This window comes from Ovis canadensis, chromosome 1, assembly GCF_042477335.2.
Source record: "Ovis canadensis isolate MfBH-ARS-UI-01 breed Bighorn chromosome 1, ARS-UI_OviCan_v2, whole genome shotgun sequence".
Taxonomy (NCBI): Eukaryota; Metazoa; Chordata; class Mammalia; order Artiodactyla; family Bovidae; genus Ovis; species Ovis canadensis.
In genome coordinates, this window is record NC_091245.1 from 210,202,525 (window position 1) to 210,779,240 (window position 576,716).

Genomic DNA, 576,716 nt, shown 5'->3' on the forward strand with positions numbered 1-576,716 from the left:
CAGCCCTTAACTCTGATCTCTGCCTCATTAGAGACAGACTTCTGGTTTCTGCTAGTGTTCAAACTACCCGTACCACAGTCAGGAAAATGCCTCTGGACAGAAATCTGGGGTAAACAGGAAGCTCATTACATGTGTTTTCCCTTCTCTTAAGGGTCATGGTCCTTCACTGCCTGTTTACCAGTTCTTGAAAACATTCAGTTCAGTTCGGTTCAGTCACTCAGTCGTGTCTGACTCTTTGCGACCCCATGAACCGCAGCATGCCAGGCCTCCCTGTCCATCACCAACTCCCACAGTTTACCCAAACTCATGTCCATTGAGTCACTGACGCCATCCAGCCATCTGATCCTCTGTCGTCCCCTTCTCCTCCTGCCTTCAATCTTTCCCAACAGCAGGGTCTTTTCAAATGAGTCAGCTCTTCACATCAGGTGGCCAAAATATTGGAGTTTCAGTTTCAACATCAGTCCTTCCAAAGAACACCCAGGACTGATTTCGATTAGGATGGACTGGTTGGATCTCGTTGCAGTCCAAGGGATTCTCAAGAGTCTTCTCCAATACTACAGTTCAAAAGCATCAATTCGTCAGTGCTCAGCTTTCTTTATAGTCCAACTCTCACATCCATATATGACCACTGGAAAAACCATAGCCTTGACTAGATGGACCTTTGTTGACAAAATAATGTATCTGCTTTTGAATATGCTATCTAGGTTGGTCATAACTTTCCTTCAAAGGGATAAGGGTCTTTTAATTTCATGATTGCAATCACCATCTGCAGTGATTTTGGAGCCCAGAAAAATAAAGTCAGCCACTCTTTCCACTGTTTCCCCATCTGTTTGCCAGGAAGTGATGGGACCAGATGCCATGATCTTCGTTTTCTGAATGTTGAGTTTTAAGCCGACTTTTTCACTCTCCTCTTTCACTTTCATCAAGAGCCTCTTTAGTTCTTCACTTTCTGTCATAAGGGTGGTGTCATCTGCATATCTGAGGTTATTGATATTTTTCCCGGAAATCTTGATTCCAGCTTGTGCTTCTTCCAGCCCAGCGTTTCTCATGATGTACTCTGCAAATAAGTTAAATAAGCAGGGTGACAATATACAGCCTTGACGCACTCCTTTTCCTATTTGGAACCAATCTGTTGTTCCATGTCCAGTTCTAACTGTTGCTTCCTGACCTGCATACAGGTTTCTCAAGAGACAGGTCAGGTGGTCTGGTATTCCCATCTCTTTCAGAATTTTCCACAGTTTATTGTGATCCACATAGTCAAAGGCTTTGGCATAGTCAATAAATATATGGTCATATATGGATGTGAGAGTTCCAGAAATAGATGTTTTTCTGGAACTCTCTTGTTTTTTCGATGATCCAGCGAATGTTGAAAACATTAACCTTATTCATTTTTATAGTTTTATAGTTGTTTATGTCAGGAAAATAAATTTAAAATGAGTATCTTAATCATAGTTGGTCATGAAAATTTATCGCCTCTTGAGCTTTGGGCTAAAGATCAAGTGTAGTTTCTGTCTTTATCAGTTCTATAAATTGTGGGGAAAATTAACAAATAAATGAATGTTGGCAGAATCAAGAACTATTATTTTCAAAGTATGCTTTGCTAATCATCTTTATCTTACTGCCAACTCCTTACACTGACTCATCCATCTATCATGTGTCCCATTTGCTAGAAACATGTTTTTAATGGTATACAGCTAAACTTCAATTTAAAAAAAAAGAAAAATGTTTTTAAATCCCAATCTCTATTAATATATGGTATTTACATTTTCAAAACATAAAGTAGAAGAGCCTTAGAAAATCAAAAGATTAAGTATTCAAATTTTCATGAATCTCTACTAGCTGGTAAAATTAATGGACAATGTCCCTTTTGACCATCAAATTGCCTCCTCTGATATCAAAGATATACTTATCACTACATTTAATCAAATGCATAATTACCCCTTTGGTACTACATTTATAGCACAAAATAGCAAGTCTACATAGCTAACATTCTTTCTAACCTTAACATTTTTTTTCTTCCAATCATGACATTTTCTTTGCTCATATAATTTTCCATGTTATTTTCACCTTATTATAATCATAATGAACAATATTTATATTCCATAAGAATACTGACCATGGTGCACCATGGGTTATGATGCTTCCTCAATTTGTATTCATATACTGTATTCAAGCAATCAGGTAAAGGGCACCAGGTATAGGGGAGATGATGGGGAATCAGAAGATCTTAATTGTAGTTTTGGGTGCCTTTTACTAACTAGCTGTGAACCCATAGGTGATTTAATTTAACATCTTTGGTACCTTGGTTTCAACATCAGTGAAATGATAATGTTAGACTAAAGAATTTTAGTATCTAACATTTACTGAGAGTACTTTCTATGTACCAGGTACTATGCCAAGAATTTTAAATAATCAATGTTGGTTATTCTTCACAATAATAAATCTATGAGACTATTTGTCAGGGTTCTCCAGAGAAACAGAACCAATAGGAATTATATGGATATGTGAGAGGAGATCTTTAATGAGAATTTGCTCACGTGGTTATGGGGGCTGAGAAGTTCTGCAGTATGCCATGTTCAAGCTGGAGAACCAGGAAAGCTAGTGGTATAATCCAGCCAAGGCCAGAGGTTTGAAAACCAGAGGAACTGCTGATGTAAGTCCTGAAGCTCAAATGCACAAGAACCAGAAATTTCAATGTCCAAAAGAAGGAGAATATGGGTATCTCAAATCAAGAAAAAAGAGCACATTGGCCCTTCCTCCTCCTTTTTGTTCTGTTCAGGCCCTTAGTGGATTAGGTAATCCTCACTCACTTTGGAGAAGGCAATCTGCTTTACTCAGTCTGCTGATTCAAATGCTAATTCACCAGAAACACCCCCACATACATAACCAGACGTAATGACCAACTATCTGAACATCCCTTAACCCAGTCAAGTTGACAAAGAAAAGTAGTCATCACAGAGGTAGATATTATTATTGTTGTTATCTTATAAATACTTAAAACTGAGGTTCAGTACCACTAAGGACCTCTTCTAAGTGGTAAATGGAAGAGTCAGTTTGGGACTTAAACCTGTCTGCATCAATAGCCCAGGGTGGTAGCCCTCAAATTCTAAGTGAGACAGATTTCTAAACCTTCTTCTCTAAAATATTGAATGTCATATCCTATTGGGAAAAAAAAGCTTACATGCAGATTGAAGAGTCTTATCACTCCTCCTTCTATTGAGCATAACCTAGGCCTGTACTATATTTGCACACTGTCTGTCTGTCAAATTTAGTTCCCAAGCAGAAACTTCGTCTAACACAACATTCTGCCTCGAGATTCACGCATTGCTGCCACTTGGTAAGTGTTCATAACAATATGAATGGCATCTGTTTACTGAAAGGAACTTTGCTATTAATGCTTATTTGGTATTTGATATTTGTTCAAATATATATTTAGCAGTGCTAACTGCTGAAAACATTCTAATCTCTTAATACATGTAAAAGATTGTTTATATTAATATTAGCCAATAATAGCCTCAGTTTGGCTTAGTCTGGTCCTAGATAGACTAGACTCGTAGTAAATATATCTAGCCAAGATCTGTTCTAGTTCATCAGTTAGTGACTGTTTAGCATTTGGTGAATATGTAAACATATTATTTACCTACCCTTGTATTAAAGATCTAGACAAAAATCAGTCTTCAGGAATTTATCATCTAGCGCACTGGAATTTTGCCTGTGTGTGCATGTTAAGTCGCTTCATTCTTGTCCAATTCGTTGCAATACTATAGACTGTAGCTCACCAGGGTCCTCTGTCCATGGGGTTCTCCAGGCAAGAATACTGGAGTGGGTTGCCATTCCCTTCTCCAGGGGATCTTCCTGACCCAGGGAACCCATGTGTCATGTCTCCTGCATTGGCAGGTGGGTTCTTTACCACTTGCACCACCTGTACAATTTGGTATAAGTACTATGGAGTTAATACAACAGAGAGGGCATCAGAACTAGGATTCGAGATTGGAGAAGTCACACTACACAAACTGATACCCCAATAAGACCTGAAATGTTTTCATAAATTAGCCAGGTAAAGAGCAGGTGGAAGAGGATTCCTGAGGGAAGAATTTGTTCAAAGAACTAAAGGTTAGGGAAAGAGAAAGGCATTATTAGAAAAACTGAATATAGTTCAGAATGGTCCAAAGAGTAGTGGCAAAATATGAAATTGAAAGGTAGGTAGACATCATCCTAATGAGCTTTATAAGCCTTAATACCTCCATATTAAGCCACGAAACCTTTACCTGAAGACAACTGAAAAGATTTAAGTGGTCAAGCAAGGTAATAAGACTTGCATCTTGAAAAGGTCACTTCGGCTTCAGTGTAGGAAGCAAATTGCAGGGGACAAGGATGGATCAAAGGAGAATAATTGGGGGCCTTCTAAAATAATAGTATCAAGGCAGTAGATGAATTAGAGTCAGTTGAGATAAAATTGACAGGACAAGGTGGGAGCTGTTAGAAGTAGTTGGGGAGGAATAGAAATCAAGAGCATGCTTGTGTCCTGGCTTGAAAAACTGGATCGGTGTTAATCCTACTCATTGGGATATGGAATATGAAGAGAGAAGCAACTTTGAGGTTAGAAAAGTTTATTTCATTCAAGTCCAAAGAGACACCTTTGTTTCTGTTGTTTGGAATATCTTCTGGGACTATTTCAATTCTGATATAGCTCTCATCTGTCCCACAAATCAGCACCTTTGAACTACAGTATATTCCGTTTTATCTTTCTCCACCAATTCCGTCAAAATGCCCTTCGATTACTGAAAAGATGATGACAGGAAATGGAGATTACTCACCCTGAATAATATTGATTCTTGAAAAAGATGATGAAACACACCTCATAGACTCGAACAAATCCTGTGATGGAAAGTACTAATTCTGGGCTAGTCAGTAAAATCCTATATGGTAGCCTAGGTACATAAAATGCAGTACTAGCTTTGAGGGGAAATAATTGAGAGAGAGGTCCTAGAGGACTGCAAGCCAGTCTCAGCTGATAACGGCATTTCTGAAAAACCTGATACAGCGTTTCTGAAAATGTAACTGCTTTCATAGAAATAAGCAAGAGACCTGGTGATATAAAAAATTAAATGGAATGTCCCAACTCAGTAGCTTTCGCTGTCCACTGCCAAAAGATCCCTGTAAAGACTGAACCTACTCATTGAGTGAAACCATTGAAAACATCCACCAAATTGCTTATCTGCTGAAAATTGAGATTATCTTCAAAGAAGCCTGTGCTCCCCAGCTGACTACATTTCTCACCCAAACTACTCTACTCAATTACTTTACCTCTCCAGAATTTGCAGACATCTGCTTTTGTGACTCTACCATAGAACAAGGCCCAGTGACTATATAGCCTAGGCACTTTTCAGGGAAAGTGTTAAAATCTTAGCTATCTAATGAAATCCTTCAAAATAAATTAACTGCAGGTATCTTAATACGTTGATGTAATGGAGGATCTCTGCCAAGAATGATGGCTTTGGCTAGGGCAACTGATCTGAGGTCCATCCTTCTGAGGATTATTAGGTAGTATGTCTGGTTGCCTGTTTATTGAGGTCACTCCTAATTTATGACAATAAAATTATGTTCTCAATTTAAAAGGAAAAGTTTGTTTCTATGTTCTATAGTGCAGTGGCTAAAGTGGTTTAAAAACTCCCTCAGATAAAAGAAAACAGCAAAGGATGCCAAAGAGTATCCCTGTTTCTGTCCTGCCTTGTCATCTTTTAAATTATTGCTTTGTATTCTCAAAGTGGTATCATAAACAATTTGAAGAATATCTTTTTAATTATCTCCTTAGATTAAATTTCTAGAAGTGTTGTTTTACCCTGGATCAAATAATGTGTTCAATCTGCAATTTTGTATATTAATAAATACCAGATTACTTACAAAAAGAACTACCTAAGTAACTAACTCCCACCAGTAAAACGTGGGAGTGATTATTTCCTACATGTTCATTAATAATGGATTTTATCTGTAGTATTTTAATCTGTACTAATCCAAAATGGCTCAGACAGTAAAGAATCTGCCTGCAGATGACACAATCCTCTATATAAAAAACCCTAAAGACTCCACCAGAAAATTACTGGAGCTAATCAATGAATATAGTAAAGTTGCAGGATATAAAATCAACACACAGAAATCCCTTGCATTCGTATATACTAATAATGAGAAAACAGAAAGAGAAATTAAGGAAACAATTCCATTCACCATTGCAATGAAAAGAATAAAATACTTAGGAATATATCTACCTAAAGAAACAAAAGATCTATATATAGAAAATTAAGAAATAAAAAGAAGACACTAATAGATGGAGAAATATACCGTGTTCATGGATTGGAAGAATCAATATAGTGAAAATGAGTATACTACCCAAAGCAAACTATAGATTCAACGCAATCCCTATCAAGCTAGCAGCAGTATTTTTCAGAGAACTAGAACAAATAACTTCACAATTTGTATGGAAATACAAAAAACCTCGAATAGCCAAAGCAATCTTGAGAAAGAAGAATGGAACGGGAGCAATCAACCTGCCTGACTTCAGGCTCTACTACAAAGCCACAGTCATCAAGACAGTATGGTACTGGCACAAAGACAGAAATATAGATCAATGGAACAAAATTGAAAGCCCAGAGATAAATCCATGCACCTATGGACACCTTATCTTTGACAAAGGAGGCAAGAATATACAATGGAGAAAAGACAATCTCTTTAACAAGTGGTGCTGGGAAAACTGGTCAACCACTTGTAAAAGAATGAAACTAGAACATTTTCTAACACCATACACAAAAATAAACTCAAAATGGATTAGAGATCTAAATGTAAGACCAGAAACTATAAAACTCCTAGAGGAAAACATAGGCAAAACACTCTCTGACATAAATCAGAGCAGGATCCTCTATGACCCACCTCCCAGAGTATTGGAAATAAAAGCAAAAATAAACAAATAGGACCTAATTAAAATTAAAAGCTTCTGCACAACAAAGGAAACTGTAAGCAAGGTGAAAAGACAGCCTTCTGAATGGGAGAAAATAATAGCAAACGAAGCAATGGACAAAGAATTAATCTCAAAAATGTATAAGCAACTCCTGCAGCTCAATTCCAGAAAAATAAACGACCCAATCAAAAAGTGGGCCAAAGAACTAAACAGACATTTCTCCAAAGAAGGCATACAGATGGCTAACAAACACATGAAAAGATGCTCAACATCACTCACTATCAGAGAAATGCAAATCAAAACTACAATGAGGTACCATTTCACGCCAGTCAGAATGGCTGTGATCCAAAAGTCTACAAGCAATAAATGCTGGAGAGGGTGTGGAGAAAAGGGAACCCTCTTACACTGTTGGTGGGAATGCAAACTAGTGCAGCCACTATGGAGAACAGCGTGGAGATTCCTTAAAAAACTGGAAATAGAACTGCCTATGGCCCAGCAATCCTACTGCTGGGCATACACACTGAGGAAACCAGAACTGAAAGAGACACGTGTACCCCCAGTGTTCATCGCAGCACTGTTTATAATAGCCAGGACATGGAAGCAACCTAGATGTCCATCAGCAGATGAATGGATAAGAAAGCTGTGGTACATATACACAATGGAGTATTACTCAGCCATTAAAAAGAATACATTTGAATCAGTTCTAATGAGATGGATGAAACTGGAGCCATACTAACACATATATATGGAATTTAGAAAGATGGTAACAATAACCCTAACCCTGTATGTAAGACAGCAAAAGAGACACAGAACAGTCTTTTGGACTCTGTAGGGGAGGGCAAGGATGGGATGATTTGGGAAAATGGCATTGAAACATGTATATTATCATATGTGAAACGAATCACCAGTACAGGTTCGATGCATGATACAGGGTGCTCAGGGCTGGTGCACTGGATGACCCAGAGTGATGGGATGGGGAGGGAGGTAGGAGGAAGGTTCAGGATAGGGAACACATGTACACCCATGGTGGATTCATGTCAGTGTCTGGCAAACCAATACAATACTGTAAAGTACTGAGCCTCCAATTAAAATAAAGTTATATTAAAAAAATAAAAGAATCTGCCTGCAGTGTGGGAGACCTGGGTTCAATCTCTGGGTTGGAAAGATCCCCTGGAGCAGGGAATGGCTACCCACTCAGTATTCTGGTATGGAGAATTCCATGGACAGTCTACCGTCCACAGGGTCATAGAGTCAGACACGACTGAAAGACTTTCACTTTCAATCCAAAGTCAAAATATATTTCATAGTTTATTATTTTCATTTATCTGATTATTAATGCAATTAGCTATATTTTCATGTTTCTTGGTATTTGCCTTCTTCTATTAATTACTTTCTATGACCATTTTTCAACTGGTCTATTGATTTGTTTTCTCATTGTGGGTCTCATTTTTTTCTTCTGATTTTTAAATTTGTGATATATTTGTGATATTAATAATTTTTCATTTTTACTGCCTAGAAATCACTTTTGTTTGATGTTAATACTACTGCGTTCATTTGGTTTTTGACTGTGTTTTCTATATATTTATCTATAAATTCCTATAGCAAACTATAAAATTATTCAGTTTTCCTATCCTCTCAAGTAAGTCCTTAGTAAATTTTATCCTCATTTACCAATGTTTCTTGGTTTTATTAAACAGATTCTTTAAAAATGCCCACATAGGGACTTCCCAGCAGTCCACTGGTTAAGACCTCGACTTCCAATGCACAAGGTGCGAATTCTATCCCTCACTAGGGAGTTAAGATCCTATGTAATTGCTTATTTTAATATGTATTATCAATTTCTGAACTCACTGTAGGTCCTACTGCTTCTCTTTACGTTCAATTTTAGTATGCTTTTATATAAGACTCTGAGTCAAAGACTTTCAAGAAGTCTCTGTGTTTGAAAACAATGATTTATTTAGCACTTACTCTGGAATAATTCTTTTAATTGAGTGTGGAATTCTAGCTTAATTTCCCTCAGCTCTTTGAAGACATTATTCCTTTGTCTAATGATAATTTTGCTGCTGATGAGACTTCTAAACTACCTCTTCTTTCTGGTTATCTTGTTCTTATCATGTGAACTATTCCTAGGCTATACACAAATTAGGCTTATATAGTTTTTAACAAAGTCAGGCTACTGTAGGCCCTACTTCTTCTCTCCAGGTTGATAAAATACATACATACCAGCACCAGGTGCAGTGTAAACAAGAAATATAAATAATGAGTTTTCCTTAATTCTGAATGCTGAGCTAGAATTATTTGCCTTCCGTAATGTTGAGTCAAGGTTCTTGGCCCTTAATGCTGCAGCATTATGAAGGGTAAATACAAAAGAGAGAAGCATATCCACTTGCAATGATCTCTTAATTTTCATACACAAGAATTCTCCCTGTTAGCAAGCCTAGGCTATGTGTTGCTGCAGGATCTAACTGGGATCAATTCTCTTTCCTGAAGTGGAAGAAGTAATGAAGAGAAGCTTTGAACTCCTTCCTTGAAGATTAACAGTATTCATTTTCCTCAAAACTTTTCACTGTTATTCCACAATTTTTTACTTCTAATGAAGCTAGTAAGTCTGAGGCCATACTGATATTTCACCCCTTGATAGATGTGCTGCTTGTTCTGTCAGCTGAACTTCACTAAGATTCTAGTCCTAGTTTACCTGAGTATGGCTTATTTATTCCCTAAACTTTGAACCGAAAACCTAGTGAATAAGCCAATAGCTTTTAACTAGTAATTCAGTAATTAAGGGCTGCATGACGAGTAAACAGGAGAAACGTAGCCAATCCAGGTGGGCTGTATTTACCTGCTTCTATGAAATTTAAAGTAGTTTTGTCTGGGAGCTTTCCATTATTTAAGGGAAAGAGTGCCTAGTATTTAGGGGCTTCCATGGTGGTTCAGTGGTGAAGAATCCACCTACAAATGAAGGAGATGCAAGTTTCATCCCTGGGTCAGGAAGATCCCCTGGAGGAGGAAATGACAACCCACTCCAGTATTCTTGCTGGGATAATCCCATGGACAGAGGAGCCTGACAAGCTACAGTTCATGGGATCACAAAGAGTCAGACACAATTGGGCATGCATGCATCTAGTATTTACTTGCTCCCCAGGTTAATCTCCCTAACTAGTCTTTTATAGATTTCACCAAGTAGCTGCAAGCCTACCACCACCACCAAGTATTATTTATAAGCTCTCTTTAGGCTTACCTTAGCCCCCAACCACGCACCATATTCCTGTTTAAAATCCATCTAGGGGTTAAAATTATAGTGTAATGTGATTTTTCCATTAGACCTGCTTCTTTCTAGTTCTATGGAGAAAGAATGGGTCTCAAATGGGCCATTTCTTTCTTTTCCTCCCATGGCTCTCTTTCATCACTGGAACTGACTCACTCACTGATTCAAACCTTAGTGTCCTCATTTGTCTTCACCCAAATGTATTACATCTGGTGAACTTATAATATGACTTTGTGGTCAGGCCCCTTGGATTCCTAAAGATAAAGTTTTATCTGCGTTTTTGTTCTTGATGTCTTTGTTATTCAGTTCTGTAAATATTAGGCAAAGGCATATATTATGCAAACATGCCCTGACTCTACACTCTGTCCCATAAATGTAACAATTAAGTAGGCTTTAACTTAATGGTTTATAATAAAAAGTGAGAACCAATAGGTATCCAGATGAAAAATGGAGATAGTATAAAGCATGATCAAAGACACTGAGGAGGGCTGCTAGAAGTTCAGTTTAGCTAAAATATAAGTTACATCTAAGGAAGCCATATTTACTTCTTAGATTCTTATCAGAAGGTTTTACAGATAAAAATGATAAATATTAAAATAAATGTTATTGTTTCTTGTATTATCATAGGACAATGTGTTTGACAAAGTAGAAGCTCTTCTGTGGGATTAATAAAGCAACAGACTAGGATTCAATTCAGTTCCGTTCAGTCACTCAAGTCATGTCCGACTATATGCGATCCCATGAACTGCAACAGGACAGGCCTCCCTGTCCATCACCAACTCCCAGAGTCCACCCAAACCCATGTCCATTGAGTTGGTGATGCCATCCAATCATCTTGTCCTCTGTCATCCCCTTCTCCTCCTGCCCTCAATCTTTCCCACCATCAGGGTCTTTTCCAATGAGTCAGCTCTCTGCATCAGGTGGCCAAAGTATAGGAGTTTCAGCTTCAACATCAGTCCTTCCAATGAACACCCAGGACTGATCTCCTTTAGGATGGACTGGTTGGATGTTCTTAGAGTCCAAGGGAATCTCAAGAGTCTTCTCCAATACCACAGTTCAAAAGCATCAATTTCTTGGCACTCAGCTTTCTTTATAGTCCAACTGTCACATCCATACATGACTACTGGAAAAACCATAGCCTTGACTAGATGGACCTTTGTTGACAAAGTAATGTCTCTGCTTTTTAATATGCTGTCTAGGTTGGTCATAACTTTCCTTCCAAGGAGCAAGAGTATTTTCATTTCATGGCTGCTATCACCATCTGAAGTGATTTTGGAGCCCAGAAAAATAAAGTCAGCCACTCTTTCCACTGTTTCCCCATCTATTTCCCATGAAGTGATGGGACAAGATGCCATGATCTTTGTTTTCTGAATGTTGAGCTTTAAGCCAACTTTTTCACTCTCTTATTTCACTTTCATCAAGAGGCTCTTTAGTTCTTCTCCACTTTCTGCCATAAGGGTGGTGTCATCTGCATATCTGAGGTTACTGATATTTCTCCCCGCAATCTTGATTCCAGCTTGTGTGCTTCCTCCAGCCCAGCGTTTCTCATGATGTACTCTGCTAGAACCTTTTTTCTTTTGCATCTTTTTTAACAGAAGCAACTGCTGCTAAATGGCTATCTCTACTTGATAGATACATAAATATATGGCCTCTATCATCTCTAGGGTTCATTTCCTGCAACTACCAAATAAGACAGTGAAATTCTTTGTTTTCTAGGGTTACTCCATGCTGTACTTATTTATGTACAAATAGTAAAAAGATGACTTCTCTGTAGGTGAAGTTGCCTAACTACAGAAAATACATTTTAATCTCTGCCTACCTAGCTACTTTCTTCAGTTTTGGTGTCTGTGACATCACAATAAACAACCATAAATATAAATGGGAAACCTTAATTGAACATATTCAAGATTCTTTAAGCATGACCTAGAAGAAAAGATTTCATAATCGCAATGAGATGAAATGCTTATCTTTTTGTGATTTCTGTTTGGATTTTGAAGCAGAACCATATTTTATTCAAAAATATATTTTATATATATATATTATATATATATTTATATATATAAAAAGATAGTTATGATTAATATTCTTTGGGGAACAGTTTGCTATAACATAGTTTAAGTTCAGAAAGTACCTTATGAAGACTCTTAAAAACCCTTTCAAAGTGTTTTCACCTATCTCTGAAATGAAGGCCTTTTTACATAAGCACAAAGTGGAAAAAATTATAGTATAAACAGCTATGGTTATTAATAGGAAGGCAGGTGGCATTGATTAAAAGAAAACAGTAAAGATTCTCATTTGAAAGTGATTTCACAATTATGTACTATGGATTAAACTATTCTGGAAACTATGATGTGAGAGTAATGCAAATTTTGCTAAGCTTTATAATTATGAACTATTTAAGATGAAAAATATCAACCTAATTACATTTTCCTTTCCACAAGAACCCATGGTTAGACATTCTTGCATCTGACTCTCTCTGCCATCACAAACTATTGCTATATACTATCTTCCACGCAGGGGAGTTCAGTAAAGGGAAATAGCCATGTTATTTGACATTTTGCACTATTTCTCAATATCTAGTATATAATGAATACCCAATAAATATTGTTCAATAGTGTCTTTAATGAGAATCCCAATTAAAACAAATGTTTTATATGAATACTCTTTAAGGTCAATGCAGTAACTAGGATTACCTTGACGTAACTTCACATAAATCACAAACTGGGCTAGTTTGGACAATTGGCTTACATAACCATTTACCATTTTCAGTATTATTATGAAGTCTCACTAAATAAGAATAGAGCAGGCCTTTGTTAGAGCATAATTTCCTCCAACATCTCATAATTTGCTTATGCAATGCAGAAGTAAAAATATCTTTAAGTTTTTACATAATGACTTCTTTGGCCAGGCAAATGAATTTGAGCAGCAGGGAGAATAAATTTCTCCCCATATTGCTCTTCTTTGGTAAGACACCACTCTTTGCAACAGTATGAGCTACCTATTTCTCAAAATCAATTGTGAATAAGAATAACCTGGGAATGTTGAAAAATATTCAGTTCCTGAATCAGACCCAGAGATTCTAATTAAGGTAGCAAATAATACAGGTTGCCCTGAGCACCTGGTAGGACTGTAGGAGAGTAGATATGAAAGATTTATTTTTAATTTGAATTTTTTTCATGGAATTTAAGATATTATCATAATAATTAACACCTCTCAAGAAACCACATAGGAAAAGATTCCTTTGAATACATTTTTTCTAATTATGAGTACTATGTATTCATATATAAAAAACTTGGAAAGTAATGGAAGATATAAACGATAATCTAAAATTTTCCTATATCCCACTATTGAGAATAAAAGCCATTAATTTTTCTTTCTTTTTTGGAGATTTTAAATTGTCTCATAAAAACTCTTAGGAAAATTTCAAAAGGCGTTTGTTTTTAGATAAGTAAGTTTTCACAAATACAACTGTGTAATCAGCTTCCAACTCCCAAATCAAGAAATAGAATATTACAAGTATCTCAGAATCCTGCCCATTTCATGCTCCCTTTTTGTCACAACCCTCCACCAAAGATAAATACCCTTATCCTGATGTCTAATACTATAAGTGAGCTTTGTGTGCTTTTCATTTATAAAACATCTTTCTCTCAACATTAAGAAAACAGATTTGTAAAATTTATACATATCATTTTCTGTAGCTATAGCTCATTCATTCTCATAGCTGTGAATATACCACCAGTTTGGAGCAATTACAAATACTTCCAATACGAACATTTCTGTATGTTTTGTGGTAAACATATATCTGCACTTATGTTATATATTTAGTTGAGTAGATTTGCTGAGTCATAGAATATGTACTGCCTGGAAAATCCCATGGATGGAGGAGCCTGGTAGGCTGCAGTCCATGGGGTCACTGAGTTGGACACGACTGAGCAACTTCACTTTCACTTTTCACTTTCATGCATTGGAGAAGTAATGGCAACCCACTCCAGTGTTCTTGCCTGGAGAATTCCAGGAATGGGGGAGCCTGGTGGGCTGCTGTCTATGGGGTCACGCAGAGTCGGACACGACTGAAGCGACTCAGCAGCAGCAGCAGGATATGTACAGAATAAATATGCTCAGTTAAGCTTTTGCTGCCAAATGATTTTTCAAAGTGGTTGTACCAATTTACGCTCCTACTAGCAGAGCATGAGAAGTCTAGTTACTCCACATCTTCACCATAACTTGGTGTTTTCTTTCTTTTTCATTTCAGCAATTTTGGTGGATAAAATGTTGTCATATTGTGGTTTTAATTTATATTTATATTTAATTTAATTTATATTTTTTCTAGTGACTAATGAAGTTGAAATCCTAACTCTCATTGGCATTTTGATGTATTTCTTTCTTTCCAATGTTCTATGTGTCAGAATATGTACATGATATTTAAAATTAAGATTATATTGCATATATAATTATGTGAACAACTAAAATTGTATCAAGAGAATTCTCCATGTTCATAAATATTCTTCAGAAATATTACTTTTAGAATATCATTCTGACTTTTCTCATTAAAAATAATTAAATGGTTCTCCAATGGGCTTCCTAAGTGGCTCAGTGATAAAGAATCACCTGCCAATGTAGGAAACACAGGAGATGCAGGTTCAGACCCTGGGTCAAGAGTTTCCCCTGGAGAAGGAAATGGCAACCCACTCTAGTATTCTTGCCTGGAGAATCCCATGGACAGAGGAGCCTGGTAGGCTGGAGTCCAAGGGGTCACAGAGAGTCAGACATGGTATCATTCTGACTTATCTCATTAAAAATAATTAAATGATTCTCTAATTTCTGGATAAAAATAGACTAGAGAAAACTACATCTGAAGTTTGAATTGGACAACTGATTTCACTAATTTCTAGTTCCCTCTTTTTCCCTTGTCTAAGTGATAGACCCTAAGTTGATATATGATTATTTTACCACATAATGAGAAGCAGTAGAACGGGCCTGGAGTGGACAAATCAAACAAGGATGATGGCACAGTCCCTGGCTCTGTTGGGAGGGTTTTGGCAAATCAGTGAGGGTCATTTGAATCTGAAACAGTTTGTACTATTAAGGCAAGGTATTATGATAAATTAGGGATACTATTATAATTTTAGCATAATATCTTGTAAATGGGCTTCCCAGGTGACACTAGTGGTAAAGAACCTGCCTGCCAATGCAGGTAGATGTAACAGATCTGAGTTTGATCTCTGGTTGGGAAGATCCCCTGGAGGAGGGCATGGCAACCCACTCCAGTATTCTTGCCTAGAAAACCCCATGGACAAAGGAGCCTGGCAGTCTACAGTCCGCGGGGTCGCAAAGAGTTGGACACAACTGAAGTGACTTAGCATGTACACATCTTGTAAATACGAGGCTCTCAATCAATATACTTGCTCAAAATCAAAAGCACAATGACCATCCACAAGTAAAGTCTAACCTGTGATGTTCTGTCATCGCAGTGTTCAAAATTTCAGGCCCTGTATAGATACCATGAAGATGAATTTCCATGAAGAGAAATTTAGAGTTGATCATAAATTTTCCCCCATTAGACTATATATGAAAGAATCTATTTTTTAAATAATAATATTGCTATTAGCCAGAGGCTAGTTTCACTTTGTAAATATTCACCCAATAGGGAGAAATCTTATAAACATCCTCATAGAACTGATTTAGTGAACTCATTTTTTCTGGGCAGTTTTTAGCATCAGATTCTCAGTAATATCCCAGCATGTTGGGATATAGTTTAATTTATTCACTCTAGTTAGCCACAGCTGACTCAGTAACCAGGTACAGCAACTATCTATATGGTAGAATAACATAAAAGGTAGGGTAGGGGAGGTCTTTCAAGAGAAGATGTGGAAGGAAAAGAGTGATTATTCACTAAGTATAAACCGTATTTAGTGAACTTCACAAAGTAGGTTAAATGATAAACATTTCATTTAATTGGATGAGGAATTAATGGCTTATTTTCTGTCAGTGGTTAGGCTTTAAAATGTGAACATTAAAATATTAATTTGAGCTATACTGAGAACCTGCTTAAGGAGGACAAGTCTTAATTCAGCACGTATTTCAAACCCTCATGGCTTGTATTCCTTTCCCCTTTGTTTATGTGGTTTCTACAGTTACACCTAACACTGCACTTCCTTATATCCAATAATAACTTTCATTTTGCAGGTAGAGAGCACTGCTATCTTTTCCTTTTCTCCTCTTTATTTGTAGACTTCTTTGTAGTTTTGGTTCAACTCATCTACTGAATATACATCTCAGCCATTTAGTACTGAGATGTTGGAAGCATTCAGGGACATTTCCAGAGCTAGTGTTATATGTCAAGTAATTCAGAACTCACACTAAAAATAAATAAATAAATAAAGGTAAGATTACCAGACCAAAATCCCAAATACAAACATTTCTCAATTCATGGCAAAGATCACATTTACAATCTTGCTTATTCCAAGCCTTCCAAACACTAATGCAGTAGAACATGGGTTGTCATGGTAATAGAGAACAGAGAAGTGTACATCCCAGTGTTTCTCAAAATATCATTTGAGAATTTCCTGCATCAGAATCACCTGGAATGCTTACTGGAAAGTGCCACAACTAGAGCCTCAAAACCAAAATCTCTGGGGACTAAGTTGATAAACTTAGATTTCTATTAAGTTCCCTGGATGATTCTTATTCATGATGAAGTTTGACTATCTCTGCTACAACATTACAACAGTGTTTATCATAAAGTTAACTGAAAGACATTGAGTTTTAGACAGCACTTGGCCTGCTATCATAAGAAGCAGGGGTCATCATGAACACAGGTCAGGAAATTCTTCTATAACATTCTTCAGGCCAAGCTGTTCTCTGTCATCATGCCTCTAATCAGAAGGTACATCGGGAGGAGTGATGACTACAGACAGCAGGCCCTGATGGTGGAAGCAGTGGGTTCCAGTTGGCAAGTCACAGGTTCCTTTATGGCGCAGATTCCCATTTGAAAGTGCACATGGAGGAATATGCACTTATGAGCATGTGAGGCACCATTAAGCAATGAAAAATCATGTGAAATTAGGAGACCTGACTTTAAATCCGAGCTCCAGTAGTTACCATTAGTTAGATTATTGATACCTTACTCGGTCCAGTCTTGACGCTTATCTATGTTATCTTTGGGAAATTGTTTAAATTTTAACCTCAATTTCCTCACCAGATAATCAGGGATTCATAATAATTACTTCACAGGTGTGAGGACTAAATAAGTGCCAAAAACAATTTTTGAGATATAGTAGGTACTCAATAAGATTCACTCAGTAATTCTTTACATAAATGCATGTGTGTGATCAGTGTGTAAATTATAAAGAGCTACAAAGAGCTTCTTCTATAAAGAAGGATGCAAGGGTGCAGTACTGTGTAGTCAGAATAAGGACGGATGGGAGAACCAAGACAACTTACGTTAGAACTCCAGTTCCATTACATACTACCTATGTGATGTTGGGCATTTATTTAATATCTCTCTGACTCAGTTACCTCATCTGTAAAGTGGGGATCATAACTATATCTGTCTCATAAGTCATTTTAAAAATTAATAAGAGAATTACTATTAACTCCCTTAGCAGAGTCCAATACATTGTAAGCACTCAGCAAATGTCATATTATTATTACATTACTAGTGTAAGATGTTAATAGCAATGGTTGCATATTATATAATAGTTTTCATAATTGATCTCCATGATAATTTTGTTAGGTAGGCTGGCAAACATTGTTTTCCTCATTTTACAGCTGAGGGCACAAAATATAAAGTCTAAGAGCACTGGCCATCATCATACAGCCAATAAATGGAAAGGTATGAACTTAGCTCAGCAGGAAATTTTTCCAAATTATCTGGATATTATTCCAACCATCCATTTTGCTTTGACTTTCTAAACCTAATTTAGGACTAGTAAAACAAATTTGTTTGGAATTTACTTTCAGAAGTATTTTTCATAAAGGTTGCAATCAGAAAATTCTTAAGGCTAGACGAAATAGAGAATCATCTCCCTAATTTGTTTTGAAGATATTTAAAAAGCCATTGTCATAGATCCTGGAGTTTTCCACTAAAAATGTATTTATGTGTATATTGATGACTTTTAATAATAAAAGACCATCTATAAAACTACTTTTAACAAGCTGTCATGGCACTCATCATTCTCTTGTAGGATTCTCTTTTGAATTCTGCCCCTCCTCTCCAGTTCCAATGCCCCTAACTGGTTTAACGTCTCATTGTCACCCCAGAATTAGCAGAACAGCCCACCATTTTGCCTTCCTACTCTGGTCAGTCCTCCACACTGCTCCCAGAAATATTCTAAAAATTGAATCTTGTTATATAACTTGTTGACTTAAAAATCTTCATTTCTGACAGTGTCCATTTGAAAAAATATCCTGTTACCTTAGCTAACCATGAAGATTCTCAAAGTGTAACTTCCTTTCCAGCCTTGTATTACCTCCTCCCCACTGCAGCCACACTGGATATTCCAGGAGATTTTACTTGCTGCTCCTTCTTAACGAAATGTTCTCTACCCACCAGACCCCTTCACTGGGAACTTTGACAACTCCTACTTTTCTGTCAGCTCTCAACTCAAACAGAACCTTCTTTATAAGGCCTTCTCACAGGACCTGGTGGCACACGCTGAAATATGAAATGCATCATGTTGCTTCTGAGTGTGTGGTAATTCTTTTCTCTTCTGCCCTGAGGCCTTCTTTTATAGATTCAGTCCTCAGTAGCCACTGATGACTGTGCCTGACACATGGTAGATTCTGAATACATATTTAATATACAGATGATTAGACAATAAGAGCTAGTTTGAGCAAGGCCTCCTGGGAATGGATGCCAGGATTGGAAAAAGAGATAGGCAAGGGAGGCTGGAGAGCGGAAGCAGGAAATAAATCAACCTTTTTTTTTTTTTGGCTGGAATCCTGTGTGGAGCTGATGTTTGGTAAAGACATTCTCTCAGGCTTCACATAAAACATTTTGAACTCTCATTACCTGTTTACCATTTCCTACCCAGAGAGGTTTGGACTACAGCTGTCTGTTGAGATCCCCCTGAATCAAAAGAGTAGCAAAGTCAGTAGATAGGAAACAGTTCACAGGGGATAATGTTCCCAGATCTAGCAAACAAAAATGTAGGATGCCCAATTTGAATTTCACTGATACACAATGAATACATTTTAGATACTCAAATACTGCATGTTATTTGGCAACTCTAAAATAGGGCCATCAGTTGAGTGTGGCAATGATGAGTATTTTATTGAATTTATAAATGGAATTCCAGTTGAGCTATTTCAAATCCTGAAAGATGATGCTGTGAAAGTGCTGTACTCAATATACCAGCAAGTTTGGAAAACTCAGCAGTGGCCACAGGACTGGAAAAGGTCAGTTTTCATTCCAATCCCAAAGAAAGGCAATGCCAAAGAATGCTCAAACTACCACACAATTGCAGTCATCTCACATGCTAGTAAAGTAATGCTCAAAATTCTCCAAGCCAGGCTTCAGCAATACGTGAACCGTGAACTTCCTGATGTTCAAGCTGGCTTCAGAAAAGGCAGGGGAACCAGAGATCAAATTGCCAACATCCGCTGGATCATGGAAAAAGCAAGAGAGTTTCAGAAAAACATCTATTTCTGCTTTATTGACTATGCCAAAGCCTTTGACTGTGTGGATCACAATAAGTTGTGGAAAATTCTGAAACAGATGGGAATGCCAGACCACCTGACCTGCCTCTTGAGAAATCTGTATGCAGGTCAGGAAGCAACAGTTAGAACTGGACATGGAACAACTGACTGGTTTCAAATAGGAAAAGGAGTACATCAAGGCTGTATATTGTCACCCTGCTTATTTAACTTCTGTGCAGAGTACACCATGAGAAACGCTGGGCTGGAAGAAGCACAAGCTGGAATCAAGATTGCAGGGAGAAATATCAATAACCTCAGGTATGCAGATGACACCACCCTTATGGCAGAAAGTGAAGAGGAACTAAAAACCCTCTTGAGGAAAGTGAAAGTGGAGAGCGAAAAAGTTGGCATCATCATGGCATCTCGTCCCATCACTCCATGGGAAATAGATGGGGAAACAGTGGAAACAGTGGCAGACTTTATTTTTTGGAGCTCCAAAATCACTGCAGATGGTGATTGCAGCCATGAAATTAAAAGACGCATCCTCCTTGGAAGAAAAGTTATGACCAACCTAGATAGCATATTCAAAAGCAGAGACATTACTTTGCCGACTAAGGTCCATCTAGTCAAGGCTATGGTTTTTCCTGTGGTCATGTATGGATGTGAGAGTTGGACTGTGAAGAAGGCTGAGCACTGAAGAATTGATGCTTTTGACCTGTGGTATTGGAGAAGACTCTTGAGAGTCCCTTGGACTGCAAGGAGATCCAACCAATCCATTGTGAAGGAGATCAGCCCTGGGATTTCTTTGGAAGGAATGATGGTAAGGCTGAAACTCCAGTACTTTGGACACCTCGTGCGAAGACCTGACTCATTGGAAAAGACTGATGCTGGGAGGGATTAGGGGCAGGAGGGGAAGGTGGCGACCGAGGATGAAATGGCTGGATGGCATCACTGACTCGATGGACTTAAGTCTGAGTGAACTCCGGGAGATGGTGATGGACAGGGAGGCCTGGTTTGCTGCGATTCATGGGGTCGCAAAGATTCGGACACGACTGAGCGACTGAACTGAACTGGTAAATGTTTCACTTTTGTCCAAAAAAGATTTATATCAGTTTAAGGCAAAAGAGATCAGATAGGTTAGAAAATTAGTAATAGAGAGTCACAACAGCATTCTGGACCTCTTTTCAGAGATCATCTATAAAATGGGATTATTGTAATCTGTTCTAGTTGTCTAACTATGGCTGTGTAACAAGTTATCCTATAAATTAGTGGCTTAAAATAACAGCCATTTTGTTTTATCTTGGGATTCTTGGATCAGAAAATTGAACAGGTAATGTATCTGCTTCCTCCAGCATCGATTGAGGTCACTTCATTCAGCTTAAGTATGGACTGTTCTGAAGGTCCAGGGTGCTCTCACTCTTGTATCTGTGCCTTTGCAGGATTCTGTGGAAAGCCAGGCTCAGTTGGGACTGTGGCCCAAGGAACCCACATGCAGTCTCTCCAGTAGGACAGTCTCAAAGAAATCAGTCTTCTAACAAGGCAGCTCAGGGCTCTTGGAGAGTTTGTCCTATGAGACAAAAGTTGAAATCGCTGGTCCCTTAAGGCTTGGACCCAGGAATAAACTCAGTAATGCCTCCTCCATATTCTCCTGGTTACAGAGTTGCAGGGCAAACCCAGATTCATGAACAGGGAACACAGATCCAGTCTCTCACTAGGACGAGAGTCTAAAAAATAGTGGCCATCTTCCATTCTGTCTCTTTAGCGGGTTCATGGGATTATGGAGTGTGATGATGTATGTATAAGTAGAGATAACATTAATGGCCTATTAGGGTCTAGAGTGCCAGTCCTATCAAAATCTCCCTTGACTATGTCCTCTACCTCTAATCCCTGCTGCAGACAATCCTATAAGCCAGGGGAAAGTTATACATGGCATATGTAAATCAGACAATTAGATCCTCACAGGTACTCCTTGGGAAAACAAAAGAACCTTGAATGTTAAAAGCAACTGATAGATAAGATACTTATTTCAAGCTGAACTTATTTATAGGATATCAAATTCTGCGTTAGGTCTTTGGACCAGTATAATTGGCTTGGTTTTTTCAGCAAGTGACCCATGAACCTAATTTATTTTAATGATAGCTCTCAAGATTGGAAAGACTCTCAGTGTTTTAGGGAGAAAGAATACTATTATAAATTTTGAAAAGTAGCTAGTTCATAAAAGGGAAAAAAAGCATTAAAAAAATTCTAATGATATTGTACTTTGTTCATTAACAAAAGAAAATCTTTGAAACTTCCCATATCAAGCCGTTAGCCTAAGGCACGTGTACCCAAGACTGATTCCCTACCTTACAGTTCCTCCTAGAATGCTGGGCACAATATCCCAGCTTGGTTCAACAGAAACAGCAAGGAAACCACCAAAGGTATTCTCATTGCTCTTCTTCCCCCAAGTAGTTCTTCTATTATCACCTTGAGGCTGTTAATCACTTCCTTGCACTGAAGAGGTGCTTTAGAAAGACCTGTGTTAAAATGCCCTTTAACATCTATCGACTTTGATAACCCACAGGACTTTAATGCTGGAGAGGAACTCACTGTCTTCATCCTACCTATAGCAAAGGGAACTAAAACTCAGGGAGGTGAAGTGACCTGAATAAGCTCACAGAGTTTTGAGTATTAGGGACAGAAAGTGATCATAGCAACTTTATATAATGTTTGACAAGCCATAAAGCTCTTACGCTCATTATATGCCATTTGATTCTCATAAATTCTTATATTATGGGCTTCCCTGTGGCTCAGCTGGTAAAGAGTTTGCTTGCAATGCAGAAGACCTGGGTTCAATCCCTGGGCTGGGAAGATTCCCTAGAAAAGGGAAAGGCTACCCATGCCAGTAGAATTCCATGGACTGGAGAATTCCATGGACTGTATAGTCCAAGGGATTGCAAAGAGTCAGACATGACTGATCAACTTTCACTTTCACTTTCAATCTGTTATAAGGAAACTCTAAAAGTCAATGTATCAGAAGACTAACCAGAGGTTTGTTTTTTTGTTTTTTTGTTTTTTTTTCCCCATTACATACCTGCCCAACTTCTGGGCCCCATGAGAATGGAACATGGGTCAGGTAAACTTTGTTTTGCAGCATCAGGGTGGGCAAGGGATGATGAACAGGCATGCTGGATAGTTTTCTGGGTGAGGAAGAGCAGGGATTGCAAACTGGGGAAGGAGTCCCCAAAAGAAAACAGCTGTTTCTCACATTTCTTTAAGGGGTTAATTCTGAATAGCTTTTTCCTTTTCCACGAGTCCTTTTTATTGGCCTCAAAGGACACCTGACCTCACGTGATTGTATCTGCAAGAGAAAAACTTGCCCAAATACAGACTGCTTAGCCTTTTCTCCTTTTCTTTAGCTATTCTTGCTGAACTGCCAATAAATTCCCAAGTGTTTGAGCTAAGCGACAAGGGGAATAATTTCCATTTCTGCTTCCCTCAGCATGAAAGGAGGCAATCTCTTTCCAATCCAAGGAACTTGCTTAGCAAAATTAAGAAGCGTAGGAACCACCAGTTTCTCTGGCCTTTTATACTTTTTACAAAAGAAAAGCACATCACCAGATATAATTTGTGTTTTATTTTGCAACGAGAAGTATTTGCCACCAAGCTTCTGAGATGTTATTACTAGGCTTGTTCTATCTGTATCTGAAGAACACTTCACAGAGATGAGGTAGCTTTTGGGTGTGTGAGGAAAAAATAAGCAGTATTTAGACCCTCAGAGAACACTGCTGCAGCCATGGAGCCTGACAACATGGCTCATGCTTTTTGTCACTGTCAAGAGACCTCAATGGTAGATGTTTCATCCACAAATCCAATAGCTGCATTTCTATATTAAAAACGCTGGGGCTACTTTGCAGTACATAAATTTAGATGGGTATGTAGGTAATTAGATAAGAGAGAGGGGGGATTTAAAATGTCTAACACTATTAAATGTTCTATGAAAACTCAATTATATGAAGGCATTGCTGAGGGTAAATACTAGTTTCACTGTAGTGAAAGGGTAAGGAAATAATGGGCCCATCACCCCAAAAGTACCTTGGTGCTGGAGATGTAAAGTGACAGAAGATTGGCATGCTGCTGCTGCTACTTTGCTAAGTAGCTTCAGTCATATCTGACTCTCTGAAACCCAATAAACGGCAGCCCACCAGGCTCATCTGTCCCTGGGATTCTCCAGGCAAGAATACTGGAGTGGGTTGCCATGTCCTTCTCCAATGCGTGCATGCATGCATGCTGAGTCTCTTCAGTCATGTCCGACGCTATAGAAAGCAGCCCATCAGGCTCCTCTGTCCATGGGATTCTGTAGGTAAGAATACTGGAATGGGTTGCCATTGCCTTCTTCCAAGATTTGTATAGTAACAACAATAATCCCAGGAGATGTTATTGTACTAGAAATTGCAAATGCTCTCAGTTCAGTTCAGTTCAGTCGCTCAGTCGTGTTTGACTCTTTGCGACCCCATGAATCGCAGCACGCCAGGCCTCCCTGTTCATCACCATCTCTGGGAGTTCACTCAGACTCATGTCCATCGAGTCCGTGACACCATCCAGCCATCTCATCCTCTGTCATCCCCTTCTCCTCCTGCCCCCAGTCCCTCCCAGCATCAGAGTTTTTTCCAATGAGTCAACTCTTCTCATGGGGTGTCCAAAGTACTGGAGTTTCAACTTTAGCATCATTCCTTCCAAAGAAATCCCAGGGCTGATCTCCTTCAGATGGACTGGTTGGATCTCTTTGCAGTCCAAGGGACTCTCAAGAGTCTTCTCCAATACCACAGTTCAAAAGCATCAATTCTTCAGTGCTCAGCCTTCTTCACAGTCCAACTCTCACATCCATACATGACCACAAGAAAAACCATAGCCTTGACTAGACAGACCTTAGTCGGCAAAGTAATGTCTCTGCTTTTGAAATGCTCTCAGAAAAATTTTTTCAAAATTAAAATACTCAATAGTTTTTATTATAAAACAATTTTATAATTTTCTCTTTAAATATCAAGTAGTAAAGAAAGTGGCCCAAGAGAGTTCCCCTTCATCTCCACACACTCTCCTCTCTGCAAAATACATACACACACACACCCCTCTCTGTATTTCCAATCCCTAGCAGTATCCACTGTTAAGTATTAACATAGCCTGGATTTCTATGCACAGATATTTTGAGCTAATGTGTTCATATTTTATGTAGTGTTCTATAGTATGTTTTTAAAATCAATATGTCCTAACCATTTTTCCACTTAAACACATAATAAAAATCATCTTGTCTTTTGTAATGATTACATAAAAATTCATTTCCCAAAGTCCACTTTAAACAAGACCCTGCTGACTTAGATGGTTTCCAAAAGTTTTCTATTTCAGAGTGCTGCAATGAACATCCTTGACTTTTTATCATGATAAACTTTAATGAGTATACTCCTATGGTAAATTTCTTGCAGTGAAATTTTGGGCCAACAAATTTATGCATTTTGTAAGGTAACACGTTTTTCTAGGTTATCTTCTAGAAGATTATAACATTGCTCACTCCCACTAAGAACCTATAAATGTTGTTAGGTAGATTTTTGTGCTCCCGGTAGCTGCTTCATGGGAAGAAAAATTTGTTTCTGCCATTTAATGACTATTGAGAAATGATGACTTCTCCAGAAGCCAAAGAATCAGTAGATAAGAAACCATGGGATACAAAGACTTGTTTAAAACTCTAATAGTGGCTGAGTAGCTTTCTTCAAATCTGCTGCCATATAAGACATTTCACTGTTTGAAAAGTGTGTATCCCCATGTCTTCATTGAAAGCTGTCCAAGTGCCCTTGCAGCTACTTGATGGGATGTATTTGAGTTACTTTCTTTTCTCTTTCCATCCAGAAGCCACTTAGAGTACAGTATAATAGTGAAGCACCAGGCAGGAAGTTACAGTACATGGCTGTGCCACCATGCAGCAGGTGAAAAAGAGTAAGGAAACTGATCTGTCAGGGCAAATCACTGGTCAGGCTAGACGTGGCTGTTTAAAGTGAGTCAAGCATAACAGTTGAAGTCATTTGTTGTGGCCAGATAGGATATGAGGCAAAAATATAGGTTTGTATCAACAGAAGTCAAAATTGAGTGAGAAAATGAGAAAAACACACTTCAAAGCAAGCAGAACATGAGGTCAAGTAGAGAAAGTACTTCACAGGGAAGGAGTCCAGACTCTGAATACTGCCCTATATAAATGTTTAAATGTAGCTGAAGGTCCTTAGGACTGTAGTATGTTCATCAGAGTTGTAACACAGGCATGAAATGCAAATATATGTATGTGTGTTACATTATATATAATGTGTGTATATGCATGTATGTATTTACATGGATATAGCAATAATCAGTCAGTCTTTCTTTTGTAGAACCTGTATTTCAGTTAAGGAGACTAAGGATTTTAAACACCAATTTTAATGTGTTTTAGGGGGAATGTAGGGCTTCCCGCACATACTAGCAATTCTCAAACACCAGCTGGGTATCCTACCATGTAACTCAATTTTGACACTATCTGCCTGTAGTAAGCATCAAATTCAAAATTTTAAGGACTCAGTCTCACAAGACCATCCTTCACTTCAAATGTTAATTGCAAATCCAGGTTATAACCTGAGTTTCTGACTGACCAACTATAGATTCTGGGGCCACCTTCCTCGGGTTCAATTAATTTGCTTGTGCAGCTCATAGAACTCAGTGAAGCGTTTTACTTACTATTAGGTTGGTACAAAAGTAATTGTGGTTTTGGACTATAAATTTTAAATCATTTTAACTGGGCTCAAATACATATTTATTAATCAAAATAGGAACCATTACAACCAACACATTTTTGCCAATGAGAAATAAGTTATTTATTCCTGTAGCATAAAAATCTTTTTTGAGTGTTAGTTCTAAAAGGTCTTGTAGGTCTTCATAAAACCATTCAACTTCAGCTTCTTCAGCGTTACTGGTTGGCACATAGACTTGGATAACTGTGATATTTAATGGTTTGCCTTGGAAATGAACAGAGATCATTCTGTCGTTTTTGAGATTGCATCCAAGTACTGCATTTCGGATTCTTTTGTTGACCATGATGGCTACTCCATTTTTCTGAGGGATTCCTGCCCGCAGTAGTAGATATAATGGTCATCTGAGTTAAATTCACCCATTCCAGTCCATTTTAGTTTGCTGACTCCTAGAATGTCGACGTTCACTCTTGCCATCTCTTGTTTGACCACTTCCAATTTGCCTTGATTCGTGGACTTGATATTCCAGGTTCCTAGGCAATATTGCTCTTTACAGCATTGGACCTTGCTTCTATCACCAGTCACATCCACAGCTGGGTATTGTTTTTGCTTTGGCTCCATCCCTTCATTCTTTCTGGAGTTATTTCTCCACTGATCTCCAGCAGTGTGTTGGGAGTTCTTCAGTATCCTATCATTTTGCCTTTTCATACTGTTCATGGGGTTCTCAAGGCAAGAATACTGAAGTGGTGTGCCATTCCCTTCTCCAGTGGACCACATTCTGTCAGTCCTCTCCACCATGACCTGCCCGACTTGGGTTGCCCCACGGGCATGGCTTGGTTTCATTGAGTTAGACAAGGCTGTGGTCCTAGTGTGATTAGATTGACTAGTTTTCTGTGAGTATGGTTTCAGTGTGTCTGCCCTCTGATGCCCTCTTGCAACACCTACCATCTTACTTGGGTTTCTCTTACCTTGGGCGTGGGGTATCTCTTCACGGCTGCTCCAGCAAAGCACAGCTGCTGCACCTTACCTTGGACGAGGGGTATCTCCTTACCACCGCCCTTCCTGACCTTCAACATGGGATAGATCCTCTAGGCCCTCCTGCACCCGCGCAGCCACCGCTCCTTGGGTTGCTCCTCCTGGCCACCGCCCCTGGCCTCGGGCATGGGGTGGCTCCTCCAGCTGTAGTCCCTGGCCTCCAGTGCAGTCCTCCTTCTGGAATGCAAAAGTAGGAAGTCAAGAAACACCTGGAGTAACAGGCAAATTTGGCCTTGGAATATGGAATGAAGCAGGGCAAAGACAAATAGAGTTTTGCCAAGAAAATGCACTGGTCATAGCAAACACCCTCTTCCAACAATACAAGAGAAGACTCTATATATGACATCACCAGATGGTCAACACCAAAATCAGATTGATTATATTCTTCGCAGCCAAAGATGGAGAAGCTCTATACAATCCACAAAAACAAGACCAGGAGCTGACTGTGGCTCAGATCATGAACTCCTCATTACCAAATTCAGACTCAAATTGAAGAAAGTAGAGAAAACCGCTAGACCATTCAGGTATGACCTAAATCAAATCCCTTATGATTATACAATGGAAGTGAGAAATAGATTTAAGGGCATAGATCTGATAGATAGAGTGCCTGATGAACTATGCAATGAGGTTTGTGACATTGTACAGGAGACAGGGATCAAGACCATCCCCATGGAAAAGAAATGCAAAAAAGCAAAATGGCTGTCTGGGGAGGCCTTACAAATAGCTGTGAAAAGAAGAGAGGTGAAAAGCAAAGGAGAAAAGGAAACATATAAGCATCTGAATGCAGAGTTCCAGAGAATAGCAAGAAGAGATAAGAAAGCCTTCTTCAGCGATCAATGCAAAGAAATAGAGGAAAAGAACAGAATGGGAAAGACTAGAGATCTCTTCAAGAAAATTAGAGATACCGAGGGAACATTTCATGCAAAGATGGGCTCGATAAGGACAGAAATTGTATGGACCTAACAGAGGCAGAAGATATTAAGAAGAGGTGGCAAGAACATACAGAAGCCCCGAGGTGGCCCTGTAGCGAACCCACCCACCATTCTGTGGACCAGTCAAGAAATAAAAGCCTCCAGGTCCCTCGGCGCCACCCCCCCCCCAAAAAAAAAAGAACACACACACAAGAACTGTACAAAAAAGATCTTCACGACCCAGATAATCATGATGCTGTGATCACTCATCTAGAGCCAGACATTCTGGAATGTGAAGACAAGTGGGCCTTAGAAAGCATCACTAGGAACAAAGCTAATGGAGGTGACGGAATTCCAGTTGATCTGTTTCAAATCCTGAAAGATGATGCTGTGAAAGTGCTGCACTCAATATGCCAGCAAGTTTGGAAAACTCAGCAGTGGCCACAGGACTGGAAAAGGTCAGTTTTCATTCCAATCCCAAAGAAAGGCAATGCCAAGGAATGCTCAAACTACCACACAATTGCACTCATCTCACATGCTAGTAAAGTAATGCTCAAAATTCTCCAAGCCAGGCTTCAGCAATATGTGAACCGTGAACTTCCTGATGCTCAAGCTGGTTTTAGAAAAGGCAGGGGAACAAGAGATCAAATTGCCAACATCTACTGGATCATGGAAAAAGCAAGAGAGTTCCAGAAAAACATCTATTTCTGCTTTATTGACTATGGCAAAGCCTTTGACTGTGTGGATCACAATAAACTGTGGAAAATTCTGAAAGAGATGGGACTATCAGCCCACCTGACCTGTCTCTTGAGAAATCTGTATGCAGGTCAGGAAGCAACAGTAAGAACTGGACATGGAACAACAGACTGGTTCCAAATAGGAAAAGGAGTATGTCAAGGCTGTATATTGTCACCCTGCTTATTTAACTTATATGCAGAGTACATCATGAGAAACGCTGAGCTGGAAGAAGCACAAGCTGGAATCAAGATTGCCAGGAGAAATATCAATAACCTCAGATATGCAGATGACACCACCCTTATGGCAGAAAGTGAAGAGGAACTAAAAAACCTCTTGATGAAAGTGAAAGTGGAGAGCGAAAAAGTTGGCTTAAAGCTCAACATTCAGAAAACGAAGGTCATGGCATCTGGTCCCATCACTTCATGGGAAATAGATGGGGAAACAGTGGAAACAGTGGCAGACTTTATTTCTGGGGGCTCCAAAATCACTGAAGATGGTGATTGCAGCCATGAAATTAAAAGACACCTACTCCTTGGAAGAAAAGTTATGACCAACCTAGATAGTATATTCAAAAGCAGAAACATTACTTTGCCGACCAAGATCCATCTAGTTAAGGCTATGGTTTCTCCTGTGGTCATGTATGGATGTGAGAGTTGGACTGTGAAGAAGGCTGAGCGCTGAAGAATTGATGCTTTTGAACTGTGGTATTGGAGAAGACTCTTGAGAGTCCCTTGGACTGCAAGGAGATCCAACCAATCCATTGTGAAGGAGATAGCCCTGGGATTTCTTTGGAAGGACTGATGCTAAAGCTGAAACTCCAGTACTTTGGCCACCTCATGAGAAGAATTGACTCGTTGGAGAAGACTCTGATGCTGGGAAGGATTGGGGGCAGAAGGAGAAGGGGACGACAGAGGATGAGATGGCTGGATGGCATCACGGACTCGATGGACATGAGTCTGAGTGAACTCCGGGAGTTGGTGATGGACAGGGTGGCCTGGCGTGCTGCGATTCATGGTGTCAAAAAGAGTGGGACATGACTGACTGACTGAACTGAACTGAACTGAACATAAGAATCCATGCTTCAGGATTTGATCAACTCTTGGAAAGCTTTTTCTGCCTCCTGGTGGTTGTGGAAGCATTTTCCCTGCAAAAAGTTATCAAGATGTTTGAAGAACTGGTAGTCACTTGTCAAGAGTTCAGGTAAGTATGGATGTGGCAAAACTTCATAGACCAATTCGTTCACTTTTGAAGCCTGATCTGTGTGATGTGTGGTCAGGCATTGTCAAGAAGTATTGTGCCCTTTCTGTTGATTGAGGCCAGCTGCAGGTGTTGTAGTTTTTGGTGTATTTCATCAATTTGCTGAGCATACTTCTCAGATGTAATGATTTTGCCAGGATTCAGAAAGCTGTAGCAAATCAGACGGGCAGCAGACCACCAAATAAAAAGGTGACCTAAACCTTTTTGGTGCAAGTTTGGCTTTGGAGCTTCTTCTTGATCCAGCCACTGAACTGGTCATCACTGGTTGTCATATAAAATCCACTTTTTGTCACACATCACAGTCTGATCCAAAAATGGTTTGTTGTTGCATAGAATAAGAGAAAACAACACTTCAAAACGACCGTTGTTTTTTTTTTCAGTCAGCTCACTTATCAGGGCACCCACTTATCAAGCTTTGTTACCTTTCCAATTTGCTTCAAATGCTGAATGACCATAGAATGGACAACATCGAGTTCTGCAGTAACTTGTGTAGTTGTAAGAGGATAAACTTTAATGATCCTCTAGGTTGGTCTTGTCAATTTCAAATAGGCAGCCACTATGTTCCTCATCTTCAAGGCTCTTATCTCTTTTACAAAACTGCTTGAACCATCACTGCACTGTATGTTTATTAGCAGTTCCTGGGCCAAATGTGTTGTTGATGTTGTGAGTTGTCTCCGTTGATTTATGACCCATTTGAACTCAAAAAAGTTGCTCAAATTTGCTTTTTGTCTAACACTATTTCTATAGTCTAAAATAAATATAAAATAACAGCAAGCAATAAGTTACTAGCAAAAAAAACGTAAAGTGAGAAATGTACATTAAAATGATGTATAACATAACCACATTTGTTTAAGAATGTATTCCAATATCAAACGGCAAATTTCAAAAGTGCAAAACCACAATTCCTTTGGCACCAACCTAATAGAACACTGGTTTATTATAAAAAGGTGTGACTCAGGAATGGCCAGATGGAAAAGATGTATAGGGCAAGGTATGGAGAAGGGGCACAGAGCTTCCCTGCCCTCAAGGCCACTCCTCCTGAATCTCCACTGGTTCACCAACCCAGAAGCTCTCTGAGCTTTGTCCTTTAATATTTTTATGGAGGTTTCATTGTGTTGGCATGAGTGACTAAGTCATTGGCAATTGTCACCTGAACTGAAACATCAGTCCCTCCCCTCTCCCCAGAAGCTGAAGTTGAGGGAAGACTCAAAGTTCTAATTCTCTGATCACCTGGTTGACTGACTCTACCTGTAGCCAGCCCCCATACTGAGGTACAATCAAAAGTCACCTCATTAACATAATAAAAGGCACCTGTGTCACTTTCCTCACTGGAAATCCAGTGGTTTTAGGTGCTCTGAACTAGAAACTGGGACTACAGTCAAATAAACTATTTCAAATAGAATGATGAGAGGCATATTTGATAATGACTTTTGAGTAAAGGCTTGAAGGAAGTGAGAAGATGAGCACTATAGATAGCTGGAGGAAGAACCTTCTACTTACAAATTTCCAAAGTTGAAGTATCCTTGGGGTGGTAGAGGAAGAGAAGGGAAGTTAGTGTGCCTGAAGCCAGCAACTAGAAAAATGGGAAAGCTATGCAAAGAACGGATTTAGAGGGAAGTGGGAAATAAGACTTATTTGGGGGACTATTAAGTTTGAAATATTTATTAGGCATTTAAGTGGAAATATCAAATAAGCAGTTGGAAATCTGAGTCTGGAGTTCAGGGGCAAGAATGATGCTGGGCATAGAGGTTAGCCAGGACTGAGGCCTTGATCAAGTTAGTCCCTTAACTTGTCTAAGCCACAGATTCTTCACTGTAAAATTAATTACATAATCCAGGCAATTTTCAGCATATTTTTCAGCTTTACCCTTCTGTGGCTCTTTATTTAGTTAATACTGCATATGTCTAAAAATAACTCTTCATTAGTGGCTTAACAAGATTTGATTTGTTTCAAATGCTCAATTCCTTATTTTGACTAATAGATAAAACACACAATTTCTTTTCCCTCATTAGCATTGACATTTATTATTGCATATTTACTCACTAAAAACTGATGCATCACTTCAGAGAACTCAAGGCACATTATTAATGGAAAGAGGGAAGTTTATTCATTCAACAAATGTTGAGTAAGCACTCATGGTGTGCCAGGCACTGTGCTCAACCTGAGGACACAGTGCTTTGTAAGCACAATGTCTGCTACGAGGACCTCACAGTCTAGTGAGGAGGCAGATGCGCAAATCAAGGCATGCAGGAGTAACGGAAAACTTCACAGTGAGGCTGACACTTGAGCAATGGCCTGAAACAAATGTGTGGCTTCCCCAGCACGTGAAGGAGAAAGAGAGAGAGACGCAAATGAAGGGAACAGCATGGGTGAAGACACGGAGGAGCGATCCAGTGCAGCATATTCCAGGGACAGCCAGCAGCTGGATAATCCTGGATTGTATTAGGATCTTGTGAGAAAAGAAGCTTGAAAGGAAAAGATAGCAAAGAACTTTACTTGTCTTGAAAATAATGTGGGTTTCATCTTCCAGTTAATGTAAAAAGTTGAAGGATATTTTAGTTAATTTACATTTATTTTTGCATGTTGACTATTTCATATAGAGAAATTATTAGAATAAAGAGAAAAGGGAGGGTGAAATTTAGGAGACTCTTATAAATTAATCCAAAAGAGAAACAGTAGGCCTATAAACTCAGGCACTATGGATGTATATTACAATTGTTGTTGTTCAATAGCTCAGTCATGTCTGACTCTTTGCACCTCCATGGACTGCAGTACACCAGGCTTCCCTGTCCTTCACCATCTCCCAGAGCTTACTCAAACTCATGTCAATTGAGCTGATGATGACTTCCAACCATCTCATCCTCTGTCATCCCCTTCTCCTCCCGCCTTCAATCTTTCCCAGCATCAGAGTCTTTTCTAATGAGTCAGCTTTTAGCACCAGGTGGCCAAAGTATTGGAGTTTCAGCTTCAGCATCAGTCCTTCCAATGAATATTCAGGACTGATTTCCTTTACGGTTGACTGGTTGGATCTCGTTGCAGTCCAAGGGACTCTCAAGAGTCTTCTCCAAACTACAATTCAAAGATATCAATTCTTTGGCACTCTGCCTTCTTTATGGTCCAACTCTCACATCCATACATGACTACTGGAAAAACCATAACTTTGACTAGACGGAACTTTATGAGCAAAGTAATGTCTCTGCTTTATAATATGCTGTCTAGGTTAGTCATAGCTTTTCTTCCAAGGAGCAAGCGTCTTTTAATTTCATGGCTGCAGTCACCATCTGCAGTGATTTTGGAGCCCAAGAAAAGAAAGTCTGTCTCTGTTTCCATTGTTTCCCCATCTATTTGCCATGAAGTAATGGAACAAATGCCATGATCTTAGTTTTTTGAATGTTTAGTTTTAAGCCAACGTTTTCACTCTCCTCTTTTCCTTTCATCAAGAGGCTCTTTAGTTCTTCTTCTCTTTCTACCATAAGGGTGGTGTTATCTGCATAGCTGAGGTCATTGAAATTTCTCCTGGAAATCTTGATTCCAGCTTGGGCTTCATCCATTTCCCATGATATACTCTGCATATAAGGTAAATAAGCAGGGTGACAATATACAGCCTTGAAGTATTCCTTTCCCAATTTGGAACCAGTCCATTGTTCCATGTCTGGTTCTAACTCTTGCTTCTTGACCTGCACACAGGTTTCTCAGGAGGCAGGTCAGGTGGTCTGGTATTCCCATCTCTTTCAGAATTTTCCACAGTTTATTGTGATCCACACAGTCAAAAACTTTAGCATAGTCAATGAAGCAGAAGTTGATTTTTTTTTCTGGAGTTCTCTTGCTTTTTCTATAATCCAGCTGATGCTGGCAATTTGATCTCTGGTTCCTCTGCCTTTTCTAAATCCAGCTTCAACCTCTGGAAGTTCTCAGTTCACGTATTATTTTAGCCTCTCTCAGAGGATTTTGAGCATTACTTTGCTGGCGAGTGAGATGAGTGCAATTGTGCTGTAGTTTGAACATTCTTTGGCATTGCTTTTCTTTGGGATTGGAATGTAAACTGACCTTTTCCAGTCCTGTGATCCTGCCGAGTTTTCCAAATTTCCTGACATATTGAGTGCAGCACTTTAACCACATCATCTTTTAGAACTTGAAATAACTCAGCTGAAATTCCACCACCTCCACTAGCTTTGTTGGTAGTGATGCTTCCTGAGGCCCACCTGACTTTGGACTTCAAGATGTCTGGCTCCAGGTGAGTGATCACAATATCATGGTTGTCTGGGTCACTAAGATCTTTTTTGTACAGTTCTTCTATGTATTCTTGCCACCTCTTAATATATTCTGCTTCTGTTAGGTCTATACCTTTTCTGTTTTTTATTGTGCCCATTTTTGCTTGAAATGTTCCTTTGGTATCTCTAATTTTCTACACAAGATTCTAATGAATCTAGTAATTCATTCTTTGCAGAATTAAAAATTAGTCTCTACCACTGATCTACAAAATCACCTAAGCTTTAATAAATTTCAAGATTATTTCATTTCTAAAAAGTTATAATTTTATAAGCATTTACCCACAGGCATTGTATACCACATCAAAATCTTATTTAAAAAAAAAAAGCTTTAAATTTTCACCTTCTCACGTACAACTATCTATTTTAGCAATAGGTAAATGGGAATAGGACAACCTAAGAAAAGAAAAGGGCTTACAGGTGGCTCAAGGGTAAAAAATTCGCCTGCAATGCAGGGGATGCAAGTTCAAGCCCTTGGTGTGGAGGATCCCCTGGAGAAGGAGATGGCAACCAACTCCAGTTCTTGCCTAGGAATTCCTGTGGACAGAGGAGACTGTGGGCTACAGTGCATAGAGTCACAAAAGACTTGGATACGACTTAGTGACTAAATAACAACAAAGAAAAGAGAATTATCTGAACCAGGATTAGAGACCATGGATTTACCTTGAGAAATAATCCTGAATTCTTTGTAGATTATATTACCTCTATAATTGACATAATATTGCTTCTCTCTCCCTTTAACAAGAATGCTTTAAAAAATCAAATCTCCTCTCATGTGTAGCAAAACCAAGATCATTTTCATTGATAGGTAAATCTTTGATTCTATCACATTCCTAAAATGCCTGTACAAATCTCTTATGAGGATTTGCAGTTTTCCCTAAGTCTAACAATTCATCCATTGCATTTCTTCCCTTAGAGTACTAATTCATCAAAAAAAAATTTCAGATATAAGCATTGTTGTGGCATAAACAGTATACTTTTGAATTAATAATATTCCCAAATTCCTTTATTCAATTATAAATAAAATTATTTGTTTCACATCTGTCAAAACTTGTCAAGAATAATTGTTTGACTTCATTGGTCCTTACATTCTCCATTTGAAAAAAGAGGTAGTCAGGCCACAAGAGCTACAGGCTTTTTTTCCAACCCTAGCATTGTATGATTATACATAATATCAACATTTTCAGTAATGTTTTATTTAAAAGAACTATATCAGAAATGTGAGGAAATTATTTTTAGATTATTTTATTTCAAGGCTTTTATAATGTTCCAAATACACACAAAATAGTTAACGTTCTTGAATTATTATTGATAATTTTCCATTCAAGATGCTGTAAGTTATTTAACCAAAACAAAGAATTAAAACAAGGTTCTTGTCTCCATCTGCCTACATCTAAAAAGGAGTTTTAAAAAATCATGGAAATAATTACACAAAATAAAAACTTCATGATTAAGAAAATTTTCTAACATAAAGGAGTTCCTAGCAAAGGGATGTGTTAGACTAGAGAGTCCATAAAGACTTTATAAAGGTAATAGAACTTGAGACGAAACTTCAGTTCAGTCATTCACTCATATCTGACTCTTTGCAACCCTATGAACTGCAGCCTGCCAGGCTTCCCTGTCCATCACCAACTCCCCGAGCTTGTGCAAACTTATGTTCCTCAAGTCAGTGATGCCATCCAGCCATCTCATCCTCTGTCATGCCCTTCTCCTCCCGCCTTCAATCTTTCCCAGCATCAGAGTCTTTTCTAATGAGTCAATTTTTTGCATCAGGTGGCCAAAGTATTGGAGTTTCAGCTTCAACATCAGTCCTTCTAATGAATACTCAAGACTGCTTTCCTTTAAGATGGACTGGTTGGATCTCCTTGCTGTCCAGGGGACTCTTAAGAGTCTTCTCCAAACCACAATTCAAAAGCATCAATTCTTTGATACTCAACTTTCTTTATGGTCCAACTCTCATATCCATACATAACTACTGGAAAAACCATAGCTTTGACTAGACAGAACTTTGTTGGCAAAGTAATGTCTCTGTTTCTTAATACGCTGTTTAGGTTGGTCATAGCTTTTCTTCCAAGGAGCAAATGCCTTTTAGTTTCATGGCTGCAGTCACCATCTGCAGTGATTTTGGAGCCCAAGAAAAGAAAGTCTGTCTCTGTTTCCATTGTTTCCCCATCTATTTGCCATAAAGTGATGGAACCAGATGCCATGATCTTGGTTTTTTGAATGCTGAGTTTTAATCCAACTTTTTCACTCTCCTCTTTCACTTTCATCAGGAGGCTCTTTAGTTCTTTTTCACTTTCTGCCATAAGGGTGGTGTCATCTGCATAGCTGAGGTTATTGAAATTTCTCCTGGAAATCTTGATTCCAGCTTGGGCTTCATCCAGCCCAGTATTTTCCATGATGTACTCTGCATAGAAGTTAAATAAACAGGTGACAATATACAGCCTTGATGTACTTCCTTCCCAATTTGGAAACAGTCTATTGTTCCATGTCCAGTTCTAACTGTTGTTTCTTGACCTGCATACACATTTTCAGGAGGCAGGTGAGGTGGTCTAGTTTTCCCATCTCTTTAAGAATTTTCCTCGGTTTGTTGTGATCCACACAGTCAAAGGCTTTGGCATAGTCAAGAAAGCAGAAATAGATGTTTTTCTGGAACTCTCTTGCTTTTTCCATGATCCAGTGGATGTTGGCAATTTGATCTCTGGTTCCTCTGCCTTTCTAAATCCAGTTTGAACATCTGGAAGTTCTCAGTTCACGTATTGTTTTAGCCTCACTTGGAGAATTTTGAGCATTACTTTGCTGGCGAGTGAGATGAGTGCAATTGTGCTGTAGTTTGAACGTTCTTTGGCATTGCGTTTCTTTAGGATTAGAATGAAAACTGACCTTTTCCAGTCCTGTGATCCTGCTGAGTTTTCCAAATTTCCTGACATATTGAGTGCAGCACTTTAACCACATCATCTTTTAGAACTTGAAATAACTCAGCTGAAATTCCACCACCTCCACTAGCTTTGTTGGTAGTGATGCTTCTGAGGCCCACCTGACTTTGGACTTCAAGATGTCTAGCTCCAGGTGAGTGATCACAATATCATGGTTGTCTGGGTCACTAAGATCTTTTTTGTACAGTTCTTCTGTGTATTCTTGCCACCTCTTAATATATTCTGCTTCTGTTAGGTCCATACTGTTTCTGTTTTTTGTTGTGCCCATCTTTGCTTGAAATATTCCCTTGGTATCTCTAATTTTCTTGAAAAGATCTATACTCTTTCCCATTGTATTGTTTTCCTCTATTTCTTTGCATTGATCAGTGAGGAAGACTTTCTTATCTCTCCTTGCTGTTCTTTGGAACTCTGCATTCAGATGGGTGTATCTTTCCTTAAATGAATACACATTCATTCCAAAGGAGTAGGGAGAGCAAATACATTCCAAACAATGGAAAGAGCAGAAGTATAACTTGTACTATCTTTGGCAAATGATATAAAAATAATGACAAAAGTTAGGGAATGTACAGAATTGAAAAAAGACACAGGGGCCAGTTTGTAGAAGAACATTGTATTAATAAGTATTCTTTTGGTTGCAAGTAACAGAAAATACAACTCAACTAGAAAAGGGAATGTCCTAACTAAAATAACTAAAAGTACATAGCTAGGCCAGCTTTATGTGTAGTTTATCTAAAGGCTCAAATAGTGTCCCCAGGAGCTTGCCTAGACTCTTCCTCCTCCAGTTGGAAGTGCGAGATGCTGGCAGCTCTCAGCTTACATCATTAGAACACTCGGTCTAATGAAGAATCAGTCTGCTGCCACATAGTCCTAGAGCAGAGTCCATTTGCCCTGGTTAGTTGGCTTGAGTCATATGTGTGACCACTGGAGATTGAATGTACTGGTTGGTTCAGCCTGTATCATATGTTTCACCTCAAAAGCCGAATAGTAAATATTTCCCACCATACAAATGGGCCAGAGTGGGGAAAAGATGGCTCCTCAAAGTGGAAAGACAGTTCTTCCTACCACAGAAGATATGGCACTGTGTGGCAGACTGTATTCTGTGACTGCGAATAAAAAGCTTAAAATATTTGAACGTTAGTTGGCATAGGAAGCCAGTATAGCATTTGGGCTTCCCCTATGGCTCAGTGGGTAAAGAATCTGCCTGCAGTGCATGGGACACAGGAGACACGGGTTTGATTTTCAAGTTGGGAAGATCCCCTGGAGGAGGAAATGGTGACCCACTCCTGTATTCTTGCCTGAAAAATCCCGTGGACAGAGGAGTCTGGTGTGCTACAGTCCAAAGGGTCACAAAGGGTCAGACACAACTGAGGGACTAAGAACATGGCATTTGAACTGGGCAGTAATATGATGAAGGCTGGCCTTTGTGAAGTTAATCTGGCTGCAGTATAGACGATAGTTTGGATTGGGAGATGGAGGAAGGTGATAAAACTAGCTTTGAAATTGCTAAGAGGTTTAGGGAGTCTGCGCTTGGATTACGATGAAAGGAGGAGTCAAAGCAAGAGATATTTTTGTTGCAAATGTTGCCTCACCAAGACTAAGAAACTCTAGAAAGTACATTTAATATTCAAGGCAATATTAGTTTGCTGAAAGAACATTGTCATAAAGGGAAAAGAAAAGTGTAAGGTGCCCTCTCCTAGTCATCAGAGTCTATGTACTTTGCTTCAGTCATAATTCCCCCACCACCTTGGGGTCTGCCATGTGGACTGTTTAAATTCTTTCCAGATCTAGTGCCCTGAACCCCAGCTAACCCCATTCAATGTGTCAAAGAGACAAAAAGGGCAAACTTTAACAAAATGTTCCTGCCTCTGATTGAACAATAAAAACTATTTAGTCATTTTAATTTAGGTCTCTGGTTATTTTGACTTTTGTTCTCTCCTACACCATCTTTGAGCAGTAGGGCTTAAATTCCACAGATTATAAAAGAATGGTTGAATCACCAAAAGACTATTATCCTTAATTTTCTGAAGTCCACAAGCCTACTGACAACACCATTATTACTCAGCTTTTTAAAAGATTTAATAAATGCTGAATTTTCAATATCCATTTAATATGCCAGAGGATTCACTTACTAATACACAAAACTTAATTTGATCAATACAAAATATATTCTACTACCACTCAACTCTTTAATTTTATTATAGTGATTTAAATTCCAGGCGATATTAGCACATTTCTTGCTATAAGAAAGTTATGCGTGCTATGATTTTATGCCAAGTCCTTTGGCCACTCAGAATGCAATGAGATTATCTTATAAATGGAGAATGATATGTGTGGTGCTTTTCTCTTGGCACTGATGTCGCTCATGTGCTATCATTGCAAAAGGCAAGAGTTAGCTTTGTACGTATTTACAACCGTCTAGGCCACAGTACTGCTCAGATGTGATGGTGCATACAAAACGCTTCGGGATCTTGTTAACATGCAGGTTCTGATTCAGTTGGTCAGGGATGGGGCCCAAGAGTCTGCATTTCTAACAAGCTCCCAGGAGAATCTGATGTTGCTGGTCAGCAGACCACACTTTGAGTAACAAGGGTCTTTGAATTTAAAATGAGAAATATTTTCTGGACATTAGGTTTGGTATTAAGTCATGCTGATGGTAGGTTATAAAACAACCATGCGATAGGAATGAAACACAGATGATTTTTATTTTCCTCAGAAACAAAGTGTGCCTTCATAACATGAATTATACTGGGTTTAGCTGGGCAATCATGGCCCAGCCACTTATAAGTTAAATTGCTGCTGATGGCAGCATTACCACCAATGAAATATATACCTGTATGCATGTAGATTAGAAAAGATTCATTAGTAACTGTCCCTTCCACAGTGTTTACAGAGACATTCTTCTTTTGCTTCATATCATAGATATAATTGAGTTTGACATATATCACAAATTCATCTTCAAAGTTGTTTGTCCATGATTAACAGTTATTAATATGAAAACTAGAAAGTCCTGTGAAAAGTCAAAGCATATACATGTTTAGCAGAGATTTCCATTTTTTTTGGACTTCCCTGGTGGCTCAGACAGTAAAGTGTCTGCTTACAATGCGGGAGACCTGGGTTCAATCCCTGGGTCGGGAAGATCTCCTGGAGAAGGAAATGGCAACCCACTCCAGTATTCTTGCCTGGAAAATCCCATGGACAAAGGAGCCTGATAGGCTACAGTCCATGGGGTCACAAACTGTCAGACACAACTGAGCGACTTCACTTTCACTTTCTTCCATTTGTATTCAGATATTTCCTTTGTCAGAGAAGCAGACACACAGCTGTTGTTCCTAAAAAAAAAAAAAACCGCACCTTTTTTAAACAGTTGCATCTCTGGTTTGTTTGTTTGTTTGCCTTCTGCCAGTTTACCTTAATGATTCCCTGGGGGGACCAGAGATTACAAAGAGATATATTTCTCACCATTACTGCAGTCATAGGATAAAGTTTGGAGAAGGAAATGGCAACCCATTCTAGTGTTCTTGCCTGGAGAATTCCATGGACAGAGGAGCCTAGCAGGCTACAGTCCATGGGGTCACAAAGAGTAGGACACGACTAAGCGTCTTCAATTTCACTTTCACTCTCAGGATAAAGTTATGCATGTTTTCTCCTTTTAAGATCTCTTAAAGACAATTTGATTTGCAAAAAATATTTCCACAAATATAATTATATTATGATTCAATTTTTTATGTGTGTCACAAAATTCACACCTGCTTTATCTTATCAATTTTCTACTGATATGTCTACATTTACATGAAAAGCTTCTTTTTGTGCCAAAATATCATAATACTTGAGCTAATACACTAGATCTGGATCAACATTTTTGGCCTAGCCAAATGAGATATACCAATTACTAGATGGTTCTGTGAATCAAGAGTATCTCAAGATGCTGATACTTGAATCAGTAGTCAACCAAGTACCTTTGCTCATGATGTTTATATTTATAGGCTTTGAAGGAAATATTTGTGCCACAGAAATAATCAAAATCCATGACAAGGTGGACTATTTAACTAGAAGATGTGAACTCAGGAGACATGGAGAAATTATGGGATCTTTGTAGAACTATTGTTTTAAGAAAAGTCTAGACAGATTTTTCTTTCTGGGATGGTAAAATGTACTCCTGTCAGGAAGCTAGACTATGAGTTCCATGGAGATAGAAACCATGTCTGCCTCATCAGTGTATTTCAGCACTTGGCACAGCATTCCCACATACTAAGTCTTCAATAAAAATGTTGGTGGGAATGCAAACTAGTACAGCCACTATGGAGAACAGTGTGGAGATTCCTTAAAAAATTGCAAATAGAACTGCCTTATGACCCAGCTATCCCACTGCTGGGCATACACATTGAGGAAACCAGAATTGAAAGAGATACATGTACCCCAATGTTCATTGCAGCACTGTTTATAATAGCCAGGACATGGAAACAACCTAGATGTCCATCAGCAGATGAATAGATAAGAAGGCTGTGGTACATATACACAATGGAGTATTACTCAGCCATTAAAAAGAATACATTTGAATCAGTTCTAATGAGATGGATGAAACTGGAGCCGATTATACAGAGTGAAGTAAGCCAGAAAGAAAAACACCAATACAGTATACTAACACATATATATGGAATTTAGAAAGATGGCAATGATGATCCTGTATGCAAGACAGCAAAAGAGACACAGATTTGTAGAGCGGACTTTTGGACTCTGAAGGAGAGGGATAGGGTGGGATGATTTGGGAAAATGGCATTGAAACATGTATACTAACATGTAAGAAACTAATCACCAGTCTATGTTCGATGCAGGATGCAGGATGCTTGGGGCTGTTGCGTGGGGATGATCCAGACGGATGTTATGGGGTGGGAGGTGGGAGGGGGGGGTTCATGTTTGGGAACTCATGTACACCCGTGGCAGATTCATGTCAATGTATGCCAAAACCAATACGGTATTGTAAAGTAAAATAAAGTAAAAATAAAAATTTAAATTAAAAAAAAATAAATGAATGAAGAGAGGCATGCCTTCACAGATGCACTTGTATTTCTGAGATTCTGTGAATGTAGGGAGTAGCTAAATGAGTTTCTTAAGTTTTAAAAAGAGGATATATTGACTTCTGTCTTCAACTCTAGGTACCTGCCATAGAGGTTCAAATGTTTTTATGGTTGATGGCTCTTTGACTCTGCCATTAGATGAAAATAAGCATATAATGGATTGGAAAACTTTAGCTGCAGTGTTACTTCACAGATTTGTAGTGATTTCAAATCAAAGTCTACAGTTTCCCCAAGATTTCTATACTAACATGCAAACATTTTATAATAAATAATTTTCCCAAGAGTAACATGGAAACATACATTCCCATATGTAAAATAGATAGCCAAAGGGAATTTGCTATATGACTCAGGTAACTCAAACCAGGGCTTGGTAATAGCCTAGAGGGGTGGGATAGGAAGGGAAGTGGGAGGGATGTTCAAGTGGGAGAGGACATGGATAAACCTATGGCTGATTTATGTTGATGTTTGGTAGAAACCAACACAATACTGTAAAGCAATTGTCCTTTAATTAAAAATGAAATTCATACTAAAAGAATGATAATTCCCCCATTTAAGCTTGTAGAGCTCAAGGTCTCAGGAAATCCTCACTCGTATTTTCTGGACTGTGTGCTCAGTTTGCTCAGTGGTGTCCCACTCTTGGTGACCCTGTGGACTGTAGCCGGCCAGGCTCCTCTGTCTGTGGGATTCTCCAGGCAAGAATACTGGAGTGGGTTGCCATTTCCTACTCCAGGGGATCTTCCTGACCCTAGGATCAAACCCATGTCTCTTGCACCTCTGACATTAGCAAGTGGATTCTTTACCACTGAGCCACCTGGGAAGCCCATTTTCTGAACTAGAAAAAACCAGTTTGCATACTCATATATGATGATTTAAAATTGACAACTCCCTTTGCATACATTAGTTCTCAGCAGCCCTGTGCAGTAGGCTAGGCAGATACTTGCCTTACTTCAAAAGTGAGGAAATAGAGAATTTCTTGCCCAAGAGAGAAGTGAGGTAGTGCCATAGAAGTCGCACTTCTACCTACTGACTCCTATTTCAGTGCTCTGTCCTATAAAAGACAATAAAACAAGAATTGGGTGGTACTTTTTACAGTTTACAGTGCTTATGAATATGTATCAATTTTCAAAATAAAACCATGAGCTTTTCAAGCAGGGTTTAGACGTTAAAGAGCTGAAGTTTATAGGGTAAAGGAAATTGTCCAAGGTTAACCACTGCTGCTGCTGCTGCTAAGTCACTTCAGTCGTGTCCGACTCTGTGCGACCCCATAGATGGCAGCTCACCAGGCTCCCTCGTCCCCGGGATTCTCCAGGCAAGAACACTGGAGTGGGTTGCCATTTTCTTCTCCAATGCATGAAAGTGAAAAGTGAAAGTGAAGTCGCTCAGTCGTGTCTGACTCTTCGAGACCCCATGGACTGCAGCCTACCAGGCTCCTCCATCCATGGGGTTTTCCAGGCAAGAGTACTGGAGTGGGATGCCATCACCTTCTCTGAGGTTAACCACTGGGGGAATCTACCACTAGGAATCCAAGTCTCCTGCCTACAAGTCTTAGTCATTTTGTGTTCGGTTGGTTGATTGTTTTAGGGCCTCAGGTGCACTGAATTGGATTAATTGTTTTTTGTGGTTCATTTCACTCTGTCCTCACTAGTTCATGCATGGTTTTATTTAGTTACATAGTGGTTTGTATACACTAATACATGTCTGTGAATCACCACCCAACATAATACCTGAGATATGACAATTAGCCTTCATATACAATACCTCCCCCCCTTTCCCCTACCTGCTGTCACCCAGTGTTACCATTTTAAATATGATATTAATTGTTTTATTGTTTTTCTTTTCATATAGTTACATACAAATATATTTATATTCCTAAGGAGTTTTTTCTTAACTTTATGAAAAGTATGTTATGCTATATGCAAGATTTGGAGGATTATATCATGCCATATATAATTTGGGGGATGTTGTGCAATTGGAGATCTTTTTACCAACAAAAGTAGGTAATCACAGTACACACACATACACCAGCCCATTGTTTTATGTATATACATTTATAATGTAAACATTGCATCAGACTATCCAGTCTCTTAAACCTGAAACGTATTGAAATGCACTCTACCTATATATTAAACACCCATTCATTCAACAAATATTTATAGGGTGTGTACTATGTGCCAGGAGGTACTGTGCTTGTGATACACCCATGCAAAAACAGGTACACACCTTCCCCTAAATATCCCTGATCTCACGGAAATAACACTATATATATTGAAATAGACAATAAATAAAATAAATATATAAAATATACAGGATGTTATGTTAAGTGCTAGGGAGAAAAACACATCATGCAAGGCCCTTTGAGACTGGAGTTTGCTGTTTTAGGGTAGCCAGCAATGAATTGGAGGTGGGGTGAATTGGGGGTGGGTTGAGTGTAGAGAGGCACGGAGGGACACGGAGGTAACTTGTGAGAGCTGAATCAGAACAGAAATAAACTCTTCGGAACCCCCCCCCCCCCCACGCTGGGTTTATTTAATCTATAGGATGATGGGCTTATTCGATATTGATGGCTCCTGAAAAATGCATATTGCTCCTACTTTTTCTTGCAACTAGCCTCCAGCTCCTCTGGAACCTCCCCTAGAAGCCGTTGCCCCACCTGACCACCACCACCCACCCGGGCACTTGGCCGCCACGTGTGCGCATTCCCGAGCACGCGCGCAGGGGGGCGCGCGCCTCCTTCGGCCGAGCCCAGGGCCAGCCGGGGACGCGTACGCGCGTGCCCGGCCCCGCGGGCTCTCGGCAGGGACGCGGCCGGGAGGGCGGCGCGCGCCCAGCTCGGCAGCTGCTGCGGCTGGTGTGGGCGCTCACGTCAGGGCTGGGAGGAGGAAGGGGTTCGCTGTGAAGAGAGTGAGAGAGACATGAGGCAGCCAGGCAGGAAACGAGAAAGTGTTCGGCGAAGGAGTGAGTTTTAAAGACGCCCGGCGAGCAGGACCGTGCCTGCGGGAGAGCGTGGCCGCCTGGGCTCCTCGCTTCATCCGCGCGCTCTCCAGTGTCCCCTTTCAGCACCCCGAGCGGAGAACAGTTCCCCGCAGCCCGCAGAGCTTCGGCGGCCGCTGGCGGCCGGGCTACCTGGAGCCTTCCGCCAGGCTTAGGGGCACCCTCTGAGAACCCACCTTCTCTGTTGCCGTGCAAGTGAACACGAGGGGAAGCATCCGGCAACCTCAGGGAGTCCTGAAGAAGCCGAAGCAGAATGTACCAGGGACACATGCAGGTAAGACATTTCCATCGAATTGGATAGGAATCTTGGGGACTAATATAAGAGCAAGGCGGTTCACCAAGTTACTGTGGCCAAGTACTGCCTCCATACAATTCAACAAGTGAAGTGGTGCGACATGACCATGACATTTCAGTCCAGGGCTGTAGGAAAAACCAGACGGGTTTCTGAGGGTGGGTGAAGGGGAGGAAGACCTCAAAACTTCGATTAGGAAGTTTGTTTTATGTGTATTCCCTGAGCCTGTTTCTTTAAACAAGATCAAAGAATCCGAAAGGAGGAAACCTGGAGACGACCGTGTTTCCGTTGTATTCTTATTGATGCAACTCAGCATGTATGTCAACTGAAGGGCAAACAATCATAGGAAAGACAAAGCTTTTCTTTTATCATCTGCGAAGGTTCTTGACGTTTGGAACACTTTGCCACTTTCGTATTATTTTTTAAAGTGATCATTTAAAAAATGGTCTGTGCTGTATTTTTCCCACTTCAGGTGATGGGACATTGTCACCTATCCCTATAGTCACAGGATGACTTAGGATGAATTTCAAACATATGTCCAAGAGGCTCTAATGTTTTTCAGAGGAGGTGCTGTCTCTGGCTGTTAAAGCTCATCTGAGCTGAGCACTGCTTCTCTCTGATGTTCTCCACTCTCTTGGGCAAGATTACTTTAACCTTGACTCCAGTTTTCATTCACATAGTTGGTTCTTCCTTATAAAGGCAGGTGCATGCTTTGGGTGGAAAAAATGAAATACCAACTCAGCTTCCTAAAGTATAAACTGAGCTTTTATTTTATTTCCTTTTTTACTGTTCCTAAATGTTTTAGTCATGGACTTGATGTTTGGGCTTCCTTTCCATTACAAAGATGGTCAACTACAGTTATCATATGTGATAATTTCACTCTAGTGTATAATGTGCATGAATGTTACAAGGATGTTACTTCTGTATCTTTAGGGCAATTGAAAAACAAATAAATTGACATGTTATTGCATTTATGACTTAGTATTACCCAATATTTAATTTCTAAGCCTGTGGAGAAATTCTTTTGGATTATAATCTAGTTTTATATAAAATGGTATTGTATCATATTCCAAAGTTTTATAAGAATTCTGAATCAGCACTATCAGAATTCTAAAAGCATTTCCCATACTACTGACATCATCTTGTTTTGAAAATTATTAATAGAATTATATCACAATTGTTAGACAATAATTAGTACCTGAAGTGTATTTCTAAATACATACAATAAATACTATCTGCATGTTTCTTATTAAAGCTACACTAATTGAGAAGTTAAGTAACAACCATTCAAACAATGACAGCTAAAAAATTAACAAAGGGTTTTTACCATAGTTTTATGCTTCATCTTCACTCCCAAGTATGGTACTTTTAATTTTATGTATGATCTATTTATTATCCCCAAACAGTTTCTCCACAGAAATAAAAATAGGAAGATTTTAATAAATGGAGTCAGCCCTCAGAAAACTGCTCATTCACACAAAATTCATAATTGACTACTTGGGCAATTTAATGAAACTTTCCACATTATTTTTTGTTTGAAAATATGTTTTTGTGAATGAATAATGCAAGCAACAATCTGATAAACTCAGGTAGCCCCAAAATAATTTAAACTCAATTTTCTGGATATTTAAAGGAAAGGCATTACTGAAACTTGAATTGCCCAGAATAATGTCTGATGGTTTCATTTCACTTTGAGAGAACAGACAGAATGTAAGACTCTGCATATGCCTCTGCCTTAATATTTTTTGCTTGTGCACTGCTGTAACAACAAATATGATGGCTTGCAGTAAAACTCACAAATCTTTGCTGCCAAGCTTAACTTGGAAACATTACTAAATAAAGACTGTAATCAATATGCTTGCCAAAATTTCAGAGCACAATACTTTTTTCCTATTTGCTGTTGACCATTGATATCAACTTCTAAGGCTTTACTAGTTTAGCAGCTATTAAATGATATGATCATCTGGTTGGGAATACTCCCTCCCCAAACTAAAACACTTATTACAACCTGATTTGTAATATAGCTATATTTTAAAACCCCAGTCTCTTTCCCAGAAAATAGTATTTAGCCTATGTACAAAATCCCCATTGTGTTGATACCTTTAGATTAAATAAAGAATTTTTCCTTATCGGAAACAGCATCATCTTCCTGTGCATACCTGACTCTAATCACAAGGGAGAAGAAGCATAGCCCAAACATTCCAAAATATTTGTAATTTAAAATTGGAATACATATTTGGTAAAGTGGACCAGGGATGAGCAGATTTACTAACATTTTTTGCCAACTCTGGAGTTTATTTGAACACTGGTGTTACTTGGCTGATACCTTAAAACGGGAGTGCAACAGAAAATATTTGCAGCCATTAACTGTGCCTTCTAATTCTTGTCTTTTCCAAATCCAAAAGATTTTTAAATAAAATGCTTTGTAAATAGACAGTCTGAAGTAGGGGAGGTATTCACATGAAGTTTTCAAAAATTGTCTAAAACTCCTGTGGTACCTTTGTTTTTGCAACTTAACAACTTTGTAAATAAAATCTATTAATTTTGATACATATGTCTAATTCATCCAGTTTACCATAGAAACTGCATGCATTTTAGAAGCCACAAACTTTTAAAAACACAAATTTGATTTACTCTGGTAGTTCGTTAGAAGATAAAAGTTGACAAATGACAACTATTACAGATAGATAGCACAGCATAGTGGTATAGATTTCTTGGTTTCAAAGTGAATGCCACAGGTATATTTCTTAAGAGCAGGCCCAAGAGTTGTGCCATTTTTCCAGGTGCCTCACCAGTTATTTCCAAGGGGAATTCATCACCTCAGCAACTTAAGCAAAGGTTGTTTCTTTAGCAACTGTTTTAGATTTCCTTCTTTTTCCCTTTTGACCAAGGGAATCAGTGGTGTTTAAATACACTTTACCATCAGTTCTGACCAACCCTCGATTCCTAAAATAGATGACCTGTGCTCTTAAACCCTCCAATACCTCTGTGTGCTCTGCAGTGCGATGCTTATTTGTGTATGTGCATATGAGTTAACACTGCCAATTAGAGCAAAATAATTGCATGTCTCTGAATGTTCCCTTAACCAAACGTTTTTCTGGAATGGTATAAATACAAAGCAATATAATTTCAATTTTGAACTAATTTTTTTTAATTTTTAATAAAGGATCCCCAGTAGAATTTTTGTTACAAAAGTTATTTCAACTAAAACTGAGTATTTTTATTACACATGAATTTTTTTCTGAATAAATTGGAAAAGAAAAAAGTTTTTCAGAAGACAAAAAATCTGTTCATAATTGTAACTGATCTCTATGATAGGCATTGAAAACAGTCTTTTTTGACTTATTAAAACCTGCCAAGGAAAAATTCCATACCCTCTGGCCTCACAGGACATTAACTAAAGAAAATTTAAATGACAAAATTTACAAGATTATTAACAGCTCAACAAGTAGCTATTCATTTATCTTCCCCCAAAAGGGTTTTGTGTTTGTCTTAAGTTTACTTAAGCTTTTTAAAAATTTTTCATGAAGTTTGGATAACAACTTATGTTAATACATTAGGTCTGGCCACTGGAGACTCATTTGATTCACTAGAAACAACTAACATAAGGTCATAGAATGTTCTCAGCATCTATAACAGCAGTTTGTCATTAATGATACCTAAAGCAAAACTGTGAAGTAGGTAATATTTGTCATAGATATTTCCAGTTTTTAAAAAGATCCATTTTTTCCCTTCTGATGCCACCATTTTCTATCCTGTGTCATTTCTTTATCAACCCTTTGCTAACAAAAACGTAGTTAATACCAATATACCACACATGCACAAACGCTACAGGGATATTTACATTTTTAGAGGGAAATCTGTGAGAATCAGGAGGCATTTTTGAGGGGAGGGGCAGAATTTGTGAGGAGAATGAGGTAATGCTAGCTTAAGGCTGGGGTTGATTGTGTTAATTTGGTCATGGATGGACATGAATTTGAGCAAACTCAGTGAGATAGTGAAGGACAGGGAAACCTGGTGTGCTGCAGTCCTTGGGGTTGCAAAAAGTCAGACTCGACTTAGTGACTGAACAACAAGCTGCTGCCCTCACCTTTTCTCTCCCCTCAGCTCAAATAGTACCTGCCATTCCCCCTCAAATAATCAGTGTTGATACTCCTTGAGTGAATTTATTTCAGACATAAATGTATTGTCCAAAATTAACTAGAATTCTCTTGAAGAAAATTCATGTATGGTGAAACTGATGCTTTAAATTATGACACAAGCTCCAGCAAGATTCCCAAGTGCTTCCAGTATATTTATAAGCAAATCATGCTTGTTATGAGAGTAATATTAAGCTCCTAATATTTAGAAAAATGATAATATGTATGGTATAATATTGCTGAATATTTGATTAACCCTGAAACTCTCACTCCTCAGCTATACTGGCCAACAGTTTCCTTTATAGATTTACTGTAAGAAACACAATATGTTCTTCCTAGATTTTGTTTACGGTTTATAAACATTCTTCCTAAAAACATGTGTTTGAAGGAAAAAATTCCAGCATACAAATGTTTTGACTCTAAAAACATTTTTAAAGTAAAGAATGAGAAAAAGGTTAAAACAGAACTTGTTAATTTTAAAAGCCCGAGTCTCTAGTATTCCCACTACCAACCTAAGAAGCACTGAGATGTGATGTACCATGTAGTCAAAACATCTGGCAGGCTGCATTTTTACACTTTTCATTGAGCTCTCATGTTTCCAACACAGGCATAAGCTAGAGCTGTGTAAAGACTTTATATTCTAGAATTAACTTCTTGATATTTTGATAGAATAACTGGTATGCATTTCCTACACTTAGTGAAGGTACACTCCAGCCTAATGTCTCCTTATGGTACCTAAGTCCGATCTGGGTGTTTGGGGACATCTAAATATGATGTCCAGAGAAGGCAATGGCAACCCACTCCAGTACTCTTGCCTGGAAAATCCCATGGACGGAGGAGGCTGGTAGGCTGCAGTCCATGGGGTCGCGAAGAGTCAGACACGACTGAGCGACTTCACTTTCACTTCTCACTTTCATGCATTGGAGAAGGAACTGGCAACCCACTCCAGTGTTCTTGCCTGGAGAATCCCAGGGATGGGGGAGCCTGGTGGGCTGCCGTCCATGGGGTCGCACAGAGATGGACATGACTGAAGCGACTTAGCAGCAGCAAATATGATGTCATTTCAAATACACCAGTAAAGAACATGGAGTTGCCAAGTTTTCTGAAAAATAAAACCTCTTTATGATTCAGACTTCGTGGAAGGGAAAAATCATCTTTAGCCTGTAACCCGTGGATCAGAGAGCAGATGCTATGAATTGAGGGTTACATCTTTATCAGAGACCCCTTCCTTCATCTCCACCTCACTCACCCACTTCTCACCCCTTCTCACCTATGCTGTCCCTAGGAATACCAAACAGAAGACTTTCTCCCCAGCCTGTTAAGAAATATCTTTATATCTTATATATTATTATGTTATACAGAATATAAACAGGAAGATAGCTAATACCCTATTGGTTGACTATCATGACCATTACTAATTGTTCAGAGCCCAAGGTCTAACACAGCACACTGTCAGGATTGTCTTATAATGTTGTTTTTCATGTATAAATATGTTATTTGTGACATAGAAGACACCTGCATTATAAGAGGAAAATGTTCTTTGTCAATTAATGATTCTTGGCTAATTGGATATCTATTAAAAAAAAAAGTAAATCTTGACTTCTATTTTGCATGTACATAAAAGTCCATGTCAAGTAGGTTAAAATAAGAGAAAATATTTATGACCTCGCAGGTAGGCAGTGAACATGTAAGAGAACATTTACCAGTAGCTGTTTTAATTTCCTTGTTTACTCTTTCTATTATCTGTGTCATTTTGTGGACTGTTTTTATTGATTGATTTTTATCTTCATTATGAGCTGTGTTTTTCTGCTTCCTTGTATGCCTGGTACATTTTGATTGGATGCCAGACATTGTGAGTTTTACATTGTTGGGTGCTGGATTTTTTTTTTTAATTCTTTTTTTTTTAAGTTTTATCTTTGGACACAATTAACATACTCAGAAACAGTTTGATCATTTCAAGGTTTGCTTTTAAGAATCCTTACATGATACCAGAAGCTACCAAAGTATTTTCGTCTAGGGCTGATTGTCCTGTTTACTGTGGTACTATCCTTTTGAGTACTTTATCTGACGTCCTACTCATCCGAAGATTTCTTGACTTGGCTTTGGGAATGTGGACTCTTTATAACCCCATGTGAGCTCTAAGAATTTCTCTGCCTGCTCCTTTCTGATGGTGTAAGGGTCATTTTCTCACATACGTGGTCAGAACTCAGTGGAAAACAGAGGAGGAAGCCCCTGCATTTCTCCAGCATTCTCCCTCTGTTCAGACTTCTCCCTACTACTCTGCCCTGTGTATTCTAACACCTGGGCCTCCTAAACCCTCCACTCTGTCTCCTCAGCTCATTGAGAGTATAAGAGTTTTGGGGGGTTCTTGCTTCCTACGTTATGTCTGGAAAACTTTTTCCTGGCAGTAGGCTAGGGCAATTATAGGACTCACTTTGTTTTCCTTCTCTCAAGGATCCGATCCTGTAAGGCTTTTTTTCCCAGTGTTTAATAACCATTTGTTTGTATATTGTCTGTTTTTTTCCCAATTTTATTGAGAAATAATTGACGTACCGCACTATATAAGTTTAAAGCATACAATATGATAGTTTGATTTACTTGTATTGTGACGCAGGTTCAGTTACCATCCATTTTCTTGTGTAGATACAATAAAAAGAAAGAAGGGAAAAAGGAAAAATTTCTTTCTTGTGACGAGAGTTCTTAAGATTCACTCTAACAACTTTGCTCTATGTCTGATAGCAATGTTAGCTGTAGTCCTCATGGTGTGCATTACATCCCTAGTATTTATCCCGTAACTGCAAGTTTGTGCCTTTTGACTACCTTCCTCCAGTTGCCTCTCCCCTCCCCTCTGCCTCTGGTAACCACAAGTCTGAGTTTATTTGTTTGTTCTTAGTTTCCACATATAAGTGAGATCATACAGTATTTGTCTTTTTCTGAGTGACTTATTTAACTTAGCATAATGCCTTCAGAGTCCGTCCATGTTGTTGCAAATGGTACAATTTCCTCATTTTATGACTAATAAAATTTTATATATATATGTGTGTGTGTGTGTATATATATATATATACCACAACTTCTGTAACCATTTATCTACCAATGGACACCAGTAATTTTCATGTCTCAGCAGACATGAAATAATGCTCCTCTGAACGTGAGGATGCTGATATTTTTTGAGTTAGTGATTTTGTTTCCTTTGGATGTATTCCCCAAAATGGAATTGCTGGATCATATGGTAGTTCTACTTTTACATTTTAAAGGTCCTCCATATTGTTTTCCATAGTTATTATACTGATTTGCAATCCCACAACAGTGTACAACAGCTCCCTGTTCTCCACATTCACACTAGCATTTGTTATTTCTTGTTTGGGGATGATGACCATTCTAACAAGTATGAGATGATAGCTCATTATGGCTTTAATTTGCTTTTCCCTACTACCTAGTGTTGTTGAGCATCTTTTCATGTACCTGTAGGCCTTCCTGTACCTTTTCTGGAGAAATGTCTACTCGGGTCCTTTCCCCATTTAATTAAAAAATTAAAGAGCTATTTGGGGGTTTTTTGCTATTGAGTTGTATAAGGTCTTTATATATTTTGAATATTAACCCTTTATCACATATAGTTTGCAAAAATTTTTTTTCCAGTTACATAGATTTTCTTTTCACTCTGTTGATGGTTTCTTTTGCTGTGTGTGCAGAGGCTTTTCTAGTCTGATGTGGTCCCACTTGTTTATTTTTCATTTTGTTGCTTGTGCTTTGGATGCCATACCATCATTTTTGACTGATCTGTGTTAGTACTGTCATACTACTTCTCCTATTAAAATTCCATTAGATAAATGACCATTATCACTCTCCATGTGAGATTTCACTAGACTTATCATCTTTTATTTTTAGACAATGACCATTAAAAATTTTACAGGTGAAAAATAATGAGCTCATATAGATAGGTAACGTTTGCTTAGCCACCATTTCATTAAAGAGAAACCCACAGAACTCTGCCAGCAGCTTTCAAATGGGGGTGAACCTGAGCCAGGCAGGAGAGTTTGCATTGCAGGTACATATACAAGTCCCCAAAGTCCCTGCTCATACATAGGAACCACCCTGAAAAGCCAGACAAACCCTGTAAGTAGGAGTTGGTGTAGCAAAAACTTTTTTTCCAAACAGAATGCCATATGGTCATCTATAACTGATGGAGATTCTAACAGCTGATTGGTGGTATTATGATGCCAGAAATCTACCTAGGGAGCCACAGAATTCCCACTCCCACTGAGCTTCTTAAAAACTATGCAGTTTTTAAAGCCACTGGTATGGTAGAGGAATTCAGAACCATTTCAGATGAGTAATCATAGAAGGAACTAGGGATGTTTGGCTTGGAAAGTAAAGACTCGAGGAGATCATGATGACTTTATATAAATATTAGAATGGATTTTATGTAAAAAGGGAATAGTCTATACATCCTTGAGGGTTAAAACTGGTACCCTAGCAGGGTGAGATAAAGTTTCCTCAAAGCAATGACTGTGAGAAGACCCTGGATACAGTACCCCGTTCTCAACTATAGTGAGCTGCCTGCTTGGAGATGGAAGAGGCCAAGAGTAAAGGGGAGCCGAATGGGAGCAGGGCACAGTATCCTTGTGCATACGCAGGCCTCTGACCCAAGACCATTATGCCTGTGGATGAAAGTACTGAAAAGCACCACGAAATGGCATGTGTGTTTGGGTATGCATGTCTGTGTGGCCCACCCAAAATGGTTGTAGTCGACTGAAGTAATGACCTAAACTAAGCAAAACCCAGTGTGTTCTGGGGGAAACAGTCCCTGGTTTCTTAAAAGTATATAGGCAAGCATCAGACAGAGGCATGCCAGTGCCATGATGCAAAGTGATCAAAACTAGTGAAAAGTCTGAAAATACAGAACCTTGTCAAGATGAGAAACAGGAAAACATTTAAACCTCTTAAGATGAAGCTGCTGGAGCTGCAAAATATGTTTTCACCTCCTTTCACACGGGTGTTAACTGTAACATATGAAATGGTATCTTCTGATCACGCTGGGATATAACATCTGATTGGACAGGTGATTATGTGCACATGAACGATCTGGGAGCTGGTTGAAAAATGCAAAATCTCAGGTCCTTCTTCAGACCTACTGAATCCGAAACTGAATTCTCCAATATACCCATGATGTTTACACACATTAACATTTAGGGTGCAGTGATCTGAAAACATCTGCATAAAGAACAGGAGCTGACCTATTGCACTGAGGCCTTAGCAAAAAGCTTGATTCTTGAATAATTTTCTGACATCACAGAGGCACAATGATGAGGTACCTGACAGAGGAGCTGGCAAGAGCAACTACCACAGCTGTGGGTGAATAAAATTTCTTTCTTATATTCCTATCATAACCTCTACCCAACTGGTTATACTTTTTCCATCTGGAGAAAGCTCAGCAAACCTATTATGTTCCAACTGAATAAAACAAAATTTTAAATATTTAAAGAACTATTATGTCTTCATCCTATTAAATCTTTTCTGCTCCAAGATAAATAGCCCAGTTCACTCAATCGTTTCTCATAATGACATTTCTGATGTTTTAATGGTTCCATGAAAGTATGGCCCTCTGAACAAGACATACAGCTCAAGATGTGATCTACCAGGGCCATGCACTGTGACATTACTTATCTCTTGGGAAAGACATCTATTCAGACAGCTGCTATAGCATCTTTAGACTAAATTGCCCTCTAAACTGTTCTGATGCTTTACCGGTGTTAGGTCTTTATACCAGAATCATCTTGAATCCAAATATGCTCATTAGAATATTCTAGGCTAACAGTTCCTTATGTATTCAAAAATTGCAATAATGTTTAGTTTTGAGGTCCCAGAATCCTGTTTGAAGGACTCTTGAAATTGTTTTGTTCAATCATCTCATTTCACAGATGAGGAGACTGAGGTTGAAGAAAATAAGATACTTGCTCAAAAAGTCCCATATAACTTAGCAGAACTAGTACTGGCATGAAAGCTGCCTTCTACTAGTGTGTTACTCCCATTACACTACTATTGTTTTGAATTACAATAAAAAAAATCTAAGGGAAAAGTAAGCATTATGATAAACTGCTAGATGTTTTCAAATGTTCAATGTTTGGCATTTAGTCACAAAAAAATATATCTTCCTGCTTTTTAGTGTAACTATTTAATTTTTTATCTTTTTTATTTTTAAAAATTCTTATTTTATGTTGGAGCATAGATGATTAACAATTAACAATGTTGTATTGACATAGTTTAATTGATTAAAAATGTTTTATTAGTTGATTAACAAGGTATATAGCAAAGTGACTCAGTTGTATCTATTTGTTTTCAAATTCTTTTCCCCATTTAGATTATTACAGAATACTGAGCAGCATTCCCTGTGCTATATAGTAGGCCCTTATTAGCTCTCTGTTTTAAATATAGCAATGTGCACGTGTCAATCCCAGAGTCCCAGCCTATTCCTTCTCCCCGTTCTTGCCTGCTGGTAACCACAAATTCATCCTCTAAGTCTGTTAGTCTGTTTCATAAATAAGTTCATTTGTATCATTTTTTAGAGTCCACATATAAGTGATATCACATATTTGTCTTTCTCTAATTGACTTCACTTAGCATGATAATCTCTAGGTCCATTCATATGACTGCAGAAGGCATTGTTTCATTACTTTTAATGGCCGAGTAAGATTTCATTGTACATATGTACCACATCTTCCTTACCCATTCATCTGTCAGTGGACAGGTTTGTCCATTTAGGTTGCTGCCATGTTCTGGCTATTGTAAACAGCACTGCCATGAACACTGGGGTGCATGTATCTTTTTAAGCCATGTTTTCCTCCAGGTATATGCCCAATTTTTAGCTTCTTAAGGAATCTACTCAAATTGAATATATAAAATATATAATAGGTCAGATATTTTATATATTCAATTTGAGTAGTCATTTGTTTGGCTGATGATATTAAAAAATCTAGTCTGTAAATTTGTTTTAAAAGTAGAATGAAGTGTGAAAAGCTGTATCATCTTTATTTCCTAAAAGTGTTCCTCACTGTCTCTCCTTGGACTGATTAGATTGACCATTTAAGTGAACTGGTTTGATAGGTTCTTAGAACTAGTTGCCTAAATATACAAGTAAATCTATCAGGCTTTCTTAGCTGTTAAGTGACAGAACACAACTGTAGCTCATTTAAGCATAAAGGGAATTTATTAGAAGTATATTTGAACATATAAGCATAAACAATTGATAAGCATAGAAAGAATGATAGAAAAATCACCACTTTTGCAATCATAGTAAAAATTGATCCAAGAGAGAGAATAAATGATCATTGGATGCTAAATCTGATGAAGGGGGATTTGAGTATAAACAGGATTTACATGACCTCAAAATGTCACCCAAGTAAATTATAAAACAAAAAATAGTGCCTTTCCCATGGAGAAACTTCACCCTAAGTAACCAAAGTCAACATCACCAATAAGGTGATCAACTGAATGTCCATCTCTGGATGCAATGCCCTGAGAAGGACACATCACTCCTGTGAGGATGCAAAACTTGCCTCTAATCATGAGAAAATCTCAGATAAATCTAAAATGAGGGATATTCTATAAAAAGTAGCAGATTATGTTTTTTAAAAAATGTCAGTATCATGAAGAACAAAGAAAAACTGAGATGTTTACAAATTAAAAGGAGACTAAGGAGACCTGAAAAATGCAGTATGTGATCATGGACTGGATCTTGGACTGGGAAACAAAATTGTCATAAAGCACGGCGTTGGCACAACTGAAACCTGAATATGGTCTGGAGGTTAGATTGGTGTTAGTGTCATATATATTGATTGATATATGATAACAATGGCAGGAGAATATCTTTGTTCATATGAAATACATGCTGCAATATGAAGAATTATAGGGGCGTAGTGTAGGTAGCCTACTCTCAAGTGATTTGGAATAATGAAAATAATAATATGCATGATATTAAATATGATTGCCTATATAAAGAGAGAAAAAGCACAAATATAGCATAATGTTAGAAACTGGTAAGTCTGGGAAAAGGGTATTGTGAGAGTCCATTGAACTTACAATGGTATTACAAAATACATAAGTATTATAAGAATACTTACAATTTTTATGTAGGCTTGAGATTATTTCAAAGTAAAAAGGTTTTTTTAATGTTTTTGAAAAACACCCCTAGAACTAGACTCTAGATGGAAGGACCATGAAAACCCCATGCTGGAGCTTCAGCTGCTGCCCCCCACTGCCAGGGTGAATGTTCTCCCATGCCTGTGTGCCCCCAGGTCTCCATTTAACGTGGGCTCAGGTGATGCTGCTTGGTGGAGCTGAGATTACACTTCCATATGCTGTCTGCAAGGTAGTCTAGGAAAGTGCATGTCTGCTTACCACCAAGATTCCAGAAGTGGACAGTTTCCCAAATATAGGATGTAGATTTGAGAAAGTTAAAAAAATTAAAAAGCCAATGTTCAGTGTAACATACTAGAGATGTTGTTTAAAAGTAAAATAGACACCTCTCTATCTCGAGTTAACGAGTTTAGTTGGCCTTGAAGAATAAGAGTTAAAAGAAAATAATTCTCTTTAAGCCCTGTGCTCATTTGGCACTACCTGCCTTTACATGGGAGAAGGAAAAGGCAACCCACTCCAATATTCTTGCCTAGAGAATCCCATGGACAGAGGAGCCTGGTGGGCTGCTGTCCAAAGCATCTCACAGAGTCGGACACAACTGAAGTAACTTAGCGTGCATGCATGCATTGGAGAGGGAAATGGCAACGTGCTCCACTATTCTTGCCTGGAGAATCCCAGGAACAGGGGAGCCTGGTGGCCTGCCACCTATGGGGTTGCACAGAATCAGACACGACTGAAGCAACTTAGCAGCAGCAGCAGCAGCAGCAGCCATTACATGTAGGAGAATACAGCAAAGCTAGACTATATTGGTTTATTAAACCATGCAGCAAAGAAGAGCAGAATGACCGCTCATCAGCGTCCATCTACTGCTCACTTCTATTTTTTTGAGAAATTAGAAAGAGCTCTGTGAAGAATTTGGTAATTGATCAGGGAATTAAAATACATATCCTGTACTTTAGTTATAAGAACACTTTTTCTTCATATGTAAGAATTTAATGTGGAAAACTGGACGCATTATTGTTTCATAGTCATCCAAAGAATGATTATAATATAGATGCCCTATGCATTTGAGTCATTAATACTGATATGCAATCTATTATGTAAGTCTTTCATAAGATTTATATAAGAGAAAAACAAAGTGTTCTTAAAACACTTTTTAAAATAAAGCTTGGGGCAAGATTAAATTAAAATAGAATCTTGGAGATATAAAGCTCTTTAGAGTTCACAGAGCACAACTTTGTCATTTCACCTTTGAGGAAACTGAGAGCTAGATCTTGATGGCTTAGACTTCTGTAATTAATTGCCTTCCCCAAAAATGAGAGGGGTGGGGAAAGGATGCTGAAAGGCTTTGATGGCATGCATCAGACATTGCTTCATGATTCCTTACATTTGAAGAGACTGCAGAAACAGACTGCTTAAGAGCTTGGGCTCGAGGTCAGACATCAATTTCAAATCCTGCTTCACCATATATTATCTGTGGGATCTTGCTCTTACGACTTATCCTCACTAAACCTCACTTTCCCCGTCTGTGGCAAGAATATAATAAATGTACCCATATGTTGTGATGATTTTTTAAGGATTTACTCTTAATTTTTTTTAATTGAAATACAGTTGATTTACAACATTGTTTTAGTTTCAGGTATACAGCAAAGTGGTGATATATATATATATTTTATTCTTTTTTAGATTCTTTTCCATTATAGATTATTATAATATATTGCATATAGTTCCCTGGGCTATACTGTAGGTCCTTGTTGTTTGTGTATTTTATATATAGTAGTATATACCCATTTATCCCAAACTCCTAATTTAGCCCTCCCCCCAGTTTCTGCTTTGGTAACCATAAAGTTTATTTTCTATGTCTGCAAGTTTGTTTTTTAAATAAGTTCATTTGTATCAATTTTTAATCAGTATATTTTATTGAAGTGTAGTTGATTTACTGTGTATTAATTTCTGCCGTACAGTAAGGCGGTTCAGTTATACTTATATCTACATTCTTTTTAATGTTCTTTTCCATGATAGTTTATCATAGGATATTAAATATAGTTCTCTGTGCTATACAGTAGGACCTTATGGTTTATTTATCCTATATATAAAAGCTCACATCTGCTAACCCCAACCTGCCATTTCACTCCTCCTCCAACCTCCTCCCCCTTGGCAACCACCAGTCTATTTTCTATGTATATGATTCTATTTCTGCTTCATAGATAGGTTCATTTGTGTCATAGTTTAGATTCCATATATAAGTGATATCATGTATTTGTCTGACTTACACCACTTAGTATGATAATCTCTAGGTCCATCCATGTTTCTATAAATGACATTATTTCATTCTTTTTTATGTTGAGTAATATTCTATTGTCTGTATACACCACACTTTATCCATTCATTTATCAATGGACATTTAGGTTGCTGCCATGTCTTGGCTATTGTAAATAGTGCTGCTATGAACATTGGAGTGCATATATCTTTTCAAAATAGAGTTTTCATCTTTCCTGACTATATGCCCAGGTGTGGGATTGCTGGATCATATGGTAACCGTTTTCTAGTTTTTTAAGAAATGTCCAGTGTTCTCCACAGTATCATGGATTAACTGACCATAAGTGCATGGGTTATTTTCTGGGCTTTCTATCCTGTTTCATTGATCTGTGTTTCTGTTTTTGTGCCAGTACCATGTTGTTATTGTTTAGTTGCTAAGTCATGTCCAACTCTTTGCAACCTTATGGACTGCAGCAAGCACACTAGGTTTCCCTGTCCTTCACCATCTCCTGGAGTTTGCTCAAACTCATGTCCATTGAGTCAGTGATGCCATCCAACCATCTCATCCTGTGTCAGTCCCTTCTGCTCCTGCCTTCAATCTTTTCCAGCATCAGGGTCTTTTCCAGTGAGTCAGCTCTTCACATCAGGTGGCCAAATTATTGGAGCTTTAGCATCAGTCCTTCCAATGAATATTCAGGACTGATTTCCTTTAGGATGGACTGGTTTAATCTCCTTGCAGTCCACGGGGTTCTCATGAGTCTTCTCTGGCACCACAATTCAAAAGCATCAATTCTTCGGTGCTCAGCTTTCTTTATAGTCCAACTGTCACATCCATACATGACCACTGGAAAAACCATGGCTTTGACTATATGGACTTTGTCAGCAAAGTGATGCCTCTGTTTTTTAATATGCTGTCTAGGTTTGTCATAGCTTTCCTTCCAAGGTGTAAGCATCTTTTAATATCATGGCTACAGTCACTTCCACTGTGATTTTAGTGTCGAAGAAAATAAAATCAGTCATTGCTTTCACTTTTCCCCTTTTATTTGCCATGAAGTGATGGGACGATGCCATGATCTTAATTTTTTGAATATAGAGTTTTAAGCCATCTTTTTCACTCTCCTCTTTCACCCTCATCAAAAGTCTCTTTAGTTTCTCTTTGCTTTCTGTCATTGAAGTGGTGTCATTTGCCTATCTGAGATTGTTGATATTTCCCCTGGCAGTCTTGTTTCCAGCTTGTGATTCATTCAGCCCAGCATTTCACATGATATACTCTGCATATAGTTAAATAAACAGGGTGACAGTATACAGCCTTGACATACCCTTTTCTCAGTTTTGAACCAGTTTGTTGTTCCACATCCAGTTCTAACTGTTGGTTAGACCCACACACAGGTTTCTCAGGAGACAAACCAGTACTTGAGTATACTATAGCTTTTAGTATAGTCTGAAGTTCTAGTTCTGTGAAAAATGCCTTTGGTCATTTGGTAGGATAGCTTTTATGTTTTACAGAAATAGCAAAGTGTTTCGTATATATTATATGTGGAAGAAGAAGTTTAGCCACAGCAGTGCCTATTATATTTGGTTGTTTACAATGGTGACAGATGCTTGATTTTCTTCTTCTCTCACAGTTCTGGATTTTTTTTTTTTTTTTTTTGCATTTCCACATAACAGAACTCTTGCCTTCTGTACACTGACTATTTCCTCATCCTTTATATTCCACCCAAATGTTATCTCCTCGTGAGTGCTGCCCTGTGCCTGCACCACCACCCACTCACCTCCCCCCCCACACACACACACACAGTGAAGAATTAGGAACATCTTCCTCAATGCTTACTTAGCATCTTATATCCATCACTAATACCATAATTAACATTTAGCTTTAATTATTTATTTTTGTCTCCCCAACTGTTTGTAAGCCTATCTGTAGCAGTGACTATATATGCAGTACATTTTTATATCCCTGGAGACTAGTAGTGCTAGGTACATATATATTGATGTAGTTTTTCTTGAATGAATGAAAGAATGAATTGGTGAATGAACGAATGAAAGAATGGAACAATGAACAATTGTAATACTCAGAAGAGTCCTTTACTATCCTGAATAAGGACTCCAAAGTGCAATTGGCATGGTCTTTCTGATTCTAAGACACAGAGGCCCCAGAAACTGGTTTATTCCCATGAGTTTCAGGGAGGAATACATATCAAGTGAGTTTCCACACAGTTGAAAGAGAATCAATTACAGGGAAACCTTATAAACCTTATAATTAGATTGCCACTGTAATTAAGCAACACTTCGCTGTCAAAGCAGTCTACGCTGTTTAATGGGTTCAAATTTTTAAAGCCTGAGGACAGTTTGGGGCTGCAGATTTAGAAATATAATAGATTCTCCTAATGGTTTCTATCTATATCTCTAACTAGCCAAGGTCACTTGGAATTAGAATCCATGCTTCTAGCGTTCTAGGCACCTCCTTACCACTTCAGCTAGATGTCAATAGTGATTTTGGTAATAGTGCTAACACATACATCCCTGAGACTGCTGAGACAACAGAACATCATCATTAAAACTGTTCTACAAGGACATCTTGTTTATACCCAGTTATAAGTTTTGCTTACGTCTCTAGCCCTAACCTTTCTAGATACACATACACACACAGAGAGACCCATTTTTCCAGGAATCCAAGGAAGGAGCCACACTCACAATGGTCATCCAAGGGACATGTCTATTTTGTGAGCCTGTCTGAATACAGATATCTTATTATGTCTTCCATAGTTAGTCTGGTATGGGAGCCTCAATTTTGAAGGAATATTTCTTCTGATTCAGAGACACAGATTCAAAAATCACATGTCAAAGTTCTCTCTAATAGGAGAGAGGAAATAACTATGATAATGACATGTACCATCTAGGGGCAGACTATAAAAGAGAACCTCTCTGAGTGGGCTGAATACATAAACATTCTCCTTTTCCCTGGAGGACACAATCCCACACCCAGGCACATGATTTGGCAAGTGGAGTTAGAGGGTTGAGTTTCAGACCTGACTTGTGCTCCCTGATCCAGATATCCTTGGACAACCAATATGTACAACCAAATGTATGTGTGTGGGGGCAGGGTGGAGAGGTGTATAATGAAAAGTAGAGAAATGAACTCAGTTTTACCAAAGATAATCAAACACAGATTGGATGTGAGTTTGCTCGTCTTTCTGAAAAATGGTTGGCTTAGAATATTTCTGGCTTTCCTTCCAGCTCTAGGATTTTATTATTTTCAGGCTCTTAATTAATGATCCAATGCATCTCTAAGGGTTTGATAGGGGCAGATTTTTCCAGTTTACTTATAACCACATCATGGGAAATAAATTCAAAAGCTTTCCTAACATCAATATACTTGTTATTTCCTATGAAACCAAAGATCAACCTCTCATAATTCTTTAAGGGAGTGCTTCTTGGGAGGACCCTGCTCTACTTCTCTTCCCCATTCTGAAAATAACAAGAGATATTTTTTGACACAGCCACCCCCAATATGGCAGAATTGTCAGCTGTGATAGAATACTGATTATTTCTACTACAATAGTCACTTTTTGTGAGTGCCTCATAAAAGTTAATCTCTAAAATGCTTCAGTGAGGTTGGCAAAGGATGGATAGTTTATCTTTGTCATGCTGATAAGGAGAATGCAGCTCACAGGCTTTGACTGTCTCACCCAAGATTCTACATCAAATCGCTTGGAGACTGAAGACCAGAATCTGGGTCTTCAAATCTTTACTCTATTTCTTGAGCCCACATAGCAAATTCAGGCCACGTCTCCACATCAGTAACTCAGCTATTGCAGAATGGCTCAACAAACAGGGGACAAAAGGATTTCACAAGTTTTCTGGAGCATTGCATGGCCTTAGAGGGTAGAAATCTCTAAAGCATTCTTCCTGCCGCTTATGCAAGACAGATACTAAATCCATACAGCTCTGTCAATTCTCTGAACTCAACATCTGTATATATTAACTTAGTCCCTTGAGACTACCTTTGTCTACGATGGGTTTACTCTCCTAGTGGAGTACAAACAGCTGTGGACATCAATCTTTTTGTGCAGAAAGCCTCCCTAGAATCAGAAATACCCAGGAAGCCGGGAAAACAGTAAGGCAATGGGATTAACTCAAGCTCAAAAATCCAATGTAGTCACTCTGTGTTGTATGAGTAGAAGCAAAATCCTGGATTGAATGTACAAATTAAATCTAAATGTCCTCCCACCCTTAAAATTTGTCACTCACCTTAATATTTTACTTTTATGTTTTATTTTGCACTTTGCTCTTATAAAAATTCTTACTTTAAGACTTTAACCTCTGTTAAACACATCACTACTTATTTGGGGGAGCTCTCTTAACTTCTTCTGCTCCTAGAGATTAATTTTTTGCAGGGAAAGAGAAAATACAAGTTTTCTTGAAAGAGAGCTCCTCAATGGCAGGATCAAGATTACTAGAATTATGCATAGATTTTACTAATCTCAACTGACATTAAAATATCTACTTAAAATAGAATCACCATTCCCTAATTTCTTTAAATTAATTTTAAACTTTCCATTGCTTTAAGAGTGGAAGGTCAAGAAATAACATTATAAAAATCAGAATGTAATAGTATTGATCAACTAATATAATATAAAATTTAAAGTACCAAAATAAAAATCATGCTTTCTTTTTAGCTGATTTTGTTAAAATTAATTTTTTCAGGGATTGACTTCTAGCACATTCATGTGATCATGTCCTGGTTTCAGAATCAATAAGAAAAAAATGTAAATGTTTTATGTTATATCAAGGAAGCACTAATCTAACTAATCACCTAGTTAAAAATTAAAGTAAAAATATTCTGTTCCTGGGCTTTCCTGGTACCTCAGCTGGTAAAGAATCTGCCTGCAATGCAGGAGACCCCAGTTCAATTCTTGGGTAGGAAGTTCCTCTGGATAAGGGATAGGCTACCCATTCCAGTATTCTTGTGCTTCCTTGGTGGCTCAGACAGTAAAGAATCCTCCTGTAATAAGGGAGATCTGGGTTTGATCCATGGATTAGGAAGATCCCCTGGAGGAGAGCATAGCAACCCATCCAGTATTCTTGCCTGGAGAATCCTCATGGATAGAGGAGCCTGGCAGGCTACAGTCCATGCGGCCGCTAAGAGTCAGACATGATTGAGTGACTAAGCACAGCACAGTACATTCTGTACCTAGCTTCTCGAAAATTATTATTTTACCTGTGGCTTGTTCTGCACATAATTCTGCCATCTTTAATAAATGTTTAAATAGTCTATTTTCAGGTAGAGAAATATTAAAGTAACTAAGCTGAAAACAGTTAATCTGGCATTTATGCTCAGCCTAAATGTGTATCTACAAACCAATTATTTCTTTCCAACTAAATACCAGTACCACTACCTGACCAACTCTACCTGATCCAACTCAACATGTTCCAAGTCAACATGTTCCAAACTGAATTCATTATCACTACCAATAACCTCCAATAAAGCCTGCCTCTTTTGATTTCCTGGATCATTTAATAATGCCACCACCTACTCAATTACCTGTGTTGGAAACCTGGGAACCATCCTCTCCTCTTTCTCCCTCATCCAATCTTCTTTCTCTCTCACTCCCCAAATTAAATCTAAATGCTCCAGGACTTACTCCCTAATGCTCTTGTATCTGCCTTGTCTCTCCATCCACATAGTCACCGTCTTAGAAAACTCTACTGTCTTGATCTGAAGAGTCACTCTGACTCCTCAACTAGTCCCTTTGCCGCCAGGGTCACATATATCTCACTGTCCTCTTTGCTACAGCGTTAATTTCATGTATCACGTTTATATTTAAACTCCTTTCAAGGTACACCATCATCTGTAACAGTATTTTCCCAAGTGCAGTCTTCTCTAGAAAAGTTGTCTAGAATGTTTGTTATATTTAAACGCCTTTCAAGGTATACCATCATCTATAACAGCATTTTTCCAAGTGCATTCTTCTCTAGAATAGTTATCTAGAATATTTGTTAAAAATACAGATAACTGGAACCTACTACAGCCATTGGATGAGACCCCATGTAGATAAGGGCTGGGAATCTGCATTTTAACACTCTGCAGGTGAATTTCATGTACACTGATATGTGGAAAACACTAACCTCCAAAAGATGTGACCTGTGAGGTCTTCCTATCTGGTCTTCTCATCTACAGTTTCCCCATAAGCACCCTAGTCTTGTCTTGCCCAACTTTGGTATTTCCTCAAACTGCACACATGCTTCCATACCCCTGGCCTTTTCTAATGATGTTCCTTTATCAGAACACCTACTGTTTCATCTATTTGGTTAATCCTTGCTCACCCTTCAAAATTCAGTTAAAGGAGTTAAAGGTTTTTTCCTATAAGGACTCTTCCCTGAGTCTCCAGGGCTGAGATAGATGCCCTCCTCTTTGCTCCCCTAACCTGTGCAGACCTCTGTCTCACATCCTCTCACACTGCTTTGTAGTGAGTTCTCTTGACTGTGTCTTATTCATCTTTTTAACACACTTAGCACAGAATCTGCTCATGATAGGTGAACAGTGCATGTTAGATTAAATGAATCATAATTCATCTTTTAATTAGCTTGAATTAATCCATTTGGCTTGAGTTAAACTTCTGGAGATTCCTATAGACCAGTATAGATTGAGAATCTTATCTGGGCTCTTTGAAGATAGAATTAAATTAAATTATGAAAATAGAATAGTCCCTTTAAAAACCAATTAATCCTAAGTGATACATTCACATTCCTGTCTGATTAATAACAAAATTGGAGGGGGAAGGTGTGAGGAAACAAAGAAATAGTATGAGCCAGTAGGCCAAGAATTGGATCCCAGGCCTCTTTCTGCCCTTACTAGTGAGTGATATGGGGAACACCTCTTAATCTCTGTGACTCCCAATTTTCTCATCTACAGAAAGATTAATAGAATCTTAATCTTTCCTTGAACTATTATTTTATAACTCTAAACTGAAATTTAGTGAATTAGCATTTTGATATATTATTTAATACAATAAAAAACAATTTCAATAAATGAAATTGGGTTTGGGGAGGAAAAACCTATTGATCCAAATTTACCATAACATTAGGCTAGTATTATCTTTAGTCTGTTTTTTTCTACTTGGTTGTAGTATTTGGTCATGTGGATTTGAATTTTTCTTTTGTCAGTTAATTGTATGATGTGCTTAATACATGAAATAATAATATGTTTTTATCCCCATGAATTATACTATCATGAGTTAAATTAATGTCACAGCATTATTTGACTAAGTAGATGATCTTCGTATTTTCCTTATGGTTTCTAAGACATAGGAAAAATTTTTGAGTGAGGTATTAATCTACCTGTGTGACCTTGGACACGTGATTGAACCTCTCTGAGCATCTCAGAGTAGAAAGCTAAAGTATGTAATAAGACAGCTTGATTTCTTGATTTCTGACTTTTGACAACAAGAACACAGGTTTGTTGCCAAATTTTAACCCTGGATTCTCTGCTTAAGAAATATCTTTATATTATTGAGAGTGAAAAGGGGTTGCTGCCAGTATCCAGTTAAAACAGTGTCTCATTAAAACAGAGACAAGCACTCCCCCTTTTAAAAAACTCTACAATAAGATTATCATAATGGAAATTATACCCTCAAACCAATTGATGGACTCAGTTAATTGAAGTGAGACATATTTCTATTTCCTCTTATCTATTTCATTTCTTCAGTGAGCCCCAAAGAAATACAGATGTTGGTGTGCTGCTCATCTGATACAGCTGCAGAGACTATATAAACTGCCTTTGGTAGAGGGAACTCTAGGGACAGGTATGATAAGTAAAAATGGGAAACTGGACCTTAAAACTATGCTGATCACTCTGAAAATTTAGAACAAGGAGACCTTGTTAATCAAAAGTAGAGATCAGAAACTACTGATCTAAGTGCTAAGAATTCTCTTTTATAGGAAGCTAGCAAGTTTAATATCTGGAGGAGTGGAAGTTTTTTTAATAATGTTGATTTATTAGAGAACCAAAAAAAAGCTGATCCAATGGGATGAATATGCATTTATTCATGCATCCTTTAAGTTAGCATAATTGTACAATTGAATTACAATCCACATAAAGAAACTAAAATCAGGAGACTGAGAGTTCAAATTCTTAACTTTATTCCCAACTCTATGTGGCTTTAAATGGCCTATTCAATCCATTCTCAGGCCCTCTCCACAGCTTGCAGGATGCTACCCCAGTTAGTAGGGGAAAAATTGTTTGTTGCTTCTTCCTTCTCACTTCCCACCCCTTTATACATACAAGTAAAATAGACACCAAATACACAGAGCTAAAAGAAGTGCTTTCTTCTTATTGACCATTCATACCTGACCATAAAATGTGTTAGTTACACTGATCTCTGTGGCTCCAAATTCCTTTTCAAAAGGGCAACCCAGAAACAGCTCTGCTGTCCTGAATCACAAGAGAAATCCCAGACAACTTGAACAGACTGAATCTGCAACAATTTCCAAGAGTCTTCCAGAGGCAGGGGGAGCCCTTTGAGAAGCAGAGCAGCTGGACGTCACCAGCCAGGACAGGCAGGCAGGCGTGGAGGACAAGCTTGCTCCCAATGGTCTAAATGCTGTGCCTCAAGCCTTCTGTGAGGTGACTGCTGCTCTTCAGAGCAGCAATGGTCTCCTATCCCAGGGAACAAGGTCTCCAGGCCAACTGAAGATCTTCTCCTTCTCCTCCTAAAAACAGACCAAACAAAAAGCGAGTCTGGAAAGAGCTGCACGGTCACAAATGTTTACATTGTCTTTAACTGAAACTTTTCACTAAAAAAAGAAAATCATGTTCTGATTTATATCATAGTCTATGTTCATGATATTGTTGTCAAGTCAGAAGGACAAGTCATGTCACTGACAGAGGCACAGATTGTTAGTTCCTTGGCATTTCTGGTCATTGTCAGTTACAGCTGATTAGTGGCAAATCCAAGACCAGCTTCCCAATCCTATGATTAGTGTTATTTCCTTTAGAATATGCTTGCATGAACTACACACAGGCCAAAACAACTCCAGCCCATTTAATAATAAGGTTAACACAGACCTGCTAAATGATGGGAAAATGGCAAGTATAAGACTACGCACAACAGCAGTTAGAACATATGTTTTGTTTTTATTCAGATTAAGTATATGGTATGTAGGTGTGAAATCAGAACACAGCCTTTGGAGGAAAAGGACATTCTCGTGGAAGGTACATGTTCCATACAGTGCCTGACGCATTGTACAACCATAATAAATGTAAATGACTGAAATCCAATTTATTTCCTGGCCACACTCCTAGGAAATCTTATCTGATTTTCAAGCTGTGGGTGCTAAAATAAAATCTGAGAAACATAGCAGGATAAGAAATAGATCTTTTCAGCAAATCTGATATCCACCCACCCCAAGTCTTCATTTTTCATCTTACTTTTTCTTTATTTTCAAACCTGATTCTTTTCTCTTAAACTAAACATTTCTGAAAGGTGTGTACTTAAGTCATGCTGATAGAAGTAAATGCTCATTCGTTCAGTATCAAATATTTTTGAGCACCTCTTTTTATAGAAACAAAGCTCTATGATACTCCCTCTTCTTAGAGAGTTTTAATTTATGTGAAAAGACACAAGAAACCTTACATAGCAAAATCAGATTTAAATTAAATAAGGAAATAGTTCAAGAATTTTCACAAGGCAGTATAATTAAATGTTAAGTACATGGAAAATAACCATTTAAAAATATGGCTTAGTTGCACATGACTTACAGAAGCAGTACACTCAGTTTGAGAGTAAATTAGTAGACCATATTTACAGTGTTTTGTAGTGAGTTTCAAAAAATAGTTCCCAATCAAATATAATAGTTTAAAACTTTTTTCTTGGTTGAAAAGGGTAGCTTTTTACTAACCACAGATTTAAAACATTTGAGAAACGTGTAAGGGGAGAGAGGTCTGTGACAGTATCCTGGGGCCTGAATTAGTAATCCACATATTCATTTTCCTTTTTTATTTTTTTTTGGTATTATTTCATACCCTAAATGTTATGTAGGGAAAAATGTCCCTTTCCCAAAACAGCAGAGAGAAAATTATTAAAGATATTTCTACCTGGGGATAAGTAAATGTTGAATTTCAATAGAAACTGCCACTTCAAGCTGTTCATAAGTTAAAAATCTAGTGGTAGAATATTCTCTCGATTCTCTCAATTCAAACTCTTAGTCTCAAATGTATAAACAAAATTTTTTACCTTTTATCACAACACAGTAATTTACCCACTAGAGAAAATCTTTTATAGAAGTTAAACCAGTTTAAAATTTCATTGTGGAAAAATAGCTTCACATATAAATATATATTTATATAAATATACATGTTGATGAATATTACTCATTTTACAGTAAAAATTTTAGTAATAAGATCTTAAGTAATTTTCTTCATGAATCAGTAGTGCTTTATTCTTCAGGAGTCCCATTGATTTAGATATTGACAAAAAAAAACAACCCAGATGGTAAGTGCAAAATTACTTATATTTGTAAAAACTGTTTAGTTCAATTCAGTTCAGTCACTCAGTCATGTCTGACTCTTTGTAACCCCATGGACTGCAGCACGCCAGGCCTCTGTGTCCATCACAAACTCCCAGAATTTACTCAAACTCATGTCCATTGAGTCGGTGATGCCATCCAACCATCTCATCCTCTGTCATCCCCTTCTCCTCCCATCTCAACTGTTCCCGCCATCAGGGTCTTTTCAAATGAGTCAGCTCTTTATATCACATGGCCAAAGGACTGGAGTTTCAGCTTCAGCATCAGTTCTTCCAATGAATATCCAGGACTGATTTCCTTTAGGATGAACTGGTGGATCTCCTTGCAGTCCAAGGGACTCTCAAGAGTCTTCTCCAACACCACACTTCAAAAGCATCAATTTTTCAGCACTCAGCTTTCTTTATAGGACAACACTCACATTCATACATGACCACTGGAAAAACCATAGCTTTGACTACACTAACCTTTGTTGGCAAAGAAATGTCTCTGCTTTTTAATATGCTGTCTAGGTTGGTCATAACTTTTCTTCCAAGGAGCAAGCATATTTTAATTTCATGGCTACATTCACCATCTGCAGTGATTTTGGAGCCCCCCAAAATAAAGTCTGACACTTTCCACTGTTTCCCCATCTATTTCCCATGAAGTGATGGGACCAGATGCCATGATCTTCGTTTTCTGAATGTTGAGTTTTAAGCCAACTTTTTCACTCTCCTCTTTCACTTTCATCAAGAGCCTCTTTAGTTCTTCTATTTCTTCCATAAAGGTGGTGTCATCTGCATATCTGAGGTTATTGATATTTCTCCTGGCAATCTTGATTCCAGCTTGTGCTTCCTCCAGCCCAGCGTTTCTCATGATGTACTCTGCAAATAAGTTAAATAAGCAGGGTGACAATATACAGCCTTGACATACTCTTTTCCCTATTTGGAACCAGTCTGTTGTTCCATCTCTAGTTCTAACTGTTGCTTTCTGAACTGCATACAGATCTCTCAAGAGGCAGGTCAGGTGGTCTGGTATTCCCATCTCTTTCAGAATTTTCCACAATTTATTGTTATCTACACAGTCAAAGGCTTTAGCACAGTCAATAAAACAGAAGTAGATGTTTTTCTGGAGAAGGCAGTGGCACCCCACTCCAGTACTGTTGCCTGGAAAATCCCATGGATGGAGGAGCCTGGTGGGCTGCAGTCCATGGGGTCGCGAAGAGTCAGACACAACTGAGTGACTTCCCTTTCACTTTTTACTTTCCTGCATTGGAGAAGGAAATGGCAACCCACTCCAGTGTTCTTGCCTGGAGAATCCCAGGGATGAGGGAGCCTGGTGGGCTGCCATCTATGGGGTCCCACAGAGTCGGACACGACTGAAGCGACTTAGAAGCAGCAGCAGCAGATGTTTTTCTGGAACTCTCTTGCTTTTTCGATGATCCAACAGATGTTGGCAGTTTGATCTCTGGTTCCTGTGCCTTTTCTAATCCAGCTTAAACATTTGTAAATTCACAGTTTACATACTGTTGAAGCCTGGCTTTGAGAATTTTGAGCATTACTTTGCTACTGTGTGAGATGAGTGCAGTTATGCTGCAGTTTGAACATTCTTGACATTGCCTTCCCTTGGGATTGGAATGAAAACTGATGTTTTCCAGTCCTGTGGCCACTGCTGAGTTTTCCAAATTTGCTGGCATATGGAGTGCAGCACTTTCACAGCATCACCTTTCAGGATTTGAAATAGCTCAATTGGAATTCCATCACCTCCATTAGCTTTATTCCTAGTGATGCTTCTTAAGGGTCACTTGACTTTGCATTCCAGGATGTCTGCCTCTAGGTGAGTGATCACACCATCATGATTATCTGGGTCATGAAGATCTTTTTTGTACAGTTCTTCTGTGTATTGTTGCCACCTTTTTCTTAATATCTTCTGCTTCTGTTAGGTCCATACCATTTCTGTCCTTTATTGTGCCCATCTTTGCATGAAATGTTCCCTTGGTATCTCTCATTTCTTGAAGAGATCTCTAGTCTTTCCTATTCTATTGTTTTCTTCCATTTCTTTCCATTTATCACAGAGGAAGGCTTTCTTCTCTCTCCTCGCTATTCTTTGGAACTCTGCTTTCAAATAGTTGTATTGTTTCTTTTCTCCTTTGCCTTTCACTTCTCTTTTCACAACTATTTGTAAGGCTTCCTCAGACAACCATTTTGCCTTTTTGCATTTCTTTTTCTTGGGGATGGTCTTGATCACTGCCTCCTATACAACGTCATGAAGCTCTGTCCATAGTTCTTCAGACACTGTCTCTATCAGAGTGCCTTGAACCTATTTTTCACTAATCCTTTGAATCAATTTCTCACTACCACTGTATAATTGTAAGGGGTTTGATTTAGGTCATACCTGAATAGTCTAGTGCTTTTCCCCACTTTCTTCAATTTAAGTCTAAATTTGGCAATAAGAAATTCATGATCTGAGCCATAGTCAGCTCCTGGTCTTATTTTTGCTGACTGTATAGAGCTTCTCTATCTTTGGCTGCAAAAAATATAATCAATCTGATTTCAATATTGACCATCTGGTGATGTCCATGTGTAGAGTCTCCTCTTGTGTTGTTGGGAGAAGGTGTTTGCTATGATCAGTGTGTTCTCTTTGCAAAACTCTATTAGCCTTTGCCCTGATTCATTCTGTACTCCAAGGCCAAATTTGCCTGTTACTTCAGGCATTTCTTGACTTCCTGCATTCCATTCCCCTTAATGAAAAGGACATCTTTTGGGGGTGTTAGTTCTAGAAGGTCTTGTAGGTCTTCACAAAACTGTTCAACTTGAGCTTCTTCAGCATTACTGGTCAGGGCATAGACTTGGATTACTGTGATATTGAATGGTTTGCCTTGGAAATCAACAGAGATCATTCTGTCGTTTTTGAGATTGCACCCAAGTACTGCATTTCAGAGTCTTTTGTTGACTGTGATGGCTACTCCATTTCTTCTAAGGGATTCTTGCCCACAGTAGTAGATATAATGGTCATCTGAGTTAAATTCACCCATTCCAGCCCATTTTAGTTCACTGATTCCGGAAATGTTGATGTTCAATCTTGCCATCTCCTGTCTGACCACTTCCAATTTGCCATGATTCATGGACCTAATATTCCAGGTTCCTATGCAATATTGCTCTTTACAGCACTGGACTTTACTTCCATCACCAGTCACATCCACAACTGGGTGTTGTTTTTGCTTTGACTCTGCCTCTTCATTCTTTCTGGAGTTATTTCTCCACTGATCTCCAGTAGCATATTGGCCACCTACAGACCTGGGGAGTTCCTCTTTCAGTGTTCTATTTTTTGCCTTATCATACTGTTCATGGGGTTCTCAAGGCAAGAATACTGAAGTGGGTTGCCATTCTCTTCTCCAGTGGACCACGTTTTGTCAGAACTCTCCACCATGATCCATCTGTCTTGGGTGGCCCTACACGGCATGGTTCATAGTTTCATTGAGTTAGACAAGGCTGTGAAAACTAACCAATCTGATCACTTGGACCACCGCCTTGTCTAACTCAATGAAACTATGAACATTAGAAATAGCAGTGAGGTTTTATGTCAAACTGTGAATGCTATGATTTAACTGTCAGTCAAAGTCATTCCTCTCAGTGGTATGACCTTTCACATTTTCCTAAGGATGAGATTGAGATTGTTGTTGTTAGTCACTAAGTCATGTCCGACTCTTTGGTGACCCCATGGACTGTAGCCCAGGATCCTTTGTTGATGAGATTTCCAAATGCAAAAATTTTGGATGGGTTGCCATTTCCCTCTCCAGAGGATCTTCCGGACCCAGGGATCAAACATGCATCTCCTGCATTGGGAGGCAGATTCTTTACAACTTTGGGGTTGCCCTTGAGATTGAAATACTAGAATAAAATGAAAGATAGACTTAAGGACATGGTAGTTATCGTGGTGGTATTATTGTCTTTATTTCTTGCATTTTATGGAAAATAATATTTTTTCCTCAATATACTCATGCCCTTTTGTTGTCTAAATCACTGTTAGCCATTATTCTTCTGGCTTGATAAACTCTAATACCTCTGTTATATTTTTCTATAATTTCACATGTTGTTTATTCACTCCACATTTTTATTTATATTATACACTAATTATGTCTATGTGTCAAGACAAAAGTCCCAACAGTTTGTTTCAAATCCTCTTATCATTGCCTTCTTTCTTCTAACTAGAGTCCTCTCTACAATTTGGTTTGCTCATCTGAATAGAGAGGAAATTAATGTACAGAATGGTCAAAGGGTCCCTCCAACTCTAAACTTATAGTTCAATACAGTAAGACATCAGGGTTGTTGCTTTGTTTGGATTTTTAGTAATATAGGATAATTATCTCTTTAAAGATCAACTCACTGTATAAGTATGGATGCCTACCATGAATGGAGCTTATTCTTCTTACTCTTCTTCTATTATACTGAGAACAGACCATATATAACATTACTTCACAATTTAAAAACAAAGACAAAAACAAAATATTATTTTGGAGAAACATATTTTCTGTATATTATAATTAAATTCCAGCAGCTCATTCTCTAACTCAGCAAAGATGGGATTTGAGCCCAGAAAATCTGGCTCCGGAGTCTACCCACTTGTGTACAATATTATTAAACAAGCATTTATTGGAGTGTTAGCAGCAAAGAATACAAAGATGAATGAGGTATAGTCCTGTCCTCAAGAGGGTTACAGAGCCAACTCTTCTTTCAGCAAAGCATTTCTCCAGGGCTCTGCTAAGAAAGAAGACAGAGACTTTTCCACCCAGAATCCCCATAGCACTTCATCCTTTCCTTTCTCACGGGGTTATTGTTCTCTGTGTTCACCTCCCAGATCCCTTACTTGAAAGGAATATATTATACCTTATTCACATTTGTACTCAATGTTGATGCTGTAAAATGGTTTTAAAATAATAGAAAGAACACACTGATGTTTACATGTAGCAAGCACATTGTAGTAAGTCCAGTACAAGGATGAAATAAGAGCCTTGGCGAAATAGCTGCAATTGCAAGATCAAAATCACCATAATAATCCCAATTCAGATTTCAGGGTGGTTGGTTTGTTTCCTCTCCCAAAAGAAAAAAGGATTTAGTGGAAAGATTTGTCTTATTTTTTCAGTAAGGTCATTTAAGATGGAGTACATTTTTATTTGCATTTTTAAGACTACCCTTGTATGACTTAAGAGTTTAGCTTCTATTAAGCCAGATTACTTTCTATAGTTTATTTTTTGTTTTTTTTTTAAATAAGTTCCCAGATTTAAATTTCCAACATGCTTTCTGGAAACTGTAATCTGTTAATTTGTTTTTTAAACTTTAATTAAAGTAATAGCTCTGCATGTCTATAATTTGGAGATTTTGAGTCTCCTTTCTTTGCCTAATCTCAGCCCTAAAGTCACATACATTGTCCCTTAATTGAAGCACAGAATCAGAAAGATAGTTCCTTCCTCAACTGATAATTTCTTTAGAGAGACCTGCTGACATGTCACAGAAAACATAAAATGCATTTCATTAATTTTCATTCTGCTCTCAGACTCTTCAAGGGCATAAACTTGGATGTGTTATCACATTTCCCATCCAATGATGCTAAGATTTTTCAGTGTCATCAGTCTACACTGGCAGTTCTGCAGTTCCCAGTGGAATATGATGAACAGACTCACTAGAGAACTTCAACAAAACTTGAGGCAATTAAAAATTAAGATTTTTTTCTAATAATAAAAGTCATACATTGCCATCTTCCTAAATTCCATATATATGTGTTAGTATACTGTATTGGTGTTTTTCTTTCTGGCTTACTTCACTCTGTATAATCGGCTCCAGTTTCATCCATCTCATCAGAACTGATTCAAATGAATTCTTTTTAACGGCTGAGTAATACTCCATTGTGTATATGTACCACAGCTTTCAGGGAGAGGGTGGGATGATTTGGGAGAATGACATTCTAACATGTATACTATCATGTGAATTGAATCGCCAGTCTATGTCTGATGCAGGATGCAGCATGCTTGGGGCTGGTGCATGGGGATGACCCAGAAAGATGTTATGGGGAGGGAGGTGGGAGGGGGGTTCATGTTTGGGAATGCATGTAAGAATTAAAGATTTTAAAATGTAAAAAATAAAAAACTAAAAATAAAAAAAAAGAAAAGAAATATGATTAAAAAAAAAAAGTCATACATAATCATTGCAGAAAATTGGGTCTATAAAGAAAGATGGAAATACAAAATCATCCACAATGTGATAATTATTAATTTTCAGTCATTTTTCCTGGGGTCTTCTTTCTGTAAGTAGAGGTGAATATCCTCAGGATACTGTGAAATAATGATTACATTTCATTCCAATTATCTGCCATGTCCCTTACGAGTGCTAGGAACTGAGAAGCCAGAGGCAGCTGTGGGCTTCAGAGCCTCCTAGAGAAGGCAGATACATGCTAAAGCACAGGGAAGGGCCCTAAACCCTACCTGAGTGGGGATGTAAGATCAGAAGGGGCTTTTTAGAAGAATACCCTCACTGAGACCTAAGCAATGTTCTGGAGTTAGTGAGGAAAGGGGGAAAGTATGACCCCTCACTCCAAGGCTGGAGAAAGAAGGCAATGAAAATGTGGAACAAGTTGAATATGAGGGATAAGAGAGGACAGTTGGGCAGGATCCACTTGGTATGAGGCTTTGTGCGCCACGATGAAGATTATGGACTTGGTGCTGAGGGCAATGGGGAGCTGTGGAGGGTAAGCAAGGGGTACAGCACTGCAGCAATGGAGAATGGATTTGGTGAAGAGTGTGAAAGCGGAGGCCAGAAGGCTGGTGAAGAGAGAGTTGTGCAATTTCAAAGAGAAGAATGAGGGGATATCAAACAACCAACCTCTACAGGATGCTTACTAAATAATAGGCATTCTACTAAGCATGTCACATATTGAACTTAGCTCTCTCCAGAAATAAAGTTCTGAGGGAATGCTTTATAGTTCCAAGCCATGGTTAAAGATACCAAGTAGAATCAAGACTAATAGTTTTAGCAAGTGATCCAAAAATTATGGAAAACAATATTAAAATGATAAAATTAAACATTAAGATGTGAATTTAGGAATTTTATAATAAAAGTAAAAATTTTAAACATAGTAAAACTTATAAACTTATGTATTGTTAAAGATTAAGTTGAGTATTAAGTTATTTTATCCAAAAAAAAATGTTCTTTGCCATCATCTTGAGTTACTAAGACCTAATCTGAAGATGAGAAAAAGTAAAAGTATTGAGACTCTTAAGCGCACATGTGCACGCACAGATACAGAGACTTACACTCACACATGTTGCATTTAATACTTGAACATGACTTGAATATGACTAAATATATCATGGACAATACATGGTTGTGCATTTTTTTTTGTTAATAACCAAGCATTTATAGTTTCATATTTGTATAAAGTCATTATTACATGTTAAATTATATAAAAATAAATACAAATTTACTCAGGGGACCAAAGCTGATCATTCTTCCTAAAATTAAAACAATCTGGAAAAAAGTACTGCTGTGAAAAATACTGAAAGCTCAATTGAGAACTATTTGCAATTTCTTTCTGAAGATTGTTGAATAATTAAAAAAGAAATTCTCTTAGTAACGTAATTGTGAATGGAAGTCTATTCTTTTTAGATCCATGGAATAAATACTTCATTTTTAATTGTGATTCAAAGAGATATATTTTAAAATTAACTCTGCATTCGAAAGAATAGCTTGATCATATAAAGTCAGGAAATTTTTACTAAAAATCATTTTAAAAGGACTGCCATAGCTAATTTAATATACTTTCCCACGTATGCTATATTTTCCATATGCTGGAATTTACCATTCTTTTGAATAATATGTATTCCATAAAATGAAGATCATTAATTTTGTTATTTACTCCATGTTAAAAACTTTTGTCTTTATTTTATGTCCTCACCTCACCAAGTATGTTAAACATAAACATAATTCAATCTTTTTTTGTGCTACCTGAACCAGGGTCAACATTTTAAACATCATTCTTCTTGGTGAGTTCTGTAATCAGATAATTCTTCTAAAGAAGATATTAGGCTTAAATTGCACTGCATCCGAAAGAAAACCTACAAGTTTGGGGTTGTTGCTTTCCTTTTACTTATTTATGTCTATATAATAAAGTCTCTGTTATGAGTTCATTGTGATAGAGATGATGAGACAGGGAAATTATTTGCCTCTTTCTCATAAAAAGATTGTACATTGCTTTATGCTAGTATTCCAATAACTGTAAATGGATCTTGATTGATAGACATTAGCATTAAAATATCAATAAGACAAAGTATCTGTCAATTATCGTAACATTTACAAATATATTGGGAATCCTTTTCTTCCTTGCTCATCTCACAGTAGTTTTTAAGTCTGATTACAGATTGTATCACTACTGTGTGAGGGACTATGTACCAAACCTGGGGCAAATGGGATTACCATGAAGGTGATGGATATAAAGCCATTTAAGGATTAAGTTATTTTAGGCTCCATGATTCTCTTCCACTAAGCAAATTGCCATGAGATGATGGGAGGAGAAAATAAAATTAAGGGGGCAAGATTGTTTTCTTTCTATGAGGATTCCAGCTGCCAAGTTAGATACTGAATTTTATGGTTTCTTTTCAAACAGGCAGTGCAAATAAGCTATGCTCATCATCATTCTTGTCTTCCAAAATTCAGTGCCTGGTTGCTTTTTGCCTTTGAAAAATTTTATTCTTTTCAGTCTTCTGGAATTTAAACAACAGCCCTTCAAATGTGGTCTGTTGTCATTTATTTGAAAACGGTAAAAAGAGAAGGGAAAGGAAGAAAGGGATGAAAGAGTGAGTGAGGGGTCACTCAAAACTTGAAACTTACAGTTCAGTCGTGAAAAGTAAAAGACTGCATTACCAAACTGCATCTTATTTGCATTCAAAATCAAGTATTCTAATTCCTTTAAAATCACTTAAGCAAAGTATCATAAAGGCCTACTAAACAATGCTTTTGTAACTCTCTATAATGGTAAAACATGGGAAGAAAAGATCACGTTATCAAAATGCTTGGCAACTTCTGAATCCTAGTAACCGTAAGTCACATGCATTTCCCCAGTCATCTTTTCAGGATAGATGCTACCATTTTCTTACAATATACCTTACATTGCCCTTTTTTTGGTAATTAGTATAATTTGACATATTTTAAGATAATGAAGCCATCTGCTCTGAAGAGCTAAATCACTGGCGAATTCATGTCAATGTGTGGCAAAACCAATACAATATTGTAAAGTAATTAGCCTCCAATTAAAATAAATAAATTTATATTAAAATAAATAAATAAAAGCTTTTCTCTCTGCAACAGAAAGATATGATGAACAAATAATTTCACAATTTGTATGGAAAAACAAAAAACCTCGAATAGCCAAAGCAATCTTGAGAAAGAAGAATGGAACTGCAACAATCAACCTGCCTGACTTCAGGCCCTACTACAAAGCCACAATCATCAAGACAGTATGGTACTGGAACAAAGACAGAAATATAGATCAATGGAACAAAATAGAAAGCCCAGAGATAAACCCACGCATCTATGGACACCTTATCTTTGACAAAGGAGGCAAGAATATACAATGGAGAAAAGACAATCTCTTTAACAAGTGGTGCTGGGAAACTGGTCAACCACTTGTAAAAGAATGAAACTAGAACACTTTCTAACACCATACACAAAAATAAACTCAAAATGGATTAGAGATCTAAACGTAAGACCAGAAGCTATAAAACTCCTAGAGGAGATCATAGGCAAAACACTTTCCAACATAAATCACAACAGGATCCTCTAAGACCCATCTCCCAGAATATCAGAAATAAAAGCAAAAATAAACAAATGGGACCTAATTAAAATTAAAAGCTTCTGCACAACAAAGGAAACTGTAAGCAAGGTGAAAAGACAGCCTTCAGAATGGGAGAAAATAATAGCAAACGAAGCAACAGACAAAGAATTAATCTCAATATACAAGCAACTCCTGCAGCTCAATTCCAGAAATAGAAACGACCCAATCAAAAAATGGGCCAAAGAACTAAATAGACATTTCTCCAAAGAAGACATACAGATGGCTAACAAACACATGAAAAGATGCTCAACATCACTCCTTATCAGAGAAATGCAAATCAAGACCACAATGAGGTACCATTTCACGCCAGTCAGAATGGTTGTGATCCAAAAGTCTACAAGCAATAAATGCTGGAGAGGGTGTGGAGAAAAGGGAACCCTCTTACACTATTGGTGGGAATGAAAACTAGTACAGCCACTATGGAGAACAGTGTGGAGATTCCTTAAAAGACTGGAAATAGAACTGTCGTATGACCCAGAATCCTACTGCTGGGCATACACACTGAGGAAACCAGAATTGAAAGAGACACGTGTACCCCAGTGTTCATCGCAGCACTGTTTATAATAGCCAGGACATGGAAGCAACCTAGATGTCCATCAGCAGATGAATGGATAAGAAAGCTGTGGTGCATATACACAATGGAATATTACTCAGCCATTAAAAAGAATACATTTGAATCAGTTCTAATGAGATGGATGAAACTAGAGCCTATTATACAGAGTGAAGTAAGCCAGAAAGAAAAACACCAATACAGTATACTAACGTATATGTATGGAATTTAGAAAGATGGTAACGATAACCCTGTATGCGAAGTAGCAAAAGAGACGTAGATGTATAGAACAGTCTTTTGGACTTTGTGGGGGAGGGCGAGAGTGGGATGATTTGGGAGAATGGCATTGAAACACATATAATATCATATGTGAAACGAATCGCCAGTCCAGGTTCAATGCATGAGACAGGGTGCTCGAGGCTGGTGCACTGGGATGACCCAGAGGGATGGTACGGGGAGGGAGGTAGGAGGGGGGTTCAGGATGGGGAACACGTGTCCACCTGTGGAGGATTCATGTTGATGTATGGCAAAACCAATACAATATTGTAATTAGCCTCCAATTAAAATAAATAAATTTATATAAAAAAAAAGAAATCAATGAGCTGAACCTAACAAAAAAAAAAGAAAGATATGATGAAACTTCTAATTCAACTTTGCTTTTGAAGTTTCGTTTTCCAGAGAGCTTTTAGAAGCATCATGATGTAGATTTCAATAGTACACTGTCACTGACATATCCCTGTTTTAGGCGGAGATCACCAAAGAAGTTTTTAGTTTCATCTAGCTCACAGAGGACTGACTGGACAGAAGGGAAGATGTGGATGGATGCAGTCTTTTACTGCATCCAGTCCTGTGTGTGGTGCGTCACTTTCACACTTTATTTAAATGACTTATCTTGCTCACGTACGCACAAGCCGATCACTGGAAGAGCCTGTGTTGAAAACAGGTGTCCTATTGACCAGCTGCTAGACACTAGTGTCCTCTTGTCCACTTGTGTGTGTGTGCACTCTCACTTCAGCCGTGTCCAGCTCTTTGCGACCCTATGGACTGTTGCCTGCCAGACTCCTCTGTCCATGGGATTCTCCAGGCAGGAATTCTGGAGTGGGTTGCCATGCCCTCCTCCAGGGGACCTTCTGACCCAGAAATCAAACCTTCGTCTCTTAAGCCTCCTGCATTGGCAGGCAGGTTCTTTACCACTCGTGCCGTCTGGGAAGCCCCCTATTGTCCACTACTCCTTGCCAATTTTCTGTTATTATTTAACCCAGCTCATAAGGAAGATTTAAAAGGAGTCATGTTAAAGAAGTTTTTTTAAATACTTCAGTGAATTATACAAAATTAATAATAGTTAATGTCACAAAATATACACAGAAAAAGACAATGGGATATGGCAAAGATGAAAAATAGGATATTCTTGAAGTTAAGTGAAATGGCATTTTTATATAAATGAAAGTATAAGATTGCACACAGATGAAAACATGTAAAGATGAGAAAGAAGTTAGCTGAAGAATATCAATACTAGACATAATTTCATTTGCCTTAAATGTAAATGAACTAGGAGGAAATATATAGTTGCTGAGTCATTTGGTAAACCACACCTGTGATTCAGTCTTCCCATCAGAGTAATTGTTATGTATTCTCAGTGGATAATTAATAGAGTCAACACAATTTTCTCAGCATCAGTACCATTAGCATTTTAGGCCCAGTAATTCTGTGTTGTGCGAGCTTCCCTGTGCATTGTACGATGTTCAGCAGCATCCCTCCCATCCACCCACTAGATGCCAGTAGCATCCTCCCAGTTCTGACAGTCAAAACTCTCCCTTGACATTGCTAAATATCCCCTGGGGACAAGATTCACCCTCTGTGGAGAACCACTGGAGTAAACAAGCATTTATCGAGCACCTGTGGTAGGCCAGACATGTGGAAGTAAACTAAACAAAGACCTTGATCTCATAGAAATTATATTCTAGTGAGAGAATGATGGGAAAAAAAGACCAAACTATATAATGGAGTGACAAGTGCTGAAAAGAAAAATAAGCCAGGATAAGAGCGTAAAGAATAATTTGGATGATATTTAGATAGCCCTCTCCAAGGAGGTGCCTTGAGCAGAGACCTAAAGTGAGATGTGACTATCTGGAGGAACAGTGTTTTAGGTGGATGGAATAGCAAGTGGGAGGGCCCTGAGGCAGGGCCAGTTTGGAATGTCTGGCTAGCAAGGGGCCATTTGTTGCTAGAACTGAGTGAGCAGGTGGAAAAAAGTAAAGTCATCAAGGCAAGAAAGGCCAGATCAGGCAGAGACTTCTAGATTAGCTCTGCTCAACTAAACTTGCTGCCATGATGAAAATGTCCATATATTATACACCCAAAACAGTAGCCACAGTGCCCAAAACACTGACCACATGTGGCATATTGAGCACATATGGCTTCTGTAACTGAGAAACTGAATTTTAGTTTAACTTGTATTGTTCAGTACAGTAGTTCATCACAGATATATGTAATGAACTTACTGTATTGAACAATGCAAGTCTAAAATATAAGTACTTCAGATTTTTACTCTATGATTTAAAAAAAATCAGAAGAGTTTGAGCAAAGATGTGATCCCCTTAGCTTTAAAAGAGCAGTAAAGATCATAAAATTCAATTTATTTTCCCACATTTTCAGAGATCAGATCTAAGTCTAATGAGAATTTCATCTAAATAACTCATGATGTATTCCTACAACCTCCTACTCACTCAGTTCTTTTAACTGGCTTTCCTCTCTTTCTGTTTTTTAAAGTATTGTTTGCTTGTTTGGTTGCTTAATTTTGTGAAACTATTTAAAATCCTTTTTTGAGTAAAGATAAACATAAGTAACTAAATGATAAGCAAATGGTAAAAGGTAGGCATAATAACCAAAGTTTTGAGAAAGCATTAATTAACCTGTTTGGCTTTATGAGAGCATATAACAAGATAGAACCCAACATCAGAAACTGTAACAAAAGTTAAGGAATGTGATCTGTATGCAACCGCCTACACCTACGCATTGTAGCTGTCCCCTATTTTTTAGTAAGTGAATCCATAAAGAAATACTACCTGTAGACTATCTCAATACTTATGACCAAGATGTAGAAGAGAAAGAATAATATGCAAAGATTAAGTTCTGATGAATGGGAAGAGTAAACTGAAAACTGGAAATTTCCTTAACCAATTGGAAATAGCTATGAGTAAAATTATCACTTACCCATCAACACTGTTTATACACAGTGAAATTAAGTCAGTCTTTGGCAATTATATGATTAATCTGAAGCAAGCAAACAGATTAATCCCAACATTCCATTCTAAACATCAGCTGTTGAACTGAATTAAAAAGCCAGAGAATGGCCCCCAAAGTGTCTAGCTATTGGTAAATGTGATTTGAGAGTTAATTTCCACTTTCTGTAATTTTCCCAGTGGTCCTTGCACCATCTTCCTCTAACTTTGATACTTAAAAAAAAAAAATAGGTATGTTTATCTCCACAGGTTTAGGACATGCTTTTGACCTTGTATGTTTTTTCACTACTTCAGGGATTCAGTTTAGGTACACTAGTAACAAAAAATAATTAATAAATAAGGAAGCGGTGAGGAGAATGTAAGACCTTGATATGAATGGAAATGAGGTTGCTAAAGTAATTAATTAAAAATGTCATTGACTGCCATTAAGGGAAAGATTAGCAATTAAAGCAGAGAGGTTTTGTTAATTACTCAAGGTTGAAGCACAGAACAACCTGAGAGCAATGAATTCATCAATGAGTATCATTTCAAGGGAAAACTGGGTAATCTTTTCTCACTTGATTGAAGCTGTGTTGAAAAAGTTTGAATTAATAACAATAGCAAGAGGCTTCTTAAAGATAAACATGGTAAGATGGGTGCCCTTATGCCTAGATATTTCATGTCTATGGTAAGATGGATGCCCTTATGCCTCATCTAATAATGACATATCACATTTGTAAGAATTTCAGTTTTGAACAGATTAGAAAGGAAAACATGCTTGTGCTAGGAGTAAATTAGAACTCACCAATTTATTTCACTTGTCTTGAGATTCAAAATTCATTTGTCTCGACTTTTTAATTTGTTTGATTTGTTTTGACTCAAAATAACAGTGATTTTCAGTTTTATCTTTCTGTTCTAAGAAATAGCAATTTAATACAGAGTAATTCATTATAATTTCACCATTCTCAATGCCTATTTTTAATACATTATTTCTCTTCCAATCAGAAAGATTACACTCTCCTTCTATATATACTATGGAAAAAGTTACTGTTTTATGCTAAAACATTAGCACAATAAGAAAAAAAATGTTCATGAACTAAAATTTTATTTTAAAAACATTTATTTAAGTCTTTAGCAGATTTCTTAAAATTGATTTATATCTTACATTTACAAAAATGCCAAGCAAAATTTTAACTAGTCTGATTTATCTGAAATACCTAAGTTTTAGGTAATTCTTATCTGTATTTTGCATTTATTTTATTCAAGTCCTTATAGAATGATTCAGATCAAACAGTTGATGAAGTCAACAAGATAGTGTGCTTTGTCAAAGTTGATGATATCTGTGCTTGAATGCATGAGAATCCACCTGCAGTACTTTTGAAAGGACAGCTTCCAGAGCCCCATTCAGTGATTTGATTTCAGTATCTTGGGAGGAGCCTAGGGATCCCATTTTTATAATAACAAAACTTCAGGTAGCTTTGATGCAGCAAGATAATCTCTGCAAAAAAATAAAACAGCAGGTTAAAATAGCTCAGAACCAGGTTTCCATTTCATTTAGTTTGGTATGTATTTGGGTCCCAGTGTAGAACTGATATCATTTTCAATCATATTAATATACCCAGTATTTCTGGACATTATTTTAATATTTTGTGAACTATATGTGGTTTCCTTTAACTTAACTAAAAACCTTCATATGCAGTTTGTCTTCATTTCTATTTCCAAATATCACCAAATGGTAAAAACAGTATTTTAATCAATAACTAAAAATGAATTTGGCTTGCCTATCATGAATATAAACCTGTGAAAATATCTGAAATGCTTTCACTAAATTTGACCACTTATACATCTAGCAACAGAAGTCTCTAAACAAAGGTCTCTATGGTCTAAGACTGGTTAGGTTCTCAGGATTTAATTTTCCAGCCAAGGTATTTTTAAGCAGTTCAAGAGCAAAAAATAAATTTATAGGATGACCTTTCTAAACTCTTACTATTCAGATAATACTACTTCCAAATTGGAAAGGCACTTCCGAATAGCACTCTCTCTTTATAACTGAAATTATCAGATCTCTTGTGGAAGAGAAAATATAAGATTCTCTGTATAGTCAAGGGAGAAATTGATTAGGATAAAATCAGTGGTCAGTAGCACTTGCTGGAGCATTATCTCACATGCCTCATTTTTAAATTCAAATCATTATTGTGTAAACTCACTTTATATCAGAACAGATTTCTATAGATTTTAATAAATTTAATTACTTTTTTAATATTATCATTTTAGTAACCCAAAGGAGCCGAAAGTAGTCTATCATGGAGCATAGGTAAGATTAGTTGTTATGTATTTGCCTTTTGTCCTTCCTGGAAATTTTTAAAATTAAACTTATGAAGTGAAGTGAAATGAAGTTGCTCAGTCGTGTCCGACTCTTTGCAACCCCATGGACTGTAGCCTACCAGGCTTCTCCGTCCATCAGATTTTCCAGGCAAGGGTACTGGAGTTATGACATTTTCATATAAAATGTATAAAATTTCTTCCAAACAGCTACGCTGTACAATTGAACTTGAATAAAAGATCCAATGCCTCTGGAGCTTTTAGATATGAAAATGTTTATTTTCATTAAATCTTTATAATAACAAAGGCCTGTATATATGACTTTTTGGTTTACATAGGTTTGGGCACTTTATTTGAAAGATTAAAATATCAATAATATAAATTTGATCAAATAATTGTAGTATTTGGGCTCTCCACAGTTTGGTTTTAAAACATGGCAGATTAGAGTAGGTTTTTTGTTTTATTTTTAGTGCAGAGTCTGAGGCCATCGAAACTAGTCTCTTGAAACCTAATATGTTCCTCATTCAGTAGCACATCAGCATGGGGCGTAATGCAGATTGTTCTAATAAGGGATTAGGACACAGATGTTTTCTGTGTCTCGCGTGATAGAACAGAGTACACTAAGCTCCGTTTGGAGACCAAGTTTTCTGAATCAACTTGTTTATGGAGCTGCTAAGACTTCTGGCTTTATTTAGAAAAGTCTCAATAGGGTATTTGAGGCCAGGCTCTAAATCCTCACCTGAATTGTGTCAGTTTACATCTCCACTAATAACCCAGAAAGGATTAGATTTATATCACTATTTTCTCTGTTTGAAAACAGAAACTCTTTGGTCTCATCTATCATACTTTCCTAGCCTGTGAAATGAATGATTTGTCTAAAGGTAATATCCCCTCAAGATCTAATATGCTATAAGATAAAATATAAAATAAAATATAATATTATATTATATATTATAATATAAATATAATATAAAATATAAATAGAATATAAAATATAAGATAATTTAGATTTTTATGGGACATTCTGCATTGTGATTGCAATTATTTCCTGATTTAGCAGTTGTTAACAGTACTTATCAAATTGTTCTGAAAGAGAATTTATTATGTTTGCCATTATCTCTGTCCTTTCTTTTAAAATGTTATACATTAGGTAGTCTGTCTACAATTCTAGGGCAGCTGAATGTTCTAGTTGCCCTCAAAACTGAAATATATACATTTCTTTTTTTATTGTTTTAGCACCAAAAACATTTTGTCTTGGGGTATAACTGATTAACAATGTTGTGGTAGTTTCAAGTGAACAGCAAAGGGGTTCAGCCATGAATATATATGTATTCATTCTCCTCTAAACCTCTATCCCATCCAGGCTGGCACACAATACTGAGCAGAGTTTCACGTGCCATACAATAGGTCTTTGTTGGTTATCCATTTAAATATAGCAGTGTGTACATGACCTTCCCAAAATCCCTAGCTATCTCTTCCCCCTGGCAACTATAAGTTCATTTTCTAAGTCTGTGAAGCTCTGAAGTAAATATATTTCCTGATAGGAAAGTTAATAACATGCACCCTCAAAAGGGTTACATTGATAGGAAAATGCAGGTTTGGAAAAATACTTGCCACACAGCTGACAAAGGGTCAATAGCCATACTATGCAAAAAATTCTCACAAATTACCAATAAATTGACCAACCACCCAATATAAAACTGGGGAAAGGATACAAGAGGTACTTTCTAGGGGAAAAACTCCAAATGGTCAACAAATATGAAAAGATGTTCAAATTAACTTACAGGGAAATGAAAGGAAAGACATCACTTTATACCTATCAGACCAAGAAAAACTTTAAAGCAATTAATACCTGTTGCTGCTAAGGATAGAAGAAATGTGTAACTATGTAATTATAAGTTGCAAATTTTTTAAACAATTCTAAACTTAAAAGAATGTATTCTTTTTTACTCTGTAATCCTATTGCTAGAAATCTATCCCATAGAACTATAACAAGCAGAACCTAAGGAAATATGCACAAAGATGCTAGGTGCAGCGTTATCCAGCACAGAGGGGGAAAAAGGAAATCACCAAGTGAATGCCCATTTTAAAACATAGTTGAAAAATCATAGTACATCCATACCTAGAACAACGTGCAAACCTTAAAAAGAATGAACTAGAGCTATGAAGGTTAATTTCGGTGATTATCTATGAGGCTTAATTATGAGAGAGAAAAACAAGACACAGAAAAGTGTCACATCATATTATTTCTAAAATGTAAGATAGTGGTAGTCCCAGCTAATCTATATATGTATATGATGAAATGTATTTATCTACAAATATGTGTATTTGACTATGGCTAAAATAAAGAACATACATATTGAATTGTTAATTACGCATGAATTGGATAGTTGGTAGTATTAAAATATTGGTAGGTCGGAGGAGTAGGTAAGAAAAAAAAAATAGACAAAATAAAGACTGGACTATAACAACCACACGTATCATCCCATAAAAGCATTTATGTCAAGTTCCATATATGTTTAAAATATTTAACTTAAAATTATTAAAACTGTTTTCAAATCAAACCCACTGATCATTGCTTGAGAACACGATGAAAAATAAATGAAGCTAACATTTATTTATCAACCCCCTTCCAAAGGGTGTGTGCATAGTTTTAGCTACAAGGGCATGGTTTGAAGCCTTATTTATAAGCAATGACAACAACAAAATTCAGTAAAAACTTAAAATGTCCATTACTAGTGATGAACTATGTAAGACTGCATAGCCATTAAAAATGATGTTGTGCGAGTATACATATTTATAAGAAAGAAGCTCATAATATATTAAATCAGGAAAACAAGTTATAAAATTATCTACATATTTTGATCCCTTTGTCATTTTTATGTCTATCAAAAACCCAGTGGGGGGGAAAAAAACTGGTAAAATAAGAAAAAATTGATCAGCAGGACTTCATTAAAATTAAAAACTGCTCTGCAAAAGACAATGTCAAGAGAATTAGCAAAAGCCAGAGGACTGGGAAAGAATACAAAAGATACATCTGATAAGACTATCATCCAAAATATGCAAAGAATTCGTAAAACTCAATAATAAGACAATTTGAACTTTTTTAGAAATGGGCCAAAGACCGTTAAGAGACACCTCACCAAATAGATATACAAGTGGAAAATAAGCATACAAAAAGATGTTCTACATCGTATGCCACCAGGGAAATGCAAATAAAATAATAAGATACCACTACACACCGATTAGAATGGTCAAAGTCTGAAACTCTGATAATACCAAATGCTGGTGAGGATGTGGAACAGTAAGTAACTCTCACATAATGCTGTTGAGAATGCAAAACCATACAGCCACTTTGAAAGACAGTTTGGTGATTTCTTACAAAACTAAACATGTTCCTACCATATGATCCAGAAACCATACTCCTTGGTATTATTCATCCAAAGGAGCTGAACGCTTATATTCACATCAAAACCTTCACATGGATTTTAGAGCAGCTTTCTTCATAATCCCTAAAACCTGAAAGCAACCAAGATGTCCTTTGGTAAGTAAATGGATAAATGTTGGTACACCCAGACAGTGGAGTGTTATTAAGTGCGAGAGGAATGAGCTATCAAACTGTATAAAGACATGGAGGAACTTCAGATGCATATTATAAGTGAAAAAAGCCAGTCTTAAAGGCTACATGTTGTATGATTCCAACAGTATGACATATGGAAAATGCGAGACTATAGAGACTAAATGACTATTTGTTAAGCTTCCATTGCATCTCCTGGTTTACCTACTCCAGATCTGGTATAAAATCACTATTTGATAAACACACAGTGGTTGATTTTTAGTCCAGAAAAACATCTATTTCTGCTTCCTTGACGACGCTAAAGCCATTGACTGTGTGGATCACAACAAAGTGTGGAAAATTCTTAGAGATAGGAATGCCAGACCACCTTACCAGCCTCCTGAGAAACCTGTATGCAGGTCAAGAAGTAACAGTTAGAATTGGACATGGACTGGTTCAAAATTGGGAAAGGAGTATGTCAAGGCTGTATATTGTCACCCTGCTTATTTAACTTATATGCAGAGTACATCATGTGAAAAGTGGGGATGAAAGAAGCACAGCCAAAATCAAGACTGCTAGGAGAAAAATCAATAACCTCAGATATGTATATGACACCACTCTTATGGCGGAAAGGAAAGAACTAAAAAGCTTCTTGATGAAAGTGAAAGAGGAGAGTGAAAAAGCTGGATTAAAATTCAACATTCAAAAAACAAGAATCATGGCATCCTTCACTTCATGACAAAGAGATGGGGAAACAATAGAAACAGTGACTGACTTTATTTGGGGTGGGAGGGGCTCCAAAATTACTGCAGATGGTGACTGCAGCCATGAAATTAAAAGACACTCATTCCTTAGAAGAAAAGCTATGACCAACCTAGACAGCATAATAAAAAGCAGAGACGTATAAACTCAAAATGGATTAAAGATCTAAACGTAAGACCAGAAACTATAAAACTCCTAGAGGAGAACATAGGCAAAACACTCTCCGACATAAATCACAGCAGGATTCTCTACGATCCCCCTCCCAGAATATCGGAAATAAAAGCAAAAATAAACAAATGGGATCTAATTAAAAGCTTCTGCACAACAAAGGAAACTATAAGCAAGGTGAAAAGACAGCCTTCGGAATGGGAGAAAATAATAGCAAATGAAACAACTGACAAACAACTAATCTCAAAAATACACAAGCAACTTATGCACCTCAATACCAGAAAAACAAACGACCCAATCAAAAAATGGGCCAAAGAACTAAATAGACATTTCTCCAAAGAAGACATACAGATGGCTAACAAACACATGAAAAGATGCTCAACATCACTCCTTATCAGAGAAATGCAAATCAAGACCACAATGAGGTACCATTTCACACCAGTCAGAATGGCTGTGATCCAAAAGTCTACAAGCAATAAATGCTGGAGAGGGTGTGGAGAAAAGGGAACGCTCTTACACTGTTGGTGGGAATGAAAACTAGTACAGCCACTATGGAGAACAGTGTGGAGATTCCTTAAAAAATTGCAAATAGAACTGCCTTATGACCCAGCAATCCCACTACTGGGCATACACACCGAGGAAACCAGAATTGAACGAGACACATGTACCCCAATGTTCACCGCAGCACTGTTTATAATAGCCAGGACATGGAAACAACCTAGATGTCCATCAGCAGATGAATGGATAAGAAAGCTGTGGTACATATACACAATGGAGTATTACTCAGCCATTAAAAAGAATACATTTGAATCAGTTCTAATGAGATGGATGAAACTATAGAGCCGATTATACAGAGTGAAGTAAGCCAGAAAGAAAAACACCAATACAGTATACTAATACACATATATGGAATTTAGAAAGATGGTAATGATGACCCTGTATGCGAGACAGCAAAAGAGACACAGATGTGTAGAGCGGACTTTTGGACTCTGAGGGAGGGGGAGAGTGTGGAATAATTTGGGAGAATGGCATTGAAACATGTATACTATCATGTAAGAAATGAATTGCCAGGCTATGTTCGATGCAGGATACAGGATGCTTGGGGCTGGTGTACGGGGATGATCCAGAGAGATGATATAGGGTGGGAGGTGGGAGGGGGTTCATGTTTGAGAACTCATGTACACCCGTGGAAGATTCATGTCAATGTATGCCAAAACCAATACAATACTATAAAGTAAAATAAAGTAAAAATAAAAAATTTTTTTAAAAAAAGCAGAGAAATACTCCATTGTGTATATGTACCACAGCTTTCTTATCCATTCATCTGCTGATGGACATCTAGGTTGTTTCCATGTCCTGGCTATTATAAACAGTGCTGCGATGAACATTGGGGTACATGTGTCTCTTTCAATTCTGGTTTCCTCGGTGTGTATGCCCAGAAGTGGGATTGCTGGGTCATAAGGTAGTTCTATTTGCAATTTTTTAAGGAATCTCCACACTGTTCTCCATAGTGGCTGTACTAGTTTGCATTCCCACCAACAGTGTAGAAGGGTTCCCTTTTTCCACACCCTCTCCAGCATTTATTGCTTGCAGATTTTTGGATCGCAGCCATTCTGACTGGTGTGAAGTGGTACCTCATTGTGGTTTTGATTTGCATTTCTCTAATAATGAGTGATGTTGAGCATCTTTTCATGTGTTTGTTAGCCATCCGTATGTCTTCTTTGGAGAAATGTCTATTTAGTTCTTTGGCCCATTTTTTGATAGGGTCGTTTATTTTTCTGGAGTTGAGCTGCTGAAGTTGCTTGTATATTTTTGAGATTAGTTGTTTGTCAGTTGCTTCATTTGCTATTATTTTCTCCCATTCAGAATTCATTTGAATCAGTTCTGATGAGATGGATGAAACTGGAGCCGATTATACAGAGTGAAGTAAGCCAGAAAGAAAAACACCAATACAGTATACTAACACATATATATGGAATTTAGGAAGATGGCAATGACGACCCTGTATGCAAGACAGGGAAAGAGACACAGATGTGTATAACGGACTTTTGGACTCAGAGGGAGAGGGAGAGGGTGGGATGATTTGGGAGAATGACATTCTAACATGTATACTATCATGTGAATTGAATCGCCAGTCTATGTCTGACGCAGGATGCAGCATGCTTGGGGCTGGTGCATGGGGATGACCCAGAAAGATGTTATGGGGAGGGAGGTGGGAGGGGGGTTCATGTTTGGGAATGCATGTAAGAATTAAAGATTTTAAAATTTAAAAAATAAAAAAATAAAATAAAATAAAAAGAAAAAAAATAAAATAAAATACAGATAAAACTAAAACAAAATAAATAAATAAAAATAAAAATAAAAAAAGCAGAGACATTACTTTGCCAACAAAGGTGCATCTAGCCAAAGCTATGGTTTTTCCAGTAGTCACATCTATGGGTGTGAGAATTGGACCATAACGAAGGTTTAGTGCCAAAGAGTTGATCCTTTTGAAGTGTGGTGTTGGAGAAGGCTCTTGAGGGTCACTTGGACTTCAAGGAGATCAAACCAGTCCATCCTAAAGGAAATCAGTCTTGAATATTCATTGGAAGGACTGATGCTGCAGCTGAAGCTCCAATACTTTGGCCACCTGATGCAAAGAGCCAACTCATTAGAAAAGACCCTGATGCTGGGAAAGATTGAAGGCAGGAGGAGAAGGGGGTGACAGAGGACAAGATGGTTGAATGGCATCACCAACTCAATGGACATGAGTTTGAGCAAGCTCTGGGAGATGGTGCATGGGGTCGCAAAGAGTCAAGACATGGCTGAGCAACTGAACAACAGCTTTTCTTGACCCTCATTTTTCCCATCTATAATATTGGGGGAACAGAGGCTGCACTAAATGTTCTTTAGATTCCTTTCAGCTATGAAAATTAAATGTTTGTTTCTACATTTTCCCATTTTTACATGGCTTGAATAAAGGTTTAACAGTCTAACAATCAGGACACTTACATAAGGCTGGGCAGAATAGATTACATCAAGTGTCACTTCAGAACATATCTGCTGTGTATAAGTCTACTGTCTTCATTTTAATCACTAGGCTAATTGTTCTCTGAGGGCACTATCTGTCTGGGATTCACTCATATTCCTCACAAATCCTTGCACACAAATAGGACTCAGGTGACATCATTCATATCTCCTTCTATTTTTTAAGAACAAAAACAAACATCTAATATACTACTTTTATAAGTTAACACAGTGGTAATTGACTATCTAGCAGACATAATAGTCTAGATTTGATTTGCTCTATCAAGCAAATGACTAAAGAAAATATATTTTGTTACATGTTTTGAATTTTAAAAAAAAAAACAGAAATACCATATATTTTAGAGAGAAGGGAAAGAGAGACAAAGAGGGAGAATGGCATGATCTTGGGCTTCCCTGGTGACTCAGATGGTAAAGAATCCACCTGCAATGCAGGAGATCCTGGATTGAGGTTAATCCCTGGATTGAGAAGATCCCCTGGAGAAGGGTATGGCTATTCACCCCAGTATTCTTGCCTGGAGAATTCCATGGACAGAGGACCCTGGCAGGTTACAGTCCATAGGGTCACAAAGAGTTAGCATGGCTGAGCGATTTATACACACACACACACACACACACACACACACACACACATACACAGAGCATGATCTTAGAAATGATCTAGGCAGCAGAAGAGCTGTGCCCGCTTACACACAGAGAAAGAACTGAGGGAGAGGGAGAGATGGAAGGTACAGGAGAAAGAATAATTGGTGAAACAAAGTAGCAAAGTTTATGTGAGGGAAATGAGACCTGAACCAGAGTGAAGAGCTTCATCCTGTCAGGAAATGTTTTCTCCTGCAAAATAGACAAGAAGGAAGAACCACAAGCCAAAGACCTAGAGATGAGTGAAGTGAAATAAAGGATTTTGAGGCCTTAAACATCTTAGAAAACAGCTCTGGTTGGGCCCCAGGCACAGGGGTCAGTCTTTGTGGCAATGATGATAAGAAACTGTCAGCTGCTTTGAGGACCCAGCTATTACACAGCAGCATGTGTCTAGTGAATGCAGTTACCTTGGCCTTGTGACTTTGTTCCAACATTCTGATCTTCTCACATGATTAGCTTTACCCTACCCAGGCCTGCAGTGTTGGTTACACTTAACCATGTCCTACAGTGCAACAGATTAGGGAACCCTCCAACTGCTCAGCCCCAGAGTTAGAAGTTTGTATCAAAAAGAATTTCAGTGCATCAGTTTGTACTTTATTGGGTTGCTGTTATACAGGGAGCAGCTGAGTCTAAGGACTCATGCTACCAGGGGCCACATTCTCCTTTTTCTCAGTGTCAATTCAGCCATTTCTTTAATACAATAGACTCTTGGATTTCATGGGGCCTATAGACTGATCTAGATTGCCCTAAATCTAATCATTTCTTACATTAGTCAGAAATGCAATTGTTCTGATTATAAACCCTGTTTACATGGGGACACTGACTCACTCATGTCATTTTCAACCTTTAACTGCACATTGGGATCACCTGAGGAGTATTTCTAAGTGATTACCTTTTAAAAATAATACTAATGCCCAAACCCATTCCAGACCAATCATATCAAAATCTCTAAGAGTGTATCCTGGACATTTGTACAGAACAAACCCTGTCTTCCTTGAGAAAGCTACTTAACCTCTCTTTTCCTCAGTTACCTCCTCTGTATATGAAAGTGATACAGTTCTCCTATGGTTATAGTGAGAGCTAGGCGAAGTATATGTAAAATGCTTAGAATATGCCTGTGTTCTTTAGTCACTAAGTTGTGTCTGCCTCTTTTGCAACCCCATGAACTGTAGCCCACCAGGCTCCTCTGTCCATAGGGTTTCCCAGGCAGGAATACTGGAGTGCATTGCCATTTCCTTCTCCAGGGGATCTTCCTGACCCAGGGACTGAACCCCGATCTTCTGCATTGCAGGCAGATTCTTTACTACTGAGCCACCTGGGAAGCCCTAGACTATGCCTGGCCTATCATGAATGTTCAGTGTGTTGCTGTTATTACCTCACAGGGTTATCATGAGAACAAAATAACTGTGTGTTCAATAAGTGTTAAACAGAGGAGTAAAAGAAATTTGTAAACACTAATGTGATATTCATATGTAAAATATTTGTAATATTTTATATTACATGAAGTATACAGGTCTGAATATTACAGAAACTTGAAGCTTATTTAAACTTTGCACGTTGCTGTAATTCTAAGCACAACATATGTGATTAATTATAATTTTAAATTGATTTCATTGTATTTTCAAAGATCATGACCACCAGAAAAAATTCTGTAATGACTATTAAAAAAAAATCTCTTAATACAAGAGAATGGGAAATTTGGGGAAATCATTTTATCTACTGAGATTCTGGAGGACAAGGTGCTGGCCTAATTCATTTCTGTGTCTCCTGAGTGCTGTGCTGTGATGAGGAGCTATGATTAGGAACTTGATAAATAGTTGGAAAGAATTACAGGTGAAGATAGGAAGGGACATGCATCTCTTAGTCAAATTTAGGAAGCCAAAGGAAAATGTTATGTATGGGATATGTTCTTATCTACTTTTTATTTGTTTTGATTTTGAGCAAATAACCTTTCTGTGTGATTCTTTCATTTCATCTTTAATATTAACATTAGGATACAAATTAGTTCAACTGTTCTACTCAATTTAACAAATTTGAATGCTTTCTTTTTTTAACTTTTAGCAAAATGGTGGAAATAGTAACAGAGAACTGGAAGGGTGAGCTGATTTAGATTAATTCAGTTGGCTTCATGGGTACAGCAGTCTTATTTAAGCTGGGATGAGAGAAATGCCAATTTTAATATACACGGAATGCTTGCTCTAATCAGAAACTACAGTCGGTCCTGGTTGGGCAAATAAGGCAGGTGCAGCCATGGTCCCTGGCTGCCTGTCATGGATAGAGCCAGGCAACTTAGTTCTAGTCCATGGCCTCTGATGCATAAGGATAAGAGGCTATGGAAGCTTCCTGATGGGAGAGACTGACTGTGGGGGAAACTGGGTCTTGTTCTGATGGGCGGGGCCACGGTCAGTAAATCTTTAATCCAATTTTCCTCTGGATCCATCCCTGTTGTTTGACCTGAGGCCAAACTATGGTAGAGGTAATGAAACAACGGCGACCTCCTTCATAAGGTCCCATGCCAGCACTGCCACAATCAGTGCCCCTGACCCTACAACAGGGCACCACCAACCCACACCTCCACCAGAGACTCCTGGACACTCACAGGCAAGTCTGGGTCAGTCTCTCGTGGAGTCACTGCTCCTTTCTCCTGGATCCTGGTGCGCACAAGGTTTTGTTTGTGCCCTCTGAGAGCCTCTTATCCTTATCCATCAGAGGGCGGACAGGATGAAAACCACAATCACAGAAAACTAATCAAACTGATAACATGAACCACAGCCTTGTCTAATTCAATGAAACTGTGAGCCATGCTGTGTAAGGGCCACCCAAGATGGATGGGTCATGGTGGAGAGTTCTGATAAAACATGGTCCACAAGACATGGGAATGGCAAACCACTTGAGTATTCTTGCCTTGAGAACCCCATGAACAGTATGATAAGGCAACAAGATAAGACACTGAAAGATGAACTCCCCAGACTGGTAGGTGCTGAATATGCTACTAGAGAAGAGTTGAGAAATAACTCCAGAAAGAATGAAGAGATGGAGCCAAAGGGAAAACAATACCCCATTGTGGATGTGACTGGTGATGGAAGTAAAGTCTGATGCTGTAAAGAACAATATTGCATAGGAACCTGGAATATTAGGTCCATGAATCAAGGTAAATTGGAAGTGGTCAGACAGGAGATGGCAAGAGTGGACATCAACATTTTAGTAATCAGTTAACTAAAATGGACTAGAGTGGGTGAATTTAACTCAGATAACCATTATATCTACTACTGTGGGCAAGAATCCCTTAGAAGAAATGGAGTAGCCCTCACAGTCAACAAAAGAGCCCGAAATGCAGTACTTGGGTGCAATCTCAACAACGACAGAATGATCTCTGTTCATTTCCAAGGCACACCATTCAGTATCACAGTAATCCAAGTCTATGCCCCAACCAGTAGTGCTGAAGAAGCTGAAGTGAACAGTTCTATGAAGACCTAAAGACCTTCAAGAACTAACACCCAGAAAAGATGTCCTTTACATTAAGGGTACTGAAATGCAAAAGTAGGAAGTCAAGTGATACCTGGATTAACAGGTAATTTTGACCTTGGAGTACAAAATGAAGCAGAGCAAAGCCAAACAAGTTTTTCCAAGAGAACGCATTGGTCATAGCAAACACCCTCTTCCAACACCACAAGAGAAGACTCTACACATGAACATCGCCAGATGGTCAATATCAAAATCAGATTGATTATATACTTTGCTGCCAAAGATGGAGAAGCTCTATACAGTCAGCAAAAACAAGACCAGGAGCTGACTGTGGCTCAGATCATGAACTTCTTATTTCCAAATTCAAACTTAATTTGAAGAAAGTAAGGAAAACAATAGGCCATTCAGGTATAACCTAAATCAAATCCCTAATGATTATACAGTGGAAGTGAAAAATAGATTTAAGGGATTAGATCTGATAGACAGAATGCCTGAAGAACTATGGGCATGGTACATGGTTCATGACATTGTACAGGAAGCAATGATCAAGACCATCCCCAAGAAAAAAAAAAATGCAAAAAGGCAAAATGGTTTTCTGAGGAGGCCTTACAAATAGCTGAGAAAAGAAGAGAAGTGAAAAGCAAAGGAGAAAAGGAAAGATATACCCATTTGAATGCAGAGTTCCAAAAAATAGCAAAGAGAGAAAGAAAGCGCTTCTCAGTGATCAATGCAAAGAAACAGAGGAAAACAATAGAATGGGAAAGACTGGAGATCTCTTCAAGAAAATTAGAGATACCAAGGGAACATTTCATGCAAAGATGGGCCCAATAAAGGACAGAAATGGTACGGACCTAACAGAAGCAGAAGATATTAAGAAGAGGTGGCAACCATACACAGAAGAGCTGTACACAAAGAATCTTCACAACCCAGATAACCATGATGGTGTGATCACTCACCTAGAGCCAGACATCTTGGAATGCGAAGTCAAGGGGCCTTAGGAAGCATCACTATGAACAAAGCTAGTGGAGGTGATGGAATTCCAGTTGAGTTATTTCAAATCCTGAAAGATGATGCTGTGAAAGTGCTGCACCCAATATGCCAGCAAATTTGGAAAACTCAGCAGTGGCCACAGGACTGGAAAAGGTCAGTCAGTTTTCATTCAAATCCAAAAGAAAGGCAATGCCAAAGAATGTTCCAAGTGCAGCACAATTGCACTCATCTAACATGGTAGCAAATTAATGCTCAAAATTCTCCAAGCCAGGCTTCAACAGTACATGAACCATAAATTCCAGATGTTCAAGCTAGATTTATGAAAGGCAGAGGAACCAGAGATCAAATTGCCAACATCTGTTGGATCATCAAAAAAGCAAGAGAATTCCAGAAAAACATCTACTTCTGCACTATTGACTACACTAAGCCTTTGATGGTGTGGATCACAACAAACTGTGGAAAATTCTTCAAGGGATGGGAATACCAGACCCCCTGACTGGCCTCCTGAGAAACCTGTACGCAGGTCAAGAAGTAACAGTTAGAAATGGACATGAAACAACAGACTGGTTCCAAATTGAGAAAGAAGTACATCAGGGCCGTATATTGTCACCCTGCTTATTTAACTTCTATGCAGAGTACATCATGAGAAATGCCAGGCTGGATGAAGCACAAGCTGGAATCAAGATTGCCAGGAGAAATATCAATAACCTCAGATATGCAGATGACACAACCCTTATGGCAGAAAGCAAAGAAGAACTAAAGAGCTTCTTGATGAAAGTCAAAGAGGAGAGTGAAAAAGTTGGCTTAAAACTCAACTTTTAGAAAACAAAGATCATGGCATCTGGTCCCATCACTTCATGGCGAATAGATGAGGAAACAGTGGAAACAATGGCTGACTTTATTTTGGGGGGCTCCCAAATCACTGCAGATGGTGACTGCAGCCATGAAATTGAAAGGCCCTTACTCCTTGGAAGAAAAGCTATAACCAACCTAGACATCATATTAAAAAGCAGAGACATACTGTTCCAACAAAGGTCCACCTTGTCAAAGCAATGGTTTTTCCAGTAGTCATGTATGGATGTGACAGTTGGACTATAAAGAAAGCTGAGCCCCGAAGAATCGGTGCTTTTGAACTATGGTGTTGGAGAAGACTCTTGAGAGCCTCTTGGACTGCAAGGAGATCCAACCAGTCCATTCTAAAGGAGATCAGTCCTGAATATTCACTGGAAGGACTGATGCTGAAGCTGAAGCTCCAATACTTTGGCCACTCGATTCAAAGACCTGACTCATTGGAAAAGACCCTGATGGTGGGAAAGATTGAAGGTGGGAGGAAAAGGGGATGATGGAGGATGACATGGTTAGATGGCATCACCGACTAAATGCACATGAGTCTGAGCAGCTCCAGGAGTTGGTGATGGACAGGGAAGCCTGGCATGCTGCAGTCCATGGGGTCCCAAAGAGTCATCACTGAGGGACTGAACTGACTGACTGATTCCATGCCCTCAGTCTCACCCTACCACTGGCTTCCTCAAATGCTTGAGCAAAAAAAAAAAAAAAACTGCTAGTGAATTCAGTCAATTCCCAAATCAGTGCCAAAAAAAGCATTCCTATTCCAACCTCTGTTCTTTGGGGTGTAATATGTAAACTTGTTGTTTAGAGTTTTATGTTGAAATGGCATTTTATTTCTTTTTCATCGAAAAATCTTCCAAACTAACACAAAGAATATACATTCAAATTTATTTCTATATAAACACTAACTTGCCAGACCATAGCAATTCTGTTTGGTTTGCTGATATCTATTTTCAAGTTTATTACCTGTGATTTGGCTCCTAGCCTCATTAGTGTTGCTAGTTTTCACCCCCTTCAATGAATTGTATCCCTTATTGCCTGATTAGTTTTCCTGAACAGATGTTTATGCATATACTTAAAGATGATTGAACACCAACATATTCCTTCTTGAGAAACATATTTTTACATCCAATTTCAACAACTTCTCCTTGTTGCATTAGAATGGAGACTTAAGTTCGTTGTAGCCTTTTCTTACATTAAGAAATATTGAGTTTTACAGATATGAATGAAGTATACACAGCAGCTTGTGGAAGACCCTAATTCCTCCTCAGCATTTGATTAATATTACATTCTATTAGGCTTAGCTTCTTTCCTCAATTAACAATGGTCCTCTTTCCTAACCACTATAAAGTTACTAATTAACTATCTTCCTAATAGTTTCAAATAAATCATAGAAACAACAACATTAAACATCATCTAGTATAAACCCTTATTTTGAAAATGGAAAAGCTGGGCTCAAAAGAGTTGAGATAGCCAACCATCTCAGAAAAAAGTGATAAAAAGAAGGCTCGGACTCAGATATTGAAACACACCAAAGTCCTTCTCTACCTACTTTCCAAATCCGCCATCTGTAGTCATTTTTTTCCCCTGTATCCTTAATACTTTGCATCATCCCTGAAACATACTGTAAAAAAATCCAGTTTTTGTTAAAAGTAGATTTAACAAAGAGGTGAACTTCAAAAGCATCAGCAGTGAAGGCTCACTGCTGGGGTTCTGCTCCAGTTACTTGACAGCAGCACCTGAGTTCTCTGGCTTTTTGCAAAGGAGAGGTTTGGTCAGCCCAGAACTCTCACTGTTGCTTGGTTTTAGGTTCACAGGAAAGTGAACCGTCAAGGGAATGTTCTGATGTATCCATGAACTGCAGCTAAGCCATTCAGGGTCTTCTTAAAATAAAGTTCTGCTGGCTTTTCTCAGTACAGCCTTCTAAAAGTTGACACAGCAAGAATTGCTTCTCACCAGGTTCTATTTTTAAATCCCAGTCCCAAAAAATTTTTTTAACTTCAAGATTGAGGTTCTGAACCACCTTTGGTGAGTCTTGGCATCTTGCTAGAAGGGCTACTTAGTGGCTACACACCATTAACTCAAAAAAGGAAGAAAGGGAGAGAAAGGAAGGGAAGAAAAAGAGGGAGAGAAGAGGAAAAGGAAGCAAAGAAAGAAGGAAGGGAGGGAAAGGAAAGATATAAGCTAATAATAGTGCTTATATATTTGAGTATTATATGCATCAAGCACTGTTGTAAGCACTTTACATGAATTGTTAAATTTTTTCCCACAACAACTCAAAGAGATAGGTTCTGTTATTATTCTCTGATGAGAAAACTTAGGCATAGAGGAATTAAATAACTTGCTCAAAGACATGTTTGTCTGCGGTAGAGCTGGCTTTAAACCAAGCAGTCTGACCTCAGAGGCTGACCTCTTACCTCTCCACTATATAGCTTTGAGCTGGATGTTTGTCTGAAGAAGTACTAAAGGGCTGTTGACACTTCTTGATTTTTTTTTTTTCCTTTTCTACTTAACCTCACATGCATCTTTGCATTATGTCATCCCAACTTTCAATCAAACGGAAATATGCTGGAGGCAAGGGGCTGAGCTGAAAAGAATCCAACTTTTTGGACTGGCCAGAAAAATCTTAGGTTCTAATTCTGCCCTGCTACTTACTTAGTGGTTGTGTGACCTTGGATATGACCATGAAGAAAAATCTTAAAATTTTAGGACATTCCATTTCCTCATTTGAAAACTAAGAAAAATACAAAATCAGGGTATAATACTGAGAGAATTAAATGAGATAACATATAAAGTCTTCATTCTTGTGCATAGCAAACTATCCTACCAAAGGTAAATTTACTATAACAAATTAAAAATTTTAGTGGGTCATTCTCATTATTGTTTCTATATCTATACAGGAAAGAATGTATATATGAGATTGTTCCTATGAGTGATAGCTGTTATTATCATTATTATCTTACTATGTATAAGTATGTGTATGTCCATGTTGGGATCAATGTGCAAAGGCAGCTGAATTAGTACCATTAACAATCTTCTGCTGACGAACTACTTCCTCCAGAAACTCTTACCTCCCTTAACTGCCAGGATTTGGCTCATCTACTTCCACTCCAGCCAAACCTAACCAGCACTACCTCTGACCATCATGTAGTTGAAAGGCTCTGTAGGAGCCTCTGGGAAGGCTGACTCATCCTGAAGGCACTCTTGTCTCAGAGAGAGGCTCCAGGTGTGAAGCCAAGAGAACCAAAACAAGGGAAACAAAAAGAATATAGGGTTTAAAGGTTTAGGAAGCCTTACCTGGACTCTCAAGCTATTTCTGTGGCTCCAGCAGCCTCAGGTGGGGTCAGGGTAGAAGCCCTCAAAGTGGTGATGTCCAGCAGTCACTCAAAGCTGGTTTGGTCCAGGTCTGGCAAGCAGAAGAGTGATGTATTGACCCATCTAGTCACCGCTAAATCTGAACACAGAGTTGAGGTGTAGGTCACCAGTATATATAGAATGACCTCTGGCTTCCAGCCTGGAAAAGACTGCATTTCTGTTGTTGCTGTTCAGGCCTGCATTTACTCTGAAGCTTTTTCATATGTTCATCTATTTCTGTCATATTGACTAAGCCATTTCATATTTGATCTAAGAGCTGGGTGAAACAGAAGCTACTCTGGCCTTGTGCACGGTTACACTGTTATGCTAGGTAGAAAAAATAATAATAAACAAGACCTAATGTATACTAAACACTATTCCACATAATTCAGCATTTGTTATTTCCCACAATCCTTATATATAGGCAGAAGAAATGGGCTGGTAAGATGTCAGGATCCTTGCTCAAATTCAAAAGATATGGCAATACCCAGCCCTTATTTCTACTACACAAGAGCTGAAATGCTAGCCTATGCTGATAATAACCAAAAAGACTTTTTTTCAGCCGAAGATGAAAAAAAGCAAAAAACAAAAGGTCAGTAGACCTGAATCTGATTCTGTGTTCTAACACTTTCTAGACAGACAAAGAGCTTTTTCTCTCTTAGAATTCATTAATATAAATAAGGAGAATAATACCTACCTTCATGAAATTACCTGGATAAAGTATGATATAACCCATGTAGAAGTATTTGTAAACTCTAAAGCAATAATAATTAGATATAATTCAGATATATAGTAAGTAACTTACAATACAATTTATCTTAAGACTTTTTGGATTATTTTTTACGTGGTCTATTATGGAATTTTCTACCAGAGTCTAAAAGTGATAAATTGACTTTGTTTATCATTAAAGAGAAGGGGGAAATACCTAATTTTCCAAGGGCAGGTTGTTCTACCACCACAGAACAAGTTTACATTCTTTCTTTTACATATTATAAAAGTGGTTTCTGGAGACTTTCATCTCAATGTCCCTCTATACTTTTAAAAAATATTAAAGACCCTTTGTTTATATGGATTATATCTATTGACTTTTACTGTATTAACAAAGAAGACTATAAAAAATTATAGCTATATACTTATTAAATTCATTGGAAAATAGCAATAAAACACTCAACACCAATACCATTATTAAAACTCTATTTCCAAAAATAAGAAATTTTGGTGAGAGGCATGGTATTGTTTTATATTTTTACAAATCTCATTAATATAAGAATTAATGGAGGAAAACTGAATTCTCATATCTGCTTCTGCATTTAATCTGTTGCAATTGATGGAGGTTGAAATATAAAAAGATGAATTTGTCTTCACACAACTATACAGTTGGGAAAGGAAGAAGTGTTTTGATAGCCATTTTACATAATTATGGATAGTCTTTGTTGCTACAGTATCAAAACTTGGCATGATACTTCTTAAAGTTTAGTAACAATGTGGTATTTTTAAGTGAGATCAATAAGGTGTGTGTACTTTTTATATTAAAATCCATGATTTTTCCTACACCTTGAGTGGGTCTTTAATTCTTGCATAGTTTTGATAACATGCCATGCATCTGTCATTTTGAAAATGAGAGATTTACTGAGTTGTTTTTATCTTCCAAATGTTGCCATACTTCATTATGTAATATCAAAAAATACTTTATTAATATCACTGAGCACATCAGGAACATCTAGCTGTTTTGAAGTTATCAAGCTCACAGTGGCAGCTACAAGTTGCCACAATTCTACCTTTCATTAGAACCTTGAATTTTGGAAACAAAAATTGGTTGCTTGCTATCTTTGAAAGACTCTCCTCATTTTGGGGGGGAAATGTAAGTTTACAAAATTTCAGTAACTATAGCTTGTCTGTCATATTTTTTTTCAAGTAAAATGCAATTCACGTATTTTAAAGTGGTCATGTTCAGTTCCCAACAAGTCAGTGTGGTGCTACCACCTTGATTCTTCAGTTCAGTTCAGTTGCTCAGTCATGTCCAACTCTTTGAGACCCCATGAACCACAGAACGCCAGGCCTCCCTGTCCATCACCAACTCCTGGAGACCACCCAAATCCATGTCCATTGAGTCAGTGATGCCATCAAACCATCTCATCCTCTGTCGTCCCCTTCTCCTCCTGCCCTCAATCTTCCCAGCATCAGGATCTTTTCAAATGAGTCAGCTCTTCGCATGAGGTGGCCAAAGTACTGGAGTTTCAGCTTCCGCATCATTCCCTCCAAAGAAATTCCGGGGCTGATCTCCTTTAGGATGCACTGGTTGGATCTCCTTGCAGTCCAAGAGACTCTCAAGAGTCTTCTCCAACACCACAGTTCAAAAGCATCAATTCTTCGGCACTCAGCCTTTTTCACAGTCCAACTCTCACATCCATACATGACCACTGGAAAAACCACAACCTTGACTAGATGGATCTTTGTTGGTAAACTAAGGTCTCTGCTTTTTAATATGCTACCTAGGCTGGTCATAACTTCTCTTCCAAGGAGTAAGCGTCTTTTAATTTCATGGCTGCAGTCACCATCTGCAGTGATTTTGGAGCCCAAAAAAATAAAGTCTGACACTGTTTCCACTGTCTATTTGCCATGAAGTGATGGGACCAGATGCCATGATCTTCGTTTTCTGAATGTTGAGCTTGAAGCCAACTGTTTCACTCTCCTCTTTCACTTTCCTCAAGAGGCTCTTTAGTTCTTCTTCACTTTCTGCCATAAGGGTGGTGTCATCTGCATATCTGAGGTTATTGATATTTCTCCTGGCAATCTTGATTCCAGCTTGTGCTTCCTCCAGCCCAGCGTTTCTCATGATGTATTCTGCATATAAGTTAAATAAGCAGGGTGATGATATACAGCCTTGATGTATTCCTTTTCCTATTTGGAAGCAGTCTGTTGTTCCATGTCCAGTTCTAACTGTTGCTTCCTGACCTGTGTATAGGTTTCTAAAGAGGCAGGTCAGGGGGTCTGGTATTCCCATCCCTTGAAGAATTTTCCACAGTTTATTGTGATCCACACAGTCAAAGGCTTTGGCATAGTCAATAAAGCAGAAATAGATGTTTTTTCTGGAACTCTCTTGCTTTATTGATAATCCAGCAGATGTTGGCAATATGATCTCTGGTTCCTCTGCCTTTTCTAAATCCAGCTTGAACATCTGGAAGTTCACAGTTCACAAACTGCTGAAGCCTGGCTTGAAGAATTTTAAACATCTCTTTACTAGCGTGTGAGATGAGTGCATTTATGAGCATTCCTTGGCATTGCCTTTTTTTGGGATTGGAATGAAAACTGACCTTTTCCAGTCCTGTGGCCACTGCTGAGTTTTCCAAATTTGCTGGCATATTCAGTGCAGCACTTTCACAGCATCATCTTTCAGGATTTGAAATAGCTCAACTGGAATTCCATCACCTCCACTAGCTTTGTTCATAGTTTTGCTTCTTAAGGCCCACTTAACCTCACATTCCAAGATGTCTGGCTCTAGGTGAGTGATCACTCCATCATGATTATCTGGGTCATGAAGATCTTTTTTGTATAGCTCTTCTGTGTATTCTTGACACCTTTTCTTAATATCTTCTGCTTCTGTTAGGTCCATACCATCTCTGTCCTTTATTGAACCCATCTTTGCATGAAATGTTCCCTTGGCATCTCTAATTTTCTTAAAGAGATCTCCAGTCTTTCCCTTTCTATTGTTTTCCTCAATTTCTCTGCATTGATCTCTCAGGAAGGCTTTCTTATCTCTCCTTGCTATTCTTTGGCACTCTGCATTCAGATGGGTACATCTTTCCTCTTCTTTGCTTTTCACGTCTCTTCGTTTCACAGCTATTCATAAGGCCTCCTCAGACAGCGATTTTGCTTTTTTGCATTTCTTTTTCTTGCGGATGGTCTTGATCCCTGTCTCCTGTACAATGTCACACACCTCTGTCCATAGTTCATCAGGCACTCTATCTATCAGATCTAGGCCCTTAAATCTATTTCTCACTTCCACTGTATAGTCATAAGGGATATGATTTAGGTCATATCTGAGTGGTCTAGAGGTTTTCTCCACTTTCTTCCATTTCAATCTGAATTTGGCAATAAGGAGTTCATGATCTGAGCCACAGTCATCTCCTGGTCTTGTTTTTGCTGACTATATCGAGCTTCTCCATTTTTGGCTGCAAAGAATATAATCAATCTGATTTTGGTGTCGACCATCTGGTGATGTCCTTGTGTAGAGTCTTGTGTTGTTGGAAGAGGGTGTTTGCTATGACCAGTGCGTTCTCTTGGCAAAACTCTATTAGCCTTTGCCCTGCTTCTTACTAAGGTGCCAACAGCCTTACCCACTGTTGCCGTTGCACCATCAATTCAAATGTCAACACAGCAAAACAAGGTAAATAATGTTTTAGTACTTTTGTGGGAAATAGTTTTAACTTCACAGATCACCTGAAAGAATCTCAGAACCACAAAGGTTCTGTGGATCACATTCAAAAGTTAACATTTTTTCTTATTAAAGGCATTCTTCAGTCTGATGATTTTCTGGATTTCTTAAATTTTCTTAACAAAACTCTTAGTGTAAGGTGGATTTTGACATGTAAGGTAGATAGGAATGTGTGTTAATATGAAAAGATATTCACAATGTGTTGTTGAGTAAAAAGTGTAGTTTAGTATTTATACAACAACCACATTTGTATCATAAAAGTGTATATGTATGATATATTTATACACAGATACATATATGTGTATCTGTGTAGAAATATTTGGGGGTATGACATCAACAAGAGAAACAGGAGTTAGGAGTAATGGGAGTTATTAATCTTCTCCTCTTGCTATAAAGCATAAGGACTTCATTAAATGTTTACTAAGCATCAATAATGTGACAAGCATACTTCTGCACTTTGAAAAAAAGTTTTAGTGTTTCCTATAAGGAGAAACTTCTGCTTTTATAATTTTAAAAAGCTTTTTCCATTTGGGGCACATTTGTCCATGGCAATTTAGCTGTTCCTTACAGGAGCCTCACTTCATCTCTCTTTAAAACCCCCACACTCGCCTACCCAGAACAATTTTGCAAGAGTGCAGAGTTTTTTTTTGGTTTCAGTTCAGTTCAGTTCAGTTCAGTTCAGTCACTCAGTCGCGTCCGACTCTTTGTGACCCCATGCATCGCAGCACGCCAGGCCTCCCTATCCATCACCAACTCCCGGAGTTCACTCAAATCATGTCCATCGAGTCAGTGATGCCATCCAGCCATCTCATCCTCTGTCATCCCCTTCTCCTCCTGCCCCTAACCCCTCCCAGCATCAGAGTCTTTTCCAATGAGACAGCTCTTCGCATGAGGTGGCCAAAGTACTGGAGTTTCAGCTCTAGCATCATTCCTTCCAAAGAAATCCCAGGGCTGATCTCCTTCAGAATGGACTGGTTGGATCTCCTTGCAGTCCAAGGGACTCTCAAGAGTCTTCTCCAACACCACAGTTCAAAAGCATCAATTCTTCGGCGCTCAGGTTTCTTCACAGTACAACTCTCACATCTATACATGACCACTGGAAAAACCATGGCCTTTTTTGATTTGGGTTGTTTTTTGGGTTTTGTTTTTGTTTTTGTTTTGTTTTTGAGCAGTGCGGAGAAGGCAATGGCACCCCACTCTAGTACTCTTGCCTGGAAAATCCCATGGATGGAGGAGCCTGGTAGGCTGCAGTCCATGGGGTCGTGAAGCGTCGGACATGACTGGGCAACTTCACTTTCACTTTTCACTTTCATGCATTGGAGAAGGAAATGGCAACCCACTCCAGTGTTCTTGCCTGGAAAATACCAGGGACAGCAGAGCCTGGTGGGCTGCTGTCTATGCGGTCTCACAGAGTCAGACACGACTGAAGCGACTTAGCAGCAGCAGCAGCAGCAGCAGAGTTTTTTCAAAGTCTTTTTATTAAAGTCTACATCTACTTCCAAAGATGGATTTAAATTAATTGAGCTGCAGTCAGTTTTCTGTCTCTTAGCACTATGTTATCAATATATTACCAGTATTCACTTGGGGTATTAATCAGAGATTGCAAAAAGAGTCTTCAATGCTTCCTTCCAGCGCTCTCAAGTTGATATGAACTTCGTACTCTTCCTCACTGAAATTTATCTGCTCTGTATTGTTCAAGAAGTCTTTCTTATTGTCTTTATAATTTTGTGATGATCTCTGTAATACAAGCATCTAGACGTGGAGTTTGATTTCCTAAAAATGAAAGAAAGGAAAAATGCAAATGTGAGAACTGATGGAAGAAGACCGTCAGTAGTTACGTGTGCTCACTGGGATGTTGTGGTCTTGTAGAAAGAGCGCTGTTCTGTAGCTCTGAAGCTTGCCTATGTGTAGCTGAATATCCTGAAATAGTTTTCATGTAACAAAATTATTTTAAAATGTTAATAACAAAGGAGTATTTAATTAAGTAGCAAAAATCCCCAAAGAAACTTTGAGCAAGAAGATAAATATTGTGGTTGATTCTTACTCTACCTCACCTGACTCCAGCTTTCCCCCATTATAAAGTTTTATCCTTGGACAAGTTAAAAACAAGTGAAATGCAATGAAAGCAATGAGTAAATATATTCTTTTTTAATATTTTATACTCCCTGGTCAGTTCAATTCTTAGGTTTGCATAAAGAACTCTTGTTATTGATGTCCAAAAAAAATCACAATAAATCTTTTTAGATGTTCTGCAGTACTGAACAATTTCGCATTGTATTTTTAAAAACAGACTCCTTTTGTTTTGTCAACTAGCAAGAAATAAGAAAAGTTTAGATGTTGCTTTAGAACTTTACAGAGTGCAAAAATATCCTTTATTAAATGCAAAATGTTTTTCTATAGTAGTCAAAATATATTCTCTCTCTCTCCCTATCGCTCTCTCAAAAATACGAAAAAAATGAAACATTGTATTTTTCCTAAAATAATTTTACATGTTACCAAAGTCAGTGAGTGCCTAGCATATATTTTTTATAGACCTGGTCACTGCTAATTTAATTCCTGACTAGAGAAAATACAGATGCTTTTATCACTTATAGTAGCCAGTATTAAAAAAATAATCTTATGATATACAAGGTGATGAATTAATAAGCACATCATAATAGAATTGGTGTGTGTCAGTTCTCAACTGACCATACACCAATTATAACAGGCTCCATGCCTGGCACACCCTGACCACTTTAGTGGCCCCTAATTGCTCTCCTTCCCTCCATTCTTCTTTCCCACACTTAAGCCAGAGCAGCCTTCCTAAATCACAGATTTTATAATGTGCTTACTCTCCTGCTTCAAGCCCTCCATGGCTCCACATTGCCCTTAACATAAAAACATGATTTTCAAGACTCCACCATCCTCTGAAGCCTCATCTGAGATCATCCTCCCAAAACCCAATACCATCCTCATTTCTGATACTAGGAGACCCTGCTACCTCCTGTCTTTGGTCTTCTCTCTTTATCACTCTTTGCAGGCCAGCTCCCCAAGCCCACGTGCAGACAGGCCCTGTCCTCCACCTGGATGGCTTGCCCTCATCATACAGATCCCAGTATCTCCTCCAGGCCTCCTGTGACCTTGACACAAAGCAAAGTCCCATAGTCTCCTTTATATCTCCAGACTCCTCTGTCACAGGTTCTTCACTTGTTTATAATCATCTGTTCAGTTACTTCCCTTTCCCAGTAGGTATCAAGCTTTCTGAGCAGGGTACCACACCTCCCCTGTGGGCTCTAGAGCCCCAGATTCCGGCACATTCATACTAGATGAATGCAAGGAGCCAACTCATTGGCAAAGACCCTGATGCTGGGAAAGATTGAGGGCAGGAGAAGAAGGGGGCAACAGAGGATGAGGTGGTTGGATGGTATCATCAACTCAATGGACATGAGTTTGAACAAACTCTGGGAGATAGTGAGGGACAGGGAAGCCTGGTGTGCTGCCATCCATGGGGTCGCAAAGAGTTGGACACGACTGGGCGACTGAACAACAACAATACTACGTGATCAAAACTACTTAAGAGGATGAGTGAATAACACAGCCCTGACCTCAAGCAGCTTACGGTATATTTGGTAGACTAAAATATGGCAAAATCTATTCCATTATTACCTTATATATACATGATACCCAAGTCTCTTTTATGGAAAAAATATAGATATATTGAATCTATAGAATATATCTAAAATAAAATTTTAGTAATATACTTTTACTGTAAAGTATAACATATATGAAATGTTTAAAATAGTACAAGAATAAAATGAAAATACTCCATTCTTATGCCAAGAGAAAATAAAATTACCATATTTGAGAAGCTCCTTCTTATCCCTTACTCATCATCAAACAAGGGAGGTTTTTTAGCTGTTAATTTTTTGAAGATTATTTCTTATCAGTCAATTAAGTCATAAGGAATTTCCTGTAAAAATCAGCAAAATACCAAAAATGCCATGTGTATTCACATTTGTGCTTATTTTTTCCAGTAATGGATTTTGTGTTTGCTGAAAATGTCAGGAGTGATCCACTACATATTACTACTTCTGTGATTACTGTCATGTAACTGTATTGACTGAATCTACCACCCCTAGTGATAAAAGGGTGATCTTGCATCAACATGAAGCAACCCTTGTCCTAAATTAATATAATTTTGTCTGGACAAACTCATCAAGTACTTGAATACCTACTCTACCCTGTATTTTCTCAAATTAAAAAAAAAAATTGCCTCGTGACTCAAATCTATAGTTTCTAGCCATCAAACTCCTTTTTACTTGAGCCCAGGAATCACAGGATATTTGCTCTCAGATGATTGGTGACAATACTTTATATAAATAAAGCTATGTAAACTTTGCCTTTTATTATAACCCACTTTATTTTCCCCTCGTTATAAAGGTATTATTAATTGATGTTCATCAAAAAACAGTGTGTTTAATTGGCTACATATCCTCTGAACTCTGCTGTTTTAATCTTGTAACCAGTGTCACATGTCCAGTGAATGTCCAGCTGTCTATTGACCAGATGTTTCTTGCCTCTGTACATCCTGTGGCTTAGAAGAGCTCCCTCAGTAAGTAGTTGCCTGGAAGCTCCATGACAAAGACAGAAAACCCAGACCTGCCCACCGTCTAGGGATTTCCATGTCTTATCTAAAATGTTGTCATCAATGAATTCATAAGCCATTGCAGAAATGAGATTAATGAAAGAAGCCATCAGGAGGCTGATGGATAAATAACAAGAACTATGGTGTCGGGTTAGAATTCCCGAGGTTTTCAAGGCCACGGAGGAGAGCCCAGAGATGAACGTAACAGGCTGTACCTCCAGGCAATCACTCTCAAGAATAGGGAAAATTTATTCTAAGATGTCTTGACTATGTGTAGATCCAGATGAAAGAAAAAAAAAAAACCCTCATGTTATTTTAGCCATAATAAAAAAACTGGTTATCAATGAGTCACATAAATGCAGCTTAATGGTAAACAGCCTTCTGCACAGATCTGGTGACTGAGGCATAGACTTCAGGTTTACTCTTGTCAGAAACAAATTTTTCTTGAGCACTGTCAAAGCATCAGAGCAATGTGTGAGTTTAGAGATGGTATGAAAATAGAGGCATTGTTATGAGTATATTTACTTGGCAGACAGAGTGCTTACAGAAGCAGCTAGCTTTTCTTTCCTTTTTATTAAAGTAAAATGATTGCTGTTTTCTTTCACAAGGACATAAAATCATCATGTCCAGACCAGTTGTTGTAAAGGAGTCAGCAGCAGGTGTGTGGTGCCAGGTGCACCAGCTGCCAGTGAAAAGGCAAAGGGGCCACTGGAGAGGCCAGTGAAGAGCGCACCTGTGCCTGAGATGGGAGTAGCACACGCCTAGCCCCCATCTGGTAGGGCCAGTGCCTGTAGCAATAAGAAGTCATGTCAGTAGGGATCAGAAGAGGGCACAGGTGAGCAGTTTTAGGTTTAGATTTTTTCTTATTTTTCTCAAGTATGGAGTACATAATTTACCCTTTTATTAGGTGTTTTTTTTTTGGTGGGGGGGGGATGAGACTTTTTATGTGACGGAAGTATTTATTTCCATTTGAGAATCCAAAATGATGATGTTAGTTCTCTCAGGCCCCTTACCTGTCTTACATCAACAAGCACTCCCTGCTGTTTGAGTGATGACAGATAAAATTGCCAAATGGGAGTGCTTTTAGTTTCACCTTGCCTTGGAAATAGCACCAATGGCACACAATGCTGAGAAATCTAGTAGACTGAAATATATATATATATATATATATATATATATATGTATATATATATATGTATATCTCATTATTGTCTTTAGCAGGCAGGAAACGAGTTGTATGGCTCTGTCATTGCAGGCTATACCACTGCATTTACAGCTTCAAGAGCCTAGTCTAGAGAAAACATGAAAATGATTTTTATAGAGACAAGAGCCTTTCAGATGAAAGAACTGGACTCAAAATTTTCCTGTTAAGACGGACAACATTTTTTTTTTCTTTTTGAATGTGATTTTCTTTGGTTTTGGAAGGGAGGGAGGTTTAAGAGGAGTGTCTTTATTGTCCTCAAAGTAATGTGGAACACTGCTCAATCTGACATGACTGAAAATTTCAAGTTTAATTTTTGTTTTTGCGTACTTATTCTCAGTAAACCACCCTAGTATTGGACTGTTCCCAGGAGCATATGTAACTCCTCTAAGAAATCATTAGTTGTCCTAGCCCTGCCTGAGTCTTCCTACTTTTGTTGGATGTACCAGAGGTACTTACCACACAGTCCAGAGAAAGTGAAGATATCTGCAGGGTATGATCAAAGGGTACAAAATTGAGGACATGATGATTAATATCAACTGGAACTGCCTATCACACCCTGGATTTGTTTCAAAATATTGAGTTGTTTGATTACTTGCTTTGACTGAGAACTGTGAAAATCCCAGCACTTTGATCAGAAATCCTCTTCCCTAATCCTAGTGATAGGTCCTGTCACTAGCACATAATGCTAGAAATGTCGTTCACTGATTTGCTTTTCAAATGAAAGTAATGATTTGCTGTAGGGTAACAAATCCTAAACTTCTAGTGTTCTTATTTTGGAAGCTTACTAAACTAATGATTTTGCTTTTCTGAGGTTTAAAATTAAATAAACCTTGGAGGAAAGAATCTGTAAAAATGTGATTATATGTACTACATGTACTATACTTTCCCAATTAGACTTAGCCTTAAAATCAGCAGACAGCTGAACAGATATCCAAAAACAAGTATAACAAAATGTTAGTGGTGAAATCTAGCTAGTAAGTATATAGATGCTCACCATAAAATTCTTTTGACTTTGCTGTATGTTTGATTTTTTTAATAAGGTATATGTCTAGTACTGAACTTGTGTTTTGGAGAAAATGTCATTGTACAATGACATATGATTGAGTGCTCTTAATGGATATTTCTGTTGAATTCTCATCTTTGAGAAACTTGGAAAATATAAAAATAATTTTAAGAATCTTTAACCTTCTTCAGGTTATTCTCTTATAGACCAAGAGCCACTCTAAAGATAGAAAAGGCAGCATTAAGGAGGGACCTCAAAGCCAAGGGTGAAAATTGTATTGTGTATCACTGCCATTTTATTGTTCAGCTAGTAAGTAACTGGTGGAGAAGGCAGTGGCACCCCACTCCAGTACTCTTGCCTGGAAAATCCCATGGATGGAGGAGCCTGGTGGGCTGCAGTCCATGGCATTGCTAAGAGTCAGACACGACTGAGTGACTTCACTTTCACTTTTCCCTTTCATGCATTGGAGAAGGAAATGGCAACCCACTCCAGTGTTCTTGCCTGGAGAATCCCAGGGACAGGGGAGCCTGGTGGGCTGCCGTCTATGGGGTTGCACAGAGTCGGACACAACTGAAGCAACTTAGCAGCAGCAGTGAGTAACTGGAGTACCTATTTTCCCAAATAGACTTAGCCTAAAATCAAAAAATTACTAAATATCTGGCCATATGCTTATGGTTTAAAACATGGTTTAAAATGCATCAACATATTTGTTGTGCTTACATTTCTTTTTTCACTCAGCAATATACCTTTAGAACTGAGTTTGATTACCATATGTTATGTTTGCTCAAGCCTGGCCCAAAACTAAAAAATTGTACCCTGTGGCTCTTTTTTTGCCATAATATCACAGTTGGTGGGGGAAGAACACAACTGTGAATGTCTTTTTTTTTTTTTAAGAAAAAAATAGTTTTTGAAGAATGCCAAGTGCAAGCCCTTCTGTAAATGATTCTCTGTAATGATGACATTTTCTCTTCAGAAGGTTTATTTCCTCCATATGAAAGAAAAATAAAAGATCTACAAATTGTCTTTTTAATTGGTAAGGTGGTGACTTTCTATTTAAAAGGTCTGTCTCAGCTTATGTCCTAAATGGAGAAGCTCTCAAGCTTTCAGTCCAGGTCTTTGAGGCAAAGTTCCTTCTCCCTCATTCTCTGTTTTTTTCCATTCGTTATTTCTTTGTATCCACAGCAGTAGTGTTGGTAGGTGTGCTGACACTGTGGATCTTTTTTTAAAAAGAAAAGACATGGGGCCAAAATGATATCCAAAAAACAGTAAGTTTAATATCATAAGGGGGAGTGAGAAGGAAAGGGGTGTATTAAATGCAATAAACATATAGTCTACTTCACCATCCCACCACACTTGCCACAAGGGGCAGAAGTAATAACTGTAGCATGAATCTCTACATTTTAAAAAAAACTAGCATGAATTCCTCCAGAAATGTAGTAAAGGAAAGGTAAAGCCCCAACCCGGTTGCTTTTCTGCAATGTAGACTTTAGATGAATCATTTCTATGGCAATTTTATGGGTCTCTCAAGTAATCACATTTTTCGTTTTCTTTTTTATTATTGTTATAAAAGAAAATCATTCTTATTTCAAGAAGAACTCCCAAGTTTAAACAGAAAATACAGATCATGCGTAATTCTAGCACCCAGAGAATAAGACACTTAATATTTGAAATATATGTCTAGATTTTTCTTCTGTAAATATATATCACGTAATTATAATTTTAAGAGAGACAGGCACTTTTTTTTTCTCTCCAAAAGCACTTTGTTCTTACTTTCTTGCTTCATGAATTATTCCCCTTCATCCTCTGGTATCTACATTTTCACTCTCATTACTGCTGTTTCTTGAACTATGAACATACTCAATGCCTTTACACAAGGGAAGGAGGGAGAACTATAACTCTCCCAGTATGCTTGCCCTGTATTTTTTGCCTTTGTACTAGCATTCTTGCTCTCTCTTTATATTTCTCTCTCTTTCTCTCTTTAAAGCTGTAACTTAAAGACATAAGATCTACCACCTTAACAAATTTGTCCTCTTTCCCTTTTCATTCAAGCTTTCTAAGAAAAAATAAGTCCCCTCTCACCATTACCACCAATGTATACATTAATTTACTTTAATCTTGGTTCCTTCATCACTAATTCTTCTTTTCCTAGCATCCTTGATGACTTCCAAAATGCCAAATACAGTGGAAGCATGCAGTTCGCCTCCTTCTTTAACCTTCCATCAGCATTTGACACCATCTACAACTGTATGTCCTTTGACTGCGCTGAGTTTCCCCTCCTACACCTATGCCCACTCCTATTCCACTTCCCTTCACTGGGTTCTTCTTTTTGGCCCATTCTTTACATGAAATGATTCTCCAGGATGCCAGCCTTAGTCCTCATCTCTTCTGGCTCCACATTTTCTTTTTTAATGAGCTCAACCTCTCTGACAATTTTGATTATCTCCATCAATCCATATGTCTTGTCCTTATCTCTCTTCTAAAAATATAGACCCGTATATCCAACTGGACAACTGGATCTTTCCACTTGGATGAACTTTCCAAAGGAACTACAAACTCAGCAAGTATCTTCTTAGCACAGCATCTTCCTTCCCAATCCTCCCCTCTCTCATTGATCCTCTATTCAGCTGCTGGCAATACCATTTAATAGCTATAATAATGTAAATAACAGCAAAGATATTTCTGAAAATACATAATCATGATACAGACCTGATCACTGAAAGAATATATGCATTTATTTTGACATCTATAGTCAATCATAAATTGCATTTGGGACTAATTCATGCAATTATAGGATTTCTCTTGTAGTTCAGTTGGTAACAAATCTGCCTGCAATGCAGGAGACCCAGGTTTAATTCCTGGATTGGGAAGATCCCCTCGAGAAGGAAACAGCAACCCCCTCCAGTATTCTTGCCTGGAAAATCCCATGGACAGAGGAGTCTGGAAGGCTATAGTCTATGGGGTTGCAAGAGTTGGACACGGCTTAGTGACTAAACCACCTCATACAATTAACTCTAAAAAAGGGCTGCTATAGAATTTAATAATTAAGAGTCCATTGGTGACTGTCAAGAATGCAGTTACAGAAAATTGCAACCTGATTGTGATTCGCTTAGAAGTGAACAGAAAGGAAGGTGGCATCACTGACTCAATGGACGTGAGTTTGAGTAAACTCTGGGAGTTGGTAATGGACAGGGAGGCCTGGCATGCTGCACTCCATAGGGTCACAAAGAGTCGGACACTACTAAGCGACTGAACTGAACTGATGGCTAGTGAGCACAGACCACTCTTTCAAGTTTGATGATAAAGAGATAAGAGAGATTAAATGAATGCCTTTAGGGGAAAAGCAGAAGTGAGGAAGTCATCTTTTAGGACAGGAGAAAAGTGAGCAATTTTGTAGGCTGCAGGAAGGAAGGTGGTAGAGAAGGGATTGAAGATAGGAAAAATAAGATAGGAATTGAAAACTGACAACCACGAAGAAAAGAGTAGAATGGTCTTTGTTTCTTTTGTGTATATTATATATTTTTCATTAACATTTGCTTTAGTAAATATTAGGTCTACTATTTATCACATTGCAGTATTGAATAAGAATTAGTAATAAAATTCTTTGAAATATTTATATGTAAACCTTTACACTTATTTTGATATCTATAGTTAGGCAAAAATTGTAATTGAGGCTAATTGGCACAATTAATTAAATCATATATTCCTTTCCCTTTCAAAATTTCCCTTGTATATTCCATTCCTAGTGAATATGATGAATTCTTTTAATTCAACCCATACACCACTGGAAGCTTTCAGTTAAAACTCTCACTTTTTCATAAACTCTTATAGTCTTCTTCTAAAAAGAACATTGGGTGCTTTGTTTTCCAGATCTCTATACCATCAGACTTTATTATTGTTTTGTTACTTACTTGCAAAATTTTCTTCTATAATAGACATTCTGTATCCATGGCCATGTATGATTTTCCTATACATCTTCCAAGTTTTATGGTTTATTTAATTCAAGTGAATATACCCACCTTGCTGTTTCATATTTGTGGAGGTAGATAGGGTTAAAGAGAGATGGAGCATTTACAGAGAGGAAAGATGATCAGGCTCAATGTTCCTAAGAAAACAGCAGCTCTGATCCAGTGATATTAAAAAAAAAAAAAATCATCAGTACTAAAAATAACTAGATAGTTCTCATTCCAGTTATTCAGAAAGGGTTCATAATGGTGTGGGGTGGAGGGGAGATACTGTATTTGGAGTGTCAGACATTGGACACTTATCCTCAGCTGAAAGCTTTTCACAGAGTGGGAGACTTTTTCAGCAATTTTTCTCTTTCCTCACTTCTCCCACCTCGAGGTCCTCACCGTGTTAACTTCACTGCACTGATGCACCTCAGCTGCACTGATGCACCTCAGCTGCATGTAGAGGGGTAGTGCACAAAAATCTGCTCTCAGCAGGTAGCACGCTCTCGGGCTGAGGTGAACACGGGCCTAACCTCACTGCCTCAGGGGCAATCCTCAGTTGCAGTGGCTGCAGGAAGGTGGGAGGAGCACAGGAAATGATTCCTTTCTGGCTTCTCCTCCCCCAGAGGCCCCGCCTCCTCATGCTTGGCCAGTGGGGAGTTTAGCTTGCTTTCTCCTTCTAGGTCAGTCCTCTGACCAGTGTGAAAGACCACGCAGGAGCTATGGAGTTGCTTTCTTGTGCTTGACCAAGTGCATAGATAGAAGACAGGGATTCCCGGCTGGGAGGAGGGAGGAGAGCTGAAGATCCCTGGCTGGGCTGGCTGATCTAAGCAGTCCAAGTGGGAAGCTGAGTGCTTGAAAGAGGATTATACTCGCACTAGAAATAAGCAGTAAGTGAGCGAATAACCATGATGGCTTAGAAAAGGCTTAATCCCCATGGGGTTATGGGGTGAGCTAGAAAATATTGCTTAACTCTAGAGTAAAACTGGAAAGCTTCTGACTGTGTACAGTTGTCTGCTGTTTGGAGACTAGGAGCTTAAGTACAAACCCAGAGCTGTAAATGCCTCCTCCCACTCTTGGAAAATGCCAACTTCTGTTTACAGTAGTTGGGAATATAATCTTCTTCCCTGATCTAGCCTCTTTCTGGGGAAATTTAGTACTAAACCAGATAAGGAGTTGTGATTAAACTGGAGAAATAGAATCTGTACTGGCAGGAAGGGCAATCTTGAATTATGTTCTGTGAATGCCAACATTGTTATATCTATTAGCAGTGATTTGCTAATCACAAAAAGAGTCTGGGGTGGGGCATTGAAAACTTTTTTGACAGAGAAACTGAGTAGTCCATATACATGAGATGAAATACAAAAATTTGTATAATTAATAATAGATGGAGGGGATTTTTGAGCATTAAACTAGAACGGCAGTCAGGGAACATGGCAGTACTTGGATAAACATTAGCTAGAAAAAGAAGAAATTTTAGTTTCAATGATTTCACAATGTTTACAAAGTCAAAACGATGATCCGGGGATACTTCGGTTAGTGTGGCGCATTATATATAGCATTGCTGGGCGAGATCTGTGGTCCTCTGGTCAGCAAGTCCTGGCAATGAATCCACTGCGGCTGGTGCAAAGAATTCTGGGATGTCTGACAGTGAAATGGATGGAAAGACACATATTCCATCTCTACTTAATGTCCTTTTGTCCAGAAATCGGGTCGTGCAAATGAGCTACTTGGTACGTATATAGATCAATATTCAGTAAAGGCATTTCTAAATGATTTGCATTAGTGGGTCTCTGGACAATATCTTATGGTGACCAGTGGACTAAAAGGATACGAAAGCAAAGTGATAGGAAGTCAGTTTGATTGAAACCAACCTTGTTCTTTTTGTTTTCCATCAGTCTTGAAATGGAACCTCAAATGAGGACAAGAATAATAATAGAAATACTGTGGCCATCTGTTCTGTTCTAAGTGGCTAAACTCATTAATATATGAATGAGAATTCAGATTTTATTTATGCATCCTAGTACTGAATATTCAGGAAATCTCTATCACAGGGGAAAAAAAAAAACCACAACAATCAGAGGTGTGTTTGTTGGAGGGGTGAGGGAGTGGGGAAATGTGGAAATCTGCTTTTGAAACGTTATAGGAGAAAAAACAGACAAGAATCATGTCCCATAATGTAAAGAAGATGTTTGTCATGTTTGCTGAAGGATATAATTCTTCCCGTAATAAGACAAGGATCTTAATGTGGCACAGTGGATGCAAACATGAGAAATATTTATAATTCCCTTAATTGTAGTTGATATAGTTAATACTGAGCAGGATTTTGTTTTTGTTTTTTTAAAGATAGCAATCTTGGATTACAGCTAATTAGGTAGTGAATTTTCTTTTCTTTTTGTTACTGGTCCTCTGCAAGGTACTAATAATTTCTGAAATTATGAAGAAGTAGCCATCATTCCCGGTATTTCCTTTAACCATGCACTGGGAGAAAGGGGGAAAAAGAAGATTCAGACATATTATCTCTCTCCCGTAACACAACAGTAAAACTGTTGGCATGATCTGTGTTGTTTTCTAACTTTATAACTTTTGCTATGGGGAAAGACAGATGGAAGAAAAAATGCCAATAAAGAATATTTTTTTTAATGGCCTGTACTCTTCCAACTTTTTAGGCTATCTAATTTTGAAACTTTTCTTATTTACCTTTTAAAAATTATTTCTGAGTTGTCTCTTCCAGTATTAGTTTTCATCAGATTTATAGGCAAATATAGAAAATCTGGGGCTTCCCTGGTTGCTCACCTGGTAAAGAATCAGCCTGCATTGCAGGAGACCCTGGTTCAATTCCTGGGTTGGGAAGATCCCCTGGAGAAGGGATAGGCTACCCACTCCAGTATTCTTGGGCTTTCCTGACAGTTCAGATGGTAAAGAATCTGCCTGCAATGCAGAAGACCTGGGTTCCATCCCTGGGTTGGGAAGATCCCCAGGAGGATGGCATGGCAAACCAGTCCAGTATTTTCTTGCCTGGAGAATCCCCATGGACAGAGTGTGCTACAGTGCATGGTGTTGCAGAGTCAGATACAACTAAGCAACTAAGCATGGCACAGCACATAGAAAATCTGAAGACTCATTATCTGAGTGGTGGTATACTTGCTTATTCTTAAAAATATATGGAGGATTAAAAGAAAACATTTAGTACCTGAAGTCTTAAGCATAATATGATCACTAAATGCAGCTTCAGTGTTTAAGAAAATTGCCCTAGGACTCTAAGGAATGTATTGTTTATCTTGAATTATTAAAGAATCTTTTCTGAAACTATAGAATTGAAAAAGAAGCATAACAGTATTCAGAAAAGGATTAAAGGTATAATTTGGATGGGAGAGGCTAAGCAGAAGCCAGCAATTTAATAAAAATATTTGCTACTGTCCATGAGAGGTTGGCATAAAGAATGATGTATTATGACTAGTGAACAAGGTTAAGTAAAGACTTTTATCTTTAAAAAGTATTAAGTAGGAATTAACATTATTAATGGAAAGAAACTAAATGATAATTTAAAATTATTCTTTCACAAGAAAAGTAAAGAAAAAGGATATGGAAAACTAAGCAGTGACGAAGACCTGGAAATAATTGTTGATCAAAAGCAGGTAAGTGAATGCTTACATACATTTTCTACTGTTGTGTTGTAGATTTTTGACAACTGTGAGCCCTTTGAGCTTTCAGCTCTGCCCTGGCAATTTTATTAGCCTGACTAACTGAGGCCTGCATAAGGCAGATTTTGAGAGCAGCTAGGCCTCTCTGTCTAAGGCCTCTAATACACTGACTTCTGCATGATGTCAACATGTATGTCCTGTATGTAAGAATGAAGAAAAATAAAACAGAGCGAATTAAGAGAATGTTTGGAAATTGAAAACCCTACTTGAAAAAATGAATCAGAACAATGATAATTTGGTTTGGAAAAAATATTTAAACAGGAACCAGAATGTATCTTATTTTGAAAATGAGAAATGCTACTATTAGTGTAAAACAGTTATAATTTAGGAGGAGGATAAAAGACTTTCAAACTGAGAAGTTTAAAACATATTGCCCTGTTTACTTTCACAGATTTTCTGCAGTAAATTTAGAGAGTTCAAATTTCAAAACAAACCAAAAAAGAAGCTAGATAATAGTCTTTAAAACTTCTTATAATTTGAGAAACATCTAGCTTGAATTTTATATGGGCCCATAAGGTGAAATGAAAACTGCTTAATAGACCATAAACAATGGCATACCAGGTAATGGAAGGTATCCAGCTCATGTCACGGAATTGGCATTAGCCCCTAATGTCTTTGTTAATTATCAAGGAGACAAGAGAACTGCACATCTATTTCATGTGTAAGTGGCTGTGATTCTGATGATTTTGACATAAGTTCAGGTAGGGATAGAGAAATAATTCAGAGATCTGAACAGATGAAGCTATTAGAATGAAGGCAGTCAGCAAGTTACAGAAAGCCAAGTTGAATTTGGACAATTTCCTAATCATGCCATTTGTTTTGCATCATGGTGATTGCATTAAAGGGGCCATTGTGTCTGCTTCTGAATAAAAGGGAAAATGACCATCAGAACAGAGCAACCAGCAACACTGACTTACAGACTGGCCTGTTAGCCCTGGAGTGATTGTGATTACTGAAGTAGCATTCCAGGGAAAACTGGCCAAACAAAGCATCTCCCCAGGAGATGCAGAGTATGTCCATACTAGAGGGTTCACTCAAACTAAAGTCAGGTTTTTCTTGCCTTATCTTCACCCTGCTGCTCCTGAGTAAGCCAGGGTGGAAGAATGTTGGATTTGGCCCTGTGTTTCTGCTTAGTGCCAAATTGTCAGTTCAGTTAATAAGTGGGACCAGAGCCTGAGTGCTCTGCCGGACTATTAGCCGTCATTTTAACTATGTCAGATTAATTTCTCTGGGTGTGTGATCTCTATTTCCCATATACCCTGCCCTGTAGACTGGCATTCTGATGGAAGGACTGAACCTCCCTGGCAAATGTAAAAAAGGTAAAATGCAATTGAGTAGGAGAATTCATATACTTTTACATATCTCTATTAAAATGAAAAGTTTTATTTTATTTCTCTCTTAATCATGAAGAAGTTAAATTCCCATTCTTTTTGCAGTTCTTTAATATTGTTCTACTGCCAGAGCTGCTTTTCTTTCTTTTCTTCATTTTTTCCTAAAGCTTTTTTTTTTTTAAGTGAATTTGGGGATTCAGAAAAGAGAGTTGCTGTTTTTCTGTTGTTGTACTTTTCACAAATTTATATTGTTGTGCCTAAACACATTTTGTTAACTGTTAAAGAATCTTTTAAAAAATAGAACCTACTCTCCTGCTTCTTTAGAAAATAACACTTTTCTTACCTGGATCAAAAGAGGGAAGATTCAGTTTCTCCATCACTGTTGACTCTAGTTCTCATGTTTCCTCTGGTGCCACTGGACCAGTTGGCAGCAGTTGGCAGTAACCCAGCTTTGCTGAGTCATTCATGTCAAAACTTGTTTTAAAAGATGAGTAATTATGAATATGAGTTGACTTTGGTGTTTGCTGTTGGCAGTAAAAAGTAGTCCCTCCTTTTGGGGACGGTTTATTTGGTGTTGATGTAATGAGTAAATCCTAGGTAGAAACAATGACAGGATTGACAACCTCAAAGTAAAATATTTGGGAAAACACTCTAATTAGTCTTTATAACACTATTAACAACTCATCCTGAATTTAAGAGATCAACATTAAAAGGGCATGTGTGTTTGTGAGTGGATGTGTGTGGAATAGTTTTTTTTATACTGCTTCATCTCATAGTTATTATACATATTTCGGCAGGGGAGGAGGAATCTTTATGTTCAATTTAGTCTTCCTGGGTCTTTTCAGAAACATGGTAGAAATTTGTTAGTCAGTCTTCATATAGTTACAAAATTATCTCAGTAAATGGTGCCAAAAGAAAATCTAAAGAAGATAAATAGTTGGAGTGCTGTGATGGTCAGAAGTCCAATAAGCTCATTAAAACTGTCATTCAGAAGCTGTCGCTCTACAAACGCTGTGTAAGCTGTATGCCGTTTCATCAGTCATGTGATTTGTAAGTCTTATACTTCCACTGAAAGCTCACAGTCTGGCTTATGTAAGCACAGTAATAACAAGCAGCATAGAGTATGAGGAGTTTATTCTCTCTGGCTGCCCACATTTAAGGGGGTAAAAGGTGATTTCTTTGTTATTTCTCTATAAGAAAAAGTAATTTTGGAAATGTGTAAGTTTTATTCTTAAAAGGCAATATTGTGCTTTTCTCTTTGTGAAACTTTAGTGGCAAGATTTATTTAAGATACATAAGAAAATGTTCCAGAGAATTCTTAGGTCAGTGTTGATGTCCTAAGGTAATAAGAGGTGCCACATAATATGTAATTACACACCCACACAGTTCTATAGTCATGTAAATATAAATGGATCACATTGGCATTGAAGTCCATATTCTTTTCCAGAAATCCCTAGTTTTCAAACTCCAAGCATAGGAAAGTAATCAAAGGAAGCATTGGATAAAAATCTTTATACCTCTAAAACCCAGACATTTGATATAAAAATATTTCATTATATGTATAATTATATAACATATATAATATACATATGTACATTTACATATAATTAATATAATTAGTTCTATATTTGGCTTTCTAGGATAAATGTTAAAAGAAATTTTATAGATGTATTTTGGCTATTTTTATTATTTATTAAAATATTCTTTCCTGATTGGATGGGGATGTCTTTTGTTTAGGAATAGATCTCACGTACAGGTGAATTTCCTTTGAAGTTACTGAGATGTCAGGGGTCAGTGTGGAGGAGTAGATTGTCAAGTACCATGTGTAAGTGATTAAAAGCATTAGCCACTTTGAATAAATAGTAAATTAAATCTTTTTGAAAGTACTATTTTAATTAGAATAGAGTCAGTTTAATTCAAGGTTTGTGATATGCTGACCAAGATAACTTTTTTTCTAAAATGTTTCCAAATTCCAAGCAAACATAAAGGAAGGCTAACACAAAATTATAGAATATTGTCATTGTAAAGAGGATACATTTGTAGGTTCAAGCATTTCAAAATAGTTTTAACAGTATGCCATAGATGATTGTAGGACTCAGAGTTGCAGCCGCATATCCTTCAGTACAATAAGGCAGGGAAATGTCAAAGTCAACCTGTAACAAAGATGTAGACGATCAGAACCACAGTTCTCAAATTTATCAGCCTCAGAATCCCCTTGAGGGCTTCTCAGGAATTGCTCAGTCCCACCCACCCCCTAGAATTTCTGATTCTGCAGGTCAGGTCCAAGTTGGGCCCAACAACTTGCTTTTCTAAATCCTCAGTTCTCACTGCTGATCCTAGTCCTTATTTTGAGAATATCTGGTCAAAGGAAGCAACTATTATAGTTCTGAAGAGAAAAAATATATGTATCACTTGTGATAAATCTGACATTCTTCACCTGGGAGTTACCTGGAAACCTAAAAACTAGAATTCATAGATATCCAATGTGATGATGATAAAAACAAGAAAACCACAGCCATTTACAACTAAAAGTGCTCAAAGATTCAGGTTTGCATCAGACTGAATTCCGCTTAGTAGCCTTGTGGTAGCCTTGTAATTTGAGGTATTTCCATATATATTAAATAATACTCTGCTCTTCCCACCTCTTAGAGTTTCTCTAAGAAAATGAGTTTGTAAAAGTACTTTATAAACTATAAACCAGTTCAGTTCAGTTCAGTTGCTCAGTCATGTCCGACTCTTTGTGACCCCATGAACCGCAGTACATCAGGCTTCCCTATCCATCACCAACTCCCGGAGTCCACCCAAACCCAGGTCCATTGTGTCGGTGATGCCATTCAACCATCTCATCCTCTGTCTTACCCTTCTCCTCCTGCCCTCAATCCTTCCCAGCATCAGGGTCTTCCCAAATGAGTCAGCTCTCTGCATCAGGTGGCCAAAGTATTGGAGTTTCAGCTTCAACATCAGTCCCTCCAGTGAATACCCAGGACTGATCTCCTCCAGGATGGACTGGTTGGTTGGATCTCCTTGCAGTCCAAGGGACTCTAGAGTATGTCATTTTAATTAGCTGGTCATCATCACCTGCTTGACCAGCCAAACAAAATATCATAGACCAAGTGGCTTACACAACACATATTTCTTTCTCACCACTCTAGGGGCTAGAAAGTCCAAGATAAACATGCTGGTATGTTTGGTTTCTGGCGAAGGTTGTCTTTCTGGCTTATAGAAAGAGAGCCTTCCCCCCCTCTCATCATCACCTGGCAGAGAGAGAGAGTGAGCTCTGGTGTCTCATCCTCTTATTAGGGCCCCATTCTTAAGGCACCATTTAACTGTTATCATCTCCCTGTGAGCATGTCCCCAGATACAAATACATTAAAGGTTAGGGCTTCAATATATGAATCTGGAGGGGACACAAACATTCAGTCCATAATACCACCCCAAAACCCCAATTTAGCAAAAAGGAACACTGAGCTCTGGAAAGCTGCATTGAGTTGCTCTGAGTCCCTGGTTAAGTACAGAGAGAGCACTGGAAGCCAGCCTTCCCTCTTAATATGCAATCCAATACACCGTCTATCATCCTACATAGCTCCCTATGGTCGCCCATTATTGGTCATCCCATAGGTGGGCATTAAGAGGTTGATTTGCTTCGGTACTGTAATTATATAAAATAACCACCTACTAGGAAGTATCATAATTGGCCAGTATTTATTGAACCCTCACAGGAATAATCTTTTCTATAAACATTCCTTCACAGTTTACTTCCCTCTTGGCCCCTGTAGCTTTATTAGGAGAGAAATGCCCTTCCAAGCAAATATATGCATAATTAGAGCTGAAAGGTGGTTGTTACCATCCACTCACCTTTCCCATCCCTAGACAGCCTCCCCCAGGAGGGCCTTGACCAGACATGAGAAGCACCATGGAGAGAGACAACACATTCCTTTCTTATCCCCAAACCTTTATCCACTAAAAAGATGTACAACATGAGAGTTGCGAGTTAAGTTTTATTTGGGTCAAAATGAGGACTGCAGTCTAGGAGACAGCACCTCAGATAGCTCTCTGTTCCAAAGAGGTAGTGGGAGAAGGTCAATATATCAGATTTTGGTGAAGGAGGAGTTCAGTGCAATCAAAAGCTTACTTTACAAAAGGTTTTATGCTAGTCATGAGGAACTGATGAAGGAATTTAGTGATTTTCTAGATAGGAAGAGATGCAAGGATCATGAAATCAGTTCCTGGAAATATCTATCTAAAGACCTGTTCCGCCAATTTCCCTGGAGCACAAAGTGCCTCACTCTCCACCCGCAGGGGGTACTGAAGGTGCGGCTGCAGCAGCACAGGGTCCGATCTCCACAGAGGCAGATGGCACGCACCCTTGTTGCTCAGTCACTGGCAAATGCTCTTGGCAGGTGCCAATTTGTAGTTGACACCCTTATGAGAGTCTCCTTGTAAATTGGTAGAAGAAGCCCAAGCAGAAAGCCATGGAAACTAGAATTTCTATGAATTTTCCTTTAAGAAAAAGAGGAGGCAAAGTATAGACACCCCCCTGTGTTTCCAGTAGCAGAAATGCATTTGAGTAGGATTGTAATTTTATCCTAGTGGTCATTGTGGGAATGAATCCTAAAGAGGAAAATAAAGGCCAATGGGAAAGAAAAATGGAAGAATGAGAAACAGAGAAACAGGAAGGGATATTGAGCTTCCTTCTTGTACTAACAGTTAATGTGGCCATACCGCCATCTGAGCAGCGGACCTGATTCTGGACTCATAAATAGTGAAAGGAATGGGGGTGATACGTGTCACTGCCTTGTTGTACTCTGCACCATCTGGCCAGTGCTTTTCTTGCCATATCAGTGTGGTGACTTAATTTAAATACAATTCAGATCCCATTTACCTCTGATAAGACTTATAAAGCTTGAGACCTTGTCTCTTGACATCATGTATAACACTCTTCCTGGATACCTTCTTGGAACTCCATGTTGGTCACCAAGAACAGAAACCCCCTCTAGACTTGCAAGAAAGAAGCAAACTGGGCAGCCTGGTGATTCTGAAACAGGGTGCTGTGAGATTCTGAAGGACCAAGCACATTATGCAGTTGTGGTTGCCCCCGTTATGCTCACAATAGACATAGGCTCATTAGCGTTTTCCCCAGAGAGATTGATAGATGAAAAATGGTTCAATGAAAATAAGCCATATTTATGTCTGATGAGAGAGACCAAAGCTTTTCAAATTTGCTGTCTATATGAAATCAGCATTAGAGTAAATAAAAATTCACTACTGTAGTCCAATCAATGCCATCTGTCAGCAAAGCTATTTATCATCAGTAAGTGTTACACAAGGCAAGGGGAAAGTTTTGCAAAAGGTTAAACAGAAAAGTAACTGGGATAAAGGCATTTTCACTCATCTTTTATTCCTAAACATTACCTACTTGTGTCAAGTAATAATATGAAAGCATTACCTATTTGTGTCAAGTAATAGGAAAATAGTTCAATTACCTAACCTGAGTTAGGTACTTGAGAAGGGGGCGGGGGGTAGAAATTCCAGTAATGCAAAGTAGCTTAATTTTTCCTTGTAAACTTACAATGCTGAGGGATTTGAGGGGTGGGGGGAGGATGTCGACTTCATACATTTCAGATTAGTGTACTGATTCCCCTAGGCATCACCTCTGACTCCAGGAAAAACTGAAAGGACAGACCTAATATCTTAATTTCAGAGTCTTCTGACATGTTCCTGAGGTCTGAAGGTAGAAGGCCAGAAAATGTAGAGGGTGATTCTTTGGAGCAACACAGAGGCAGAGAGGAGAGCCCTGAAAGGAAGGAGGCGGCCATCCTCCTAGTTTCCACTCTCAGCTTTGTCACTTACTAAGCAGAAGGCCTGGGAGTGAGCAGCTGAAGTTCTCAGAGTTTCGGTTTCTTCATCTGTAGAATGGAATAATACCATCTGGCTCAGACGTCTGCTGTGAGGTTCAAATGGGGGTGCCTCTCTGAGGAGCCTTGTGTCCAATGCAGCCTCCGTCAGTCAGAGCAGAGTTTAGAATCCAGGCCCACTGCCGTTTTGTCTCATGCTCGTTCCACCAGCGGCTCAGGCTTCCTGAATGTTGCGTCGGTCATCACGTCTCTGTGCTACTAGTAAGCGGTCTGTGTGCCTTCTGTGGGGCACTGTTGGGCACTCGAGTCTGGTGCCTTTCAGGTCTGCTGGCTCCTCAGCCACTGCATATGTTGGCCATTGTGAATATAGCAGTTGTTATACAGTGGTTAAGAGCGAGGCTTTCACAGTCAGAAATGCGAGTGAAAACAGACTACAGCCATGTAGTAGCTATATCGGGAAAAATTAACCAGCTTCTCTGAGCCTCAGGCTGCTCTGCTATGAAATGAAGAAAATTCTATCTACTTCATAAAGTAGTTAGGATAAATAAGTTGCTGTAAATAAATGCTTAGCAGAGTGTGTGGCATGAAATAAGTGCTTTATAAATGTCAGGTACTGGAGTGGGTGAGTGGTGGGAGTTGATGTTAAAAGTCTTGGACTGAGTAGGTGTAGAATCCCCTTGGTTTCTTTGGGACTACATTATAATACTACTAAACAATAAAGTCTGTTCTGAGGTTATAGACACAAATGCCTCCTTCGATCAACCAAGTTCAGAGATGAGAATAGACTATGTATAAGAAAAACAAGAAGTGAGAAAGATAGTGGCTGAGATCGCCTGCTGGCCCCTCTAGAAGGGGCAACACCTACCAGCCCCACCTGATTGCCATCTTATTGAAAATGGGCTCAGGGTCACCACATGTACTCATTTTTTCAAGAGAAGCAATAAATCTACTTTTTTAACTTTTTAAACTCAGTTTTTAAATTTTATAACCATGTGTAGTCAAAACAGTGTGGGTCTGTATACAGCCCTGGGGTTCCAGTCTGTGACCTGTTACACTTATGAGACTCTAAGAACAGAGGAGAGTAGGATGTCCCTGTACCTGGGTGGGCCTCTGCTCTCCCCCTGTTTCTCTCCTTCTTTATACCTCCTGCTTTCAAGCCTCTCCCTTGAAACTAACCTAACCCGGTTGTTGATCAGATTAAAACGATGGACATTAAGATATATTGTTAGATGGGCTTCTGTCTCCTGAGGTTCGAGTACCTCAAAAAAGAACTAGTTAACCTAAAACGTAAAATATCCCCACTTGACAAAATGAGTAGGTCAGATATTTGTAAGCAGAAAGTATTGCTATTGTTTCCTATTCAGGACTTTTACCACTTCCTGTTCTTAGCAACTTAGCATCTCAGAGAGTTAGCAAGGTACCCACCTTGTAGAGGGAAGGCACCCAGCCTTCCTTCTTCCACCAGTTCATCTTCCCCAACTTTGCAAACAGTAATGCAAACCACAGGGTCCAATGAAAACCTGTAATCACTAAAAGAGAGGCCATGAGTAACCACTTCCAGTTTAACAAACATCTTAAATGCCACTATGTATTTTTATTTTAGGATATTATTGTACAGCCTGTGTTCATCACATGCATCACAGAAAAAAAACTAAACTTTCAACTTGGAAAAATAAATAGATGTAAGTAACTTTCAAATAGCCCATTTTTTAATCTAATGGGGAAAGTGCTGGCAGCATCTTTAGTCACTGAGAAAAATATATGTAAAATTGAAATGACATGAGCTGACTTGCTGAGTATAAAAATGATGTGATATATGAAAATAACAAGCCAGGACAGTAGTGCTGAAACTCAGCCATTTGGAACATAGCTTGAAAGGAAACCTTTCAGCCTTTCACTGTGGAATGTTTGTTGTGCTTTTACTGGTTTTGTTTTTTGGTTGTTTTAAGTCAGTTTATCCAGTTGGTCTGAAAACTGTAGTCATTAGAGCTGGAAGGAATTTCAGAAGAGAATCTAATGCAGTGATTTTTAAATTGTGCTCCATGGAACCCATTCCCAGCCACTTTAAACAGAGGAAGGGGTTTAATGCCTGTGCTGAAGTCCCTTAGAGTATGCAGAGAAACTTTGAATGATGAAAGTATGCTGCTGCTATGAAGTTTAATTATATTGGTTCTTCTTCTTCATACAAAGTAACTTGAGTCTTGGAATAGGGAAGTAGCTTGACTCTATCACTTAGATTATTTTTTATCACAAGAAATATTAGAATTCAGGTCTACGGCTTCATGTCCTGGCTTTATTCACCCACCCCTCTAACTGCCTTCCTAAACTAAACTACTTTTTATCCTTTCTTCTAATTCCCTCATGCTGGTGAGCTAAGCATACCAGTCAGTCTAGAAAAATCACTTGAGAAGAGCATATATTTCAAATGCACAGCTAACTCTATTAAATTTGACAGACTTTTATGAAAGGATATTTATATGAGGTGCTTCCTACTTCATAAAGAGGTTCTCACAAACTTTGTGACAGTTTCCCACTGTATGGAAGTGAAGTCTCTCAGTTGTGTTCAACTCTTTGCAACCCTGTGGACTGTAGCCCACCAAGCTCCTCTGTCCATGAGATTTTTCAGGCAAGAATACTGGAGTAGGTTGCCATTTTCTTCTCCAAAGGATCTTCCTGACCCAGGGATCGAACTCAGGTCTCCCACATTGCAGGCCAACTCTTTTATCATATGAGCCACCAGGGCATTCCATTCCATTGTTTATCAGGGTTCAAATATTAAAGATTTTTAAAGGAATCTGAATCTCCTAAGATCCCCCTAGGAAGATTAGCAAAGCATTTCCTCCCCATTGAAGCAGAGGGTTTTTCCACAGCTCATCTCTCTGGTTTTCACTTGGATCAGCTTATCATCACCCTTTCAGTTGGTTGTGGGGAATGTGAAGCTGCCCTATAGTCCAACAGCTAGCTTCCGAGTCCATCCATTCTGAAGTGAGCTCCCAGCACTTTGGGTAATGAACCCTGCATGTGACCTCACTGATTACTGACTCCATCAGTGTCTATTATCAAGACTCTGAAAAACAGCTGTGGGTGGAAATATTTATACTGAAACTATTTATGTTACAAATTCAAAATCTGATAAATAAAAATGAGCATGGAAGAGATACGCCATACAAAAAAAAATTTTTTTTTCTTCTTTTGATACTTAAACAGGAGAGAGAATTTAGAGAGTAGACTTCCCTTCCTTCTCTTCTGACTTCAGACCTACATGCCTGTTCTCTGCCATTACACTGACCTTGTCATTTCTGTGGTTATGTGTTTATTTCTCTCCAATCCAGACTTTGCAATACATGTCTTCTCCTTTCTGCTCAGCCCCGTGCTGTGATCCCTGCCTCTGGAATGTGTCTCTTATTCTGGTACTGCATATATAAGCTTTGACAGAAACACAGCTCTTGCAAACCTGCCTTTTTTTTAATGCTCCACTGCTTCCTTCTCTTTCTTCAAAACAACTCTATAATTCTGTCATTTCCATTTTTAGTCATTAATTTTTCACATGGTCTGCCCTCAATCAGTGAGTACCACTTCCTTCCTATCTCGTGATCTAGGAAAAACACATGCACACACAAATGATCATTCAGCACAATTGTTATTTATTCCTCATCATAGTATATTTTTTTTTTGCCAAATGATCTCATTCTTTAAACATATGAATAAGAGACTTATTAAAGAAATGGTGAGAGAATGTACCATCTTGGCTTTGTGCTGGATGTTCTGAATAGAAAAAAAAATTCATTCATCACTTTTTTCTAACGAAATTATCTCATTTGTGTAATTCATGAATAATTAATGAATTCTTGTAGAAAAACACTAAACATGGAGGCAAGTAGTTTTCTTCCAGTTAAAAGTTGTCCAAATATTCCCTACACTCTCAGCTTCTATCTTTAAATGTGTCCCAAAAATTGACACGTTAATTTTTGTGAACTATGGAAGTAGTTTCTGAAAAAGAAATGAGTAATAATGCATCAGTTGATGGATTTTTTTAATCAACTTGTTTAGTACAGAATAAAACAAGTTGAAGTTCACAAACAGGCTTCGTTATTCTTAAACTTTTAAGCTAAAGATACAGAAACTTGGAAACTTTGCATTAAAGAAAAATATGACACAATATGTCTTTCACTAAATGAATGAGCAATCTTACCCTTTCATCCAAAGGATTTTAAATCCTTTTGTGGTTTTATGAACCACAGTAGCCATACAAGACATGTATGGACCACAACACTGCTTGGCTTACAGATGATAGATACTCAAGATGTGAAGAGAAATGATGTCTCTTGCTGTGTCCCAAATACGGTGCAGACTCCTCAGTTGGGCTCGGAGGCCCTGGGTGGTCCAGGCCTTGACTACCCTGTTAGCCTCACCCAATGCCACCACAACTCCATGTCCCATTCATACTGAACAACTTGAAGCACCACAGGTGTGTAACACTCTTCCTCCCTTTTTGTCTTTGTCCTGTGGCTTCCCTGGTGGCTCAGAGGTTAAAGCGTCTGCCTCCCATGCAGGAGACCCGGGTTCGATCCCTGGGTCGGGAAGATCCCCTGGAGAAGGAAATGGTAACCCACTCCAGTATTCTTGCCTAGAGAATCCCATGGACAGAGAAGCCTGGTAGGCTACAGTCCACGGGGTCCCAAAGAGTCGGACACGACCGAGCGACGTCACTTTCACTTTCACTTTGTGCTTGTGTGTGCATATGTGATACCATCACCAAGTCTTCTGATATATGCCCTAGGAGTAGAAAGGTGTAGATGGAGGGAAAGGGGCCTCCTCATCTCCCCTTTGAGAATCCAGATGCTAGGAGAGGAAAAAGAGAAGGAACAAGCCCCTCTTGGCTCTGCAGACAGACATCCTAAACCCCATAGCTGTAGGGGAGAGTGAGAAGGGGAAAAAAGAAAACAAAAGTGAAAATAAAGCCTATGCCGAAGAAGAAGAAGAAGCAAATGGGAAAACAGAAAAATCTGAGAAACTATTCTTTATAGACATGTGATATGGAAACAGTTTTGCTATGTATCTTCTGGGGCTTGGTTGTAGGGGAGAATGCTTAGTTACATTCAGCACATGTATACCTTTTGTTGTTCTAAAGAAAATTGGAGCTTGATTCTGCCCTGTTCCCTCTCATGGGATACAGGAGGGAGAAAAGTAGAGAACCCAGGAGAACCAACCAAGGGAATGCTGGCAACATTTAATGTTCGCTATTTAGGGGAGACCCCTAAGCAAAGAATCATATGTTTAAAAACTGGTTCTAAGATAAACTGTGAGCAAAATTAAATTGTCTTCTTTGTAATTATATGGTAATAAAATAACTTCCAAAGGTAAAGAGAATGCTGCTTTAAAAAAAAAATTAGTATTTCAATGGAAATGATCTAACCTTCTACTTCATCTACTTACAAAAACTTAACAGCCTATTTCTTGCTAGGTGTTTGCCTGGTGCTGGGACACAGAAATTACATAAACATAAGCACGGCCTCTAAGAAACCAATAGTACAGTGTAGAGCTTCAGTCAATAGGCAGTTATGGTACCAGTGCTACAGGAGATTTAGAACTGTGGACCTAAGGGAGCATTTAGGACCCTCAGGCCTCTGAGATGTGTATTATTACTCTAGCCATGGTCCTGAGAAGTCTTCCTAGTGTTCCCTGTATTCCCAGGACAAGACGTGGGTTTGCAGAAGAGCTCAGTGACTCAAAGAGAAGTTCATGGACCAGCAGCATCAGCATCACCTACAGAATGTTAGAAATTCATACTCCAAGTTCCAGACTGAATCAGTCTCTAAGAGTGGGTAGGGACCAGGAATTGATTTTCACAAGCCTTCCAGGGATTCCTATCCACATAACGCTTTGAGGTGCAGTTTTTTAGACTATTCAAATTTTTGGTGTCAAGAAAGGATCAATTACTATTTTGGTAAAGACATTAAACTTTTATTTCCTAGCACTACAAAAGAAAAGGAGTTAAGACAAATTAGGGATCTTCAGTCCTTTATTTAACTGTTTCTAACCTTGTAGATATTCCCTCCTGGCTTCATTCATTAAAGTGAACCTACTCAGTAATCAATCCTGTGACCCATGTTGTTTCATAAAGCAAGTATAGCTGATGGAGACCAAGAAGTAAAACTTATTAATGTAATCTTTGCCTTAAGCTTTTCTAATCTTAAACAATTTTTATTAAAGCAATACTTACATAGCATTTACTATGCATGTACTATACCCTGTTCTAAACACTAATTAAAAGACACTCCTTGGAAGAAAAGTTATGACCAACCTAGATAGCATATTCAAAAGCAGAGACATTACTTTGCCGACTAAGGTCCCTCTAGTCAAGGCTATGGTTTTCCAAGTGGTCATGTATGGATGTGAGAGTTGGACTGTGAAGAAGGCTGAGCGCCGGAGAATTTATGCTTTTGAACTGTGGTGTTGGAGAAGACTCTTGAGAGTCCCTTGTACTGCAAGGAGATCCAACCAGTCCATTCTAAAGGGGATCAGTCCTGGATGTTCTTTGGAAGAAATGATGCTAAAGCTGAAACTCTAGTACTTTGGCCACCTCATGCGAAGAGTTGACTCATTGGAGAAGACTCTGATGCTGGGAAGGATTGGGGGCAGGAGGAGAAGGGGACGACAGAGGATAAGATGGCTGGATGGCATCACCGACTCGATGGACATGAGTTTGAGTGAACTCCAGGAGTTGGTGATGGACAGGGAGGCCTGGTGTGTTGCAATTCATGCAGTCACAAAGAGTCGGACACGACTGAGCGACTGAACTGAACTGAAACACTATATATGTATATATATTTATATTTATTGTTGTTCAGTCACCAAGTTTTGTCCAACTCTTTGCATCCCCATGCACTGCAGCCTGCCAGGCTTCCCAGTCCTTTACTATTTCCTGGAGTCTTCTCAAACTTATGTCCATTGAGTTGGTGATGTTTTCCAACCATCTGATGACCTGCCACCCCCTTCTCCTTTTGCCTTCAATGTTTCCCAGCCTCAGGATCTTTTCCAGTGAGTGGGCCATTTGCATCAGGTGGCCAAAATATTGGAGCTTCAGCTTCACCATCAGTCCTTCCACTGGATATTCAGGGTTGATCTCCTTTAGGGTTGACTGGTTTGATCTCCTTGCTGTCCAAGGGACTCTTAAGAGTCCTCTCCACCACCACAGTTTGAAAGCATCAATTCTTCAGTGCTCAGCCTTCTTTATGGTCCAATTCTCACATCCCTACATGACTACTGGAAAAACCATAGCCTTGACAAGATGGACCTTTGTCAGGAAAGTAATGTCTTTGCTTTTTAATATGCTGTCTAGGTTTGTCATAGCTTTTCTTCCCTGGAACAAGCATCTTTTAATTCCATTGGTGCAATCACCATCCACAGTGATTTTGAAGCCCAAGAAAATAAAACTTGACTCTGTTTCCACTTTTTCCCCTTCTATTTGCCATGAAGTGATGGGACCAGATACCATGATTTTAGTTTTTTTGATGTTCAGTTTCAAGCCAGCTTTTTAACTCTCCTCTTTCACCCTCATTTGAGACTCTCTTCAGTTTCTGCCAATAGAGTGGTATCATCTGCATATCTGAGGTTGTTGATATTTTTCCCGGCAACTCATTTAATCCTCCCAACAAATCTATGATCTAGTTGCCATTATCCCCATTTCCCAGTGTACACTAAGGCATAGAGAATATTTTGCTAGGCTGCGGCTTTGCACAACCCTAAGGAGATGTGCTGTGTGCACAGTCTGTGTGGCTGTGCACGACTGCCCAGGGCCCAAGGAGTTCACAGTTAAGAAGCTGTCCTCTCGTGCTTCCCTGACTTATCAAGAAGACCCTTTATTAACGTCATCTTGACTGTGCTAGGAGTGTAATAGGGTAAAATTTGAGAAACCTTTTCTGTTTAAAAGGGAAAGATGTATAGGATTTTTAAAAAGCATAAATCAATTAAGATGGATAAATTGAAAAAGAAATATTCTTCCTTCAAAAGACATTGTTCATGTGTATATATGTGTGTGTGTGTAAAAGAGTCGTAAACACATAAGCCCAAAAGCAAATCTATGAAGAAGGGCAGTTGCCCAGTCCTCGGATAACTGCTCACCTCTGAGGCCATTGGGACCCTGCCCTGTACTGAATGGTAGGATCAGGTAACCAGGCAGCCTTCCTAGATAACCAGTAAAAGGCAGGTCCTACATTAGGGTTGCCACATGGGCTCAAGTGCTCACATCTGAGGTGCTTCTCACGATGAATTAAATCCTTACTTTGCACCTAAAATTGCCTCTGTGCTCACCACATTTGAAAATATCCATGCCTGGATCAAAACAGAAAAGCCCATCATTTCAGCATTTGTTGAATAGCTTTCCATAACTGTGCTCTGGAAAGGTCACTCTACCAGCTGCCCCACAGCGACCGACCTTTCTTCTCAGGCTGAAGTGCCTGCTGAACTACCGAGTAGAGCTAGTTTATCCCAGGTGTTGGCAGATCTATAGTTTCCCTGCTTACCTGTCTAGAAAAGTGGTCTGAGAAGTGGTCTGATGTTCTGCCACCCCCTCAGACTTTCATTGCCACAACTCTGCCCCTCCAAGCTCTGGTAACTCCCACATCCTCCCAATAGCAGCACCCCACCTTCCTCCAAGAGCCTTACCTGTTGGTGTGCTGACAGTCATCCTTGGGGTCTCTTTGCTTTCACTGGTCACTCTGCTTATGAATATATAGAACCCTTCTGAGAAACTTTGACAGATCAAAAGTATCACCCATGTACCCAAGAACTCTTCATTTTTACACACTCCCTCATTTTTGCATAGTCACAAGCATAATTTCAATTTTTTACATAGCTGCAGCTAGTGTGCGTTCCCGCTTTATGTATTATGCCAGACTCATTTTTTCCACATCATCATTTATTTTTTATAGATGTCATTTTAATGGTTGCCTTATGCTGAATCAAGGGGATCCTTAGGCATATGGGGGGGGCAGTATGTTTTTTTAATTTATTTATTTTTAATTAGAGGATGATTGCTTTACAATATTGTGTTGGTTTCTGCCATACATCAACGTGAATCAGCCATAGATATACATACCACACAACTTTCCCTGGCTTCTGTGGTGACCACCCACATCTTTCCCTTCTTCTTTCAAGATGCCAGTTATCAATTTAAAAAGGAAAGGAAGGGATTGCAAGAAAATCGTGTACTTTGCTATGATTAGACATATACTAATTTACCATGAATTATGCATATTTGTGGGAATTTGCACATTGTCATCTTTTCATACCCCTCTGCATCTTTAAATATCACTATATATTTAAATGTCCAGGGTGTGTGCTACCACACACATTGCACTGCTCTTGTAAATCCTCAACTTTAAATCACATCCTTCATGGCAGTTACACAGGATTCTGCTTCCTGAGGCTGACCACAGCCGAATCACAAACATGATTTGCATAAATCTGGTTTGCATGAATTTTTAAGTTTGCTGAGAAAGGAAATTGACTAAATATTGTTAGAACCACAAATAACCTGGGATATAATTTACTCTGGTGCCATATGCATTGAGGACACAGATGTATGGACCCACTGGGATATTCTCTTGCCAAAAGAAAAAAATAAAATACACAGACTTAGAGACCTATATTGAAGTCTAAGCAACTTATATGAATGGAATAATAGACTTAGTCCTATGACTTTTTCATGTTGAAAGGCAATGATAAAAAGAAGTCATTGTGAATGCATTTTAGAATATATAATCTTTTGTAAGTATTCTAGATTTTTAAAATGTTGCCTGGGTCCCAAAATGCAAAACTCTTACATTAATGCAGATCCAAGGAATATAGGAAGTTATTTTAGCAGAACTAAAATACAATCGAGGATGTTAGGATTCAAGTTTCTGGCTTTACCAATGACTTTCTCCTTGACCTTGAACAAATCTCTAAGCCTTGACATCCCTATCAGCAAAGTGATAATATTTTCCCTACTTCTATCTCACAAGAATTCCTGAAGAATTTCTTAAGAAAACTAAAAAAAAAACTATCTGAGTCACTCAAGGAGATTACTTCTTGTGAATAAATCCAAAATAGTATCATCTTCAAGGAAGCCGCTTACTAAGGCCCTGAGGTTATGAATCAATGTCCTATGTTAAGGAACAATTTAAAAATGAGATCCACTGTAGAAAAATGAACACATACAGAACTATCATTTTTAAATCAGTAAAATTTAGGGAAGGAGGCAAAGTGTAGCTTAATTTTATTAATTTACAAGTGATATAATTACATTGTATTTCTTTTCAAATGATTCTTTTGATAGCTTTCTAATCATAGTGAGAAAAAGTAGATAAGTTTTCATATTTATGTTTTTCAACTGTTTTGAAAAGAAGATGTTATAAATAGAGCTAGAGAAATAACAGCATTGCTAATACTACTGATTCTATTATTTTTAATCAGCAAATTTTTTTCCTGGAAAAGCAAAACTTATGCTGAGGTTTCTAAAGTTTATTTAGTAGTCAAGAAATTGCCTATTCTAAGTAAAAACAATGTATCTGCCCCCCAAAACTAGAAAAAGTCCTGCTAGATGAATTTTGTTAACAGCTGAGCCTGCTTTAAGATAAAAATGAAAAGCATGCAGGGTTCATGATGAGTCTTTAGCAGAAAAGTCACATCATATCTCTCAAAACACAGAAAACCCAAATTAGCTTCAGCAAAGCGCCAAAGAAGAGAACTTCCTCTCCTGAAATAAGTTGGCATTTAGAAACTCTCTGTATAGCTTTGAAGGAAACCAGGCCCTCTGTCAATAAGTGCTCTTTGGAACAGTTATTTCAGGTTATACTAGTGTGAAAGAGTAGTAATCACCAATGAGTTTTTATTATTCTTCCTTATTTAGAAATCTGTTTCTGACATCACAAGGGAGCCCTATGGTCAGGTTCCTCAGGACTTCTGGCCTATCACGAATAAAAAAATAATATGGAAAACTTGAAAGGTTTAAAGCCATACTTGGAGACAGGTTGCAGAGAAATTTAGTTAAGTCAGCTTGTGCAAAGGTCATTTTAAACACATGCATAAGCATTGAGGTTGAGGTTGTTAGAGATGGGTGGATCAAACTATATTTCAACTATCCAATTTAATTTGGTTATGTCAGGAGTGGGGGAGGGATGGGAATAAAGGGAATTAACATTGTTGAGCACCTTCCATGTGCCAGACAACAATCTGAGAGATATTATTATTATGCCAATTTTTAAGAATCAGGGGGAAAAACTCCAAGGCTGAGAAGGTTTGGGAAATATGAAAAGAATCACATAACTAGTAAAACCAGAAAAATGAAATTGAAATAGTCTCCCTCCAAAGCCCATGTTCTTCCTACCAACTGCCTTCCCACAAGTCTTCAAGAAAATTAAGCTACACTGCATTTTGTTTAATTTAAAGGTACAATTGTTAGTTACTGTATATTGCCTAGCACCCGTGGGAGTTCCAATAAAAGCCTTTAAAAACATTTTTTTTTTTTTAAGTCACAGACAGCAAAGGAAAAGGTGGGACTGGGTCAGGCTCAAAACACAGCCCCTGCTGGTCAGTCCCTTCTTGGAGATTCCTTGAAAGAAGCCAAGTGCTAAATAATGGAAGTGTTCAGGCAGAAGGTTCTCTTGAAACACAAGAAACAAAACTGAAGGATATAGTGTCCTATTTCCTAGTTTTACATGACCGTGCCTATATTTTACTCACAATTTGCCTAAAGATAAATTACACTGGGAAAAAAATGGCTTATTTCCCTGGGTTTTTCTCCCATGCTGAGCATGGGAGTTCCTATATTCATGGCAGATATTTTTTCTCACTAAAAGTTAATTCCTGAGCTTGTTCTTGTGTAACTGCAATTTAGGTAAAGTTATCCAAAGCAGGTGCAAAAGAAAGAAAAGAAATCCCTTTGGAACTTACGATGCCGTGAAGTTTCCCAGTAGCTAGATGAGATTACCCCTCACATCCTTTCTGGGATTTATGGAATTAACAATGTTGGGAAAAACAAGAGTTTAAACAGTTTGTAATTTTTCCAGAAGACTAAAGTATATAATGATGCTGAGAAAGATTGAAGGCAGGAGGAGAAGGGGACAACAGAGGATGAAATGGTTGGATGGCATCACCGACTCGATGGACAGGCTCTGGGAGTTGGTGATAGACAGGGAAGTCTGCAGTGCTGCAGTCCATGGGGTTGCAAAGAGTTGGACATGACTGAGCAACTGAACGGAACTGAAAGTAGATAAAGGGAGTTGCCTGTGCACCATATTTCACCTTTGAGGATATTTTGAGTCCCTTGTCCCCTTCTAGCTTCAGTAGTTGCCAAATATGTGCCTTCTCACTGTATTCTCATTGGTTGACCATGTCTCTTCGTCCAGTTCTTCCCCTTCCTTCTTGATTTAGCGCATGTTAGTCCTTGAGTCACTTCCTCAGAGAGGCTGTCCCCTGCTTCACTCTCAGTGAAATGAGTTTCTCAGCATCATTCCACCATTCACGTGCCGAGTCATGGTGAGGCCCACAGAGCTCATAGTCCCTCCATCACTGAGGATCAGTCACTTAAAGACAGTCCTCACATCACTGTGGAAGCCAGCATAAAGACATGTAGAAATGATACAGCCTTGCTTCACAAAATGAAACGAAATGAAATCTTTTAATGTTCAGTAGATTGAGAATTTTATTTAAAAATGCAGACCTTGTTGAGGACACCTGCATACAAATAGATTAAGTAGCATCAGCAGTAGAATCTTTAAATAAAAATAACTATGTACAGTTTATTCAGTCCACTTTGTTTCATTGTTTTTCATTTTATCATCATCACTGTTGTCATCATCGTGGCATTGCTGAACACCCACTATACTTGCTTCTGCTCTTGAGAAGTATATGCTCTCTATATATTGATGAAATTAATGCCTAAACAAAGTGGCATGTAATAAGCGGAAATTTATTTCTCCCTCACTTAACATCTGGAGTTTCACCATCCAGGGCTGGTATGGAGCTTCCCAAAGACAACAGAGATACATGCTTCTTCCAGCTCTCTGCTCTACTACACCTTGGAAGAAGCCCTATTCCTTGTATTCTAACATAGCTATTGAATCCCCATCCATTGTCTTTGATTTCCAAGAAGTGGGAAAGAAGACAGGTGGGGAGAGAAGAGCAGAGACTATCTACCCCTCCTTTTTTACCCCCTTTTTTCTTTTCTCTTGTCCACGCCTCCTTTTAAGAAGGCTTCCCAGAAGTTCTATAGAGTCTTTTAATTTATATTTCATTGCCCAGTACTTAGTCATACGATCACAGTGGCTACTGCTGCTGCTGCTAAGTCGCTTCAATTGTGTCCAACTCTGTGCGACCCCATAGACGGCAGCCCACCAGGCTCCCCTGTCCCTGGGATTCTCCACGCAAGAACACTGGAGTGGGTTGCCATTTCCTTCTCCAATGCATGAAAGGGAAAAGTGAAAGTGAAGTTGCTCAGTCTTATCTGACTCTTAGCGACCCCATGGACTGCAGCCCACCAGCTCCTCCGTCCATGGGATTTTCCAGGCAAGAGTACTGGAGTGGGTTGCGGCTACTACAAAGGGGCAACTCCCAGGAAATACAAAGTCATTTATTCTGCATGGTACTATGTCCACCGAAGAAGTAGTTTCTAAGGAAGAAAGATACTGGGGTAGAAAACTACCCATCTCAGCCATAATTGTCATTCTAAAATTGTCAAAAACAAATTTCACCTTGGAAGTCATTGACAGAGGAAAATAGCATGTATCACACATCTTGCAAATTTTTGTTAACAATTTTATCTTACAGAATCACAGAGCCCAATATTATTTAAGTTGTGGGTGGGGAAACAGGAAGAACTGTTTTTAGGGAATATGCAAAGTATCTGCAGTGCTGTCTCCAGCATTTAGCAATACAAGAAGGAACAGACTTACTTGTGTATATTCTGAAATAAGAAGAGGTCAACAGAACTTGGATCTTGTGGAATTAACAATTTCATTGCAGTCTGATACCTTGGCCATTAGGCAGCACACATTTTGGTTCAAGCCCTTTGTCATGTTTGTCCATTTCAGCCTCCCACCAACTTCATCCCAGCCTTTCCTCATTCATCAGTCACTTCTTCAGTTCTTTAAGCTCCCCTGCGCAAATACTTCATTCACTTTGTCCCCTCAGGACATTCCGTGTCAGTGAGGGGCATGTTATCATGATCTTACTTTTGTTTCTTTCACATTTTAGTGTGCATTTTCAACCAGATTCTAAGTGCCTGAATAGCTGTGCAGTCTATATTCTTGCCTTAGCCCCCAGAGAGCTTACTGGGGTATAGTATATTGCATATGGTGTATGGTGTATGTAAACAGGCCCTCAGTAGCCTCTCATAGTAAATGCTATGAGAACAAGCAAAATATGTGAAAAGACAGGAAAGAGGGCTATTTTTATAAGGCTGCCCTAATTGTCCAGCAAGGTCGATGGTGAGGCATGCTGAGACCCCACCACGATAGGGCCACAGGAAGGGAGCAAAAGCTGACCTGAACATAAAGAACTGGGCAACACTGGGCTAGTGCTGTTAACAGAGGAAGACCAGGGGGCAGTGGGACTCCAGGCAGAGCTCTGCGTTTCGGCCACAGTTCTGCTCAACATGCACCGGTGGCTGATTCATGTTGATGTATGGCAGAAACCAATACAACACTTTACGCAATTATCCTTCAATTAAAAATAAGTTATTTTTTAAAAAAATGTTAAGGAATCTGTCCATTTACAGCAGATCCTGAGCGAAGGCTGATGGTTCAGGGAAAGAGGCTGGCAAGTGGTTCGGTGAGGTAACAGGTTCCCAGAGCGACTGATGTTGAAACTCAGTTGTACCTACAGGGTCAGCACTGCAGTCCTTATAAGGAGGAAACTACATCTTATTCATCTTGGTGTTCCCAGCACCTCACCCTCTCCTGCTCACAGTATATTTTTAATAAATGCTTGTCCCTCCTGATTCCTAGTCCGTGACCATACTACTCGAGGCTCCACCTTGCTAGTGGAATGAAGCTACTAATTCCTCCTCCATTTGAGAACTCCGTTGGTTTCACCTCGTATGAGGAAAGTAGCATGTGGGAGTGGGGCAAGAAAGCCACCTGCCCTGCTCAGGTCCTTTGTTTGTACTTGGGAACAAAACACGATATTCCGTGCTATCAACGGCAGTGCAACATTAACACAGGCAACTTTGTGTGCAGTGCTGCCAGATGTGTTAGACTGCTGCTGCTGCTAAGTCGCTTCAGTCGTGTCCGACTCTGTGCGACCCCAGAGACGGCAGCCCACCAGGCTCCCCCATCCCTGGGATTCTCCAGGCAAGAACACTGGAGTGGGTTGCCATTTCCTTCTCCAATGCATGAAAGTGAACAGAGAAAGTGAAGTCGCCCAGTCCTGTCCGACTCTTAGCGACCCCTTGGACTGCAGCCCACCAGGCTCCTCCATCCATGGGATTTTCCAGGCAAGAGTACTGGAGTGGGGTGCCATTGTGTTAGACTACAGGGGCTCTCAATTTAAAAGATAGCAACTGGCTACCCTTTCATAATATAGAATACTATGTACAACTTAAAATCATGCTGACAGAGGTTTTCCTAACACAGGAAAAAAAAAGAAAACCTTGCAACATATTAATCAAAACACAAACGCAAGATGAAAATTTGGAAAGCTCCAACTGTATTAAAACAAACAGCAAAAAAAAAAAGATTCTAAGGAAGCATTCTAAATTATTAAGTTATTATCTCTGAATGCTAGATTTTTTAACTACTTTTCTGTTCTTTTTCTGTATTTTGCAATTCATCAATTGCCACAAAATCAGTTTTTAAAAACAAAAAGTAAAAATGTTTTACTTTTACTCGACTAAAAGTAAAAAAATAATGAGAAAGGTCTGTACAACTAATCAGACTAGAAATAATGCCATCCCAAAGTCACATGTTTCCTTTAAGTAAGAGACACAATGAAATTAGAACCAGGAAAGCTAGTTATCTGCTTACTGTTGTGTGGACTTTAATTAAATATTATTAAAGTGTCTTCCCATGGAATAGAGATATACTGACTGCTTGTATTGAAAATCAGCATCAGTAAAAATGTTTCTTAAAACCTTCTTAGTTGCCAAGTTTATATAATTGTGTTAAAAGTGCGTTTTAACAATGAGCATGAAATAGCTTCAGTGGCTTCAGATTAATAAAAGCCTCCTGTGCTCCCAGAGAGAGAAGGTCTGAGGTAGGCACTCCTTTTGTTTATCTAACGCTTTGTTTTTTTCAGTAGCTGGTAGGGATGGGAGACCAGGGAAGAGTAAAAAAATGGAGCCTGTGTGTACCCAGTTTTCAAGTGATAGTATCACTTACAATTTTTCAGGATTGAATTGGTAACTCCTACAGGGAAGAAAATTCACTGAGCTCCCGTTCTCTCCTTGGTTCTACACACCTAACTGTATTTCTCCTGTGCTGCGTTCTTGTTCGTGTCCTCATTCATCTTCTTTGGTGAGATGACAACTTTGTCGGCACCCATTTCCAAAATCTCATTTTCCTCCTTGCAATTTCTCACCTTGCTGACCACAGTCAAACAAGAGATGGGGGAAACCCAAGTGGTTTGGCAGTAGCTTTAGATAAAGACCAAACAGAAACTAAAATCCTACAGGAAGGAAGACAGTTTGCTAAATAAGGATTGCATTTGGATTCTATCTGCCACTTCTTTTGTAAAGTTGGATGGTTTAATAAATTTAGAAGGTGTCTGTGTCTCAGAGGCAAAGACCGTTATGAAAATGAGAGCTGAATCCAGGTCCCTTGCTCTGAAATATAAATCCAGAAAATTTATTTGTAATTATGGAAAATTGAATACATTTTTATTTATTTCTGGATGTTAATGCTTTTAATTAAGGAAAAGTATCTGATTAATAACAATGTTCTATATAAAAGATCTGATCCCTTTCAAAAAAACTTTTGATTATAAGAGGTAAAGTATACTTACCATAAAAAAAATTTGGAGTCTGCAGACAAATGAAAGAATGCCGTTCTTTACCTCCTTACCTCCGTACTCTCCTTATATTGTTTTTGCTTTGTTTTGGAGAATCAAGCTGCTGAACAGAATAAGCCTTTCAAACAATTCTGGGTTTTAATCCTAACTCAGCCAATGGCACCCCACTCTAGTATTCTTGCCTGGAAAATCCCATGGATGGAGGAAGCTGGTAGGCTGCAGTCCATGGGGTCGCGAAGAGTCAGACATGACTGAGTGACTTCACTTTCACTTCTCACTTTCATGCATTGGAGAAGGAAATGGCAACCCACTCCAGTGTTCTTGCCTGGAGAATCCCAGGGACTGGGGAGCCTGGTGGGCTGCCGTCTCTGGGGTTGCACAGAGTTGGACACAACTGAAGCGACTTAGCAGCAGCAGCCACTTTCCAGCTGTGATTATGGACAAGTTTCATAACTTCCCCAAAACTTTTCTTCAGTTGAAAACTGAAGATAGTTATACGTGCCTCATACAGTTGGCATGAGAATTAGAAATAATATATCCTTGGTACATTGTGGCTGACCAATTAATGGCAACTGCAATAATAGCTATTATAAGTTTAAGACTTTAAACTTTTTTACAGCTTTTTTTCATGCTTAGGAACTTCAATCCTATTTCTAGTAGGTAGATATACCTAATGTGTAGAACTGAGAAGGACATCACCAGTTTGTCTCATGAGAATACTTTCTCCATGCCTCAAGAAGAGATTTGCCAGGTCTGCTCTGATCATTAGCTTATGAGAGCCTCCACCCAGTGGAAAATTGCTGAAGGAAGGGGCTCTTGTCTCATATGCCAGGAAGCCCCACATAGTCAGCGACTGCTCAATGCATACCCACTGCTACTGCCACCGGCCCACAGAAACAATAATTCATGGCAGATGTTGCTTGTTGACCCTTCTCTTTTTGTCAGTGCAAAACTTCATGTATATCCCAGCTCTGTTTCACACATTTGGTGTCCAGGAAAGCCTGACTGGCAAAATCTGCCTCCACTTATTGAAGGCCTGCTAGCACCATGTACTGAGTAGCGGGGAGAGCCTCTGGCTCCTGGGTTCTCAGTCATAGCTGCACACTGGGACAGCCTGAGGACATTTTACAAAACTGATGCTTAGGTCCCACCTACAGGGATTCTGATTCAATTAGTCTAGAGCTGGGCTCAGCTCTTGCTCACCTCACCCTGAGCTTTTGCCCTTCCAGTAGCCATGAAACCTACTGTTACTGACTGTTACTGACTCTACTTGGAGTTTTTCAGAATCCATGTGTGCTTTGGAAATTGGTTGTTTTATCATCTTCTTACTTGCTTCTTGTTCTCATCCTCACTTCTATTCCTAATATAGTTCCTAACCCAACTTTTTCATCTCTGATATTTTTTCTTTCTTCAGTCTCCAAGTTGAACCTGTAAACAAGGAATTTCAGTGGAGATGAGCTGTTGTGTGTTCATATTTCCTAAGTCCTTGCCTGTGCCTAGCACTGTCCTAGGAGCTATTTCATTTAATCTTCACAGCAGTCTTGGAAGGCAGGTTGGAGCAGCCCATATACCACTGGGGAAACTGTGATTTGTGAAGGCTAGTCCACTTAATGCTATTCAGCAAGAGCATGGGTTCAAGTTTAGATCATCTCTGATTTCAAAATCCTTCCTCTTTGTGCTCACCACAGGTCACATAATCAAAGGCTGGAGGTGAGGGGGAGACCATATGAAAGAGTGAAGCTGAGCATATGCCATAGAGAGAGGTATGGACTGTGGCAAACTGAAATATGAATGCCCCAATGAGAACATTCAGATGCACAGTTTTTCAACGTTGCAGGCTAATAAGACACATCTAAGTATACCTTGAATTTGGCTTGCAGGCTACTGGCTTTTAAGTTTTGAAAAATTCCATAGTCATAGACTTTCACTCTCCAACCACATAGAAGAGGCTGAGAATGTACTGTGTGACCTCAGGTGGGATCACTGAGACGAATGAGTGGCAGTGAAAGGAGGCAGATTCTGATCTGGTACGTTTCAGAGACCTTCCCATCAGAGCTGCCCAGCAGAAGATCTGGCTTCCGTGAAGCAGCAGCAAGTACAGTACCAGCAGATCACAGTACTAATGCCCCAGCAATCCTAAGGAAAGGTTCCTTCCCAATGACGGAAGGTACAATCCTGTTAAACATTTACTGGGCCTCTTGTGTGTTCCACGCACTGTGCTATGCACCGTGCAAGCTGCCAAGATGCTGGATCCTGGCAGAGGCTGCAGTCTTAGCTAGCCTGGCATCATTTAAAGAGGTTTACACACATTAGTTCTTTAACCTTTATAAGTAACCTTGAGAGGTAATTGCCATTAACCCCAATTAAAAGGTGAAGATATCGAGACTCAGACTGAGAAAGCTGTTCAAGGGCACAAGATAGTAAATGGCAGAGAGAAGACTTTAACTGAAATTAAAAGTCAGTGCTCTTAATGACTATGCCAAGTATCCTCCATCAGTAGGGACACCAGCTTGGAATCTTGAGTCATCATTCAGCAAATCTGCCCCAGCCTTGGTGTCCTAGTACTCAAGCTCTAACCCATCGCACGCTGTCCAGACCATATCACAAAAGAGCCACCCAAGAACTCCCATCCACTAGCCCCTCCCTGGTTTCTGGGGCCGTGAAATGGGATTAAGTGCAGTTGGTTCCATCCAGTGGAATCACAAGGGAACCAGTTGCAAATTGTCTTAAATGGGTCACTATTGTTTCTGGAGCAGACAGTAAGATAGGAGATATTCTAAGTGCAAGCTCTGCACAGCTTTTCTCACTTCAAATATGACTTTAAGGTCAGCACTGTGACAAAATATCAAGAAATAAACATATTGAGAGGCAGTCTTGCATTAGGAAGAAGACAAAGAGAGATTAAGAGATCTGAATTTAAGTCCTGATTCTGCCACTTACCAGGTCTGTGATATTGCCTTTCCTGTCATTAGAGTGAGTTCCTGTTTGTGTGTAGAAAAGGGGCTTGCAGATTGTTATGGGTGTGTCACAGGTGTTTGTGCTCCTTCCTCAAATAATAAAAGAAAAATGGCTAAATGTGCCTTAAAATGGGCATAAATTAAGATCTACATAGTCAAAGGCTTTGATATAATCAATAAAGCAGAAGTTTTTCTGGTATTCTCTTGCTTTTTCAATGATCCAACAGATGTTGGCAATTTGATCTCTGGTTCCTCTGCCTTTTCTAAATCCAGCTTGAACATCTGGAAGTTCACGATTCACTATTGTTGAAGCCTGGCTTGGAGAATTTTGAGCATTACTTTACTAGCATGTGAGATGAGTGCAATTTGCGGTAGTTTGGGGGAGGCTACGGGAAGAAAAAGGGAAACTTTTACTTATTAAGCTCCTGATACATGCCAGGCCATGCTAGATTTTTCTAGGCATTTCATTTACTCCACACACCAGCACTGTAAGATGAGCAATTTTATCCCCATTTTCACAAATGATGAACCCTAAGGTTGAAAATACTGCCTTGAGTATTCAAGACCAGATTTGGACTCAAGTTCAAGCTTGAGCTCTTCTAGTAGAGGCCATAGTCTTTTGATTTTGTTTAATAAAAATTTCTTCTTAAGAGGCTGGGTGCAGACAAAACATCTTATCTTTCATGCATCTCTGTAGGCAACAATCTGCTATTATCTGAGTTAATAGTTGCTATTCTGGCAGGACCTGATGTGGACTCATATTTCTAAAATTTCTGGCATATTCTCTCTACTCTCTAAAGTTTGAAATAACTCCTGATGAAAGATATTAATGCTGTGATCTGTTTTTATGTGGGGAAGTAGTCTGTGCATTCTTAAATGATCCTAACTGTAATTTGAATGGCCATCAGTTTACAAACTCTTTTGATCATTGTAGTTTCTTTGGGAGGACATATTCATCTGGAAAGTTTGTTAAGGGCCTCATTCAAATTAAGCATCTGTTGCTCTAAATATCTGAGCTACCCAGTTTTACCAGGAAGCCATCTCTGGTCCTGTTTCCTTATATTTTCCTAAGACGTTTGAATCGTGGATGTAGAAAAGAAAAAGGAGATGGAGCAGAATTGGTAGAATTAAGCATTGTGTTGAGAATTGTGACTGAGTCCTTCAAGAGACCTTTGTCTGACTTGAGCATCTAAGAATTCAAGCCTTGTTTTTCTGTCTCATATAATGACAGCAGTGGGCCACAGATGTCACATGCTTTGCTTGCACTGCCTCATCTGTCTTTTTGTAATTCTTCACGTGGTAAAAGAAACCTTGCTCCCAGAATTCAGAATGCCTTCAGCTTCCCAGAAAATTAGCTTTCAGTGGACAGAAACTGAGTTTTCCATATCTAAACACTACAGCAAAGAATTTGACTAATTGAACATGAGCTGCTGTTCTCACAATAATTTACTGCAAGCTAATTGTTACACACTTAAACACTTTGAATAAATGAATTAAAAGCCAGTTTTCATCTTCGTTCATCCAATTCATTAGATGATTTCATTTTAGGAAATGAGGAAGTAGATGTGATTCATTGTGCAACAAATGAAAAATTCACTCATTTATGCAAGGAATATGTATTGGCTTGGCAATCTCTGCACTAAAAGATGAGATGATTTGTTTTCCATGGTCAAGGCAACCACTGGACATACAGTGAGTGGTCATGCACTGCAAGCGTTGATTAAGTGGAGTGACCTTAATACATTTTTTTGCTTTGATCCCAGTGCTAACCTTCATGTAGCATAAATAGGGTCCTAAAAGTAAATACAGTATTTTAAAAAAAAGAATCAACTCTTGTGTAGTGTTTTATTTTTAAAAGTGCTAGGGTAGATGTTAAACCATTTGATTATCATACAATCCCCTTGAATGTCAGTATTATTATGATATTATCCCCATTTGATTGAAAAGTAAACTGAAGTTCAGAGATATTAGTGCATTGCTCAAGGATGCCTGGCTTTTAACTAAGAGTCAGAATCAGAACCCAGGTCTCTTGATGCCAAATGTTGTACTCTGTATCTGCTGCAATTAAGATGAAAGGACATAACATGGAGAGAAAGAAAAGGCCAACCTGAAACTATGCCCTTTGGTTGTTCTCGCGTCCATCACAAGAGACAGCCTGCCTCAAACAGCCAGACCAGGGTGTGAATCTAGGAATGTGGGAGGCTGAGTTGAAAGGTGAGCCTTGTCCCCGCCTCCTGTCATCTTCATTGTGTTCACTCCGCCCCCCCACCACCACCCCCACCAGAGGGCCTGTTTTGCAAATCGTCTGAGGTATTTAACAACGAATTATAAAAAGCAAGGGTAACCCTCTCTGGTGGCTCAGATGGTAAAGAATCTGCCTGCCAATGCAGAAGACCCGAGTTCAGTCCCTGGGTCAGGAAAATCCCATGGAGAAGGGCATGGCAGCCCACTCCAGTATTCTTGCCTGGAGAGCTCCGTGGACAGAAGAACCTGGTGAGCTACAGTCCATGGGGTCACAAAGAGTCAGACACGACTGGACTGAGCGAGTAACACATTCACAGAGAAGGCAACAGTAAGGGAGAATCCATTCATCTCATGGGCCTGGGCAGGGAGGAAGAGGCTGGGTGCAACATGAGACACAAGAGGACCAGGAGATTCTAAAGGGAGGAGATCTCATCCCTGGAGAGCTGGGGGCCTTGGGCATGGGCACAGAGGCAGTGGTCAGAGGCTCCAGGTGAGCCGACAATTACCTCAACCCCAGAGTGCTGTCATTGCTCTGGCCACTACTGACACAACCCTCTCCTAAACAGCCCTGAGAGGCGTGCTGCGTTGGGAGTGGCCCCCTCACGTCCCGGTGCAAAGGACTCTAAAATGATCAAAGCATTCTAAGTTATCAGCCTCTGAAAGGAGCCCTCAGAGGGGAAATGTGGCCCTTGCTTGTTTGGAGCAACACAGAAAAAGCTGTCACAATTACTTTCAGCTGAGCAGCCTCTTTCTGGGAGGACTCCATAGTGATAGTATACTTACCACATTTTCTCACAGTTGTGAAAAGCAGAGCGAACCTTAGATCTAGATGCTCTCCCTCCCATCAACCTTCTTTTTGAGATAACTGATTTCAAATCTTGTTCCCTGTGGCTCAGACAGTAAAGAATCCGCCTGCAATGCAGGAGACTTGGGTTCGATCCCTGGGTCAGGAAAATTTTCTGGAGGAGGAAATGACAACCCATTCCAATGTTCTTGCCTGGAGAATTCCATGGACAGAGGAGCCTGGCGGACTACAGCCCATGGGATCGTAAAGGGTCGGACACAACTGAGAGACAAACACTTTCACTTTCACTCTTCCTTTCAAAGAGAGAGCTGTCCTAATCCTATAGCTAGTGTGAACTATATCAGAAAGGTTTGGGTTGGTGAGGTGAATTTTTGTAACTACCCTGACTCCCCTCTCTTCCCTACCGGGTGAATCAGTATTGTGGCAAAGGCTTTAGCACCACGCAGACCAGGGTTCAAATTCCAGCTGTGCTGTTCATTATCTGTGATTTTTGAACCCCTAACTCTCTGATCATCAGTTACTTCATCTGTAAAATGGGAAAAATGCTACCAACCTGACAGAGTTATGAGAATCACACGAAGACTGCCTGTTTAAATACTTACCATAGCATTATACTTAGTGAAAAATGCCAGACACAAAAGGACAAATGTTCCATATATATGAAGAATCTAGAGTAGCCAGATTCACAGAGACAGAGTGAATGGTGGTTGTTGCCAGGTGCTGGGGGAGCAGGGAGTCTGGAGTTGGTTCCTACTGGGTACAGAGTTCCTGCTGGAGATGAAAATGTGGCGATGGATAGTGGTGATGGTTGTACAGCAGTGTGAACGTACTTAATGCCATTGAATCATCCACCCAAAAATAACTAAAATGGCACGTTTCATGTTAGATATTCTTTATCACAATAAAATAAGTCAGTACATCTTTAATGTTTACAATAGCACTTGGCCTGTGATAAGTAATAAATGGTATTTCTCGTCTGTGTCCCACTCTTGGCATATTTCTATCATACGCCACTTTTCACACTGTTTTATCCACTGTCTGTCACTACTGTTATACTTCAATCTTTCTGAATGTAGAGGACCATTGATTCTGTCTTATTCATCTTTCTTGCCTCCATAGTGTCTGCCACATCGTAAGCACTCATTAAATGATTTGGGGGAAGAGAGAAGGGAGAAGATTATTAATTCTCTTTCCCTTCTGTCTTTTACATCTTGAAAACTCTAAACACTGCAGTGGTAGGTCATTTTTTTCCTTTGGGTGTTAGAAGATCATTATTTGGACTAAAATAATGAGCTCATATTACCTTACAAATGTATTAGTTTCTTCAATCTTCAATAAATGAAGGGGAAATTTCTCTAAATTAAGTCTCTGAGGATTGAATCCATGTTGTTTTATCTTGCTCTAAAAGTACAGGCAGAACAAAAAATGGAGCATAAGTTTGCTGTTCCTTTAGAGGGATATGAATCCTGTATAGAGTTTATCTTACCTGAATATAACTGGAGCCACATACAGCCCAGTCTATGAACTGTGTCATTTCAAAGAAACAGCTTTGAAGAATACTGCAGATAATTAAGGAAGTTTCCTGATAGTGGTGATTGAGGGGTTGGAGGGGGTCTCATACCTCACACAGAAAACCTCTCACTAATATATCTCTTTCCCACTCATTAAACTTTCCTATTCACGGGAACTGTTAATCCATCGCCTCCTCTTCTCTCTCTTGTTCCTCCCCCCTCCTCCATACTTTGTTCTCATCCATCTCTGCTCACCTGCACCCAGAGTTCAGGCTTCTTGGACTTGACTGTCCCCTCTGTGTGTAGTTCCTGGGGAGCATGGCCAAGTCCCCAGCTCTGAATGGTACCCAGATAGGATCAGCACATGCTTCTTCCCCCTCCCTGAAATTCTGGTGAATAAAATTAAAATTCTGCACTTTGTGAAATGCTGAGGAGTCCCAATGCCAAGCATTCCTGGGATACACTGCTGGAGAACTCTTCAACTGTGTTCATACCAGTCTCATTTTATTTTTTTATCCACCCTCATTTTTTAGGACAGTAAGTTGATACTCAATAACATGAATTCATTCTTTCTCTGGGTAAGTGCTTGACGACTTGTTTCACCTGTGCACCATCAGACCTTGCTCTTCTCAGGCCACTCTCCACCAAGGAGATGTGCCCAGTCACAAGCCTTACCTAAAACCCCAGACCTGCCTGGTCAGTCACTCTGTGGGGTCCAAGGGCAGCTTCTGGCCCAACCGTAACCTCCTTATGGTCATGAACATTGTTAGTTGGGGTGCTCTGCTCTGGGTAATGAAAGAAGTTTAGGAATTGCTCATTTGAACTTTTCTGCATTTGTGTTAATGAGGAGGCTCCCTGGGCTGTATGTCATAAGGTCTCTTCCAGGCCAAAAAGCCAATGTATCTGTGCTTAACACAGACAGCCACATACATTCAAAACTCAGATCCATCCTCTGCTTTCTTCAGATTTCTTTTAAAGCTATAAGTCCCTAAGATGTAAATACTTTATTCAGCCTCTTCCAAATGCTCTAGAATATCTTACTTTAGTTTAAGGTTTCAGAAACGACCATCAACACAAGCACCAATCCTAGAGTTTCTGATTAATTAGAGAATTTACATTTCTAACAAGTACTTACATTTCTAACAAGCATCAACTCACTGGAAAAGACCCTGATGCTGGGAAAGATTGAGGGCAGGAGGAAAAGTGGGCAACAGATGATGAGATGGTTGGATGGCATCACCAACTCAATGGACATGAGTTTGAGTAAACTCTGGGAGATAGTGAAGGACAGAGAAGCCTGGCATGCTACAGTCCCATGGGGATGCAGAGTCAGACACAACTTAGCGACTGAGTAAGAAGTGCTTGGGTGATGAGGATGTTTTTGGTCTAGGGACCACACTTTGAGAACCACCAGATTAAGAATTTCAAGAAGTCTTTACTGACACTTTCTAGTGAGAGGTATATATTAAGTCTGTTTTTTAAGACTGATCACTCCTGAGTTTTTTTTAAGTATTTTTATTTCAAAGGATGCCTACTCAATCAAAAATTATTCTCCTAGAACCTCTACGCTCATAAAAAGAAGGCCATGTGGGAAAGTTAATTTTCAGAAGAATCTGAGGTATAATTCTTAGGTGCAGTGAATTTTCCAGAGTAATTCAAATGGCATCAAATCCCGCAGCTGAGTTCCAAGAGCACAAAGCAGTCTTTTCCCCAGTTCACGAGCCATTCACTAGGCCCATCCATCCGTTTAGGGCTCATGTTTTATGATCCCTGTGGATAAAACACTTCTGACAATTGATACATCAGACTTAGCTTCTAATGCAGTAGGTGACTATATGCTGAACTACAGAGGATATTTAAGACTGGGATCTAAAGACTTAAACCAGTGCTGGTCTCATAACTTTCAGAACGTCTCAGAGCATTTAGAAGATGCAATGCCCCCCTCTGAAATTCAGCTTCTGAAATAGAACAATGACTACTATGAATCTGAAATACTCTAAGAAGAGAATTTGAGCTTCCCCTGCCCTTACACCTGCATACTCTCCTTGAAGCATGTCTACTTTGAAAGCTCCTTTTCCCCACTTAGAGTTTTCACCTTTCCATTCTGTTGCTCTGTGCTATTTTTCCCCATCAGCTCTTATTTTGTGTGGTTACGTTAATGAACCTTATAATACCAATCCCAGTGGATGCAGACAGTTTTATTAAACACACTATTTCCCTTACCTACCAAAGTGTTAAATGATGGTTTAGAGATTTGAATTTATCATGCTGATCTAATTACACCAGACAGCTCTTGTTGAGTCTCCAGAGTAACTGGATTTTAAAACCATTTGTTCAGATGCACAGTTTTGAGGGATTAACAGATTAAATACCTTCCAATGTCTCATCTGTCCACATTCAGGATGGGCGTGATGCATGTATCATCTGTACTCTTGAACCTAATGGGAAAGAGGGTGGTCAGCTAGCCCACACTTAAATAGGTGAAAAGAGGGATTTCTGGTCTGGATGTCATGAGCAATTTTATCTCTTTGGACCTTTGCTTGAGAGGTTTCATCCCCGTTTTCTGTATTGACCTCTGCAGAGTTTATCTGAAAGATATTTACCTCTTCAGAATCAGTCATCGTGGTGTTTAGTAAACCTTCCAATGCCATAATTATGAGGTGGTGGTGATAGCGATGGAAATGGTGGTGGTGAAGGTGATGTTGGAGTTGGTCGGGGTGGAGGAGGTGGGGGGAGCAGCAGGCAGAGGTGATGGGAGGGGGAGGGAGTAATAGCAGCGGTGGAGGCAGTATAGGTGGAGGTGGAGGAGGTGGTGGAGGTGGAGGTAACAGAGGCACTGGTGCTGGCACTCTGCTTGGAGAGAGTCAAGAGGAAGCAAGCAATGCTAGATCTGACCCTGCTTTTCAGACGAAGCTCAAAGAGGAGAGGAGACAGCATTATCATTTTACTCAAGAGGAGCCTCACCTTCCTGCCTCCTTCCTGTTCCAATGCACCAAACTTGAGGAATGTTAGACACCCATGAGAAATGACACCAACACCCTTGAACTAAGATTTCAGAATTACCAAATCCTTAGAACCAGGTATTCAGACCTGCAGAGGATACCCTGTTTATCCCAAGTCAAAGAACTGACCCGGTTTCCACCATAGCTGATTATATATGTCTTAGGTCCACTGAAGGGGCAACCCAAGGCCTAGAGTCTGTGCAGTTGGGACTTACAGCTGGAACTGGTGAACATATTGGACTCTCCTGGAGAGAATAAAATTAAGGTGATGTATTGTCATATGATAGTTACATAATAGGAAGCCAGGGGTGAGAGATCAAAGTATATTTGTAGGCAGGCAAAACCATTTGCAGTACTTAACAAATGCTATTTGATTTTTTAAAACAAACTTTTTCTTTTAGAGTAGTTTTATTTTTTTAACTGATATTTATTGGAATATAGTTGCTTTACAATGTTGTGTTAATTTCTACTGTGCAGCAAAACAAATCAGCCATACATATACATATATCCCTTCCCTTTTGGATTTCTTTACCATTTAGGTCACCACAGTGCATTAAGAAGAGTTCCCTGTGCTGTACAATATGTTCTTGTTAGTTACCTATTTGATATATGTACCTATTTTATAGACAGTATCACAGTGTAATGTGTCAATCCCAATCTCCCAATTCCTCCCACCCCTTCTTCCCGACTTGGTAGCCATACCTTTGTTCTCTATGTCTGGATTTACAGAAAAGTACTAAGGGATTTCTTTGGAGGGAATGATGCTGAAGCTGAAGCTCCAGTACTTTGGCCACCTCATGCAAAGAGTTGACTCATTGGAAAAGACTCTGATGCTGGGAGGGATTGGGGGCAGGAGGAGAAGGGGACGACAGAGGATGAGATGGCTGGGTGGCATCACTGACTCGATGGACATGAGTCTGAGTGAACTCCGGGAATTGGTGATAGACAGGGAGGCCTGGCGTGCTGCGATTCATGGGGTCGCAAAGAGTCAGACACGACTGAGAGACTGAACTGAACTGAACTGAACAAAGGTTAAACATAGAGTCCCCACATACCCTGCATTCAATTTCCCCTGTTGTTAGCATCTTACATTAATATGGTACATTTGCCACAACTAATGAACCAGTATTGGTTCTTTGGTATATCCATTAACTAGACTCCACACTTTAATTGGATTTTATTAATAATTCTCTAAATATAAAACAATATGAACTTTTTACTGTTGCAACATAATATTTGGTAGTTTACTATTATAACTTTTTACTATTGTAAACACCATCACACAAGATTGCTTGAAGCTCCTCAGGATAGTATCTGCTTTTATACATTTGTTCATATTTTTTAGCACTTTGTATACTCAGGGATACGGTAAACATGTGTTGGCTGCTTAGATGACTGCAAGATCCCATCCATGCCATTTTAGCACAGTGATGCATCCACCTCACTCAGTACGGGCATAGTTTCATACACCTGGAACATAACTAAGTAACTAGGGAAACACACCATCATGCAGGCATTCAAGGTTGTTTTCCTTGCTTTTATTTTCAGAAACCCCAGTACACTTCTCAGTGCTGAAGACAGTGCTTATGGCCATGGAGCAAGGACTAAAACTTTCTAGGCAATCTCAAAGATAGTACAGAAGAGATAGGCTGGAAGGTCAGGAACTGTATTAATCCGTCATCATCCTAATCCTTCGCCTCGGTGACTAGACTCTTTCTCAGGGAGGCGCAGGACACCCTGTCCCTTCTCCTGTCAAGGGCACCTACACAGAACTGCATCCAGCCCTCTTAGCAAAGACCTAATTCCTTGAGAGTCAAGCTTCTTTTGCAAATTGAAGGTTTTCCTGAAAGTTAATAGAACAAAGTTAGGTTACCTAGGCAAAACAAAAAGGGGAAAATCATTAAATCTAATACTTAATTTAGAAACTAAAAGTAGCTCCTTTTGATTCAATAACAACTAACATTTCCTAAATGGCAAGTGTTCTAAGAGGTTTATTAACTCACTTCAGACTTCAAGAAATGAAGAGGTAGGTTGTCTGTTATACAGACAAAAACTTCTTCTCTTTCCTTTCTGCTTGCTCAAATGTAGATGAATAGCATCTGAAATGTATTCGCATCTTAATACTGAAAGATGTTGAGGTGCTTTGCTAGTGTGTGAACCAGGTTACAGAAGGAAAATATGAACAGCCAGAAACTGTTTGGCCCAAACCAACCAGCCTCATTACCCTGTTCCCAGCTCTTCGTTTCTTTTTTCTTTCTCCCTCCCCTCCGTGTGCTACCATGATAGTTTGTTGTTGTTGTTTTTTTCTGGTTTTTTTTTCTGTTTTTTTTTTTAATTTTTTATTTTTACTTTATTTTACTTTACAATACTATATTGGTTTTGGCATACATTGACATGATAGTTTTCAAAATAAGTTTTTCTGCTTACTTTAAGCTTGAGTAAGGAAAGAATCAATAAGTTAACTTAAAAATAAAAGGTGCACTTCTTCCCATTAATCTATGCCCCACCCAAAAATAATAAGAAATTACACTTAGTTTTAAAGAAAGCAAAACTAACCCATAAGCATATCCCAAAAATGACGCTGTTTTGTTGTAGGCCTCCACCTCTTTTTTTTTCCTCTGCATATATGGTTTTCCTTAATTGAAACTACCTGCATATACAATTTGTTCTCTCTTTTCACATAATATTACATTATCATTTTCTTATGTTATAAATTCTTCCCAAGAATATTTTTGTGGCTACAGTGGTATATACTTCATATTGTAAGTTAGGGCTAATGTTAATAAGTCTCACTTCAATAGCTGCTTCAGTTCCTCTGTTTCCACACACACACAACCTTTTCAAAAAATAATTTTCACTAACAACACAATCATACAGGAATTTTCATTAGTGTGGTTTTTCTTCTGGGTTTGATTCCTGGCCAGATTACTTCTGCCAAAATCTGGTCTGCTGCTATCCAAAATGCTTTAAAATTGACATCTGACCATTTATAATGAAGAGGCATGCAAACACAATGATTCTTTAATATAAGAGATTGCACCAGCAAGAAAAAATAATGTTTTGAAAAAGTACATTAATTCAATCAAATGCTACTGCATAAGACAATCAATATTTCAGAGATGGTAGTTTCCAAACAATTAGAGTATTAGTATTGAGCCCTTTGTATATGCAGCAAAATCTATACAACCATGGTAATAAATGTCCTATGGAATACAAATTGATATTAGAGTCATAATTATATTTTCTCATCAAATTTTTATTTGATTCATGTTTTGTCAATGAGAATAGATTGGAGAAAGTATAGATTTTGAAGTCAGATGTAACTGAATTCCAGATCTGCCATTTAGTAGCTTCATTTTTCTAGGCAAGTTGTCTCATCTCTGAGAAACCTCATTCACTGAATAAGGAACATTAAAGCCCATCTTATGGTGTCATTTATCCTAAGGAATAATTGAGACACTGTGTGAAGATTCTTAACAGTTCGTGATAGATAATGGAGGTTTCATAAGTGCTAATTCTCACTGGCCTTCCTTTTCCTTATATAGTCAAGTTTACCCAACAGACATTTAGCTTAATTCCTGGTTCAGTATACACATCCTTTCCAATCTTCCTGCTATGTATATACATAGATCCTGCCATATCCGCTTGCACAGAAATGTACTATATGTAAATGCAAATTTTACTCTATGCAAATACATATAGGACAATTTCCAAGTAGCAGCTATTCATATGCACGAATTGTATGCCAACCTACCCAGTCTGGAGAGGGTCGGTGCAGACTGGTTGTGAAAGCAAGCTGGCCAGGGCATCTGCTATGCTCATCAATTGCCAGGCTGGACTTGGCAGATATTCCCAGCTGGTCTGAGAGGATAGTCCCTTCTTCTTTGGTATCCCATGGGGTCCTTCTGAGTACTGTAACAACCTTCTCAAATAGAGAAGTACTCTTCTTCCATCCGGACTGTCAGAATGGGCCACATTTCAAACTCTCAAGTGTCAGAAGATATAAGGAATGGAATGCAACCTAAAGCAAAACTACTCAAGGTTGTCCATCAGCACCACCTGGAAGCTTATTAGAAATACAAATTCAGGGTCTCACTGCAGACCTGCTGGATCAGAATCTCGGGATGGAACTCTTCAGGGACTCGGGTGCTCAAAAAAAGTTTAATGTAAAGTGGAACCGCATTCCTTCAATAATGTGTTCTAAGTACCTGCCACTCTCACTTGACACCAGACACACAGGCCCACTTGCTGTAACTTAAAGTCGGAAAAGTAAGGACTCAACATAATTAATTAGAACTGTTAAAATTCTATCCCTATTTTACCCACAGTTCTAGTTCTAAATTTCAGACTATTTTCCAATTTCAGTTAAAAATTCATTTGAAATGCTTGCTTTTTAATAATCGGTATTTCACTGGTGTTGAAATTAGTTTTCTCAAAATAGGGACTCACGCATTGCTCCAGTGCCGCCAGTCACTTAATCCAGGACATGCTCCCTGAAGTGCCAGCATTAGCAGCGTCATCTGGTGGGGTGGGCGACAGCTCCTGCTTGGAGGGCACATGTGCTCATAGCAGTTCTGCAGCGGGTGGCCGTTGTCATCTCCGTGACTGGCCACAGGGTTCCTAGTAACTAGAGTCTCTGGGTACAGGATCAGGAAGAACACAGGTGGTCGAGAATAGCCATCACTGCTGGAAACAATATGAAATGTATGTGGATAAAAGTCTGACCATGAATTATTCCATCAAAAGTATCTTTATAAAAAAGTTAACAACATAACTAGAGCTTTAGTTAGCTTTTATTTTTCCAATTTGAAATAAGATTTAAATCAAATTAGATTTGAAACCCAATCACTTGTGGCTTTTGAAATGTCTCAAATATTTGCCTCGTGTTCATTTCTCAAAATATCATAAAGCATAATTTGGCAATATCTAAACATATTCAGCTTCATTTTGTTTAAAATATGAAAGTAGATTTTTTTCTTTCTAATTATAAAGCTTATACCTGCTCATGCATAAAATTCATGCAAACATAAAGGGGGGGAAGCAACTCAAATTCACTATCTTAAGATAATTGCTTTTAACATTTTAGGGGTTATTCTTACACACATCTTCCTATAATCACCCACACACAATTTTACATAAATATGATCATATTATATTTGAGGTGTTCAACTGTATTTTTTTTTCCTCTCCTTCCTGTATCCTGGAGATATTTAGATCTTGGTAAATATAATTTGGGCTTCCCGGTGGCTTGGTGGTGAAGAATCCGCCTGCAATGCAGGAGCCACAGGAGACGCGGGTTCAATCCCTGGGTCAGGAAGATCCCGGGGGGAGGAAATGGCAACCTGCTCTAGTATTCTTGCCTGGAAAATCCAGTGGACAGAGGAGCCTGGTGGGTTACAGTCCATGGGGTCTCAAGGAGTCGTGCATGACTGAAACAACTGAGCATGCACGTATACCAATATTATTTACGTTTTTTAATAACTATGTAGCCTTTTGTTTTATGGATTACATTATCTCATAATATATATATATATAAGTGAAAGTGAAGTCACTCAGTTTTGTCTGACCCTTTGCGACCCATGGACTGTATCCCACCAAGCTCCTCCGTCCATGGGATTCTCCAGGCAAGAATACTGGAGTGTGTTGCCATTTCCTTCTCCAATAATATATATAACTAATCCCCAATTCATAGACTTTAGAATGCTTCTAGGTTTTCATGCTTCTAAATTACTGGGAAAGTATTCACTGGCAGTCCAGTGGTTAGGACCCCGAGCTTCCACTGCCAGGGGCCAGGGTTCAGTTCCTGGTAGGGGAACTAAGATCCCACAAGCTTCACGGTGTGGCCAAAATAATAATAATAATTTTGGGTAAAACATCTTTGTACGTGGACATCTTTGCACTTTTCTGATATCATTTATATAAATAACTGGAAGCAAAGCTGTTGATAGGAAAGTGGCTTCCCTGGTGATGCAGATGATAAAGAGTCTGCCTGAAATGTGGGAGACCTGGGTTCAATTCCCAGGTCAGCAAGATTCCCTGGAGAAGAAAATGGCAACCCACTCCAGTATTCTTTCCTGGAGAATTCCATGGACAGAGGAGTCTGGTGGGGTATAGTCCATGGAGTTGCAAAGAGTTGGAGATGACTGAGCAAGTAATCATTCATTGAAACATATACATTACTATATGTTAAATAAGATAGCCAGTGGGAATTTGCTGTATGATTCAGGGGGTTCAAATCTAGTGCTCTGTGACAACCTAGAGGAATGGGATAAGGTGGGAGGTGCGAAGAAGGTTCAAGGGAAAGGGGACATATGTATACCTATGGCTGATTCATAGTGATGTATGGCAGAAACCACCACAATATTGTAAAGCAATTATTCTCCAATTAAAAATAAATTTTAAAAAATAAATAAATAAAAATACTATGTCAGTTCCCCTCCCATATTCAGAACATGAATCTTATTTACCTATGCTCCAGCCAAGAGAGTGTCACTTGTTTTAATCTTTGCCAATCTGATAGACAGAAATTGACATCTCATTCTCATTTCTGTTTCTCTCATTACAAGTGAAGCTAAAGAAAATTGAGTTCAGGGTACATATAAAATTAACTGAATATCTCAGGACCCCTCTGGTTAGCAGTTGAGTTAATTGGACCATGCTGTATCCAAGGAACTTTTAATTTATAAGCTTGGAAACGACACTTCTTTGAGCCTCGTTAGCAGAAAAACACACAGAGAGCTTCTCTTAAAAGAAACAGATAAGAATAATTTAAATACATCAGAGCATACGGCTTCAGGCATCTTGTCATTTTTAAAGATATTTATAATCTTGAAAAAAAGTATTTGGGGAAAAAAATCATCCTTTTCAATGTGATTCTATCATTATAAATATATGCCAGACATGATCTCTAAAGCAGACTGGGAAAAGAATTAACAGTCAGGAAGTCAGGGTTCTGTTCTAGGTTTTGCCACCAACCAACTTGGTGACCTTATAAAATTGATTTCACCCCTATAGGCTTCACTTTCCTTCTCCAAACAAATGAAAGGAGCTTCTTGAGGTCTTGACAGCCTAAGATGTGATGATGATATGCATTCTAAAGACAGGAGCTTTGCTGGCCCCTTTATTGACAGATATCCAATCCTAGCGCTAAGTCAACTCTAGCCCCCCATCTTGAGCATGATGATAGATACTGAGCTTAGATCTTGGTCAAATGCAAACAGTCCATTTTTGTTTCAATAACATGTGATAATCTAGACAATTTAGAGAAATGGATCTTTTATTTTTGCATTTGAGAGTGCATGTGTATGTGTTTTTCCATTCAATCATTTGTCAAACATTCATTGAGCATCTGCCATCTAACAGGCTAGTGCTAGAAATACAAGAATCAACTAGACAAAATTTCCTTCCAAGGAGCCCAGTGTCCAGTGGGAAAATGAACAAATAAGCAAGCAGATGTTATCTGAAAGAAAATTGGAGGTTGTGCTTCAGTTCAGTTCAGTCGCTCAGTCGTGTCTGACTCTTTGCGACCCCATGAATCGCAGCACGCCAGGCCTCCCTGTCCATCACCATCTCCCAGAGTTCACTCAGACTCACGCCCATCGAGTCCATGATGCCATCCAGCCATCTCATCCTCTGTTGTCCCCTTCTCCTCCTGCCCCCAATCCTTCCCAGCATCAGAGTCTTTTCCAATGAGTCAACTCTTTGCATGAAGTGGCCAAAGTACTGGAGCTTCAGCTTTAGCATCATTCCCTCCAAAGAAATCCCAGGGTTGATCTCCTTCAGAATGGACTGGTTGGATCTCCTTGCAATCCAAGGGGCCCTCAAGAGTCTTCTCCAACACCACAGTTCAAAAGCATCAATTCTTCGGCACTCAGCCTTCTTCACAGTCCAACTCTCACATCCATACATGACCACAGGAAAAACCATAGCCTTGACTAGACGGACCTTAGTCAGCAAAGTAATGTCTCTGCTTTTGAATATACTATCTAGGTTGGTCATAACTTTTCTTCCAAGGAGTAAGCGTCTTTTAATTTCATGGCTGCAGTCACCATCTGCAGTGATTTTGGAGCCCAAAAGAATAAAGTCTGACACTGTTTCTACTGTTTCCCCATCTATTTCCCATGAAGTGATGGGACCAGATGCCATGATCTTCATTTTCTGAATGTTGAACTTTCAGCCAACTTTTTCACTCTCCTCTTTCACTTTCATCAAGAGGCTTTTTAGCTCCTCAAGGTGATGGAATTCCAGTTGAGCTGTTTCAAATCCTGAAAGATGATGCTGTGAAAGTGCTGCACTGAATATGCCAGCAAATTTGGAAAACTCAGCAGTGGCCACAGGACTGGAAAAGGTCAGTTTTCATTCCAATCCCAAAGAAAGGCAATGCCAAAGAATGCTCAAACTACCGCACAATTGCACTCATCTCACATGCTAGTAAAGTAATGTTCAAAATTCTCCAAGCCAGGCTTCAGCAATACATGAATCGTGAACTCCCTGATGTTCAAGCTGGTTTTAGAAAAGGCAGGGGAACCAGAGATCAAATTGCCAACATCTGCTGGGTCATGGAAAAAGCAAGAGAGTTCCAGAAAAACATCTATTTCTGCATTATTGACTATGCCAAAGCCTTTGACTGTGTGGATCACAATAAACTGTGGAAAATTCTGAAAGAGATGGGAATATCGGACCACCTAACCTGCCTCTTGAGGTTGTGCTTAAATAATATGATTTCCTTCTCAAAACTCTCATTTGTATGAGACAACATTTCCGTTTTCCACATTTCACAATACAGATGAAAATGATGAAAGTTTTGAGCAATTTGTTAGGGGGAAAAAAAGGAAAAATTGGAACCTCTTTTAGAATGAAGATATCATCTTTGAATAATGGGTCCTAACATTTCCGCTTAATTGTTCAAATATAAACAACCTAGAAAGTATTTACCATAGTTAAAACCAAAGATGGGTGTTTGATCCTAAGTTCGAGAAGGACCAGATGCAGTCATATCTGCCCACCAAGGCAAAACAGAACTGAGGGTAAAGCCCATCCAGAGGAGACTCGTGTAGGCTGGCAAAGCACCAGGTTCACGTTCACCACAAACGCAGTTGCAGTTGAACTAATGGCCAGCTTCCTGGGTTCCAACCAATGGGCAGAAGATAATATTTTGGAACTCAGAATAGAGGATATCAGCATCCCAGGAGGGTGGCATTTGGCAACTGAGAAGTCATTTCATGGATAACAGGAATCCAGCTACAAGCCTGGGATTCAGGCTTGAACTTTTAAGCTACTGAAAAGGAAATTAGAAACTGTCTAGGAAAAAAAAGATTGTAAAGGCCATTGGTAACAAAAACAAAGACTAGAGGAAAAACTGGGTTTTGTGAGCTAGTCCAATAGTTCTCAGAGGAGCCTGGTAGGCTGCAGTCCATGGGGTGGCAGGGAGTCGGACACAACTGAGCAACTATCACTCACTCACTGCAGTAGTTCTCAATGTCAGCACACATTCAAATCACTCCTGGGGCTTGTTAAAGCTCACATTCTTGGACCCCACCCCCAGAATGTTTGATTCAGTAGGTCTAAGCCAAGACTCTGCTTTGTGAACAAGTTCTCAGGTGATGCTCCTGTTTCTGCTCCAGGCCATGGGCCGCACTTTGAGAACCACCTACAGAACAAAGAACTCACTCGAGGCTCAGCAACTCAGACACAGAAACTCTATTTTCCTAACGAGAGGTCTGAAATGAAGGTGAGCGCCATGGAGTCTGTGGTTTTAGCCGGAGCTGAGTCCTGATCTGTAAGCAGTGAGACTGACTGGGACAGCAAGGTGAATATCCACAGGGTGAGAGACGGCAGTCTGAGGGAAGCTGAAGAAGTGCCTGCTTTAAGAACAAATGCCACGGACGGGGTTCTGGGGGATACCCATGATCCTAGTTGTGGGGAGCAGGGGAGAGGCAGAGGTGGCACTTAGACAGGACGTGGCCTCACTGTCCACAGGGACTCATCACCATCTCTCTGAAACAAGGTCTATTGCTGCCTGTGAACATGTGCTCTTCTTCGGGTCTTCTTGAAGAGGACTTCTATATCTAAGTTCTGTTCCAAATATTTGCTTTAACCCTTGGAAGCTGCCAATATTTAATAGCTTTGCTTATGCACAAAAACAGTGGCAATTTCATGAGGTTCAACCTAATATAAACTAGAATATGAGCTGAAAATGAATGCAAAACTCTTTATGTTTAATTTAGCTCTTTTTTAAAAGAAGAAATTTCTTTAATGAGGAATCAGCTCTTAGGTTTCCCATATTTATTAGATTTAAGCACTTTGAGGATTTTTCTGCAGTAAATTTTCCATCTTTGAAACTGCTCTCATCGAGAGAGCCGACTCTGATCTGCTGCCCCCTGCTGTCTGCCAGGGAAGCAAGCTGATTTTAAATGTATTGGGGAGGTTAGAACTATTCAAAAAAAAAAAAAAATTCAGGATTTCTAAACATGTCACTTAGGATTATCCCTTGTTTCAAATAATCCTTGCCACTGCTTTTCTCCATTATAAGACCATTAATACTTGATGGGATAAGGCATTATCATGTGAGCCCTACAAGCATGACATATTTCCCTTTGGGATATAACTTAGAGTCAGAAAAGAAGGATGGAATTACAGCTGGACTCTCAATAACCCTCACTAATGGCAGGGACAACTGTTTCCAGGTTTCAGTCATCAGGCTAAGAGGATGTAGTGAAGAGTAATAGAATAAAAGGGCTTCAAGCTTGGATCTTAGAGATTTTGCTGAAGTGTGTTTGCATTTAATTACCTTCAACAAAAAGTGAGGTTTATGCTCTGGTGGTTTTGTTCTCTGTGTGAAAAAACCGTATGAGTGTAAGCCAGCTCCAGTCCTTTGCCCTCAATTCTTCTCTGTAACATCAAAAGGGACTGCTGGCTTTTTATAAGAATCACTGAGCTTTAGATCTGACACAGAAGAACTATGTGCTGCTGGTGGTAACTGATGGTTACTTGTGGGAAATGAAGAAAGTGCTTAAAATTCAAGCCAGTATCAGTTGCAAAGTCGAGATTATAATTCACATACACAAGTGTTTAAATGCCACCCCTTCCCCACTCAGCACTTGTTCTTCTTTGTTTTTTAAAAGCCGCTTTGCACCCTATTTCTGAAGGTCGGGGTGGGATGTGTGCATCTGTTCCCATGAGCCCTGTCTCATTCCCCAGCTGCAGGTGACCTTTCTTTCTCCTGGAACCAGGAGCCTTAGATAAGACAGGGCTCTAACCCAGAGTGGCACAGGTGCTCCCAGTTGGACCACAGGCTGAAAACTTTGAAAGTGACTGTTCTGAATTATAGCTGTCGTTTAGTTCAGCAGTATTACTGAACTTCTCCCCATAATTAAGTAGGCTCTGAACTTCCAGGAAACAATAAATCCCTTCCAAAGGCTCATAGTCTACTAGCAGTTTCCTGAAACTGTATGTAGGTTGGTTTTACTCCGCTCTTATTGTGGTGAAGGAACTTGTTGGAAACTTTTTACCTCCCATTCGCACTGTTCATTGGAATGCCAGCTACATGAGCATTTGCTGCACTGATGCTTATTTCTCTAAAGATGAAAACCAAACTTGGCTCACAGGATCCAGCTCACAGCTGCAGTCTCTTTGCTGAAGGGCTTCTTTTGCTTTTTCATGTCCAATCTGTTGTGGATTTATTCTCTTATAAATACAGTAAAGATTAATTACAGAGATAAATGAAAGGAAAACAAAAGGCCATGCAAAATGTAAGCCCGAGTTTTTTGCTATTAGGTTAAACAAACATAAAATTACTTTGTGAAATTGCTATAAAAATGTCTAAACTTTCATACTTTCAGTGTCTATACCTGTCTCATCACAGTATGGTAACCGACAGTCCACAGATCCGTACGCTACACTTTGAGTGGCACAGGGTAACCCCTGCCTACCTCTCCCTGTCACTCTGCAGCCACATCAACCAGTTCCCCCTTCTCAGAACTTGCCGCCTTCCTTGTCCTACAGGGTTGTCCCCTCTCTCCGGAAGTCTCCAGCCTCTCTGTGCCTGATTTACTGGAACCATCTAATGGATCTCAAGTTACATGTCTCTGTCTATCATGACATCCTAGACTCGGTCAGGGCCTCTGCTCTGGGCTCTCTTTGTACTGCTCTCCTCATCACACTCATCACCATTTAGAAAAATGCAGCTCCTTCACTAAGCTGTAAACTCCATGAGCAGCATGTCATCATTCTTGTTCACCAAGGATCCCAAATGACCAGCACAGTAGATGTTCAATAAACACTTGTTCGATTTATAGATATTGAAAATATAACCTGAGTTTGTATCATTCAAATCCTTATTTTACCAATGAGAAAAATGAGCTACAGAAAGTTTAAGCAATTTGCCCAAAATCTCCAAAGGCATATATATATATATATATATATATATATATATATATATAAAACTATTTCAGATCTGTCAGCTTCCACACCACCCCCTTTGTATGACACATTCTAAAATGGGACATTATACAGACATAATGAAAGCTGTTTTAGACCATAGCATTTCTATGAGTTGAAGCCTAGCTTTCAATTCTATGTTATTTCCAAAACTATCTGGAAAATTTGCACCAACAATATTTTATTTTATGATCTATTCATTCCACAGATATTTACTGAATACCTACTGTATGCCAGAGACCACTCTGAGTGCTATGGATGTAGCGGGAAATGAGGAAGCCTAGAGTCTGTTGGGTCTCAACTTAGTGGTAGAGACATCAGCAGACATCAGCAAACACAGAGAAATACTCATGATCAGTGATAAGTCCTGTGAAGAGAATAAGCACAAGATAAAGGGATAGAGAGTGACAGAGGAACTATTTGTGATAATGTGATCAGAGGGCCACTTTAAGGAGGTGATGCTTGAATTTAGACCTGAACATGAAAAGAAGCCACAAGGATCCATTGGCAAGCAAAGGGGACAGCAACTGCAAAGTGTTGGGCTGGGGACAAGTCTAGCTCTGCTCCAGGGCCAGGAAGTGTGACAGGAGTGCACAGTGAAAGAACAGAAGAGGATTTCAAGGTTGGAAGGGTAGAGAGTGGCCAACTGTGGTTGGCCGGGGCAGAGGCCAGTGACATGATCTGATCTGTCTTTCCAAAAGACCACTGTGATTGTTAAGGAGAGTATTGAGAGGAGATTAGGGGATTGGTGACAGGTGGACGAGAACATCGAATATGCTAGGTCAGCAGTCCAGGCAAAAGACGAGAGGAGGGTGGCCGCAGTGGTGGTGGTAGGAAGCAGTCAGGTTCAAGATGGCTTTTAAAGGCTGAGTAGACAAAATTTGCTGATAGATTGGATGTTGGAGGTGAGAGAAAGAGAGGACTCAGGATAATGGCAAGATCTTTGACCGAGTGACTGAACGAATGAATAATAGTGCAGGAAACAGGGATGTTAGAAGACTTCATAGGAGCATTTGGAGTGTGGGCGTTGGTTTGAAATCAAGAGATAAGGTGTGTGAGGGGTAAATGACACACAGTGTAAACCACAGAGAGAAAACATTTTTCAACAGAATTCATCAGAAACCTCATCATGCTGACATTTTTTTAATGACTTTATCTGTGCATGTATTTTATGCCATAACATTTTACTTATTATGTAAGAGAGAGTTGCCAGAGTTAGAATAATAGAATTAGTAATTGAAATGTTAACACTTACAGAATATTGGTACAGATTTACTGGTAAAGTCAAGATAAGTTTCTTAAATTTAGGGATAATGAGTTAATCTTTTTCCTTGAAAATAAGTAGCACTATGTTCAAGATTATTTATTATAGCAATGATTATAATGGCAAAAAATAGAAAATTGTTACTAGTAAGATCTCATGCTCGGTTGCTTCAGTCATGTCCGAGTCTTGGCGACCTGATAGAAAATATAGCCTGCCAGGCTCCTCTGTCCTTAGGCTTCTCCAGGCAGGAGTATACTAGAGTGAGTTGTCATTTCCTCCTCCAGGGGATCTTCCAGACCCAGGGATCAAACCCACATCTCCTGCATCTCCCGCACTGGCAGTGAATTCTTTACCACAGAGCCACCTGGCAAGCCCTACTAATAAGATACTATATAAATAAATTATGTATACCCTTGCAACTGAATATTATACAGATATAATAAAAATGAACAAATCCTCTATGTACTGATATAGAAGAACCTTTAAGATGTATTAAGTGGTGAAAGCAAGGTATGGAATAATTGGTATAGAATGTTACCTTTTATCATTAAAAGAAAGGGAAAATAAAAATATGTATAGTATCTGAGTTTGCTTATATAAGCAGAAAGAAACTTTGGGAGGATAAATAAGAAACTAATCATGGTTTTACTTATGGATGGGGCTCTGTGGATGGATGAATTAGGGAGATGGGGATAAAGGTATGAGAAAGATCTTCCATTAGATATCTTCTTTAATTTTTTAAATTTTTGAACCATGTAACACTTGTTCAAAACATTAAATTAAGAAAAGAAACATAACACTATGCAGAATCAAAGAATGACCAGTATTATTATTGAAAGCACACTGCTGCCAGTAAAACCTTTTTTAAGCAAGTCACTTGCTCTGGCCTCTGAGCATCCCCGCAGGAAAGGAGAAGATGAATTTCTATTGTGAATTCTTCCCTCTGCTCCACTTTCCAACCCTACCTTCTCAGATTCTGCACAGAGTCTTCCAGCTTGAGTTAAGAAAGAGCCAGAATGTCTAGTTTCTAAGATGAAAGTGATAAATAAGTCATCTTCTGCTTGATTGCTTTCTTCTTACTCTGCCAAAGTTCAGTGCCTTACTACCTCTTTTCTCTCATTCATTTATTCAATAAATATTGATTGGGCATCTCCTATGTGCAGTGCACTATATCCTAACTATATAAAGATTAATCTAATTTTTATTGATCCTCTTAGTATATTAAAAGTATGAGGTGGCAAGGAAATATATACCATCCTCTTTGCAGGTGAAGATGCATACCAACCTCTTTGAATACCAGCTGACCTCTTGGTATGGAAAATACATACCAACCCCTTTGCATGGTCCTCAGAGATTGAATCATTGGCCTGAAATCACAAGTACTTACTAAGAACAGGATATGCATTTGCCACCTGGGTCTAGGAGGCAAAATCCACTTGATTCCATTTCTTTCTAAAGTAATATTAAGGATCAGATTTTACTTTAGGGCAAGGTAAGACAGCTTGTCTCTTCTTACGGTGAGCGCTACTGTGTCTACTGTGGTAAGAGTTTAAAGTATGTTCTTTCAACTTTTGCACTTAGGTTTGAAAACATTCATTCACTCATTTTTTCATTCCAAAACATGATCCCTTCCCAGGGGCTAGGTATGATGGCAGATGCTGAGAGCAGTATGAAAATGATTCAGATTTAGGATCCATCCAAAAGAAGGTAACATTTACCCTGCTCATAATTAATTATGATACACATAATACACATCAGAAATGATCCATGCCTTAGGAGAGGTTCAGAGAAAGTGTTCTAAAGAGACAGGTATCAGTTGAGCTGACAAAGCAACAGGGAAGGCGTCATCTCAGGACCCCAGGCAGAAGCCACTCTGATGGGGTCCAGGTCAAACCTACCCCAGATAAAACTGAAGCCTGTGAAAACCTCCTATCAGGAGAGAAGCTTCTGTATCCAGTGCTCTCGGTGTGGGGCCAAAGGATATCTGTTGATTATATACCTTAAATTCTATGTCTTTGAAATACTTTGATAGCACTGATGATAGTTTAGATTTTCACTGTTTACTTGAACAGGATGTCACATGATTAGCAATAAATATAGCCCCAACTTGTCCTCCACGTTAAACAAGGTCAGTAACCCCATTAGTCCAGTCACATAGGTTAAAAAATCTAAAACTTAATTTAAAATAACAGCCAACACTTTTAAAATACATACTGTGCTTACCTACTTTACAAGCATTGCTTCTTTTCATTCTTATATCAAAATTACAAGTTAGAGACACTGTTATTACTGTGCCCATTGTACAGATAGGGAAATAGAGGCTTGAAGAGGCTGTTATCTATAGTCTTACAGCCACTAAGTGATAGAACTAGAAGTTGAATCCAGATTTGTCCGATCCCAAACCTGTGATCTTAACCACTGTGCCCCTGGTTTTCAAACTTTGCACACACCAGAAGAGCTGGAGGGCTTGTTAAAACAGCTTGATGGCTCTACCGAGTTAGTTTCTAATTCAGTAGGGTGGGAGTAGGGTCCAAGAATTTGTATTTCTAACAAGTTCCTGGCTAACACAGATGCTACATTTGAGAACCATTACTGTGTGCTGCTCTACCAATGGTAGTGTTCCCAATGTTCTATGGAGGAACATGAATCCACTCTTAGCAGATAAATATTTATGCCAATTTTCCCTTTATTGGAATAATCAAGAATTCACTCAAAGTCTTTGAACAGACTGAGTTACAGACAATTTAAAGCAAATAACCAATATATTAAAGTTCCTAATTAAATTCCCCTATGAAATGAATATGAAATTTATTTTCATCAAGGGCAGGGTTGATCTTCCTACATGAATGAAGATTTTTAAATTAGTTGAATGGTATTCTGATCACCAACTTATAATAGTTCCAGTGAATATCTTATCCTTCAAACAGATATAATATGAGAAGTCAAAGCAGGCAAGCTGTCAAATTCTCAAGGCAGCACTGGACAAGCAAGAGAACATGTTATCCTGGGGACATCTAAATGAAGGAAGATAGTTGTCTTACATCCTGCCATGGTCTCTTCTTAGAGCATCCTCTGCTTCTCCTTGATGGTATTCATCACACTTGAAAATGTTTGAGTACTATCTCTCATTGATTCTAAATTGCAAGCATCGCATCAGTCTTGTTTATCATCAACTCCTCAGCCTGGTACAGTGCCTGGCAATGTTTGCTGACTGGCTGACTTATTGCTCTCTACTCCATAATCTTGCACACAACAAATCACAGCCCAGCAGTTACAAAGCTGCCTCGCCAGCTCCAGAGAGAGCCTTTCTTACAGAAAATACAGTAAATACCTGTATATTTCAAGGAATGGAGGAGAAGGAACAGTGTGAATGTGCCATAAATCAGAGGCAACGTGCTTTTATTGCCCATTGCAAAGCCTTTTCCTGAAGCTCTTCTCTGAGATGCCTTCTTCCGGTTAAACAATTTCTGGGCTAAAATATAAAGAAAACACACATTGCTTGAGGAAAGCTACAGCTTAATGAGGCGAAAAATAAAAACATCCTATGAGTCCCATCCAGCTGTGTGGGTATTTCCTGCCAAAAGATGTAGGAGTTGGAGTAGTAGGGGATGTGCCTGAATGTGAATGGATGTTGGAGGCCCAGATGGTTGCAGGCTATATCAGGAAGGACCAGTGACTGTGCTCATTGCTGTGCTCCAGATGACACAGTAGCCGTCCCTACCCTTGTGCACCAGGGAAGAGATGCTGCCTGAGTCATCCCTCTCAGATTCTCAGATCACATATGTCTCTTCTCACTCCCATGGTGCTTGTGATGATACTTCGTGGGTTTCAGAGCACTGGAAGAAGAGTCATAAAGCTTGAGGGCATAGATAGGAAAAACTTTAGATAAATGCTCAGCAAATACAGTGGACCAGAATACATTTGCAATTTAGTTCAATATTGAGTTGCCAGCATCAGAGAGATGAGTGCCCCTTCTACAGACTGAGATCCTAAGTAAAAGCTTTCATTCTGCTAGTTCCGTAACGATTGACAGGATGGTGTCCATTGGATTATGCCCTAGTGTGATGGTACTGGCCAGTGTGGAAAAGCGCAGTGAGAAACAGCCCTAATAGAATGCATTCACTATCATGTCTCCCTTAAAGATATTTTTAGGACATCACACAGGTAGAGGGCATGTTATCTAGTATCCTTTGGTAGGGTAGAATTCCCTAGGAGGGAAGAGACTGCATTTTAGAAAAGCTGTACATGTGCAGAGCAATTGGTATGTTTCCTGTCTTAAAGAAACTAGAAATTATGTAACTGAGTAGAATTCAGTGTTCCTAGTTATATTAGTAATAGGTATCTTAGGAAAATGAAACTCATGGTATTCATTTTGTATCAGACTTACTTTTGACTCTAAATTATGCTGCATTGAGTCTATATACACGTGTTTATTATGTGTTTTCTCTCTCTTTTTTATTAATTTTGAAAGCCAACTTACATCCATTTGTATCGCAAGGTGCAAATAAGCTTATTCCAAAATTTGTGAGCATCTATGAAGTGTGAAGAACTCTCTGAGGTGACGGCGATCTCATACTCCTGGAACTTGTTTGTGAAGACATGAAAAGTTTATTAAGGGATTCTGAAAAATAGACACATATCCTCCTAATGATCTTGGGCAAATTATGTAATCCTGTTAGCTCTATCTCCTTCCTATTAAACTTGGGCAGAATAATACCCTCATTTTGAAAGATTTTTGTGATGATTAAATTAGATCAAACATGTAACATATACCTGTCACATAACAGGTTCTCCATTAATGCCTCTTTTCCCTATTAAAACCATGATGTTTTGTCTAAATGCTTCTGACAAACTTTGCTTCAAAAAAATGGATGTTTCAGGTTCTCTGTTAAAGATAAGGGCATGGATGTTTAAACACAAATTTCATTTTATCAAGCCTCCAACCTAAGTCAAAAGGAAGTTGAAAAGGGAAAGGGGAAGCATAAGTGAGTTTCGTTCTAAAAAAAGAAAAGGATGAAGAAAGAAGAGCCATTGGAAGGAGAGAGAGCTAGTTCAAATTAGAAGCAGAGAGATGGTAACCACGATAGATTCTTCCCAGACCAGAAGCTTGGGGCTCCCTCTTTCCTATTTAGAGTATTTGGCTCCAGAAAACGAATTTGGGAGCAGGAACCTACAAGGGCTGTTCCTTATTCTTTTTGCTGATGGACATCTTATCAAGTCTCGCTCTAGAGCTAAGAAAGACAATTCTAACATTTAAATCTTCTAAGGAAGTTACATCTAACCATTTTAAGGAAGTTATTTCCTGTTTGCTTTTTTTCCCTTTTTTCATTTCAAAGAGAGTTGAGTGAAAGCCCTTGCTAAGCTTGTCGTCCAATACATGGAAATATAATGCACTTATGTCCCCACCGTGAACTCCTCACCCAGTGGCAGCCTATCCTGTTTGCACACAAATTACTCAAATGGAAATAAGCATTCTCCTAGATGCTGACCCTACAACTTCTACATGCAAGCACATACAGCCTGAGTTCCATTAAGTGTTGACTCAAGGGTGCCTGTGAGGTCTCCCCATAACATTCACCAATATAGACCTATCCCTTAACAAGGAGTAGCTCTGGCTGGGAAAGGTTTTCATGAGCCTAAAGCCTATTTCCATTTAATTCCTGTTTATCAAGTACCTAGAGGGAGGCAGCTTCCTGTAGTAGAAGATCTTCAGCTTCAGAGTTAAACCAACCCTGACTGAGTCCCACCTTGCCTCTTCCACCTTCAGCATCACTACAGGAAGTATTAGGACCTACTTTTCTGGGGTGTTTTAAGATTCTATTTGATCTCTAACATAAAGAATTTGGCAGACTGTCTTGTTACCTCCCTCACCTTGCCTTCCCCTTTGTGCTGGTAATTGTAGTATACACAAAAGACAAATACAAAAAAGACAGGATATACAGACGTGAAGTCACAAAAGCATAGAATGAGATGGTACTTGATCAAGTCCTCCTATCTGTGGGATGTGCTTCCAAACCCACAGCTGGGCCTGAGCTGACCTGAAATATGGGGTATCTTAGAGGATTCAGTTGGACTTAAAGACTGAAAAACATTTTCAGATATTTTCATTTCAGAGGACCCCTTTTCTTCTCTACAGCCTGTGGATGTCTCATGAAGTACGCACGAATATATGCCAACTGTAGCATGGTGCTCATATCACTTAAAAATGGTGATATCACATGTCTTGCCTGAGAGAGACACAAAAGAGCAAGAAAGAGGGAAAAGGAAACTAGTGTCTGTCAAACACCCACACCTTTCACTCCCTTGGCTGTGTTCTTCCACACAGCCCGGGAAAGAAGGTATTCACATTCTAACAGATGAGAGCGGAGAAGCTCGGAAAGGCAACTTCACCCAAAGTGACACCCTCAGATGTGGAAGTGCTGAGATTTAAGTCTCGGCTTTCTGCCTCTTGGTCCAGAGAGAGGCAGAAAGGAATCATTTCAGTGACACTGTAGAAGCTGCTGTGCTGTGGTGTGTTCAGGGCTTTTTCTGTCAAGTTATCCAGCATGGAATAGACGAGCAAACATGGGTTCGGGAGTCGAATGTGCCTGTGTCCAAATCCTGGTGCTTACCTTTCCCACCACCCATGTGGCCTGTTTAACAATAGAAACTTAGTCACACACGGCTGCTTGGAATCCATATGCTTTTGCCCAAGGAAGAAATAAACTGCAGTGGAAATTCCGAAGTATCACTAAATAGAACCTAGCGGTAGTAGAGTATGAGTATAGCTAAGAGTATAGCTTCAGCGTTAAACAAACCTGACTTCTAAATGAGAGACGATAAAACAGAGTAGTTAAAAACACAGAGCCTGAGGTGAGACTCTGGACTCCTGTCCCAGTCTGAGACTCAATAGCTCTTTCTGCTTAACTCTCTTTGTCTCAGTTTCTTCATCTGTAAAATGGTTAAAATAAAAGTATACACACCTCAAAAGATCGTTGTGACCTAGGCACTGTTGAAATATATGTAAGGAATTCAGCACAGTACCTGGTACATTTTAGATGCCCAGTAAGTGATTATTATTACTACTAGTACCATTACTAGGTACCTGTCTATGAGCAAATTATTCTTTCCGGGTTTCAAGTATCTCTCTTCTAAAATGAGGATATAATCATACTTCAAAGAAATGTTTAGGAGAATTCAGCTGGAAATAATAACACACAATACCATTTGGATAGCTATTTTAATAAACTAGATGCTTTGAGGTTCATCTCTTCTTTGTTGGCACTCTTCAGATAAGTTTACAGTTCTGAGTAGTTTCCCAAGAATTAGAAATTTCTCTTTTCATTGGTAAACATTAAGTAAAGAATTGTTTTATTCTTGGAGGTGTCAAAGTGGAGAGCACATCTAATGCACATAGCCATCTTCTTGAGGGGGTGACTCTCCTCATATTGCTCAGGAAATTGTTTAACTCAGGAAGTCAGAAAATGCTTTCTACCTTCCTCCAGGCAGAACACATAATCACTATTTTTCCACATAAAACATCACTGAAATTTTCAACTTTTTCCAATAATCATCAAAAATGGGGTGATTTTCTTCATATCTCTCACCATGAGTTAATTTGTGTTGGTTTCAATATCACTGAACAAGAATGTACTGGTCCTTCCTTCAGGCATCTTTGATTAAAGTTAGTTTCTCCTCTTTTTTATTATATATAACCTCTACATCAGTGGGTCTCCCTGAATCTTAGGATCAAAATAAGGTTAACAAAGGCACTCCTGTGCTATGACATTCAATGCCTCTCCATCCCAGCATCACTTCACAAGGTTTCTGCAAATTTAGGGGACACTAAGTGTTCTAGCAGCTTCCCTGGTGGCTCAGTTGGTAAAGAATCTGCCTGCCATGCAGGAGACACAAGTTCGATCCCTGGGTCAGGAAGATCCCCTGGAGGGCGAAATGGCACCCACTCCAGTGTTCTTGCCTGGGAAATCCCATGGACAGAGCAGCCTGGTGGGCTACAGTCCATGTAGTAGCAAAAGAGTCAGACACAACTTAGCAATTAAACAACAAGTGTTCTGGCTCTGAGATCTTCCTTCTGCTTGAACATTGGTGCTTATGGATTTTCAATAGTTCATTCAACCTATTCTGTGTCACACACGATTCTGGGCTCTTCGTATGTGGTACAAAGCAAAACATACACGTCATTTCTCTGTTTCCTCTCCTTCTTCCACACCTTATCAGTATGAATGTGGAACATGGCTCTGTTCCTCATGCATGTGTATGCTCAGTCATGTCCGACTCTTTGCAACCCCATGAACTGTAGCTCACCAGGCCCCTCTGTCCATGGAATTTTCCAGGGAAGAATACTGAAGTGGGTTGCCATACCCTCCTCCAGGGGATCTTCCCAACCCATGGATCAAAGAATCCTGTGTCTCCTGCATTGACAAGCAGATTCTTTACCAACTGTGCCACATGTGGAACATGGCTCTATTCCTCAATTACAAGCAAAAATGTTGCATCTTACAGACGGTACCCATGTCTCTAGCAGACATTACTGGAGGTTTAGGGATGTAACTTGAACAGGAAAGAAGTAGAAGAGAGGACTAAATTGCCACCAAATTAATCTTTTTAGTTATGCAGAGGGTTTTTTTTTTTTAAGATAATCTTCTATCCTTTCTCCCTATTTCAAATTCCTACTATGTTTTAATCCAAAGTTAATGTGATTTCCACCACCTCCACAATGGGTATTGCAGAAAATATGAAAAGAGCCTGTGTATGAATCATAAACTCATAATAGCCTTTCCCTTGGCTACTACAGTGGGATCAAAGGGCTTTAAATTATCATGGGTAAGGACTCCATTAAATTTTTAGCCAGGATCCAAGATTTCCAATTTCTGCTCAAGGGAGGAGGAAGATGGGAAGGAGGTGCTGTTATACTTCTGCAACCCAGGTTTAGGAGAAAACCTCAAGTCTTAAACAGATAGAACTATGTATCATCTATCCATCTACCCATGCCTTCCTTCATTTGTTCACTCAAAGAGCCTTCATTTAGCACCCCTGTGCCCACAAGACACTGTGCTTATGGCAACACAAAACAGAGTATAAGACTCTGTGTCCAACTTCAGGGAGATCACAGTCTAGACCTCAACTAAGCAAAAATTGTGATTACGCAAGATCTGGAAGAAGGCATTGAATTCAACATGTAGAGATGAGGAAATGGGACTTCCAAGTGAAGAAATCGGTCTCTGCAGAGATGCAGAAACTTGAATCCATACAGCCTTCATTGGTGTGGTTAGTGGTGCAGAGTAGCTGGTGAGAGGGAAGCTGCAGGAGAGGAAGAGATGGAGGAGAATCCTGCAGACCTAACCAGGGAAATAGGCACAAGTAAGAGCTCCTCCTCTAAAGAACATTCCTGAATGCCGTGCAGCTCTTAGAGTCTGGACTGTCCTCTGTCGAAATTTGATTCCCTGTAGAAAAATTGACATTATAAGAATTGTGTTTGCACTTAAGGCATCAACTTTCTGAAACCAAGTTAATCAAAGGAAAGATCCAGTCCATATATTTTTGTCAGCTATTGCGCTTAACTCTGCAGTCACAAATACCAGAGAGAAACCATATTCATAAAAGACCCCAGCATAAGAAGTGCCTAATTTCATTATTCATTTTAGAGAAGGGGAAAATATAAAAATATTCACATGGCATGATATGATTTTTAAATAAAACTATATATCTTCACAGAATTTAAACTGAAAAATAAATGAGTAAAATTTTATAGTATCAAGTAAAATAGATCTAAATAGTAATTCATAATAGAGAAATACAAGTTAAATTCTTTCAAAACCTGTCAGGCACTGTCTTTGTTTACTATGACATAGTTAGTATTATTGTTGTAACTGAAACCCTTTGATATTAAAATATCCAGAGTCAAGAAATGCATTTCTATTTCCAATTAAATCTTCTCTAAGAAAATAAGCATGCAAACAACTTTATTTTCACTTTTCAAAGAAAAGGTCAACATAACTCTAAGCCTACTGAAAGAAACATTTTAAGTTGTTTGAAAGGTCAAGCAGAAAAAATATTTCTAGAATTTCTACATTTTGATGACTTTAATATAGGAAGTTCTACAATCCAGTATGCTAATTTTTTACTGAAATTTAAAATCTCTTAAAAGATATTTGCAATAAACTTTTTACAAAAATCTATTATAGATGGAAATAAAACTAGAAAATGAATCTAACATTTTTATTCAGTTGAATAAATTAGCCATGATACACATATATATATAACATATATTATATATATTTAAATACAACAGCACATGTGTTTATGACATACATAAATGTTTCACACCTAGAAGCAACTGTGATCTGTGATGGACCAAGGGAAAAAATAGGAAGTAAGGCTTTAAGATAACTAAACTTTGGTGGTAACATTTGAGGAAAAACAGTGTTTAAGTATAAGAAATTAAAAGGAAGTCTTTGCGGTTTTTTGAGTCTGGTGAAATGTTACAAGGTTTAAATTAACAAAAACACTCAGAACTATTTGAGTGTTGAAATTTTTCATCACATCAAGATTGACTAAAAGGGGAATAAAAGCTTTTGAGTGTCAAACCTTTCTAAAATGTATTAATGCTTCTTTCCATGTTACTAAATACAATAACTCTATACCTAATTCTTTCTCTGACGAATTGGGATATTACAGTCCTCAGGGCTATTTCTCAGTGTATCTCTCCTTACTGAGTGGTACCCAGATGTAATTGTCAGAGATGGGCTGAATGTATACTGAATATGGGGCACAACCTGGAATCTTTAGTATCCTTCAAATGAGGTTATTTGTTTGTAAATTAATTTTTTATTCTAATTATGACATTTTATTGAAAAATTGAGGATACTGGTTAATTGGGTTTTGGTTTTATTATAACTGAACAGATTGTAAGTGACTAAAAGGAAATAGTGTGATATTGTTAATCTGTGGGGGAGCGAAGACTAATGGTGAATTTTCAGGCAAATAAATTTTGATAGATTTAAACCATTTTGAGCTTTCTTCAATTTAGTATTTAGAGGAATAGCTTAAGTGGAGAACCTAAGACCTTTTATATTTTCTGGGAACCTTTTAAAAGCTTAATAATCTCTGGCATATGTTGATGTGATAACAACTAGATTCTTAGAGAAATTAACTTCTATACACATAACATCTATCTAGAATTAGAATCAATTTCAGTCTATCTAATGAAATATCAGTATCATGTAGTTGCTTTTCTCTTTGAACCTAGTAAACCATAATGCATTATTTAGAAGGTTGAAATGAGTTCAGGCCAAATCTCTTTTAAATGTTAATTTAATCTCTTTTGATAATGTATCTGAGATTTGGGAGAAAGAAAATGTACAGGATAGCAGAGAATTCATCTTTAACAGATTGAGAAAAACTTCATAGGCAACTTAAAATTAATATTATCAAATCATTCTTCTGCTTACTTATATATATTTCCAGTATAGGCGATATAGGCAATCTGCCTAAAATAGAGTGTAGAAATGACTCAACACCTCCATGAACTCAGTGGCCCACCAAACTGTTCTAGTCCTTCAGAAATAGAAGCAAGATATGAAGGAGGTGCCTATTTATATGTCATTAGACAAACCAGAGAGCTCATTAGTAGAAACACATACTTTTGGAACTGCTAGGAATGTTTTGACAGTTTTAAGGCCCTCTATGTTGAATCCTTTCTGAGACTTTGAAAGTTGAAGGTCATCTTTTTTATTGTGATTACATAACTTTGGTTGAATAGGTTTCATAATATGGCCCTACACTTGTCAGCCTTTGAGCACACAGCACAGTCTGTGAATTCATCAGCAATCTAATGGTACCTTGGAATTTTGCAACTGCTACCTTAATGGGCCAGATCTAGACTTGCTTTGTTTTCCTATTGTTAGGGGAAGTTCATTAATTTTTTCATTTCATTACAGTGTAGCCTTATCAAATTATTCTTTTAAAATAATAAATAGCTCTTGAAGATACTGTAGACTCCAAAGTACATGTAGAAAATAATTTACTTAGCTAATGGGATTTCACTGATTTATAAAATTATTAGTACATATTGAATACTCGCCTTTACATGTTATCTATTTGATCATCACAAAAACCCTGCAAAGTCAGTGAGGCAGTTATTAATACTAATCTTACTCTCCAACTGAGAAAACTAAGCTCTCAGCCTTAGCTTACACAAAAATGCAAAATGTTGTTTCTATATCTCAGACCCTGGGTTTCCAACTTCATACCCCATGCTTTGTCAACACAGACCACACCTAACTAACCTCAATAACCACATATGTGTAAAGCCATGTTGCTACACACTGCTGGGTTAGCAACTTGACAACTTGGCAATTTGGTGGAATTATACCCGAGAAAAATTCGAAACTTGACAACTATTTCTTTCCTGTCCCAGTTTGTCAGTTGAAGGAGAAACTCTACAGAAAGAAATACGTAATATAGAGAATGGGCTATGAGACTAGGCACAAGGTAAATATTGACTCCAAAACCTCTAGAACATTGACCAGCCAGAATGGCCTACCTGGCTGTCCTCCTGATCCAGGCTTTCACCTTCATGGTATCAAAGCATGCAGTGGGAGAGAGGATTGAGAGGTTGTTTTTTTTGTTTTGTTTTGTTTTTTTTAATTTTAGTTTTTTATTTTTTAAATTTTAAAATCTTTAATTCTTACATGCATTCCCAAACATGAACCCCCCTCCCACCTCCCTCCCCATAACATCTTTCTGGGTCATCCCCATGCACCAGCCCCAAGCATGCTGCATCCTGCATCAGACATAGACTGGCGATTCAATTCACATGATAGTATACATGTTAGAATGTGATTCTCCCAAATCATCCCACCCTCTCCCTCTCCCTCTGAATCCAAAAGTCCGTTATACACATCTGTGTCTCTTTCCCTGTCTTGCATACAGGGTCGTCATTGCCATCTTCCTAAATTCCATATATATGTGTTAGTATACTGTATTGGTGTTTTTCTTTCTGGCTTACTTCACTCTGTATAATCGGCTCCAGTTTCATCCATCTCATCAGAACTGATTCAAATGAATTCTTTTTAATGGCTGAGTAATACTCCATTGTGTATATGTACCACAGCTTTCTTATCCATTCATCTGCTGATGGACATCTAGGTTGTTTCCATGTCCTGGCTATTATAAACAGTGCTGCGATGAACATTGGGGTACATGTGTCTCTTTCAATTCTGGTTTCCTCGGTGTGTATGCCCAGAAGTGGGATTGCTGGGTCATAAGGTAGTTCTATTTGCAATTTTTTAAGGAATCTCCACACTGTTCTCCATAGTGGCTGTACTAGTTTGCATTCCCACCAACAGTGTAGGAGGGTTCCCTTTTCTCCACACCCTCTCCAGCATTTATTGCTTGCAGATTTTTGGATCGCAGCCATTCTGACTGGTGTGAAGTGGTACCTCATTGTGGTTTTGATTTGCATTTCTCTAATAATGAGTGATGTTGAGCATCTTTTCATGTGTTTGTTAGCCATCCGTATGTCTTCTTTGGAGAAATGTCTATTTAGTTCTTTGGCCCATTTTTTGATTGGGTCGTTTATTTTTCTGGAATTGAGCTGCATAAGTTGCTTGTATATTTTTGAGATTAGTTGTTTGTCAGTTGCTTCATTTGCTATTATTTTCTCCCATTCAGAAGGCTGTCTTTTCACCTTGCTTATATTTTCCTTTGTTGTGCAGAAGCTTTTAATTTTAATTAGATCCCATTTGTTTATTTTTGCTTTTATTTCCAGTATTCTGGGAGGTGGATCATAGAGGATCCTGCTGTGATTTATGTCTGAGAGTGTTTTGCCTATGTTCTCCTCTAGGAGTTTTATAGTTTCTGATCTTACATTTAGATCTCTAATCCATTTTGAGTTTATTTTTGTGTGCGGTGTTAGAAGCACTTAAGTGGAAGCTTCAAGAGCAAGTTTCATTTATCTATTGATATAATTATGTGTCCTACATTTGAAATTAATCAAACTATGATTTAGCTGGAAAGTTTGACCTCTCAGCAAACTGAACTAGTATATCATCTGTATAACAATAGAAGTGTGAGTTACAGAGTAGACGGTTAGAAAGACTATCAGGCTCTCCAGGGATCCTGATTCATTTAAAGTCCCTGTGGACATCAACCCAGGTGACATCTTCATTCTGTACAAGCTGTAAGCTCTACCCCCACAGTAAGCTGCAGAGATATATTAGCAAGAACCTTTAAAAAAACTATCTGTGATACATATTATTTTCCAATTGTTTTATTTTTTCAATTATTCTGTTTATGTACATAACCATTATATATTGATATTTAGGTGATGTATGTATTATCTAATTGAAGTCTCTAAAAGTTATATAATTTAATAAACTTTTAATTGGGAATTAATTTAAAAATTTGGAAGCATTCAGATTTCAACATCAAAAGAAATTTGTTTTTCACAAGACAATTCTTTTCAAGAAGTTCTAAATGTATAATCTGAGGTCATGTGGCTAGAAGCTCAATTCAAGCTTGGGAATGAACACACAACACCTGTTGGCACTGGCTGACCACTCCACTCCAGGCATAGTCTTCATCTGAATTTCTTTTAGGCAATATTTCCTGACAATTACTTAGGTCATAGTCCCAGATGGGATATCACCAAAGTGGCAATTTTGGCCACGTGGGTTTAGCATTTCTAGTTTTCCATATCTAAGAAGTCTTTTTGATCAGATTAGAAATCACAGAAGAAATTAACTGAGAAGGCTTAAAATAAAATAAACTTGTAATTGAATTGTCTTTGGATATTTTTAAACAGTTTACTCAAATATAAAAATAAGATTACTTTGTAATCACAGGGAGTTGTTTCATTATTGTAATTGTTTACTAGGGAATCCATAACAAAGTGCCACAGGCTGGGTGGCTTAAACAACAGAAAGTTATTTGCTCACAGTTCTGAAGACTAGAATTCTGAGATTAAAGTGAGAGAAGGATTGGGTTCTTCTGCAGTTTTCTCCTTGGCTTATAGACGACTGTCTTTTCCCAGTGTCTCCATATAACCTTCCTTCTGTGTCCTAATTTCTTCTTATAAAAATACCGATCATATTGGATTAGGACCTACCCTAACATCAATACTCCATTTTAACTTAATTACCACTTTAATAAAGATCTTGTCTCCAAATACTGTAACATTCAGAGGTTCTAGGGGGTTAGGCCTTCAGTGTATGAATTTTGGAGGGACATAATTCAGACCGTAACAGTTATTATCTCAACTCTTTAGAAACTGGTTTCTCATTATCCCTGATGGCTAGATTCAGCACCCCAGTCTTGCATTGGATCCTTGATTTCTGTGCCTTATTAGTCCTTTTTGATTTGGGTTGTCCCAACCCTGGTCTCTTATCCATACTGTGATTATCCTCTGCCTCTGTTGCTGTTACTGAAATACTTTTACTACTTTCATACCTACAGCCCTTGTTTTGTTCCTTATGGCATCTGAACTCAAGTTCATTCCACTGTTGTCTATAAATAACCAAAAACTACAAACAACCCAAATGTCCATCAACAGTTGAATAGATAAATTGTGGTATATTCAGATGATGAAACATTATACAGAGGAGGGAATGTAATAATTATTGCTACTTACTCCATGGATGAATCTCACAAACACAATGTTGTATCTTTTGCTACCTACTTCATAAGGACACTTAGACCAAAGAGTCCATGAATTCAGCAGTCACAGTTCAGTCTAGTTCAGTCACTCAGTCGTGTCCGACTCTTTGCGACCCCATGGCCTGCAGCACGCCAGGCTTCCCTGTCCATCACCAACTCTCAGAGCTTACTCACCATCAAGTCAGTGATGCCATCCAGCCATCTCATCCTCTGTCATCCCCTTCTCCTCCCAACTTCAATCTTTCCCAGCATCAGGGTCTTTTCAAATGAGTCAGTTCTTCCCATCAGGTAGCCAAAGTACTGGAGTTTCAGCTTCAGCATCAATCCTTCCAATGAACATTCAGGATTGATTTCCTTTCGGATTGCTGAATCTCCTTGCCAGTCCAAGAGACTCTCAAGAGTCTTCTCCAACACCACAGTTCAAAAGCATCACTTATTTGGCGCTCAGCTTTCTTTATAGTCCAACTCTCACATCCATACATGACTAATATTTATCGAATATCTACCATTGCCAGGCATTGTGACAGTGCTTTCATACATACTCTCATTGAATTCTCACAAATTTATGAAGTAGCGAGGTAGGATTTCTATCCTACTTTCAGAAGGTAAAATGAAGCCTTAGAGAGAATAATTTATAAAAGGCAGAGCTGAGATTTGAAACTTCTGAATTCTGACTCCAGCCCCAGTATTGGTGCCAACATGCCACATGGCCATCCTTCTTTCCCTTCCCTTGACCAGGGAGGCTTAACTGGCTCTATACACTGTCAACCTCATGGACACTCAGTGACTGGGGATCCCCACTCCAAGGCCTCTTCATATTTTCCCTAGCTCCTCTCCACAGAGTAAGAAAGACTGTTAACCCTTTTAAGGAACCAGAAGGCATTAGGGAGGAGCCAACTCACATATTGCCTATGACCCCCAGAGGACTATCAAGATAAGCAGAGATGCTACAGTCTGATCCATAATGTTAGAACAGAAATGGGGAAAGCCTCAGCTTGTCTCTTAGAGCTGTTTCAGGTAAGTCAGGTAGATGGAGTACCTTAGCTCAGAACTTTTTGGCTAGTAGCTTGTGAATTTAACCTAGTTTCTGTAATTTAGTTTTCCTAAGTTATCCCAACAAAACTGGGGCATTTGGTGACTGGAGAACAAACTAGTTAAAACATTCGCACCTGCCAGAAAATGAATAAAGCTACAAAGAAGGCTACTGCATAGTCAGATTCCAAGCCCACCGCTCTTATTCATAAAATATAGAATTTACCTGAAATATTCATAAATGGGAATTCAAGTTCACTAGTTACTAGTCCTTCTCTAGAAAAATGGACAAAGGGCAATTCTACCTCATGACATCTACATAAATTTGCTTTCTCAAATTCAAAACTTTGGTAATAATACATTTACCATATGGTAATTACATCTATTTTTTAAAGGAGGTGGGATTCAATTTCTATGCACTAAGATAACAACAGTCAACATTTAAAGGCTTCCAATTTGGTAGAGGAATGGAATTCTTTCTTTTGACTTGGGAAAAAAAAAAGTGAAAGTGTTAGTCACTCAGTTCTGTCCACCTCTTTGCAACCTGATGGACTGTAGCCTGCCAGGCTCCTTTGTCCATGCAATTCTCCAGGCAAAGATACTTGAGTGGGTAGCCATTCTCTTCAACAGGGGATCTTCCCAACCCGGGGATTGAACCCACATCTTCTGCATTGCAGGCAGATTCTTTACTGTCTGAGCCACAGGAAATAGATTTTACTTACTAGGGGCAAGAAGGTGGGATGTGTGTATGTGCTCAGTTGTGTCCAACTCTTTGTGACCCCATGAACTGTAGCACGCCAGGCTCTTCTGTCCATAGGATTTCCCTGGCAAGAATCCTGGAGTGGGTTGCCATTTCCTCCTCCAGGAGATCTTCCTGACCCAGGGATCAAACCCTCATCTCCTGTGTCTCCTTCACTGGAGGCAGATTCTTTACCATTGAGCCACCAGGAAAGCCCAAGAAGTTGGGGGATGCATCTAATCACTGAACAGAAAAAGAGTTTCATAGGTAATCAGTTCAAGGGAACTGTTGCATGGTCTTAACCACATATTTACCTACAGGGATTCTTATTCATTATATTTACTTTGGAAAACTTTCCAATCAAGAATAAATGGGAAAGACAGAAATGATAAATCAGTGTTTTGTACATGGTTCCTGCCATGTACATAGTTCCTTCCCACTAGTCTTCCACATTCTACTGTCTTGTACAGGACATCACCTTGGCTAATTACAAACACTTAGAAACCAGACCTCAATACCTCTTCCCTAACCTCTTCCAGGAATAGACCTTTTCTCACCTCCCCCTATGCCCTAAAACACCACTGATTCAGCAGAGTTTAAGCAGTTATCCATGCTGGTGATGTATGATTCTCATAACACCTTACTTTCTCTTAAGTGTTGGACATCCATCCATTTGTGCACATCAGATACAAGTCTGGAGTGCTTGTATTTGAAGAGAAAAAAATAACAAAATAATCTTTAGGATTTTATGTTTTCAGTCATTTTACTTAAAAATACATGCCCCCCCCCAAAAAGTTTTGCAAACCACCTGAGGTATTTTACAATGAATTAAAAATAACAAAGGTAACCCTCTCTGGTGGCTCAGATGGTAAAGAATCTGCCTGCAATGCAGGAGACCCAGGTTCGATCCCTGGGTCAGGAAGGTCCCCTAGAAAAGGGAATGGCAACCCACTCCAGTATTCTTGCCTAGAGAATTCCATGCACAGATGACTGTATCCCTGATACAGTCCATGGGGTCACAAAGAGTCAGACCCAAATGAGCAACCAATACATACACATATATAACCCTCTGATTACTGTTGTATTTTTTTGGTTACATATTCACATAATCATCAAAGGCTTCTCAAGCATAAATATATTTATATAAATATAAAATTATATTTATATATAAATATAGTTGGGGATTTATCATACTAGAAAGGAAAACTTACCACCACATTCTACAGTTACTTCTTAATTATTAAATATGTATTACTATGTCATCCTCAGCATAAAGTCAACAAGGTCAAAAGAAAACAATTTTTCTAGACCAGACCACTTTAGGTAGCAAAAGATGCTTGCAGATGCATCATAGAGAAGCTCAATATTAAGGTGAAATAGGTTCCAAATAATTTAGAGCAACATTAATCAGAGTAAGCCTAATAATAAAACTTCACTAACTGAGAACTGTTATAGATGATCGGGGGAACTAAATGTTGTGACTTTGACCTTTTGTCAAGAAAGCTTGCTAAGCAGAGTAAATAAGCCTGGGGGTAAGGTGGGAGTGAGATGAGGAATGTTTAATCTTCTCCAGAGAACAAACAAATGGTAAATTGTGAGCAAATAGATCTTATTAATTAGAAGGAAGTCTTACCTGTCCTTCAGAGCTGATTTTAAGCATCTTTACTTGGCAACACTTTATTAATTTTAATGAATTTTTATTTAGATACTTGAAACTTTTTAATTTCTTTAAATGTCTAATTCAGACTTTTTATGCAATTCAAAATCACCTTCTGTCAAACTTGGCCATATTATGTGATTTCAATATCTTAAATAATTTAAAAAGCTTTTTAATAGTTACTTGTATATACTGAGTAAACTGGAGTCTCTTATCACTATACCAAATAATGCAAGTAGTTCAAAAGAAACAAACACCACCTTTGCTCACACAAGGTAGTTTCATTGATAAAACAGTCACAGAACCTTTTTTCTCAATGAAGGATTATATAGCAAGGCGCCCGGGAGAAGCTTAATCTGCATGTACAGCTCAGAAATTTTGGGTACGGGGCAATTCTGTTCCTCAAGGCACCCAAGTCCCTTTCCTAAGTGTAATTAGAAACAATGACAAGGAGTGTTTTGGAATTGATTGGTGACTCCGGTCACTGAAGGCTGATTTGTTTTTTTAAATAAAAGAGATTGACTCCCTTCCTCAAAAGTACTCTTGGATGGTCAAGAAGACACTCTGAGGTGGGAGAGACTAAAGTGCTGAGGCCTAATTTTCTGTGGAGAGACAATAGTTTAAGAGTCACCATCAGTTTTACACGCCAGGACTCCTTCAGGACTAAATGTTCCAAGTTTTCTGAGTGTGTTTTAAGAACTACGAGATAAGAGCTACTGATTGGGCACCCATTATGATTTTTGAGTGCTTTTAGGGGAGATTCTTTGAATGCTAATAAGAATAGTAAGAGCAAGAGTGGTGGTTAGGGGACCTGTTAGCGCAGGAACAGCTGTGATGGAAGTGATAAGGGGGTGGTGGAAGCAGTCGCCACCAAAATGGGCCACGCAGAGGTGGGAGAGAGAGCAGCTCCAGGGACAGCACCCCGGCTGTTGAGAAGACAGTAACTCAGGGTCAGCTGACATAACAGGCACAGTGCACACAGTTCAGAAGGTCCAAGATACTCCTAACGACCATAAAAATACTTTCATTTCATCTTTCTTAAAAACCAGAATCCCTCAAATGACTATTATAATAAGGAATTTGTAATATTAATAACAAATCTGGTCTGGATTATGTTTTTCTTGATATAGCTTAGTCATAAAATACAAACTTCTACATTTTTTATGGAAAAAGTGTCCAATTAAAGCAAAAGTTTGAGGACCTATAAAAGTCATGAAGACCCCCTACAGCAATCAGTCAGGCCAAGGACAATGAGTGTGCATGCAGAGAGCTTAAAACCCAGGGACTTTCATGTGTGGAGGTTAAGAATTAAAGAGATTGTTGTCCATGGCTCTCCCATTACCATATACACATACACCACATACAGCAAGAAGTGCCAAATATCACAAACTGAAGATACAGGAGTTATATGGTAGTGGTTTAGTTGCTAAGTTGTGTCTGACTCTTGCAACCTCATGAACTGTAGTCCACCAGGCTCCTCTGTGCATGGGATTGGTAAATTCTTGATTTACCAAGCAAGAATGCTGGAGTGGTTTGCCATTCCCTCTCCAGGGGATCTTCCCAACCCAGGGATCGAACTGGGGTCTCCTGCCTGGCAGGCAGAGTCTTTAGCAACTGAGCCACCAGGGGATCCCCATCGGAGTTATATCATAGAACGTAATTAGAATCAGTCCTCATTCACACCAGAAGACTTCATTGAAAAGGTGATGGTTTGGAGAGTCATCTGGAAAAAAACAATGCTACAACGAAAACAAAAAAGACAGTAAGAAAGATATGGAGAATCAACTAAATGTCCTTCTTTTAAATGCCATGTGACATTATTTTAACTAAAGGCATCAATTTCTTTACTGCAACTTGACTACCCTTAATAAAGAATCAATAATCAAATTATTTCCAGCTATAAACAAATCACTGAACCAGTGGTGAATTCATTATGATTTGTGAATTCCACATGAGTCAGCAATTAAGAAAAGAGAGAATTCTGTCCGTGCTTCCCAATTATTTACATCCAGATCTGTGCTTCCTTCGGGATATTTAGAAACAACAATTGACCAATATGTTCGGATTTAGTTCTATTTGTAAATTTTAAAATTTACAAAACATTTTGTTGACAGGGGAAGAAGGGAATGAGTTAAATGTTACTGTAATAGAATGGTTTGAGCCCTACTCTATGTTGGAAGAAATCCACAGGAACACACAGCTAGGAAAGGACATAACGTGGTAGGCAGAGATCGCCACCATTCAAGGAATATTGCTCTGACATTTTCCTGGGTTGAAAGAGAAGTTTGAAGAGAGCATGACACTTTCCATGACATTTACCTTCGTGAGTAAAAAAGGTTATTCTGGCTCTGCACATAAGCAACAAGAATAGCCATCAGAAATTACCCTTTTTGTGACCAGTTTGTGCATGTAAGTCCAGGGTTTGGAGCTTATGAGATATATAATACTGAATATCATTTCATTTCAAAGAGTTGTGCTAAAATGATCCAAATGACAGGTATTTGTTTATATATATGTTATGTATGAGGAAAATATATTCAGTGCATTCATACTTGTAAACCTGATTGTAGTTTATCCTTAAAACAATGATAAAAATAATGTTTAAGTTACAAATTCCATAGTAGCAGCAACTGGAAAATTGCTGATGATGTATTGAGTCACTCTGAAATTACTTTATTTCATGTGTCCAAAATAGATCTCAGGATAATTCTAGTAAACATGGCATTTAGTGGCATTGAGTTAGCATTTAAAAAGAATTAAAGAGATGCTAAAACTTATAAATCTCTATTATAAAGATCTACAGAACAGAAAGAAGTGTGTATACGTGAGATGCTTAGGTTGGTTTTCTATGAAAATAGTAGAAACAAACATTTTTTAGAAATGTGCTCATGAGTGAAGTTGTGGGTGGCTAATTCTTACTGACCATTTCCGCCTCACAAAGCCAGATGGATGAGAACAGAATGGTAGGCAAGGAAGCACACAGGCTGGGAGGTGGGTCTGGGCTCCCATCCTGGATTAGCTCTGAGGCCTTGGCTAAATCACACTGTACTGTCTCTGAGCCTCAAAGCCCGCAACTGTCTAGCAAAGACAATAATATCATCTACCCCACAGAGTTCTCATGACATCAAATCAATAAAAACTTGCAAAACACCCAGCAGCATGCTCAGCACACAGTAGCTTCTCCAAAGAGGTTAGATCCCTTCCCTGCAACACAGACCTGGAGCCAGCACCTCATCTGAGGATACCTGATACCTTCACAGCCTGATATCCAGCCTAAGATTCTATAACTTCCAGTGTTTTCTAGGGCTTCCCTGGTGGCTCAGAGAGTAACAGAATCTGCCTGCAATGCAAGAGACCTGGGTTCCATCTCTGGGTCAGAACTTCCCATGGAGAAGAGAATGGCACCCAACTCCAGTATTCTTGCCTGGATAATTCCATCTACTCTGTTTCTTACATTCTATATTAAAAACACAGAAGTGGGCCAAAATTGAGTTTTCATAATAAACGTTAGTGTCATTACTGTACTCCCTGTGTTTTCATTTATGCCTGGTGTTATAATAGAAATTAAAATATTATTCTCAAGAATTATTATTTCTTAGAAAAGCTACTATTTTATATATTTCACTTGTGAACAAACAAAATGATAAAAGAAACTTTAAAAAAATCAAAGAATTTTCTCTAGCCAATCACACAAAATGAAAGACATTTCCCTTTATGCTGATACTGTTTTCCAAACAGTCAAAAATATCTCAAGAGATTAAATGAGCAAGCGGAAAAAGGTGATTTTGAAGTATTATTTGAAAAGAAATGGGCTGAAATAATTTCTGGAGGGTGTCACGATATGATAATCAACTTGCAAAGTTTCACTGTTCCTTTCTGTTGTGGCTAGAATGATGTAGAAGCATATTGGCTTAATGTAATCTAAACCCATCTATATGCTTGAGTGTATAGTCAGTATATATTTCCTTTTGCTGTGCTCAAGTTGTTTCGAATAACAGATTAATATTGATCTTTTGGTGTAGTAATATTTTAAAAGTTGAACTTGAAATATGAATAACTATGTGTATTTCTTTCTTACAATGTTTTAAGTCACTGAATTTAAAAAAGAAAAGTAAAACCTGCACAGTTGTATTACTGTCAGTCCTAGAGAGCTGCTGATAAGCCAAGTTGTATAATTTCATTAATTGCCAACTCAGTTACCTGCCAGGTTCTGAATTCTAGAAGCATTATCCCACAAGATAAATGGACAAGTCAGAAATAACACAGCTTGATTTTAAGATAAAATCTTAATTTTAATTTTTAAGGTAGAGGTGGCAATATGACCTGGGGGGATCTTGCTTTGACATGTAAGTGCATTCACATGACTTGGACATGTCATGGAGCCAACCTTCCCACTCTGTTCTGGGGCTGTATCACACTTCTGAAACAGTGAAGTTCATCGGGTAATAACTCAAAAGCCAAGAGGCTGTAAAGGAAACAAAGTTGCTAGCAGGCACTAACCTGGGTGTCATGACTTTTTTCAGGTAGTAGGTGTAACCTTGAAGAAAAAGTGGCACTGTCTTCAAAAAAGTGACCTGACCCTGGCTTTGGTGGGTTTTTCTGCAAGAAATAAAAAGCACCGCATGTGTTTATTATATATCCTTTCTAGCTGACCACTGCTTTGTTCTAGAGTTCAGCATGAAAGGACTAATTTTTGTTTTGGTTTGGTTTTGTTTTAGTGAAATGGCATGTCCGTTGCTAATTCTAGCTATTATAGTTGCACATGTGAAAAATACCTATACATAGTTTATGGATTGGTAGCATTTCAAATAAATAGTATATTGAAATACTGACCTGAAATTTTTTGAGATGCTTATCAATTGATTTTTTTTCTTAGCCCAAGGAAAGAATCTGAATTATTATTTTTTAAATTATAACTTGTAACATTAGATATGTTTTTTAAATATATTAGGAATTTAATATAAGCATGCCACTTTGTTTATTGCTATATTATTACACTTCTCGGAGCATGGAAAGAATTCTTCACAAGTGATTTTGCTCTTTTGAAAAATTATGCTGCAAAAATATGTTAAACTATATAAACTTTGCAAATGAGTGTAGCTTATAAAGACATACTGAGCTTATTCTATATAATGTTTTATCCAAGTAATTTTTACATTTTGAAAACATGTCAAATAGCTTAGCAGTGCCATGAATCATTTTTCAGAATTCAGAACTGTATGTATATTAGGAAGATGACAGTGCTTTACTAAAGGAAAAACCTGAGATCATTATGTACCCCAATTTGTTATGCAGTTAACCACTGTTTCCCTTTATTCTTTCAGAATTCAATTAATCAAAGCATTGTAGCCATATAAACTTTTCAGAACACTTAAAATTATTGCTGTTATATCTGCTCAATAAAATCTCTAATAGTTGATATTATATTGTAGAAATAACACATTACTTTTCAATAATGCTAGTTCTTAAGTTAACAAACCAAAGAAACAAGCTTTCAGCATGGTAAAGAGATTCACACAGTTTTAAACGCAGTAACTAGACAAAGTTTTTCTTGGTTCTGGTAAATAAAAACTGCCACTGGTTACATTTTAGAAAGGCAACGCTTGAAAAAATGGATGTTCTGCTTCCTAGAGTCAACCTACCTTCTAAACACTTAAAGCCCTGTGCAAACCAAAGATAATAATGTAAGTCTATCCTTTTAGTTGCATAGAGACTATTAATCTTTGGAGTTAATATTGACCCTAGCTCTTAACTTCCTTTCAGACAAGGGACCCTCATATGTCCATTTTTGTTTCCTTGCCTATGGTATCTCTGTATGCTACATCTGTATTTTACATAAATTTGCAACACAGATATTCACATTGTATCTAGTATAAGGTTTTCTCCAGGGAGGCTCTACCCACAGACCAAAGACAGTGGAAGTTTTTGTTTTTAAAGTGCTTAAAGATGATTTAATTTTTACATAGTATGAGATGTTGCTAATTGGGCTGGGAAGGTGATATTTTGTTTTCTTTTTTTTTAATTCTCTATCTACCCTCAAAAACATAATAATCTGGTAAACTAAAACCATAGAAAGCCAACATACCCCTTACAGTCCATAATTATGTTTGTGTGAGACCAAAAAATTGTACATATCAGTATATTCAGTGCCCCTATTCTTAATCATCCTTTATTTACATGTGGATTTATGAGACTCTCCAGTTAAAAGACATTTTTAAAATTCTATTAACATTTTTTGATCTCAAGAACACTGAGAGTTGCATTTTTTTTTCCATAGTACCTCCCCAAAATAAACAAGCTGGGTGAATTTCTGTGACTTTAGGCTACTGAAGAATTTTTAGAGGTTTTATGACACATTTATTTTTTGTGCCCGATCCAATCAAAATGACAGACTCCAGAGACCACCCAGCAAAATTTCTCTGTGGGAGTGAGACCCTGATCCTAATCCCTATCCTAGACTCCTTACTGTCATTTAAAACACTTAGAGATTATACAGGAATAAATTTAAATGAACATAACAGGCAATCCATAGTGTTTTAAAATCAATACTAAAAAAACCGTCATGTCATGTAAATTGCCTTAAAATATATTATACATATAAAATACTATGTTAAAATTAAATATAATATAATATGTCAGCTGTAAAGGTGAAAAAGTAGCTAACTAAAAAGTTCACAAATAATCTTTTTTCAGATTTCATGTGTTTTCTCCTCAGCCAAAAGCCTCAAGATTCACTTGCAGCAGCCTACCTCTTCATTTATGTTGGATTGCTCTTTAAACATTAGAATATCTTGTGATAAATAATAAGTTAAAGATTTCTCCTGACACAAGCCATTGTTGATTTCACTGTTATAGGGGAAAGGCTCTAGGGCGGCAGATAAGGCTGTTGCCATGGTGATGAAGGAGATACCGAGGGAGGAGTCTGCTGAAGAAAAGCCCCTCCTTACTATGACATCACAGGTGGGCAGACCCTTCGGGTTCCTGTAGGAAGCTGACATATGTTAATATATCAGATATTGTGATTTTTAACTAGAAAAAAAAAACATTAACTCGATGCAATTTTTAAAAAACATAGTTTCAATGAAACAATTATACAGTATAAAACGAGAACCAAAATTACTTAAATGAAAATTCCATCATTTAGTTACATATTCGTGGATATTAATTTTCATTACTCAACTTTAGTTAAGAAAAGAAAATGTATGTGCAAGTAAAACATGTTGCTTCTTTATAAAGGAGTCTTGTTAACAACTTTGGGAAAGTACAATTAAGATAATGGTACATTTGAACAACAACAACCAAAAAAAAAATTCCTATGGATAAATACAACTTATATTGCATACATATGTCAGTTTACCAGTAGAATATCTAAATTTTCTTAAATGTTAAATATATTTATGTTGTGACTATGCATACTACATATCTGTCTATACATATTTATGTGGATGACTAATTTACAGGAATGAGCCAGAAGTCCCTGAGTCCCCATGCAGAAAATGGCATTTGTGATCCCTCTTCTATTTGGTGACCTTGGCAACAAAAATATCATCTCTATTAAAAGCACATGAGGGCCATTTTCAGCATTTATTATAACAAGTATAGAAAAAGGTTTGCATTTGTATGCAAAGACATGCCGAGAGTGAATCCTGTATGTCCTCAGGGACTTTTGAAACACCCTGTAAAATCCACATACATATGTATAATATACTCATCACCACTCTGTGGAACTATCAGCTTTAAATTCTTAAATGCAAAATATTTTTACTTGCATTTATCTTATAATTTAGATTAGATTGTTATATTAAATATTTCTTTTTTCCATAATGCAATAGTAAGTGCAGTGATTCAGTTCCAATTATATGAACATGTCTCAATTTAGAAAAATGTCCATTTAAATTCCTCATGAAAGGCATTTATATCAAAAGCTAAATTATGGCAACTTATTTTTAGAATAGCATCAGACCACATCCCCAGCTGCTGCCAACATGTGTGGTTTTATTTTATTCTAAACACTATGTTGTAACTAATGAAAATTATAACATATTACATCAAAATGGAATAATAAAAGTTATTAAAGATTCCCAGGACTTTGGGATAATCTTATGTTGTGAGTTTTGTTTTTTTGTTTTTTTTTTAGTTTTTGGTTTTTGTTTTATCCAAAAGAAGAGATACTTCTTGCCAATGACACAAGTAATCATTGGAAAGAAATTTGCTTGATATTTACCAAGGCCTCCATTCTTTAGTTAGTTTACATAGTAAAACATGTACAGTTTTACATTGATTTCCTGCCCTTTGTAGAATCCATGTCCAAAATATACAGTCCACAGTTCCTCAGGTAAATGCTATGGGAGGTGAGAACTACTAGGTAGAGAACTATTAGCCAAGAACTAGAATTCTTGGCTAATGGTAGAGCCATATTCACCAGTAGATGAGACCTATCCAAATTTGCAGTTGGCGTAAGTGTGCTGCAACAAATCATTTCAGGACATCAGAATTTAGGCCAAGCTCTAGCGCCCAGTAATCCTTTTCAAATGTCCAAGATTACCTCAAGAACCTAAACTAAATTTAATGTAAAATAAGAATTTGGATTTTTTTTTAATCAGAAAAGAAACTGTGATTATTACCATTTTCTCATATTCAGAATATTTGTGTGTACCAAGTTCCTTCTTTAATCCCTGTCTAATGTTGCATTAACTGTTTTTGAAGTAATAGTTACAATTTTTCTGCATGAAGATGATCTAATGCTTTCTTTGATGCATCATATTCTTGTTGCATACTGGCTCATTTATGAATCAGCAAATGAAGAGCTCTGATTCATAAAATGCAATGCACCTATTGTGTTGATAATTTTGTGAAATTAATCCTGTGACAGCTGTGATACAATTATTTCCCAAATGCGGTTTTATTAGTTGATATACTTTTTCCACCACACACAAGTGGCTTCTTCCCTGCTATGCACCAGTGGCATGCACAGGCCAAAAAGCAGCAGAATGATCTGAAAAAGTGAGTACTTCTCATGGCAACCACAGCATCCAATCTGTGTACCATACCACATTCTTACTCGTTATCTTGTGTGAATGTGTTAGTGTCTTGACACATGTCTGTCCCGTGTCTCCTGTAGAACTCCTATGACATAGTGCTACATACTGCGGGACACACTGACTCATCGTCATCACTGGTGCTCATTCACAGATTTCAGAAATGTCAGAAGCTAATTGCCGCTGTCTCAATAATGTCTTCAGGACAATTATAATTGATAAAATACAGAATGAGTCTTTGAAACACTGAGTGCCTAACTAGTTTAGTAACTGTTCATTCCACAGATTGGTAAGTGTAGTTTATATTGAAGCATTTTTGTGTTATGTGATTCTTAGGATTTCTTTTAGAGAGATGTAGCCAAGAATATTCCAGTCAAGTCATCTATAGTACACTGAACAAATTGAACAAAACAGAAGAGTTGGCTAGGTGACCTGAACTCAGAAATTGTCTGACCCCTGAGAATTGCTCTTTTTGTTTCATTTTATTAGTAATTCTTTGCAAACAATATGTCAAGCTCTTCATAGAAGCTTAAGTTCATTCTGTCCTAGACTAACACTTTAAATCAAACAGTATGGAAACAAATGTGTATTGATGAGAGGTTTGAAGGGAAAAAATATGTGAACCATCAATTCTTGCAGGAAATAAAGTTCAGGAATAAAGATTTGTGCTATTCAATACAGTAGCCACTAGCCCACACATGGTTGTGGATACCCTGAATTGAGATATGCTGTAAGTATAAAATACACACCAGATTTTGAGGATTTAGTCCAAAGAAAAATAATGTAAACTATCATTTTAAGGCTTCCCTGATGGCTCAGATGGTAAAGAATCCACTTGCAATACAGGAGACCTAGGTTCAATCCCTGGGTTGGGAAGATCCCCTGGAGGAAAGCATGGCAACCCACTCCGGTATTCTTGCCTGGAGAATCCCCATGGACAGAGGTGCCTGGCAGGCAATAGTCCATGGGGTTGCAAAGAGTCAGAGATGACTGAGCAACTAAGCACATCACATGAATAATTTTTACATTGATTACATGTTGACATGATAATATTTTGGATATACAGGAGTAAATAAAATGTTATTAAAATTATTTCACCTATTTCTTTTTACTGTTTTTAAATTGGCTACTAGAAAATTTTAAATTACCAGGCTCTCACTATATTTGCATTGAACAGTAGTACTCCAGACTGTAATAGAGTAAATAAATTCAGTTTCAGTCTAGATGGGAAAACTATGTACCAGAAGATTGAGTGTATCAGAGAAAAATTTTTATTCTTCTTTATGAGAATGAAGTGGCTTTAGGGAATTCTTTTCTCTCATAAGGAACCTTCGAAATTTTCATTTTAATCACCTGCCCTGGTATTGAATACTTTTGTTAGCAAGGTACAGCCAATTCATTTTCTGCTGTGTCTCAAAACTATGTGTTGCAGACCTCTTTGGGTCAAGGGAATTTTTTTTTTTAATTCAGCCTTTGTTTTCCTCTCTGTCCCCACTTCAATATTGATTTAATTTTGTGTCAGATAGAGTAATGTCCTTAATTGGAAAAATACAAGATTGCTAAATACAGACTTGTTTGGATTTTCTGTCACTAACTTGAAACAGTTTCTTTAATTATATTCTCTGTCCTACTTTGATAGTAGTATTACTCAAGTTATAAACAGTAATTGTTCATTTCCCCATGAATAAATTCACATTTTACAAGGCTCTAACTATCCTGGCAGAAAAATATTTGTAGTCAGTTGGTTGGCATTTAGAGCAAGTCAAAGAGTTGAAAATTATCACATGACTATCCTTTACAGGCAGATTCCACTGGGACCCATTATAGAACAAGAGACGGGGCAGGGCCATTAGTACTATTAGCTCATAAATTAATTCCATCAGGTGGCAGAGTTACTGTCACAAAGCCTTCAAAGGCTGAATATTTACAGAGTACACATTAATGATTTAGTTGTTTTGTCTTTTCAATGGATTGAGTCAATTTAGTTTTAATATGGAGACTATTTTGATGGGCTTTGCACACATTTCTAATCTTGGATAGGACTAATAAAGCCATACACAATTTAATTACAAAACTATGAACAAAATCTACTTAACAAATGACATATACTTTTAATCAAGAGAGTACAAATAATAAAGGAATTTTCAAAATATATAAAGATCTATTGAAAACATACTTGTGTTATTATTTATATAAAAACAAAGCAATCTTATTGTTTCTATTATTTAAAAAAGGTTAAAAAGACTGGTATATTTTTACAGATTTTTAATCAACATTATAAATATGAGATATTTGTCAACTGTTCTTTATTAGCTTTGATATTTTAACTTAAAATTATTCTTTAAGTACTAAAATGTTTTAAAAAAACAGAATATTTTACTTTAAAACAAGAGATTAAGATTATCAATCTAAAGTGTAAAATTATAGAAAAATGAATCCTTTACAGATCTTGTTTTCTCACCAAAAATGTATTTGAATTTGGAGTTAATTCTTAGTAACATAAGCTATCACAAACTTTAGCTCTATATTTTTTAATGAAACACCTAAGCAATATATTATTTAAAGATAAATAAACTTAGACCTGAGTCACAAAATAAGCTATCTTTAATGCACTGGAGCTTAAGTAGCAAGCAGTATTTAAAAATAAAATACTCTCCTTAGATCAGATAATAATTTAATTTTAATTTAATAATTTAATTTTTGACATTTATATTAAGGAAATTCAAGTTGAACTAAGGCAAATGCATTTTTAGACAAAGTTTTAAAACAGGCAATAATTCATTAAAGCTGGGTAATATTGTCTGCATTTTGCTCAACACTGAACACAGTATTGATATAAAATAAGAATCAATTTGGTCCTGAGTGGCTATTATTAGTCACATCAACTGACTGCTTTGACTGAGTCACAAGTAGGTTGAAGGTATTTGACTGAATATGTCATTTACAACCTACAATTACAAAGAAGGTGTAAAAGTTCAATAAGCTTTTGAATTCTAAGTGACAAGAAGCTCCTACAGGCAAGTTCTCATCTATCATCTTACTTCTGTTTCCTTTTGTTTCCATGTCCATTGATCATGTAAGAGTTTTCCCTCAAAATCTCTAAATTTATATCTCTGATTTAAAATCCCTGAGGTAGTGGTGTTATTTCTTGAAGTGTCACCGGCTTCACATTTGCATTGGTCCATGTCCTGCTTTGAAAGATGCAATGAGGCAGGTCCATGCCTTTATTTCAATTTTTCTCATTAAGAATTCACTCTGCATTTTAGACTTACTGGTAGAAGCCTCGCATTTGCAAATATTCCTTTATGTACTTCTAAGTTTCCATGCATTTTAGTGATGTGACAGTGAAGAAAAATGGACTCAGATTTGTGGCTTAAAATTTGCCAGGAATTTAGTAAACATTTCTGAGGACCACTGGCCTCTCTCTGAGTTGATCAAGCCCAGTACAAAATTGAGAAAGTCCATGCAATCATTCTTTTGTACAAGTCACCATTCAGTTGGGCTGTATAAAATCAGCCAACATTTATTAAATTTCTAAATGAGACACAAAAATTAATTAGATAAGGTCTCTACCTTTGAAGAGACTATAGTATAGAGGGAGGAAAACAGATAGAACCAAGGTTATAAAACTAGATAAAGTGTGGGAACATGGAGATGCTGTAAAAATGCACTCACTGCTTTAGCACTGGAAAAGGTTACCAGACAGTGTGTCAATAGACTGGGGTTCTGAAAGAGAAATAAGATTCTGTCACCATTAGAAAGGCCTTTGAAGTAATCTAAATATTGAGAAGAAGACAAAGAAGGATAATAAAGGAAAATTTTAAATGTAAATTTGAGACAAAGGTCTTTAGCAACTAATGAAGTGGGTCATTTTAACTCAGTTTGATCTGATTGAACCCAAATTGAATCACTCCAACTCAGTATTAAAAAAAAAAAAAGGAACCCTTTTGACTCACCTTTTATTATTTTATAACATTAATATACTCTGTGCCAAAAGGATGAAATGAGGTAAGTTCATAAAGTATTTGCAAACTGAAGGAAGTAATTCTAAGAGAAAGTCAATAACCTATATCCTACCAATGAATAGAGACAGAATAAATGGTATACTATTTGGAAGTAAAGCTTAGGGGAACTATTTGGGGGGTTCAGTTCATTTACAATATTCCTTTAGGACCTAAAAGTTTAGCTTATTCTCAAGTCACCACAGGAAAGCCATACATTTTTTTTGAAAATCAGGAGAGGGGCATGTGAAAAGTCATTCTTATCTATACAAATAAAAATTAAATAGGGCTAAATATGGATAAAGTAATGATTTTTAAATTCATCCAACTGAAGATACAGTTCAGAATAGGGCTTTTTTAGAGAGATTTTTATTTGGTAGCCATTGATTGAGCCCCTTTTATATAAAGACATTCTATTCAAAGTTGTGAAGGATATAAATATGAGAGACATAGCCTCTGACCTCAGAACTTGTAAGAAAAGGTGTTTTTCATGATATCTCCTGTTTCATCTTCCATATCTCAATCAGAACCAAAAAACTTTCAGCTCCCAAATTACCTTTCCATGTGATCTGAAATTGGGCCCTTCATCCTCTTCACCCCTGAGCCCTGCCTCAATCCCCTACTCTAAGCTCAGCATTTCCTGACAGTTAAACTGTACTCCAGCTTGAAAAGCAGACTCAGAAAGTCATGTGAAGTTTCCTCTTTGATATGTATCTATGGAAGGAAATCACAGGAAGAGCTCGATTATGAGAATGGGACAGATGTAACAACTCCAGTCCAGGGATGAAATATGGTCACAAATAAGACAGGAGGGATGAAAAAGACCTTATAAGGAAAAGCCACACCTTAGTCTTGGGCTGTCTAGGGTTTCTCTGAACAACATTCTCTTTGGTGTTCTTCCTATGCTCAAAAAATCTGAGTGCTAGAAGTTCTTTTTCTAGACAATAAGCCTGAAGTTTGAATAAGAAAAGAGATTCAGTAAATAAATAAAATACTATTACCTCTGATAAAGCAGATGCCTAAAAATACAAGTCTTTCGATTAACTCTCCTTTCCTTTATTTTTCCATTTAGATATTTATGTGGAAAGGTCTTACTTTCTAGAATACTTTTATCAAATTTAGACTATATTTTTTCAGTGTTTACAACTAAAAGTATCTACAGAAATCTAATACCCTGGTTTTCTGAAACTATAGAAAATCTAGGTCTAAATTCCACATGTCTATTCACAAAACTGTGATTTGGAAATAGTCCTTTTATTTACAAAGGAATTTAATTGTATCCAAAGTGAAAAATAAAAAGTATAAGGAGAGTTTTGTGCAAATGTAAACCTATGTATCTTTACATAATAATTGATATTTCTCAAAACCATGACTAAGAGAATAAATTTTCTTAGTTTTCTATCAACAAAATCAGACTTCTTCAGAGAAATAATGACTGACAAAGAGTTATTACATCACAATACATACTTATACATATTTTAAAGTCAAAGTTGTATTGAGTTTTTGCACGTTTTCCTTTAACCTAGGTCAATAAGACCTAGTGATCAGAATGCACAACATAATAAATGTAAGCCTGTTACAAGTAATTCTATGAGTGTAGCACAGGGTCATATTTGGTGGTGGCCTTCATCTTCCATGATGCTTATAGCACAGCAGAATCTAGCTGTCACTTGCCAGCCATGAGAATAACACAGCCTAGAGGGAGGCGTTGTTGCAACATCAGAACCACATCGCTATGGTGATATCCTACTAGATGGGTTCATTACACTAAGTACGGAGAATTAAAAGGGCAAGTTCTACCAAGAAATATACATTAATATATGGTTCTTTAAGAAATTGTGTTAACACAGTTTTTACATGAACTACTTATAAATGAAAAACAGATCCTGGAAAACTAATCATACTTTCAGAAGAGCTGGCTTTAACCATGGCATTTACAAAAATTCTAATATATTTTATCCCAGAAACATGAAAGACCCATAGTCCCTCAACATTTAAAAAAAAAATCATTTAAATAGGATGGTGATATCTAAGAAGGTTCAAATTCGGAAGACAAAATGCAAAGAAGCTCAGGAGTTTCATTCATGGATTAAAGGAGCATTCCCCAGAAAGGTTACTACCAACACAGACCTCAGATAATTGACAGAAATCTGTTAAGTCTTTATACATATCCCCTGGAGGAGGAAATGGCAGCCACTCTAGTATTCTTCCCTGGAGAACACCAGGGACAGGGGAGCCTGATAGGCTACAGTCCATGGGGTCCCAAAAGAGTCGGACATGACTTGGTGACTAACCCATCATATACATAGTAATATTAAAACTTATAATAATCAAAAATTTTCTATCTCTGTGACTTTAACACCAAAAGAAAATGAGCATTAATTCTTAGCCCTGGATAAAATGTACAAATTAATATGTATGAAAATTAAATTGCCAATGCTATGTCAAAATTTAGACTGTAGTGAAGATCTGAGATTTATCTAGGCTAATAGCATGAATGTGTAAAATTACTAAAGGTGCCTCTCGGTTTTCATCCCCAAATAATCACTAAATGTTTCCATATTCCTCCTTCTCCAATGGTAGAATTACATTTTTCTTCCCATATTTACCATTATTTAAGTCTCTTGTCATTGTCCATAAGCTCTAAGCTACAATACCACTAACACTGCCAGAGAAATAATGAAGTGAAAGTGAGTCATAGAACATATTTTGATTTGGCAATACTTCAAAACAGTTCATTTGTTATTTTATGTGTCTCCTAAAATACAGCCTTGCAAATAAGCATTTCAAAAATCTAGAGATTTTTTTGGCACATCTTTTTCTTATAACAAGTAGAAAACTAGATGACAATGCCCATTTTAAGAAAGGCCAAGATAGAAACTCCCAGAAAACTAGGACAGTTCATTTGGGGGCTAACCACTTGTGTGTCTTAGGTGTAATTTTTCCCTTAATCATAGAAACAGAACTTAAGAATGTTTGGATTCAAAGAAGTGCAGAATAATTGGAAGTAAATAGTTGGCTGCCACTGATAATGAGCCCTAATAAATACCAAACTGAAAGATTTCTTAAATTAGAGAATAAGCCAATTGAATTGAATTGACAGAAATCTACTTTACATGCAGATTTTCACAAATATATACATATTTGATATATATATCAAGTTAACATAGCAATATTTTCTACTTTCTCAAAATATTTGCATAAAAGAATTCCAAGGAAAAGTAAGGGAGGTTGTGTACCTTTGGGTGATTTGAGCTTTTTAAGAGAGGGAGAGAAAGAGCATTTATTCCCTACACGCGGATCTCAGTGCGTGTGTGTGCTCTTACATCACTGACGGACCAGTCCTAGCCAGAATGTGTCACCTCAAGGTCTGAAGCCACTGTTTCAGGTCTCAGTAAGAGCTTTTTGGCCAAGTGAAAAGTGAGGTTGGCCCTCAGGAACTATGATTCCATAGGTGTCATATTTTACATAGTGAAATAAGAGGATAATTCTGAAACCATTCTAGGAGGAGAAAAAAAGCTTGAGCTTTAAAAATTAAAGTTTGCTGCATCAAAAATATGACAGTGCTAAAAGGCTTATTCCCCATTCCTTGACTTTATTTTTTTCCTTTCTTGCCCCTACCCATTATTTATTGATTGATTTTTTGGTAGGCTTGCTATTCCTATTTTGTTGCAAGGCTGCATTTTAATTCATCTGATTCTGGACTTTGACAAAGCCCTTTAACATCTGTGTTCCATTTGTTCTCAGCTGGTGAATGAACAGCAAGAAAGCAGACCCCTCCTGAGTCCCTCCATCGATGACTTTCTCTGTGAAACCAAATCGGAGGCAATAGCAAGGCCAGTAACGTCCAACACAGCCGGTAATTCTTTCACTTTTAACTTATCCTCAAGTAGTTAATTTTCACAGTAAAAAAATGCACACTTCTTTCCACAATGCACTTTAAGTGGAGAATAATGTTTGCAACCAGATGAAACTTTATTTCAACATAAAGCAGTTAATCACTTTTGTTTATTTAAGAAATGCCAACTGGATATTATCCAACCAATTTTGCTGAACATTAAAGTACCACTATTAGCAATGAATCATTTTTCAGTGCCAATTTTCATATTTACATCATTGCATCTCAAGTCACATCATACAGGAAATCTTTAAAACAAAAGTGTTTCTTTCAGAGTAAGGTTTTTTCAAGTTCTGAATGGAAATATTTTGTATGAGAAAGTCTAGTAAAATAAAAATATAGGCAGCCCTTTTAAGTGGATTGAAATGACAATTAAAATGTCCTAGAGACCTGGTATATTATTGAGACAATTTCATTTGTTGTCATATAAATGGGTTACTTGTAAGAAGCAACCAAGAATTACCTTCTTACAAGAATTTATTTGAACACTGTTCTGGAATTAAATGTATTCAAACTAAACTATCTGTATAGGGACTAATAAGTAGTCATCCAATGAATGAATACAGGATACCAGTGTATCAATCACACCTTCTCCAGCATCCTCTGCACTTAACAATTCTCACGGATGCAAAAACTAAGTCACCGAAGTTCTGCTTACTTTGAAGCCACAACAAATTTGACTCAAAAACTGCTTTTCACCCTCTGGTTCAGTGGCAACCTTTCTGCATTGATTTCATTCAATCATCATTCACATTCAAAGGCATGTTGTTCAAATAAGGATGAAAGAATGATGTCCAGAATCGAAGAAGAAAGGTTATGTTGGATTGCAGGAGAGAATTTAAAGGGGAAAGGAGAGGATAATTGCAGACCGTCTTGTTTAAAGTTTCATTTCCCCGTCATGTCCTCAGCTGGCTGCTTCCTGGCATAGTTTTATTATACTTTTAAGTAAGTGAGGAAAATCACAGATGAAGGAAATTGTGGTTTTTAAGAAATGCTAAAAATTACAACAATAAGAGTAACTAAAACAAGACAGCGGAACTTTATGTGGGAGTGTAGCCTACAGTCTCTGGAGTTAAACTTTGTGATTCCCACCCGAGCTCTGCCACTTAGCAGCTCTCTGTCCTTGGGCAAGTTGCATAACTAAGACTGTTTCCTCATCTGTCTAATAATAGTAAGATCTATATCTCATAGGTTACTTGGGAAGATTAAATGAAGCAATCTATGTAAGTGCTAACACCATGTAAGCTCTAACAGATGTTACCATCACTGTGAGATACCGGGTGAGAACAGTACACCAACACTTCCCTTTACAGATGCAGTAACTTTCTTTATATCACATCAAAGCAATCATTTTCTAAATTCAACTATCACTTTGAGTAGTCAAGCAAATAAAATTGTACTTGGTACATTTTAGGCAGGACAAGTTCAGATCCTATCAGATCAGCTTAATCCTCCTTTTCTATGAAACTGGAGCTTACTGCCCCAAAACTGAGCTAACCTCTGGAAAAAATACAGAGGAGCCTCTGTCTCTAATTGCAAGAAAATCCATGAGAATGGATACACGGAGAAATTCCTGCTGTTCTAGGAAAAAGCTACAAAGCATAATTCTCAGATCTTGATTCCAGTACCCTCTGCATCTCCCCATGATGAAAGAACTAAGTCACAAAGGAAGGACTCACCAGAGAGAGCAACATAATTTCCAACTCAAAAGCTGCCTTCCACCTTGATTTTTCTGACATATAACAGAGAGATCTGTGAGATACTGGAGGAAAAAAGTCAAAAGCATGTGTAACTTCTTGCAATCCCAGTACCTTTAGTATTACCTTCTGTATCAGTTTCCTAGGACTGCAATGACAAAATACCACAAAATGAGTGGATTAAACAGAGGTTTGTTGTCACACAAGTCTAGAAGAAGTGTCAGCGGGACCATGCTCCCTCTGAAGGTACTTGGGAAAGATCTGCTCTAGGCCTCTCTCCTGACTTCTGGTAGCTCTTCAGTTTGTGGCAACATAACTCTAATCCTCACACGACGTATGTGCGTGTCCCCCAGTATGCATGCAGTCTCTGTCCAAATCTCTTTATTAGTGAAAGTCGCTCAGTTCAGTTCAGTTCAGTCGCTCAGTCTTGTCTGACTCTTTGCGACCCCATGAATTGCAGCACGCCAGGCCTCCCTGTCCATCACCAGCTCCTGGAGTTCACTCAGACTCACGTCCGTTGAGTCCGTGATGCCATCCAGCCATCCCAGCCTCTGTCATCCCCTTCTCCTCCTGCCCCCAATCCCACCCAGCATCAGAGTTTTTCCAGTGAGTCAACTCTTCGCATGAGGTGGCCAAAGTACTGGAGTTTCAGCTTTAGCATCATTCCTTCCAAAGCAATCCCAGGGCTGATCTCCTTCAGAATGGACTGGTGGGATCTCCTTGCAGTCCAAGGGACTCTCAAGAGTCTTCTCCAACACCACAGTTCAAAAGCATCAATTCTTTGGTGCTCAGCCTTCTTCACAGTCCAACTCTTACATCCATACATGACCACAGGAAAAACCATAGCCTTGACTAGACGGACCTTAGTCGGCAAAGTAATGTCTCTGCTTTTGAATATACTATCTAGGTTGGTCATAACTTTTCTTCCAAGGAGTAAGCATCTTTTAATTTCATGGCTACAGTCACCATCTGCAGTGATTTTGGAACCCAAAGAAATAAAGTCTGACACTGTTTCCACTGTTTCCCCATCTATTTCCCATGAAGTGATGGGACCAGATGCCATGATCTTCGTTTCTGAATGTTGAGCTTTAAGCCAACTTCTTCACTCTCCACTTTCACTCTCATCAAGAGGCTTTTTAGTTCCTCTTCACTTTCTGCCATAAGGGTGGTGTCATCTGCATATCTGAGGTTATTGATATTTCTCCCAGCAATCTTGATTCCAGCTTATGCTTCTTCCAGCTGCATATAAGTTAAATAAGCAGGGTGATAGTATACAGCCTTAATGTACTCCTTTTCCTATTTGGAACCAGTCTGTTGTTCCATGTCTAGTTCTAACTGTTGCCTCCTGACCTGCATATAGGTTTCTCAAGAGGCAGGTCAGGTGGTCTGGTATTCCCATCTCTTGAAGAATTTTCCACAGTTTATTGTGATCCACACAGTCAAAGGCTTTGGCATAGTCAATAAAGCAGAAATAGATGTTTTCTGGAACTCTCTTGCTTTTTCCATGATCCAGCAGATGTTGGCAATTTGATCTCTGGTTCCTCTACCTTTTCTAAAACCAGCTTGAACATCTGGGAGTTCACAGTTCATGTATTGCTGAAGCCTGGCTTGGAGAATTCATGTCCAGTTCTTTGCGACCCCATGGACTTTACAGTCCATGGAATTCTCCAGGCCAGAATACTGGAGTGGGTAGCCTTCCTCCTCTCCAGCAGATCTTCCCGACCCAGGAATCGAACCAGGTTCTCCTGCATTGCAGGCAGATTCTTTACCAGCTGAGCTATCAGAAGAGCCCTCTCTTTATTAGGGACCCACCCTCCTCCAATCTGACTCAACTAATTGCACCTGCAATGACCCTATTTCCAAATAAAGTTACATTCTGAGGTACTGGGGGTGAAAACTTCAACATATGAGTTTCGGGGGGACACAATTCGATCCATAACACCCTCCAAAGTAAGAGGTTCAGAAATGTATGTTGGGACTATAGGTTTTTCATTTCTCAGCCTTAGCACTCAGTGCATCTGGGTCACACAGATTTTTATCCTTAAGGAAGACTCTCCTTTGAGAGTATGTTTTTTAATCTTAAAAATATATTTCAAGGCAGAAACCCTATATTTTTGTCAGTCCCTAAGGATTATAGTTCTTTTTTAAATTATTACAAACCTGCAGTTTATATCTCAATATGCAACACAATTCACATTATTATACATTTTTTTAAAAAGGAAAAGTTTTAGCATACAAACACCTTGGAAAGAATTCTAATGTGGTACGATAATTTTATAGCTAAAGTTTCTGGGCAAAAGGTACAATTATCATTTTCTGCCCAAATGTTTAATAAATAGTCATTTTAAATGGAACATCATCATTTTATAGAATAGTATGAAATCACATTGCAAAATCAGGACAGACAGTGAACATTGTCTAGTACATCCCAAACATTATGTATGTATTTACATTTAACGAATGGATAGCAGACAATCTTGTAGTAAAATATGGGGGAAACCTGCTGCAAGTTGTACTAAGTCAATCAAAGAGAAATTTGAAGAACCATATTAAGAAGAGCTATATTAAGATGAGAGGTTTTATACTTGGCATTTTCTTCCAGTGAAAAATAAATCCAGTGTGCCACCATCTTGACAACTCCTGAAATATATAAGGAACATAGTTCTTATATAAAATAACAGAGTAAACAATATAGGAATTACTTCTTCCAAAGGTCAGTCAAATGACAGGTTTTTTTCTGTCTGATACTAAAAGAACATATCAATCTTCTACCTCATGAAAGTTATAGATAATAATTATATTCCTATGTATTTCATTTTTGTTTTTACTTTCTAATTGTTTCTATATTAGGATTAACTTCTGACATCCAATGATGATAACTTCAAGTTTATCAAATAAGGACATTTTCCATTCCATTTGGGGGCCATGAACTTCCTAAATTGTCTTTTACTCATTTGTAATCTAGTTAGACAGCTAACTCCTTGGCTCTCTCAAACTGAATCCTTAAATGGTAGGTTCAGTTCAACTCAGTTCACTCGCTCAGTCATGTCTGACTCTCTACAACCCCATGGATTGCAGTACCAGGCTTCCCTGTCCATCACCAACTCCCGCAGCTTACTCAAACTCATGTCCATCGCATCAGTGATGCCATGCAACCATCTTATCCTCTGTCATCCCCTTCTCCTCCCAACTTCAATCTTTCCCAGCATCAGGGTCTTTTCAAATGAGTTAGTTCTTCACATCAGGTGGCCAAAGTATTGGAGTTTCAACTTCAGCATCAGTCCTTCCAATGAATATTCAGGACTGATTTCCTGTAGGATTGACTGGTTGGATCTCCTTGCAGTCCAAGGGACTCTTAAGATTCTTCTCCAACACCACAGTTCAAAAGCATCGATTCTTTGGTGCTCAGCTTTCTTTATAGTCCAACTGTCACATCCATACATGACTACTGGGAATACCATAGCTTCGACTAGATGGACCTTTGTTGGTAAAGTAATGTCTCTGCTTTTTAATATACTGTCTAGGTTGGCCATAGCTTTTCTACCAAGGAGCAAGCATCTTTTAATTTCATAGCAGCAGTCACCATCTGCAGTGATTTTGGAGTCCAAGAAAATAAAGTCTCTCAGTGTTTCCATTGTTTCCCATGTATTTGCCATGAAGTTATGGGACCAGATGCTATGATCTTAGTTTTCTGAATGTTGAGTTTTAAGCCAACCTGGGGGCTTCCCTTGTGGCTCAGCTAGTAAATTGTAGGTAGGCCATGATTACTAATATTCTTGATTTTTAAATGGCAAATAAATACATATTATACACCAATGCATATATCAAATACTCTGAAAGTGACTGGAAAGCAGATATTTTTAAGATGATAATTACATTCTAAGACAAGTAGTTACTATAAAACTTGCAAATAATTTCTTATCCTATAATCTCCCCAAAAATTTTGTATATGTCAAAGTACAGGAAAAGCTCTTTTCTAGAGAGCAAGAAGTACAGGGGTCCTTTGTTTGCATTTATCAATCTACATAGTCAGAAAAAGTTATCTATAATCTTGAGCTATTATATGGACAGTTACTATAGAAGAAATATTTTTCATAGTTTAAAAACTAATATTACTCCTTGGTAATGGACCTGTATATCTATCAAAGAGTAGATCACTATATATGCAGGAAAAATATCCTTAACAAAGTTCACAATGCCATCACAGCCACCTAATTAAATATCTTAATTGCAAAATTAGTGTAATTTTTCCAAATATATTTCTTTAAACTATTTATTTAATTTGGCTGCACTGGGTCTTAGTTGCAGCATACAGGATCTAGCTCCTCACACCCCTTGCATTAGGAGCACGAAGTCTTAACCACTGGACGGGGAAGTCTCCTAAATATACATATATAAAGCCCAAATAGCCGTGAACCCAATGGCATGCCTCTTTACAGAAGTTAGAAATTTGGGAAGTAGCTTTAATTATGTATTCCAATAAAAAGGCAAGAGTTGGTTGATTATTTAAGTCTGATTTATCTATTTGACATCACTAGCAAAATCCTTCCTAAAGGAGTTTGCTTTGTCAGCATTATATTAAGTAACCCTATGTTTTCTAAAATCCCAGAGTAACTTACAGATCAGAACAGAAAACCCTTCAGCTCCTTGTGGCACATTCTGTGACTGCCCCAATCAAGGCTGTCCACAGTCGATCCTCTCTGACCACTCCCTGTAGGTTTATTCCTTTAGAGAAAGTCACTAAAAATCTAGGCTCATTATACAGTAGTGGTGTTAATACCCTTGGACTTCCCATTAAAGTATCAAATCAGTGCTTCATAATAGGTGCTATTTTGCCCAAACTGTTCTAAGCAGCCTCACCTCCCAGGGCCCAAGTAATCTTGTATTCATAAACATCTTCAGTGCCCTGTAGGAGCCTTCTAGTTCAATAGGTTGTGATTTTTAATCAAGTGTCCTTGAGATAGATGGAAACAAAACTTGTATAATATATTACGTCTTCTAACTTCAGGAAATTCCACACAATGGAATTAAGTTATCCAACAAAAAAGTTTTTGAGATTGCCAACTATTTATGCCCTCAGACTACCCAAACTGGCAAATAATTGGTAGCTAACAAAAACTAATCAAATCCACATCAATGGAGTCAGCACACTGCCTCCAAGTTCACATAAAGTCTAGAGAGTGGTGAAGAGCATAGGCTTGGGGATGATGGAACTGAGTTTGAATCCTGTATGGACCACTGATCTACCAGCTGTATTAGTTTCCTATTGTTGCTGTAACAAACTGCTACAAATTCAGTGGCTTAAAACAACACAAATTTATTATCCTGTAATTCTGGAAATCAGCTATCCTAAAATCAAGGTATCAGGAGGGCTCTATTCTTTCTGGAGGCTCTAAAGGAGAATTCATTCCCTTGCCTTTTCCAGATTCTAGATGGTACCTCGAATTCCCTGGCCTTTGGCCCCCTATTCCATCTCCGAAGCCAACAGCATAGCATCTTCAAGTCACTTTCTGTTTCCTTCTCTCTCCACCCTCCACCACCACCATCTCTTAGTCTCCCTCTCTCTCTCTCTCTCTCCTCCTGTCTCTCTCCTCCTGTGTCCCTCTCTCTCCCCTTCTATCTCTCACTCTCTCTGCTTGTCTCTCACTCTCTCCCTCTTTCTCTCTCTCCCCACCTCTCTCTCCGTCTCTTGCTGTCTCTCTCTTTGCCCTCACCTCTCACTCTCTCTCTCCTCATCTCTTAGATAGATGGAGATATCTATTTCCATCACTGTCTCTCTCCATCACTCTCTCTCCCCATCTCTCACTCTCTCCCTCTCTCACTCTCTTTCTCTCTCCCGCTATTGTTCACTCACTCTCCCACTATCTCTCACTCTGTCTCTCCCCCTTGTCTCTCTCTCTCTCTCTCTCACACACACACACACACACACATACACACACACACATACACACACACACACACAATTTCACTTCCACGATATATCAGGTGATTATTTTAATTCAAACACAAATTCTGGAACACAAGCCTTCATGTGCCTAAGAGAATATTTAAAATCAGATTGAGAAAATCAGTAGAGCAGACACCCCCTTCCATACCAAGGTATGCTATCTATGAAGCCCATATGGAACAGTGACATCGGATGCCCTTTATTTTTGTCTTAACTAAAGTACACACCACACACATACACACACATACTCACATACTCCCACGCTAAAATGAGATTTGTCTTTCTTCAGAAAGCGAAAGGCTGCACACATTCTTCTATGGTTTTGAAACTGTGTTCCTCAGGGACTCTCTCTGCTTCAAGCTTGCCATTCAACCTCCAAGGCACCCCCTTCATCAACTGAGGAACAAATAAAGCCTTTTGTGTGTGCCTAGCAGTTGTTTCACATTTGCTAGGAAAAGAACAAAGAAACAGAGACCTCAGAACAAACACAGGAAGTGCTGAGGACAGCTTGGAGGGGAAAAGAACGTTACTGAGCCAAGTTTGAATTCGCAATTCAGTCTCTGAGTAATTCATTTATTCTGAATGGTGAGAAACAGATATAGAGTTAAATTAATACTCATCAGTTATTATTCTGTAACAAATGTACTTCCTATCTACAAGCAGACAAGTCCTATATAATTTTCTTCTAAAAGAAGTGTAGGAGAAAGTGACTAATTCTTGTTTGTGCAATTAGTAAAAAGGCATATATGGCATTTCAGAGACTGTTATTCACTTCCTTCCTTCTGTTATAAGGAAATCACAGTGGGCCTAGAATCCCTGCCAACATTAACAGTGGCCTAGAATTTTCTATTTAAACATTCAAAAGATATGAAATGTGTGGCATCCAAGCCTACCCTGGCTGCTTGCCGTGCTTAACTTTTAGACACCAAGCCAGCCGGAACACTCCTCCACGGCTCGGAGCATCTTACTCTGGAAAGTGACTCCTATCTCAGGAAGACTGGGACAAGATAAGCTCACATGAGATGACACTTTCAGGCCATTTTATGATAAATTTACTTTATAGCATCTTCTGTAGAGCCAATAGCCTGTCTCATCTGCCATTTTATTCCCAGGGGTGTTTTCCTGTTTCTGTCAGTGTATGGATAGGATTCTTGCCTAAAACAGAGGGGAGTGGGGGAAACAGGAGATAAAGGAAAAGGAAAGAAAAGCATCACAAATTGGCCACCAAAGAATGGAAATAATATTTATTGAATACTTGCAGTATGTTGGGCACTTCACACATTTGATTTATAAATTAGATAATTTAATCTTCATATCATATCTAATGCAGAGACTTAATTCTGCATGTTTTAAGTGAGGACATTAAAACTCAGAGATGTCAATAAACTTACTCCAAGTCACACAGCTAGGCAGTGGCAGAGTCTGGTCTTTCCACTTCACCATTAACACCCCAACCATTGTGATATATACTTGAAATCAGAAAGCAAGATTATAGAAAGTTTTACATCCTATCCTAAGGATCCCATATGATGGCTAGCTCATGAGAACACTTCAGTACTAAAGAAATCCTGGTTGTGAACTAAATTAATCCCTGACCCTGCATTGAATGCAAGGGGGAAATAGATGGAAGAGTGTTGAGATGTCAACAAAGATCCATTTCCTACCAAGAGGAAAAACCAAGAGATCAAAGAGGAGGAGAAGGAGCTGTGCAGAGGTTGTTGTAGACAGTGCTGGAAAGAGTTAGCATAAGGAGTGTCCCTGCCACTTTGGTGGCTTTTCTAAGCTAGCCAGGAAAGAGATCCTAGGTCAGGAAGCCATCAGGCCAGTTGAGAAGCCACTCTGGGATGCTGGGGCTAAAAGAGAAGTAGAGCTGGAGGTACCTTTTCTAATAGGAATTTTCCATTTCTCACAATGAGCTAGTTAAACAGCAGTTACTTGCACTTAAGAGAAAGAATGAAAAGTTACATAGCTTGCGTTTTTAATTCTCATTTGCCTAGTTTGCATTTGAACAAATTCTTATTTCTGCCTTCATTAGAGTATTTAACACAATGTAATCAACCTGCTGGGAAGTAAAAGTGTAACCATTTTATGGTTTGTTACATTGAAATTTAAATTTGCATATTAAACAGCAAAGGCATTAACATGTGTACCTATTCATCAACTATGGATTATGAAATACCTCTCTAGTGTGAGCCCAAACATCAAGCCGTTTTCTGAGTAAAGTGCTTAATTAAATAAAAGATGATTAGCAACATTCATTTATGCCCTAGATACTTTAGCAGTTTGAAATTAAAATACAAAGACATTTAGAAACTTTACCAAATCTTCCTCATCACTGTTTTGCAAGCATCTCTCAGAATATGATACATTGACTCTATGCTGGGAAAAAAACTTCACTCTAAAATATACCTCTTTATAAATAAAGCAAAGCAATCAAGTAAATAGTACCTGAACTCAGATTCAATTTTATCACTTTAATTCCATTCAAACTTTCATCACTGGTGCGACTGGTCTAAGCCTTATTCTGCAGATTTCTACCATGCCAAATAAAAGAGAACATGCAGCAAGTTTCCCAGTCTAAATGCAAACAGTCTTGATAAATCAATGGTGAGCTAACTTAATTTGGTGCTTCTAACCTATACTGCAAACACAAAATCCTTCTGCACCCAAATGAAGCTTATTTTTAAAAAAGAATTTCAGAGCAGTGAGTGAGCTTATCTTAATGTCTTCTCTCTCTTACAGTATTGACTACAGGCTTAGATCTCCTTGACTTGAGTGAACCTGTCTCTCAAACCCAAACCAAAGCCAAGAAGTTGGAGGCCTCATCAAAAACCTCATCCCTCAAGAAAAAGGCTGATGGGTCTGACCTCATCAGTGCAGATGCTGAGCAGAGAGGCCAGGCTCTCCGAGGCTCGGAGACAGCATCCTTAGACTTAAGTAAGGCAATAGCTGTGTTTGCTGCCTTGATACAAAGCCATTCTACAGATGACATGAAAACTGTGGGCAAAGCAGTAAAAAAGTTGATGTCTATGTAGGAAAGTGGGCAGGACACACTTTGAGCTTAGATTAAGTAGCAGTTGGGGAACTCAACTTTGTAGAACTGGTGTGGATTTATATGTTTACTTATACAACCCATGTATATTGAGTTTTTGACAGATGGCAGACACCATAGTAGGCGCTGGAGTGACAATGAAAATAAGATACAAATCTTGCTTTCCAGGACCATTCAGTCTAGAGAGGAAGAGAGTCTAGAAAGAGAAAATGCTAACCAAGGTCTGCTGCTGCTGCTAAGTCACTTCAGTTGTGGCCGATCCTGTGCGACCCCAGAGATGGCAGCCCACCAGGCTCTGCCATCCCTGGGATTCTCCAGGCAAGAACACCAAGGTCTAGGAACAGCCAAATGAAACAGTAACATGTGACATGCATGGAAATATAGCAGTACAATAATGTTAGCTACCATTTATTGGTGACTTACAATGTCCAGGACTGTGCCACGTCATTTACATACATTATCCCATTAAGTCATCACAACTCTTTGAAATGAGTGAGGAAGCAGGTTTTCAAATTTAAATAATTTGCCCAAGATCCCAGTTAGTATGAAGGTCTGGATGGAATTTGAGCCAAGCTCTGATTAACTTCAAAGTCCGTATTTCTCTCCACTGCACATTTTCCTGAGAAAGGAGGTCTTAACCTCAACTCATGGGACCAGTCAATTAGGCTCTTTTTCTTAAGAGAAAGAAAGGTGGCAAGAATTTCAGAAAGTCAGGGGCAACATGGATGAGTAAATATCCATAAAATGAACATATTAGTAACTTACCCATAAAGTCATGAAGGTTAAAGGAGATATATAAAATCGCTTAGCACTGTGTTATATACATATTAGATGCTTATGAATTAATTTATCCATTTGTTCAATAAACATTTTTCTGGATACCTGTTGTGTTCTATACTATGTGCTGGGAATACAAAGATAAATAATATAAGCTTTCTGCTCCTTAGTAAATTTACAGTCTAGTGGAGGGATAGAAAAATGATTAAATGATTACCATAAAGTATGTACTATGTGCTGCAATAAAGAAAAGCCTGGGTTAGTTACTGCATACTAGCACCTTCATCGGAGAAGGCAATGGCACCCCACTCCAGTACTCTTGCTTGGAAAATGCCATGGACGGAGGAGCCTGGCAGGCTGCAGTCTACGGGGTTGCAACTGAGCAACTTCACTTTCACTTTTTACTTTCCTGCATTGGAGAAGGAAATGGCAACCCACTCCAGTGTTCTTGCCTGGAGAATCCCAGGGACGGGGCAGCCTGGTGCGCTGCCGTCTATGGGGTCGCACAGAGTCGCACGGCGACTGAAGCAACTTAGCAGCAGCAGCAGCAGCAGCAGCAGCACCTTCATAAAGCCCCTCACCCAGCCAGGGGTTTATAGAATGGATGTTATAGGAAGCACTGTGATAGCAGTCTTAAAGGATGAGGAAGGATTTGTCAGATGAAAAACATGGATCAGAGAGAGTAAGGAGGAAAGGGCAGGGCTTTCCTGATACAGAAGCACAAATAGACCAAGATGCTTTTTCAAGCAAATACAAATATTGTCACAGTATTCAAGAATGGTAGAGTAGTGAGAAATAAGTCTTAGAGTCACCAGGGGTTGGATAATGAGCGTTCTTGTTTGCCAGGCCCTTAAGTTTTAGGGGAGGGCTCGGTTGAAGGGTAAAGTTCACTTGTATAAGACTACTCAGTCTTAACCAATCTCTGTTCTCTAGCCACCTCATATTCTCCCCCTGTTCCCCTCACCACCTTCCTGTCTCCTTAGCAGACATTCAAACACAACTGGAAAAATGGGATGATGTTAAGTTTCATGGAGATCGAAATAGCAAGGGGCATCCCATGGCAGAGAGAAAATCAAGCTCATCTAGAACCGGATCAAAAGAACTTTTATGGTAAGACATTTTAATATCAGAAAATAACCATTTATGTGTCATGTACACATGTATTGAAATAGCCATTGAGCTAAGTCAGTCCAGATTCTTGGTGCCGTTTATAAGCCCCTGTTTATCAATGTTAATTATCATGACTTCTAAAATTAAATTATTTCATCTGAGTTGTCAAAAATCCAGCCAATAAGGATTTTGACAGTTTCATAATTCAATACTCAATATTTTTCAATATTTGTTAATAATTTTCTGAATGTGTAACTGACCTTTCAAAATAAGTACACAAGTATATTCCATATATGTGTTTATTCAATGGGGGCTTCCCTGGTAGCTCAGATGGTAAAGAATCTGCCTGCCAATCCAGGAGACCCAGGTTCTATCCCTGAGTCGGGAATATCCCATTAAATGAGTTATAGTTAAATTACATGTTTCTAGTTAAACAGGTAGCCTGTCCTGACTTTATGAATCATCACTATCAGAAAATGAACAAATAATAATCTATGGATGCCCATGACAAAAACTGGCTGCCTAAATCTTACCATGTCTTTAAAACTTCCTAAAGGGCAACATATTTCAGTCTGTTGCCCTTCATACATCTCCATTTATATGACATTTCAAATTCTATATAAAGATCCAATCTTTACTAATACACTTTGTGAGAAGCTCCCTCCCCCCAAAAAGCCAATACTTTTTTGATGAAGCAGAACTTTCTGCAACAAAAATGGTATTGCATTTATTTGCCTTTTGCACGTAACTGAAGTCTAAATCAATCAGAGACAATAACACCTAGCACATTGCAGCCACTGATGTTCCAAAAGTGGTCATTATAAAGTAAAAGTCTGATGAGAACTTTGTTACCAAGGTTTTTGGTGATCCAAATTAGCCAGGTTTTTTGGCTGACTTTCTAGCTGAATTTGCTTCTTGATGTACATTAACTTCCTTCATGCGCCCCATATAGGTCTTCAGAGCACAGATCTCAGCCAGAACTGAGTGGTGGGAAAAGCGCCTTGAACTCTGAGTCAGCTTCAGAGCTGGAACTAGTGCCTCCAACACAGGTAACAAATCCAATTCCTCAACATACCTATCTTTTCTAATAGATCATTTATGTCATAAATATTTTATTTAAATTTTAACCAAAAAAATTGAAGTTTTTTTTTCCCTGTATTTTGTATTTTATTTGCTTTCTCGCTCAGTCACTATCTCAATGCTTAAAATAACAGATGATTGATAAATAGGTAGGTGGGTAGGTAGGTAGGTAGAAAGATAGATAGATAGATTTGGCTGAAAATGTGTCAGTAAACTTACTACTTAGCACTTTTTCCTTGTCCTACCATTTACTGTTCCATTATTTTTCAATACAAAATTTGTTCTGCTCCAGCATTAGCATTGTTTATGTAACAGACGCAAAGAAGAGGAAAGTACATCTTGAACATTCATTCACATCTATGCCCTATGGGACAAGATATTTACACATCAGGATTCTGGCCATCACATTAAAATAAATGTGATGCTAAGGAATTACTAAGTGTAGTATGAGCAATCATGATAATACTACCATTTGTATGGCAACCCACTCCAGTACTCTTGCCTGGAAAATCCCATGGACGGAGGAGCCTGGTAGGGCTGCAGTCCATGGGGTTGCAAAGAGTCAGACACGACTGAAGCGACTTAGCAGCACTAAGTATTAGGGACTCCACTATGTGCTTTTCACATATTGGATTGGCCAAAAAGTTTGTTTTGGTTTTTCCATAACATCCTACAGGAAAACTGAAATGAATGTTTTAGCCAACCCGATATTACACGTAATAAAAAAATCCTGTGAATTATTTTTAGCCTTACTTTGTCTCTAAAGAATCTTGGTAGAGTCAAAATCCTTTTATTGGGGCACCCAACTAATCCCTCGTATAAGTAAACCAGACCTGTCTGTCCACTATTTGACCCTCAACTTCAGTGTAACTGACTTGCCTATAACTAGTTACCTCCTATGGTTAAGGCTGTGCCAAGAAAACCCAAGTCAATCTCAATCTTTTCATTTGCTCAAACACTTTACAAGGGTATACAGCCTTGATCTAAAACCAAAAAGATCTCTTAAGAAATGTATCCACATTCACACATCTATAATCTCAGTGGAAATAAGTAGGATGAAATGAGCAAAAGAAATTTTCCTGAGTTTATTAGATAAGATACTGAAACTAAGAGAGGAGATACGTTGTCTGAGGTGAGTAAAGGGAAAACCATGATAATAGCAAATATTATTGAGTGCTATCAGAAGGCCTTCTAATATGTATTAATTAGCTCTTTTGATCCTAACAAATGACTTGATTGTAAGTGTATTTATTACCCCCATTTTATAAAGGGGGAAACTAAGCCATAGTGGGACTAAGAAAAACTGGCCACAACCAGTTAGTGGCCAAGAGAAGGCAGACACAGAAAGAAAACGCAAGGCATCTGGAAACAGTTCTAAGTCATTAACAGCAACCCTACAAGAGAGAGGTGGGCATTACTGCTCCCAGAACTCGGCAGGAAAATGAGTCAGCTAACTTTCAGAACAAATAACCCTGGGAAGCTTAATGAATTGTAAAGGTACCATGTTCATTTAAATGTATCTTTCAAAAAAGCAAATTGATAACATCTATTAGAGAAACATTTCTTGATAAGTGCATAGAGATTTAGATTCAGGTAAAGTAATTGGTGCTGTTTCATAAACTGGAATCCTTGGAACAGTTTAACGTGGCAAGAGAATACTTATTTCTGCAGCAGGGGGAGACCTGGCACAGGTGGGCTGTTCCACGGGGAGCTGGAGGGGTGGAGGATCAGCTGGGGTCCTCGGTTGCCATGGAGACCCACAATGCAGTCATCTTATTATTCCAGTGACTGCTACTCCCCTGCTGGTTGTCTGATTTCATCCCACCACATTGTCCACTTACCCACTGGTGTGCCTTTAAGCAAACACAATATGCTTTGGAAATTTTGTATGAGAGTCCCAAAATTGTTCTCCAAAACATAATGCTAATTGCCCTGAGATAGTTCTGCCTGGATAAATCATAGTGAATCCTTTTAGAAAGTTACCAATTATTTGTAAAGCGTTTATCCTTTAAATTATTTTTTTTAATGCTGCATGTTCACTTAACAAGATTTGCCTAAACTAAGCAAATTTATAACCTCCTAGTTGTAATTCCAGCCTATGGTTAAATTAGGAAAATTTCATGAATTTGGGATTTAATCATTTAAAATATTAAGTCACTCAAATGGAACAGCAAGAAAATAGACTGACTTAGCTACCTGTAATAAAAAACAGAAAGGTGTTTTTACTCTTAGTATACTGCTCTTAAATATATGATCTCTTTACATAAATAAGATGATAAAGCAGTATGAAAATTTGACTTAAAACTGACTTGCAAACTATTCAAGTAAAAAATTTCAGCTCATCAAAATTTTTTTACTGCTCCACTAACACTCAGATGGTTCACAGGAAAATCAAGGAAATGTATTCTCTCTCAAGCCAACATAAATAATCTTAGTTCAACAGGTGAGGAGCTATTTAAAAGCCTTGCTTAAAAATCATATTTCAAAATCACAAAGCGAATGAAAGCTAACAATGAGAACAATTCTTATGTTAGTTTATTTTCTTTTCAAAATGAGGAAAAAGAAAAGCATAGACTAATCTCTTTCAAATAGTGCTTTGAATACACTAATCAGAGTGACAGGAGATTATAATAAATTCTATAATCTCTGTATATTGAAGAATAAAGTTTCTTGATATTATGCAGACTGTGTAATTTGTATTCCCTGCAGCTAACCATTTAAAGAAATTATGATATCTGAAAAATTTAAAGATTTTTGAAGAATTGAAGAAATTCTTCAATGATATAAAATTAGCTTTTTCCATGAAGGAATTGAGATAGTGGTAAGGCAAAAAAAAAAAAAAAAAAGAACCAACTTCCACCAAAGAGTGATGGTTCACAAATTTCTTTTTCAAGTATGGACACTGGAAGGACAGCTTCAAGACAAGCTCTTCTTAACCTAAGCTGGACTACATGAGAAAGTGAGGCAGCCAGGCTCTCAAATACTGAGTCATAATCCTGACTCAGTATTTGAATCAGAGTGAACAGAATCACTCTGATCCTGCTGATTTTGGCAGAGCAAATACTTCCTTCCACATTGTCATAATTCCATCAAGTTGGCAGTGTTCCAAACCAGAACAGTTTAAACTTTAAAAGTGCAGATATATTTTCTAAATTTTTGAAGGAGTAGTGAAAAAGGAAAGGCATACTAATAGTAATGTAAGACATTCCTAATATACTATTTGAAATGTTTACAATAATCTTGAGAATTAACGTTCTCTCCATTAATGAGCAATGCATCTCAGAGAACAGAAGTAGTTTTCCCAAGGTGACACAGCTAAGATGGAGAGGAGCCAGCACTCAGATCAAACCCATCAGCTTCTAAAGTCCTTGTTCTTCATCCCACGTCACCTCTTATTAGCCACATCAGACTTCTTTACCTGAGAGAACTCAGAGACCATCGATTTCCCTTCTCAATGCAAGCCCTGGTTATTACTTAGTTTATAGGGTTAATATGAGTTAAGTGGTTTTAAAAAATATCATTTTCTTCCAGAAAATCTGAAGATGAATTAGGATTGTCATCTGATCTGAGGCCATGCACATTTTTGCACCTCCCCTCCCAAATTCATTCTCAACCTCTTGCTCTTAGAAATGCTAATGACTTCCATGCCATTCCTTTTCAATTTAATGAAGAAGACAATGTCTGCCATCCATAAAGCCATAAGTGAGGCAGTGGAAAAGCTTGAAAGATGAGACAAATTTTAAGAAGTATGAAGAACTTTATATCTAGTAGAAACAATTAGATAATACACTATAAATATAAATATAGTTTTGCTTTTTGGAAGACAGCACAGGAGCCACATCAGCATCCCTCTTACCCTCCTGGCAACACACAGTGAGCTACCAGTGAGGAAGAAAGCAAGAGAAGACAGAAAGAAGTAACAAAACCAAGAAGGCAGAAAGACAAGGTCAGCAGGAGGGCAATAAGAAAGAAAGCTGAAGATCATTTTCATAGTAGATAATCTGCACATACTAGGTACTCAACAAATACTTTTTATATAGTGGAAACATAAAGAATACTAACAAAAAGGAGAAACAAAATGTTTTTCATTTTTAAAAATTTGAAAATAGAGGCTAGTGGTTAAAGATGGGAAAAAGAAAGGATAAATTTTTATTCCTTTAGCATTTGAAGCTAGTTTCAAAAAATAATTTTTAGTTGTGTTTGCTAGTAGACTGTTCATCTTCTTTAAAAATCAGTCCTGATTTGCCTTGATAGTCCATAACATAGAATTGCATGTTTGGAGGCAGACAGGAACCATGGGCTACCCACCTTTGCACAAAGCTCTGGGAATCTGCTCTTGACACAAAAGGTACACCTTTTTTCTGTACGTTCAATGATAAATGTCTGCTGGCTGATTAAGAAAAAATATCATAGCCATCTTAATGAAGAAAGTGCTTAGATGATCTGTTCTATCATGAGTCCAGATTAAACAAAAGAGTTCTAAACACAGTGTTTTTTTTTAATCGAATTTCCAAAGTCACACCTGATAAGCCCTAAGCAGAAAAATGATAACACTTCACCAGCAAAGGTCTGTATATTCAAAGCTATGGTTTTTCCAATAGTCATGTACAGATGTACGAGTTGGAACATAAAGAAGGCTGAGCACCAAAGAATTGATGCTTTCAAACTGTGGTGCTGGAGAAGACTCTTGAGAGTCCCTTGAACAGCAAGCAGATCAAATCAAGTCAGTCAATCCTAAAGGAAATGAACTCTGAATATTCATTGGAAGGACTGATGCTGATGATCTCAGTTCGTTTCCAAGGTAAACCATTCAATATCACAGCAATCCAAGTCTGTGCCCCAACCACTAATGCTGAAGAAGCTGAACAGTTCTATGATGACCTACAAGACCTTGTAGAACACCAAAAAAGATGTCCTTCTCATCATAGAGGACTGGAAGTCAAGAGATACCTGGAGTAACAGGCACATTTGGCCTTGGAGTACAGAATGAAGCAGGGCAAAGGCTAACCAAGTTTTGCCAAGAGAATGCACAGGTCATAGCAAACACCCTCTTCCAACAACACAAGAGAAGACTCTATACATGGACCTCACCAGATGATCAATACTGAAATGAGATTGATTATATTCTTTGCAGCCGAAAATGGAGAAGTTCTATCAGCAAAAACAAGACCAGGAGCTGACTGTGGCTCAGATCATGAACTCCTTATTGCCAAATTCAGACTTAAATTGAAGAAAGTAGGGAAAACCACTAAGCCATTCAGGTATGACCTAAACCAAATCCCTTATAATTATGCAATGGAAGTGACAAATAGATTCAAGAGATTAGATCTGATAGAGTGCCTGAAGAACTATGGACGGAGGTTCATGACACTGTACAGGAGGCGGTGAGCAAAACCATCCCCAAGAAAAAGAAATGCAAGAAGGCAAAATGGTTGTCTGAGGAAGCCTTACAAATAACTGAGAAAAGAAGAAAAGCAAAACGCAAAGGAGAAAAGGAAAGATATCCATCTGAATACACAGTTCCAAAGAATAGCAAGAGTGATAAGAAAGCCTTCCTAAGTGAACAATGCAAAGAAATACAGGAAAACAATAGAATGGGAAAGACAAGAGATCTCCTCAAGAAAATTAGAGATACCAAAGGAACATTTCACACAAAGATGGGCACACTAAAGGACAGAAACCATATGGACCTAACAAAAGCAGAAGATATTAAGAAGATGTGGCAAGAATATACAGAACTATACAAAAAAGATACTAATGACCCAGATAACCATGATGAAGGGGCTTCCCTTGTAGCTCAGTTGGTAAAGAATCTGCCTGCAGTGCAGGAGACCTAGGTTCGATCCCTGGGTTGAGAAGATCCCCTGGAGAAGGAAATGGCAACCCACTCCAGTATCCTTGCCTGGAAAATCTCATGGACAGAGGGGACTGGAGGGCTGAAGTCCATGGGGTCGCAAAGAGTCGGGCACGACTGAGCGACTAACACTAACCATGATGATGTGATCACTCACCTAGAGCCAGACATCGTGGAGTGCAAAGTCAAGTGGGCCTTAGGAAGCATCACTACAAACAAAGCTAGTAGAGGTGATGGAATTCCAGCTGAGCTATTTCAAATCCTAAAAGATGATGCTGTTTTAGCATTCCACTCAATATGCCAGCAACTTTGGAAAACTCAGCAGTGGCCACAGGACTGGAAAAGGTCACTTTTCATTCCAATGAAAGGCAATGCCAAAGAATGTTCAAACTACCACACAATTACACTCATCTCACATGCTAGCAAGGTAATGCTCAAAATGCTTCAAGTTAGGCTTCAGCAGTACATGAACTGAGAACTTCCAGAAGTTCAAGCAGGATTTAGAAAGGGCAGAGGAACCAGAGATCAAATTGCCAATACCTGCTGGATCATAGAAAAAGCAAGAGAATTCCAGAAAAATATCTGCTTCATTGACCAAAGCCTTTGACTTGTAGATCACAACAAACTGTGGAAAATTCTTAAAGAGATAGGAATACCAAACCACCTTACCTGCCTCCTGAGAAGTCTGTATGCAGGCCAAGAAGCAACAGTTAGAACCAGACATAGAACAACAGACTGGTTCCAAATTGGGAAAGGAATATGTCAAGGCTATATATTTTCAACCTGCTTATTTAACCTGTATGAAGAGTACATCATGAGAAATGCCAGGTTGGATGAAGCACAATCTGGAATCAAGATTGCTAGGAGAAATACCAATAACCTCAGATATGCAGATGACACCATCCTTATGGCAGAAAACAAAGAGGAACTACAGAGTCTCTTGATGAAGGTGAAAGAGGAGCGTGAAAAAGCTGGCTTAAAACTCAACATTCAAAAATCGAAGAACATGGCATCCAGTCCCATCACTTCACGGCATATAGATGGGGAAACAATGGAAACAGTGACAGACAATTTTCTGGGGCTTCAAAATCACTGCAAACGGTGACTGCCACCATGAAATCAAAAGACACTTGCTCCTTGGAAGTGTCTTGCTCCTCACTGAGTGTCTATGATGAGCCTAGACAGCATATTAAAAAGCAGAGACAAAACTTTACCAACAAAGGTCCATATAATCAAAGCTATGACTTTTCTAGTAGTCATGTATAGATTTGAGTTTGGACCATAAAGAAAGCTTTGTGTTGAATTTTGTGTGAATTGATGCTTTTGGAGAAGACTCTTGAGAGTCCCTTGGACTGCAAGGAGATCAAACCAGTAAGTCCTAAAGGAAATCAGTCCTAAATATTGATTGGGAGGACTGAAGCTGAAGCTGAAGCTCCTATACTTTGGCCACCTGAATCAAAGAAGTGACTCTTTGGAAAAGACCTTGATGCTGGGAAAGATTGAAGGTGGGAGGAGAAGGAGATGACAGAGGATGAGATGGTGGATGGCATCACTGACTCGATGAACATGAGTTTGAGAAAGCTCAGGGAGTTGATGATGAACAGGGAAGCCTGGTGTGCTGCAGTCCATGGGGTGACAAAGAGTTGGACACAACTGAGTGACTGAACTGACTGATGCTGAAGATGAAGCTCCAATATTTTGGCCACCAGATGCATAAGACCCAACTCATTGGAAAAGACCTTGATGCTGGGAAAGATTGAAGGCAGGAGGAGGAGGGGGCAACAGAGTATGAGACAGTAAGATGACATTATTGATTCAATGGACATGAGTTTGGTCAAACCCTGGGAGATAGTGAAGGACAGGGAAGCCTGGTGTGCTGCAATTCACGGGGTCACAAAGAGTCGGACATGACTAAGTGACTGAACTGAAATGAACTGAACTGAACTGAAACTGACTTAAGAGAGACTTTTTAATGACTGTTATATAATCTCTGCTAGTTGTTATATTTTTCTTCTCTACAGTTAAGCAAATCCCTTTTCTCCTCCAATTCCTTCAGAAAGATACTGAGCCTTTTTAAAATGTGTTTTGGTGGAAGATATCTATCAATTGTATGAGGAGCTATGAATGATGGCTTTAGATGTTAGCCAAGAAAATTATGCTAGGACAACCACAGCCACAAATACAGTCCTTTGCAAATCATATTTGACTGTTTTGATCATATGACTGCTTTGATCACAGTCATAACTTTTAATAAAGAGAATAAAGCATAATATTATTTTCAGAGTTATTTAATTCTTTCTTCTCTCCCTTCACCTAGTGCTGATCATTCAGTGCAATCAACAGCTGGGGGAATTAAATGCTTTCCTTCTTTGGAGACTGTAATACCCTAAAATCCAATTATCTTAAATGAATTAAAATGCTGTTTTTAAAGCCAAAGCACTTCCAGGAGGTAACTGTTAAGTGCGGAGCCTTTCTCAAAACCATGCAAAGAAGGAAAGAAATGACTACGTCAGAGTATATTTGTGAACTCCGGAGTTCCACCCACATACACATAATGTCAGTTCCTAGATCAGAAGTTCTCACAGTGTGGTCCCTAAACCAGCAGTGTCAGTATCACTTGGGAACTTGTTAGAAATGACAATTCTATAGCCCCACCCCACACCTACTGACTCAGAAACCCAAGGGGTGGAGCCCTGCAAATTGAAGGTGACCTGTGGGTGACTCTAATGGTGATTCTAATGCACACTAAAGCTTAAGAACTGCTATTACAGCCACTGTGCTACCAAAACAGCTGCAAGTCAGACTTACAGATGTAACTGTCTTGTTTATCATTCCTCTAGTTAAATATTAAGAAATATCTGCAGTTTACTAGCATTATTTATGTTTTGCCCGTAATGAAATTAGATGTAAATATATATATATATATATATATATTGTTCAAAAAGAAGGCTGTTCTTGACTGTGTGTTTAGTCTGTTTTTTCATTCTCAGTCCTAAATCAGCATGTCTGGGCACACTGCTGAGTTGCTGAAAAGTTTTAGAACCTTTAGATGTATACTACCCTCAGCTTGCAAACTGCCTTTGTTTACATTCAGTATCTACTTATATTTTATAGCATTTATTTTATGCTTCCTTAGGAAAAATAGATGGCTTTAAAATGTGAGGTAGCTAACATTCAAATTAGTAATAACATAAGGCTTTCCTATCAATGTGGGAAATAGCATTTACCTAAATAGTAACTGTACTATCAAAACAAAATTTCATTTGCACGGTAAGATTATATTTACATTTACTGTTTTAGGCAGTTAAGAGAACATAAACTGTAACTCTAGAATCCTGAGAGATTTTCTTCTTCCTGATGTATGGTGCCCTTTGCATCCTGTGATTCATAATCCACTTGGGTCATGAAACATTGATGAACGGAAGCCAGTGACAGTAATGGAGTCCTGTTCGGTCAGGCTTCACAGGAAAGACAGATCATATTTCACAGGTGAAAAGTGCCTCTAATTAAAGGAGGTGCCTTGGGGACAAAAATGTTAGTGCTTCCTCTTTCTTCTCCTAATGCCTTTATTATATAAATGCACAAAGTTTATTTCTTACCACGTGTGTCCATTTTTTTTTTAACTTTATCTCAATGAGTATTTATTTCATGAACAAACCTGCAGGAAAATAAAAGAGTTGGTTCTAAAAGCAAAGGAATAAGGAACAGAGATTTAAGTAGCCAGTCGGGAAAGAAAAATCAAAATGAAAAGTTTACCAAGTTAGATACAAGGTTGATTAACTGTCTATAAGACAATAAAGTCATATCACCTTTGGCATTAACTTCTCTACCAGGCTGTAAGATCCTAATAGGTTATCAGTTCTAAAAGGTTATAAATCATCTGCACCTTTATATTTGTTAAACAAATATATTGTCACCCAAGAGTGTCAAATGAGGGTGGCAGTGGGCTGAATGGTGGCCCCCATAAAAGATATGTTCATATCCTAATCTCTGGAACCTGTGTCAGTCTTCCCCTCCCTGACTTGATTTTCTGGATTAGAAAAATACAGTAGCTTCCACAGGGCCCAGAGAATAAGGGAGGATGCTTGTTTGGGAGGTCACTGGGCCTCGCCCACCAGTCAGCAAGGCACTGATGCCAAGGCAGTAGCATCAATGCCTTGACCTGCCTTCATCACCCTCCCTTTTCTGACCACAGGCACTGCCTCAATCCTGAGCTACTCACAGGCATCACTCTTTACCAGGAACCCCACTAGGGCATCCTGCAGCCACCCCCACCCCACCCCCAAACCAGGGTTTACTAGCACAGACATCTGCCAGTCCAGGTACAGTACAAAAATCAAGTCCCTTTCAATCTCCTATAAACTCTCCTTAGCCTCCAGATTGGCCATGAGACTTTGAGAACACACAGCTACCTTCTGGGAGTAGGGAAGAGAAATACCTTTAATTTGGTCACTCATGTATTCCCTGACAGTATATTTTCAACAAATATTTACTGATTATTTGTGGAGCACCTACTCTTAGAAAGAAGGGCCAGGGATACAGCAGGGAATAAATACATCAAGGAGGAGAAAACATAAATTAATGTTCCAATAAATTAACCTCTCACATCCATTAAAGCAGAAGGCAGTCTAAGACTTGTTTATGCTCAGAAACATTCCTAGTAATTACTTTTTTCTTATTATTTTCAGCCCACAGTATTCTAGACAGCTTCTTGGCTAGCTCTCTCAACCTTGCATGAATGTCCCTGTCTCCAAGGGACAGCTTTTCTATATTTTGCATCTTCCTAAAATGGCCAGTTGAGCACAGCCTCCTGTGAGAGGCAGCACATGCAGTGGTTTTGAGCATGGCCCAGAAGCAATGGTCCTACCACTTAGCCAGCTGTGAGACCAGGGGCAAGTCAAGTCAGCTCTCTGTGCTTCAGGGTCATGAAGTCAATGCTAGTACTTACCTCGGGTTGTTGAAAAGACATGAGTTCTAGTAGGTAAAGGACTTGAAGCAGCGTCTGGCAGGTAGTCAGCCCTGGTATTGGTGTTGTTCAGTCTCTATGTCGTGTCCAATTCTTTACGAATCGGACATGGTGTGTAGCCTGCCAGGCTCTTCTGTCCATGAGATTTCCCAGGCAAGAATACTGGAGTGGGTTGCCATTTCTTCTTCCAAGGGATCTTCCCAACCCCGGGATTGAATACTGTGTAATCATTAAAGAGGGCGCTTCCTCTTGAGGACCACTAATGGTGGAGAAAGAATGAAAAGCAACTGAACAGAATAGATAGTAAGTGCTGGGTGGAGAGCAAAGTTTTGTCATAGTTTTGGTTTTTGAATGTGGCTACTTTTAAAAATCACCACAGAAGTTTTCAAACATTTAATTTCTGGGCCCCACCTTCAAAGATCACTTCATTGGTCTGGCGTGGGGCCCAGGTCTTTTCAAGTAATTCCCCTAGAAGCAGGGGTTGAACATCCCTGCAGGACAGCAATCTCCCACATGGCCAAGGAGCCACCCCTGCCCTACAGTGAAAGGGGGTGGGGGACTTGACTCCGAGCCTCTCTCCCCCTGTTCCCCAAGGCCTGGCTGCCTTAGCAGTGCTGGGCCTCCTCCCGCAATCGCTCCACAGGCATCCTTGGGGCATGTATCACTTGTCAGACCCTGGGCTCAGGCTGGGGCAGTACAACAGTTACCAAAGTCCTACCCTTGTGGACCCCACAGCAGAGCAAGAGGATCAGAGAAGAAGATAGATAAGAAAACAAGCAACTACATGGAGAAAAGTCAGAAACATTCAATGCTCATGGAGAGAGTTCTAATCAACATACAGTGTATACTTACTAGGAAATCCTTGGGAAAAGACTGAGGTAGGTCAAGGAGTGCAACATGTGAAGACTCTCCATGGTACATTGCTGAATAGAAAAAAACAAGCCACAGAATAGCACCATTTACGTTTCCAAAAGCTTTTTGAAACACTGTGATATTCTATCCATGGGTACATAAATATACATGCAAATGCAAGGGGGAAAGGTCTAGAATTATGCCTCTGATTTACAATGATTAATTTTTTTCTAAAAGAATGTAATCATTGTGAAATTTAAAATAGATATTTTTTAAATTCTAGCAAACTCTTTGTGGGGGATCTTCTGGAAATATTTGCATTTAGCTAAGTTGTGTATCACATTTCCTGTTAATTGTGATAAAGCAGTTGGCATTACCAGACATGATTTTATCCAAGTGACTATTTAGCAGAGAGCAGTGACCTGAGGAAACGTGGCATGAGACACATGTGTGCCAAGAGAGGAAAGGCAAAGGAAAGAGAATACAGCATGAAGCCCAGCTCAAGTGTAAGGAGAAAGGCCTAGCAGCTACCTTCCGTGGCTGCAGCCTTCACAGCTTCACCTGAGGCTGATCCTCCTAACAAGCTGAAAGCGCAAACATCGGCTTCCTGGTGTATTCTATAATGGGGATTCTCCAGCCATAGGGAGACTTCCTAACCTATCAACGCCTTGAACCTAGACCAATGAGATGTAAGATCTTTGGGCGGTAAGGCCTGGGTGTGGATGTTTTAATATGACCTCGGCTGAGGCTCTCTGTTAGAAGATGCCTCCGTGTTCCGCTTGCAAAGTACTCCAAAAGTGACGTCAGTCACAGGTGCTTCTTAAAGCCTAGGGTACTATGAGAAAGGGAAAAATGTTTGTATTTTATATTACGTGATTCCAAAATTGTGTTTGGTTTATTTCAGGCTCGACTGACCAAAGAGCAGCGCTGGGGGAGCGCCTTGCTGTCCAGAAACCACTCCTTAGAAGAAGAATTTGAAAGAGCGAAAGCAGCTGTGGAGGTAGCTTTTTGGTTTATTTTTTCTGTTTCATGTTTCTGAGAGTGGAATTCAAAAAAATCAAACAAGATATATATGAAGTAGGTCTTTTTTAAAAAAATTGGAGGATAATTGCTTTACAGTGTTGTGTTGGTTTCTGCCATACAACAACGTGAATCAGCAACATGAATCTTAAGTATACATCTATTCCCTCCCTTTTGAGCTCCCTTCAGCCCTCTAGGTTGAAATGAGTCTTTATAGACATGAGCAAACCATGACTATAATTGTTAGAATGAGACCTGGTTACCAGAGAACTTTTGACTTCCTACATGGGGTGACTAATAGTTGTCAACTCTTAAAATTCTGTGGTAGATTAGCAGTGACTGGAGTTTTGGGTGAGGAAGAACTCTGAGTCTCATCAGGCTCCCGTGATGAACCTATGCTATGCATTTGCTAGCTTCTATGAGGTCAAGCTTCATGCCTGATTTTTTTTTCTCAGACATCTAGGACAATGTCTGAAACATAGAAGCTCTTGCTAATCCTGAAATATACGTTTTCCTCACTGGGTGGGGAAAAAAGGCAGGGCTGAGAAATTCTAATCAATGATAGCCCATCTTGACTTGAGCCATAATTTTTCTTTCTTTCTTTCTTTTTTTTTTTACTGTTAAGAGTGTTCAAAACAATGACAATGTTAATAAATACTTAATTTGAACATTACTTTTCCTTGTTTAACCTTCTAATAAGAGAGGGGGTGGGGGAAGAAAGAAAGAAGGGGAAAAGGGAAGCCAAAAAAGGCATCCTTGGCTGTTTTTTTATCCATTTCCTTCCTGGTTAGATTTGCAAAGAGTGCATCACAGGCCCCATCTATGATTCTCACCAAAGCTTTGCTAGATGACTATTTGAGAGTGGAGCTTTTCACCCAATCCAAGTATGAACTTGTCAGGACCTCCGTTTCTATTATTGATGGGAAGTCTTGCAAATTGAAAGTATTCCTGTAATATGGTTCATTTATGTGTCAGTCTTACCACTAGAATTTGGATGAAAGTATTATACAATGGGCAGTCTTTCAGTAATTTCATACTTGAAGTGCAATTAGATCATACTAGCAATTTAATATTAAAAAGTTCTCTATATTCTAGGAAATAATTCCAGTCAAATTTCATATCATCAGTCAGAAACCTAGTAAGAGAACACTTTAATCTTATCACAGTACAGTCCACCCAAATTTCTTCTTTTAGTTTTAACCTTTTTATTAAAAAAAAGTTATGCATATTTAGTGCTCTTGAATGTGATCAACTGATAGATTTGATTGAGACCAGCTGAGTTCAAATTATTCAACTGCATGGAGGCTGTAGCTCAATTGATCTTAAATGTAGAATTTTCTGACTTAAAAGAATTTAAGTTTCTTTTGAACTCCTACTGTGTATAATACACTGAATTAGCACTAAAAAGATTATTTAGAACCATAGATTCTTGGGGAAGAAAAGACTTTAGAATTTATCTATTCCTATTTGTAAGGAGGAGACAATGGGTTCAACTAAAACAACATAAGTGCAAAGTAATATATCAACAAGAAAAAAATTGCCCTTCTGTCTATTCATAAAATCACTTAATCTTAGTTTTGGTGGAGATGCCATCTATTCCAACCAGTCACACAAAACAATTTTTCTTTTTAAACATACTTGAAAAATTGTTTATTCAAACATACCCTGTTTCTGTTTGAACATTTCCAGTTAGGAACAACTCACTTCTTTTCAAGAAAACCTATTTCAGTTTTGGACAATCCTGACTATTAAAAAGGTCTTCCCTGAATTAGGCTGAAATTGATCTACCAGCAACTACCTGTTTTCTTACCCCTGGCTTTGCTCTCTCTGGACCAAGGCAAACTTAGGTGAATCCCTTCTCTACATGATGCCCATCTCAACCTGAGGAAGCCTGATTTTCTCCTGGTTTCTTCTTGTATGTCCTGGGAATTGAGAGATCAGGGTTGTTATTCCAACTTGCCACTAATAACTAAACATCATATCTCATTTGGAGAAGAAAATGGCAACCCACTCCAGTGTTCTTGCCTAGAAAATCCCATAGACAGAGGAGCCTGGAGGGCTGCAGTCCAGAGGGTTGCAAAGAGTTGGGTACAACTGAGCGACTGAACATTAATAGACCTCATTAATATACCTCATTAATCCATGTAAGTCTCATTTTTCCACACCTCTACAGTCCTTTCCAGCTACAGAATCTTAAAAGGCTGTAAATTACTTCAAGTAGTTATCCACAAACATTAGTGGCTGTCTATACATGTTGGCTGCTGAACTAGGTGCTAGAGATAAAGGAATGAGCTAGCTTTGAGTTACTGTCCAGCAGTGGCGTGGAACAGATGACCGACTTAAACAAGGCATTTGCTCCCTTCCACTTTAGTTTCTTCATTATAAGATGAGGGGCTTGGATTTCTAATGTACTAAAAGTGCTATCCGTTTATAGCTTCAGGTGAAGTGACTAAGTGCAGAATTCCTAGCAAAACAGAAAACTGTAAGCATATTTGCTCAGCTGGAAGCCTGGAATCTGAATGAGAGAGGATGGTGCTGACCAGAAGGTGTGAACAGGTGTGGGGAAAAAGGCATGAGGCATGGGGGTGGGGGTTGTATTTCACCAAGCTGAGGGTAAATCAGACCTACACAACTGCACACATATGTAACTGCTTACTTCCCAACATTATTCTTATTGAGGGTTTAATCTAAATCCTTAGCAGAAGGCATTAAAAAATGTGTCACAGAGTCTCGGAAATATACACGCCACTTGACCCAGCCACTTCTTAGAATTTGTCTTAGGAAAATAGTCATAAAAGTTTGCAATATTTTACCTGTAGAATTTTACTTGGTGAAAATTGGGAATAGCCCAAGTGTACCACAGCAGAATTAACTAAATTACTATCTCTACAGTAAAATGCTGTATAACCATTAAAAATTACAACATAGAAAAATAATTAAGATCATGTAAAATGTCTAGTGATAATTGGAATACTCATTTATATACTGACAACTTTACAGTATGATCCCAGGTTCATAAAATTATAATAGCTTAATACCTCATGTATTTGGAATGACTTCCCTGGTGGCTCAGCTGGTAAAAACTCCGCCTGCAATGTGGGAGACCTGGGTTCGGTCCCTGGGTTGGGAAGATCCTCTGGAGAAGGGAACGGTTACCCAACCCAGTATTCTGGCCTGGAGAATTCCATGGACTGTATAGTCCATGGGGTCACAAAGAATCAGACACAACTGAGTGTTTGGAATACATACTCTGTGCCAGCCACTGCCTCAGGAGCTCTGCATGGATTCTCATTTAATCCTCCCAGCAGGCCTATGAGGAAGGTAATATTACTGTTCTCATCCTGCAGATGAGAAAACTGAGGCTTAAAGATATTGCAGACATTTGCATGACATTTTATAAGCAATTAAGATAGACTGAAAATGAAGAACTCTCATTTAGCAAGTTATGAAGTCATGATTTCCTCCCAGACTCCAGAGCCTGTATTCTGAATCACTGCACTGTATAATCAAGATAGTCTGTGTCCAATTGTTCACAGTAGTTATCCTTGGGTGGCTGTGTTTGGGAGTGATTTAATTTCTTCCATTAGCTTATCTGTATTTTCCAAATGTTCTGTCATAAATGTGTACTATGTTGGTAATCAGGGAAAAAGTGGTAAATTCCAGTGGGCACTATAGTAGAATCTCAGATTCTTAAAGAGAACGAAAAGTGCCACATTCTTCGTTTCAAGACTGATAAAGAATGGCACTGCAGATCAGCTTTATTAGAGATTGTTCTAAACAGCGAGACCCAGATGAAAACCATGCCTGGGGCGAGTTCAGTGTTTCCAGTCTCCATTTCTATATTATCTGGTTCCAATATTCCTTCTGTTTCACATTCTATTCCATTCTTAAACCCTCTTTTTTTTTTTTTTTGGTCATCATCCTGCCTCAGGCCTAGCACCTGATCCCCTTTCCAGCTTCTTCTGCATCTCAGCCCTTCGAGAGCTCCAAGGGTACCACCGAGCTCATCTTGCACAGCAGCCGCATTGCCTTCGGTCTCCACTCTTTCCTCTGCAGGGAACATTCTTCTCCCACATCCTGGTGTGGCAGGTTCCTTATTGTCATTCAGATTCGAACTCAAGTGTCAACACCTCAGGAAAGCTGAAGCTGACCACCAGTTGCTGCACAGCACCTCAAATTTTGTTTTTCACTCTTACATTTATCACTTTGTCCTCCCTTATTTATTTATCTGTCTGTTCTCTGTCCACTTTAAAACGTAACCTCAATGAGAAAAGGGATCATGTCTCTTATGTAACACTACCTCAAGAGCTAAAACAGTGTCTGGTAACTGTGTCCATGCTCAGTTGCTCAGTTGCATCTGACTCTGCATCCCCTTGGACTGGAGCCTCCCAGGTTCCTCTGTCCATGGAATTTTTCAGGCAGGAATACTGGAGTGGGTTGCCATTTCCTCCTCTGGGGTACCTCAGTTCAATTCAGTCACTCAGTCATGTCTGACTCTTTGCGACCCCATGAACCGCGGCACGCCAAGCCTCCCTGTCCATCACCAACTCCCGAAGTTTGCCCGAACTCATGTCCATCGAGTCGGTGATCCCATCCAGCCATCTCATCCTCTGTCATCCCCTTCTCCTGCCCCCAATCCCTCCCAGCATCAGAGTCTTTTCCAATGAGTCAACTCTTCACATGAGGTGGCCAAAGTACTGGAGTTTCAGCTTCAGCATCAGTCCCTCCAGTGAACACCCAGGACTGATCTCCATTAGGATGGACTGGTTGGATCTCCTTGCAGTCCAAGGGACTCTCAAGAGTCTTCTCCAACACCACAGTTCAAAAGCATCAATTCTTCAGCACTCAGCTTTCTTCACAGTCCAACTCTCATATCCATACGTGACCACTGGAAAAACCATAGCCTTGACTAGACAGACTTTAGTATTTAATAAATACTTGTTGAATGAATGTATGGCTGGCTAATTGTTAATCACATAACGTGAGAAACACTTCAAAAGTGCCCTATCACCTTCTAATGTAATTGAGTATTTGCAGTTTCATAGCTGATGTAAACAATCAATTCTGTCTCTGGGGTACAGATCTCTCCCAGGGACTGCCCTGAAGCGTCCTGAGACTGTCTTGGTCTCAGTGTCAGTCAGTGAGACAGTCGCAGTGTTACAATGCCATTACAATACAGGTGACAGCAACCGCTCTTGCCATGGTGTTACATTGGACCTGTTTTATATTCTGCGTGGTATGATCTAGGCTATACATAGACTATGTAGTACCTGCTGCTGCTGCTAAGTCGCTTCAGTCGTGTCCAACTCTGTGCGACCCCATAGACGGAAGCCCACCAGGCTCCCCGTCCCTGGATTCTCCAGGCAAGAACACTGGAGAGGGTTGTCATTTCCTTCTCCAATGCGTGAAAGTGAAGTCGCTCAGTCATGCCCAACTTCGCGACCCCATGGACTGCAGCCCTACCAGGCTCCTCCGTCCATGGGATTTTCCAGGCAAGAGTACTGGAGTGGGGTGCCATTGCCTTCTTTGATGTAGTACCTAACAGCATGCAATTCAACTAATGTTGCCCCAAAGTGCCCTAAAATTCCAGTTCTTCTACTAAAGACAGTTATCACCACATACACAGTTATGCATACCTTAAATGACTGGGGAACCTGTTTGTGTGTGAAGACTGACATTGCTCAAGCTCGGGTTGAATGGTTAGATTCAGTGAGGCCTTATGTGGAGTTTTTTGCCTCCATATCCTACATTTTATTGAAAAATCACTGAAAATTCATCTCAGCTCAAAGTATTGTAATTTTAGGTCAAAGAACCAAATATTCCTAATTTGGGCTATTATTTTAAATGCCTGTTCCCTGAAGGAGTTTCCTCCATGCTTCCTCTTGGATTTTCTTTCTAGCCAGCAGCCTAAACATGCTGTTAGCTACAAGTCCCTAAGAAAGATGTACAGGAAGTGCAGAAGTGAGAAGAGGGGAAGGAGCCCCAGGGGCTCAGTGAGGCCTGAAGCTGCCTCCCAGGAAGAAGATCCCTAAAGAGCACTATGCATCCTCTGCAGAGAGGAGGTCACATGGGCAGTCAGCACACCTGCAACCAGAAATGTCTCTTACCACTGTCAGCAGAGAGGAAATAAGCCAGCCAGCCTCTGGAGCTGTGTTTACCTAGTTAGTCTCTGTAGGTGCCTCAGCCTTCAAAGTAAACTGGATGTTGCAACAAATTCATCAGGAAGTGTTTGTTTGTTTGTTTTTTCATTTATTTTTTAATTGAAGGATTATTGCTTTACAGAATTTTGTTGTTTTCTGTCAAACCTCAGCATGAATCAGCCATAGGTATGCATGTGTCCCCTCTCTCTTGAGCCTCCCTCCCATCTTCCTCCCCATCCCACCCCTCTAGGTTGATACAGAGCCCCTGTTTGAGTTCCCTGAGACATACGGAAAATTCCATTGGCTATCTATTTTACATATGGTAATGTAAGTTTCCATGTTACTCTCTCCATACATCTTACCCTCTCCTCCCCTCTCCCCATGTCCATAAGTGTGTTCTCTATGTCTTTTTCTCCACTGCTGCCCTGCAAATAAATTCTCCAGTACCATCTTTCTAGATTCTGTACATATGCATTAGTATACAATATTTATCTTTCTCTTTCTGACTTACTTCACCCTGAATAATAGGCTCTCGGTTCATCCACCTCATTAGAACTGACTCAAATGCATTCTTTTTTATGACTGAGTAATATTCCATTGTGTATATATACCGCAATTTCTTTATTCATTCATCTGTCGATGGACATCTAGGTTGCTTCCATGTTCTAGCTGTTTAAATAGCACTGCAGTGAACAGTGGGGTACATGTGTCTTTTTCAATTTTGCTTTCTTCAGGGTATATGCCTAGGATTGGATTGCTGGGTCATATGGTCGTTTTATTCCTAGTTATTTTAAGGAATCTCCATACTGTCTTCCATGGTGGCTGTATCAGTTTACATTCCCACCAACAGTGCAAGAGGATTTCCTTTTCTCCACACCCTCTCCAGCATTTATTGTTTGTAGACTTTTTGATGATGGCCATTCTGACTGGTGATAGATGATATCTTGTAGTTTTGATTTTTGTTTCTCTAATAATGAGTGATATTGAGCATCTTTACATGTGTTTGTTAGCCATCTGTATGTCTTCTTTGGAGACATGTCTGTTTAGGTCTTTTGCCCACTTTTTGGTTGAGTTGTTTGTTTTTCTGGTGTTGAGTTGTATGAGCTGCTTGCGTATTTTGGAAATTAATCCTTTGTCAGTTGTTTCATTTGCTATTATTTTCTCCCATTCTGAGGGTTGTCTTTTCACCTTGCTTATAGTTTCCTTTGCTGTGCAAAAGATTTTAAGTTTAATCAGATCTCACTTGTTTACTTTTGTTTTCATTTCCATTACTCTAGGATCTTGCTTTGATTTATGTCATCGAGTGTTCTGCCTATGTTTTCCTCTAAGAGTTTTAAAGTTTCTGGTCTTGAATTTAGGTCTTTAGTTCACTTTGAGTTTGTGTATGGTGTTAGGAAGTGTTCTAATTTCATTTTTTTACATGTAGCTGTACAGTTTTCCCAGCACCACTTATTGAAGAGATTGTCTTTGCCCCATTGTATATTCTTACCTCCTTTGTCAAAAACAAGGTACCCATAGGTGCATGGGTTTATTTCTGGGCTTTCTGTCTTGTTCCATTGGTCTATAGTTCTATTTTTGTGCCAGTACCGAACTGTCTTGATGACTGTGGCTTTGTAGTATAATCTGAAGTCAGGAAGGTTGACTTCTCCAACTCCATTCTTCTTTCTCAAGACTTCTTTGGCTATTCAGGGTCTTTTGTGTTTCCATATGAATTGTGAAATTTTTTGTTCTAGTTCTTTGAAAAATGCCATTGGTAATTTGATACAGGTCACATTGAATCGGTAGATTGCATTTGGTAGTATAGTCATTTTTACAATATTGATTCTTCTACCCAAGAACATGAAATATCTCTCCATTTGTTTATGTCATCTTTGAATTCTATCATCAGTGTCTTATAATTTTCTGTATACAGTCCTTTTGTCTCCTTAGGTAGGCTTATTCCTAGATATTTTATTCTTTTTGGTGCAGTGGTGAATGGGATTTATACCTTAATTTCTCTTTCTGATTTTTCATGTTTAGTATATAGGAATGCAAATTATTTCTGTGTATTGATTTTGTATCCTGCAACTTTGCTAAATTCCCTGATTAGCTCTAGTAATTTTCTGATAGTATCTTTAAGGTTTTCAGTGTATAGTATCGCATCATCTGCAAGCAGTGAGAGCTTTACTTCTTTTCCAATCTGGATTCCTTTTATTTAAGTTTCTTCTCTGACTGCTATAGCTAGGACTTCCAAAACTATGTTGAATAATGGTGGTGAGAGTGGACACCCTTGTCATGTCATCAGGACATGTTTTAAGCTCTTTCTATGGGCCAGGCACTGGACTAGGTGCTAGGAAATGAAAATTAAGTAAGATAGCTCTTCCCTTAAAGCTCTGGAAGAATTGGAGGTATTTGCAGCTCAGGAGATGATCAAATATGATTTATAGTTATTATGGTTTTACATGACCAGCTCCACTCTTAAGTGTTGACCTCTTACAGGTGGGACCACATTTCATCTCTGTATTCCTAGCACCTTTCAGAGATTCTGATACAGAACAAGGCCCCACAAACTTTTGCTGGCTAAATAAATGAACAGATTAGCAACCTAATGCATTTATTTCATCGAAGTATCTCTTCTTTAATGTGTGTTTAAGAAATATCACTAACCTACTAACAAGATGAACTTTGTACCCTGACAAGCCTCATTGAAAGCTGTATCCTAACTTCCATTTCTATGTCCTGTCTCAAAGGATACAGTGTTCAAGATAACTTCTTTTCAGTGCATGCGTGCTCAGTTGCTTCATTCATGTCCAACTCTTTGCGACCCCATGGACTGTAGCCCTCTAGGCTTCTCTGTCCATGGGATTCTCCAGGCAAAAATACTGGAATGGGTTGCCATGCCATCCTCCAGGGAATCTTTCTGACACAGGGATCGAACCCATGTCTCTTAAAATCTTCTGCATTGGTAGGTGGATTCTTTACAACTAGTACCACCTGGGAAGCCCAACGTAAACACCCAAACAGGGACTTGAATCCTGGACCCTCAGATAAAAAGTCTGATGCTCTACTAACTAAGCTAAGGACATAGCTCTCAAGATAACTCCTCATCAGACTGGAGGTTAATTTTCCCTCAGCAGCACTAATGTACATGAAAAACACAGGCATGTTAGTAATTACTGTTTAAGGACACGGATAGTGAAAGAGTTTAATGCTAATTAGTAATTCCTTCATCTGGAGGTGTGGCTGACTCTTTATCTCCGTTAATTTTGACGTGGAAATATCATGCTTAAAACAATGTAATGCTTGATAGGCACCTTAGAAATCTTAAATGCTTGTAGGGAATTGGAGGCCATTCTTGAACTCCTTTTGTTAATATAGTATTATGAAAGAAATTGCTGACTTGAGTGCCCTCCTACCAAGAAGATTATCTGTCTGTCCTACCCCCTCATATTTTCTCTTGCTTTCTATGACAGTGTCACCTCTTTGAAGTAGGTGGAAGAGATTAATGGATTAAACACTACTTAAATCATTCTGACTTAGATTCAATATCCAAAAAAGAGGAAATCTTCTGAAAATATGTGGAAACATTCTTTGGGCAATACTGGAGAAATCTTGAGGTTAACTGCTTAAGACACAGATAGCCTAAAAGCTTAGCATACCATGTAGCTAACATGCTTCCCATGTCAAACTGTAGATAGGTCATGTAAAAATTAGATGTGTTGTGAATTCACTGGGCAACTACAGAAGAAAGGAAAGTATGTTTTGACTAACAGCTAGAAGTCTCTGCTACAGGTACCCTCCAGCTCTGATACTTGTAGGAATATTCGAAACCTCTCTCTCAATATCTCTTTCTCTCTTTTGTTGGATATCTTTTTACTTTTGAGACCAACTATGAAATAATTTTCTAGGAATTTTATTTCTGTAGGAGCAATAATGTAATTCTATTTATCTGGAACCTACAAACCTCAGCTTCTTTATTGAAGTATAGGTGACTCAATACAGAATCTGCCTACAGTGCAGAGTCCTGGGTTCAATCCCTGGGTCAGGAAGTTCCTCTGGAGAAGGAAATAGCAACCCACTACAGTATTTTTGCCTAGATAATCCCATGGACAGAGGAGCCTGGCTGGCTACAGCCCATGGCGTCACAAAGAGTCGGACGCAACTGAGCAACTAACACTTTCACTTTCGTCTTGCATTTACAATGTTCTGTTAGCTTCTGCTGTACAACAAAGTGATTTGGTTCTATACACACATATATGTATATTCTTTTTGATTATGGTTTGTTTTAGGATTTTGACTATAGTTCCCTGTGCTGTACAGTAGAACCTTTATTTTAGAGATAGTATGGGGGATTGGAATGCAAAAGTAGGTAGTCAGGAAACACGTGGAGTAACAGGCAAATTTTGCCTTGGAGGACAGAATGAAGCAGGGCAAAGGCTAATAATAGAGTTTTGCCAAGAGAACACACTGGTCATAGCAAACACCCTCTTCCAACAACACAAGAGAAGACTCTACACGTAGACATCACCAGATGGTCAACACCAAAATCAGACTGATTATATTCCTTGCAGCCAAAGATGGAGAAGCTCTATACAGTCAGCAAATACACGACTGGGAGCTGACTGTGGCTCAGATCATGAACTCCTTATTGCCAAATTCAGATTGAAATTGAAGAAAGTAGGGAAAACCACTAGACCATTCAGGTATGACCTAAATCAAATCCCTTATGATTATACAGTGGAAGTGAGAAATAGATTTTAAGGGACTAGATCTGATACATAGAGTGCCTAAAGAACTATGGAGGGAGATACATGGCATTGTACAGGAGACAGGGATCAAGACCATCCCCATGGAAAAGAAATGCAAAAAAGCAAAATGGCTGTCTGAGGAGGCCTTACAAATAGCTGTGAAAAGAAGTGAAGTGAAAAGCAAAGGAGAAAAGGGAAGATATTCCCATCTGAATGCAGAGCTCCAAAGAATAGCAAGGAGAGATAAAAAAAAAAAAGCCTTCCTCAGTGATCAGTACAAAGAAATAGAGGGAAACAACAGAATGGGAAAAACTAGAGATCTCTTCAAGAAAATTAGAGATACCAAGGGAACATTTCATGCAAAGATGGGCTCAATAAAGGATAGAAATGGTATGGACCTAACAGAAGCAGAAGATATTAAGACAAGGTGGCAAGAACACACAGAAGAACTGTACAAAAAAGATCTTCATGACCCAGATAATCACGATGGTGTGATCACTCACCTAGAGCCAGACATCCTGGAATGTGAAGTCAAGTGGGCCTTAGAAAGCATCACTATGAACAAAGCTAGTGGAGGTGATGGAATTCCAGTAGAGCTATTTCAAATCCTGAAAGATGATGCTGTGAAAGTGCTGCACTCAATATGCCAGCAAATTTGGAAAACTCAGCAGTGGCCACAGGACTGGAAAAGGTCAGTTTTCATTCCAATTCCAAAGAAAGGCAATGCCAAAGAATGCTCAAACTACCACACAATTGCACTCATCTCACATGCTAGTAAAGTAATGCTCAAAATTCTCCAAACTAGGCTTCAGCAATACGTGAACCGTGAACTTCCAGATGGTCAAGCTGATTTTAGAAAAGGCAGAGGAACCAGAGATCAAATAGCCAACATCTGTTGGATCATGGAAAAAGCAAGAGAGTTCCAGAAAAAAAACATCTATTTCTGCTTTATTGACTATGCCAAAGCCTTTGACTGTGTGGATCACAATAAACTGTGGAAAATTCTTCAAGAGATGGGAATACCAGACTACCTGACCTGCCTCTTGAGAAACCTGTATGCAGGTCAGGAAGCAACAGTTAGAACTGGACATGGAACAACAAACTGGTTCCAAATAGGAAAAGCTGTACATCAAGGCTGTATATTGTCACCCTGCTTATTTAACTTATATGCAGAGTACATCATGAGAAATGCTGGGCTGGAAGAAGCACAAGCTGGAATCAAGACTGCCAGGAGAAATATTAATAACCTCAGACATGCAGATGACACCACCCTTATGGCAGAAAGTGAAGAGGAACTAAAAAGCCTTTTGATGAAAGTGAAGGAGGAGAGTGAAAATGTTGGCTTAAAGCTCAACATTCAGAAAACTAAGATCCTGGCATCTGGTCCCATCACTTCATGGCAAATAGATGGGGAAACAGTGGAAACAGTGTCAAACTTTATTTTGGGGGGCTCCAAAATCATTGCAGATGGTGATTGCAGCCATGAAATTAAAAGACGCTTACTCCTTGGAAGGAAAGTTATGACCAACCTAGACAGCATATTTAAAAGCAGAGACATTACTTTGCCAACAAAGGTCCATCTAGCCAAGGCTGTGGTTTTTCCAGTAGTCATGTATGAATGTTAGAGTTGGATGGTGAAGAAAGCTGAGCACCGAAGAACTGATGCTTTTGAATGGTGGTGTTGAAGAAGACTCTTGAGAGTCCCTTGGACTGCAAGGAGATCCAACCAGTCCATCCTAGATGCGATCAGTCTTGTGTGTTCATAGGAGGGACTAATGTTGGAGCTGAAACTCCAATACTTTGGCTACCTCATGCAAAGAGTTGACTCATTGGAAAAGACCCTGATGCTGGGAAGGATTGGGGGCAGAGGAGAAGGGGATGACAAAAGATGAGATGGCTGGATGGCATCACCTACTCGATGGACATGGTTTTGGGTGGACTCCGGGAGTTGGTGATGGACAGGGAGGCCTGGCATGCTGCGATTCATGGGGTCTCTTAGAGTCAGACACGACTGAGCAACAGAACTTAATCTGTGTCTGCTAATCCCAAACTCCTAATTTATCCCTGCCACTCCCTTTACCCTTTGTTTACCATGAATTTGTTTTCTATGTCTTCAAAATCCCATCTCTTGATTAGCAATGCCATGCCATATAAACCAATCATCACTATTCTATATGACTCCCTGTAGGTTGAATATTATTAATTATGATTCATTTAAAAGGAGCAAATGAGATAGGCAAGTTAAATACCTTATTTTGTGAAATAGTGAAGTCAGGGGTTCAAATAATTCTAGTGTTTAATGCTGCATTCAGATCAGTAACGCTGTCTGCCTATTTTAGTTTCGGAAGGCTTTTTATAAAATAAAATCAAAATACTGAATGATGAGAGATATCTCATTTTATGATAAACACTTATATTGCTCATTAGTTTAGTAAGTAGAACATCAAATATACAACTCTACAGAGTTCAGTAAAGAATCAGTAAACTCCCATTCTTGCCTGGGAAATCCCATGGGCAGAGGAGCCTGGTGGACTACAGTCCATGGAGTCACAAAGAGTCAGACACAACTTAGCAACTAAACAACACTTAAATTGTACATGATGAATTTTGACATATGTATGCACCTATAATACCATAACAACAATTAAGGTAATGAACATATCACCCGCAAAAGTTTTCTCATACCCCTTAATGATCTCTTCCTCTTGTCCCTTCCTAATCCACATGCAACTATTGATTTGTTTTATTTCATAATACATTAGTTTGCATTTCCTGGAATATTATCAGTGTAATACAGTATAAGTATTTTTTCCACCTCCTGTCAGTAAGCATAATTGCTTTGAGATTATTTACTGTTGTTGGGACTATCAATAGGTTATTCCTTTTTTTGCTAAGTAATATTTCCTTGTCTATGGATGTTATTGTTGTTCAGTTACTCAGTCGTTTCCAACTCTTTTCAACCCCATGGACTGCTTCATGCCAGGCTTTCCTGTCCTTCACTATCTCCTACAGTTTGCTCAGACTCATGTCTATTGAGTTCATCAGGCCATCCTACCATCTCATCATCTTTTGCCCCCTTCTCCTGCCCTCAGTCATTCCCAGCATCAGGGTCTTTTCCAATGAGTTGGTTCTTTGCATCTGATGTCAAAGTATTGGAGCTTCAGCCTCAACATCAGTCCTTCCAATGAGTATTCAGGGTAATTTCCTTTAGGATTGACTGGTTTGATCTCCTTGCTGTGCAAGAGACTCTCAAAAGTCTTCTCCAGCACCATAGTTGAAAGCATCAATTCTTTGGTTCTCAGCCTTCTTTATTTTTCAACTCTCACATCTGTGTCATGTACAGAAAAACCATGTACTGGAAAAACCATAACTTTGACTATACAGACCTTTGTTGGCAAAGTGATGTCTCTGCCTTTTTTTTTTTCAGTTTTATTTATTTACTTTAAAATGTTGTATTGGTTTTGCCGTACATTGACATGAATCCTCCATGGGTGTACATGTGTTCCCCATTCTGAACCCCCCTCCCACCTCCCTCCCCATCCCATCCCTCTGAGTCATCCCAGTGCACCAGCCCCGAGCACCCTGTATCATGCATCGAACCTGGACTGGTGATTCATTTCACATATGATAATTTACATGTTTCAGTGCCATTCTCTGCTTTTTAATATGCTGTCTAGGTTTGTCATAGGTTTTCTTCCAAAGAGCAAGTGTCTTTTCATTTCATGGCCACAGTCACTTTCTGCAGTGATTTTGGAGCCCAAGAAAATAAAATCTGTCACTTTTTCTACTTTTTTGCCATCTATTTGCCATGAAGTGATGGGGCTGGATGCCATGCTCTTACTTTTTTGAATGTTGAGTTTTAAACAAGATTTTTCACTCTCCACTCTCCTCTTTTATCTTCACCAAGAGGTTCTTTAGTTCCTCTTCACTTTCTGCCATTAGAATATTATCTACATGTCTGAGATTGTTGATATTTCTCTTGGCAATCTTGATTCCAGCTTGTGATTCATCCAGCATGGCTTTTTTTTTTTTTTTTTTTTTTGCATTATGTACTCTGCATAGAAGTTAAATAAGCAGGATGACAATATAGAGCCTTGACTTCTTTCCCAATTTTGAACTAGTGAATTGTTCCATGTCAAGTTCTAACTGTTGCTTCTTGTCCTACATACAGGTTTCTCAGGAGGCAGGTAAGGTGGTCTGGTATTCTCATCTCTAAAAATTTTCCAGTTTGTTGTGATTCACACAGTAAAAGGCTTTAGCATAATAAGTGAAGCAGAAGTAGATGTTTTTATGGAATTCCTTGGTTTTCCTATGATCCAGCAGATGTTGGCAATTTGATCTCTGGTTCCTCTGCCTTTTCTAAATTCACCTTGTACATTTGGAAATTCTCCATTCATGTAGTGTTGATGCCCAGCTTGAAAGATTTTGAGCATTATCTTGCTAGCATGTGTAATGAGCACAGTGTGTGGTAGTTTTAACATTCTTTGGCATTGACCTTCTTTGGGATTGGAATGAAAACTGACTTTGTCCAGTCCTGTGGCCACTGATGAGTTTTCCAAATTTGCTGGCATACTGAACGCAGTACTTTAATAGCATCATCTTTTAGGATTTGAAATAGCTCAGCTGGAATTCCATCACCTCCACTAGTTTTGTTTGTACAAATGCTTCCTAAGACCCTCTTGACCTCACACTTGAGGATGTTTGGCTCTAGGGAGCTACCACACTATCGTGGTTATCTGAGTCATTAAGACCGTTTTTGTACAGTTCTTCCCTGTGGTCTTGCCAGCTCTTCTAATCTCCTCTGCTTCTGTTAGGTCCTTACCATTTCTGTCCTTGATTGTGCCCATCTTTGCATGAAATGTTCCCTTGGTATCTCTTATTTTCTTGAAGAGATCTCTAGTCTTTCCTATTCTATTGTTTTCCTCTGTTTCTTTGCATTGATCACTTAGAAGGGCTTTCTTATCTCTCCTTGCTATTCTTTGGAACTCTGCCTTTAATAGGGTATATCTTTCTCTTTCTCTGTTGCCCTTTGCTTCTCTTGTTTTCTCAGCTAGTTGTAAGGTCTCCTCAGACAACCACTTTGCCTTCTTGCATTTCTTTTTCTTGGGAATGGTTTTGCTCACCACCTCCTATACAGTGTTACAAACCTCCGTTCATAGTTCTTCAGGCACTCTGTCAGATCTAATCCCTTGAATCTGTCACTCCCACTGTATGATCATAAGTTGGGTATTATTTAGGTCATAACCTGAGTAGCCTGGTGGTTTTCCCTACTTTCTTCAACTTTGCAATTAGGAGCTCATGATCGGAGCCACAGTCAGCTCCAGGTTTTGTTTTTGCTGACTGTAGCCAGCTTCTCCATCTTTGGCTACAAAAAAAGTAATCCAATCTGATTCCAGTATTGACCATCTGGTGATGTCCATGTGTAGAGTCTTCTCTTGTGTTGTTGGAAGAGGGTGTTTGCTAGGACCAGTGCATTATCTTGGCAGAATTCTGTTAGCCTTTGCCTGGTTTCATTCCTTACTTCAAGGCCAAACTTGCCTGTTACTCCAGGTTTGTCTTGACTTTCTACTTTTGCATTCCAATCCCCTATGATGAAAAGGACATCTTTTTTGACTTTGAAATTCAGTGGGATTTGATTACAGAACTTGCATAGGACTGGAGGAAACAAAGACTCTTGGAGGACAGAAACAAAACCATATGTACACCAGGACCCAGGGGGAAAGAACAGTGACCCAAAATAGACACCCACAGACAGGTCTGGCTCAGTCTGAGGGTCTCCTGTGGAGGTGTGGGTTGATGGGCCTGCTGTGGGGACAGGGGCATTGGCAGCAGCAGTCCTGGGAGGCATACGATGGCATAGGTCCTTTTGGAGGTCACCTTTAGCCCTACCGTAGAGCCTACAGACTCCAAGACCATGCCCTCTCAGGCCAAACAACTTACAGGGAGGGAGCATAGCCCCACCTATCAGCAGAAAATTAAAGATTTACTGAGCATGGCCCTGCACACCAAAGCAAGACCCAGTTTTCCCACAGCAAGTCCCTTTCATCAGGAAAAATAAAGCTTATTTGAAGCAGAAAAAAAAAATCAGTAAACTACCTATGGGCAAAGCAGCATCTTAAATTTCCTTTGATAAAGCATATAATATACCATATGCTGATGAGAATCCCAGGGATGGGGGAGCCTAGTGGGCTGCCATCTATGGCGTCACACAGAGTCAGACACAACTGAAGCAACTTAGCAGCAACAGCATGCTGATGGTACATAGTGAATGTTCCATACATAAATCATTCCTGTGGGTTAAGAAAGTGGCTCTTTTCCATGAGAGTTACCAGCCCTTCCTCCTCCTCCTAGATGATTGATCATCAGCCTTTTAGGTCTTATTCTAGTCAGTGTTCTCTAGAGAAACGAGTAGGACGTATAGATGTAGAGATAAAGACAGAGGCAGACAGAAACTGAGATTTACTGGAAGAAATTGCCTTATACAATTATGAAGGCTGAGAAGTCCCACAACCTGCCATCTGAAAGCTGGGGACCCAGAATAGCTGGTGGTGTAGTTTCAGTTCAAATCCAAAGGCATGAGGTCTCGGAGAGCCGATGGTATAAGTCCCAGTTTGAATATAGGAGACCAATGTCCCAGCTCATGCAAACAAGTAGAAAGAATTCTCCATTGCTCTGCTTTTTTGTTCTGTTCAGGCCATCAGTGGGTTAGATGATGGCCACCTAAATTGGAGAGGGCCACTGCTTTACTCAATCTACCAGTTCAAATGCTAATCTCACATAGAAATAGGCACACAGAAATGTCCAACCAAATGTCTGGGTGCTCTCTGACCCAGTCCAGTTGACACATAAAACTAACCATCACAGATCTTAATGAAGTTCCCAGAGATCTCCAGTTTCCTCTGGAACTAAACTGTGAGAGACATCATGGGCCATTTAGACTTTGTGCTTCATGCCAGGGATTCTTAGGGCCCACCCCATCATGTAGAGAAGGGACTGAAATCCAGAGATAAGTCCCTCAATAAACACTGCCAATTACTAGCAGGCAGAACTAGAACCCACTTTTGTACATTACCTTGGAGCTGTTGATAAAAGGAACTTCTGAATTCAAATAGTAAACAATATTAAAAATTACTCAAACTTGGAATTTGGCTAAGAGATATATTTTCTTTTCTCAAATCAGATTTCTTTATTTAATAATGTGGTTTTAATTTATATTAAATTCCTTGGTATCTGAAATACACATCAACCCCTGACACAGACAACTATATTTAATGGACCAAGAGGGCAAGAGGCATGGAGAGAAAGTGAAAGGCAGAGAGGCATTAAAACATAGCTAGACATTATCAATATCATACATGGAGCCACATGCAAATAATTAGAGGTAAATTTGATTTCCTGTGAAAAACAGAATTACATGGTGAAATCTGAGGAAAAACCGGTTTAGAGATGTCCCCATCCTAATTACCTTACATCCAAAGATTAAAAATAACCTCAAGTCAGATCCAAAAATCAGAATATTACAGTTATTAACACCATTTGCTTCCTCTATGAAACAGCTTGGGTAGTCATAGAAAAGAGATAAGCAATCAAATATTCTATTTCTGTGTTCTGCACAGCTCTGGAGTGAAAATACAGATATATGAGATTAACTACCTGATATGACTACAGAAGGGAAGTGGATAGATCCCTCTACCCTTAACGCTAAATGTTAAAAAGATATTTTTTCTTTCACAGACTAAGCAAAACTAATCCCCTAATTAAACTCAGATGTGTTTCTGTGACGGAAGCAGTGTTTACTGACACCATAGATGTAAAGAACACACTTGAGAAGGCTATATTTCAAGTTTCCCACTTCCTTTTCTAAATCATTTCTTATGACTCATTTGGTATTCTAAAGAGAATCTTCCTTTTCAAAATAAGGTGGCTTTTGATACTAAAGTGTTGACTTTCTACCTGTGCTGAAGATACATTGAATTTTGAGCATCAGATTTAAGTCACCTCATAAAATTAGGTTTAAGCTTTAATTGGCCAGTTAGCAATAATAAAATAGGGACTTTGAAATTGCAATTTTCTTTCATTAGTGGAAGTTTGATTTTATGTATCCACCAAATCATAGTGATTATTTGGATCGATGATAAAGATTTACTCCATTCAGAATAATAGCTTTGCATCATTCTGGTTCCCTGGGATGGGTAAGAACAGACATACATACTTAAACGCAAATACAGACCACCATAAATTTAGGTGAGATCTTAACTTACAAGGCAGGGATCTCAAGCATAATGGAAGTGAGCTTCTCTGTCTGGTTGTTGGTGACACTAAGCCCACAGGGCAGAACTTTTACACTTGGACTTTGTGTCTTTACTCAAGAAGAACTTAGAGTCCATCCTGAATCCATTTGGTTCTCTAGCTAAATGCAGATAACAAGACAGATAAGACCTCATGCTACGTGTCCATCAAGGATGGGGAGAAAATGGCAGCCACATGCCAGAGCATCACCCAACACCATCAGTACCTTCAGCTCCTTGGATTTCTAGAAAGCCCAATGTTCATAGGGATGATTCTGACCTTTACAAAACTTTAAAAGTACATACAAACTCTGAGAAAAAGGTAGAAGAACATGCAAAATTATCAACAATGATTAATAACTTATCTCTGGATAGTGAGATTGAGAATTATTAATTTTCACTGGCAGTTTCAATGGTTCTTTTAAATCATCTATAGTGGTAATGTATTGATTCCATATATGTAAAATGCATTGTTTTTCTTTTTCTTTCTTTTTTTTTTTTATGAATCAGCCATAGGTATACATATATCCCCTCTCTTCTGAACCTCCCTCCCATTTTGTTTTTCTTTCTCTTTGAAGACACTTTCTGTGTTTTAAATCTGTGTGCCAGATCAGGGTCAGGAGACTTGGGCTGTCTTCCTTCTGGGCCACTTGCTACCCTGGTAATCTTGGAAAAGTCATGTTCCCTCTCTTTATCTGTAACCTGAGATCACCCACAGCACCCTAATTAGGGTTAGGGTTAGTGGCAACCCATTCCAGTACTCTTGCCTGAAAAATCCCATGTATGGAGGAGCCTGGTAGGCTGCAGTCCATGGGGTCTCGAAGAGTCGGACATGACTGAGTGACTTCACTTTCACTTTTCACTTTCATGCATTGGAGAAGGAAATGGCAACCCATTCCAGTGTTCTTGCCTGAAGAATCCCAGGGATGGGGGAGCCTGGTGGGCTGCTGTCTATGGGGTCACACAGAGTCAGACACGACTGAAGCGACTTAGCAGCAGCAGCAGCACCCTAATTAGGCTGCCCACTGGGAATATCTGAGAAGCTTTCCAAAATTCTGATGCCTGTCCTGCTCCCGGGTACTGTGAGTGCAGTGGCCCCGGTTGCAGCCTGGGTTTGGGAATTTTGATAAAGATTCCCAGGTGATTCAGCGTGAAGACAAATTTGGGATCCCCTGGATTTGATGATTTCTAAGACTGCCTTCTGCTATGATGGTCTTGAGTCTACGATTCCTCACATTTGCCTAGAGCCATCCGAGAGCATCAGTTCTATTTTTAGCAGTTGCTAGGAAATAATATTCCAAAACTTTCCTAGGTGACCCATTTCAGTATCTTGCAATCATTTCAATCAGAATATATTTCCTTATGTCTAATCTAAATTCTTCCTGTGGCAGTTTCAGCCTTTATGGGAAAAGAGAGCATCTAATTCTGATTGGGTTTGTTGCTGAATTCCTTGGATGAACTTAACATCATTGGCTTCAGTTATTTTTCACCCATAACTTAGTTTTGTAATGAGCAGATCCTTACCTAACAAGTTCCTTGTTAAGGTTCTCATAGTGAGGGAGAAATACACCAGAGGATACTTCGCAGTTTCTGCCAAAATCATTCCTAGATCTGTGCTCCTGGGAAGTTACTAAGGACAGTATATTTTCAACTTTTATTTTTTTTAAAACCTGGGAATAATAATTCCAGATAGGAGATATCACTAGGATTGAAGTATATTTTTAGTAAATAGGCAGTCATCTTTCTGGGGCTTCCCTGGTGGCTCAGAGGTAAAGAACCCACCTGCCAATGCAGGAGACACAGGTTCAATCCCTAGGTCCGGAAGACCCCATAGAGGAGGGCATGGCAACTCACTCCAGTGTTCTTGCCTGGAGAATCCCATGGACAGAGGAGCCTGGCAGGCTACAGCCCACGGGGTCACAAAGAGTCGGACACGACTGAAGCGACTGAGCATGCACACACACAGTCATCTTTCTGTTTACCTGTTGAATTTATATTTGTCTTTTTCCATTTCTCTGTCCTTCTTCATCATCTTAATTGGCCACTGAATTAAATAATTTATACTCTATACTTTGTTGATATGTTTTTAATTATTGGTTGACTATTCCTCTTAGTTTTGTTTCTCTGAGGCCTCTTCCCAGACTTTCTCTATCACTCTTCAGGGTTTTTCCTCTCCTGTTAGTATACTTATTGAAGTTAACATATCTCAGCAAAACGAATTACAAGGGCTATGGCACAAGACATGTTCTGGACAAATACTCCAGGTTCAATGAAAATGACTGAAAATACTGTGCTGTTTACCAAATAATTCTTTCCCATACCAAAAAGAAATTATAGTCTGATGCTCTGCAGATTGTACCAAGATTCAGAAAGGATTAATGACATGAGCAAAGAGCCCTCTTTAAAAATTTTTCTGAAGTAGGCTCTTATTTTAGCTCAGAATACGAGGTCCCAGGCTAGCTTTGTTCTCTGAATATTTATGACCATTCTGTGTGAACCTTTCTTACATCTCGTTACGCACCGTTCGTTTGCAAATGAAAATAGAAACAGTTGCCTGTTCTGGCCCCAGATTTCTGGGTGCAGGGTCCTGAAGAAATCTGAGCTGCGTAGAGCAGCTTGGTTCCGCATCACAGCTATGTCACGTCTGTGTTTCGGCAGCAGCAGGCGAGAATGTAGCCTCTTTGGGGAATTGATAGTACATGTGTAATACTGTCTCATTGTTAAACATGAGATTGATTGAGCAGTCTTGTGATCCAGTAAAATTATTCCAGTTCATTGGGCTTCTTCACAATCTTGCATAGGATTTTTAAAATAGTTTCAAAAGAACAGGAGCATTTTACGTGAATTCAGTGGATGATGTTGGCTGCCTAAGAAACCTTTATGATATGACGTGAGTCATACTGTATGCTTTTTCTCTCTTCTACCCTGTCAATACTAAGTTGTTTCTGTGGTGAAATGGTGTTTCTAAAGCCTTGTGAAAGGAGGTTTCTCTTATTTGAAAAAATGGATGAGATGTGCACAGAACAAAAGGAATCTTCTGTTTCATAAAATAAGCACAGATAGAGAGCTGTAAACATGCTGTCACCTTGTTCTGCAGGTTTGGTAAACTAACCAGAAGCCTTCTCCTAGACTTTGGGAATAATACATAAGGAAGGGAGAACATGAAGATCATCTAGGAAGCTGAATTGATCCTCACAAATTGAATGGTGCCTTCATTTACTTGTTTTTTAAAAAATTACGCTTACTAAGTGACTGTTATTTTCAGACTCTACATTAGGCACTAGAGATACCAAAATGAGGACTAACTATCCCTGCCTTTGGGGGCTTCCCTGATGGCTCAGAGGTAAAGAATCCACCTGTAATATCAGAGACCAGGGCTTGATTCCTGGATTGGGAAGATCCCCTGGAGAAGGAAATGGCAACCCACTCCATTATTCCTGCCTGGGAAATCCCATGGACAGAGAAGCCTGGTGGGCTACAGTCCACTGGATCTTAAGGGTTGGACCCAAGTTAGCAACTAAACCCCCACCACCATCTTTGTGTTCAACTTGCTCAGAATCTGGTAGAAGATAATTAAGAATCCTAATACAGGGACAGAGAAGGTTTCCTAAGAACAGGCATCATACTCATCAGTGTGATGAACAGGCATCAGTTTTAAAAGGAAATAGAAGGAAAAGGCATTCAAAGCAGGGGGATGTAAACATGCAAGTGCACAGAGGCCCAGATGAATGTCTGTGCACTGAGCACTTGCCGCATCACTGGGTGCCATTAGGATGCAGGGTGGGCCTGAAGGGGCAGTAGATGAGATGAGGAGACAGAAACCCGATCATTCATGCTTTCCTTCAGCAGATTTGTGTGGGATGAGTTTTATGTGCTGAGCAGTGCTTTGCGCTAGATACTGGTTTTCTCCTGCCTCACAGGCCATTCCTCCCCAGTCTCCTTTGCTGGCTCCTCCACTCATGTCTATATTATGGAGACCCAGGACACAGCCCTCGCTCTTTCTCTTCTCCATCTACATTTTCTCCTTAGCCACCTCTTTCAGTCCCGTGGATGTAAATACCACCTATATCCTGATAACTCTTCAATCTCATTTTCAACCGTGACCTCTCCCCAAAGATCCCAAATCATATATCCAGTTGTCTACTGATAACTGCCATTTGGGTTCCAGTATCTAGTATATGCATAACATGTCAAAAAACAAACTGTTAATCTCCCATTCCAAACCAGTACCTACTCCACTAAAGTAATAACACTGCAGTCTGCTCAAACCAAAATCCTGGAAGATGCCCTTCCTTTCCTACAGCCTCACAGCCAATCCGGTAGGAAGACCTGTTCGAATAATGACCAAGCTAAAGGAATCCAACCACATCAATTATCTCCCCCATCTACAACTTCCTCCACACAAGCAGCAGCCTTGGCCCAAACGATTGCCACAGCCTCCTACCTTGTCTCCCAGCTTCCAGTCTTTACTCCCCTTGTTGAGTCGCTCAGTCATGACTAACTCTTTGTGATGGCATGGAGTGCAGCACGTGAGGCTTCCTGTCCTTCACTACCTCCTGGAGCTTGCTCAAACTCATGCCGCTCAATCATCTCATCCTCTGTAGTCCCCTTCTCTTCCAGCCTTCTAGCTTTCCCAGTATCAGTCTTTTCTAATGAGTCAGCTTGTTGCATCATGTGGCCAAAGTATTGGAGCTTCAGCATCAGTTGTTCTAGTGAATATTCAGGTTTGATTTCCTTTAGGATTGACTGGTGTGATCTTGCAGGCCAAGGGACTCTCAAGAGTCTTCTCCGACACCACAGCTCAAAAGCATCAGTTCTTCGGCACTCAGCTTTCTTTATGGTCCAACTGTCACATCCATAATGACTAGCGGAAAAACCATAGCTTTGACTGTACGGACCTTTGTCAGCAAAGTATGTCTCTGCTTTTCAAAGTATGTCTCTGGTTTGTCATAGCTTTTCTTCCAAGGAGCAAGTGTCTTTTAATTTCCTGGCAGCAGTTACCATCTGCAGTGATTTTGGAGCCTAAGAATATAAAATCTGTCACTGTTTCTATTGTTTCCCTATCTATTTGTGAAGAAGTGATTGGACCAGGTACCATGATCTTAGTTTTCTGAATGTTGAGTTTTAAGCCAGCTTTTCCACTATCCTCTTTCACCTTCATCAGGAAGCGCTTAAGTTCCTCTCTGCTTTCTGCCATAAACGTGGTATCATCTGCATATCTGAGATTATTGATATTTCTCCTGGAAATCTTGATTCCAGCTTGTGATTAATCCAGCCTGGCATTTTGCATGATGTACTCTGCATATAAGTTAAATAAACAGTGTGACAATATACAGCCTTGACATACTCCTTTCCCAATTTGGAACCAGTCTGTTGTTCCATGTCTGGTTCTAACTGTTGCGTCTTGACCTGAATACAGGTTTCTCAGGAGACAGGTTAAGGGTCTCCCATCTCTTTAAGAATTTTCCATAGTTGGTTGTGATACACACAAAGGCTTTAGCATGGTCAATGAAGCAGATAGACAGTTTCTCTGAAATTCTCTTGCCTTTTCTGTGATCCAACAGATGTTGGCAGTTTGATCTCTGGTTCCTCTGTCTAAATCCAGTTTGAACATCTGGAAGTCCTTGATTCTTGTACTATTGAAGCCTCACTTGGAGAATTTTGAGCATTACTTTGCTATGAGTGCAATTGTGCAGTAGTTTGAACATTCTTTGGAGAAGGGAACAGCTACCCACTCCAGTATTCAGGACTGGGAAATTCCATGGACTCTATAGTCCAAGGGGTCACAAAAGTCAGACATGACTGAGCAACTTTCACTTGAACATTCTTTGGCATTGCCTTTCTTTGGCATTAGAATGAAAACTGATGTTTTCTTGTCCTGTGACCACTGCTGAGTTTTCCAAATTTGCTGGCATATTGAGTGGAACACTTTAACAGCATCATCTTTTAGGATTTGAAATAGCTCAGCTGGAATTCCATCACCTCCACCAGCTTTGTTTATAGTGGTGCTTCCTAAGGCCCACTTGACTTCGCACTCCAAGATTTCTGACTCTAGGTGAGTGATCACATCATCAAGGTTATCTGGGTCATTAAGATCTTTTTTGTATAGTTCTTCTGTGTATTCTTGCCAGCTCTTCTTAATATCTTCTGCTTCTATTAGGTCCATACCGTTTCTGTCCTTTATTGTGCCCATCTTTGCATGATATGTTCCCTTGGTATGTCTAATTTTCTTGAAGAGATCTCTAATCTTTCCCATTCTATTGTTTTCCTCTATTTCTTTGCATTGTTCACTTAGGAAGGCCTTCTTATCTCTCCTTGCTATTCTTTGGAACTCTGCATTCAGATGGGTATATCTTTCTTTTTCTCCTTTGTCTTTTGCTTCCTTTCTTTTCCCAGCTATTTATAAGCCCTCCTCAGACAACCACTTTGCCTTTTTGCATTTCTTTTTCTTGGGGATGGTTTTACTCACCACCTCCTTTACAATGTTATGAACCTCCATCCATAGTTCTTCAGTCAGTCAGTTCAGTCGCTCAGTCATGTCCGACTGTTTGCGACCCCATGAATTGCAGCACACCAGGCCTCCCAGAGTTCACTCAAACTCATGTCCATTGAGTCCGTGATGCCATCCAGCCATCTCATCCTCTGTCGTCCCCTTCTCCTCCTGCCCCCAATCCCTTCCAGCATCAGAGTCTTTTCCAATGAGTCAACTCTTCACATGAGGTGACCAAAGTACTGGAGTTTCAGCTTTAGCATCATTCCTTCCAAAGAAATCCCAGGGCTGATCTCCTTCAGAATGGACTGGTGGGATCTCCTTGCAGTCCAAGGACTCTTAAGAGTCTTCTCCAACACCACAGTTCAAAAGCATCGATTCTTCGGTGCTCAGCTTTCTTCACAGTCCAACTCTCACATCGATACATAACTATTGGAAAAACCATAGCCATGACTAGATGGACCTTTGTTGGCAAAGTAATGTCTCTGCTTTTGAATACACTATCTAGGTTGGTCATAACTTTTCTTCCAAGGAGTAAGCATCTTTTAATTTCATGGCTGCAATCACCATCTGCAGTGATTTTGGAGCCCAAAAAAATAAAGTCTGACACTATTTCCACTGTTTCCCCATCTATTTCCCATGAAGTGATGGGACCAGATGCCATGATCTTAGTTTTCTGAATGTTGAGCTATAAGCCAACTTTTTCACTCTCCTCTTTCACTGTTCAGGCACTCTATCAGATCTAATCCCTTGAATCTATTTGTCACTTCCACTGTATAATCATACAGGATTTGATTCAGGTCATACCTGAATGGCCTAGTGGTTTTCCCTATTTTATTCAATTTAAGTCTGAATTTGGCAATAAGGAGTTCATGATCTGAGCCACAGTCAGCTCCAGGTCTTGTTTTTGCTGACTGTATAGAGCTTCTCTATCTTTAGTTGCAAAGAATATAATCAGTCTGATTTCAGTATTGACCATCTGATGAGGTCCATGTATAGAGTCTTCTCTTGTGTTGTTGGAAGAGGGTATTTGCTATGACCAATGCATTCTCTTGGTAAAACTCTGTTAGCCTTTGCCCTGCTTCATTTTGTGTACCAAGACCAAATTTGCCTGTTACTCCAGGTATCTCTTGACTTCCTACTTTTGCATTCCAGTCCCCTGTGATGAAAAGGAGATCTTTTTTTTTTTTTTTTTCGATGTTCGTTCTAAATCTTGTAGGTCTTCATAGAACCATTCAACTTCAGCTTCTTTGGCATTAGTGTTTGGAGCATAGACTTGGATTACTCTGCTACTGAATGGCTTGCCTTAGAAACGAACAGAGATCACTCTGTCATTTTTGAGATTGCACCCAAGTATTGCATTCCAGGCTCATTTGTTTCCTATGAAGGCTACTCCATTTCTTTTCAGAGATTCTTACCCACGGTAGTAGATATAATTGTCATCTGAATTAAATTCACCCATTCTGGTCCATTTTAGTTCGCTGATTCTGAAAATGTCGATGTTCACTCTTACCATCTCCTGTTTCACCACTTCCAGTTTGCCTTGACTCATGGACCTAACATTTCAGGTTCCTATGCAGTGTTGTTCTTTACAGCATCACAGTTTACTTCCACCACCAGACACATCCACAACTGGGTGTTGTTTTGCTTTGGCTCTGCTGCTTCATTCCTTCTGGAGCTATTTCTCCACTCCCTCCAACAGCATATTGGGCACCTACCAACCTGGGGAGTTCATCTTTCAGTGTCCTATCTTTTTGCCTGTTTATACTGTTCATCGGGTTCTCAAGGCAAGAATGCTGAACTGGTTTGCTATTCCCTTCTCCAGTGAACCACATTTTGTCAGAACTCTCCACCATGACCCATCCATCTTGGGTGGCCCTACACAGCATGGCTCATAGTTTCATTAAGATACACAAAGCTGTGATCCATGTGATGAGTTTGGTTAGTTTTCTGTGATTGTGGCTTTCATTCTGTCTGCCCTCTGATGGGTGAGGGTAAGAGGCTTGGGAAGTTTCCTGATGGGAGGGACTAGCTGTGGGGAGAACTGGGTCTTGCTCTGGTAGGTAGGGCCATTCTCAGTAAATCTTTAATACCATTTTCTGCTGATGGGTCAGGCTATGTTACCTCCCTGTCATGGGTAGTGGTGGTAATGGTGACCTCTTTCAAAAGGACTGTTGTAGTCAGTGCCCCTGGCCCCGCAGCAGATCATTGCTGACCCGTGCCTCCACAGGAGACACTCAGACACTCAAAGGCAGGTGGCTCAGTGTCTTGCGGAGGTCACTGCTCCTTTCCCTGGGTCCTGGTGCACACAGGGTTTTGTTTGCTCCCTCTGAGCATCTCTGGAAGGTATGAGGTTTGATTCTAAACATGATTGCACCCCTCCTACCGTCTTGTTGGGGCTTCCTCTTCACCCTTGGACATAGGGTACCTTACTTTGATGGGATCCAACATTCTCCTGTAGATGGTTGTTCAGCAGCCAGTTGGGATTTTGGTGTTCTTACAGGAGGAGATGGGTGCATGTCCTTCTACTCCTCCATCTTGACAAGAGCATAGTGAGAACTTACTCTTCTCCAGAGACATAGAACTTACCTACTCTCCTGGAGAACAATAAGTTCTCTACTCAAAGGGTACATCAGATCCTATTACTTCCCTGCCAGTAATGGCAGTTGAAGTCTGCCAGTTGTTTCCCATCACAAATAAAACGAGATCCAGAGTCCTTATTTATAGTCCATAGGACATGACCTGACTCCTACTGTCCTCCTGTCTTGTCCCTCTTCCCCATCCCATAGGACATTTCAGCCACACTGGCTTTTCTCTCCCTTCATCCCTCCAAGCTCATGCCCACCTCCATATTCTCTGCCTGGAATGCTCTTACCTGGGTTTGTTTAGGTCTCGGCTCACATGTCACTCCCTTTAAGAGATCTTCCTTGATCACTACAAGAATTCTTCTAAAAGAAGTCATTCATAATTGTCCTGTATAATTATTTCTCAAGGTACTAATAACCATCTGATCTTACATTATTCATTTATCTGTGTATTTTTTTGTTGCCATATCTTTCTTTTAGACTAGAAACTCCATGAGAATGGGGACTTTGTCATCTTTACTCTTGTGTCTCCATCCCCAGAATGGCATGCAGATATGTAGTCACAAACTGTGCTCAGTATGAATAAAGGAAAGGTGTGGAATTTACATGATTTTATATGACATTGAAAAGTGTAATTCAACCTTCTGTTGAATGTACCCAAAGAATTCTATTTACGCTCTTTAATATAATACATTGGCATGGTAGTGCTATTAGCACAATAGCATGATTTGATAGTCTAACACTTGTTTGAACATTTCTCCATTATTTTCTTTGGGAAAACATGACCAAGTAGCAACATTTATTATTTTGTAAAAACTAGGCTGAGAGGTGTGTCACATTTATATTTTTTTATGTAGGAAAAAAACATGCTGGATTTTAGTATATTCAATAAAAGAACAGTACAAAGGTCTGGGAACAATTAAGTCTTTACTCAAAAATCATTAGTTTATGTCCATTAGTTTTAATGTGTTTCTGATTTTGCAGACAAATTTGAGCAATCTTCTTGAAACTACAGTTTTTTCTGAGTCTTATTTAGAATTCAAATTCTTATTTTTCCTTATCTCAGGGCCAAAGGGAAAGGAAAATAAGTATCATTACACCATAATATGTCACCGGTCAGAATGAATCCCCACTTTTCTACCTGAGAGAGTAGAATTTCCCTTCTCAGAGGAGAAAGCCTCATCCTTCAACAAGATTATCAGATTCTAAATTAGCTGATTTAGAGACTTTGGTCTGCATACCAACCAACACTTTTTATAGCCTGTGTTGAAAACTTTTTACTCCCTAAAAGCTTGCCATTGATCAGGCTTTTTAAAAAGCAGGCCTTAAAAGCAAGCTACATTGGAACACTGATGAGGGGGTTGGGGGAGATAAGACTTGAAATATATATGAGTGAGTGTGTGTGTGTGTATAGTGGTTTCTTCTTAGTTAAATGAATCAATACTTTGGCTAAATTATTTTTCAAATCACTTCTTTTGAGATACCTTGACTTCTTTTTATCCTCCATACTATAACAGTATTAAACATCTGTTATTCATCAAGCCGGCACTAAATTTTACACGTTGTTGTTCAGTCACTAAGTTGTGTCCGACTTTTTATGACCCCTTGGACTGCAGCACACCAGGATTCCTTGTTCTTCACTATCTCCAGAAGTTTGCTCAGACTAATGTCCATTGAGTCAATGATGCCATCCAACCATCTCATTCTCTGTCTCCCCCTTCTCCTGTCCTCAATCTTTCCCAGCATCAAGGTCTTTTGCAGTAAGTTGGCTCTTTGCATCAGGTGGCCAAAGGATTGGAGCTTCAGCATCAGTCCTTCCAATGAGTATTCAGGGTAATTTCCTTTAGGATTGACTGGTTTGATCTCCTTGCTATCCAAGGGATGCTCAAGAGTCTTCTCCAACACCACAGAGTTCAAAAGCATCAGTTCTTCAGCACTCAGCCATCTTTATGGTCCAACTCTCACATCCATACATGACTGCTGGAAAAACCATAGCTTTGACTAGATGGACTTTGTTGGTAAAGTAATGTCTCTGCTTTTTAATACGCTTCTAGGTTGGTCATAGCTTTTCTTCCAAGCAGCAAGCATCTTTTAATTTCATGGCTGCAGTCACGGTCCACAGTGATTTTGGAGCCCTAGAAAAGAAAGTCTATCACTGCTTCCACTTTTTCCCCTTCAACTTGCTATGAAGTGATGGAACTAGATGCCATGATCTTCATTTTTTTGAAAGCTGAGTTTTAAGCCAGCTTTTTTTTTTTTTCTAGAATTTTTCGACTTTTCAATTTAAGCCAGCTTTTTAACTCTCCTCTTTTACCTTCATCTAGGACTGAGCAACTTCACTTTCACTTTTCACTTTCATGCATTGAAAAAGGCAATGGCAACCCACTCCAGTGCTCTTGCCTGGAGAATCCCATGGATGGCAGAGCCTGGTGGGCTGCCGTCTATGGGTTTGCACAGAGTCAGACATGACTGAAGCAACTTAGCAGCAGCAGGGCTTTCCTGGTTGCTCAGAGGTTAAAGCGTCTGCCTGCAATGTGGGAGACCTGAGTTTGATCCCTGGGTTGGGAAGATTCCCCTGGAGAAGGAAATGGCAACCCACTCCAGTATTCTTGCCTGGAGAATCCCATGGACGGAGGAACCTGGTGGGCTACAGTCCACAGGGTCGCAAAGAGTTAAGACACGACTGAGCGATTTCACTTTCACTTTCAGAGGTTCTTTAGTTCCTCTTTGCTTTCTGCCATTAGAGTGGTATCATCTGCATATCTGAGGTGGTTGGTATTTCTCCTGGCAATCTTCATTCCAACTTGTGATTCATCCAGCCCCACATTTTGCATCATATACTCTGCACATAAGTTAAACAAGCAGGGCAACCACATACAGCCTTGTTGTACTCCTTTCCCAATTTTGAACCAGTCTGTTATTCCATGTCTGGTTCTAACTGTTGCTTCTTGACCTGCATTCATGTTTCTCAGGAGGCAGGTAAGGTGGTCTGGTATTCCTATCTCTTGAAGAATTTTCCATAGTTTGTTGTGATCTGCACAGTCAAAGGCTTTAGTGTAGCCAGTGTAACAGAAGTAGATGGTTTTTCTGGAATTCCTTGGTTTCCTATGATCCAGAAGATGTTGGCAATTTGATCTCTGGCTCCTCTGCTTTTTCTAAATCCAGCTTGTACATCTGGAAGTTCTCAGTTCATGTACTGTTGAAACCTAGCTTGAAGGATTTTGAGCATTACCTTGCTAGCACATGAAATGAGTGCAATTGTGTGGTAACTTGAACATTCTTTGGCATTGCCCTTCTTTGGGATTGGAATGAAAACTGACCTTTTCCAGTTCTGTGGCCACTGCTGAGTTTTCCAAATTTGCTGGCATATTGAGTGCAGCGTGGGCTGTCACAGTTAATTCTAAAAATCTTGAATTTTTTTTAAGATAAATAAAATTGACAAACTTCTGATAATGTTAAGAAAAAAGGCTCAGAAAAACACCAATACAGTATATTAATGCATATATATGGAATTTAGAAAGATGGTAATGATGACCCTCTATGTAAGACAGTAAAAGAGACACAGATGTAAAGAACAGACTGTTGGACTCTGTGGGAGAGGGAGAGGGTGGGATGACTTGAGAGAATAGCATTGAAACATGTATATTATCATATGTGAAATAGATCGCCGGTCCAGGTTCAATGCATGAGGCAGGGTGCTCAGGGCTGGTGCATTGGGATGACCCTGGGAGATGGGATGGGGAGGGAGGGTTTGGATGGGGAACACATGTACCCCCATGGCTGATACTTGTGAATGTATGGCAAAAACCACCACAATATTGTAATTAGCCTCCAATAAAATTTTTAAAAATAAATAAAAATTAAAAAATAAACTTTAAGAAAAAACAAAAAAAGAAAAAAGGCTCAAATAAATACTATTAAAGTAAAAAGGGAGGAATATCTGAAGATAGTAAAGAAAAAGTCAACAAAAGGTGAAAAATGCAGAGAAATAATTATTAGTAGATTATAATTTACCAGTACTGATACATGAAATATACAACCAGAATTGTCTTATGACCATTAAATACCTTCCCACCAGGCAGAGACAGTTTTACAAATTTTCTGGCAATCAAGAATATGTATGTGGGGGGAAAATGTTCAGCATCATTATTGGCCACTGTGGGAAAGAATTTTTTTTAATGATAATACTCAGTACTAGTAGAAGAATTGGACTTGTGCAGTATTTCAGAAAGGCAGTTTCAAAGTTCACCAAAAGCTTCCAAGTGTTCGTGCCTTTTGACCCAGCAACTTTTTTATAATCCTAGCAAAATAATCATTTTTGCATAAGGATGCATGACCAAGGCTATTTGATACAAATTTTAACAATAGCAATAATAGGAGAAGGTGGAAAATCTATATAATGGGATAATACTGAGTCATTAAAATGAGATAATAGTTTTATATTTATTGATATGCATATATGTCCATAATGAAAAATTAAGCAGCCATATCTACAGTAAGGTTCCATTTTCACACATTAATAATAAGTAAAATAGCTAGCATTTATTGAGCATTATTATGTGCCACTATTCTGCTAAATATTTTAAAGTATTATGAAATTTACTTGTTAAAACTACCATACAAGGTATATATTTAATCCATTTTTATAGATGAGAAAACTGGAGCTCAGAGAAGGAAGTAACTGGCCTTAAGAGTGAGAGCTCATGAGCAATGGTTTTTACACATAAATAACAAGGAAAAGCCCAAATGAGATATACCAAGTATTCACAGTTATTATATCTAGGTAGTAAAATTAACAGGGCTATTTTTTCCTTTTATGCATCCATTTTTTTTCTAATTTGCCTACCAGATAAGAGTATTACCTAATTTTTAATTTTTAAAGGTATTTTGTTTTAAAAATCAACCCCTAAATAAAGACCTAAATGAAATAAAAGTCCTTGTCCTCTCCTACTTTGAATGTGTTTTAGGAAGTCTTTAAAATACACTGTTAGCACCCAGTAGAGTCTAGTTTGAAAGATTTTGATGATCCCTGTGGCATCTGGTCCCATCACTTCATGGCAAATGCATGGCGAAACAATGAAAACAGTGACAGACTTTATTTTCTTGGGCTCCAGAATCACTGCAGATGGTGACTGCAGCCATGAAATTAAAAGGCACTTGCTCCTTGAAAGAGAAGCTATGACCAACCTAGACAGCATATTAAAAAGCAGAGACATTACTTTGCCAACAAAGGTCCGTCTAGTCAAAACTATGGTTCTTCCAGTGGTCATGTATGGATGTGAGAGTTGGACCATAAAGAAGGCTGAGCACTAAAGAATTGATGCTTTTGAACTCTGTGGTGTTGGAGAAGACTCTTGAAAGTCCCATGGACTGCAAGGAGATCCAACCAGTCAATCTAAAGGAAATCAGTCCTGAATAGTCATTGGAATTACAGATGCTGAAGCTGAAACTCAACACTTTGGCCACCTGATGTGAAGAACTGACTCATTGGAAAAGACCCTGATGCTGAGAAAGACTGAAGTCAGGAGGAAAAGGGGACGACAGAGGATGAGATGGTTGGATGGTATCACCAACTCAATGGACATGAGCTTAAACAAGCTCCGGAAGTTGGTGAAGGCCATGGAGGCCAGGCATACTGCAGTCCATGGGGTCCCAAAGAATCAGACACAACTGAGCAACTGAATTGAACTGAATTTAAATACATTTAATCCTTCTATTTCTTACCATCTGGACAGTTAATAGGCTCTGGGGACTTCCCCGTATGAAAACAGAGCATGTTTACAGCTTATTGTCATTAAACACTTAGCTAAAATGTGGGACTACAATTTTCTCTGAAAACAACCTTTTAATTATTCAAATATCATGGCAGCACAGCTTAGATGCAACAATTGACCTTTGCATTTCTCTTGAGTCAGCAATGTTCTTCAGATTCTCAATATCCTTTTAAAAAATTACAAGCTCCATCTCCAAGAAGAAAAAGAAAAGCCCCTAATACAGTTTCGTCCTTACAGAATTTAAGCAGGGTTGTTTGTTCTCAGCTGGTTAGCAGCATCCACCTCTTTGGACATTTAAAAGTAGATGTAGTTTTATAAAAACATAAAAGTGTTTTTATAAAATAATAATAATGTCACCTAATTCTGATATAACTCTTCAGTTTATAGAAAAATTTCCCCCAAATTTGGAAATGAAAAGAAGGTCATTTGATTTGGCTGACATCACACCCATAAGGGCTTCCCAGGTGGTGCTAGTGGTAAAGAACCTGCCTCCCGATGTGGGAGATGAAAGAGACATGGGTTAGATCTCTGGGTTGGGAAGATGCCCTGGAGGAGGGCATGGCAACTCCCTCCAGTATTCTTGCCTGGAGAATCACATGGACAGAGGAGCCTGCCGGGCTACAGTCCATAGGGTCACACAGAGTTGGACACGCACAACTGAAGCAACTTAGCACTCACTCACGACTGATGCACAATCCTAAAGAGTGGTGGCACCAGTACAAGAATCCACATCTTCTGACTACTGGTCCAGAATGCTTTTCAACACCCAAAACAACTCCTTCCAAGTGACTGAATTCCTAGAGGTCAAGAACTGTCTTTTTCAGCTTTGTAATTTAAGAACTAAGTACAGATCTATAATCTAGGGTTTCAGTTCAGTTTAGTCACTCAGTCATGTCCAACTCTTTGTGACCACATGGACTGAAGCATGCCAGGCCTCCTGTTCATCACCATCTCCCAGAGTTTACTCAGACTCATGTCCATTGAGTTGGTGATGCCATCCAACCATCTCATCCTCTGTCATCCCCTTCTCCTCCTGACTTAAATCTTTCCCAGGATCAAGGTCTTTTCAAATGTGTCAGTTCTTTGCATCAGGTGGCCAAGGCATTGGAGTTTCAGCTTCAGCATCAGTCCTTCCAGTGAATATTTAGGACTGATTTCCTTTAGGATGGACTGGTTGGATCCCCTTTCAGTCCAAGGGACTTCCAAGAGTCTTCTCCAACACCACAGTTCAAAAGCATCAATTCTTCAACTCTCAGCTTTCTTTATAGTCCAACTCTCACATCCATACATGACTACTGGAAAAACCACACCTTTGACTAAATGGACCTTTGTTGGTAATCTCTCTGCTTTTTAATATGCTGTCTAGGTTGGTCATAACTTTTCCAAGGGGCAAGCGTCTTTTAATTTCATGGCCACAGTCACCATCTGCAGTGATTTTGGAGCCAAAAAAACAATAAAGTCTATCACTGTTTCCCCATCCATTTGTCCTGAAGTGATGGGACCAGATGCCATGATCTTACTTTTCCAAATGTTGAGTTTTAAGCCAACTTTTTCACTCTTCTCTTGCACTTTCATCAAGAGGCTCTTTAGTTCTGCTTTGCTTTCTGCCATAAGGGTAGTGTCATCTGCATATCTGAGGTTATTGATATTTCTCCTGGCAGTCTTTATTCCAGCTTGTGCCTCATCCAGCCCAGTGTTTCTCATGATGTACTCTGTGTGTGAGTTAAATAAACAGGGTGACAATATACAGCCTTGACGTACTCCTTTCCTTGCTTAGAACCAGTCTGTTGTTCCATGACCAGTTCCAGCTGTTGCTTTCTGACCTGCATACAGATTTCTCAAGAGGCAGGTCAGGTGGTCTGGTATTCTCATCTCGAAGAATTTTCCACAGTTTATTGTGATCCACACAGTCAAAGGCTTTGGCATAGTCAATAAAGCAGAAGTAGATATTTTTCTGGAACTCTCTTGCTTTTTTAATGATCAACAGATGTTGGTAATTTGATCTCTGGTTCCTCTGCCTTTTCTAAATCCAGCTTGAACATCTAGAAGTTCACAGTTCATGTACTTTTGAAGCCTGATTTGGAGAATTTTAAGCATTTCTTTACTAGCGTGTGAGATGAGTGCAATTGTGTGGTAGTTTGAACATTCTTTGGCTTTGCCCTTCTTTGGGACTGGAATGAAAACTGACCTTTTCCAGTCCTGTGGCCACTGCTGAGTTCTCCAAAGTTGCTGGCATATTGAGGATTTGAAATAGGTCAACTGGAATTCCATCACCTCCACTAGCTTTAATAATGTTCAATTTATTCAAGCTACCCAGTCTATTCTCTGCCTGGTTTCCTATAGATGGACTTTTCAGTTAGTCTTTTTAAGGACCAGAATTGCCAAGAAAACATATTATTGCACCTAGAGTCTAAGAAATCATTTCAAAATGAGAAATAGTAATTTGCTACCACTGGGCATCCTCATTGGCAGCTGTGAAGTCAGTTTGCCCATGACCTCCATGGCGCCTTTGTGGCCACGGTGATTTTGCTCCTGGGAGCTCTTCAGCGGATGCTCAAAGGTGTCCCTCACAGTGTTGTGTTCCCAGCAAATGACAGATTAGAAAGGCACAGCATCCGTTCCTATGACAGAGGAGCTGGCCTCTTCTGGTAGCCCATCTTCATGCCCTTGGGATAGGCTGGCAGGAAGGGGGTTAGCTGTTAGGAGTTTTGGAACTGCATCTCAGACTGTTAATCTAGAGAAACCTCTCTCCCTACTTACATAGTTCAATACATGTACAGTGTTCAATACATAACATTACATATATTAATCACAAAGATACATACTGATGTTTTATCTGTGTGATTTATATAAGATTTTCGTGAAAATTGTGATAGTTATTTAACAGGTCATATTTAATTACCCATTGTCCATGTTTTAAGTTTCCATAATAAAACTTTTTAAAAAATCATTTTAGAAAAGAGTCGTAGTTCTTTGAACATGAATTATAAAAGGACACAGGACATTGGACATCTCACCTGTTGTTTCTGGATTACCCTAATGATTAAGTAGAAAAATACAAACTCGAGGCAGGAAGACCTCTATTCAAATCTCAGTTCTGCAGTCTGAGCCATTTTCCTTGGGCAATTATTTAATCTCTGTGGCATCAGCTTCCTCATTTATAAAAATGGAAATAATGCACATAAGCCCATTTGAATAAATGAAATAGGATGTAAGAAATCATACATCTCAATGAGTTAGGGAACCCATTCATTCACAAATGGTATTTGTTGAACACGTATTAGGCACTAGGTCTCTTAGCTTGCATTTAAATTAATGGCAGGTCTTGATATGGTGAGAGTGAAAAAAAAATTGTATTTTCTACTGCCCATTCGAACCTCATTCATGAGCTAGCCTTTGACAAATCATAGGTTGGGCCCTTGTATTAGAGTCCCACAGCTTTTGAAACAAAGCACCACAGCCATGCTTAAAACAAAAGAACTTTATTGTGTCTGACAGCCCCCGAAGCTACAATTCTGAAGTCAATGCTGGCAGGGCAACAATCCCTCCACCACCACCACCGGAGCCTCTAGGGCAGATCCTTCCTTGCCTCTTCCGTTTACTGGTAGCCCCAGATGTTGCTTGGCTTATGGCTGCATAACTTCAATCTCTCCTCCAGTATCACATGGCTGTCTTTGTCCTGTGTCTAAATTCCCTTCTTCTTATAGGGACACCAGTGATATTAGATTAAAGGTCCACCCCAAGAAGCTCATCTGAACTTGTTTACATCTGCAAAGACCCATTTTCAAGTAAGATCACATTCATAGACAGACACCAGATGTTAGGACTTCACCCTATCTTTTAGGGGAACAGAATTCAACCTGTAAGAGTCCCATAGGTTTCTCCAGTCTCTCTAAGATGATAAAAAGTCCTCCAGACATTTTTGTTCTCAAGCTGAGACATCTGTTCTGCTGTAATAATTACACACCTCCTTCCATAGTCACAGTTTAGAGCTCCTTGCCTCCCCAAGCTGGGAGCACCTTTAGGCCTGAAGTACCTGCTAAGAGTAGCCAACTGCAGTTCCAGTGAAAAGGTCACCAATCCTCAACCTTCCAGGAAGGCCTCTTGGGTGGAATTCAAAATAGCTCAGATTGGCTTGCCCTTTGGTGGCTCAGACCTGGTCATGAGAAACACACATCCTTGACCATTCACTTTGTGGGAATGCTCTCCTCAGCCCTTTCAACATTAGCGCATTTATAAGGATTACAGGCTGAATACTGGGAGATATATATTGTATATTTATACATAACCATTCTCTTTGCACGTCAGGCACCTTTAATTTCATTCCTTTTCCTGGAACCAAAGCCAAAACTTAGACTGAAAAAGTCTCACTTTAACATTCCATCGCAGTTTTCTTCATTCCTGATAGAAAAGCAGCCGAGTGCAGCATCAATGACCTTGTATTTCTAAACAGAATGAGCTTGGTTTGTCTCAGAAAATTAAGTGACAAGAGGCAAGCAGATGGGCTCTTTTCTGCTCTTTCATCCAACCAAGAAAATATTTGCCAAGCAACAGCCTTGATGGATCCTTTACGCTGAGGACAGGTCAGCGCTGCAGAGCAGGATGCGGGGAAACAAGGTTGCATTGTTGAATGAAAAAGGTGTGAGAAGGAATTAGGAGACAGGGTCTGGCCCTGGGTCCACTATTAACTAGCTGGTAACCTTGTAGAAGTCACTCATGAATGTCAAATAAGTTAATGTACTTGAAAGCTCTCTAAAAATTATACATATTCAAGGTGACAATACTGTGGCTTTTAGTAAGAAGTAATATAGTTTTGTCACTGAACCCTCCCATTTCTTCGCATAGAACATCTCTGATTCAGTCCTTTCTTCCCTGTTCCCGTTGCAGTCAGTCTGGTCTCAAGTGAAACCACTGCAGTAACCCCCTAATGCACATCTCTTCTGCCCTCCCCACCCCCAGTTTATCCCCAAGGGAATGTTCCTAAGGCCTCTTCCTTCCGGTTGTAATGCTCAGATCCTGTGAGACAATAAATGGAAAAGAAAATATGGCTGTTCCTTTCCCTATCCCACTCCCATCCTTAGGCCTTGGCTGTGATTCAAGTAAGACATTTGGCTTAACAGTTAAAGATGAGAAAAGACAAACAAGTAAATAAGTGAGTGGGGGAGGGGGGAATAGATGTAAATGTATTACATTGAGGGAAAACAACCAGTTAAGTGAAAACTGGAATTTTTCAGCTACTTCATGGTTTCAGTAACTCCACAAACACTCTGAAGAAGATGTATTTACCATTACAGCATGTGAGTGAGTGAGTGAGTGTGTGTGTGTGTGTGTGTGTGTGTGTGTGTGTGTTTATTCTCACTTGCTCTCAGTCCATGGCCATTTGGCTTCCACCCCTATTCCATGGATGTTGCTCTGGACAAAATCATCACATCTCCATTACTGTCCATGCTCATAGATGTTCATCAGCCTAATTTAACCTCTCTGCAACATTTGGCATTGTTAAACACTTCCTCTTTAAGGGTTCTCTTCTTTTGGATTTTCTAAACTCAGATTTTCTCTCCCTCTCAAGTGAGTTCTTCATCCTTTGCCTATTCCTTGCTGCTGATGTTCTGAGTGTAGCCCCAGGCAGCCTGTTCTCTCCTGACACCTCTCACTGGAATCCCTCCCTGTGATTCCAGTCACCACTCATTACTCACCACTCAAGTGCTGACTCCAAAATCCACATTTCTGCCTCTGACTGTCCTCCTAAGACCGAATCCATATAGCCCACATCCGACTTAGCATCTATGCTCCATCATACCAAAGACTGGGCAGTTTGTCATAAGCACTGGTGCCTTAAAAAAATTCCAGATGCTGAAAATTACCACACATTCTCCTTATGTACTGATTTATTGGCCTGTGAGGATAAATTTGGATAGAACTGGAGAAATATTATCTCTGCCCAGTCCACAGTGGCTGTAAACAGCTGGATATTAGCTCGGGGGCATGAGCACAGTCCCCTCACCACCTGATAGCACCACCATGATCCAGGGCAGGGGAGCTCCTTCTTCAAAATCTTTGCTTTGCCAGTTTGATTTCAAAGAAAGCAGTTTCCTTCCCATTATCCTCATAAGGTAACAAACTGGATGTAGACTCTGTCAAGCGTTGTAACAATCACGTAGTCAAAAAGAGAGAAAAGCCAAATATCAGGACAATACGATCAGTACAGTTATGAGTGAATTTTTAATCTGCCTTTTCCTGTCAAAATGATAGACTCGCTTATCCTTAAGTTGATTAGAAGCTTTGAGAGAAAAGTGAAAAGGGAATAACGTTTTCCGCATGCGTGCCTGTCTCTGGGACCCTTCTAGATCCCACTGTCCTGCCCAGGCCCACTCTTTGGAGACCTGGAGGAGCCAGGAGGTAGTTGTCACCTCTAGGGTATGCCCATGTGTCCAGCCTGCAAAGACAGTCGTGGATTAACCATTCTTGCAGGAGCTGAGCAATCAGAGCAGAGAGTCACCTTTCCCATCTTGAGTCACAAGGCAGGATTCCTATCCCAAAGGGGAATTATCCTCTCATGAGGAGGAAGGAGAATAATAATATTTTGCTTTAAAAATAACATTAAGACTGCAGCAAGTCAGAGTGTGTTTCTGTGTGCAGCAGTGAACATGCTGTTAGTGTGACCAAAGTCTCCTGCCTGAAGCTTGCCTGAGCCAGCATGGGTGGGATTCACATGGGGAGAGAATAAAGGAGTAGCCTAACCAGGAAAAACAAACATCCCAGGGGATAAAAGCAAACAATTTAGGACTTCCCTGGCTAAGAAGACTTCCCAGTGGCTAAGACTTTGTGCTCCCAACGCAGGGGTCCTGGGTTTGATCCCTGGTTAGGGAACTAGATCCCACGTGTCACAATAAAACAGTTTGCATGCCACAACTAGAAAAAAAGATCCTACATGCTGCAGCTAAGACCCAGTACAGCCAAATAAACTATCTTAAAAAAAAAAAAAAAAAAAACAAGGTAAAGCAAAAAAAAAAAAAGACTGTTTTTAATTTTTCCCTTAAATATCCTGACAGGATGGGAGAGATGGTGATTTTTACCTTTAAAGGCAGTATATTAAGTATAGCTAATTAAATTCTTTATCACCAGGAAAAATTGTTACTAAGGAAACTGCTCCTAAACCAGCCCCTCTGGTGGCCTTGCCCTGCAGCCAAGGAAAGATTGGAGGAAGGGAACAGTTTACATGTCCAGCCATCCTAAGGTTGCTCTAGTTGTAGTCTGAAGTGCAGCCTGGGATGGGCTCTATGTTCTGAATTCAGTGTTTTACGTTCATCATGTCACGCAGGGCTCACAGCAATCCTATCCAGCAAGTGTTATTCCCATTTCAATGTGGGTAGCTGAGACAAAGAGATTCAGTGAGGTACTCAAGGTCACACCACAATTCAGTGGTAGAATTGGGATTCTGACCACATCTAACTCCAAAGCTCCTGCTCTTAATTGCTATTCCAAACCTAGAGAATGTTTCCATGTCGTACAGACCCTGAGTCAACCACAGAATTCAAAAATTGTTGGTCACCAGAAAATTATTCCTTTAACAAAGATTTTCTCTTATTGTGGTTAAAGGCAACAACAATAAGGAAAACCAAAAGATTGGGGGAGGAAAGTCAGGAACTACCCAGGCATCCCACTGTACTAATAAATTAACTATTTCCATTTTTTCATGCTTCTTCCAGTCTTTGTCCAATCTGTATACATAATTGTGCATAGTTTCAAAGGACATTTTAAATCACTAGTTAGTACTGAAGTGATAAATGCATCAAATAAGCTGTCTCCTCAAATACATATAGAAATTATTTTAATTCTTCCCTCCACATTTTGGGTTTCATTTCCCTTTCTGGAACTGCAACAACAAAATCTTGAGTAATTCTGATTTCACACAGCAGATGTGAGAATCAGAGAACCTGCTGGCTAATTGGAGATGAGTCTCCACTGGAAACAATCACATAAAAACAATATGTGGTAAATTCCTATCCCTGATAGCATCTCAGGATACACCAAATTAATCCCACCAAAGAGCACTGTTTCAGATGCTCATGCTCTGGGTCTCTGTATCAGCATTTTCCCAACTATGTTCTGGAAAACCCTACCACCACAAACACATGCAGAGTTTCAAGGTAATTATGTTTAGGGCTCGCTGCTTGTATTAACCCTCTTAGAGAATTCAAATGATCATTAGCATGTGAAGATCCTGGGAAATCATGCAGAAAAGAGCCTGCTCACATTTGTCCAGAAGTTGCAAATTTAGTTACCTCCAGGAGCGAAGCAAGTAAAGGTTGTGATCTGGTGACGACTGTGGTGATGTGAATACCGCTTATTCCCACCAAGAGTTGCTGCTTCAAGACGTGTGGGCCTTATATAAACAGATTGTCTTAAAGTGTCTGAATTTGAGTTTGTTTTTAACTGAAGTATAGAGTTCCAAAGAATAGCAAGAAGAGATAAGAAAGCCTTCTTCAGAGATCAATGCAAAGAACTAGAGGAAAACAACAGATTGGGAAAGACTAGAGATCTCTTCAAGAAAATTAGAGATACCGAGGGAACATTTCATGCAAAGATGGGCTCAATAAAGGACAGATAAAGGTCCATGGGATGGACCTAACAGAAGCAGAAGATATTAAGAGGAGGTGGCAAGAATACACGGAAGAACTGTACAAAAAAGATCTTCATGACCCAGATAGTCATGATGATGTGATCACTAATCTAGACCAGACATCTTGGAATGTGAAGTCAAGTGGGCCTTAGAAAGCATCACTATGAACAAAGCTAGTGGAGGTGATGAAATTCCAGTTGACCTATTTCAAATCCTGAAAAATAATGCTGTGAAACTGCTGCATTCAATATGCCAGCAAATTTGGAAAACTCAGCAGTGGCCACAGGACTGGAAAAGGTCAGTTTTCATTCCAATTCCAAAGAAAGGCAATGCCAAAGAATGCTCAAACTACATCACAATTGCACTCATCTCACATGCTAGTAAAGTCATGCTCAAAATTCTCCAAGCCAGGCTTCAGCAATACGTGAACCATGAACTTCTGGATATTCAAGCTGGTTTTAGAAAAGGCAGAGGAACCAGAGGTCAAATTGCCAACATCCACTGGATCATGGAAAAAGCAAGAGAGTTCCCAAAAAAACATCTATTTCTGCTTTATTGACTATGCCAAAGCTTTTGACTATGTGGATCACAATAAACTGTGGAAAATTCTGAAAGAGATGGGAATACCAGACCACCTGACCTGCCTCTTGAGAAATATATATGCAGGTCAGGAAGCAACAGTTAGAACTGGACATGGAACAACAGACTAGTTCCAAATAGGAAAAGCTGTATGTTAAGGCTGTATATTGTCACCCTGCTTATTGAACTTCTATGCAGAGTACATCATGAGAAATGCTGGTCTGGAAGAAACACAAGCTGGAATCAAGATTGCTGGGAGAAATATCAATAACCTCAGATATGCAGATGACACCACCCTTATGGCAGAAAGTGAAGAAGAGCTAAAAAGCCTCTTGATGAAAGTGAAAGAGGAGGGAGAAAAAGTTGGCTTAAAGCTCAACATTCAGAAAACGAAGATCCTGGCATCTGGTCCCATCACTTCATGGGAAATAGATGGGGAAACAGTGTCAAACTTTATTTTTGGGGGCTCCAGAATTACTGCAGATGGTGATTGCAGCCATGAAATTAAAAGACACTTACTCCTTGGAAGAAAAGTTATGCTCAACCTAGATAGCATATTCAAAAGCAGAGACAATACTTTGCCGACTAAGGTCCATCTAGTCAAGGCTATGGTTTTTCCAGTGGTCATGTATGGATGTGAGAGTTGGACTGTGAAGAAGGCTGAGCACCGAAGAATTGATGCTTTTGAACTGTGGTGTTGGAGAAGACTCTTGAGAGTCCCTTGGACTGCAAGGAGATCCAACCAGTCCATTCTGAAGGAGATCAACCCTGGGATTTCTTTGGAGAGAATGATGCTAAAGCTGAAACTCCAGTACTTTGGCCACCTCATGAGAAGAGTTGACTCATTGGAAAAAACTCTGATGCTGGGAGGGATTGGGGGCAGGAGGAGAAGGGGACGACCGAGGATGAGATGGCTGGATGGCATCACGGACTCGATGGACGTGAGTCTGGGTGAACTCCGGGAGATGGTGATGGACAGGGAGGCCTGGCGTGCTGCGATTCATGGGGTCGCAAAGAGTCGGACATGACTGAGTGACTGAACTGAACTGAACTGAACTGATAGTTGATTTACAATGTTGTGTTTCTGGTGTACAGTAAAGTGATTCAGCTTGTAAATACATATTCTTTTCCATTACAGGTTATTATAGGATATTGAATATGGTTTCCTTTGCTATACAGTGGGTCATGTTGTTTATATTATATCAGGTCAGCTCAGTTCAGTCTCTCAGTTGTGTCTGACTCTTTGCAACCCCGTGAATCGCAGCACGCCAGGCCTCCCTGTCCATCACCAACACCCAGAGTTCACTCAGACTCATGTCCATCAAGTCAGTGATGCCATCCAGCCATCTCATCCTCGGTCGTCCCCTTCTCCTCCTGCCCCCAATCCCTCCCAGCATCAGGGTCTTTTCCAATGAGTCACTCTTCTGATGAGGTGGCCAAAGTACTGGAGTTTCAGCTTTAGCATCATTCTCTCCAAAGAAATCCCAGGGTTGATCTCCTTCAGAATGGACTGGTTGGATCTCCTTGCAATCCAAGGGACTCTCAAGAATCTTCTCCAACACCACAGTTCAAAAGCATCGATTCTTCGGTGCTCAGCTTTCTTCACAGTCCAACTCTCACATCGATACATAACTATTGGAAAAACCATAGCCATGACTAGATGGACCTTTGTTGGCAAAGTAATGTCTCTGCTTTTGAATATGCTATTTAGGTTGGTCATAACTTTTCTTCCAAGGAGTAAGCGTCTTTTAATTTCATGGCTGCAGTCACCATCTGCAGTGATTTTGGAGCCCCAAAAAATAAAGTCTGACACTGTTTCCAGTGTTTCCCCATCTATATCTATTAATCCCAAATTGCTAATTTATCCCTGCCCCTCTTTCCCCTTTAGAAACCACAAATTAGGTTTCTGTGTCTGTTTGGTAAGTAAGTTCATTTGTATCTTTTTTTTAGATTCTACATATAAGTAATATCACATGATATTTGTTTTTCTCTGGCTTACTTCACTTAGTATAATAATCTCTAGGTCCTTTCCGGTTACTGCAAATGGCAATATTTCATTCTTTTTTAATGGGTAATTAGTATTCCATTGCAGAGAGGGCAGTGGCAATCCACTCCAGTACTCTTGCCTGGAAAATCCCATGGGTGGAGGAGCCTGGTAGGCTGCAATCCATGGGGTCGCACAGAGTCGGACACGACTGAGTAACTTCACTTTCACTTTTCACTTTCATGCACTGGAGAAGGAAATGGCAACCCACTCCAGTGTTCTTGCCTGGAGAATCCCAGGGATGGGGGAGCTTGGTGGGCACAGAGTTGGACACGACTGAAGCAACTTAGCAGCAGCAGCAGCAGAATTCCATTGTGTGTCTGTGTGTGTGTGTGTGTGTGTGTGTGTGTGTGTGTGTGTAAGAAAATATACCACACCTTTTTCATCTATTCCTCTGTTGATAACATTTAGGTTTCTTTCATGTCTTGGCTATTGTAAATAGTGCTACTATGAACATTGGGGTGTATGTATCTCTTCTAATTAGAGTTTTGTCTTTTCTGTATATATACTCAGGAATGAGATTACTAGATCATATGGTAACTCTATTTTTGGAGTTTTTTAAGAAACCTCCATACTTTTCTCCTTAATGACTGCACCAATTTAATTCCCACCAAACGTGTAGGAGGGTTCTCTTTTCTCCACACCCTCTCCAGCATTTATTATTTGTAGACTTTTTGATGATGGCCTTTCTGACCAGTGTGAGGTAATATCTCATTGCAGATTTTTTTTTTTTGGTTGCTTTTTTTTTTTCACATTTCTCTAGTAACTAGTGATGTTGAGCATTTTTTTCATGGGCATGTTGATCATCTGGATGTCTTCTTTACATAAATGTCTATTTAGGGCATCTGCCCATTTTTTGATTGGATTGTTTGCTTATATATTAAGATGTATCAGCTGTTTGTATATTGTGAAGGTTAAGTCCTTGTCAGTTGCATTGTTTGCAAATATTTTCTCCTTCTCTGTAGGTTGTCATTTCATTTTGTGTATGGTTTCCTTTGCAATGCAAAAGCTTATAAGATGATTAGGTCCCATTTGTTTTTGTTTTTTTGTTTTGCTTTTTGTTCTGTTACTTTAGGAGATGGATCTAAAAAAAACTATTGCTGTGATTTATGTCAACAAGTGTTCTGCCTATATTTTCTTCTAGGAGTTTTGTGGTATCTGGTCTTAAGTTTTGGTCTTAGTCCATTTGGACCTTATTTTTGTGTGGGGTTAGAAAATGTCCTAATTTCATTCTTTTACATGTGGCTGTCCAGTTTTCCTAGCACTACACGCTATATTCTCTCCACTGTATATTCTTGACATCTTTCTCACAGATTAATTGACGATAAATGTGTGGGTTTATTTCTGGGCTCTCTATCCTACCAGACAGTTTTGTTTACTGTAGCTTTGTAGTATAGTCTGAAATCAAAGAGTGTTATTTCTCCAGCTCTGTTCTTTCTCAAAGTTGCTTTGGCTATTTGGGATCTTTCATTTTTCCTTACAAATTTTAAATGTATTTGTTCTAATTCTGTAAACAATGCCATTGGTAATTTGATAAAGATTGCATTGAATCTGTGGATTGTGTTGAGTATTTTAACAATACTGATTTTTCCAATCCAAGTACATGGTATATCTTTCCATCTGTGTGTTGTCTTCAATTTCCTTCATCAACATCTTCTAGTTTTCTAAGTACAAATCTATTGCCTCTTTAGGTACTTTTATTCCTAGGTATTTTAATCTTTCTGATGCAATGGTAAATGGGATTGTTTCCTTAATTCCTCTTTCTGATAGTTCATCATTAATGTATAGAAATGCAGCCGATTTTTGTATATTAATTTTGTACCTACAACTTTATTGAATTCATTGATAAGATCTCATAGTTTTCTGGTGGTGTCTTTAGGATTGTCTTTGTATAGTATCGGGGAGGGCATGGCAACCCACTCCAGTAGTCTTGTCTGGAGAATTCCTTGGACAGAGGAGCCTGGCAGGCTACCGTGCATAGGGTCGCACAGAGTTGGACTCCACTGAAGTGACTAAGTAGCAGCAGCAGCCTGTATAGTATCATGTCATCTGCAAACAGTGATAGATTGACTTCTTTGGCAATTTGAATTTCTCTTATTTCATTTTCTTCTCTGGTTGCTCTGACTAGGACTTCCAAACCTATGTTGAATAATTCCTGATCTTGCATGTGAGCATGTGTGCTCAGTTGCTAAGTTGTGTCTGACTCGTTGTGACCCCATGGACTGTAAACCACCAACCTTCGCAGTCCATGGGATTTCCAGGCAAGAATACTATAGTGGGTTGCCATTCCTTTCTCCAGGGCATTTTCCCAACCAAGGGTTCAAACCCACATCTCCTGTGTTGCAGGCAGATTCTTTACATCTGAGCCACCTGGGAAACCCTATTCCTGATTTTAGAGGAAATGATTTCAGCTTATCACTGTAGAATATGTTGTTAGCTGTGGATTTGCCATATATTGTCTTTATTTTGTTGAGGCATGTTCCCTCTATGCCTATGTTCTGGAGAGTTTATCATGAATGGATGTTGAACTTCATCAAAAACTTTTTCTGTATCTATTGAGATGATCATATGGTTTTTATTCTTCAGTTTGTTAATGTGTATCATATTGATCAATTTGTAGATACTGAAAAATTCTTGCATCCTTGGGATAAATCCCACTTAATAATGGTGAATGATACTCTTCATGTCTTGTTCGGAGTCAGCTTGCTAGTCTTTTGTTGAGGATTTTTGCATCTATATTCATCAGTGACATTGGCCTGTAATTTTCTTTTTTTGTGATATCTTTGTCTGGTTGTGATAGCTTTGTCAGGGTGATGGTGGCCCCATAGAATGAGTTTAGAAGTGTTCCTTTTTCCTCAATTTTTGGGAATAGTTCCAGAAATTTTGGTGTTAAGTCTTCTCTAAATATTTGGTAAAATTCACCTGTGAAACCATCTGGTCCTGGATTTTTGTTGTTGGGAGTTTCTTAAGTACTGATTCAATTTCAGTATTTGGAGTTGGTCTGGTCGTATTTTCTGTTTTTTTCCTGGTTCAATCTTGAGAGATTGTGCTTCTCTGAAAATTTGTTTCTTCTGGGTTATCCATTTTATTGGCTTAGCTGCTCTAAGTAATCTCTTATGACATTTATTATTGGGCTGATGAAAAAGTTCATTGATATTTTTCCATCTGATGTTAAAGAAAACTTGAACTAACTTTTTGGCCAACCAGATATTTCTGTGACATCAGTTGCAACTTCTCCTTTTTCATTTCTGATTTTATTGATTTGGCCTCTCTTTTTTCTTGATGAATTTCACTAAAGGATGATCAATTTTGCTTTCCTCTTCGAAGAACTGGCTTTTATGTTCACCTGCAGCTATCACAATATTGTTAATCAGCTGTACCCCAATATGAAGTTAAAATTTTTTTAAAAGGCACAAGGGAAAAAAAAAAGAACTAACTTTTAGTTTCATTGATTTTTTCTGTTGTTAGTCTCTATTTCATCTATTTCTGCTCTGATCTTTGTAATTTCTTTCCATCTCCTAACTTTGTATTTTAATTGTTCTTCTTTTCTCTAGTTCCTTTAGGTGTGGTTGTTGTTCAGTTACTAAGTCATGTTAAACTCTTTTGCAACCCCACTATCAGAGGGTAGCCCACCAAGGTCTTCTGTCCATAGGATTTTCCAGGCAAGCATACTGGAGTGGGTTGCCGTTTCCTTCTCCAATTCCTTTAGGTATAATAGAAGATTATTTGAGATTTTTCTCATTTCCTGAAGTAAGCTTGTATTTTAGACTTCCATCATGGAACTGCTTTTACTGTGTCACATAGCTTTTTGTTTTCATTTGTCCATGAAATCTCTGTACAGTCCCTGGAATTATCTAGGCCAGGATATTGGAGTGGGTAGCCTTTCCCTTCTCCAGGGGATCTTCCCAACCCAGGGATTGAACCCAGGTCTCCTGCATTGCAGGTGGGTTCTTTACCAGCTGAGCCACAAGAGAAGCCCAGTAATACTGGAGTGGGTAGCCTATCCCTTCTCCAGAAGATCTTCCCAGTGCAGGAACTGAACCTGGGGTCTCCTGCATTGCAGGCAGACTCTTCCCAGCAGAGCTATAAGGGAAGCCCTCCTTTAGGTATAATGGTAGGTTATTTTTCTCATTTCCTGAGGTAAGCTTGTATTGCTGTAAACGTCCATCGTGGAACTGCTTTTACTGTGTCACATAGCTTTTTGTTTTCACAGGTCTCCAGTATTTTTTATTTTCTCCTTTATTTCTTCAGGGATACATTGGTTGCTTAGTAATACTTTGTTTAGCCTCCATGTATTTGTGTTTTTTGCCATTTGTTCCTAGTCTCATAGTGTTGTGATCGGAAAAGATCCTTGATATGATTTCAGTTTTCTGAAATTTACTATGGCTTGTTTTGTGGCTTAGCATATGATCTATCCTGGCGAATGTTCCATGTGCACTTGAAAAGAATGTGTATTCTGCTGTTTTTAGATGGAATGCTCTATAAATATCAATTAAGTCTATTTGATCTAATGTATCATTAAGACCTGTGTTTCCCTGTTGATTTTCTCACTGGATGATTTGTTCATTGATGTAAAGGGGGTGTTAAAACCTCCTACTGTTATTGTGTTACTGTCAATTTCTCCTTCCATGTCTATTAGTGTCTGTCATATATATGGAGGTGCTCCTGTGCTGGATGCATATATGTTTACAGTTGTTATATCTTGGATTGATCCCTTGATTATTATGTAATGCCCTTCTTTGACTCTTAGAGTCGTCTTTATTTTAAAGTCTATTCGTCTGATATAAATATTGCTACTCTGGCTTTGATTTCCATTTGCATGGAATACCTTTTTCCATGCCCTCACTTTCAGTCTGTCTGTCTCTAGATCTCAAGTGAGTCTCTTGTGAGCAATATATGTATATATATAAATATATATATATACACACACACATATATATCCTTATTTATATGTATGTATATCTTGTTTGTGTATTCAGCCATTCTGTCTTTTGGTTGGAGCATTAGTCCATTTACTTTTAAGATAACTATTGATATTTATGTTCTTACTGCCATTTTTTAAATTATTTTGGATTATTTTACAGATTTTTCCTCTTTTGTTTTCTTTGATGCCTATCCTTAGTGTTATGTCTGGATTCCTTTTCCTCTTTTGTGTGTATGTCTATTATGGTTTTTTGTTTTCAGTTGCCATGAGGTGTTTGAATAGTTGTATATACACACACACACGACCATATTGTTACTGATCTCTTAATTTCAAATGCATTTTTAAAACCTGCATTTGTATTCTCCTCCCCTCATGATTACTGTTTCTGATACTGATTTTGCATCTGACTGTTTTGTGTATCCCTTAACTGCTTATTGTGGATATAGATGATTTTAATACTTTTGTCTTTTAACCTCCCTGCTAGCTCTATGTGTGAGTAATTTTCCTTCTCTTATTGTGTGTTTGCCTTTTACCAGTGAAATTTTTCATTTCATGGTTTCCTTGTTTCTAGTTGAGACTTTTTCTTTTCATGTGAGAAGTTCTTTTAACGTTTGTTGTAAAACTGGTTTGGTGGTGCTAAATTCATTTAGCTTTTGCTTGTCTGTGAATCTTTTGATTTTTCTGTCAAATCTGAATGAGAGCCTTGCTGGGTAGAATATTCTTGGTTGTAGGTATTACCCTTTCATCACTTTAAATATATCATGCCACTCCTTTCTGGCCTGCAGAGTTTCTGCTGAAAAATCAGCCGGTAGCCTGATGGGACTTTCCTTGTGTGTTATTTGTAGCTTTTCTCTTGTGGCATTTAATATTCTCCCCTTATCTTTAATTATTGTAATTTTGATTACAATGTGTCTTGGTGTGTTCTCTCTGGGTTTATCCTGTATGGGACTCTGAGTTTCCTGGACTTAGACTGTTTCCTTTCCCAAGTTAGGGAAGTTTTCAGCCATTATGTCCTTGGTCCTGGTGCACATGAGATTTTGTGTGGGCCCTTCAAGAGTGAAGTCTCTTTTTCCTCCAGTCCTGTGGGGCTCCTGCAGTTAAGCCACACTGGTTTCATAGCCTCATGCTCTGGGAGCTTGTCTTCCTGGTGCTGGACTCCCAGGCTGGAGGCCTGACGTGGGGCTCAAACTCTCATCCCTGAGGGAAAACTGCTGCAAAATAATTTTTCTGCAGTTTGTGGTTCAGCCACCTGGGGCATATGGGATTTGACTATATCAAGAATATACCCCTCCTACCTATCTTGTTGTAGTCCTTCTTTATGTCTTTAGTTGTAAATCTTTCCTAGTAGGTTCTATTTTATCAATAGTTGTCCTGCAGATAATTGCGATTTTATATGCTTGGGGGAGGAGGTGAGCTCAGGGTCTTTCTATTCTGCTCTCTAGGCCACTTTCCTGAAATCCAAGTTTTGATGTGAAATTTCACATCTAGGATTAAGGGGGAGTAAATATGACTCTTGGCTAGGCCTGGCCTACAGGTGACCAATTTGCAACCTCTGGTTTAACCTAAAGTTTCTCAAGCTTATTTTACCACAGAACTCTTAGATCCTAAAACACTTTTTGAGAAAATGCTACCACACATTAGCCTGCACAACCCTTCAGGGAAGCACAGTCCTAAGGTCCCTTGTCTACACCAAGTCCTCCTTCCTGCTCCAGTCCTCTGACCTAAAGTATCCAGTTACTCTGGCTGTGTGATACATTTCTCCAGCACTGTGACTCTTGTTATTCAGTCGCTCAGTCATGTCCAAATCTTTGCAACCCCATGGCCTGCAACACGCCAGGCTGCCCTGTCCTTCACCATTTCCTGGAGCTTGCTCAAACTTGTGTCCATTGAGTCTGTGATGCCCTCCAACCATCTCATCCTCTGTCATCCCCTTTCCTCCTGCCTTCAGTCTTTTCCAGTATCAGGGTCATTTCTAATGAGTCAACTCTTCACATAGGAGCAAAAGTATTGGAGCTTCAGCTTCAGCATCAGTCCTTCCAAAGAATATTCATTGTCCTTCCAATGAAAATCAAATTATCAGTATCTATTGGGTTATAGAAAAAGCAAGAGAATTCCAGAAAAGCATCTACAAATACACCTTCCAGTGAAAATACAATGATTCCCTTTAGGATTGACTGGTTTAATCTCCTGCAGTCCAAGGGACTCTCAAGAGTCTTCTCTAATACCACAGTCCAAAATCATCAACACTTCGGTGCTCAGCCTTCTTTATGGTCCAACTCTCACACCCATACGTGACTACTGGAAAAACCATAGCTTTGACTAGGCTGTCCTTTGTCAGCAAAGTAATGTCTCTGCTTTTTAATATGCTATCTAGGTTTTCTTCCAAGGAGCAATTATCTTTTAATTTCATGGCTGCAGTCACCATCTGCAGTGATTTTGGAGCTCAAGAAAATAATATCTTTCACTGTTTCCATTGTTTCCCCATCTATTTGCCATGAAGTGATGGGATCAGATGCCATGATTTTCATTTTTTTTTTTGAATGTTGAGTTTTAAGTCAGCTTTTTTACTCTCCTCTTTCACCATCATCAAGAAGCTCTTTAGTTCCTATTCACTTTCTGCTACAAGGGTGGTGTCATCTGCCCTATCTGAGGTTGTTAATAATTATCCTGGCAATCTTGATTCCAGCTTGTGCTTCATCCAGCCTGGCATTTCTCATGATGTATTCTGCGTACAAGTTAAATAAACAGTGACAATATACATCCTTGATGTTCTCCTTTCCCAATTTTTAACCAGTACATTGTTCCATGTCCGGTTCTAACTATTGCTTCTTGACCTGAATACCAGTTTCTCAGGTGGCAGGTAAGGTGATCTGGTATTACCATTTCTTTAAGAATTTTCCACAGTTGCGATCCACAAGTCAAAGGCTTTTGCATAGTAAATGAAGCAAAAGTAGATGTTTTTCTGGAATTATCTTGCTTTTTTCTGTGATCCAACAGATATTTGCAATTTGATCTCTGGTTCCTCTGCCTTTTCTAAATCCAGCTTGAACATCTGGAAGTTCTTGGCTCATGAACTGTTGAAGCCTGGCTTGGAGAATTTTTAGCATTACTTTGCTACTGTGTGAGATGAGTGCAGTTGTGTGTTAATTTGAGCGTTCTTTGGCATTGCCTTTCTTTGGGATTGGAATGCAAACTGACCTCTTCCGGTCCTGTGGCCACTGCTGAGTTTTTCAAATTTGCTGGCATATTGAGTGGAGCCCTTTCACAGCATCATCTTTTAGGATTTGAAATAGCTCAACTGGAATTCCATCACCTCCACTAGCTTTGTTTGTAGTGATGCTTCCTAAGGCCCACTTGACTTCACACTCCAAGATGTCTGGCTCTAGGTGAGTGATCATACTATCATGATTACCTGGGTCATTAAGATCTTTTTTCTATAGTTCTTCTGTGTTCTTGCCACTTCTTAATATCTTTGCTTCTGTTAGTCCGTACCATTTCTGCCCTTTATCGACCCCATCTTTGCATGAAATGTTCCCTTGGTATCTAGTTTTCTTGAAGAGATCTAATCTTTCCCATGCTATTTTCTTCTATTTATTTGCATTGTTCATTTAAGAAGTCTTTCTTATCTCTCTTTGCTATTCCTTATAGCTGCATTCTATTGAGTATATCTTTCCTTTTCTCCTTTGCCTTTCACTTCTCTTTTTTTCTGTTATGTAAGGCCTCCTCAGACAACCATTTTGCCTTCTTGCATTTCTTTTTCTTGGGGATGTTTTTGATCACCTCCTCCTGTACAATGTTACAAACTTCTGACAGTAGTTCTTCAGGCACTCTATCAAATCTAATCCCTTGAATCTATTTATCACTTCCACTGTATAATCATAAGAGATTTGATTTAGGTCATATCTAATGGCCTACTGGTTTTCCCTACTTTCTTCAATTTAAGTCTAAATTTGGCAATAAGGAGTTCATGATCTGAGCCACAGTCAGCTCCTGTTCTTTTTGCTGACTGTATAGAGCTTCTCCATCTTCAGTTGCAAAGAATATGATCAATTTGGTTTTGGTATTGACGATCTGATGATGTCCACGTGTAGAGTCATCTCATGTTGTTGGAAGAGGATGTTTTCTTTGACCAGTGCATTCCTGTGGCAAAATTCTGTTAGCCTTTGCCCTGCTTCGTTTTGTACTCCAAGGCCAAATTTGCCTGTTATTCCAGGTGTTTCTTGACTTCCTACTTTTGCATTCCAGTTCCCTATAATGAAAAGAACATCTTTTTGGGGGTGTTAGTTCTAGAAGGTCTTGTGGGTCTTCGTAGAACTGTTCAACTTCAGCTTCTTTGGCATTAGTGATTGGGGCATAGCCTTGAATTACTGTGATATTGAATGGTTTGCCTTGGAAACAAACAGATCATTCTGTCATTTTTGAGATTGCACCCAAGTCAGTCAGTCAGTTCAGTTCAGATGCTCAGTTGTGTCTGACTCTTTGCTACCTCATGGACTGTACCACACCAGGCCTCCCTGTCCATTGCCAACTCCCAGAGTTTACTCAAACTCATGTCCATTGAGTCAGTGATGCCATCCAGTCATCTCATCCTCTGTAATGTCCTTCTCCTCCCACCTTCAATCTTTCCCAGCACCAGTGTCTTTTCCAGTGAGTCAGTTTTTCACATCACATGGCCATAGTGTTGGAGTTTCAGCTTCAGCATCAGTCCTTCCAATGAATATTCAGGACTAATTTCCTTTAGGATGGACTGGTTGGATCTCCTTGCAGTCCAAGGGATTCTCAAGAGTCTTCTCCAACACCATAGTTCAAAAGCATTAATTCTTCAGCACTGATTTCTTTATAGTCCAACTCACATCCATACATGACTACTGGAAAAAACCATAGCTTTCACTAGATCAACCTTTGTTGGCAAAGTAATGGCTCTGCTTTTTAATATGGTGTCTAAGTTGATCATAACTTTTCTTCCAGGGAGCAAGTGTCTTTTAATTTCATGGCTGCAATCACCATCTGCACCCAAGTACTACATTTCATACTCTTTTGTTGACTATGAGGGATACTCCATTTCTTCTAGGGAATTCTTGCCCACAGTAATAGATAGCAAAGCACTTCAGCATTCTTGCCTTGAGAACCCCATGAACAGTATGAAAAGGCAAAGAGATAGGACACTGAAAGATAAACTCCCCAGGTCAGTAGGTGCCCAATATACTAATAGAGAAGAGCAGAGAAATAACTCCAGAAGCAATGAAGAGGCTGAGAAAAAGTGAAAACAACACCCAGTTGTGGATGTATCTGGTAGTGAAAGTAAAGTCTGATGCTGTAAAAAAGAATATTGAATAGGAACCTGGATTGTTAGGTCCATGAATCAAGGTAATTTGGAAGTGGTCAAACAGGAGATGGTAAGAGTGAACATCGACATTTTAGGAATCACTGAACTAAAATGGACTGGAATGGGTGAATTTAATATAATTCAGATGTGACTTAAAACAACAATATTACTCAAAAATCTGTATTTGGATAGGTCGCACAGAGTTGGACATGACTAAAGCGACTTAGCAGCAGCAGCAGAGAGGATGGCTCATCTTTGTTCCACTACATGTCTTAAAGGCTGGTGGCAATGGGAAGGGGTTGGAATCACCTGAAAGCATTCCCACTCACATGTCAGAAGGCTTATACTATTAGCCACCCAAGATCTTAGTGTGGTAGATGGCTAAGATACCTATAGGTGGCCTTTTAGGCCTGGGCTTCCAACATGGCAGCTAGATTCCAAGGGTGAGAGACTGCAAAGAGAGGGAGGCAGGCAGAAGCTGTATGACCTTTTAGGATCTAGCCATGAAAGTCACACCAGTTCGCTTCCATTGCATTCTGTTTGTCAAGGCAAGTGTTCAAAGACAGAGCAATAGACTCTACCACTTAATGGAGTGTGGGAGGAACCAGATACACCACTGGAGCCATTTTTAGAAGATGCAATCTGCCCTGAAAGGAAAGAATAAAGTGCTTCGAATTCCAGATCTTTTATTTACCAATAATAATGTGATTTTGAACAAGTAATTTTGTTTCTTTATACAGCATTTGTTCACCTTCTCTTGAATTAGTTACTGCTATTTTTATCATTGGACAGTGAGCTTGAGAATAACATCCACATCTAGGTGTTTTGTTTAGTATCACTATGATGCAAGCACAAACATATAGTTTGAGCTTAGCGAATATTTCTCACACCTTACTTTATAAAGCTAGAAGGGAATTTCCCAGTATCTTTCCCCACTTTTAGACACAGCTAAAGGAGAGGAAATCCCTTTGGAATTGAGTCTCATTGCTTGCAGTTCACTGTTATTCTGTGCCTGCCTCAGCCTATCAGATTACCAGTGTTGTCATTGGACTGGCCCTTGTAGTTCTTACTGTGGTTGCAAGATGTTCTCAACAATAACCATCAGGAAACTTCAAGAAAAATAAAGGTTTACTACTTACAGGTTCTAGAAATTACATGTCTCTCCTGGGGTACACAGCTGAGTCACCAGTAGAAAGTACACAAGCCTGGGCCTGGGGTTCTCCTTTTATTGGGGCTGAGAGTAGGGGACTAGGGTTTTGAGGGCTCCCTCTTTATTGGTGAATTTAAAATGTAAGAGTGGGATTTAAAGCTCAGGAAGAGAGGAAACACAATCCTCCCAAATGGTCAGTTGTCAAAATCAACCAAGAACTCTAAAACAAAGAATTCTGGGAGGTATGAGAAGAGAGGTGGACATGTACAGCTTGGCTCTTTATCTAGTCTTATAGCCAGCAATGTGTTTATTTGAGATAGCCAATGTTAAAGAGGGTGCCATCTTTGAAGTGGGTGCCTCTTTGAAGTAGATACCTTGGCAATCAAAGCTTAAGGCAGGCACTTACGGGAAGAAAATCTAACGGTCCGGGCTTGCGCTGTAACTATCCACCTGCCCCTTCCTGCATCACATGACTTGTCACATGGAACATGAAACAAGACTCAAACCCCATGCCCCTGTACATCTCCCAAAGCCTGCGGTAGAGCAGCCCTGTGGTTGCCTGCTGTTAGCAGCCCAAAGAGCAGCCAGGAGCCTCTGAGAAACTGGGCTCACAAAACCTTACTCCCAAAGCAGCAACAGACCCTGGGCTTACTCTCCAAATCTCATTTCAGGGCACCTTAAGAGCAATTCTTTGTTATGAATGCAAATACCACTGGAGCTACAAACACAGATATAATCATGTGAAATTCTGGTTCTGCAAGGGCATTCATTTGCTAATGAATAAGCTAAAAGCCCTTTCAGAAATGACCCCTGCCCAGTTGGACAACAGGCTTTGTTCATTGTGTTTAATGCTCCATTCCTCTTTGCCACTTGCCAGGTGAAAAAGAATAGAAACCAAAGAACAGGAAACTCTTTAGTTTCTGTTAGAAATGGCTCTTGGTTATCTCTGACACCCTGTTCAAGCCTTTTATTCCATTATTTCCAGCCTCTTATATCTGTTGTTCTTCCGATCAGTTTCAATTTTTCATCCCCATTTTTCTGCAGCTAACAGGCTGGCATGTAGTTTGGTGAGAGCCTCAGGCTGTCTGCCCAGGTGTCGGCCAACACTGGCAGTGATGGTCAACTCCATTATACAGGGAAGCATGTCTAACCCAGAGGCAACTGGAAAATCTCTGTTGAGTGCTAGTACAAATATTTTTGTTTTCCAACACTTCTGAACCACACAGTTTACAATTTGTGGGATTGCATCCTCTCAATCCTGGGAAATATTTGTTTTCATTTACAAGTGTAAAATAACATTAATTGCCAATTCCATAGTATTTATATGTTACAAATTCTAAGCACTTTACATACATTGCTTCACTTAATCCACACAATTTCTCTAAGAGACTATTTACATTTTATAGACCAGGAAACTGAGTTAAAGAGGTGAGATAGGTTGCCTCCCTCTACCTGATGCCAAAACGTGTCTGTTTTCCTTCCCTGTCATGTTTAGCTTGAGAAAGGTGCGTGCATGACAGATCCGTTTCTTATCTCATAGAGATTTTATTAGTTTTGTACCTTCCTGTTTGACTCCAGAAGTCAATTCATTAATAACACTGCAAGCAAAGACTTGCAAGAGACCACAGGATTTGTACTCTTACAAACCCTTACCATAGGGTTCATAGGTCAAACTGACCTGTGAATCATGTGTAGAGCATGCCTCACATTGGTCATTGTGTCTGAAAATTACTAATGCTAGGGAACCCATCCCTCTGAAGAAGCAGCAGCACGTTTTCAAGCAGCTTTGTGTTGTGTTTGATAAAAATCTTTCCCCTTGGAACTGCCATTCATTCACCCTAATTCTGCTGTCTGCAAAAACAAGATTCTGTGCTCAGCAACCCTGAGCCTTGCTTTACCAGGTGAATTGCTTCATAGGCAGGCTCACTCCCACTCATCCACTCTTGCTTGAAGAGACTCCACTTTGTCAAGGACCCTCACTATGTGGGACACCAAAGGCTGTACCCAGAGCTCAAACAAACTTTGACCAATCAAAATTCTATCCTATCTCTTGGACCTGAGATTATCATACTAAGTGAAGTAAGTCAGGCAAAGACACATATCACATGATATCATTTATATGTGGAATCTAAAAAATTATGAAAATGATCTTATATATAAAACAGAAACAGACTCAGACATAGAAAACAAACTTATAGTTACAAAGGGGGAAAAGAGCAGGAGGAGTAAATTGGGAATTTGGGATTAACATGTACACACTACTATATGTAAAATAATCAACAAGGACCTACTGTATAACACAGGGAACTCAATATTTTGTAATAACCTACAAGGGAAAAGAATCTGAAAAAAATAGATATGTATGTATGACTGAATCATTCTGCTGTACACCTGAAATTAACACAGTATTATAAGTCAACTGTACTTGAAAATTTTTTTAATTTATTTTTAAAAAATTCTATGTTTGATCAGGGTGCTGCACATCTTTTTAAATTATTTTTTAATTGAAGGATAATTGCTTTACAATATTGGTTTGATTTCTGCCATACATACATCAACATGAATTAGCCATAGATGTACGTATGTCCCCTCCCTCTTGAACCTACCTCCCACATCCCACCTTTCCCACCCTTTCTAGGTTGTTACAAAGCCCCAGTTTGTGTTCTCTAAGTCATACAGCAAATTTCCATTTGCTATCTGTTTTACACATGGTACTATATATGCTTCATGCTTCTTTCTCCATTCATCTCACCCTCTCCTTTCTCCTCCTGCCCTTATCCATAAGTCTCTTCTCTAAGTCTGCATCTCCACTGGTGCCCTGCAAATAGGTTCATCAGTACTGTTTTTCTAGATTCCATATATATACATTAATATACAATATTTCTCTTTCTGATTAATTTTACTCTGTATAATAGGCTCTGGGTTCATCCACTTGATTAGAACTGACTCAAATGCATTCCTTCCCATGGCTGAGTAGTATTCCACTGTATAAATGTCCCACAGCTTCTTTATCCATTCATTGGTCAGTGGACATCTAGGATGCTTCCATGTCCTATCTATTGCAAACATGTTGCAACATTGGGGTACGTGTGTCTTTTTCAGTTTTGGTTTCCTCAAGGTATATGCCTAGAAGTGGTACTGCTGAATTGTTCAGTTCAGTCGCTCAGTCGTGTCCGAAACTTTGTGACCTCATGAACCGCAGCACACCAGGCCTCCCTGTCCATAACCAATTCCCAGAGTCCACATGACCATGTCCATCGGGTTGGTGATGCCATCCAACCATCTCATCCTCTCACCCCTTCTCCTCCTGCGCTCAATCTTTCCCAGCATCAGGGTCTTTTCAAATGAGTCAGCTCTTTGCATGACGTGGCCAAAGTATTGGAGTTTCAGCTTCAACATCAGTCCTTCCAATGAACACCCAGGACTGATCTCCTTTAGGATGGACTTGTTGGATCCCCTTGCAGTCCAAGGGACTCTCCAGAGTCTTCTCCAACACCACAGTTCAAAAGCATCAATTCTTCGGTGCTCAGCCTTCTTTATAGTCCAACTCTCACATCCATACGTCACCACTGGAAAAACCATAGCCTTGACTAGACGGACCTTTGTCAACAAAGTAATGTGTCTGCTTTTTAATATGCTGTCTAGGTGGTCATAACTTTTCCTTCCAAAAAGTAAGCATCTTTTAATTTCAAGGCTGCAGTCAACACCTGCAGTGATTTTGGAGCCCAGAAAAATAAATTCAGCCACCACTTCCACTGTTTCCCCATCTATTTGCCATGAAGTGATGGGACCAGATGCCATGATCTTAGTTTTCTGAATGTTGAGCTTTAAGCCAACTTTTTCACTCTCTTCTTTCACCTTCATTAAGAGACTCTTTAGTTCTTCCTCACTTTCTGCCATAAGGGTATTGTCATCTGCATATCTGAGATTATTGATATTTCTCCTGGCAATCTTGATTCCACCTTGTGCTTCTTCCAGCCCAGCGTTTCTCATGATGTACTCTGCATATAAGTTAAATCAGCAGGGTGACAATATACAGCATTGACGTACTCCTTTTCCTATTTGGAACTAGTCTGTTGTTCCATGACCAGTTCTAACTGTTGTTTCCTGACCTGCATACAGGTTTCTCAGGAGGCAGGTCAGGTGGTCCGGTATTCCCATCTCTTGAAGAATTTTCCACAGTCTCTTGTGATCCATACAGTCAAAGGCTTTCACATAGTCAATAAAGCAGAGATAGCTGTTTTTATGAAACTCTCTTGCTTTTTCAGTGATCCAGTGGATGTTGGCAATTTGATCTCTGGTTCCTCTGCCTTTTTTAAAACAAGCTTGAACATCTGGGAGTTCATGGTTCACATATTGCTGAAGCCTGGCTTGGAGAATTTTGAGCATTACTTTACTAGCATGTGAGATGAGTACAACTGTATGGTAGTTTGAGCATTCTTTGACATTGCTTTCTTTGGGATTGGTATGAAAACTGACTGACCTTTTCCAGTCCTGTGGCCACTGCTGAGTTTTCCAAATTTGCTGGCATATTGAGTGCAGCACTTTCACAGCATCATCTTTCAGGATTTGAAATAGCTCAACTGTAATTCCATCACCTCCACTAGCTTTGTTCGTAGTGATGCTTTCTAAGGCCCACTTGACTTCACATTCCAGGATGTCTGGCTCTAGGTGAGTGATCACATCATCATGGTTATCTGGGTTGTGAACATCTCTTTTGTACAGTTCTTCTGTGTATTCTTGCCACCTCTTCTTAATATCTTCTGCTTCTGTTAGGTCCATACCATTTCTGTCCTTTATCGAGCCCATCTTTGCATGAAATGTTCCCTTGGTATCTCTAATTTTCTTGAAGAGATCTCTAGTCTTTCCCATTCTGTTGTTTTCCTCCCTTTCTTTGCACTGATGGCTGAGGAAAGCTTTCTTATCTCTCCTTGCTATTCTTCGGAACTCTGCATTCAAATGGGTATATCTTTCCTTTTCTCCTTTGCTTTTCACTTTCCTTCTTTTCACAGCTATTTGTAAGACCTCCTCAGACAGCCATTTTGGTTTTTTGCATTTCTTTTTCTTGGGGATGGTCTTGATCCCTGTCTCCTGTACAATGTCACGAAGCTCCATTCATAGTTCATCAGGCACTATGTCTATCAGATCTAATCCTTTAAATCTATTTCCCACTTCCACTGTGTAGTCATAAGGGATTTGATTTAGGTCATACCTGAATGGTCTAGTTTTTCTCTCCACTTTCTTCAATTTCAGTCTGAATTTGCAATAAAGAGTTCATGATCTGAGCCACAGTCAGCTCCCAGTCTTGTTTTTGCTGACTGTATAGAGCTTCTCCATCTTTGGCTGCAAAGAATATAATCAGTCTGATTTCGGTGTCAACCATCTGGTGATATCCATGTGTAGAATCTTCTCTTGTGTTGTTGGAAGAGGGTGTTTGCTATGACCAGTGCATTCTCTTGGTAGAACTCTGTTAGCCTTTGCCCTGCTTCATTCTGTACTCCAAGGCCAAATTTGCCTGTTATTCCAGGTGTTTCTTGACTTCCTACTTTTGCATTCCAGTCTCCTATAATGAATCTCCATACTGTCTTCCATAGTGGCTATATCATTTTACATTCCCACCAGCAGTACAAGGGGGTTTCCTTTTCTCCACACTCTCTGTAGAACTTGCTATTAGTGGATTTTTTGATGATGGCCCTTCTGATTGGTGTGAGGTGATATCTTGTTGTAGTTTTGATTTGCATTTCCCTAATAATGAGCAGTGTTGAGAAACTTTTCATGTGTTTATTAACCACCTGTATGTCTTCTTTGGAGAAATGTCTTTTTAGGTATTTTTCCCACTTTTTGATTGAGTTGGTTTTTTTTCTGGTATTGAGTTATATGAGTTGCTCATATATTTTGGAAATTAATCTTTGCCAGTTGTTTTATTTACTATTATTTTGTCCCATCCTGAGGGCTGTCTTTTCACCTTGTTTATAGTTTCCTTTGCTGTGCTAAAGCTTTTAAGTTTAAGTAGGTCCCAGTTGTTTATTTTTATTTCCATTATTCTAGGAGGTGGGTCATAGAGGACCTTGTTATGATTTATGTCATACTGTGTTCTGCCTACATTTTCTTCTGAGAGTTTTATGTTTCCAATCTTACATTTAGGTCTTTAATCCATTTTGAGTTTATCTTTGTGTATGGTGTTAGGAAGTGTTCTAATTTCATTCTTTTACATGTAGTTTTCCAGTTCTCCCAGGGCCATTTATTGAAAAGACTGTCTTTTTCCCATTGTATATTCTTGCCTCCTTTTTCAAAGGTAACTTGCCCATAGAATCATGGGTTTATCTCCGGGCTTTCTATTTTGTTCCACTGGTCTATATTTCTGCTTTTGTGCTAGTACCATACTGTCCTGATGACTGTAGCTTTGTAGTATAGTCTAAAATCAGGTAAGTTGATTCCTCCAGGTCCATTCTTCTTTATCAAGATTGCTTTGGCTATTCAAGGTCTTTTGTGTTTCCAAAATTCTGAAATTTTTTGTTCTAGTTCTGTGAAAAATGCCATTTGTAACTTGATAAGGATTGCATTGAAACTGTAGATTGCATTTGGTAGTATAGTCATTTTCACAATGTTGATTCTTCCAACCCAGGAGCATGGACATCTCTCCATTTGTTTATGTCATCTCTGATTTCTTTCATCAGTGTCTTGTAGTTTCTGTATACAGTTCTTTTGTCTCCTTAGGTAGATTTATTCATAGGTATTTTATTCTCTTTATTACAATGGTAAATGGGACTGATTCCTTAATTTCTCTTTCTGATTTTTCATTGTTAGTATATAGGAATGCAAGTGATTTCTGTGTACTGATTTTGTATCCTGTGACTTTACTGAATTCCCTGTTTAGTTCTTGTAGTTTTCTGATGGTATCTTTAGGGTTTTCTATGTACAGTATCATGTTGCCTGCAAATAGAGTTTTACTTCTTCCTTTCCAATCTGGATTCCTTTTCTTTTTGTTCTCTGATTTCCATAGCTAGGACTTCCAAAACTATGTTGAATAATAGTGGCAAGAGTGGGCACCCTTGACTTGTTCCTGATCTTAGAGGGAATGCTTTCAATTTCTCACTTTTGTTTGCTGTGGGTTTGTTGTCTATGGCCTTTATTATGTTAAGGTAGGTTCCTTCTATGCCCATTTTTTAAAGAGTTTTTATCATAAATGGGTGCTGAATTTTGTCAAAAGCTTTTTCTGCATCTATTGAGATTATCAGATGGTTTTATCTTTTAGTTTGCTAATATGGTGTATCACATTGATTGATTTTATGTATTGAAGAATCCTTGCATCCCTGGAATAAACTCAGCTTGATCATAGTGTGTGATCTTTTTAATGTGATGTTGAATTCTGTTTGCTGGAATTGTGTTGAGGATTTTTGCATCTATTTTCATAAGTGATATTGGCCTATAATTTTCTTTTTTTGTGATACCTTTATTTGGTTTTGGTATCAGGGTGATGGTGGCCTCATAAAATGAGTTTGGAAGTGTTCCTTCCTCTGCAATTTTTTGGAAGAGTTTCAGAAGGATAGGCGTTTGTTCTTCTCTAAATGTTTGCTAGAATTCACCTGTGCTGCACTCTTTAATTGCAGCCTCAGGCTGAATATGTTCTTTGGGCAGCCATATGGAATCTTCAACTAATATTACCTGTAAGTCAACAAGTGATGTGAGTAGGGACATTTCAGCTACTCTTCACCAGCCTGGGCTATGAGATCCAGGACAATGAGGTCCCTAGTTCATCTGTACAGTTTCACTTCAATGGAAATTTATCGTGGCAAACACTTTATCCAAACTTGCATAGTGATTTTCTTTCTCTGCCTTACAAGGGATACTTTCTTTTCTTTTGTATTTGCAGAATGAGATGTTTGATTGATGTTTTTTTTTTAAGTTTTGATCCAGTGACAGTTAATCAATTTCTAAAGAGGCAAAAGAGTCAAACTCCTCACGGGTAGAACTGACACATAATCTCACCTCAATCAATTCCTTCATGACACAACCCCAGGATCTTTCTAATCGACAATTATGTTTGACTGCAAAATGGAAAGTTACTCTATTTCAACTCAAGAATGACCAAAATAGACTGGTGAATGGGAGCTGATAATATGCTGCTATCCCTTAAAATTCACTGGTTCTAAGTTTAATTGCTTATTTCCTTATTCTTTGTATTTTAATTACTATTTAATTTTGTCATGGTTCTTAGGAATTTTTGTTTGCTAGTTTTACAATAAAAAAGTGAAAGGAAAATGTCAAGTATACGTTTAGAGAAATATTTTAAAGAACAGTTTTTGGAGATCAGTGAACAGGCTAGAAGCCCCCTTCCAAAAAATAATAATAATGATGATTCTGGACTAAGATCTCCCTCCCCCCACCTTATTCTTCTGAGTCAGTCTGTACAGACAAAGAAACCTGAGTTATTGTCAAATGAACTCAGTCTTCTTACTTTACAAATGACAAAAGATAATGTACAGATAAGTTTAAATGACCTCTCAAGTTCACAAGGATAATGGCAGCTTCTAGCACACAGCTCTCTTTTTCCAAACCACTGATCCAGAATATTCTTATTGGAATTCAGAGAGGTAAGAGATTGCTCTAGTGTAGGGTTTTGGGGGAAGACATCACAGAGGAATCAAAACTGAAAAGATGGAAGTTTGGGGGTTTGTTTGTTTGTTTACACCACAACATCTTTATTCATTCATCTGTTTTGATACAAATTGTTTCCATATCTTAACTATTATAAATAGTGCTGCAGTGAACATGGGGGTATACATATCTTTTCAAGTTATGTGTTTTCATTTCCTTTAGATAAATACCCAGATGTGAAATTGCTGAATTATAGAATAGTTCTGGGCTTCCCTGGTCTCTCATCTGGTAAAGAATTTACCTGCAGTGCAGAAGACCTTGGTTCGATTCCTGGGTCAGGAAGATCCCCTGGAGGAGGGCATGGCAACCCACTCCAGTGTTCTTGCCTGGAAAGTCTCCGTGGACAGAGGAGCCTGGGAACCTACAGTCATGGGGTCACAAAGAATCAAACATGACTAAGCACAGCACAGAATGGTTCTATTTTTAATTTTTTTAAGGAAACTTCATACAGTTTTATAGTGGATGCATCACTTTACATTTCCACTAATAGTTCCCTCTTCCCCACATCCTCACCAGCACTTGTTATTTCTTGCCTTTTGATAATAGCCATTCTAACAAGTGTGTTTCTGATTTTCATTTCACTGAATAAGTGATTCTGAGCACCTTTCCACATTACCATCTGTATGTCTTCTCTGAAAAAAAAATCTGTTCAGATTCTCTGCCTATTTTTTAATTGATTATTTGGGTTTTGCTATTGAGTTAATTTTTTATACAAATTTTTTTAATTGGAGGATAATTGCTTTACAATGCTGTGTTGGTTTCTGCCATACAACAATGTGAATCAGCCTTAAGTATACATATATCCTCTCCCTCTTGAGCCTCCCTTTCACACCCTCATCCAACCCCTCTCCGTCTAGAGCACCAGGGTGAGCCCCCTGTGTTATACAAGTTCCCACTATCTATTTTACACATGCTAATATATGTATTTCAGTGCTAATCTCCCAGTTCGTCCCACCCTCTTCTTCCCCCTGCTGTGTCCACAAGTCCATTCCATATGTTTTTGTCTCTAGCCCTGCCCTGCAAATAGGTTCATCAGTACCATTTTTTTGTGATTCCATATATGTGCATTAATATATATGTTTTTTTCTGACTTGCTTCACTCTTATAACAGGCTCTAGGTTCATCTGTCTCTGTTCAACCTACTCAAATCCATTCCCTTTTATGGCTGAGTAATATCCCATTGTATATATGTACTACAACTTCTTTATCCACTCATCTCTTGACGGACATCTAGGTTGGATGGAAGCTTTTTTAAGAAAATCCTACTTTTTCACTAAAATAACACATGCTAGCAAAAGAAGATATGGTAAATGCTAAAAAGTGCAAGGAAAGGTTTTGGGGCAAATTCCTCATCATTCAAACCCATGAACTGTAGGTGCATTTCTCTAGTCTTTTTTTTTTTTCCCCTCACACATTACTTGCCATTTTCTATCATTGTGACCATACTACATAACAAGGAACATTATAACTCAGGGCCTACCCCATGTTGTAATAAATTCTTCATAAGTACTGTTTTAATTGCTATATAACAGTCCATTTTTGCAGTAGTGAAACATTTTTGCATGTTTGCAATTTTTCCATTTTTGCATTTTCTTAACCTTGCTCTTATTTTTTAATAATTAGGTAGAAAAGGAAGACTTAAATAGAGAGGAAAAGCATCTAGGAGAGAATATGTATATACAGAAATTAAAACACCAGCATACTCACAGAAATGTATTTGAGCTTTGAGTTTGTGGGTGATTTTTATTTCGTTCTTTGTATTTTTCTCAAAGGTACAAAAACACTTGTAAGCACACCTACTTTTACTGAACATTTACCATGTGCTTTATGCCACAGATACACTTTCTCATTTGGTCCTTATAGTGACTAGCCAAGACCACTAGTCTTATCTTCATTTTAAGGATAAGGAAAATGAGACCTGGAGCTATTACGGGACTTGTAGAAGGTCAGCTATAGGGCCAGAATTTGTTTCTAAGTCAACATGATGAGACAGCTTCCGTTCTTAACCACCATACTGCATCTCCCAGGTTTGTAGTAAAATACCATTGTCATCATCAGAAAACTATTTTTAAAATGAAAATGGGTTGCAAACAATAGCTTGTTTCTGGTGTAAGCATATAATATATTACCTGTAGCGTATAAAAAGTAATCTACCAGCATCCCAGAACAGCTGACAAAATCATCAAAACATAAAACCCCCTCAGTCATGTCTAAAATATTTAAAATTCAAACGTGTTTCAGGTTTTTCTGAAATTGATTAGGAATGAAAAAAAGAAGCAGTGTTAATTGCAGTTACGAGAATGAAGTCTGGATTCTGAGACTGGATGAAAATTGATTGTGCTAAAAGTAGTCTTCTGTAATTAAATGAAACTGTGTGGTGCACTTTAATTAGTCAGCAGGACTTATTCTAAGTGGTAACAGCCAGTCCTAGTGTACCTCATTAAATTAGGGCTTGACAGCCCCACCTCAACTGAGGTTCTCTTTCCACAGCAATTTTATGCATCTACTGCTCTAATTTGAAACTTCAGGAAAGGTGACTTTTGTAATTTAGAAGTATACCTTACAAAATCTTCCTCATTCTTTCATTCAAAAGACTTTTAATAGCTTTAGATGCCAAGGAGTCTCACTAGGGGAACTTAACTGCCTTAGAAAATACTTGAAGTCATAGGCACTTCACACCACCCATCAGGGGGCTCAGGAGAGTCAGTAAACATAAAATTCACTTGATAGATTTCGGTTTGTTTCTATTCAGACAAGCTGAACCTGCATCTTTAAAAGCCTATTCAAGAAAATGAGTCCCTTCAGTATGAAAATGAAACCTTCAGTGCAGGTTTCATGGTATTTTAAAAAGATAATTTTTATCGTTTTTAACCTTTCTTAAATTATGAAAGCAATGCATACTCATAGAAAATTCAGGAAGTACAAAAGAGCATAAAGAAGCAGGAAAAACATCACCCATCAGCCCTTCATTCAAAGACAGTTCACTCTTTTTTTAAAATTTTTAATTGGAGGATAGTCGCTTTACAATGTTGTGCTGGTTTCTGCCATCCAACAGAGTGACCCAGTCCTAAGTCTACATATGCTACCTCTCCCTACTCCCTGCGCCATCCTGCCCCTCTGGGTTGTCACAGAGCACCAGGTTGAGCTTCCAGCATTACACAGCAAATTCCCACTAGCCATCTATTTCACATGTGGTGATGTATATATTTCAATGCTATTCTCTCAGTTTGTCCACCATCTCCTTCCCCTGTTGTGTCTACAAGTCTGTTCTCTACGTCTGCATCTCTATTCCTGCCCCGCAGATAGGTCCATTAGTACCATTTTCTAGATTCTGTATATATGCATTAATATACAATATTTGTTTTTCTGACTTCACTCTGTAGCAGGCTTGAGGTTCATCCACCTCACTAGAACTGACTCAAATTTGTTCCTTATTATGGCTGAATAATATTCCATTGTGTGTGTGTGTGTATAAAATATCACAACTTCTTGATCCATTCATCTGTTGATAGACATATAGGTTGCTTCCATTTCCTGGCTATTGTAAATAGTGCTGCAGTGAACATTGGGGTACATATGTCTTTTTGAATTGTGATTTTCTCATGGTATATGCCCAGTAATGGAATTGCTGGGTCATTTGGTACTTTGGGGGGCTTCCCTTGTGGCTCAACTGGTAAAGAATTTGCCTGCAATGCAGGAGACCAGGTTTGATCCCTGGGTCGGGAAGATCCCCTGGAGAAGGGCATGGCGACCCACTCCACTGTTCTTGCCTGGAGAATCCCATGGACAGAAGAGCCTGGTGGGCTAAAGTCCATAAGGTCACACAGAGTTGGACATGACTGAAGTGACTTAGCATGCATGCATTCATAGTTTTATTCCTAGTTTTTTAAGGAATCTTCATACTGTTCTCCATAGTGGCTGTACCAGTCTACATTCCCATCAACAGTGCAAGAGGGTTCCCTTTTCTCCATGCCATCTCCAGCATGTATTGTTTGTAGTTTGTTTTTTTTTTGTTTTTTTTTTTTTTTGCTGATGGTCATTTTGACCAATGTGAGGTGATACCTCATTGTAATTTTGATTTGCATTTCTCTAATAATGGGTGACGTTGCGCATTTTTCATGTGTTTCTTGGCTATCTGTATGAAAGACAGATTACTTTTAACATGGCAGGATATTTCCTTCTAGTCTTTTATCTAGCTGTTATATAACTGAGATCATTCTGTTTGCACAATTTGGTGTTCTACCAGAAAGGCTCATTGAAGAGACATTTTGAATTTTATTCCTAACCTTAACCTGGATAACTGGTGGCCATTCCGTGGACTTCTAGCATATCAGATATACATTACCAAGATGCCTGCTGTCCTGAGCCTTTGTTGAGGGGAAAACCTCTACTGATGGGACAGAACCTATATCTGTGGTAGAAATGAGTATTCTGGACATAGTAAAGAAGAAGTGCTATTTACTTAGTAGCCTGGGATTAATCACACTGGGCTGGCCCTTTTTCCTTGCATGCTTATATTCAGAAGAAATACGCTTATAATTATCATTTAGAGCAACTTTGAAGACAAGGTCTTACCCCTGAACAACCACCACCCAGGAATGAGGGTGGAGTAGAGGGTGAGACTGGGAGGATTAAAAGATGAAGAGCAACCCAGCAAGTCCCAGATTTAGAATCATAGAAGCTGAGATTTGCAGAGAAATTGGATCTCAGTTCCAAACTTTGATGTTCAAGCAATACCCATTTCACTGTTTTCTTTAAGGAAAATAGTGGTTTCCAAGCAGGTCACTTAGTCTCAGCCACCAAATATGGAATGCTTATGTGGTGCCAAAAACAAGGACAGAGTCTCCAACTTCCTGTCTATCATGCTAACTACTAACAGCCATCCAAGCCCCAAAGGGTTGATCCAAGTCCAGTTTGTATCTCTTTCTCTGTCATGTGGGAATCTGAGTTCTTAGCACACCCTGTCTCATTCTCTTGGAGGTCAGGTCAGTTTGCCAGGGAAATCCTTAAAAGCTAAGCATCATTTCCCACTTATCTCAGAACCCACCACCTTCCTTCTCTTTTCCTGTCCCTGGAAATCTCCCCTCCTCTCTTAAGGTCTTTAAGATACTTGTCCCCTTTTCCTCCCTCCAGAACACCTCAAGTACTCTCTTCAGGCTTAGTAAAATAGAAGCCAACCAGGGACAGATCTTGCAGAAAATGTCTGCTTCAGTCCCCTGAAGTAAGGGAGAGCAAATGGCCTGGTTTCCCCTTGGGAAGACATAAAGGAAAGTTATAAAGAGGAAAACACAGTGTTTGGTTTTTTTTTTAATTTTTACTTTATTTTACTTTACAATACTGTATTGGTTTTGCCATACATTGACATGAATCCACCACGGGTGTATATAAGCTCCCAATCCTGAATCCCCCTCCCACCTCCCACCCCACAGTGTTATTTTTCAAAAAATCATCCTGCTATAGAAGACCTTGAAGATTTCAGTCGAGTTCACACCCAAAGCCAGTCTCCTTTATTCTTTAGCACCAGGAGGACACCTTTGCCATAATGTGATGAGTACAGGCCTAGAAACCAGACTGTGGTTCAGAACCTGTGTAATCCTAGCTTTCTGACCATAACCCTCTAGGCTGAGTTTTCTCCTAACAGAGAGCTTGGCACAGAGTAGGATAAACCAGTGTTGCTTTCTGTGCCTATGGCCAGCTGCTTCCCAAGCCACTGCCCAGCCAGTCCCAAAGGAGCTACTCTAATTCTTCATTGTCGTTGTTCAGTGACTCAGTCCTGTCTGACTTGTTGTGACTCATGGACTACAGAATGCCAGGCTTGCCTGTCCTTCACTGTCTCCTGGAGTTTGCTCAAACTCATGCCCATTGAGTCGATGATGCCATAAAACCATCTCATCCTCGGTCACCCCCTTCTCTTGCCCTCAGTCTTTCCCAGCATCAGGGTCTTTTCCAGTGAGCCGGCTGACCGAATAGGGTGGCCAAAGTATTAGAGCTTCAGCAACAGTTTTTCCAATGAATATTCAGGGTTGATTTTCTTTAGGATTGACTGGTTTGATCTCCTTGCAGTCCAAGGGACTCTCAAGAGTCTTCTCCAACACCACAGTTCAAAAGCATTAGTTCTTCGGCACTCAGCCTTGTTTATGGTCCAAATCTCACATCCATACATGACTACTAGAAAAACCATAGCTTTGATTAGACAAACCTTTGTCAGCAGAGTGACATCTCTGTTTTTTAATACAGTGTCTAGGTTTGTCATCGCTTTTCTTCCAAGGAGCAAGCATCTTTTAATTTCATGGCTGCAGTCACCATCTGCAGTGATTTTGGAGCCCAAGAAAATAAAGTCTGTCACTGTTTCCATTGTTTCCCCATTTATTTGCCATGAAGTGATGGGACTGGATGCCATGATCTTCATTTTTTGAATGTTGAGTTTTAAGCCAGCTTTTTCACTCTCCTCTTTCACCTTCATCAAGAGGCTCTTTAGTTCCTCTTTACTTTCTGCCACTAACGTGGTATCATCTGCATATCTGAGGTTATTGATATTTCTCCTACCAGTCTTGAGTCCAGCTTGTGGTTCATCCAGACTGGCATTTAGCATGATGCACTCTGCATAGAATTTAAATAAGCAGGCTGACAACATACAGCTTTGACTTACTCCTTTCCCAATTTTGAACCAGTCCAGTATTCCATGTCCAGTTCTACTTGTTGCTTCTTGACCTGCTTACAGGTTTCTCAGAAGGTAGGTAAGGTGATCTGGTAGTCCCATCTCTTTAATTTTCCAGTTTGTTGTGATCCACACTAAGGGTTTAGTGTAGTCAATGAAGCAGAATTTGATGTTTTTCTGGAATTCTCTTGCTTTTTTCTTATGATCCAACAGGTGTTGGCAATTTGATCTCTGGTTCCTCTGCTTCTTCAAAACCCAGCTTGTACATCTGAAATTCTTGGTTCATGCACTGCTGAAGCCTAGCTTGAAGGATTTTTTAACTACCTTGAAGGACTATTAACGCTAGCATGTGAAATGAGCAAAATTGTATGGTAGTTTGAACATTCTTTGGCCTTGTCCTTCTTTGGGATTGGAATGAAAGGTGACCTTTTCGAGTCCAGTGGCCATTGCTGAGTTTTCCAAATTAGCTGGCATACTGAGTGCAGCACTTTAACAGTGTCATCTTTTAAGACTTGAAATAGCTCAGCTGAAATTCCATCACCTCTACTAGCTTTGTTTGTAGTGATGCTTCCTAAGGCCCACTTGACTTCACACTTCAGGATATCTGGCTCTAGGTGAGTAGCCACACCATCATGACTGTCCAGGTCATTAAGACCTTTTTTGTATAGTTCTTCTGTGTATTCTTGCCAGTTCTTCCTAATATCTTCTGCTTCTGTTAGGTCCTTATTTTTTCTGCCCTTTATTGTGCCCATCTTTCCATGAAATGTTCCCTTAGTATGTCTAATCTTCTTGAAGAGATCTCTAATCTTTCCTTCTATTGTTTTCCTCTATTTCTTTGCATTGTTCACTTAGAAAGGCTTTCTTATCTCTCCTTGCTATTCTCTGGAACTCTGCAATCAGTTGGGTATATTTTTCCCTTTCTCCTTTGCGTTTCACTTCTCTTCTTTTCTCAGGTATTTGTAAAACCTCCTCAGACAACCATTTTGCCTTTTTGCATTTCTTTTTCTTGGGGATGGTTTTGCTCACCGCCTCCTGTACAGTGTCACAAACCTCCGTCCATAGTTCTTCAGGCACTGTATCAGATCTAATCTCTTGAATCTATTTGTCACTTCCCCTGTAGAATCATAAGAGATTTAATTAGGTCATACCTGAATAGGCCTCATGGTTTTCCCTACTTTCTTCAGTTTAAGTCTGAATTTTATAATAAGGAGCTCATCACCTGAGCCACAGTCAGCTCCTGGTCTTATTTTTGCTGACTGTATAGAGTTTCTCCATCTTTGGCTGCAAAGAATATAATCAGTCTGATTTCAGTACTGACCATCTAGTGATGGTCGTGAGAGTCATCTCTTGTGTTCTTGGAAGAGTTTGCTATGACTAGCACATTCTCTTGGCAAAACTCTGTTAGCCTTTGCCTTGCTTCATTTTGTACTCTAAGGCCAAACTTGCCTGTTACTCCAGGTATCTCTTGACTTCCTACTTCTGCATTCCAATCTCATTGCCTGGCAGCAACTCTAGGAGAGACTGCCCTTCCCAAAATGTGTGTCAGGTACCCACACTTGAAACTATTCAAATAATGGATTTTTAGCTGAATTTTGTTTTATATGATCCTGGTTCTTCAGGTAGTAACTATGTTTCTCCCAGAGAAAAATCACAGCTACTACTCTTTGACACCTTGAGTGCTGAGTGCCCTCCAGAAGCTCTTCAACCAAGAGTGTCATTGGATGTGGCCAATTTGAACACTTTATTCCTCCCCAGAAGTCATTTTTATCTGTGAGAAAAACTGTCTCTTGGAAATAAAACAAATGATATAGCGTGTTCTTAAATCCATCTGTCTTCATTTCTCCTGTCTTCTAGTCAGATACAGAGTTTTGGGATAAGATGCAAGCAGAATGGGAAGAAATGGCCCGGAGGAACTGGATATCGGAGAACCAGGAAGCCCAGAACCAGGTTACAATCTCAGCCAGTGAGAAGGTGACCATTTCTCTTCTTTCAAATGTTGACCAGTTTTCTCATCCTCTTTGGATCATATTTTTATAAATTAGTCGATAACTATTTTGTGGGGGGGGTGGAATCCAAAAATTAAATAGACTGTTTAATATCAATCTGACCTGGAAGATATTCTAGTGGATGGAAACAGTGTAATCATGCAATGTGTGAAGGCAGCAAATCTGGAATGGAACACCCTTATTTTTTATCAGTGTCAAGACAGTTTGGCAGCCAACCAGAGCTTGGCCAGTCACTGAACTAACATTGAGGGTTAGTTAGAACAAGAGCTGGGCTAATCCCACAATGCTCGAACCATGTCGATAAGCTGACAAAAGTGATATTAATGGGCGGGAGGGTTGAAAAGGGGGGCTTCAGGCTTTATTTCATGGGTAGTCTTTATGCTGCTAGCAAAGAATTCAGTGGAAAAGATACACTTCACACAGCTGGGTCAAGTACCAAGGGGATTCCTCGGAGCCCCAGAAAATGTGTGCGTACAGTCCACAGCCAGCTAAATTCCCCCATAAAGCCCCAGTTGCTCTAGGATTTATGCTTTTAAAAATGCCTGGAAAAAAAGAAAACACTGAGAAATCAGTTTAAGTGACTTGAAAGACAAAAAGATATGGAAACATTGAATTTTCTTACACGGGAAATATAGAGAGAGATGTTAATGTTATGGTTCTTTGTGGTAGAAGAATTCTCAGTTTTATTCAATTCTGAATAACTTCCATGATATTTGGTTCCATCCAACAAATTTTACTGTTTACTCGGCCCTAGGTACTGAGGACCGAGATGAATAGTCTCTGATTTTAGGGGGTTAGCAATGTACATAATCATTAAGATGTCTTACTCCTTCCAGTATTCTCTGTCCCACAAGTAGGCAAGGCTATCTCAAAATCAGATCAACCATCTCATTAAAATCATTAATTTTCCACAAAGAAATTGAAAGTAAGTGAAAAGAGAGAACACTGATGTACAACATCAGTCTCTGGGCTATAACCCATGCATCTGAGCGCCCCCTCTCAGGGTCCCACACCCCAACACCACTATATAAGCTGGTCATACCCTATGGATTCTGACAAAGAGTTTTGTCTTTACAAACACCTGGGAAGAATGAAGGTCTCCATTTGATGTATTTAAAAACCTTAGTAGCATCATCAACAGACTAGTTTGTTTCTGTTTATCCAATTGGTTTTTATGATAGCCTCTGCTGCTAAGGTTGCAACAAATAATATCTCCAATACTTCTGATGAGAGTTTATCATGGCATACTTTCTCAAAATCAATTCTGCCTCATATATCACGGGCTCAAAATAGTTCATAGCCTTTAGCATAATAAATCCTTCTAGAAGTCTATCCGAAGATAACAATCATATGCAGTCAAAGATTTGAGCATAAGACTTTCACCGTAGCTTCATGATAACAACAATAAAAATTGAAAGTAACCTGAGTGATCATCAAAAGAGGATTGATTAATTTTTAGCATAATATAAATAATTTTAATAACTAAAATTAAATGGGGCTTAAGCTACAACCTTGCTTTTATAGCCTGGACTTGTTTAACTTATATACTCATAGAAAATACTAGATTATTTGTATAATCTGTATTATTTAAATTTTTGCAACAAAAGAAAATCTATAACTTTTAAACATGCATTCTCAACGGAGAGATACAGCCTCACAACGGGATAAAAACTGGTTTGGTGAGTAGAAGGTGAAAAAATATCCTAGATGTTACAATAGTTCATAGCCCTCCAAAGGGCCACTGTATATAAACAGATCTGCAGTATGTGGTATTAACATTTCAAGAGAGTGCATGGCAGCATTCTGCAAAAGTTTGTCCTAAAAGTCAATATTTTTAAAATCTTGTGGGTAAATGGCTGAAACAAAAAGAACAAAAGAAATATCAGAAGGAAAACAAACTCCAAAATATTAACAGCGATCATATTTAGGTTGCAACATTACAGGTATCTTTTTGTTTCTTTTTATATTATTCAGTAACAAAATAATATCTAACATTTACACCATGAAAATGTACTACAGTCACAATAAGGAAAAAAATAGCATTTAAAATTCATTGAAATTAACTAAATAAATAAAATTACTTAAATTCAAATTCAGAAAGAACTGATTGAATGTAACAATGAAGAGTTAAACCAATGGATCTGTGTTGGCCCCTCTCTGTGTTATAGGGTTATTACTTTCATACTGAAAACCCCTTCAAAGACTGGCCTGGAGCATTTGAAGAAGGCTTAAAAAGGCTGAAGGAAGGGGACCTGCCAGTCACCATCCTGTTCATGGAGGCAGCAATTCTTCAGGACCCTGGAGATGCAGAGGTATCATTTCCCTTCATCCTGCCAGGCTCAGAAAGGGTCTTCATGTGCTAACAAGAGACAAAGGGTGACAGTGAGCTCTACTAGGTGGCATTTTCATCAAGTAAAGTTTCCCAAAGGAGTTAACCTCGCTAAGTCTGATACATGTTTGTAAGTTGCCAAAAAGTACCTATTTTCTAACCACCTCTGCAGTGTCAACAGTGCCCAAAATAAAAGGTGGGGACAAGAAATGAGAAACCAAAACTGCCAACCTGGAGGCTCAGCAGTAGTTTTCATGGGGCAGAGTAGGGTCTCATCTGGGTCTAGAGCCACACCATATCCCACCCTTGATTTACTCACTTAGCATTTATTGAGCATGTATTATGTCCCAAGAATTGTGTCAGGCATGGGCTAAAGGATTGAAGAGCTGGAAAAAAAATGGACCAGTTGAAAGGACAGATTTGTGATCTATCTGCAAGACAAGTAAATCAATCAGTGCAGTGTAATAAATGTGGTGTCAAAGTATGTGCAGGATGCTAGAAGAGCAGAAAGCAAGGGTTCTGACCCAGCCTTGCCCTCCAAGTGAATCCAAAGCTGAGTTTTGAAGGAGAGATAATTAAAAACTATAAGGAGGTCCAGCTGTTGCTTAGAGGGAACGGTTCATGGGTAGCAGAGAGACAGGAAACACTGGATCCATGGTAAGAGAGGAGGAGACAGGGGCAAGAGAGGAGGCACAAAGAATTAGCCAGGAGTTGAACTTCATCTTGAAAGCCATGGGGAACCACTGTGGGAGAGGGACATAATCAGATTTGCATGTGAAACAAGCCCCTTTCTATGAGACATGAACAGTTGTTGGACATGGAGACTGGGAAACCACCAAAGAGGCTTCTGCAGCTTTATCTTGGTTCACTAAGTCTCCAACTTGCCAAGGCCTATAATAAGATTTTGGCAGGTATAAAGGCTTCCTTCTTAGTTTATAATTTTCAGAAAACATCTTATATGGGGATATTCCCAGAGGAACTGCAGAAATTTGTATACAGTGCTGAGAAGGCAGTAGAGAATAGTGATTAAGCCTCTGGAATCTGCTACCTAACCATGTGGTTCAAATTCCTGCTCTACCACTTATTAGCCGTGAGCCATGTGATCTGGAAGGCAGCTATCTCACCACTATACCACCAGTGCAGCACAGCAAGCCATGTGATCTGGGACAAGCTGTTTAAACCCTCTAAGGTTCGGTTCCCTCACGTGTAAAATGGACATCACAATTATAACTGTCTCATTGGGTATTGTGAGGATTAAGTAAGTTCATAGAAATTACAGTGCTTAGTTCAGTGCCTGACATGTCAGTATTTAGTCCTCATCATTATTATTGGTTGTACTGATTTTGCACAGAAAGAACAAATAAATTACTAGTTAAAGCCCCTAGTATCTTGTTACTCAGAATGTTTATGGTGAAATGAGATTGAATTGAGAGTTGAAATTCTGAATCAAAATATTGGAATTTTTAGATCAATCAATTTAGAAAAGAAAGTCATTGCATTAATAGGAAACTACAACCCCCTCAACAAAATAATGCCTTCCTACATTTCTAAATGCTATGTGTTTTCATACACAATATGTCATTTGTCACAATAACCCTGGGAATCTTAATAGAAAGGTATATATTATTGTCCCAGATTCACAACTGAGAAAATGAGTACACTTGGTAACTAATGGATCCTAGATAAGGACCAGGACTTCTGAATCAATGGAGACCCCAAGGCTAAGGTAATTGATGGTCTGTGAATGGTGAAAATGACACTACATCCAAAGGCTAGGAAGATTCCCCCAGAAAAAGATTGTTTCATCAATCTTCAGAAGCATTCTAAGATGTATGACAGAGAAGGCGATGGCACCCCACTCCAGTACTTTTGGCCTGGAAAATCCCATGGACAGAGGAGCCTGGTAGGCTGCAGTCCATGGGGTTGCAAAGAGTCGGACACGACTGAGCGACTTCCCTTTCACTTTTCACTTTGATGCATTGGAGAAGGAAATGGCAACCCACTCCAGTGTTCTTGCCTGGAGAATCCCAGGGATGGGGAGCCTGGTGGGCTGTCGTCTATGGGATCACACAGAGTCGGACACGACTGAAGTGACTTAGCAGCAGCAGCAAGATGTATGAAAGGTGAAATCAAAATAGAAGCTGCTCTGAATATATTTAAAGATGTAAAAGAGTCCCCAATATTCTGGGAGAGAAATACTCAGTACTTTTTTATGAATTTGTATCGGATGTGTAATAATAACCCATGAGGGAAAAAACTGATACAATTTTTTCAGCACTTTAAGATGACACTGGGCTTCCCAGGTAGTGCTAGTGGTAAAGAACCTGCCTGCCAGTTCAGAAGATATGAGACCCAGGTTCGATCCTTGGGTCAGGAAGATCCCAGAAGAGGGCATGGTAACCCACTCCAATATTCTTGCCTGGGAAATCCCATGGACAGAGGAGTCTGGCGGGCTATAGTCCATGGGGTCACAAAGAGTCTGACATGACTGAAGCGACTTACTGCACAGCATGCACACAAGATGACACCATATGTTTTCATAGAGTTTTGTTTCAAAACGTTCATAGCATTGATTTCAAAGGCGGGGGCGGGTTATGCAAACCTTTTTAAATCCCTACAACTGATACACCCCAGGCAAATCTGAGGACAATGTGTGTAATGAGAGGTTTTGTTGATGTACATTGTGCTTGTAATGGTGTGAGAATTACTCTTCTTAAAGGTATATAAGTGGAACTTTTTATATTAAAAACTTTCATTCCAGATGTGAAAAACATTATCTATTTGAAGATATTCTTTACAAACTGACTTTAGCAAAGGATTAGAAACAATGGAGAGCAGTAAGGGGGTTAGTTGTGGGAATAATGGGATATCCATTTAACAAAGGAAATTCAAAATTATAGATTTTGAAGGGGATTTTATAAAAACATGAAAGAATTAACAATGTAATACAAAGTGTAAATGTAGGCTATAAAATTATATGTATATTATATTGCATTTTATATGTGTTTTATGCTTTTTAACTATTGTATTGTGGTGAACACGTGTGACCGGGCTGGGGGGTGGGGTTCTTTCCCCTAGTTCCTAAATTTCCTGTTACCTCTTATAGTAACTACTTGACTTTCATTTATGCAGATTACTTCTGTTGTGTACATCTTGCGATTCTTTATTGTAAACTTTTGACTACTTATATTCCTAAATTATTTTTCTACCTCTTTTCCTGATAAATGCATACTTTTATAAATTTATCTTTCGGTTTTAAGATACCTAATATCATGAAACCTCAGAGACTCAAGAGGTTTCCATGGGCCACAGGAGAGAATAAATACTTAAGAGTTTGTAACTAATGACAGCGACTCTTGACCTGGATGCCACAAAAGAATTTGAATGAAGAAATGCAGGTGATGTTGTAATGTTTCTCCCTTTACAAGACCCACATCCAAGTCAGGGTGCTCCGCAGAGAGGGCATTGTCACATGTAAACAAACAAGCTAAACCACATGATTGATTTTGCTTCCTCTTGCAATGTTGACATCAGTCATTGTTTTTTATGTTTTTGTAGGCATGGCAATTCCTCGGGATAACCCAAGCAGAGAATGAAAATGAACAAGCAGCTATTGTCGCCCTCCAGAGGTAGATGAAACTAAGCACAAAATCATGGGCCAGGTGGTCACTTGTTAAAGGACTTCCAGCTGTTTCAAATTTGTCTTTTGACCCTTAAGTACACTGTACAGAATTTGGCCAAGATCAGTGCCAAGACACCAGATGTTATTTACATTTAGCTCTGGAAAACAATGTATGAAGAAAAAATGTTGCTAAATCGCAGTGTTTTACCATCTACAAATTGACCTTCATTGGCACAAGAGTCTATGTCAAAAGTGGTCATAAAGTAGGTTCACTGAATCAATAGTTCTTTTTAGCTTTCTAGCCTTCTGCAGCATCTGAAAGTTTTCTTCAGGAAGAATATACTCAGAGTAATCTCAGCATAATGTTAACTCCAAGTGTCTATGAAGAATCTGCTGAGATAGTTTCATCATCCTGATCCCCTGACCAAAATTCTAGACTTCACTGGGTGGGGATAGCATCACACGATACTTGATTAGAGCCCCTATTTAAACCATGGAAAAACAGCCCCTACCAAATAGACTTTCACTTTCCCTACTCTTTATAAATAAGTAAATACATACACACACACACACACACACACACACACACACACATTTGTTATACATTATCAGTTCCTAAACAACTGATATAGGTACTGTGACGACTAGCTCAACTGGAATTCCATCACCTCCACTAGCTTTGTTCATAGTGATGCTTCCTGCAGCCCACTTGACTTCACACTCTGAGATTTCTGGCTCTAGGTGAGTGATCACAGCCTCGTGGTTATATGGGTCATTAAGATCTTTTTTGTATAGTTCTTCTGTGTATTCTTGCCCTATCTTCTGCTTCTGTTAGGTCCATACCATTTCTGTCCTTTATTGTACGCATCTTTGTATGAAACGTTCCAATGGTATCTCTCATTTTCTTGAAGAGATCTTTAGTCTTTCCCATTCTATTGCTTTCCTCTATTTCTTTGCATAGATCGCTGAGGAAGGCTTTTTTTAATATCTCCTTGCTGTTCTTTGGAACTCTGCATTAAAATTGGTATATCTTTCCTTTTTTCCTTTGCCTTTCACTTCTTTTCTTTTCATAGCTGTTTGTAAGCCCTCCTCTAACGACCATTTTGCCTTTTTGCATTTCTGTTTCTTAGGGATGGTCTTGACCCCTGATTCCTGTACAATTTCACGAATCTTGAATCTATTTGTCACTTTTACTGTATAATCATAAGGGATTTGATTTAGATCATACCTGAATGGTTTTCCCTACATTCTTCAATTTCAGTCTGAATTTGGGAATAAGAAGTTCATGATCTGAGCCACAGTCAGCTCCCAGACTTGTTTTTGCTGACTGTATAGAGCTTCTCCATCTTTGGATGCAAAGAATATGATCAGTCAGATTTCAGTATTGACCATTTGGTGATGTCCAGGTATAGAGTCTTCTCTTGTGTTGTTGGAAGAGGGTGTTTGCTATGAACAGTGCATTCTCTTGGCAAAACTCTGTTAGCCTTTGCCCTGCTTCATTCTCTACTCCAAGGCCAAATTTGCCCATTACTTCAGGTATTTCTTGGCTTCCTACTTTTGCGTTCCAGTCCCCTATAATGCAAAGGACATCTTTTGGGGGTGTTAGCACTAGAAGGTCTTGGAGGTCTTCATCAGTTCAGTTCATGCAGTCAGACTGCGTGTCCAACTCTTTGCAACCCCATGAATCACAGCACACCAGGCCTCCCTGTCCATCACCAACTCCTGGAGTTCACTCAGACTCACGTCCATCAAGTCCATGATGCCATCCAGCCATCTCATCCTGGGTCATCCCTTTCTCCTCCTGCCCTGAATCCCTCCCAGCATCAGAGTCTTTTCCAATGAGTCAGCTCTTCGCATGAGGTGTCCAAAGTACTGGAGCTTCAGCTTTAGTATCATTACTTCCAAAGAAATCCCAGGGTTGATCTCCTTCAGAATGGACTGGTTGGATCTCCTTGCAGTCCAAGGGACTCTCAAGAGTCTTCTCCAACACCACAGTTCAAAAGCATCAATTCTTCAGCGCTCAGCCTTCTTCACAGTCCAACTCTCACATCCATACATGACCACAGGAAAAACCATAGCCTTGACTAGGTGGACCTTAGTTGGCAAAGTAATGTCTCTGCTTTTGAATATGCTATCTAGGTTGGTCATAACTTTTCTTCCAAGGAGTAAGCGTCTTTTAATTTCATGGCTGCAGTCACCATCTGCAGCAGAGGTCTTCATAGAACCGTTCAATTTCAGCTTCTTCAGCATTATTAGTCAGGGCATAGACTTGGATTACTGTGATATTGAATGGTTTGCTTTATAAACAGATCATTCTGTCATTTTTGAGATTCGGACTCTTTTGTTGACTACGAGGACTACTCCATTTCGTCTAAGGGATTCTTGCCCACAGTAGTAGATATAATAGTCATCTGAGTTAAATTCACCCATTCCAGTCCATTTTAGTTTGCTGGTTCCTAAAGTGTTAATGTTTACTCCTGCCATCTCCCATTTGACCACTTCCAATTTGCCTTGATTGATGGACCTAAGAGTCCAGGTTCCTATGCAGTATTGCTCTTTACGGCATTGGACTTTACTTCCATCACCAGTCAAATCTACAACTGGGTGTTTTTTCTGCTTTGATTCCGTCTCTTCATTCTTTCTGGAGTTATTTCTCCACTGATCTCCAGTAGTATACTGGGCACCTACGGACCTGGGGAGTTCATCTTTCAGTGTCCTATCTTTTTGCCTTTTCGTGCTGTTCATGGGGTTCTCAAGGCAAGAATACTGAAGTGGTTTGCTACTCCCTTCTCCAGTGGACCATGTTTTTTCAGAACTCTCCATCATGACCCATCCGTCTTGGGTGGCCCTTAGTTTCATGTAAAGTCAGGTGGGCCTTAGGAAGCATCACTATGAACAAAGCTAGTGGAGGTGATGGAATTCCAGTTGACCTATTTCAAATCCTAAAAGATGAGGCTCTGTGAAAGTACTGCACTCAATATGCCAGCAAATTTGGAAAACTCAGCAGTGGCCACAGGACTGGAAAAGGTCAGTTTTCATTCCAATCCCGAAGAAAAGCAGTGCTAAAGAATGCTTAAACTACTGCACAGTTGCACTCATCTCACATGCTAGCAAAGTAATACTCAAAATTCTCCAAGCCTGGCTTCAACAGTATGTGAACCATGAACTTCCAGATGTTGAAGCTGGATTTAGAAAAGGCAGAGGAACCAGAGATCAAATTGCCAACATCCGTTGGATCATCAAAAAAAACAAGAGAGTTCCAGAAAAATATCTAATTCTGCTTTATTGACTATGCCAAAACTTTTGACTGTGTGGATCACAACAAACTGTGGAAAATTCTGAAAGAGATGGGACTACCAGACCACCTGACCTGCCTCTTGAGAAATCTGTATGCAGGTCAGGAAGCAACAGTTAGAACTGGACATGGAACAACAGACTGGTTCCAAATGGGGAAAGGAGTACATCAAGGCTGTATATTATTATCACCCTGCTTATTTAACTTATATGCAGTTAAGTACATCATGAGAAATGCTGGACTGGATGAAGCACAAGCTAGAATCAAGACTGCGGGAGAAATATCAATAACCTCAGATATGCAGATGACACCACCTTTATGGCAGAAAGCAAAGAAGAACTAAAGAGACTCTTAATGAAAGTGAAAGAGGAGAGAGAAAAAGTTGGCTTAAAACTCAATATTCAGAAAACTAAGATCATGGCATCTGGTCCCATTATTTCATGGCAAATAGACAGTGGAAACAGTGTCAGACTTTATTTTTGGAGGGCTCCAAAATCACTGCAGATGGTGACTGCAGCCGTAAAATTAAAAGATGTTTGCTGCTTGGAAGAAAAGTTATGACCAACCTAGACAGCTTATTAAAAAGCAGAGACATTACCTTGCTAACAAAGGTCCATCTAGTCAAAGCTATGGTTTTTCCAGTAGTCACATATGGATGTGATAGTTGGACTATAAAGAAATCTGAGCGCCGAAGAATTGATGCTTTTGAACGATGGTGTTGGAGAAGATTCTTGAGAGTCCCTGGGACTGCAAGGAGATCCAACCAGTCCATCCTGAAGGAAATCAGTCCCAAATATCATTGGTAGGACTGATGCTGAAGCTGAAACTCCAATACCTTGGCCACCTGATGCAAAGAACTGACTCATTGAAAAAGACCCTGATGCTAGGAAGATTGACGGTGGGAGAAGGGGATGACAGAGGATGAGAGGGTTGGATGGCATCACTGACTCAATGGACATGAGTTTGAGTAAACTCCGGGAGTTGGTGATGGACAGGGAGGCCTGGCGTGCTGCAGTCCATGGGGTCATAAAGAGTGGGACACAACTGAGCAGCTGAACTGAACTGAGGGCTTGCTCATGAAAGTCTTTTCCGCAGATTACCAGCATTGTCATCACCTGGGAGCCTGTTGGACCTGCACAGCCTCAGGCTGGCCCCCAGGCCTACTATATCAGAATTTACATTTTACCAGATCCCCAGATGATTTTCATGCACATCAAAGTTTGAAAAGCCCTTGCCAGAGGCTAGTGGGTTAGCATGAGGGGGATCCTCTGCCTCCTAAACCCACATTAGTAGTCTAGAAACCCTGGGAATTTCCTTCTCCTTTACAAAGCATTGTACAATCTTTTACATCTTAACATCCAAATTTAGTTCAAGTCAGTTTGCTTTTTGGATAAGATACATTTAATATATTGATAGCAGTTGTTTAGTTGCTAAGAGCAGCTTTAAAATAATGATATTCCCTACTTCCCATTAGATAAATTAATTACTACCAAATTATGTGAGGGGATTAGCCACATTTTAAACCATCTCATTAAAATCACCAAATCTAGCACTCATAAGACTGGAGTTGTGACTCTTAAAAATGGGCAGAAGTCCCAATTTTTATGTAGATAAGTATGGTTATTTTCCAGAGACTTAGAAATTGAGCGATGCTTTGTACCATTTAATCAATAAAGACCTTAATTTTTCTAAAGAACTTCAAACTCTGGCTCCAGAAAATTCTGAAATTGGCTTTTATTTTCTTCTTTCAGGTGTTTAGAATTGCAGCCCAACAACTTGAAAGCTCTGATGGCCTTGGCTGTGAGTTACACTAACACCGGCCATCAGCAAGATGCTTGTGAAGCTTTAAAGAACTGGATTAAGCAGAATCCAAAGTACAAATACCTTGTGAAGAGCAAGAAGGGATCTCCAGGCCTTACCCGGAGGATGTCTAAGTCTCCAGTTGATAGGTATCCTTCTTGTTAAATTACATCCATGTACAGTCAGTCAGCTTCAGGGCAACTAACAAGCCTCAGGTCCTCCAACCACGCATTTCAGGATGGTGTGTAGAGTAGCATTTTGCTGAAAAGCAGCACTGACTAAAAAGTTTGATCAGAGACCAGAACCAAACTTTGGACAAATGATCTACTTGTGGACACTCCTAGATGTTTATCTGAATACCATATTTCAAAGCCAAATGCTTCGGGCATATAAATAACTTACAATAAATACCAGTGTGCCAGGTTTTATAAAGACTGAGAATTAGGTATGGGAAAAAGTAAATCATTTGTGTTCAGACTATTTGGCCAACAAATCTGATTTGTTTTCCTTGTAGCTCTGTTCTGGAAGGAGTGAAGGAATTATACCTGGAAGCTGCCCACCAAAATGGAGATGTGATTGACCCAGATCTGCAGACAGGCTTGGGGGTGCTATTCCACCTGAGTGGAGAATTTAATAGAGCAATAGACGCATTTAATGCTGCCTTAACTGTTCGACCAGAGGTAAGTGCATAGCAAGAAACCAGAAGATTCTCTGTTATAAGTAAGTTTCCACAAGTTACATTTTATGCATTTCTGCTACACTTTATTTCCCTGAATCCAGTGGTTTAAAGTGATCAGTACTAATGATATGCTACTGTGGATGTTAATACTTAAGAGACCTAAAATAGAAACACAAATTGCCTGATAGCATCAAATGGTAGCTGTTCTTTAATGAATGAAAGTCATTTCAGAGGGTTGTGCATAAAGATTTTTGAGTAATTCACCAGTCATGGTCCTTGTCCATTAGCACTGATACATTTTTAGCTATCATCCTTCAACCAGGACTATTGGAATACTGTGTCACTGTGGCTTGTACAAATTGTTAAGAGAGCTCAAATTTTTTCATCAGGACTATTCGTTATGGAACCGTCTTGGGGCAACCTTGGCAAATGGAGACCGCAGCGAGGAGGCTGTGGAGGCCTATACACGAGCACTGGAGATTCAGCCGGGCTTCATCCGGTCCAGATACAACCTGGGGATAAGCTGTATCAATCTGGGCGCCTACAGGTGAAGTATGGCAGCAGGCTAATGCTAAGAGTCACACTCAGGGCTGAGGTTGACTAATCTGAAAGGTTGTTTCTCAGTAAAAATACCTCCTTTTGTGAAGTAATCTCCTCCGGTTAAGGGTGAGTTTCAGATCTTCAGATCCTGAGGGCTCTTGAGACAGGAACTGTCCGCCTCCATGTTTCTTAGTCATTAGAGAACAGCAATTATTAGGGCATCTTGTAAAATGTAGATTCTTGGGCTCCTCTCCCAGAGATTGATCGATTTGGAGTTAGGTCAAGTCATCTGGGTTTTTAACACCCCCAAGAGCAACTCTTCGAGAAACGTAAGCAGTCCAACCCTTCATTTCCCAGGTAAGGAAAAAAAGGAACCCTTCATTTCCCAGGTAAGGAGGAAAATAACCATGGCTAGGAACAGAGGAATACAGAGAATGACTCAACAAGGTCTCAGGGCCAGTTTTTGGCAAAGCACAACCAAGAATCCAGACTTTCCAAACCTAATTTATAAGTAAAGGAAAACTTCAAAGGGTGGGTTTAAAGTTTGGAATGTCTTCCTTCTTCTCTCATGATTCCTTATTATCTTTCAGGTGTATATCCTCTATCTGTTCCACCATCAACACGGAGCATAAATTACCTTTATTTCTTTTGAGTAATAAAAGTTTGGGTGGTTTTTATTTTCTATTTTCTAAATCAACAGGTATTACTTAAGTGAGGGAAAAGAAAAATTAATGTTAGTGTTAAACAACACAAAAAATGTAAACCCTTTCTCATTCTCAGAGCCAGGCTTTTAGAATCAGACAAACTTGGGTTCACATCAGAGCTCTGCCATTTACTGGTTTTGTAACTCTGGGCACATAACCTTGAGCATCAATTTCTTCACTTGGATGAAAAAATAAAAGAGGATCCTATCTTGCAGGATTATTGTGCAGGTTAAATGTAATTGCCTAGCACAGAACTGATGTTCAGTACCTAGTAGGCATCATTAGTCTGAGCATTATCATTGCCATCATCATCATTATTATTACCATTTAGATAAGTCATGAGAGAGCCACATAACTGGATTGTACTCTTTTGACATCTGAAGAATTGCCATCTCTGAACCGCATTAGAGCATTTTGCCGCTGGCAAATACTGAAACTTTAGAAACGAGTTGCTGCATTTATACTCAGAGGATCTTAGAAAGAACATTAGTCACTAGATTGCACTCTGTCCTCTAAGGTGATCTTACTCAGGTCAAAACCAAGAATAGCTGAGTGATTCCTGAGCACCCAGTCTGTTTTATTCTGTGGACATTGTGAAGTGTGTCACAGCAAGGGCCCTCTTTACATCAGCCACACAAAGGGCCAGAGTCAAATTGCGCCACCTCCCTGCCCATCAGCCTGATGATGCATGTTCCATCTATTAGCTTCATTCCTGACTCCCATTTCCCTAACCTGATTTCTTATTTTTACTCCCTTTATTCACTTACTAGGTTGGTGGTATATATAGATTTTATAACACCTTAGGTCCTTCTTCTGGAACAAGAAGAGATGTAAATAAATGCGTATGTACACATAGACGTATTGAATTCACTGAAGGAAGCCTTTTGCAAAAAAAAAAAAATTGAAGCATAGTTGATGTACAATGTTGTGTTAGTTTCTAGTACAGCAAAGTAATTCAGATATATATATATGTATTCTTTTTCAGGTTCTTTTCCATTATAGTTTATTACAAGATATTGAATACAATTCCCTATGCTATACAGTAAATCCTGTTGTTTGTCTATTTTATATATAGCAGTATGTATCTGTTAATCCTAAACTCCCAATTTATCTCTCCCTCACCTTTCCCATTTGGTAGCCGTAAATTTGCTTTCTATGTCTATGAGTCTGTTCCTGTTTGGTAAATAAGTTCATTTATATCATTTGTTAAGATTCTACAAATAAGTGATATTATATTATTTGTCTTTCTCTGGCTGACTCCACTCAATATGACACTCTCTAGGCCCACCCATGTTGCTGCAAATGGCATTATTTCATTCTTTTTATGGCTGAGTACTATTCTACTTTATACATATATGCATACACCATATCTCCTTTATCCATTCATCTGCCAGTGGACATTTAGGTTGCTGCCATGTCTTGGCTATTTTAAATAGTGCTGCTGTGAACACTGTGGGGGGGGGGTGTCTTTCCAAATTAGTTTTCATCTTTTCCAGATATATGGCCTAGGGTGGGATTGCTGGGTCACATGGTGACCCTATTTTCAGTTTTCTAGGGAACCTTCATGCTGTTTTCCATAGTGGACCACTTTACATTCCCACCAAGAGCGTAGGAGGATTCTCTTTTCTTCACAGCCTCTCCAGACTATTATTTGTAGACTTTTTGATAGCCACTCTGATCAGTGTGATTATAGTTTTGATTTGTATTTCTCTAATGATTAGCAATGTTCAACATCTTTCCATGTGACTGTTGGCCACCTGTATGTCTTCTCTGGAGAAATACCTCTTTAGGTTTTCTGCCCATATTTTGATTGGGTTTTTTATATTGAGCTGTATGAGCTATTTGTATATTTTGGGAGTTAATCCCCTGTTGGCTGTATCATTTACAAACATTTCTCCCAGTCCATAGGTTAAATTTTCATATTGTTGATGGTTCCTTTGCTGTGCAAAACCTTGTAAGTTTGATTAGGTCCTATTTGCTTATTTTCGCTTTTATTTCTTTTGTGTTGAGAGACTGACCTAAGAAAACACTGGTACAATTTGTTTCAGAGGATGATTTGCCTATGTTCTCTTCTAGGAGTTTTATGGTGTCACGTATTGTATTTAAGTCCTTAAACACTTTGAGTTTATTTTTATCTGTGATGTGAGGGAATGTTCTAACTTCATTGATGTACATGCTAAGCTTTAGAAGAGCCTCCTTTACATGAATATTTTGCAAAGCTTCCAGATGAGTTTTAATTGTAACTGCTTACTGTAGAAAAAAAATATGAGGGGTCAATGAAATACTTTCTTGGCCTTCACAGTAGGGCAGCTCTTTGCAGGAGGCCATGAAAATCCATAAGAGGTAGAAATGGACAAACTTCGCTGAGGTGTGAATTTGTCATCTCAAGCATAAAGTCTCCTATAAAGAACAGGTCAATTTTAGGGTTTCCAGATAAAATGTAGAATGCCCTAAGCTAAATTTGAATCTCAGGTAAACATAAGTATGTTTTTAGAGAAGTTATTTCCCAAATATTATATGTTACATACTTAATAATGGAAATCATTATCTGAAATTCAGATTTAACTGTGCATCCTGTATTCTTGTTTGCTAAATCGGTCCGTTTTGGTCGGTTCAGTTCTGACGCTCAGTTGTGTCCGACTCTTTGCGACCCCATGGACTGCAGCGCTCTGTCCTTCACTATCCCCCAGAGCTCACCCAAACTCATGTCCATCGAGTCGGGGATGCCATCCAACCATCTCATCCTCTGTCATCCCCTTCTCGTCCCACCTTCAATCTTTCCCAGCATCAGGGTCTTTTCCAGTGAATCACTTCTTCACATCAGGTGGCCAAAGTATTGGAGCTTCAGCTTCAGTTCAATTCAGTCACTCAGTCATGTCCAATTCTTTGTGACCCCATGAATTGCAGCATGCCAGGCCTTCCTGTGGAGGAAATGGCAACCCACTCCAGTGTTCTTGCCTGGAGAATCCCAGGGATGGGGAGCCTGGTGGGCTGCCATCTAGGGGGTCACACAGAGTCGGACACAACTGAAGTGACTTAGCAGCAGCAGCAGCAGGCCTCCCTGTCCATCACCAACTCCCGGAGTCTACCCAACCCATGTCTATCGAGTCAGTGATGCCATCCAACCATCTCATCCTCTGTCATCCCCTTCTTCTCCTGCCCTCAATCTTTCCCAGCATCAGGATCTTTTCAAATGAGTCAGCTCTTCGCATCACGTGGCCAAAGTATTGGAGTTTCAGCTTCAACATCAGTCCTACCAGTGAACACCCAGGACTGATCTCCTTTTGGATGGACTGGTTGGATCTCCTTGCAGTCCAAGGGACTCTCAAGAGTCTTCTCCAGCACCCCAGTTCAAAAGCATCAATTGTTGAGCACTCAGCTTTCTTTATAGTCCAACTCTCACATCCATATATGAACACTGGAAAAACCATAGCCTTTGGTTTTTCTATGGACAAAGGTCCAGATGGACCTTTGTTGACGAACTAATGTCTCTGCTTTTTAATATGCTGTCTAGGTTGGTCATAACTTTCCTTCCAAGGAGTAAGCGTCTTTTAATTTCATGGCTGCAGTCACCATCTGCAGTGATTTTGGAGCCCCCAAAAATAAAATCTGACACTGTCTCCACTGTTTCCCCATCTATTTGCCATGAAGTGATGGGACCAGATGCCATGATCTTAGTTTTCTGAATGTTGAGCTTTAAGCCAACTTTTCACTCTCCTCTTTCACTTTCATCAAGAGGCTCTTTAGTTCTTCTTCACTTTCTGCCATAAGGGTGCTGTCATCTGCATATCTGAAGTTATTGATATTTCTCCTGGAAATCTTGATTCCAACTTGTGCTTCCTCCAGTCCAGCATTTCTCATTATGTTCTCTGCATGTAAGTTAAATAAGCAGGGTGACAATATACAGCCTTGACATACTCCTCTTCCTATTTGGAAATAGTCTGTTGTTCCATGTCCAGTTCTAACTGTTGCTTCCTGATCTGTATACAGGTTTCTCAAGAGGTAGGTCAGGTGGTCTGGTATTCCCATCTCTTTCCGAATTTTCCACAGTTTATTGTGATCCACACAGTCAAAGGCTTTGGCATAGTCAATAAAACAGAAATAGATATTTTTCTGGAACTCTCTTGCTTTTTCCATGATCCAGCGGATGTTGGCAATTTGATCTCTGGTTCCTCTGCCTTTTCTAAAACCAGCTTGAACATATGCAAGTTTGTGGTTCACGTATTGCTGAAGCCTGGCTTGTAGAATTTTGAGTATTACTTTACTAGCATGTGAGATGAGTGCAATTGTGCAGTAGTTTGAGCATTCTTTGGTATTACCTTTCTTTCCTTCCAAGAATATTCAGGACTGATTTCCTTTAGGATGGACTGGTTGGATCTCCTTGCAGTCCAAGAGACTCTCAAGAGTCTTCTCCAACACCACAGTTCAAAAGCATCAATTCTTTGGCACTGAGCTTTCTTTATGGTCCAACCCTCACATCCATACACGACTACTGGAAAAACCATAACTTTGACTAGACAGGCCTTTGTTGGGCAAAGTAAGGTCTTTGCTTTTTAATATTCTGTCTGGAAGTTCATGGTTCACATACTGTTGAAGCCTGGCTTGGAGATTTTTGAGCACTACTTTGCTAGCGTGTGAGATGAGTACAATTGTGTGGTAGTTTGAACATCCTTTCAAACAGCAAAGTGTTTTGACTATACTTTGTGGGTCTTTTTAGGATATGGGAAATCTTGTGAAATAATAAACATCTTGCATTTTTCCTGAGAAAAAAAGACCATAAGCTTAAATGCATTCTAAAAACAAGTTTCACTTGCTGTATAGTTAGGTCTCCTTAAGAAGTAACAACCCTCAATAGAGATGTGGCCCAGAAAAAAGCCAAGAGCGGGTCTCAGTTTGTCCATATCCCTGGTCTTGGAACCTAACATCTCCCTCAAGAATGCAGGTGTCTGTGTATGGCACTGTACCCTGTGCTATTTCTCATCTCATATGTTCTATAAAGAGTCAAAGGCAAGCACTCTCCTCATACTGTATACAGTTGAAATAACGAGTGGAAATTGTTGGTATGAAACTGAGGTGGAGCTTAAAATGCTCCTCTTTTGTCAGTAGGAGCTTCAAAGTAGAACTTAGACCAAAAAATCTTAACCTTTTCAAAAGTGAGGGCTGGATTGTTCAGTCACTAAATCGTGTCCGACTCTTTGCGAACCCCTGGACCTTAGCCTGCCAGGCCCCTCTGTCCATGGGATTCTCCAGGCAAGACTACTGGAGCGCGTTGCCATACCTTCCCAAGGGGATCTTCCTGACCCAGGGATCGAATCCACGTCTCCTGTCCTGCAGGCAGATTCTTTACCGCTGAGCCACCTGGGAAGGAGCCATTCTAAAGTGAGGTCCCCATTTCAATTGAAAACATAAATTGCATCCCCTTTGATAGTAATGTTTTTATTAGTATAATGAGGGAAACCTACTATAAAGTGAAGAATGCTTTTAAATGAATGTGCTTTTACTTAATCGTGACATAACATTTAAAACAACTTTAACTTATACATACATACGTGTGTGTGTGTGTGTGTAACATTTGGAACTGTTCATACTTGTACATGTACAATCTTCTGAGTTCCCCAAAGGCCTCTGAGTTCTTAAGCTGGGGAACAGGCTTAGACTATCTTCATGAGAAAAACCTAGAGTTGCTTGACAAGGCCAACAGGCTAAGGCTAGACTTTTCTAGGCTGTTACCCATGGAGGGAGACCTCAGAGACCACTGCCACACACTGGGGCGGGAGCAGCCTGTGCAGGAGGGCATTCTAGCATCTTTCTTCCCCAGAGTTCCTACAGGCCTAGGATGATGAGAGTAAAGGGAGTCATCATCTGAGCTGTGCCGAGGAAGCCAGAAAGTGCCTCCAAAGTAAACTTTCCTTGTGCATCTGTTAAAAATCCTCCTCTCTTGCTTGGTCACAAGAAATCCAGAAGAGGAGTGATTAAGAAAACACCCACTCCCTTCCATTGCCCAAATTGCTACATCAGTGCCCTTTACTTCTGGACAGATCTAACAACGGGTGTGCATTTAGTCACTCAGTTGTGTCTGACTTTTTGCGACGCCCTGGACCATAGCCTCCATAGCCCCCCAGGCTCCTCTGTCCAAGGGGATTCTCCAGACAAAAATACTGGAGTGCGTGGCCATCCCCTCCTCCAGGGGATCTTCCCAACCCAGGAATTGAACCCAGGTCTCCCATATTACAGGTGGATTCTTTACCATCTGAGCCAAGCAGTGTTGATGAGCAAATGCCTGAATCATGTGCACTGGAATCAGAAATCCAGCCTTGCTTTCCTTATGGTTTCTTAGGATGCTTGACAGTGACTACCTTGTAGGACTAAATGAGATCAAATGTGTGAAAAGCTTTTAAGAAGAGTAAAGAAGAAACAAGTTAAAGAGGCGTCATTCTTGGCAAAGACAAGTTTTTCAGATATGTAATACATGTTCCAGGTGATGGGGAACTGAAGAGGGCAGTTCCAGGAAGTACACCGGGCACGCAAGCAACAGAAGCAGGGTCGTGGACCACAGGAGCTAGGCCTTTGAACAGCATCCGACTAGGCGGGTCACAGACTTTTGTTCTTGGGATCCCTTTACACTTTTAACAATTATTGAGAATCTGAAGGGGCTTTAGTTTATGTGGGTTATACCTATCAATATTTACCATATTAGAAATTGAGAAAAGTTGAAGAGATTCATTTAAAAATAATAAACCAATTATATGTTTATATAAATTATATATTTTGCCAAAAATATTTCCCCCAGACAAGCTGTTTACTGAAAAGAGTGGCATTCTTTTACCATTTTTGCAAATTTCTTTAATATCTTGCTTATAGAAGACATTCTTACCTCTGCTTCTGCATTCAGTCTATTGGGGTATCACACATAAAAGTCACTGGAAAACTCCATTGTATATTCATGAGGAAATGAGAATGAAGCTGTAAAATGACATCTCAGTATTATTATAAAAATAATTTTGACCTCACTGATCCCCAGAGTTCCCCAGAGCACACATGGAGAGCTATTGACTAACTTTTAATGATAGAGCTTTCACATAAATGATTCAGTTACACCTCACAACAAGGTTCTTAAATGACTTTTATTCAGTTGGGAAAACTGAGACTTAGGGAAGAAATTTGCCTAAGGCTAAATAACCAGCTGCTTTAAAACTCAAACTCAGCTGAACCCTGGCTGCCTCCTATTTTGAGAAAAGTTAAACTAATGAGAATAGCTAAACTACGTAGTTTCAGAGTAAGGTCAGATGCCTCCTCTGTTTATACGGATCATATCTGCAAAGGTATTAAGTCATCAGGTCATTCCTGGAGCAAGGGGGAAATCAAATGCATTAATGAGTTAGCAATGGTTCTGTCTCATGTCACATACCTAAAATAAAGTTTACTTTTCTTCTTTCTGATTTCACTATGTTTAATAATGACTTAACAAAGGAATAGTGAGAGAATCAGAAAGCTGTTCACCTCATGATCCAAAACATCAAAGAGGTGGTTTTGGACGTTAGACCAAGATGATAATTCATTTTTATCTTACTTCTAAGTTGGCTAACTCTGAAATCTGTTGAATTTTTAAATGTCTGTTTTTTTTACCCTCTTAGAGAAGCAGTCAGCAATTTTCTCACTGCCCTCAGTTTGCAAAGAAAGAGCAGGAATCAGCAGCAAGTCCCTCATCCTGCAATCTCTGGGAATATCTGGGCTGCCCTTAGAATTGCCCTTTCTCTGATGGACCAGCCGGAACTCTTCCAGGCAGCTAATCTCGGTGACCTGGATGTCCTCCTAAGAGCTTTCAACTTGGATCCTTAAAGGGGGGAAAAAATATCCTTCACCTATGTAATTGTACTGAGAAATGCAAAACTATTTTATTATGAATTCCAAAAAAAAAGGGTAAAAACGGATGTTCAAAAGGCAGTGGTTATATAACCCAAGGGAATTCCCACAGACAATGCCCAGTCTCTGTTCAAATACAAAAAGCACAAAACGTTGCATAGAGTCAAGTTTGGGCTCGAAAGAATGGAGAGACACAAGACAAAACCAAGATAAAGTGACCATGTTTGAATACGCTTCACAAGCCTTGAGCACACTACAAGTATGTTCCTTGGGGTTTTTCCAAGTGTCCACTTGCAGCTGATGACACATCTAAGGAACTTGCTCATGGGGCACCTGGAGAGCAGTGCCTTGGATCAGGAAATTCTGTTTCTGAACTGTCCTCTGAAATTCCTCCCTTTTACCAGGTTGAATATAGTTTGGGCCAAGGTGCATGCACATATATTAACTCTTGACTGAAAAGAGGCATTGCTTAAACACGTTCCAATTTTAACTTTTACTGTAGCCCTTTGATTTCAGAGAGGGAGCTTTGCCGGCAAAAGCAGTTTTTGCACTAGAAATTTTTGCTCTTCCCAATCAAAACTTTTCTGGGATTGTATATATGCACTTTACTATCTTATTTATGCCTTGCTGGAGTTTTGTTTTGTTGCTCCAATTTTTAACTTGGGGGTGAAAGATTTGCGAACTCAGCCTTGTTAGATCAATGGACCAAATAAAAATTCCTGAAAACAGTTTTTCATAGCGTAGGGTTTTGAAGGAGTGTTTTTTCTTAAAGCAGGTAAGACATAGGTGTAAATATGTCAAACAAAGATCTTATTCACATGCTTTTCTGGGACTCTGTATGAATTTAAGCAAAAGATAGCATTCACAAATTCTCTACAGAAAGTTTGATGATGATGTGATTTCTATTGAGTTAACATTAACTTGCTTAAATGTCATATTTTCCTTGCTTTCTTTTTTTTAATATAAATTTATTTATTTTAATTGGAGGTTAATTACTTCACAATATTGTGTTGGTTTTGCCATACATCAATGTGAATCCGCCACAGATATACACGTGTTTCCCATCTGCCATTCACAGTTAATGTTCCTTTTAAACTGTTAATATTTTAAATAGTATTTCTTGAGTGATAAATACATCTTTCCCTTAAAATTATGTGTATTCTTAGTTCTATAATCATCTGCCCTGCTCACCCTTTTTGCATTCTAAATGATAGAAGATCAGTGTCTTTGAGCTGAACCTCACTGAACGTCAGTGGTTTAATATGAAAGATGCATGTGTGGCTTTCACTTTGAACATGTATCAAGCATCAGGAATTTTCTGCTGGCAGTAGTGTTTTATGTAATTGGTTATAGTCCACTCAGTTCTTCAGAGTGTTTTGTGCCTGTTGGGAGTTTGGTGATTATTTGGAAAGACGTCATTTTTTAAAGATTTAGAAAAATTGTTTGCAAAATGCTAACCAAAATATAAATTCGCTGATGTACAATTTGAGTAATTTGCCCTGGTTAAGTGGTCCTTTTCATCTTCACTGTGTCTCTGTCCTTCCTCTAGAATCTTCCCCAAAGCAATCCAAGCCCATCTTTTTTCCTCATGTTCTTTGGTTACTAACAGCTGGATACATTCATGATTATAGTTACCACCAAAAAAAAAAAAAAAAACAGCATTCGGTTCAAGAATTTAATTGACTGGGACGTTAGCTTCTACTGGAAGATGAGAAAGGAAATGTATACACATGCTAAGATATCGAACTCTTGAGGTACAGATAGAAATGCTCTCTTCTGTTATGTCAGAAGGGGTCCCAAGGACACATGAAACCATAAGCACTTGAGGCTTCCACATATCATAACCTATCCTAGTTTATAAAGACAGAGTTGAGGGCCTATGGCGGTGCCAGACTTTTATCTTCATGTCAAAGCCTACCTGGGCTAGGTGATGCCTCCATCTGGCCAGCAAGAGACAGGCACTGGGGCATTCACTGTTGGGCAGGAGTCCCAACCCAGGGTTGGCCTCCTTCCCTGCAGTCTGAGAAGCAAAGCAGAGCTCAATAATACTTTCTAAAGAATACCTGGTATTCTGGAGAGTTTTAGAATCCTAGAAACTCGGTCTGGAATGGACTCTTGGTGCCAAACTCCAGTCCGTGACACATGCCTGCTTGAATATCCCTGATGGAATAGCATCCATTCTGTGCATGCTTATCCTCTCAATCCCTGTGCATCACTGGTCAGCTGACTTGCTTCCATCATAGACCATTAGGACAAACTTTACAGGTGTTCCATTTATGAAGTCATTCTATACTTTTAATAGTCAACTGAACTTGCAGTAAAGATAGGCTGTTTTCTTAGCCTTGCTGGCACTACCTGCATGAAATCGGTAACAAAGCCTGAAAACAGGGTAAATGTGGGATGTTTTGATTTTTGATTGTTCTGTGTGGTGGCAGATTTTGCAGCCCAAGTTTTATTTTGCTTTTGGAATACAAAGTAACTTCAAAGAGTTGTGTTAGAGGACACAAAGGATTTCAGTATTTTTAATTGACATAATTGATTTACAATGTTGTTAGTTTCTGCTATACAGCAAAGTGATTGTTATACATGTGTATAAGTTCTTTTTATATTCTTTGCCATTATGGTTTATCACAGGTTATTAAATATATTTCCCTATGCTATACAGTAGGACCTTGTTGTTTATGCATTCTATATATAATATTTTGCATCTGCTAACCTCCAACTCCTAACTCATCCCTCCCCCACCCCTCTTACCCCTTGGCAACCACAAATCTGACCTCCCTATGTAAGTGTGTTTCTGTTATGCAGATATGTTCATTTGTGTTAGATTTCCTTTCAACTTTTTATAAAACTATTTGTTGTATATTGGAGTATAGTTGATTACCAGTGTTACAGTTTCAGGTGTATAGCTGAGTGATTCAGTTAAACAGAGACATATATCCTTTTTCAAATTCTTTTCCCATTTAGGTTGTTACATAATACTGAGCAGAGTTCCCTGTGTTATACAGTGGGTCCCTATTGGTTATGGTAAATACAGCAGTGTGTACATCAATCCCAAACTCCCTAACTATTCCATCCCCCCACCTTGTGTCATATTTTAGATTCCACATATGATAGATATATTTCTCATTTTTACTTATTTCACTTCATCTCTATATCCATGTATGTTGCTGCAAATGGCATTATTTCATTCTTTTTTATTGTTTCATAGTATTCCATTGTATATATGCACATCTTTTTAAAAAATTTTTATTGGAGTATAGTTGCTTTACAATGTTGTTTCTACTGTACAGCAAGGTGAATCCGCTATATATATATACATATATCCCCTCTTTTTTCAATTTCCTTCCCACTTAGGTCACCACAGAGCATTTAGTAGAGTTCCCTGTGCTACACAGTAGGTTCTCATTAGTTATCTGTTTTATACATAGAATCAATAGTTGCATATATGTCAATTCCAATCTCCCAATTCATCCCACCCCCCCCCCTTTCCCCTTTGGTATCCATACACTTGTTCTCTGCATCTGTGTCTCTGCCTCTGTTTCTGTTTTGTAAATAAGATTGTCTGTACCAATTTTTTCAGATCCCACATATATACATTAATATATGACACTTGTTTTTCTCTTACTTCACTCTCTAAGTCCATCTAGGTCTCTACAAATGATCCAATTCCATTCTTTTTCATGGCTAAGTAATATTCCTGTGTGTGTGTGTGTGTGTGTGTGTGTGTGTACACCACCTCTTCTTTATTCATTCCTCTCTTGATGGACGTTTAAGTTGTTTCCATGTCTTGGCTATTGTAAATAGTGCTGCTGTGAACATAGGGGTGCATGTATCTTTCTGAATTATAGTTTTTCCCAGATATATGCCCAGAAATGCTGGATTGCTGGATCATATGGTAACGATTTTTAGTGTTTTGAGAAACTTCGGTACCATTATCCATAGTTACTGTACCAACTTACATTCCCACCAACAGTGTAGTAGGGTTCCCTTTTCTCCACACCTTCTCCAGCATTTGTTATTTGTAGATTTCTTAAATGATGGCCATTCTAACCTGTGCAAAGTTGTACTCATTATAGTTTTGAATTTAACTAATGATTAGCAATGTTGAGCATCTTTTCATGTGCCTGTTGGTCATTTGGGTGTAATCTTTGAAGAAACGTCTATTTAGATTTTCTGCTCATTTTCCATCTGGGTTGTTTTCTAATTGTTGAGTTGTATGAGCTGTTTCTATATCTTAGAAATTAAACCCATGTTGGTCACATCACTTGCAAATATTTTCTCTCAGCCGGTAGGTTTTTTCTATTTGTTTGTGGTTTCCTTTGCTATGCAAAAGCTTATAAGTTTGATTAGGACCCATTTGTTTATTTTTGCTTTTATTTCTACTGCCATGGGAGAATGACATAAGAAAGTATTGCTATAATTTACGTTAGAGAATGTTTTACCTATGTTCTCTTCCAGGAGTTTTATGTTGTCATGTCTTACTTATATTTAAGCCATTTTGAGTTTATTTGTGCATGGTGAGAGGATGTGTTCTGATTTCACTGATGTTTACATGCAGCAGTCCAGCTTTCCCAACAATACTTGGAGTCTTTTTTCTGTTTTACATTCTTGCCTCCTTTGTTGAAGATTAATTAACTGTAGGTGTGTGGGTTTATTTCTGGGCTCTCTGTTCTGTTCCATTGATCCCTATGTCTGCTTTTGTTCTAGTACCATGATGTTTTGATTACTCTGGCTTTGTAGTATCATCTGAAGTCTGGGATGGTTATGCCTCCTGGTTTTGTTCTTTTTCCTGGGTATGCTTTGGCAACTCTGAGTCTTTCATGGCTCCATATAAATCTTAGGATTATTTGTTCTAGTTCTATGAATAATGTCATGGGTAATTTGATAGGGAATTTAAATCAAATTAAATTTGTAGATGGCTTTGGGTAGTATGGCCATTTTAACAATATTGATTCTTCTAATCCAAGAGCATAGAATATCTTCCTTCAGTGATACTTCTTAAAAATTTTATTGAAGTATATAGTTGATTTACAATGCTGAGTTAGTTTCAAGTGTACAGCATAGTGATTCAGTTATATATATTGTTGTTCATTTGCTAAGTCATGTCTGACTCTTTGTGACCCCATGGGATGTAGCCTGCCAGACTGCTCTGTCTGTGGAATTTCCCAGACAAGAATACTGAAGTGGGTTGCCTATACACACACACACACACACACACACATATATATGTATGTATATACCAATTTCACTATATATATAATACACACTCATTCTTTTCCAGATTCTTTTCCCATATAACATTACAAAATATTGAGTAGAGTTCCCTGTACAATCCAGTTGGTCCTTGTTGGTTATTTTACATTGTGTGTTTTAATTACAAGCTCCTAATTTGTCCTTCCTGACATGTTTCCCTCTTTGGTAACCATAAATTTATTTTCAAAATAGGTGAGTCTGTTTTATAAATAAGTTTGTTTATATGATGATACTTTTTAACCAAATTAAGTAAAAACAGTTGCTGGAAAGCAAGTGAAAGTTTATAGAAATCAGAGCACCAAAAATTTAAGTAGCAACATTTCAGATCAGTGTTTATTATATACACCTATTTTTTAACTGTTGACACATTTAAAGCAGAACTGATTTTTGCATCTTATCTTCATGATGTAAAATTGTCACTCAAATTTCTCTTTCCATTTGAAAGGATAGGTGTTTTGGGTTACCTCCTGGGGTACTCTAGGAAGGCTTTGAGTATATTTTTGGGGGGTTATTGAGTAATAAATAGCCTAAGATCTCTTAGAATGGTAATATTTTACTAGAATGACCACTCCATTTCATAAATGTGGCTTTCAAGAACCAGTTTCACTAGTAAATAGGATGAAAATGGAGAGATGGCCAGTGATCACTGCTGAATTTTCAAAATGTTATAACTGTGCCTGCTGGGCTATTTCCATGTGCTCCTGTAGCTTCCCAGGGAGGCAGAGGAGGAGTAGAGAAAAGGAGAGATAAGGGGCCTATCACATTGAGCCATCATTCCCTTTGCTTTCTCCCACTCAATCCCCATGACTCCTTGAAAGAAAGGCAGATCTTATCCACTAGGAAATGTTTAGTAGAAAACTGAGGTATGCTTTCTCAGCTAATCTGTGTTCCAACTAGAATGGCAAATTTGTGACAGTTAACTGGGTTGGAATGTCCAGGACCCACTCACTTTCAATTTTATGCTGCTTTCCTCTTTCTTTAACATAATAGTTCTGTCTCTGTTATAAAAGAGAACTACTTAATTCTCTTTTATGAGAACTATTATGTTAAATCTTAGGTCTATGTCTAGTCATTAATATAAGTCTTTCTAGTATATTTGTGCTATACAAGCAAGACTTGAATACAACTGTAGTTAGTCCTACTTATTAACAGGAGCTCCCAAACTCTGTACCATAAGCTTTGTCTGTGAGTGCCTCAGAAACAGAAAAAGCAAAATGATCATTTTGTGTCCCTCATTTGTCCCTGAATCAGTTGCACAAAACTGGACTGTATGTTGTTGTTGCTATGGGGGTTGTTTTTACTGCTCGAAATGCTTCTAGAAGCATTCTAGTAACAGGGTGTTTTGAAGGCTTCGTTTGTGTGCCATCTTCTTGAGGCCTCCTGTTTTAGGAATTATTACACATGCACACGCATGATTTCAACTTTGTAAAAATAATTTCAAATGCATTCCCTCGCCAGATTTTACTGCACAATTTCCTTATTTCAGTATTTATAGAACTGGCTGAAAATAAACTGTTTGAACTAAGTAGATAGATCTATATATTTTCTAAGAGTGTTTGTAGCTATCTGAACTCTGGCATAAGGTTTGTAAAAAGGCAGTTTTTAAAAAGTAAAACATATAACCTCAGGTACCAAGATAACGCATGCATTAGTACTTGCAAAGTCTGCCTATCGAATATTAACCAAAGCATGCAAGATAACTTTACTGAATGTAAATTTTCCCTGTGCATGATTAAGTCTCATAGGTTAGCTTATTTTTCCTTGCTTCTGAACAAGGGAGCATTTTCATGAACTTTGTGTCCCACCAGTTTTTCTACCTTTAGTATCCTATCCTTGAGGTGGTTCTCATGCTATTACACCAGACTTCAGAGATTCACACAGCTGGTTTATGCAGTGCAGTGTTGCAGCCAGCGCCAAACTAATCCTGTAAGGAAACCAGATATTTAGACATCCAAACAGTTTTTAAAAAGCAGTTGAGGCACAAGAGACCCAAAACAAAATCCACATGTTTGAATGCTACTAAACAAAAGCATATTGATTGCCTCAGCACAGTTTTGAGTTGAGTGCATTTCAAGTTTTTTCTAAGTTAGAAATGCTGACATTCTAAATAAGGTGGAGAGGTCAGGGTAACGTCAGGCTCATGAAAAACCATCATAAGGCAAAGTGGACACAGGGTCTTAATTTCCGCAAATGTCACATAGTGAGGGGGGCGTCTATCACACCACTGTCCTCAACACAGCCCTGTTCGTATGGTAAGTGAGCTACTTGGGGCCACATCCCTTAAGAAACTGGACATAGTCAATCTGTAAACACACTGACATTCAAGGTTGATGAGGTGACCTCATAGTCACTCAGAACCAACTCTAAAGTCTTCTCACTGACTTTTTGTGATGCCTGCTTTAAGGAAAAATGAGGACAAGGAGACCAGAAGTGGAGGGGGCAAAGCTCCGTCAGACAGTAGCGGCATCCTACATTAGTGCCCGCTTGGTCACCATTCATATCCCCGTACATCCCCACACACATGCAGGCGAGCTGCAAGACCACTGTGTGGAAGCGTTCAACAGTTAGGAGGAGGGAAAAAACCCAGAAAACTAAAGTGTGTGACTTCACAGACTCTCCTCATGTGGTACTTTGCCTTGAATAAAGTTTCCACTACCTGCACCCTCTGCAGAAATACCAAAATAGCACACACTGGAAATAAGTCCCCCGATCTCAGAACTGTTTTCTTAGGAGTGCTCTCCAATAAAGAACTCTTGTTATAGAGCGTCACAGCAAAACCTGACAGGCTTATTGGAACACTTTCAGAAACCTGCACTCAAAATAATAAGACGGAAAATAAAGAATGAGGCAGTTCTTTACTTACCATAAAATGTGGGTTTTTCTTTCTTAGAAGGAAATGGAAGGAATATACACATTCACTGGGGTAGTTTGGCCTTTCACTGAGATATATAAAAATACCACAAGGGAACTGTGCTACATGAGAAAGATGTTCATGATTCAGCGTGTTACCAGTAGATAAAAGAAACAGAGCAAACCTAAATTTTACTAATTTATTTTCAATTCCCCCCACATCATCTAACCCAAACCCTCTTCAATTTTCATTGCCCAACTTTGTTTACATTTGTTGAAAATAAACCTGATTAATTTAGTAAACTTTTTACAAACTATAACAAGCATTTATTAACTATTTAGAAAAGATGTTTCTATATATTTTGTATATCTATGAATAATGCATATCTAATCTAAAATACTGTTTGAGACAAATTCTTCTGTGATGCTTCCTTATCATGCTCAATCATGTTTAAAATCTTGGGATTTCATTTTTAACCTCAATAGATATCAGAAAAAAATTAACCTTAAATGTTTACATTGAGCTTTAAAATTAAAACCAACCCAAATTAAGTGACCTATAGTAAATTAATGGCAGTAGGGGTGGGGCGTTAAATTTATTGGCATACTACATGACAATGTATCTGTATATTTAATGAAATATTACATATCATAGCACAACTCTGCTGGGTATTAAGACTTCATCTTAGTATTTCCCTGCATTGCTCTTTGAAATAAAATTACTACCATAAAAATCTCTTATCATATTGATTGATGTGTTTAATTTACTCTGTTGGCTTATAATTTGCAAAGTACCAAGATTAAGGTAGTATTTTTGTACTTAATGGAAGCATGCCTTCCCCTTTTTCACATTATTAAATTGTATTTATATTTGTGCTATTTTAAACTATGTTTTCAAATAAACTTTGTCTGTGGCTTCAAGGTCTTTTCAGATATCTTTCAAAATGGGATACAGGGATCAGAATTGCTTCAAATCAAACAATCCAATTTGTACTCCTGGTTAAATGGTCTTTTTATTGAATATCACTATGATTTTGCATGAGTTATCTGGAAATCAGGAATGCATTTTTAGATAAAAAACAAAACTTTAAAATCCTCCTCCTTTCTTAAAGTCTAAAATATTAATCTGAAATTGGGTTTTGGTGGATTTTTCTGGGTTCTTTTTTTAATAAAAGTATTAAAATATATTTGTTTTAGGGTCTTTTTCTTTTTTGGTCAAATCTTTGTGCTTCCCTGGTGGCTCAGAGGTTACAGCGTCTGCCTGCAATGCAGGAGACCCGGTTTCAATCCCTGGGTCAGGAAGATCTCCCCTGGAGAAGGAAATGGCAACCCACTCCAGTATTCTTGCCTGGAGAATCCCATGGAGAGAGAAGCTGGGTAGGCTACAGTCCACAGGGTCGCAAGGAGTCAGACACGACTGAGTGACTTCACTTTCACTTTGAGCACCTGCTAAGTACAGGTCCTGTTCTAGAGCAGAACAGTGGTAAGTAAATCAAATCAAACCTTTGAAGAGCTTGGACATCCACAACAAGTACTGTTAATAGATGAGAATGCTGGAAAGTGCTAGAAGAACAAGGTAAGTTCTGTATATTTAGTGAACTATTATACATCATAGCACAACTCTGTTGGGTATTAAGACTTCATCTTAGTATTTTCCCACATTGCTTATGTAGTATGCAAAGCGCTAGAACAACAAGGTTAGTAAGAAATGAGAGTGACTGGGCTCCTTTATCTGGGCAGGTCAGGAAAGGTTTCTCTTACCTGATGTTTGGGTCTGAGATTTAAACAGCAAGAAGCCAGCCTGGTGGAGTTGGGGATTCCCTCCCCGGTGCCCTCTCTCTTTCAGTCAGAGGCCGCACTTACCCTTGGTGGGATTCTCTCTTCTCCTCTGCAAAATTAAGCTGTACATCTTTTCATTCCTGCTTCACTGTTATTCTCCAGGCAGTAAAGTCCCATCTACCTAGTGGTGAACCGTGGCTCTTCTACCTCTGGCATAACTCAAACCCTTTCTATGTCTCCGACCCCCTCCCCAACTTTTTGAATGTGAATATTAATTTCCTCTCATAGCTGCTTCACTCCATGTGCGTGTACAAAAGCAGCCCAGGGTCTGAATGGTTCTTCACATTTCTTTACAGGGCTCCTTAAGGTAATACCTTACCTATGCAGCACTTCAGGGTTCACAAAGGACTGATATATTGTTTCCTTACTTAACACCTGCTGGTGATCAGCTTAAGGAATCAGAACTTCAGGCACCAATAGTTAATTTTGGTATTTTGCCCTGTGGAGGTAAACTACTGATTCTCAGTAGGCACTCTGCTCAAGTTTGATCACTGAGCTCAGGAGGGTAGAGTCCAGAAGGGCCGCCTTCTCAGCCCCAGTTCTCTGGAAGGGAAACAGGAAGCTAGCTAACATTTCCTGAAGCCTGCCTGGTACAGAGTTCTCAGGCAGAGGCTTCCACTCTGTCATTTTAACCTCAGTGAGCACTCAGGTCCTAAGCTTTTACTCTACTGCTAATTGAGTCCACTCCATAAGTGTTAGTCACTCAATCGTGACTCTTTGCAACCCCACCAGGCTCCTCTGTCCATGGGATTTTCCAGGCAAAAACACTGGAGTGGATTGCCATGACCTTCTTCAGAGGAATCTTTCCCAGGCCTTCTGCAATGCAGGCAGATTCTTTACCATCAGAGCACCAGGGAAGCCCTCAATAGCAAGTTATAATGGGAAAATTGATGAGGACCAAACACAAACTGGTGACTCAAGATTGTTCTTTTAAAATTTAAAGAACTGTTAACAAAGTAAGTTCATAAACTAGAAAAGAAAATGTAAAACTCTGGGAAGGGTTCAACTGGTTAACTCTCTTAAATTAACTCAATCCTGCCTCCCTCACACCCCCTCCTAAGATGGCCCTCTTGCTTCCTCTTTCCCTCAGAAAATAAATGCAGGAAAGAACTCCCAGACTCACGGCATTGTCTCCTGGTCTCCTCACCATGGCATCTGCCTTCCTCCTGTCCACACACAAGTCTGCCTAAAGTCAGCTCCAACTCTGGCACCAGATTCTATCTCCTCTTGGCTGTTCAAGAACAGAGGATCAGCACTTCTGCCCCCTCCCTCCTACACCCTGCATGTTCTTTATTTGACCATCTTATTTCTCACAGTTAAAAGGAAAAAGTGCTCCCAATCCCACTCACTTCCCTTAGCAGTCACCACCGCGCTTTCTGTCTTTTGTACCAAAACTCCTCCAAAGAATTGTCTGCATTCATGTTTTGCAATTCCTTTCCCAAACTGCTCCCATGGAGATTACACATGACTCCAAGTTGATCAGTCTCACGGTGAACTCATCTCACTCAGCCTACCACAGTTATTTGGTCACTCTCACCTCCTCAGGATGCTTTCCTCACTTGGCTTCCTTCCAGGCACTGTGCTCTTGGTTTCCGTTCACAACAGTGGCCACTCGTCCCTAGGCTCCTTTGCTGGCTCGTCTTCTCCCTGACTTATGTTCAAGGGCTCAGCCCCAGGACCTCTGTGTTATTTCCGGTCTCCCTTCATTGACAATCCCACCCATCTAGATACCAACCACTCCCCATTTTATATCTACAGTCCAGACTTCTATCCAAAGTCCAGAGTTGTATAGTATGTTCAGCTTCCTACTCAACATCAGCCATGGAGCTCTAATAGGCACTTCAACCTCAACATGTCCCCAGCCAGACTCCTGATCATCTTTCCCCACCACCAGCTGTAACCTCACCGCACCTTCACCACCTTAGCTGACTGCAACTACATTCTTCAATTGCTCAGAACAAAAACTTTGGGGGGCAGCTTTAGCTACTCATTCCCTCACACCCCACATCTTATCCATCAGGAAATCCTATTGGCCTTACATTCAAATGTATCTAGAATTGCCCATCCACACTACCCCCAATGATACCATCCGTCTCTCTGAGCATCAATATCTCCCCTTGCTCACCACAGTAGCCCTATTTCTGTCCTTGTCTTCCTGTCATCTCAGCTAAACAAAGAACAATCTCCCTGATAATTTGGGCAGAGCAGTTCAGGGCTCCCCATTTTACTCTAGAGCCACACCCTTCCAATGCCTCTTTGACTAAGGCAATCTGGCTCCTACTCTCCTCCTCCCCTTCTAACCACATTGGTTCCCTTGCTGCGTCTCTAACATATCAGATACGTTCCTACCCTGGGGCTGCTACTCCAGCCTGGTCCCTCTGCCAAGTGTCTCCTTGCCCCAGACATCTATTTGGATGAATGACGCCTTCACCACCTTTAAGTCTTCTTTCAAATCTCACTTCCAAATGGCACCTTCCCTGGCCAGGTACCTCCCTGATTTAGTACCTCAACGTGCATGCCCATTCCTGCTCTACATTTTTTTTCCTGAAAGACTCAGGACGTTTTAACATACCGTTTACTTATTTCTTACATTTAGTATCTCTCTTTGGTAGAAAATTAACTTAGCAAGGGCAGAGACCCATGTCTACTTCGTTTACTGATATGTCCAAGAAAAGACCTATCCTGTCCATGGGATCACAGTGTTGGACACAACTGAGCAACTGAACAACATGTCCAAGAAAAACAATGCCCTGCACATAGTAGATGGTTAGTAGTTTCTGAATGATGAACCGTGCTACACAGATTAACATAATAAATTGGAATCATCTTAATGGAATGATCTCTAGAAAAACACTTTTGGAAAAAAAGTCAGAGTTGTTGTAATCTTTTTTTTTAATTTTTAGATTAAAACAATTGGTCAAAACTTCCACAGAGTCAAAATGCTACATGGGTTAAAATGATGACATACCACAGTAAAATTACCCTGTGTCCACCAGACCATCAGATACTTTACACAATTTATGATAAGTATTATGCCCCTGAACAGATGAGAAGACTGAATCTCAGGATATTAAGTACTTACCAAAGTCACAGAGCTCGTCTGTGTTGGAAACAGGATTTGAACTTGTCTATATGCTTCTACTCTTGCCATTATTCCACTCTGACTTCCTACCTCACTGAAAGACTCTTCCTAGTAGATTTTTAAATAATTGGTTACATAGGGATGAGAATTACTCACCATTTTCCTGTTAAATTTCTCCACTGTGACTGAAGTTTGTCACTGATGACATCTGAAAAGCTGAATGATGAGTTCAAACAGCACATACACACACTGGTGAACTCTGTTACTGGACAAGATGAGCTATGCCAACAGCAGCAGCTGGCTTGCAAACAACTGTCCTAAAACTACAATTCTCTAAGTAGTAAGCAACCTCTCACTATCCCCATCATTTCCTTCTCTTCTTAGTCCCTCACCAAAACAGATATGACACTGATGTCAGTCTTTTTACTTGGATTTTAGAGATAAATAGGATTGTTCTTTAAAAAAAATGTAGGCATTAAATGAACATATTTTAAGTAGCAATTAACATGCCCTAGATGGCAAGCAAAATAAGGCCCCTGAGAGGTGTCCACATCCTAATCACCTTACATGGCAACAGGAACATTGCAGCTGTGATTAAGGATCCTGAGATGGGAAGATTATCCTGGACTATCTGGGTAAATGCATGTAATTACAAGGGTCTCTGTAAGAAAGAGGCAGGAGATATGACAATGGACGCAGATGCTGGAGTGATGCCAGTGCTGTCAGGAGAACCGAGGAATGAACCATGGAATGCCAACAGCATCCCCAAACTGGAAAGAAGTGGGGAATGGATTTTCCCCTACAGCTCCCCTCCTGCTAACACCTGGATTTTAGCCCTATGAGACCCACTTCCAGACCTCTGACCTAATGTATTGTCTTAAGCCACTAAACTTGTGGTAATTTGTCATAGCAGCAATAGGAAACTCATACAGCCTAGAAATATTGTCATAAAAATGCTGAAATCTCTTGATTCAAGTAGTGCTGATTCTGCTTATACCTACATTAAGGAAGCCATTAGCAAACTGAGAAGCAGGGAACCACAGAAAGGTCTTAACTGATTCCAGTATTCAGCTTGGAACTCAGTAGAGAAGAGACCACAGACTCCCCCCGCCCTGCCCCTCCCTCCTTAACAGAGGTAACATAGTGCCATCACCAATGTTCCACTATTGATGGGGACCCAGCAGCCCCAGTGCCCACACAAAGAAACCCTAAAAAGAAATAAAATTAGTTACCTGTTCCACTCATGGATAAGAACCTGCAAAAGGCAATATCAGTTCACCTGGCAGTTTTACAAAAGAAAAAAGAGCCACAAAGGGACCTCAGATTGTGAGAATAGCTTTTAATTTTAAAAGAAGTGAAGCAATAAATCATCCATCTCTCTTTCCATCACAGGCAAATAGTCTCCCAAAACATTTGAGATATTTCAAACAACAACTGTGACTAGTGCAAAATAAACACCAACTCTTTTCAGGAACCAACCAAGCAATGGGTGCAGGCCACAGGCTCAGCCTCCGCGGAGGCCAGGAGGAGCGGCCAGATTTGCACATTTATTTCGATATGCCCAGCTCTGAACAGATGAAAACAATACCTGGGGAGGGGAAACCACAAGAGAATGTTGCCCAAAGTGAAACAAATCTGCCCAACACCCTCATGTGGCTAATATCCTTGGCACCTGGCAGATGCTTTAAAAAGAAACACAAAGTCAGCAGCTTTTAGGCAAAACTGAAGGAACAGGGTTTGGGCTCATGTATTTCTGGTTTTCATTTGGGGTCTTCTATATACATATATTGGTTCTTAGGTAGGAAAATCTGCTCTCTAGAAGGCATTCTGTAGCTCACAGTGCTCCCGACTCCAATGAAAATGTTTGTGCTGCTTCTCTATGGATGCTTTGCAGAATTACCTTCCATGCCTACGTGATCTCCACTACCTCCCCCGCACCACCTGACCTAGAGGAGCAGTGCCCAATAGAAGTGCAACACGTGTCTAATTTCAATCTTTTTTGGTAGCTACATTAAAAAAAGATTAAAAGGAAGTGAAACTTTATCTATCTCTTGATATGTCTAAAATACTGTCATTTTAGCATACTATAAAATATTGATGCAATATTTCGCATTCTTTCTGGTATTAAGCCTTCCAAATCTGGTATGCATTTTCTGTCTACAGCACCACATTTCCAGTCATGAGCCACATGTGAACCACTGTGCTGAATCACATGGGTCTACAGAATCATAACACAAACTCTTCCAGGATGATCTATTGAGTAGGGAATCTCTGTGGCACTGCCTGGGCGATCTTATACACCAACTTAAGGGTACAGAAGCTTGTTCTGTAACCTAGAATTTTCGACATTAGGTAAAGCATAGAATCACAATTTATCTAACCCTGTTCCCCCATCCTGCTCCCAACACCAGCCATCTCCCCACAAGGATGATGTGACGTAGCAACCGTGATGCCTACCGGATGAAAAGACATCATTTCTGTGGTCGAAAAACTTACTTGAGGATCACAGCTATAACTGAATTAGAATAAGATAATATTCCATAAAGGTTACAGAGTTAGACGAAGGTAGTTCTAATGTTTTTCGGGGCAAGATGTGCTGTAAAGCAGATTTTTCATCTTTGAGGAAGAAGATTAAGGTAACAAAATACTGACTGGGAAGTGGAGAGGGAAAAAAAAAAGAAAGAAAGTAATTACCCAAGAAACTGGGACTAGAAGTTGGGGTGGGGACACTAAAAACGAGACAAGTTCAAAAGTGGGATGTGTGAGCTATTAACCAGAAACATAACATCTAACCTCTATGTGCCCATGCATCTCACATGTCTGACCATAGTAGCAACTGTAGGAAAACAGAATTGAATGTTAGGGCAGAAAGGGACTCCTGAGCTTATCTGGTCTAACCCACTCATTTTAAGGAAAAAGGCCCGGGGAGATAAAGCAACTTGGCCCCATGTCACTTAGAAGCAGAGTCAGGCTACAAACCCAGGTGCTCTCACTATAGATTGCAGGTAAGGCTCCATCCAGTTCAGGTCAAAGGAACACATGATGTTGGGAGGAACAGGCTACTCCCTACAACCCACAGTGAGCACAGGGGAATGGCAGACACATTCTCTTGTAGGTGGGAGAAAACAGCAAGTCAATTCAAAATATTAAAGCAATGTTGACATACAATGGCATTCATATGGGACTCTTCCTAATAGTTCTGTTTGCATACTTTTTCTCCCCTCGAAAAAAGAATCCCAATATGAATTAAACTGGATTTCTGATGAATTATGTGGGCATTTAGATCAACTAACAAAACAAGAACCTTGATATGCTGTACATTTCAAGACACATTCATCAGGATTTTACATAGATGGGTATCAAAAGATATTTACAGGAAGAAAGTGCTCTCTTTCACATATACACACACACACTGAGAATTTCACAATTACACCACCACCTAACACAGAAGATTCCTAACAAGTTGATGACCAGTTGACAAAATACATTATTCCAGTTTTCAGTCATAAATCATTTCACCTACATACATGTATAAAATTAAGCAATATATTCCAGATTCTGATTCCAGGGAAGCCTGCCTTGAACATGTTAAGATATACATATTAATACATTTATAAGCATGAAAGAAGACTGATATTTGCTCCAGTTTTCCCCAACTCACAATCTGAAATAAAGAAGAACACATATACAAAACTTTGCCTTGTATAAATAGCCCTTTGTTTTGTGAGGCAGAAAAAAAAGGCAGCCATATTCTACTTTCTTATGATGTGTTTAGGTATCAAAAGGGCTGAATTTCTTTTTCTACTTCATGAATAATGTGTAGCCTAAAACCGTATATACTGGCTTGAAACCATTCATTCTGCAAAGTTTTAGTATAAACTGTTTTAATTTGTTCAGAATACACATGCTATTTTTGTCCACATTTCAATCCAAAGCCCCAGTCCCCCTCCCACCCCCTTGGAAGGGCCTTCACTTTGTAACTGCAGTCAAAAGAGGTCATTTTCACGTGTGCTTTGTGTGTGTTCATTAACTATGATCCTCAGGAGATCCAGTCTCCCTAAGGAGACTGGATTTTGTAAGGCTGATCAGTGTGGGGGTTTCTAGGAGAGTCAGGGACTTATGTCACCGAGTGGGGCTACTTTAGGATGTCTGAGACAATGTGAAAAGGTGACCCCAGTGGGCAGTTTAGTAGAGTTACTGCACCATGAGCTCCCTCCCTCTGCCAATCTCATTTGTTCCCAAACTGAAGAAACATCAGGAGAGAAGAGCAGCACACTCTACTACCCACACCACCTGCTGCTCTTCAGAGGGTCAGCGTATCAGATCTCACCACATTCTCAAAGTGCACCCGGAAAGGAAGGGCAGAGTCATCACACCATTGTGTAGTAGAGAGGGGAAGTGAGACATGGGGGGATGAGGGGACTTGCCCGGCCATGAGCAGCACCCAGCTCCCCAGGCCACAGGCCTCGGGCTCTGCATCCCTCACTCACAAGCCTAACGGAGCTCCCATGAGAAGGCCCCCCCCACCCATCATAACAAGAATCCTGACTATTCATAATGCATATCTCATAATTCAGTTTCTGGATTTACAGAATTGTGAAATTCTGTGCTATATTTCACCTCGTTGGTTCTACTTTATTTTCCTACAGTTTCCAGAAAGATCCTTTCTAACCAACCAAAAGCATGTTAAGCAGACAGCAAGAAGTCCTCTTTTATTTGACTGCACAATCTGAAATAGAAAGTCCAGAGACCCTAGCATTCAGTAGAAAGAGCAGTAGAAAAATTAGACACTGCCATTCAAAATTAGAGACTTTTTCATCACATCTGAAACTCTGATCAAATCCCAGGTTGCAACTAAAATACTGAAATGCCAAAATGGAAACGATGGTCTTTCATAGCATCACAGAAAGTTTCTTTGCACCTGAAACCATTAGACTGCTGACGATCACACTATTGGTCATGGCAGAGAAGCAGAGGAGGCAAGTCAGGAGGTGATTAACCAAGGGCAGAGGTGAAATTCTGCCCCAGGAAACACAGACATGGAGGCAAGCGACGAGCTGGGGGATGAGAAAATTACGGACAAATTTGGGACACTTATCATGATTCCAGGGAGTTGTCATGTGTTATGGTAAGAAGAGATCAGCTATTTTAACTAACAACACACACGCCTATGCCTTAGCGGGAAGGGCTGCTGAGAAACAGAATTCATCTACTTTTGGCAGAGAAAACACTGCTGCTGGGGGCATCTGCGTTCATACCACCAAACGTCACAAGTCCAAGTGAATTCTAGACAGCACTGCAACAGCCCTTCTAATGCTGGAAAACCTAGGTGGGGAACTAATTTTTTTTTAACTGTTCCTGAGATATAGTTTCTTTAAAATATTTACTTGCTTTTTCCAACTATTTTAACCTTGAGAAACCAACCTGTCACAGCTTTTCTAGTTGACTATAAAGGCCTCGCACTCTCAGTCTCACTCACACACATTCATACAATTGTATTATGCATTTTGATATGATTAAAAATATCTTCCGTTGCTGATGTTCTAAACGACTATACACAGAGAGATCAGAAGTTATTGTGTGTCATGAAAAAAATTATGTCACAAATAGAGCTCAGCCCAGTTACTGATTTTCGACATGAAACAAAAGTGGGCTTTTTGTTTATGGTGGGTGAGGCTGCACAACTGGCCCTATTGGTTTCTCTGGGGACCACTGTCACTGACCCCCAAAGCAAAACACAGGGGTCTGGTGGCACTTCCCGTTTTCAGTGTGCTAGTGGAAGAGTCCCCCACCAGGAATATGAATACTTTTTAAAAATCATCTTCTTCTTAAACATTTATAAAAAGAAAAACTATCTACAATAGTGTATCATCACTAATAGAAATTTCCTCCCAGTTCTATTTTAGAAGGCGTCAAATGATGTTCTTTAAATAAACTATAAATACCCCATGTATTCCCTCATGTCTGGCTGTCCCAACCTCTTACTTTTTTTTTTTTTTTTTTTTTGGCAAATTAAAAAGGCGTACGGCTTCTTCTTGCCAATTTGTACATCTGAGGTTTAGCTTGGTATCCTGCGGTAAAAGTACATGTAGCCCAGGTCTTTAGGGGGCCTTTCCGAGGCACAAACTTTGTGGTCATTGTAGATCACCCATCTGAAAACAAAAGACAGAAGCGAGTGATGGATTTAAGTCAGTTCTAGGAAACCGCAGAAGAAAGTTACTGCACCATGCTCAACGTAATCAAGATGTTTTAAGATAAATCAAACTCAAGTCTATTGCCGGTGAATACTACACTGCTTTTTATTCTCAAGTTCAATCAAGAAGGAGCTCCTAAAGGAGCCCCCAAACACTTCCATTTGTAGACGCCCCTAGACGGCCTCAGAAATGGAGGCAAAGACATGTGTGTCTATTCCAGTCATAAACAGACATGCAGTGAACAATTATACAGCCATTAAAATGCCTTCAAATGATATTTGGTAGAGGGAGAAAAGAATACAATATGAAGTGGGGAAAAGCAGATTACAAAATTGTACCTACTGTGTACGAACTTCAAGCTTTTAGAAAAGTTGTAAATACATACATATGCGTGTATACAGACAAACACATACCCTCTTCCCATTGAAAACAGTAAAACAGAAATGTATCAAAATCGAGACTACGGTTCTCTCTCTGCTTCCAGACAACATGTTCTTCATATGATTTTGTATCTTACAAACTCCTTATGATGAAATTCACTGCTTTTTCTATTCTAATTAAGCTATTTTTCTTAAGAAATATATTTTTTAAAGAGCTGTCATGCTTGGTAATAAAATGAATTCACTATAAATTAAGTTCCTGTGCTCAACTATTCCACAAAGCTGAGAAGCCAAGACTTAAATGACACATGGAAAAGGAGCACTGTGGATTTCTGGCTGGAGACCAGTCACTCCTGCAGCAAGAGGCCAGTGTTCTACCAGGGGAGGCCAAAGTTATGCGGTTCTCCAGTGTCCATGGGGCCAAGCGCTGCCTCAAGCAGAGCTGACCCACAGGACAGGCCACTCAGTGGGAGTTCAAGGAGGGGAAACCGGGGGGCCCTGGGGGATCCAGCCCAGGAAGAAGACTCTGAAGAGAGCAGTGGCCTGACACCCCACAACTGTCTCATTCCCAGCTCGCCACACCCCTCACAGTTCTTGAAGCCAAGGATACAACAGGGCAAACACTAGGTGTTAGAGCTGCCAGACAGAACACAGGATATCCAGTCAAATTTGAGTATCATATAAACAACAAATACTTTTTTAATATAAGGATGTCCCATGTAATAACTATTACATATTTATACTAAAAAGTTATTCATCATCTGAAATTCAAACATAGTAGGGCATCCTGGTTTTCTGGCTTTGCTTCATTTTGTTGGCTAAATCTGGCGATCCTGCAGAGGTTCCAAATACAGACTCGTGTTCTTCTGCGGGAAGCCTCTTGACTCTGGGAGGTCCCCCTCCTATGATGGTGAACAGTGGCTCTCAGCACCAGCTCTGATACAGCTGCAAAGGCCAAGCTGTTCAGCCTCTCTGAGCTTCAGTGTCTTGATGTATACAATGGCTTTGAGAGTCTATCCCTACAAGACCACTGTGGGAACCAAATGAGACACCCAGTGGAGTGCCTGGCACATAACAGGTGCTCAATAAAACACAGATATCATTTTACCTTCTTAAAAAGACTCACCTTCCTTCCTTTTTAATGTGACAGACGTAGTGGCCACTCATTGTAGACGTTCCCATGTGACTGATGAACGCAAATAATTCATACACTACGGAAGAGGAAACAACTCAGTTACTAGGCAGCATTTCTAGAAATAAATAGCACTTCTGTTCAGAATTTAGTGCCAAGGAGAATGGAATCCAGCAACTGTTCAGACTTAAAAACAAAATGTATTTAGTTGCTAGGCTGAGAACACATACACACACCCGCAACGTGACAGTAACTTCAACCTGCAAATCGCAACGAAACAGGATATAGGAGAGCTGACAGTAAGCACCTATCTGAAAAGGGATTAAAAATCCCACAGCCCAGTCTGGTGGCAAGCACATGGGCCTAAAAGGGTGGTCCTGGCTCCATCACCTCCAAGCAGCATGAGGGTAGAGAAGTTGTTTCGCCTCTCAGAACTCCTTTCTTCACAGAAATGCAAAATCCACCCACTTTACAAGGCTCTATGAGGCTTAAATGAGCAATTCAGACTAAAATACCACAGAAATGTCAGGATTCAGAGGAAGAAAGCAGATAGCTGTTATCATTTATAGACAGGGATAATGCTCAGAATATACATCCTGTGATTTCTGACTTGCTCATGATGATAAACCAAATGGGACCAAAACTCAGGCTTCATGCTTTCTGAACAAGGAGATATGTAGTCTCTTGGAGCCTGAGATGGACACTTATTCTCTAACAAATACCTCCTGCCATCTAGCACAGATGCTGTGCCAAATCCACAGTGAACAAATTTCAGCTCATGCTCCCCTGGCCAATCCGAGGCCTACACAACACCTTCACAACACAAAGTGGGTGTACAGACTGGTACTCGTCCGTCTCCGCAAACTGCTACAGACTACGATGGGATAGGTACAGAAGCTGAGCGAGTGTTTATTATAGTTTGAGAGTAATATTCATGTCTGTTGAATCTGATAAGGGAAAAAACGGGCTTGCCTATTCATTCTTTTGGTACTCAATTTTTGTTGCATTTTACAAGGGTGTTGGTTCTGGACAGACCCTTTCCTTGCTGCTCCCTCTCTCACCCTTTCTCTCCCTTGCCGTTTACCAGGACTAATCCATGCATTCAGCTATGAATCCTCAGTCAGTACACTACATATTGCAGACCTCCTCTCCGCAAACATTTTCCCCCAGGAAATGGCTTTCTTTTGGTTGTCCAGATGCCTGACTTCTCTTCTTCTGGACTTTTAAACACTAATGACCTGGGGCTCCGACCTCAGACCTTTCTTCCTTCTATCTTCACACCTACCCTCCACGTTCTCTCCCTCCCTCCCTTTTTAACTCTGTTCCCACCACCACCCTCCCTCTCCAAGTGTCTCATGGCATTAACTGGAATTATGTTCATTTCATTTCTGGAATGTTCACCACTCATGTATAGAACTACAGTTGAATTTTGTATATTGGCCTGTTTCCTGCAATCTTGCTGAAGCCATTTATTAGTTCTAATAATTTTTAAAGTAAATCCCTTAGAATTTTCTATATACATGGGTGATAAGTCGCTTCAGTCATTTCTGACTCTGCAACCCTGTGGACTATAGCCAGTCAGGCTCCCCTGTCCATGGGATTCTGGAGTGGGTTGCCATGACCTCCTCCAGGGGATCTTCCAGACCCAGGGATCGAAACTGAGCCTCTTAGGTCTCCTGCATTGGAAGGCAGGTTCTTTACCACTAGCACCACCTGGGAAGCCCTTCTGTATACAAGACCAAGTCATTTGCAAACAGAAATAGTTTTACTTCTTTCTTGCCTATTTCTTTTTCTTGCTTAACTGCCATGGCTAGAACCTCTTGCTGCTGCTGCTGCTAAGTCGCTTCAGTTGTGTCCAACTCTGTACGACCCCAGAGACGGCAGCCCACCAGGCTCCCCCATCCCTGGGATTCTCCAGGCAAGAACACTGGAGTGGGTTGCCATTTCCTTCTCCAATGCATGAAAGTGAGAAGTGAAAGTGAAGTCACTCAGTCATGCCCAACTTCACAGTCCCATGGACTGCAGCCTACCAGGCTCCTCCATCCATGGGATTTTCCAGGCAAGAGTACTGGAGTGGGTTGCCATTGCCTTCTCTGAGAACCTCTTGCACGATGTTAAACAGAAATGGCAAGAGTAAACAGAAATGTCAAGAGGGGACATCCTTATCTTGTTCCTGCTCTCAAGGGAAAAGCATTTAGTCTTTTACCATGAAGCATGACGTGGGCTGTGGGGTTTAGGTGAAAGTGAAAGTTGCTCAGTCATGTCTGACTCTTTGAGACCCCATGGACTATACAGTCCATGGAATTCTCCAGGGCAGAATAGTGAAGTGAGTAGCCTTTCCCTTCTCCAGGGGATCTTCCCAAGTCAGGGATCAAACCCAGGTCTCCCTCATTGCAGGCAGATTCTTTACCAGCTGAGCCACCAGGGATGTGGGTAGATGCCCTTTATCAGGTTAAGAAAGTTCCCTTTCATTGCCAGTTTATCGAGCATTCTATCCTCCCACCATTTCCTTCAAAATATATACAGAATCGACTACTACTTACCACCTCCACTAGTAACCCCCAGTCCAAGTTACCAGCATCTCCTGTCTGAATTAGTACAATAGACCACTCCTACCAGGGCTCCCTGCTTCCTCCCTTACCCCCTAGTGACCATTCTTAGTATGGCTTCAAAGCTCGCTCTTACACCGACCCATGATGGCCCCCGACCTCCTCCCACTCTCCTGCTCACTCCACTCCAGCTCCTCCAGCCCGCTGGCTGCTACTCAAGCATGCCCCACCTACTCCTCTCACTGACAGGGAGGCCTTCAAGCTCACACCTATGGTTCCCTCAACCTGGAGCTCTTCTTTCAGATGCCACATGATCTGCTCCTCACTTCATAGAGGTCTCAGATCACATGTCATCTCAGAGAGGCCTTCCTTGTAAATAGCGACTCCTCCCCTCCTTCCACCCCACCCTCATCCCAACCTTTCTTTACTGTTGTGCATGGAGCTCAAAATAACACCTTATCACATATGTATGTGTGTATTTGTTCACTATCTCCTTTACCCCAGGCTATGTCCTCCATAGGGACGATAAGTTTGTTTCGTTGGTGGGGTTTTTTTTTATTATTATTATAAAATTACCAAATATTTATTTCACATGTCTGTTTTGTTCACTGGAATATTCCAGGCACAGAAAACAGTACATACATGCAGTAGGCATGTCTTCCTTCACCCCATGTCCTGATTTGTTTTTATATCTTTTCATATTGTATTTATTTTTATAAACCACCTATAAAAGTATAAATTGGGGTAGAAATTAGTGATATTTAAAAAGGAATGAATCAGAGAGGATTGTCTTTCCCATCATCAACTAAGTTTCTGTTGTTAGCATTAACTGACAACTCCTCCCCTCCAAAACATAAAAAAACCAAAAGCAAAAAATCACAGGTATGAAACAGAAAACAGACAAGAAGAGTTGTGAATGATAATCATTTTGCCTGGCACTTAGTGATGCAGAGACCTTGTCTGCCGTCCCCTAGGGTTCCCTGTCACTAAGAACCCACACTACCTGCTAAACAAGAGTGAGTATGAGCTGAAACTTTTTCATGTTCCTTGACCCTGCTTGGTTTTTAAAGCTCTTTTGGAATAATTTTATATCAAATTCTAAATCTTTAGTTTGAGAGATTTGGGGCTGATCTCCCACTAGGTGGCTATACCCTCTTAGAATCTTCATGAAATAAAGAAAGAACATGATCCTTCACAAGGAACTGATCTTCCCTCACAAGGAACTGACCCCCCTAAACTGTGAGAGTCATTCAGTCCAGTTGTGACCCCATGGACTACAGCCTGCCAGGATTCTCTGTCCATGGAATTCTCCAGGTAAGAATACCGGAGTGGGTAGCTGTTCCCTTCTCCCAGGGATCTTCCCAATCCAGGGATCAAACCCAGGTCTCCCACATTGCAGGTGGATTCTTTACCATCTGGGCCACCAGGGAAGCCCCAAAACAACATCTTAAAATAATTGAACCAAATATTTAATGAGCACTTCCCAATAAACGAGGGTGACTTCAGTGAAATGTTGCTCAGATACCAACAACCCAGCACGTTAACAAAAAAGACAGACATAGAGAAAAGAACAAACCCATACACTCACAGCCAAACATGTCTTTAAGCCCCCACAAGACATTTTCCCCTCTTTAGTTAAAAGCAATTAATTCACATGTATACTCAAAATCATAAAAACAAAGAAAAAAGATTAGCATAAATCTTAGTCCTATAATTAAAATTAACTGTGTTTATCAATAGAAGCAACCACTCCATGCATTATTCAAGGCCTCCTGCTAGGAACAAACAGCAAAAGAGAGAGTCTCAATAAATTTGAAAAAACTTCAACAGGTAAGAAATCTCAATTTATATCTGTTTCCAAAGAGAACATCAAGGTGAATAAACCAGACAGTGAAGCCACTGCTGATTCTTCTCCCCGTTGCCAGAGATCTCCCTCCAAAAAACAGCATCATCACACTCTCAGAAAATATAGAGACCCCTTTTTATGTAGCTAGAAAAAGCATTTTAAAGCAAGGTAAATCACTTTTAAAATGTTGACTTTCAAGACTTCCCTGGTGGTCCAGTGGCTAAGACACCCTGCTCCCAGTGCAGCAGGCCCAGTTCAATTCCTGGTCAGGGAACTAGATTCTGCATGCCTCAGCTAAGACCCAGCCCAGCCAAATAAATACACAAAACATTTTCTGTTGTTGTTGACTTTCAACAGGGACACTTTTACACTGTCTAGAAGAACTGGACAAAACTACCTAAACTACCATGTTCAACCTCTGGCCAGTAGGGTCCCTGTAACGAGTCAGAATTAAAGTGCCTGAAACTAGCATCCTTTGTCCCTACTTCCCTTTTCCAACAAACCTGTCCTTTTCTGAATTTAGGAACATGTCCCCAGCCTTTCTAATAAGAAGAATTTTTAATATCTAAATTTTACCACCCCCACCCAAAGTAATAAGGGATTATACTTGATTTTACTCTTTGAAAAAGAAAGCACTGTCAGGAAAATTAAATGCAAACTTGGAAAGCAAAAGAGGTAGGCAGAATGCTCTTTTGTGTTGTTAGGTAGTTAGAATAGGAAAAAGGAGTCCAGAATGGCAGTGGCTAAAAGACAAAGAAGGGAAAATCAGGGGGAAATAGAACAAAGGAAGGTCTGAGGAGGATGGAGTGACAACCTCCATAAAACAAACAGCCCTCCTGGCTAACCCAATTCACATAGGGCAGGCCCAGGGGGAGGAGAAAAAACATGCAAAAAGAGTCAAAATTGGGTGGGAGGGGCTTCTCTTCTCTTCAGGTCTTTTGGGTTGGCCAGCCCTCACACCCTGAGGATGTATTTTCCTTTATTTTCTAAATAAAACTGAGCTGTAACGCTGGTCCATCCAAGGAAACTACACAGAGCCATAACACTGGTCTGTCCATTGCTTCAAATTTTTGTTGCAACAAGACAGAACTGAGGAAATCACACATTCCCCCAACAGGACCATATGGAGAAATGGCCACCCAAGGATCGTCTAGGGTAGGGACCAGCATACTATGATTCCACATAGGCCAAATCCAGCCCACAGCCTGTTTCTGTGCTCCAGGGAGAAAGGAGAAAAGAGGGGGTTCAAAAATATGAGATGACAAGTGTCTGGCCCATGAGGCCTAAAACATTTACTATCTGGAGAAAAAGTGTGCAGAGCCCTAGTCTAGGGTAATGAACTTACTTCCTCTCACCACTTACTACTGATTAAAGATTCCACACTTGTTACTTGTTAACTTGTAGATTTTTGTCTGGCAAAGATATCAAAAAGTTCTCTCTGGTGGAATATATACAAGCATGCCTCAGAGAGATTGTGGGTTTGGTTCCAGGCCACCACAATAAAGCAATTATCTAAATAAAGCAAGTCACATGAATTTTGTTGGTTTCCCAGTGCATATAAATAAAAACTATGTTTTACATTATACTATAGCCTATTCAGTATGCAATAGTGTATGTCTAAAAAAGAAATGTGCATATCTTAATTTAAAAATACTTTATGGATTAAAAAATGCTAACCATCATCTGAGCCTTCACTAGTTGTAATCATTTTGCTGGTGAAAGTGAAAGTCATTCAATTGTGTCTGATTCTTTGCGACTCCATGGACCGTAGCCTGCCAGACTCCTGTGTCTATAGAATTCTCCTGGCCAGAATACTAGAGTGCACAGCCCTTCTCTTCTCCAGGGGATATTACCGACACAGGGGCTCTGAAATATTGTGAGAATTACCAAAATGTGACACAGAAATACTAAGTGAGCAAATGCTGTTGGAAAAAATGGCTTCAACAGACTTGCTTGATGTAGGCCACAGCCACAAGCCTTCACTTTGTAAAAACCACAATGTCTGCTGAACACATAAAAGAGAATCACATTAAAATGAGGTCTGCCAGTGCTGATGCGATTCCAGTTCTGTAAGGATTAAGCCATCAGCCACTGCAGACACCCCCTCCAAAGTATTCCGGGGACACTGATCTGCTTTTGACAGCAGACTGTAAAGTTTCCTTACCTTTTAAGAAATCTGTTGTAACTTTCTGTATTTGCCTTTCAAATCTTTTATTGTCACTTTGGTTCAATGAATAAGTATTGTTTCACACTAACCTATGATCCTAGAGAACCAAGCGTTTTAAAACCTTTTGATTTCTTTGACAAAGTTCTTTTGACCTCTAGCTAACTTTGAGATGATTCCAAGGGCCCCAGAAACAACTCAAAGTAATTAGGTTCAATTGGCATGTTAATTACATAGGAAGACATTGTCAAATAAGTGGTAATAAACCTTAGGTTATATTATGTGGGTAAGATGGTGTGATCATTCACCTAGAGCCAGACATCCTGGAATGTGAAGTCAAGTGGGCCTTAGAAAGCATCACTATGAACAAAGCTAGTAGAGGTGATGGAATTCCAGTTGAGCTATTTCAAATCCTGAAAGATGATGCTGTGAAAGTGCTGCACTCAGTATGTCAGCAAATTTGGAAAACTCAGCAGTGGCCATAGGACTGGAAAAGGTCAGTTTTCATTCCAATCCCAAAGAAAGGCAATGCCAAAGAATGCTCAAACTACCACACAATTGCACTCATCTCACACGCTAGTAAAGTAATGTTCAAAATTCTCCAAGCCAGGCTTCAGCAGTATGTGAACCATGAACTTCCAGATGTTCAAGATGGTTTTAGAAAAGGCAGAGGAACCAGAGATCAAATAGCCAACATCTGCTGGACCACGGAAAAAGCAAGAGAGTTCCAGAAAAACATCTATTTCTGCTTTATTGACTATGCCAAAGCCTTTGACTGTGTGGATCACAATAAACTGTGGAAAATTCTGACAGAGATGGGAATACCAGACCACCTGACCTGCCTCTTGAGAAACCTATATGCAGGTCAGGAAGCAACAGTTAGAACTGGACATGGAACAACAGACTGGTTCCAAATTGGAAAAGGAGTCCATCAAGGCTGTATATTGTCACCCTGCTTATTTAACTTATATGAAGAGTACGTCATGAGAAATGCTGGGCTGGAAGAAACACAAGCTGGAATCCAGATTTCCAGGAGAAATATCAATAACCTCAGATATGCAGATGATACCACCCTTATGGCAGAAAGTGAAGAGGAACTAAAAAGCCTCTTGATGAAAGTGAAAGAGGAGAGTGAAAAAGTAGGCTTAAAGCTCAACATTCAGAAAACTAAGATCATGGCATCTGGTCCCATCATTTTATGGGAAATAGATGGGGAAACAGTGGATACAGTGTCAGACTTTATTTTCGGGGGCTCCAAAATCACTGCAGATGGTGATTGCAGCCATGAAATTAAAAGACGCTTACTCCTTGAAAGGAAAGTTATGACCAACCTAGATAGCATATTAAAGCAGAGATATTACTTTGCCAACAAAAGTCCATCTAGTCAAGGCTATGGTTTTTCCAGTGGTCATGTATGGATGTGAGAGTTGGACTGTGAAGAAAGCCGAGGGCCGAATAATTGATGCTTTTGAACTGTGGTGTTGGAGAAGACTCTTGAGAGTCCCTTGGACTTCAAGGAGATCCAACCAGTCCATCCTAAAGGAGACCAGTCCTGGGTGTTCACTGGAAGGAATGATGCTAAAGCTGAAACTCCAGTACTTTGGCCACCTCATGCGAAGAGTTGACTCATTGGAAAAGACCCTGATGCTGGGAGGGATTGGGGGCAGGAGGAGAAGGGGACGACAGAGGATGAGATGGCTGGATAGCATCACTGACTTGATGCACATAAGTTTGGGTGAACTCTGGGAGCTGGTGATGGACAGGGAGGCCTGGCGTGCTGTGATTCATGGGGTCACAAAGAGTCGGACACGACTGAGCGACTGAACTGAAACAACTGGAGGTAACTGATTACATACATAACTCTATATAGAATAACCATAATAGTACAGCTCTAGACATGGGACAAATAGATTTGTGGGATTAGATCTGATAGACAAAGTGCCTGAAGAACTATTGACAGAGGTTTATAACATTGTACAGGAGGCAATGACCAAAATCACCCCCAAGAAGAAGAAATGCAGAAAGCCCTTCTCAGTGATCAATGCAAAGAAATAAGGGAAAACAATAGACAGACATCCTGGAGTGTGAAGACAAGTAGGCCTGAGGGAGCAGTACTATAAACAAAGCTAGTGGAGGTGATGGAATTCCAGATGAGCTATTTCAAACCCTAAAAGATGATGCTGTTAAAATGCTACACTCAATATGTCAGTAAATTTGGAAAACGCAGCAGTGGCCACAGGACTGGAAAAGGTCAGATTTCATTCCAATCCCAAAGAAGGGTAATGCCAAAGAACATTCAAACTACTACACAATTGTGCTCATTTGACATGTTAGCAAGGTAATCCTCAAAATCTTTCAAGTTAGGCTTCAACAGTACGTGAACTGAGAACTTCCGGATGTAGAAACTGGACTTAGAAAAGGCAGAGGAACCAGAGATCAAAATGCCAACATCTGCTGGACCATAAAAAACACTAGGGAATTGCAGAAAAACAGATACTTCTGCTTCATTGACTACACTAAAGCCTTTGACTGTGTGGAGTTCTTAAAGAGCTGGGATACCAGGCCACCTTACCTGCCTCCTGAGAAACCTGTATGCCGGTCAAGAAGCAACCGTTAGAACTGGACATGGAACAACAGACTGATTCCAAACTGCAAAAGGAGTATGTCAAAGCTATATATTGTCACCCTGCTTATTTAACTGATATGCAGAGTACATCATGTGAAATGCCAGGCTGGATGAAGCTGGAATCAAGATTGCAGGGAGAAGTATCAATAACCTCAGATATGCAGATGACACCACCCTTTTGGCAGAAAGCGGAGATGAACTAAAAAGCCTCTTAATAAAAGTGAAAGAGGTGACTGAAAAGGTTGGCTTAAAACTCAACATCCAAAAACTAAGATCATGGCATCTGGTTCATCACTTCATGGCAAAAAGATGGGAGGAAGAAATGGAAACAGTGACAGACTGTATTTTCTCAGGCCCCAAAATCACTGTGGACAGTGACTGTATGTGTGCTAAGTCGCTTCAGTTCATCTCTCTGCAACTTTATAGACTGTAGCCAGCCTGGCTCCTCTGTCCATGGGATTCTCCAGGCAAGAATACTGGAGTGGGTTGCCATGTTCTCCTCCAGGGGATCTTCCCAACCTAGGGACTGAACCTGTATCTCCTGGAATTCCTGCATCTCAGGCAGATTATTTACTGCTGAGTCACCAGGGAAGCCCTGGAGCCACGACATTAAAAGACGCTTGCTCCGTGGAAGGAAAGCCGTGACAAACCTAGACATCACTTTACCAACAAAGGTCTGTATAGTCAGAGCCATGGTTTTCCAGTAGTCATGTACAGATGTGAGAGTTGGACCATAAAGAAGGCTGAGCGCCAAAGAATTGATGCTTTCAAATTGTGGTGTTGGACAAGACTCTGGAGAGTCCCTTGAAAAACAAGGAGATCAAACCAGTCCATCTTAAAGGAAATCATTCCTGAGTATTCATTGCAAAAGCTGATGTTGAAGCTCCAATACTTTGGCCACCTGATGAAAAGACCCTGATGGTGGGAAAGATTGAAGGTAGGAGGAGAAGTGGGCAACATAGAATAAGATGGTTGGATGGTATCACCAAATCAATGGGCATGAGTTTGAATAAACTCCAGGAGATAGTGAAGGACAGGGAAGCTTGGTGAGCTGTAGTGCATGGGGTCGCAAAGAGTCGGACACAACTGAGTGACTGAACAACAAGACGTAGGAAGAAGAATAAGGGAAAGAACTTCCTAGATTGTAAACTAGTATGACAGACAAGCCAGAGAATTTTAGGTTATCCACAGGGCCTAATTGAAAAAAAAAAAAAAAAAAAACCTCGTTGAATGGCCTATCAACGAAATCCCCCTCTGACCTAAGCAGGAGAATTCCTAGTACAGTGGGACAAATTTGTCATGAAATGCCTCCCAACCCTAGATCAAATCTGTGACCAGGAGGGGGCGCTGTAGATGGAGAATGCTGCCTGCCATTCCAGCTCTACAAAGAACAAGCCTTCAGCTGCTCCCACTGACCACAGTGCAGCCTCAGGGAATTCAGGAGGGAGAAAAAACAGTAACCTTTCTGTACTCTGGATACCGACCTTAGATAGACAGTTAAGACTCATTTCTAAGGAATGATTTCAATGAGCTAAGAATCTTGCATCTTCCCCGACATGGAAAAGTACTATGATCATTAACTTGAGATATGTTTTCTTTGTGATTAGCAGTAAGCTTTTGATGTTCAACTACATGTTTTTCTGCTAGCAAAACTCCTATTAATATATACCTTGGCTCCTTCTTTACCTCTTCAGAGAATTCCTCAGATGATACTGTCCTCAGTAGGTTCCCTGAATAAAACTTGCAACTTTTAGATTCTGAGGTTTTTCTTCTGCCAACACCTGTAACTTCCAGGAGTTATGATCCTCATAGATACTAATTATACATCTAACTCAGCCATCAGATTATCTTTAATTATTCTAAAAGCATCTTTTCAGATGCTTTTGAATCAGTAATAACAACTAACTGGTTCCCTAATAAATCAAAGAGAATCTGTCTATAGGTTCAGTTTTCATGTACCTGACAGTCATTTTACTTTTTTGAAAACTATAGTTTAACAACACATAATGACCAAAAGCAATGCTAGATTCAGGAGTGTGATTAATTTACATTTTATAAATCATTTAAGCATGTATATCTACTTAAAAAGCATGAGACTGTGAGGGCAGGACATATTATTTAGTCCGTTTACAGCGTGCTCAGAATACAGGGTTTCCTTGGTGGCTCAGACAATAAACAATTTATCTGTCAATGCAAGAGATCTGAGTCAATCCTGGGTTGGGAAGATTCCCTGGAGAAGAAAATGGCAACCTACTCCAGTATTCTTGCCCGGGAAATCCCAAGGACAGAGAAGCCTGGTGGGCTACAGTCCATGGGGTCACAAAGAGTCGGACACGGCTGGCAGCACACAGACATCTCCCCAGATTACAGAAACACCAAAAACTGCTTGGAACAAACACCAAGACCCCGGGTGCTCTGCAGCCTGCGGATGAGAAACCAAGACTGAATTTTCCAGCTGAATCTTCCTAACTTGAATAATGTGTTTCATTACCCATCCCTAACAACAGAAGGGAAAATGTCATTCCCAATTTCCCAGCATCTGACTCACAGGCACCCTACATCTGCAATCTCCCTACCTTCAACTGCTTGGTCTCCCTCATTCCTGCTCTGAGAAAAGACCCACGGAGTGTGGTGGGGGGCAAGGAGTGGATTTGGAGCCTTTAGGGAACTATTCAATTCCCAAAAAAGAGAGAACGGAGGATTTCAGTAAATCAATAACAGCTTAAGGTAACTGATAACACGGACAGAATCTTAAAAGGTCTACAAATTGCCTCCCCAACTCCAGCCAACTCAAAATCACCAATCCACCTGGCCTTCTCATTGTCATACTGCCTAAAACAAGTAGCAAAGACTTTCCTCCAAGCTCAATAGTTCCTGGCCACTTATACTTCAGTGTAAATTAGTTTACTCCAGAGTGGCTTCCTCTCAACTTCCATAGTACCACTGAAAAGCACAGGAGCTGATGGGGAGTGAGAAAGAGAACTCAGATGTATTCAGTGTGTGCGGCTTTTGAGGAGCCCCCCGGGGCTTAGCCTCCCCGGCCTACAGCTCCCGTTCTGACTGCACTCCTTGGGGAGTTCTGAATGGTGGGAGCCCCACCATTATGTAAATGAAATGTCTCTCTGCTCTCCTTGCTGGAAAATTCTCAGCTGCAGCAGAAGATGTCTGCACCATTAGAGCAATGTGGCTGAAGGAGCCGGAGCAGGTTCTGAGTAATCACAGCCTAATCACATTTTAATTACATTGGCAATCAGTGAGTTCTTTAAAAAAAACAACAACTAAGCACTCATTAAGTACAACACAGAAACAGGAATGATTTTGCAAATGGTAGGAGCCCAGATAGGTCAGACTGATGACTTGATTTCCCACTTCTTAAGAATTTCAAAAACTCAACAGAAAGTTAAGTATAGCTCTTAAGATAGGTAAGAGATGACCATAAATAGTCTTCTGAAAAATAGGCTCCTGCCTGTGTTCCAATTTAGAAAACCTGAAATAGGATGACTCAAGAGGGGGCAAAGGACAAAATGCAGCCTTCAAAATCAGCCAGACCTGAATTACAAGGTGGTCGTACCACAAGCAAATAGGTATCTTATTAGCTACCACTTTCTCACTGTGAGGAGCCAGGAAAAATCATTAACGGAAATGCCTGGCATTTAGTAGACATTCAGTAAAGCACAGCTACTTTTACACCAAGTGTTGAAAGCATGAACCCTTTTAATCAAATTAGATAACATCAGGCAATGACATTGCTTCCTCATTCAAAAAGATGACAGTAGACATTTTTAATTAACATATTCCCTAAAGGAAGAATTTTATGCAAGTGCTCCTTTAATCCCAGTCACTGGTTTTCCAGTTCAAACACCTTCCATGTCATTATTTTCGGAGTTAACAGGCTGTAGTGACATCCCAGTAGCCACGCTACTCCTTAAAGTAAGAGTAACCTACTCTTAGGTCTTCCCTTGTGACTCAGCAGTAAAGAATTCTCCTGCCAATGCAGGAGACACGAGTTTGATGCCTGGATTGGGAAGACCCCCTGGAGAAGGAAATGGTAACCTACTCCAGTATTCTTGCCTGGGAAATCCCATGGACAGAGGAGCCTGGTGGACTAACGTCCATGAGGTCACAAAGGAGTCAGAACCACAAGGTTCCTCTGTCCATGGGATTCTCCAGGCAAAGAGAGTGGGTTGCCATGCCCTCCTCCAAGGGATCTTCCCACCCCAGGGATTAAACCTGCATCTCTTGTGTCCCCTTCATTGGCAGGCAGGCTCTTTACCACTAGCACGACCTGAAGACAGACCCTCATATGCTCAGAACCTCTGCAGAGAACTCTGGGACAAGGCACTTTCTGCTGAATTTTAACCTGGAAAGTTTTAATAGTACGAAGCATTGGCAGCCATCCTGTGGCCATGAGGGAGTGCCTGTTTAAGACTGGAACCAACCCTAAGGAAACAGAGGCAGACGATACACCCAGACAAAAGGGTTTGCATTCTGGAGTCAAGGGCATGCCCAAAGTCAAGTCTTCCTGGGACCTGCTAGCTTTTATGATACAACACATACCATTTTGTTTAAACAAGTTTGGCTTAGCAATCCTACTACTTATAAAAGAACCCTGAAAACTGTTGTTGGTTTTATTTGATTTGTCTGTTTGGGCTGTCCATTTTGCTCCTAAATAGAAATTACCTAAACCTTTAAATTTTCCTCATTACCCCCAAATGTTCAAGCCAATTCACCAACCAAAATAAAGTTAAAAAGCAATGTCTTGAGAATGTAAACAACTCACCTATAAAGAATACATATTTTTCAGAGTGGAACCTATGAATTCAATATCATTCTAATCAAATCCCTGCAGAAAGGCCAACTGCAAGATCAGGAACTTTTCAAAATCCAGGAGAAACAGTTTAGAAAATATATCAACAGAAAATTGGAATAAAGATTTACTAAGCATGGCCTTTCCCATCAAAGCAAGACCCAGTCTCCCCTACAGCCAGCCAGTCCCTCCTTTATCAGGAAGCTTGCACAAGCCTCTTATCCTCATCCATCAGAGGGCAGACAGAGACAAAACCACAATCACCGAAAACTAACCAAACTGATCACAGCTTTGTGCATCTTAATGAAACTATGAGCCATGCGATGGAGGAAACCACCCAAGACAGACGGGTCATGGTGGAGAGTTCTGACAAAATGTGGTCCACTGGTGAAGGGAATGGCAAACCACTTCATCATTCTTGGCTTGAGTGTCCCATGAACAGTATGAAAAGGCAAAAAAATATGACACTGAAAAATGAACCCCCTAGGTCAGTAGATGTCCAATGTGCTGCTGGAGAAGAGCAGAGAAATAGCTCCAGAAGAAATGAAGAGGATGGGCCAAAGCTGAAACAATGCCCAGCTGTGAATGTGTCTCATGGTGAAAGTAAAATCTGATGCTGTAAAGAACAATATTGCATAGGAACCTGGAATGTTAGATCAATCAATCAAGGTAAACTGGAAGTGGTCAAACAGAAGATGGTAAGAGTGAACATCAACATTTTAGGAATCGGTGAACTAAAATGAATGGAAATGGGCAAATTTAATTCAGATGACCATTATATCTATTGCTGTGGGCAAGAATCCCTTAGAAGAAATGCAGTAGCCCTGATAGTCAACAGAAGAGTCTGAAATGTGGTACTTGCATGCAACCTCAAAAATGACAAAATGATCTCTGTTCATTTCCAAGGCAAACCATTCAATATCACAGTAATCCAAGTCTATGCCGCAACAACTAATGCCAAAGAAGCTGAAAGTGAATAGTTCTATGATGACCTACAAGACCTTCTAGAACTAACATCAAAAAACGTTGTCCTTTTCATCATAGGGGATTGGAATGAAAAGTAGGAAGAGATACCTGGAGTAACAGGCAAGTTTGGCCTTAGAGTACAAAATGAAGCAGGGCAAAGGCTAACCGAGTTTTGCCAAGAGAACACAAGGGTCATAAGCAAACACCCTGTGCCAACAACACGAGACAACTCTACACATGGACATCATCAGATGGTCAATATCAAAATCAGATTGATTATATTCTTTGCAGGAAGATGGAGAAGCTCTATATAGTCAGCGAAAACAAGACCAGGAGCTGACTATGGCTCAGATCATGAACTCCTTATTGCAAAACTCAGACTTAAATTGAAGAAAGTAGGGAAAACAATAGGCCATTCAGGTATGACCTAAATCAAATCCTTTACGATTACACAGTGGAAGTGACAAATAGATTCAAGGGATTAGATCTGATAAGAGTGCCTAAAGAACTATGGATGGAGGTTCGTAACATTGGTATAGGAGGCAGTGATTAAAACCATCCCCAAGAAAAAGAAATGCAGAAAGGCAAAATGGTTGTCTGAGGAGGCCTTACAAAAAGCTGAGAAAAGAAGAGACGCAAAAGGCAAAGGAAAAAAAGGAAAGATATACCCATCTGAATGCAGAGTTTCAAAGAATAGCAAGGAGAGATTTAAAAAAAAAAAAAAAAGCCTTCCTCAGTGAACAATGCAAAGAAACAGAGGAAAACAAAATGGAAAAGATTACAGATCTTTTCAAGATAACTGGAGATACCAAGGGAGCATTTCATGCAAAGATGGGCACAATAAAGGGTAGATACAGTATGGACCTAACAGAAGCAGAAGATATTACGAAGAGATGGCAAGGATACACAGAAGAACTATACAAAAAAGGTCTTAATGACCTGAATGACCATGATTGTGTGATCACTCCTTTAGAGCCAGACATCCTGGAGTGTGAAGTCAAGTGAGCCTTAGGGAGCATTACTACAAAGCTAGTGGAGGTGATGGAATTCTAGTTGAGCTATTTCAAGTACTTAAAGATGATGCTGTGAAAATGCTGCACTCAATATGCCAGCAAATTTGGAAGACTCATCAGTGGCCACAGGACCGGAAAAGTTCAGTTCTCATTCCAATCCCAAAGAAGGGTAATGCCAAAGAATGCTCAAACTACCACACAACTGCACTCATTTCACATGCTAGCAAGGTAATGCTCAAAATCCTTCAAGTTAAGCTCAATAGGATGTGAACCGAGAACTTCCATATATAGAAGCAGGATTTAGAAAAGTCAGAGGTACCAGAGATCAAATTGCCAATGTAAAATTGGACCATAAAAAAAAAGCAAGCGAATTTCTGAAAAACATCTATTTCTGCTTCATGGACTACACTAAAGCCTTTGACTGTGTGGATCACAACAAACTGTGGAAAATTCTCAAAGAGATAAGAAAACCAGACCACCTTACCTGCCTCCTGAGAAACCTGTATGGAGGTCAAGAAGCAACAGTTAGAACCAGACATGGAACAATGAACTGGTTCAGAATTGGGAAAGGAGTACATCAAGGTTGTACATTGTCACCCTGCTTATTTAACTTATATGCAGAGTACATTATGCAAAATGCTGGGCTGGATAAGTCTCAAGCTGGAATCAAGCTTGCTGGGAGAAATCTTGATTTCTTCATATCACCTCAGATATGCAGATGACATCACCCTTATGGCAGAAAGCGAAGATGAACTAAAGAGCTTCTTGATGAAAGTGAAAGAGGAGAGTGAAAAAGCTGGCTTAAAACTCAACATTCAGAAACGAAGATCATGGCATCTGGTCCACCACTTTACAGCAAACAGATGGTGAAAAAATGGAAACAGTCACTGACTTTATTTTTGGGGTCTCCAAAATCACTTTGGATGGTGACTGCAGCCATGATATCAAAAGACGCTTGCTCCTTGGAAGAAAAGCTATGACAAACCTAGACATCAGATTAAAAAGCAGAGACATCACTTGCCAACAAAGGTCCGTCTAGTCAAGGCTATGGTTTTTCCAGTAGTCATGTATGGATGTGAGAGTTGGACCATAAGAAAAGCTGAGTGCCAAAGAACTGATGCTTTTGAATTGTGGTACTGGAGAAGACTCTTGAAAGTCCCTTGGACAACAAGGAGATCAAAGGAAATTTCCTTTTCCTAAAGGAAATCAACCCTGAATATTCACTGGAAGGACTAATGCTGAAGCTTAAGCTCCAATACTTTGGCTACCTGATATAAAGAGCCAACTCATTGCAAAAGACCCTGATGCTAGAAAAGACCGATGGCAGGAGAAGGGCAACAGAAGATAAGATGGTTGGATGGCACCACCAACTCAATGGACATAAGTCTGAGCAAGTTTTGGGAGATGGTGAAGGACTGGGAAGCCTGGCATGCTGCAGTCCATAGGGTTGCAAAGAGTCAGACATGACTGAGCAACTGAACAACACAGAATATGTAATTCTGAGAAGTAACTAAACCGGAAACACATACAACTATATGGAAAACCATATAGCTTCAGGGGCAGGAGAAAGGGGAGATGAAGCAAAAGAAAACATGTTTCTGCCAGAAAAACTCAATACTGTAAAGCTACGAGGTATAATTTACAATACTTGAAACTGTCAAACAAATCAATAAAAAAAATATCTAAACACTTCAATAAAAATGGGCAATGGGCAAAGGAAGTGAGGAAGCAATTAACACAAGAAGAAAAACAACTAGGCAATAAGGATATGAAAAATATGAAGAGTGCTTGGCCAACAGCCCTGCTGGGAAGGATGGGAAAAGGAGCTCATGGGTGTTTGACGGGAGTGAAGCAATCATCTGTATTCACATCTCAAAACACACATTTGACTCCAAAACTTCACTTCCAGAAACTCACCCTAAAGAAATAATAAAGGAGGGCCTTCCCTGGTGGTCTAATGGCTAAGACTCTGAGCTTCCAAATCAGGGGGCCCGGGTTCAATCCCTGGTCAGGAAACTCACAATTAAGAAGAGTTCGCATGCTACTACTAAAGAGTCAGTGGGCTGCAACCAAGACGTGGTGCAGCAAAGAAATAAACAATTTAAAGTAACTTGAAAAAAAGAAGGGAGAGCTCAAGAATATTCATTATAGCATTATTTTTAACAGAAAAAAAGAAGGGAGTGGAGTGGAGGAGGGAAGAAATGAAAGAAACTTAAATGTTGAACAAATGTTTGTTACCTCTACAGAGATGGAAAGAAGCATTTGTTTTACTTCTGTTCATGGAATTCACCCTTTAAGAATATTGTAGTATTTAAAAATCACTGCCAACACCTTCTGAATATGCAAATAACCCTGTTATTTAAAACGCTGGCCTAGAATTAGGTATATATATTATGGTACAACTGAATATTAATATATGTTCAATGACTTGGATTTACATAATGCATACCCATAGTTAGGAAATGAGCAGGCTATAAAATAGCATGAATAGCGGCTATAATGTACAACACAGGGAAATACAGTCATTATTTTGTAATAACTATAAATGGAGTATCAGCTATAAAAATACTGAATCACTATGCTGTACACCTGAAACTAATATATTGTAAATTAACTACCTTTCAATAGCTTAAAGATATCATGTATAGAATAGAATGCTATATTTCTATAAATATATATTTTTACATTCTTTTTTTTTTTTTTTTTGCCAAGAAAGATCTAAAAAAAGGATATACACAAAATATTTAACAGTGACTGGGTTATGACTGGCTAGTAGGATTGTAATTGTCATTTTCCTCTTTTCATAGATCTGCATTTTCTCAAGTTGCTAAAGTTATTATACATCCTTTTCATTGGAAGAAAAAAATAACATAAATGTTAATTTTTGGAAAAGGAAGACAAGAGAAGTGACCAACATGCGTTCAGATGCTAATGCAGCGAAGAAAAAGATGTCATTTTTCCCCTTTCCTGTGGTCTTGGCAACAGAATGCAGCAGTCCACTGCTAGTTCCTCCAGGCGGCACTCAGTGGAGGCAGCAAACAAACCGCCCCTGTGACCACCACCACGTGGCCTTCACTTCTTCATGCAGTCATTCATTTGCTCATCACCTCCCATGGGCCAGACACAGTGCTGGAAAGGCTACTTGAAAAGCATCTGTTCTTCTGCAAAATCCCACGCAGAATGCATTTGATGAGTTAGGGTGGTTATGCATTTTTTTATAACTAAATTTTTCTCCTCCCACTGCCCTTAGATTCTGCATATCCTGCGTGTGCTTTTTCATAGTGCATCACTGTCTCCTTCCCCACACTCAACCATAATTGCTAAATTTGGAAGTGATGAGGAGTAAGAACCACAGAGTTTGGCCCAGAGCGCCTTTAAATTCAAGGGTGTTTAAAAACTTCATGAAATCCTATTCAAGGATGCGACTCAAAAAACAGGAATACGTGCAGGTCACTCTGAGTTCAGTAAGCCCGAGGAGAGGATGTGGCTGTTCTGTATCATTAATGACCATCTCTTAGAGAATGGTTGGTCTGTCCAAGCTCCAACAGAAGACAGGAAACCCTAATGATCAGACTCTCCCTCCCTCTGCTGCCAACTACCTTGGCGGCGTTACAAGGGCCCCATCTTGTGGTTTATTCCTTCTGCAAGAACTCACCATCCTAAAGAAAAGTCCATTACAGAAAATCAAGGAAGCGGGGAACCAATGGACACAGAACACATAATAAATCCTGCTCGTGAATTATTGAGTAACTTGTCCGTAACAGCTTTTAATATTTTAGCCCAGGCAGTGATTTCCAAAAAGTAACACAACCCTCTTTAGACAGGTTGGAAGTTGGGAGAACTACAGCTCGTCCTTTTCTTATCTAGTCGCATTAACACAGTTTTAGTGAAGAAATACCTGTTTTATATAAAAGAAGAAGGAAATTTCCCTCCCCCTCTGTCTCTAGAGCCATATCAATGCATACGTTTTAGGTCTGGTAAGACCATGAAGCTACATGTCATACCATTATAGGAACAAATGCTGTTTTGGTGAATTTAACTAGATACAACTATTATTTTGTTGGTACTTTCTATGCACCGGACACCACAAGCTCTATAAAAGTAAAATGGCCTCTGTCCTCCACCAGCTCCCTGTCAGCTGGGAGACACAGGTATTTACACAACTAATTTTATCTCAAGATGAACCTGATACCTCTAATAAGAAAAGCAAACACCCCATTACAGGAGCTAGGGGCACAGGCTCTGCAGACAGGCTGCCTGGGGGGAAGGAATTCTGGTTCTACTTCTCATCAGCACAGCGAGCTTGGCAAGTTACTTTGCCCTCTCTGCCTCAGTTTCCTCATCTGCAGCATGGACACAATCCTAGTGCCTACCTCACAGGGGTACTGTGAAGACTAAATATGACATGAGTGAAGGACTGTTAATGTTGGTATAATTGTCATCAGCCTGTGAGGTAAGAAGGGACTGATTACGATAAGAACCTGGGGAAGTGGCCCAGAGAAATGGAACCTGTGGCCAAGTTCTGAATAACGATGATGATTTTAGCAAGCTGTGATGGGAAAGAAGGGGCAATTTGCATCTAAGGGTTAGCCTGAATGAAAGCCTAGGGGTAAGGAGAGAGGGTTGAGGACCACTGAATGGTGTGGCTACAATACCAGGCCTGTGAGCTGTAGGTCTGGGGAGTGCAGAGGAAACAACACCGAGAGACGAGCTGGCTGGGACCTAATGGCAGGGGGTGGTGGTTGCCAGGCTCTGATCCTGTAGGGAAGGAGAGCCCGAGAGACAGGGTACAGAGTAGGCAGGAACATGCATTCTGACTTTGAATCTTGGCTCTACCTCTGAAGAACTATGTGATCTGGGGCAACGTTACCTAATCTTTCTATGCCTCTGTTTTCTTATCTGTAAAATGGGTATGGTGAGGATTAAATGAGTGTCTACATAAAGTGCTTAGAGTCATGCTCAGCACAGGGTGACATATATGTGTTTACTGATGGAGGGCACCACATGCACCTACAGCAGTTCTTCCTGACCTGACAGCCCTTCAGAAAATGATCAGGAGGAGGTATGAGCAACGATAGGGTCAAGGGTATAAGATCGCTTTTCAACTCTTCAAAAATGTTACCACGAAAGTAACGGCTCTCTTTGGGACAAAAGTGTTCATGGCCTACAATGGAATTTCACCTCAAACCACAGAGCAAGTCAGAGCTGGCGCTAAAGTGAGGCGTACACACCAGGTGGCATGCCTGAGTCTGCCAAGACTCCCCCAGGTCACCCTGGCCCAAGAGAAGTGGCCAAGTGCACCATTCATGCGGAGAAGGCAATGGCACCCCACTCCAGTACTCTTGCCTGGAAAATCCCATGGATGGAGGAGCCTGGTTGGCTGCAGTCCATGGGGTCGTGAAGAGTCAGACACGACTGAGCGACTTCACTTTCACTTTTCACTTTCATGCATTGGAGAAGGAAATGGCAACCCACTCCAGTGTTCTTGCCTGGAGAATCCCAGGGACGGGGGAAGCCTGGTGGGCTGCCGTCTATGGAGTCGCACAGAGTCGGACATGAGTGAAGCGACTTAGCAGCAGCGGCAGCTTAGCAGCAGCAGCACCATTTATGAGAAGCTGGGACCTATGCTAAGGTTTGAATGATGGCAGACTTCCCTAGTGGCTCAGATGGTAAATACGTCTGCCTACAATGTGGATACCCAGGTTTGATCCCTGGGTCGGGAAGATCCCCTGGAGAAGGAAATGGCAACCCACTCCACTATTCTTGCCTGGAAAATCCCATGGACAGAGGAGTCTGGTAGGCTACAGTCCATGGGGTCCATGGGGTCGCAAAGAGTCGACAATGCAACTTCACGTTCACTTTAAAGATGTCAACATGCAGGAGTGGGAGGGAAGGGCGTGAAGAGAATGTACCACAACCCCTTGAGCAATCCCTGAGGCAAGAACTTACTTCCAGATCCATCCTTGACTCTAGGTCCTTCGGGTTTGGCCTCAGAAACGATGTTCGCATTGGCGTTATTCTCCATCTCGATCACAAAGTCACTGTCCTCCTCAAACTCAGGATGGCTAAAGATCCAATCCAGTGCTCTTTCCAGGTTACTATTCTGATAAAACAAAACATTTTTACAATGTATGCTCTCCTGAGGCCTCGTTATATCCTGACTGTCTGAACCAGGATGTCAAGCAGACAGGGCAGGAGGCCTGAATTCATTAGCCCTAAGTGGCTCTGAGTAAGAGGCTCTGACCTTGTCTATGAAATGCACTTTCCATGGACATTCTGCAAGTCTCTCAACTGAGGTCTGTAACTGGATTCGCTGGAAAACAGTTCAGAGCAGCAGGTCAGCATTCCAAAGCTGTATCAGTCCTAGCTCAGCATTTCTGTGAGCTGATGCTGATAATGATGAGAGGCTGAAGGCCAAAGAGAATGGCATCTGTCTTACTGCGGCTCTTTCCAAAGCCACACTAACTGCAATGCTACCTTCTCCACCAACTGTATTTTGTGCAGATAACCATGCGAGGTGGAGGGAAGCTAACATGGGTACCAGGTCAGAGCCTCTTCTCCTAAATATCAGCAGAGTGACTGAACTGCAGCAGAGACAAGATGATGCCTTGATTAATGAAGACAACACTGGGTAGTTAAGTTACATTGTTTTAAACTGAACTCCATGTAATTCAAATCAATGGACCATAAAAGCATTTCCGTCAATCCCCTTTGTGACATTACTTGATGAGTTAAACAATCTGTTTAGATGTAGGCAAAATCTCCAATTAAACAGTCAAGCAAGTAAAATAATTGGGGCATAAACAAGTACACTGAGTATAACAAACGCCGGTTGAAACATTTCAAGCATTTTAAAAGGAAACAGATTGTTCCAGCCAAACTGTCAGGAGCCAGCCGAGAGCCTCTGTGACCTCAGCAAGGGGCCAAATCAGAGCCCAGTCAGGATGGCAAGAAGGACTCGGGAGCAGATATCCACTCAAAAATGGATTGGTTCTGGTGGTTTAGTCACTAAGTCATGTCCAATGCTTGCAATCTTGTTCCCTTGGACTATAACCCACCAGGCTCCTCTGTCCATGGATTTTCCCAGGCAAGAGTACTGGAGTGGGTTGCCATTTCCTCCTCAGGGGAACTTCCCAACCCAGAGATCAAACCCGGGTCTCCTGAATTGGCAGGCTTTACCACTGAGCCACCAGGGAAGCCCTCAAAAATGGATTATGGTGTGAGGAAAAAAAAAAAAAGTACTTTCCCTCAATATTAAACAGATGTCTGCACTGCAAGAGGAAGGCCTCTGTCTACCCTCCAATATCCTGGTCCTGTCTTTCCTGATAATATCAGGACTTCACGAATACCTGATAAAACTTCTCTCCACAGAGAGAAACAGAAGCAGATAATTCCAAAGAGACTTCTTTCTCCATGAGGACTTTTGAGAGAGAACGCTCCAAGATCTTGGTATCAGAAAAGCACAATTTCTCCTGAAGGGACTGCCTTATTGAACATAGGATCTCAAGCATCCCTCCTTCTTCTAAGGCCACAAGCAAGCTCCAAGTAAAGTCATGCTAATGAACATTAAGAGGACACAGAGTGTCTTTCAGCTGGATTATCTTACCTCCATTGTATTATCTCCCTCGCTTTTTGAAAATATCCTTACTCTTAAAATCTCTGAATGCTTCCCTCAATCATTTATTTTACCTTTATATATACTACATGTTAATAAACCCTTCTGGGGAATAGTGGGTGTGAGACAGACATTATTCAAAATGATCAGAGGACACTGGAAAGTTTCAGTTGCCAGTAACAAAACAGAAGAGGCAGGGGTTCACATGTCTCTCATGCTTACCGTTGCTCGCAGGGCCTGAATAGCCTGATTTCGATGGAATCCCATGGAGGTAATAATAGCTACAGTTTCTTCCGGAGGTTGGTTATCCAATCCAGTAGCACCAAAAACAGAGGCCCCAGCAGAAGCTGCTCCTCCATAACCAGGCATGGTCAGCGGTTCAGCAAAATCTGGAGAAAAGAATCACACTCAGGCCCTTTCCTTTTTTGGGTCTTGAAATAAACAATCCTCTAGAGCTAACAAGAAAAAATACCTAAAGTTACAATAATCAAGACAGTCTAAAACTGGCATAAGAACAAACATATAGATCAATAGCCTAATAGAACAGAATTCAGAGTTCAGATATAACCCTATGTATCTATGGTCAACTGATTTTCAACAAGGGTACTGAGACCATTCAGTGGGGAAAGGACAGTCTTTTCAACAAATGGTGCTGGGACAACTACCTATCCACATTCAAAAGAATAAATTTGGATCCCTACCTCACATCATATGTAAAAATTAACTCCAGATGGATCACTGGCCTTAATATAAAAGCTAAAACTGCGAAACTCTTAAAAGAAAGCATGTAAGAAAATCTTTGTGACCTTTGGGTTAGGCAATGGTTTTCTAGATACAACACCAAAAGCACAAAGTGACAAAAGAAAAAAAATAGACAAAAGGATACTATCAAGAAAGTGAAACGATAACCCATACAACAGAACATATTTGTAAACCATATATCCCATAAGGTAACTGTATCCAGAGCTCTTCGAACTCAAAAATACAAAGACAACTAACCTCATTAAAAACAGACAAAGCATATGAATAGATATTTCTCCAAAGATAGGTAATTGGTCAATATGCATATGAAAAGGCATTCATCATTAGCCATTAGGGAAATGCAAATCAAAACCACAATGAGATTTAACAAGGGTTGGTGAGGATGCAGGAAAACTGAAGCCCTCATACATTGCTAGTGGGGATGTTACACTGTCATTGGTAAAAAAACAGTTCAGTAGCTTCCAAGAGAGTTAAACATGGAGTTACTATTTGACAGAGAAATTCCATTCACGAGAAATGAATGGAATAACATAAAAACAAAAAATATAAAAATTTGTACATGGGGACTTCCCTGATTGTCTGGTGGCTGAGAACCTGCCTGTCAATGCAGAGGACACAGGTTCAATCCCTGGCAGGGGGTGATCCCACATGCTTCACAGCAACTAAGCCCTTGCACCACAGCTACTGAGCCCACGTGCTGCACCTACTGAAGCTCCTGCACTTGAGCCTGCCTGCCACAATGAAGCCACAAAGAGATGCCACCGCAATGAGAAGCCCGTGCACCACAATGAAGGGTAGCCCTCGCTCGCTGCAACTAGAGAAAGCCCACACACAGCCAACAAAGTGAAGCCAAAAAAAAAATAAATTTTAAAATATATTTCTAAAAAAACTTTGTACACAAAATGTGTATAGCGGCATTATTCATAATAGCCAAAAAGTGGAAACCCAAATATCCATCAATCGATGAAAGCATAAATAAAACACAGTATGCCCATACAACAGACTATTATCAACCATAAAAAGAAATAAAGTACCAATACATGCCACAACATAAATGAACCTTGAGAGCATGATGCTAAGTGATAGAAACCAGAAACAAAAGATCTCACATTACATGATTCCATTTATATGAAACATCCAGAACAGACAAATCCACAGAGCCAGAAAGAATGTTGACTAGGGATTGCCAGGGGCTGGGAAGAACAGGGAAAATGGAAAGCGACTTCTATTATCTACAGAATTTCTTTCTGGATGGTTGCAAAACTCTGTGAATTTACTAAAAAAGCACTGTAATATACACTTTTTATCTGGGGAAATTCTTTTTCCTCTTTATTTTTTAAATTCTGAAAGTATGATAACACGTTTATAGGAGACTTGGAAATCACAGAACAAAGTTACATATAGTTCCACTATATATTACAATTATTTTTTTAAGTAGATAAATTAAGATTTTTAGTTGGAGTTTCAATATCAAACTCAAAAATTAATAGAATGAATAGACAGAAAAGTAGAAGGATATAGTAGACCTGAAAAGCTCTATGAACCAATTCAACATAATTAAGATTTATACAAGTGAAATGTATACTTTAAATGAAGGAATTATATGGTATGTGAATTATACCTTAATAAAGTAGGTAAAAGTTAATGCTAACTAAACAGCCCCTATTTCTTCAGGCACATTCTTTTAGCTCAAGTTCTCATCATTTCTTAGCTAGAAGTATATCGCACATCTTTCCAAAGTTTTTTGTGTTTTTTTTTGCGACTGAATTATACATTTTAAAAGGGTGAATTCTCTCTCAACAAAGCTATTATTTGAAAGAGGAAAGCAAAGACTGTGACTTTGCTACACAGGCAAAATAGCCATCCTCTCCCATCCACTCCGTGTAGCAGATTATGAGCTGATAAATCATTTTCTGGGACACACCCTGAGGACACAGAAGGACCAAGGCTTAACATCACTGAGGGCCAATCATGTCAGACTCCAAAGCCAGCCCACCTTCTGACCACCTACCTGGCTCTTCCATGTGAACAACGATCCAGTTGAAGGCCACCTCGGCTCCCATATTTCCAGTAAAATACACAGCCTTCCGACACGCTTCTAGAGGGAAGCCCATCTCAGCCAGCTGCATCACCGAAGACTCATCAATATCTGATGCTACAGAGCACACAGGATAGTCTGGCGTAAAAAGTCAACCCTATTTCTTCTTGTCTTAGCTTCTCTTCACCCCTTATCCACATGCTACCCAAAGAAGGTGCTATTTTGTTTGTTTAGATGGTGGTTTAACTGTGTTTTGTTTTAAGCCATCCAAATATTAAGCTATTTTAGCTGAGTTTTTATCGTTGACCAAATAGGAACCATGGTAATCACCTGAACAATCCAAGCATTGAAAAACAACTCCCTAATTTCCTATGGGGAGATCTAGTGTATTCCCAGAACCATTTCAGTCTCTTACATCACTCTCAAGACCACTACAGCAGGCTCTCTTAGGACTGAAATTGGAAGAGAAAGCATTCTCTGCAGGCCAAAAAGCTTATCCCTTAAACCTCACAGAAAGTTATACCAGGTCTTTAGATATATCAGCAATCAAAGGATGCAATCAGTCTGAGACATGGAGAGCCAACATTAAGAAAGAAGGAAAATTTTTTAACTGTATACACTTAAGATATTTAAAAGGATTGCTTTACAAACATAACTTTGGCTTAGATACAGATTTTCTTTTCTTTTCACAATAATATATAGATATGGGTAGAGAGGGCTTCCCTGGAGGCACAGACGGAAAAGAATCTGCCTGTGATGCAGGAGACCCGTGTTCAATCCCTGGGTCGGGAAGATGCCCTGGAGAAGGAAATGGCAACCCACTCCAGTATTCCTGCCTGGAAAATCCCATGGACAGAGGAGCCTGGCGGCCTCTAGTCCATGGGGTCGCAAGAGTCGGACACGACTTAGTGACGAAACCATGGGTAGAGAGGTGTGTAAACACACACCTATACATACACATGTCTATAGGTTTGTATGTATATTCATTCATACACATACATGTACATGGGTGTGATGTATGTCCATGTGTGTGTACACATACCACCTACACGAGGCTCTCAAATTACACCAAAGGCTGAGAGGGAACTGGAGCACAAAATATCCCCCTTTTGTCTTCCACGCCCTGAGGTCTATAATCTACTGAAAACTCTGCCAGAGGCAGCAAACAGTAGTAGAACTGAGGAACAGAAATATCTGTTCTACAAAAATTATACTGAAAATGTATTTACCAAAGTTCTATCTCACAATGAGGATACACGGGACATCCTATCAAGATAAAATTTTAAGAAAGCAATGATATAGGACAACAGTGATTCCTCAATTGTGTTCTAGAGAATCCTAGTGTTCTAAGAGAAATGAACCACAAAATTAACGAACCACAAAACAAAGGGCTCCCATGGTCAAATAAGTTTTTTAAACCTACATTCTCTGTTCTCCCTAGAAATTCACAGTGTTCATTAAGGGAGTGAAAATTCTAAAGTCCTGTAATAAAGACTCCTGTAGTAGGTCTGGATTGACATGTACATACTACAGTATACACAATAGATAACCAACAAGGACCTACTGTATAGGAAAGGGAACTATACTCAATATTTTATAATAACCTAGAAAAATCTGAAAAAAATAGACATAGATATGTATAACTGAATCACTGTGCTATATACCTGAAACTAATATGACATTGTAAATCAGTGCTACTTCAAATAAAATTTTTAAAATATTTTAAAAGTTTAGTAATTAAAAAAGGATTCCTCTGGGCAGAAACTATGAAACTCTTTCAGAGAATACTTTTCAACACCTTGTGAAAGACTCTGTTCTCTAGAATGCGGTTAAGTAATGCAGCTTAATAAGTGTATGCATGCATGTAACAGCATATTAAACTGAAAATGTCTAATTCCATTTTGGGGAAAATAGAGTGAACCAGGCATAGGTAAAGAATAGCAGAAGGACAGATGCCAAATGTTCATACTGGCCATAGATGGGTGGTGAAACCAGAGATGACTCATCACTAATACGTAATTTCTACATATCTTTTCATTTATAGTAAGAATATAATCAAAGTTACTCCTTTTAAATGTCTGCTGACTGTGAGCTGAACTGCTGAAATTTGGATCCCTATCTCACATCATATGCAAAAATTAACTCCAGATGTATCACTGGCCTAAATGTAAAAGCTAAAACTACAAAACTCTTAAAAGAAAGCATATAAGAAAATCTTTGCAATTAACCCCAGATAATGTTGTTTTCTCCTGGTGAATACAGCAGGCTTAAATCAGGAGGAAAATGGAAAACTGCTGACTGTGAGCTGAACTGCTCACAGTCAGACTCCTCTGATACAGTTCCAGCCACCCTCCACCTCCCCTGGAGCAAGATCCTGGAGACTGGCTCTCTGCAGGGTTGGGACAGCCAGCAAACTCCTCACACTTCAGACAAGGTCAAGTGACATAAAAGCATGCCTGACGCCTAGCTCTGGCTCTGGTCCTAGCTCTTAGGTCTCTGAATTTTCCTGGGTATCACTTTTATCCTCTGTATAAAGGTCACCTGCTCTGCCCATCTTACTGTGACAATCAAATAAGAAGCTGGACTTTGTATTATTATAATAGTACATTTATACACAGTTAAAAGAATTTATGGAGTAATAAACTCAACAATGACTCATGGTGACCATTCAAAAATACTGTTATCATTACAATCAGATTATTTGCAGAGGCAATGGTTTGCCCATGACCCTCACTGCCCCTAACAGCCTCTTCAGCAACCAGCAAATCAAAATTGACCCAAGAAGGCAAGCATGGAGGTCTAAGTCACATGATCAATCACATAAAGTGTTTTTTGGCAAAGTGAAACACTTAAACTTCAAAATTAACAACAGTGTCTCCGGCAAGGCTTTGTAGACAAGAAGATTCAGAGTATTTTGTGTTAACATATTCCTTCTTCCTCCTAATTAATATCTAAATATTGACTATAAAATAGTTTGCTTTTTTTCATGTTCTTCAGAAAATCAAAAGTATCAACTCACCCAGGATTGAGGAACTAAATGACTACAAAATTAACAGACACTCCGATGACACTGACACCCTTAGGAGCATTAATTAATACTACCATTTCCTGTCACCCGCGTATCTTCATTATGTGCCCTGAAGAAGTGGACAAAGTGACAGGTCACTGTACTATCACTGCAGCAAGAGACCTACTCATACGGCCAGGGAAGGAAGAAATGGCATCAGTATCCCCCATTCACATATGAGGAAACTGACGCTCAGAGATGTTAATGATTCTAGGTCACACAGCCACAAATGGCAAAGCCAAGATTCTGACTCAGGGCTGGCTGGCTCTCACACTGAAGTTCTCTCTCCCGAAACACAGGACCATCTATTCACCACACTACTGGTTTAGATTTGCTGTAACCTCAACTTGCAGACCAAGATTTATTCCCACCCAGGAAAAGCTGCACACACACATGTATAGAACAACGCCCTTTACTGAACCCCCACAGCTAAATGCGTTAGACCAGTAACAATGGTAGGACACTGAGAAAAAACATAAAAGATACATACGGTCTATCAGTTGGGTCATCAGGCGATCTGGAAATCAAAGGAGAGGGCAAGAAGTGAGACCCAACCATGGCAAAGAGTTCTAGAGAAAGAAAAAGAGTTAACCCAGAGCACTCCCTCACCCCCACCCATTAAGACCCCACACTGTTGTCAGCTCCCTGGTCCTCCATGCAGACCAGCCAACCCGACATAAAGTCATTCCAGCAAGGAGGGAGAATACTCAGTTTCAGGCATTTAGAGCAGATAAAACATGATGCTCTGCTGATCATCTTAAGGAACTAAATAATTTCCTTCCCTGTACTTCTAAGAACTCCATTTAATTACAATCCAAGAACTCTGTTATAAACGTCAGAAAAAGCAGGAGCAATGCTAATAAACCATCTTGCAGTTCTCGGACACTCTGAGGACTGATGTTTTTAGAATTCCTTTAACGAACCACCTATACCACACAGCCTGGACCATCCCACCTACAGACCCCTTCCCTGCTCTCCACCCTCTGCAACTTAGCATTGGACTCAGCGTTAGAGAATAATGTAACACAGGTGCCAATCTTGACTCCTCTCTTGCTCCTCCCGGATTCAGTTTATACCCCAACAGGGTCACCAATAATGGTCACTGCTCAGCCGACAGCCATCCTGTGGGGCAGGCGCCCTAAGCACTCTGGCACTATTAGCTAATGTACCTAATTAACTCATTAGGAAGGCGAACAGCAAACACGTGGGCTAACAAAGCCAGAATGAACGTGATTTCACCAGAATAACTGAACTAATAATGAAGCCAAGATCTCTCCATGCTGTTCTTGGACTCACAAAGGCAATGATTTTTCGCATGTACTTTTCTCTTAAAAAGTATTCTTCACGAGGACCACTTTAAGGTTCACAGAGAGTAAGAGAAGCTCAAACTGTTCTCTTTCTATGAAGCAGTAATGAAGCTGGAGAGGTGAGACGTGGGCAAGATTTTTAAAACCAACACACACTGTTCAATTTCCCTTTCTGGTTCTCCAAAGATATTCCAAGAAGGACACAGCTCCCCTAGATGAAGAACCCACTGAAAACACACTCCTCTTCCCCATAGGCTTATCAGAGGACGGGAGGAGGGAGGCAAAGGCAGAGGCAAGGTAAGCCAAAAACTTCCTGGAGACCTGCTGCCCTCTGCTGCTTGTGATTTCCATGGACCCATTTGGTTCACTCATGTTGGGGCTGTGTCTCTTCCTGTGACTATTAATATTTTAAGCTCAAGGTTTGCAGCCAGGCTTCAATTCTGTATGTCTGTGGTGGGTTACAACACAGGAAAGCACCACGGGACAACATAGTGAGGGAGCAAAAGGGACTGTTCCAGCAGAGGAGCGGGAAGGCATTGAGAAGGTCCTCCTGGCAGAAGACGGTACCTTTAGAGTCACCAGGAATCACTATGGGGGGGCTGATGTCTGGAAGTTCCTCCTCTCCTGGCTGCAACCCCCTGGCTCGGAGATGGTTGACATCAAGTAGGTCTGGCATATCAATAGAAACATCTGCAAAATGAGAGAGATTATACTCACTGGACTCTCCAAATAACCACAAGCACCTCCTCAATCTAGCACCACTAACTAGGTACACGTGTCTAGGCAGAGCCAAGGGATGTGTTATAGTTCCTGGGAGTAAGTCACAGGACCAGAAAACTGACTAAGACTGATTAGAGTTTAAGGTAGAACCGGGGGAAACACAGATGCAGGATTTCATACTGAACAACAAGAAATGAGGGAAGCCAGAGGTCGAAAACTGGGAGCCCATACAACATCTGTAGACACTTTCTGTTGGCTGTTTTTAAAATGTCGGAACACATTTCAATTTTTAAATCAGAGATTTCAATTCAAAACTCCAGACTTCCAACTCATTTTGAAGGAAAAAAAAAAAAAAAGCTGTAGCAGAATCTCATGTGACAACAACTGCCTGGGGCTGATTCTCAGCTTTCACTCCAAGGTAATATGCCCTCCGTGTCTGTCTGCCACAGACCTCACCACTCCTCCTGCCCCCATGAACCTGAGCATCACATGTGCAGTGTTCTGATTCTTATGATAGGGAAATGTTTTCCTAATCCATGTCTCCATCCAAAATGGGAATACTAAAGAAAGGATAAGACAGCTATAGCTATGTGTTTCTTATACCCAGCCTACTCCTGTCATTTATATTATCACTCTGTCCTCATTAGGCATTTGAGTTTGCAACCCATAGTTTATGCCTTTTCTCTGATCACCATGGGTACTGTGATTATTCTACCGAAGGTAATAAAAACTGAAGCTTTAAAGAAATTACTTGAACTTCAAGTGTATTCATCTTGAGGCATACTTTTTTTTAACTTCTCAGCTCAGTTGTCATTATGTTGACTTATTCAAATACAAAATATATGTATGAGTCTAACAGCCTGTTGCAAATTTGTACTGCACACAGTCAGATATGGTAATAATGGAAAATGGATTCAAATGTTGGTGCAGGATATGTCTCTTGGGCTAGCAAACAGAATCTGAAAATACCATCCCCAAAACCAGCTACAATGTTAGGTGTGTAAGTCCTACTTTAAAACAACCACCCAAAGAAAAGGCTTAGTTTAAAAAAAAAAAAAAATTTAATCTCAGCAAACAGCAAAATCAAACACAATGTCTGACCAACAAAATCAAAACAACTGCTCCTCAACAGAAATTTTCAGGTTCATTAAAGAAAGCTTTGAGGCTGCTTTAAATTCAGCAAGACTATGAAATCTGATCTGAATTTGGCATCCTTTACCAAAATTCCAAGGACAAAGAAAATAAAACTGTTTCCAAAGCAGTTCAAAGCCTTTCGAAGAAGTCAGTTTTCTCTCTGGGGTGCATATTGGGTCCAAGGAGGAAAGGCTGAGTGATGAGTAACCTGCCCTTGGCCCTCCTCCCTGCCCACAAAATTATTCCACCAGGAAGAGGAATGAGCTACAGGCTCAAGGGCTGCATAATGCCATGTGGAGATCAGGGCTATGCTAACAGCTAGTGCCAGAGGTTTCTGGGAAATCACTCCTGCAGATTTTACATTCTTTTTACTTATCCCCTTCAGATGAGCAGATGAGTTCTTCATTAACCAACCTAGGACTGACTTGTTTTTTAAGTGCTCAAAAACATAGACACTAAAAGACTGGCAAGCAGTCTGAGATCCAAGAATTAAAGATTTTAAAATTTAAAAAATAAAAAACTTAAAAAAAAATTAACCTAAAAAAAAAAACTGTATGGACTTCCACGGCCCTGAGGACAGCCTAGGAACACATTCATATCTGATTGAGATGGTAGAGAAAATGTTCTTACTCATTGTCTGGAAAGATAACCTCTAAAAGTGGTCAAGGGCCTTTAAGATTAGAAAGAAGCCCAATCTGGCCACATCCCTTTTTCTTTTTAATACAACTGACTGTATTTATGTTATTATTAATAAAGTTCATATGATTTAAACAAATGTCATTAGCCATACCCGCCTACTTTAGAGGTCGAGGAGAGATGCTAAAGAGAGTATTGATACATCTTCAGTTACTAGCACCTCCAAGCATGACTTTTGGACCAGTAGCACCAGCAGCATCAGCATCACCTGGGCACATGTTAGAATATAGAGCCCTGGCCCCATCCCAGACCTGCTGAATCAGCACCTACATTTTACCAAGATCACGTTCCAGTTTGGGAGGCATGATTTGAAATTGTGAGGCTCCTGTTTTCACTCTTAGATTCTGGCCATTTTAGAACCCATTATTAGAGAAGTGGGCAAGCAAGCAGCAATTTGTGTTTATTTATTTATTTTTACTACCACCAGTGTTTATCATATCTTTCAAAAGAGAAAGGTGGGAATTATGGAAAAAGAATGAAATGAGACCGTTTCTGGCAGCCTACCGCATGGGCTCTTTCACATGCCATGTTTTTTAAACAGCTAATTTAATGTTTTAAGCAAAAGCATGCAAAAGATACCTACCAAATTTTTTGGGAACCCAGTCAAGACCAAAAGTGAACTTCTTTATCTGCACTACCAAGTATTCAGGGAATGAGGCAAAGCGAGATGTTCTGAGAAACACAAGGGGATTAGATCAATGAAACAGGCAATAAGAATTATGGATACAGTTCATGAAGCATCATAAGCTGTGTCTGAGGCACACCCAGCAGTCCCAGGGCCTGCAGTGAAGAGGAGGGACACACACGCACACATGAGCGGACACACACACACAGGAGTGGACACACACACATACCACCTCACCACTCATCCTGGCCTTTCCACGAGAGGACAATGTTTAACACAGGACAAGGTTGTCCCCAAGGATGATTTTGGACACCCTGCAAAATTACTGCTTTTACTTTGCTGTGGCATTCTGTATTTCTAAAAAGTGGTTTTCAACTATAAACGTTTGTGTTTTCCTAAAACCCTTGGTAGTGTCACACATATTTGCAGATGCATGGGGGCACCCTGCATTGTGTTTGTATATGAAGTTTGAAAAAGCTCCCTGAGCCGTCCTGACACACCCCCAATCTGCTCTGACCACAAGTCGCTATCTTGTAGCACAGAGTTGGCATCAGAAGGTTATATCGGAACTTTGGTTGAGGCTGACTACTGGAAATGCCAGGGCCTCATTAAAATACTACCACACCTAAAATCTATGGCCTCATGATAAAAGGGAGGTGTGGGTCGGTGGGTGGGTGTGTGTGTGTACTATGAGGTATCTAAAATATCTAAATCTGGGCCTTCAATTTTTTAAATTAATATATATGGTTAATGTCTTGAGTTTCCTTTCAAACTTTCATGAATGCTGAATTGTCTGGACTTGCCTTTGATGATTTTATACACCAACTATTCAACTAATACATCAAATACATGCCCCGGTTTCAACTCATTCTCTCCACATTTATTATCTTGTTTATAAAAACCCTTTCTACTCAAGTGTCAATCTGAGTACAGTAAGGTATATAGAAAAAACTTAGATTTAAACAGATACGATAGGTACCTTTTAAAATAAAAGATTCTAGGACATGTTTCCTACAAACTCCACTTTTCAAATCTATGTGGAATGCATCTTCCCAGAACTCAGAAATCCAATACAAATGCTCTGCTGCCCCCTAGTGCAGAAGAAAAGCCACAGTGCAGGGGCAGAGAATTGTCCAAAAAGTGTCAGAAGACTTGGATGCTACTTAATTCACTCAAAATCTAACCCTCCTTGAGGCTTCACATTTACAAAATGGGGTTATTAGTAGTAGCTGCCTGCCAGGGCTGTGCGACGGTCATGCAGTGTCATGAAACCACCTGGCACACTAGAATGTGCCGTGTACAGCCAAGGTGTTAGCATGATCCTGTCATGCAAGAGCTAGAATCACAGGACCAAGGACACTGAGCTGGCTTGTCACCGACCTGTATTTTGCCCCAAGTAGGTCACTTAACCACTCTGGATCTCAAATTCCCATCACAAGGAAGGTAGCAGGGTACAGGCAATGAGGGAGTTTCTCAAAAAACAAGAGCTTAACTAAACTAAAGGAGCTGATCTATTAGCCTAGCTCTCTCTCCAGAAATTATATATTGTCTCTAATTAGGTTTTCCTATCTTCTGAGAAGCAGTATTAATATCATTCTTAAATATAGCCAACTCCTCAATTTCACCAAAAACCAAGAAACACCATGTGATATTTTCAAAGACTATAAAAGTGTCACCTCTCTGACCCCTTCCTCTAACCACAGAAATTTAAAATCTGGAAAATATATAACAATGAAATCAACCAAAAGTCATCAATGATTTCTAGACTGTGGTTCAGGATCCCAGAGATTCCTAAAGTTGCTCTGTGATCAGTATCTGGGTGAGGAATCAGCTGGTAATATACCACGGAGTGGGAGGCAGTAGAGGGAACTCAAGGCTGATAATTTAACACATCACTTTGTTGTGGGTAGCTACCAACCTGAGAGTACCAGAAAGCAGGTTAGATGATGCCCACATTGTATTTTTCCTGTTGGTTAAACATTCCTTATTAACTTCTGTATATAGGGTCTCAACTTGAATCACACATTCAGTAACCACTTAATATTAATGTGTTCAAGTCAACCTCAAAACTAACACTTGGCGTTCATTAATTGCAGGTTTGGGACAGCAAGTTTGTTAAATCTGGTAAGGTTATAAATTATGCACCAGTTACTCTTCTATTCCTAAAATTAATTCCTGGAATTAAAATTTTTCTTGAAAAGTTATATACTTAATAAAGTCCACTGAAATATAAATTATTCAAAAAGGTCTAGATAGACACTGAATAAATTCGCCTCAAAGAACTGTTACAGGAACTGAGTTAGGACTAAAGAGCTTAGAACAGTGACTGACAACAGTACGGCATTACCTATCAACAACTCATTACCTTATTTAATACGCATCGATTGTTCACTGGTTACAAAATCAGGCAAAAACATTATGAAAACCTTATTAAGAAAAATATATTAATATATAAGCGGTCTGTCTCTGTGAATTTATTAACACTATTGAAAACCTGGTGACTAAAAAAATTCTATCATTTCCATTAAGTACATTAAAAACATAATCAACCACATAATTAACCAAATCATAATTAAAAACAGAATTAATCAACACAAACTGTATAATCCAAGGTAAAAAAAAGATAAAAGTAATGTAATAACAATTACAGTGTATATTTACTCCACCAGGCACTATGCAAAGCATTTTATGCTTGATCCTCACCTCAACCCTATAAAGTTCTATTATTATCCCCAGTTTACATATAAGGAAACTGATGTTTATGGAAGTGAGGTCACTTGGCCAAGGTCACATACCAGTAAGTTCTACGCTGAGGATTCAAACGCTGCCAGTCCACCTAAAGCCCATGCTCTGAGCCCCATACCATTCCTTTCTGTTCATTAATGATAAAGGTTAAAACGAAATCTGTCCCTATCAACCTTTTAATCTGTGAGCTCCTTGAAGGGAGGGACTCCATCTCATTCAGTTCATTGCCCAAGAGACACTAGGTGAGCAATAATATTTGCTGGGTGAATAAAATTTCCAAACACATATTCTTCCCAGTCACTGTCTGTTCAGGACCAAAAAGGGAAGGATCTTTATGTCTGGTCCATACTGACCCAAGATCTACCAAGAGGACATCTTTTGTCTCTTCCTGGCCTTTTGGGCTCTGGGTCTAACACAAGAAAAATTTAAGGCCCCAAAGTAACATAATAAAGAGATCATGTCTATATTGCTGGAAATAACAAAAAGAAAAAAAGATATTTTAGGAATTCACTGAACTAGTTCCCCCAAAACTATTATTTGAAACATAAGGTATAATAAAGAATAAACAACACTATAAGGATTATAAAGATACAAGCATAAGCAAGGAGGAAAGGAATATGGGGCAGTATACAACACAGGATTAAGAGTTTAAACTTCAAATTAATGACTTCCAAGTCTGTCACTTAGTGGCCATTATTAATATTTCCTTTACTTCCTCATCTGTAAAATGGGGAGACTAAAGTGCCTATGTCACAGCAGTACTAGGGTGATTAAGCAATATTTAATGGGATGCATTTAGCATATAACATGGAATAATATTGATAAATGTGCCATAACGGTAGTTGCTTTATCACCCTAGAACACTGCTTTTTCCCTTCCCACAAGACCAGTTTTCAATTACCAACAATTGTGATACATCCCGTAATAACTTTCTTTCATATGCATTAAACCAAAAGATGTATATAAACATACATACACACATGTGCATGTAAAAGAGAAAAAGAAGAAACCCGTTCAATAGCTACTGTTCAGGATTAGAGAAGGTAGAAACCCCTCTGCCTACAACTAAATATTTTGTGGGTCAGCAACCATCATTCCTCCACTCAGATGTAAGAAGGAACTGGTTGCTGACTTTGCCCCAGGTTAGAGCTCAAGTTGGGAAGTGAACACAGGAGAAGAATCCAGATCTCCTGACCACCAGCCCAAGGGTAACAGACTGTCTCTGTGGAAGGCTAATGCTTCCCAGCTCCACTTCAAAGATGCCCCTTTTCCTACTGATGAGAAGATGCCTTCCCCACAGGCCTAGAGAGTAGGCCACACCCTGCACTTGTAAGACTCTGAAGAGTAGAAAAGGGGGACCAGGCAGACCAGCCAGTGAGGACCTTCCTGCAACTCACACCCGATGCTGGGGACTTTCTAGGCCACCAGGCTTCTGATCACTTCCACCTCCCATACAGAGTCAGAATTAAAGTGCAAAGAGAAAAGGATAAATGTTTGTGGAATCTTCAGCCTACTGTCAATAAGAAAGAAAGAAAAAAAGTTAAAAAAAATCACACAGTACATCTTAAACTCACAAAACGTTATGTGAATTATACTTCAATAAAGTTGAGAGGAAAAAACTGCTTTCGCCACTAATAAAACGTGTAGCTTTCTAACTGCTCAAAGATGTGCCCAAGTTGTAATGAAGTGAATCACGAACATTTAACATGCCAGCTCACCTGCAAGGCCAGCTCTCTCATCTGCAAGGCCATACACACACATGCACACACATACACACACATACACACTCCCCAAAACTGAGCAATCCTCGGACGAAAACTTACTCCACAATGGATAACTGATAACTGAGCTATTATAAATCTCCTCTGGATATGAAGAAACTTTTTAAAAGAAATTATTGTTAAGAAAATGTGGCTTTTTCTTTAAAGCTTTTGAAACATTCTTTTTGTTTTCCCATTCTTAACACATGAAGTCAATCATCTGAAACAGAGGAATCTTGAGGGATGACGGTCACAGAGAATAAGCGATTCAGGTTTGACTGCTACTTGTAGTTGTGATAAAAAAAAAAAAAAAAACAGCCAGCAGTAGCTCATCCATCCTTCCCTGCCTTTCATGTCACCTAGAGCTCAGGCTGAGCCCAGAAAAAAAAGGCTGAAGAATATCTGAAAGTAATGAGTTCCAGAGACTTTTAGACCTCCCCTCTTTTTCTGCCATTGTGAGTTCTCTTTCTCCAGCTGCATGAAGTACACAGGCAAGGACTTGACTGTATAAAATCAACTAAGGTGTCAAGTGGAGGCAAAAAAAAAAAAAATGCATAACCCTGACAAGAAGGATCACAATATAGAAATAGAACATCTCCTGACCATGTCTTAGCAGCTCATTGGAACAAAGCCCAGGAACCCTGAGGTCCCCTTTGAGATGCCCTGAGACCCCTAGTCTCCAGGCAGGAACAGAGTCACCAAGTTCTAAGTCAAATCTTTAACTGTGGAATCAGAATCTATCACAGTGGAGTTTAAATACTGAAGACTGTCATAAGTAGTTTTTGAATTTCTTCATTAATATCATCTTTCCATGTGGCACAAGAGTTCTTGGCTATACCTGCTCAGTAAAAAAGAGAAAAGAAAAGAAAAAAAGGCATTCTCTCCCTTACACATGATACAGATTACAACAAGCCTGTCTCACTGGATAGGCCTCATACAAGCAAGGTCTATGACAACTAGGGTTGTCTAAATCATAATCCCATCTGGCCACACATGAGCAAGCATGCACAGACCTGTACAGCAGCACCCCTCGCCCTTCCCTACTGGCCCCCACCTCTCAAGGCCCCCTTCTCATCCTATTGCCACCACACAAGCACACACACATACACACTTACTTCACACCCGCAGACTTTGCTTGCAGGGCGCTGCTCCAGAAATCATCAACATTTTCTGGTTCAGAAAAGGCCTGCAGGCAGGCACTGAATGGTATCTTGGCACGAACCAACTCAGGAAGGGGTCTTCTGTTTGATTCTGCTTCCCTTCTTGTTAGTTCATAGGCAATCAGTTCATCTGCGTAGAAGAGCAAACAAATGAATCTGCAGTCATTTATTTTCTTGAAAGGAAAGAGCCCCTTGAACAATGAACAGCCTTCCCTGAAGGCTTCTGGGCTGTGGGTAGGACTTCTTACTTGCTGCCCTCCACAGAGCCAGAGGAGCCTGCTGAAAGTGTGTTTAGAGTGGCAATGCCAGGCTGCATCAAGCCATTCATTTTTTGCCTGTTCCTCTTTGAGGCTGACAGGAGGGAATTGTGAATTACAGTCCAGGTGAGAGGTTCAGGCTACACATGTGCTGTAAGCGATGCACGAACCTGGGCTTTCATTTATCCAGAGGTCAAGACTGGTTTGACTCCAAACTACCCTCTAATCACAAAGTCTCCACACCAGAGAATTTCATGCTGAGAGAAATCCGAGGGCTCACCTCTTCCTGGCCCTTGACCATGATGAGAGGTCATGGAGAGTGCAGGCCAAGGAGCAGGATGAACTATAAGGAACACAATTACCCAAGGCACCAGACCTGCAATCCTACCCAGCACCGCCAAGAAAACTTCATGCGGGGTTACCTGACACTGCAGAAAGCAGAGCAGCCAACCCAGAAGGCTTTCTACACTATCCCTGCTCAAATGACTGAACACCCAGGGGAAAAAAAGTGAGTACACTGTGAGCTTCCCAAGAGTCAGTAGATCTACTCTTGGAAACCACCTGTAAGTCAAAATTCTATACATTTCAAATGGACCTTTCCAGGAACTCCTTCTGTGATACAAAAAACCACTTGTGATTTGTCAGTTTTTATATACCACTGATGTATCTTTGTATTTTCTTAAACACATCTGGATATGCTCTTACAGTTCATTCCCCAGTCCACCATTGGTTTAGGATGGACTTCTGTCTAGGATGCTAGCATTATGTGTTTCCAGCTATCAATTTCCTGACACTAAGTTACAAATCTCCTTTCTGAACAACAACAACAACAACAACAAACATAGCTACCTACCACTTATAAATTATAAACAGTGAGTTTAGAGAGGATCACAGAACTGAGTAGAATATGTTAGCCAGCATCCACCAAGGTAGTCAAGAGAAAGCAATTAGGCCTCATGCTAAAAAGGAACCAAACCACAGATCCCCACCTCATTTCTACTTTGTGTAATGAATAAGAATTTAAAAATTAGCCAAAAGCTGTAAAAGTTTAGAGAAAATGGAAATTGTTTCATCTTAAAATCATTTTCCAATTAACACAATAAAGTGACTACCCACCACCCCTGCAAAAAGAGAATAAAAAAGCCACCCAAGGAGTGTTTGAACTTTACAAAAATGACCAGTTCACAGGAGATAAGCAATTAAGCAGATATTTCTCCTTTTTCTGCTTCTAAGATGTTAGTTCTAAGAAATATCATTCATCTATTCTATCTGAAAAGAAGCAGATCAGACTTACTGAAGGAAATTTCCCCTGAGCATCACCCCCTCCACCTGGGTATCTGCCTTCTTCCTGCTTCCAATGTCCAGAGACCTTTCTAAGGGGTGCCTGACAAAGGGCCCAGCCATACTTTATCACCCACAACAGGCACCTTGCTCAGATGCCAAAGATGGATTCTTTTTAAGAGACCTCTGCCTGAATGGCTCACATCAAAAAATGTAGTTCTGACCACTTCCCTCAGACTTTACAGCACAACTTGTAAGTGATAATGTTAAATTACAAATAATTTCCTCCAAATTAAACTGACTCTAAACCAACCTGCTGTTGAAACTTATAGGCACTGAAGTAGGTTTCCTCTATAACCGGCTCCATGAAAATCTCAGAGAAAGCCACATGGGGGCTGAAGAGTAGATGAGAAGAGACAGGCAGAGCAGACACATTCCAGGTCTACTCCAGACACAGCTCTGCAGTAACTAAACCGCACTGTCTCCCACTCGAGGGTCTTCACGTGTGAAGAAGCGCTCTGCTCACTTCCCACTTTGGAACACTACCTTTGTTGGTTGCCGCCTCCATGGCCACGGGTAATTGCATCAGGTAGTCCACCCTCTCCGTGTAGCGGACTTTTCGGGTCTGACAGCACTGAATCCGCTCTTCCACCAAAAACCGAAAAACATCACTTGGGTTTTCCGAGCCAATGCGGTTCCTCTGAAAATGAGATTATATCAAGTCAGTAAATTTATATTACTTTCATGGGACACACATGCTATGTCATTTTAGTAATGTCCGACTCTTTGTGACCCCATGGACTGTAGTCCGCCAGGCTCCTCTGTCCATGGGATTTCCCAGGCAAGAATAATGAAGTGGGTTGCCATTCCCTTCTCCAGGGGATCTTCCTGACCCAGGGATCGAATCTGGGTCTCCTGCATTGTAGGCAGATTTATATACAAATTAGCACAGAATCAAATATTAATCTGGTAAAAAGATCTGATGTTACTAAACATTCCCTCTGGGCATACCAGTTCAGAGTACTTTAAAGCAAAAGACTGGTAGTTACCTAAAGTCCAAAACTGGGAGACTGATTAAATAAATTATAGTTCATCATATAAATAAATAGTATGCAGCCATCAAAAGTCATGGCAGAGGGCATGAGCTAGACAGAATTAGAAGAAAGGAGATATGAAAGGCCAAGTAAAGAGAAAGGAGGGGGAAAAAATCAAGGGCTGCACCAGAAAAATTAAGCCAAGTATAGTTAGGTTGTTTGAGATGGACATGTACACATTGCTATACTTAAAATGGGTAATAACCAACAAGGACCTGTTATAAAGCACATGGAACTCTTCTCAATGTTATGTAGTAGACAGGAGAGGAGAGGAGTTTGGGGAGAATGGATACATATATATGGATGGCTGAGTCCCTTTGTTGTTTACCTGAAACTATCACAACACTGTTAACTGGCTATACCTCAATATAAAATAAAAAGCTTAAAAATAATTAAAAAGTAAATTTTTAAAAATTTAAAGTTTTTTAATTTAAACAAATTTTTATTTAAAAAAATTTTTTTAATTTGTTTAAATTAAAAAATTAAGCCATGTATGATACAATTCTATAAATGTACTAATGTAAATTATACACAAATAAAAAAGAAAGTAGGCTATATTTGAGTATATAATGACATGGCAAAATGTTCACAACAGGTTAAGTGGAAAACACTGCTCACAAACCAGCAAGCAGAGAATGAACGCTGGGGTGGAGGCAGGGAGTCAGACACCAGAATGTTAGCACTGCTTGTACCGGGGAGCAGGCAGTATGGGGGGCTTTGATTTTCTCTTCTGCGCCTCTATTTCCACAAAGAACACATTAGTCATCAGGGAAAAAGTAGTTATTTTTTTAAGAGGGGAGGAAAAAAGGCTTTAATCATAAATTCTCAGTGGCCTTTAAGAACCACAGCATTGAATGTGATTCAATCCTGCTGAGCCCAGAGTGAGCATCTCGGAGGACAGAGGACAGGAGGATACCAAATACCACACTGGCCTCTCAAGGAGCTTGTCACAGAGACAAAAAAACAAAAACAGGGAACGAAAAAATGGATAAGCACTCCTAGAACACATTCAAATTAGGAGAACAGGGAGACCCATGAAGGCCGAGAAAGCCAGGCTTGAGGAGCAATTACATCAAGTGGGCCAAACAGAGAAAGCCCCAAAGATGCCAACTCTATAAGGGGCCCAGATAGGGAGAGGTTGGGGGTGGCAGCGTTCTGGCCACACCGGCGGGGCTGCACGAGAGGGCTGGACACGCTCCTAACAACCCTTTCCAGCGTTCTAAAGGCTGACTTACCTCTACTAGATTCACGAGGTGCAGGAAAAACTCCTGGGCATCCTGCTGTCTGTTGGAGGAGAATTCTGGGTGGCTCTTGCTCACAAAGGCCTTAAACATGCGTGGGGAGATCCCATTCTGTTGAGGCTAAAATATAAAAATAAAACCAAAACTTACAAGTGGGAAGCAGAGCAGAGACTACCAGTAGCCAGGATTTCAGGTAAGAACACTGAAGCCCACCTTAGCTAAACAGCCACAGCAGTCAGGACATATGGACGTTGGTTGCGTACCAGGAACTGTGCTGTGAGACTGGGACGGGGCTCTTCTGTTTACTCAGAACTAAAAGGCACGATAAACACCCCGATTTCTGTCCGCATAGGGCTTGCTCCACCACCAGGAGGGAATATGAGAGAAAGGAGAGGAAATGGCTCCCAGCCCCAGGCAAAGTACTGCTCAGGGGCCAGCACAGGGTGTTTCTGGACCACAGGGCATTCCTGGGAGCCCGCCCCTCACCTGGAGAAGCCGAAGGAGGTTGCCTGCAGCTGCCAGGATGGGAAGAGCTGGGACAACTTTGGCTGTGAACTTTGGATGTGTAAACTTCCTGGGGGGGGGGGGGGGGTGGGTGGCTAAGGGACTGCTCAGAAGGCAGCTGGGCTCCTCCAGAGAGCACGCTGCCTAAGACAATGGGAGGGCGGCCCACTGAGGAGCTGAGGTAGGGCTCACAGAGGTCACTGCAACAGGGCATCAGGCAAAAGATCCTTGTGGGGGTCTCTGAGAGGACAAGCACATCTCTAAAGAACCACTAATGTGCGCCCACAAAAGGCCAACCATGATCACAGACTCACGCAGCCAAGGAGTAAACACTCTCCGCCCAGGGAAAGGCTCTGCCTCAACTCTAATCTCCCCAACCCTTGACCCTGGAGCAGCCTGAGGAGGCAAAGAGGTGGAGCAAGATGGAAAAACACTAGAGCAAGCCGACACTGACCTTTCTACACTGCTGGTTTCCAAGGCACCTGAGATTGGTAGTGGGAGAAGCCTTAAACTGGCTTTGATGGGAAATGGGCTTTTTAATGCCAGTAATTTGCTCTTGAACTGTGGTATTGGAGAAGACTCTTGAGAGCCTCTTGGACTGCAAGGAGATCAAACCAGTCAATTCTAAATGAAATCAACCTTGGCTATTCACTGGAAGGAACAAAGATAGGAGGAGAAGGGGAAGACAGAGGACGAGATGGTTGGATAGCATCACCAACTCAATGGACAAGAGTTTGAGCAAACTCTGGGAGATGGTGAAGGACAGGGAAGCCTGGTGCGCTGCAGTCCATGGGGTGGCAAACAGTCAGACACAACTGAGTGAACAACAATCTGCTGGGAACCCAGGCACTCGGCCTGAGATACTCTAAAGAGGCAGACTGGAAGATCCACATCATCTTTAAGGATAAAGCTGTTTCCTGAGTCCTCTCCAAGTTCAGCCTCTAATAATGGTGCTGCACGTCCCCTTGTGTAAAACCCTTGTGCTGCCATTATCCCCATTTTACAGCCAGGGACACTGAGGCTGCAGAGAAGTGCCACCAAGTCTGTCAACTGAAATGGTCTTATGACCAGATGACCATGTAGCCAGCAAAGAGCCAGAACTGGGTTCTGATCCCAATTCCACACTCGTGGTAGCAAAACTGGAGTCATAGCTGCAGCACACATTAGGTCTCAGTGAGACAAACCTCACCTTGCCAATCAAAAAGTAATCCCTGTGCTCCAGGCAAAGGTACACCCACGTCTCAAAACCTCTCCATGAGCAGCCTCCAGGGCACCATCCCCTCCTCAGAGATGCAGAGAACTTGGTGTCTGGGCCATCCCTGGGCACTGAACACAAGAGCATGGCTTTTGCTTTAACATTCAGCCCACTCTAGCCTGTCTCCCCAGCCTGACTGCAGCACTTGGCAGGCGAAGGCCTTGTCTCCCACCTCTGTGAGATCTCCTGGACACCAGGGTCCAGGCCTAGGGTCCACAGGCCACAGCAGGGGTGTACAACCACACAGCCAGATGCAAAAAGTGATGGGAAAACTCCAAGAGCTATCTCTCCCGGCAGCCACGAGGCAGCTCTACATATGAAGTCTCTTCGAGGCACACATGTTCTAAGCGATGTTTCTAATAAAACTGAGGAGAATTCTGTCTTGCTCAAAATATATCTGATATGGGCATCTAGTATTTACTGGCCACCTACTCCATGTAGAACATGTTGGGGATTTCTCACCAAGAGCTGACAGAGAATAGGTGGGGTGGGGGTGAGATTCAACACATATCTATAACAAATATTAGGGAACACTGCAGACAACTTATTGGAGAAGGAAATGGCAACCCACTCCAGTATTCTTGCCTAGAGAATCCCAGGGATGGGGGAGCCTGGTGGGCTGCCGTCTATGGAGTCGCACAGAGTCGGACACGACTGAAGCGACTTAGCAGCAGCAGCAGCAGACAACCTAAAACAGTGTTGGCAGCTCTGAGAGAAGAATTCCCCAAAGAGGCAGCATTTGAGCATCTGAGGACTCGGAACCTGTGTATAACTGATCAGCCTACATACACACACAAGGCTGCAGATGTGCCTTCAGCATCGGCAAAGACCAATTTATACCTGATGATCCATTTAACTACCCACATGTACACTCCTGAAAGGCATGTAAAAATTGTAACTTTCTTCACTCATAATGCTGACTGACATATATCTATATAGTATCAGCCAACACATGCATGCAAATAATGCCTTACATTTGCATACTAACATTTAGTCATTCATTCAACAGGAATTTACCAAGTGTTACAAAATGTCAGACACTATTCTAGGTACGAGGATGAACATTTACTAGGTGGCAGGCACAGTTCTGAGCACCTTATACGTGCATCTTTACTTAAATTACTCAACCTCATGAGGTAACTATTATTATTATTTTCTACATTTGACAGATGAGCAAACTGAGTTCTAGAGGAATTAAGTAACTGACCCAGGATCACACAACTAGGAAAGTCAATCTGTCTCACTCGCTCTCTTTATCCATCTTTCTCTCTCGTGTCCTAACACTGTTTCTTGCAAGAACTACACATGCCTACTTCTCACCTCTGATGTCTGAAGTCTCTGTTACCCACTGCTGAGAAAACAGTGTGTCTGGATTCTGGGTAAGCCCTCTTCAAATCGACCTCTGAGGTCAACCTCCCAGGCCAGGCCAGCAACAATGTCTCCATCTGGGTGGTGCAGAGTCACCACCTGGAATACGCCTGTTCACGTTGTGAATTTGGGTTTAGGCATTCACGTACGCACACACTCACTGCCTGCTGCTATTACCTCTTACAAGTTGTGCTTGGCTGCCAGTCCCCATCAAAGCAGCTGCTTGGGAAAGTTTACCAACTTGCTGAAAGTAAACTGAAGAGTTGGCTGCTGCTCTATGCCACCGTATGGTCGTACAGCTGGGAGAAGTTCCAACAGAGACCATGGTGAAAACTCCAGAGGCTCAGCTCCACACTCGGGCTTTGGCCCAGCCTCATTCACTCCCCTCCATGCCTCTTCCCTCTCAGTGCCCATTTCAGTTCTTTGTTTGCCCTTGACTGACCTGGCCTAATCACTGGTGCAGCAGACAAGTTATAGCTTGAGAAGTGATGATCATTGAGAAGTCATTAAAAACGTTCCTAACTGGAGACATGATGTCTCTGCCCCATTGCAGATCAGCTCCCAGCTTTCACAGCTGGTCTGATTTATCTCAAACTCAGCCACTCTACACTTAATGCCTAACCACAGCTAGCCTCTCTGTCCTCACCCATGGTCCTCGCCTGTTCTACCTCTGATTTCTGAGGGGAGGTCTCACTAATTCCCATGATCAACTATTACTATGTTCACATTATGTCCATATAATAGAAAGTCAGGCTATAAAAATGTTGAGCCTGAATCTAATTAAGCTTCTACATCTAACTTCCAGCTTATAAGAAACACAAACTGAACAACACCTTAAGGAAGCAATCCTTAGAGCAATCCTGGGGCAAACGATTCAGCTCCTTCAACAGGTCAGTCAGTCTTGCAAAAAGAGGAGGACTCTAAGAAGCTGTCTTTGATGTCGTTCAGTCGCTCAGGCGTGTCCAACTCTGTGACCCCGTGGACTACATACAGCACACCAGGCTTCCCTGTCCTTCACCACCTTCTGGAGCTTGCTCAAACTCATGCCATCCAACCATCTTGTCCTCTGCTGTCCCTTTCTCCTCCTGCCTTCAATCTTTCCTAGCATCAGAGTCTTTACCAATGAGTTGGCCCATCACATCAAGTACTGGAGCTTCAGCTTCAGCACCAGTCCTTCTAATGAATATTCAGGGTTGATAGTGCTTTGACAGTGCAGGGGAAAATATGGATATTGGCTGGGTACTAGACAATACATTTTGCTAGTGTGTTTCTAACACCTCAATTGACTTTCATCATATTGCTTTTTTTAAAAGAAAAGTATTATAGTTACAGGTGCATATTGAATATTTACAAGTGAAAAGGATGGTGTTTAGGTTTTGTGTTCAATTTCTGCAGGGAAAGGAGAGGAAGGGAATGAGGGGGACAATTGAGATCAGGGGAGATTGATGAAACCAGATTGGAATTGGTAAATGGAAATTCATTATACTATGCTCTCTATGTCTGTGTATTATTTGCAAATTTAAATAATTTTTTTTTAAAGATCAGAATAAAGCAGTCACTTAAAAAAAAACAAAAAGCCTAAATAAGAACCCCAGGTGTTGACATTTGGCAGAAATCAACACGACACTGTAAAGCAGTTATCCTTCAATTAAAAATAAATGTTGTTTTTTATTTTTTTAATTTTAAAAAAAGAACCAGAGGGAATCCCCTGGTGGTCTAGTGGTGAAAACTCAGTGCTTTCACTGCTTTGGCCTGGGTTCAATCCCTGGTCAGGAAACTAAGATTCTATAAGCTGTATGGTACAGCCAAAACAAATAAAAGGAATCAAAGAAATATGTTTCCTAGTGGGCAGTGAGCCAGTGCCATCACCTGAGTGTCCCGTATGGGCCCATCACCAAACAAGATAAGACAGACCAACACTGACCAAGAATGAGACTTTTAGGAAGCTCACGCTCTTTCTGTAAGCTGACCCTTGGACACCAGAAGCAATGGCTTGTCCTGACAACTAACTTTACAAGAGTGAGCCCCAGACCATCTCCAAAATAGCAACCACCTAAGCAACCTGTCATATTTATAGGATACTGTACTTACTTTCTCCATCAGCAACTTGAAAACAGATTAGCTAAAATTAGAGAGAGGACTACAGTGTTCAGAATCTTTCCCAAATGCTTACACAGAGCTTTCTGTTTAACACTGCACCAAGAAGGCAGTCACTGTCCACTCACATTTGTCTGGGCTTAGTGCTTTAATTAACAAACAAGGAGAAAGACTAAGGCTTTGTATCAACTTATTAGAGCAACGCTTGTAGAGAAACTTACACTGTAAGATCACCAGGATGAAAAAAAAAATGCATCTCAGCCTGTCCCTAATACATAGGAGTATATCAGCTTTTGATTTAAATTTTTAACTTTAAGTCATAAACCTTGGACCAGTAATTCCTAACTCATGTCCAAACCCCAAATCTCCTAAGCTAAAGGAATAGAGCTTATTCCCCCAAGCTATTTTTCATAATTTAAAAGGTGAGTTAGAAATGTTACATTTGCCCAAAGTAGGAAAATGGAGGTTAGTTTTTATGCTTGCAGCTATAAATACATCACCTGGAAGCAGGACCTTGGTTATCCCCATGTTGATCAAAAACTGAGGCCAGCAATTTTGTGTCAAGGGTTAATTAGAATGGGAAATCAAAATAACTGTCGCTTAGGAAACTGTTTGGAATACAGAATTGTTAATAATGTGCTATCTTCAGAAGGAAAAATAAATTATAGAGTAATCTGTATTAAAATGTGTGAAAGCACTGTCTTAGAATGCATAAAGATCTGGAATACATTTTTTGGAGAAGAAAAACTGTACTCTCACAGTGAGCAGGTTTTATCTACTATAGACGCAATTTCATTTTAAAAATCAACAAATTTATATAGAAATGGCAGTGCCCCCCAAAAAACACTGAAAATCTTTTTGTAGATGAAATGCATATTAAGCATGCATCTCTAAAAACTCGATTTCACCTTGGTCTGTAGCAGAGCAATGAAGTATATGCTTTAGAAATGACCCAAGGTGTGAATAGTCCAAGTTACTGGGCTACCTGGTAACTCTGCAAAATCTACCCAGCCCCTTTATCACCCATCTGCAGCACCCACACACAGAGGCCCTGGGAGCCTGAAATGAGAACTGGAACAACTATCAGAGAAGCAGGACAGCGTAGAGACTCTGTCAATACTGCATAGACTCAGGGCCGGATTCTCTGGTGTAAACCCCAGCTCTCCACTCCCTGACTTTGTAACTGTAGGCAAGGATTCTGTGCATCCATTTCTGCATCACGGAACACACAGGAAGGGTCTGTGCTAGTCATTGGTATCACTGGTAGTGGAGGCCCTGAAAAAGGCATTCCTGCCACAGGGCTCTCTGCGTGGCACACACTCCTCTCGTAACCCATCCTCTGTTTCAGCACGTCTTCCTTCCTCTCTTGGAGCATTTCAGGCTCCTCTACAAGAGACAAACAACGGAGACCAGGGACAAGACCACCTGACCACAGGGCTCCTGAGACCTGAAAAAAGCAAGGTTCTCCCAAATTGGTTGCTCTGAAACCAATTGCCAGTGAAAATCTTGATGCCTCAGAAAGTAATTCCCTCCACTGTCAACAGTAGTGGAGCTCTTACAATGAATTACTTGTCTGTTCAAGTAATAGCTTGAAACTGACACCTCTGGGGCCACAAAGAAAATCATGAGGTCAATTCAAGCTTATTCTGAATGTCAAAGGGACCCTATTGATCCTGGCACCTCAGGGGTGCGGGTGGTGGTGAGGGGAAGAACTTTATAAATCATCTAGACCAAGGGTCACACCCAAATACCCAGCATACCAATCAGGTCACAAACCACAAAGGGACTGGAGCCCACTGGGGACTGCGTGTCCTGTGTGATGGGAGAGCTGCTACTCAGCTCCAGCCAACTGCTGTCAGGGGCCTGGGACCACCAGAGGTTCTGAATGTTTAAGAGAAACTGGAAATTCAGATTCTGTGGGAGGGCCCAGCAAAACACACCTGCAGGACAGACGTGGCCCAAGGCTGCCAGGTGGCACACCCTGAGCCAGACAGGGCAGGGGTTCCTGCCTGCAAGCCTCAGACCCCTGGAGATCACATAACTCCCACACTAATCCAAGGTGAGGAGGAGACGAGGGTCCCCAGCTGTTCACAGACTAAGAATATGCCTCATATAAGAACTATTTACTTTTTTCTAGTATCACAAAGGAAATGGCAACCCATTCCAGTGTTCTTGCCTGGAGAATCCCAGGGATGGTGGAGCCTAGTGGGCTGACGTCTGTGGGGTTGCACAGAGTCGGACATGACTGAAGTGACTTAGCAGCAGCAGTATCACAAAAGAACATTGTGATATTAACAAAAGTAAATTTTCCTTCCAAACATTGCTAAATTGGTCAGTTTTCATTTTACCTTTTCTCAAATTAGGAGATTCCAAAAACACAACAGTCCTGTAACGTACACAGATTTTATTTACATTAGAGAGGGGCCCTTTCACACTTGAAATATTCACAACCACCAGCAAGACCAATCTGCCATTTGACAGCTGAGATTGAAAGGTTACAGGATTTTCCCCCCAACCCCACCCTGTCTCCAGATCTTTGCAGAGTCAGGAGAGGAAGCCAGGCCCCCGAGGCCCAACCAAGTCTCCGTCTCGCCCACCATGAAAGACAGACTCTGCCCCCAGAAGTGACAGCCTGGATGAAAACCCAGGATAAATGTGATCAAAACATTTTGGGGACTTTCCTAATGACTCAATAGTTAAGAATTCGCCTGCCAATGCAGGGGACATGGGTTTGATCCCTGGTCAGGGAAGATCCCACATGCTTCAGGGCAACTGAACCCATGTGCCACTACTACCGAACCCATGCTCTAGAGCCCGGAAGGCGCAACTGCTCAAGCCCACATACCTGGAGCCCATGCTCCGCAACAAGAGAAGCCACCGCAAGGAGAAGCCCATGACTGAAGAGCAGCTCCCGCTCGATATAACTAGAGAAAGCCCTCAAACAGCAACGAAGACCCAGCATCACATATATAAATAAATAACACACCACTTTGGACCAAGTGTTTTCACCATCACCTCTTCAAAGTTACACAGGAGCTCAGAGGTAGAAAAAGCCCGGATAACCTGACACCCCAGCCCTGCACCCAAACCACTCCAACTCCATTCCAATCAAGGAAGGCTCTTCCAGTCCCTGGTGGATAAGAGACTCCTTGCTACAAGGCTGGGTAACAGTGCAACAGAAGACTTCCTGCCCCACAATACTCTGATCTCTTGGCCTGAGCCCCAGAATGCGTAATCCCTCTCCATCCTCCTCACAACCTAATTCCCTCTCCCCACCCCCAAACACTGCCTCTATATTTTCCCTTCCTAATCTCTCTTCTCCTGTTTGCTCTATTTCCCCAACTAATTGGCTTCATTCTGAAAAAGAACTATTCACTTTCACTTCTTGCTCTCAGTCTGCAGGCATTAGTCAAGGATGATTGATGTTAAGATGGGAGCACAGAGGTCACACTCATGAGAAACAGAACTGAAAGAACTTGCCCACTAAGTCAAGACAAGGTAGCCTGGAGGCAGAGCAAGGGGGGTGGGGAAGCGGGGCCTGCATTCCACTCAGGATGTCTGCAGCTGTGGGAACCTAGACCCCCAAATACAGCTGTGTAAGCTGTGCCCTGCACAATTCCAAAGCCACTGCACCACTCCAAAAGGCCAGGCTGCAAGTGACGCCCTCTGGAGTTGCGTTAACAGAGCAGCCCAGGGAGGGGTCAGTAGCCCAACCCGCAGACATAGGGAAACGTGAGTCTGATAATTAGGAGATGAAGCACATCTTTCAGACAGTCAATTAATTGTGACTGAATGGCCAACTGAGTTTCTTTTTTACCAAAGTATGTTTTCAAACCCCCAGCAGCCTACCAAAAATGAGAACTGCCCATCCCTCCCCAGAAATTCAGAATCCTCTGCTAGGAGGTGGGGGTGGGGGATAGGAATATGCGTGTTGTGTTTTAACAGCCTTTTGAGAAACCCCAGGAAACAAAGCTACGGCTTAGGAGAAGACAAATACTAGAAGTGCCAAGACAGGGATAATGAGGGGGAAAATGTTTATATTTTTATACATTTATTCCTTCCATTCCAGCTCTATGTTATGAAGAATACTATTTCTAAAGACCAGTAATGATGGCAATCACATATAATCCATGAAGCAAATGTCACTAGAAACCACAACCTTGTGGCCATTCCTTGTCACAACTTTTAAGAGCAGACAGACACCCGAGACACTAAAATGAAAAAGCTATGTTGACAGCTCAAGAAATTTGTAGCCACCATTCACCAAATCATAGGTAATCCACATTCTCACTAGGGAGGTCCCTCTTTCCTCTGAGTCAACATGGCAGACACCCAGACACATACCTTGTGCTCCTCCTTCATCACCTGTTCAATGAGCTCAGACTTCACGGGAGGTTTTGAATACTGGCCTGAGAGAAGGCCATGTCCTAACTTAGTCCTGGACAAGAAGGAGAAACAAACAAAAAGGTCATTGTTCCTTCCCCTCAGGGACGCCAAAATTATCTTCAAATTTCAGTAACTACAGCTGCTTTTAGTGAAACACTGTATCTCAATTCCTCACAAATAACCCAGTCCATTCTGAAGGAGATCAGCCCTGGGATTTCTTTGGAGGGAATGATGCTGAAGCTGAAACTCCAGTACTTTGGCCACCAAAGTACTTATGCGAAGAGTTGACTCATTGGAAAAGACTCTGATGCTGGGGGGGATTGAGGGCAGGAGGAGAAGGGGACGACCAAGGATGAGATGGCTGGATGGCATCACTGACTCGATGGACGTGGTTCTGAGTGAACTCCGGGTGTTGGTGATGGACAGGGAGGCCTGGCGTGCTGTGATTCATGGGGTTGCAAAGAGTCGGACATGACTGAGTGACTGAACTGAACTGAACTTACTTGATTCTGCTTGATACTGATTCCATTTTCAAATTCTCAGTACTTTATAATTTTACTTATTTCTTCCTTTTTACAAAAGCAACACATGCCTATTTTGGAATACTTTTAAACAATACAGATCGTAAAGAAAAGAATCGTCTTTAATTCTGCAACCCAGAGATAACCACTATGAACGCTATTTCAGATAAACTTTTCTTAAAAACTACAGCAGGTCACTTACATCTGTGTGTTGAAATCTTGTGTTGGATCTAAAGGAGAGTAGTCAAATATTCTTGGAAGATTTCCTACATACCTAGAAAATGAGAAGCAACAGTCAAAACATAGGAACTGAGAGATGAACAGAACCAAAATAAGCCATCATCCTAGCTAAGACCTTCTTGCCTTTCTGCCAAAACTAAATCAGAACTTTTCCCTGAGCTCCTACCTCTGCAGACACATTCATGGGCCTCCCTATGCAGCTTTCCCAGGTGACTCAGTGGTAAAAGAATCCAGGTTCAAGCCCTGGGTTGGGAAGATCCCCTGGAGAAGGAAAATGGCAACCCAGGCCAGTATTCTTGCTTGGGAAATCCCATGCACAGAGGAGCTTGGTGGGCTACAGTCCGTGGGGTCACAAGAGCCAGACACAACTGAGCACACACACACACACATACACACACACTGAAGTTGAAAATGCTTATGCTTCTCTCAATAGGCCTTCACCCCAGATATGAGTTAAAATCCTCTCAGATTTGGAATCTTTTACAAGTTTCCCAGTGATTCTAACATGGAGCCAGAGTTAAGCACCACTGGGTTAGGCCATCGCAACCACCTTCTCAAAACCAAAAGGCAAGGTAAGGAATTGTTCTGGTCACGTCGAAATGAATAATGACAGGAGTAACAACGGCCACTTCTGGAGAGTTGCCTATACTGCCTGCCTAAGTCCTCACCTACAACCATAGGAGGAAGGGATTATTGTCATCACCCCCCTTGAGAGATGAGAAATCAAGGTGCAAACTCATTAGGTAGCTTCCAAAACCACCCAGGAGGGAGTGATGGAGCCCAAGGTGGACCCAGGCAGCCTGGCCCCCAAGCCATGCCCAGAACCATGCTGCTGGCTGTACCTGCCCCATCCACAAGCCCTCTTTCTGACCAGTTTACCTGACATAGCAATCTAACTCTAACCATCCATCTCTCATCTCAACCCACAATCATTCCTTTCACTTCTTAAATTCACTTCCTATCTCACACTCTCTGCTTTGCGCTCTTTACCTTCCCCTCTTGAAACTTAGATTCTCTGAGTCTAGAAGTTTTCGAAAGAAGAATCCAGAAACAGATCTCTTTTCCTGCCCCTTCCTGCACCTGCCCTGCCTACTTCTCTGACCTCATTCCCACCCCTTTCTCCCACCCCACAACACCCCAGCCACTTCCCCTTTTTGCTGCCCAGGGCATACCAAGCTCGCTCCTGCTTCAGAGTCATGCCATCCTGCTGTCTCTTTCCTCGAACACTCTCTCTAAAGATCATCATTCTTTTGCAGGTCTGATTTAAAGCCACCTCCCCATCTCCCTACCCCTTTTGAGTTCCTGACCCTGGCTAACTTTCTTCCTGGCTTGTATCACTATTTGCAAGTATACAATTTATGTTCTTGTTTATTATCTTTCTATAGATTACATACTAGAATATAATCTCCATGAAGGCATAGACTTTATCTAAATTACTACATCTCTACCATGAGAACCATATCTAACATGTAAAAGGCACTCAATAAATATTTGTTGAATGAATATATTCATATCATAATCACATAACCAATTTCCATAACTGACTACTAAATAACCCAAGAGAATAGGCATTATTGCAGTAAAGCCTTGGCAGAGAACCATAATACACTGTAGTTGGTAATAACCTCTAATTAGATCCTTCAGCTATTAGAAACTTCCAGGCAACTGCTGACAACAAACTCAGAATTTGTATCCCAGGTTATATATCAACATCAAAATTAACAGAGCACCACATCTCTGGAAAAGGCCCATTCAAATGGCTTCTGGTTACATCATTAGGACAATAATTCCATCTAGAAATTTTCTAAGGACCAAAATCCAATAATACATAAACCAAACTTTGGAACCAAACTATATTCAGTATAAGAGAGAATTCTTAATATACAACTTGATATACATTATCAATATTAGCTATCTTAAAATCTGGTCTTTATCATACCTCAAAACCTAACAAGACAAAAAAAAAAAACTGGTAAGATAAACATTAGTGAAAAGCTTAGGCTTTCCGTCAAGGCTGATGGAGGAGAATAAAGTTTAAAGGGATAAATCTTTGATTTCAGAAAAGTCCATTTTGCTACAAATTTATATTCTTTTTCTCATCAACTAGGAATATCTTCTATTACAACAAAATTAAAAGATAGCAGTAATGTTGGATAATTTTTAGAGTACTTATATCTTCAATTTGTAATCAAGTGGTTTTCAAAACAAAAAACATGTTTGCTATCTAAAAATCCACCCTTGTTGTCATTCAATTTGTACACCAATTTATTTAGATTTGTTCATCAGAATTATTTTGAAATGTAAACTAGGTTCAAGTGGCACACAGGGTATCAAGGAGTCCAGCTGATGTTCCCGAATTATACTGTGGTTGTGTGTAAGCCATTTAATCTCTCTGTGAGTCACTCTTTCTACTTACAAAATGGAGAGACCGCTTCACTAAGTTAGTCCTGCTGGGAAAAAGGAGTTTGACGAGCAAGCATTTCAACCCAGTGATATTTGTTAAAGAACCAAAAGACAAGTAAGAATAGTAAGTTGCTCATGTTCTAATATATACCACAAATGTTTAGGAAATAAAATATAAGATATTAGATACTACAAAATTCTAAAACACTTGAAACAAGACTAGGTAAGAGATTCAACTCTTAAATCCAAAATACAGACCTGAGGTATGTTTTTTTCATTGAAGAAAAATTCAGAAGATTATTTATCAAACTTCCATGTGCAGAAAATATTTTCAAAAACGTAGACAGTAAAGCACTAAAAAATGTTGTTGGGCTTTGTGACAAAAGAATACAAGTTTCTTTCATTCGAGATTAAAAGAAATAATAATTATACAACACCTACCATAAGAACTTTTCTTCAATAGTTAAAAAAAAAAAATTTTGGAGCATAAGACAGATAAGATTATTCCCAAATCAAATGATAATACAAGTATGAGACATGGGTAAGAATTTATAAAAATCATATGATGCACGATGCATACGTTTGAAAAGGCTTTCCCATCTCAGAGATTCAAACTTGCTCCTCCTTTTCTCCAAAACCCTGTCTCCACTCCTCCTGCACAGCAGTCAAAGTGAATATCCCTTTTTGTGTTCTTTCTTCAAAGAAATCCTCCCTTACCACCTCCTTTCCTTTTTCTTCATGGAGTGTACCGTATTTAAAATCATGCAGTTGTTCTTACAATTAGAGATACTCCTCAACAAAGGACAGGGTTACATTCCAATAAACCCATCATAAATTGATGATATAAACTGAAAATGCACTTACAGGGAACTCTACTCAGTACTCTGTAATGGCCTATATGGGATAAGAATCTTAAAAAAAAGGAGTGGATATATGTATATGTATAACTGATTCACTTTGCTATACACATGAAACTAATACAACATTGTAAATCAACTGTACTCCAATAAAACTTTTTCAATAACTTTCAAATCTTAGGGTATTATGGACATTCATTCATATTTTAAAAAATAAAATAAAATTTTTATTTTAAAATATAAAAAAAAGTGCATTCATAATACCTAACCTACCAAACACTGAAGCTTAACCTAGCCTACCTTAAATGTGCTCAGCACACTTACATTAGCCCACTGTTGGCTAAATCATCTAATTACTTAAAGCCTACTTGATAATAAAGTGTTGATTATCTGCTATAGCTTACTGAATACTGTACTGAAAGTGCAGAACAGAAAGGCTATCTGGGTACAAAATAGTTGTGATGGTTGTTTACCCTCAGGGTCTTCTACCTGACCAGGAGCTGTGGCTGCTGCCTGCCCAACATCATACGAGAGTATGTACCACCTGTCACTAGCCCAGGAAAACTAGCCGAAAGCAAAATGCAAAATTCAAAGTACCGTTTCTACTGAATACACAGCACTTTTGCACCATCATCAAGTTTAAGCTGAATCATCTGAAATCAGGGACGGTCTATATTTATTTAAGGTCTATTTCCCCAAATGGGGCTGGGCACCAGGTCTTATTTACCACTGAACCCCCCCACACCTAGCGCCCTGCTGAGCAGAGCAGAACCCACTCTTTATTCGCTGGATGAAAAAATGAAAACCTGACATGGACAACTGACCATAAATTTCTAAATCCAGAACAGTAAGAAGAGGTAAGATTTTACGTATCAAAAGAGGAAGGAAAAGAATATTTTATATACTTTTAATAACCACCATTACAGGCTTCTTCCCTGATGGCTCAATGGTAAAGAATCCACCTGCAATGCCAGAGACACAGAAGATACGGGTTCACTCCCTGGGTCAGGAAGATCCCCTGGGTGAGGAAAGAGCAACCCATTGCAGTATGCTTGCCTGGAGAACTCCATGGATAGAGGAACCTGGTGGGCTACAGTCCATGGGGTCACAGAGTTGAACTCACCTGAACACACAACCACCATTAAAATCATTAGCATTCAACTCTATGTGGGTAAAAAAATCGCCCTGTGCTATTCCTAGTGTGCTATCTGTCCATCAGCTTGTCTGACACGTGTGTCCTCTTCCATACTTGAACCAAGGTCGAAACCTACCTGCTCTGGGAAACACTACACATCATTTCCTAAACTTAGACAGCAGCTGCCCATGACCTACAGCTGCTGGTCTCTGTGGCTCCCTGTGCTAAGCACAGTTTAAGGAAGAAGACGCCCAGAGACGCAGCCCTTCTCCCTCCCTGGCCGAGGGAGAAAGCAGGCAGCCTGTACAGGCATAGTTAGGAGTTGCCCTCAATCAATGCCTCCCAGTTACCTATGGTGAAGGGCCAGCTTGTTTGTTGGTTTCAAATCATATAGATGAAATCCTTAAAAATACAATAAAAATAAATTAGAGTTCACCCCCGAACAACAGGAGAGTTAGAGGCAACAACCTTCCGCACAATTGGAATTCCATGCATAACTTTACAGTCAATCCTTTGAATTCACAGTTCCTTCACAACCATGGTTTCAACCAATAGCCAATCATGTATTGGGTTGGCAGAAAGTTGATTAGGATTTTTCTATAAGATGGTTTAGAAAAACCCGAATGAACATTTTGGTCAACCCAACAGTACTGCAATATGTATTTACTGAAAAAAAATCCACACATAAGTGGAACTGTGCAGTTCATGCTCAAGTTGTTCAAGGGTCAGCTGTATTTGAAAAACAAAATGCCACTTATTAAAAAATGGCAAAGTCAAATTACTACAATTTCTCAATGCCCACTCTCAGTTGCCATACCTATCCCATTACAGGTCCATTTTCAGCAGTCCAAGGACCAGCACCATCTACAAACCACAGTTTGAGCAGCAAAAAACCTAAATTCTCTAAGAAACCCCACTCACTCACCATTGCCCAAAGAGATCAGTGAACCTCTCCAATTGCATGTAGAGGGAGAGATGAGGCAGGTTTGCTGTGAAGATTAATGACTATAGTATTTTCGGCATAGAGGTTGCAGGTTTAAAAACAGAAAGTGAAGTGAAAGTGAAGTCACTCAGTTGTGCCCAACTCTTTGCAACCCCATGGACTGCAGCCTACCAGGATCCTCCGTCCATGGGATTTTCCAGGCAAGAGGACTGGGGTGGGTGCCATTTCCTTCTCAAGGTTAAAAACAGAAGCCATTATTAATGTGACAAATCCCTGTAGGAGGTTTTCCAATTTACAAACCTCTCCTTATCTCATGCAGTCCCTATAACACTTCAAGCATTCTCACCTGCCTTCATGCGGGAAGTCACAGCACAAACGTGGTGCAATGTCCCACAGTCAGTGAGGAAGGGCTTCCCTGGTACACACTGCCTGAGCAGGCACCGAGGAGACGTGGGGCAGTCTGCATGCCCAGGTCTGCACAGGACACTTACGCTCTCTGGAATTCTGGGATGCTGAAGATGGCCTGCATCACAGAGCTGAGATAGCAGCTATTGCCCAGGTTCTTGAGCCCTGTGTACCCTGGGCCGTACATGGGCTTCAGCTTTGTCCCCGTCTCCTGGATCACCTCCCACTCGCTGACCCGTGGCTTGATGTCATTGTCCTGGAGCCCATTCTCTGTCTGGGGCAAGATCAGTGAAGAAATACAACTTTGACGATGACTGTCATTCCAAGATCACATCCCACGAATTATTTCTAACAGCAATAGAGGTTTCTGCCTTTCCCCTCAGTTAAACAGAGAAATAAACAACCTCATTAAAAGCGACTGAGATAGTGATGGTTGCACAAGGCAAATGGACTTTGTGCCACCGAACTGTGCGCTTAAAAATCATTAAAATAGTAAGTTTTATGTTAGGTATAGATTTCTATAATTTAATAAATGACCACATTGAAAAGATTTAACAGTAAAAGAGACAAAGACCAAGGGGAACGGGGATAGGAGGAGGAAGAAGACAAACAGGAATCAATAAAAAAGAAGGCAGATACAACACAACACAGCAGACAAAAAGCAAGACAGTTGGAGAGGAAAGTGGAATAAACCCACGGGGCTCAGGAGAAGTGCAACATAGGAGGGAGGTTTAAAGAAGAGCAGAGAAAATAAATTAAAAAGTGACATGAGCGAGACAGAGGAATTAGGAGAATGTGAGGAAAGGGAGATGGCCTGGGCCAAAGCAAAACATGCATGTTTAACCGGCTCCTCAAAGGGTCAAATATTACAGTCACAACACCAGCCTGAAAACACAATACAAAATGAGCCACAGGGCTTCCATCAACAATAAATAATCTACTGGTTTACTCTTTCCACACACCCCCAACAAGCTCTCCTTCCCTTCCTGAAATTAATTAAAGTGATGTTGGTCACAAATCATTTTAAAGGTCATCTCCCCATACCTTCCGCCTTTAGTGAACAAAAAATGATTCATGCAACTCTCCATCAAAGGAGACAAAAATTTTGCAAGTAAACTCCAACTGAAACAAAATGGTACTTGATGAGGTGCCATGTTCATTATAAAATTTTAAAACTCAAAGTAAACTGATAACCAAAAGAAAACGCTAATTAAGTTTGAGAAGTAAATGCAAACATTAAAACCTAAAACCTATAAAAATGAAGATGTATGTGATAGGAATTATATAAATAAACCGAACAGTTTCCCTGCAAGGTGGGAATAGAGACAAAAGGAGACCTTTCTCACCCCATGCATATGAAGCATGTCAATTCCAAAATGTGCTAAATGCTTGGCCAAATGAGGGTCCAAAACAGCTTCCTCTTCTTGGAAAGAATAAACATCTAGAAGGTGAAAAGAAAATAAGCACTAAGATCTGCAATCAAGTTGTTCAACATTCAACACGCACCCACCAAGCTCCTCCTATGCACTGGGCTTGGTATACATCAATGAACAAACAAAAAACTCTGATGAGTTTCAACTGGGGGGAAGATAGATGATAATAAGCATAATCAATGGGTATTTTTGTAAATATATCTATTTATCAGTCCTTTCAACATTTCAGAAAGTAATTTTATAAAGGATTTCTGAAACAAGAAAAAGAGGACAGTGTCTAAAGCTAAAATAATTTAAAACTAGACAAATATAAATGCCTAACACTGACTGTTCTAACCCCAGTGGCATGTTTATAAGTTCAGGAGGAGGGAAGCAGGAGGGAGGAGACGGTGACACTGCCTGCCACCCTCAGGGGGAACCAGTGAAGAACAGAGAAAACACAGGACCTCAGGCTGTCTGAATGGCTGGACTGTGGTGTGAGGTCCAGGACAAAACAAAATTCTGCCCATGGAACCCTCTGTAGTCTCAGAGCTACCACCACAGGACCTTCCACCTCCATCTGCCCCCTCGTCCCCCCCTCCCCAGTGTCCACACCTCAGAGAGCTGGTAAGAGGTCTCTGAAGACTGCAGTGCACCCTAAACGTGCCCACCCCCCAGCACATGGAAGACGATGATGCGTCTGGTACAGCGGGGTAACTCAGGAGGCTGCACCGAGCCCAGGATCTGAGAAATCAGCATGTTGACAGCCTTGTCTGTAACCCACTCACAGGGCTCTGGTGTTGGGAAGCTGTGTGCTGAAGGGGGCCGCTTCTCTCCTCAGGACCCTCATCTGCCATCTGACCACATAAGGCTTCAGACTGAACCCAGCTTCTCCAAGTGTAGGGCATGATTCCAAAGCAGCAGCAATGCCTGAAAGCTCATTAGAAACGCAGAATCTCGGACTCAACCCAGACGTACTGAACAAGAACCTGCATTCTAACGAGATCCCCACGCACACAGGAAAGTTTGAGAAGAACTATGTAGCGCTTTCAAAAGCTACCCAAACCACTGCCTTATCTGTCCTCACATGGCAGTGCGACAGGGAAGAGGGAAACATTTTCAGGCCCATTTTGCACACGAGGAAATGAGACTTAGAAAAGTTAAATCATTTGTCTCAAACCCCACATGTGGCACAAACCCAAGTAGTCTGACTCCTGGCCCAGTCCTTTGTACGCAGATCTCTTAGGAGACCAAGACTCAGTGAGGCACCATCCGAGGCCCTTAACAGGTAGAGAGAGACAAAAAACACATTCAGGGGCTTTGGTGGTGGTCCGGTGGTTTGAGACTCTGCCCTTCCAATGCAGGGGGCATGGGTCCAATCCCTGGCTGGGGACTAGGGTCCCACATGGTTCAGCCAAAAAACAAAAACAAAACAAAAACCCCACAATTTCTTCACTCTAAAATTGGAAAAACAAAATGTGAAAATAGATATAAAGATATTATTCTTTACAGCAGCAAAAGATAAGATTGTTCAAGGAGTTGCCTGCTCTCTGGAACAATACCAGGAGGAGAAAAAGAAAGTGATATATAGAACTAAAGTGACCCTCTGACCCAAACCCAGATACATGGAGACTCACTGCCACCAAAAAAAAGTCAAGTCTTTCTATTATTAACAGATTAAACATTGTTTAGCTTTCTCTTCCATCCCTCTTCCCCTAGGCATCCATTTCAACTTATGGATAGAAGCCTTCATCTATATTCTTTTCTAAATATAATTCAGTGCACGCAAAAGTAAACACAAAAGATAAAATCCCCAGGCCAATTAAGAAAAAAATTTCCCAAATGTTTAAGTATTAAAAAAAAAATTCCTTGAACTAATAACTTGAAACAACTACATCAACTATATCTTCAGTCTACGACATATGACAGTAAAGTACCACTCAAATATTGGCTAGAAGGTAGAAATGACACTTCGCATGCACTTTAAATTTGGTCATTATTTAAACTAGTGAGAATTTCTAGTTCAACAAAGAATGTTCAAACTACCGTACAACTGCACTCATCTCACATGAGAGCAAAGTAATGCTCAAAATTCTCCAAGCAAGGCTTCAGCAGTAGACGAACTGAGAATTTCCAGATGTTCAAGCTGGATTTAGATAAGGCAGAGGAACCAGAGATTAAATTTCCAACATCCGTTGGGTCATAGAAAAAGCAAAATAGCTCCAGAAAAACATCTACTTCTGCTTCATTGACTATGCCAAAGCCTTTGACAGTGTGGATCACAACAAACTGTGGGAAATTCTTCAAGAGATGGGAATACCAGACCACCTGACCTGCCTCCTAGGGCTTCCCTGATAGCTCAGTTGGTAAAGAATCCACCTGCAATGCGGGAGACCTGGATTCGATCCCTGGGTTGGGAAGATCCCCTGGAGAAGGGAAACACTACCCACTCCAGTATTTGGGCCTGGAGAATTCCAAAGACTGTACAGTTCATGGCGTTGCAAAGAGTCGGACACGACTGAGCGGCTTTCACTTTCACTTTACCTGCCTCTCGAGAAACCTGTACGCAGGTCAAGAAGCAACAGAACTGGACATGGAACAACAGACTGGTTCCAAATTGGGAAAGGAGTACATCAAGGCTGTATATTGTCACCCTGCTTATTTAACTTATATGCAGAGTACATCATGAGAAACCCTGGGCTGGAAGAAGCACAAGCTGGGATCAAGATTGACGGGAGAAATATCAATAACCTCAGATATGCAGATGACACCACCCTTATGGCAGAAAGCAAAGAGACTAAAGAGACTCTTGATGAAAGTGAAAGAGAAAAGTGAAAAAGCTGGCTTAAAACTCAACATTCAAAAAATGAAGATCATGGCATCTGGTCCCATCATTTCATGGCAAACATGCGGAAACAATGGAAACAGTGACAGACTTTATTTTCTTGAGCTTCAAAATCACTGCAGATGGTGACTGCAGCCATGAAATTAAACAACGCTTGCTCCTTGGAAGAAAAGCTATGGCAAACTCAGATAGCATATTAAAAAGCAAAGATATTACTTGGCCAACAAAGCTTCCTATAGTCAAAGTTATGGTTTTTCCAATAATCATGTATGGATGTGAGAGTTGGACTATAAAGAAAGCTGAGCACCAAAGAATATTAATTCTTTTGAACTGTGGTATTGGAGAAGACTCTTGAGAGTCCCTTGGACTTGTAAGGAGATCCAACCAGTCGATCCTAAAGGAAATCAATCCTGATTATTCACTGAAAGGACTGATGCTGAAGCTCCAATACTTTGGCCACCTGATGCAAAGAGTTGACTCGTTAGAAAAGACCCTGATGCTGGGAAAGACTGAAGGCAGGAGGAAAAAGGGACGACAGAGGATGAGATGATTGGACAGCATCACCAACTCAATGGACATGAGTTTGAGCAAGCTCTGGAAGATGGTGAAGGACAAGGAAGCCTGGTGTGCTGTAGTCCATCGGGTCACAAAGAGTCAGACACGACTAAGTGACTGAAGAACAATGAGATAGTTTTGAAGACTTAAAGACTTTAAGCCTCTACTTATCAGAGCCCCAAGAGAAAATTACAAGATTGATAGAAATGTACCATTGGTACTGGTCTAGGATTTTGAAACAAGTGAAAATCACATAAAATTATATGGTTCTTAAGCTATTAGCCTCCTGCCTGTGTGAGAAATTAACATTTCCTATCTCCGGTCATTAACTGCCCCCAAAATATGAGATGATTTAATCAGACATAACAGTTACTTACCCCAATGACAAAAACAGTTTAGTGAGTAACACACAAGAAATCTAAAATTGAACTGTGATCCTTAAACTTGGCAATCATGAAGAATTTATAAGTGACACGTAGTCATAGAAAAACTATTTGAAGAAGACTTGGGGACTGAAAATCCTTACACATTTTTCATTAGGAAATTTACTTTATCTCCATCTTCAGCTTAGCAAACTCAAGTCTTAACTCAGAAACTACTGCAGCAAATAAGCACAGCCTGACAAGTATTAATCTCCCCAACTCCAACCTTGACTTAAAAACTAGAAGCTAAGAAACATGAAGTTCATAGAGATCCTCCTGCTAAGTCACTTCAGTCATGTCTGACTCTGTGTGACCCCACAGACAGCAGCCCACCAGGCTCCCCCGTCCCTGGGATTCTCCAGGCAAGATCCTCCTAGGAATAGCCTAAGCAGAATTTCATGAGTAACTACACCTAACTTTAGAAGTAAACCAGCCATTGTTTCAAGTTAAATGACAAATGAAGCCATGGAGAGCATAGAGAGATCCACAGAAGCAAAAAGATTCAAGAAAAAATTTACGGAATTAAAATGACAGAAAGAAGATCTCTGGCTGCCTAGGAATAAAAAGTTTTACTAAGAAAGATCACAAAGAAATTTTGTGAGGATATGGAAATGTTCAGTCTTTATAGTGAAGGTAATGATTAGGGAGCTATATATTTTATTTTATTTTTTTTTTTTTTTTTTAATTTTTAGTTTTTTATTTTTTAAATTTTAAAATCTTTAATTCTTACATGCATTCCCAAACATGAACCCCCCTCCCACCTCCCTCCCCAGAACATCTTTCTGGGTCATCCCCATGCACCAGCCCCTAGCATGCTGCATCCTGCGTCAGACATAGACTGGCGATTCAATTCTTACATGATAGTATACATGTTAGAATGTCATTCTCCCAAATCATCCCACCCTCTCCCTCTCCCTCTGAGTCCAAAAGTCCGTTATACACATCTGTGTCTCTTTCCCTGTCTTGCATACAGGGTCGTCATTGCCATCTTCCTAAATTCCATATATATGTGTTAGTATACTGTATTGGTGTTTTTCTTTCTGGCTTACTTCACTCTGTATAATCGGTTCCAGTTTCCTCCATCTCATCAGAACTGATTCAAATGTATTCTTTTTAATGGCTGAGTAATACTCCATTGTGTATATGTACCACAGCTTTCTTATCCATTCATCTGCTGATGGACATCTAGGTTGTTTCCATGTCCTGGCTATTATAAACAGTGCTGCGATGAACATTGGGGTACATGTGTCTCTTTCAATTCTGGTTTCCTCGGTGTGTATGCCCAGAAGTGGGATTGCTGGGTCATAAGGGAGTTCTATTTAAAATTCATTACCTAAAATATTTAAAAGGTTCCACTTACTTCAATCTGCAACCCAGCCTTGACCCATATGAGTCGATGAATGAATAACGGTAATATTTAAAGGAAAAAAATTTTCCAGCATGAAATGATGTGATAAGCATGTTAGAAAATAGTATGTGCATTCAGGAAACTATAATCAATATCCAGTGATAAACCATAATGGAAAAAAAATAACAATATATACATATGTACAATTGAAGCAAAAATTCTGCTAAACAGCAGAAATTAACACAACATTGTAAATCAACTATATTTCAATATAATTTTTTTTAAATAAATAAAATAGTATGTGTATTAAGTTTCAAAAGTAATGAAGGAAAACTTATAAAACTTATAAAGATGGAGGCTAAAACTGAGACCAAGACAGAGAATCTGTAAGGAATTATATATAAAAGTGGTAATAATTTCTTATCTCTAATGAGGTTTCTTTCATTTTTTGTTTTCTATTAATATTTTTCCAAATTTATTATATTTTGATTGAAAAAATGTTTTACAACTAATTGCCAAAGATTACAAATATTAAAATATTTCTATAGGATAGTATGCTATTAGAAGTAGTGTACCACTGGGACCATGGAAAAAGCAAGAGAGTTCCAGAAAAACATCTATTTCTGCTTTATTGACTATGCCAAAGCCTTTGACTGTGTGGATCACAATAAACTGTGGAAAATTCTGAAAGAGATGGAAATACCAGACCACCGGACCTGCCTCTTGAGAAACCTATATGCAGGTCAGGAAGCAACAGTTAAAACTGGACATGGAACAACAGACTGGTTCCAAACAGGAAAAGGAGTACATCAAGGCTGTATATTGTCACCCCGCTTATTTAACTTATATGAAGAGTACGTCATGAGAAATGCTGGACTGGAAGAAACACAAGCTGGAATCAAGATTGCCAGGAGAAATATCAATAACCTCAGATATGCAGATGACACCCACCATCCTTATGGCAGAAAGTGAAGAGGAACTAAAAAGCCTCTTGATGAAAGTGAAAGAGGAGAGTGAAAAAGTTGGCTTAAAGACATTCAGAAAACTAAGATCATGGCATCTGGTCCCATCACTTCATGGGAAATAGATGGGCAAACAGTAGAAACAATATCAGATTTTATTTTTCTGGGCTCCAAAATCACTGCAGATGGTGACTGCAGCCATGAAATTAAAAGACACTTACTTCTTGGAAGAAAATTCATGACCAACCTAGATAGCATATTGAAAAGCAGAGACATTACTTTGCCAACAAAGGTCCATCTAGTCAAGGCTATGATTTTTCCAGTGGTCATGTATGGATGTGAGAGTTGGACTGTGAAGAAGGCTGAGCGCCGAAAAATTGATGCTTTTGAGCTGTGGTGTTGGAGAAGACTCTTGAGATTCCCTTGGACTGCAAGGAGATCCAACAAGTCCATTCTAAAGGAGATCAACCCTGGGTGTTCTTTGGAAGGAATGATGCTAAAGCTGAAACTCCAGTACTTTGGCCACCTCATGCGAAGAATTGACTCATTGGAAAAGACTCTGATGCTAGGAGGGATTTGGGGGCAGGAGGAAAAGGGGGCAATAGAGGATGAGATGGCTGGATGGCATCACTGACTCGACGGACATGAGTTTGAGTGAACTCTGGGAGATGATGGACAGAGATGCCTGGCGTGCTGCAATTCATGGGGTCGCAAAGAGTCAGACACAACTGAGCAACTGAACTGAACTGAACTGAACCACTGGTCATCCTTGTTCACTCATATGGATTCACTGACTCATTCATTCATTCACTGTAGTCAGCAAATAAATACTGAATACCAAATATGTACAATACTGAGGCTACAATAAGAAATAAGATAAGTGAGGCCCCTGCCCTCATAAGTTGAAATGTTAATATTTCAAATAGTTTTATGAGAATGCTGGTTTGGTATAATGGACCTCCACAGATGTCTTCTTGGCTGTGGTTTACTCATGCGACTTTCAGCTCTTTATTGGCCCCAGAAAGTGGCAGAAGTCCAGATCTTGCCTGCAGATCCCCACACAGCAAAGAAGGAGAGAGAGGTAAAGATATACTTCAGGAAGCTCTGGTGTTTTAGAAAGACTAATGAAACCATAGAAGCTGGCTTCACTGCTCTGTTCTCACAACTCAAATGGAGAGAAAAACAGAACTGTTGGTCAAACACCAAGTCATAAGCCACAGAGGAAAGGTTCTCTCCAGAGTAAGTGTGATCTGTTCACCCAAACTGTCTCTCTTCACCATGAGTTTATATTCGCACCCACAGAGTACCTTCCACAGACAGGAAAAGAAGAGAAGCAAGAGAATGCTCCAGCAATTGACCCAGAAAGCCAAACACAAAATGAATGAGGTCAGAGGTGTGTACTATCACCTTAGACAGCATAAATCCCAGACCAAACAGAATCTAAACTGTGGTCAGGAAACGAAAGCAAGTAAGAGGAAAGAGATGTCAGTAAGGGAGACATGAAGAAGAAAAAGAAAAAAGGGTAAATCAGAGGAATAAATTCTATTGGTATGTCTGCCTTCCTCCATCTGTTTACTCCACAAATACTTACTGACACCCACTATGTGTGAGGGACTTTGCTGGATGCTAGAGATATGATAGTGAACAACACTGTTGTTCAGGGTCTGCTGTCTTATGAAAAGTGCCACAGTGGAGCAGCAAAGAAGCACACAGAGGGGTACAAGCCAGGTCAAAACTAAAATGAAGTAGTCAATCCTTGATTCCAAATCCTTGGACTGATACCCAGGTCAGGGGTGAAGATGACCAAGTAAGAAAAGCCACCTTGAGATGCTGCTGAGCTGGGCAGAGTCAGGGGGATAGGTGAGTTCACAGCTGCCACTGATAGGAACAGAATGATGGGATAAAATTGATGATTAAATAGTTAGTCCCACTGGGGAATTGTGAGTAAAAAATATGGGAGACCCCCATAAGTTAAAGATTACTCAAGAAAGCACGTTTGCTTAACCACAAAACCAAGCAGGCTTGCTTACCAAAAAACCCATGCAACAGAAGCAAGGGACATGCCCCAGAACAATAAAACAATGGTGGCATGAGTCCCAAAACCCTACCCAGCGAACTCAGTAAATTAATGATCCCTAGAACAAGTTCTGTGCACACACACAAAAACAATTATTTATGGAAAGGTGACTTTTCAAAATGAAAAACCCTCATTGTACTAAAACTTGAAAATATTTTTCCAAAATTCTATATGACAATCCTGGCCTGACCATACAGGGACAAGTAAGCTTCCCGGCCCTACCTGGGGGAGGAACTGATGATAGAAACTTGATATCTATTCAAGAAAGACAAAGGTCTTCTCTCCCTCCCCACTTTTCCTTTGGTTATAAAACTGCAGCCCACTAAGTTCTCGGGACACAGCATCTCTTGCCCACCCACTTGTAAATTTCACAAGTATCCTACTCTAATAAATCACTTCTTATCCACCACTTTGCTCTCACTGAATTCTTGTCTGCACTGAGACAGAAAGGACTATGGTACTGGAGCTCTTCAGAGCCCTCCCCGCTCCCCAAAAAGACACTGATTTGTTTCACCGTGGCCATCTCAGAAGACCCTCCTGCAATCACCAAGGCTGTGAGGCTTCTTCTTAGGTAAACTAATTTCCATGAGAGAAAAAAACACCCTCGCCTGCCTCCAACCGTTTTCATTCCCTTCCCACCAACCTCAACCTCAATCTGCCAAAGAATGTCTCCTCCCCCAGAGGAGAGCTCTTCATTTGTTTGTGTGGTGATCTGTTTCTTATTTTGATTGCTGCTGTACCCATGGAACCAGAGTGGAATTTGATAGGGGGCCCACTCTTATTACCCAGCCACCATAATGGCCACGACTGGGGGGTCACAGCTTCCTGGAAGAACTAATTCTAGACTGAGATGTCAAGATGAGTAGGAGTTTCTCACTGAACAGGTATATCCTTGTTGGGGAGAAGGAAACCAGGATGATTGGATCATACCACCATTAAGTATCTGAGTTCACAACCTGCTTGGATTCCATGCTCACTAAGCAATAGTCTAAATATACTTCAGCTTCCCACAGGGAAGGAATGTACTGGTCAAGTTGACATAAACATCCCACTTACAGGCAGTTGTGGTTCTCATTAGGAACTAAAAAATAAACTCCCTGCCTTTAAGATTCTGGCTCTTGTGAGTTGAATTAGCTCCTCAGTGAGCCTATCGAGTACGGAAGATGGGCTGTCAACAGGAGTACCTTCATAAGGAGGCAGCCACCCTGCCCCGGACAGAGGAAACCCTGCCTCCCTGGGCCTCAATATCCACAAAGCCCATCGTCAGACATTTAAAGAAACGTCACGTTTTCATTAATTTATTTGGTTTTTAAATAAATATTAAGCTACACCTAGCTAAGAGTCAGGCACGACTGAGCAACTTCACTTTCACTTTTCACTTTCATGCATTGGAGAAGGAAATGGCAACCCACTCCAGTGTTCTTGCCTGGAGAATCCCAGGGACGGCGGAGCCTGGTGGGCTGCCGTCTGTGGGGTCGCACAGAGTCAGACATGACTGAAGCGACTTAGCAGCAGCAGCAGCAATCTATTAAACAGATTTAAAAGATACAAAAATAGAATTGATACAGCCCATAAACTAATATCTTGGGCAAACTTCAGGAGATAGTGGAGGACAGGGAAGCCTGGCGTACAACAATCCACAGGGTTGCAAATAGTCAGACACAACTTGGTGACTGAACAACAGCAGCAACAACAACAAATAAACTAATATGATAATTAGACTGAAAATGATTATTTGGATTAAAACCAACTCTGCATAAGATAAACAGGAATCAAATCCTGATCTATTTTCAAAAACTGAACATTTTCTCAGCTAAGTGAATTCAAGAACCTTCGTCATAGCTGAATGTTTCACATTGTTTTTGCCAATGTTTTATGTTTTCTGTGGTTGAAAAGTAGCATTTATTCAAATACTCTCAATTACGTGATAAGGAAAATCTTGAAAGTTCACCCTCCCCTACAAAAAAAACAAAAGCTTAATTATGGCAGATAATGGGTTAATATTCCTAATGGTTAAGAAGTTTTTAAAAGCCAGTAAGGAAAACACCTATACCTACCAGAAAATCACCCTAAGAAATTCAGAAAAAGAACTACAAATAGCCAAGAATACTATGAAAAAGTTCAGCCTCACTATAAATCAAGTTAAAACAAGATAACAGATTACCCAAGGTTTTTAAATATTCTGAATAAAAAAAGTTGTCAAAGATTTGTTGGAATAGGTATTCTCATACATTTCTGGCGGGCGTATGAATTACTACAGTTGTTTAAAAGAGAAACTCGGCAACTGAAAATAAATTTAAAGGTTCAACCCTTTGTTCATAGGAATCTGTCCTTAAAAGAAAAAATCATTAGACAAACACCCAAAGACTTGCATATATACAAAGATGTTCATCAGAAAAGCAAAATGGTAACATCTCACAGGGAAACAAGAATAATTGATGCTTTTGAACTGTGGTGTTGGAGAAGACTCTTGAGATTGGACTTGCAAGATCAAACCAGTCAATCTAAAGGAAATCAGTCCTGAATATTCACTGGAAGGACTGATGCTGAAGCTGAAACTCCAATACTTTGGCCACCTGATGTGAAGAGCTGACTCATTTGAAAAGACCCTGATGCTGGGAAAGATTGAAGCCAGAAGGAGAAGGGGATGACAGAGGATGAGATGGTTGGATGACATCATCGACTTGATGGACATGAGTTTGAGCAGGCTTGGTGATGGACAGGGAAGCCTGGTGTGCTGCAGTCCATGGGGTCACAAAGAGCCAGACACAACTGAGCTACTGAACTAAACTGAACAGGGGAACAGTAAAGTGATTTGTGGAACTAACAGGGGATACTGAAGAATGTTTAATGACATAGAAAATATAATGTTAAATAGAGAAAATAGGGAATAAAACTTTATACAGTGTGATTCAATTTTCGTAAAAATGCAGGCTATGTATGTGTACTTGTATGAGAACTGATCAAGCCTTTAAAAAAGAAAAAAGACTGAAAGGAAACACTCAAATTATTAGAAGCAGAGCAGTTTGTCTGGGGAGTGGTATTACTCCCAATTTTTATTTTTAAAACTCCCGATTTTGATTTTTATTTCTCTAAATTTTTCTCTGCTTTCTAAATATGTTACACTGAATATCTGCTTCCCATATTATCAAAGGGCTAATATAAAACTTTCCTGTCTCAGGTTAAAGGAAAGAAACTTACTCTAAATCACAGTTTGAAAATAAGTTTCATGCTTTAAAAAAAAAAAGGCTACTGGAAAATTAAAGATGCTTAGAGAATAGAATTAATCCTTGCCTTTATTATTAGCATATATCTAAATAGAATACAAATATTTAAATTGGAGAATTATTTAATTATTTAAATAGGAGACGGCAATCGCAACCCACTCCAGTACTCTCGCCTGGAAAATCCCATGGACGGAGGAACCTAGTAGGCTGCAGTCCATGGGGTCGCACAGAATCGGACACAACTGAAGCAACTTAGCAGCAGCAGCAGACTAGTTGGTTCATTTAACCAAAGTATCCATGCCTAGTATAAGCTTTTGTATGGAACTCAAAGATGAATAAGACAGAGCTCAACTGAAATTTTAGAACAAAGTCCCATACATAAATAATTTTAGTCTTGAACAGGATGTTCTGAGAGCTGGACTTCTAATAACTGGTCTCAAAGCACTACATAACTTCACCATAAAAAGAATGGAATATTGCCATCTGCAACGACATGGATGGACCTAGAGATTACCATTCCAAGTCAAGTAAGCCAGAAAGAGGAAGACAAATATCACATATCATTGCATGTGGAATCTAAAAAGATGATACAAATGAACTTATTTCCAAACAGAAACATACTCACAGAGATAGAAAACAAATTTATGGTTACCAAAGTTTGCTTTCGTTAGCAGATACAAGTTTGGGATTAACAGATACAATCTACTATATGTAAAATAGATTGGCAACAAGGACCACTGTACAGCACAGGGAACTATATTCAATGTATTATAATAACCTACAGTAGAAAAGAATCTGAAAAAAAACGAATCACTTTGCTATATACCCGAAACGAACACTGTAAATCAACTATACTTCATTTTTTAAAAAAGGCCCTGCATCTTTAAAATAGCACTAAAGAGGAAACATCTGAATTATCCTCCCCTTACAACTGTACCCAATAGAATGCCTATGTACCCTTCTCTCTGGAGCCCCTACAAGGACTGTGATGATTACCACGTACACCAGTCATTCAACAGAGCAATGTCACCCCAAATACAACTGGCGGGCTACAGTCCACGGGGTGGCAAAGAGACACAACTAAAAACAACAACAAACAAAATTCAGTCAGAGAAAGATAATAGAGAAGAAAAGACAAAAGTCTATATTTGCCCTTAAAAAAAATCATCCTACCTTAAAGTAGAGAAGAAATAGAGACTTCACACCTGGACAGATGGAGAAGACTGACCTGAGTATGGATCCAGGTCGGTGCTTCATAAATGCTGTCAGTGACACTGAGATGATGGGTTCTTATGACCACAGCTCAGTATTTAATTTTCTCGTTATCAATCCTGATATAAGTTCTCTCTTCCCTCACCCAGTGGTGGAAGGAATTAACTGTACAAACATGGCTAAAAGCTAACGTACAGTGGGGGAACACACAGAGGATCAGTAGGAACCACTTCTAACCCTTCGCTGCATTGGACACAATCACTGCACACTGAGGTCAAGGGGTCTGAACATCCAGTACCTTGAACAACCATCTTCTCCATCATGACACTAATCCCCCAGTGGACTCTAGGCTTTCGAACCCCTACTGTTCTAATGGTGAGTTTGATTATGCACATTTACTTCACAAGTCCTGATTCCTCCTTCTGTCCTCTTTGTTTTTTGGTTGCTCAGTCATGTCCAACTCTTTTGTGACCCCGTGGAGTGGAGCCCACCAGACTCCTCTGTCTGTGGGATTTCCCAGGCAAGAATACTGAAGTGGGTTGCCATTTCCTTCTCCAGGGGGTCTTCCTGACCCAGAGATCGAACCTGCGTTTCCTGCACTGGCAGGTGGATTCTTTCCCTCTGAGCCATTATCCAAGGGATATACAGAAAGATACAAAAGCAAAATACTTTTACCAAGACTCTACTGTGGGCACTGGGCTAAATGCTTATGCACCTTGACAAACCTATGAGGAAGATACCATGATTATCCTCAAGATGAGGAACCGGAGGCTGATCCAAGATCTCACAGCTAATAAGAGGTAGAATCAGGATTCATGCCTGGGCTGTCTTAGCCCAGAGCTTACGGCCTCCAATCCCAGAGATGAAGGCACTGGTTAATCCAAGAGGGAGCCACTGCAGGTGCCTGAGTTGGTAAAGGCACACTCACCAGCCCCATCCGGAGTGATGGTCCCCAGTTTTACAGCGAGAGGGTAGCCTGTGTCTCTGTAATGCTCCAACGCATGCCCGTTGCCCCCGGAGCTGTCAAAGAACCACTTCCCACACAGCACAGAGCCATCAGTCAGGTTCAGCCAGAGGTTCTCCCGAAGGTCGCACCTGGCACACTTCCAACCACTGTGAAGTCATCAGAGGACAGTTAGCACAACCACAGCACAAGGCATGATAAGAAAACATCTAAGAAAAAGAGGTGTCTCAAGTTGGGAGGCAGGGGGTAGTCACAGGAGATGGTCAGTGGAATAACAGAGACCCATTCTAGAGCAAAAGGAGCACTCACATGGGGGCCAGGTCCTCCAAGAGAGCTCTTTTACCTGAGAAAACTGACACAGAACCTGAGGGTAGGAAGAGAGGTCATTTCCTCCAAATTCCTTACATGAGAGACAGTAAAGCCTGAGTGAGCTTTAAATTATGAAAGATCCCATGTGTATAAACAACTGAGGTTCTAAAGCATTAACCACCAGTAGTAATGCTTCACTACTAGTGTAAACAAAACTCTACTACACTGACAATCTAAGTAGAAAGGAAAACACTTCGTTGTTGTTATTATTCAGTCTCTAGGTCGTGTCCAGTGCTTTGTGACCTCATGGGTGTAGCATGCCAGGCTCCTTTATCCACCACTGTCTCCCAGAGTTTGCTCAAATTCATGTTCATTGAGTTGGTGATGCTATCGAACCATCTCATCCTCTGTGCCCCTGTTCTCCTTTTGCCTTCAATCTATCCCAGCATCAGGGTCTTTTCCAATGAGTCAGCTCTTCACATTAGGTGGCCAAAGATTGGAGCTTCAGCATCAGTCCTTCCAATGAATACTCAGGGTTAATTTCCTTGAGGATTGACTGCATTGGTCTCCTTGCAGTCCAAAGGACTCTGAAGAATCTTCTCCAGCACCACAGGTCGAAAGCATCAATTCTCTGGCACTCAGCCTTCTTTATGATCCAAGTCTCACATCTGTACACGATTATAGCTTTGACTATATGGACATTTGTTGGCAAAATGACGTCTTTACTTTTTAATATGCTGTCTAGGCTTGTCATAACTTTTCTTCCAAGGAGCAAGTGTCTTTTAATTTCACGGCTGCAGTCACCATCTGCAGATTTTGGAGCCCAAGAAAAGAAAATGTCACTATTTCCACTTTTTCCCCTTCCATTTGTCATGAAGTAATGGGACTGGATGCCATGATCTTAGTTTGTTTAATGTTGTTTCAAGCCAGCTTTTTCACCCTTCTCTTTTACCGTCTTCAAGAAGCTAAGTTCCTCTTCGCTTTCTGCCATAAGGGTGGTGTCATCTGCATATCTGAGGTTATTGACATTTCTCCTGGCAATCTTGATTCCAGCTTATGCTTCATCCAGTCTGGCATTTCACATGATGTACTCGGCATACAAGTTAAATAAGTAGGATGACAATATTACTCCTTCAGTTCAGTTACTCAGTCGTGTCCAGCTCTTTGCGACCCCATGAATCGTAGCACGCCAGGCCTCCCTGTCCATCACCAACTCCCGGAGTTCACTCAGACTCACGTCCATCGAGTCTGTGATGCCATCCAGCCATCTCATCCTTGGTCGTCCCCTTCTCCTCCTGCCCTCAATCCCTCCCACCATCAGAGTCTTTTCCAATGAGTCAACTCTTCGCATGAGATGGCCAAAGTACTGGAGCTTCAGCTTTAGCATCATTCCTTCCAAAGAAATCCCAGGGTTGATCTCCTTCAGAATGGACTGGCTGGATCTCCCTGCAGTCCAAGGGACTCTCAGGAGTCTTCTCCAACACCACAGGTCAAAAGCATCAATTCTTCGGTGCTCAGCCTTCTTCACAGTCCAACTCTCACATCCATACATGACTACTGGAAAAACCATAGCCTTGACTAGATGGACCTTAGTCGGCAAAGTAATGTCTCTGCTTTTGAATATGCTCTCTAGGTTGGTCATGAATTTTCTTCCAAGAAGTAAGTGTCTTTTAATTTCATGGCTGCAGTCACCATCTGCCATGATTTTGGGGCCCAGAAAAATAAAGTCTGACAGTTTCCACTGTTTCCCCATCTATTTCCCATGAAGTGATGGGACTGGATGCCATGATCTTCGTTTTCTGAATGTTGAGCTTTAAGCCAACTTTTTCACTCTCCTCTTTCACTTTCATCAAGAGGGTTTTTAGCTCCTCTTCACTTTCTGCCATAAGGGTGGTGTCATCTGCATATCTGAAGTTATTGATATTTCTCCCAGCAAGCTTGATTCCAGCTTGTGTTTCTTCCAGTCCAGCGTTTCTCATGATGTACTCTGCATATAAGTTAAATAAGCAGGGTGACAATATACAGCCTTGATGTACTCCTTTCCCTATTTGGAACCAGTCCATTGTTCCATGTCCAGTTCTAACTGTTGCTTTGTGACCTGCATACAGATTTCTCAGGAGGCAGGTAAGGTGGTCTGGTATTCCTATCTCTAAGAATTTTCCACAGTTCGTTGTGATCCACAAGGTCAAAGGCTTTCACAACGTCAATGAAGCAGATAATTTTCTGGAATTCTCTTTCTTTTTTCTATGATCCAACAGATGTTGGCAATTTGATCTCTGGTTACACTGTCTCTTCAAAACCCAGCTTGTACATCTGGAAGTCCTTGGTTCACGTACTAATGAAGCCTAGCTTGAAGGATTTTGAGCATAACCTTGCTAGCATGTGAGATGAGCACAATTGTACAGTAGCTTGAACGTACTTTGGCATTGCCCTTCTTTGGGACTGGAATGAAAACTGACTTTCTCCAGTCCTGTGGCCATTGCTGAGTTTTCCAAATTTGCTGACATATTGAGTGCAGCACTTTAACAGCAGCATCTCTTAGGATTTGAAATAGCTGAGCTGAAATTCTGTCACCTCCACTAGTTTCATTCCTAGTAATGCTTCCTAAGGCCCACTTGACTTCATACTCCAGGATGTCTGGCTCCAGGTGAGTGACCACATCACTATGATGATTCGAGTCATTAAGACCTTTTTTGTATACTTCTTCAGTGTATTCTTGCCATCTTCTTAATCTTTTCTGCTTCTGTTAGGTCCTTACTGTTTCTGTCCTTTATCGTGTCCATCCTTGTGTGAAACGTAACCTGGATCTCTCCAAATCTCTTGAAGAGATCTGTAGTCTTTCCCTTTCTATTGTTTTCCTTTCTTTGCATTAACAATTTAAATGAAGGTTAAATGCCAGGTATGGGGCAAGGGCTTTTCAGAAGTCTTACCATGCAATTCTAATAAACACTCTTCAACATTATTACCATCCCCACTAATAAAGAGAACAACAGAGGGTACAGAGCCTTCCCTAAGACCACACAGAGCAGAAGGCAGCACAGCCAGGGTCCAAACAGATAGGACACATTCTGAATCCACCTGCTCTTTCCCTCTAGCTCCTGCCTCTGGAAAGACACCTGCCTCTGATTACAGGAGGTGCCAATGAAGCCTAAAGAGCATTCCAGCCAAAAGGTGATAACCGAAGACTATTCTAAGTCTTTGTAGCTGGGTCCCCCTAGAGGTAGACCATGATCTGAATGCAAATGGCTTGTCAGGGAGGTGATCCCAGGAAGCACCCCAGGGGAGTTGAGGGAAGAGAGACTGAAAGGGTAGGCAGCCAGGCCAGAGACTGTCAACAAGCAGATGACCCCTTGGACCAGTGGGGCTCAGACCAGCTGCAGAACTCCAGGAGATGATTACCCAACTTGAGGGTGGGGGTCTAGGTATTCATCCTTCCACTCCACAGCCTCTGGTTGGGGTCTGTTCCAGGAGGACAGGAGGGTGCATGACTCCACAGCATTTCTGACTTTCCCATGCACCAGCCAACCTGGCTCTGGCAGATGGAGAAAGCCCCTAAGAAAGAGCTGCAGGTGTCTGCAATCAATCAGATGCCTTAGGGTGGGGATGGGCTCGCCTCCGGGGTGGGGACTGGCCACGGTCAGTGTCTACAACAAAGGTATAGATAATTCCAGAGAGAATTTTTGAGATTATTTTTATAAAAGGCAACTGATAAGAACATATATAACTGCTAATTCAGTGGAGACATAGAAAAATCCTTTGGCCAGTTTTAGGCAGTAAAGTTCCATTTTGCTGACTCTCACCTTGGAGGAATCCTGACTCCATTGTCCAACTGGGTGAGGTTATTGGCATATTTTGACACTGGCAATTCATTCTCCCATGTATCTGGGTCCTGCTTTCTGTATGGAGATTTTGAGCTGAGAACTGCATCACAAGCAATTGTTACCTATAAGACAAATGCAGGTATAATACGTAAAACAGTTTGAGAACAGCAACTTTTGTAAAATGAATCTTAAAGTTTATTAGTAAATACAACTTAAGTCAAGAAAATTCAAACAGCTTAGTTACCAGGAGAGCAAGATGCTAGTTTCCTGACTCTAGCACTTTCCCCCTGGGTCTAGTTAGGTTTTGTCCTGGCCTGGAATTTGCAGTTTTAACAATGGCACAAGATAGCAAAGAACTAAATCCAGTTTGTAAATCCAAGCATAAAAGTCAGATTTAACAATTTCTGTCTCTTAGCAAGTGGAGTGAAAATTATAAGGTGAACAATTTACAAGGGTGAAATCAGCAACAGGAATATCTAGGATTTACCCAAATGGTATGTTTTACTCCTAACAAATTTACACCAAGATATCCAATATCCTTAACTCATCACACAATGACATGTGGTCAAAGGCACTTGAATGGAATGCAAGCAGCATGGCTCCATTTCCTAATCTGGTGCAAATGTGACCTTGGATGGGGACATGCCTAGATGTTCTGCGCCAGACCAGCCATTATGAGCAAATCTGTGATGCCCAGCTTGGCACCAACTAACCACCAGGGAGGGCCGACTCTCTACTTTCTCCCAAACCCCACTGATCCTGGACACAGGCCTCTCACAACTATTCACTATTTGTTTAATGCTGTAAGATATTTTTAGCTCTCTTTAAAAACATATTCTGATGAGAATGTAAAATGGCACAGCCACTTTGGAAAATAATTTGGCAGGTCCTCAAATGGTTGAACAGAACTACCATATGACCCTGCAATTCCGTTCCGAGGTATACACCCAAGGTATTAATAAATAAAAATATAGGTCTACACAAAAACTTATCAACAAATGTTCACAGAAGCATTATTTATAACAGCCAAAAGTCCATTAATGATAAATGGATAAAGTATTGTATTTTGATATAAGAACTGTTATCAGCAATAAAAAGGAATGAAGTACCAATACATGCTACAACCTAGATGGACCTTGAAAATGTATGCTAAGTTAAAAGAAGCCAGCCACAAAGAACCATGATTCCTTTTATATGGAATGGACAAAATAGGCAAATCCAAAAAGACAGAAAGCAGATTAGTGATAGCCAGAGGCAAGGGGGATAAGAGGCAGAGGGGTAGGTGATGGCTGTGGGGTAATAAAAATATTCTAAAATGAGATAGTCATGATGGATGCCCAATTCTGAATATAATAAAAGCCATTGAAATTGTTTAACAAAAATGCATATTCTATATCACTATCCTCCTGCACAATTAGCTGAACTTCATACAGAATGTTTTCCTCTGGGTAGCACCAACAACTGACCCCAGAACATACTCAATGTTATGAGACATACTCTATGGTTCCCTGCTGGCTCACTTGGTTAAGAATCCGCCTGCAGTGTAGGATACCAGGGTTTGATCCCTGGGTCAGAAAGATGCCCTGGAGAAGGAAATGGCCACCCACTTCAGTATTCTTTCCTGGGAAATCCTATGGACAGAGGAACCTGGTAGGCTACAGTCTATGGGGTCACAAAAGTTGGACCTGACTTAGTGACTAAACCACCATCACCACCAAATGGGAAATAAATCTAAAAAGTGGAGATAGATACACACACACACACAACTGATTCACTTCATTATACAGCAGAAACTGACACATTGTAAAGTAACTTTACCCCAATAAAAACATAAAGTAAACAACTACAAGGGAGAAAAAGAGATAATAGAGGCCTCAGGTGCCATCCCACACCCACCCAGGCCATAAGCAATTCCTACCAGCCCTACAGCCACAATCTACTTGCAGTCTACCTCTTCTTAATTTCGGTCACACCCATCTTAGTCCCAACCATCATTCCAGCCACACAACAGCCGCCTTAAGGTCTTCTTTCTCCCACTCTCGCTCCCTCTTCTCTGCCCAGCAGGCAGTGATCTCCTGTGAACATTAGAGCCCATCCTTCTCCAGCTTTTAAAACTCTCTGAGGATATACTGAACACTGCTAACTGACACCACTAGGCTAGGCACAGTCAGGAGAAGGAAAAGGCTCCTGCCCGCAAAAAGCTTACATTCCATTACAAAAAAAAAAAAAAGCTTACACTCCATTACAGATGAGGCAATCGGGCATTCATAAATATATTTAAACCTCTTCTTTTTTTGGTGGGGGGAGGACTGTTTATTTGATAGAAGTTTTTGTCATAATTGATTTACAATGTTATATTAGTTTCAGGTGTACAACATAGTAATCTGACATTTTGTAACATATACTCTGTTTAACGTTATTATAAAATAACTGGTTATATTCCCTGTGCTGTACATTATATCCTTCCATCTTATTTCTTTTATACCTAGTAGTGTATATCTCTTAATCCCCTTTCCCCATCTTGCCCCTCTCTCAGTGTTTTCCAAAAACATTCCCATTCATCTCCTACAAGCAGTGCTATATAATGAGTGCTTCCTTTCAATTATCAAAAATCACCTTCCACTCCCTTCCAGTAATGTCCCTAGAAAACAAGGTTGAGTTCACCATGAGCTCCTTCCTGATGCGATATGTTTGGGCCATGCTGCCTTGGCACTCCTAGCTACAAATCCTCATCTTTTTACTCTGGCCTGTTATAATCTCCCTGCTATTTCACTGACTACCTTGAACCCTTCCCTGTCCTCTTCTGAATCTTCTCCACCCCATTAGATCTTTAAGTGTTCTAGTTTGTAATGCACAATGATTCGGATGTAATATTCTCTCTTTTCTTTGAGATTCTTTCCTGGTGACACTCGACAAAATTTCCTTAATTGTCTGGGACACTATAAAACATTGACCTAATGTTTTCAGAATACCATCTAAAATCACTTTGAGACCCTTTTTATGGATCACAATTGAAAGTCAGGATCCATTATCCTACATTATACTATGAATTATCTCAAGTTCAGGGGTGTTCTGGAATTGGCTCAAACTGGCTCACAGAATTGATTGCTAAATTTTAAGAAATTCTCAAGTAAGATTGTTAAGCACAGCTATTACTAAAAATTAAATTCTACAGGCTCACAAATATATTTTTTATAGGCAAAAAATGTTTAAAACTCTTCACTCCCTAGCTGTGTTACTCTACCTTTATATCTAATCTATATGCTTGGGAAGTCACTTATATCCACGTTATATAAGCGGTTGAAGCTATAGGTGATGGTGTCCTACTACACATCTCTTCCCAACACTGCATTGGTGATATGTTAGCCTGAAATCAGCCACGGTGGGAGTATTTACACCACTGAAATCGGCAACCACTACAGCGCAGGGAGCTGGTTGCTAACCAACTACAAGAGCACCACTGCTTGAGCTCCTGAGTCTAAAATGAGGCACTAGATCTACTGAGTCCCAGACGCCATCTCTCTGTGATCCCTGTATCACTAAGAGGTGTTCAGCTTTATGGTAGAATCTACAGAGTACCTATCTGAAACTGAATTTTCTTGTGCTGAGAAATCCAAGAGATGATAGAAGACCTGGTTGGGTAACTTGAAGTTCAATAATTTGGGGTACTTAAAAAGAGAATTACCAAATACCAAAAATGAAGCAAAAGCATGAAAAGAAATTATAGTAACGAGCATCTGTTATATAGATAAAACCAGTTACCATCAGATAAATCCAGGCTTCCTCTTCTATCTGCCTACCTTATCTTCCAAACAATTCTCTCTCTTTTTAATTCCTAAAGCATTTCTTAATTCTAAAAGACTCTATTAGAAATTATAATATATATTGCTAGATTCAGATTTCTGTGACACCTCACCCCTCTATAAAAGCATTCACACTTGGAATTATGTTCTGCATACAGAGAATAATTAAAAGTATTTAGAGGCTCTCTTAACTTTTCTCACATGAAGACTTTTTTTCATAAGTGAGTGAGAGAAAAATCATCCCTCGTGACATTCATTCACAATGTGCTGCTTCTTTTTTGATAACAGACTCAAGAGTTATATTAAACAAGAGCAGTGAGAACTCCTAGTTTTATACAGATATAAACTTTAGTATATAATATCAGATAATGGTAAGACCATTTTGTCCACCATATATTTTGCCCTTGGTAAATGCCATGTGAGTAGATACAGGGAACTGCAGTAAGCAGAGGTAATTAAATTCTGTACACATTGCTAAAAGCTATGCACTTGGTACTATCATAATAAAAAGGATGTGCTAGATCAAATAATTAGAGGAAAGAGCTATCATAGCTAAATAGACAAATCTTTCAATTCTGTGGTCTTATGTTTAGGTATAAAGTAGATCAGAGGCAAAACTGGCTGAATGGTGGAAACCTCACCCCTAATGCCATGGGAACCCCGAGTACAAATATGCCCACTTGGCAGGGGCACGGGAGCAGGGAGGAGGCTATAGACAGAGTCACACAACATTTGGAAGAATTGGGGGCCTAGAGATTTAGCTTTGGTTTCAGCAAACCTTGAGGAGGGGAAAAATGAGCTGGAATGTCTAACTCTGCTATCTGTGGCCAGACTCTGAGAAGTCAGGACGCAACAGAGTAGAAGAGAGGAAAAGAACACACAAAAAAGGATGAGGCCGTGGAGACAATACAGGAAATGAGGGAAGAGTAGGAAAATAGTCTGGGCCCCACAGAATTCAGGAATCAAAGTAAAACAGAAATTGGCTTCCTCATACCACCACCACCACCACCCCACCCTCGGCTTTAAGTTGTCCAGGAAGATGAAAGCTGCTTCACAAAAAAGAAAGGAAGGGGAAAAAAACTCACCACTAAATCTAAATTCTAAAAGCCAGCAAGCGATCTCTGTCCTAAAAGAATACACTCCCACAAAGCTCCTGGACACCTGTGATTTCTAAATACTTGGTTATTTTCAAACTCGTGTTGCTATTGTTTCTCAGTGGAACTCTTTGATGTTTCCCAAACAAAATTATACATGGAAGGCCAGCATGCAGAAGAGAGAAAAATTGTAGGCATCCCTCTAAAGGGGAGGCAGTCCCTCTCCTGCACATCTCAGGGACACAGTTTGAAAATCTAAGCACAAGACTGTGATTCACAGGTAACAAGAAGCCAGCCCACGTGGAGGAGGCCAGCCAGCCAGCAGCAGAGGGCATGTGGCCCAGTGTTACTGCAAAGGACCCTGTGGGGCCCTCTTGCAGACAAGGAGCAATCTGCTCCTGTTTCTGCTCATTCTCCTCTTCCTCTCTCACTCACCCTGCCTTCCCCACCGCCCAGCACACACACCTGACACACGCACACACACCTGACACAGAGAGTCACGCGCATCTAGCTAGCAGCCGTGCACACTCACTGACCAGGGCTGGTAACTCCTCAATATTTGGTAGGGCTATTTCATAGTGGTCTGGGAATATAACAAGTTTGGCTTCATCTTCATATTCATAATCGTCGCTATTTAAATCGTCATCAGTATCTAGATCTGAGGAGAAAACAAAAACAAAGAACAAGAAGTGAAGAAAGAATACAGCACACCAAGGCAGCACTCACTGGGAAAGCCAGAAGCTCACAGGGCTGGCAGTCCAGCCATCCACCTACCCCAAGCCAGAACTGGGAGGCCTTTCCGTCCTCCCTAAGTGGTACACACTTATCTACTAGGAACAGATGGACAAAGAAGGCTGAGTCACATCATAAAGCTTTATATGTAAAGCATTCATTTGCACTAGATGTTCAGTTCTTACAGATGTTGAAAGGAAGACGGTCATTATGACTTGTTGGGTACTTGGCTCCTGACTTCACAAGAATAGGATGGAATATTTCTCCAACACAACAGAAGAAAGTACATGGATTTGAGAGTAGATAAGCCCAGCTTCAACTCTGGCTCCAAAATTAATGTTTATTTGGTCAAGCCACAAACTCCCTAAGCCTTAGTTTCCTCATTTGTAGAATGGAGATAATAAAACTTATCTCACACAGTTTATATGGAGAATAAATAAATTATAAACAAGAGACCTGACACATAATAATTCTCACCATTTACTGGTGACCTATTTTAAAATAAAATCTCAATTTCCCTCCCTCTGTCTCTCTCTTTCCTACCCTCCCCCTCCCCACTAAGAGTTGTTGAGATACTAAGCCAGAGGGGGACCCTACAATCTAAGCAGTCCTGTTGCCCTCAGGTCATGGAGGATTTTCAGTAAGGAAGTCCGGCCTGGTATCTATCAAGTCATCACCTCTTTGCTTGGCTAGTCTCTGGGAAAGGTTAGGCAAAGGCTCAAGGAAATGTCCTGTCACAATATTTACATGGACATTTCAGCCTTGCATTCACATGGATGGCAGAAACCCAGATCCTGTTTGTATATTTAGACATTTGGAACTATGGCGACTAAGAGCTCTCAAGCCATCTTCCACTCACACACACACAAACAGGTACACAAATATGGGCTCTGTAAACAGGAGAAAGTTATTTTACTAGACGAAGCAGCCAGCTAAGAACCAAGGGATCTAGATTCTGTTACTACCTTGTTGTATGCCTCAAAAGCCTCAACCTGGTACCTTTTTATGTACAGATCTGCTCTTAAATTTTCAAAGGGAGAGCAGTTTTAAGTGGAAAGTGATAAACAGCTGGAACACAGTCTACACATTTTAACAAAAAGGTTCTAAATAATAAGGATCGGAAATGACAAAATAAACAAATCACATTGTTAGGCAGCCATAAGAGGTTGATTTCTAAAAAAAAATGTCAAAGAAGAGTCTAAGACTTTAAGAAGTAACTAAAGGCTTTTATTTAAAGAAAATAATTCAAACAAAGATAGACATCCTATGTTATAAAAATAGGAATGTCCCGGTATCTAATTTTTAAAAATGAGAACCTAAATGTTCAATGAGAATGGTGTTTAACCCACTAGAATATTACTTAAATGATATTTTTTTAGACTGTGTAGAAACATGGAAATGTTTATGCCATGTTAATGCTAAAATTATAAAGTTCATCTTCACTGAAAAGACAACTTTATACTAGTTATATTCATAGACAAAAATTGGAAGGAAATCTGAACAAATGAAAACAATGAATGGGGAATTCTGTGGTGGTTCAGTGAATCAGGACTCCACACTTTTACTACCAAGGGCAGAGGTTCAATCCCTAGCCAGCAAGACCAAAAGAAAGAAAAGAACAAGGAGATGAACTTTATTCTTAAATTCTTCTTTATTATATTGTGCATAATAATTTTGAATAACCAAAGTATAAATTTTTTGGTTTTGTGTATAGATTCAGCTCATATAACACATAATCTAAATGTTTTTTGCTCCAGAGAAAACAACACAATTCATAATGCTGATTTAAATCTTACCTGGCCAAAAACAATGATAAACTAAGTCAAAAAAAAAAAAAAAATCCCACCCTGATGTTGACTAGCTGCATAAGCCTGGGAAAGTTCTTTCCAAGTTCATCTTCCTCATGAGGAGATGATAGACAATATTAGCTACCCAGTACGATTGTTGAGAGAATCAAAGAAGATAAGGTTTTAAGGCACCTGGTTGGGATCTGGCAGGGGCGAGGGGCTCCACAGAATAGCTGCCATCGCTCCCACCATCACCCTCACCATCACTGTCCTCTCTTCTCCACACTATTAACAACTAACATAAGCACAAGCGCCCTCCCTTCCCTTTGGCTGACAGCTCCAAAGCAATGATGCAGTCAGTTTCAGGAAGACCAGGATATCATAGGGGATCTTCTACGTGATCCAAATGTGGAGAAGATATAAACTTCAGATGCTTCTAGATGGTAAGCTCTAAGCACAGGAAGTGAGTCTTATTCACCTTCAAATCCCTAGTCCCAGCACACACCACACACTCCACAAACATCTGGAAAGGAGACTTTAGGAAGTTAACAGCTCCAGCATGTTAAAGACAAGCAAAGCTAGCGCATCCAAAGTGCTGTTTCAGTTTGGGGCCTTTTTACATTGGTAACTATTGTCTGTTAAAAAAGCAAGACTGCTGTCATGTAAAAAAGCAGAGCTTTGTACTGGAGTGGCTTGCCATTCCCTTCTCCAGGAGATAGATCTTCCTGACCCAGTGATCAAACTCTGGTCTCCTGCACTGCAGGTGGATTCTTTACCATCTGAGCCACCAGGGAAGCCCATATTCAGCAGAGGTAACGTACACTCTGAATCTAACTGGCAAAGTTAAAGTTTCCCCTGAATATACATGACCCTTTGATTCTAAATATAAGTCCACAATCTCTAAATTTTTCTAATTAGAGTCTCTCCAGCCCAAAATATCTGGTTAAGGAAACTACAGGGTAACTAAGGGCTAGGGAACAGCAGAAACAGGACCCCCAGCCTCTTCCAAACAGTTACTGGGACAATGAACTGGTAATTCCTGGATGGGCTCTTTCTCTAAGTTAAAAACAAATTTTATTTTATAATACCCCTTCTTGAACTCTACCTCAGTGATCTACTCAAATCCCTGAGAAGTAGCTGGGACCACAGCCATTTCAAGAAGTCACTACGAAGCAGCACAGCAGAGGAAAGGATCTCTAAATCAAGCCAGGGCTCTGAAGCCCAGCTCAGGGTTATCTCAGCAGGACTGTAACAAATTAACTAACATTAATTTGTTAATCTGTGCCCTAAAAGTGAGCAGCTTTCTGCATCAGTGCTGAGAAATCTGACCAACTGCAAACCCTCCCATGAGGGTACGGGGACAGCTCCTTGAGCCCAGACCTGCTCTATGACCTACTCAGAAAGAAAGGACAAAATGGAGTTTCCTTAAAACTTCTGGTAGTTACAGGCGCAGATAACTTTCCTGAGCAGGTCTCTTCCAGGAACTTTCTGCAGCCGCTCTGTTTTCCACCTATTCCTCATCAAGTATGAATGTCAAAGTTAAAGGCAAAAAGGGTGGAATGTAAGCTCCCCGAGGTTTCAGTGAGTTCAGTTCCATCGCTCAGTCATGTCCGACTCTTTGCGACCCCATGAATCGCAGCACGCCAGGCCTCCCTGTCCATCACCAACATCCAGAGTTCACCCAAACTCATGTCCATCGAGTCAGTGATGCCATCCAACCATCTCATCCTCTGTCATCCCCTTCTCCTCCTGCCTTCAATCTTTCCCAGGATCAGGGTCTTTTCCAATCAATCAACTCTTCACATCAGATAGCCAAAGTATTGGAGTTTCAGCTTTAGCATCATTCCTCCCAAAGAAATCCCAGGGTTGATCTCCTTCAGAATGGACTGGTTGGATCTCCTTGCAGTCCAAGGGAATCTCAAGAGTCTTCTCTAGCACCACAGTTCAAAAGCATCAATTCTTCAGTGCTCAGCTTTCTTCACAGTCCAACTCTCACATTCATACATGACCACAGGAAAAACCATCGCCTTGACTAGACGGACCTTTGTTGGCAAGGTAATATCTCTGCTTTTCAATATGCTATCTAGGTTGGTCATATCTTTCCTTCCAAGGAGTAAGCAGTAGCTTTTTGACACCCAAGTCTTCAGACACAGAAGAGCTGACTCATTTACTCCTATTTGTGAAAGTTGTGGGAGGAGGCAGGTAGAGGAGTCAATAGAAATGTGAACATTTAATCCTGTTTTGTGTTAGTCTCTCAGTTTCGTCCAACTCTTTGAGACCCCATGGACTGTAGCCCACCAGGCTCCTCTGTCGATAGGATTCTCCAGGCAAGAATACTGGAGTGGGTTGCCATTTCCTTCTCCAGAGCACCTTCCTGACCCAAGGATTGAATTCAGGTCTCCTGCACTGAAGGCAGATTCTTTATTGTCTGAGCCACTATTGTTCAGTTCAGTTCAGTCCAGTCACTCAGTCGTGTCTGACTCTTTGCAACCCCATGAATCACAGCACGCCAGGCTACCCTGTCCATCACCATCTCCCGGAGTTCACTCAGATTCACGTCCATCGAGTCCGTGATGCCATCCAGCCATCTCATCCTCAGTCGTCCCCTTCTCCTGCTGCCTCCAATCCCTCCCAGCATCAGAGTCTTTTCCAATGAGTCAACTCTTTGCATGAGGTGGCCAAAGTACTGGAGTTTCAGCTTTAGTATCATTCCTTTCAAAGAAATCCCTGGGTTGATCTCCTTCAGAATGGACTGGTTGGATCTCCTTGCAGTCCAAGGGACTCTCAAGAGTCTTCTCCAACACCACAGCTCAAAAGCATCAATTCTTTGGTGCTCAGCTTTCTTCACAGTCCAACTCTCACATCCATACATGAGCACAGGAAAAACCATAGCCTTGACTAGGCGGACCTTAGTCGGCAATGTAATGTCTCTGCTTTTGAATATACTATCTAGGTTGGTCATAACTTTTCTTCCAAGGAGTAAGCGTCTTTTAATTTCATGGCTGCAGTCACCATCTGCAATGATTTTGGAGCCCAAAAAAATAAAGTCTGACACTGTTTCTACTGTTTCCCCATCTATTTCCCATGGAGTGATGGGACTGGATGCCATGATCTTCGTTTTCTGAATGTTGAGCTTTAAGCCAACTTTTTCGCTCTCCACTTTCACTTTCATTGTATGATATACCAAAGAGATGCTCTTTTTAATTAAATTTACTACCAGTTATTTACATGACTACACATTTGTAGCTTTAAGGTAAAGAATATTTGAGATGAGGTGAGAATCTCATCAAGAGTCCTGGGGTATTTCTGTGAAGATCCTGGACTCCCTTCCACTCCCTCTTCTCTCCTTCCATCCCATAAAACAGTAAGTTTTGTATCAGCCAACTCCCAAAATCCACAGTCTTTCACATTGTTGTAAATTACCTCTCTCAAAGACAGCCTAACAGTGCCCCTTTCTAGCTTAAAAACACGAATGCAGAGCTACCCACTTTCTCAGTTCACAGCGCCCTTTAGCTTCCCAGCAATTTTTGCACAGTGGCCCTAAACCAAAAGACATGCCCAATATTCTGTTCATTTAGTATAACTTAATAACTATTTAATAACTTAATAACTATAAAAGATAACTTAATAACTCAATATATAACAAATATTTGCTGCTGCTGCTGCTAAGTAGCTTCAGTCATGTCCAACTCTGCAACCCCAGAGACGGCAGCCCACCAGGCTCCCCTGTCCCTGGGATTCTCCAGGCAAGAATAACAAATATTTATGTTCTAACAAGTTAGTAGGCATTTGAAAAAATAATACACATAAACTGAAAGGAAATAAATGTTTTATTTCCCTCTTAAATAACCATTAATCCCTGACTAAAGGGATGTATGCACCTGGAAGGCACGGCAGAACTTCTTTTTGAATCAGACTGGACACTGCCTCCCTTATTTTCCATTCCACATTTATTTTCACATGGTTCTTGCCTTTTTACCATAGAAACCACTAAAAACAAGAGCGCTCTACAAAGAGATGAAGTCACTGAGAGGAGTATCAGTTCAGTTCAGTTCAGTTCAGTCGCTCAGTCGTGTCCGACTCTTTGCAACCCCATGAATCGCAGCATGCCAGGCCTCCCTGTCCATCACCAACTCCCAGAGTCCACCCAAATCCATGTCCATCGAGGCGGTGATGCTATCCAGCCATCTCATCTTCTGTCAGTCCCTTCTCCTGCTGCCCTCAATCTTTCCCAGCATCAGGGTCTTTTCAAATGAGTCAGCTGGTGGCCAAAGTATTGGAGTTTCAGCTCCAACATCAGTCCTTCCAATGAACACCCAGGACTGATCTCCTTTAGGATGGGCTGGTTGGAACTCCTTGCTGTCCAAGGGACTCTCCAGAGTCTTCTCCAACACCACAGTTCTTCGGCTCTCAGCTTTCTTTATAGTCCAACTCTCACATCCATACCTCCATACATGACTACTGGAAAAACCATAGCCTTGACTAGACGGACCTTTGTTGGCAAAGTAATATCTCTACTTTTGAATATGCTGTCTAGGTTGGTCATAACTTTCCTTTCAAGGAGTAAGCGTCTTTTAATTTCATTGCTGCAGTCATCATCTGCAGTGATTTTGGAGCCCAGAAAAATAAAGTCAGCCACTGTCTCCACAGTTCCCCCATCTATTTCCCATGAAGTGATGGGACCAGATGCCATGATCTTTGTTTTCTGAATGTTGAGCTTTAAGCCAACTTTTTCACTCTCCACTTTCACTTTCATCAAGAGGTTCTTTAGTTCTTCCTCACTTTCTGCCATAAGGGTGGTGTCATCTGCATATCTGAGGTTATTGATATTTCTCCCGGCAATCTTGATTCCAGCTTGCGCTTCTTCCAGCCCAGAGTTTCTCATGATGTACTCTGCATGTAAGTTAAATAAGCAGGGTGACAATATACAGCCTTGATGTACTCCTTTTCCTATTTGGAACCAGTCCGTTGTTCCATGTCCAGTTCTAACTGCTGCTTCCTGACCCGCATACAGGTTTCTCAAGAGGCAGGTCAGGTGGTCTGGTATTCCCATCTCTTTCAGAACTTTCCACAGTTTGTTGTCATCCACACAGTCAAAGGCTTTGGCATAGTCAATAAAGCAGAAATAGATGTTTTTCTGGAACTCTCTTGCTTTTTCAATGATCTAGCGGATGTTGGCAATTTGATCTCTGGTTCCTCTGCCTTTTCTAAAATCAGCTTGAACATCTGGAAGTTCACGGTTCATGTATTGCTGAAGCCTGGCTTAGAGAATTTTGAGCATTACTTTACTAGCGTGTGAGATGAGTGCAATTGTGTGGTAGTTTGAGCATTCTTTGGCATTGCCTTTCTTTGGGATACTCTAATAGCGAGACTGCATCAAGCTACTCATTCATGCAATGTTCAAGCATCACTCTGTTCCCTTAAAGAGTTAAAATATCCTGTGATTAACCTGTGAATATGTTGTGGCAACCTGGAGTGCCTCAGGACACAGTTTGGGAACCAAAGTGTATAGGTGGTAGCTCCCCATCACCTACACAAATAAAATCTAAAAGCATGGCATAGGTCTAAACTGTTACTGGAGGAATACACAACATACATAAGGAAGTACAAACAGAAACTACCACTTGTCTCTGGGTAACCAAGTGGCTGGGACATAGGGAAGGGAGAAAAACTTGCTTTTTGTTATTTTCAATTTTAAGCTTTGTCCATGTGCTACGTATTTCAAAGAATATTTTTAAAATCCTAAATTTAAATTTCTCTCCTAAGAGAAGCACAAAATTTCTCTGGTTCAAAAATTACCAATAACTGTCACTGTTGATTCTAAAAAGAGTTACCAGCAAAAGTGAGATCTGAGGGATCCTTAACTAGGATTTCATTTAGATGACTATCGAGGTAATCAGGAGAAAGAGTTAACTTAAATGTAGGGGCAGAATGGGATCAGGAGACTTGGGTAAGCATACAGCACTTGCTAATGGCCTCAGTTTCCCTTTTAAAATCAATATGAATAGTTAATATCAATAGCTGTGACTAAATGATTCAGTGGTTTCAATGTCAGTATTGAGCCAACTAGAAAGGAATTAGTCATAAAGTCATTAAGTGAAAGGGGATAAAAAGCCTCTATCCAGGAGAAAGCATTAGTCATCCACATATGTTTTGTGATGGGTCATCATAACTATATTTCAATAGCAGTGAAAAGGTACTTTCTAGTCAAAGAAACAAAGAGGCTGCAAGAGAGTTCTGAGTTCATTTCCTTTTCTTGAAGAAACAACCCAATGTCCCTTTTTAGGGAAGGAAATTGTGGCAGAGGCTACATGCTGCCTCCCAGCATTCATTCTCTCCTCCTCCTTTTTTTTATTCTGTATTTATTTATTTGGCTATGCCAGGTCTTAGTTGTGGCATGCAGGATCTTTAGTTGCAGCATGCGAACTCTCAGGCGTGGGATATAAGATCGAGTTCCCTAACCAGCTATCAAACCCCAGCCCCCTGCATTGGAACCATGGAGTCTTAGCCACTGGACCACCAGGGAAGTCCTTACTCTCCCCTTCTTCCTTAGTAACAGACTTTACTCAGTGAAGCCAGTTAATAGACTTTGCTTTCCAGCCTCCTATGCAGCACACAGCATAGGCATGTGACCAATTTCCGACCAGAGAAGTATAAACTAAAGTGTGGCCTGGGGATCTGTGAGAACACTGACAAAAGGAAAATGAATAAACTGGGAGATTAGATTCTTTTGCCCCTTCCCCTTTTTCTTCCCTGCTTTCCAGAATGGCAATGTGATGGCTGGAATTCTAGCAGCTATTTTGGACCATGAAGTGACCATGAGGTTAGAAATCACAAACCAGGATGGAGGGTAAAACAGAAATATGGGAAGAACCTAGAATCTGATGAATATGAGGGCATCACATCAGCCTGGATTTGCTGTTTCCCAACATCCTCTACATGAAATAAAAGAAATTAACATCTACCTCATTTAAATTCACCAATATTTTATAATTCCTATTAAACCAGAGGTAAGCCTAATACAGGGCTACCCAGGTGGCTCAGTGGTAAAGAATCCACCTGTCAATGCAGGAGCCTCAGGAGACATGGGTTTGACCCCTGAGTCGGGAAGATCCCTTGGAGGAAGAAATGGCAACCCACTCCAGTATTCTTGCCTGGGAAATCCCATGAACAAAGGAGCTCAGAGGACTACAGTCCATGGGGTTGCAAAGAGTCAGACATGACGGGAGCACAGCATAGCACAAGTCTAATACAGTCCTTCACTGAAATTAATTTACAGGCCACAGCACCTTTAAAACAGAGCTATGATCAGTGTGGTGAGAGTATAGTGGCTGCTACTGGGAGCTATGAAGCACCAGTGGAGGCTTTAAATCAGGGCTTGTGAAACATAATTCTTACTAATATAAGTTAGTGAAGCATCTGAGTATAAAATCTAGAAAGAACTGGGGCCTACGGCAAGTCCCAGAGTGCCAATGACATTCAAATTTAAGTTTTTTAAAAACTGGCACAATCCAAATAGAACATTTTTGCTGGATTGTGAGTTTCTGGCTTTCTAAGACATGAAATGTTGAGAGAACACAGAGAGCAGCCCATAGAAAAAGTCTCCCTGAAACGAAAGGGTGGGCTAGTGCTCCCAGGAAGCAATGGAGGGGTTCACACAGTAAGAAGCACAAAACCTCAGTGCTTACCTTTGGATTATTTTTTTTTAAGTTACTTGACAATATCCTCTACCACCAATATGATCATTAGAAAAATCAAACCGCAAGGTCTTTTGAGTAAAAAACACAAAGGTTAAAGGTCAAGAGGTCAGCTAACTCCTTTACTCAACCAAAGAAAATAATGAAACACCACAACAGCAGATCAGGATGTTTAAGAATGCCATGCTGATGTCATTTAATTCAGAAGTTCATTATCACTAGTAGTGCAAGGGAGCCGAAGGCTTATAACCAAAACGTCAAAATGCATTCAATCATTTCAGCTTTCAGCAATCATTTCAACTTATTCTAAGCTTCTCCAAGTCTAATTAGTTAACCTGGGTTGTGGTTCAAAGCCATGCCGAGCAGTGGGAAAGATTGGCCAGTGTGGAAACACCAACTGCAGATAAGCCTCATAAAGAAAACCATGGGCTGAAAATATGGAGAGAAGACAGCAAGAGTGGACCCAGTGCAGAGTAACAGAGAACCCAACCATGAAGGAAACTCAGCTCCAAGACATCCAATGGCTTTACTTTTCAAACAATCAATGTGTCTTTTGGTAACAGAAAAAGAATTTAAACACAAATAAGTAAAAAGATGAAAACTAATGTCACCTCAATTTCACCATCAGGAAGGAGTTACTACTAACAAATTGGAGCACATTTTGCCAGATACTACTGTCTGTCTGTCTGTATGTATGTACACACATATGCATACATACATATATACACATATATGTAAGTACATCATATATACACATATACATGCATTATGTACACACATAGAGATACACACACACACACGTATGCATATAGAATTTTTTTAACCAAAATAAAATTACAACATGCAAACAATTTTGAAATTCCTTCTAAACAATAATCCTAGGCATTTCCAGATACCAACTTGCCTGGTCAAAAATTATCAAACCATTTTTTTCTTCTGGGAAAACCATACAGGAAGTTTAATATGAAATATGATCATGATTACATGAGATAGATGCCAGTCCTCACTTGTATGAGCAAAACTGGCTCTTCTGAATGAGGGAGACAGAAAAATCACTATTAGATAAACACCACATTGTTACAGGCAAGATCCACTAATGGATGATAAAATTAGTGAACAAAAACTTGAGGAGAAACAAGTATTAGTATCATCTCCAAGTATCACTTTCAAAATATTTATTAACTATACCTTAACCTCACAGTGGAAAAACCCAGCAGATACCACCTTAACAAGTGATCAAGGTTGAACATCACCCAAATGACAGTTCAGCTTAATGTGCTCCCTGACAGCAGGCCCTGAAGAGGGCCCATCACCTCTGAGAAATTCTGGCCAAAAATGCATGACCTCAGGCTTACCATGAAGTCACATGATAAATCCAAATTGAGGTACAATCCAAATAGAGGCCAGTACTCTTCAAAAGTGTCACAATTATTAAAGACTTTAAAAGTCTACAGAACTATCACAGATTAGACAGGATTAAGGAAACATGACAACCAAATGCAACGTGGGATACTAGAGCAACAAATAGTGAAATACAAATAAAGTCTGTAGTTTGGCTAGTATTAAAAAAAGAAAAGAAAAAAAAAACTGTCTCTTCTTTAAAGGCAGTGAAAAAGGAGACCAGAAGCAGAAGCACGATTTCTCTCCAGGCACTATCAGCCTAATTGCTTCAAAACACTAACCCTGCAAGTGTGTTGGAAGCATCCTTCACCACAGGTAAACACAAAGTGGAGACAGACCATCTCGAGTGAAATTGGTTCCTCTCATCTTTAAACTGTAGAGCAGTAAACAGCCAGTTGCTCCCAATCAAACATGTGCAGTCACCCACCCACACGCACACACACAGAAAACTGTTGACAACTATTTACATTACCTAAAAAAATCTTGGAATTCCTCCTTTTGGGTAAAGCACCACCAGATGCGCCTCTTACCTTCTGAAAAGAAAACAAGAGATTGTTAAAATGCAACCTCTGGGACAGATGATTGGGAGTGGGGGTAGCATCTCAGAGGTTCTTAGTTTTCATAAAAAGGCCAGGAGGAAATGTTCAATCTGGACTAGAGACCCCAGGATAAACAAGAACTTGACCCATGCCCATGAAGGGAGGGGGAAGACAAAGGTAATGGTCCACCTGATCATGCTTTCACCAAATTATCAAGAAAGTACCTCTGGGAAGGGAGGCCAGGGGTCAGGGTGAAGTGGACACTTCAAGTGGGCAAGTGTTTCCAAAAGGCTGGAGTCCATGTCCGAGGCCAGAGGAGCCCTGGGGGGATGGTGACTCCAGGAGGGAGGCTATTGTTCCCCTGCTATCCACTAAGCCCTGTGCTTGGTCCTCAGTGTGCACAACAACTGCTGTTGGAAAGAATTCATAAATATCAATAAAGAGCTGCTGATATTCTGGTCATAATAAGGCCCAATCTAACCTCCCTCAACATTTTTGGAGCTCCCACTGGTGACTGCTTACCACCGTAAGCTCCGTGTATTTTCTACCTCTGGTAGAAGTCCCCTACAGTAGTGAAACTGCTATCAAGTCAGTGGTTTTGCAAAAGAAGTCATTCATTACCCTTTTGATACTTGCACAAAATGTTCTACTCTCAAAGAGGCTATTAAAATGTTTGCCTCAAATGACCAAAACTCTATTTCCACATGCATGTTCTCATTACTAGAAAAAAGCACATTTCAAACACATAGCAGTTGTGTGAGTCAAACCCCAGCATCCTTTCAAGCAGCCACACGTTAAGGCAACACCAAGGCCCTGCTGCTTCTTTAGTTCACCCTCCTATCACTATTAGAGGCTTCGCAGGTGGCTCAGTGGTAAAGACTCCATCTGCCAATGCAGGAGACACGAGCTCAATCCATGGGTTGGAAGATCTCCTGGAGAAGGAAATGGCAACCCACTCCAGTATTCTTGCCCGGAGAATTCCACAGACGGAGGAGCCTGGCGGGCCACAGTCCCCTGGGTCTCACAGAGTTGGACGCGACTGAGCAGCAGCAGCAGCCTATCAGTCTTAACTCTTCTTTCCCACATTTCATTATTTGGCATTGAAAGTGGACTCATCTTTGTGATTCTCCCAATAAATTTTTTATAGCTTCTACTATAAGTTTATAGTTCCCACAGGAAAGTAAAATTATTGAACTCTTTAGCTCAAAAGAATGTGGGGAGAAAGGAGGAGAGGAGCTGCAGGGAGACCTGCTGGACTGTGAGGCTCTCCCCAAATGTGAGAGTCACACCTCAGACTCAGATTAGGTCTGATTCCATTCAGAAAAAAAAAAAAAAAACAACTACCAGGCTTCCCTGATAGCTCAGCTGGTAAAGATCCACCTGCAATGCAGGAAACCCAGGTTCAATTCCTGGGTTGGGAAGATCCACTGGAGAAGGGATACGCTACCCACTCCAGTATTCTTGGGCTTTCCTGGTGGCTTAGCTGGTAAAGAATCCACCTGCAATGCGGGAGAGCTGGGTTTGATCCCTGGATTGGGAAGATCCCCTGGAGAAGTGAAAGGCTACCCACTCTAGTATTCCAGCCTAGAGAATTCCATGGACTATATAGTGTATGGGGTCAAAAAGAGTCAGACATGACTGAGCGACTTTCACTTCACTTTAGCTCAAAAACTTGTCTGTCCAAATACTAATGCTACATTCATGTTATAGCTCTTAGAATCTATCTCCTCCAAGGTCTCAGAGTCTCTGCTCCCCTTCCCTCCATCAACCTGCCTCAAAAAAGAACGAGATAAAACCTGCACCAAAGGTATATTTAACCATCCACACTGAACAGTCCAGGAGGTCACTTGTAATCTCTCTACAGAAGTTTACAGCATCCTTTTGCTTTTTCCAATCTCTCTGTCTCCTCCACTCCTGCATGAAAGTGTGGGGAGAAAGGAGGAGAGGAGTTTCAGGGAGACTTGCTGGACTGTGAGGCTCTCCCCAAACGTGAGAGTCACAACTCAGACTCAGATTAGGTCTGATTCCATTCAGAAAAAAAAAAAAAAAGACCTTCCTTCCAAAGACCATCACCTCTGTGCCTGTATCAGTCACCACTAGAAATCTACAAGGCTTAAGAAACTGGAATTCCTCAGCCACAGACGTGATTGTCAGGCTCTGTGCTGGAGTTCAGGCTGCAAAGTGAGTGAAGACACGCTCCATCCCTTGAGGAGCTCACCAGCATCAGAGGGGAGCAGGAATGCAAACAAACAGCACCACGGATTCCAGGGTTAAGAGAGGTAAGGATGACATCATAAGGAAGAAATGATGGTTCTTCTGGGGATGGAAGGGGTGGGCAGGGCTGGTGAGGTAAGAAGAGCAGTGGGCCTGGTGGATAGCAGCTATAGAGCAATTATGCTAGTTGATTGGTTGGTTGGATGGATGGATGAAACATGGATGAGCGGGGGAATGATGGATAGATATATGGATATGCTGACCATAAGGAGTACTGCTGCTGCTGCTAAGCCACTTCAGTCATGTCTGACTCTGTGCAACCCCATAGACAGCAGCCCACCAGTCTCCCCCGTCCCTGGGATTCTCCAGGCAAGAACAGCGGAGTGGGTTGCCATTTCCTTCTCCAGTGCATGAAAGTGAAAAGTGAAAGTAAAGTCGCTCAGTTGTGTCCGACTCTTAGCGACCCCATGGACTGCAGCCCTACCAGGCTCCTCTGTCCATGGGATTTTCCAAGCAAGCGTACTGGAGTGGGGTGCCATTGCCTTCTCCAATAGGGAGTACAACAGATACAAAAGGAATAGGGATGAAAGGAGGGCATCCCCCAAAACAGAAAACAGCATGCACGAAGGCCTGAAACCATGGTGTGTTCCAGGAAAGAGAAGGGGTTTGCTATATCTAGGGCAATGGAGCTGATGCAGTAAGAGGGAAGGTTGGAAAAGTCACAGGGATCAGATCATGAAATGCCTTGTAATCAAATACAGAAGAGTTTGGACTTCATCCTGCAACAAAGAGAAAGACATTCAAGATTTAAGCTTCAGTGTGCCACAGATGCACACTGGGTGAAAAGATCACTCTGAGAGCAGCATGCAGACTGGGCGGGGGCTCTGAAGACAGCACATTGGAAGGAAGGAAGGCAAGTCAGGAGCTACAGCATTAGCCCTTTTAAGGCATAACAAGTACTCGAACAAGAACAGCAGGGATGAAGAGGACAGGAAGGACTTTGGGGCTGTTTGGAATGCCCGAATAACTGGACTTGATAACCAGCCTGCCACGGAATGAGAGCAGAATCAAAGGATGGCTAAGCCTCTAGAATTCAAGACAAAGAACATGGTGAGAAAGCAGATAATTCATTCAGTCTGAGCAAAATGAGCTTGAAGTACCTATGAGGCATTTGAGTAGAGGAGGCCAGGTCAAAGTCAGATGGTCAGACCTTCGGCTCTGGAGGAACACTGATTAAGAAGTCATCAGCTCAGACATAGTGGCTAAACAAGGCTGTGGATGGCCTGAGGAGGATGAGCAAATGCCAGTACTTCCTAGGATGTAGGAACAAAGAATGGAGAAGGCAATGGCACCCCACTTCAGTACTCTTGCCTGGAAAATCCCATGGACGGGGGAGCCTGGTAGGCTGCAGTCCATGGGGTCGCTAAGAGTCAGACACGACTGAGCGACTTCACTTTCACTTTTCACTTTCAGGCATTGGAGAAGGAAATGGCAACCCACTCCAGTATTCTTGCCTGGAGAATCCCAGGGACAGAGGAGCCTAGTGGGCTGCCATCTATGGGGTCTCACAGAGTCGGACACGACTGAAGTGACTTAGCAGCAGCAACAACAGGAAGAAAGAAATGAAACGATGCTAGTGACACTGAGAAAGGGCAGTCTGACGGGAGAAAACCCAGCAGAGAATGGTGCCAAAGAGAGCAGAGGAGGAGAAGTTCCAAAAGAAAAACAAGTTTAAAGACTGAAAAACTCAAGGCTAAAACATATCTACCAACTCTGGCAACTAAGAGGTCACTGACAACCTTGGCAGTTTTAGCTGCTTCACAGGAAGGTTAACTAAACAGCAGTATTGAACTTAAAGCGGGCTGTATTGAGACAGTGAGAGTAGAAGTTTTAAAGCTTCAATTGAAGGATGAGATGACTGAAGCAGGACTCAACTTAGAGTTCTGAGGCGTGCTCCTTTTTAAGGTTTGAGAAAAAAGACAGAAGAGGGAGATGCTGGAAATGTAAGAGGGAGTGGAGTGAATGGAGGCTCTGAGGTAGGAGGAAATGGGGCCACAAGGACTGAAAGGGCACAGCTTTCTGTTGAGATGGGAGGAAACAAAAGGAGGACCACTGCAAATGAGCTCCCAGGAGGTGAGGCAGGCGCTCAAGGTTTCTGTCCAGGGTCCCTGTTTGCTCTGGAAGGCACAGGTCTGATCATTTTTGGAGAATGAAGGGGGAGGCACGGGTAAAGTCTTACAGGAAGCATTGGAAGGAACAGGCTAGATGTTCTGGGCAGTGAGAGGGCCCAGCAAAAGGGGAAAGGCCAGGAACCTGACATGGTCCCCAACCACAAGGCAGTGCACGTGGGCAGTACATCCGTGGAAGCAGAGGATGACACCGGTGGACAGACTGAGGGTGCAGTGGGGGAGGCGGGGTTCTGGAGGACCGTCAGGAGGCAAGACACCGGGATGAGGGTCAGTTGAGGGTAGTGGTGATAAGAGAATGTTTAAAGTCACAGATGCTGAGACGCAGGCTAAACAGATTAAAACAGGAATAAATGAGTGAAAGAGCTAAAATGAGAGAGAACTGTGGTCAGAGAGTGAAACATTAAATTTTAAAATTTCAGAGGCAGAAATAATTGCATTCTATAATTCTGCCACTAGCTTTGTGACCTGGAGCAAGTTACTTCAAGTCTCTGGGCCTCAGCTTCTTTTTTTTTTTTTTTCCAGTCTCCTAAAACTTCACTACTTTATGTCAAGACAGATGATACAACACGAACTTCATCAGAATTGCTACGCCCCGCCTAACAGGAGTAGTGAATGGAAATTGTATAGTATCAGGCCAGTGTTAGAATACTTTAAAGCTAACCATTCAGTTTACAACCTGTCTGACCTCCTGGTCTTTTTTCCTTTTCTCCACACTGTCCAACTGGGGGATCTCTCCTTTGTCCTAAATTTAAACAGAGAACATACTAGGTAGGCTAGGGTGAGAGATGAGATGAACTTCAAATCAGCATCGACTATGGAAGATCAAAGATAATTTATAAGCCATTAGGAATAAGGTGAAGATTGAACAGTATCACCAAACATAAAATTAATATTTGAAAATTAATAACATCTCCAAACAACATGGATAACCAGTTTAAATACATTAAAACGTAAAAGACAACAGTAATAATAGTTACAAAAATTATGTTGTTGTTGTTTAGTCACTAGGCCATGTCTGACTCTTTGCAACCTCATGGACTGTAGCCCACAAGGCTTCTCTGTTCATGGGATTTCCCAGGCAGGATACTAGAGTGGGTTGCCGTTTCCTTCTCCAGGGGATCTTTCTGACCCAGGGATCAAACCCACATCTGCTGCATTGGCAAGCGGACTCTTTACCAATGAGGCACCAGGGAAGCCCATAGAAATTATAGGATAGATACCTTAAAAAAAATCTAATAAAGGCTTCCCTGGCGGTCCAGTGGTTAAAGAATCTGCCTTGCAATGCAGAGGACACCAGTTAGACCCTTGATCCGGGAAAATCCCACAGGCCTCAGGGCAATTAAGTCCATGGCAGGTGGCAATTAAGAGCCGTAACTACTAAGCCTGTACTCTAGAACTCGGGAGCTACAACTGCTGAGTCCACATGCAGCAACTACTGAAGCACACACATGGAAACTCGAGAGTAGCCCCCACTCTCTGAAACTAGAGAGAGGCCCTCGCAGCAACGGAGACCCGGTAGAGCCAAAAATAAACAAACAAACACTTTTTTAAAACAGTCTAATAAAATAAAAGTTTCTTTATTGAAAATTATAAAACATTCCTGAAGGACATAAAAGAGACCTGAATCAATAGAGAGGTATGCCATGTTAAATAGTCATTCAGTCAGTATTTATGAAGTACCTACTACGTGCTGGGCACTGTTACATGCTGAGGACTCAGAGGTGAACAAAACAGACCAGACTCTCTGCCCTCACGGAGCTTAGACAATGATATATACTATAGATCAATCTATAAATTCAATGTGGCCGTGATCAAAATCTCAACAGTATTTTTTAACTAGATGAACTGATTCCAAAACCCATATGGAAAAATAAACATTCAAATCCAGGAAATCTCTAGGAAAAAAAATGAACATGGAAAAAGTGCTCGTACTCCTAGACATCAAGACCTGAGGCATCAACACAGGGACACAAATCAGAGCAACATACAGAAGTGAGCGTCTCCAAGCTGACACAAGTGTGAGTAGCAAGTTTAAATATTTTTTAAAATGGCACTATAAGACATTGAAAAAGGCTGTACTTCTCCAGTAATAGTGGGACAACTGGTCATCAATATAAGGAAAAAAGCAGATTCCCACACTTGACACAAATATAAAAATAGATTATAGATGATTTAAAGATCTAAAATGTTAGAACATTAAAACATTCACAATCTCTGTCTCTCTGTGTGTCTTTCACCCTCTGTCTCTCTCACACACACACACTTCTTTTTAAAAATATTAGAAGAAATATCTTTATGACCTTGAGTTGGGAAACAATTTCTTAAGCAAGATAGAAAAAGCACAACTCATAAGAGAAAAGTTTAATAAACCTAACTACATCAAAATTCAAAACCAGTTCACCTGGCTGTCCAGTGGTTAAGACTCTGCGCTTCCAATGCAGGGGGGCAAGGGTTTGATCTCTGGTCAGGGAACTAAGATCCCACATGCTGAGTTACGCAGCAAAAAAAAAAAAAACAAAAAAAAAAAACCAACTAATTAAAAAATAAAACTTTCTGTTCTACAAAATAAATCATAAAGTAAAAAGATAAGCCACAGAACATAAGAAAAGTGTGTCTATAACAGACAAAATTTTGGTATCCAGGATGTAAAAAGAACTAATCAAACTTTTAAGAGAAAGATAAATCCATAGAGAAATAGGCTGAAAATATAAATAGGCAAGTCATGGAGAAGAAAAGGAGAATGGCCAACAAAAGGAATGAAAAGACATTTCTACCCTCACAGGAGGAAATGCTAAATATTTAAATGACACTTTACAACCATTCCATTAGCAAACATCAAAATTTTGACCAAGCACTGGTGAGGGTGTGGGGAAACAGACACGCATAATCTGAGCAAACTGGAATGTACATTGGTGCAACCACTATGGATGGATTTAGCAGTGTCCAGTAAAAACGAAGATAAGAACATGCATGAGCCAACACTGCCACTTGCAGATCTATTTCTGAAAGAATCCTGCACGTGTTCCCCCAGGAGAAATGTGTAAAACTGCCCATTTGTATAACGTCTGCAGAAGCAAACAAACAAACAAAAAAAAAAAAAACTGGAAACAATCTAAATGTCTTCAAATGGGAGAACAGAGCAGTAAATGAGAAGATACTCATAAAATGGAACACCAAACAGCTACTGAAATGAATGAAGTATACCCAGATGCATGAGATCTCACTGAAGGGAAAAACTCTACGCAGAATTAGAGGTAACAGTATGATACTGTTTATCTACATCTTTAAAATATATAAAGTCATGCTGCACATTGTTCATAAATTGCCATACTTACATAAAATATAATGACATTCATGGAACTGAGAAATAGCAAGTTCACAACAGTGTTTACTTCTCTGGAGGAAGGGAATTGGAAGAGACTTGCACTTGTAGGGAAAAAAAAAAAGCTCTTTCCCTCACTAAGAAAAAAAAAATTGAAGCAAAAACATCCAAATTTCTTTTATTTCTGATTTTTGTACCCATGAGTGTTTCTGGCATTATTTTCTGTACTTTGATGTACTTTTTTGACTTTTTTTTTCTATCAGCCAACTCATGTCTTTAACAACTCTGAAAAGAATATTACAAGAAGGAAAATATAAAACTGGTTAAGCTAAGGTTTGGGAAGTCTCTGAAGGTCTGCCAACAGTGGTACTTCTGTTTCCCATCATCCCAGAGAATGAGAAGCCATATGGGCACAGTAAAACCTCCTCGTGATGAACCCCACTAAGACAATGTTACAGGGAAGACGTCAAGGCCAGTTCTCCCAAAACGCATATCTCACCTCGCGCACGTGTCTCTTCAGGTGCATGTAGACACTCTGTCCAGTTTTTCGAAAGTGTCTTTCCACGTGTTCCCTTCCAAAGGCCAAAAATGTATTCATGCATACATAGAGTCCGCCTTCAGAATTCTAGAAGAGACAGGTTACAATGTTAGTCAAGTAGTCTAGACACAGGAACAGAGAAGGAGAAGGAAGACAAACAATGACAAATGATGAAGACAAAGTCTGGCAAAAGTCCAGCTATCAGTCACCTGCAGTGACCTCAAGGGCTCACAGCCACTTACACAGCTCCTGCCTCAACCCTGGGTCCCCGGTGTTCTCTGACAGCAGAGCAGTCTCACAGTCAGGTAAAACCCTAGGGGCTCTGGGGAGTAAACATGCCTGCTTGACTCTCCAAACTGGGGTAAGGGGTGATCAGGGATAGAAGAAAGCTGGCAGCTGATCCCATGACCATCATTCCATATAATAATGCTTTTTTAAATTTTACTGAAGTATGTGCTTAGTCGCTCAGTTGTGTCCGACTCTGAGATCCTATGGACTGTAGCCCGCCAGGCTCCTCTGTCCCTGGGATTTTCCAGACAAGAATATTTGAGTGGGTTGCCATGTCTCCTCCTCCAGGCAATCTTCCCAACCCCAGGGATCGAACCCATGTCTGTTTTATCTCCTGCACTGGCAGTCAGCTTCTTTACCACTAGTGCCACCTTTGTTGAAGTATAACTGATTTACAATGTTGTGTTAATTTCTGCTGTACAGCAAAGTGATTCAGTTATACATATTCTGTCTTATTCTTTTCCATTACAATTTATCACAAAATCTTCATTATAGTTCCCTGTGCCATCCCTGGACCTTTTGTCTATTCATCCTATACACAATAGTTTGCATCTGCTAATCCCAATCTCCCAACCCTTCCCTCCCCCAGCCCCCACACTTAGCAACTACAAATCTGTTCTCGTTACAAAGACCATCAATTCAATAGTTCTTCATCGTTCTCCCTCACTAGTCAGTGCAAGTCTACAGGAACATGAAGTTTTACATCCTTTTAGCAGGACAGGATGCGTCAAGGATATTGTCCCCTTCCTTCAATGATGCATGATATTTGATGGTGCCCATTAATAAATTATAACAATTCAATAAATAAATAATAACATAAATAAATAATAAAGAATGGAGTCCTCACATTTTTATTGAATACCTGAGATGTGTCAAGTGCTTTGCACATATTATTTCTAATCCCAACAATACTGCAAACTGCTTAGTATTATTTCTATTTATAGTTTAAGAAAAACTAAACATAAGTGACTTGCCCCAGTTCACACAATTTGGAAGTGTCAGAGTTAAATTTGAATCTATTTCTGTTTTATTCCTCTCTGCCATACTTCAAATATTATTTAATTATGGAGATACAGCTATAACGAACAGGCAAGGATATTGTTCACATTTGAGATACTTGATTTTTTTATCCTACCTTTTCTCTCCCTTTGCTTAATGTGCTTCTCTGTAAACTTCTATAAAGTTAGTCATCCTTTCCTCAATGAAAATTGATTTTTATTACTATCCTATGAGTTCCACCATCCAAATAATTCTTTAAAAAACAAAAAGTTGAAACATCTGTTAGAATTGCCAACAAACATCGATCAACATTCCTTACAATGAATTTTAGTAGAACACAAATTACAATATCAAAACAGACATTGATACCCTTACAAATATATGAAAAACAATTTTTAAAGTTTCAATATCCCAAGATTGTTTATTTTTTATAATTTCAAATAAAATTTTCCAACACTGTATCTATGGTTTATAAACCAAACATAAAGAAGCCTTGTCACAAAAAGAACATTACAAGATTAGTTCAAACATGTGCCCGTTATTGTAGCATTTATAATGTGTAAGGCAAGAAAAAGAAAGTCACAAAGAAAGAAGTAAAATGGCCTAAATTTGTTGATGACATTATTGTCGCATGGAAAATCCTAAGGAATCTATAATCTACTAAATAATTAATAAAACTAATAAGTGAATTTAATTTCACAGGGTCATGGGATACAGGTCAATAGACAAAAATCAATTTCAATTTTATAGCCTGGCAACAAATACTTACAAGTGAAATTTTTAAAACTTGACTATAAAATACCATCCAAAAATCTCAGAATTATATAGCTTGTGCTTCTGGTTAACTTTTTCCCTTTAATGACATCACTGGAATAGAATAGAAAAGTTCTTCAACTAGAGGCAACACATTGCATTCACCTGATAATAGATTAGGTAAATATTTTCAAAAGATTTTTTCAAATAACTGTTTACTTATTTAAACAGATTCTTTTGCATAGTCATAATCCTTAAGAAAACATATTGCACCATTATAATGGCAAGTTATTCATTAAGCCAATTAAATTGAGCATTCCATAGTGTGATTTAAAAAAAAAAAAGAACATTTCCATTCTCTTCCAATAAACTGTAGTTCAATCAGAAAGTTTTCAAACCAGAAGACATAATTGGGGAAATATTAGACTTGAAACCAGAGGTCCTGAATTGCCACTAAATAGCTCTATGACCTCAACAGAGCTTGTCAGCTTGTCTCTGAGAGTCAGCATTTTCCTCAATAAACATACCTCTAGCAAATTCCCACCTCACAGGGCTTCGTGTAGTTCAAAGGGGAAGAAACACCTACTGTGCTATAAGTCATTATGTAAAAATTGATAATTATTTATTACGAGTTAAAAGTTCTATGTGCTGCATGTATCTCCTATTATCACAATTATTTTCTACTTGGGGGGAAAGCAGAAGGAAGAAAAAGGTCAGTTTAACAGCCACACAGGCTGGGGATAACAAATGTTAATTTGCCATAAAATGTACTAGGCAGCTAGTGGGAGAACCAAGAAATTAGCAAGCAGGAGAAGAAAAACGTTCAAGTACAGCATTTTTCTTAAGAAAAATATAGAATAGCTATATAATACAAGATTATGTAATCTCCAATATAATCATAAAACCTTTACTAACTTCATTGCCAAGAATTTTTTACTTATTAAGGAATTTGATAAAAATTTAATATACCAAACATCTAATACTAAATCTCTGGAGTCACTTGACACTGTCACAAAGTCCATAATTAAAGAGAAAAATGCTTGGGCACTCATAGACAACCCCACGTAGGGAAGGAGTCTATTCTAAATACCCAAGGACATCTTCCATCCCACATATATGCTGGCCTCTGAAACAGCCTATGGCCCTCACTAGAGGCTCTGAACTGGAAGCACTGCCCCAGGAATCTGCCAGTAGTTCTAAAAGTTAAGACACACTAACAGAAAACCCTTTAAAAGCTACTCATATAGAACAAACACCTTAGTTTAACCCATCTAGTGATCTACACTGTCTTCTCTCTTGTCTCCTTATTGTCTGTTTATACAAGAAGGTCCTGCATGATTTCTTGGCTGCACTACTGGCCACATGAAGACAAGTGGTATATAGTCCTTTTGGGGGCAGTTATCTTAGTGACGGGGAGGATGGTCAATGAGAGGAAGAGGGTGAGGGTTTGAACACTCTTAAGAGTCAAATTAGCTCATTATTTCTCCTTTGCTGTGACTTCAGGAACCCGAGAGGAAAAATAACTAATTTGCACAAAAATATTCACAGATGAACTATTTAGGATAGGAAAACAGCCCCCAAACAGAGGAACTAAGAATCTGAGACATATAAACACAACAGATACTGCAACATTATTTAAAATGACAAATATATGAATTGTGTGTAATGTGTACAGAAAACGTGTAGAATTGCATGTAATGTACATAGGAAAATAATATTCATGGAACACGTGCTCATGACAAGGAAGAAAAAGGAAGAGGGGAAGGGAGGTTGTAGGCTGACAAAAACCTGAAATGAAACTGGAACAGATCAAAGATTTTATATTTAAGTTCTTGACTTGGGGGGTCTCAGCCTTACCCCCCATTACTTTTGTGCTTGGTGTAGAGAGGTGTTTGTCATACTACTGTCGTGAAGGGCCAGGCTATTCTGTTTTGTTGCGCTTCTATTCATTAAGGAAAGGTAAGAGGTTCTGGTGGTCCTGCTGTTCAGCCAGGCGTGAACCAAAGTGTTTCAGCACCACAAAACTCAAGTGGGTCTATATCCTGTTCAAACAAACTAGCAGTACAGAGCAGTACAGAGCAGGACTGAACAAACATTTCCGGAAGGAATGGGAAGTTTTGTGTGGTTACTTGTCATTCAGTTACATAGCTTAATCTCTCTCAAATCAGCCCTCGGTGCCCTTCTGACTTGGATTTGAAATACATCTCAGCTCAGGCTCTACTTCAAGTCTTTCAGCATAACTAAATAATGTGAGTGCATGCTCAGTCACTCAGTAGTGTCTAACTCTTTTGACTCTTTGGACTGTAGCCCACAAGGCTCCTTTGTCCATAAAGAATGAGAATCATCAAAAGAAAACCGATGGCTTGGCACAGAAGAACGGCCCGAGGCACCAGCATGAATACTCACTTTTCAGGTTTCTGTGGCTAAAGTCACCCTCTTTGCAGCATGGACACCAGGCCTGCTGTGTCCCAGCTCCCCTACCTTCCATAACCAAGCTGGCCTCGCAGGGTTCTTCAAGGTAGCAGTGCCATCACACCCCCATCCCTTCTAGAGGCCAGCCAGCCGCAAATGGCCAGTGTGTGCTTCTCTGCATTTTCTTGACTAAAGCAGATTCTAATTATCATTTACATGATGCACTGAACAGAAACTGGGCCAAGAGGCTAGACTTGATTTAGAAACCCGAAATTGCAGGGAAGTCAAGAAATATCACTCAGGGCTTCTCCAAGGCTCCCTAAGAATTCCCTCTGACAACTTTTCCCACCCCACGATCAAACCCTAAGAGAGAGAAGCCACATTAGAAACCCAGGCAATGTCTGTGCCCCATCTTCAATACATTTCAATACAGATACAAAAGATACAGAGCCATTCACTTATGACTTTACATTAGATGACCCAACCTACTATTCAAAAGTAACATCAAAGTCACCTTGTTTTACACCACCTGCCATTTAAAAGAATATTAAAACACTGGGGGAATATAAAGGTCAAGGTTACAAGATGTTTCAGAGGAGCAAGTGAACAATCCTTTTAAATAAAAATACACCACACTGTCAATCACTAGGTGTTCAGAGAACTTTGTTTACAACGGTGTGTACTTGGAGACCAGCCTCTGCTGGAAGTCAGGAAGGGAGAGGGCGCCTGTGTGGGCCACATACTCTGGAAACAGAGTTCCACGTAGCCCTTGTTTGTATAACATCAGAACAGTGTGGAAAACAAGCGGTCATTGCCCCAAAGAGAAACATGATGTAGGTAGACAGAGTCACAACTCATCCAGGTCCAGGACAAATTACATACCAGCACCGGGGAGGGCTGTGACTCACACTCACGCGTGAGGGAGACAAAAAGAACAAGAACGCGGTACTTTCTAGAGTGTTATTTGAAAATTAAAAGAGAGATGAACCAAATTAACTATTAATAGAGAAAAGAAATAACCCACATGCTCAAGAAAAGATTTGCTTAGTGATTTATGGTGCGTCCATGAACTGTAACACTCTTCGGCCATTTAAAATTTTCTTGGGGGGACTTCCCTGGTGGTCCACTGGCTGAGAAAATGCCTTCCAATGAAGAGAATGTGGGTTCAAGCCCACATGCCGCAGGGGACCTAAACCCACGTGCCACAACTAGAGAGCACGAGCGCCGCAACAAGACCTGACATGGCCAAAAATAAAATAAATGTGTTTTTAAAATGAAATAAAAATAAAACTGACTTGAGATGACTATTTACTAATAGGAAAAGCTGTACATGGTATTCTTGAGTGAAGAAAGCAAACAACAAAAGAGTGTGTATGATGTGCTCTGCAATATATAAACTGATACACACTCCATGACACAGGATATCATATCAGCATTGGGAGATGAGATGGGATTTTTTTTTTTTTCTTCACAGTCTTTTGGCATTTTCTAATTTTTCTTCAGGAACATGGATTCACTTTTTAATAATACAAAGCAGGAATACTTTTCTTAACTGAATGCATTTAGAATCAAACAATAGAACAGGCAGTCATTCCAATGTTTCCTTTTCTTAAACCAAGTTTTCCTCAGGCTTTCACAACTTCACCTTTAAGGGGCTGGCTATTCTCGCTACGCCAAGCAAAAGCGTGGTTCAAAATAACTAGGAGATTATCTCGGAACAAGTAGCTAAGGAAATGTAGGAACAGGCCACAAGAGAGGTGATCAGGGAGGCAGACAAGAAAGTGATTCCAACTGAGAAAAAATGAAGCTAATCAAGGACACTGTACCCCAGATGGATGGCATCCAAGTTTACCGAAGGGGATGGTCTGTACAGAGTCTGGAAAAGAAGCTGTGAGAGAGCATGTGGTTGTGATGTCTTCTCCGGGGGTGCAAGAGAAGAGGGTGAGGGAGGATGTGGGACAGGAAGAGTTTATTCAGCAAAGAGAGAGACAAGCAAGCTTGGTGTCCTGACAACATCTGCATCCCAGCAAGGAGAGAGAAAATAACAGAGAGGCTCAAAGACAATTTCTGACAGAGATAAGTGACAGAGGAGCCTGAGATTGGAAACAAGAGAGTTGGGGTCTTGATACAGCGTGGTGGGGATAACCCGCTGGGGGTGGCGGGGAAGGAGGGCTTCCTGGAAGGGCAAGATCTCAAAACGAGGGATCAGACAAACAAAACGAAGAAAGAGCACACACTCTAGATGAGAAAGCATGTGCAAAGCCCACAACTCCCGGAAAAGCTTGGCTGTGTCGTCAAAGGGACAGAAAGAAACTCAGGGTGCTGGAGTCAGGGGAGAGAGAAGACAGGCCTGTAGATGCACTGGGGGGTTCCCAGATGAGAAGCACCATAATCTCATCTACTTTTTTAAAGATCATTCTGGCTACCACAGAGAAAATTATGGAGAGAGGACCCAGAGAATACATGGTTCCCAGGCTACCGTAGAGCCTAGGCTCCCGCTGTCCAATTCAGTGGCCACTAGCCACATGTGAGTACTTCTATCTAAATTAAAGTAGGTGACCAAAAAAATCAGTTTCTTGGTCACACTGGCCACTCAGTAGTCACATGGGGCTAGGGGTTACCACACTGGGCAGTGCAGACATGGAACAATTCCATCATCCCAGAAAGTTCTTTTAGACAGCCCTGTCTAAACAAGGTAAGACAATGGCTGAGCCTGGGGGAGGCAGAGGAGGAAGACGGGAAAGGGGCTGAGGGCAGAGATGGGGAAACTGGGGCAGATTCAGGATACAACTTTAGGATACAGCTCAGAAGCGCAGAAGACAGAACTGTAGAAGTGTGTGAGAAAGGGCAGTTAGAGGTCAACCCCTAAACATTTTGACTCATTACTTCATAAGACTTCCCATCTTCTCCCTGCTCAACTCTTTCATTGAGCAACCACCTGTCTATTAATTTAGCCTCTCGGGTCCTTCCATACCTGTATGGTATATATGAATATTCTAATGACCGGAGCACAGATTGTCCAGTACAATCTGGCTCCTAGAGAAAAACAAACAGACAACAGTTTTAAAATACAAAAATTATGTGCATGCAGATGGGAAGCAAATGTGCAATAAGAAAGTAAAGCAAAGTTCCAGATCTAGTGCAGCAAGCATGCAATCCACAGAAAAGGGAAACAGAGGAAAAGTACCATCAAAAACATATACAGGCTGAACAGCAAGGAAAGACTCAAACCATTCACCAGTAGAACAAAACTCCCAGAATTTGCAAAATCCAAAACCCCGGTTTCCACAGCAAATCCACAGAAATAAATCTGTCCATATCAGCAGGCATGCTGTATTTCATGGGGTCACAAAGAGTCAGAGTAATGACTGAACAACAATATCAGCTTAAAAAAAAATGCATATAATCCCAAGAGACTGTCGGCCTCTCTGCTAAACATTGATAAATCCTGCTTGTGGCCATGAAGTGTTAAGAAAAATTAGAAATGTTATGCAGTCATGATTTCTTCAAGTTTGCTGCAACTTTGACGTTCTCTCTGCAGGGAACTCCTACACCTTAGAGCTGCACAGCCTGGGCTGACACTAGAAGCACAGGTTTCGACACGCTGTAAATTTACTATTCCACAGAGGCATCATTTATTAACTTTTCCCCTAAGCATAAAACAAAATCCTTGCTCTGGGTATTTGGAGCAATGAGGATGCTGTCACCTGAACAGCTAGGAAGGGTTTGGGCAGAACAAGAGGAGCAGTAGTTACTATGATGCTCACAGGTCAAACGGGCAAAATAAAAACTGTAAGAGGATGAAGATGAGGTGAACATCTTCAGCAGCACTGAACTGAAGCTATAATCCATCTAAGTAATTCCCAGCATACATCTTTTTTAAAAAACGTGAAACTGCTTTGTCAAAGGTAATAAACCTCTTAAAGTCAGGGGTCTTATTATTTTTAAGAATAGATGGCTTTCTTCAGGATGCGTTTCCCCTGATAAACCACATTACACACAGAGACTAGGCTTCCAGGCTAACTCATAAAAGCCCATCAATAAGAGCTAAATTTGAGTATGAATAACAGCCCTGATGGCTCAGGCAGGAAAGAATCCGCCCGCAGTAGTGGAGACCTGGGTTCGATCTCTGGGTTGGGAAGATCCCCTGGAGAAGAAAATGGCAACCCACTCCAGTATTCTTACCTGGAGTATCCCATGGACAGCCAGGCTACATCCATGGGGTCACAAAGACACAACTAAGCAACTAACACACACACAGAACAGCCCTGAACAGAGCTCCCCTCAAGGAGGCCAGCAAACACTCATGCCCAAGGCTTTCACTATAGAACAAAGAATTGCTAAGTACAGGATGTCCCTCTGTGGCAACCTCAAGACCCTCTAGATCTCATTTCACTTTCTTCTCGGAGGAATCTCTCCACCACATCTCACTAAAGATAGGGCTAGCAATAAGGAACATTCCACGGGCAGCCGTGAGTACAACCTTGTAGTTCAGTTCAGTTAGTCACTCAGTCGTGTCCGACTCTTTGTGACCCCATGAATCGCAGCACGCCAGGCCTCTCTGTCCATCACCATCTCCCGGAGTTCACTCAAACTCATGTCCATTGAGTCGGTGATGCCATCCAGCCATCTCATCCTCTGTCGTCCCCTTCTCCTCCTGCCCCCAATCCCTCCCAGCATCAGGGTCTTTTCCAATGAGTCAACTTTTCACATGAGGTGGCCAAAGTACTGGAGTTTCAGCTTTAGCATCATTCCTTCCAAAGAACACCCAGAGCTGATCTCCTTTAGAATGGGAGGTGAAAATCAAAGCTCAGAGAAAGGTAGCCAAATCAAGGCACTCGATGAAGTCCTGTTGCTATTAAGTAGTAAGAAGTATGGGGGGGTGGGCAGGGAGTGGGATGGGATTGGGACCCAGGCCAGTCTGGCCTCCACATGCTTCCAGATGCAACTGAGAAGCAGATGTCATTATGGTGGCAGAAGCTAGGTGGGCGGCTGTCGGTAAGCACATGCTGTCAGGGGGCCGGGGAGGTGCTTGGAGAAAAGAGCAGATACTTCTTTTTTTTCAAGGCTGTTTCATTCCAAGAAAGCAGGAAGAGCAAAGGAGAGCCACTCCGCTCAAGTAAGCAGCCTGGGCTGAGTGCTCGCCTGGGCTATCCTGCAAGGGACGGGAGAAGCTGGAGCAGGCCCTGCCAGTTCAACTCCCCAAACGTGAAAAGGACAGCTAAGTTCTTGGAGTTGGCCCGTCCAGGCTGAGGGCTCCTTGACAACAGCAGTGGGAAGACCCACTGTTGGGGGTGGGGGGAGTCCAAGGTGCTAGTAAAGCATCTGCAGGGTTTGACAGCCTCCATATTAACTTCCTTGGACTGCAAGGAGATCAAACCAGTCAATCCTCAAGGAAATCAGTCCTGAATATTCATTGGAAGGACTGATGCTGAAGCTGAAGCTGTAATACTTTGGCCATCTAATGTAAAGAGCCAACTCATTGGAAAAGACCCTGATGTTGGGAAAGACTTAGGGCAAGAGGAGAAGGGGTGACAGAGGATGAGATGGTTGGATGGCATCATCGACCCAATGGATGCAAGTCTGAGCAAGCTCTAGGAGACCATGAAGGACAGGCAAGCCTGGCGTGTTGCAGTCCATGGGGTCACAAAGAAATCAAACATGACTGAGCGACTAAACAACAACAACTTCAGCTACTATACTGATCTATTAGTGGTTGCATTCTGCTGGTTGGGGGTCTGGAAAGACAGCTCACACCAACTGAGGCTGCTTCCAAAACCCCAGGCTGGAAATGCTGCCCCAGGCTCCTGTCTGAGCTTTTCTGGAACTGGAGCCAATCAGCAAGAAGCCAAGAGGCCTATGCTAGTTGCTGCCCCCTCAATAACCCCAGGGGCAAAGACCCCAGGAGCAAAGCAGTGGGACCCTGGGGCTCTTAGAAAGGAAGGGCTACTCACAAATCCTGAGTCCCTAAACTAGGGGCTGCCAGACCCTGCAATCTGAACACTGACCTCTGAGCGCCATGCCAGTCTGCAGTTTTCCCTGAGGGCACGCAGCACTTGCCCATTGCATCTGACTGCCTCACCTCCCTCATCTGTCCTTGATTCAGTCCATCTTCCAGGGTACCAGCCGTGAAGTCATCTTTAACTCCTCCCACGCCTTCTCCCACTGCATATTCTGTCACCAAGTTGAACCGCAGCCTCCATCGAAATCTCTACCAAGTTAGTCCTACCACCCCAGTATCTCTATCCCCACTGCCAACACTCTCATGGAGGCAACCCCCTCTGAAATTACAAGAAACTCCTGGGAATTACTATTCAAAGTCTTCTCACAGTCACACGGCCTCATGCTGTTCCCTTGCTCTTAACTGGCCTGCTAGTCTAGTCTAATCTTATCGAGACAATCTCCATCACCCACAGAGATGTCAGCCTTGCCTTCCAGTCTCCCCAATAATCCTCTCTCCCATTAGCCAGTGAAGGCTCTCATATGCACACCGAGCTTGGTCCCACCTCCACGCCTTGTCTCCCCTGCTCCAAAATGCCCCCTCTTCAGGTCCCACCTGACTGTCCAGACCAATAACTCTTCCAGTCTTTACCTACTCTTTCTGTGCCTGAGATCTCCATTCAGGGCCACACTGTTCATATCTTGAATATCCTAACAGTGCTTCAGGGTCTAACCTCAAGACGCATCAGGGCTGACATCCCATCTCTGTCACATACAAGTCTACTGAACCTCCCTGACTCTCAGCTTCCTCTTCTGTAAAACGGGACAACAGTAACTGTCATTTATAAGTCAGTTACTATTGTAATTAAATGAGGTGGTGTGTATAGAAGTACCTCATATGGTATTTGACTCATTATAGACACTCCACTATGACAGAAAGATCCAGATCATACCCTCTTTTCCTGTGGTCCTGTTTCTCTCCTAAAACTCACACCTCCACCATAGCACTGAGAGCAGTACCGGGGGCATAGGAGGCTCTAAATAAGTATGAGTCCTTGCTAACTGACACAAAACAAAATCTTATTTTTAATCTTACCACAGGAAGTACATATTCTTTTGTATCTTAAGCAACATCTCTAGTTTGGAGGCATGTTCAGATTCATCAAGTTCTTGTCATTACTGCCTTGTCCTGCTGTTCCAGCTCCAAAAATAGGTGCTCTTGCTCACATCTCGTCTGCACATGGGGACAAGTGTCGTCCTGGGCTGATCACCCGTAACACTGCACATGAGCAGCAGCACAGAGGCCTGGGTGATGTTCACAGAGACCAGCTCTCGTGTCATCTCCCCCAGATCACCATGTGTGATTGCTTTCACCAAGACCCTGGGGCATCTAGAATCACAATACACAAAACAGCAAGTAGCTGCGACACCTTTCCCTCACTTTTCCAGCTTATAACTTTCCAGACAATATGATAAAATAAAAATACAGCACTGGTTATTTTTAAGAACATGTTTTATTCTAATATGTATGCTCATGATTTTTAAAAAATATAAAAACAGAAAAGATACAGATTTACTAGCACAGGTTCACAAAATGGCACAGCTTTCTGCCCTCTACTGTTCTTTGTTTTGGCTGTGTTGCTTGGCTTATGGGATCTTAGTTCACTGACCAGGGATTGAACCCAGGCAGTGAAAACACCAAGTTCTAACCACTGGACCACCAGTCAATTCCCTCAGTTCTCTACTCTTTTCCCTTTAATTCTCTAAGATCTCAGTTACTCTGTATCTTCAACAATCAGTACCTCAACCATGATAGAGATGGACAATGAATCTCCAGCCCAGCTTGGGGGTGGGGGTGTGGAGAACACCCCAGGAAAATACATGAGCTGGGTTTTAGGGATCAGTGGGGTGCAGGGGGTGAGGGGTTGGGAGAAGGCATTCCAAGCTAAGGGAAGAGTACAGGCCAATGTGCAGAGGAATGAAAGCATGGACCATCTGAAGAAAGAGTCCTTAAGGCCAAAGGGAATGCAGGCAGTAGGCAGGTGCTAAGAGACAACACTAGCAAGGAAAGTTAGATCAATGTGATAAACTGACATGTTTACTATTTTTAGATTAGTGCTGTTGAAAACTCCTAGGCAGGGAAATGACGTGACAAGACCCATGTTTTAGAGAAACAACTGGGAATGCAACGTGACAGATGGAAGGAACGTAAGGAAGTTAGTTAGGAGGTTTCTGCAGAAGTCTAGGCAAGAGGTGACGAGAACCTGAGCCTTGGCAGTGTAGGAGACAAAAGGCCAAACTGGAACCCCATCACTAATGCGAAATGACATAAAAGAGAAAGGAATACACTATATTCACAGCAACACTATCCAAATAGCCAAAAGGAGGAAGCCACCCAAGTGTCCATTGACAGTTGAATGGATAAACAAAATGTGGTCTATATACATGAAATTAAAAGATGTTTACTCCTTAGACAGCATATTAAAAAGCAGAGACATTACTTTGTCAACAAAGGTCTATCTAGCCAAGACTATGGTTTTTCCAGTAGTCATGTATACTTGAGAGTTGGACTGTAAAGAAAGCTGAGCGCCAAAGAACTGATGCTTTTGAACCACAGTGTTGGAGAAGACTCTGGAGAGTCCCTTGGACGACAAGGAGATCCAACCAGTCCATCCTAAAGGAGATCAGTTCTGGATGTTCACTGGAAGGACTGATGTTGAAGCTGAAACACCAATACTTTGGCCACCTGATGCGAAGAGCTGACTCATTGGAAAAGACCCTGATGCTGGGAAAGACTGAGGGCAGGAACAGAAGGGGATGACAGAGGATGAGATGGTGGGATGGCATCACCGACTCAATGGACATGAGTTTGGGTGAACTTTGGGAGTTGGTGATAGACAGGGAAGCCTGGCGTGATGCGGTTCATGGGGTTGCAGAATCGAACACAACTGAGCGACTGAACTGAACTGGTCTATATACATACAATGGAATATTATTCAGCTTTAAAAATGAAGGAAATTTTGACACATGCTACAACACGTATGACCCTTGAAAACAAGGTAAGTGAAATAAGCCAGTCACAAAAGGATAAATTCCACTTATGTAAGATACCTAGAACAGTCAAACTCATTGAGACAGGAAATAGGATGGTATCTGCCAGGGGCTGGGAAGAAGGAGGAATGCGGAATTACTGTTTAACTGAGACAGAGTTTCAGTTCTGTAAGATGAAAAGCATTCCAGAGATGGGTAGTGGTGAAGGCTGCACAACAATGGGAATCTGCTTTATACCACTGAAGTATACACGTAAAATGGTTAAGACAGTAAATTTTATGTTGTGAGTGTTTTACACAACTGTTTAAAAAGACAGCAAGGGAGAGGGAGCAGAGTGGATGACCAGGTACATCCCCCAGCCTGGGGCACTAAATGAACCGCAGCACCTGAACCGAGCTCCATCCACAGGAAGAAGAAAGCAGGAGAGTGAAATGAGAATTCAGAGTTGCACAGGTAACCAAGTTCAACATGAGCTGAACACAAACTTTCCCAAAAGGTTTCCTGCAGGATCAGCATCATCTCTTACATTCCAAAGCTCTAAATCTGATACAACTTTAAAGGTAATTGCTGCTGCTACTGCTGCTAAGTCGTTTCAGTAGTGTCCGACTCTGTGCGACCCCATAGACGGCAGCCCACCAGTCTCCCCCATCCCCGGGATTCTCCAGGCAAGAACACTGGAGTGGGTTGCCATTTTCTTCTCCAATGTGTGAAAGTGAAAAGTGAAAGTGAAGTCGCTCAGTTGTGTCCGACTCTTAGCGACCCCATGGACTGCAGCCCTACCAGGCTCCTCCATCCATGGGATTTTCCAGGCAAAAGTACTGGAGTGGGGTGCCATAACCGCTAACAAAACAGGATGGCAAGTGACTTCTTGATTATTAGATGAGAAAAGTAAGATCCTAGGGTACAAAGGGCTGATCACACACATACATCAATTTCATTCCTTTCTGAAACCCAAATAAAATTACGTTTAAGTGATATTTTAAAACATAACCCACAAAATCTGGAAACTGGACTGCAGGTGGATAAGCGCTAAAGACTAAGATGAGCTGACAAAGCCGAACCCTAGGCTTACAAGAGGGAAGACAAGATCCAATCTGATTTATACCCCAGAATTTCCAAAAGACTCTAGATAACTAGAACTGGACATGGAACAACTAACTGGTTCAAAATTGGAAAAGGCGTATGACAAGCCTATATATTGTCACCCTGTTTATTTAACTTACATGCAGAGTACATCACACAAAATGCTGGACTGGATGAATCACAAGCTGGAATCAAGATTGCCAGGAGAAATATTAAGAACCTCAGATATGCAGATGATACCACTCTACTGGCAGAAAGTGAAAAGGAACTAAAGAGTCTCTTGATGAGGGTGAAAGAGGAGAGTAAAAAAGCTGGCTTGAAACACAATATTCAAAAAACTAAGATCATGACACCAGGTCCCATCATTTCATGGTAAATAGAAGGTGAAAAAGTAGAAACAGTGACAGATTTTATTTTCTTGGGCTCCAAAATCACAGCAGATGGTGACTGCAGCCATGAAATTAAAAGATACTTGTTCCTCGGAAACCTAGACACATATCAAAAAGCAGAAACATTACTTTGCTAACAAAGGTCCATATAGTTAAAGCTACGGTTTTTCCAGTAGTCATGCATGGATATGAGGGTTGGACCATACAGAAGGCTGAGCACTGAAGATTTATGCTTTTCAAACGGTGGTGCTGGTGAAGACTCTTGAGAGTCCTTTGAACAGCAAGGAGATCAAACCTGTCAATCCTAAAGGAAATCAATCCTGAATATTCATTGGAAGGACTGATGCTAATACTCTAATACTTTGGCCAACTGATTCAAAGAGCTGACTCACTGAAAAAGACCCTAATGCTGGGAAAGATTGAAGGCAGGAGAAGAAGGGGGTGACAGAGGATGAGGTGGTTAGATGACATAACCAACTCAATGGACATGAATTAGAGCAAACTCCAGGAGAGAGTGGAGGACAGAGGAGCTTGGTGTGCTACGGTCCATGGGGTCACAAAGAGTTGGACACAACTTAATGACTGAACAACAACTCCAGCTTACTCTGAAATTGGGGTGAAAGGGAGTTAAAATGAAGAGGAAAAGTTGAAAATCTGTGTAGGTAACACTCAGGACCCAAGATTCCTTCTCCATTCCAAGAAGTCCCTCCCCACACTGTTGTTGCAGTCATTCAGTTGTGTCCTCCCACACTAGCGAACTACTGATTTATTCTCTAAAGCAGGTAAAAACAGAATGCAGGTCTGTGAGACAATGGGTTCAGTTAAAAATAGGGGTGCCACAATACACAGAGACTTAGAAATGTATGTGCTATGTACGTGTATCAGTCCAGAATTGGTCGGAAAATACAAACTATTCTAGGTATTTCAGGCAGGAAGGGATTTAACATAGGGAAATAGAGGGACAAAAATCACGGGAAGAATTGTAAGAGCCAAGGTCAGAGAAACCACCACTCAAGTTCAGGAAATCAGAACACACAAACATCACAAGAAACTGCACAAATGACCCCAGCTCCCCCCATGACTGATGTCCCCATTGAGTCCCAGAAGGACACACTCACATCTGCCATGTGCAATAGAATCCTGCCATCAAGGATGGGGAGCAAAACAAGGATAGGGTTGAGAACCAGGAGACAGTATATGAAATAGCTGGTATTCAATATCCAAATGCTGAGACCACCCTCATCCTCTTCTGCTCAGCTCCTTGAGTCTGGCAGACAGAGCTTCAGTTTCTAGAGAAGTGACAACAAAAGTCTCCTAACCAGTGGTCAAAGCAAAAAAATCAAGATACAACAACACAAGGTTCCCCAAAGAAATAGCCCAGCCAGAGGACCCTGCAATAAAACTTACAGGCAATGGAATGAAGAATTCTCTTCTCTGAAAGAACCAACAATTTCCAGGTCCAAATAGTAATAGTTGCAGTTTTCAAAGAGTAAAATTCTGTAAGTTTTAATTTGCTTTAAAAAGAATGAACCTGTAGAATATGACATTACGGTTGAGCTAAGATTATCAAGTTATTTGATCACCGCAAATGTGAAAAAGTGAATCTACAAAAACCACAGTGCAGGCAGGATAAGTCACTGGGGTAACCAGGTGTACTTTTCCTGTCTAAACTCTAGAACTCTGGTTTTCAAAGTATGGCCTAGAGACCCTGCGATGTCCCAAGACCCTTCAAAGGACCTGGGAGGTCAACACTATTTTCATAATGAACTTACTTGTCTTTTTTCACCCACATTCTCTCACGAGTATTTCTCAAGAGTCTATATGTCATCTGATGACGTCATTACTGTAACAGCTAATAGAATGGAAGTTGTTTTAAGGTTTTCTGTCTTAATTTCTAACATAGTAAGTATCAATAGATAGAAACCACACAAAAGCTCTTTGAATTCCTCAAAAATGTTTAAGAATAAAGGGTCCAAAAAGCTTGAGAATTCTTACTGTAAAACAACTTTTTAGTTAGTTGCTTTTGGAAGGGAACTTTTTTGTTTGTTTAAATTATTTTATTTACTTTTGGCTATGCAGGGTCTTCATGCAGGCTTTTCTCTAGTTGCAGCAAGCGAGGGCTACTCTCTAGTTGCAGCGTGCGGATTTCTCCGTCCAGTGGCTTCTCTTGTTGCGGAGCACAGGCTCTCGAGCGCTGGCTGAATAGTTGGGGCACACGGGCTTAGCTGTTCCGCAGCATGTGGGATGTTCCTTGACCAGAGACCAATCCTGTGTATCCTACATCAGAGGGCAGATTCTTTACCACTGAGTCACCAGGAATGCCCAGAAGGGAACTTTCGATACGTGAAACCAATTATATTTAAAATTTACACCTTCAAAGAGGAAAAAAAAGGTGTAAATTTCTAAATTTTGCTTTACTATCTTATATCTGTTTATCCATTAGAAGGAAGGTCTTTCCACATAGATCCTAGATTATTTTTCCCCCTGGGAAACAAGCAAGCCCCATAATGGCAAGTCGTATCGCCCAGAAGGCAGCATACACAGCACAACAGTAAAAAGCACCGTTTCTACAGGGATTCAGACAGATACTTGTATATCACTGATCACAGCAGCTTTATTCATGCTCCTCAAAAGAATAGAAACCACCCAGATGTCCATCCACAGATGAATGGACACACAAAATGTGGTCTGTAAGAAACACAGAATATCATTCTAAGGAAGAAAATTCTGACACATACTGCAACATGGATGAACCTTGAAAACATACAAAGTGAAATAAACCAGACGCAAAAGGACAAATACTCTGTGATCCCAGTTACCTGTGGTATCTAGAATGTGGAAATTTACAGAGACAGAAAATAGAACAGTGGTTACCAGAGGCTGGAGGTAGCAGGGGATGGAAAGTTATTGCTTCATGGGTGCGGAGTCTCAGTTTGGGATGGTAAAGAAGTGCTAGCGATGGATGGTGATAATGGTTGCACAGCGATGTGAATGCACTTATGGCACTGAATTGTCCCTAACCCTAACCCTAACATGGTTAAAGTGGTATAAATAAGGAACAAAAGGAGATTCTAGAGCCAGGTAACCTGGACTCAAAACTCAGGTCTACCACTTAATATTTCGTGTGACTTCTGTGCTTCAGTTTCCTCATCTGCAAAATGATAACACACAGCATAAGGTTGTTTTGAGGACTGCATGAGTTAACATATGAATAAGCACATGCCCAGAATGCTCCCAGGCACCTAGTAAACGCCCTGTCACTGACCTCAAACTTCGGCATGCCTCAGAATCACCTGGAAAGCCTATTCAAATCAGGCTTGCTAGACCCCCAATCCCCTGAGTGTCTGTTTCAGTGGTCTGGGAAGGGACCCAAGAATTGGCATGTCCACAGGTTCCCAGGACTTGCTGGTGCTGCCCATCCAGGAAGCACACGTTGAGAACCACTGCTCTGTACAGATATCAGCTGTCATTATTATTATTGGCAATGTCTGAGGTAGTACCAGGCAAATCCACAAAAACTGGGAGAAGGAAGGAAAGACAGAAGTATAGTTCCTCCTCTACTTACAGAGTACTTCCCTTCCGGCCACCAAATGTGTGTGGGGGGCATGGGGAGAGGGTGTTTCTCCCACAGGAAGCAATTCTCCATCTCTCCATAGGCACCAAGTGCCCCACAATTTAACTCAATTAAGGAGCCTGGCGGGCTGCCGTCCATGGGGTCGCAGAGAGTCAGACACGACTGAGTGACTAACACACACTGACACTATTACCTGGTGTTACCATCACAGTCTGCACATTAAAGACTCAGCCCCCACAAGACTGCTTCCCCCTGCCCCTTAAACACCAGTGGGAAGCCTGGGTTATCACCTGTGCTTCTGAAGAATGGACTATAAATAGTATCCCAGGAAGCCCTGCTGCTGTTGCTGCTAAGTCGCTTCAGTCGTGTCCTACTCTGTGTGACCCCAGATGGCAGCCCACCAGGCTTCCCCTTCCCTGGGATTCTCCAGGCAAGAACACCGGAGTGGGTTGCCATTTCCTTCTCCAATGCATGAAAGTGAAAAGTGAAAGTGAAGTCGCTCAGTCGTGCCCGACTCTAGTGACCCCATGGATTGCAGCCTACCAGGCTCCTCCGTCCTTCTCAGGTTCAATTAATTTGCTACAGCGTCCCACAGAACTCAGGAAAACAATTTACTTACAGGATTATCAGTTTATTACAAAGGATGTTAAAAAATATCAATGAGCAACCAGAAGAAGTGGTGGGCAGGGCAGGGCAGGGGTAAAGGAGTGTGGGGTTCTGTGACCCTCAGCACCCTCCAGCCCCAGAGTTCAGGGATTTTTGTTGCTGCTGTCTTCATCAGACAGGTGAGAATGACTAAGCCACTGGCCACTGTGGATTACGTCAATCTCCAGTTCCTCTCCCCTCCCAGGAGGTAAGAGCTTCCCAGGTGGCTCAATATAAAGAATCCACCTGCCGGTGCAGGAGACACAGGTTCAATCCCTGGGTGGGGAAGTTCCCTGGCGAAGAAAACAGCAACCCACTCCAGTATTCCTGCCTCGAAAATCCCACGGACAGAGGAGCCTGGCAGGCTACAGTCCACAGGGTCGCAAAGAGTTGGACATATCTGAGTGATTGAACAAGAACCCAGGAGATAAGGAGGGGCTGAAAGTTCCAACCTTCTAACCACTAGGTTGGTTTCCCTGGCAACCAGGGGCTTTCCAAAAGCCTCTAATATAAACTCAGGTGTCGCTGAAAGGAGATTGTTAAGAATAATGAAAGACACCTTCATGGCTCTTATCATTTCGGAAATTCCAAGAGTTTTAGGAGCTCTGTGCCAGGAATAGGAACAAAAACCAAATATACTTTTCTTACTGTAAATCACAGAAGAATTTACTGAGCCCCTAATATGAAATTTTCCTACAAAGAGATGATCTCAAAGCCTTTCCCAGTGGATATCTACACCAGCAACTACCAAACTGAGGCTCCCAGAGATTTGCAAAAACTCCCAAGGAAGGCAGAGAACCAACATCACTCTCAACATCACTGAGAGATCTCAGAGCTTTGGAGAATGGGGGAAGAGCTCCTGTTTACAAAATAGTGCTGACACTGGAAGGGAAGAAGAGGTGAGGGGGACGTGGCTTATGCTGGTCTCACAGCCATTTTTGGGGTGTGTGCCCCTGCTCACCACAGCAAGTGGCCTGACAGTCCTAGCTTCATTGCTGCACTAGGGTCTCTCGATTCTCAGAGGCTGCTGGTCTCAGCATGCCTGCAGGGAGCCTACTTAGCCTCCCAGGCACAAACACAAGCCTGGAAGAGGCCAAGTGTTTCAGCCCTGGGGCACCCTTGACCGACCGGCCACAGGAGCCAATGGATAAACACTCTCTTCTTCCGGGTCGGGTCCCAGGGTGGGAAGGCACTGCTGAGGGGCACTGATAGTTTGCCAGAGTCCTGGTGGGGAGCACTGACCCAGTAACTCACCTTCGTTTGGCGTTCCTTCCTTTCCTTTGTCCCTATTTCTTTGGACGTTCTTCCTCTTCTGTTCCCTGGGATACCTTTCCAAAATAAAAGGCCTGGGCCAAAGCCCTTGTCTCAGTCTTCAATTGACCCGAACTGAGACAGGACATAAGCCCAGGTCCCCCACTCACACAGGTGGGGTGGGAGCATAATTAGCAGCCAGCCCTGTGGCCCTGCTCCTCTCCTACCTAGTGCTCAGTACAAGGCTCTGCACCTGGTAGATGCTTTAAACGGAGAAGGAAATGGCACCCCACTCCAGTACTCTTGCCTGGAAAATCCCATGGATGGAGAAGCCTGGTAGGCTACAGTCCACGGGGTCGCTAAGAGTCAGACACTAACTGAGCGACTTCTCGCTTTCATGCATTGGAAGAGGAAATGGCAACCCACTCCAGTGTTCTTGCCTGGAGAATCCCAGGGACAGGGGAGCCTGGTGGGCTGCCGTCTATGGGGTCATGCAGAGTCGGACACGACTGAAGTTACTTAGCAGCAGCAGCAGATGCTTTAAAACTACCAGTTAAGTGGGTAAAAAGAAATAAAATGATGGCAAACTATATAAGATAGACTCTAACTGCCGTGTTGTACAACACAGACCCTAAGTAATGTAGGCTTCAGAGGAAAGGATGAAGTCTAAAGCAGAAAGGGCTGAGAAAGAGCTTTGAAAGATTACCAAGAGAGGAAGGTGGTCCTGGAAAAGGAAGAAAAGTCTCCTCAGGTTGAAGACCCAGAGTCTGGACTCCTCAGAGCTGGCAACATAGAAAGGGGGGAGAGGTGGGACAAGGTATATTCAGATGAAGGTGGGGCTCAATAACTAAAGAGGAGAGAGTAGATTTTACATGGCAGTTCATGAAGGTTGTGAGCAGAAGTATGAACCAATTTCCCCCACTTAACTATGTCAAACTTTCTACAAAACCCTTGACAACCAAACACTTGGGCTTACAACTTCTTATCTCTTTCTTTTCTTCCTATGAAACTGAAATGTTAGTAGCTTTTAGTCATGTTTGATTCTTTGCAACCCTATGGACTGTATGTAGCCCACCAGGCTCCTCTGTCCATGGAATTCTCCAGGCAAGAATATTGAAGTGGGTTGCCATTCCCTTCGCCAAGGGATCTTCCTGACCCAGGGATTAAACCCAGATCCCCTGCATTGCAGGCAGATTCTTTACCATGTGAACCACCAAGGAAGCCCCGTTTCTTCCTATAGCAATTACTAATTGGCCAGGCACACATATTTATTTAATCCACAAGGCCCATGAGGTAGGATCTATTATTGTCTTCATTTTGCAGACTGGAGAAACTGGGACACACAGAAGTTACAAAGCTGGGTAACAGCTAGAATTCAAACCCTGCCAGTCCAGCTCTTTCTTTCACATCTGTCCCCCACAACAAAGTCCCACTTTCTACAGGAGAATCCTACAAGATTCCTTTCCCAGTGTTTCCCATGTGGTGTATCCTTGCCATTTTCATAACCCATAACCACAGATAATTTTGTATGTTTCCTAGACATTCACTGAGTTCCTGGTACATATACCAGATGCTGGGCCAGCAGCTGGGAACACAAAGCTGAAGCTGAAACTCCCCCTTTTCCAGGAAGGTCCCATTACAGATCCTGCAAGATGAACCAAGTCCTAGAGAGGTGAACCTTACTGGTCATGGTGAGACAGTGGACCAAATTGGTAGGTGAAAAGACAAATTCTCACTCATGCCAAAATAACTGTTACTGGGCATCTGCTCTGTGCAAACCCCTAGCAGGTGGGAAGAAAGGAAGGAGACAGACACTGAAATGAGTTGTCACGCTGTCCCACTTCACACCCACGAAGGAGAAGAACAGTAAAAGTGGTCACACCACACCTTAGACACGGGAGACGCAAAATAAAAATTTATCAATTCAGTCTTCCTCCAACACCCCTTTAAATCATATTACTCACAGGACCTTTCCATAACTGACCACATGAAATGCAAGATCCTGTTCTTGGCATTCAAGGCCCCCATCTTCTATTCTACTTGGTTCTGACCTCACTGCTTATCAAATCAGTCTTTTTCTTCCACATACATTACTAGCAAATAAAAAGAAAATATTCACACTTTGTGTTTACACATATAATTTATGTAGCCTAGAATGTTGTTTTATTTATTTCTAACCATCTTTATTTATGACCATTTTCAAAAGTATCCAATGCAAGGACGGCTATTGCTTCCACTCAGATGATTTTGGTCTTTTCTCTACCACAGTCCTACTGCACTGGTGGATTAAAGTCTGCTATTTGGCACCAATGAATTTTGCTCTGTATGGTTCTTATAGCCATGAATGTAACAGCTGGCACATAGTAGGTGCTCTAGAACCCTTAAGAGATTCATGATGAAGTGTTAAATAAGTACCATAGGGAAAGATCTTGAATTATCATGCACTGTACTTTAATATAACTTGTTATAAAATCTTCTCGCTCTTCCTCCCTTGAAACATAAAGAAATATACTGATTCATCAGCCTTGTAAACAAGCCCAGTCTTCCCCAAGGAACTACTGTGACATGAATGAAATCAGTTTACACTGGACAAAATACTTCTAGAATAGTGTTTGGCACACACTAAGCTGAGCACCAAAGAACTGATGCTTTTGAACTGTGGTGTTGGAGAAGACTCTTGAGAGTCCCTTGGACTGCAAGGAGATCCAACCAGTCCATTCTGAAGATCAGCCCTGGGATTTCTTTGGAAGGAATGATGCTGAAGCTGAAACTCCAGTACTTTGGCCACCTCATGCGGAGAGTTGACTCATTGGAAAAGACTCTGATGCTGGGAGGGATTGGGGGCAGGAGGAGAAGGGGACGAGAGAGGATGAGATGGCTGGATGGCATCACGGACTCGATGGACGTGAGTCTGAGTGAACTCCGGGTATTGGTGATGGACAGGGAGGCCTGGCGTGCTGCGATTCATGGGGTTGCAGAGAGTCGGACACGACTGAGCGACTGAACTGCACTGAACTGAACCTTCCAATAACTATTTGTGAAAGTGAGTAAAATAATCAGCTTTTTTTCTTCACTCCTACCATACACTATAAAACACGGCAAAGACTTTCAATAACAAAGTTTGCAAGAAGAATCTGAAGAGTAACCCAGGTTAAACAAAGAGAAAGCAGTTTTACCCACTTTACATGATGTATTATCCTAAAATACTTGGGCTACTCTCCCAATGGCATTCACAATCTTCGATTGCTTAAGTTAAGTAGGATCATTCCTCTCCACCTTTAGAAGCTATTAGTGGAAACCTGCTCAACACTAGACACAAAATCTGGACATGACGTTTTCAGATACTTTGTGGATACAATGACACTGCTGACAGACACATTAAGTTGTGATTACAAGCCGCTAAGTAATAAATATAGCCATTTCACTTCACACTGCACACCTTTTTAAAAGAAAAGAAAGTAATGAGCAAATAAATGAGACTTTTATCTCCCAAACGATCTGTTATTAGCATAAAAGAAAAATAGCGCAGAAAGGATAAATTCTGCAACTCCACTGTGTACAAAACAAAAAAGCTTTGGAAATCAGCTGAAAGCAACTCAAGATAATAAGGATACTTTGGAACAGGTGCCATTTATCTGGCTTTTTTTCCCCCTCCAACAAAACATAATATGAATAAACTGTGTTAGACTATTGTTGTGAAACCTGCCTCGGTGCCTCCAATCCAGAAACCTCCCTTTTGCATCGAGATCTGCCGAGTGACACATGAGCTCTAAAGTGGGTGGATAAAAATAACCTGGTCCTCAAAAAGACATGATAAACGCCAGACAGCTGAGTCACTTTGAAGCCCATTTTGACTCCCGAAAAGGACAATCCACCCTCCTTTTTCCTTCTCACACATACACATACAACCTGGTGAAAAACACACCAACAGCGCCGGGTGAAAGGCGGTGGTGCGTCTCGACTTTCCCCGCCAGTCTCTGAGGTCACGACTAGCGATTGAACTTTTAATCATTTATACTGGTGCATTTCAGTCAAAGCGACTCGTTTAGGAGGGAAAGAGAAAGGATTCAGGAAACCGTTAACAATCCAGCAGACCCTCTATTTCTGCTGCCCCAGTGGAAGCAGCCGACGGTTTCTTCCGATGTTCTGACGGAAAGAAAAGGAGTGGGGAGTAATTTAAAGTGGAGAGAGGAAAGCTCAGAGAGGAAAGCAGAACTGTCCAGGAGTGGGAATCCCTGGGCAAAGCGAACGGTCCCAGAAAGAGAAGGGCTGCGTACATCCGGAGTGAATCAACCTCGTCCGCCCACCTGCCCTCCGTGCTCCTCCCAAAGAGGACGCAAACCATCTGCAACGCACAGTTAAGATTAGGGAACGCTTCGACTCGATCTCTCTCTCAAACGGCGGCGGGGCTTTGGAACCGCTGCTAGGAACTGGGGTCCTGGCAGCCTAAGAAGGCGGCGGAGCAAACGACCCCGGCCGTCCCGGGCTTCGGCTGCAGCAGCCCTGGGGAAGCCAGCGCCGCCGGGCACCCAGCAGGCACTCCTCCAGTGTTTGCCCAGCTGCCGTGCCCCTGAGGCAACTCTGAGGCCCGGAGGAGCCGGCCCCCGGCTGCCGCCGCGCATCTCCCCACCCCCCCCGCCCCCGCGCTTCACGTGCGGCCGAGTTCGGCGACTCGCGACCGCCGCAGGCCGCGGGCACCGCAGCCTCCCGCGAGACGCCGTCCTGCCGCCGAGTCTCACCGGGGAGTCGTAGGAGAAGGCGCACTCTTTCTTGTAGACCCTGTCCCCGGACCGGGGCACGCGGATCGTGGGCATGTGGGGCACTAGCAGCTCGCCGATGTCTCCTGCAGCCATCTTCCTGCTGCCGCTGCCGCCCGGCACGCCGAACAGGGCGCCCCGGCGCTGCATGGCCGCGGCGCGCACTCGAGCCGAGCCGAGCGGGGCGCTGGGTCTGCCCACCTCCGCGGCGGCTGCGGCGGCGGCGGCGGCGGGCTGCGCGGGCTACTGGAGCCGAGCCGGGACGGGCGGGGAGAGCCGGCCGCGGGGCGGGAGCGGGCACCCCGGGCCTGGGCTGGCGGGCGGGCTGGCTGCTGAAGGGGACGCTGCTATTTTTAATCCAATGGCGAATCGCCGGCCCAGCTGCAGCGTCAGGCGGGGCGCTCGGGAGCACCCGCCGCAGCGCGCGGGGAGGGGGCACTGGAGAGGGGCCTGGGGCCCTGGCCGGGCTTGGCGGCCGAGGCGGAGGGCGAGTCCTGGGTGCGCAGGCTCCGGGGCCGGCTGCGCTGGAGCACCACCGCCGTGTTTTCTATCATAAATCGCTGGTCTGCTAAGGGGAAACTCCGAGGCAGCCAACAAAGGGCAGGATTTGAGATTTTTAAAACCGCTAGCTTTTAAACAACCAGGATAACAGCGGGGACGTACCCTGATTGGATAGGGGTGGGACTCTAGAACCTAAAGTGGGGCCCAAATCTAAATTTGTTTTTGGCACTCCGATGTTAATCTAAGACTTGCTCCTCAAGTTTTTAAGATCTAAAGCTCTTTGAAAGAGAATAGAGTAAGATTAAGTAAGGATAAATGTATATTTTTCCAGTAATACTGACTTTTCTTCCGAGTGGGGGAGAGTATCAGGATTATTTGGGGGAAGGTATATTTTTCTCTATCTTTGGAAAGTCTTCTCTGCATGAACCATTTCAGTTGACTGATTTGGGATCTTACTGCATACATACTTCCTCCCTGCCTTTGCATGTCCAGTTCCTTAAATAATAAATGGGAATAGGTTGGGGTGGGAGGTGATTTAATAATCTGCAAAAACAGAAAATGTGTCACAGCATACTCTTATTTTCTTTAAAAAAAAAAAAAAAGAAAGAAAGAAACTCAGAACATGAGGTCAGTTCCACTGAGCTTCCCTAACTACATCTAATCTAAGGAGCAGGATACCAGTGACACCGACCAGTTAGTGAAACAGAAAAAGTGACTCAATACACTGATTTTTATGCAAATCAAGACTACAATGAGGTACCCCTTCACAGAGGGTCAGAATGACCATCATTAAAAAGTCTACAAACACAAATGCTGGAGAGGGTGTGGAGAAAAGGGACCTCTCCTACACTGTTGGTGGGAATATAAGTTGGCAGAGCCACTGTAGAAAACAGTATGGAGATTCCTCAGGAAACTAAAAATAGAAATGACCATATGATCCAGCAATCCCACCCCTGGGCAGATACTCAGATAAAACTATAATTCGAAAAGGTACATGCACCCCTGTGTTCGTAGCAGCACTATTCACAATAGCCAAGACATGGAAACAACCCAAGTGTCTGTCAACAGATGAATGGATAAAGATGTGCTGCATATATACATTGAAATACTACTCAGCCGTGAAAAAGAACAAAATAATGCCAAAGTCAGTCAGAAAGAGAAAGACAAATACCATATAATGTCACTTGTGTGTGGAATCTAAAATGTGGCACAAATGAATGTACAAAACAGAAACAGACTTACAGATACAGAGAACAGACTTGTGGCTGCCAAGGGCAGGGGGAGAGAGAGAGAAGACTGGGAATTTGGGGTTGGTAGATGCAAACTCTTACGTTTAGAATGGATAAACAACAAGGTCCTAATGTATAGCACAGGGAACTATAGCCAATCTCCTGTGATAAAACATAATGGAAAAGAATTAAAAAAAGAATGTATGTATGTGTATAACTGAGTCACTTTGCTGTACAACAGAAATTGGCACAACATAGTAAATCAACCGTACTTCAATTAAAAAAAAAAAAAACATGCTGATTCCTATAAGCCTTTCCCAGGTCAAATAGTACTTAAATTCTTTTTCTTTTTTTTTCCATTATTTCTGTCACTCTCTCTGATTCTTCAGATGTGCTGGCTCTGCTAGGGAGAAATGATGGTACCTGGAATTTGACATTAGTTACCTGGAATAGACGGATGAGCTCTTTCTGCACTTCTAAATTTCCATACCTCAAGCAAGGCTCTAACACACCACACATCTATGTAACTCACAACTTTCTAACTCAATCTAATGGAAATGGAGAAGAGGAGACAAAAGCAAAAAAGTAAACACTATTGCCGGGAGCCAGCATGAGGAATTCCACCCGTGACAAGGTCATGCGGCAGAGCTCTGATGGCAAGGCTAATCAGACCTCAGGTTTTCCCCCTGGAATTTCCTGAGCATCCACCCCCCCCCCCCCCAAATAAGAATCTGCCTGCTTTTCCACTCTTCTGATACTTTCTGGAAAAAAGTCAACTCAGGGCTTTAGTCTTCGGCATTTGAAAGGGATGTTTCCGTTAAACCCCCTCTGATAGCTCTCTAGCTTGCCTAACAGGTTCCCCAGACCCCTTACAGCTTGTGAGTTGCTTACAGCCCCCCAACCGCGAGAGGCACAAAGCTTAAAAGCATCTTAAAGATACAGAGCCTTTTCTAAAGAGTTAAAAATTATATTGGTAGAGGGTTTTCACTGTTGACTCAATGACTGCTGCCAGGCCTCCATATTCTTTATCTTTTAGGCACCTGGGAGGATGTTAATCAATGTAAACGGGATATGGAAAAAGATATATAGTAGTTTTGATGTTAGCAACACTAGACTTTTGAGTTAATTACTTTTCTCTATGTTATATATCACTGCACTCCTCTTGTATCCTTGCTATGTAAGAATGTAACTTTATTTAGTGCTTTCTGAGAATGGCACCAGACTTTGGGAAGATCAAAACAAATAAGTCTTCTGGTTGACAAACCCTTATCAGAAAAAAGGCTGTAAAATGTTAATTGGCCCTTTTGGCTGGAAGATGATGTAAATTACCTAAGATTTGTGTATACAACTAGGTATGCAGAGAGAAAAGCCTGGTTTTGATAAGAGTCTGGACTGCTAACGCTGCATAACTTTGTGTTACCCATTGATCTCCATGTTTTATCAAAAGTATAAAAGGCATTCTGAACAATAGAGGATGGAGCCAGTCACTGGACTGGTTTCCCCCGTGTCTCTCTTTCTCTCTTTCTCCCTTTCCCTCCCTCTCCTCTTTACTTTAATTTCAGGCTGAATTCCCATCTGGGGTGCGGAGGCTCGCCAAGTCTACTTACTTGCCCTAGCTGTTAAGACCCGTGCGAAAGGGAGCCTAAGGCGAGGCACCCTTAGATATTCAAGCGAGCTCCGGTGGCCCAACGTAGATGGTGTAAATTCCTTGTCTGGAATTTTATTGGTCTTCCGCATAATCCAAGTTATTCAGCCCTCTTTCTCCACTTAATTTTCCCACTACACTATTGTTTCTTAATCTAATCTTATACCAATAAATAAATAAGTTTTCCTCCTCGACAACGCTGTCCACCCTTCAAATTCCCTGGATCCACCGGTACTGGACCCTGGCACACTATTGCTACCCTCCTCCTTGGGAAGATACTCTCAAGGAGTTTTTGCTTTGTATTATCCTCACCCACTTATCACTTTCTGTAGTATCTGTTCCTGTTTCAGGTTCAAGGATGAAGCTTGCTTGTCTAATTTCAGAGATAAACTTGACTCAGGAACCTTCAAAATATTTTAAGTATTTTTAAGTTGAATGCAAATTAAATCAAGACACCATTTTTCACCCTTCACATTAATACAGATATGCTGAGTTGGCCCAGGTTTGGGAAATAGGCCCTCATATACTTTGTCGATAGACTGAAAACATTCAATCTCTTTGAAGGCAAATTTAATACTAAGTATGATTTTATGCCTATACAATTTTCCCCAGCAATTCTTCATCTAGACATTTAAGCTACAGATAAGTTTACACTATATAAGGATATTTGTTGGAGCATTGCCATAGTAACAAAAAACTAAGAAGAGCCTAAAAATCCATCTATAGGAAGTGGTTAAAACACAGTACCGATGAAATAATAAAACACCTTGTATGTGCTGATGTGGAATAATCCCCAAATCATATTACTAGATTAAAAGAGCCGAGTGAGAATTAATGTGTAAAAGCAAGACCATGCGTTCAAGGCTAAGGATGTGCCAGAATGCCTACTGTGCATCCTATATACTGTGGGCCTTCCTTCTAAGTGTCAGTAACTGTGCTAAATATTTTTAATGTTGCCCCTAGATAGCTATAGATTTAGATATCAATATTCTATTAGTAAATTTATGCAAATTGTAGATAGATAGGTGTTTGGGCTTTGGAAGCCTCTGGAAGAATGCAAAAGAAATTAATGACAACTGGGCTCTGCGGAGAGAAACCCAATGCCAAGGTTTAAAGAGGCGCTTACTGCTACTCTTTACCTTTCTGTACCATTAACAATTTTTATCATGTGGAAGTATTGCTCTAAAGAGTAATTAAAACTCAATTGTGAAGACAATCTAAGTTCAATAACCAGTAATATTAATAGAGGTTGAGGACAATTACTGCACCACTATAAAAATACATCTCAAATTTTTTCATGCAATGAAACACTTTGAAAATGATAATATTTGTACAGCCCACTAAAGTAATTGGTCAATTACTTCAATTCATGAAGCCTGGGGCTACTAGTCTGGGGGCCCCAGTGACCCCAAGCCCCGCCCATGCACTCCCAAGGATCAAAGAGATCTTATCAAACCTGAATGCCTTCTCTGTATATCAAAATGTCAGTGGCACACTGGATGGAAAGTTTTAATCAAAACAAGGGAAAATGACACCATCTAAATATGGACAAATGATTAAACTGGGTATATCTATTCAAAAATGTTTATATAAATCTTAAAAATGATTTTTGTAAAAATGACTGTTTTAATCCATTTGTAGTATGTTAGCTTAATCTATTTACAATAATTATACAATATAATTGTAAGATTTCAATTAAAAATAAACATGCATCTTTGACAAAACTGGATTTGGTTATAAGATTTTGTTTCTACTTTTAAAATGTCTACAATGATGCTACATTTGTTTTATAAAAATTTATCAAGGCAAAAAAGCCGAGATAATGTCTTAATTGCACCATTGTAGGAAAAATTCTAGTTCTGTTACTGGAATTTTTAAACTCAATTTTGCAAATTCTACATGTGCATTTATAACTCCACTGTTTCACTATTGGGTCAGTTTCCACATGCGGATCTTGATCAAAGAGCAGGAATAAAGTGGTGATGGGTACACAATTTTAACTTCCAACATAAATTTAAAGTCTTATCAAAGAGATTTCAAAGAACTAAGATGAACTGACTTTCGTCACATTAAGGTGGTAGGACCATCAAGTCACTCTACAGCTCAAAAGCCTCCTCCCATGATGTTCGATGGAGCCCAGACTCCCCTGGCCTAACGTTCAGGGACCTCTCCCAACCAGCAGTCCTTCTTTTCAGACTTTACTCCCACTCCTACACTTCTGGTGAACACAATTTACTGTCCCCCAAGGATAAATGTACTTGTCTCCTAGCCTCGGTTGAAAGCTCTCTCCTCTCATTTCTATTTTTTCAATCCTTTCAAGACTTTTTCCATGAAACCTTTTCTGAATGCTCCAACCCTCAGGGATCAATCTTTTAAAAATGACAGTCCCCAAGAGAAAAATCTTTTAAAATAATTTATATTTCTTAGCATCCTTGCACATCGTGGAAGCTCAGTGTTTACGGAATATTGCCCACCCAGAATGGACTTGTCTGCTTATTTTAGACACTCAATAAGTACCTACCAAATGAATGACTCACATCTGTGACATTGTAATAGATATGTTTTGCAGTCAGCTTTGTTCCTTTTAGGTAAAATTCACTGCTGCATAAATGTTCCCAGGACTGACAGAGGTTACATTAAAACATGACATGAGTATTAGTTACTGAGACTAATGTCAAAAGGGGGAATTGGGAAAATCTACAGAGAAAAAGATGTCTTAATTATTTCAATTAATGGAAAAGCTCTTGACCTCAGATGTCCTCTAATTATGCGCAGTGATCTGTTAAAGCCATATATGGTGACAGCTTGTTGTGGAGACATCCATAAAATTTTCTATCCTGCAGAGAGCCCCTGTAAGAAGTGCTGGTTATTAATACAGAACAATAGGTCACTGGTTAAGAAATGTAACGCATTTTCTGCTTGAAGCAATTCTATATAACAATCAAAAGTCATATGATTTAAGAATATTTGTTGACATGGAAAAATGATTCCTATAATGCAAACAGCATATACACTATGAGCATATACACTATCATTCTGTCTAAATACGTACACACACATATATATATTCTGTCTAAATACGTACACACACATATATACATTCAGTTCAGTTCAGTCACTCAGTCGTGTCCGACTCTTTGCAACCCCATGAATTGCAGCATGCCAGGCCTCCCTGTCCATCATCAACTCCCAGAGTTCACCCAAACTCATGTCCATCTAGTCTGTGATGCCATCCAACCATCTCATCCTCTGTCATCCCCTTCTCCTTCTGACCCCAATCCCTCCCAGCATTAGGGTCTTTTCCAATGAGTCAACTCTTCGCATGAGGTGGCCAAAGTACTGGAGTTTCAGCTTTAGCATCAGTCCTTTCAAAGAACACCTAGGACTGATCTCCTTTAGAATGGACTGGTTGGATCTCCTTGCAGTCCAAGAGACTCTCAAGAGTCTTCTCCAACACCACAGTTCAAAACCACTGGACCACTGGGGCAAGTCCTGGTTTATATATATATATATATATTTTAACTCTGTTCACACCAGGTTTGTCTACACCTGAGTGGACAAAAGCATCAATTCTTTGGCGCTCAGCTTTCTTCACAGTCCAACTCTCACATCCATACATGACCACTGGAAAAACCATAGCCTTGACTAGACGGACAATATTAGATTGGAATAAGCTGTCTGTTAGTGGTGTTTATCTCTGGCTGAAAAAATTATTTTTGTTTCTTTTTTCTTTGTCCTTTTCCATGTTATCTAAATGTTTTCAATTAAGTCTCCATTTCCTTTTGTAAATAAGAGGTTTTTTTTTTACATTAAATAAGAGGTTAACTTTTTACATTACCATTGATTATGTCAGTTTTCTCTTCCACTTGCCTTCTTTCTTACTTGCTGGTCCCCTTTACTTTCCATATAAGACTCAGCAAGTTTCTGGTGTTAAGTTTATAGACAATCTGCCTAAATAGAATGGAGGTTCAGTTTGGCATGAGCAAGCTCCTTGACAAGCTCTTAACATCAAGATAAGGTAAATTGTTATTCTGCTTAAGAGGAAATCTCTATTCATCTTTTGGGGTTTCGTGATGTGTAATACCACAGTCCTTCCAGGAGATTGACTCATAAGTTACTCACAGAAGTAGGCAAGGTGCTTTTCTGGCCAATCTGACACCATCCCTACTCACACCCACCACCATTTCCATATGCACACACAGAAAGATGTAGCCTCCACTCAGGTGTGACAAACCGGGTGTGAACAGAATTTAAAAAAAAAAAAAAAAAAAATATATATATATATATATATATATATATATATAAACCAGGACTTGCCCCAGTGATCCAGTGTTTAAGACTCTGCACTTCCACTGCAGGGGCACAGGTTCAATCCCTGGTCCAGGAACTAAGATTCCCCACATACCAGGCCCCCGCCCCCCCCCCAAAAAAAAAATTAACCATAGAGCCACAGGCTGCTCTTCTGATTTCCTAATAAGGGACAAAGGAAGTTACCTAAACATGGTACAGATTGGCCCCCAAATCAAAGAAATGTAGCAAACATAGTGCCACATTCTTAGTGGTAGGGAGCTTGAGATAAAGAACTTGACCTTCACCTTTCTTTATTATTAAACTTCCCTCTGGATTTCAATGGGATGGCAAATCCCTGTATTTCTCAGGATCTCTCTCTCACCCTCTGTCGCAGGGCACTTTCTCTCTCCAGGTCCTGTCTGCACACTGTCATCACTGTAGGACCAGCACAATGTCCTATAGATGTTGAAGGTCAAGATCAGGAGTTGGCAAACTGCAGCACATGGACCAAATCCAGCCTGCAGTTTGCTTTTGTAAATAAAGTTCTCCTGGAACCCAGACATACTCATCCATTTACATACTGTCTGTGGCCACTTTGGCACTCTAACAGGAAAGTAGAGTGGATGCAACCAAAACCACATGGACTGATGCCAAAAGTATTTACCATCTGGCCCTTTACAGAAAACATTTGCCAACCCCTGATCAAGATCCCTACAGGCCGTGTGTTATGATTCAGAATCAGAATTGACACAACCCTAAACAAGAGAGTTATGCTGTGCACTTATTCTTCAAGTGATGGCAAACCTGTTTATCTGAACAGAGAAAATGCTTTCAACCACATCAGTAGCTGCAAACTGAATGCCACGAGATGCATTCATTTGCTTCATAAGGAGATCATCCGTGGAACCTCAACCAAATTGAAATCACCACCTTGTTCACTTTACCACAGTCCACTATCAGTCTTCATTCTAATTAGAAAAATGACAGGGGAGGGTGACAGAAATCATCAAGTCTATGTCTTCCTGATCTTTGATATTGGCATAAATTTCTGCAGCTCCACTCAAAGTGTAGCTTTAATTCCCATTTATAATTTTTTTAGGGAATGGAAACGCCAATGGCATCTTCTTGGTCCTTCTGAAACAGAGCAAGACACTGTAGTCCTTGCTCCCCGCCCCCGCCCCCCACCAAGTCCTCTTCCTGCCTTTTGTCTGTGGAAAAACTTTAGCCAAAGAATAAATTTCATCAGAGAAGTGAGAAAATGTAGAAACAAAGGAAAACAGTCAAAGGAAACCAAATAATAATAATGTAGTCACTAAGCAAAGTCAAGGACCTCCAGTTCCTCCACAAGACCCACAGAGAATATTCTGAACCCTAGGCTGTGAGCTGTTCTAGAGAGACTGAAACTCCCACCAGGTGGAAGAAGTTAAAACTACTTGATGACCAAACTGTAAGCTATGATTTGAAAAGTGAAAGTCATTCAGTCATATCCAACTCTATACAGTCCATGGAATTCTCCAGGCCAGAATACTGGAGTGGGTAGCCTTTCCCTTCTCCAGGGGATCCTCCCCACCCAGAGATCTAACCCAGGTCTCCCACACTGCAGGCAGATTCTTTACCAGCTGAGCCACCGGGGAAGCCCAACAATACTGGAGTGGGTAGCCTATCCCTTCCTTAGGGGATCTTCCCAATCCAGGAATTGAACCAGGGTCTCCCGCATTGCAGGCAGATTCTTTACCAATTGAGTTATCATGGAAGCCATGATTTAAGCTACTGCAATTCTGAGAATTGGCCTCAAGGAAATGAGAAAAGAACAACCCTGGAACAGAAGATTCAGTTCAGTTCAGTTCAGTTGCTCAGTCGTGTCTGACTCTTTGCGACCCCATGAATCGCAGCATGCCAGGCCTCCCTGTCCATCACCAACTCCCGGAGTTCACTCAGACTCATGTCCATCAAGTCAGTGATGCCATCCAGTCATCTCATCCACTGTCGTTCCCTTCTCCTCCTGCCTCCAATCCCTCCCAGCATCAAAGTCTTTTCCAATGAGTCAACTCTTCACATGAGGTGGCCAAAGTACTGGAGCTTCAGCTTTAGCAACATTCCTTCCAAAGAAATCCCAGGGCTGATCTCCTTCAGAATGGACTGGTGGGATCTCCTTGCAGTCCAAGGGAATCTCAAGAGTCTTCTCCAACACCACAGTTCAAAAGCATCTTCGACACAGCCTTCTTCACAGTCAACTCTCACATCCATACACGACCACAGGAAAAACCATAGCCTTGACTAGGTGGACCTTAGTCGGCAAAGTAATGTCTCCGCTTTTGAATATACTATCTAGGTTGGTCATAACTTTTCTTCCAAGGAGTAAGCGTCTTTTAATTTCATGGCTGCAGTCACCATCTGCAGTGATTCTGGAGCCCCCAAAAATAAAGTCTGACACTGTTTCCACTGTTTCCCCATCTATTTCCCATGAAGTGATGGGACCAGATGCCATAATCTTCGTTTTCTGAATGTTGAGCTTTAAGCCAACCTTTTCACTCTCCTCTTTCACTTTCATCAAGAGGCTTTTTAGTGCCTCTTCACTTTCTGCCATAAGGGTGGTGTCATCTGCATATCTGAGGTTATTGATATTTCCCCCCGCAATCTTGATTCCAGCTTGTGTTTCTTCCAGTCCAGCGTTTCTCATGATGTACTCTGCATATAAGTTAAATTATATGCAGGAACAGAAGATTAGCTGTACTTAAAAAGGTCAAGATGACACTGATTAGACCACCACGTGATCAATTTCAAAATGACTGTCAGGGATGACTCTGCTGTTTCTACATGTATACTCCTCCCCTAGTCTACAAAAGTTCTAGCCCCCTGATTGTCAGCGGGGGAGTCAACCTTCACCTTCCCATCCACCCTCAACCCCAGGGTTGCCAGCATCTAAAACAGAACAAACTTAGCTTTCCACCAACTTGCCTCTTTATTGACTTTTGAGCAGCTAGCAACCAAATCCCTTGCTGCTAATCTTCTTCCGATGGTAATTCTTACTCCACAGTTCAGGGAGCCAATGTGTAGATTCTACAGTTTGCTAAGGTCATATGTTCTAATAATGCTCTCAGGAGCTGGAGTACCAGCCACAGAATGAGCTTGGAGTCCTGCTTGGTGCACCTCGAGTTGAGCTAAGTCAGAAGTCCATATTCCATCTGCTCCCCATAAGCCTTCACTCTGGCAGATGGGAGCGCTATTTCAGAAGTTATAGTTTCAATCAGAGCCAATTTCCAATGGTCTTTAAAGAGTCTGGATATCTCCCATCTCACAGGACACTGCTGCTAGGGAAGCTGCTACAGAGAAGCCTAGGAGGTAGGTTCAGAATGTCCATATTTGAGAATACTACAGCATCTTTCCTAAGGGACCCAGCCTCCGCTCCAATCAAGGAACTCTGTGGGTATCAGTTAACTCCTCCTGACTATCTAGCCAGATGGCTTGATCAAAGTCTCTGTTTGCCAAACGTGCCATTTGGGACAGTGGGTATGATATCTTAGTGGAAGATCCAGTGCTTACACTCCTGGGAACCCCGTGGTAAAATGCAGAGTTGTCTATGGATTTCAGTTCAGTTCAGTCACTCAGTCATGTCCGACTCTTTGAGACCCCATGGACTGCAGCACACCAGGCCTCCCTGTCCATCACCAACTCCTGGAGCTTATTCAAACTCATGTCCATCGAGTCAGTGATGCCATCCAACCATCTCATCCTCTGTCAGCTCCTTCTCCTCCTGCCTCCAATTCCTCCCAGCATCAGGGTCTTTTCCAATGAGTCAGTTCTTCACATCAGGTGGCCAAAGTATTGTAGTTTCAGCTTTAGCATCAGTCCTTCCAATGAACATTCAGGACTGATTTCCTTTAAGACTAACTTGTTGGATCTCCTTGCAGTTCAAGGGAGTCTCATGAGTCTTCTCCAGCACCACAGTTCAAAAGCATCAGTTCTTCAGCGCTCAGCTTTCTTTATAGACCTACTCTCATATCCATACATGACTACTGAAAAAACCAGAGCCTTGACTAGATGGACCTTTGTTGGCAAAGTGATGTTTCTGCTTTTTAAAATGCTGTCTAGGTTGATCATAGCTTTCCTTCCAAGGAGCAAGTGTCTTTTAATTTCATGGCTGCAGTCACTATCTGCAGTGATTTTGGAACCCCCCAAAATAAAGTCTGTCACTGTTTCCATTGTTCCCCACCTGTTTGCCATGAAGTGATGGGACCAGATGCCATGATCTTAGTTTTCTGAATGTTGAGTTTTAAGGCAACTTTTTCACTCTCCTCTTTCACTTTCATCAAGAGGCTCTTTAGTTCTTCTCTTTCTGCCTTAAGTGTGGTGTCATCTGCATATCTGAGATGATTGATATTTCTCCCTGCAATCTTGATTCCAGTATGTGCTTCATCCAGCCTGGCATTTAGCATGATGTACTCTGCTTCCCTGGTGGCTCAGACGGTAAAGTGTCTGCCTGCAATGCGGGAGACCCGGGTTCGATTCCTGGGTTGGGAAGATCCCCTGGAGAAGGAAATGGCAATCCACTCCAGCACTCTTGCCTGAAAAGTCCCATGGCCAGAGGAGCCTGATAGGCTACAGTCCATAGGGTCACAAAGAGTCGGACACAACTGAGCGGCTTTACTCACTCTGCATATAAGTTAAATAAGCAGGGTGACAATATACAGCCTTGACGTACTCCTTTCCTGATTTGGAACCAGTCTGTTGTTTCACGTCCATTTCTAACTGTTGCTTCCTGACCTGCATAAAGATTTCTCAGGAAGCAGGTCAGGTGGTGTGGTATACCCATTTCCTTAAGAAATTTCCACAGTTTGTTGTGATCCACACAGTCAAAGGCTTTGGCATAGTCAATAAAGCAGAAGTAGATGCTTTTCTGGAACTCTTGCTTTTTTGATGATCCCATGGATGTTGGCGATTTGATCTCTGGTTCCTCTGCCTTTTCTAAATCCAGAGTGAACATCTAGAAGTTCACAGTTCACGTACTGTTGAAGCCTGGCTTGGAGAATTTTGAGCATTACTTTACTAGTATGTGAGATGAGTGCAACTGTGCGGTAGTTTTAACATTCTTTGGCATTGCCTTTCTGTGGGATTGGAATGAAAACTAACCTTTTCCAATCCTGTGACCACTGCTGGGTTTTCCAAATTTGATGGCATTTTGAGTATAGCACTTTAACAGTTCATCTTTTAGATTTGAAATAGCTCAACTGGAATTCCATCACCTCCACTAGCTTTGTTCATAATGATGTTTCCTAAGGCCAACCTGGCTTTGCATTCCAGGATGTCTGACTCTAGGTGAGTGATCACACCATCACGGTTATCTGGATTATGAAGATCTTTTTTGTACAGTTCTTCTGTATATTCTTGCCACCTCTTCTTAATATCTTCTGTTTTTGTTAGGTCTATACCATTTCTGTCCTTTATTGTGCCCATCTTTGCATGAAATCTTCCTTGGTATCTCTAATTTTCATTTCCTAATATCTTTTGATCACAGTTAAACTGCTGCCTCATATCAAAACTGTGCTGGCTTTACTCCTGGTAGTGAATAACTACCACCTGGGGTATCCACCCCAGACTCCTCCAGCCCCACAGGAATCAAAAAGCCCACTTCATGGGTAACTGCTGTAAGCAGTATCAGAGCCTATTGGAATGATTAGTAAATTGCCTTTGAAAGATTATGGGCCCTACTGGAGACATACCTGACAGATCAAATTCAGCATTTCTGTGTCCTGAGTCCCTTACTCTACCTTATGCCAAGGAATTTCTAGCCCTCTGTCATCATTTAGTCTGAGCCAATGTTCAGTGTAGGTTTGGGCTGGACAATCAAAGTTTACTTTAGGGCAGTGCCACACACTAATACATTTCATAGGGAATGTCTGCTGAGTAAATCCGTATCGATCAGTTTGGCCTGATCCAAATTTGTGTTTTGCCCTCCTTGGTCTGAGATCCTCAAAATACATCCCCACAGACATTTGCCTGATTGGGCAGAATTTGCTGATCAATCCCTGTGACAACTTGAAGTTTAATTGCTGAACTTTTCCACTCTGATTCTGCAGTTTACTCTTGGAGACCATGTTGAGTTATCAAGGAAAATGGTTATCAGTAGAAAACACTAAAGGATCGGACACTTAGAAAAATACTGAGTTACTCCTGAAAGGGAATATGGTTCTCTTAGAAGGAAGGGAAAAAAGAAAGAGAGAGTGTGGGGAGAAGTTAGATTTTCAGAATTCAGGATTCCTAGTCCCCTATATCAGAGAAGGCAATGGCAACCCTCTCCAGTGTTCTTGCCTGGAGAATCCCAGGGGCGGCGGAGCCTGGTGGGCTACCGTATCTGGGGTCGCACACGACTGAAGCGACTTAGCAGCAGCAGTAGCGGCAGTTCCCTATATACTCCTAGATTTCTCTATTTCAATTATAGGAATCCTACTCTTTCCTCACATGCGCCGTTACTTGGATATTAAATTTAAAAAGACAGAATTTTCAGTGGTAGAAGTTAATGTTCAGGACTCTCACTCTACAGCTGCAAGCAGGAAGCAATTATTTTTATCTTGATTACTTAAATATTTTGAGATTCATCCTGTTCCTTGGAGACTTTAAAGTTTTGAGCATGTCCATTCTTTGCATCAGATTATCTGATGTCTTTTAAAATAGAACCACAGTCACCTTTCCCAGAAGTTTATGACTCTGGGCACATAGTCCCACACAACACAATTGCTCACCTAATTGAACTATTTCACCACTGAGTACTACAGCCTGCTCATTTCTATCTTGAAATCTGAATGGAAATCTAATTGCCTCCTACCCAACTTTGAATTGAAAAGCAATTCCAAATACCCACCTCCTATGCCCCAGCATCTGTTGCTTTTAACACATTCTCTGAGAGTGAAAACGTTGGAGTTCTCCTATTGTAAGCAACAGAAACTAGCTCTGACCAAAATAAAGCAATCAGACGAGGTGTTTTGGAAAAGTATTGGTTGACTCCTGTTACTGGGGAATACGATAAACTATCAGAAGACAAAGCTCCAAAGTCACAGTAGCAGCCACTCGTGCACCTTTCCAAATGTTGCCTCCACTTAATGAACCAATAATTTCATTCCATCCATATGTGTCACTACTCAAGATCCAGATTTCTAGGAGAAAGTCTGCTTGTTTGAGCCTCTGAATGTGTCCATGCCTATAACTGGAAATAAGGAATGCTGCTGCTGCTGCTAAGTCACTTCAGTCTTGTCTGACCCTTTGCTACCCCACAGACGGCGGCCCACCAGGCTCCCCCATCCCTGGGATTCTCCAGGCAAGAATACTGGAATGGGTTGCCATTTCCTTCTCCAATGCATGAAAGCGAAAAGTGAAAGTAAAGTCGCTTAGTCGTGTCCGACCCTTAACGACCCCATGGATTGCAGCCTTCCAGGCTCCTCCGTCCATGGGATTTTCCAGGCAAGAGTACTTGAGCGGTGTAAGGAATGCTGAGCAGACCAAAATTCAATAAATAAATACTGTTCTGACCTTGAAGAATTGTTACAAGAATGTGAAAGGTTTGTAAAGCTTTTAATAGAGTTCCTGGAACAGTCTAACTATTCTTATTATTTCTTTCACTATACATAAAACTGGACCCCTTCCTTCCTCTCTCTGGGAGGCACTGTAGGTTACTGTGGGACCCTGCTTTCCTCCATACATGTAGCTAACCAAATAGTTCTCGAAGTGTTTACCAATCACTTCAGGACCAGTCACGCTTTTATACTTTTGCTCATGATGAACTCCAGTTGGGATATTCTCCCTCATTCATCTGGTGTTTTTAAAGCCAATTTGTTTCACATTTTTCAGAAGGTCTACAGCATACGCTTACTGCCTATATCACTCACTGGATACTAAGTGTATTTTTAAAAATCTTTTATTTATCCACTCTGTCTCCCTCATTAGACTTCAGGTCACTTGAGGGCAGAGACCATCATAACACACTTCTGCTCTAAGCTGAGCTTTTATATATAGAAGTTGCTCAAAAAAAAGTTTTTGATTTTCAATATCTGTCCCTCCTCCTCTCTTAGAAAAAGAAATTGGGGGACAGACTGCATAGCACAGGGAACTGTACTCAATACTCTGATTCATATGAAAAAATGAAGCTAAAAAAGTGGATCAGGAGTTCCCCGGTGGTCTAGTGGTTAGGGTTTCATGTTTCCACTGCTAAGGGCCTGGGTTTGATCTCTGGTCCGGGAACTAAGTAAGATCCCATAAGCTGTACCACAGGGCCAAAAAAATAATAGTAATTAAATTAAAACAGAGTGTATATATATATATATATATACATATATAAATAACGGATTCACTTTACTGTATACCTGAAACTAATACAACATTGTAAATCAACTTTATGACAATAATTTGTTTTAATGAAAAAGAAATTGGATAATATGCCCAGGTAGAAAACTATATTTTCCAACTTTGCATCTGAGTGCATCTAGTATAGTTTAGACATTAAGATGTAAGGAGAAAGTGTTATACCTTTCTGATGTCATTCTGATCTGGATGTAATGCCTGGTGCTCCAGCAGCCATCTTGGACCATTAAGTGACCCTGAAGGTGGAATCCAGGCTTGGTAGAGCATGAACATGGGAATATACTGGGTCTCTGATGGTTTCTTAAAGCTGCATACTAGTCAGCCCTGGGCTGCCTAACACTGAACAGTCTTCATAAAGGAAAATTAAATTTGTATCTGTTTAAGTTACCATTTTTGAAAGAGACAGTGGGAAATGCTTTGTTACAAGTAGCTGAATACAATTTCTAAATGATACAACTACATTAGAGAATTAAAAAATACAGATCAATTTTTAAAAATTTTTATTACTTAGTACTAAGTACTCTATTTTTAACATGTGAAAATCTACTTTTATTATTTCAGATTTGTATAGTAGGTTGAATAATGGCCCCTCAAACATATTCACATCCTAATTCTTGGAACCTGTGAATATTATCTTATATGGAAAAAAAAAAAGGTCTGTGTGTGGCTTGTGTGATTTAAATTCGGGATCTTAAAATAGGAAGATTATTTAGATTATCTGGGTGGACCACAAATGTAATCACAAATGTCCTTATAAAAGAGAGGCAGGGGCTCCCCTGGTTAAGAATCCACATGCCAATGCAGAGAACATGGGCTCAAACCCTGGTTCAGAAAGATCCCACATGCCTTGAATCATCTAAGCCTGTGCACAAATACTGAGCCAGTGCTCCAGAGCCCTCAAGCTGCAACTCCTGAGCTCACGTGCAGCAACTGCTGAAGCTCTGGGGCCTAGAGCCCATGCTCCCCAACAAGAGAAGCCACCATAATCAGAAGCCCATGCACCACAGCAAAGAGTAGCCCCCACTCGTTGCAACTAGAGAAAGCCTACACACAACAATGAAGAAAGAACACAGACAAAAAATACTAATAATAAATAAATAAATAAATCTTTTTAAAAAGAGAGAGAGGCAGAATGAGATTTGACACACACAGAAGAGGAAACGGCAATTGACCACATAGGCAGAGATTGGACTGAAGTGACCACAAGCCAAGGAAAGTTGGCAGCCACCAGCAGCTGGAAAAAGCAAGGATGGGATCTCCTCTGGAGCCTTCAGAGGGAGAAGAGACCTGCTATCACCATGATTTCCTCTCAGTGATACTGATTTCAGACTTGGCTTCCAGAACCTTGAAAGGATAAACTTCTTCCATTTTAATACCAAGTTTGTGGTAATTTGTTACATCAGTCAGAGGAAACTAATGCAGCTTGAATTACCTTTCTGCTTCTCTTCTAATGAGGAGCTATACTTTCTTCCAAAAACCACCTGTTGTTCTCTGTTTCTGTTTCTGTGGTGGCTCAGATGGTAAAGAATCTGACTGAAATGCGGGAGATCCAGGTTCAATTCCTGGGTCAGGAAGATCCCCTGGAGAAGGGAATGGCCACCCACTCAAGTATTCTTGCCTGGAGAACTCCATGGACAGAGGAGCCTAGCAGGCTACAGTCTAGCCATATGGTCTGGCTATATGCACGATAGCCTCCCAGGCTCCTCCGTCCATGGGATCGCAAAGAATCAGACACAACTGAGCAAGTAATGCTTTCACTTCACTTCTTAACTCCTACCTCCCAACATCTCATGCCTGACTCTATAGATGCCCAAAATATACTTGGTAAGTGTGTATATTCACACATTTTCCCTTTGCCCACTTCAGATGCAATATTCCACAATACACACATGATTAGTCACTGACTACATGATAAAAACTCACCTACTGGGGGAATGCACAAAATAAAATTAAAGGATAGACTGGTTTTGCAAGAACTGAGAGTTCAGAAAGTTTACTACTGAAAAGAATGTAACATGGAAGGGAGTCTGGACTGGGACAAGGACTTTGGTCTTCCTCCTCACAGGCAGTGGAGAGTCACTGAAGGCTGTTGAACAGGAAAGTGACTCCTATGAAAGTGATCTTTGAGGAAGATAAGTCTGGTGATCCAGTGTAGCACAGGCTGCAAGGAGGGTGGCTGCTGCAGAAAGAGCAGCGAGAAGTGACCCAGCCAGGGAGAAGCAGTGGAAATCATGTTTTGTAAGGGAACTTGTAAAGTAAAAATCGACAGAAGATTGATTGGGGAGATAAAAGGCCAATGTTACTTTTTAAAGCATATTTATTTACCTATTATTTGGCTTCGCCAGGTCTTAGTGGTGGAATGCAGGATCTTTCAGTTATGGCATGTGAATTCTTAGCTGTGGCATGTGGAATCTGGCTCCCCAATCAGGGATTGAAGAGTTCTCGTGATGCAAATAAAAGGGAATGCAGAGTGTGGAGTCCTAGTCAGGGACCACCAGGGAAGTCCCCACTGTTACTCTGAGCTACAACTTATCCATCTCTACTTCCTAGTTACATCACCTGAGATAATTAATTAACTGTTCCATATCTTGGTCTCTAAATTTGTAAAATGTTAGGAAGATTTAAAAAAAAAAACACACAAAAACTTTGTGTATGAAGAAAAAAGTCATGTAAGAATTGCACTTTTTCCTCACTTTCTTCTCATTCTCATTGCCTCTTATTATATTTTTTAAAACACTCAGATACCTTCTCAGATGTGGAATCTAAACTATGACACAAATGAGCTTATTTATGAAACAGAAAGAGACTCACAGTCATGGAGAACAGACTTGCCAAGGAGGGGTGAGAGTGGGAGAGGGATGGATTGGGAGTTTGGGATTAACAGATGCAAACTATTATATACAGGATGGATAAACAACAAGATCCTACTGTATACAGTAGGATCATATTCACAGGGAATCATATTCAATATCCTGGGATAAACATTAATGGAAACAAATATAAAAAGGAATGAATACCTTTGAATTACTTTGCTGCACAGTAGAAATTAACACAACATTGTAAGTCAACTATAATAAAATAATTTAAAAATCTCAGAAATCTCCCAAATTCTCTTGAAATGATAACATGACAAGAGACCACAGAGAAAGTTCCAAGGTATACAAACAAGTCAAGATATTCTAATGAAACTTCTGACAGATAAATACAGCATCATTCATCTGAATTGTGTTGTATTATTTCCACTGTCACTGCGACAGCTCCAATAAATATAAGCAGTTTGCAAGAACAGATTAAGCACCTATTTCTCAAAAAAAATTTGCCCTATGAAACTAATGAGAGAAGGTGAAAGACAAAGGAAAAGGAGGAGGAGAAAGAAGATAGATGTACATAGACTGGGTGACTAAATCAACTAACATTTATTTTCTTACAGCTCTGGAAGCTAGCCCAAGATAGAAGTATTAGCAGGTTGGTTTCTTCTGAGGCTCCTTTCCTTGGCTTTAATGGCCATCTTTCCCGTGTCTTCGCATGATCATCACTTTGTAAATATCTTTCTTCTAACCTCCTCTTAAAAGACCAGTCATATAGGATTAGGGCCCACCAAATGACTTCATGTTAACTTAATTTCTTTAAAGACCCTATTTCCAAATATAGTCATATTTTGAGAGGCTGGAAGTTAGGACTTCAGCATATCATTTATTTTTTGTGGGGAGCACAATTCAACCCATTTGTATGTACATATATATACATATCAGTTCAGTTCAGTCGCTCAGTGGCATCCGACTCTTTGCTACCCCATGAATCGCAGCACGCCAGGCTACCCTGTCCATCACCAACTCCTGGAGTTCACTCAGATTCACGTCCATCGAGTCTGTGATGCCACCCAGCCATCTCATCCTCGGTCGTCCCCTTCTCCTCCTGCCCCAATCCCTCCCAGCATCAGAGTCTTTTCCAATGAGTCAACTCTTCGCCTGAGGTGGCCAAAGTACTGGAGTTTCAGCTTTAGCATCATTCCTTCCAAAGAAATCCCAGGGCTGATCTCCTTCAGAATGGACTGGTTGGATCTCCTTGCAGTCCAAGGGACTCTCAAGAGTCTTCTCCAACACCACAGTTCAAAAGCATCAATTCTTCAGCGCTCAGCCTTCTTCACAGTCCAACTATCACATCCATACATGACTACTGGAAAAACATATATAAACACACAAATATGTGAACCTAATTAGATGTAGGGCATGCTAAGTTGCTTGAGTTGTATCTGATTCTTTGCAACCCCATGGACTGTAGCCCAACACACTCCTTGAATTAAATGTCATGATGAACACACCAAGGAAACCAGAATTGAAAGAGACACGTGTACCCCAATGTTCATCACAGCACTGTTTATAATAGCCAGGACATGGAAGCAACCTAGATGTCCATCAGCAGACGAATGGATAAGAAAGCTGTGGTACATATACACAATGGAATATTACTCGGCCATTAAAAATACACTTGAATCGGTTCTAATGAGGTGGGTGAAACTGGAGCCTATTATACAGACTGAAGTAAGTCATTAAGAAAAACATGAATACCATATACTAACACATATATATGGAATTTAGAAAGATGGTAACTATAACCCTATATGCGAGACAACAAAAAAGACACAGATGTATAGAAGTCTTTTGGACTCTGTGGGAGAAGGTGAGGGTGGGATGATCTGAGAGAATAGCATTGAAATGTATATTATCACATGTGAAACAGATCGCCAGTCCAGGTTCAATGCATGAGACAGGGTCCTCAGGGCTGATGCACTGGGATGACCAAAGGATGGGACGGGGAGTGAGGTGGGAGGGGGGTTCAGGATGGGGAACACATGTAAACCCATGGCTGATTCATGTCAATGTATGGCAAAAACCACTAAAATACTGTAATTAGCCTCCAATTAAAATAAATAAATTTTTTAAAAATAAAAATGTCATGATGAGTGATTTGAAAAATAAAAATGTCATTAAGGTTAATTATAATAGATAATTAGAGGATAATTTCCAATGTCAATGGCATTACCATTTTAATGCAATATACAAGAAATGTCCAAAATGTGGGCATGTACCTGGAGGATATATTAATTCATCCCATCATGACCAAATTATTGCCTTTTCAATTCTCCATTTGATTTTATAAAGGAAAGTTTCCATTTGGAAAACTAATGTTTTTGACACCACTAACCTTGTTTTAAAATTGTCCCTCTTAACAGAGAGCCAGGCTTTAGGCAACAAAGTCTAGGTAGAATATAATCCGTAGTTATGCCTGTGATTGCCATTTAATTATGACAAAGGACTTATTTTCTATTCATAGTCATAACATTTTTTAAAAATGTAAGTTTGAAAAGATCAAATTAAAGAAGATATTAAGTCTATATTCTATGTGAAAGTAAAAACAGATAGATGAAAGTGAGCTTGCAATTTGGAAATAATTACAGAAGGAGAGACTGAGCCCAGGGAATTTATTGCTATACTGCTAACTCCTTGTGACCTCCAGCAGAGAGTATTTGTTTCAAATAAAAACAGTGGTGAATTTACATTGCAGAATTTTGTACATTTGACTTTTCCATAACCTGGAAATAATTTTAAAAGCATTGCTCGTTGGCTGTAGTCTAACTGTAATCCCATTACTCTAGAGTCAACAGGCCTGAAGCCAAGATAGCGTGTGTTCTTCAGCAATTTTCTTGAAAAAGGAATGCAGCATCTCAATCTTTAGTTGACCAAGGTCTTTATCACCTATTACTCAAGTTTGAAAAGGTATGTAGTAGGCTGTTGTCCCCTTCTCCTCCCACCTTCAGTCTTCACCAGCATCAAGGTCTTTTCAAGTGAGTCAGTTCTTCCCATCAGGTGGCCAAAGTACTGGAGTTTCAGCTTCAGCATCAGTCCTTCCAATGATTATTCAGGACTGATTTCCTTTAGGATGGACTGGTTGGATCTCCTTGCAGTCCAAGGGACTCTTTAAGAGTCTCCTCCAATACCACAGTTCAAAAGCATCAATTCTTTGGTACTCAGCTTTCTTTATGGTCCAACTCTCATATCCATACATGACTACTGGAAAAACCATAGCCTTGACTAGACGGACCTTTGTTGGCAAAGTAATGTCTCTGCTTTTTAATATGCTGTCTAGGTTGGTCATAACTTTCCTTCTAAGAAATAAGTGTCTTTTAATTTCATGGCTGTAATCACCATCTGCAGTGATTCTGGAGCCCCCCAAAATAAAGTCTGTCACTGTTTCCATTGTTTCCCCATCTATTTGCCATGAAGTGATGGGACCAGATGCCATGATCTTAGTTTTCTGAATGTTGATAACTTTTGCACTCTCCTCTTTCACTTTTATCAAGAGGTTCTTTAGTTCTTCTTCACTTTCTGCCGTAAGGGTGGTATCATCTGCATATCTGAGGTTATTTATAATTCTCACGGCAATCTTGATCCCAGTTTGTGCTCTATCCAGTCTAGCATTTCTCACGATGTACTCTGCATTTAAGTTAAATAAGCAGGCTTTGGCATCACTGACTCAATGGACGAGTTTGAGTGAACTCTGGGAATTGGTGATGGACAGGGAGGCCTGGTGTGCTGCAGTCCCTGGGACTGTAGAGTCGGACACGACTGAGAGACTGAACTGTAGCTGTAGGTGCTTTACATGCGTCCTCCCAGTGGCCCTTACAACAGTATTGTAGGGTGAAGAATTCACATTTTAGAGACAGGGCTTAGAGCAGTGAAGGAATTTTTGCAGTATGAAATAGAGGGAAGATTAAATATAAAGCTTCTGGTTTCTGGCTGGTGCAGCAGATACCAAATAGATAGAATAGTCATGATTATTGTCACAGTGTTTGGCAAGCTCAGGATTTAGCCTTAAGTCTGTTTAGTTCAAGCCCATGTCTTTATACACCACCACACTGGGCCCTATAGAAACACAGGAAAAGAAAAAACATAATTTAAGATTCATGTTAAAGCTATGAATCATTCACTAAGTAGATCTTTGCCCCTGTGTACTATGTTCCAGATGCTATGGAAAGAGCTTCCAACCATCCCTTGTCTCCGTGGAATAGCTCAGGATGCCACAAGTTGCTACAGTCCCCTTTCTCCCCAAGACATGTAATTTCCTATTTAATGCCTATTGCCTGTGCTGAAGAGTAAACTCTTCGGAGGAAAATGTCTACTATGATGACCACTTTATCTCCAGTGGGTATCTTCATGACCCACTGGAGATAATAAAAAAAAGTTTTATTAATGTCTTCCTCCACAAACACTTTCAAACTGCTTTTAAAAAATCTCTCCATTATATCTGTATATGACCTCAGCTATGCTAAAAAAAAAAGAGATTCAAGAAAATTTCTCAGATTTCTTTATGGATGGTGGGATTATCAATATTTCTTGTAACACTTTCTATATCTTCTAGAAGTTTATATATATAATAATAGAAAGGAGAAAATAAAATAAAACTTATTGAAAAATAAGTGTTGAAAAATAACATGTGAAGTCTAAAATTACTGAACATAAAGGTACATAGGTGTAGCATCATTAACAATTTCCTCTGATAAGACTTATCTGCTTCTATGCTCCTTCCCCTTCTCCTACAAAACTGAATGGTTCATGCAAGCAGGGGCTCAGGGATAGGACATCCTTCTCTCAAATACTCTGGCAGGATTATGAGGTGGTAATTCAATTGCTTCAGGAATCCTCAGATCAAAATCTGTAAGTAAAAAAAAAAATCTGCAGGAAGCTGGGTGAGGCAGCCCTCTTCTGGGGAAATAAGAAAATGCAACCACACCAAAGGATGATGGCTGGATCGTAAACAGCCCTTAGGGCACAAGGGTATTCAAAAGCTATTCACTGAAAATGAATTTTTGAAGCTAAAAGTTCATTTTGGAAGTTGAAGCATTAAGTATGTGTCTCAAGACTCTCTGCAATTCATGGGGTCTCAATTTCTCATCTGTAAAATGCAGAAAGTAACAGTACCTCCTAAGGTCATTTTGAAAACAATGTGAATAAATTCAGTTATTCAGCACAGTGCTCAGCAGACAGAAAATGCTTAATAAATGACAGCCATTATTTCACAATTTTCACAGTGATAATTTTACCTGTGGAACCTCTCCAGTGTTTACAAAGAAAGACCCTAAGGAATATTGCATATTGCATCTAAAAAAGAAATGAACACGTGTACATATTTAAAAAGAACAGTTTATGGCTAAAAACCATGAAAACATTAAACTTTGAGATGTGTTCACTGAAAAATTGTTTATTAAGGTGTTAATGTTTTATATAGTTGATTCAACATTTGTATAACTTAAAATTCTGAGCTGCCCTTGAGTAATCTAGGTATCTACAACTCACATGTATGAAATTGCATATTTCCTGATATTCAACATAGATTTCTCTAACTTCCATTTATCAGACAAGTAAAACATTAATCTTTCAAAGCTATACCTTTATGAGTTCACAAATTCCAATTTCTCTGAATTTTTTTTAATCATATTTAAATATCAATAACCTCAGATATGCAGATGACACCACCCTTACGGCAGAAAGTGAAGAGGAGCTAAAAAGCCTCTTGATGAAAGTGAAAGAGGAGTGAAAAAGTTGGCTTAAAGCTCAACATTCAGAAAACGAAGATCATGGCCTCTGGTCCCATCACTTCATGGGAAATAGATGGGGAAACAGTGGAAACAGTGTCAGACTTTATTTTTTGGGGCTCCAAAATCACTGCAGATGGTGACTGCAGCCATGAAATTAAAAGACGCTTACTCCTTGGAAGAAAAGTTATGACCAACCTAGATAGTATATTCAAAAGCAGAGACATTACTTTGCCGACTAAGGTCCGTCTAGTCAAGGCTATGGTTTTTCCTGTGGTCATGTGTGCATGTGAGAGTTGGACTGTGAAGAAGGCTGAGCGCCGAAGAATTGACGCATTTGAACTGTGGTGTTGGAGAAGATTCTTGAGAGTCCCTTGGACTGCAAGGAGATCCAACCAGTCCATTCTGAAGGAGATCAACCCTGGGATTTCTTTGGAAGGAATGATGCTAAAGCTGAAGCTCCAGTACTTTGGACACCTCATGAGAAGAGTTGACTCATTGGAAAAGACTCTGATGCTGGGAGAGATTGGGGGCAGGAGGAGAAGGGGACGAGAGAGGATGAGATGGCTGGATGGCATCACGGACTCGATGGACGTGAGTCTGAGTGAACTCCGGGAGATGGTGATGGACAGGGAGGCCTAGCATGCTGCGATCCATGGGGTTGCAAAGAGTTGGACACAACTGAGCGACTGAACTGAACTGAAAACCTTAAAAGAGGAAACTGAAAGCCCCAAACCAAAAACCTGAATCTGCCTTTCACAATATGTATCAAAGCATCATAAAGTACACTTTAAACATCTTACAACTTCATCAGTTACACCTCAGTAAAGCTGAGGAAAAAATGGAATCGCACACCAAACAGCCTTAATCTGAACCAATACTGAGAAACAGAGCAATGAAAATGATCTTTCATTTATCACACAGGAAAAATACAGAATATATTTAGTAATTTATTTTCACCTAGAGACAACATACTTTGTACTTAGAGAAATGAAAGATTAGTTGTCAGGGGTTGCTTTTGGAGAATGATCAATAAGTGCCTTATCGATGGTTGGATACTGAAACCAGGGGCCATCGCCTCTTGCTCGCATTAATCTTCGTACTTCCAGCTCCTTTAATCTGTAAGAAATAGAATAGTGATGTTGTGATTACAGCATTTCCCATTATAAATTTAATGAATTATCTCTGTAAAGAACAACCACTTGAGAGTCTTGCTTTTGTGTAAAATATAATGTCCCTCCACAGATCCATGTGTATGCATATATCTGATATACACCTATAAGCAAAATTTGGGACTTATTTTGGCTCTTATTATCTTGTTTATGTAGTTAGCCAATGAATATTATTTTTAATCCCTCAAATATCACTTGATAATGAATTCTCTTGGTTCTTTGTCTGGGCAAATCACTTTCACTTGAACAACGGTAATGCATTTCCTGTCTTCTTGCCTTTTAAATGTTAAGAGAGTCATTTACAGAATGTCTACTATTATGACTATCTGTTGTGCCAAATGCTAGGAATTAAAAGAGGAACAGGCCTTCCTGAGGAGCGCACATGCCATCTACACTGGCTGCCCATCACTATTAGGACAGACCTTTTGAGAGCAGGGACGGTATCTCATTCACCAGCCACCAACATCACACTGAGCCTGGTCAACACTGGACAGACCATCAATATTGGTAAAGAAAAGGAAAACCAGGATAAAGAAAAACGTTCTCCAACTCTAAGATTTACTTATCCATCCTCAGCCTTCTTTATAAACTGAATAATCTCTGCTCTAGAAAGATATGTTCATTTTTTCACAGCCAAGCCTTTGTATAACCTACCACACATTCCTGGAATAATCCCTTTTCCATCAGGCCTTTTACTTTCCATTTTTACAGACTATAGAGATACTAACTTTTTATAGCACTGGAAATTTATCGTAGTTATTTATTCACTTTATTAACCATAACCAGCTTACCAACCCAATCTATGACAGATAATATATTTTGGTGGTAGTATAAGATAATATATTTATATTTATTAAGAAAATATATTTCTCTTTTGGGGGGATTAAATATAATCTTTTTTCTTTTCTATTTTTTAGAATGTAATTATTCAAAATGAAAGTAATTAAAATATTCATCACAGAGACTGGTTAAATAAATTATGGCACCCATATAATGGACAGCCTACGCACCTGTTAAAAAGAATAAGGGAAATCTACGTAAATAGTAACATGGAAAGGAGGGGGCAGATATACTGTTAGGTTAAAAAAGCAAGGTATAAAATAAATATGTGTAACATCTTCCCATTTCATTAAAAAACAGAAAAAAGCATTTGTGACTGTGTATATATACACATGAATAGAGTATTAAAAATTGTGGAGGATTGAAACTAATAGTTATTTCCCTATGGAAGACAGTCCCTTCCTATTTTACGCCTTTCATTTATGCTTCCGTTTGCTACACACCTAAACATGTATTTTTTTAAAAACTGTAGATACTCCCCATTCCATGCTCACACCGCATTTTTCTTTTGGGGTAAAAGTCAGGGTCCTGCTTTTATTTCTACTTTGTTTTGAAATTATTCAGGATCTCCATATGTCTAAGAAATTTTAGAATCTTGTGTTTTACCAAAGGTATATGTCTGAAGTTCAAAAATGTCCAAAGTTAACCAAATATGAGGCATAATGCTGTTCCACACTCTTAAATATTTAATGACAGTTCTATATGGAAACTACATATATATGTAATTTTACATCCAGAAAACAAGCTAATCATATGTTCATTTAATCATTTAAATATTCTTCAATATCATAGCAATTTTTGTAAACTACAAAGTTAAAGCAGAACAAATGGGAAGTAGACGAGTGTAGCCTAGGGTCAAGAGTTGAAGAAGGGGGGCTGACTGAAGGGACAGGAAAGAGACTCATGAGGTGATCAAAATCATCTGATTGTGGTGATTTCAGTTTATTTTTGTCAAAACTCACTGAACTTAATGGGTACATTTGATTGTATGTAAGCTTCACTCCAAATAGCAAAATAAATCTCAAATAAGATCATATTTAAAAGTAGCAAAAGGAAATATGAGCAAATATTAAAAAAATAATTTGGCACTTGTATATTTACTTATTTTATTACTCACAGAGATGTATACATGACATAAAATTATGGAAGCTAAAGAAAACAACTGACAAACCTAATGATAATTAAACAAGTAATATATATAAAGTAATTAAAGTATCAGTATCTAGTAAGTATTCAAAATATATTAGGTATCACTGCACTTTTGTTATCTGAAACATAAAAACACTATGTCGCAAAAAAATTCTACACTGTCAGAAGACAAATGACAAGCCAGAGAAAACAAATCTGCAACAAAAACAAAAGGTTATTTTAATCAATGCATAAGTTAGTAGAAAAATGGGCAATTCCTAAAAAAAGAAACACAAATAACCAACAGATAATGAAAAAATGCTCAACTTCGCCAAAAAATACAGAATTGAAATGATGAGATAATATTTTCAACTATCTTATGAGCAAAAATATTTAGGTTTAATAAATTCCTTTACTGGGAAAGGTATGGAGAAACAGAATAAATTACTATGTATTGATGACAGAAAAGACAACTGGCACAACTTTTTAAAGAGGAATCTGACGAGAGCTATCTAAAATGTAAAGCATGGGCTTCCCTGGTGGCTCAGTGGTAGAGAATCTGCCTGCCAATGCAGGAGATACAGGTTCGATCCCTGATCTGGGAAGATCCCACATGCCTTGGAGCAACTAAGCCTGTGTGCCACAGCTATTGGACCACTGCTCTGGAGCCTGCATGCCCCAACTACTGAAGCCCGTGCACCCTAGAGCCCATGCTCCACAACAAGAGAGGCTACCACAATGAGAAGCCCACGCACCACAACGAGAAGCCCACGCACCACAACTGGGGACTGGCCCTGCTTGTCACCAACCAGAGAAAAGCCTGCACAGCAAAGAAGACCCAGCACAGCCAAAACTAAACAAATACATTTTTAAAAATGTAAAGCACAATAAGTGGTTAACAGAGCCACTGCTAGGAATTTATATTCCAGATATACTGAATAATATACTGAATACGTGAATGAATACGTATACTGAATACGTGAATGCCCCAGATATGCAAAATATATGCGTAAGGATATTCAGCACTGCACAATGTACAATATCAAGAAACCTGAAGAGAGCCTAAAAACCAACAAGAGGTCCCCTACTGGTTTAAAAAATTAAGGCACATCCATGCAGTGCAACTATGAGAATGAATGGAGTATATGCTATTACAGGAAGATCATCAAGATACAGTAGGCCCTCCCTATCCTCGGAGGGCTGACTGTTCTACACCATTTTATACAGACTGGAGCATTCTCAGATTTTTGATATCTGCTGGAGGTCCTGGAACCAAACTCTCACAGATACCAAGGGATGACTATGTATTTACATGAAACAAAGAAAACGCACAGAACAGTGTTGCTAACAGGATTCCATTGTGTTGATACATTTTGTAAATGATAAATACAATATATATTTTTAATATATAAAATTTTTCCTAGGAATGTATACAAGAAATCATTATTAAATCGTGGTCACCTTGAAGGATCAGATTGGGTGCAGAAGAAAAGGGAATTGCAGGGAGAAGGGGAAGGAGAGGGCTGCTTAGCACTTAAAAGGGTCAGGACATTTCAAAAAAAGAATTCCTTGTAATCTGACAGATATTATCCTGAATAGTCTCCTAGTCTCCAATGCATCATCTCCATTCTAAAGATGGCGAAGATTCTCTCGCCACTGTCACCCTTTTACACAGAGCATCTTACAGTGTTGAAGAAAGTTTTATTAAATTTCTTCCTGTGGTTTGCAACTGTAGGCAAGGATTTTCTTCCCTGCACTCCACCCCCCACACTTCTTTTACCGTAATTCAGCCTTTTCAGATTCAATTTGAAGGATAGCCATTGTTCTTTCGTAATTCTTTTCAGGAGCATCAAAGAAAGTTCGGGCAATCCATCTTGATATAGGATGCTACAAGAGAAAATTTGTTTTGAGATTAGTGTCTAAAAAGTACATCACTATTCCAGTGTACTGTTTTCCTAAAAGGACCATCTCAGGTTAATCAGTAATACTTTTATGTACTCCGTTCTGTAGATACTGTATTTGTCTTCATTTACAGGTGAGCAAATTCTACAAGACTGTACAGTTACTCGGAGAAGGCAATGGCACCCCACTCCAGTACTCTTGCCTGGAAAATCCCATGGACGGAGGAGCCTGGTGGGCTGCAGTCCATGGGGTCTCGAAGAGTTGGACACGACTGTGCGACTTCCCTTTTACTTTTCACTTTCATGCACTGGAGAAGGAAATGGCAACCCACTCCAGTGTTCTTGCCTGGAGAATCCCAGGGACAGGGGAGCCTGGTGGGCTGCCGTCTATGGGGTCGCACAGAGTCGGACACAACTGAAGCGACTTAGCAGCAGCAGTACAGTTACTAGGTTGCAGTGTCTGGACTCAGGCCAGTCTGACTCCAAAACTTGTGCTCGTTCTTATTACACTATGCTCTGAATATCTTAAGTGGCAGATTTCAGTGCAAAAGCTGGGGTTTGGTGATCCCAAAATGGAGCTGTTTTCACCAGTAAGCAAGATAAGCTAATTGTATGGCGTTACCTTAAGAGTTAATAATGAAGTATTTCTTTTCTAAAATATAATTCATTCAGATAACAAAACATGGAAACACACTGTAATCAAGGCCATCTTACTACAACACTTAATAAAGACAAGTAACAGAATTAATCTGGGACTTTAGTAGTGGGCTTCCCTGGTGGCTCAGAGGTTAAAGCGTCTGCTTCCAATGCGGGAGACCTGGGTTCGATCCCTGGGTCGGGAAGATCCCCTGGAGAAGGAAATGGCAACCCACTCCAGTATTCTTGCCTGGAGAATCCCATGGACGGAGGAGCCTGGTAGACTACAGTCCGTGGGGTCGCAAACAGTTGGACATGACTGAGCGACTTCACCTTACCTCACCTTACCTTAGTAGCAATGACAGTATGGTAAAATGATTAATTCATAGTGCTGGAGTCAAGACCCTCTATGTTCCAATACTGACCCTATCCCTGAAACAGGTCACCTACCTCCTTTTAAGATTCAGCTTCCTCAGCTTTAAAGTGGGAAAACTAATAGTACTATTATGAGATAATATTTGTAAAACACTATCAAAATGCCTGCTACACAGTGAGTATTCAACAAATGATAGCCAGCATTAGTATCAGGACAATTTTTCCTATGGTGTAGAACACAGGATAAATTTTGTTACTATGCTAGGTTAGTAACACAGTACAGAGTTGGTCTTTAAAAAATCATGAAGCTTACAATGCAGATAATTACCCAAAGAAGTTGCTTATAAAAAGTGAACACAAAATGCATCATTTACTTGATATAAAAAACTGAATTTAAAACTGTATCACAATTGTTAAATTAAGCTATTAACCAGTACATTGACAAGGCACCTAACCCTGCAAATAACTTTTAGTGACCTATACCAACCTTGAAATATTCCCAGTGTTCTGGGACGTAGCCTTCTGGAATTTCTGCTAACTCAGCTTCACCTAGTAAGAGAAAACACTGATATTCAACTTTAGTAACAGGAGTTTATGTTAATTTTTCACTATTTAAATAAGAAACCTATCTCTTGTGGTTTTAAAGAACCCTTTGTTTTATAGCAATGAAGATGTCTAATATTTTAAATTCACTTCAATCTGGTGGAAAATCATTCACTATATATTTTTTTAGATGTCTTCTATGTGTAAGGCTTTGCATATAGGCATCATATAAGAGTTCTCATTTTGTTTTTATTTAGTGTAACAAGATATAATGAAAAACAAATTATTCCTCTGAGTTTCCCTAAACCTTCTAGGCAAAATATTCAAGGATTTAAGTTTTAGAAGTACTTCACGCAGAATTTCCCAAGAAAATCTAGTATTTACTGTCATTCACAAATCCATTCTTTAAAGAAGATTACCACTTTCTAAATTCCAAGATGGATAAAAAAATTTGTTCTATCCCTCAGCTTGTTTTCCACCTGTATTTCTGTTTTCCTCATTCAGACTCATCCAAGCTGGTTTGAGAAGGAGGAAGAAGTCAGGTCTTTTATATGGTCTATAGAGTCAGGGACCTTAAAGGTTTTTTGGGGAAAAAAGTTAGAAAAAGAATCACCGTACATTACTGCAGATTAAGATTTGGTTGAAATGAATTCTCATGCTTAAGTTTTTTATTTAAAGAACTTTCCCTTCTAATATCCATAATTTCTTTTTTATATTAATATACACAGGTCTTAAAAACTTACTAGTCAGTGGGGAAGATACTCACCAATGAATACATTTATCAAAGTTATGCCAATTACTACTGGAATCCCAGTCAACAAAATGTAGAATCTCTGTTAAGATTAAAAAAGAAAAAAAAAGTTTTCACATAACCGTTTCCTATCTTTCCTCACACTCAAACTACCCTCATTATATGATTTCCTTATATTTCATATAAAATAAACTTGCCAAATTGGAGATCTGATACAAAGCGATATAGTTCTATAATTTCCTTTTGCTCTAGTTTTTAGATGCCTACATTTAGCATCAAAAATGAAAGAAAAAAGTCAGATTTCACCAGTATAATGCAATATATATTTAAGTGATTTTTCAATTTCTGGTTAAAGCAATGTATTAAGGGACATTTATTTATTTAGCTGTGTCTTTCAAGTCAGCAGTGGCCCACTGGATCTTCCTTGAATCATACAGGACCTTGCTGTAGTGCACGGACTCTCTAGTTGTGGCTCGTGGGCTTAGCTGCTCTGCTGCACATGAGATCTTAGTTCCCTGACTAGGGATGGAATGCTCATTCCCTGATTGCAAGATGGATTCTTAACCACTGGACCACCAGGGAAATCCCAGAATTTTTATATTAAGAATAAAAATATAAGAAGATGAAGATGATTTCTAGAGTTTGAGTTGGTCATCACAAAAAAAGGGGGAGGTCAACCGCCGGCAAGAAGAAGGGCATTAAGTACAATAGGAGGCAGGGGAAGGTCTCAGGGGCAGCCAGTGGGTCACAGCTTTAGGAACAGTGGCAGAGTCTGGACAATCTTCCACCTTCTAAGTCTCTACTTTTCCTTATAGAGTCTTGAGACACAAATATATGATTAACACACTGCTTCACTCTCTGAGATCAAAGTTCCTAACCAACAAAGAATTAAAAAATCATCTCAAAATAATGGAGTTACATATTTAAAGAAGTCCTTCAATGAGTTCTTTGCTAATTTAAGGAATATTTTAGTAATACAAATAATTATTACCAAATGAATCCATTTTCAGTTTTAAAATTTATAGACTGGGAGGGGGACAGGGAACACAGCTGATTATTTCAAAACCCCATAATCTTCAGAAGAAAGAAATAGTTCAATTTATACTTCCAATATGTCTGAATTTTTCTTGAAAAAAGGAAAGTCTCACTAATTTAAAAATAAATTCAATAACAAACCAGACCTTACTACAAAACTTCAAAATTTTTTGAGAAAAGGAATATACATTTACAAAACAAAATCTTTTATAAAATGAAAGATGTTTTCTAAATAGGAAAAAAAATTCCTATTTATACATAGTTTAGTTCAACAAAATTTTAACTCACCAGTAATTTCAAAAAACGTTTGTCATAGAATCCAGAAGGCTTGATGATAAACAGTCTTTTCCCATGGTCTCCACTGTGTCGCACAGGAGCTAAAAATATTAAGTTACCCTGTTATATACAAGGCTTATTGTTATATTTGGAGATAAAAATCAGATTATAAGAAAATGTACATGCATAAATGTTTAATATGAATCATGATAAAGCATCCCTTCTCTGCCAAAATATGTATGTGTTTAAGATGTACTGTTCTAAACTTTAACTCTCCTCATTTTTATTCAACATTTTCATTTTTATTCATCAATATTCAAGATATTCAAAAATATCTAAATGATTATTTGAATTTGTTCCAGTAGCAAGTAGGAAGATCAGAGACTCTTGGTGGATCACAGAGCTCTTTATTTATCTCTGCAATACATATTTAGCAGCAATAAATGCTGCAAAAGAATTTAAATTATCTGATATGATGAGGCAATATACATTAAGGACTTGATGCAAAATAAATGGAAAGATAATTATTCAATCCAGCAGGAATTTGAACTATTAAAGGAATTTCAGTCATAATAGATATCGGAAAGATTGTACCCACTGCTCAAACTTACATGTCAGGAATGACCTCTCTCCTCCTGAAATCTACTGTTTAGACCCAGCTGACATCTTATCCTCTAAGAAACCAAATGCTTCCCAACTAAGATGAGAGCTCTCCTACCTCTGAACTGCTGTGTACTCTACTGGTGTGCAAACCTGCTTTAACTGCCCCCACTGAAATGTAAGTACCTTGAAAACAAGAACAGTCTTTTAAAATTTGCTATTACCTGCAGCAGCTTGCAATGAACTTAGAAGGTTAATTCCCAAGAGAATTAGAAGCTAGCATGAATTTACTAAGTATAAATCATACTACTAAGGCCTCTAAAATAACAAGAGAATTTGACAAGGTAAGTATGTAGTTCGATAAATCATTTGAAAGATACAATAGAAATTTTTGAGGAGTTTTAAAAAATGGGCTGAATAGTACAAACCACTCACTAATTCAGTAAATATTTAAGTGCCCACTATGTACAGGTCTTTGCTAGGTGTACAGCATAAAAGGTATATAGATCCTGCTGGGAGAGAAAAAGTAGATAACAAAATTACAAATCTATAAGGACAACAAAGGAAAGAAAGGAATACAGTATCAGAAAAGAACAGGCCCCAATTAAAGTTCCTCTTTAGACAGGTTGGTGGAGTCTAGGGGAGTACAAGGAAGGTACATTATAAACCAAGAGAAGTAGCAAGTTAGATAAAATTGGTAATGGGCAACTGGCTGATCATACCCAAAAGGTACAGATTACTTATGCAGTAACCTGCCAAAGGGTTCTCTCCCGATTTCTATGAATGGCCTAGATGAGGTAGAGATGGTATTCCTGACATTACAGAGCTACTGCTATAAGAGTGGCTACCACACCAATGATGAAACAGGATCCTCCCAAAATCCCTCCTACTGCATTTACAAAAGGCTGAATCGAAAAGGATTAAGTATAGTAAGTGGGAAGTCCTGCCTGAACCATCCAGAAATTTTGTTGCTCACAAACTTAAGAAAAGTCATTGGTGGAAGTTCTCTGGTGGCCCAGTGGTGAGGATTCTGGGCTTTCACTGCTGTGGCCCAGGTTCAGTCCCTGGTCCGGGAACTGAGATCTGGCAAGCTCTGTGGTGCGAGCAAAAAGAAATAAAGGAAAAGTCACTGGTGTCATGTGGTTACCAAAAAAACTCAAAGGTAATCCAATCTTAATCTGATGTACCAGAAATACAGGGTCAAAGCAGAAGAAGCCCTCAACCCACCTCTTAACTAGACCTGCTGAAGCGTGTGCATCCTCGAGTACTCTGTTTTGGAGGGACAATCTGGGGCATGCCCCAAGTTAGGCAACTAGGGTGGCAAACACGCCGGAAACTGACCTGCTGAAAAAATGGAAGCTTACTGGTCTACATAAAAGAAGTCAGGATGGAGACCAGACAAGGGTCTTTAAATAGCTGAGGGTTGTCTGACAAGGGCTGTGCTGAACTGGAAGGAAGAACTAGGATCATTATGTGAAACAGTATTTTTAGCTTAATACAAGAAAGAAGTTTCTGACAATTTTTAGCAGTTGAAAACAAAACTGAACTGCCTCTCCAACACCCACTCTGAAGTTATTTGAGAGTCAATAATGGAATATAACAATGCATACTACAGGGGGTTGGCCTAGAAGATTTCTAAGATCTTTTCTCTCAAAGAATCTGACAGATGGCTCCTCTTAGAATAAAGACATATCTTTCCTACTGATCAATCTGAATAATTTCCTTCCATCATTAAGAATGCCTTCCTGCTTTCACGTTTTTGCCCTTACTTTCCCCTTTGCTTAAAAGCCTTTCCTTAGGCTCTTTGAATGGCCACCTCCTCATCCCATCCTTCAGAGATAAGATCAAATGTCACCTCTTCAAAGAAGTCTTCTCTGACTACCCTATCCAAAGCTGGTCACCTACTTATTCTCCTTAATGTCATTTGGTTATTTCCTTTAGAACAATAAACGCTAAGCTGAATTATTCAGTACTGTATCTCCGTGCTCTTTAGTGTCTGCAAGTGGCAGGAGAACCCTATCACTGAATTTACATTTCTCAAGTAAATAAAAAGTTGGCAGGGAATCCTTCTTTAGACCCTGAAAGTAAATTCAGAAGAGACAGTATAGTCTCAACTTTCCCTTTCAGACAGAAACATATACACACACAAATATACATACAAGGATTAAACTCTATGTGGGGTTTTAGGGACAACTGTTTATGAATGCAAGCATTAGCAAATACAGAAACTGTAACAGAAAAAAAAATTATGGAAGAAAGCTTGGACTGGCTGCATTCTAGCAATATTAAATAGTAATGTAAACTTCTTGCTTTCATCACATATAATTACTCTACTGCTGAACAAATATTCACGTCATTAAATGGACCAGATAACGGTTATACTATCAACTGTTCTAAAAGATACCTCATAGTACTAAACTCTTTTCACGATCTGTTGTTATATTAACAGTAGGACCATCTGCTTACAGTCTAAAATCATTAGCGTGAACACTGCTTACAATCAGTTGGATGGCGGGATTTCTGGAACTCAGATCCTTCTGCCACAAAAACAGGCATTTCCTACCGCTCTCTAAAGCCTGGAATTTCTCAATTAGGTATTCATTAATTATGTGGAAGTAAGGTTTCAATAACCTTTTTTTAAAATGTAAATAACTTCAGGAAAGTTATGTTGTGGACAACTGTGACACTTGTGAGGATCAAATAATTCAATGTAAGATTTTTGTGTGTCTCTAAGACAAGCCCCAAAACTAATTTTCATTCCCTCATTCTCTGACTATTCCCAGTTAACTGTAGCACCAACTCAATTACCCAGGCTAAAAATCTCACTTGTCTTCCTACACCTCATCTATCAGTTGTCAAGGCCTCTTGACTCTAAAATTCAAACCTTCCATTTCTCTCCAGGCTCACTTCACCTCACTGGCTTAAGTAATCAACACGCTTGATAAGTCAACCAAATATTCAGATGCATCTTCCTAAAGCGTGCTACTGATGCTGCTCTTCTGCTAAATACTCTCGGCTGCCTACCAAATTGTTAAGGTACTTTGGCTTTGTATTCAGTGTGTATGTGCTAAGTCGCTTCAGTCGTTCATATCTAAATCTTTGCAACCCCATGGACTGTAGCCTGCCAGGCTCCTCTGTTCATGGGATTCTCCAGGCAAAAATACTGGAGTGGGCTGCTGTGCCCTCCTTCAGGGATCTTCCCAACCAGTGATCGAACCAGCGACTCTTACATCTCCTCTATCAGCAGGCGAGTTTTTTATTTTTACCACTAGCTCCATCTGGGAAGCCCTTTTGTATTCACCCTCTCCCCTAATGTGGTCCTGACTTCCCTTTCTGCAGCCTTCTCTCTCAACACCTACCTATTCCAAGAGCCCCATTTTCAGATGTATCAGAAAACACACCCTTTACCTTTCTGGCAATTGCTGCTGCTACTGCTAAGTCGATTCAGTTGTGTCCGACTCTGTGCGACCCCATAGACAGCAGCCCACCAGGCTCCCCCGTCCCTGGGATTCTCCAGGCAAGAACACTGGAGTGGGTTGCCATGTCCTTCTCCAATGCATGAAAGTGAAAAGTGAAAGTGAAGTCGCTCAGTTGTGTCCAACTCCTAGCGACCCCATGGACTACAGCCCACCAGGCCCCTCTGTCCATGGGATTTTCCAGGCAAGAGTACTGGAGTGGGTTGTCATTGCCTTCTCTGACAATTACACCTCTTAAAACTGTCCCTAGAACCTATTAACATGCCCCATCATCCATGTCTGAACTAAGTCCACACTGCTTTGTTTATAAAATCATTTTAATACTCTTCTCAGGTTTTCAAGTCATAATATATTGACATCAGCCTTCAACACAAAAGTTCTCTGCAGCTGAGGAGAGAACTTAAGCTCATTTCTAGAGTCCATTGATGTTTGACATTTAATAATTTAATTAAATAGAATACTTTAATCTGTGCTGAGGGTGATGATAACGTGGCAGCATTAAAAGTTTAAGAAAGTTGCAGCCAAGGGGGGCTTGAAGAAGGTAATGTTCAGTGCTGCAGACCCTCCCCGCTCACTCTTTACCACCACCTTTGAGGTAAGTTAAAATTATCACTCTTTTTTTTAAACAGTTCTTATGGTAAGAGATGTTTACTTCAAAATAACATTTCTAGAAAGATGCAAAATTATGCAGAAGCACATCTCAGGGTTATAAATACTTGTCGGTGAGAATGAGACTGGTTTTATTTCCCTGTCAAGTCAACAGAATATAAGCACATTTGTAGTAAAAATTCTCTTAAAAAAAAAATCCTCTATTTTTAAAGCTGAAGACCTGTAGGTTCAGAGTAATTAAGCGCCTTTTACTTAACTTCCCAGATGTGATGACCCAAATTCACAGAATTATTGAATTCTGAAGCCAGAGTTGAAACCTAGGCAGTCCGGCTCCAGAGGAAACAAAAGCAGACAAGGCTGTCTACTCTGCTGGATCTTACATTCTCAGAGAGGCAGAGAGTGTGTGCCGCTGTGCCTGCATGCGCTCAGCTGCTTAGTCACATCCAACTCTTCATGACCCCAGGGACTGCAGCCGGCCAGGCTTCTCTGTTCATGGGATTTCCCAGGCAGGAGCACTGAAGTGGGTTGCTGTTTCCTTCTCCAGGGGATCTTCCTGACCCAGGGATCAGACCCACATCTCTTGCATCTCCTGTACTGGCAGGCAGATTATTTACTACTGTGCCACCTTGGAAGCCCAGAGGCAGGCATAAACAATATAAAGCAGATTATGAACTTTTATTCCACAGTGACAGATTAGGCTTCACATGCAAAATACCTTTGAAAGCAGGTACACAGCTAAAACACAGTAACACTCACTATAGCTATTATTTCCCCTTCTGCTCTCAGTAGAAAGGGTGTAGATTATCTGCAAGGATCCTTCCAGAACTTCAAGAATGGGGAGTAGTGTATAAACAGAATCTAGGAGTGAAATTTTACCTCCGTTTAGGGAAATAGATGGGGAAACAGTGGAAACAGTGTCAGACTTTATTTTTGGGGGCTCCAAAATCACTGCAGATGGTGACTGCAGCCATGAAATTAAAAGACGCTTACTCCTTGGAAGAAAAGTTATGACCAACCTAGATAGCATATTCAAAAGCAGAGACATTACTTTGCCAACAAAGGTCTGTCTAGTCAAGGCTATGGTTTTTCCAGTGGTCATGTATGGATGTGAAAGTTGAACTGTGAAGAAAGCTGACTGCCAAAGAATTGATGCTTTTGAACTGTGGTGTTGGAGAAGACTCTTGAGAGTCCCTTGGACTGCAAGGAGATCCAACCAGTCCATCCTAAAGGAGATTAGTCCTCAATGTTCATTGGAAGGACTGATGCTAAAGCTGAAATTCCAATACTTTGGCCACTTCATGTGAAGCGTTGACTCATTGGAAAAGACCCTGATACTGGGAGGGATTGGGGGCCGGAGAAGGGGATGACAGAGGATGAGATGGCTGTATGGCATCACTGACTCGATGGACAAGAGTTTGGGTGAACTCCGGGAGTTGGTGATGGACAGGGAGGCCTGGCATGCTGCAATTCATGGGGTCACAAAGAGTTGGCCACGACTGCGCGACTGAACTGAACTGTATCTCCAGATAGGCATGATCAAACAATATGGGGCAGCAGGGAGTATGTGAAGAGGATATGTGTAATCAGAAAAGATTTACAAAGGACTTTTATCAAGGAATGTGAGCACATGTGGCTTTGTAGAAGGTTCAAATTCCTGCTGGAAATTCGTTGAATACCATTGGTCCTTTCCATCATTTTTCCATTAAGTCCCTATGTATAATGCCTCTTCATGTGAAATGACATAACTCAAATTAAATTGGGAGAAGAGCAGTAAACAGAAAAAGATATTTTTAAGTTGGAGAAGAACCTTTCTGCCTTTAAATTTCACTTCTTCTGTATCTACATCTATTGTATAGGACAAACAGCTTACAGCCCATTTTCGATAAGAGGATTAAATGAATATCATTAATATCTATATGGTGTCCAGCACATAATACATGCTCAATAAGTGTTAGCTGTCATTATTATTATCAATTTAATACAGTAGTGAATTATTTTTGTAATAATTGAGTCACAGTTTCCTCATCTGTAAAATGGGGATAATAACATTGTATTCACTTTGCAGAAACCAAGAGGGACTCAGACTGAATACAAAGCATTTGATTCTTTGCTATTAATATTATGATTATTCATTCCCCTTTAGTTCAATCCACAGTCTCGGAGAGGCTCCAAATAACCCTTCCACGACTGCCCTGACTTTCCTAGGACCTAGGAAAAGACCTACGATCTTCATATAGGTCCCTTCCTCTCTAACCAAACATTAAAAATAATTATTTTGTGACTGCATTGATATAAAACGAATACAATTCAGGCTAGATTTACCATCACTTACGCATTAACATTACAGTCCTTTACCTTTTGATTTTAAAAGAAATGTAAATGAAAACATTTTCGTGGACACCTGAAAGTATCATGAAGACGGATCACTGTGCCTAGAGAATGAGTTAGTCCCGAGCTCTCCACCTGACCATATATTAGAATTAGCATCGGCAGGATCCTCAGCAACATGACTTCCCAGCTTGTGAGAGTAAAATCTAGCGCAGGTGCAAAATGCAAAGAACCGTGTGCCTGAGAAACAGAGGTCTTAGTTCTTCGCTTTCTAATCTCTTTCTAACATCAGCTTCATCCACAAATTAGCAACAGAATAGGTGAATGACAAAGTGTCTCAAAAATTCTAATTACTTAAATACGATCGACCTGATTACTTCAGGAAAGCCCTCAGTTTCCTCACATAGCCCATGCTACTTCTCACAAACCCCAAGTCCTCAATTTATTCCCGGCTCCCTCCGGATTCCACCAAGGTCACCTGGGAAGAGCCCTCCATCTCTCCACCCGCGTTCCCTAATCTCGCTTTCTCCCAGAGCTAGTACCCACCGACAGTCTTCGGAAAGTCACGGGTGAGGAAGCCTCCGAATCCAAGTCGAGTGCCAAGACGGCGGCCGGACAGAGCGACCACTGCAGAAACCGAAGCCCGATGCAAAAGACTCATGGCCGCCATGGCTACTACGGGCAAGAGAACAGCGGGGGAGAGTAACGGAGGCCGAGAGAGCCAATCTTCCAAAGAGGGCGAAGCCGGAAAGGGGCCATGTTGACTGAGGGCAAAGTCAATTCCCGTCCTCGCCTTCCGGTCGGCGTGAGATTCCGGAAGTGACACCGTTTTGGCGGAAATGCGGTTTGCTTTCTGCTGGGAAAAGATGGCTGCTGCCAGTTTGGCTGTTTTCTGCAGAAGAGTCTCAGCCGCTTTGAAGGCTTCTACGTCGTTAATAAATTCTCAGGCCCTTGCTAGCACAGGGTAAGTTATTTGAGGAGTAGGTCTGTCCACCTCCCCAACTTTGGATCTTGTTTGGTTGTTGACATGCTGAAAACGCTTTGGGCTGGGAAGGCCGCTTTGATGGCTGGACGCGAGCCCACCTTTGTGAGGAGTCAGTGACCTTGGAGAAGTCTATCATCTGCGACATGTCCGTGTCTTCCTCAAACATTTTGTTACCACCTACTGCGGACCAAGCAGTTCTCAGGGTCTGTAGAAACCCAGTATTTGTTTAATTAAATGTGGAGGTACAGCAGCATCCTGCTTGACTGGGTGAGTTTTTAAAAAAATTCACTGAAGAGCTTTTTGTTGTGTAACTGAGCGCTCTGTCAGGTTTCGATAGATTAAAAAAGGGGGGAAGGGGATGTGTACTCCCAGAGCCTGTCAAAAAGAGGTGTTCAGTAAATTTTGAGTGAATGAAAGCCGAGTGAACTGAAAGTCGCCTTGCAGGTGTGAGAAAAGAATATACAACACACGGTGGTTATTTCTAGAAAGACCGCTTGTCTTCTGGACAGACAGATCATGTTTGACGTTAAGCTGTACGATTACCTCCCTGTTATTAGCTTTTGTTTTTAATGAGTTGAATTTTATAAATTATTGGGTTTTTTTTTTCCCAAAAGGAAGTAATGTGTGTGCTCTTGAATCCAGCACAGTTATTGGGCATCTCTCAGCTATAATGTAATTCCTTACGTTAACCTCAGAGATAAGCAGTGGTTTGGGTTTGTTTGTTTTTTTTTTTCGTTTTTTTTTTTTTGCAGAGATTCAGGGGTTGTAACTTGAAAAGTGGCATACTTGAACCAATTGTCTCTTCCATCTCGTCATCCTTTTTCCTTAAAAATAAGTTAGATTTTTATCATTACTATTAAGTTATCCATTTACAGACACTTTGGAAAATAAGGGCTTCCCTAGTAAAGCGTCTGCCTGCAATCCAGGAGACCCGGGTTCGATTCCTGGGTCGGGAAGATCCCCTGGAGAAGGAAATGGCAATCCACTCCAGCACTCTTGCCTGGAAAATCCCATGGACAGAGGAGCTTGATAGGCAACAGTCCATGGGGTCGAAAAGAGTCAGACACAACTGAGCGACTTCACTTTCACTTGGAAAATAAGGTAAAGTGTTTTGAAAAGAAAGTAAATAGCAACTATGGTTTTACCATCCAGAGATAAACACGTTTTCTTCTCTTTCACTTTCAGAATATACACATACATGTAATTTTAAACTCAGGATCATACTTAACATACATGCATTTTTATTTTCTACCCTTGTTTCGCCAACTTTTTTTTTTCAATTTTGAACCAAAAGAAAAGTTGTAAAAGTGGTACAAAGAATAACCATATACTCATCACTTATATTAATCACTCCCCAGTATTTTGTCACATTTTTTATACTTTTTATATCTGTGCTTTTATTCTTCTGAAATATTTGAGGTGTGTCAAAATTGCAAGCATCGTGACATTTCAGCATGAATTTCCTGAAAACAAGAGATGTCTTAACCACAATATGACAATGATCACACTGGGAATATTTTTTCTTTCTTAATTTTTTAATTCACGGTCCAATCAGTGATCATTTATCATGTTAATTGTCATATATTTTTAGTCTAATTTAATCCAAAACAGTTTCTTTTTCTCCCTTTCATGTTATTAATATTTTTTTAATAAGGTCAACCTTTTTAGAATATTCCTTCATTGGGATTTGTCTGCTTGTTTGTTCATCATTAGATTCAGGTTCGATTTTTTTTTTTGGTTGGAATACAGCACTTGTGATGCATTTCATTATTGTATTTTAAATTATTTCTCCAGGTCATTAAATATTGTTTATAGGTATGACTTTTAGATTGCTACATAATAAATTAGCATACAGATGCACAATAATTATTTTAACCATTTCCAAGTTGCACATTTACATTATTGTCAGCTTTTTGTTATCATATATAATGCTTTAATAGACTTATAATCACCACAATAGACATTTTGATTTATCAGTTCCCATATATGATTATTTTCCTTGGTTGAAATTTCTAAATCCAGTGAAATTACTGGCTTAAAGGAGGAATCATTGGGCCTCAGATGTGTTGCAAAATTAAAATTCAGAATGCTTTTATCTACTTATATGCCCACCAGCAGCATATGAAGGAGCTAAAAATGTTACTGTAAAATATAATTAGTCAATATATTATCTCTGAAATTATGTTCTAAATTATAGGATAGTAGCATCTATACTGGGGATATTAAAAATAATTTCTAAAGCATTTTATAAGTTGTTTCTTGTGCAGAAACCCTAAGTTGGTTTTTTGACATTGTAAATGAGGAAATGATTCCATTTATTGCCTATAAAATCCAGATGTCATGAAACTTTAATCACTTGTTCTTATATGTTCAGTTGCAGGTTTTCTCTTAGTCTGTTGACTAAGAATACACCAAATGTCACATCTTTTCACCAGTGTAGATTACTTCATACCACATTGTCTAGGAGAGGACTGGAAGAATTTTTTGATGACCCAAAGAATTGGGGGGAAGAAAAGGTGAAATCTGGTGAGATATTTGGGTTGACCAGTATTAAATATATTTATTAAACCTTCTATCATATTTGGATTAATTATCCAGTTTGGGAATTACTTATGTTATTTTCTTTTCTCAGTTCCTTTGGGAATATCTGTTAGAGAAAAATAGAAGGACAGTATAATAGTAAGCTATTCCTTGGTAGATTGACAAAAGGTTTAGAAGAGAAGTGGGTTGAAATTATTAACTGAAGTGAGGTTTGGGCTTTGTTTTTGATTTCACTTTTTTAGAGATAATTGAATATTAATTTATAAGAATAGTAAGTATTTTAACAGACTGAAAATATATTTTATACTAATACTGACATGTTTTGAATGCTATTGCCAGTCACATTACTAATATCTAATTTAATCACAATTAAGTCCTAATTATATATTATACTATAGTATAGAAAGCTATTATATATTTTATAGATAAGGAAACAGGTTTAGAGAGATTAAGTAATTTGTCAAAGGACATGTAACTAGAAAATTATTTCACGTTATGAGTTTATCACTTTAATAGGAGCTTCGTGGACCTGTCAGCAATTAAGGAACAAAAGTAATGAAGATTTACATAAACTTTGGTAAGTATACTGAGTGCATTAACATCTTAAGAGTTTGAGGCAGTTATAGAATAATAATGAGTTATAAACTTTATCTGATGTAAGACATTAAGTGAAATGATTTATAGTACTGTTGGTGATATATAAGATAATTGAAATTTTTTATAAATACTCCAGAGGTTAAGTTACATTATGAGAGACGTGTCAGAGTGAGTTGGGAGTTTAGAAGTTTTATTGTAACTGCTACCAGTCATACTAGCACTTTTATACTACCAATTCCAGGAAACTAATAAGAGAATGGGGATGAATTGGCCACATGTCAGTCTTCTTCCTGTTTATTATTTTGCATGGCCTGGAAGCTTCAGCTTAATTGCTGTGAGAAGGTGTATAGGAGGATGCACTTAACTAGAAGTTCAGGTAGGTTTTGCTGGCAGGTTCTCCTGATGAATTAGAGTTGAGAGGATTTAAGACAGTTGATTTGTATATCTACATATATTGAATATAAATTGGGATATGATTGACATAACATTATATTCATTTTGGATGTGCAGTGTAATGCTTCAGTATTGGTATATATTGGAAAATGATCACACAGTAAGTCCAGTTAATACTGTCACTGTACATAGTTACAGCAATTTGTTTTCTTTGTGGTGAGGATTTTCAAGAGCCATTCTCTGAGATACTTTGAGTTATGCAATATGGTATTACTAACTATAGTCACCATGCTGTACCTTATATCCCGATGACTTTTTCCTTTTATAACTGGAAATTTGTACCTTTTGACCCCACCCTCTGCATTAATTGACTATATTTAGCCCAAAGATATATTTGTTTGGACTGTACTGTGTTTTAAAAATTGGGAATTTTCACACAGAAATAAGGACTTCTGGCTCTTCTTGTAAAATCAGACCTGTGGTGGTGCAGCACTGAACCTACATTCCTACATGTAGGTCACCGACGTGGGGACACTTGGCTGGTCTAAATGGAGCAGTGCCTACCACTTCTTACCCATCTTGTTCTTTCACCAAGCCCCCTTCACTCAGCGCTGCTATTTTTCCAGGCACTGTAGTAGGCAGTTAAAGTTTTATCCCTTGATTTAAAGGGTGGTTTATCTTTCATGGCAGATTAAAGAACTGTAAAATGCTTATAAGATCACTAATACTACAGGCTTGTTCTCGTGATACAGTAAGAAATAATATACTTTGTCTTTTGTCTCTGATGGCTTAACACATAGCTCCTTAATTCCTTGTAATTGCCTGAGTGATGTAAGTGTCTTTTGTTCTAATTAAACAACTCTCAGAGTTGAAGTGGGCAGGGAGGGCGTTGTTGCACAGCTTCAGGAAAGACCAAGGCATGGTTAGAGGGTGAAGAATTCAGCCTCACTACCATGCCCACCTCTGGGGGGAGTTGGTGGGGGAGGGTCTAGAGACTGAGTTCAGTCACCAGTGGTCAGTGATTTAATCAGTCATGCCCACATGATTAAAAGACCCTAAACAACTAGGTTTGGAGAGCTTCCAAGCTGGTAAATACATGGAAGTTCTGGGAGGGTGTTGTGCCCTGAGAAGGCAGGGTAGCTTTGCACTCCTCTATTTCTTTTCCTGTGCATCTCTTCCACCTGGCTGTTTCTGAGTTGTATCCTTTATAATAAACCAGAGAGTAAAGTGCTTTCCTGAATTCTGTGAGCTGTTCTATCAAATTATCAAACCCAAGGAGAGGGTTTTTGGAACCCCTAACTTAGAGCAGGTCTACATGTAAGGCCTAGAAATCATTATTGGCATCTAAAGTGGGGCAGTCTTTCTTGTGAGACTGAATCCTTACGTTTGTGGAATCTGGCACTAACTTCAGGTAGTATCAGAGGAGTTGGAAAAGTTGTGTTAGAAAAGACAACATAAGAAGGAAAAACCCTCATTTGGTGTCAGATATGTTACATGTAATACAGCACAGATTCATTATAAAAACTGTGTTGTCTTAGAACATGTTTACTGCCGCTTATTGGTAAAGGAATAGTTAAGGTAGTTTCAGTTCATCCTAGCTAAAACCAAATCATTTATCTTCTGCCACTCCCCCCCCCCCGCCCCCGCCCAAACTGTCTTCTTCCACACCAAAAAGTAGCCTAGTTCCTTTGTGTCGTGTTCTGTGCCCCCCACGTTTATTTCCTTTCTTCCAGCTCTACTTCTCAGTCAAACAGAATTTATTCACAAAACTCAAGCCCATTCAAGCTTTGCCACTTCATGTTTTGATCTCAGTATTTGTGTTTGCTTTGGTTTTCTTTCCAGCCTAACTTATCCCATCTCTTTGATGCTTTCCCTGACCATCTCGGCCAGAAGGAATGTCTCATCTCTCCCACTTAATTCTCTGGTACTTGTTGTCTATACCACTTAATAAACCACAGCACATTACAGTTGTGGAGGGGGCATATGGGCTAAAAACAGAATGGATTTATACACAGGGAGTTCACAATTTGATTTAGCTGAATTAGCTGCGTGCCCCCCAAATACCTTACTTGTCTTAGCTTTAGTTTCTTCATTTAGAAAGTAGAAATTATTCCAACCTCAGAATTATTGTGAGAATTCAGTGAAATAAATGTATATAATGTGCTTAAAATAGGAACTGAACAGGTGTTAGTTGCCTTCCATCTGCTCTTCCATTTGGAATGTAAGGACTATATTTTATGCTTGTTTGTAACTTCTGATACTTCCTTAATACAGTATGTGGCACTTGGAAAATTTAGTGAACAAATGAGTGAGACTAGATATAGCTCTGTTTAAAAGGATTATGCTAAAGGACTTTTGAGTACAGATTAATTTTGATGTCAAAATCCACAATTTTATTAATATAACACAAAATAGCATTACTAGTTCTGTTTTTGATATAGGTATGTTCTCCTGAAAGAAAGAAACATGCTCCTAACTCTAGAGCAGGAAGCTAAGCGGCAGAGGCTGCCAATGCCAAGCCCGGAGCGCTTAGAAAAGGTGAGATTTGTGGGAGTCTGGAGACTGCTGAATGTGGGGTAAAAGCTAAAAGGTGTAAGCGTATGGTTCCTACAATTCTTGGCAAGTAAGTTTCTATTTCTGCTTGATTTTTAGGAAATCTACATTCTTAAGCAACTATTACTACTATCTAATTTAGAACATTTCCATCCTCCCAAAAGGAAATCTCAGACCCATCTTCAGTCATTCCCATTTGTACTTATAACCCCCAAATGTGCATGGACCTATCTTAGGTAGATCTCTAGGAGTCAGATCGCTGTGTTGTGTGCTAAATCTGTGTTTAACATTTTAGGAAACAGTCCAGCTGTTTTCTGAAGTACCTGTACCATCTTAGATTTCTAGTTCTGGTTTAACTACTACTGCACCCACTAGGTCAAATTTGTTTAATGCTTTTTAAATAATTGGTATAAAAAACCTATAAAAGAAGTGTTATCATCTTAACCATCTTTTAAAAATATTTATTTTTGCCTGCTCTGGGTCTTTGTTGCTGTGCAGGGACTTTCTCTAGTGGCAGTACATGGGCTTCTCTTTGCTGCAGCTTCTCTTGTTGCGGAGCACGGGCTCTTGGGCACGTGGGATTCAGTAGTTGTGGCGCGTGGACTTAGTTGCTCTGCAGCATGTGGGTTCTTCCCCGACCAGGAATCAGACCAGTGTCCATTGCATTGTTGCAGGGCAGACTCTTAACCACTAAACCCCCAGGGAAGCCCCATCTTAAACACTGTAATTAAGTTTTTAAATTATAGTTGCCTTATAAAATTGTTTCAGGTGTACACCATAGTGATTCAGTTTTTTATATATATATTTTTTCTTTTTTTTCCAGATTGCTTCCCATTATAGGTTATATAGAAATTGAACATAATTTCCTGTGCAAGACAGTAAATCCTTGTTGCTTCTCTATTTTATGTATAGTAGTTTTTGTCTGTTAATTCCATATTCCTTATTTACTTTTCTCCCCACCCCCTCTCCTCTTTGGTAACCATAAGCTTGTTTTCTGTCTCTGTGAGTGTGTTTCTGTTCCATATTAGAGAGTCATTTGTTGTATTTTTTAGATTCCACATGTAAGTGATATCATAATTGTCTTTTTCTAACTTCACCAAATATATTTCCTAGGTTCACCTATTTTGCTGTAAATGACAGTATTTCATTCTTTATTGTGTCTGAGTAATATTCCATTGTGTTGTTTGTGTGTGTATACATATATATCGTGTCTTCCTAGGCCGGTTGTCTGTTGGTGGGCACTTCAGTTGCTGCCATGTCCTGGCTGTTGTAAATAGTGCTGCTGTGAACATTGGGGGTGCATGTATCTTTTCAAATTACAGTTCTTTTTTCCCGAAATATACCCAGGGGTGGGATTGCTGGGTCGAATGGTAGTGCTGTTTTTATTTTTTTTTTCCTTAAGGAAAATTATTTTCCATAGTGGCTGCACCAGTTTACATTCCCACCAAGAGTTTTGAAGGGTTCCCTTTTCTCTACACCCTCTGCAGTATTTATTATTTGCAGACATTTTAATGGTAGCCATTCTGGCCAATGTGAGGTGATACCTCACTGTGGTTTAGACTTGCTTCTCTTGAGTCATTAGGGATGTTGATCGTCTTTTCATGTGACTGTTGGTCATCTGTTTGTCTTTGGAGAAATGTCTATTTAGGTTTTCTGCCCATATTTTGATTGGGTTGTTTTTTTCGATATTGCGTTATGTGAGCTCTTTTGTATTTTGGATATTAACCTCTTGTCAGTCCCATGATTTACAAATATTTTCTCCGGTTCCATATGTTGTCTTTTCATTTTGTTGTTGGGCAAAAGCTTTTACATTTGATTATGTTCCATTTGTTTAGTTTTGCTTTTATTTCCTTGGGAGACTGACCTATGAATATATTGCTACAATTTATGTCTGAGAACATTTTGCCTGTGATTTCTTCTAGGGGTTCTATGATGGCATGTCTTTTATTTAGGCCTTTAAACCATTTTGAGTTCATTTTTCTTATACAGTGTATTTTTTATATGGTGTATGAGTTATTTTAGTTTTTGCTACTCTTCTGAGAAATTCCTTCTCTTTTTTTTCTAAATGGTAATCTTGCAGGGTGGAGTACCTAGGTCGCTGGATTTTCACCTTTCAGGGCTTGAGTATATCGTGCCACTCCCTTCTGGTGTTATAGGAGCTCTGTGAATTTTTGAGTAACTGACTTTTCTCTTGCTGCCTTTAAAATTCTTTTAAGTTTTGCCATTTTAATTATGGTGTGTCTTAGTTTGGGTGTGTTTGCGTTCCTCTCGTTTAGGACCCTCTCTCTGTGCTTCCTGTACCTTGATATCTGTTTCCTTCTTTGGGTTTAGGGAGTTTTCATTGGTAATTTCTTCAAATAATGTTTTTTGATTCCCTCCTCCCTCTCTGTTTTCAGAATCCCTGAATCTGTTAGGATTCAGAATCCCTGTTATGTGCAAGTTGGAACACTTTGTGATCATCCCATAGACCTCATATGTTGCTTTCATTTTTTTCATTTGTCTGTCTGCTGTTTTGATTGGGTGTTTTCCATTATTCTGTCTGTCTTGGCAGATTGCCCAGCAGGCTAGAGGGCTTGACTCCTCATGTAGGACCCTAGGACTGGCATGGGAGTGCCCAAATTGTGGGTTGATCCACTCCCTCTTCAGGTTGAGGGTCTGCCCATGAGGACCCACTCTTCCTTACAGATCCCTCCCAGGGGCACAGATACTGGAGCTGAGGCCTTCTCCCTAGTTACATGGAGAACTTCGTGCAGCTTTGGTTGTATAGGAGATCTGCCAGTTTCCAGCTGGTTTTCTGTGAGAATTGTTCCACATTATGTGTTTGTTGGGGAAGATGAGTTCCACTTCTTCCTCCTCCACCATCTTGTTTCCCCTCCTGTAGTTCAGCAATATTAAGTGATATTAAGTAATATTAACATTACTGTGAAAAGGTCAACAGTTATTTAAGTTAGGTTTTCTTCATCATTAAAAAGAAATCATTTGGTGTCTTTTATTTCCATTCCTTGAGGCAATCAGTTCAGTTCAGTTCAGTCGCTCAGTCGTGTCCGACTCTTTGCGACCCCGTGAATCGCAGCACGCCAGGCCTCCCTGTCCATCACCATCTCCCGGAGTTCACTCAGACTCACGTCCATAGAGTCCGTGATGCCATCCAGCCATCTCATCCTGGGTCGTCCCTTTCTCCTACTGCCCCCAATCCCTCCCAGCATCAGAGTCTTTTCCAATGAGTCAACTCTTCACATGAGGTGGCCAAAGTACTGGAGTTTCAGCTTCAGCATCATTCCCTCCAAAGAAATCCCAGGGTTGATCTCCTTTAGAATGGACTGGTTGAATCTCCTTGCAGTCCAAGGGACTCTCAAGAGTCTTCTCCAACACCACAGTTCAAAAGCATCAATTCTTCGGTGCTCAGCCTTCTTCACAGTCCAACTCTCACAGGTTTTCTTCATCATTAAAAAGAAATCAGTTGGCTTCTTTATTTCCATTCCTTGAGGCAGTCAATCCTGTGTATTTCCTATATATCCATCAGAATTTTTCTCTGCATATAGAAATGTGCCTGATTATTTTTATTTACATACATTTATTTATATTGTATATACTCTTTTGGGACCTACATGTTCTACTAATATATTTTAGAAATTTTCCCACATCAGTAAATGCAGATCTGCAATTATTTCTTCCATGTAGAGGTTTTATTTAGTTAGATTTGTTTGTTTATCCATAGAGAGCTTTCAAGGTCAGCTCTTTATTGATGTTTTTTCCATTCCATAGTAAGTCAGTGAGACTGGAACCCAGCTTTTTGTAATTGCTTCAGTCTTGCTTCCTAACCTCAACTGCTTCAGGTTTCTTTCCCCACACTGCTCACCACTGTTAGGATCTGGGTACCCCTGCAGAGGGTCAAAGAAGGGGTGGGATAAAATCTCAGTTATCTACCCTAATTATGGAGAAGTTTAATCTGCCTTTATAAAAATTAAGTTGCATCATATTTGGGGTTTTTTAAACTTTATTTTGATAAAATATGAGACTGACAGAAAAATTATGAGAACAATACAAAAAGGCCTCCTTCAGCCAGATTCCCTGTGTGGATACTTAACCACATTTGCTTTATCCTTCTCTGCCTCCTCTCTACAAAAAGACATTTTTCCTCAACTGTTTGAGAATAAGTTCTGTATGTGATATCCCTTTACCTGTAGGTATTTAAATGTATATTGCCCTGCCCCCCCCAAAGAAGTACAGATCTTATTGAAATTTCATGTTATCCCTCCTTTATAGCAAAGAAAATCCTGACTGATGTGTTTTCAGTTTTCTCTCTTGAATCTCCTTTAATCTGATTAGTCAGTCTTTCTTTGTTTCGTGACATTGACATTGTTGAAGAGAATGGGCCAATTTGGGCTTGTATGATATTTCTCATGATAATAATCATGATTGGCAGGAATATCATAGATGTGATGCTGTATTCTTCACAGTCCATCAGGTGAGGAGGCATGCAGTGTTGATACATTCTGTTATTGAAGTTCTTAGCATTAGTAATTTGGTTATTGTGGTGTTTAGGTTTCTTCACTGTATAGTTACTAATTTTTCTTTGAGAACATGTAAATCCTCAGACTTGTACTCATTGGTTTTAGCATCCATTAATGATGATTCTTTTCCATGGGGATGGTCTTGATCCCTGTCTCCTGTACAGTGTCACGAACCTCCATCCATAGTTCATCAGGCACTCTGTCTATCAGATCTAGTCCCTTAAATCTATTTCTTACTTCCACTGTATAATCATAAGGGATTTGATTTAGGTCATACCTGAATGGTGTAGTGGTTTTCCCTATTTTCTTCAATTTCAGTCTTAATTTGGCAATAAGGAGTTCATGATCTGAGCCATAGTCAGTTCCTGGTCTTATTTTTTTTGACTGTATAGAGCTTCTCCATCTTTGGCTGCAAAGAATATAATCAATCTGATTTTGGTGTTGACCATCTGGTAATGTCCATGTGTAGAGTCTTCTCTTGTGTTGTTGGAAGAGGGTGTTTGCTATGACCAGTACATTTTCTTGGCAAAACTATTAGTCTTTGCCCTGCTTCATTCCGCATTCCAAGGCCAAATTTGCTTGTTACTCCAGGTGTTTCTTGACTTCCTACTTTTGCATTCCAGTCCCCTATAATGAAAAGGACATCTTTTGGGGGTGTTAATTAAGAGAAAAGCAAAGGAGAAAAGGAAACATATAAGCATCTCAATGCAGAGTTCCAAAGAATAGCAAGGACAGATAAGAAAGCCTTCCTCAGCAATCAATGCAAAGAAATAGAGGAAAACAACAGAATGGGAAAGACTAGAGATCTCTTCAAGAAAATTAGAGACATCAAGGGAACATTTCATGCAAAGATGGGCTCGATAAAGGACAGAAATGGTATGGACCTAACAGAAGCAGAAGATATTAAGAAAAGGTGGCAAGAATACACAGAACTATACAAAAAAGATTTTCACGACCAAGATAATCACGATGGTGTGATCACTCACCTAGAGCCAGACATCCTGGAATGTGAAGTCAAGTGGGCCTTAGAAAGCATCACTACGAACAAAGCTAGTGGAGGTGATGGAATTCCAGTGGAGCTATTTCAAATCCTGAAAGATGATGCTGTGAAAGTGCTGCACTCAATTTGCCAGCAAATTTGGAAAACTCAGCAGTGGCCACAGGACTGGAAAAGGTCAGTTTTCATTCCAATTCCAAAGAAAGGCAATGCCAAAGAATGCTCAAACTACCGCACAATTGCACTCATCTCACACACTAGTAAAGTAATGCTCAAAATTCTCCAAGCCAGGCTTCAGCAATACATGAGCCATGAACTTTGAGATGTTCAAGCTGGTTTTAGAAAAGGTAGAGGAACCAGAGATCAAATTGCCAACATCTGCTGGATCATGGAAAAAGCAAGAGAGTTCCAGAAAAACATCTATTTCTGCTTTATTGACTATGCCAAAGCCTTTGACTGTGTGGATCACAATAAACTGGAAAATTCTGAAAGAAATGGGAATATCAGACCACTTAACCTGCCTCTTGAGAAATCTGTATGCAAGTCAGGAAGCAACAGTTAGAACTGGACATGGAACAACAGACTGGTTCCAAATAGGAAAAGGAGTACGTCAGTGCTGTATGTTGTCACCCTGCTTATTTAACTTCTATGCAGAGTACATCATGAGAAACGCTGGGTTGGAAGAAGAGCAAGCTAGAATCAAGATTGCTGGGAAAAATATCAATAACCTCAGATATGCAGATGACACCACCCTTATGGCAGAAAGTGAAGAGCAACTAAAAATAGCGTCTTGATGAAAGTGAAAGTAGAGAATGAAAAAGTTGGCTTAAAGTTCAACATTCAGAAAATGAAGATCATGAAGGGGACGACAGAGGATGAGATGGCTAAATGGCATCACTGACTCAATGGACATGAGTCTGAGTGAACTCCGGGAGTTGGTGATGGACAGGGAGGGCCTGGCGTGCTGCAGTTCATGGGGCCGCAGAGTTGGACATGACTGAGCAACTGAACTGAACTGAATGATGATTCATGCCTCAATCAGTTATTACTATGATGTTTGCTAAATGGTGATTGTCTAATTTCATTGTTCATTCTACATTAGTTAGCTTTCTTCTGTAAGGAAGGGCTTTTCTTTTCTCCATTTCTTCCTATCTTCCTTTCCCTTTTTTTCCTTGATTCATGGATTCCAATCTGATTCAGTACCTTTAGTATTGTCATTCCATTTTTGGCCAGTGTGGGTTCCTTCTAGCTGGCCTCTGTGTTCTCATCAGTCTTCGATGAGGAATAGCAGGATATGCTGGATTCATTTTGTACTTTTTCTGCCTCAACCCTGGAATCAGTCATTTTACAGAGGAACCCTGCTTCGAGTGGAAAATGGTATATTTAGAAACAAAGGTCTGAGTTGCGGTACATGTTTTCATTGCTGCAAAACATTTGTAAAGTAATGTGATTTTATTTTTAGATATGTTTGCCAACATATCTGCTTTTAAGGAAAGTTATGCTTCAGAGACTCTTTCAAGTGGATTAGCTGTTTATAAATAGCTCATTGTTTGATGAAAAAACTCTTGCTAGAATGGTGCTGTTCTAAGACTTTTAAACTTCAATAGTAGATGATCCCTCTCCTTGCTTTAAAAGATATATTTTAGAGGTAAACTTCAGCCCAGTAGATCATATGTCTAGTATTTTCTTAATTAGTAGAATTTAAAATATAAAAGTTTTCTCCAGATAAACTGAAACTGGTATTTTTCAACATCAAATGTATGCAATTTTCTCAGCACTTTTGTGACATACTATTAATGAAAGTTTATTAAGAAAAATTTTAAAAGAATTATGCTCAATTTAAGATATAAGCTGAAACTTTGGGAACTATACAGGGACACTCTTGCTTCTGGGAAAGTTATAAACTAGAAAAGAAAGCTCTTTGAGAGTGATTTTTTTGAATGAGGTGTATCTAATTGATACTTTGGATTTTCTTTCTTGTTAGCATTAACATGAATAACTGGATGTTAGCTCTGTGTTCTTGGTAGCCATTTATTTTCAGTCTGTGAGCTAACATTAGATTTCAGTTAGGAGCCTCAGCTCTGACCTTGGGCACTCTTTAATGTAGTCAGTCAGCAGCCAGGTTTACTGAGTTCCTGAGGGTCAGAGGCTTTGTATTAGGCTCTGATCACTGTGGTCCCTTTGCTCCTCTGTTTGTCCTCAAAATAGGATTTGTTGTTCTCACCCATCTTTTATTTCTCATGAATTTTGTAGAAAATCATATGGTTGAAAGGAAGTAGCATGTGGATTCAGCTAGTCAGTGTGGCTTTGAGTTAAGCAGGTCAAAATATCTGAGTATTTGGGACACACTGACTAAGGCCAGAACATAGGTTTTAATATTTTCAAAGTCACTAATTGTTATCATTTTGTAATAGCTCATTGAGTTTTGAAATGATGAGTCAAATTGGGTCTCCAAAAAGAAGCTGTGCAAGTGTATCCTACTCAAAAAAAGTAACATACGGAAATTTGAGTTCAATAGATTTTTAATTAAACTAAACTTTAAAAAAGTTACAGAAAGTGATACTATAGATACCTATGTATATGCATACCTAGGCCAAAAATATTTTTAGAAAATATTTGACAGAATGGTTCTTTGTTCATCATAGATTTTCTGTAGCATAGTCCTTATGTGTTCTCTTTCTTTGGAATTCTATCATGGATGATTGTTGAAACTGTATTTGTGTATTCTTTTCTCAGGTTGTAGATTCCATGGATGCATTAGATAAAGTTGTCCAGGAAAGGGAAGATGCTCTCAGACTTCTTCAGACTGGTCAAGAAAAGCCTAGACCTGGTGCTTGGAGAAGAGACATCTTTGGAAGAATCATCTGGTACGTAGTAGCTCTTATGAGATGAGAGTGAAGTCCCATGCCTCATCCTCTGTCCAGTATCTTTTAAGAATATTTAGATACATTATAGAGATGTATCTAATATAAACAGAGGTCCCCAGATCCCTTTGGAACTTCAGGGTATGAATGAAGGTAGCTTTGTCAGGTATCCCTTGGCATCCCATTCCCATGGTTCAGTTATTTATGGGTTCTTCATAGGAGTGGTTCTTAATCTTATGTGAATCATATGACCTTTTGAGAATCTCATGAAAATTATAGATCCTTTCCTCAGAAAACTTTACATTGCATGTGTAATTTCAGAGGGTTATAAATCCCATGAAGCTCATTTTAGGACACACCTATCCTCTTTGCCCATTAAGAACCTGAAACTATTTTAAGAAGTTCTTGAGGAATAAGACCATGTGGACCAGGCTCAAGTTTGCCCCATTGCCCTTAGGTTAAGCCCTAGTCCAAATGTTGAAACAAGTTTCATTACATCTTTCCACTTCTGTGATATCTTGTCTCCTGGATCCAATTACAAAGTCCTATGAGACTTCGGAAAGAATCTGGTAATAAACATTCACACTGAGCTATGAGAAATTGAGAAGGCCCAGTGTATTCTGTATTCCAGGGGCTTTATTTGCATTTGGGTTGAACTGCTGAAAGGAAGCATCATTAGAAATTTAAACATCAGTCAGCAAGATGAGGAAGGAATTTTGGGTGGTTGGAGACCTTCTCTGTACTCTTGAAATTACACTGCATGCTTAAGCATTTGGTAGATTATTTTATGTTTTTAATTGATTTTATTTTTGGCTGAGCTGGGTCTTCTGTTGCTTCACATGGACTTTCTCTAGTTGCGACGAGTGGGGGTTACTCTTGGCTGCAGCGTGTGGGCCTCTCATGGTGGCTGCTCTTGTTGCAGGGCACAGGCTCTAGGCACGTGGGCTTCAGTAGTTGCAGCATGGGGGCTCAGTAGTTGTGGTGCACAGGCTTAGTTCTGCAGCATGAGGAATCCTCCTGGACCAGGGACCAAGCCTGTGTCCCCTGCATTGGAAAGTCCTGGTAGATTCTTTAACTCCATGTAATTCTTTTAATGGAGTTTGTGGTAACAGGGCAGCTTGGAGCCAAATTTAGGTGAATGGCTGTGTAGTCTGTAACTGTGATCCAGTGCAGAAAAGAGAGGGCATCTGTTAAGTGCTGATCTTGTTAAAGTTTTAAAATTCTTGCTTTTTAACTTTTCTGGAGTTAAAGTAGTGAACAAAGCAGTTATGTCATCTTATTAACCAACGTAGCTTATTAAAATCAAACATTACAATTCCAAAAGATTGGTTAAATGCCCTGAAATTAGTTCATTACTTTTTAAATTGAAATATTTTCCAGTGTTATAGTATGAATTCACAGTTTCCTTTTTTCCCACTTAGCATTATTTTTTAGGTTTTGTTATGTTGAGGCATACATAGGTAGATACTTATTTATTACAATGCAGTTTATTACATTTTAAAAACATAAAGTACATACATGTGAGTATCAGTGTTTCAAATTATATGTGAATATACATGTATATGTGTATATATATAAAGTCAGTACATACATATATGTATGTAGGAAAATTACAAAATATATCTGGTAATGATACACTCCAGTTTATGACTAGAAGCTATTGTGAAAGCAGAGAACTTAAGTTGTGTTTTAAAACTTTTATATATGTATTTTTAAAAGAGTGATCTGAAGCAAACATTGCAAAATATTAACCTTTGCAGTTTTACAGTGGCTTCATGAGTGTCTGATACCTCTTAGTTCAGAATGCTTCATAATGTAAACTGTATAAAAATTTTAAAATCTTTAAAAAGCCAACTACAATTTATTTTATTGAAAACATATCTAGTCCAAAGAAGGCTAAATCTGTAAAAAGTGAAAATGTTAGATGTTTTCTATAGAGTGATACCTTTTTGTTTTCTTGGCAGGCACAAGTTCAAGCAGTGGCCTATACCTTGGTACCTAAATAAAAGATACAATAGAAAACGATTCTTTGCAATGCCCTACGTGGAACGTTTTGTCAGGTGAGCACAAGTACCCTTAGCACTAAAACATATCTTTACATCAGCCGGTGTGTGTTAAGCTTTTATATGACTAATACATTTCATTGTGGAAAAACTAGAAAAATAGGTTAAAAAAAAAATCTTACATAATTTCACCATCCAGAAATAGCTGCTGCTAACATTTTAATATATATCCTTTCAGAAGTTTTATTGTCTTTCTCTTCATCAATATATATAAGTAGTTTTAAAAATCTTTTTGTAATGTTAAAGTTCCATACACTCCAGCTGCATAGAATGTGAGCTCATGTTATTGCAGGAATGATGAAATGAGAGGGTGCTTGGGTGAGGAAAGGACCCAGCTGTAGTATATCTGAATTCATGTTATCCTGAAGAATGGTGATTTCCAGATACTTTGCATAGCAGGTTTGTTATTGAACAGGGAGAAATAGGGCTTCTGTTGTAGTAGAGGAGTGAAATGGTTACAAGCTGAGAACTATAAAAACAAGGTAAGATTTTTAGAAACAGCTATTTGAAAACACTGGATCCACATCTAAAAACAGACAAAAGCCTGAGAAGAGTTTTAATCCCCAGAATTGCAATTGAACGGGAAAAGAATTGCCAATGTCTGCTTTCTGGGGTCAGGGTGCCACTTAACATCCAGGGTTGTGGCTGCAGAAACAAGGTGGGGAAAATTGCCTGGTTACTGGCTAAAGGTGCTACAGATCAGAATTCAAGGCAGAAAAGCAGCTGGAAATTTAAGGGGAAAATCCTAGCAGCACAAGAATCACAGCTTTTAACAACTGCCTTAGATAATGCAGCCACCTTTCAGCATTAATTCTTTTAAAGACGAATCTTTTCCTCTCAAAGCTTGTTTCCATAATGAAAAAACAAAAGGACCTTCAAAAGCATAACCTTGCTAGCATGTGAGATGAGCACAATTGTACGATTTTGAACATTGCCTGCATTGCCCTTCTTCAAGATTGGAATGAAAACTGACCTTTTCTAATCCTGTGGCCACTGCTGAGTTTTCCAAATTTGCTGACATATTGAGTGTGGCACTTTAACAGCATCACCTTTAGGATTTTAAATCACTTATCTGGAATTCTGTTACCTCCATTAGTTCCTAGAAATGCTTTATATTCAGTGATTTAACTTCCTGCAAGAGTGTCTCCAGAATTTGTCCTTTCTGCTCTCAATTTCTGCCCTAGTGCAATCTGTCTTCATCAAATTGAATTATTGAACATTCTCAAGAATAGTAAACCTTGGGCTGGGATACGTATAGTTGTGGCTGATTTTCATTGTTGTATGGCAGTTGAAATTCAATACCTTAACTGCATTGTTATATTTCAGTTTAAATACAGTAGAGGCCTGGCATCCATGAATTTATCATTTGCAATTTTGATGATTTCAAAATGACTTTAGAGGTCAACATTTTAGCTGAGGTATGAAGGCCTAATGCCCCAGGATGCTAATAGGTACAGGCCAACTCAGTGGCAAGTCCAACATGCACTAAGTATCATCTCTTAGCGTGGTTTTCTCTCAGCATAGGGTAAATGATGCTGGACTGGGTGCTATTTGAAATTAGGGAGTTTCTAAATGTCTCAGGATGTAGGACATAAAAAAAATCTAATGTATTCAATAAAATTACATTATTTGTAAAATAAAAGAGAAAGCCCAGTTTGTTGCAGACTCATGAAACCTGTTCTTACTTTCCAGTCAAAAAGTAGCAAAGAGAACTGGTGTAGGGTTATAGATGCAATCAATTTCTTTGGCCGCACCAAATGGCATTTGGGATCTTAGTTCCCCAAATTGAACCTGCAGTGGAAGCACAGTCTTAACCACTAGACCTCATGCTTATCTTTGACTTGTGTAGGTTTACAATGGTTTTTCAGGTTCAATAATAATCATGACACACCTAATACAGAGACTGGCACGATTGAGGTCTTTAAGTAATTGATTTGGACATATGTTGACAGTACCGAGTAACAGGGAAATCATTTTGTATAAATTGCTGTTATGCTTTTATTTCCCTAGATTGAGAATTGAGAAACAAGCTCGCATCAAAGCAAGGAAGATAAGTTTAGCACGAAAGAAAGAACAGTTTCTTCAGAAAAAGTTTCCACATCTTTCTGAAGCCCAGAAGTCAAGTGCTGCCTAAGACATCTTAACCATAATTTACTGTTTTGTTTTTCTTGGATTATATACAAAAGTAAATACCAAGTGGTTTATAAATAACTTGTGTTTTTAGTCAAAGGACTGTCTACTGTTTTAAGAGTTATTATGGCATGCTAATTTTGGAAGTGGTCAAAATCAGATAAAAAGTTCAGATTAAATTTCCATTTTATAAATTCTGTGTCTAAGCAGACTTTTAATTAACTGCCTGCATCTTAGAGTGCGAAAGTGATACCAACTGCTGTAACAAATAGGCAAGAAGGTAATTTTGGAGTTCAGGTAACCTTAACTACTATTGTTACTAGATATGAAGGAGCTATGAATTCTGTTTAAATAAACAGTGGGTACAATGATAAACACATTTAGTATTTAAAGTAGCAAGTTAACAACATAGCAGTCCAAAAAAATATTTCTGGAATGGCTAATAATTTTTATTTAATTTTAAAAGCCTAATGTAAAAAGCATAGGCAATAAGTTTTACTAGTCAATAAAAAGCAATTCTACCAATCCACTGGTAATATACTAAACAGAGTTGGAAAGCATTTTACTGAAAGCAAAATATTTAGAGAAAATAGACATTTATACAAAATTATAAAATGCTTGTAATAAGAATAAGTGCATTTCAAGGAAAGCACAAACTTATTTTAATTTATAGAACCAGTTAAAGCCTTAAAAAATTTAAGTGGAATTGAAATATGCAAAAATGTATAAACATCCTACAAAAGATGGTTGTTCTTTTCCTGAGTATACTAAAGCTATGAAACGTAAGGTGACATAGAAGGTAGAGATTTGGGAACTTATCAAGGGCATTTCCTTTCTACACACTGCTTTCCTCCTTCTTCATATTCTTGTTTGGAAATCCACATCTGCTGAAAGGTGCCCTGTGAAAGGAAAGAAAAATTACATATATGTACCTTTCTATTGGGAACAAATTTTTTAAATATTTTCACAATTCTGAATCTTTTAAGAGCTCTTATACCTCTCCCCAAATAGTACTCTAATTATACCCTTCTTATTTCTGCCCTCCTCTAGGATACCCAAAGACACTATTTATACTGTCTTGAGGACTTAGAAAATGCTGGGAAAGGAATATGAAGGAAGAGTTTAGCTATGATGGCTTGGTTAACAGCAACAACAAACTGTTGGTAGGCTTGATCCTAGTACAGTATTTATGCAATGTTCTAGCATTTGATTAACGGTAACATTGAGAACTCAGACTAGGGTAAAGTTTGGCAAGTACACAAACGACAGTACACATGCACTATTCTAAATAAACAGAAGGTGAAAGGAGGAAAAGGACCGAAGGAGGAAGGATCCTGGACTACGTTACTACTAAGACGTGTAAGCAGGAGAAATCCGTTCCCTGTGACTACTCAAGTGGATTCGTACGTATGCAGTTTTGAACTAAGATCTATTAAGAGACTAGAAATAAAACATAGACCAGAAATACATAAATGGGCAGTTAAAAACATTTAATAGTTAATAGCTTTTAAAAATATTTAGCGTAAGTACTCATTTACTTTGGCTGCTCTGAGGTGAAGGGGAAATCTTCCAAATTTAGGATACAGGTTAAGTGCAAGAATTTCCTCCTGATTTCAAGGTAGGAAGCCAGTCCAAGCAACATGCAAACCTCAATACCATGACTTCACCATCTGCCCCAGGAACCAATTCCTGACTTCTACCTCAGCAACAGGCCAGGGAGCAACCAGTATCTAAGAAGAATGATTTAATTTTAAGTGGGCTGCAGAATAAGTCCTGACCAGTGCCAATGTGAGTACTGTTAGAAGAGGCATGGATAAGTTAACAGATTCCCACCCTGGAGAGGGAAACTGTAATCAGACTGACAATACCCATTAATAAGGCAATGAGGCATTTTTGTCATTTCAGAATAGGTAAGACTATTTCAGAATAGGTAAGCATAGGTCCTCTACAAATGTGATAGATATAAAAATGCAAAGATAAATGATACACAGGAATTAGTTTAGTCTTTTTACTAAATTTAGTATTTTAAGTGATACATTCAAGTTAAATAAGAATCTTAAACTATTTTGCAAAGTAGTTTATCTACTAACCAAAGAAGCTAGAATGGAGCCACCAATCCATGAACTAAACCTCCGTTCTACTGTCGTATTATTTGCAATCAGTTTCAATCGCATACTCTAAAAAGGAAGAATAAGTATTAGTGTCATCAAATAGAACAGGGCCTCAACTTAGGAAATTCAATTTTGATGACTGGCTCTGGTTCAAGCACTAATTATACATAATTATTTTGTAGTAGCTAGGTTAATAATAGGCATAGGTTGAACTACTGAAAAGGATTTTAAAGTACTTTGGCTTGTGTAATTTAATAAATTATGAGAGGGAAATGGTAACCCACTCCAGTGCTGTTGCCTGGAGAGTCCCATGGACGAAGGAGCCTGATAGGCTACAGTCCATGGGGTGGTAAGGAGTCAGACACGACTGAGCGACTTCACTCACTCACTCACCTATAAACTATAGAAAACTACATGCTAGAGAGTATAGTATTCAGAATTTCACCTTGAAACAGCAAATATGTATTTGAACACTTACTATATATCAAGTAGTGTGCTAACTACTTCATATATTATTTCATTTTATCAACACCAAGTGTAATTATTACCCCAACTAGCTACCCTTTCTGCAGTCGTCCTCAACTTTCTAATTTATTCTTTGGGCTTTCGTGCTGTCTTGGTTCACCCCCTCCTCCCATTCCTTCTTGCCCCCATCCAAACCAAAATGCAGATGTCAGACACAGGGAAGTTTATTCACACTGCTTTCTTTTCAGATTAGTGTTTCTGTTACGCTTGAACACCCTCTCGATAAACATGGTTTTATGGCTCAGCACTACCCCTATCTCACTTCCTGTATGGAGAGATCTCCTTACCTAGGAATTTGCTTCTGGGGATAGTTCTCAGATTGTTGATACTTACCAGTTACTCTATATATGAACATTCAGTTTGAGTCTGTGCATGCAGCAAGGGTGGAGTATGTAGAATGGGAAGGAGAGGTGCTGGGAGCAGAAGGGATGAACACGGGGTTTTGTAGGTGAGGAACTGGTCAAATCCTATTACAATGGATTTCATTAAATTTTAATTGCCTCCTAAAAGACAAAGATAGCATCTACCTGGTCTTGATCAGACCTTGGACAGCCCATGTCTATATTCATTATTCTGGGACTTTCTATGAAATCTAAAGTACTAAATCAAGGTATATTACCGATCAGTCTGTATCTCCAAAAATGTAAGATGTCAACCTAGTGCCTGTATCAGTACTTAAAGACTGTGGCATAAGTAAAACATTCAAATACACAGCTTCCATAGATTCTGTTAGGGCCCATCTAACCTCTAATAAATTTTTTTTAATGTAGTATTTATTGCAGAATACCTTACAGAAAACTACTTGATGGATGTTTAAAAATCTAAAAATGTCTGTTACTAATGGACCATGTACACCACCTTCTCTCTAAACCAGATTCTTCTATCCTTTTTGAAAGTTATCATAGTGTACCAAGAGATGTTTTTAATAAAGCATAAAAACTCTTCAGTCCTCTGCCAGATTTTTATCCTGTAAATTTGCTATGTAAGTGATATGACTGGTACCTATCTTTCTGGGTTGAACTGTATCTTCCAAAGAGGTATGTTGATAATCCCCAGTTCCTGTGAATGTGACCTAATTTAGAAACAGTCTCCGAGAAGAGGACAGACCCACAAGAGAGAATGCCATATGATGATGGAGATGGACACTGAAGTGCTATAACTGCAACCCAAGAAACGCCAAGGATTGTTGCCAAATCGTCAGATGACAGGAAGAGGGAAGGAAAAATTTTCTGCAGGTTTCAGAGAGCATGGCCCTGATAACATGTTGATTTCAGAATTCTAGCTTCCAGACTGAGAGGTAATAAATTTCTCTCGTTTTGAACCATCTACTTTGTTACAGCAGCCTTAGGTCATTATACATCATCAGATTCATTTTTCCAACCATACAGCACACACCACTTCTATACAGACTACAAGCCAACTACTTCAAAATGTCAGAATATACCCTCTTCCCTTCATATTTTTGCACATATTTCACCTAGATGTTCTTTCATAAACTGTCAACCAACGGAACTCATTCATTGAAACGACTCTTCAGGAGGATTTCCTCACACTCCAGAGTGCCTGGCTGAGGACATACTGAACCACTTAGCACATTACAGGTTTTCTTTTTTGCTGGTATAGTCCTCCTAGCTGACTAAGCCCTTGGTGGGAAGGGACTATATTTTCTATCCCTAGTGCCTAGCAGACTGTAGGCACTTAAGTATGGAATCAATGAATAAAATAAGATTCAAATAGTAATGGAGAGTAATGGGAGTAACTAATGTCATCTAGAAAAATTTTATTAATGAGTATTAATACTATACCAGGCACACACAAGATACCATCAATCTACTGAAAAACAAACTGTATCTACATAGATTTTCCACCAGTAGGAGGATATATATGACTGAAAAATACCACTGAAGAACACACACAACTTACTGGGGGTGTTTTCTGAGAGAGTTCTCTGTTCAACCTGTCGGTAAAGCTCTGTATTAGTGTGTTTCCTCCTGCCACTATCACGCTGCCATAGAGACCCTGGAATGAAACAAAAATAAATGAGCTCCAAATGTTTCCAACCATTTAAACACAACTACAGATAAAACTATGTGTTCCACTACAGTTTTTACTTTTTAAATTTTTTACTTCTATACAGACCAAGTTGTTTAATCCAGTGGTTCTCAATCCTGGCTGCACATTTGACTCATTTAGGGAGCATTTAAAACACTGGTGCTGGGGGCAATTAAATACAAATTTCTGGGGGTGGAGTCTAGGGAAAGTTTTGTGTTTGTTTGTTTAAAACTCTCCAGATGATTCGTGTATTAAAGTTTAAGAACCACTAATTTAAGGCAACTATTCTAAAATCCAATTGTAATTTTTTGGCAGATAGCAGCCAGTACTTAAGAAGTTTATTTCCTTATTACATCATCTCAGAGTTCTCATCTAGAAGCTATGGCATTTAAAATTGGACAGATTATGGTGGGCAATACATACTCTGACAATAGTCCTGGCCAAAATGACTGCTACATTTCTCTTCTGCAGAGATGACCTTTTTCAAAATCTATATGCTGAGGCTTCCTCCATCAAAAACAAATTCCCAGTAGTAAGGAGTATGTGTGCTAAGTTGCTTCAGGCGTGTCTGACTCTGCGATCCCAGAAACTGTAGCCCACCAGGCTCCTCTGTCCATGGGATTCTCCAGGCAAGAATAATGGAGTGGGTTGCTATGATCTCTTTCTGGCCCAGGGACTGAATGTCTCCTGCATTGGCAGGTGAGGTTCTTTACCACTAGCATCACCCGGGAACCCCAAATAAGGAGTATATTTTACCTCTAATTTGCATGTATGCATCAGAAAGTTAAATATCAGCCTGCCTTTTCAGTGGCTAAGTTCATATTTTTTAAATTTATTCCATATTTTAAAAAATGTATTCCAAATGTCTATATAACCTTAGCTATTAGCACTAAGCTCTAAGCAAATGAAGGAACTAAAAAACTGAGGTAACACACTGGCTACAAATTAAAATCTAGGGTTTAAATAAGATATGGTCTATCTAATAGCATGGTATAGAATATAGAGTTGTGTCCAACTCTTTGTGACCCCACAGACTACAGCCTCCCAGGCTCCTGTGTCCACGGGATTTCCTAGGCAAGAATACTGGAGTGGGTTGCCATTTCCTCCTCCAGGGGATCCTCCCAACTCAGGGACTGAACCTGGGTCTCCTGCATTGGTAGGCAGATTCTTTACCATCTGAGCCACCAGGGAAGAGGTACAGAATATGGAGTCAGTCCTTAAAACTTGGCAAGAAATAAACTGATGAAAAAATATAAAACCTTGGCAAAGTACAAAAAATACAAAGTTTACATCTAAACTCCATGTAAAAGTTACATAATTTAAACCACACCTTCCTAAAAAGTAAAACTGTACTATATACGTTAAAAACCACTAATATAGTTTGGTTTGTCACATTTTAGGAAATCTCTAGACCAGCACAGTCCAAAAGAATTTTCTGTGCTGATGAAAATGTTCTAGCTACATTTATAATGTGGCTAGTGCAACTGAAGAATTGAAGTGTAAATTTCTATTTATTTAGTTGAACTGCTATATGTGGCCAAAAGCTAACTACATTGGACACAACAGCTTTTGAGTTTTGCATTTTCCTTTTTCTAGTAGAACTTCATTTTTTTTCACATATTCTTTCATAAAATGGACTTCAGAGTCAGTGGCCAAAGTTGCCAACTTAAAAAAACTGATGGCCATTATAAATACCGGGGGCACTGGTTTGCCCTAAAACATACCCTGATGCCATAAACAAGAGTGGCACTTACTGGTCTGATATCAATATCACACATTCCAACACTTGTAGTGACAACATGACTGACGCCCAGCATTGTATTTCCTGATAACCCCTACAACAAAACAGAAAACAGCAGTCACACAGAAGACCTTCAAACCATAAAGCACATCCAAAATGTTTATAGTCTTATTTAGCTTTTGTAACTCCAAGAGATCTTTAAAGGAAAAAATGAGGCTGATTATGAAATAAACTTTTATACCTTTACATTGGAAGGGTCAAATAATCCTTCAGGAATCTTTAACCGTTCTGCTCCAAAATCACAGTTGTAGCCATTGGGGAATTCATAATGAACAGTTGGCATCTGTGCAGCTACTCTGAAAGTGTATCAGACAATATTAAACAAAGACAAACATCCTCTTCAGAATTATAAACTATTATAAACAATATTGAGGAAGCATCAGCTTGTAAGAAAGCAGAGTGGTAAAATCTTATTTTCTTTCAAAATGTTATTCAGTATTTAACTTTTTATCTTTAGACCGGTTAAGCATATTCTACACATTTTTAACTAAACAAATCAATTTCTCTCATTTATGAAATATACTGTTTTTTAAAAAAGTTGAAGCATAGTTGATTTATAATGTTGTGTTAGTCTCTGGTATATAGTAAATTGATTCAGTTATATATATATATATGAAGTATACAGTTTAAGTTTTAAGTCTTGTACAAAAAAAACAAGAAAACATACTGTTCATCGTAAGTTGAATCTGATACTTGAAGTACTGAGGCTTGAAAATCCTGGATAACACACTATGAATTAAAAAAAAAAAGGTTAAGAAACAAGATTATTGAGATTTGTCTTTGTAATCTATAGTTTCATAACATTATTTTCAAAATATTGTTCTTTTTTTCATTCCCTTTCCCATCCAAAACATTTTTCTTAATGAAACTGGACCACATTCCTGGATGGCTAACTCATTTCAAGGGTATAAATCTTCCCAGCCAAGGACTCTGAGCATCAAGAAACCTAATTCTAAACACTTGTATTACAAACTAAATTATATAACATTTAAATTACAACTGTTATGGAAAAAAATGATGAGATAAAAATAAAGGGAAACCCTTGTATCACAGTTCTACATAATAAAACTTTTTTTTACTTAAAAAAAATTTTTATTGGAATATAGTTGATTCACTATTTTTCCCTTTAAAATAAGCTTAAAAGCAAGACTTCATTAACTGAATATACATACATAAAATGCATATACATTGTATCTTATGGAACTTTTAATGACTGACATAGTATAAAAGTTACAAAACATGCAGTGAAATACATAGGACCTCTGAGCTACTAAGGAAAAATCTTCTAAGGTCTAGGTACAATTATTAATCATCTTCACAATTTTTCCTTGTATCGAATACCCACAAAAAATCTTTATCTTTGGGTGTAAAAAACTTGTCAAATATGTTATATCACTGCCATATTAGGCATCCCTGATGGCTCGGCGATAAAGAATCTATCTGCCAATGGAGAAGACGCAGGTTCGATCCCTGATCTGGGAAGTTCTCACATGCATCAAAGCGGCTAAACCCGTGCAACTATCAAGCCTGTGCTCTAGAACCTTCAAGCCGCAACTACTGAAGCCACCATGCCCTAGAGCCCGTGTTCCACAACAGGACAGGCCACTTCAATGAGAAGCCCACACATCACAATCAAGAGAGCCCCTGCTCGCCACAACTTTGTGCAGCAGCAGAGACCCAGCACAGCCATAAATAAATATTAAAAAAAAAAAAAAAGAATGCATATTGTGGTGTGAGAGGTTGTTTTACTAACCTCTCCCCCGTCACTAAGTCATTCATGGTCAGAGATGGATTTTCAGTAAAGAAAACCTTTCCCTGGCTGCTTGCTATAAACAATAATACCTTTTTTTATACAGCTGACTCAAGTTTAGGAAAGAAAATGTTAATGGAACCATACTAGTTTGTTTTTACCCCAAAGCTCCTTTCAGGTCTCACCATAGTAGTTCAAGTGAATATAGAGTAGTTTGTTGTTATCTGACAAGCATGAAAAGCATACCCTTCCCCCAGCCCCTGCCAAAAGCTATTAATTTTGTTTGCAAATATCTATATAAGTTTGAAAATATAAAATGTTCATACTCTGTTCAAAGACTTACCGCCTATATAATGCTTTTGTGAAGAGAACAGGATTACTTACGTTACACATGTAATTGTGCCAAGACCTGGTAACCTGGGGCAGCTTCTCTTTTCTTTTCCAGTTTGCTGGAGACCCTTCACGAACAGCTTCCTAAGTGCCAAGAACAAGTGCTAGGTTAAGAGTTCACAACATGGGGGTGTGGAGTTGAAGGTAAGCCCCAGAAATAAAACTCAATCACCACTTACTTTTGATGCAATCATATATGGAGGAATCAGTTCTATATTCATTTCTTGGAAGAGTTCCCTGCACTGCATAGTGATAAAGTCTCCAGCAAGAGGGGACTTCACAATGCCTATGGAACAGATTACACAAGACGCAGTAAGAAAGCATTCCATCCAAGCTCCTTGGGATGAATTTCCTGTGTTTTGACACGATTATTTTTTTTCAAGGAGAATTAATGGAACTATCCTCCAAGCATGAATGAAGCCATGCCTCAGTTTTAAATATACACTATATACTACAGATTTTTTTTTTTTAAAACATGACTTGGAAATGACTTTGATAGCCCAAGTCATTGCTTTATTTCATGATCTGTGTCCTCAGTGAACCCTGGTTAAAAACTTACCTTGCTGAAGAACATAGCCATCATGAACAGGAATTGCAGTGGTGTGAGTGGCTCCACTGTCCAAAATAAGCCCGGTAGAACGACCATTAGCAAATCTAGTTGAAAGCATTAAGGAAAAGAAAGTATCAAGGTTCCTATAATAATGTTTATTTAAGGGAAGGTTTTTATTAAGGCATTTTTAAAACTTGCATCATGGCTTAAAAATGTGTTAAAGTAAACACAGGGATCAAAGTTGATATCAAATAATAACTGGTTTTAAAAAAAAAATGACAACAGGCAGGACTTTCAGAATGGTGGTATGAGAAAGTCGGAGAAACCTTTATCCCAGAGAGAGACATCTGTTAAGCTGGTCAAAATTAGCACAATTATTCAAAGCCTCTGGCACAGATCAAAAGGGCTTCCAACAAATTGAGAAGCATTTAACAAAATCTACAGAAACTTGGTAAGAACAGTGGGAGGCTGTGCCATCTGAGCTAAAGACTAAAACCATTCTCACATAGGATTAAAGAGCCATTTCAGTTTGGCAGCTGAGTGGCAGTTATCATCTCTCCCAGCTCAATACGAAGAGCTATTCCAGGTAGATTCAACAGCCAGTGATTATCAGCAGACAGAATTTATCCCATTTTTCACAGTTCTGTGCTGCAGAAGGCCTACATGACATGAACATCACAAACTGACATTTAGGAGTACAGCCATTCACTGGGTCATCCAACAATTACTGAGCATCTATCGTGTGCCTAGTGACGAGTCTGGTGCTCAATAAAGAAGGGAAGCAGTCTCTTACTAGCATTCCTTAAGCACAGAAGACACAAAGAGGTGAACCAAAGCTGTCTCTGCCCTGAAGGATATCCTGTTTAGTAAAGAGGAGATCAATAAACTATACAAAGAACAGTTCAGGATGCCCTGGGAGAGTATAAAGGAGTATAACCCATCCTTAGGAAACTCAAGTGAAAGCTGAGGACGGGGGCATGGCAAAGAGCTGAAACATGTGGGAAGGCTAGGAGGCAAGAGAGCACGGGAAGAGGTCTGGGAAGTGCAGAGTTCAGCAGAGCCTGAAATAAGAAAGGCAAGACTGTGGGAAATGATTATGGCTTAAATCAGCAGGTTGGCAATTAACAAAGATGATTAGAGCTGCAGTGTGAAGAATGGGCAAGAGGAAGGGCTACACCTAATAAAATGGCAGTGCACAGAGAAATAAATGGATTTGTGGGTTTGGACTGGAGTCGGGGAAGGCTGGATAATACACAGGGCTTGATTACTACTTAATCTGAAGGGTTAATGAGAAAGATTTCTGGTCTAGACAACTGGGAGTAAGATAAGACACAAAGAAGGAATAAATTTGATGGGAGAGAAGAGGAATTCAATTTTGGATATATTGAGTTTAAAGTGCTTAAACAAATGACTAATAGAAAAAGTTCTAGTAGGCAGCTGGACATGGGCCTGGAGCTCACAAGAAAGATCTGGGATACAGATATGATTTGGAATTGGTCAGTGTCTAACTGGTATCTGAAGTCAAGGCAACAGATAGTTAAATCAGAAAGAACATGTCAAGAGAGATGAAAGACTAAGAGCAGAAAACCAAGGCATGGGCAGGAATGAACAGAGAAAAGAGATCTGAGAATAAATGGCCAGAAAGGGAGGTTAATAATTTATCTTTGCTATTATTGCTACTTCATTGATCTCTGATGGACTATATACATAAACACTAATTTTGTCTCTATTAGTACAAAGTGATACAGTAACACCAGACTAAAAGCATATATAAGCCCTCCTATAAATGACAATTCTAAAATCTGGACAAATTATTTTCAGTGACCATTTCAAAACACTGGAAAGTATTTAAAAGTAGTCAAAATTCAGCCAAAACTAATTCTCATGAAACTGCAACTTGAAGGAGTAAGAACTGCAAGTCTGCACCCTCCTCTCCTGAGAGTGCTTCCCAGCTTCCAGGCTACAGCTCAAGAAAGCACTGTAAGAACTGCAGCCTTACCACCTAAGTCTACACAGAGAGATCGGGGCTGGAAGAAAAGCTGGACATTAAAGGTAGAAACTCTGGAAGCAAGAGAACCACAGAATGGGCAAAACACAAAACCTGAGTATAAAATCTACCCGAATGTTTAGTTGACAACTGAGCTATTCAAGTGCAGGACTTCAGGGGAACCAATAAAATGCAGAGAGAACAGGAGAATAATGCATTCTTGAAAAATGAGGGGCACCAATGATTTTGCTAACTTTGTAACTAAATGAATTTTCCATAAGTATGCAGCTCAGCCAGCAAACAGCTAGCTGAAGCCTGCCTCTCAAACTGCGGTGTCAGAAGGGCAGAGCCTAAGACTGGCAGATGAGAAGCCAGCTATCAGTTAAGTCAGATAAAACAAACATTAATCTTTTCACTAATGTTTTTGTTTTGGAAAACAGTTATCTTTTTCATAAAACTGTTACTTGTGTTGACATTAATGTATCTATCCTTTTTTTTTTAAACTAATAAGAAAATGTTAAAAGAAGTCTTAGTTTTAAGTTCTTAAAACAGTAATATTGATAGCTATAACCTATAAAACAAAAGCTCTGTGGCTTCTTGCACTTTTCCAGTGTCTTGTTTTTTTAATAATTTCATTTATGTATTTATTTTTCGTTGAGCTGGGTCGTTGTTGCTGTGCTCAGGCTTTCTCTAGTTGTGGTGAGCGGGGGCCATTCTTCATTGTGGTGTGCAGGCTTCTAATTGCGGTGGCTTCTCTTGTTGTGGACCATGGGCTGTAGGGCGCACAGGTTTCAGCAGTCACAGCATATGGGCTCAGTGGTTGTGGCACACAGGCTTAATTGCTCTGTGGCATGTAGGATCTTTCCGGACTGGAGATCAAACCTGTGTCCCCTGCAATGGCAGGCAGATTCTCCACCACTGGACCACCGGGGAAGTCCCCCAGTAATTTTTAAAGTGTAAAAGAATCCCCAAACCATGCTTGAGAAGTCAAAACCATCTTTAGAATAATACTAAAATGTTATTTGCCCTTTTCACTGTCATTCTCTCACGAATGTACAAGAGAGTTTTCCAGAGGCTATGTCATATATGATACACAGCAGACTGAATGCAAAGGCTAGACATGAAAATCCAACTTCTGCTATTAAGTCCAACGTTAAAGAGGTTTGAAAAATTGCAAAACGAAGCCACTCTTGTCTGGGATTTATTTCAAAACCATGGAGGAGGGAGTGGATATGGTTATATAGCTAATACAACTTAGCTTTGTGTTGAAAATGATTTAACCTGGGTGATGGGCACATGGCAGTTCAATATAATGTTCTATCTTCTTTTATATAAGAAATTTTCTATAATAAAAAGTTAAAAAATAAAACAATGCCAATTCCATTTACATACTCCTTGCAAGGAAGCAGCCAAACAGATCTTATGTTCAAATTCATAACTGCCATTTTCAAGCTGTAGACTGGGACCAGTTTGCTTATTTTGATTCCAACTCCTGACAGGGTTATTATGAAAATTAAATGAGATAATGCACACAGAGAGTTTGCTAGTGCTCTCTATCCTCTACTCAAAACCTGCAATGGTTCTCTCAAGTCTAAAGTTCACATTTTTAAAATACAACATGCAAGGCTTCCACAGTCTGACCTAAACCTATTTTTACAACTCTCACTAAAGCTGAATATAAATCTTCAACTCTAAACTCACTGTGAGGAATGCTTACCCTTTCCACCTCCACACTTTTGCTAAAGTCATCTCCAAGACACAGCACGACAGACAAATGTTAGATTACAGCTACCACAGTGATTCTCACACATGTAAAATTCACTTGAATATTATAGCAATCCAGGGAGGTACACAGGATAAATGTGTAAAAGGTGAGGCTGATTTTAAGTACCTAAATCAAGATCAGTTTATCAGCACTGTTACTTGAACTCTAAATATAGGACTCCTTTCCCTTCACCTTGCAACTAAATTCCCTCACTTTTTTTGGGGGGAAGGGGGTGGCGGGCGCACTACATGGCGTGCGGGATGTTAGTTCCCCAATCAAGGATTGAACTCATGTCCCCTGCACTGGAAGTGCGAAGTCTTTAACCACTGACTGCCAGGGAAGTCTCAAAATTCTCTTTTCTTTACAAGGTTTGTCAGGCTTCAATCTTCCTCCACTGAACTATAATTGCTATTTGAAAATTTCAGATGAATCATGTACTTCTTTATGACTTTTGCCAGTGCTATTTTGAAGTACTATTTAAATGTTATTTAGTTTTCAACAAGAATATTACATTATTCTTTGAGGTCAGGACATAGTATTTCTTTGTCTGTTCCTTAATATGCTCATAAAAAGTATTTGGTGATTAAATCTTAAATGAATTTATAGACAATTTCCACTTTTCTCAGGCATTGGAGAGGAGGAAGGAAATGACACTCTTTGAACTCATCTAGGCCTTCTCTTCACATTCCCCTTCTAAAAACACAATTTTTAAAAAACTTTGTTAAACTAATGAGCAGAATTTGAGTGTTTATTTCCCATCTCCCTCTCACACTTTCATGCACATCAGTTCCAGTAAGAAATACTGAAAGAAAGGTATCCAAAAAGCAATGGGGAAAACTCCCTCAACTTCTGACAAGCAAGAACTGACTCCTGTCTTCCTGCTGAGCACATCACCTTTAGCAGAACCACAGTCACTCATGAAGAGAAGCTGAGTATTACTCTTTCAAGGATACGCTGTCAAAACGGCAGTTTTGCAAAGGAAGAATGCAGGAATGTTGTAGTGTTCAAACATCAGCTCTGTCAGTTTCTCTCTCTTTGCTCTGGTATTCCACTTGAGAGTAGGGAAAAAGAAATGCAAATTACTTATTGTTTAAAAACTAAAATGCTGATTTATCTCAAAATTCATTTCGGTACTGTATTAACAAAAATGTAAAACATTAAGTTACCATGGAAAATCTTCATAATATCTTTACAACATTTATCTCTATGTATTTGTAATAAATTTAATAAAGTTTATTATCTGAAAAGTAAAATTGCTGCTATGAATTCTAGAAACTACAGACTTTTCAAAGTATAGAGTAAACAGGATTCTTATAAACATGAAGTATTAAATCTTAAGAATGAATCTAGTCACTCCTAAGATTGAGTAAAAAAGCAGATATACACTGCCCTTGAGGGATAAGGGACAATTCATGAACCAAAATGGGAAGCAGTCAAAGGAAATTAGATATTAAATTCCTGGAAAAAAATAGATAAATAACCACCAGAACCCACTAGGGTGCTTTACTGTTGTTCTTTGAGTATTTTTATTATTGAAATAATAAAAGCTGTAAGAGTATTTAAAAAAGAATCCCCCTTTCCCTCATTTTCAAAATATGAATTTCTATATCTCTTTAAAGAAAAAGAGTAAAATGAGTAAAAAGACAACCTAGAAAACTTGAAAAAGTTTGTCTTACTGGTGCTTCTGACATGAGAACAGGATGCAGGCTGGCTTCTGATTTGACATGCATTTTGTAGGTATGATCCAAAATAGCCTGGAAACTATCCCAATCTTCAACTAGAATATAAGATAAATACCTTGAAAACAATACTTAGTTGGAGATGAATACAGCATCTTCTGAGAGACTGTTTCTAATGGTTTAGCACTGATACTTTAATATACAGAACTGACTTATTTTACAGCTCTACCTCATAAAACAGTACTTCATATAGACATTAGCTTTGTCTTCTAGATATGGCTCCTCCAGCCCCAACAGTACCATAACCCCTAGACCTGACCCAGATAAAATTAAGGTATCTAACACACCTAAAATACCAAATAAACAGTATTCGGTTAAGTACTAACTATAAAGCCCAAAACACAATTCAAATTGTAAGAGGAAACAGAATTGCATGATTTGGAGCTAACAGCAACAATCTGTATGAAAAAAAGACATAAAAACATTATAAAAAATTTAAAGAAGAATATGTTTTCAATTTGCTTTCCATTAAAACATTACACTGACTGCTTGCGTAAGTCACTAACGAACGTCCAACAGGTAAGCCCAGTGGATCCTTTGCGTCTGCAATCTCACCTAACCTCTCTAAATTACTGACACCATTGATTCAAGAGTTCACAAACTTCTTCTGCCACAGACCAACAAAGACTGGCATCATCTGTACACCATGTTAGTATTGTTATAGGCCTATCAGGATGGGTTTAACTCACTGCTCTGTTTTCTGGGGGCTGCTAGGCCTTCGTTACTCCCCAGGGGCTGCTCTCTAGTTGCAGTGCTCAGGCTTCTCACTGTCGTGGTTTCTCCGGCTGCAGAGCGCACGCTCCAGGGTGCATGGGCTCCAGCAGCTGCTTCACGTGAGCTTAGTTGCCCTCCAGCCTGTGCCATCTTCCTGGACCAGGGATTGAACCCACGTCCCCTGCATTGGCAGGCGGACCAGTGAAAGTCCAGAATGGGATATTTTGGTCAAGGCACTTCCTCTATAGCTTTAACTTCTCTTTCCCCTTCTTAGCATAAATCTCAATGCCACAGTTAAGAACAATGAGACTCACTGGACTTTTTACTTCTCGAATTTTTTCTTTTCTTGGTTTTCTCCTGAATTTTCTCCTACTTCTCTAACTGTTCATCTCATTCCCCTTCATAGGCACCTCTACTGGTTAAATACGGAGTAACTTTCCATAAGGTATCTCACCCTCAATCCTGTTTTCACCTCCCAAACTCTTTCTGGGTGGAAAAAAAAAAAAAAATCAATTCCATGTCTTAAAATCACTCTTACTTGCTTATTAAACCAGCATCTATACTCAAACACTTTGAACTAATAAACTCTTGCTATGCAGAAAGAGTTAACTCAGCAAACCTGAGAAAGGCCTGCTTGCAAGGCTGACCCTTGGCTGGCATCTGGGAACTTGTCTGGTAAACAGTTTCCTACATTGATATAAAACTTTCCCCAAATAAGAGTAGTTCACTGTGCCTAAACCATTTATACAAACAGTGTGGTTTAAACTGGGAGTCTGGGGTTTTGGAACATGTTGGGCACAAGGTACCTACATGACCAGTCACCAATAAAAACCATGGGTACTGAGTCCTTTTTTTTCTGAATCCAAAATATAGTTATTTATTCCAAGTATCAGGATAATATAAGAAATAAAATATTTGTAACAAAAAATATTCTTCCAGTTCTTTAGCAGTTCTATAGAGATATAATTTTCCATAACATGAATTTTATGTGTACAATGAAGAGATTTTCTTCTGTAAAGCTACACAGTTGTGTCTCTTATTACAACATAATTTTAGAATAGTTCCATCACCTCAAAAAGAAACTGTATGCCCTTTAACAGTCACTTCTCATAATATCCACAGCCCCAAGCAACTGCTACTTTACTTTCTGTCTGTATAAATTAGCTTTTCCTGGTCATTCCATATTAGAGTAAGTGATTCCACATTATGTGGAATTTTGCATCTGATTTCCTCCATTTGGCATAAGGCTTTTGGGGTTCATCAAAACCCAACTGATATTTTGACTTGTATCAGTTATTTTGTTTCTTTTATTGTCAAACAGTATTAATACTTCCTTTTATGGATATAGCACACTGTGTGTACCCATTCATCCAATGACGCACCTTTGGACTATATCCACTTTTCAGTTAATATGGACAATGCTGCTATGAACGTTTGCATTTAAGTATTTGTGTGGACATAGGTTTCAGTTCTCTTGTACTGATACCTAGGAGTGGAACTGTTTGGATTATAAGGTGAATTTATATTTAACCTATTAAGAAACTGTCAAACTATTTTTCAAAGCTGCTGTACTATTTTATGTTCTCTCCCAGAAATAGATATGGAGATTTCAGTTTCTCTATATCCTCATCACACTTGCTATTGTCTGTCTTTATAAAACAGCTATCCTGTGAGTGTGAAGCAGGGTGCTGAGTCTTTAATGTGCTCCCCTAGTAGACCATGGATTTCCCAGGTGGCTCAGTCATAAAGAAACCATCTGCCAATGCAGGAGACTCAGGAGATGCAGGTTCGATGCCTGGGTCAGGAAGAGCCTCTGGAAAAGGAAATGGTAACCCACTCCAGTATTCTTGCCTGGGAAATCCCATGGACAAAGGAGCCTGGGAGGCTACAGTCCATGGGGTCACAAAGAGTTGGATAAAACTGAGCACGCATAACAGACTACACACACATGTTCCTCGTTGCCGGAAGGTTTAAGCATATCCTTTATGACTACACTGTAAGCTCCTGGAAGCTTGTGCTGGTTTCCTTTGGACTTCACTGCATGCCCTTTTCTTTCTTTTGTCAGCTCTGCTTTGTATCCTTTCGGCATAATAAACCTTAGCTATGGTACCATTACATGCTGAATCTCGTGAATCCTTTTAGTAAATAACTGGACCTAAGAGTGACAGTGGACATTTGCTTTTTAAGACCATAAATCTTGCTCCTTCCCTAGTGCATGGTACCCCTTATTCAGTGACTCCAAAAATCTAGGAAACTTTTTTTCAAACTTTTGAAAGTTTAAATTCTTAGCACCATTTGTCCTGGATATCTCAGACAGCCACCTCAGGATCTCTGCCATCAGTGTTAAAATTTAAAACCTCTTCATTTCTCATTTGGACTCACCTCCCTAATTGATCTTCCTGTTTCTAGTATCTCCCTCTAATCATGCCTATGTATTACTGTTAAAATAATCTTTCCATTTGGCATATATGAGCGTTTCACATCTCTGTTTAAAAATTCCTTTGAGGTAACATTTCAGTTAACTGCTTAATATACTGGCATTCCAAGCCCTTTTATGATTGCTCTCTGCCTGCCTTTCCTGAAACCGGCCCTAATGCACCTACTATTACAGCCATACTTAACTGACGACATTCCTAAACATGTAAGTTTCTCCCACAACGCCACTCCTCACACATGCTGGCTGCTCTGCTTCACCCAGCCTTGTCAGTCAGGCTAGTTCTTATCCAGTGATCAAGATTCAGCACAGTTAGCTCCTTTGTGAAACCATCTCTGACCCCCCCAGAGCCAAACATCTCTCCTCTGTAACCCCACTGCTTGTCAAACACAGTTATATTTATATACACAAATCTAGCTTCTATACCTATAAGTTTGTTAGGAAAATAAACATGTTTTACGCATCTTTGTATTCTCAGTGCCTGGAACATCAGTTCATGGAATAAGAACAAGAAGATAGCTGATGTTCAACTTATAAGCAGCCACTGCTTTGTATCTGAAATATACTATACATACTCTACATTTATAATCAAATCCATAGGAAAAAACATCATACCCATCCCATTTTTCAGTGGGGAGATGGCCTCTGTGTTCTCCCTCGGAACTCGCAGGGCATTCGTGTCTATGTAATAGGTGGGACCGCCTTGTTTGCCCTTATCACCATCGATTTCCATCAGTGTACTTCCATCATCTCTTTCTACCACCATACCAATAGCTGTAGGGAAATCCACCTGGAAGAGTCAAAAACATGATTTACAAGTTTGATATGCTTTTATCAAGGAGTCATTTCCCACCAACTAATATCTTTTACCATATTTGAGTTAGACTTTCTGAGTGAATTTAACTCTGCATGAATGGCTCCTGTATATCCAATTAACTCTAACATTACACTGACCTTGGGACAGTCTTCACCAGCATAACCAGCTCTCACAGTATAGGATCCAATGTCAAAAACAAGGGCTCCAACTTCATCTGAAAAGATGAAAAGATAACCAACATTAACAACTTACAAGTACCATATGAAAATTAAAGAGTACTTAATGTGCTTATATTCATGTTACTACTACTTTGAACTAGTTTTAAATATGCTTTAAAGACTTATTTAATTAAAATATAGCAAGTCAAATATAGTATATTAGTAGAGGTTCAATCAGCAAAGAGACGATACGCTAAAATTAGGTAATTTAAGGAGAGTTTTTCTCCAAGCCAGGCAGCAATATGTGAACCGTGAAATTCCAGATGGTCAAGCTGGTTTTAGAAAAGGCAGAGGAACCAGAGATCAAATTGTCAACATCCGCTGGATCATGGAAAAAGCAAGAGAGTTCCAGTAAAACATCTATTTCTGCTTTATTGACTATGCCAAAGCCTTTGACTGTGTGGATCACAATAAACTGTGGAAAATTCTTCAAGAGATGGGAATACCAGACCACCTGACCTGCCTCCTGAGAAACCTATATGCAGGTCAGGAAGCAACAGTTAGAACTGGACATGGAACAACAGACTGGTTCCAAATAGGAAAAGGAGTACGTCAAGGCTATATATTGTCACCTTGCTTATTTAACTTACATGCAAAGTAGATGATGAGAAACGCTAGGCTGGAAGAAGCACAAGCTGGAATCAAGATTGCCAGAAGAAATATCAATTATCTCAGACATGCAGATGACACCACCATTATGGCAGAAAGTGAAGAGGAACCAAAAAGCCTCTTGATGAAAGAGAAAGAGGAGAGCGAAAAAGTTGGCTTAAAGCTCAACATTCAGAAAACTAAGATCTGGTCCCATCACTTCATGGGAAATAGTTGGGGAAACAGTGTCAGACTTTATTTTGGGGGGCTCCAAAATCACTGCAGATGGTGACTGCAGCCATGAAATTAAAAGACGCTTACTCCTTGGAAGGAAAGTTATGACCAACCTAGATAGCATATTGAAAAGCAGAGACATTACTTTGCCAACAAAGGTCCGTCTAGTCAAGGCGATGGTTTTTCAAGTGGTCATGTATGGATGTGAGAGTTGAACTGTGAAGAAAGCTGAGTGCTGAAGAATTGATGCTTTTGAACTGTGGTGCTGGAGAAGACTCTTGAGAGTCCCTTGGACTGCAGGGAGATCCAACCAGTCCATTCTAAAGGAGATCAGTCCTGAGTGTTCTTTGGAAGGACTGATGCTGAAGCTGAAACTCCAATACTTTGGCCACCTCATGCGAAGAGTTGACTCATTGGAAAAGACTGATGCTGGGAGGGATTGGGGGCAGGAGGAAAAGGGGACGACAGAGGACAAGATGGCTAGATGGCATCACTGACTCGATAGACCTGAGTTTGAATGAACTCCGGGAGATGGTGATGGACAGGGAGGCCTGGCATACTGTGATTCATGGGGTAGCAAAGAGTCGGACACGACTGAGCAAGTCAACTGAACTGAATTGAAGAGTTTACTTATTAAAGGGTCTACTTACAACAGTACAGGAAAACCATAAAGGACAGTATGATATCCTAGGATGAGTGATAACAGAAATCTGTTGCCACACTGAGAACTGAAGAAACATGAGGGAGGAACTATTACTAGAACCTGGAGAGACTTGTGTCGGGAGGGTACCTGACAGGAGCTGCGATCTTCAGTTGAGGATGGAGTCAGCCTAACACATCTGCCAACCTCTCCCCACTGGCTAGGGTGATCATATCATTTCTCATCCAAATGGAGCTACTTCTAAACGTGGTAAGAGCCCCTATTAATAATCACACCAGGACAAGCGGCACAAAGCAGGAAGCTCCGTTACCCTGTGTGTACTTAGCCGCTCAGTCGTGTCCGCCTCTGTGCGACCCCATGGACTGTAGCCCACCAGGCCTCTCTGAACCACGGGCCAAACCAAAGGTTGACAGTGCACAGATGCAGTCTACCAGGGTCAACCTTTAAGCAACAGAGCGGGCGGACACAGGAGTAGAGTGGATCTGGCAGGGCCAAGGAGGGAGATCCGGTACACTGAGGCACATCATTTTCTTCATACATTAAACAACAACATATTTCATGGAGTTTGGGAAGAAATTTAGCAAAACCCCAAGAAAAATAAGGAACCAGAGGTAAGGTATAACGTTATAAGGTATAACGTGGGCCAGGTAAAAATCATTAAAATGAAGGTACCAAAGTTTATACATTTCACAGAAATGTGTAGGAGATAAAAGCTTAATGCTGAGAGAGAAAGCTGTCTTTTTTTCATGTTCAAATTCAGAGAAAAGCCTTTAATCATACTTTAAAAATGTGTGTGCATACATGCGTGCTCAGTTGCTTCAGTCACGTTTGATTCTCTGCAACCCTACGGATTGGAACCCGTCAGGCTCCCCTGTCCATGGGCTTCTCCAGGCCAGAATACAGGAGTAGGCTGCCATTTCCTTCTCCAGGGGATCTTCCCCACCCAGGGAGCCAACCTGAATCTCCTACACTGCAGGCGGGTTCTATACCACTGAGCCACCAGAGAAGCGCCACACTTTAAACACTTCACCCAAAACGGCACACTTCCTAAAAGAAGGCACTTGGGTTTTCTAGGCATTGATTTTTGAAAGAAGGAATTTTCACTGAATTATTAAAAAAAATATTGCTTAGCTCGATTAAACTGACAAGATCAAGTCTGGTAAGACCAAGTACTGTCAAAGAAGTAGAAAAAGAGGAGCTCTTACATATTTGCCAGCAAAAGTTGTAAACTGATACAAACACTCTGGGGAATAGTCATATCTACTAAAACTGAAAATGTGCATACATAGAAATTATACTTATTATCTTCTCTAGAGAAACTCTCTCATGTATATCACGAGCAGACATGTACAGGAAGCCTCACTAGCTATATATGTGACCTCAGGTGATTTACTAACCTGTCTGCCTCAATTTCCTCATATGTAAAATGTGCAATAACAGTTCCTATCTCAGGGGATGCTCGAAGTATGGAAGCACTTAGAGCAATACTTGGTACATAATAAGCACATAAGTGTACCGGTGTTATAATTATCATCACACTGCTTGCTGCAGGAAAAGGTAGATTAAATGGTCTCTCAGTAGGGAAATAAACTACAGCTTATCATACAGTGAAATATTTACTATTGCTACATAGTAGTTAAAAGTGAATAGTCCAGATCTGCATGTATCAACATGGATAAATCTCAAAAGAATTACTTTAAAAACCTAGTTACTGTGCACACATATTTTAATACTATTTAATTCATTATGGATTCACACACACTTAATGAAAGTATAAAAATACGTACGTATAGGGTTGGGGAATATTACATCCCAACTTCAGCTCACTGGTTACCTCTAAGGAAGCAGAGAGGAGGAATCTATACCAACAACATCTTATTTCATAAAATATCTGAGGCAAATACGACAAAATATTACATTTATTTAACCTCAGCAGTGAATATAGAAGTATCACATACAAACGTACATAAATTTTATTTTTAATATTAAGTATTCAAAAACTAAACTAATAAGTTTTAAAATAAAGACTATTACACTATAATTATCACAGTTGAGAGATGGTTTCTTTACAGCACAGTAACCTCATTCTTGTTGAAATAAAATGAAGAGCCACCTATGTTTATTTCTAATTTGAAAAGAATCTTTTGCATTTGTTACATTTCCCAAAGTAATCAACTTTTCTCTACACAATCTCTGATCCAAATTATTTTGTCTTAAAGAAAAGGCCCTTAAAAGCAGTACACTGCAATTATTTTCACCACAGCATGTAAACTTAAGTATAAACAGTAGGTAAAGTAGTGTTCCAATGAACATGAATTGGTAAACTCTAAGACTTTAATTAACCAGAATACTCTTGGGTAAAGAAATATCCTAACTAAATGAATTGATCGCTTGGTTAACCAAAACTTTCTACTCCTGCTCTCAAGGATCAACCTTTTACCTCGCACCAGGGCTTTTAACCTCTTCTGTGTCATGGACCCTTGGACAATGATAGAGGCGCAACTGTTTCATCCTAAAATTTGTGTTCTTAAGTCCTGCTGTTGTTCAGTCATATGGGCTGCAGCATGCCAGGCTTCCCTGTCCTTCACTATCTCCCAGGGCTTGCTCAAACTCATGTCCTTTGAGTCAGTAATGCCATCCAATCATCTCATCCTCTGTCACCCCTTTCTCCTACCTTCAACCTTTCCCAGCATCAAAGTCTTTTCCAATGAGTCAGCTCTTCACATCAGGTGGTCAAAGTATTGGAGTTTCAGCTTCAGCATTAGTCCTTCCAATGAACATTCAGGATGGGTTTCCTTTAGGATTGACTGATTTGATCTCCTTGCAGTCCAAGGGACTCTCAAGAGTCTTCAACTCCACAGTTTGAAAGCATCAATTCTTCGGCGCTCAGTCTTCTTCATTCAAGGTCCAGCTCTCACATCCGTACATGACTATTGGAAAAACCATAGCTTTCACTCAGTTCAGTTCAGTTCAGTTCAGTCCCTCAGTCGTGTCCGACTCTTTGCAACCCCATGAATCACAGTACGTCAGGCCTCCCTGTCCATCACCAAATCCCAGAGTTCACTCAGACTTGCGTCCATCGAGTCAGTGATGCCATCCAGCCATCTCATCCTCGGTCGTCCCCTTCTCCTCCTGCTCCCAATCCCTCCCAGAATCAAAGTCTTTTCCAATGAGTCAACTCTTTGCATGAGGTGGCCAAAGTACTGGAGTTTCAGCTTTGGCATCATTCCTTCCAAAGAAATCCCAGGGGTGATCTCCTTCAGAATGGACTGGTTGGATCTCCTTGCAGTCCAAGGGACCCTCAAGAGTCTTCTCCAACACCACAGTTCAAAAGTATCAATTCTTCAGCACTCAGTTTTCTTCACAGTCCAACTCTCACATCCATACATGACCACAGGAAAAACCATAGCCTTGACTAGACGGACCTTAGTTGGCAATGTAATGTCTCTGCTTTGGAATATACTATCTAGGTTGCTCATAACTTTTCTTCCAAGGAGTAAGCGTCTTTTGATTTCATGGCTACAATCACCATCAGCAGTGATTTTGGAGCCCCAAAAAATAAAGTCTGACACTGTTTCAACTCTTTCCCCATCTATTTCCCATGAAGTGATGGGACTGGATGCCATGATCTTCGTTTTCTGAATGTTGAGCTTTAAGCCTACTTTTTCACTCTCCTCTTTTACTTTCATCAAGAGACTTTTTAGTTCCTCTTAAGGGTGGTGTCATCTGCATATCTGAGGTTATTGATATTTCTCCCAGCAATCTTGATTCCAGCTTGTGTTTCTTCCAGTCCAGTGTTTCTCATGATGTATTCTGCATATAAGTTAAATAAGCAGGGTGACTAGACCTTTGTCAGCCAAGTGATGTCTCTGTTTTATAATATGCTATCTAGGTTTGTCACAGCTTTTCTTCGAAGAAGCAAGCATCTTTTAATGTTGTGGGTGCAGTCACCATCTGCAGTGATTTTGGAGTCTTAACCCCAAGTAACTGAATGTCTGGAGATAAGGTATTTAAAGAGATGACTAAGTTAAAATAAGATCATTAGGGTAGACTCTAATCCAGTATGACTAATATCCTCACACGAAGAAGAAACCTGGACAGGTGTATGTACAGAGGGAAGACCATGTGAAGGCACCAGGAGAAAGGCCTACAAGGAAAAAACCTCCAAACAACCCTAGCAACACCCAATCTCAGACTCGCACCCTCAAAAACTGTGAGAAAATTAATTTTTGTTGTTTAAGTCACTCATTCTTTGTTATGGCAGCAAACTAATACACACAGCTCAGGACACTTATGAATGTCTTCTTAGAATGTTCTCAGATAGACTACTAAAAAAAAAATAAGATGAATATAGATAGCTATATCCATGGACTCCTTAGGGAGGGCAAGGACCCCCTGTCAGGAGCCCCTCCTCTAACTCGGCCTTTGTAATCTGCCCCGCTCCTACAGCCTCAGCTTCTACCTAGTGATGCTTCCAATCTCAAACTTACCCCTCAAGCCCTCACACCTTCACCTAATCTGTATCTCAAACTTCTTACTGTACATTACTTCCACCCGATGTCCCCTGGGTACCTCAAATTCAACATACCTGAAGTATCGTCTCCTTCCCCCACTCTGCCTAATCTAATCTCAGCAGTGCTTATCACAGTTAGCGGTCCCAGCCATCAGAGGCAACAACTTTCCTGAACACCTTCTTATTTTATATCTCTCATCCAATTCTGCCAAATATTTCTGCTAAACATTTTTCAAATCCCTTCTTCTTTAATGCCATTGCCACTGCCTGAGACAAGTTCTTACCGCAACTGGGAATTACCATAATTCCCCATGGTACTGTGCTTCCATCTTTACCTTCTGGACCCACCTTTTCTTTCAAAACTGTAACTCTGAACATTTTGGTACATAAATCCTTCAACAAAAAGAAAGGGGAGAATCATGCAGTGCTTTATCATCATCTGCAAGATAAAATTAAAATCATTCCACCCAAGTGATATACAAGACCTAGCATAATCTGGCAGCAGTCTCTCCTCCCACTTCACACACCTGCATTACTGAAGATTATGTTGTCTCCTAAACACACCACTTACTCCGCATATGCTGTCCCTCTCTATTCCTCTTTCATCATCTTCATAACCTCCCTTCTAAGGTCCCTTGACTCCTCCACATTAAGACCTTTCTTGACTGTGCCACCTTTGCACCTTCTATATACTGCCATTACTGAACATACTCCACTGAATTAGTCAATATCCTTATCATCAGTAAAAGACTTTTCACATACCACTAAGAAAAACACATGCTTCCAATTACACTGTGCCATGCCACCAATATCATTCCAACTTCAGCTCTTTAAATGTATGTGGGGTGGGGTGGTTATACAACTAAAACTACATGAAATACAGTGTCTGTTTATTTGACTGACTTACCTATAAGACTTTGAGCTTCTTGAAGGCAGAAGCTATACTCTGCATATAACAAGCACTCAAAAAATTTCTGTGAAAAGAAAAATCTAACAAGTCAGTTATACCTGTCTTTAGGGAAAGAAGTACGTCAAGGCTGTATATTATCACCCTGCTTATTTAACTTATATGCAGAGTACATCATGCGAAATGCTGGGCTGGATGAAGCACAAGCTGGAAATCAAGATTGCAGGCAGAAATATCAATAACCTCAGATATACAGATGACCACCCTTAGGGCAGAAAGTGAAGAACTAAAGAGCCTCTTGAAAGTGAAAGAGGAGAGTGAAAAAGTTGGCTTAAAACTCAACATTCAGAAAACTAAGATCATGGCATCTGGTCCCATCACATCATGGCAAATAGATGGAGGAACAATGGAAACAGTGTCAGACTTTATTTTGGGGGGCTTCAAAATCACTGCAGATAGTGACTGTAGCCTGAAATTAAAAGACACTTACTCCTTGGAAGAAAAGTTATGACCAACCTAGACAGCATATTAAAAAACAGAGACATTACTTTGCCAACAAAGTATGGTTTTTCAACATCACTTCCATGGATGTGAGAGCTGAACTATAAAGAAGGCTGAGTGCCGAAGAACTGATGCTTTTGAACTGTGGTGCTGGAGAAGACTTTTGAGAGTCCCTTGGACTGCAAGGAGATCCAACCAGTCCATTCTAAAGGAAATCTGTCCTGAATGTTCACTGGAAGGACTGATGCTGAAGCTGAAACTCCAATACTTTGACCACCTGATGCGAAGAACTGACTCATTGGAAAAGACCCTGATGCTGGGAAAGACCGAAGGAAGGAGGAAAAGGGGATGACAGAGGATGAGATGATCAGATGGCATCACTGACTTGATGGACATGAGTTGGACAAGCTCCGGAAGTTGGTGATGGACAGGGAACCCTGGTGTGCTGCATTCCATGGGGTCGCAAAGAGTCGGACACAACTGAGCAACTGAACTTAACTGAATTAGTGTGGTAAACTGGACATAGTAGAATTTTGAGGAAGACTCTCTTGATTCTTGGAAATTTTCCATATGTTCATTTTCCTTTTTTTAAGGATGAGAGGTAAGTCTATTTCCTGTAGTTCTATTAAGTCTATCAGTTATGTCTATTCTGTAGTCCTGTATAGGTCTATTGTTCTGTTAAAAGCTAAGGCTTCCTTCATGGTTCAGTGGTAAGGAATCTGCTTGCCAATGCAGAAGACTTGGGTTTGATCCCTGGGTCGAGAAGATCCCCTAGAGAAGGAAATGGCAACCCATTCCAGTACTGTTGCCTGGAAAAATCCCATGGACAGAGAAACCTGGTGGCTACAGTCCATGGGGTCACAAAGAATTGGACACAACTGAGCACACACACCTTTTACTCCTGAGTAAATGGCTTCCAAGTTTAGGGGTGAAGTGATATTTCTGAGAAAACATGAAGCAATGAGGGCAATTTTCTAACCTGGTCTTAAAAACATTCCAACACGATACTGGAAGCTAATGACTTTGCGAAGAGGTAAGAAGGCTGTTTTACTTTTTTGTTTGGACAAGGGTGCCCCAATTCACAGGGAGAATGATTTTGAGAAATTTTTATGATTAGAGATGGGCAGGGGGGCTGTGGAATGATAAAAGTAATTAAGTATCAAAGATGGACCGGTAGTATACCTGTTTATTTCTGTCAAGGAAAGGAGACTGAAGCAGAGGAGTACCGTGTAAGATAGACACAGGAGCAATGAGTAGGCCCAGAAACCAGTTATGGAAAGTGTGAAAATCTGGATGAACTGTGCATTAGATCTAAAGCGGAGTGTTAGGTCTGATCAGGAAAAAAACACTGGAATAAAAGAGCTACCAATTTTAAAAATTAAACTACAAACATTCATTTTATAAGCAAGTTAGTTAAAAATACAGTTTACTAAGTTAATTACACACAAAATGTGGGTGGTAGGTTTCATTGCCTTTCACAGTAAACCTTTTGGGAAATGTGACCCACTATAAATACTGGTCATACAGTAGCAGCTCAAACACAAAATCATACACTTATTTTTGTCAGTTTTAAATACTTGATATGTGAAACAGGCTTTAAGATATACTCCTCTACATGAACAAAGGGATGTTTATTCTGAATATCTAAATCATACATGAATATGCTGCGGTTATATACTTGAAAAATGACAAAATTTTTTTAATGAGAAAAGGTTTTACTGAAATGCCTTTTCTTTATCCCAGAAGTTCCTGTTGCCCATTTGCTAGAAAGTTATGTAACTCTAGGCTGGTTAATCTTTTCTATGCCTTATTTTCTTCTTTAATAATATGGGGAAAAGTAGAACCACCTCCCATGGCTGTTGTGGATTAACTGACAATGCATGTATTAAATACAATGCATTACAAGCCTCTGTCATGAAGAACAGTTCCTGGTACACAGGATGCACTCAATAAATGTTGACTGTTGCAATTACTGGTATCCATTTCTACCTTACTCACATTAAAATACTCAGTGGACAACCTTGAGGTCCTTGGATGAGTGAACCTGAGAGTCAAAACAATCAGCAGGGACTTCCCTGCTGCTGCTGCTGCTGCTGCTTCAGTCGTGTCTGACTCTGTGCGACCCCATAGGCAGCAGCCCACCAGGCTCCCCCATCCCTGGGATTCTCCAGGCAAGAACACTGGAGAGGGACTTCCCTAGTGGTCCAGTAATTAAGACTCTGTGGTTCCCATGCAGGGGGCTTGGTTCTGTCCCTGATCTGGAGACTAAGATCCCACAGGCTGTATGGGGAGGCCAAAAACGAAACAAAACAAAAAATAGAGTCTGCAGCCTCCACGAGCACGTATACTCAGCTTTTTTGTCAGAATTACATCTTCAGGTGGGGAAAAAGTAAATCATGAAGATCCACTAGGCTTTCTCCAAAGTAACAATGGAAAACTGATTCTTACACTTCAGAAATCAAAACCAAAAACATATATGGAGAAGGAGAGGGTGAGGGCCAGCGTGTCACCTGAGCAGAAACTCAAGCTTCACTTCAAAACTACTAAAAACTTTGAAAAGCTTATTTTCATCTCCCACCTATAATATTCCATCCGCTCAGAAAACAGTATCCTTACTAAACACAGTAACAAAAGCACGACTTTGAGTTTCTTTCTTCTCTAATTCATCAAAAACATGAATCATATACATCAATGCTTCATCTAAGCATCTCGAAAAAACGGAGGCTCCAATTCGGTAGATTTAGAGTGGGGCTTGAGATTTTACATGTCTAAAGAGCTTGCAGGTGATGCTGCTGCTGCTGCTCCTTGGATCATACTTTTAGTAGTAAGTGCAGCATTACCGCCGTTTAATCTTCACAACCACCCCAATGGGTAGGAATTATCATTCTACAAACGACGAACCTGAAGTTGGCAAAAGTTAAGTAACTTACCCAAGGCCAATGAGCTTACTAAGTGGTGAGGCTGATATTACAACCCAGGCCCATGGTAATCTTTCACTACACAGGAGCCCACCCATCTTTAAGCAACCTTAAATTGCATATGTTCCTAAATTATGCCGGTGCAGAGTCGCCCACGAATAAGTCCGGAGCATCCACAGTCAACAAATAGGGAGAAGTTATTGAAAGGCGTGAGGCTGCGTGAGCGCGGATGGAGAAGGAGGCTGTTTCCTGAGTGGCCACGACTCCTCCAATCAGTTCCACTCCTCGCGGCTCGCTGTGCCACCTCCGAGACGCCGCGGAAACCCTCCAGCCACGCCGACGAACTGCTGGGACCTCCCAACTTTAAATGGGCGCGCACACCGCGACAGAGCCGGCTGGGAGAGAGGTGACCCTGAGGCCAGTCACTCCAGCCGCGGCTCTCCGGGCCTGGCCCGCGAGTGGAGCTGCCCGGCCAGCCCCGGACCGCGCGCAGCCCCAGAAGTCGGCTCCTCGGCGGCCCGAGGCTGGAAGGGGCTGTAGGGGGCGGCGACTCCCGGCGCCTGTAGCGCTCGCCGAGCCGGGTGGGCTCCGGAGGCGGGCAGAGCGCGGGGCGGGGATAGGGCGGGGAGGCCGGGGTCCCCAGGGGGAGACCGGAAGGGCCGCCGGGAAGGGGAGGGCTGGGGGCGGCGGTTACAAACCCCACAAGCTAAAAAGGCGCGCTCTCCCGACCGACCGCACTCACCTCCCCCGTATACCCCGCCGCTCATGGTTGCTGTCGACGAGACTTCTACTCGTAAAGGCCACCTGGCGAAATGACTGTAACGGCTGCGACTGCGGGTCTGCAGAAGCGCTAGCCCCCGACTCCCTTAACTTCCACCACCACCCCCCTCAGGCAACAAAGCGGCGGCCACACACACCCGGAACGCAGTCACACTTGCTGTCTCCTGCTATCGGCCAATCACAAGAGGCCCGGCTACACTTCAACCAATAAAAATAAGGCTGTGCTACAGCCTTGTCGCGGCACAGCCAGTTTAGCCAATCGAAGGCAGCCATAGGGGCGGGGAGAGAGGAAAGCGACGGAAGGAGGGAAGGAGTTGGGTTGCGGAACCGGGGAGGCGGGGCTTCTCTAGTGGGAGGGAAAGTGGGGCGGAGGGAGCTGGAGGGGGAGGAGGAAGGCTGGAGGCAACAGTCTGGGGCGGGCTCAGGGTGTAGCTGGGAGCGGAGGAGAGGTGGGAATCCGGTAGAGCAAGCTAAGCCTCTGAAAAAGAAGTCTGGAATTTGAGAAAGTGTCTCCACCAGGAGTACCCGTGGTTTGGGCTTGTAGTGAATGAGGGTTGGTGTTTTTTTGTTGTTTTTTTTTGTTTATTTGTTTTTTTCAGAAAAAGTATTTTCAACTAACAAAAAATTGAATGTTATCCTCCACTTTGGGGTAGAGGGCATCAGTAAACCAGACAAACCGATAAGACCCTGGAATTTTAAAAGTGGTTACTAATAATTAAAAGAAGGAGATGACACAGTATCCCAGTTAACTTTAGTAGCGCTTTAAAATGTGTCATCAATTCCTTTTACCCTGTGAGGCAGGTGTAATACAATGTAATCAGTCCTCACCTGAGCGAGCACCTAATCCTAAACACATCTCGGAACGGTCTGTTCTTAGTCCCCTGTGTCTACCAACCCAGTCAGATCACCGTTGTCCCTCCCCCAGGATTACTACAACAATTTGTCCCTTTGCCTCTTAGCAGGCAGCTTGATCTATAAAAACTCCCAAATCACGGTCATGTTGTAAATCCTTGAGGTTAATAGCCGTCCTTAAATTAGTTTGTCTAGAGTCTAGACATATAGGTAGTTTTTAAGAACAATTGATTAACTCCATCAATCTCAGTGCCACAGAGTGGCAGAAAGTGATTGTAGGATAGGGAACAAGGCTAGTGAGAAAACCCTTTACTATTCACTTAGTATAATCTCGGTTGTTGTTCACTCACTAAATCGTGTTTGATTCTTTGTAACTGCATGGACTGCAGCCCACCAGGCTTCCCTGTCCCTCACCATCTCCTAGAGTTTGCTCAAACTCATGTTCATCCAGTCAGTGAAGTGAAATGAAGTTGCTCAGTTGTGGCCGACTCTCTGGGACCCCATGGACTGTAGCCTACCAGACTCCCCCGTCCATGGGATTTTCCAGGCAAGAACACTGGAGTGGGTTGCCATTTCCTTCTCCACCACCAGATGGTGATGCCATCCAACCATCTCATTCTCTGGCCTTCCCTTCTCCTCCTGCCTTCAATCTTTCCCAGCATCAGGGTATCCCAATCATTTAGAAACATCGTTTACCCAATGAGATAATGCATAAGTCAGCAAAGTATGACCCCAGGGCCAAATTACCCTGCCTTGTTTTTGTTTTAATGTTAATTAAAAAAAAATTTTAATTGAAATATAGTGGTTTATAATGTATCAGTTTCAGGTGTATTGCAAAGTGGTTCAGTTACATACACATATAATATATATTCCTCTTTTACATACTCTTCCATTATAAGTTATTACAAGATAATGACAATACTTTCCTGCAATCTGCTTTGTTTTTGTATGCCCAGTGCAGTGAGTTAAGAACAATTATTCCATTAACATTAAAAGAAATTATTTTTAAGAAAAACATTTTGTGACATGTGAAAATTATATGAAATTCACATTTCTGTGATGATAAACCAAGTTTTACCGGAACACAGCAGAGCTTATTCGTTTATGGCTGCTTTTGCTCTGCAAGGGCAAATTGAGTTTTACTGCAGACGCTGTGTGGCACACTAAGCTGGAGGATATACTTACTATGGGATCCCTTACAGAAAGAGTTTACTGAGACAGTGCATGTAACACATCTACCACATGCACCAGGCACTGTGTGTTAACTGTGGCCCCTATGACTACAGCTCTCACTGGGGATACATAGTTCAGTTCAGTTGCTCAGTCGTGTCTGACTCTTTGTGACCCCATGCATCGCAGCATGCCAGGCCTCCCTGTCCATCACTAACTCCTGGAGTTTACCCAAATTCATGTCCATCGAGTCAGTGATGCCATCCAGCCATCTCATCCTCTGTCGTCCCCTTCTCCTCCTGCCCCCAATCCCTCCCAGCATCAGGGTCTTTTCCAATGAGTCAACTCTTCACATGAGGTGGATTGGAGTTTCAGCTTCAGCATCAGTCCTTCCAATGAATAGCCAGGACTGGTCTCCTTTAGGACGGACTGGTTAGATCTCCTTGCAGTCCAAGGGACCCTCAAGAGTCTTCTCCAGCACCACAGTTCAAAAGCATCAATTCTTCGGCGCTCAGCTTTCTTCACAGTCCAACTCTCACATTCATACATAACCACTGGAAAAACCACAGCCTTGACTAGACAGACCTTTGTTGGCAAAGTAATGTCTCTGCTTTTGAATATGCTATCTAGGTTGGTCATAACTTTCCTTCCAAGGAGTAAGCGTCTTTTAATTTCATGGCTGCAATCATCAAATGCAGTGATTTTGGAGCCCAAAAAAATAAAGTCTGACACTGTTTCCACTGTGTTTATAGTGCACAAAAATCCGTTTTTTATCAATTTACCATTTAAATGAAGAGTAATTCATATAGCACAGTATCAATAGATTATACTGATACCTCAGTATTGTCTCTAACATTTCCCATGGAATTAAGATACCATCTGGGTTAAAAAAGACTGAAATATTTGTCCCACCAGTTAAGAGTCCATGAGAAAACAAAACAGTTCTTCAGGGTTACAAAGGACCATATCCCTAGCCTCCAGGGAGCCCTGAGATGCAGTTTCTGTCTCCTCCTACAGACAGCACTCTGGAGTGCTGGGGACTCTTCAATCTGACAGCACAAAGAGATTGCTTGAGAAAATACTGAAAAGTCACAGTTAGATGTTTTTACTTAAAGTAAGGGTTCTGCTTCATTTGATAATTTGGAAAGTTATTGGAAAACAGACAAAAGCAGGGACCAGCCAACATTTTATGGTAAATTTAAGTGGACGATAATCTATAAATAATTTTTGAATCACTGTGTTGAACATCTGATGCTAATATAATATTGTAAATCAATTATACTTCATTTTAAAAGAACCAGATCATTTGTAATTTCAAGTCAGCGTATTCTCTTAATGTTTCAGTGGAGACACATTGCTTTATAAAATACATGAATACACTTCCAATGAAATGAACTTCAGAATACATTTGATATGTCAAGACTAATCACATGTTAATGCAGACAAAAGGGCACACATAAGACTTTCATAAATTTTAATCAGCAAAAGATGTAATAGGACAATGAACGTATTGGTCCTCATGTATTGGAGGAAGGGACTGCTGAGAAGAAAACCTGCTCAGCATCTTAAGAGAGCTATGCATTCTCAGGAGTCATGATTGTGTTTCCTTTAAGGCAAGACTTACTCCATGGCAGCTTATTTTCTTGCATTCTTCCATAATTAGGAAAAATAGTAAAATATACATTAAAAGAAAAATACTGACCCGGCAGAATCTACTTTATGAAATATAAAATATCTGAGGGTTTTTTTACATTAATATTTCTCCTTGATAGCCTAATATATTTTCTCTAAAGTCTTGGCTGAGCCTACATTATTGTTACTGATAGCTACTCAGATTAAACAACAACTTAAGGTTATTGTCTGTGTGTCATTTCTCAAGAGCACAATATACCAAAAAACACTTGGTATTTCCCCACCTGAGCCAGCATGTTTTGTATGTCAATCTAAAAAGATACTGAAGTAACATGTATGTAAACTTATCTACCCACAGTAGATGCTCAGTGGTTGACTCTGAATCCAGATCTATAAATATAAGTGCCCTTTCAGGAATCCTTTGTAATCTCCAAGCATCAAGAATCTCCTGTGTACTTGGTGCAACCCTCGGCTTTGCCTCACTGGGTCGCTGGTCTTCTATTACTGTAACGCTGCACCAGAAAGAATCTAATGCTGTATCCTAGCTCCTTTTCATCAGCTCTGTCAGAATTCAGATTAGAGCAGTCATTACAAAATGTTACTGCTCTTATCCTCTGCCTTAGCCTTTATCAAGTTTAGAGCTGAAAGAAGAAATGTAACTGTTATCCATGCAAGTTAGGAAACAAGTTCAAGGGATTATCATCTATTAAGAATAACACAAAAACTTAGGTACATTTTAGAATTATTTCATGCTGCAAAATACATGACATTAGCAATTATGAAAACAAACTTTCAGTGTAAACATTTTTATGTGGATATGTGTATGTATAAAGTCATCATAAGTACCCTCCTCTTTTTATGGAAATCCAAAAATAAAACACTCATGCAAGCACATCAGTCAGGTTCGTACATCTACTTGCCATTAGAATAGTTAAGAGATATGCTAATCATTTCAAACAATATGACCGAGACAGAAAATGAAATTATATTTGATCATGGTTAGTACCTTTATAACATACTAATAGGTTTGTTATAGTATTAACAATGTGACCCTGAAAAGACAAAAAAGGAAAGCAGATGAAGTGCTGGATGCTCTCGGGATTTTATGTGTCTTTACTGTTTCATTATCATTTTAAAAATCTCTTTGTTCATTTGATACAGCTTTTGTGAGAAATCACAAGTAAACGATGTCAGCATTTAATCAACTGGTGACGTAAAGACGTACTATGCTGCCTTGGGTTGCTTTGCAGCAACTCTTGGGCTTCCCACTTATATAGGTCAATGCCAACACCATGTTATGGGACTGTTACACAGCCGAAGGAACTGAACAGAATCCAAGGTTTATGCTCTTCAGTTGCTTCACTAGAACAATTGAAACCCTTTTGGAATCAGAAGCATTTCATCCATGTGATAATAATGACTACAAATTACTGATCTCCTAATAAATGCTATCATAGGAAATGTGCTCTACATATATATTTTCCATGTAATCTACACAACATCCCCATGAAGCTTTACATGATAGGCCTAGAGATTCAGCAAGTTGCCCAATATGACACAGCTATTAAAAGAGTCAGGGCTTACCAGGTGGCGCAGTGGTAAGAATCCAAATGCCAGTGCAGGAGATGCAAGAAATGCAGGTTCAATCCTTGGGTCAGAATGATCCCCTGGAGTGGGAAATGGCAACTCACTGCAGTATTCCTGCCTGGAGAATCCCATGGACAGAGGAGCCTGGCGGGCTACAGTCCATGGGGTCACAGAGAGTCAGAGGTGACTGAGTAGGCACACAGTAACAACAGTAATTGAAACAGTCAGGATTTTAAACTACCAAGCAAGCTGTTCCTACTTCCTAAGATACCTTTTCCTTTCTATTTCACGCTGTTCCTACTTTCTAAGATCCTTTTCCTTTCTATTTCCACTACACTTTCTGTATACTTTAAAAACAACAAAAGTGTTCATTTTTATTATATATATGTATATTTTTTTTAATGAAAAGTTACAAAAAGAAACATCTCTCTCCTACCTGAGTCCCCAGCTGCCAAACCTCCTCTTCAGCGATGCTCTATGCTTCTGTAAGTAATTATGTAGGTATACTCCCCCCTCTCCAATTTTTCTGATATAAATGGTAACTCACATTGTGCCAGTGAGTTTTAACAAGCACTCTCCTTGGAAACTAAGATGTTTACTTTTGAACATTTTTATTTTAAAAAAATTAGTGGATAATCTATACACATGGCTGCTGCTGCTGCTAAATCGTTTCAGTTGTGTCCGACTCTGTGCAACCGCATAGACTGCAGCCCACCAGCCTCCCCCATCCCTGGGAATCTCTAGGCAAGAACACTGGAGTGGGTTGCTAGAAACTGACACAATCCAGAGTGAAAAGCAAGTCTCTTCCTCCAGTCCTTGAAATTCTTCAATTTCTCCTGCTAGACTGAACCACTGTTACCAGTTTCTTTTGGAACCTTCCAGATATCTTCTTTTCAAATAAAAGCATGTATTTGTATCCCTTCCTCCCACCACATTTTGTTTATTTACATAAACAATAGCATACTGAACACACTGTTCTGCACCTGACTTCTTTCACTCAACCATAATATCTTGAAGATCATTCTATGTTAGTTTGTATAATTCTATCTTAATCATTTTCAACATCAGATAGAATTCTGTTACATGTAATAGACCATAATCTATTTCACCAGTTCTCTGTGCATGGACATTTACATTATTTCTTGTCTCCTGCTAGTGTGAAGAATTCGTTTTATGTGGGATAAATTCTCAGAAGTAGAATTGTTGAGTCACAGGGCATATGCATTATTTCAATGGTCGTTGACAAATTATAGAGGTTGTACAGTTTACATTTCCTCACTAACATGTTTCAAAGTACACGTTTTCATCCAAACCTCACCAACAGACAACTTTATCAAACTTCTGTCAAGATGGAGTTTCATTCCTTTATTAGCTGTTTAGGTAGAGTTCCTAATTTTACAGATTAAATCTACTGTTTCACTGTGTACCAGATTCAGGAATACATTCATGAGTCAAAATTCATTCACTCTGGATGACAAAAGCAAGGTGAACCTTTGATCAGCTAATTTATTTAGTACGTACTTCCCTGGTGACTCAGATGGTAAAGCATCTGTCTACAATGTGGGAGACCTGGATTCGATCCCTGGGTCGGGAAGATTCCCTGGAGAAGGAAATGGCAACCCACTCCAGTACTCTTGCCTGGAAAATCCCATGGACGGAGGAGCTTGGTGCAGGCTACTGTTCATGGGGTTGCAAAGAGTCGGGCATGACTTAGCGACTTCACTTTCACTAGGCGAGGCAACACGAATACAGGGATAAATGAGCCCTGGTTCCACTCAGGGACTGTAACTGTCCCCATGTTTTGCTGAAAATGACTTCAAGCACATTTCAATTGCTACTTGGAGAATGGATCCCAAATGCTCATTTAGTCACTCAGTTGTGTCTATGACTCTTTGTGACCCCATGGGTTGTAATCTGCTAGGCTCCTCTGTCCATGGGATTCTCCAGCCAAGAATACTGGAGTGGATTGCCATTCCCTTCTCCAGAGGATCTTCCTGACCCAGCGATGGAACCCGGGTCTCCTGCATTGCAGGCAGATTCGTTACCATTTAGGCTTAGACTTCCACCAAAGCTTGAGAAGATGGCAAGCAGCAGGGGGTGTTGGTGGTATACAACCCTTCCACTTGATGCCTTTTATCTTCACTCTGTCATATGAATAAGACAGTTACAAACAAAATAGAAAGCATTTTGGTATACCTAATAGGTGGTACTCACATTTTAATTGCAGTATGCTCTGTATCTCTAGCCTAGGAACAAGCTATAGGGTTTATGTTCTTGGTGAGTGGGGAGAAAGGGGTTTTTTGTTGTTGTTGTTCTTTTTTGGGTGGCAAGAGAAGGATATCAAAGTTTGTTTGTTTGTTTTTTTAACATCTGAGAAACAGAAGAAACTAATTGTGAAACCGTCAGTATTTGAAGATGATTCTAACAACTGCCATCTTCCAGCTCTCCCTAAACTGACTACAGGAAAGCCTTCATTTTGTGGGAAATTATTTTCATACATTCCCTTGATAGTTTATATAGAATCACACTACACCACACTACTGTAAGATTACTCACTTTGGTTACCAACTGTCAGACTCTGAAAATGTCAGTTCAGTTCAGTCGCTCAGTCGTGTCCAACTCTTTATGACCCAATGAACCACAGCACACCAGGCCTCCCTGTCCATCACCAACTCCCGGAGTTTACCCAAACTCATGTCTATTGAGTTGGTGATGCCATTCAATCATCTCATCCTCTGTCGTTCCCTTCTCCTCCTTCCCTCAAACTTTCCCAACATCAGGATCTTTTCCAATGACCCTGGATCTTTTCAGCTCTTCACATCAGGTGGCCAAAATATTGGAGTTTCAGCTTCATCAGTGCATTTGATGAACACGCAGAACTGATCTCCTATACCATGGACTGGTTGGATCTCCTTGCAGTCCAAGGGATTCTCAAGAGTCCTCTCCAACACCACAGTTCAAAAGCATCAATTCTTCAGTGCCTGCTTTCCTTATAGTCCAAATCTCACACCCATACATGACTACTGCAAAAACCATCACCTTGACTGGATGGACCTTTGTTGACAAAGTAATGTCTCTGCTTTTTAATATGCTGTCTAGGTTGGTCATAACTTTCCTTCCAAGGAGTAAGCGTCTTTTAATTTCATGGCTGCAATCACCATCTGCAGGGATTTTGGAGCCTCCCTCCCAAATAAATTCAGCCACTGTTTCCACTGTTTCCTCATCTATTTGCCATGAAGTGAGGGACCAGATG

At 39.9% G+C, this 576,716-nt stretch overlaps 5 protein-coding genes and 1 non-coding gene across 27 annotated transcripts; 3 read left to right on the forward strand and 3 right to left on the reverse strand.

Moving 5' to 3' along the window:
- Nucleotides 1-45,614: 45,614 nt before the first annotated feature.
- On the forward strand, nucleotides 45,615-329,905 carry PEX5L (peroxisomal biogenesis factor 5 like). Of its 15 annotated transcripts, none has more exons than XM_069559480.1 (15): nucleotides 45,716-46,084; nucleotides 122,704-122,775; nucleotides 197,178-197,282; nucleotides 207,109-207,220; nucleotides 217,646-217,840; nucleotides 219,716-219,842; nucleotides 220,795-220,891; nucleotides 233,499-233,594; nucleotides 307,435-307,551; nucleotides 309,755-309,898; nucleotides 313,474-313,544; nucleotides 318,584-318,781; nucleotides 319,147-319,312; nucleotides 319,701-319,858; nucleotides 328,190-329,905. In XM_069559480.1, the coding sequence occupies exons 1-15, from the start codon at nucleotides 46,064-46,066 to the stop codon at nucleotides 328,392-328,394; spliced, it is 1,884 nt and encodes a 627-aa protein (XP_069415581.1). In that variant the 5' UTR covers nucleotides 45,716-46,063; the 3' UTR covers nucleotides 328,395-329,905. The 15 variants fall into 15 exon arrangements, with proteins under 15 accessions (XP_069415638.1, XP_069415659.1, XP_069415581.1 ...); XM_069559472.1 differs by lacking the exon at nucleotides 45,716-46,084 and adding an exon at nucleotides 119,814-120,870 and having other exon boundaries at nucleotides 219,719-219,842; XM_069559487.1 differs by lacking the exons at nucleotides 45,716-46,084; nucleotides 328,190-329,905 and adding exons at nucleotides 119,814-120,870; nucleotides 320,442-320,769.
- Nucleotides 134,539-134,610, forward strand: TRNAG-CCC (transfer RNA glycine (anticodon CCC)). The gene has a single exon. It is a non-coding gene; the product is annotated as a tRNA-Gly (tRNA).
- A 12,859-nt stretch (nucleotides 329,906-342,764) lies between the features above and the next one.
- USP13 (ubiquitin specific peptidase 13) lies at nucleotides 342,765-479,459 on the reverse strand. Of its 2 annotated transcripts, XM_069559459.1 has the most exons (22): nucleotides 477,950-478,146; nucleotides 454,632-454,748; nucleotides 453,170-453,295; nucleotides 444,879-444,939; nucleotides 433,326-433,447; nucleotides 427,872-428,014; nucleotides 423,727-423,911; nucleotides 410,085-410,179; nucleotides 408,825-409,012; nucleotides 402,958-403,029; nucleotides 402,193-402,286; nucleotides 392,619-392,744; nucleotides 390,836-390,989; nucleotides 388,707-388,881; nucleotides 383,045-383,133; nucleotides 380,479-380,601; nucleotides 379,095-379,121; nucleotides 375,511-375,654; nucleotides 372,960-373,126; nucleotides 371,072-371,225; nucleotides 349,146-349,230; nucleotides 342,765-347,597 (listed from the first exon to the last, which is right to left on the reverse strand). In XM_069559459.1, exons 3-22 carry the CDS (start codon nucleotides 453,266-453,268, stop codon nucleotides 347,504-347,506), a joined length of 2,397 nt encoding a protein of 798 aa, XP_069415560.1. In that variant the 5' UTR covers nucleotides 453,269-453,295; nucleotides 454,632-454,748; nucleotides 477,950-478,146; the 3' UTR covers nucleotides 342,765-347,503. The 2 variants fall into 2 exon arrangements, with proteins under 2 accessions (XP_069415560.1, XP_069415550.1); XM_069559449.1 differs by lacking the exons at nucleotides 454,632-454,748; nucleotides 477,950-478,146 and adding an exon at nucleotides 478,333-479,459.
- An 18,301-nt stretch (nucleotides 479,460-497,760) lies between these two features.
- NDUFB5 (NADH:ubiquinone oxidoreductase subunit B5) lies at nucleotides 497,761-519,429 on the reverse strand. Of its 5 annotated transcripts, none has more exons than XM_069579694.1 (7): nucleotides 519,177-519,413; nucleotides 511,630-511,718; nucleotides 510,322-510,388; nucleotides 509,500-509,561; nucleotides 507,881-507,987; nucleotides 503,936-504,079; nucleotides 497,761-498,543 (listed from the first exon to the last, which is right to left on the reverse strand). In XM_069579694.1, exons 1-6 carry the CDS (start codon nucleotides 519,298-519,300, stop codon nucleotides 503,959-503,961), a joined length of 570 nt encoding a protein of 189 aa, XP_069435795.1. In that variant the 5' UTR covers nucleotides 519,301-519,413; the 3' UTR covers nucleotides 497,761-498,543; nucleotides 503,936-503,958. The 5 variants fall into 5 exon arrangements, with proteins under 5 accessions (XP_069435795.1, XP_069435806.1, XP_069435815.1 ...); XM_069579705.1 differs by having other exon boundaries at nucleotides 497,767-501,290; nucleotides 519,177-519,397; XM_069579714.1 differs by having other exon boundaries at nucleotides 498,041-498,540; nucleotides 519,177-519,391.
- Nucleotides 519,430-519,431: 2 nt separating this feature from the next.
- MRPL47 (mitochondrial ribosomal protein L47) lies at nucleotides 519,432-538,461 on the forward strand. 2 transcript variants are annotated; one of them, XM_069579668.1, is made up of 7 exons: nucleotides 519,432-519,594; nucleotides 521,990-522,141; nucleotides 522,673-522,733; nucleotides 525,588-525,684; nucleotides 533,947-534,077; nucleotides 536,039-536,134; nucleotides 538,148-538,461. In XM_069579668.1, exons 1-7 carry the CDS (start codon nucleotides 519,470-519,472, stop codon nucleotides 538,269-538,271), a joined length of 786 nt encoding a protein of 261 aa, XP_069435769.1. In that variant the 5' UTR covers nucleotides 519,432-519,469; the 3' UTR covers nucleotides 538,272-538,461. The 2 variants fall into 2 exon arrangements, with proteins under 2 accessions (XP_069435769.1, XP_070148443.1); XM_070292342.1 differs by having other exon boundaries at nucleotides 519,466-519,882.
- Nucleotides 538,462-538,694: 233 nt separating this feature from the next.
- ACTL6A (actin like 6A) lies at nucleotides 538,695-568,417 on the reverse strand. Of its 2 annotated transcripts, XM_069579654.1 has the most exons (15): nucleotides 568,185-568,409; nucleotides 561,278-561,533; nucleotides 557,040-557,116; nucleotides 556,701-556,875; nucleotides 552,875-552,975; nucleotides 552,152-552,249; nucleotides 547,456-547,550; nucleotides 547,076-547,182; nucleotides 546,891-546,980; nucleotides 545,424-545,485; nucleotides 544,938-545,052; nucleotides 544,710-544,790; nucleotides 542,827-542,922; nucleotides 540,358-540,444; nucleotides 538,695-539,166 (listed from the first exon to the last, which is right to left on the reverse strand). In XM_069579654.1, exons 2-15 carry the CDS (start codon nucleotides 561,294-561,296, stop codon nucleotides 539,086-539,088), a joined length of 1,284 nt encoding a protein of 427 aa, XP_069435755.1. In that variant the 5' UTR covers nucleotides 561,297-561,533; nucleotides 568,185-568,409; the 3' UTR covers nucleotides 538,695-539,085. The 2 variants fall into 2 exon arrangements, with proteins under 2 accessions (XP_069435755.1, XP_069435744.1); XM_069579643.1 differs by lacking the exon at nucleotides 561,278-561,533 and having other exon boundaries at nucleotides 568,185-568,417.
- Between the last annotated feature and the right edge of the window lie 8,299 nt (nucleotides 568,418-576,716).

Excerpts from the sequence above, each read along its gene's own strand:
- PEX5L (XM_069559472.1), top strand. The coding sequence starts at position 120,778 with ATGTCTGACAGTGAAATGGATGGAAAGACACATATTCCATCTCTACTT. Across the intron at positions 120,871-122,703 it reads TCGTGCAAATGAGCTACTTG|AAAAGTAAAGAAAAAGGATA; the intron begins GTACGTATATAG and ends TTCTTTCACAAG. Across the intron at positions 313,545-318,583 it reads GCTATTGTCGCCCTCCAGAG|GTGTTTAGAATTGCAGCCCA; the intron begins GTAGATGAAACT and ends TTCTTCTTTCAG.
- USP13 (XM_069559449.1), bottom strand. The coding sequence starts at position 478,500 with ATGCAGCGCCGGGGCGCCCTGTTCGGCGTGCCGGGCGGCAGCGGCAGC. Across the intron at positions 444,940-453,169 it reads TGAAGAGACACGTGCGCGAG|AAGGTAAGAGGCGCATCTGG; the intron begins GTGAGATATGCG and ends TTTTCTTTTCAG. Across the intron at positions 392,745-402,192 it reads TGATGAAGGAGGAGCACAAG|CCTCAACAGAATGGGATCTC; the intron begins GTATGTGTCTGG and ends TTTATATTTTAG.
- NDUFB5 (XM_069579694.1), bottom strand. The coding sequence starts at position 519,300 with ATGGCGGCCATGAGTCTTTTGCATCGGGCTTCGGTTTCTGCAGTGGTC. Across the intron at positions 511,719-519,176 it reads TGACTTTCCGAAGACTGTCG|CTCCTGTGCGACACAGTGGA; the intron begins GTGGGTACTAGC and ends TAATATTTTTAG. Across the intron at positions 509,562-510,321 it reads TTTGATAAATGTATTCATTG|GTGAAGCTGAGTTAGCAGAA; the intron begins GTGAGTATCTTC and ends TTCTCTTACTAG.
- MRPL47 (XM_069579668.1), top strand. The coding sequence starts at position 519,470 with ATGCGGTTTGCTTTCTGCTGGGAAAAGATGGCTGCTGCCAGTTTGGCT. Across the intron at positions 522,142-522,672 it reads GGAAGAAAAGGTGAAATCTG|GAGCTTCGTGGACCTGTCAG; the intron begins GTGAGATATTTG and ends TCACTTTAATAG. Across the intron at positions 536,135-538,147 it reads TACGTGGAACGTTTTGTCAG|ATTGAGAATTGAGAAACAAG; the intron begins GTGAGCACAAGT and ends TTATTTCCCTAG.
- ACTL6A (XM_069579643.1), bottom strand. The coding sequence starts at position 568,209 with ATGAGCGGCGGGGTATACGGGGGAG. Across the intron at positions 547,551-552,151 it reads AAAACTGCCGTTTTGACAGC|ATTTGCTAATGGTCGTTCTA; the intron begins GTATCCTTGAAA and ends GCTTTCAACTAG. Across the intron at positions 547,183-547,455 it reads TGGCTATGTTCTTCAGCAAG|GCATTGTGAAGTCCCCTCTT; the intron begins GTAAGTTTTTAA and ends TCTGTTCCATAG.